The sequence below is a fragment of the Aotus nancymaae genome, unplaced genomic scaffold, assembly GCF_030222135.1.
Source record: "Aotus nancymaae isolate 86718 unplaced genomic scaffold, 86718_ANA_hifiasm-v0.15.2.pri h1tg000014l, whole genome shotgun sequence".
Classification (NCBI taxonomy): Eukaryota; Metazoa; Chordata; class Mammalia; order Primates; family Aotidae; genus Aotus; species Aotus nancymaae.
Genome location: NW_026988425.1, coordinates 109,782,715 through 110,359,430, shown reverse-complemented (window position 1 = coordinate 110,359,430; position 576,716 = coordinate 109,782,715). Strand labels below are relative to the sequence as shown.

General features: G+C 45.9%; 1 protein-coding gene across 8 annotated transcripts; it reads left to right on the top strand.

The window, feature by feature from the left end:
* Positions 1-179,190: 179,190 nt before the first annotated feature.
* On the top strand, positions 179,191-558,631 carry NTRK3 (neurotrophic receptor tyrosine kinase 3). Of its 8 annotated transcripts, XM_012438679.3 has the most exons (19): positions 179,191-179,475; positions 250,631-250,705; positions 251,441-251,512; positions 289,163-289,231; positions 298,545-298,702; positions 299,492-299,634; positions 300,060-300,201; positions 300,699-300,995; positions 307,482-307,505; positions 308,984-309,048; positions 309,828-309,930; positions 400,104-400,292; positions 493,668-493,798; positions 501,132-501,304; positions 504,864-505,107; positions 526,459-526,533; positions 548,478-548,519; positions 553,318-553,476; positions 556,544-558,631. In XM_012438679.3, exons 1-19 carry the CDS (start codon positions 179,228-179,230, stop codon positions 556,727-556,729), a joined length of 2,595 nt encoding a protein of 864 aa, XP_012294102.2. In that variant the 5' UTR covers positions 179,191-179,227; the 3' UTR covers positions 556,730-558,631. The 8 variants fall into 8 exon arrangements, with proteins under 8 accessions (XP_012294102.2, XP_064232300.1, XP_012294097.2 ...); XM_064376230.1 differs by lacking the exon at positions 526,459-526,533; XM_012438674.3 differs by lacking the exon at positions 548,478-548,519.
* The last annotated feature ends 18,085 nt before the right edge of the window (positions 558,632-576,716 follow it).

Genomic DNA, 576,716 nt, shown 5'->3' with positions numbered 1-576,716 from the left:
TTATTTTTGAGGCATAATTTACATACAGTAAAACATGCAAATCTTCATGCATCTTTACACATGTATACATATTCATATGGAACTATCATCCATAATAAAGAGGTGGGACATTTCCACCACCCACAAAGTTCCCTTGTGCTCCTTCCCAGTCAACAGCTAGCTCCCTCGCCCAAAAGGTAACCATGATTTCTTTTTTCTTTTCTTGAGATGGCGTCTCTGTCACCCAGGCTGGAGTACAGTGGCGTGATCTCAGCTCACTGCGACCTCTGCCTGCTGGGTTCAAGTGATTCTCCTGCTTCAGCCTCCCGAGTAGGTGGGATTACAGGCATGCACCATGATGCCCAGCTATTTTTTGTATTTTGGTCTCACAGAGCCAGGGTTTCACCATGTTGGCCAGGCTGTCACCATGTTGGCCAGGCTGTTTTTTAACTCCTGATCTCAAGTGACTTGCCCACCTTCGCCTCACAAAGTGCTGGGATTACAGGCATGAGCCACTGCGCCTGGCCATGTGACCACTGATTTCTGTAGCCATAAATTAGCTTTGTCTGATCTTCAGCTTCCTATGAATGAAGTCTTGCACTCTGTATTCTTTTGTGTCTGGTTTCCCTTGTCGAGCATACTTTTGAGAGTTTTCTATGTTACATGTATTAGCAGTTCATTCCTTTTTATTGCTAAGAGCAAATATCACAATTTGTTTACCTATGCTCTTATTGAGGAATATTTGGATTATTTTCACTTTTGGGCTACTGGAAATAAAGCTGTTATGAACCTTCATGTATGAGCCCTTTTTGTGGATACGTGCATTCACTCCTCTTGGATACATATATATGAGTAGTATTGCTGGGCTATATGATACGTATATGAAACTTTATTAGAAACTGACAGTTTTCCATAAAGGTTATATCAGTTTACACTCTCACTAGCAATATGTGAGCATTCTAGCGCCTTCACTAGAAATCCTCATGAACGCTTTTGGCCGTTCTAGTGGGTATATAGTGGTATCTCCCTATGGTGTTAATTTGCATTTCACTGATAGATACTGGGATTGAGCACCTTTACATATATTTATTAGCCATTCAGTATCTTCTATAAAGTTCCTTTTAAATTCCTTGCCTTTTTTCCCCTTTTTAATTGAGCTATCTTTTATTGTTTTGTGTTATATATATGTATTATATATATGTTTTATTTGGGTTATGTTTTGTTGATTTCTGCTTTAATCCGTTGTAGTCAGAGAACATACTCTTTTGAGATTTATGAAGACTTGCTTTATGTCCCAGTATATGGACTATGTGGGTGACTGTTCATGTGAATTTAACAAAAAAGTATGCTCTGAAGTTGTTGGATATTGTTTTCTATGAATATCAATTAGGTCAAGGTAAGTTGATAGTGTTTAAATCTTTGGTATATTTGTTTTTTGATTACTTTTTCTCTTTATTGCTGAAGGGCTTGTTAAAATCCTCAGCTGTGATTGTGGATTTGTTTATTTCTCCATTATGTTAGTTTTTGCTTCATGTACTTTGAAGCTCTGTTGTTATGTGCATATACATTTGTGAGTGTTAGGTCTTCCTGATGAATTGATCCTTTTATCATTGTAACTTGTCCTTATTTGTTTCTGGTAACACTCCTTATCCTGAAGTCTATTTATCTCTCGTAGAAATGAATATAGCCACGGCAACTTTATTCTCATTAGCATTTATGTGGGACGTCTTTTCTCAATCTCTTTACTTTCAAAGTGTGTCCTTATATTTCAAGTATGTCTCTTGCAAACAGCATAATTTGAGCTTGTTCACTTATCCAAACAGACAACCTCTTTTTAAAAAACATTTAAGTGTCTGGTGTAATTCACAGTTAGTATAATTAAGGATACGGTTGGGTTAAAGTTTGCCCTCTTACTATGTGTTCCATCTCTTTTTATATATTTGTTCTTTGTTTCTGGCCTTCTTTTGAATTGACCAAGTATTTTTTACTATTACACTTTATTCCTTTGTTGGCTTTGAAGCTGTACTTCTGTATATTATTTTAAATGTATATTCTAGAAATTCTAATATGCATCCTTAACTTTTCACATGTAATAAATCATGTAATTAGTATTAATTACCGTAATACCATTTAACAATGTATGAATCTGACAAAATATGATTCCTTTTATTTTCTTTCCAACCATTTGTGCTATTTTTCTTATATTTTATATCTAGACATGATATAAGCGTAACACGTCAATGTTATTTTTTGCTTTAAATAGTAGGTACACGTATATATATTTGCAAATACCCCTTTCCTGTACTTTTTATTTCTGCCTGAAAGTTTTGGCTTCCATAATGTTCATCAGCCTGAGGAGCTTCCTTCAGTATTTCTTTTAGTTCAGTCTCCTGGTGATACTTATTCTCTTCTTTTGTTTTTTGGAAAATGTCTTTATTTTCTTTTAATTTTGAATTATGTTTTCACAGTATATAGAATTATAGAGTGACAGTTTTTTTTCCTTTCAGGATCTCAACAATATAACTCCATTATTTCTGTATTCCATTGATTCTGTTGAGAGTTTACTATAAATCTGTAAATCTCATGGTTATTCCTCTAGATTTAATGTCTCTTTTTTCTCTCCTTTGAAGATTTTTTCATCATCTTTGGTTTTCAGTGGTTTAGCTAAAATATGCTTAGATATATTTGTCTGATTTGAGATTCACTGAGTTTCTTGAATCTGTGGGTTGATATGTTTTATAAAAATCAGAAAATTCTGCGTTATTATCCTTTTAAATATTTCTTTTGCTTCAATTCTTTTTTTTCTCTGCTTTTTGGACTTCAGTTTTGTTTATATTATACCATTTGATATTTTTCCCACAGTACTCTCATGGCATGTTCTGGGTTTTTAAGAAATACTTTTTTTCTTTGTGCTTCAGTTTTGCTATTTTTTTTTTTTTGAGCTCACTGATCCTTGCTTTGTCCAGCTCATTATTAAGTTACTTCTTCATTTCAGATATTTACTTTCTTCAGTCTGAAATTTCCATTTGATTCTTCTTTAAAGTTTCTGCTTTTCTGATGAAATTATCTTTTTACTCATTATATTCATACTTCCCAGTAACTTAAAATATTTGTAATTGTTGTTTTAAATTTCTTACCTATTAATTTCATTATCTGGGTACTCTGTAGGTGTGCTTCTATTGACTATTTTTCTCTTGATTATAGTTGTTATTCTTATTTGCATTTATTAGAACTTTGGATCACAAGCTAGATGTTGTATACAAAAGCAGAGTAGAAACTGAAGTAGGTAATATTTACTGCCAGAAAAGTGATATCTTTTCTTCTCTTAGCAGCAAAAACAATGGTTTCATTCAATAGTGTCATTGGTTCCAAAGATGTCTTGAAGATGGGATTAGGTCTCACCCTTGGGATCTCAATAGTAACTGATTATACATTCTCCCTCTCCCCTCTCCCCTCTCCCCTCTCCCCTCTCCCCTCCTCCCTCCTCTCCCCTCTTCTCCCCTCTCCCCTCCTCTTCCCTCTTCTCCCCCTCCCTTCCTCTCCCCTCTCCCCTCCTCTCCCCTCCTCTCCCCTCTCCCCTCCTCTCCCCTCTTTGATTTCCTGCCTGCCCCCAGATTTCCACTCTGTGGAAGAGCTCTTGCCCTAGTTTCCAGCGCAGGTTTATAAGTTACTGCATACTCAGTTGAAGTCCCATGGGGGAGAACTGGCAGCTAGTGAGCAGCATCTCCTTTGAGGGCTCAATCAAACTCCAGTCTGTCATTCTCAGTTCTCTTTAATCCAGCAGAGCACCCCAATCTATTGCAGGTTTTTGTCTCTATCTGCCCATATCTCCAAGAATAAAAGCAGCCATAGGTCTCTATTGCATTATGAAAGGGTTCTCTCTCTGGGATTTAGTTTATTTATATTTCTCTATATCCTCAGCTCTTCAGTGGGTTTCCAAAACATGATTTTACAGTTTATCTGATGTTTTCTCAGTGTTATGGTGGGAGTAACTATCTTTCATGACCTTGTGTATCCTTATTAGAAGCCCAGATCACTGTTCTTTTAGTGTGAAATTATCCCATTTTCAAAGTAGCAAAAAAGTCAAATATTTAAGAAATATTATGCAGACCAAAGGAAATGCTTCTGTGGGATAGGCTGCTTTTAGCCCATTGGCCGTGTTTGTGGCCCTTAGTAAAAAGTAATTTACTATTATTGATGGGGTAACTGAATTATTGTAATATTTTTCTTCCTTGAAAAATGATTAGAAGTTTTTGTTAAGATCTGCCTCTATGAAGAGAACATGTCATGTTTGAGTTCTTCATATCTTTTTTTTTTTTTTTTTTGGAGATGGAGTTTCGCTCTTGTTACCCAGGCTGGAGTGCAATGGCACGATCTCAGCTCACCACAACCTCCGCCTCCTGGGTTCAGGCAATTCTCCTGCCTCAGCCTCCTGAGTAGCTGGGATTACAGGCATGCGCCACCATGCCCAGCTAATTTTTTGTATTTTTAGTAGAGACGGGGTTTCACCATGTTGACCAGGATGGTCTCGATCTCTTGACCTCATGATCCACCCGCCTCTGCCTCCCAAAGTGCTGGGATTACAGGCGTGAGCCACCGCGCCCGGCCGAGTTCTTCACATCTTTCACAAGTGTTATGATATGGAAAAATGTTAAGAATATGCTGGATAAACCAGGTGCGAGTCCCAGCTACTTGGAAGGCTGAGGTGGGAGGATTGCTTGAACCCAGGAGTTCAAGGCAGCTTGTGCAGCATAGTGAGACCCCATCTCTACAAACAAACAATCAAACAAACAAATGATCAAACAAACAGGCTGCTTGATAAGGACATTGGTGCTCAGAGTTGACATCCCTCTAACTACTTAAGTCCAGTCCTTGGATCTTAGCAAGTCTTACCTTAAGTGCAAATAGAATGGGATCTCCTGGTGAGGAGAAGAGAAAGAACCCTGTTGCCAGGTGTGTGTGTGTGTGTGTGTGTGTGTGTGCGCACGCATGTCCATGCACTTAAAGAAACTAATCATTCCAGAAGTCCAAATTACCAAGGGCAATGTAGTATATAACCCCAATGCCCTGGATATTATGCCAAGCTGCCCTTTCTCCAAGTCCAGTGAGAGCCTGAGGCATCAGTCATGATGTCAGATAACCCGACAGGTAGTAAACAGCTCGAAAAAGTACCTAAAAGGCAGCAAATCAGCAGGGGCTGATGGGAAATGAGGTATATGTAGTGTAACACCCTTCAACAGATCTTATCTGCTATTAATAAAATTGCGTTTTCTCATCCGTTTTGTTATGAACAATTAATCTTTTTTTTTTTTTTGAGATGGAGTTTCGCTCTTGTTACCCAGGCTGGAGTGCAATGGCGCGATCTCGGCTCACCACAACTTCCGCCTCCTGGGTTCAGGCAATTCTCCTGCCTCAGCCTCCTGAGTAGCTGGGATTACAGGCACGCGCCACTATGCCCAGCTAATTTTTTGTATTTTTGGTAGAGACGGGGTTTCACCATGTTGACCAGGATGGTCTCGATCTCTTGACCTCGTGATCCACCCGCCTCTGCCTCCCAAAGTGCTGGGATTACAGGCGTGAGCCACCGCGCCCGGCCTTTAATAAAACCTGTAATGAGCCCTGTGATCAAACTCTTGACAGAGCATATCACCCTCTAGGGTTTGAAGTTCTGTCAGAAGATTTCCCCTGGGGCTTGTAGCTGGTCACTGAAAAAACCAAGAACTTGTTCCTCTGAGTATGGAGGGCAACACGGGGAGTCAGAGGTGAATAGCAGTGCAGCTGACTGTGATGTTTGCATTGGTTACACGTTTCCTACGTGGGGCCGGGTCATGCTCATTAGAGCTTGTTGGTGCTGCGTATCTGCAGCTTCTCTTTGCCGAGTTAGTTGCAGTGTTTTCTCTCCTCCAATTCCTAGTCTTTTTCCTCCACCCTCCAGCCTGTGTGTGTCTTAAGCGTTTCGGTTTCATGTCAGCATTAGAGTTTGATTGTTTCTCTAAGGTTGGATAAGCAGTTCCTTTGTGGCTTCTCAGATATCTTACCTTTGGTTGGCCATTTTTACCCTTCTTGAAAATTGAAAATCATCAATTAATTCAAGAAATGAACACAACCACATACCTATTTTTGATCAAGTGGATTAATGCTCAAAAACAATGCAATTCCTGTGAATATTTTTATGCACTGTGTTAAGAGAAAAAAGTGACATGCTTAACGGGGCACTTTGCAGCCATTCAAAGGTTAATTTAGAAGATTAAATAAATGTTGGGAAATGCACCCAGTTCTTATAAACACTTTTATATACAGTTCAAAATAGGTGACACATATTTAATAGCAATGCTGTAAAAATTCTAAATTCAATTTAAAAATATTAAGTAAACAAATGCTCTAAAATATATCAATTCTTTCAAAGGCAGTAATCGACAGGAGAAGCATGTTTTCAGTGGTTGGAGTCATCGTTTAAAAAATGCAGGCTCGGCAGAATCTTGGAGAAACAAACCTTTGGATTTTATGTGTCAATAAATGGTGTTCAGAACTCAGCTCAGCCCTGACCCCAGCCTTAGTAGAGGACTGGAGGGTGTCAGAGGCTGGAGGCTCTGGCAGAGGATCAGTCAGGTCGCCTGGCACCACAGTGCTTGGCTCAGCATTTCCTCCTGCTCCTAAGGCTCTGTGTTCCCGGGAATGGAAACATGACTATCTCCAGATCCACAGGAAAAGAGACCCTGTTGGCCAGCTTAGTGGATGGGAGGTAGTTAATTGTGGCTGAATCTCTCTGGGACAGCGTAGCAGGGACCCAGACCCTGGTGCTGGTGTCCTCTCCTCTGTGCAGCCAACAAGAAAGGAGAGTCCACACTTCAGATTGAGAAGTCCTGGGTTTGAGACTCTGCTCCAACACTCACTAGCTGGACAAGTCACTTACCAGTTGACAAGCTACTTAGCTTCACTGACCTTCCATCTTCATACCCGTAAAATAAGGCCAATGATGCCTTTCTGGTAGGGCTTTGGGAGGATGAAATTAGAAAATGGATAGAAAAGTGCTTGGTAAATTATATAAAATGCTGCATGCAGTGCTCATTGTGATTTGTTCCACTGCAGATAGTCAATTCAAGAAGCAGGTACTAAGCATTTACTGTGTACCAGGCAGGCCCTGTATTAGGCACTTCAGGGGGTAGAATGATGAACAATGAGAATGCATGGACACATGGAGGGGCCAACACACACTGGGGCCTGTGCAGGGGGTGTGGGGGGTGCGGGGGAGGGAGAACATCAGGAAATATAGCTAATGCATGCTGGGCTTATTACCTAGGTGAGGGGTTGATAGGTGCAGCAAACCACCATAGCACACATCTGCCTATGTATCAAACCTGCACATTCTGTACATGTGTCCCAGAACTTAAAAATCCTCCTCTGGTAGGAAGATAAGATATGTCAGTATATAGCTGAAATGGAGGTCTTTTCCACCTGAATTTACATCTGCGATGAAAATGTACTCTTAGCAATAGTCCCAGTTTGGGATAACCTGCTATAGTGATCATGGGTTATTTGCTTTCCAAACATCCGTTCCTGATTTTCCTGGTAATAGCATCTGAGAATGCACCTCTCTCTCTCTCTCTCTCTCTTTCTCTCTCTGCCCATGTGATTGAGTAGGATCCACCCCTGGCCCATGGCTTATACAGTAAGGCTCAGACTTATACAATTACAGCAAATTCCATTCCCCTGCTGACAGTGATTGGTTCAGGAACTAGTACATAATTCAAGGCCAGTCAGAGCCAATGAAATTCAGTTCTGGGTTTTTTGTTTGCTTGAGTGCTAGGAAAGCTGACTCACACTTTCTCATAGCTCTTAAACCTGGAGGTATGTGGTGGAGCTGCTGCAGTCATCTTGTGGTTAGAGTGGGAGAGTCTTTCTGAGAATGAATGCTATCCAGAGAAAGTGTACCTTACAGATAAATAACCAGATTTCGGCGATTCTCTTTGAGCACCTGTATCCAGCCATGCCTGAAGCCAGCCCTACCTCTGAACTTTGCACCTACATGTGGCACTAAATTATCATTTGACTTATGATAATTTGGGTGGGGTTTCTGTGCCTTGTGACAGAAATGCTTATAACTCACACCAGAATATCCTGAAGAATACCCCAAGAGGCTCCTTGGAGACCCTGTAGAGAAGACCACAGAAAGCGAGTATTTTACCCTCTGGTTGCCCCCTCACTGCCCCAGCTCTTCCATATGCATACTCACACCTGCTGAAGACCGTGACGCATTATCAGGACCAACATTTTTCAACAGGATACCAATCTTCTGCCCAGCCAGATGTACCTGTCTTACGACAATCACCCAGCCCTTTCTCCCAAGTGGCACCAGGCCTGAAAACTTTCCATTGTAGTCTACTGCCTTCTCCCTTCCCTCTTTTAAGCAATTCTGGGAACTGGACTCATCCAGAGGATATTTTCTAACTAAGTAGAAGAAAGCACGAACCATCTTCCTTTTCACATAGTACCCTGCTAGCCCTGCCTGAGACATCCTTGAGCCAAGGAAGGTCAGAGCTGGAAGGGTAGACCACTGAGGTCGTCTAGTGCAGGAGGAGAAAGTGGCTTGTCCACCTTCACTTGACAAGCTAGTTTCAGGGTCAGGATAAGCAACCAGGTCTCTGCATTTCTTTTGCCACCATGGGGCAAGTTTTGTTTACATTCTGTATTTTTGCATTGCAATACCTCAGATCCTTTTAGGCCAGCATGGTCTATGTTGGCAAAAAGCTCCTAGGAAGCAGGGATGCTGGTGTATGTTCTGGGTCAGCGGGAGACACAGGATGGGTCTGTGAAGTCAGGACAATTGCTCCCATTGCGACCCAGTTGAGTTCCTGACCTGCCATACATAGGTCGTTCTCCCTTGGATTCATGGTTCCTCCCTGGGAAATAGGATTGATGTCTCATCTTCATTCCCTGTGGCAGTTTGCTGGAAGACACGCTCTCCCAGAGCTTGGACCATGAAGTTTTAGAGAGCCAGAGGTGGTCTGCAGTGGCTCTGTGAGTGAGTTTGCATCTCTGTCTGCACACTCGCCTTATTCATCTGACAGGGCTGCCAGCAGCTGGAAGACCCTACTTCTAGGGTCTTCTTCAAAATCCCATGGAACATGAATGCTGCCCGTCTCCAGCATTCCACCGACGCTTTCTGAGTCCCTGTGCCTCCCCTGTGCCTGACCCCAGGTTCTCAAGACGTTCCCTGGTCCCCCTTGGGGTCCCTGATCAATCTTGTCCTGGTTCTTTGAGTCTCAGTTAACTGCAATCTCATTCTGTCTCTCCTCCTTGCCCTTCTTTTCTTTGATATTGAAACCTGCACACCTAGCAATGGGAGAGTCTAATACAAGCGGCAAATACTCCCATTCATCCCTGTGTCCCGAGAGCCAGCCTAGCTCCTCACTTCCAGCAGCTGGTACCCAGCCCTCCCACAGGCCCGGGACCTTTATCTCACATCCTGTTTGGTGCCCTGCAACATGGATGGCACTTTGGAGACATTTGTGGAATTGAATTTGGGGGAATATACTTGATATAATAGGATGCTTTTCCTTAGGGAATTAGGGAGAACTGCAGAGCCCCAAGTCCCTGGGGGAATAGAGAAGGAAGCAAAGGAGTCTGAGAGGCAAGCAGGGTTATGAGAAGAGGGAAGTCACCAACGGGATGTTTTGGCAACTGAATTAGTCGTGGTAGTGCAATTGCTGTAGCAGAGAAACTCAAGATTGCAATATCTTAAAACAATAGAAGTTTACTTTCGCTCAGGTGTGAGTATCATATGGGTTTGGCAGGTGTTTTCCACGTGGTAATTCAGGCACTCAGGTTCCTTTCACTTTGTACTTCCCTCATCCCTAGGACCCGCGAATATTTCGCTGGATGCTGTACATCCAGCCAGTAGAGTGCGTGCGTGTGTGTGTGTGTGTGTGTGTGTGAGAGAGAGAGAGAGAGAGAGAGAGAGAGAGAGAGAGAGAGAGAGGAGGCACCTGCATAGGAGGCTTTCATTGGCCAGGCCTGGAGGTGACCTCTTGAAATTCTGCTCACCTTCCATTGGCTAGAAATTTCACCTCATAACTATTCTAAAATGTAGGTTTTATGATTGTTCATGTACAGTGAGGCCAACAGATCAGGAGGCAATTACCACTGAAAAGAGTTATTTTTTTTTTAAGGTGTGCACTTTTATTCAGCTGGTCTCACGTCAGTGTACAGGTAAGCCCCGGATGCCTCCAATCACTCCCAGAGAAATTCCTTTGTTTAGTTTTTAGCTGGAGTTTTGCTTGTCACCCAGGCTGGAGTGCAGTGGCACGATCTCAGCTCACTGCAACCTCCGCCCCCTGGGTTCAAGCGATTCTTCAGCCTCAGCCTCCCGAGTAGTTGGAATTTCAGGTGCCCGCCACCACGCCCAGCTAATTTTCATATTTTTAGTAGAGACAGTGTTTCACCATGTTGGCCTGGCTGGTCTCAAGCTCCTGACCTCAGGTGATCCGCCCACCTTGGCCTCCCAAAGTGCTGGGATTGCAGGCATGAGCCACGGTGCCCAGCTGAAAAGAGAATTTGTTACTGACAGTTCCCAATAAGAAGGGGGCATGCCATACCACGCAGGGCCACATGTGGAAGGAGGTAGAGTGAGAAGAACTGTGGGAAAACCTTCACTGAAAAGAGTTATTTTTGTCCGGGGAAGGAATGTGCAAGGCAGAGTAAGCAGGTTAAAACTGGCTAGTTTGGGACTCGGGGGGTAGGGCTGCCCCTAGTTGTCTGATGGCTGGCCCTGGCGTAAGTAGAGCAGGGAAATAGTGTCCCACAGTATGAGGGCAGGTGCTGAGGGTATAGGCTTCGGACTGGGTAATTCACATTTGAAAGATGTACTCTTGGGAGAGTCACTATCTCTAGAAATGTGGCAACTTTGGGAGGGTGAGTTTCCCCAGGTCTTGGATGTCAAAATAGCATATTACTGAATTGCAAGAAAGGCAGGGAAATATAATCTAGTTGTGTGCCCAGGAAAAAAGAGACTCAGTTCTGGTGAGCTTAGTGTCCACCACAACAACTTAATTAAGAAGGAAGAGCTGAACGTTTGGAGCTAGAACATCTGTACGGAACTCCCGACCCCAGAACATGTAGCTGTGTAGGCTTGGATGAGTCACTTCTCTCTCAGCACATCAGTTTCATTTGCTTTCAAAAAGGGGAGAATTCTCAGAGCTACATCTCATGGCAGTTGAGAGAATCAAATAAAATGTATAAGATGCTCCTGGCAAACTCCAGAGTGCTGCTCAAATGTTAACGGGGGTGTGTGTGTATTTGTGTGTGCGTGTGATTTTTCCAAGTTTGCAGGGGTCGCTGTGCCTCTTCCCTTCCTCTCGGAGCTGGAGCTCTGCTGTCATTTAAGCATAGGTCCTGGCTCCAGCAGGCTTGGAGTGGGACCAGTGAAGCAGCTGCGATGACTTGGTTCCCTAAAGCCACATGCAGAGGCTCGGAGGGTCTTTGCAGGGATGGCTCAGGATTAACAGATGTGGTCGGGGGATTTCTTGCCATCTCCAGCTGGGAACACATGCAGCTCAACGGGAAAGATGCTGATTAGTGACTCTGACAGTGCTTTTAAAAAACGATTCTTTTCCCCATTTGAAATCAGTATGTGCTCATTAAAGAAACAGAGTTAAATATAGAAAAGTGCAGAGAAAAAGTACAGGCCTTCCTGGTAGCACCACGCACCCATGGGCAACGTCGTGTTTTTGCTTTTTCCCCTTTTTGTATTTTCCTACTGTGAAATGGCTTTTAATTCATTTGTTCTTAATCAGAAATTCATTTTGATACACAGTACATACAAAATTCAAAAGTTACAGAGGATTATGCAGTGAAAAAGAAGTCTGCCTCCCCGTACAGATCCCTTCCTGGAAGGCGGCCTTGGTTACCAGTCCCTTACGTTTCCTTCCAAAGTTAATCAATGCACATATAAGTATATGCATGCATATTTTAAAATTTTTAAACACATTCTAGCATGATATATACCCTCTTCAATAACTTGCCTTTCCGTGTAACAGCGTATCTTAGAGCACACACTTATAGTTCAGGGGGCTGCCTCATTCATTTTAAAGGCTGTATAATATTCACTTGTGTGGACTGTATCACAACATATTTAATCAGCCTGATATTGAAGGATAGTTTGTTTCCAGTATTTTAGATTTTTAATGATGCCACAATGAATATTCTTATACATATGTCATTTCACGTATGTGCAAGCCTATCCATAGGATAATTTTCTGGAATTGCAATTGCTAGATTAAAGACTGAGCACATTTTAAATATTATGGTTTATTACCTTCATAAAGGTCACATGAATTGAGAGTGCATGTGAGTGACAGTGTCAGTTTCTTCTCATTCTTTTCAACAATCTGTTATTAATCTTATCAACTTGGCTAATGTCATAGGTAAAAATGGTATCTGATTTTGATTTGTAAATCTTTTTATGTGTTTAAAAATTCATTTTTATTTTAGTTACTGTTAACTATTTTATATTTTGCACATTTTCCTATTGGACTCTTGATATTGATTTGTAGATGCTCTTTATATATAATAGAAATTACCCTTTTGTCTCTAATATGTGTTGCAAATATTTCCCTCAATTTGTTACTGTTCCTATAACCATCATTTTTTTTAGTAAAGAAAATTTTTATTTTTGTGAAGTTAGTGTAATCAATCTTTTCTACCAGAGTTTATGGGTTTGTATTGTATTTTTTAAAAGGCCTTTCTGGCTGGGCTTGGTGGCTCATGTATGTAATCCCAGCACTTTAGGAGGCTTACATGGGAGGATCACTTGAGTACAGGAGTTCAAGAACAGCCTGGGCAACATAGTGAGACCTTGTCTCTACAAATAATAAGAAAATTAGCCAGGTATGGTGGTGCATGCCTGTGGTCTCAGCTACTCAGGAGGCTGAGGTGGGACAGTCACTTGGGCCTAGACAGTTGAGGCTGCAGTGAGCCAAGATCATGCCACGGCATTCCAGTCTGGGTGACAGAGTGAGACCTTGTCTAAAAAAAAAAAAAAAAAAAAAAAAAAGGTTGTGGGGAGGGTTTTCCTGTTTCAACTCCAGAATGTAAAACCTTTCAGTTCATGAACTTCCAAGGTTCATGAACCTTGCTTCCATCAGGAATTTATTTTGGGGTAAAGAATAAGGTTGTGATGAAACTTGCTTTTTTTTTTTCCTAACTAGAAACTCAGTTTATCCCAACGTCATTTGCTGAATGCTGCCTCCTTTGTTCTACTGATTGGGAAGGTTGTGTTGATCATGAGCTTTATTTTACATTGTATTTTTGTATGTTTCTGGAATCTGAAATCTGTTTCATTGCTGGGTTCTCTAAAGGAGATGAACAGACTGAGGGGGAGTGATCAGGGAAGGTCTACGTGAGGAGGTGACATTTCAGCTGAAGTCTGAAGCATGAGTAGGGGAATTAATCCGGCTGAGAGCGGCAGGGTGGCAGGGTCTTTCAGGAGGAGGGAACAGCATGCGTGAGGGCTTGGTAAGGGCTGACATCACCAAATACACAGGCGAGGTGGCTTAAGCAACAGAAGTTTATTTCTTACTTGAGGCTGTGAGTCCAAGAGCAAGATGCCATAGGATGGCATCCTAAGCCACTTTTGGGCTGGGTTTCCTGTCACCTACAACCAAAAGAATACTAATTTTCAGAAGAAGTGGGCATCTTTTCTTCACTCGGGGTTTCCAGCACAGCTGTCAGACTCTTCCTCTCCCTCTGCCTGGCTGTGCTGAAAGCAGTGAGATCTGTGTGTTAGCCTGCAATTAGCTTTTAATTAGAAAAGCATGGCTTCGCCTTCACAAAAGGACAAATCTCTTTAAAAACAGAATCACTTTAATTGAATAAATCTTTTACTGGATAGTTCTGAAAATTCTCCTTCTTTACGAGCCACATCCAGCAAGGCCGTTTGAACATGCTCGGTTAATAGAGCAGTCAGTGGAGCACAGTTTTAATAGGATTGTTTGATCATGCAGGTTAGCCCGAGTCTTGGGCAGCAAAAGGCTCTTCCCTGATGCTCTGAGCTTCCTTTGTGGGTTCCGTCAAGAGTGCTATGCAAGGCGTGGTCCAGGGCCTGTGGCATCAGCAGTGATTAGGAGCTTGCTGGAAATGCAGCGTCTCAGGCCCCACCCCAGGCCTCTTGAATCAGAATCTCTGGGGGTGGGGCCTGGAAATTTAAAAAGCTCTCCAGGCAATCCTCGGCACACTGAGGTCTGCATTCGGAACCCAGAGGGTATCTACAGTGCTTTGTCCCATCAGCCTGTCCGATAGAGAGTCCCCAGGCAAGCCACCATCTCCTGGAACTGTCAATCAGACGTTCGCATTACGAACAGTTTTGGAGCAACTATGGAAGGCCAGGCATTTCCCGATACTGGGAACACCTGATAGTCCCTGTCCTCTAGGAGTTTAGCCTAAGAATTCTTTTTTTTTTTTTTTGAGACATAGTCTTACTCTGTCGACCAGGCTGGAGTGCAGTGGCGTGATCTCAGCTCACTGCAACCTCCGCCTCTTGGGCTCAAGCAATTCTCCTGCTTCAGCCTCCTGAGTAGCTGGGATTACAGGTATGCGCCACTATACCCAGATAATTTTTATATTTTTAGCAGAGATGGGGTTTCACCTTGTTAGCCAGCCTGGTCTCGAACTCCTGACCTCAAATGATCCGCCCATCTTGGCCTCCCAAAGTGCTGGGATTACAGGTGTGAGCTACTGCCCTGACCAGATTTTTTTTTTTTTTTTTTTAAATAGCATAAAGGGAGTCGTTTGAGAGAGAAGTCTGGAATTCCATGGAAGTAGAGAGAAGCACATCTGAGGTGAGCATGTGTTATTCTGTCACACAGCCTCAGCTCTCTCTTCTAGGGGTCGTTTCTTATGCTTTGGGGAAACTACGTCTTTCTCACCTCAACTATGTTTCAGAGAAAGCTGAGCCTACCCCAGGTGATGGGCTCCTGATGCAGGACTCAGGGTTGCTGTAGCGATTGGCAGCAACAGCCCACTGGAGCCGTGCGAGGCAGTGGGACTTCTGTGGATTTCAGGGGGGGCAGCTCCTCCCAGGTCGATGTGAGGTTGAATGGGCATGAGGTCTGGAGCTGCTGCTGCTGTCCCGGGTGACCCTGAGGGGCAGCCTACCCAGGAATAAAGGGGACCCATGGAGGAGAAGCGAGTCTGGATGAAGGACTGAGCCACCAGGTCCTGATGACATCATTGATGCCCTTGCACCAAGCCAGGCCTGAGGCCAGCCAACGCTCTGGAATCTCCAGACGTGTGAAGTAACAGATTCCCCTTTTACTTAAGCCAGTCTGGGGCTGGGTTTCCTATCCCTGACAACCAAAACAGTACTGATCTTCAACATCAGAACCAAACGATAATACTCTCAGTATTTATTCACGTGTTGCCGAAATGCTGGCATTAATACTGGTTTTTAAAAATGAAGTCTTTAAAATTCATTTAAAAATAATCAGTGAAACTCAAATCTTAATACCTTTCAAATACAAAATATGTGCAAATGTGGAAAAATCAACTAAAAGTTTTAATTATAACATTAACATTAAACCAATGTGATGATCTTAACGTCATTCTGACATTGACTGACATTCACCAGCACCAACCAGCTCTGCCGTTTCATCTCACTATCTCCCGGTTCTGCTGGTGGCTCCTCCCACTGTCCCAGTTAGGCCTGTGGTGGTGCGGGTTGCGCTCTGTTCCTAGCGCCACGTGTGATGCTGCCTCTTTCTGGTTTCACTAAACCCTGCCTTTGGAAAGAATCGCTTTATTAAATTGTTCTCAACTGTGTAGTTTGAATATGCCGCTCATTTTCTGATACATGGTCTCGGCCCTTAAATAAAAACACTCATTGTAATCAGAAAAAAAGAGGGCTAATGATGCACCGTCTAAACTAGCTTGAGGTGAGGTGAACAGGGAAGGTTTTCTGCGGGAGGAGACAGGCACTAGTTTGGAGGGATGAGTAGGAGTTAGGCAGATATTTAGTGATGCAGCTCATTCTTCCAGACTGAGTCCTGGACTCACCTCCTCCAGGAAGCCTTCCCTGATTAGGTGGTGGGAGGAATTGGGAGATGACAGGGAGGACATTCCAATGAGAGAGAGCAAAAGTGAAGCCTAGGGACGCAGCACGGGGCTGAGAGCTGCAGGGGTTTCACTGAGACATGAAAGTAGGCCATAAGGAAGAAGTGGAGGGAAATGGGAATCAGGTGAGGTGGGCAGGGTCCAGGACCCCGCTTTGCCCAGTGTGACAGTGCATCTTCTAGCATCCTGCCTGACCGAGGGTGATGGAGCCTCATCTTCTGCTTCGATATGTGAGTTGGTGGTCATGATGGTGGGAGTGGACTGGGCGTGGTCAGTCCAAGGATTTCCCAAAGCACAGGAAGACAGCAAAGAAGCTATGTGCTGGGTACTTTGCTGGGTGCTCTTACAAAGATCTCAAGTAGATCCTACCAATGACTTATGAGGCAGATGTCTTTTGGATCCATTTTAAATACAGGGAAAACTGAGGCTTACAGAGGACGGATGACTTTTTCAAGCGACCACTAATAAGGAACGAAAGTGGGCTTCAGACTAGTTTGCCTCTAAAGGCTAGGGTCTTGCCTTAAAAGCCACAGTCTTTTAAAGTGTGTGTGTACGTGTATGGGTATGAGCATGTGAGTGTATATGTGTATGTGAGCAAGTAATCATGTGCGCACATGCGTGTGTGTGTGTGTGTGTATGCGCGCACATAGGCAATACTTTTCCAGATACAGGTAGACAGAACAGAAGCTCTTTGTCCGAGAGAAGAGCAGGCTGAATGGCGCTTTTCCTGAATCGTAGGGCTGCTCTATAGAAGAGGAGGAGGATGCTAATGAGTGAAAGTTCTAGGATGGCCAACTTCACATCCTTTCCTATTAGGATCAGTCCGGGCGTCTGGAAGGGCTTGAGCCTGGGCGGGGTTGCCAACCATCGCAGGGGCGTTGTAGGAGATGCCTCTGCCTTGAGAGGGGCTGGATCAGAGGGCACAGAGGGTCCCTCCCAGCTCTGAGACATTCCAATGACTGTCAAGAGGTGATCAAGGTTACCAGTGAGTCCCAGGACCCTGGCTTTCCCCCTGCAGGTAGGGCAGGTCTGTGTGTTAGTGTATCGGGGCTCAGGGCCTTCTTGATGAGCATGCATGGTGAGCGTGCATTGTGAGCGTGCATTCAGGAGTTGACAGGAATCACTGGTTGGGCCTCACACTCACAGAAGGCTTCAGATCTGGGCTCTCGATATTGTCCCCAAATGAGGTTACATACGCAGTCCAAGAGATAAGCTGACAAGATGGTGAGGGGAAGACATTCATCATCCAGCCCTAAGCACAATTCATTCCCGAAGCCCGCTGCTGCCTGCCGTGTCCTAAGAATTAATTGTTCATAAATCCTATAATTATTTTTGTGGATAACACAATTATCTTGCATTTAAAACATACGATGGTAATTTGTTAAATGTAAACATTTAAAAGAGCTACAAATTTTGAAACGTAGTTGTAGAAATTTGTCATACTTGAACATGCTGGAAACCTCAAAACCGTAAGTGATCTGGGTCTCTGGTTCTTTTGAGGACCCCAGGGTGTGTGTGTGTTCATGGATGCTTATTTGCATGAGTATGGGTGATAGAGTGCATTTGTGGGGCTGTGGGGATGTGTTTGTGTGTATATGAGGATTTGTGTGTGTGTGTGTGTGTGAGAAAGAGAGAGTTTATATTCTGCAGGGGGATCAGGATAGGTTTATGCACTACCGGGGACCATTTCTAGCTTGTGGGGACTGAGGGTGGGCCGCAGGGGAGGAGGCGCTCTCAGAGCACTGCAAATCTAAGACGTCAGGGGCATAACTTGATTTGGAGATTTGGCCCGAATAACTCTCTGGAAATAGAAAAATCAAGGACCCAGCGTGGAGGCAGCCTGTCTGGGCTCGGCTGGTAATGAGGACTAACAAGGGTTGATGGAGCCTGGGAGCAATGGGCAGAGATGGCCCCGAGCTGCCTGGCACCGTGGGCCCTGCAGCCATCCAGGGCTACCCAGTCTGGCCTAATGCTATCACCCATGGAGATTCTCTATGATAAGGGCTGAGAGAAGGGGAGAGAGCAGCCTTGCCAGCCACGGAGGAAGGACAGTGGGCTCTGCACAGTCTTCACAGGAAGCTGCTCTTGTGGGCCGGCAAAGCTGGGATAGCTAAATGGGACATTCTAGAGGGTACTCTGTTAAGTCCCCATTAGAACAGGAGGTCTTAGCTATCCTTAAAAATACATTACATAATACATGTTCATTTTAGGAAATCAGAAGATACAGCTTGTCATAAAGAGAAAAGAAACAGCTTCACCCGCAGGTCACCACTGCACACATTTTGCTGGGAAGGAGCTTCTTGGGAACCACAGGTGGGGGTCAGGATCTAAAGTTAGGAGGAAAACCACAGTGGACAGTTTCTCAGGAAGGGGCTGCATAGGAGAGGGTGTGCCATCTTTCCATCCATACAACTCGGCCATTTTCCTCTGGGCTTGGACTTGATCACTGCTTCATCAGTTGAGCTAGAAAACGTAGTTGGCTTGCATTTAGGGGACAGGTTGTATAAAAAATACACATCTTGAAACATTAGCATCATACTCAGCGTGGAGGATGCTCACATTCTGAAAGACAAATGAGAACTGAGAGGGACTGACGTTTCAGCAGTCTTGCGTCCCCATCTCACTCATGTGTTCAGTGAGTGTCAGGTCAGATCCTCTGCACGATTTGAATTATTCTCTCTCTTTCTGTCTCCTAAACACTGCCCCCCACCACCCCACACATCTTGGAGAGTGCACGGTTTAACTCGGAGAAGTTAAAGGTATGCATGATATAACTATTATGTATCTTTTCAATCTTATGCACACCAATGCATCTATATGCTTGACAAAGACGGGATCATAATGTACATGCCCTTTTCATTCATTAGATCCTGGCTGTTCCTCTACATAATATCTGTATCATCGTTTTCCTCATTCGCTCTTAGCATACCACTGAAGAGATAATACCATAATTTCTGTAATTATATAATCAATTTCTTATTGCAGGGCAGCTACTTTCAAACTTTTGTTATCCCGATAATTGCTGCAATAAATTTTCTTTCAGAGGAATCTTTGCTTTCCTAACCATTTATTTTCCTAGAGGAAATTTTCTCAGTGAGGAATCCTGTGTCAAACACATTTACAGTTTCAGCCTTTGGTCACAGCTCACCAGCTATTTTTACTCTTATCTAGGGAAGGGGGAAGAAGCTCAGGAGCCCAGCGGGAGGTGGATGGGTCCTATCTGTGTGGCGAAGGGCACTGGGCAGTACCTCCAGTCTCACTCCTCTTGCCTTACTGCTATCCATCGACCTCAGTTTCCCATATCTGCCCACCGTCTATGGGGTACTTTCCCCTCCTAACCAGGATGAGCGAGGCTCAGTTCATCTCTGCTTTCCGTGGAGTAATAAAGATGGTCCATTACATTACTGGAGTACTTTACAGATTTCAAAGTGGTTTTATGCGTTTTCTCTTGTTGAATCTTCACAAGGCAGGCTTTATTAGTTCTTCATTTGGCAAATAAGGGCCCAAAGGAGGTTCAAAAAAGTTAAGGGAGATTCTCCAGTTCACAGACATCGGAACTGGAATTCATAAAACCTTCTGAATTTTAGTTCAGCAAACTGAACGTGCCCCTGGGGTCACAGGGTAAGAAGAGTCAGGGACTCAACTGCAGGCTTTCTTAGTCGCCATCCTACCAGGGCCCAGGGGAGGAGCCAGAATTTGACATGTAGTGGACAGCTGTGGTTTCTGCCTGCCCATCATTCCTCCTCTTCTCTGGTAACGTCCTGATTTTGGCTTGAGGACTACCCTTAAGTAAGTGGTCACTAACTTGAAGCATATGCTACATTTTGGAGGGCAGTACCCTAGCCTCACCAGGCCATTCCTCCATTCTGTAAGGCCAGTTGCTTTTGGTTGATGAACTACTTGAAACCAATCTAATTTCCCCTTCAGACTTCATCCTGGTCTGACTGTTCAGGGGTTGTGTATTATTACCTGGGCCTGGCATATTCAATCTCATTGGCCACAGCAATCAATTCAGTGATGGATATGTGACCCAAACTGGGTCAATGAGATTCAGTCCAAATATTTTTTTTTCTTGGTGATTGCAAAGAGAAACTCTCTTTCCCTTGGATTTCGAGCTCCGAGGGCCACTACAAGAGAACCTGCTTAAGGAATCCAGTGCAGAGAAAAGCTAAGTCTAGCCATGGAAATGGATACAGCAAAATTCTGGTGACATTATTTTGTTATCTGGAAATTCTGCAGATGCTGTGACCTACTGCTCAACTCCTGTGAAAACACAAACTGGGCCTCCACCACCGAACTTCTGTTACAGCTCCTGCAGAACTGCCTAGGACCCCACATTTGCGTGATTCCACTATTCTCACTGTTCACCTCACTATTCTCCCTTCTGCTTTCTAAGTTTTATGCTGATACCCTTTGTCACTAGGGCCGTGTTTTCCATGAACCCTTAGAGCAAGCATAGGGATGGCTGAGGAAAGACTCTCTGACTTCCGTAGAACAGCTTATTTTATTCACCCCAATACTGTGAACTTCCTTTTTCACTGGAAACACAAAGTATTCTCATACTGTTTATCTGAGAGGTTCATCGTATTTCCTCCTCTCCAATACTCCTTGTCACCCATCTGCCAATCTTGGTACCTCCATGTCTGATCAAACCATTAGCTGTTGCTTATGAGTCCTGGAGGATTCTCACCTCAGGGCATCTATCTTTCCAAACAAATTGGAGCACGAGATATACCCTAAAAAGTCTTCCTGGGAGAGATTTCTTTTATTCCCTTTTCTGTTGGACTACTTCTGTGTGGATTTATAGTCCATTTGAATCTGATGCCTCCATATTGTGCAGAGCCATCTAAAAATCAGGTGTTTGCTGGGGCATGGTGGCTTATGCCTGTAATCTTAGCACTTTGGGAGGCCAAGGCAGGAGGATCACTTGAGCTTAGAGTTTAAGACCAGCCTGAGCAACATAGTGAGACTCTATCTCTATAAAAAATTTTTTTAAAAAAATCAGATGCTAGTTTTTACCTTTTTAGGCAACTGGGCATATGGCATTCCTCTTAAGGTTATAGGTGTGAATTGAAGAAGGGATAGAAATATGGATTGAATAGACACCCTGGGAGATAAGCCATGCAATTTTTACAATCTATTGCATCTGCTGTTTGTTCATTACATATTGCTTCCATATGATGATGAAGTGCTCTTGGATACACCTTAATGGTGGTTGACAATCCCCTGTTTACTGAGGGCAGGCCAACTGCAAGGCTACTAGTTCTACCGTGGTTGGACATTCCATTTCTTCCAGGGCTAATAACAAGCCAGGAGCTGTTTCACAAGAGAATATTTGCCTACCTAAAGGGCACTGATTTGTTTTGAAGCCCCAGAGGCCGTAACTGCGGTTCTTATATTGGGGCTGGCCATAGGCTCTACATGGCTTTCAGTCAGCCACAGATCTACCAAGTTATAAAGGCCTAGTCTAGCATCCTCAGTCTCCTACAGAGCCTTTTCTTGCTCTGTGTCTCACACAGAGCTGGCAGCTATTTGGTAAACGAGCATGGTACTACAATCAAATGTGTCATGTTGCTTCCAAATCTAAAGAGAACTGTCGAGCAAGGTGCAACAATGTGACTTTCATTTTGGCATGATATAATCCCAACTTTGGACCCTGGACACTCCACGAAGTAGCACATTCCTGAATGTTTATGACATTTATCACTCGTAACCTGGTAAGCATGTGTTTCTCCAACAGAACCAGAAGACTTGGTACTTCCTGTTCACTAGCTGCTCTCAGTATGATGTCATTAATGTGGTGGTCCCGTGTGACTTTATGGAAAGATTTGATTATCAAAGTCCCTGTGCACTAAATGTTGCACAGACCCTGAAGTTGATGTATCCCTGATTGTGGAGGCCAAAGCAGCTCTGTCTTGGTTACTAATCTGCCATGTTGACATCGGATTAACCCCAGTTCCAGGAAAGCCTCTGAGGTTTCTAGTTTATCTATTATTCCTGTGCAAGAGCATCTACTTACCATAAATCCTACCCTCAGGTCGAAACAACCTTGATACTTCAATTGTCTTACACCCCTTCAGAGTCACACTTTCCCTGTGGCATATAAGCCCTGGGTCTGGAGAATAACGGTGCAGGGATCCACCATTTGTCTCCCTACTGCCTGAGACACAGACATGGCTTCTGTTATTAAGTCCCTGTTAAATGTTTCTTTCTAAGAAACTGGATCTGTCAGCCTCTTTCTTTAGCCTCTCAGCTTCCTTGGACTTTGAGGCTAAGTTTGCACAGGTCTGTCCACTGCAGAACACTGATATAAGAAAGTGAAGGTGAAGGTATATTGCTCTGCCCGGTGAAGGCAAAGGACTTCTGGAATTCTTTGTTTATTCGGATAAACAAAGAAATTTATGTGTTTAAGATCAATGGCTCAAATACTATTTGCCAGAGTCCATGGTTAATTACTGCCCAGTAAATATAACACATCTGGAATGGCAGCTTCATTTGGGGTCATTAAACTTACAATAATCTATGGTTTAAGATTTATCTATTTTCTAGAAAGGCCAAATAAGAGAATTAAATGGGACTTCCACCTTTCAAATCTCTGATAGTGATGTTTATCCTTGCAATGCTGTCATGAATGCAGTAATGAATGTTTTGCCACTTTTTTTTTTTTTTTTTTAAAGTAAAGAGAGTTCTGAGGACTTTCATTTGAACTTTATTCCAAATAGCTTTTGCTCAGTGGGTCATAGAGTGAGCAAACATGGGAACATGGGTATTCTGTGGTTGAGTGTTACTCATTTCAACTACACAGTCACGAACTAGTGAAATAAACATGGTGGGACTCATTGCCAACTCTATTTAACCCATACTTCAAAATGTCTCTACCTTAGCAGTAGAGCACAGTGATATTCAATATTGCCAGGGAATAGTGTTAGCTCAGAATCAGGGTCAAGTAATCCCCCCAAATTCTAGGTTTTACTTTTTTCCCCAGGGTACAATTATTCTGAAAAATATTTGCATGTATCTTTGGTAACAGTCAGGTGAAAGATTATAGTACATGCTTGTGATGTTACATAATTCCTTTTCAAGAGTACCCTATCTTTAGTGAAAAGACTCTGACTTTTTAAACTGATTCCTATCTGGGAATTGAGCTAGAGGTAGTGAGTCTCTACAACGGTGGTTCAACCTTCTGCTTACCAAATCCAGCACCTTTTTTCGACAGGTACCTCATGTAGAACCTTAGGGAGTAGCACATTTATTTCTGTCATAGAAGCCTCATTATCTCCAAAGGTCCATATCTCCAAAGCTTCATTATCTCCGAAGGTAAGATCATTCCATTTGTTACTCTGGCCCTGCTACCTGTTATGGTAACCACATCCGCATTTTTCTGGTAGTTGAGTACATCCACTAGACCTTTGTCATTCTGAGTTCCCATCAGTCACTTAAATCTAGGAGCTCATTACAATGGCAGCATCTTCTACCCTTATACTCTACTTATAGTATTTAGCTATGAATGTGATTTTTAAAGGATGCTCTTGCTTCTGTTATCTATGTATTTCTCAATCTTACGGTGACGAGACTGTCTTCTGAACTCTCTCGGGAGTTATTTTGGGGTAGAGGTTGTGAACACATGATAACTCTGCTCTTAAATTCTTCTCTCTTCAGCCTTTTGAATTCTTTCCTCTACATTATATCAAAGTTTTTCGAGCATTTTAACTTCATATAGGTTACTGTTGACTCTTGTTTTCAATATACCAACCAAGTAAATAAATAGAACACTTCACAGTTGCTTGAGTCAATAGTTTGAACCTAGACTCTCTGGTAGGTGTTCACACATTGAAAATGCAACCTGATTTCAAATTATATTTTTTTCTCCCTGTTCCAGGTCTATGAGACTTCATTCCCACACAAGTTCCTTATAAATATTGTTTCAACTTTTAAGTTAACATACAGAGAACATGTACTTTTTTGGGGTGTATAATTCTGTGAATTTTAACACACATGTAGATTTATGTAATTAGTACTACGAATCAGCATACAGAATCATTCCATCACCCCAAAGAACTCCCCTGAGCTATCTCTTTGTACTTACACCCATGTCCTGCTCCTAACCCTCAGCAACCATTGATCTGTTCCCTATCACTATAGCTTTTCCATTTGAGAATGTCATATTAATGGAATTGTGTGGTATGCAGCCTTTGAGACTGGCTTCTTCAGCCAGTGCATTTGGGATTCATGCATATTGTTGATGTGTATCAGTAATCCTTTCCTTTTTATTCCCGAATATTCCATTGAATGATTGTACAACAATTTGCTCACCCAGTTCCTCTTTGAAGGACATTTGGTTGTTTCTCACTTTAGGTGGTTATGAGTAGAACTCCCATATAAACCTTAATGTACAGATTTTTGTGTGAATGTAAGTTTTCGTTTCTTTAGAGAGTGGGATTCATTTCAATCCTTGGAGCGGGATTACTGGGTCATACGGCAGTGGTACGTTTAGCTTTATAAGAAACTGTCAAACTGTTTCCCAAAGTGAATTTATTCCTTTGCATTCCCATTAACGAGGTATGAGAGTGTCAGTTGCTTGCCATTCTTGTCAGCATTTGGTGCTGTCAGTTTTCTAAATTATGTTAGCCATCCAGTAAGCGTGTAGTGGTATCATGTGCTGATTGTAATTTGCGTTTCCTTAATAGGTAATGATGTACATCTTTTCAGGTGCTAATTCGCCACCTACATAACCTCTTTGTCTAAGTATTTTGTGATTTTTGAAGTTGAGTTGTCTGTTTTATTACTGTTGACTTTTTGAGAGTTAAAAAAATACCTGCTAGGTAGAAATTCTTTGTCAGATATGTGATTTGAATGTATTTTCTCCCAATTAGTATTTTGGCTTTTCATTTTCTTAACAATATCTTTCACAGAGAAAAAGTTTGTAATGTAGATAAACTCGACTTTTTATTTGTTTATTTTTAAAAATCATGCTTTTGGGGTCATGTCTAAAAAAATTTTTGCTAACGTAGGTCACAAAATTATCTTACATTTTCTTCTAAAAGTTTTATAGTGTTAAGTTTTACATTTAAATTTAAATTTTGGATTCATTTTGAGTTAAAAAAATAAGCCGTGAGGTTCAGAATGAAATTCATTTTATTTTGCACATGGATATCCAGTTGTTCTAACACAATTTGTTGAAAGAAATGCTTTTGAATTTAAGTTGGCTTTGCACCTTTGTCAAAAATCAGCTGTTCCTATATGTATGTCGGTTCTTCTAATCTCTTTATTTTGTTCCATTGACCTATCAGCCTGCTCCTTCACCAATGCTATACTGTCTTGATTACTACAGCTTTATAGTAAGTCTTCAAATTTGTTATTGCAATTCCTGCAACTTTATTCATTTATAAAATTGTTTTGATCTAATTCTTTTGCCCTCCATATGAATTTTAGAATTAGTCTGTCTACATCTATAAAAGTTCCTTCTAAGATTTCGATGGGAATTATATTAAAGTATAAGTCAATAGCTTTAACTCGTTGAGTCTTTCAATTCTGCTATTGAACCATCCAGTGAGGTTTTAATTTGTGTAATTGTGTTTTTCAGTTTAAAATGTTTTAATCTGGCTCCTTTTTATGTTTTCTATTTCTTGGCTAGGCTTTCTAGCTTCTTAGTTTGGCAGATCCTTACTTCTTAAACATTTTTGTAATAACTGCTGTAAAGTCTTTGATATTTCCAGTATCCGTGACATCTCTACATTGGCATCTGTTGACTGTCTTTTACCATGTGAATTGGGATTTTTTTTTTTTTTTGCTTCTTCTTATGCTGAGTAATTTTTAGTTGTATTCTGAATAGCTTAAATATTGTGTTGGGAGACTCTGGGTCTTCTTTAAATCCTATGGAGAATGTTGATACTTGTGTTTTAGCAGGAAACTGACCTAGTTGGGTTCAGGCTGCAAATTCCAAATAACCCTCTGTGAGTTGTAGTTTCAATGCCAGTTGGGTTTTCGAAGTCTCTGCAGTGCTCATTGATTCTGTTTCACTTGTATGTCACCCAGTGGCCAGTTTGGGGTCTGGGCAGTGCTCTATCTTGTGACTCTGTTTTTGGTGTGCGGTTTAGAGTCAGAGCTACATATGAGGAGCTCAAGTGTGAGCCTAGAATTTGTAAACAACTTCATAGGATTGCTTTTCTGAGCTCTTCCCTCTCTGTGATTTTTATGAGATTTTCCAGGACCCTGGTATTTCTCCTTTGGGTCTTCTAGGCAGAAAACTGAGGCCATAGACACCCCTCACTCTGTCTTGTACTTCCTGCAACTATATTTGCGCCTGGAGCCAAGCCATGGAAGGAAAAACAGAGACAAACAACCTCAGGGCTGGCCTCACTCTCTTGGCTTTATGACTCCTCAAATCGGAGATGAAGATTCCCTTCGTCAAAGTTTAAGGGTCTGAACCCCTGCTATCACTTCCTGTTCTATCCCCATGAGATTGCCTGGGAGATGGAGCCTGAGAGAATGGTTAGAAGAGGGAAAAACAGGAAGGAAAAATGGAGAATTTTCCTACTTTCTCTGTGCGTTAGAAGTTCTCTCTCTTGCTCCTTGAACCAGAACCAGAGGGCTCCTCCTTGAGAGCTCTCTGCCCATGCCTGGTACCTCTTTTAGGTTTCTGACTTTCTTGAGTCTGGGCTGGTGGGTATCAGAGAAAAATGAGAATACTCACCATCAATTCAGTGATTCTTTGAGTTCTAGTCTAATTCCCAACTTCTACTTTTTATTTTTTATTTTTATGTTTTTCGTTTGTTTGCTTGTTGGTTTTTTTTTGTTTGTTTGTTTGTTTTTTGAGACAGAGTTTCGCTCTTGTTACCCAGGCTGGAGTGCAATGGCGCGATCTCGGCTCACTGCAACCTCCGCCTCCTGGGTTCAGGCAATTCTCTTGCCTCAGCCTCCTGAGTAGCTGGGATTACAGGCACGCGCCACCATGCCCAGCTAATTTTTTGTATTTTTAGTAGAGACGGGGTTTCACCATGTTGACCAGGATGGTCTCGATCTCTTGACCTCGTGATCCACCTGCCTCGGCCTCCCAAAGTGCTGGGATTACAGGCATGAGCCACTGCGCCCTGCCCTGCTTGTTGGTTTTTTTCAGAGATAGGGTCTTGCTCTGTCACCCAGGCTGAAGTGCAGTAATGAGATCATAGCTCCCGCAGCCTTGAACTCCTGGGTTCAAGCAATCCTCCAGCCTCAGCCTCCTAAGTAGCTAGAGCTCTAGTCATGAGCCACCATGCCCGGCTAATTAAAAAAAAATTTTTTTTTGTAGAGATGGGGTGGGTCTCACTTTGTTTCTCAGGCTGGTCTTGAACTCTTGACCTCAAGCGATCCTCCTGCCTTAGCCTCCCCAGGTGCTGGGATTACAAAGCATGAGCCACTGCACCCAGCCTACGATTTACTTTTCAGAGACTCCAAATACCTCCCTGCACTTGGTCCAGGTTTTATATGTATGTTCACTGGGAGATAGAGAATACAATGTGCTTACATCATCTTACCTGGAAACAGAATTCCCTCCCCATATTTTTGACAACATGAATGGCAAAATCCTACATTTCTTTTAATTGTATTTGCCATCTTCTGCCAGGTATAACTTTGTAACTGACCTGGAGAATACTGTGATCTGACCCTCATGATAGGTCCGGAGGCAATGAGAGGATAGACATAGGTCATAAAGAGAATCCTTAAAATGTAACTATCTCAGGTAAAGTAATTAGAAGGTATTTACACTGGGTAGAACCAGCTTCATAACACAGAGAAGGAGGAGGCTCGGTGGGTTTTGGAGATTAAGTTCCTAAGAGCCATCTGGATTTTCCAAAATATCATTATTCCAGTTCTTGGGGTCTTCTTTTTCCTAACAACTGTCCTTTCAAAAGACACAATAGGCCTTTGGGTTCAAACACTAATGTCATTTGACAAACCACAGCACCAGATTCTGAGTCTGATTTTAGTTATATCAGCCCTGCTGGAGATAAGAGAGTTATTCTTCCTCAGTAGTCATAGAAACTCCTTCATTTCCTAACCATACTTTGAGCTGAAAACTTAAAACCTGAGCCTTTCATTTTTATCTTCTAAGCTTATTAGTGCAGTTATAAATCCGTGGTTTCCTCCCCAGTCCTTGTATTTCTACCATAGCTGCTGCTCTGACTACTAAAGTCGTCATTCTGTGTACTTTATTTCTGGTAGACACAGGTTAGTTAAGAAGCAATTTTGTCACTCTGTGTTTTAGACTAACAATGTCACTTTCTTTATTGAAAACTGAGTCATCGCCCTATCCATCAGACAGCCTATCAGTCCTGCATTCTCATTCCTCAAATGTCTGTTGCTCCTTGCATCATTTGCTGTTTTTGCTCAGGGTTCAATTGCAGACAACAGAATCCACTTTGCCAAATTTAAGCTGAAAGGGAGTTAAAATAGTATACGTGGACGTCAGAATTCTAAAATGGCTCCCAAGATTCTCCCCCTGTCGTATACACGCTTTGTCTAATCCCTCTCTTGGAGTGTGGGCAGAACTTTGAATATGACTGAATATCATTTGGTTATGTTACATGATATGGAAATAGGAATTTTGTTGCTGTAATTAAGATCCCTAATCAATTTACTCTGATTAATCGAAAGTGAGATTATTCCAGGTGGCTCTGACCTAATCACACTATACCTTAAAAGATATAAGAAGAAACAGCAGATGCTCTTCTGCAGTCCCCAAAGGAGCAACCTGTCATATTGTAGAGAGGGCCATGTGGCAAAGACCTAAAGGTGGTCTCTAGGAACTGGTAGGGGTCCCTGGTTGACAGTTAAGAAAATGGGGATCTTAGTCACAAGGCCACAAGGAAACGAATTCTGCCAACAACCCAAGAGAGCTTGGAAGTGGGTCTTTACTAGCCAAGTCTCTGATGAGGATACAGGTAGGTGACGCCTTAATTTCAGTGAGACCCTGAACAGAGGAAGTAGCTAAAATGTGCTGAATTCTTGATCCATGGGATGTGTGAGATTGTAACTGTATCTTGTTTCAAGCTGCTAAGTCTGTGGCAATGTTTTATACAGCGATAGAAAAGTGTGCTAGCAAGCTTACAGAATTTCTAGAAGGTCCAGGACCCAAGTTTGAAAGCCACAAAGCCAGAACTGACACAGGTAGGAGGTATGTCCAACCATACAATGAGACTTATAGCTGAAACACTTGCTGCTTCCACCTAAAGCACACCATTCAACAAAGCAGGGATCAAACACCACGACTGAAAGCTGCCTGTTTCCATAGGGCTCAGAGAACATGTTGCAATGTCGTCTTCTCATCTGTGAAAGAAGAATAACCATAGTACTTACCTAAATAAGTACTTATAAATAAGTAGTTATAAGGATGAATAAAATAAAGCTTTTCAAGAGTCTGAGTAGTATACAGCTCTTAATGTTCCATGTGTATTAGTTATTACTCAAGACTGACTTGCCCAAGGCCATGAGACTGGTAGGTAGCTCCATGGAGACTTAGCTTTGCATCTGTCTGCCACCAAAACTCATTCTTCTTTTTATATCTACTTGACTTTAGCAGAGTGATCCAGAAACTCAGTTTGAAAGAAAGTTGGCCAATTTTCCGTTCTTCGCCTCTCCCAGAAGAGAAAGATCCACCTCAGAGAGACAGAGGAAATCCTGCATAATGGAGCATGAATGTTTTATGAATTTGGTCCTCACTGAGTAAATTGAAGGGTCATTAACATACTCATTAACAAGTGCGGCATTTTGTTTGGGATTCTGAAATTGATTGGACAATGCACAATCACATGAACTCATGAGCACTTCTTGACATTTCCCAGATCAGCTTCACTGCTTTCATAATAGTCCCTCTTTCCTGACTTCTGCCTCTGGTGTCACATACCATTTTCCAAATATACATCTCTTTTTCTCCTCTGTCAATTGTCTGGAATTCTTCTCTGCCTGTCATTGGGAGGAAAGGGTGTGAAAGTTTGGAACTTCTGCCTTTATTGGCTGTAGAAGACGTGTGCACCTGTGTGTGGGCAGGGGCATGTGCAGGGTGTGTATGGGGGTGGAGAGTGAGGCAGATGGTTTAGTGATGATGTTATAGACCCTCAGAACTGATGCAGAGGAGAGGAATTCTGTCCAATAAGGATGCAGAGTAAAGGGGCTAGTGAAGCTGTATCTAAACCAGGGGTAAAGTGACTAATGGTATCAAGAAGGAATATAGTTAGCCATGCTCAGAAACATAATCATCACAAAAGTAAAATATTTAAGGCCAAGATGCTAATTTAAAAAATATATATTAAAGGTGGTAGTGACCTGGGATGATATTTTCCCAGAGAACCATGGATGGCCAGTGGTTGTGGAGAGATCTTTGAAGCTCTTCATGTAGTGAGGATTTAAGCAGCATCTAGGTCAGCATAAACCCTACGTATTAGTCATGGCCCTTGATTGTAAACAACCGAACTTGCTCTGGCTAATTCGAACCAAAATAGATTCACCTGGAATCATTTAACTTCACTTTGTACAAGAAATAAATGACAGAAATCTGGAGAGCTGGATTTTGAGTTGTGAGATATATGGACAATTGACTAAGGATGATGCTTGATTTGTATAAAGAAAATATTTCAAGGGAATTCTGTTTTCAGGTAATGGCAGAGGAGTTTATGCCAGATGAACTTTCCTACTGACAACAATATTCTTGGCAAAAGACTGAAAATAATTATTTGAAGGCACCGTAGAGTGAGAAAAACCAGATAGAAACTGGAGGGGCTACCACCCATGAAATAAGGCAGATACCCTAGGCAAAACCCACATTCGTCTGACGTTTCCTTGAAGGCATTCCCAGTTGAAGCAATGTATGGGAGTAGAGTTCATCAGAATACAGAATTCCTGGCCGGTGTGGCATCTTATGCCTGTAATCCCAGCACTGTGGGAGGCTGAGGCGGGAGGATCACCTGAGGTCAGGAGTTCAAGACCAGCCTGGCCAACATAGAGTGAAACCCTGTCTCTACTAAAAACATACAAAAATTAGCTGGGTGTTGTGGTGCACACCTGTAGTCCCAGCTACTTGGGTGGCTGAGGCAGGAGAATCGCTTGAACCCAGGAGGCGGAGGTTGCAGTGAGCCAAGATTGTGCCACTGCACTCCAGCCTGCGTGAGGGAGCAAGACTCTGTCTCAGAAAAGAATGCGGAATTCCTAATTTCCTAATGGACTGAGGAGACGGAGTGGCTAGAAAAGCTGGAAATTGAAGGGGGTGGGTATCCAGGAGAAGTGGGAGTCATCTGAGAAAAAATGGGGTTCACCTGGTACTCAAGAATCTGCATAGATGTTCCCTCAAATCCTTAGCTGACCCATACACTGTGAAGACGTGGGGCAAGACTCCAAGGAACCCCAGAAAAAAGTCCCAGGGATCTTGCTCATCAGATGTTACAGCAACTCCCCAGGGCTGTGGACACACAATTTAGAGTTCAAGTTTTGGCAAGTGAAGGAGGCTCAGCAAAGCTTTCTGTTAAAATGCCAGAAGGGCCAAACCCTAGGAGTAAGGATCGTATGTAAAGACTAAGGACTACTCCTTAGGGTGAGGGAGAAAACAAAAAGACCTACCCCAACAAACTTAAAATGAAGACTCCACAAGATTGAGGTTATCTGCCTGTAATTTATGCTTCTTGCTAGAACAAAAATCAATACTCTTCTAAGGAAGGCAACAGCATCCAGAGTCTCTACAATGTATCATTCACACTATACGTGATATAATATGATATGAGGAGACACAGGAAAATGGGACCCATAGACAAGAGAAAAGCCAGTCAATGGAAGCGTACTCACAGTTGGTTTAGGTATCAGTTTTAGAAGGTGAGGACTTTAAGATAATTGTGACGAATACATTGAAAAGTCTACAGGAAAAGATGGACGTGATGGATGAGGAGAAGGGAAATTTCAGAAGAGACACAAAAACTATAAAACAGAACTAAATGGAAACCCTAACACTAAAAAATGTAATATGCAAAATAGAAGTTTTATTGGATCAGATTTACAGCAGATTGGACAGAATAGAAAAGAAGATGAGTGAACTTGAAGACAGGTTGATGTAAATTATTTAAACAGAAACAGAGAAAAAAATGGGAAAAAGGAATAGAGTTCCATTAACCTTTGAAAGGAATATTAAGGAATGTAGAATATATGTAACTGATGTCCCAGAAATACAAGGAACATGGAAATTCAAGGACCATGGGGTGGGGAAAATCGTTGAACAAATATTGACCACAATTTTCCAAATTTTATCAAAAACAGCAATTTACAGATAGAAAAAAATAGAGAAAACCTCAAGGAAGATAAATACTAGAAAATCATACGTGGTCACTGTAATAATATCAATAGATCAGAGAAAAAATATTAAAGGCAACCGATAAAAAGTCCAAAAAGGCAGCATACAGGGCATAAGGGTAGGAATATCAGCAGACTTCTCATGAAAACAGTCCAGAAGAGAATGGGGTGGCATATTTAAAATCAGAAAGAAAAAGAAAATTCTGTCAATAGAGAATTCCATATCCTGTGGAAAAATTTTTCAAAAATGAAGACAAAATAAAGATAGCAGATAGATAAAGGCTAAGGGACCTGCACTGGATGAAACAGTAAAGGAGGCTCTTGAAGTTAAGGGGATACGATACCAGATGGAAATTTGGATTTACAGGAGGAAATGAAGAGTACTGGAAGTGGTTAAAATGTTAGAAAACATAAAATTATTTTAAGAACTGTTTGGAAAACAATTCTTTTTTTTTCCTTTGAGATGGAGTTTTGCTCTTGTCGCCCAGCCTAGAGTGCAATGGCATGATCTTGGCTCATTGCAACCTCCACCTCCCAGGTTCAACCCATTCTCCTGCCTCAGCCTCCTGAGTAGCTGGGATTATAGGCATGCACTACCATGCCCGGCTAATTTTCATATTTAATAGAGATGGGATTTCACCATGTTGGCCAGGCAGGTCTCAAACTCCTGACCTCAAGTGATCCACCCCCACCTTGGCTTCCCAAAGTGCTGGGATTACAGGTGTGAGCCACTGCACCCAACCTAAAAAACAATTCTTTAAGGTGAAAATAATAACAACATGCATTGTAGAGGGAAATATATAGGTAGGAAAGAATACATATGAAGAAAAGTACTGATAACAATGGTACAAAGTTTGGGAGGGGCAAATGGAATTTTACTCTTAAAAGGTTTTTATATATGAAATAGCATAATATTAATTCAAGGTAGACTGTGATATGTTAAGGATATGTATTGTAATCCTAAGGGAACCACTAAAAAGTAATACAACAAGATATACGGCTTAAATGCCAACGGAGGAGATAGAATGGAATATTTAAAAATTCGATTAACTCACAAGAGAGTACAGAAAGGAAGAAAAGAGAAGCAAGAGCAGAGGGCACAAATAGCAAAAAAAAAAAGACAAAATTAAATCTACTATATCCATAAATTTGTTAAATGTACGTGGACTTAATATTCCAAGTAAAAGATAGAGATCACCAGAGGAGCAAAAGAAACAAGACCAAATTATATGCCATCTACAAGAAACTCCCTTTAAATCTGAAGACATAGACAGATTGAAGGTAAAAGAATGGAAAAATATATGAATTTTAAACATTTAGTGTAAGAAGACTGATGTTAATATATTAACATTAGACAAATTAAAGAGTACTACAGAAAAACAGAGTGATTTTATAATAATAAAAGGACCAATTTATCAAGAAGATATAGCAATCCTGAATGCTTATACATCTAATAACAATCTGCAAAAATGCATGAAGCAAGAATGGATGGAAATGCTATGGTCTGAATGCTTGTCTCCTCCAAGACTCAGGTTGAAACTTAATCCCTACTGTAACAGTATTAAGAAGGTGGGAAATCTGACTATGGTATTTGAGAAGTGAGACCTTTGGGAGGCAATTAGGATTAGATAAGGTCAAGATGATGGGCCATTAGTGGCTTTATAGGAGCAGAAGGAGAGACCTGAGCTAGCATGGCTCGGCCCCCTTGACACGTGATGCGCTGTGCCAGCCTAGACTCTGCAGAGAGTCCCCACCAGCAAGAAGGCCTTCACCAGATGTGCCCTGCTTGACCTTGGACGTCTCAGCCTTCAGAGCTGTAAGAGAGAAATTCCTTTTCTTTACAAATTACCCAGTCTCAGGTATTCAGTTATAGCAACAGAAAATAGACTAAGACCGGAAAGAAAGGGAGAAAATGAAAAATCTACAATTATAGTTGGAGATTTTAATATTATCTCAACAGTAATTCATGGAACCAGTAAATAAAACATCAGTAAGCATAAAGAAAACCTGAATACTACTATGAACTAACTTGACCTAACTGACAATCATAGAACAGACCCACCATCTGTAGAATACACACATTCTTTTCCAATGGATATGAAATGTTCACTCTGCTAAAACATATACTTGGCCATAAAACTAATCTTGATTAATTTTAAGAGATTGAAATAATACAGAGTATGTTCTCTGAGCACGATGAAATTAAATTAGAAATGAATAATGGTAGGATATTTGGAAAATCCCCAAATATTTGGAAATTAAACAATATACTTCTTCTAAGTAACCCATAGGTCATGAAAGAAATCATAAAGGAAATTAGAAAGCACTTTAAACTAAATAATATTGAAAACATAGCATATGAAAATTTCTAGGATGAAGATAAAGCATCATCGCTTGAAATGATCATACTAAAAAGATGATTTAAAATCAGTGCTCTGGCTTCCACCTTAAGAAACTAGAAAACTGAAAAGGAAATAGAGCTGGGTGTGGTGGCTCACGCCTGTAATCCCAGCTGCTCAGGAGGCTGAGGCTGGAGGAGCCCTTGAGCCCAGGAAGTCGAGGCTGCAGTGAGCTGTGATAATGGCGTGCAACTGCACTCCAACCTGAGTGACAGAGAGAGACCCTGTCTCGAAAATATATATTTCGTAAGTATATTAAAGATAACAGTAGAAATCAATGAATTAGAAAATGGTCAAAGACAATGCAGTTGACAAAAAGAGTCACTGAACTTGAATACGAATGAATAGAAATTCTGTAATCTGAAGTAGAGAGACAAAAATGATTGAGTAAACAGGAGAATAGAGAATCAGAGACCTGTGAGACAATATCAAAAGGTCTAACATCTGTGGAATTGGCATCCCACAAGGAGAGAAAAAAGAGAAGAAAAAAGTCTGAAAATATAATGGCAGAGGAATAAACGTACAGATTCAAGATCAGTGAGCCCCAAGGATAAATACAAAGAAATCACATTTAGGAAAATTACAGTCGAATGTCTGAAAACCAAAGATAAGGAGAAAATCTTGATAGCAGCCACAGAGAAATGATCCACTACATGCATGGTGACAATGATTCAGATCCCCACTGATTTCTCATCAGTAACTATAGAGGCCAGAAGATAGTGGGAAAACATCTGTAATGAGCTGATTGAGAAAAAAAGATCAATTCAGAATTCTTTCTCCAGCGAAAATGTTCTTCAAGAATGAAGGTGAAATAAAAACATTCTCAAATAAAAGAAAATGGAATTCATTGTCAGTAAACCTGCAGTACAAGAAATGCTCAGGGCACCTTTCTAGGGCGAAGGGAATTGACATCAGATGGAAATTCACATCTTTAGGAAAAAATGAAAAGCACTAGAAATGGTAACTATCTGTGTAAACGTAGAAACCTTCCCACAAAGAAAACTCCAGGTCCAGATGGCTTCACTGGCGAACTCTAACAGGTATTTAAGAAAGAAATACAGCAGTCTTACAAAAACAGTTAAAAAAAAAAAAGTTTCAGACAACAGAAGAGGAAGGAAGACTTCCTAGCTTGTTCATATCAACATGAACAAAGATATTAAAAAGAAATAAATTACCAATATCTGTCATGAATATAGAATAACATATTCAAAATATCAAATCCTGAGGAAACTATTAGCAAATGGAGCCCAGCAATATCTACAAAGAGTAATATGTCATGACCAAAAGAGGCTTATTTTGAGGAAGCAAGATTGCCTTGAAAGTAAGTCAATTAATTCATCACATGAATAGAATAAAGGAGAAAAACCACAGGAACGACTCAATAGAGGCAGAAAAAGTCAGAGCTGCCAACTTGGGCAGCTGATGTCATCCACAAGAGTGGAAAACCATGGCCCTTCACCTAGTTTCCAGGTTTATATCAGTTCATTGTTCCAGAGCTCTTTGATGGAAAGGAATTGTGACTTTCAGGAAACACAGTAAGGTTCCCACTTAACTAGAAATTGCAGCTACCATTTGGCAATATTGGGCTCTTAATGCCAGTGAAGCCAATAGGAAAATAAGGAAATTACTGGGTAGGGGATAATGGACTCATTACTATGAGAAACTGGGTTTGCCGCCACATAATGGGGACAGGAAAGAGTTTGTTAGGAACTGAGAAGATTGACTAGGGGCACATTTTGGTGGTGCTTTACCAGTGGGCAGTTCTAACGATGATTCTACAAGGTCAGGGAAACCAAGGATTTAGAACCCTTGGGGATGAAAGTCTAGGTCTTCCCACTAGAGAAGCAACACAGACCAGTCAAAATGGGTGCAGGATGAGGGCACTGATGAATAGCAGCTAAAACAACCCTGGGACCAGCTGCAGTGGTACAGAGGTCACAAGTTTGGCTTGCTAGCCCTCTCCTATGGTTTGAATATGTCCCCCAAATTTCTTGTGTCAGAAACAATCTCCAAATTATTATGTTGATGGTATTTGGAGGTGGGGCCTCTGGGGGTTAATTAGGATTAGATAAGGCCATCAGGGTGGGGCCCTCATGATGGGACTGGGGACTTTATAAGAAGAGAAGGAGAGACATGACAAAGAGTGGACATGCTCTTGCCCTCTCACCACGTGATGCCCTCCACCGTGTTATGACACAGCTAGGAGGTCCTCACCGGATGCTGATGCCTTGATCTTGGACTTTCCCTCCAGAACTGAGTTAAATAAACTTCTTTTCTTTATAAATTATCCGGTCTATGGTATTCTGTTATAACAACAGAAAATGAACAAAACCACCCTCTTTAAATCTTTTTAGGAGAATGCATATGACACCACCTTGAATACCTGGATTGCACCTCCCCTCTTGGAGAAGAATGGAAGCTGTCTTTCTCTGATCCATATATTACAGATGGCTATGGGTAGATGTGAAAGGCCCAAGGGGTGGACTGTACTGGATTCAGTTTGTGTGCCACTCCAAGTCCGTGTGACCACATATTCTTCTATCTCAGCCTTGGTCACTTGCCTGGCTTTCCAGTTGAGCAGCCTTAGCAAGAGCTCACACTGTTGTTCCCACAGCACTAAAGCCAGACTGTTGTCACTGCTGTTAGCACTGCTACAGATGGAGGATCCTAGCAGGTAGTATTGCATAACCAGGACAGATTGGAAGCTATGCCAGTGCCCTGGACTCCCAGAAACTCTGGCTTCCATTGAAGTTGCTTGAAGAGACCAGATTACACATTGTAGAAGAGCAATGGAGTACATACTTTATAGAGTTGATTTTGACCAGTGGGAGCTGGGACCAGTAAAGCGGCAGCAAATACCTTTTTTTTTCCATTTCTCTTCATGAATGAACTATTAAGAGATGGAACAGATGAACTGTTAAGATCAGAACATGATCTGCAGGACTGAACAGTCAGTTGCACTTGCTCTGAAGCAGCCCCTTTGTGTTAAACATCCCCCTTTTATTTTGTCTTCCTGTTTCCCTGCCTGAGTCTCTTTTTTCCTCAATAAACACTCCCCAAAAAGTGTTAGCCTATGAGCCTTTCCCCTGGGCAGGCTCGGGGAACCCGTTAAAGACAGGTGGTAAGGATGATATCATGTCATTGATGAGGATGCTGATGCAGTTGCGAGGAGGTTGGTGAAAGGGGTGGAGGTGGTGATGGAGAATGGCAGTGCCGAGGTGACAATGAGACGAATGGTGTTGGTGATGACTTACAAATGTTTTATAAGGACGGTGAAAGCCTGAGAAGTCTGGGGTTATGGTAAATTATGTTCACTCAAATTTGGTGTTTTCCTCTGCAGTTCTCTTTCCTGGGGGAGGATTCTATATCCCCATCCTTTTGAACTGAAGCATGGCCACGTGACTTGCTTTTGCCAGTAAAGCTGTAAAAGCAGCACGTGCTTCGGCCATGTTCACTTTCCGTCTGCTGTGATGGCAGCCATCTCTAGTGGAGGCTGCTCCTTCAGCTCTGTTCTTGGGCCAGAACCATGACTGACCTATGGCAGATATTCAGCATGGGTGGGAATAATCCTTTGTCACTGAAAGTTCGAGAGATTTTGGGAAGCTTGTTACCATGGCATAATCTAGTGTATCCTGATTTAGATGAGGGAGAAGTCTGCCTGGGAAATGTGTCTTTGGGATATTAGTGATAAACGGGAAGAATGACTGCCTCACAAAGTTGTATTCTCCCTTGAAACAATTTCTGGATGGAGGTTTTGGGGATAATCATAGTCCATTTTAGTCTGGCCCAAAGAGAAATGAGGAAAGCCACCTTCATGGGTGGCAGCAGTCATTCAATTATTCCACACTTGCATATCTGTATTAGTGGAGCTCTTCACGGGCTTAGGAAGTTCTGCTGAGTTCTCAAGGAGTGGATTCACGTACTTACCGGCTGCAGTGGAGCGGAGGGGGAGGAAGATGGGGTCATCAGGCGGGGGAGTATGGCAGAGAGTCTTCCAATGTCCTTGAATCCTGCTTGGCTAATGCAATCAGCTATGTGAGGCAGGAGCCGATTCCCCCACCTTCCCCCACTAGCCCATAGGGGGTTCCTGCTAATGATTAGCTTGGGCTGATTCTCATTAATGCTCTTTATTTACAGGCAGATGAATCAATTATGGAAAGCACAGTTTTCTTCAGTCAGTTTTGTGCTTCATTTTCGATCTGCTGGTGTTCTGGGCAGAGTGCAGCACCCCGACCTTCTCAGGGTGATGAGTCTGGTGAGAAAATGAGGAGGGTGTGTGTATTGGTGGGGGTGTTAGGGACGGAGGGATACAAGATGGCTTCATTAGGAATAGTCAAGGGGTGGAGACTTGGAGAGGAAGGATCTAATTGAGTGTGCACCCTCCTTCACGTCCCCGCCTTGCCCAGAATATGCAAATCCTGATTAAAACCAGGAGCTGAGAGAGACCGTGTTCCCTCCAGAGGACTGCTGTGATCCTTTGCTAACAGGAATAAGCACAACTTACACTAGCTTGCAGAGTGTGGGGCTGCCTCCTGGCATGTGCTCACGCTCCTCGACCTACATTTTCTTTGTCTTTGTAATGGAGATGTGTGTGTGTTTGCATGGGGGTGGGGGCGAGTGCGTGAAATCAGCAAGTATGTGAATATTCCTGCCATCAACGTCTCTGTACTGAGCACCTACTGTGCTCTACTCTATTAGGTAAATGGCTGGAAAACAGGCAGTCATGCCCCTATTCCCTCACAGTCTGGCGAGGAAGACAGAGTTTGAGCAATTAAAGATGCAATAGTGCATGTTTTAAAGAGCTTCAGCTGGGGACCTAACCTTGCCAGAATGATCAAGAAGGAAAGAGTGTTTAAGATGAGACCTGAGAATGGGTAGCAACAATTAGTGGTAGTGAATGCATTTATACAAAATATATACCTGTGTGTACGTGTGGGCACACACGTATACACAGGTGCACACAACAGGTGCACACACTAAGTAAAATCCTAAGTAACTGAGTGAGTAAATTAGTCCACAGAGAAAAAATTTTCATATTGCCAACTTTATCATCCATTAAACACTCAGATGACTTTATTGCCAACAAACTAGATGTTGATTTTTAGAAAATTAATTTTATATTTCCCTGCCCCCGTAAGCAGCATAAGTATCGCTTTTGTCATATTTCAGGGTCTTTCGCTGTGAATGTCATGCGTGTACGATGCTTAGAGAGAGTGCTTCCTCAGGATTTATTTGGGGGTATGTAATAATTTTATCCCACTGAGATGGCTTCAGACTGCTTTGCTTTTTGAGTTCTTATGTCTGCTTTTTATAGTTTGCTGTCTCTTTCTGTGCTCTCGGGCTGTCAACTGTCACTTCCTGCAGCTGTCAGTAAGCCTGGCGTTGGCAGGCCTCACCACTATCAGCATCTGCCCCGCCCCCAGCACACACGTGCACACACACACACACACACACACTCACTCAGCGATTCCATTCTAATCAGGTACTGATTCACTTGGCTTGTCTTCTCCAAGCTGTAAAGCAGCGCTCTTTAAAGTGCAGCCCCTAGCCCAGCAGCAGCCACTCTACCTGGGAACTTGTCAGAAATGCCAGTTCTTGGGCCCCATCCTGGACCTGCTGAATCAGAAACTCTGGGGGTGGGACCATGTATTTAACAAGCTGTCCCGGTGATTCAGATGTCCCCAGAGTTTGAGAACTCGTGCCGTAAGGAAGGGTAAATAGGGTCCACGCGAGGGCTATGTTGCTCTCCTTTGTGCAAGCTGCGTGTGCTTTACAGCATCAGCCCTGCCTCTGTTCTGTCCCGTCAAGGGGCCTGTGTTCCTGTTCTGGGCTGTGTTCAGTGTGATTGGTTTGTTTCAGGATATCTGAGTCGTAGGAAGAGAAGAGGCTGGATGTGTGTGTGAGCCTGTGTGCATACAGAACAAGAGTGAAGGACAGAAAGATAAAGCCGGGGCCTCCAGAGAGAGCTGTGGCTTATGCTCAGCTCCCCGGCTCTTAGCTGCCAGAGTTTCTTACATCTTGGTTTCAGAGCCCTGGTCCGAAGTCTCCAGCCAGGGCCCCTGGTGGTCTTCAGGTAGCAGAAGGATCTTCTGATTCTCTCTTGCTCTCCCACGTGTGAGTCGCTGCCTGGGGCCCAGGCTGAGTGTCAGGAACACCCAGAGAGGCAGCAGCTGCCAGTGATGCTGCTAGAGACTGTCCAAATGGAGTTCTGCGGAGGGACAGCTAGGATATGTGTGGGAGCCTCTGAGATGCATGGATTTGGGTTTGTAAACATGGGCCTGTTAAATTTAGGGTGGGCCACGGGCTTAGAGAGAGCTCCGTAGCATCTTTTGGCAAAGGCTGCACATTTTGAGTGGTTTTAAAACATTGCTTATTCCTTATATAGTAGGAGGCCTGTTTTAGCACAGCTTGTCGTCAAAGGGGAGGAGAGAGGAGGGCGTTGGCACTGGGTGAACACCCATTGTGTGCCAGGTACTTTGCATAAATCTTCTCATTTTGTTTTTACACCCTTCTCAAGGGGGCTGGGGCTTATTAGCTCTGATTTACAGACTAGGACAGTGACCAAGTGCAAAAGTCTTGGCCCAAGAGGTGTCAATCCCAGTGAGTCCTGCATGACCCCAGCACTAATATGGGGAATGTGTTTTGTGAGTATCCAAGACTGTGTAACTGGCAGATGACATGGTAGTACTGAGGGCCCTCTGCCCACAGTGAGAGCACATGGTCACACTCCTGACACAAGCCTCCAAAGCTGGGCTAAAGTTCCTTTACTATTGACTTGCTCAGTCTGCCTATGTCAGTATTTGCTACAGAGAGAGAGAGAGAGAGAGAGAGAGAGAGAGAGAGAGGAAGAGATTAATCTGCCATTAATCCTGTGAGATGCTCCTCAAATTCAAGGTCCCACTGGCCAAATCTGTTTGGGAATTGTCATAAAGAGTTATCTATTTCCACTCTTGGAGTTCATGATTCGAATTGTATCAGGCAGAGTTCAACCAGAACCACAGAACCAGTAGGAGATACATATTAAGAGATTTATTGCAAGGAATTGGTTTATGTAATTGTAGGGGTTGGCCAGGCAAGTCTGAAGTCCCAAGGTCAGGCTGGAATTCTTGGCCATGGGGTGAAGCTGCTGTCTGCAGGAAGAATTTCTTCTTCAGGGAAACCTCAGCTCTGCTCCTAAGGCCTTCAGACAGATTAAATCAAGCCAACCCAGGTGATCCAGGATAATCTCCCTTATGTAAAGTCACCCTTCCCAAGGGACTGGGGCTTATGAGCTCTGTCTAATAAGATAAGCCTTCTTAGCCCCTCTGGGGGACAGATTTTCTAGGATAATCTCCCTTATGTAAAGTCAACTGATTATGAATTTTAATCACATCTACAGAATACCTTCGTGGCAACACTTAGATTTGTGTCTACAGTTGACATCTAGCTGGGCAAGGTGGCTCACAGCTGTAATCCTAGCACTTTGGGAGGCCAAGGCAGGAGGATCGCTTGAGGCCAGAAGTTTGAAGCTTCAAGCCTGGGTGACAGAGCGAGACCCTGTCTCGAAAATAAATAAATAAACACACAAACAAATAAAGTTGACATCTAGAACTGACGTCACACAAATAAACACACTGAGAAGTCCTCCACCAAAGACATCTTGGTTTTGTAGAATCCATTGTTTCCCAAAGTTGTTTGAACAGTTCCGCAACCCGATTCCCCATCCACCACAACAGCCGTTTCACCCAGTGTTACACAGGGGGCCTTGGAGATTGCTGCCCCAGCTCTCTGGCCCTTCCTGAGAGGTGCTGCACAGCAGGAAGCCCAGGGCCGAGTCTGCTCCATCCATGGGGGCTGGGGTTTGTCCACTTTGGCTCTATTGATGTTTTGGGTCAATTAATTCTTTGTTGTGAGGCTGTCCTGTGCACCGTAGGATGCTTACCAGCATTCCTGGCCCCTACACACTGGATGCCAGTAGCATCTCCTCCTCCCCAGCTGGGACCACCTAAAATGTCAAATGTCCCCTGGGGGAAAGAATAGCTCCTGCTGAGAACCATTAGTGTAGGAGTTAGGAGACAACATGGGCTTTACTGGCCCGGCAGCCTGAGTTTGAATCGTACCTCTCTGTTACTTTTGTTTACTTCCATCCTGCCATGTTCCAAAAGGATCTGAGCCATTAAGTCTGTTATTTAATAGCTCTCTAGAGAAGTTAATTCTACTTTTGTGAACCTCAGTTTTCACCTCTGCAAAATGGGAATCATGATAAGACTTATCTTGCTGGTTATTGAGGGATTCACTGAAGTAGAGTATGTAGGATGCCTGGATCACAGTGGCTATTCCATATATGTTCATTCCTTAGCCTTCCAAAAGGGAAACTGAGTCTCACAATTAGATTTTCATGGGCTTTCTGAAATAGTGGCATTGGAAGGATCTTGGCTGTCACCTGGTCCATTTTCTAGATGAGAAGACCAGCCTGGCACCTGCCTGAGGTTCCAGAGCTCCAGGCAGGGATATTTCTCAACCCTGAGCTGTGAAACTTTCCAGGTGTAAAACACCTGGGAATCCTGGCTAAGAATAGCCCAGGTGTTCTCCACAGTTCCTGCTGCTGCTGAGTCTGGAGCAAAGCACTTAGGTTGGACAGGCTCTAAGGACCTTCAGAGGGCTCAACCAACACAGTCCCGGGGCTCCTTTCTCGGCCTCCTCTGCAGGCTGCTCAGGTCCTCCCTTTCCCGCAGCCTGCGGTGGAGAGGCTGGAGCACCACGCCGCAGAGATTTATGAATGGCGCACCCTTGCATAGCTCGAGGATGGGCCTTGCCAGGAGGTTTATTAATGGGCTTTCATCTAGCACTTTAGGTTTGCGAGCTCTATCTGTTCCCCTGGTCCGTGGCCGGATGTGAGGAGGTGCACCACATCAGCAAAATGTTCCTCTTGGCTTGGTGACTGGGGCTTGGCAGAGTGGGGTGATCTAGATGCTATCGTTCCAGGCTCCACTGGGATTAGAACCCATAGGCCTCCTTTCTCCTCTCTCGGCTCCCTCTCAGCCCACTGGGCTGTCTCCCTTGGAGGGAACATCTAGTTTGTCATCTTCTGCAATTAGAATGGTGACCTCTGTCTCAGGCCATGGTGGGATACTGAGAATGCTGGTCTTGGGTCAGAATCTGTGGATTCTGTGCATTGCTGTCTACCAACTGGATGACCTGAGAGAGCCACTGTGCCTCTCAAGACCCCAGTTTCTTCATCTGTAAAACGGGATAATAATAGAACCCCACTCACGTGGTTGTGAGTATTCACTGAGACCCACTTCAGAGAGACTTAGTAGAGGCTTCCTCTTTCCTTCTCCCTGGCCCAGCACATGACCTTGCACTGGATTGGACCCTCCTCACTGTGTGGGGGGCACGAATTGCCACGGGGGCAGAGCCCTCAAGGGTAGAGGCTGGGCCACTCAGTCACCCCAGAGAGTGCAACTTCAGAGAGGCTCCTGCTTCATCCTTCTGAGGGACATCACCTCCCCAGCTAGGGAGAGCTTGAGGAGGGACCTCCGCACCTGTCCCTTCACACGTTGGATTCATTCAGATGTGCCCAAAGCCGGGAGAGGGGCTGAGGAAGGACGGGTTCTTAGCATTGCATCTCTTGGCATTTCTAGGCTGCTCATCACTTATCAGTAAAGACGTGAATCCAGAGCTTCCTCTTCCCAAACAATGGTCTAAAGTGGCTGCCTCAGCATCTCCTGAGGGGCTTGTAAAAACACCGATTCTGGGGGGCCCACCCCAGACCCATGGGAGCAGAACTGTCAGGGGAAAGGCCCAGAAATGGGCTTCTAAGAAGATCCCTAGCTGCTTCTGATGCAAGGACAGGCCTGGGAAAGGCTGTCTGGGCGTCTGCCTACCCAGACCTGTTCCGTGTGGACCCGGCAGGGTTAAAAAGCCTGTTTGGCTGTCAATCTGGCTAGTGCTGTGGGGAAGCAGAGCCTGTTCCCTCTGAAAGGTGAGGGCCTAGCCCTGAGGGACAAAGAGCATCTTCCTCTGCAGTGACACAGGGCCTGGGAGGTCTTCTTTCTCGATTTTTGGCAATCTTGCCAGGACAGCAGGAGGCCGTGTGTCAGAACTCTGGATATCCACTTCCTGCATTTTTGATTTAGATGGGAAGGTTGGCCTAGAATGACCCTGAAGTCCCCTCCAGCTCTAACATCCTGTGCTTTCATGAGAAGGAGCTCCAGAAACTGGAGAAGCAGCCTCCCCTCTCTGCTCTGGGGGTGGCTGAGCTCTTGGTGGTACAGGTTTGCCCATACTAGAGGGCGAGGTAGGGCTGTAGATTGGTCGCCCCTGTGGCCACATCCAGCCCTAAAGTTCCAGGGTGTGCCTGGTGGGCTTAAGCCAAGATGTGAGCCCAGCTACCTCCTTGCCAAATTCCTTGTTCCTCACCATACATTGCCCTCCCCACCCCCCAAAAACCATGGCGAGCTGCTGAGCAGCTGTGAGCCTAAGTAAGATATACCAGGCCATAAGTGAGGTAGCCTTGTCAAGAACCCCTTTTCTACGCTGTGCATTGCAGATTGGACCTGCTTCTCCCGTGCCATGTCTTCATTCAGCAAACATTAGTTAAGCACCCACTCTGGGGCTATAAAAGTCACAGTCTATGAGCCTCAAGAAGCTACAGGCTGGAGGGGAAGAAGACCCACACATAGTCAAGAACAGCTTTACAGTATCACAGACTATCTAATGGATAGATATGCACCTGGGGCTCCAGGTACCTCCCTGGAGGTGCAGCTGGGGACAGAGACAGGACTAATTCTAGGCTCCTCTGTCAAGGAGATGAACTTAACTTTGAGGTCTGTGCCTCCACACCCCAAACCCGCTGTTCCTGGTCCTTTGGAGAACTTCAATTGGCCACTTCCAGGTCCTGACTTGGAGGTATAGAATCCTGGATGCTTTATGGTGGGAGCCTAGAGCTGTCTTCCTGGGCTGCCCTCCTCTCAGGCCCCTAGTGAGTAGCTGCTGCATTAGCTGGAACCTTCTCTGCCCTGATGAAGATGAGCAATCGTGCCTCCTGCCTCCTTAACCTAACACAATCCCGGCCTTCGAGGGGCCCCTGGGGGAAATGAACACAAAGGAGCCTGGCAGTTTAAAAGCCCTGTAATTGCACTGCTGGTTTCTAGCACCACTCTGGGCTTCCCAAGTTAAAGAAAGTTTACAAGGCCCTGGAAATAGCTGAGGTGCCAGCAGCCTCTGGAGAAGCAGGCTAAGGCAGCAGAGGGAGGAGGAGGGAGGAGCAGGGAGGAGCAGGAGAAGTAAGGGGAGGAGGAGGATGGGGAGGAAGAACAGCTGACATGGTCTGGCTGCAGGGCTAGTCAGCAAGAGGGGGCACAAATTAAACACATTCCTAACCTTGGGTAGCTTACACCTCGGTAGGGGAATTAAGTCAAGATTACAAATCCCTACAAATCAGAACAGTAGGAGGCAAGGCAGGGAGGACGGCTTGGAGAGATGTGAGAGGCTTTGGAAAGTGTGTGGGGAAGTAGAAAGACTTCAGGGGCAGATGGACTCTGAACCCCAGCATTCCTACCAGTGGGTGTGATATTCTAAGGCAAGTCACAGAAGCTCTCTGAAACTTAAATTTTCTATATTAGAAAATGGGGATAATCCTACTGATATGGGAGGAGGGCAGGGAAGTGCTGGAAGGAGAAAGGCATGGTCCTTGGCTAGTGCTCCACTCCTGGGCCTGTGCCCATGGACCTAAGTGAGGACAGGCATTTCTGTTTTCATGGCCAAATGTTGCATTCTCTGAGAACACCCTGGCCTGCCGTGCCCCTATCCTGTGCCTATAAACCCCCTGAGACCCTATCGGGCGGAGGCACAAGTGGTTGGATGTGGAGAGGAACACATTGGAGGAAGAGCACATTGATAAGGCACTGGCAGACGCAGGCAGACCATTGACTGGTGGAACAGCATGGAGTTGGCCGGGGCAGTCAGAGGAGAGTCTGGCCGCTGGGCAGCCCGACTCCAGGGGAAAACCACCTTCCCACTCTATCCCTCTTCTAACTCCCCATCCATCTGCTGAGAGCTGCTTCCATTCAATAAAACCTTGTGCTCATTCTTCAAGCCCATGTGTGATCTGATGTTTCCTGTTAAACTAAGGCAGGAACCTGGGACACAGAAAGCCCTCTGTCCTCGTGATAAGGCAGAGGATCTAATTGAGCTGATTAGCACAAGCTGAAAGAGCACATTGTAACACACGCCCACTGGGGCCTGGGGAGCTGTAAACATTCACCCCTAGATGCTGCTACGGGGTCAAAGCCCATGCTCCCTGGGACCGGCCCGTCTGCCTGTGCCCCTCAGGGGTGTGAGCAGTAGGGCTCAGCAGTGAGCCACACCCCCGTGGCATGCCCTGCGAGGGGGATAAGGGAACTTTTCCCATTTCACAACTGACCTGATAAAACTGGAGTGGTGATTAAATCAGAAAAAAGAAGTACAAGATCTTGTGTGGAGTAGGAATTTAGGGAACAGCAGCCATTGCTGTTATTATTTAGAGCAGGGGTTGGTAAAATATGACCCTTGGGCCAAATCTGTTCCACCGCCTGTTTTTGTACAGCCTGTGAGCTAAAAATGACTGTTGCATTTTTGAATGTTTTAAAAAGAAACAAAAGAAGAATGCTATTTCATGACACATGAGCATTGTATGAAATTCAAATTTCCATGCCCATAAATAAAAGTTTTATTGGAACACACCATGCTCATTTGTTTACATGTTGTCTAGGGCTTATTTTGTTCCACAACTGCAGAGTTGAGAAGTTAGCTGTGACAGAGACCATATGGCCTACAAGTCCTGAATTATGTACTGTGTGGACCTTTACAGAAAAAGTTTGCCAGGCTTGGTCTAGAGGAAGAAAGGAGAGATTGAACTGGGCATTGAGTACAATTTGCCTTGAGTCTGGCTTTGGGTGCTGGGTAGGATTACCCAGGTGGGGGTGGAGGTGACGAGAGTAGTGAGGCTGTAGGTCTTTGGTGTATGTGATGGAGTGGAGAGAGATTACCGCAGGCAAAGTGAGCCCCAGAAGCAAAGAAATTAAGGGAAAGAATGGCTTCCATTGTGAAGAAATCTCTTTTTCTCTGGCAGAATCAGGACAGGTGGGAGGCTAGACTCCCTACAAGAATCCCCCCAAAATAGGAGTTGTATGTTTTGGGGCAGGGAGGTTCCTGGGCTTGACTCCCTGAGCTAGTTTCCTGGGAAGCATGACAGTATCCTCTTTTCAAGACCCAAATAGTAGATAGAAACAGGGCCAAAGAAACATGACAAGAAAACAGGCATGAGTCTCTCTGGATTAGGGCCCCAGAAGTTGTGGCAGCAGGCCCTCTGCTATGCAGCAATCTCCCATTTTTCTCCTGCTCAATTGACAGCTGCTAATCCAGCCCTTCTCTACTAACCTCAAGGCTCTGGGTTTACCCATGGACTTGACTCTGCAGAGGACACCGGAATTCCAAACTCGAGGAGAATAAGCAGTCTGCCGTGAAGTCCCCCAACATCCCTCCTCCCCTCCTCACCCTTCTTCATTTCCCAGGGTTTCCTCCTGCTGCCTGCAAGGAAGAAGTGTCTCTTTCTCCACTCAGTCCAAACTCGCCACCATGCTTTGATCTTATCCCTTCTTGGCTCCTCCAGGCTCTTTGCTCTGTTGATTATACATCTTTCTTGTGTTCTCAGTCTTGCGTCCACTGGCATTTTTCTCTGCCTCCTCTTGTTGGGAAGGTGACTAATATTTAATGAGCTCCTATTATGTACCAGCAGTCTGCTAGGTGATTGCATATGCTGTTTCATTTGATTCTGACAGGAGTCTTGAGGTAGTGTATTAATCACAACTTTTAGTTGCCACTGAAAGAAACCCAACTCAAACCAGTGTAAACTAGTATACGCTAGTAAAATAAAGGGGAAGTTTATTGGCTCAGTCATTGAGAAGTTCAAGGATGAACTTCAGACGTGCCTAGATCCGGGTCCTTAAAAGAATGTCCTGAGGAATTTCTCTGTTTCTCACTTCTGTCTTATTTCGTGTTGGCTTCATTCTCAGGTGTGCACAAATCATGTGATGACAAAGGTGGCCATCAGCAGTGCTAGACTAATATTCTGCCTTTGTAGAAATTCCCAAGAAAGAGAGGTTTAGCAAAAATCCCAGGGCTGACTCTCATTGGCTTGGCCTGAGTCACGTGACCTTTCCTGAACCAGTCACTGTGGCCAGAGGGTTGTAGGACTGTCACAGGCCAATCCAGGGCTAGCTGCCCACTTCTGGCAATGAGGGCATGAGCCCTAGAAAACCACATGGACTGGGTGTGAGAATGACATGGGTTCCTCAAAGGAAAATCATGGTGTTGATATCAGATGTTGACAGCATCATTGCTGGGGAGGCAAGAATGACAGCTGTCTATTAGAGATAGAGCTTACCATCCTCATATTACAGATAAAGAAGTTGAACCTACAAGGGGTTGGTGCATACCAGGTTTCCTTACACTCAGTAGAGATGTGATTTCAACCCAAGTTGGGCTCATTTTATGTTTTTATTTTAATTTTTTTAGCCAGTCTTGCTCTGTTGTCCAGGCTGGAGTGCAGTGGCCCGATTCTGGCTCACTGCAACCTCCGCCTCCTGGGTTCAAATGATTCTCCCACCACAGCTCCAGAGTAGCTGGGATTACAGGAGTCCACCACCACACCCAGCTAATTTTTGCATTTTTAGTAAGATGGGGTTTCACTGTGTTAGCCAGGCTGGTCTCAAACTCCTGGCCTCAAGTAATCCGCCTGCCTCAGCCTCCCAAAGTGCTGGGATTACAGGCAAAAGCCAAGTTGTGTTCATTTTATATTCTGTTTGGTTTCTAGGCTTGCCAAGGCACTGTAGGAAGCTTCAGCTTGGTCAGTGGATAGAAGGGAACAGAGGAGGGAATGGTAAGAAAGACAGCAGTTTTCAGAATGAGCCAATGAGAGAAAAGCCATTGGCTGAGGAAACCTCAGGTGGTCCCCAGTGGCTGAGCAGAGGTGCTGGAAATCAAAGAATCTCCAAGGTAGACATCTGCACTGGAGAGACCTGGCTCTCTCTCTGCTCCATGGGACACTTACTATCATCCTCTCCAAGGCTTGTTCCAATCAATCTTCATGTCTGGCAAAGGCACTGTAGCACACCTAAGACAACTGAGCTCCGAGGGCAGTGCTGTGAATACACACAAGCCCTGCTGCTTCTCAGAATGACTTCAGAAAGCGGAAGAGTCCTGTGACCCCAGGGATGAACCCCCATGTTGAGGTGAGCTGGTCAAAAACCACCTGACCAGATATTTCAGTTCTGTATCCACCTGCCACCTTGCAAAGGAGAGGGACCCTCTGAGCAAGACCACTAGGATTAGGAGAATTTGCCTGCAGGGAACAGTTTTCTGCTGGTCTGGAAGATACTCAGGTGGAACCGTTTTCTGGAAAATTTGGGAATAGCTCTGTTCGTATACACATACGGTAGGAGGGAAAACACACACACACAAACACACACACACGCACACACACATATTTTGGAGCATCTGAGGTCTCCAGACCATAACATGGAGAAATAAAGGCTCTGGAGAAGGCTGAGTAGGGGGTGCTGGTGTTAGGGAGTCAGAGGAGACACAGGGCACATGGAGGGATAGCTGAGAAGGGATGAGTGTGGACCCAGAAAGGAAAGATTTGAGATCACCTCATGGTTCTGCTACTGATTCTCCTGAGAGGCAGAGATGGGGACTGAACTCAGCATCAGACCCTAAGGAGAAAGTGGCGGGTTGACTTTGAGGACACTGCAGAGATGTTGTGTAAGAGCTCCGCTTCCCTCCCACACCCTAGCCCCACCCAGCTCTTCTGTGCTTCCAACCTGAGCTCCTGGAGGCTGAGGAGAAATGAGTTGAACATTCTTAAGTACAGAATGTCTTAGACTTAGAACCTGTGGGGACCTCAAAAGCCACCTTGTCCTCTCCTGGTGAAAAAGTGCCCTTGATTGTGCTTCATCATTAGAAAAGCTCCTCCTTCTATCACTCCCAATTCTGCCTCCCAGTAACTCCTGAAGTAAAGAATGGTCCCAGTTCAGGCCAGTTGGCATCATGTTGGACCAGTCCATGCCCCTTTCTCTGATAGAGCTGATACAGGAAGTGCCAAGGACGCCATGTGGTCCAAAATGGCAATACTCTCCATGAGCGTGCACATGGGCTCTGCACGTGTCGGGGTGGTGACGTGTATTGTTGTGCATTCAGGCAACCCAACTGGTGAGTAAACGAGCAGCTATATTTATCGCCACCTCCCGGGCCCAGGAGCTCCCGTGCTGTGCCAGCAAAGGGAAAAACAAGCACACGGGGAGATGCCTCACATTATTGTGACAAGTAATTAGGGGATGTGAGATGTTCAGAAATTATTTTATTAGACAAATGCTGCTTATAAACCCCGCACAACAAACATTCCTGGGTAGTTGCTTCTGGTCCTGGGACTCTGCTACTGAAATCTTCAGCTCCTCAGAGCCCAGGGACTCTCCTGGTGCCTCTGCATGGCAGGCTGTGTTTGGGCAGGATGAGAGAGTAGTGTTATGTTTGCAGGGTAAGATCTGGATTTGAATCTCCAACTGCATGACCTTAGGCAAGTCAACTTACTCTGTTAGGCTGTAGTTTCTATTTCTGTGAGGGGGAAATGATGCTTCAGGAAGTGTCTCCAGCAGGCCCTACCACCAATAGGTCTGCAGGGACAAAGAGCAGTGGGTGTTACCAGATCCCAGGCATTGGGGCTTGGCTGTGGGAGCTGGGACCATTGTGTTTCCAGTGGGAGCAGAACATTGAATGTCTACTTCTGCCAGAAGCTGGAATAGGCCCAAAGATCAGTGTTGAACAAGATTTCCCCTTGAGTTGCTCACCATCCACAGAAAAGACAGATCCTGGTACAAGAGCATTTGAAATAAAAATTGTAGCATCATAAAGCCAAGATCAGCAAGGTTTTCTGTTATGTCAAGGACAAGAGAGTAAATGTTTTAAACTCTGTGGGTTGTGCAGTCTCTGTTGCAACTATTCAACTCTGTATAGTGCAAAAGCAGCCATGGACAATACCTAAGGGAATGTGCGTGGCTGTATTCTGATGAAACTATTGATGGACACTAGAATGTGAATTTCACATAATTTTCACATGACACGGCATATTATTATTTTGATCATTTTCAAATACCTAAAAATGTCAAAACCATTCTTGACTCACGGTCTGTAGAAAAACAGATGGTGGGTTGGATTTGGCCTATGGGTCATAGATTGCAGACCCCTGGCATAAAGAAAAACCAATGCCATCTACCAGGGGTGCCAGGGAAAGCTTTGCTGAGGAGGTGGCATGGATCTGGGTCTCTGAGTATTCGAAGGTTTCACCTGGAGCCAGTACTGGTGAAAGGAGGGATGTGTCTTCTAAGCAGATGGGATTGCAGTTGCTTGAACATGGAGGCATAGCAGGGTGTCTGGGGGATGGTGGGGAGTTTGGAGTGATAGGATTCTAGGTGCAAAGTGGGAAGGTGTTGAGGCTGGAGAGCAGGTTAGGGTGGGATTGAGAACCCTCTATAAGCCATGAAAAGGAGTTGAGCACATTCTGAGGGCTGGAGAGGCATTTTCTTGACTTTTCAGGGGGCTTCACCTGGTCATGGCAAAGAGGACCAGGGAAAGGTTGTCCCTACAGATTGGGAAGATGGCATGTGAGAGACTGATGCAAGCAGTGCAGTGGGGACAGGAGACAGAAGATACAGGGGGCAGAGAGGAGGAGAGGCCATCTCTAAGGCCACAGATTCCCAATGGAGTGCTGTTTACAGACTAGGCACCCCATTGTGTGCCCTCCCTGTGATGGCCAGTGGGTGTCTCATGATGCATCCGAATAAGGGGAGAGCCTCTCACTTATCGAGGGCTCACTCTGTTCCAGGCATTGGGCTAGGGGTGTGAAAGTTGATTATACAAACTGGGTCATTCTTGTCATGCCCAACTTAATCAGAGTCAGGGACCAGGGGAAAGAAGTACTCGGGGCATGGAGCACCGGCTCCAAGAATTAAATTTTCCACAAGTGCCACTGCTGAAATGGCCTACTGAGACCCCAAGACCAGTTTTGCCTGGTAACTGCTGAAACAACCTGCCATGACTCTAAGACTGGTTTTACCTGCCACGATCACTCACCAGTCAGAGCTTGCCAGCTCCCAAAAGCTTCTCTAGTGCCAATGAGCTTTCTTTCAAAACAGTGCATAACATTTCTCTTCCTAATAAAACTCTCAATCTTCTCTTTGTTCTCCAGACATACTGGAGACCACCCAGTCGGTGTGTATGCCCCGAATTGCAATTCTTCCCAAAACAAAACATTTTTACTTTAAAGATTTGTCTCTATATTTTATTTGACTTTAATGGGAATACATTTATATAGATTATCTCATTTAATCCCACCGCTATCCTACAAAGGGAGTTTATGATTCTCAGTTTATGGATGAGAAAGCCAAGGTCCAGAAGGATTGAGCACTTTGCCCATGCTGTGCAGTTAGTAAGCGCCAAAGAGGAGCTCTGATCTCGGGTTAATTACTCTCAACTCTAAACTCTTCCAACCTGATGCCCTGCTGGGGGCAGTTTGTCAGTGTAGTGGACCCTAAACCAGAAAGGACATTCTCGTGGTCACCTGGAGGCTGCGGAGGATGTCATAGCAAGTGATGGGAGGCAGAGAGAAAGGCGTGGGAATTGGATTTGACTCCAGAGCAAGGAATCAAGGGTGTGGCCGACTCTAGTAAACAACGTCGCTGTCTTTTGTGGGGTCCTTCTTTCTGAATCACTCGCCTGGTTGGGAGATTGCAGCAGTGGGCCTTGGGAGTGATTTCAGTCACCCTGCATACAGAGCTGTCCTCCCACGAAAGGAACCTCCCTGACCCCTGCAAAGGCATCTTCCCAAAACCGTTAATTCCATTCCATCCGTCTGCTGCTTAAAAGTGCCCAACTTTTTGTGAGTCAGCAGAGTGCACAGATTCCCAATGGAGTGCTGTTTACGGACTAGGCACCCCATTGTGTGCCTACACAACCTGGGTTCCAGCAGGCAGGGAGGGCCCAACCACCCTGGCTTCCAGTCTTCTTTCTCAAGTTCGCTTCATATCATCCTCCAAACTCTTTGCTGCCCTGGCCCTCAGTGAGGCACAGTTGCTGAGAAGCTCCCCACCGGCCCTGCTTTCTATAACCCCAGGGAGGTGCAGTCTTCAAGGTGCCGCTGGGCCCTGCCCGCTCCGGTCTTCCTTGGCCGCCCAGTGTACCCCATCCTGTGATGGTGTGAAGTCCTCAGAACCCTCTGGAGCTCAGTGCTGAGGGCTGACCAAGGACTTGTTCTAGGTAAATGGGGACAGGCAGGGCTTCAAAGGGAAGCCAAGGGCATTGAGTCCTAAAGCAAACGAGTGCTGGATGGAGGAAAGGTCACAGGGGAGTCAGAGATAAGGGGAGCCATTGATTAATACAAGCCTCGGAGGGCCTGGGGTGAGAATGTGTAGGGAACATCCCCATGATGGGCAAGGGTCCTGGGGGGGTGGGTCCTGGTCATCCTGGCTCATCTGGGGATGGCTGTGGCTCTGCTGTGAAAATATCTGTTATGGGATGTGCTGAGGACCATTGTTAGAGGGTGGGACCAGAAGGGCTTTGTGTCTCATGGAGGAGGTCTTGTGGGCAATAAAGCCAATCTGATAAACATGAAGATGCCTTGATTTCCATGTTAATTCAGTGATCCTGGGAAGCTCTATGACCTGGAAGGGTGGCTTCAGCTCCTACACAGGGTGATCACGAAGCTTGACTGTGACTAGCCACTGGGCAATGTACTTCCATGGGCATCGCATCACCCTGTCTTCCTAACAGCTCTGTGTGGTAGGTGTCACCATCCCCATTTTACAGATGAGGATGCTGAGGCTTACGATTAAACCTGACTTTCTAGGCTCCGCCTAATGATCACCTTCAAAGTTACCAGGGAAGCCCTCTCTTGAGTTCTCTCTCCTAGCAGGAAAGTACTGTGTCTGATAAGCATTCACCAGGAGCATACAATTTGAATTTTTTTTTTATGAAGTTTCTCATGGAGCTAGTAAGTGACAATCCTGGGATTCAGACCCTAGTTCTGTGCTCCTTCTAATAACACTGTGGCCGGGCTTGGTGGTTCATGCCTTTAACCCCAGCTACGCAAAGGCTGAGGTGGGAGGATCACTTGAGCCCAGGAGTTTGAGACCAGCCTGGGCAACATAGCAAGACCTTGTCTCTAAAATATATCTAAAGAACACTTTGTATTGCTACTTAACTGCAGATGTGTGTGCACCTGTGTTCTTAGTGAAATCAGACACTCTCTGAGGGTAGAGACTGTTTCCTGCTCTGTGTAAGTCCCTTTTCATGCCAGGGACTGGCATGTCGTAAGTGCTCATCAATATATGCCTCATTACCTCTTCCTTCCTACCCCACATTGGATGTGCTTGGCCTCTAAATCATTCTGCGTAGGAATGAAGGGATGAAAAGCTGCCACAGATTCCCTTGGGTCTCCTTCCTTTTGGGGATTTTTGAGGGATATTCCCGCAGCTGACCTTAGGAACAGAGATTCAGTCTTTCAGATACAGTATTGATATCCTGATTATATTCATTCCCATGATGCATCTTCTCATGGTCTTGGACAGTATAGACTTTGCCTGGGGAGAAGGCAGCGGGAGAGACAGTGGCCCCTCACGATCCCTTTGGGGTGCAGTTTCTTGGATGCCAATTTCTCATGTCTGGCCCGGTTCCACTGTCCACCATGGGACACCTGCACTGAGGACTCAAGCTCTCAGTCCCGCTTTGGGGCTCAGGAAGTGGTGGTCTTTCGTAAATAACACACAACCCCCACCTCTTCCTCCCTCCACACCCAGTATACCTCTTCTTTATCTTTCTTCCAGCTAATGGTTGCTACCCTGGCACAAAGGGTGCTGCTGGGAGCTGGGGAGGGCCCGTCTTCCAACTTCTCTCTCCTAGCAGGAGGGCACTGTGTTTGCTAATAGGTGTTAAATGGGAGCATCAAATTTTAATCAGCTTCTTAATGGAGTCTGGGGACCTGGGGGAGTTCTCGAGTCCTGCATTATGCTGCTTGCTGGAGCCAGGCTGGACGCGGTGAGTGGGAAGGTGGGATGAGCAGCTGCTGTCAAAGCCAGAACTACTGGAAGATGAGGTGCTGGTCCAGTTGACAGCCACTTTCTTCCAGGATGGATGGCAGCACAGACCAACTGACTACTCATGGTGACCCATCCACTGCTGGCTGCTTCTTGGTAGGAATCAGGTCTGGCAACAAATGTGAACATGGGAGAACACTGGAATCAGGAGACTCACGTTTATATCCTGGGATTTTGAAGTTGAGTGATGACTGTGGACAAGTTCCTTAGTGTGGTGGTTCATTGTTATAATGGTTCCCGGTGAATCAGGCCTCCCTGCATCCTCACCCTTTTGCAACAGGATGTTGCTACTTCTCCCATTAATAGGTATATTTGTCTGTCTCCCTGGCATTGGGCTGGCCTGTGGCTCCTCTGACTAATAGAATAGAGCTTGGGCTTTAAGAGGCCTTGAAGTTTTGCTTTCCACTGTCTTGGAATGCCGCCCCAAGTCCACCAGGAAAGGAAGACTGTGTAGCATACTGGAAGGTGAGAACTCAAAGGGAGGAGGACCAAGGTGCCTTGTTCACAGCCAGCATCAACTTCCAGACATGGATTGAGGACATCCTCAACATCCAGCCCCAGCCAAGCTGTCAGATGACTACAGCCATATGAGTGATCCCAGGTAAGACCTGCAGAAGAACCACCCAGGTCGTAGACCCACAGACTGTACAACATAACAACTTACCCTTGTTTCAAGGCTTTGAGTTTTGGGATTCTTTGCTACTTATTAATGGATAACTGAGATGTTTAGCTTCTCTGAGTCTTGGATTCTCAGTTGTAGCACAGGGTCAACAATAAGTACTTTGTCCTTGGGAGATGATCAATGAAAGGTGCCTGGGACAGTACCTGAGACATATTAAGTACCTGGGAAGAGAAGCACTGTCAATGAGGCTGAGAAAGCGGGGTGAGGTCCATTAGGAAGGTTGGCTGCCATAGTAAGAAAACATGAAATTGGCTGGGTGTGGTGGTTTATGTCTGTAATCCCAGCACTTTGGGAGGCGTGGTGGGTGGATCGCGAGGTCAAGAGTTCAACACCAGCCTGGCCAACATGGTGAAACCCTGTCTCTACTAAAAATACAAAAATTAGCTGGGCTGTGATGGCGTGTGCCCATAATCCCAGCTACTTGGGAGGCTGAGGCAGGAGAATCGCTTGCACCTGGGAAGCAGAGAGTGCAGTGAGCCAAGATGGCACCACTGCACTCCAGCCTGGGCAACAGAGTGAGATTCTGTCTCAAACAAGAAAAAAAAAAAAAAGACATGAAATTACTCAGCAGTGGTGGTGGAGATGAGAGGAGAGGAATGATGTGCAAGACATTTCAGAGATGAAACGAAGGGACTTGATGAATTACTGGTATAAGCAAGAGAGATGAGTCAGAGATGACTTGGAGGTTGCCAGCCTGGGTGAGTGAGTAAATAATGCTGTCGAGGAGGTGGGTGGTGGAGCACGTCTGAAGGGTAAAGATGAGTGAGTTCAGCTTTGAGTCACTGGATGTGAGCAGGAGACGCTGGGGTGCAGTTGGGTATGTGGTTCTGAGCTCAGGATAGAGGCCAGGGCTGGAGCTGGAGATGTGGAGCTCACTGGAGCAGGAAACCATTGAAACCCATAGGTTAGGGACACAGGGCTATAGACATTAGGGGTTTCTCCAGGTACCAAAGGGAAGTATAGTTGAAGTAACAGTCTGAGTGGTCACCCTGTTTGGCCTCATAAAGATTCAGTCTATAGGGGGTTAGACCTTCTAGAAATCCTCTGTTTGGAGAGGAAACATGAAACATCAGTGGATCTTAGGGATCACTGGATTTCACACTTCCACAGTATTGTGAGCTTCAGCTAGTTTCAACTCTCAGTCTATGATTTGGTTCAACTTTAAAAAGCCCATCTGTGAAACTCAACAAGGAGATGCTAACTTCAGTGCCCTCCTGGCAGAGGATTAATGAATGATTTTCCCCCTTCCTTCTACTTTTCTGTACATTCCACTTTTCTGTAATAAACGTCCAGTACTTTTTTTGGCATGCAAGATTTTTAAAGGAGAAAAATATGAAAACAAATTAAAACTGGAGAGGAAGAGCCTAACTCCCAGGAAAAGTTGTGCTCAAGATACGGTTCTGCTCTTAGACACGAGGATCCCACTAAAAAGCAAAGTCCAGGGAAGATAGAATGGGGACGTGGTATATGGTCACTCTTCTTGGGAGCTGCAGAGACTGCTCCAACACCACAGGTGTCCTGGAAATCTAAGAGCAGTTGAAGGAAGATGGTGTTGGGGAGTGTGAAGTAACTTGGTCTTGACAGGCATTTGGGTGCTTAGTTTTGAGTTGGTCATAGTTGACCTGACCATATTGGGAACTCCTGGAGGCAGCAAAGCAAGTCCAGGTGGGCAAGGCCATAAGGCTGGACTCTCTAACCAGAGAGAATGACACAGTCTAAGTCACTGAGCCCTGAGGCCAGGCATGGAGGTGTGAAATCTGATCTGGAAGGAAGATTTCTGGAAGCATTGTGCAGTTGCAGGAAAGTACAAAGCTTTGCTCAGAGAGTTCTGAGATGCGTGTAGATGGAAGAAAGCTGGCTGGGGTCCTCAGGAGGGTTGGAGAGGGGAGAAGGACAAAGTGAGCTGGCCTAGGAATCAGCCAACTGACCTGGGAACGGTGCCTGGGTGGTGGAGCGGGAGGCTGGATCTTAATGCCTCTCCCATAGGCACCCTGGCTCAGCTCACCCTGGCCCCAGCTGACCCCGTCCTGCTGACGCTGGCTTATGCAGGTTGTTTTTATCCTGTAGTTGCTAACAGAGAGAGGACTCCTGATGTATCCCAGCCCTGGTTGTCTGTACTCAGGGCTGAGTGTGCCACAGCTGGGTAGAGTTGGGCAGATGGGCTGGAGAGAAGAGAATTCAACTGGGGGAAAGATTCCCTCCTCTGTCCAGAGGGGCTGTTATTCTTGCTTCCTTTTGGCAGAAGGGTTATCTTGAATGAGGGAAATCACCTCATTGCTCTGAAAGGCCTTTTTATTGTTTTGGGAGAAGCCTAATCATATGAGTTTGGGGAGGATAAAGTGGCATACAGACGGTGAAATAGCTTGCTGTAAAGCCGATGGCTGTGAGAAAGCGGGTATTAGGGTGACTACCCCTGGATGGGTAGGGGATCCCTCCTCCTTGTTGAAGGTCTGTTTCCCTTGGAGCTGTCATATGTCCTGGTCATGACTACAATGTCAGGTGGGTCTGTTGACTGCTTAACTGACATCAAGCTTTTTCTAAGCTCTTCACAGACATCATCTATCTCATCCTTAAAATGACCCTGCTGTCCCCATTTTACAGACAAGGAATCAGAGGCACAGAGAGTTAGCTTGACTCACAGTGCACACATCTAGTAAGTTCCAGAGGCTGATGCAGGCGGTCTGCTCCAGACCCCACACTGAGAACCAGTGCCCTCTACACTGAACACCTGGCATGCTGTACACAGTAGGCACTCACTTGGGAGTGAAGTATTTGCCGAAATGAATGAAATCCAACTGACATTCCCAAGAAAGCCAAAGACCGTCAGTTCTTAGGGACCTAATCTCTTTACAAACTGCGTTTGGAATCTCTGTTACTAGGAGGAAAACAAACGAGGAGAGTGGGTAGGTTTTCAGCAGGGACCTTGTGTTTCCATTTTTGTAGCTGGTGCAGTTTGCTGCGCCTGCTCCTATGCCCCTCCCTCCCCGTCTTGCCCTCTTGAGGAAGGGAAGAGGGTGGAAAGCCCACCGTGACAGATAGGAGCAGGGGCAGAGCAGAGATCAGTGCCCTCCTTGCTGCTGGAGCCGGTGAGGCAGAGGCCAGACGAGCTCGAGCTGAATGCAGTTTTCGTCAGAGTTCTCTTCCCGTCTATGAATGCAAATCCTGAATTACAAGCCATCCGGATGACAAGTTGACATTTTAGCTCCAAATATTCTCCTATAATTAGCAGAATCTAATGCAATACAGGGAATGGCTCCATTTTACACACACATTATCGTAATGCCTTTAAATAAGATAATTGATTATGCCTCTGCATAAGAAAGTGAAATATTCGGTGTAATTAAAACCAGCATTCCGGTCCTGGCTCCCTGACAGGTGATCCACGTGTCATTTAAAACGTCCTTAAAGTAGTGCCCACACCCACATTCTAGTTTTCAAAGTTTGTTGTGAAAGAAAAAAAGAAAAACTTTGGAGAATTTTTCTCATGGTTTTCAGCTTTGGGTCTGGAAATCTGAGTGGGGGTGGCTACTGACTTTCTGGGTATTTCTGTGTTTCTCCTCAGCTCTCTGACACTACCACAGACTCAGTCTCATGTTTTCCCACTAGATCTTCATTTCAGGGATGGAGTAATTGAGGCTGAGGGAAATGACAGCCATTCTGTGACGGAGCCAGCCTTGGAACTTAGTTCTGTCTGTCTCACAGCCCTTGAGATTAGATTTTATTTTGAGTTCTTCTGCTAAAAGTGGGGAAACGTGTGGTTTGGTGGACAGGATGTAAGACTGGAATCAGGAAATCCAGATTCCCGCCTTGGCTTTGCAGCCAATTAACTTCTTTGAGCCTTGGTTTCTCAGTTGCTACTACCTCGATTCACTAGGGACAAAATTAGATTAGATATGTACAGTGAGAAGTCTTAATTATAATAGAAATTCAGTTGGTAGACTCTTGGGTGATTGAGGGTCAGGGTTGGGAGGTCATTTGTTTGAGTAAAGTCAGATTTGGCCATGGAAATTTCAGTGGCTTTGAGGTCCAGGGAGGGGCCGGGGGCTCTCTGATGCTGTCTCTTCACTCCTGACCCAACCTCTATCTTCTGGAAGTTGAGTGGTGGGAAGGAGAGGGGAGCGTGTGATACCAGTAGGAAGGGCAGGTGGGGATTGTGTAGGCAGCTCTCTGCCTTGCTAGTCCCTGAAGATGACGCTATAGATGTGTCGAGTGGCATTCACTCTGTCCTACATTATCTCACCCTCTCAGTAGCCCTCTGAAGGGGTTAGTGTGTGGCATGCTTTTGTGGGGCAGCTGCAGGGTATGTTAGGGAAATGTGCCAGGGCTAAGACTCTGTACTTTTCCAATTGGTTTCTCCTAAGGGGGCAAATTAGTGATATCCTTATTCTCCTGAACGCCATTGCTTTATCCCAGTAACTGTACTCATCTCATCAAAGTCTAGCTTCCTACAGAGATGTCAACACGACTGTATTTGTGCAGAAAAAGCTCTTCCTAGTCGTGTCCTTTTCATGCCTGTGTTAGTTTCCTATTGCTGCTGTAACTAATTACTACAGACTTGGTGACTTAAAACAAATTATCTTACATGTTTAGAGGTCAGAAGACTGAGCTGGATCTCACTCAGCTAAAATCAAGATTTCATTACAGCCCATGTTCCTTCTGGAGGCCCCTGGGAAGAGCAGCTTCTAGAGACTGCGTTCCTTGGTCATGCCCTCTTCTTCCATCTACAAAGCCAGCAATGGCGGGCCAAGTCTTTAGCATGCTGCTGTATCTCTCATTCAAACTCTTCTGTCCCCGTCTTTCCTATTTAAGGATTCTTATAATGACACTGAGCCTACCAGGATAATCTGGGAAAATCTCATTTCAAAATTCTTAACACAATCACATCTTCAAAGTCCACTTTGCTACGTTGTAACATATTTAGAAACTCAGGGATTTGGATATGGGCATCCTTGAGGGCAATTATTCTACCTACCTCAAGCCTTTACTTACAAGGGTAATTGTATTAGTTATGCATTCCTTTTTAACAAATCACCTTCACATTTTGTGATTTATCTAACAAGCACTTACTATCTCAGAGTTTCTGTTGGTGAGGAGTTCAGGTCTCTCTGGCTCAGGCTCTCTAACAGGCTGTCATCAAGGCTGACGGGAGCTATGGCTACCCCAAGGCTTGATGCAGGAGGATTCGCTTCCATGCCCACTCCCATGGCCGCTGGCAGCCTGGGGTCATTGCTGGATGTCAGCGGGAGATGTCAGTTCCTCACTGCATGGGCCTCTCCACGGGGCAGCTCACATGGTGTCAGCAGGCTTCTTTCAGAAGGAGCAAGCGTGAGAGCAAGAGAAGGCACTCAGGATGGGAGCCACAATCTTTTCATAACCCAGTGTCAGGAGCAGCATCCTGTGACTTCTGCCACATTCTATTTGTTGGAAGGGAGCCAGTAAATCCAGCCTACACTCAAGGAGAAGGGATTGCACAGTGTGTGAATACCAAGATATGTCAACGAAATCTGTGTGTCATCCTAGTGGCTGCTTACACCAGCACCCACCCACACTGCTTTTCTTAGGTCAAAGATTAGTTCTCCAGGATTTCAGACAGGAGAACTCAGACTTTAGAGACTCCATGCCAGTACCTAGGAGAGTGAGGGAGGTATTGAGACCGAGGATGGGTATGTGGGTGACCATGAAACTTTCTACTATTTAAGTTAAGGGCTCTCAAACTTAGGAGGAATATTAGAGTTATCGAGAAAGCACAATCAAATGCCAAAACCTGGGCTCCAAACCTGCTTCCTGTTGTTTATTTGGAGTAGGATAGAACCCATGTGTCTGTGGGTTTTTTTTAAAAGAACTTCTGAAGTGATTTTGATTTGCATCAAAGTTCAAGAAACTTTGCTCTGAAGAGTTTTCTGATGTCCGAAAGAAGGGGTTTGGAGACACTCTGGAATGATTTCAAGTCTGTCTCTTCTCCATGATGATGATGACTGTTGGTGACCTCGATGATAAGAAGAATTATTGTTTATGTGAGTATTTGATACTTGCCAGGCACTGTGCTATGGTGATTTTCTCCAGAGCCTCAGTTTCCTCATTGCAAAATGAATGGAACAGTATCAGCCCGACAGAAGGATTGTGAAGTCTAAATGATTAAGTAAAATGTCCAGGGCAGTGGGTGTGACCTGGCAAATGCTCAGTTTACACAAACCATTTCGTATCCTGCCAAATGCTCAATTTACATAAACCCTTTCTTATCCTGGCTATCCTGGAGCTCCTTTTGGGAAGCTGAGGCATCATGAAACAAGAGACCACACCTGCCCTGAGGCCTAGCACATTGGAACTGCTGGACAAGGCTGGGCCAACTCCGAGGTGCCTATGAAGGACATTGTATAGTGACCGCAGGCCTGACGGGCTGCCCAGGAGACCATTATGCAGGCCTGGGCTAGGGTGAGGTTGGCTGTGCGGTGTGCCCAAGACCTCATTAAAAGGCTTGGGCTAGCAGCCTAACCCAACAGCAGTGACTGAGCTATTTTTACCTCTGCATGACGGAGCTGGGTCTATTTTTTCTCTTAGAGGAAAGTCCATGCTGGACACGGCTGTACCTCTAAGGCCCCATCCACTTCTTGTCACTGATGACTGAGATCCATTGACAGTTATTCCCAGAATTCCCAGACCTCTGAGTCTTCTCCACCACTACCTGGCAGCTTGGCCTGCAGCTAATGTGGATGTAATTCTTTTGGGGCAGGATTTTTGGCCTCCCCTGCTTAAGCCATTTCCTAATTTTCTGGTATGCCTGTACTTGTCTCCTCTTGTAGCCTAAACAGGAAAGTAGAAAGGGCTGATGACCCAAGCCATCTTCTCTGTTCTGCCCTTAGTAGAGAAACTGAGGCATAGTATAGGGCCTTACCTGCTTGCTGATGGCAAGAACTTTGACTGTGATTGAGAAGTTTCAAGGCTCTAAGAAGTTTCAACCCAGTGAGGATACTCATAAATAGACTCATCTTGTGTTTTTTTTTTTTCAGCCTGACGCTGTGAATAGGGATTAATGACGAAGATAAAAGAAAGTCTGTAGTTCTAGTTCCAAAGGGGCTGAGTTCAAGATTCAAAAGAGGTTTGCAACATTGAACTCAGTCAGAAAGAACACTCTTTATATATTGGGTTTGCCACTGTCTCTTGGTGTGTTACTTAAGACAAGTTAGTTCACTTAACCTATCTCAGCCTTGGTCTTCTTATTTGTGACATAGGTGTATCAGTCAGCATGGGCTGATGCTGCAGTAACAAACAACCGCCAAATCTAAGTTGCTTATCACATCAAAGTTTTATTTCTCATTTATTTTTCATGTCCACCCTGGATCTACCAAAAGCTGCATTACATGTTGTCTTCATTCTAAGGACTCAGATTGACAAAATAGTTGCCATCAGAAATGTTGCCAATTTCTGTGGCAGTGGGACAGGGAGAGTGGGGGAAAATGAAGGTACATGAGCTCTTACAGTTTCTACCTGGAGGTAATCACATGATCCTGCTCACATTTCATTGGTCAGAGCAGGTCATGTGGTCACCTCTAACTCTAAGGATGCAGGGAAGTGCAGTTTTACCATGTGCCCAAAAAGCGGAGACAACTGGAAATATTTGGTGGATAGCACTCCTGACTAACACAATGAGCACTGTTATATCAACTTCCTCATGGAGTTACTGTAAGGATTAAAGGAGATAATGGATGAAAAATCACTTTGCAAATAATACATACAAGTAAGATATTGCTCATGACATTTGGGGGGCAGTCATGTGCCGATCACTATGCCAGATGTTTCGTAACAGCAGTGCATCTCCAGACAGAGTTCAGGAAGGGCATAGCTTGCCTGGCTTTGCCCCCTCTTGGCACTGGAACTTTGTCCAAGTGCCAAGACGGGCAAAGCCAGGCAAGCTATGCGCAGGTCACAAGAGTTCTTCAATTGGAGACTTTTGATGCTGCCCAAAGTATTTCTTTTTTTTTTTTTTTTAAAGTATACAAGTTCTGGGGTACATGTGCAGAACGTGCAGGTTTGTTACATAGGTATACACGTACCATGGTGGTTTGCTGCATCCATCACCCTGTCATCTACATTAGGTATTTCTCTTAAGGCTATCCCTCCCCTAGACCCCCAACCCCCTACAAGCTGTGGTTTGAGATAGTCCCTTCCCTGTGTCCATGTATTCTCATTGTTCAGCTCCCACTTATGAATGAGAACATGTAGTTTTGGTTTTTTTTCTTGTGTTAGTTTGCTGAGAAGGATGGTTTCCAGCTTCATCCATGTCCCTGCAAAGGACATGAACTCATCCTTTTTTATGGCTGCATGGTATTCCATGTTGTGTATGTGCCACGTTTTCTTTATCCAGTCTATCATTGATGGCTGCCCAAAGTATTTCTTGGGAAGGGCTCACCCTTGTGACCATTGCCCAGTGATTGCCACAAGCAGAGAAAGCATGAGTGGTCCCGATATCCGTCTGTCTCTCTACCTCCTCACTAAGGGGCAGGTAAGTCTTTTAGTTCAGTAGATTTGAGACAGTTGTGGTTCTGATTTGGATTTTATTCCGAATGCCCCTCTGTATTCTTTTTTTTTTTTTTTAAAGTAAGAAAGAAAAAGAATAAAGAAGAGGAGGAAAAAGGAAGAGAAAGAGAGAGAGAGAATGGGAGTATTGCTTTCTTGCCCAGGCTAGAATGCAGTTTAGTAATGGGTATTGAAAACCTCTTTTATACCAATAATTATACTTGATGTAAACAGGAAGGAATAAGGGAAGAAAATAACAAATGAGCAGCCAACCAATATTTCATTTAAACCTATGAAATGCTATGCGATTACTGAGGAGTGATTTACTTCCAATTATGTAGTCACTTATGGAATAGGTGTGAGGTGGTAATGTATGTTTTGTGTATTTGGAGTGGAGAGTTCTATAAATGTTTATTAAGTTTACTTGTTCCTGGTCTGAGTTCAAGTCCTGGATGTCCTTGTTAATTTTCTGTCTCGTTGATCTATAAAATCATTAGCTCTTCTTGTTACATTGATCCTTTTGCCATTATGTAATGTCTTTCTTTGCCTCTTTTGCTCTTTGTTGCTTTAAAGTCTACTTTATCAGAGGTGAGAATTGCATCTCCTGCTTTTTATTTGTTTATTTTTACTCTCTGATTAGTTGATAAATCTTCCTCCTTCTCTTTGAGTCTTTATGTATCGTTGCATGTGAGATGGGTCTGGATGCAGCATGCCAATGGATTTTGGCTTTTTATCCAATTAGAATATATATAACTTTAATACTGGCATTTGATGCTAGCTGGCTGTTTTGCCCATTAGTTAGTGTAAATTTTTCGTTGTGTTATTGTTCTTTTCTTTTTGATATATTTTTGGAAAGGCTGATATTGGTTGTTCCTTTATATGTATAGTGCTTCTTTCAGAAGCTCTTGTAAAGCAGGCCTGGTGGTGGTGAACTCTCTAAGTACTTGTTTGTTCGCAAAGGATTTAATTTTTCCTTCGATTATAAAGCTTAGTTTGGCTGGATAGGAAATTCTGGGTTGAAAGTTCTTTTCTTTAAGGATGTTAAATATTGGTCCCCACTCTTTTCTGGCTTGTAGGGTTTCTGCTGAGAGATCTGCTGTAAGTCTGATAGGTTTCCCTTTATGGGTAACCTGACCTTTCTCTCTGGCTGCCCTTAGTATTTTCTCCTTCATTTCAACCCTAATAAATCTGGCGATTATGTGCCTTGGGGTTGGTCTTCTTGAAGAATATCTTTGTGGTGTTCTCTGTATTACTTGGAGTTGAATATTACCCTGCCTTGCCAGGTTGGGAAAGTTTTCCTGAATGATATCCTGAAGAGTATTTTCCAACTTGGATTCATTCTCTTCATCACATTCAGGTACACCTATCAAACGTAAATTAGGTCTTTTCACATAGTCCCATATTTCTTGGACACTTTGCTCATTCCTTTTCATCCTTTTTTCTCCAATCTTGTCTTCTCGTTTCATTTCACTGAGCTGGTTCTCGACTTCTGATATCCTTTCTTCTACTTGATCAATTCGACTGTTTAAACTTGTGCATGCTTCGCGAAGTTCTCGTGTTGTGTTTTTCAGCTCCATCAATTCACTTATATTCCTCTCTAAATTGTCCATTCTCATTAACATTTCATCAAACCTTTTTTCAAGGTCCTTAGTTTCTTTGCATTGGGTTAGAACAAGTTCTTTTAATTCACAGAAGTTTCTTATCACCCACGTTTTGAAGCCTGCTTCTGTTATTGGAACACACTCGCAATCTATTAAGCCTTGTTCCGTTACTGATGAGGAATTGCGATCCCCTGTAGAGGGAGAGGCATTCTGATTTTGAGTATTCTCTGCCTTTTTATGCTGATTTCTTCCCTTCATTATATATTTATCCGTCTGTTGTCTTTGTAATTACCGACTTTCTAACTAGGTCTCTGAGCAGACGTCCAACTTGTTGATTCCCAGCGCCGAAATCTGAGCAGTCCACTGCACCGGCCAAAATAGCGGTGTTAAGATTGATGGTGCTTTTCTGCCTGGGAATCTCCAGACTCTGCACCAAAAACTGGCACGCTAAGGCACCAGCAAAACCGCCGCGCCGGCCACAAGAGTCGCCCTGGCGACCCGTGGGGCTCCTCTGCTGGGAATCTCCTGGTCCGTGAGCAACAAACATTCGTCTGAAAGTGCGGCGTCCTCTCATTCTCTGTGCTTTCACTGGGAGCTAGGAGCCTGAGCTGCTAGTGATCAGCCATCTTGGATCTCTCTCCGCCCCTCTGTATTCTTGTCCATCGTAGTCTGCTCTGTGCTGAGATGTCTGCTTCTTTCTTTGAGGCCTTTGGAGTGGAAAGTCTTTCTGATCTGGAGAGGGTCTTATAATGTTACCATTTCCTGTCCCTGTCAGAGGCTTTTCTGGCAGGAAAAATAAAAGGTTCTTTAAGATCAGCAACGTTTTGTTGGTGGCCGTTTTCCCATGCTCTCTGACCATTGAGATTTGGGGTTTTAAGCATCTTTCTTCTTTTGATGGGAAGAGTGCCTGCTTGAAATTCAAGCAGAAAGAGATGCCTGGGTTCTTAACATCTGTGTGGGCCAAGAGAAACACCCCTGGCAACAGTAGCTCAGGACTTAGTCACTCTGTGCTCAATATTCTCTCGCAAACGTATTATCCCATACCATTCTACGAATAATCCAGCATGACAGTTAACATTCTTATCCCCATTTTACAGATGAGGAGATTGCGGCTACTTGCCCAAGGCCCGCAAGTAACAAGTGGCCTGGATTTAAACGTGGGTCCTCAGATTCCAAGCCCACTGACTTTCACTTACAGCTCTCCTTCGTAGTGCGATGTTTGCCTTTCTTTGATGATGACAGATCTGACCATCAGAGTTTTAAAGTTGGAGGGGACTTTGGAGGTGAACTGGCCCAACACCATCATTTTACAGAGGAGGAAACCTGAGGCTCGTGGATAGGAGCGATTTGCCTGATGGCACAGCTCACGGTGAGCTGTCGTCGGAGGTCTCACTCCATGCTTTGCCTATTTTATTTGTACCATGATGATGCATGTGTTACTTTATTTCTCTCTATTCTCTGCCCCTTTTTCTACAAAATTCTATCCTCATTTTATAACACCACCTCCCAGAAGCCTCCCCGATCATCTTTTTCTCCCCAGGTTTGGTGCCTGCTTTATGCAAGGTGAGACCCTATAACCTTCCAGAGTATAGGAGATACCCATTGCATGGTAACAGCCAGTTTACTCATTGACAGCAACGGACCTCCTACTCCACTTATCACCTGGAGGACAGAAATGGGGTTTGTTTTGCCTGTGACTCCATACTTAGGGCTGGCACTTAGCAGGCACTCAGTGCTATGATCATAGATAAAAGGCATGAAGAAGAGAAGGAAGGAGGGATGGAGGGAAGGAGGGGATATAAAGAGTATAGAAGGAAGGGAGGAAGAAAGGTGGAGAAGAAGGATTGAAGAAAGGGAGGAAAGAGGGAAAGAAGAAATGAAGGAAGGTTAGAGGAAGGAGGGGAAGAAGGAAGGAAGAAGGAGCAGCTTCCCAGTATGGCTTTCAGCATGGACTCTCTCTTGTGGGGTGAGGGAGTATCTCCTGCTCCTGCAGGGTTCTCCTCTGTCAGTCTCCCAAGGGCCAGGGAGAAGGAAAATCTCTTGGTGGCTTTTGGGAGGCCTGCCCCTCTGCCCCCGATCTGTTCTTATTGTCAGCAGCCCCCGGAAGAGGGAAATGAGTGAGGGGGAGAGAAAAGAGAGTGAGGGGGAGCGAGGAGAGGAGGCTGTGCTTCTCCAAGGCAGGGGAAGAGCACTTAAAAAATGTCACTTAGAATCCCTGAAAGAATAAGCTGTAAAAACAACCACACACTTTCTGCTGGGTGACGCAAGTCAAAGAGAAATGCGATGCAATTAGTCACTGGTTCCGAGTAGGTGGGTAGTGGGGGAGGAGGCAGAATGAGAGAATGGGGAAGGGCTGGGGGGCAGCCTCCCTGACAAACTCTGCTTCATCTGCTCCAAGACAGCCTCCGTCGCCTTGGGGAGATGCTGTTTCTTTCCTTTCATCTCCCTGTGCTGGCCAGAGCCCCTCCTTACTCCTCCTCTTTCTCTTTCACAAGGTGCCACCTTCCACCTTTGCTGGCACAATCACATTCTTAGGCCTAGAGTTGGAGAGTGGAGCCCAGAGACTCTGCAGGCTCTGCCATGGGAGGGAGGTGGCTGGAGACCAGGGAATCTGAAGTCTAAAGGGCAGATGACCTTGACCCTGGGGCCAGCCTGTTGCTTCCGTCCCCAGCTCCCAATGTTCCTGCCCACCTTGCGCCAGGTGGAATGTTTGACCTGTTCAGAAGTTCGAGGGGGTAATTCAGTCACCCCACCCCACCTGCCAAGCGTTTGTAAAGCATCTGTTATGTGCCAGACCTTGCCCTCATGAAACTCACAACTTAGGTCAAAAGGATGGAGAAATCAATTGGCAAATAGGATGCTGAGTGGTGGGAAAGGTGCTGGTGGCTTCTCATTTTCATCTGTCCAAGAGCAGGCTTGGCTGCGTTCCTTGGAACTGAGGGGCGGATCCAATGACCATCCCTCATCAGGCCCTCCTTCCTTCCCTGGGTCGGGCGGCCATCAATGGTGATGAGAAAGTCTAGATATTGAACCTTCACAGGACATTGGGCTCCCTGGCAAGAGATGTAGATGCAGGAAAGAAGGGTCCTGAACTGACTTGGAGAGTCTGGGACATTCTGGCTCTTAAGTGGAGCTATTCACAGAGTAGTCCCCAGACGAGCAGCAACCATGTCCCCTAGGAACTTGTTAGAAATGCATGTTCATGGGCTCCCTCCAGACCTTCTAAATCAGATGCCCAGGGAGTGGGTTCCTATTTGGGTTTTGAAAAGAATTCCAGGTGATTTCTTGGGGCATGAGAGGTTCGAATGTACTGTCTTAAGGACTAGGTGAAATCGACACGAATCCTGGCTTGTCCTGGGGCAAGGCTGAGACCAGTCTAGCTCAGCACCTTGATTTTGATAGGACCTGATAATTCTTGTCATCTGTTTAGCACCCTGGGCCTTTAATAGCATCTTGGTTACAACCCAGATAAGGAACATAGGATCTTCTTGACCCACCATTTTGCACTTTCACGCCTTCCAAATGCAGCTCACATGAAGTACATCATAGGCTTTTCCTTGTGATTTGAGGGCGGATTGAGGGGAGGAATGCCACAGAACTGCAAACCGATCATTTAAAATCATTCCCCTTTCCTGTCCCTCAGTCACTTCTAACAACCGAAGCCCCCGCTGACGTTTCTAGGCTTCGTCTCTTCTTCCTGCCTTTCCCTCTTCTCTGCGTTCACGTTTCCATGCATTTAATTAGCTAAGGAGCTTAACTCTGTCTTTATTATCTCCTTCAAACCCAGTCCCTCACAATCCCACACTGTACACCCCAAGAAACCTTGATGGTACTTTTACAAATAAAGATGGTTCCTTCCCTAAGAGGCTCTCTGGTGCCATTTGGTAAAATGGTAGTTTCAGCCACGTGCAGTGGCTCATGCCTATAATCCCAACACTCTGGGAAGCCAAGGAAGGAGGATCACTTGAGGCCAGAAGTTTGAGACTAGCCTGGGCAACATAGTGAGGCCCCCATCTGGGCAAAACTAAAAAAGAAATTAGCCGGGCATGGTGATGTGCACCTGTAATCTCAGTCACTCAGGAGGCTGAGGCAGGAGGATTGCTTGAGTCCAGGAGGTCAAGGCTACAGTGAGCCATGATTGTGCCACTGCACTCCAGCCTGAGAGACAGAGCAAGACCCTGTCGCTAAAAAATAAAAACAGGGCCGGGCGCAGTGGCTCACACCTGTAATCCCAGTACTTTGGGAGGCTGAGGTAGGCAGATCACGAGGTCAAGAGACCATCCTGGCCAACATGGTGAAACCCCGTCTCTACTAAAAATACCAAAACTTAGCTGGGCGTGGTGGCACCTGCCCGTAGTCCCAGCTACTCGGGAGGCTGAGGCAGGAGAACTACTTGAACCCGGGAAGAAGAGGTCACAGTGAGCCGAGATTGAGCCACTGAACTCCGGCCTGGGTGACAGAGCAAGACTCTGTCTCAAAAACAAGAACAACAAACAAAAACAGGTAATTTCCCTTATCCTGCTACCTTAGCAGCTGGGCTGCTTACCCACTCCCAAAGGGGCTCCTGCAACCATGGCCTTGACGAGCACCTGCTCCTTCAGGCTGACGCATGGGCTCCTGCAACCATGGCCTTGATGAGCACCTGTTCCTTCAGGCTGACGCATGGGCTTCTGCAACCACGGCCTTGACGAGCACCTGCTCCTTCAGGCTGAAGCATGTGGTGTGCTCTCCCCACACCAGCATTCTCTCCACCTAGAAGCTCCCTTTGGCTTTGTTACTGACTTGGTTCTTGGGTGGACGCTTCACCCCGTTGAATAAATTCCTTATCAGTCTTCCCTTCTCTTGCTTGTCCTCATTATTGTTTTTCTTCCAAAGACCTTCGCTCATTCAGCAGATTCTTCTCTTTCTTCTTTTGGATCCCTCAGTCCTTCGATGCTGCCTTCTTCTCCTACAAGCTCGAATCAGTCCCTTCTTGCCTTCACCTCCAGCAGCCTACACAGCAAAGGCCTTGCTGGAGGGAAGACCATCCCCCGACCCCAGTCAGACCACGAGAACTGCCTCAGTGGTGGACTCTTATTCCTTTCAGACCTGTGTCTATTTTACCTGTTTACCAAACTACGGGTTAGACTGATGTTATTTAAGTTTTCAGGGTAAATATGAAGGCAAACCGTAGCACTTTCTCCCATGCACCCCAGAATAAACTTGTAATTAGGCTCTTCTCTTCAAATGGCAGAAGTGCTGGTATTTCACCAAGGAAGAGGCCTTACCCTTCATAGGTATGTTTGACTTGACTGTATAGGATCTTGTTAAACTTCTGTGGATGGATGGATAGGTGGATGTCAAAATCTTTTCCCATCTTCACTATCTTGACCTGTCCATCATCTGCAAGAGACTGTCAACCTTACTCTCTCCTCTCATTCTCCCTCCAGGCTGTTCCTGATGTTGGGCCATTTCTGGTATCTTCTATTTCAGCATTTCTTTGAGTTTTCCTGTTATATAAGATGGGCACCTCCACCTCTCTCCCTGCTTTTCTTTGCCAGAAGTAGGTCCCAGGTCTAGAACCAAAATGTGAAGATTAAGTAGTTAAAGGGGAGGCATGGAGTGCTGAGTCCTGGCCGCCACATTGTCTCATCTGGACAACCTAGGTCTTTGGGGCACGTCAAGCAGTAGACAGATAGATGACAATGAATTTCTCTTGAAGAGCAAGGAAGGTTTCTCTCTGTGACCTCTCTTTGGTCTGGAGATTCCAGGTCCTTGAATGGAAATCAACAATCCTTTCCCCAGGTCAGATTTTCCAGATGTGAAGACCAGGAGGGCCTGGTCATTTATAATAGTCTCTTTCCAGTTGATCACAGACATTGGAACTTTGGGGGTCTGAAGATCCATGACGAACAGGAGGAGCGTCTACCCACGAGGCATCTGCTAGGTGGGATTCCCGCCAATGAGTGAGACTCCTTGTCAGTTTTCAGGAGTATGAATACAAAGAGACTGCACAGGGTGCATCAACAGGGAAAGCCAAAACCACCCAGGTCCATGCTACATCTGTCGAAGGGATTTCACGTCCAGCCGCCACACGGACATTATTCTCTGGCACTGCTGCCTCTGCTGCCTGCATCTCTTATCCCTGGGGTAGGATTTTCCATCAGTGAAGGGACATGGGGGCTAATAGCACAGACCCTTTTTCCTTGGAAAGTCTTAAGGAGTTGTACAGGAGCGTGGAGGCAGGGAACCTGAAAACGCACAGATGCAATGAAATCAGCTCCTGATTCTCAGAGACTGCCAGGCTCATGGCAGCAGCTGAGAAGCTTAGCTTCTGGGCCAGAACTTTGGGCTAATGTAAACTGAGCTAGAAGGATTAGTCAGGCCCTGGTCCATGACCTCTGGGATGCCGTGATCCAGTTATTAGAGCCAAGATGCAGAGGCTGAGAATGGAAAAGGACAGGAAACATTTCCTTTGCAATATAGGAAAGACTAGATTGAGGAGAACCCAGGCCTGTGGCCTCAAACCCCTCATGGTGCCAGCACATAGTAGGCCCTTTAGTATATGTTGCCCAGATGAAACGAGTGACTTGGCTTGAGGAGAATGTCAGGGAGGGGCTGATATGGGTACCCTAAACCCAACAGGCAGGGGGTATTAGTTTGTTCTTGCATTGCTCTAAGGAACTACCTGATTCTGGGCAATTTATAAAGAAAAGGGGTTTAGTTGCTCACAGTTCAATAGGTTGTACAGGAAGTATGGTTGGAGAGGCCTCAGGAAACTTAACAACCATTTCAGAAGGCAAAGAGGAAGGAGGCACATTTTACACGACCAAGCAGGAGGAAGAGAGAGGGGGAAGGTACCACATACTTTTAATCTGCCAGATCTCATGACACCTGCAAGGGTGAAGTCAGGCCCCTTGATCCATTCACCTCTCACCAGGCCCCTCCCCCAACACTGGGATTGCAATGCAACATGAGATTTCGGAGGAGACACAAATTCAAACCGAATCACGGGGGCTTCCCTTCTTCCCATGTTCTGACTGAGACATCACTGAGTCTCTTCACCTCTCAGAGGCTCCAGGTTCTACATCTGCAAAGCAGCTTGTGATATTGATTTTGTAGGCTTGCTGTGAGGACTCAGTGAGATGGCAGGTATGCAGTGGGGAGGGGGGACACCATAGCCCTCATCAAAGTGCAGTATGGTCTAGTGCTGAAAGCCCCAGGTTTGGAACCGGACAGCCCTAGGTCCAATTTCCCATTCTCATACTGCCCTTCCTAGCTGTGTGTCCTTAGGGAAGTTACTTAATCTCTTTGAGACTCAGCTTTCTCATCTGAAACTGGGATAAAGTAGTGTCCATTTGTATCAATTTCCTATTGCTGTTGCAACACATTACCACAAACAGTGGCTGAAAATCAAACAAATTATCCTACAGTTCTAGAGGTCAGAAGTCCTCAGCGGGTCTCACTGGGCTAAAATCAAGGTGTTGGCTGGGCTGATTTCCTTCATGAAGAGTCCGGGAGAGAAGCCGTTTCCTTGCCCTCTGCATCTTCCCCTGTGTCCTGCCTCACGGCCCCCTCCGTCTTTAAGGTCAGCAATGGCCGGTCTGGTTTTTCTCATATTGCATCATGCTGATATTCTTCTCTCTCCTTCCTTTTTGGTGGTCCTTATGATTACACTGGATCCATCCAGATAATCTAGGATAATTTTTCTATTGGGCTCTCTGTCCTCGCATGCCAGAGCCCAGGGACTGCCTTTGCTTGTAGACATGGGGCACATCCTGTCAGGAGGAGGAGGCCAGCTTCATGTGTCTCCCCCAGCCTGCTGTGCTCATTCCTCGGATCCTGGCAGGAGAGATGCTCCTGGACGTGTCAGAGCAGTTACGAGGATGCGTTTCTCAGAGGCTTGCAGCTTCCTCATGTTCTTCCTGAGTACCTGAGACTGTAAGCTCCGCCCCGCTTCATTGAAAGATGGGCTAATAAAGTGGCTTCTTAGACAATGTGCCTGGTAGTAATGCGACAGGATGTTGATCAGGAGAGGCGAGGGGGTGCTCACCACTCTCCTCCAGCTGGGAAGGGAACCTGTGGACTCCAGGACCCAGGATGGAGTGAGGTGACAGAGCTGTGCTGAGAGAAGATCATTGTGTCCTCCAGAGTTTGCGTGGCATAGGGGCAGGGACCAACGCTTGCCTAAAAGCGTCTAAAGGCTGGAAGTAAATGGAGCTGCCTGCCTGGTCAGAATAGGGAGAGCCGGGGGAGGGGCCCTTCCAGATTCCAGTTGATTTTTTCTGAACCTCAAGAGGGTTGCAGGATTGAGCCATTTGGAAAGGGGCCCATGTAAGAAAACCCCCCAACAAAACGAAGTTGCATGCATTGTGCCACTGGACGTGAGCTCTGCAAGGAGAGGTGAGGCAGTTCCTGAAAGTACTTCCCTGCACAAGAACACTATACAGAGAGAGAGGTCCCCAAAGCCAGGGGGCAGGGTGCCCAAAACCCCTACAGAGGGCACCAGTGGCAGATTGCTACTGTGCCACTCAGTGAGAACTTATTTGACCCTTATTTTCCCTCTCTCCCATCCTCTGTCCCATTTCTAGACAAACCAGGTGCAGCAGGAGTGAATAGGGCAGAAGGTGATACAAGGAGAATGAGGAAAGCCACCACATTTTTTTCCTCCAGTGAGGTTTCTAGGCATAGGAGAGGGAGGAGATTCAGCTCAAATGAGAGACTAAACTCTTTTTTTTTTTTTTTTTTTTAAGACGGAGTTTCGCTCTTGTTGCCCAGGCTGGAGTGCAATGGCGCGATCTCAGCTCACTGCAGCCTTTGCCTCCTGAGTTCCAGAGATTCTTCTGCCTCAGCCTCCTGAGTAGCTGGGATTACAGGCACCCGCCACCATGCCTGGCTAATTTTTTGCATTTTTAGTAGAGACGGGGTTTCACCATGTCAGCCAGGCTGGTCTTGAACTCCTAACCTCAGGTGGTCGTGGTCCACCTGCCTCAGCCTCCCAAAGTGCTGGGATTGCAGGTGTGAAACAGGGAGCCCGGCCTAGACTGAACGCTTTCTACCTGACTTTTCCAGATGTTTACGACACACAAAAAACTGTTAATATCTGAAAGTAACCAAAGAAAGTAACCATGTCTATATATATCATGGGCAGAGAGGAGATCAGTGGTGAGAATAAAAATAAAAAGCAAAGGCGTTCGTGTTTGTAAACCAAGTGAGATTTGTCTGAATAATCATCATCCATATCAGGGCTCTACTTAGAGGTGCATCCTCACCCCACTGAAGTCTCACCACGGCACTGTGAGGAGGACACCTATTCTACTGCTTTACATTCAACATAACTGGGGCTGAGGCTTCAGTGGCACGCCAAGGTCACCCACCTCCCGAGAAGTGGACATTTGATCGCTGGGCGGTCTGGCACGGAATCCCTGCTTGAGCCACAGATCTCAGCGGTGAGATCACGTGGCTGGTGACTTCCCTTTTGTGATCTCAATGTCATTTCCCAACATTTAGGGAGGATGAAGAAGATGATGTCAGAAGAAAGAGGCTGCCCTTGTGAGAAGAAAGAGATGGGAGCAGAAAGGTTTTCTGGCCTTTGCTGCATTTTGGTTAGAGGGGCTTTCCAGATTCCAGTTGATTTTTTCTGTGCCTTAAGAGGGTGGTGGGATTGAAGCCATTTGGAAAGGGGCCCATGCATGAAGACCCCCCCCAAGCCTGTGAGTTGTTAGGTTGCCTAGGGGGGACTCTGTGGCAGTGTCAGGCAGTTCCGGGGCACCAGGGCTAAAGGTGGTGTGGCAGCACCTGCTATAGGAGAGGTATGGTGCAGAACAGAGGCCAGCATGCTGCTCTTGGTGCTGGGACCCAGGGGGACTCATCCCTGCTCCACACCAGCCAGGTGACTGTGGGCAAGCCACCCCAGCTCCCTGAGCCTCAGTTTCCCCATCCAGAGCCAGAAATCCTAACATCTGCCCTGACTACCTTTCAGAAGTGGCCATCTGAGCAAGCTCTTTGTGAGCTCTGTGGCCGTGACAAGCTGGGATGAACAGATGGCACCGCCCTGGTTTGGCTACCTGCATCTCAACCTTCTTTTTACTTGAGAGGATTCATGGACTTGCAGCATCTTGGTGAGAGGCAGGAGCCCACCTCACACCATGGGAAGCAAAGGGTGACGGCCACTTCCTCTCCTGGAATCCATGCCTGTCATATACCCCGCCCCACCACACACCCACTCCCCCCCCCCCTACCCCCCCCCCCACACAGTCGTTATCTGGGCCCTCAGAGGTTCTTCATCTGCATGGGCCTCAGTTTCTTCATCTGCATGGCGAGGATAGTAACAGCACTCCCTCGTGGGGCTGTGGGGAGAATGAAATGTGAGCCTCTCTCTCGTGCTCCCCACAAATGACTGGACATGGTTATGATTAACTTTGTCGCCACAGGGCAAGCAGATCCTGGAGCCAGGAATCCAAACCAGCTCTGCCTGCCTCCAAAGTTCATGAGAACGTCTTGGTCACAGCTCAGTCAAGTTTCTGGAGAAGAATTTGACATGTTTGGGAAAAATCCAGTATAGGAAGGAAGAGTTTCTCACTTTGTCCTTGATTTTTCTTCATCAGAAATGCATTTCCTTTTTAAACTAATGTCTGTTTTCCATTTCCTCTTTCTCTTTTTCCTTCGCCGCCTCTCTCCTTGCTTTCTCTTTTCACTCCTGTGACCGTCTCAGGTTATCAAATATCCTGAGTTGAGTCCCTGCTGAATCCAAGGGCCCAGGAAGTCATCTCTTTGGGTAGGGAGGCTGCTGCCAGCATTGGGCAGGAGGCAGAGGCTGGCTGGTTGGTGTGGGCAGGAGGGGGACAGGCTGGCCTGGGAGGTAGCTCAACTGTTCCTGGTTGCCTGGGCCTCTGGCACTCCCTAGACTGGGGACTGCTGGCCACATGGAGACGCCAACAGGGTAATAGATGGAGTATTGCCCACCAGGCAGCATGCCAGACATCAGGACACCCTATGCTGCTCTCCAGCTGGTTACCCTGGTCCACATGGTGAGCAGTCAGGATGGGAAGTCTGCAACTGACTTGGCACCTGAAATTTAACCAATGGTTATTGACTTAATAATTAGGTCATTAACTAATCTATTCAACAAGTACTTATTCAGGGCCTACTTTACTTGAGACCCCTTTTAGGGGTCTAAATGAACCCTAAAATGATTAAATGTACATGGCAGATAAGTCCAATATTCAGAAACTTAACTTCTAGCAGAAGGAAGAGACAATGAACAAGCCTCATTTTGGAGCAAAAAGAGGGTAGAAAAAAAAGAAAAAGCTGCCTGTGTTCAGATCTAAGACCTTCATTCCACATCTCTCTGCCTCTTTAACCTGTTTCCTACCTGAGTGTTGATTTGTAGCAATTACAGATTGCAGCCAGCATCAAAGACACCTGATGTGGATGATCAAAGATTCAGGATTTAAGTAAAGCAAACAGTTTCTCTTTTGTATTTCAAAAGTCAGTGATACCACTGTTCCCTTTGGGAAAACACTCAGGCAGCTCTGTGGTTTCAAGGAACATCCATAACACTATGCCCTGGGAAGATGGGACGGCCTGTGGATAATTTTTAGGGAGTAACTTCTAGGTCAAGTCAGTTAATGGCAGGGGTTTTCCTTCCTTCCTTCCTTCCTTCCTTCCTTCCTTTCTTTCTTTCTTTCTAATTGAGAACTATCTACCATTCAAAGAGCACTGCCATGTGCATAGGACATCCAGGGAGCCTCGAAGGCCATGGGGAACTTGGCATCCTCACTCATATTCTTCCTATTACAGAGGTTCCAGGGATACACCTGCTGGTGACACACCTGTTGCTGTCAATCATCACCTGTACTGGCTGAAACAGTGGCTTTAGGGCCAGAACTTATTTGAAAATCTAGTTCTGTCATTTCCTATGCAATCTTAGCAAAATCACTTAATCTTCATGAGCTTCAATGACTCTTTGGGAAGCAGCATGGTTAAATAGAAAACACAGTCTTTGAGGTTTGAATTCTTGCTCTGCTACTTACTTGTTGTGTAACCTTCTCTTGGGATCTTGATTTCTACATCTAAAAAATGAAATAAAAAACAAAACAAAAACGAGCATAAAAATACCAGCCTCACAGGACTGTCTTAAAGATTAAATAAAAAATCATATATTTCAAGCACAGAGTCTGTATATATTACACGGTCAAAAACCTGATGTTTTTTTTTTTTTTTTTTTTTTTTTTTTTTTTGAGACGGAGTTTCGCTCTTGTTACCCAGGCTGGAGTGCAATGGCGCCATCTGGGCTCACCGAAACCTCTGCCTCCTGGGTTCAGGCAAGTCTCCTGCCTCAGCCTCCTGAGTAGCTGGGATTACAGGCATGCACCACCATGCCCGGCTAATTTTTTGTATTTTTAGTAGAGACGGGGTTTCACCACGTTGACCAGGATGGTCTCGATCTCTTGACCTCGTGATCCACCCGCCTCGGCCTCCCAAAGTGCTGGGATTACAAAAAACCTGATGTTTAAACCTTCATTTAGAGTGACATAGAACCTCCTGGGGTAACTCCTTCCCCATTTCGGAAATGGCACGACCATCTACCCAAGTGCTTGGCCCAAAAACCTAGAAGTCATTCATGATTCTTCTTTTTACATCATCATCACCCTCTTCCTCCAGCATGTAATTCAACAGCAAGTTTCTTGGTTTGACTCCTAAATGCCTCTTGAATCTGTCTTTGCTCTCCATCTTCACTGCTAATCGCTCTGTTTGTCGCCAAAATAATCTCTCCCTTAGCAATTTTAAAATATGGTCCTCAAATTCTTTAACACTTCTGGCATCAAGAGGTGGAGGTGATGTTCCTTCCCCTGGAAGCTGGGTGGGCCTGAGACTACTTTAACTAATTGCATATGGTGGAAGTGAGCTATGTGACTTCTCTGAATACATCATAAAAAGCTTCTTTTTCCTTCTCTTGGAACATTCACTTTGGAGGCTCCCTGCTGTAACTGAGCTGCCATGCTATGAGGAAGCCCAAGAGGCGCACATGTTGGTATTCCAGTAGACAGTTCCAGCTTAACTCCGCTATTGCACTTCCTACCCACTTAAATCATCTCAGCCATTTGAGACTTCTCAGCTGAGGCCCCAGACATCATGCACTAGCTGAGCCATTTCCACTGCACTCTTTCTGAATTCTTGACTTACAGATAATGAGCATAATAAAATATTTTTTTGTTTTTTATTTAAATTTTTTACAGTTTTCTCTATATGCCAGAAAGTTATTGTTTTAATGCTTCTGAATTTGGGGTGGTTTGTTACACAGTTATAGATAACCAGAATGCTCCTCCTGACTATTGCAATGCTCTCCCAACCTATTTCCCTCCTTCCACTAACACCTATTCTTCATGCAGAAGCCACAGGAATCTCTTAGAAATGTGAATCAGATAACATCACTATGCCATGTAAAATTCTTCCAAACATCTTACCTTGGTCTACTAGACTCAGTGTTCTGGCCCTTCTCAGGTGCATGCTAGAGGTGAAACACTCATCTCAAGGGAAATCAGAGGGCAAATGACATGGGATTAAAAAATCACCCGTTACAGCTTGGTTTCAGTTTCCCCATCTCAAGGGCCAAAGAAGCATCTCCTGCACTTGTGTGAGTTTTAGAACTCTGGTCCATAGACCTCAAACCCTCTGCAGATGGTCATGACCTTCTGTACTGTTTTGGCTCTGAATTAGCTCTTGATTTCTGGCACTGTGACATTTCCTTTCTTTCTTTCAAGTGCAGCCATATTTTAAAAACAATATCAAGTGTTTCTATGTGTTTGTAGCTGAAGGGAAGAGCTGCTGCAAGAAGTCTTAAAACTCTATTTATACATAATATGATCATCTACTTAAGAGAATCAGCTAAAAAGCAGTTGGAAATTAAAGTGTTTGGCAAGTTGGTCAGAGAGCAGAGCTGAGCACACTCACCCAAGTTCATACTGTCCTGTAACTCCACTAAAACTACTAGTAAAGGGTTTCTTTTTTTGCTATAAATCCACAAGGATGGGTGAAATGAGAGTGGAGACAATGGTATTATTTTGGAAGCTAGAAAGCAGACGGACAAGTAATAACATATGTAGCTGACCCAAGAAAAAAGACTCTGAAGGCAGCAGTGAAAAAATCCACCAACCAACCAAATTTACACTGCAGAATCCTCAAAGGCTCAGGGATTGGTGGCACCAGAAACTTTCAGAACTGGAGATAGAGGTGGGAAAAAAAGAGGATTGGTGGAAAGCTGTTTCAGAAACAGGAATGGAGAGTTACTGCCTAAGGAGCACAGAGTTTCTGTTTGGGGTGGAAAATTCTGGAAGTAAACAGTAGTGTTGGTTGCACAACACTGTGAATGTAATGCACACTACTGAACTTTACACTTAAGATTGTTAAAGTAGCAGATTTCATGTCATAGATGTTTTACCACAATGAAAAGAATTAGACTAGTACATTTCTTCCCTCATTCTTTGCTGATGGGTTAGGAAGCCCTAACATCCTGGCCAAAATACAAGGGAGTTATTTTTTGGAGAGCTAAAAGAGAATGTCCATAGATAGAGGACACCAGGCACAGTCAAAGTCATGGGTACCATACCGAATATAGGGAGACAAAATGAATGCAGACTGGCTGCTTAGACTCCCAGGCTTTCTCCTCTACTCTGTACCCTCCTCGAATCCCAAAGACAGAAGAGACTTACATTGAGGTTCCCTACCAAATGGCCCAGCTGTATCACTTACCAGTGTAGTTCACAATCAACAAATGCCACAGTGAGAGCAGGACTTTCGATCAATGCTTTAGCTCCCCACTCTTAAACATAATTACCAGAGATCTGAGAATGTGAGAATAACTCTCATATGAATGACTGAATACCAAAGAAGCTAGTAAGCGCACAGAAAAAGGCAGCAGGTGGGAAACAAGAATAGGACAGGAAAAAGGAAACAGGTAGGATAGCATTTGTGAAACAAGAACATGATGCTAGCCAAAAAGAATGGATATTTAGAGAATAAAATAAACTTTCAGAAATCAAAATCATGGTAGCGGAAATGAAAACTCAGTAGAAGGGTTAGAAGATAAAGCTAGGCAAATTTATCAGATAGTATACCAGGAAGACAAGAAAAATGCAAAGTAGAAGAGGAAAAAACTAATAAGAGTTTCAGTGTTCAACATCTGAAGAATAAAATGTTCAACATCTGACTAGTAAGAGTGTCAGAAGGATAAAACAAAGACAGTGAACAAGAGGAAACCATCAGTGAAGTAACTCAAAAATTTTTTATAACTTAAAACATGAAAACCCAACGCTAACATTTTTATTGTGAAATTTTAGAATGCTGTTGTAGTAGTATGAGTTTTATACTGCCATGTAGTAAATTACCATAAACATAAGTAGTTCAAATCAACATACATTTAGCATAGCACGGTTTCCATGGGTCGGGGGTTTAGACACAGTGTAACTGAGTCCTCTACTCAGGATCTTATGATGTTGCAATCCAGGCTGTGTTCCTATCTGGAGCTTGGGGTCCTCTTCCAGTCTCATGTGGTTGTTGGCAAAACTCAATTCCTTGTAGTTGTAGGACTGAGGTCCCTGTTTCCTTGCTGGCTGTCAGCTGGGAGCTACTCTCATCTCTCAGAGGTACCCTTGCCATATGTGCTTTCATAGACCATCTCACAACATGGTAACTTTGTTTTAGTTTTTCAAAGTCTGCAGAAAAATCTCTTCAGTCTAAGATGGAGTTGTATGTAACAAAATAATCATGAGTGACTATCCCATTACCTTTGTTATAGAATGTAATCTAATCAAGGGAATGACTTTCCCATCACCTTTCCTATATTCTGTTGGATAGAAGTAAGTCTCAGTTTCTGTCCTCAGATTATAGATGAGTGTAACCCATTGAGGTTCATCTTAGAATTCTTCCTACTGTAACTAGGACAAAAAGCTTTCAGAGATAAATAAATAGGTTAATACAAATTGATTAGGCAGTTGAATGGTTCAGACTTCTCAACAGCAATGTTGGAAGCTAGCAGACAATGGAGTGGTGCTATCAAAATTCCAAAAAGAAAAGATTTCCAACCTACAATCTATACCTAGCCAAACTATCTATTGAGTATGAAAACAGAATATGAATATTTTTGAAAAGTAAGGGTCTAAAATATTTACTTTCCACATATTCTTTCTCGGGAAGCTACTGGAGACTATGTTCCATAAATCAAAGAAATAACTAAAAGGAAGATATCTGATCCAAGAAACAGGAAATAAAGAGAATCTTCAGCACAACAGGGAAGGAACATTCTCTGAAGATCAGCCTGAACAGATTAGAGCAGGTTGGAGGCCCTGGGGATCAAGATGAAATTGACAGACAGTTAAGATGAGTGAATGGGATGAGAAAAGATTTAGGCAACTAGGAGAAAGTTTGTTTGAATTGATGATAAGAACATAAAAATTAATCAAAGAGACTGAAAAATATTATTAACTTCAGATACATCAAAAAATTACTGAGAAAAAAATAAAACCATAGTTTAATACTTAGCTGAGCTCTGAATAACTATAGATTTGTTACAATGTAAATACTGAACATTAATCTAATCAAATTGATGAAATAATTACACAGTTTTGAAAGGCTGTTGTTACAGGTTGAATTGTGTTCCCATAAAATATGTTTATGTCCTAACCCTGAATACTTGTGAATGTGACTTCATTTGAAAATAGGTTCTCTGCAGATGATCAAGTTAAGATGTGGCCTTTGGGGTAAGCTCTAGTTCAATATGACTGATATTATTATAAAAAGGAGAAATCTGAATATATAGAGACAGAGACGCAGTGACAACATCATTGTGAAGATTAGAGTTATGCTGCCATAGGCCGAGAAATGCCAAAGGTTGCTGGCAAACCACCGGATGCTAAGAGAGAGGCATGGGACAGATTCTTCCTCATATTTTCAGAAAAAATCAACCTTGCTGACATGCTGATTTCAGACTTCTAGTCCCTGGAACTGTGAGACAATACATTTCTGTTGTTTGTCACCTAGTTTGTGGCACTTTGTTACGGCATCCCTACAAACCTAATACAGGTGGGAAGTACGTGTGTGTTGGTGGGAGGCAGGGAAAGGGAGAGGAAAGAGTCAACACTTCATTTTCCTCAGTGGGAAGTTAACACATATTTCCTATTCACAAAATATAAAGAGATAGTATCATACACATGACATTTAGAGCTACTGAGGTGAATACCTGCTATGGATCAGGTATGGTTTATTTGTCCTCACCAAAGCATAATGGAAAATGGTGAGAGATGAAGCTGAATAGTGAGGCAGAAATCAGGTCACTAAAAAGCCATGCACTCAATGAGAGTTTGCTCTATTTTATAGGAATGGGAGCCTTTGAAGGCTTTCAAGTGGCAGAGTGAGACAGAAGGTGATGTTTCTCTCCTGGTATAAACAGATGGGTGACTTCTCAGTACAAGATGTCCATTTCAATACAAGATTGACAGATAGCCTGTGTTGCTGGCTTGAATTCTCCAGGCTGGTCCTCTAAAGACCCTGTCTTAATCAGCTTAGATTGCTACAACAAATTAGCATAGAATAAGTGGCTTAAACAACAGAAAGTTACTTCTCACAGTTCTGGAGGCTGGGAAGTCCAAGATCAAGGCTCAGCAGATCTGGTTTCTGGTAAGAGTTCTCTTCCTGGTTTTAAGATTGAGGCAGGGCCCTACCACTTCCTGATTGCTTAAGGAGGCATACCTTTTTTGAGCCTCCATTTCTTTATTTGTCAAATGAGGATAATACTATCTCTTCTACTTTCCTCATTTGAGATAGAGCAACTGAAAATAATTAATAAAACTCTATTATTTTAGCCAAAGTTTCTTGTTAGGTCTGCTCAGCCTGCATCCTCCAGCCATTAAGCTTTTTGGTTCACTGGGGCCAGCTCCTTCCCCTTGGCTGTGCTCCTTGGCTGAAAGATGGTCATGTGACCAAAGCTGGCCAATAAGCCTTTTGACGTTTAGATTGATGGGGGGAGAAAGGGCTCTTTCTGCTGGAAGCCATCTTGTCTCCAGGGATTAGGCAGTCTTGAGAATGAAAACGACACAGAGAAAAGCAGAGAGATGTTTAAAGGCAAATTTCTGATGATGTCATTTAAGCATCTGCATCAAATAATTCATTTTTCTCTCTCTAACTAGTTATTAAGTCCCTCTTATAGTCCATAACCATTCCTGAATTCTTGGCGTTTGATGATAAATGAAAGAAAGGCCCTGCTCTCATGATGCTTGAATTCCAGTGGGAAGCCCAGGCAATAAACAAACACTAAAAAGATGCATGATATAATGCCAGATAGTGATAGATTCTAAGACAAAAGTTACAGCAGAATAAGGGGAGACTGAGGTGAGGTGTTATTTAGATGGAATGGCTGAATCCACCTCCACCTCTGGATGTTTTAAACTTCATGAGCCAATAAAACCTCATTGAATTGAGGTACTGTCGGTCGCCACCAAAAGTCCTGATGAATACAGCTTTACAAATGTAAGGATTGGTAATGATGCTGATGATGATTACAATAGCAGCAGAAAAGCCTCTTGAGAATGAATTGGATCATTCCCCTGGAAATCCATGTCTAAGATATTTATGGCGATGAAACAACCCAAGGACAGGAAATCATCAAAAGATTCCCAAAAATATTCCTCATGGAATCAAGTGAATACAAGGAGTCATTCCTCTGAATTCATCAGTTGTATCAATTCATTTGAAAGCCAGAAATTTAACTTAAAAAATGCATTTTGGAAGTTGAAGACATTGAGAATCAAGTCAGACAAAGCATTCAGCTGTTCATCTGTGGCCAGCAGCTCTAGCAGTATTAACAGAACTGACACCTCTCACTTATGTGGAGTGAGGGGACACTGTAAAAGCATTAGCAATGATGAAGTTAAAGAAGATTCACAGCCACTAGTCACAGTCAGTTGACTTCCTGCCATTCTTATAGGATAGTTAGAGGCTAATAGTTTCAAACCCTGACCTTGCTCAAGGTTACTGATAGCCAGTCATCAAGGTTGAGCATGCAAATGCCCGATCATGTCATCATTTCCACAGAGGTTTTCTAAGTTTGAGTCCTTTAATTTTAAATTCCTGACACTCAAGAACTTTTCTAATGCTTTATAACTTTATAACCACTCACACCCACCCTCCCCCTGCCACGCTCTTTCTTTTCCTCTCTCTCTCTAAAATTCTGGTGTGGTGATTACTATTTCAGGGATGTGCCAACCATGGGATTTTCTCAGCTTGAACTTTCAAAAGAACATTGAAACATCCTATATAGTTTTGATGCGTAGAATGTACACCAAACAAAAAAAAATGCAGAACTGGAACGTCCATCATTGTCCTCCTGAGCGGCCACACCTACACTGTGAATAATATTTGTCTTACTCAGATTAGAACGTGCACAAGCCAAGATGAACCTACTCAAAAACTAAAACAAGTGCTTCCAGCCTTCCTGTAGCCGCTGGAATTTTCTCATGTTTCTCTTCCACAAAATGCAACAATTGCAGAGATGCCGCATTACCTGCTGGGAAAAGGTGTTCGTTAGCCCTGAACAAGACAGCATGAGGACCCTTTCCAGAATGTCAAGCAGGTGTTGTCTTCTGTCACTGTGCTGGTTGGAAGTGTCGCACACCAGGACTGAAATGAGCTTTGCAAAGACAATATTCTGTCAGGAGTGCTATCATCACGGTTTCAGCTCGTTTTTGCACCAGTATGTTGACTCCAAGAAACATTTATAATCTGCCAGATAAATGTATAGCTCAGCATTTCCCTAAAAATATCACAACACTGAATGTTACTTTTAAGAAAGAGTTGTATGGTCAGGTAAGTTTAAGAAACACTAGGTCACACACACAAAAAAACCTTTAGGTGCTAATACGCATTGGTTAAGCAGAACCTTATAAATGATAATGCACATTGTAAGTATATCAGATAGGGTTCCTACCTACATTTTATCACAGACTTTTTAGGTGGGAACATCTATTAACACTCTACCGAGCACCGTGCGGGACAAATCAAATTACAGCAATATTCCGTAGAATTCTTTATTCCCTGACCTTGGGAATTCAATACAAAGGAATAAATGAGACTGAACACACCATGGAAAGAGATTAAGCATGACTTTTTAAGCATGATTAAGTCTAACAAACTACACATTTTTTTTTAAAAAAACAACATCTCTACTTATGAATTTCCAAGTTGCAAACTTTTGTAGATAGAAACAAAGCTATGAAACAAGATCACATTAACTCATCCTCCCACCGAAAGTGGTGATAGTTGCAGTGTGAGGTTCTTTTAGTCTGGACCATGGCATCCTTTGTTGTACCATCATGCGCCACATAACAAAGTTTTATGCAGTAACAGCTAACAGTGAAGATTCCTGGGCTGCACTTTCTGGATATTCTCATTCAGACGGTGTGTACAACAGTGGTCCCATAAGATTATAAGACTATATTTTTACTGTACCTTTTGTATGTTTAGGTACACAACTACGTACCGTCGTGTTACAATTGCCTACGGTATTTGGCGTAGGAATATGCTGTACAGGTTTGTAGCCTAGGAGCCTCAGGCTATACCATACAGCCTAGGTGTGTAGTAGGCTATATGGTAGCCTACTTGGGTTTGTGTAAGTGCACTCCATGATGTTCACATAATGACAAAATCACTGAATGACACATTTCTCAGAATGTATCCCCATGGTTAAGCAACATGTAACTCTCAGTGGCAATCTTGCTGGGGTACTATTCAGTTCCAAGGTATTTTGCAGACATTGTTAATTTCATTGTAGCCAGTGAGTACAAAAGCAGTGAAAGTTTTAAATTATTGAAAAAAAAAAGATGTGCAATTGTTATGGAATTGAAAGAAGAAATAATAAAAGATTGAAAATGCTGAGAAAAATAAAGCCTGTTGCTCTATGTGCTATGAATTTTCCAAAAGGAGGGGTGGTTCGGAAGGACAAAGTACTTAGCTTGCAACCTGCCATGCATACACCGTCCATGGTAATCAGCAAGAGAGGAGGCAAAAGGACAAACACAAAATCTAGAGCAGGGCACTACAAGATCCGCATCCGGACGGGCTACCTACCAGCCAGATACTCATTTAGGAGAGGTCTGGGACTTAGCTCAGTGACCTACACAGCAGAATATGCTGAAAGTGCTGTTGCTGAACCGTTCATTCATTCAGCACCTATTTTATTTTTTGAGATGGAGTTTCACTCTGTTGCTCAGGCTGAAGTGCAGTGGTACGATCTCGGCTCACTGCAACCTTTGCTTCCTAGGTTCAAGCAATTCTCCCTGTCGCCTCAGCCTCCAGAGTAGCTGGGATTATAGGCGCCTGCCACCACACCCAGCTAATTTTTGCATTTTTTAGTAGAAATGGGGTTTCACCATGCAGCCAGGCTGGTCTTGAACTCCTGCCCTCAGATGATCCACCCGCCTCAGCCTCTCAAAGTGCTGGGATTACAGGCATGAGCCACTGTGCCCGGCCACCTATTTTATTGAATGTTCACTATGAGTCAAACATTGAGCTGGCTACGGGGAACACATTAGTGACTGAAACAGATATAGCTAGTCTCTGCTTATGAGGAACTTGTAGTCTGTGGAAGAATGGGAGATGGAGGGAGCAGGCAACAGCAAACAGAAATGTAGACGTGTAAATGCTGGTAAGTGCCATGAAAGCAATGAAACGTGGACGGTGATAGAAGCAACTGAAGCGGGGGTCGGGTAGGCAGTGGTGTCCGGATGGTTCTTGGTTCCAGGTCTTTGAAATCTGCACAGGTCAGAGTGGGTTGGGGCGTGGCACATTGCAGTTATCATGGCAGCTGAGGCCCTCCATGGGATGAGTGTGGAGGCAGGAGGGAACTACCTGGCTCCACAGATTTCCCGGGTACACTGATCTGATCTACCTTGGAGAAAAGACCCATAAAATATTTATTAGCATAAAGAAGCAGCATCTGCTGGTTTTAAAGTTTCAAGGGACTCAGATTAAGTGGAAATACTCCTTGTTCCCTCCAGACTCACAAACAAATAGACTTACAAAGAACGTAAACTGTGCTTAAGTAGAGGACCTTCTGTGCTACCTGGCAAGAGTCTGGTGTTAATTTTTTAATTTCTTATCATTAAAGAACAGAGAAAATGTTTAATTGGATTTAGCTAAGAGAATTGTGCGCTCAGGCCTGATCTGGATTTTTTTTTCTTATATTGTGCACCTAAGAGTCTCCTGAGCCCCTTCTTTTCTTCCTGTACTGATCTTGGTCCATACTGGTCTACACTTTCTGTGTCACAGCCTCCTTTTGCAGACAACTATGTCTTTATTTAATAGATCAAAATTTATTCCGCATTTACTCATCGTAATGCTATGTTTACTCAGATTAGGCTTGGATATGAGTAATAGAAGAATCCAAGAGTAACGGATAGTAAAAGATAGAAAGTTATTTTTCTCTCAGATAAAAATTAAAAGCTGTATAGTCCAGGGAAAGTACAGCAGCTCTGCTCCACAAAATCTTCAAGAAGTCAGGAACCTCCTCCCTTGTGACTCCACCAAGCATAACTCCTGTTTACCTCATGAGCCAACAGGCTCGCTGGAGCTCCAGTCATCAGATCTGCATTCACAGACAGCAGGAAAAAGATAAGGGTGAAAAGTCCTTTCAAGGAAACTTGCTGGAAGCTGCACTCACCACTTTTACTTATATCCTTTGGGCCAGGACTAGTCATTTATCTACACATAGCTGCAAGGAAGGTTGGGAATTTGTTTTCTGTCAAAAATAAAAAGAAGGCCAGGCTCACGCCTGCAGTCCCAGCACTTTGGGAGGCTGAGGCAGGAGGATCATTTGAGACCAGGAGGTCGAAACCAGCCTGGGCAACGTGGAGAAACCCTGTCTCTACAGAAACTACAAAAATTAATCAGGTGTGGTGGCACACGCTTGTAGTCCCAGCTACTTGGGAGGCTGAGGTGGGAGGATTGCTTGAACCTGGGAGGCGGAGGTTGCAATGAGCTGAGATCATGCACTTGCATTTCAGCCTCGGTGACAGAATGAGACTCTGTTTTAAAAAAAAAAGTAGAAAGAAAGCCTGCCTCAGCCAACAAGCTCCGCAGGTTATGTGTTGCCAGTTTTATCTTCCAGCCTTCGTGGCTCTGCTGAGCTCTTCTTCATCTTTATCCTTGACTCAATTCCTTTTGAAGTGCTGCTGTCTATGAGAAGCCGGATCTCCATCATCTCCGGAGGGAAAACACACTGGGATTTTGTCAGAGCTGACAATTGCCCATTGGGCAAAACCCCAGACACTAGAAGACGTTCTATGTACTACTAGAATTGGTCTAAATTGCAGCAGCTTATAAATTAACCATTTAGCATCTTCATTTTCACTGTCTTACAGATTGAAGTGTTAATACTTTTAGAGAGTTTGAGCAAGGGAGCAAGAAGAGAGTTAATTTTTATGAAAGAGCCGTATTATGACATATGTGAGCCTGGAAGTACTTTACTCACTTACGACTCTGCTATGTTGCTGTCCCCTAAAGTTTGTATGTTGAAATCCGATACCTAATATGATAGTATTAAGGGGTGGAGGCTTTGGGGGGTGATTAAGTCATGAGGGCTCCACCCACTTGAGTGGGATTAGTAATCTTTTAAAAGAAGCTTGAGAGAGCTTCCTTACTCCTTTGCACCAAGATGAGGAACAGGGACTCAACAAGCACAGAACCTGCTGATGTCTTGATCTTGGACTTCCCAGCTTCTAGAACCGTGAGCATTACATTTCTGTTGTTTATAACTGACCCACTCTAAAGTGTTTTGCTATAGCACCCTGAATGAACTTAGACCTCCAAAAAATAACAATTGGCATGCAGAAGTTCATTCACTGTATGACTTTGTTCAATATCTATTTCTTGAGCACCTACTATATGCCTGACACTAGGCACTGGGTATACAGCAGAGAACAAGACAGTCAAGGTCCTTGTGGTGCTCGTATTCTAGTGGTGGGGAGGGTAAGAATGAACAAGCAAACAAATCAGAACAGAATTTCAGATAGTGGGTAAGGAGAAAGAATGACTGGGGAGGGTGGGGAAACTATTCTAACAGGAGGTGACATATTATTATCCATGAATGATAATGGTTAACTCTTATTTACACTTCCCATACAATAGGCGTTATTCTAAGATTTTACATGCACTGGTGAATTTGATTTTCACAACTATCCATCCACTCAGGCACACAGAGCCTTTGCCTCGCTCAAGGTGGCAGAGCTGAGGTTTGAGCCCGGGCAGGCTGGCTCCAGAGTTCTTGCTCTTAATGCTTCAAGATAAGATCTCTTGAGAGAATAAGCAGAAGACAGCCACATTAGGATCTGGGAAAGAACTTTCCAGAAAATGGACTAAGCAAGTCTCGAGTTTCTGAGGCTGGCTGACACTGAGATGTTTGGAGATCCACAGGAAGGCCAGCACGACTGGAGACTGGAGGTGGAGAGTGTGAGAAAGCCAGGCCGAGGTCTGCTGACAGGGCCAGAAGGCCAACCCAGTAGGGAATTGCCAGAGAGTCACAGGAAGGGGCAGGCCTGTGTAGCACCTTTTCTTCCCCATCACTCAGCCTTGCACAGTATGTCACTACACCTGAGATGCTGAGTCGCACTCAGCCGCAAAACCACACAGGGCCATCTGCTTTCCACTCAAGAGCCAGGTTATCTATGGAGAGGCCTTATGCCGACATTGATGCAAATGTATTTGTTGTTACTGCAGTTAAGAAGCATCTCTGTTTTTTCTTTTATAACCCCTCACCTTTACAATACGGCCGAAAACTAGATGCTTTTGGGGTTCCTTGGAGGAAGAGCCCATGCTGCCTGTTTATCCCTGGGTGGGCAATGCCAGTGTCTCTGCATGGGGTTTTTAAGCATACTCCTGACAAGTGGGAGGAGGGCTCGAGTGGGCTGCCTCCATGGGCCTCTTCCCTTGGAGGTGTCAACATGAAAGTCCTCCCTGAAGCATGCCTCCTCATGTTAATAACACCACGACCACCCCTGGGTCAATGGCTGACTGGGGCCTGGGGTGGTCATCAAGGGGTGTCTGCTATGGATTTAATGTTTATGTTCCCCTAAGATCTGTATGTCAAACGGCTTGATAGGGTTTGGGTCTGTGTCCCTATCAAATCTCATGTCAAGATGTGATCCCCAATGTGAAAGTTGGGGCCTGGTGGGAAATGATCGGATCATGGCGGTGGTCCTTCCTGAATCGTTTAGCACCATCTCCTGCTGCTGTTCTCATGAGATCTGGTTGTTTACAAGTGGGTGGCACCTCCTCCCCACCTTTTTCCTGTTTCTGCCCTGTAAGATATGCTTGCTTCCCCTTCCCTCATGATTGTAAGTTTCCTGAGGCCTCCCTAGAAGCAGAAGCCACTGTATTTTCTGTACAACCTGCAGAACCATGAGCCAATTAGACCTCTTTCCTTTATAAATTACTCAGTCCCAGGTATTTCTTCATAGCAGTGTGAGAATGGACTAATACAGCCCTAAACCTCAATGTGATGGTATTTGGAGATGGGACCTTAGGGAGATAGTCAGGTTATCAGGTGAAGCCTTTGCAACAGGATTATTGCCCTCATTAGAGAAGATGTGAGAATGCTTGCTTCTTCTCTCTGGCTTGTCTTTGCAGAAGGGACTGAAAAAATGGGACAAGCCTAGAGATTTGATAAAAATCCTTGAAGGTTTTTTAATTCTTTGGGTGGCTGACGTTGCTTCTCCTGCTAGTCTCTCAGTGGAGCCAACTCGTTGGACACGAGTGGTAATAACTAAAAGGTTTAGCCTAGCACGTGTAAAGTGAGGACTTATTACAGTGTGAGGCGGGACTGGCAATAACAGCAAATTCTCTGAGCCTGATGACCTGAATCTGAAAAAAAAAAATGGCATCACATCTAGGCAACTCACAATCTCCTCTGAGCTATGTGGAAGCACAGAGGTTTATCTTCCTGCCAGCTTTGCACACATGGCTAGAATACCAATTTTTAGAGATGAAAGGAACCCCAGGGAGCAACTGGTCCTATGTTATTCTCAACCAGTGTTTTCTGGCTGGCAAGCCAGATTTTTAGCACCTCATGCCTATTCTTCTCCCCATTCCCCATCCTCCTTGGTCCCAGTGGTTGTGTCTCCTTTTCTTATTCTGGGGTCAGTTGCAGAACATTTATAGGGTTGACCAGTTTGCAGACTAATTTTGATGGGAACATATTGATCTTCTGGTTTCACATTTGAAGAACTGGGCTAGGAAGAATGTAAAGTAATTTGTCCAAGATTGTATGGTGATAAGCAGAGAAACTGACCCTTAAACCCAGACATTTAATTTTATTTATTGGCTTAAAGTTCAAGTTGTTTCTAGTAAGCCAGTGTTTCTCCCGTGGCTGGGTCCCACCCCAGGGGGTTCTGATTTGATTGGTTTGAGGCATGGCTGAGGCATCTGGATTTTCAGAGTCTCTTCAAGTATTGTCATGTGCAGTTGCTGTTGACAGCCACCCATGGGGTAAAATGCAAGGCTGTGATTTGCTTCAGGTGAGGTTAGAGGAACTTGCAGTAGAAGCAAACTGGATTATAGGAGAAGATTATAGGATTATAGGAGATTATAGAAGAAAGCACTAGATCTGATAACTTTATGGAAGCCAACTGGGCCAACGAAGGAAATGGATATTGCTTTCTAAATGCAGACTGTGATGGGCACAGGGCCGCTGCTAGCCCATAGTGCTTTTGCACAAAACAAACAAAAAACAAACACAAAAACACTCTAGGGAGACTCAGCCCTGCAGGTTCCAAGGTTGGCAAGAGGATGGTCACTGTGTTGTGAATTTAAAAAAGAACCCATGCTTTGGGAGGCTGAGGCAGGAGAACTGCTCGAGGTCAGGAGGTTGAGGTCTGCCTGGGCAACATGGTGAGACTCTGTCTGTACAAAAATAAAAATAAAAATGAATTAGCCAGGCATGATGGCACACGTCTGTAGCCCTAGCTATTCAGGAGGCTGAGGCAGGAGGATTACTAAAGGCCAAGAGTTCGAAGCTACAGTGAGCTATGATTTCTTGCCACTGCATTCCAGCCTGGGCAACAGAGTAGGACCCTTTCTCTAAAAATAAATGAATAAACGAATGAATGAAAAGAACCCCCTCCACCTTGTAGAATTCAGCCCTGCATCAGGCACATGCTAGTGATCAGAACAGGGACTGGATTTTGGTTTCCACTCGCCCCCTTGGATAGTTCCTTGTGTAGTGAACAACCTGCACAAGAATTGCATCAGTCTAGAGTAAGGACGTCCAACCAACTAGAAATTCCATGCACCTAGAAGCTGCGTGTCTAACACCTCAACTTTCCTGTTAAATTCATCTGTTGGCGGGGAGAGAGAGAGAGATGCAGATATGCTCCTATTACTCTAGTCCTTACACTGATGAGGAGAAATTGCTTGGTAACATAGAAATGACTAGAGTTTTGGGAAAGCTCCCATGCTATCTTAGGGTGGATAAGCCTGGGCATAATCCAGCATGTTTCCCAACCCTTAAGAAGGTGGACCTTAGTGGAACTTTAAAAAAAGGTGTCCAAGCCATAGCATGAAACTTATAAAATAACATGGCTCAAGGGAATTGGAATATTGTCAAAAATATCACTCTTAAAATATTTTTTCTTGTTACAAAAGTGATCCAAACTAATCGCAAAAAATGTAGAAAATAGAAATGAGCCAAAAGAGGAAAAGAGTCACTTGAAATTTTACTACTCAGAAATAACCACTCACAGTTTTCTGTTTATCCTATCAGTCTCTTTTCTATGCTTACAGATACATTTAGGATACATTTATATAGACTTCTTTGATCTGCTTTTAAACTTAATAACATTTCATAAGTATTTTCCATGTAATTAGCTATTCCTCAACCTTGTTATTTTAACAGTTGGATGGTAACCCATTTAATAGTACTGTAAGAATTTATGTAATCCATCCTTATTTTGGAATTTACATTGTTTTCATTTTTTATTATTATAAATAGTGTTTGATGAACATTCTTTGAGTTTCATCTCTTGCCACATATATTAGTCAGGGTTCTACAGAGAAACAGAACCAGTAGGATATATAGATAGATAGGTGGATAAGAAGAGATTTATTATAGAAGTTGGCTCACGTGATTACGGGGGCTGAGAAGTCCCACGGTATGCCATCTGCAAGCCAGAAAACCAAGAAAGCCAGTGGTGTAGTTCAATCCGAGTCCTAAGGCCTGAGAACTACTGGCATGAGAAGGGTTTTGATGTATGTCTGGAGTCTGATGGCCTGAGAATCAGGGACTCTGATGTCCCAGGGCAGAAGAAGATGATGTCCCAGATCCATAGAAGAGAGCAAATTCGCCCTTCCTCTGCTTTTCTGTTCTACTGAGGCCCTCCCACATCGGGTGAGGTGGATCTTTTTCACTCAGTCTGCTGATCCCAATGCTAAGCTATTCCAGAAACACTCTCACAGACAGAACCAGAAATCATGTTTTATACGCTATCTGGGCATCCTTTAGCCTAGTCAAGTTGATGCATAATATTAACCATCATGATAGCACTATAGGGTGAATATAATTAACAACAATTTATTGTATCTTTTTAAATAGCTCTAAGGATGGATTTTGGATGTTCCCAATACAAAGATATGATAAATGAGGGGATGGATATGATAATAACCCTAGTATGATCATTACACACTGTATACATTTATCAAAATATCACACTATACCCCATATGTATGTACAATTATTATGCCAGTTAAAAATAATAATAAAAGCCTGGGCAAGGTGGTTCACGCCTATAATTCCAGCACTTTGGGAGGCTGAGGTAGGCACATTGCTTGAGTCCAGGAGTTTGGGACCAGTCTGGGCAACATGGCAAAACCTGTTTCTACAAAAAAAATACAAAAATTAGCTGGGCGTGGTGGTGAACACCTGTACTCCCAGCTACATGGGAGGCTGAGGATCACCTAAGCCTGGGAGGCAGAGGTTGAAGTGAGCTGAGATCGTGCCACTGCACTCCAGCCTGGGCAATAGAGTGAGACCCTGTCTCAAAATAATAATCACAATAAAAGCAAAAAATTAACCATCACACCACATTCCTGAATAAATTCTTAGAAGTGGACAAGAACCTTAAGCACATCTTGCCAAATGGCTACACAGAAAGATTGTATCATTTTCTACGTCTACCAGCAGTGGATAAGAATGCAGGTTTCCTGGAAGGCCCTCCAGCGAGGCAACGAGGAGCAGAATTATATCTCTGATTTCGCAATTCTTCAGCTCTAAATGAGGCTTGGGAGGCAAGGATGGGGGTTGAGACCTTGAAAATAGGCAGCCCCATGCTGGTGAAAATGTGGAGAGAAGGAAACGCTCGTACACTGTCGGTGGGATTGTAAATTAGCACAGCCACTGTGGAGAACAGAATGGGGGTTCTTCAAAAAACGAAAACTAGAACTTCCATGTGATCCATCAATTCCACTTCTGTGCATATATCTAAAAGAAAGCAAATCAATATATCAAAATGACCTCTGCACTCCCACGTTTATTGCACCACTATTTACAATTGCCAAAATATGGAATCAACTTAACTGCTCATCAAGGGATGAATGCATAAAGGGAATGCGGTACATAGACACAATGGGATACTATTCAGCCATAAAAAGGAATGAATTCCTGTCACTTTCAGCAAGATGAATGGAACTGGAGGCTATTAAAAGGGAAAAAGAAGGGAAGAACCCAGCATCCTCCTTACTGGCAGTGTGTCTGATACCTCCCAGACTTCAGGGACAGCTCACTGTGTCCCTTCAGCCTCTTCTTACTCCTTTACAAGAGCAAGTGCACCTCACCCCATCCCTCCCACTGGGCTCAAGCAGTATCAGGCAGCCACGTGCGTGCAGTGAGAACACCTGTGAACAGGAACCCCAGAATGAACTCTGTGCGGTGAGGTGGGAAAATGCAATGCAGGCTGTTACTTCCTCTGGGCCAGTGGGTTCAATGCAGGGCAGACAAATATCTTTCTTGAAACCTTATTGTGTGAGAACAGCCTACTGGAATCAGCTCTTTGGGACTGTTTCTTTTCTGTTTTTGAAATAAAGTTTTCCATTTTATTCAAATTGAGTTTCCTTTATTGATGCATAATAGATGTACATAGTTTCAGGTACATGTGCTAATTTGGTACATTGATATAACTTATAAAGATCAAGTAAGTGTACTTGAGATATTCACCATCTTAAATGTTTATCTTTATGCTAGAACCATTTGAATTATTCTCTTCTAGCTATTTTGAAATATACAATACATTATGGTAAATTATAGTCACCCCACGGATCTAACACTAGGTCTTACTCCTCTCAGCACCCATTAATCAGCTTCTCTTCATCTCCCCTCCCGCCTATCCTTCCTGGATCTGGTAACCACCAATCTACTCCCCATCTAAATGAGATCCACCTTTTAGCTCCCACATCTTAGTGAGAACATGCAAGATTTGTCTTTCTGTGCTCAGCTTATTTCACTTAACATAGTAGCCTCCAGGCAGAAACCTGGAGAGCCGATATTTCAGGGGCAGGTGGCAGAAAAGAAACCTTCAAAGAAAACCAAGAAAGGACTGCTTGAGGGGCAGGCAGAATAAAAACAGCTAAGAAAAAGATGTTCTGGAAAGCGTGAAGAGAGTTTCAAGAAGAAAGAGGAGGTCAACAGTGTCAAAGGGTTGAGATTAAGGTTAGGGTTAGGTCAGTGTTAAACAAAGGCGAAGCGCAGCAGGCCGAGCATCGAGCACATTGACAAGACCCAAGGCTTCCAGCTTGAAGGTCGATGTTCTGTCCCTATCCCCTGCTTCTCTCCTGTGATCGCGATCCCATTCAGAATCTCAGGGGAGGGAGCATTCATCCATCACAAAGAGCCCCTGTTTGTTTACCACAGGGCCCATTTTAAGCAAATTTATTATGTGAAAATAGGAAATTACAAGTGTTAACAGTTGCTGGGCTGAGACTGCATGGTTGATGATTGCCCTTAAGCCTCTACCCTTGCGTGTTTCCGTGCCCTTTGCCGGGCAGCTTTGTAATTCCTTCCACAAGAGGGCAAGTGTGTTTCCCTGCTCCTTGCCTTTTGGCGAAGCCACCTGACTTGCTATGGCTGGCTGATGTTAGTAGATGTGATGCAAGCAGGAGCTTGCTCTCTTGAACGTCTGTCATTATCCTGAAAAAAAAAAAAAACCTTCCTGCTGGCTCACTGGTCACTGGCGGATGAGGGGTGTATGGAGCAGAGCCATCCCTAGCCACCCACAAACTCATGAGTGAGAATTTGACGTGCTTGTTACTTATGCCACTGAGACTTTGCGGTTCTTTTTTTCAGGGCAAGCGTTTGAATTTTCCACTATTCATTTAATAAAGACCTTGTGGCTTCACGAAAGCTTTAATCTGTCCTGCCTTTCGGGAGTCCCACCTTGGTGAGAAGTTTCACCCGCTTCCTGACTCCCTGATGGAACGTGGTTCCTCTATTGCAGTCACAGTACCCCTAGCTCCTGGGGCCTGATCTGGGGCAGAATGGATTGAAACCGTTCAGTCCCACCTCCTTTGCCCCACTCCATTCTAACATTCTATTTGACATGAATTAAATAATTTGTTCAACATTTTTTTTTTTTTGAGATGGCATCTCACTCTGTTGCTCAGGCTGGAGTGCAGTGGCATGATCTCAGCTCACTGCAACCTCTGCCTCCTGGGTTCAAGCCATTCTCCTGTCTCAGCCTTCCAAGTAGTTGGGATTACAAGTGTGTATCTCCACGCCTGGCTAATTTTTGTATTAGTAGAGACGGGGTTTCACCATGTTGGCCAGGCTGGTCTCGAACTCCTGACCTCAGGTGATCAGCCCACCTTGGCCTCCTAAAGTGCTGGGATTACAGGTGTGAGTCACTGTGCCCGGCCTATTCAACATATTTCATTGGATAGCTACTATATGCCTGCCTTTTAAAAGCAAACTCTCCTTAAAAAAAAAAAAAAAAAGAAAGAAAGGAAAATAGTTGGTTGTTTCTGTGTAAATTACCCCATGCGGTGCCTGATATGTCATTGGTGATTCCCTGATGGTAAACATATTGTTATTTTAGAAAATAGTGTAATGAAATCTTTTTGCATAAATCTTGGTTTCCATTTTTAAAAAATTCTTGTGTTTTTAAATGATAAAAGTAATGCATGTTTTAACATATTAAAATATCAAATTACATTTAAATTTTAAATTAATTGACAGGAGCTTGTTTTTCATGTCTCCCAGGGAACTGTCTGTTGGGTAAAATGAGACTCAGTCTTGTATTATATGCTTAGCCCTAGGCCTGCCACTGTGCAAGCTTAGGCTGGCTGGCACTCCTGCCAAGAACACTGAAATGGCCTCCTAACTGGTCTCCCCTCCTCCAGCCTCTCCGTGCACTGGCTGATTAATTAATTAAAGCCTGATTAATTAAAGTGCATCTCTGATCCTGTCTCTCCATGCTCCAAGCCCTTCTGTGGCTCCCCATTGTCTTACTGACTCTTTCTAACTTGCTTTAAGGCTCATAAACATCTAACCTGAAACCACTTTTTCAGCCATTTTCGCTTACTCCTCCTCATGAACACAGTACACAGCAAAGCGCACCGTTCCTTGAACACACCCCTCACTTTGCACCTTCTAGGTCTCGCTCAAGCTCTCTCCTGTGCAGGAAACGTCTTCTCCCTCATCCTCACATGTCCACACCCTCCCCATTTGTATGATCTTCTCAAATACCTCTTCTCCATGAACCTCTTCTGATTTCTTTAACTGGAATTGACTGTACTTTCCTCTGCATGCCTTACTGCTATCCTTTCTTTGGATCAGGGTTTCTTCAGCTCAGCTCTGTTGAGATTTTGGGGCTGGGTAATTTCTTGTCGTGGGGGGCTGTCCTGGACTGTTTAGGATGTTAAGCACCATTCCCGACCTCTACCCACTAGAGGCCAGTAACACCCGCTCCACTCGGTTGTGACAACCAACAGTGTCTGAAGAGATTGGCCTAAGTCTGCTGGGAGACAGAATTGCCTCCACTCAAAAACTACTGGTCTAGAGTAATAATTATGCCACAAATCCCCTGCCACACTCGGAGTGTGCGTCTTGCTTAGGAGGATGCTACTAAGCACGCCAGGCCCTTTCCAGCCTCCAAGCCTTTGTTGATGCTGTTCCATCTCCCGGGAATGCCCTTCCCCTCCCTCCTTCATCTGATGATTTCCTCCGTAGCCTTTAAGACCTGGATGATACGCCGTCTCCTCTCGTTGCTTTTCCCAACCTGCCTCCTGTTCCCCAGGCAGAATGGATGGCTTTGCTCCCTGAGTTCCCACAGCACTTTGCACAAACCTCAGCCACAGCGCTCACCAGACCGTGTTCCATGTTATAGAAAAGCAGTTGAAATAACTGTGTCCCCGGGTAGAATGGGAATTGCGACATGGCAGGGGCCTTGGCTGGCTGAGGCCTCTCCAGGTGCGGCGGGGCCCTGTACCGTCTCCTGTCGGTAGGAGATGATGGACTGAAAGGCAGTACACAGGAGTGGTTATGCACACCTAGAAGTTCTGGAATAACGGTGCCTGGGGTCATGCTTGTCCCTCTGCTCGTCCTTCTGCTCATCCCTTGCAAGCATTTACTACTTGTGTGATTTTTGGGTGATGCATTAAGCTCTCTGTAAAATGACATTATCATAGCATCTATCTTACTGGATTGTTTCAAGGATTTAGTATATTAATACACAGAAAATGCTTGCCAGGTGCCTGGCACACAGTGAGTGCTTGGTAAATCTTGGTAATTAATGGAGAATGGGTGTGTTGAGCTGGGTGATGAGGGAACTCAGATCTCACAGGCAGTTATACCAACTCTGTAACAAGGGTGCTGCTCTTGAGACCAAAGCCTCGGCCCCTCTCCTGCCCCTTCCAGCTGTCCTCACCCCATCCTCTCCAGTCTGGGCAGGGGGCACCCGCTGCTCAGGGAACGAGGGCTGTGGGCTCGCTTCACAGTGAGGTAGCCAGGCTGGGCGGAACAAGGGCAGACATTAAAAACCTATTTTCTCACTGGGCATAAGTAATTGGCAAAAAAGCTCTAAATCCATAGCTGTCAGGTGAAGTCATTTCTGAGAGAAAAGGATGGAGGGAGAGAGCAGGAGGGGGGCATGGGTGGGAGCCAGAGGGAGACAGCAAAATGCAAAACCAGGAGCTGGGGAGGCCAGGACAGATGCCTTCTTCCCTCTCCCAGATGAGGCTGCTCTCCTCGCTTCTAACCCGCCCTCATTGACTGTTTTCTTTTCTGGAAAGAGGTTTCTAAGGTGGTAAAAGCAAAGAAAGCCGTCCATGGGATTATTTAATGAGTCAGAATGAATTGCATTTAAAATCCTTTAAATGGGATCTGGGAGCGTTTAACTGCAGCTCGGGATCTTAACTAGAGTGGGAAAGGATCTTTGTGCTAATTGCTGGCAATGATATTCATGCAGAGAGAGAGAGAGAGCAGCGAACAACTGGCAGGCAGAGGGGTAGTTTCAGGGTCTGGCCCATGTGGCTATGAGACTGAGCACCTAGGTGCAGCCACCTGGGGAACCCAAGACCCCCAGCAGGAGACAGGCAAGGCTTGGGGCCCACAGGGAGGGGAAACTGGGGGTGAGGTGAGGTGGGAGTGGCGGGGGAGACTCAATCTCGGCTTCCAGGAGTGGAGGTAGGGTCTAGCATCCTTCCAAGGGAAGAGCATTCCCAGGAGGAAGAGAAACTGAAGCTTCTAGTCCCGCATTGGTTCTAACCCCACCATCCAGAATGCAAACTTTGGGCAGGCAGCAAACTTCACTTTAAGTTCAAGTGAGAGCACAGAGACTTCCCCACTTCACCCATTTCAGGTTTTTCTATTCCATCCCACTCACCGAACCTGGAGTTCCTGCTATTCATTTCACCTTTTTTTTTTTTTTTGAAATGGAGTCTCGCTCTGTCACTCAGGCTGGAGTGCAGTGGTGCGGTCTCAGCTCACTGCAGCCTCCACCTCACGGGTTCAAGCAATTCTCGTGTCTCAGCCTCCAAAGAAGCTGGGGGTACAAGCGTGTGCCACCACGCCCAGCTAATTTTTGTGTTTTAAGTAGAGATGAGGTTTCATTATGATGACCAGGCTGGTCCCGAATTCCTGGCCTCAAGTGATCTGCTCACCTTAGCCTCCCAAAGTGCTGGGATTACAGGCATGAGCCACCGCGCCTGGCCTCAATTCACCTTTAATCATTACTTTTGGCAGGGAGCGTAGGATCCTGTTCATTAGCTTTTTAATGCACATATATCCCTGGGAAGGTATTATTACTTCCATTTTACAGATGAGAAAACTAAGACCTTCGATTGGGACTTACTTGAGGACACATAGTTGATGAGTGACGGAGGGTGGCCCAAGACCCGAGGTGTGTCCTGGATACCCGTCGCCTGTTGGCCATTGCTTGTTATGGTGATGTTCAGCTAAATGTGAAGGACGATGTCCTCTGGTCTTCCAGGATGAGTCTACAAGGCTCATACCCTAGAATCATAAATAATTATAAAAGATTAAAATGCCAACTTTCATATGAAAGATGTAAGTGAAAGCCAGAGGAGAGAAGGATTACTTCTGAATGAGTAGCCAGCAGAGGCGTCACCGTAAATACGGATAAAATCAGGGCATGCGGGGGTCTGGAAGAGAGAGACGGTAACAGAGGGTATTATTTGAACAAAGACAGGGAGGTGGGAAAGCATGAGACAAGTATTGGGAGCCATCACACGTTTCTGTATGTCTGGACAGGAGGAAGAACTAGGGAAAGAGTTGGGGTCAGATAAGAGAGTTTTGCGTGTAGATTGAGTTTGAATCTCATTGTGCAGGCAGTGGGGATCTATGGGTGGTTTTTGAGCTGGGGAGTAGCTGTAGTAAATGATTAATTTGGCTGTGATGTGGAGAAAGGACTGGAGTAGAAATGGGATGACTGCTGGAACCAGCTGGAAATTATCATAGTACCCTACAGAAAAGGCAGTAAGTGTCTGAACTGGGGCAACGGCCATGAGAAGGAGAGAAGACAGCTCTCTCTCTCCGTCCATCTCCATCCTTCGCTCTACCCTCAGCACCATGCTGGCTGTCATGTGTGTGCTCTGAGGTCCTCAGCAGTAGTTGGACCTCTGCCTGGGTTGGAAACACAGGTTGTGTACAACATGCATAAAATGTGGGACACAAAGCTGATGCAGCCAGGAGGTCATCTGGTCATCAAGACCAGTCCTTGCCCTTTGTAGATGACAACCCGAACCACCGAAGACCATGGTCACTTATCCTGCATTGTAACTCCCCAGTATCTGGTCTCTGGGAGGTCTGCCTTCAATCATCCTGACAGTCCAGAAAGCCGGTCCTAGCACTTCTTCAACTGTAAGCAGGAGCATTTTCTAACTGAGCTTTTGGCAGAGGGGAAGTCGGCCTCCCTAGTGTGGTTGGAACTCATCCCTGGAGTAAGGTAAACAGACCAGACCCATCGGAGCCAGCTTTGATGTAAGTGTGGGAACAGGTGGTTGGACGTGACCTTTAAGTTTCTTTCCACCCTGATTCCTAAATTGCCCTCATTGTGCTGTATGTCCCTTTCATTCTATCCTCTGTGCTGCCTCCTCCACAGCCACCTTGTGCCTCCTGAAGGATCTGCTTCCCGGAAGAGTTGTCCTTAGAGAGATTTGACCCTACCTTGAAGGAAGGGCGTATGTCTTGTACATATTACCTGTAAGACTAGCAGGAGGCATGATAGAGGGAAATTTACTATTAATACTTGGTTGTTAATATTTTGCCATTACTAATAATACTAATAATAATTATTAAAGCTTATTATACTATGTTCTGAGTATTTCAATACATTATTTCTAATCTCAAGCAAACCTGCAAGGGAGGTATTTTCAAATAACTGAGACTCAGGCCAAGTCACTTGTCCTCCGTGCTACAGCTAGAAGGGTAGACAGCATGATTTTCTCTCGGGCTGGCCAGCTCTGAAGCTCTCTCTCTCTTTTATAGGTGTATTGGATGATCATAATCATGTTTCCAAATATCTCATGACTGGAAGAATAATAATAGCAAACCATATTGAGTGTGCTAAACCTGGGTTATTGTCCATCTGAAGGTCCGCACAAGGATTTATGGCACAGGAGGAAGCTTGGTTATTGTTCTAATTCCGCTGATCATGCAGCTTTCCACAGCTCTAGGCCTCTGGAGTTGGGGTGGGAGGACTCACATTCCGTTTCTCCTGGACAAAGAAGTCGCTAAGAAAAATGCTGTTGCTCGGGGGTCTTCCGGCCAATAGGTGGCGCTGTTGGACCCTGGGAAGTCCCACGGCCCAGTTGCAGAGGAATGGAGGTAGCATTGCGGTGCAGCCCCAGCTCAGCTCTGCTAATGCGAAGGCGCAGCTCTGTTTGTAAGAATGCACCCTGGAAACAGCCTAAATGACCACCAGAATGGGCCTGGTTAAATAAATGATGATACGCCGATATAATGGAATGCCATGTAGCCATTAAAATTTTTGACATAGATTTATGTTGATTGATATAGAAAGATATCTCACAATATATTTTGTTGAGGGAAAAGCATGCCTCGGGACATTTCATTTATATAGCATCTTCCCAAAGATATTAAATTGTGTGTGAGAGAGACAGAGACAGATAGCAAGTCGGATGTTCACCAAAACTACGAGCAGTGTAGATCATTAGGTTGGTGAGATTTCAAATGATTTTTACTTTAACCTTATCTGTAATGTGGCGGTTTTACAAATTAAAAAAAAAAAAAAGCATGACTTAACTTTACAATTGGGAAAAACTAGATTGGGTTCCATTTTAAAATGTATAAACCAAACCAAACTGAATGTCTCTCTAACTCTTGCTGAAGAAAAGTCCCTTTCAGAGTGTAGCCACCTCTGATGTCTCATCTGCGTGTTAGTGACTAGTTATCCACTCTTTAAGGAGTGGAGATATTTGTCACCAGTGTTAGAGAAAAGCCCTAGGAGGCTTTTCCTGGGGCGATTCCAGGGTACATTTCGCAGCTCAGGGACAAGGTGTAACCCTAGTCCTCCCCACCCTGTCTCAGCGACACCCATCACCCCCTCCCCAGCCTGCACCTCCCATCCTCTCCTTCCACGCCTTCACCCTCTTTCTGGTGTTTCCAGAAGCTTTTGTATCCACACATTCTATTCAACAGCGAGTCCCTGAACTTTCTAATTGAGATCAGAGATAAATATAGTGGGGAACGCAGGAGGGAGAAGGAGGAGGCCTAGTTTTAATTTGCAGCACTTCCCATTAATAACAAATTCTAATTAAAAAGTCTGTCTTCCAGCCTAAGTCCAAGGGAAAAGTCTCCCCAGGTCTGTCTGGCTGGAACCTTTTTGACAGTGAGTTGGGGGTGCAGCTTTCTATATCAGCTGAGCCCTTGCTGTCAGAAGCCATAATTACTCTGGGAAAGGAAAAAAAAAAGGATGTCATCTAAGACCACAGGGATCTTCTCTCACTGCAGTCCTAAAATGAGGCCATATACCTTCCTTGGACAGAGATGCCTCTGGGCTATTCCTCTTAGAGAGGGTATGCAGCCCCGGTGTGCAACGAGGCAGATGTTCAGTGGCATTTTTGGAGCGCAGAACCTCCTAGTAGAAGAGGGGAGCTCTAGGGGAGAGCCTTCACTGCATCATCTAGGGGGCGTCTGCCTCATCTTTACTTTTTCTCTTCACGCAGAATTTTCTCAGTGGAGACCCCCTCAGTCTGTGATGTGTGAGCCTGTGTGTGTGTGTGTGGGGGGGGGCGGGCAGGGTGCTTGTGCTGCTGACAGAGGAGCAAAGGCTGTTAACAATCTAAGATAGTAGGATGTGCCACTTAGTATTGATCTAAATACAAGTTTATTTTTTTTTTGTCCTCCAGGAACGTTTCGATGCCTTGCTGAACTGAGGTAGGCACTCAGTAAACGGCTATGAATAAATGAAAGATGGAGTGAACAAAAGGGTCCGCCCAGAACTTTCCATCTCTTACAGCCCCCCACTTACTTAGCACCTCCTCTTGGAGGTTGAGTCCTTAGCAAACTAATGCAGGAACAGAAAATCAGATACCACATGTTCTCACAAGTGGGAGCCGAATGATGAGGCATCTCAGACTTAAGGTGCCCAAGGTCATAGGTGTGGTCCAAGGTCATATTGTTCAGACCTTCCAGTTAATTGCTCAGACCAGAAATCCAGCAAGTGATCCCTTCCCCACTTGGTTATGTCATCCCTGAGTCTACTCTTTCTCTCACATGCTCATCCACGCGGCATTCCCGTTGGGTTCTACCTTGAAAACATATCCAGAATCCAGTGGGATTCTCTGCACCTCTACTGCTGGGACCTTGGTCCGAATCCCCGTTGTCTCTCTTGTGTATGATTTCAGCAGCTTCCGGACTGTTCTGCCTGCTTCTGCTCTTGTCTAGTAAAGTCTATCCTAAACCCGGCAGCCAGAGGGGTGCACTTACAGCCTTAGTCAGGAGGCCTCCCTCCTCTGCTCCAATGCCTCCACTGGCTTCCCTTCTCACTCAGAGTGGAACCCCAAAGCCTTGCGGAGACCTCAAGCACAGCGGGGCCTGGCCCTTGTAGACCTCTGCCTCACTTCCTGCTACTCTCCCCTTGGTCTTTCCGCTCCAGCCAGTTGGTCTCTCTGCCAGTTTTTGACTGTGCCAGGCATAGCCCTACCTCAGGGTCTTTCTTTCTCTGCTTGAAAGCTTCTTCCTCCAGGTTCCCACACGGCTCAATCCTTCACCTCCGAGAGGCTGTCTTCCCAGCAAGGCTACTCCGACCACCCTACTTGAAACTGAAACCCTGCTCACTCCAGCAAGTGATTCCTTCCCCGCCTAGTTACTTTCTTCATAGCACTTGCCACTTTTAATATTGTTTTCTTTTTTTTCTTTGAGACAGAGTCTCACTCTATCGCCCAGGCTGGAGTACAGTGGCACAGTCTGGGTCACTGCAACCTCCGCCTCCTGGGTTCAAGCAATTCTCCTGCCTCAGCCTCCTGAGTAGCTGGGATTATAAGCGTGAGCCACCACACCCGGCTAATTTTTGTATTTTTAGTAGAGGCAGGATTTTGCCTTGTTGGCCGGGCTGGTCTCAAAACTCTGACCTCAGGTGATCTGCCTGCCTTGGCCTCCCAAAGTGCTAGGAATACAGGCATGAGCCACTGCTCCCAGACTTAATATTTTTTTTATTTGTTTCATTTATGCCTCTCTCCCTTTTCTCCACCTTGCTAAAAGGCAGGGTCCAGGAGGGCAGATAGTTTTGTCTATTTTGCTCACTGCCATTATTCTAGCACCTAGAACAAGGCCTGGCACATGTATTCGTCAATGAGCCACTTGTTGAATGAATGCAGGTGAGCTAAATTATCAAGTTGAAGTCAAGATTTCCTGATCTGGGAACCATAACCAAATGTAACCCAGCAGGTTCTAGTACCTGGGAAGGGGAAAGCTGTTGTTGTAAGATGGGGCTTGGGAATCTGTAGGCCCTGGGTTTGAAATCTAACCTTGTCATTTGTGAACTGTATGACTTTGGATCATACTTAACTATTCCGAACCTCCAATTTCTTCATGTATAAAATGGGGATAATGATAGGATCTACCTTATAGGAGAGTTGGTGGAAACATCAAAGCAGCGACATACAGTACTTACCCCTGGCCTGGCAGATCACAAGTGCTCAGTGAGCACTAGCTGGGAATGGTGGCGCTATTTTGTTGTCAACAGGGAACACCTTGTAAATCAGCAGTGACTGTTGACCATGAGGAAGTGAATGTCATCTTTCTCTGCAGAAAGAAGGGCTTGGTATTAAGAAAACACAAGGAGATGAGTCTCGTCCAGCTCCTGCACGAGCATGATTATGGAACTGCTCTTTAAAAAATGAACATAAATTAATGGGAGGTGTGAGGAGGAGAGTAATCAGGATAGTGAAGGTGAAAAGACTCAGAACCCTGCCCCGTGATGATCACTAGCAAGATCTGGTTTGTTCTGCACCTACTGAAGAAGTTATAGTCCACTTCAGTGGTCCCCAACTGGGCCACATAGCAGGAGGCAAGCAGCGGGCTAGCCAGTATTACCACCTGAGCTCCACCTTCTGTTCTATCAGCCATGGCATTAGATTCTCATAGGAGCCTGAGTCCTGTTGTGAACTGCTCATGCAAGGGATCTAGGCTGCGTGCTCCTTATGAGAATTTATCTAATGCCTGATGATCTGAAGTGGAACAGTTTTATTCAGAAACCAGCCCCAACCCATCCGTGGAAAAATCGTCTTCCATGAAACCGGTCTCTGGTGCCAAAAAGGTTGGGGGCTGCTGGTATACAGCAGAGGTTGGCAAATATTTTTGTAAAAGGTTAGATAGTAAATATTTTAGGCTTTACAGGGCATATGGTCTCTGTCACAACTACTCAGCTCTGCTGTTGAAGTGTAAGAGCATCCATAGGCAAACGAGTGTGGCTGTGTTTCAATAAAACTTTATTTACAAAAACAAGTGGAAGGCCACATTTGGTTCCAAGACCTGGGGTTGCTTAACCCTGGTCTTTAGGATCCTATCTTGAGATGGTTGAAAGAATGTTTGAAAGAGAGCTAGACTGTTCTGAGGGTCCTCGAGGGGAGAAGTGGAGCTGAAGGATGGAAAGTATAGGTCCATAAATTATCTTCCCTTTAAGGGTGATGTTTAGCTGGCCAGAGCTTCTGGCTGTGCCTAGTCAGAATGGGCTGCCCAGGGCAAAAGGCCATGAATCCTTCTCTGTGGATTGTTCAGGAAAAAGCTAGGGCAGCTTGGCAGAAATACTGGAGAGTGTATTCAAACATTGGGTAAGTCGTTGATTCAGTCTTCAGAGACTTTCAAAATCCCTGCTTATCGAGATGTTCTAAAGCATATACATGTTGACATTCAGGAAAACAAAGTCACAGATTGGACACCTTTCCAATGAATGGGTCATTGAAATGTGCAGATTGAAGACAGTTCTAGTTTCTAATTATATCACCAAACAGATTTTGTGCACATATCCACAGGTGAAAACCAGCAAGAATGCATTGTCAATTTCACTTAAGATGCAATCCATCTCAGTACTCATCTGGGTTTCTCATGAAGACCCAGACACTGACTGTCAGCCATACTCACTGTCCTACTAATAACACAGCATGAGGAATGCATGATAATTCATTTTCCATTTATATCCAAGAATGGCAAACATCTGGCACAGAAGCTTCCACTCCTCTCACCTCTATGTATTTGAAAAAATTGCTAATTGATCTTGACTGTCTTTCTTCCTGAACCTTGGCCTCAAATAGTTCAGGTTCTAGAATTTTTATACTAGGAGGGACTGGGGCCAGCTGCCTTGTTGGGTGGAATAGGGATGAGAGTGTGGGCTCAAAGCTGAAGTATGTCAAAAGAACAGAGCGGGGATGAGAACCCCCAAAGACCCTCTTCTCAAGCACTCCCATTGCCCCACTAACCAGGAATTATTCACAGTATCTTGCTTCCGGCATCAACTATCAACTTATTGAACGTGGCTGTTTCTCATCTTTGGTTAAGGAGGTCCGAGGGCAACAACAGACATTTTCTAGAACTGCATAGAAGTTGGCCGGGGGACAGTAAGGAGAGTGTGGATAACCTGGCATTCTTTACTGAGCATCCTGTGCAGAAAGAATCAGGATCTCAGCATCTTTGATATCATGACATCTTAATGAGATAGCTACCGGAAGTGATTCAAAACTTTTGGGTTCAGACGCACCCTAAGCCAGGTGCTAGAAAATGTGAAGTCATAAATTGGTGACATTTATCTGACCTTTTTCTGTGTACTAGAAGCACCTGTGTTCATGCCCCATGAGTAGCAGGGCTGAGCGATGAGAGGAGAATGGGAATCTGGTGAGAGTGTGGGAGTGGTGGACTTAGCCATGTGTCCACACTTCAAGCTAAATATGGAATGGAGGCAGGAGAACAAGGGCGGGATCAGTGGTGAGTGTGTTTGTGGAGACAGGGTTAGCCCATTTGGAACGCCTTCCAGGAGGGAAGCCCCAAGATTTGAGGGTTTCAAGTTAATGTGGAAATAGCCAGGGTCCCGTCCTAGAAAGTGGTACCTAACATCAAACCCCAAAGGCCAAGGTAACAATGCAAGTGGTGGACTAGACAGAAAGACCAGCCATTGGATGGGTTGGTTGCATAATGAAATTGGTGTGATGGATGGACTAAGCGGGGCAGTTCTGAAGCAAGGCGGGAAGTGGACAAGGTGCTTGTGTTTGCGTCTCACTCAGAATAAAATACGAAACCATAGCCCAGGTTCCTCAGTTTTGGCATTGTTGATGTATTGGTCCAGATCGTTTTTTGCTGTTGGGGCTGTTCTGTGCATTGTTGCATGTCTAGCCTTTTACTGCTAGATGCCAGTGGTCTCCCCCCCATTAAAATGTTACAATAAAAAATATTGTGACAATAAATATATCTCTAGATATTACCAAATGTCCCCGAGGGGCACATCACCCCCGGCTGAGGACCATGGCACAGTCTGCCAGGCTGTGGCATACAGCGCGTGTTATGGAATATAGAGGAGACCTGCCAATCTAGCCTGTAGTAGGGGAGAAATCGAATAGCCTTGTGGCCCTGGGGATTTTCTGTAGAGTCTCTCAGATGCAATGCCAGCCCCCTGGATTCCATCTTCCTGACTTAAGAGTTCCACCTGTCGTGGTCCCACTGTACATCACACATTTTCCCAATGCAGCTACTGTTTTCTGGTATTGCCAATGTTTGCATGGTTTTATCCCCATAAGACTTTAAACCCCGCCCCCAGGGCATGCCTGCATTCCTTTGTCTTTGTGTTTGCAGGACCAAGCATGGAGCCTGGCATATAGAAACTACTCTTTAAATGTTTCCCAAATGCGTAAATGCATGCATGAATGAATGAAGTAGTGATTTCATGGATTATTCGCTCCAGCATTACAAATGGACAACAGGCAGGACCCTGAATCATCAATGCAGAGGAGATATCGGAACTGGAAAATGATGAGTCCTTTCCTCTTCTGGAAAACATAAGTCAGTCTAGGAATGAGGTTCCTGAGTCGCTGAGGTGAAATGAACCCAGAATGGGGACAGGAGGGCAGAGCTTGGGTTTGGGATCAGGCCAGAAGGACATGTGGTCTTAACATCCTGACAGCGGCCAACCCAAGGCCCACTCCCTTCAGCATGGCCTGCAGCGGCCACCCTCGCAGCTCGGCTCCCCCCACGCTGCTGGTGCTTGCACAGGCCAGCAGCTGGGAGCACAGCCACCAGTTAATGGACCTCTTAAAGGGGGGACCCAGCCAGCAGCCATCAGCACAGCTCCCTACCAAACAGTCCTACTGAACCGGTTATTTCAATTAAAGGACCATTACCATGAAACCCTATCCAGCCCCAGCTCCCATCTGCCGGCAGGAGGTCTTTCTCCTCCCTGTCCCAGGCCCTGCTCTGTGGTTACCCTGCGGCCCTCTCACGGGGGCTCACCGCCTTCGCTAAAACACAGCAGCTGCTGCTAATAAACAAACATATTGATCATACAGATATGGGATGTCAGGGACTTAATTCATGAATGAAGTGAGCTTTAAGAGTGCCCAGTGGGAGCTGGCTCCATTTAAAGGGCCAGCAGCTGCCTGAGCACTCTTGAGGGAGGTCCAAAGAGGCCAGGTGAGAGAACCTATCTCTGCCCTGTGTCCTATGATGCGCTGTTGGGGAGAAATGGAAACTCATGCCCCGTGGTTATCACCCTACCTGATCCACCTTCCTCCTCCTTGATCCTTTTTGCAACTTGGAGATAGTCAGGTGAGGCTGGCGTGGACTCGTATCTAACAAGGGATGGGGCCCCATAGTGGAGGAGCAGGAGAAGAGGCTAGACCAGCTCTTTGCTCAGCCTCTCAGGCCCCTTACCCTCATGATGTGATGACAGCCTTGGTCCTGGCAACCAGTCTCTCCCAGGATGTGCTATCTCAATAGAGCAAGGGGCATAAGGATCCTGAGAATCATGCTAAAGGGTCCACTCCACTAATGATGGAGTGCTTCTCCAGGACACTGGCCCCAGCCCTTGTTAGGTACGAGTCCACTCCAGCCTCACCTGAGCATCTATCTTCATATTGTGAAAAGATTCCCAGAGGAGAACGGTGGAGAGCTGGGGAGGGTGAGAACCATGAGATAAGAGGTTCCATTTCACTCCAACAACACACCACAGGACTCAGGGCAGAGAGAGGTTCTATGGCCTAAACTTTGTGAGATTTCCTTTAACGATGCTCAGGCAGCCGCTGGCCCTTTGGGATGCCAGGGAGCCCAGATATGTCTTCATGTCAGACGGACCACCCCCTTGGTAATTTTAGCATTTAGTCGAGAGTGAAGGCTCTGGAGCCAGACTTCCAGGCTTTAAATCATAGCTCTGTCATTCACAAGCTATGTGACCTCAGGCAAGTTTCTTAACCTCTCTGGGCCTTACCTATTCAAAAGGTAAAATTGTGAGTGTAGAGAGTAAAATGAATGCAATATGCACGGTGCTTGCAAAAGTGCCTGGCACTTATTCCATGTCCCTCATGTATTCTCAGGTACCACTCAGGAGAAGGAGGAGACTTCGCAGAAGCACGACACGCTGCAAAACACGTTTCTTCTTTTCTCACTGTCCAGATGGCAGCTTCAGCTTGAGTCCTGGCCCAGTTGCCAGCTGGAAGCTCAGAGTGGCTTCTGCATGTAGACTGAAATCCACCTCCCCTGAGCCCTCCCAGGCCTGAGCTTTGGACTGCTGCGGGAGGATGCTGGTCCTTCGGCTCCTGACGCTCTTTGCTGTAACCCCTCCTCCTCTTGGCTTTGTCTAGAGCTGCACTGACCCAATATGGTGGCCACCACTAGTCACATGTCACTATTCGAATTTCAGTGAATTAAAGTAAAACTAAAAATTCAGCTCCTTTGTCACACTAGCTACATGTGGCTACCACATTGGACAGTGCAGACTATAAAACACTTCTTTCTTTTTCTTTTTTCCTTCCCTAGAGACAGAGTCTTGCTCTCTCGCCTGGGCTGGAGTTCAGTGCTGTGATCCTAGCTCATTGTAGCCTCAAATTCCTGGGCTCAAGAGACCCTCCTGCCTCCTAAGCAGTTGGGACTATAGGCGTGTGCCATCACACTCCAATACTTTTGTTAAATTCTGTATTTTTTTGTAAAGACAGAGTCTCACTTTGTTGCCCAGGCTGATCCTGAACTCCTGACTTCAAGTGATCCTCCTGCCTCAGCCTCCCAAAATGCTGGGATTATAGGTGTGAGCCACCACCCCTAGATAGAACATTTCCATCTCTGCAGGAAGTGCTATAGTGCTGCTCTAGAGGTCTGCGGCAAGGAGGGAGGCACACAGTTTTTAAAACCCTTGCTATTCAAAGGGAGTTCCATGGGCTAGGACATCCATATCACCTGGGAGCCTCTTAGAAATGCACACTATTGGCCAGGAGTGGTGGCTCAAGCCTGTAATCCCAGCACTTTGGGAGGCTGAGGTGGGCGGATCACTTGAGATCAGGAGTTCGAGACCAGCCTGGCCAACATGGTGAAACCCCATTTCTACTAAAAATACAAAAAAAAAAAAAAAAAAAAAAATTAGCCGGCCGTAGTCATGGGCACCTGTAATCCCAGGTATTCGGGGGGTGCTGAGGTAGAAGAATTGATTGAACCCAGGAGGTGGGGGTTATAGTGAGCTGAGATCATGCCACCGAGACTCTCTCTCAAAATAAAAATGAAGAAGAAGAAAAAGAAGAAGAAGAAGAAGATAATAATAATAATAATGCACACTGTCGGCCCCTGACCCAGACTGAGTCAGAATCTGCATTTTTTTTTCTTTTTTGAGATGGAGTCTTGCTGCATTGCCCAGGATGCAGTGCAGTGGTGCCATCTCGGCTCACTGCAACCTCTAACTCCCAGGTTCAAGAAATTCTCCTGCTTCGGCCTCCTGAGTAGCTGGGATTGTAGACATCCATCACCATGCTCAACTAATTTTTTTTTTGTATTTTTAATAGAGATGGGGTTCCACCATGTTGACCTAGCTGATCTTGAACTCCTGACCTCAAGTGATCCGCCCGCCTCGGCCTCCCAAAGTGCTGGGATTACAGGCAGGAGCCACCGCCCCAGATCTTCATTTTAACAGGATCCCAGGTGATTCCCATACACATGAAGGTTTGGGAAGTACTGCTCTAAACCTCACTCTTCCTGTTAGGGAAAATAGAAATCATACCTTGTAGTATTATAAGGAAGGTACCCCCTAAAATCTTCTTGCCAAATAGTAAATGCTCAATAAAATCTAGATCCCTTAACCAGCCTCATCTGCCTCAATGAAAGGCTGATTGGTCTGAGTGTCATGGAGGACCTGATGTTGTGTGGAGACCAGGGGGTGCTACCCGTTGTCCTTTCCAGCTGTAGAGGCAGAGTGTGAGGTCTGAAAGGGACCCTCATCTGCTCTGGGCACGTGTGTTTTCTTTTCAAAGCCCAAGCTGCAAAACTCTCAAGGCCCATTGCTCAGAGATGTTCACCAGTTGAGTTCAGTGGTCAGCATCGGAATGAAGGACTGGGCACCCAGGTGAAAGGAAACGTCGCCTTTGGTCATTAGTGAAGTGAAAAAGAAACAGATAAGCAAGCAGACAGATTATTTCAATGTGCTGTGGTGAGGAAAAGGCAACAGCCATGTCCGTGTGGCTGTGGGAGTTGAGGGGCACTTTGCCAGAGAGCAGGCAGGGGGCAGGGAGGGGGCCTGGGGAGGCTTCTGAAGCAGGGGGCTCCTAGGTTCAGATGAGATGGTTGCAGCGCAGGGGCTGACAGGGAGACGTGGGTGGACATGTGGGGTAAAGGCAGCCTGTGGTGCAAAGGGATGGAGTTATGCACCAAGCTGGGAGTACCGGGCACCACGCATTACTTGGTTCTGTTGGAGGATGAAGGATTAGGGTGCATGGAATCTGGGAGAGAGGGTTATAGAAGTTAGAGGTGGGCAGGAGTCCAGACACAGGGTGGTGTGTGTGGCATTACCGATTATCCTGTAATGAGAAAGCTGCTGAAGGGTTTTAGGTAGCAGAATCATGAGACTGTGTTTGTGAATTAGAAAGATCACAGGAGCTGGAAGCAGAGACCATTAGGGGTTAGCGTCCAAGTCCAAGGAGAGACGGTACAGGCCTGGACACGGGTGGGCAGGCTAAGGGGAGAGGAAGGAGAGTGTTGAGGACACGTGGTCACACATGAACATGTCAGCTACTAATTTCAAATTATTAATTTTGAATTTGTGATCAATTTTCTAAAAAGTTTACTTGTGTTCAGAAATAATTCTTCAGACAGGGTGCAAGTCCCCGAATCTATGAGACAGTGAAAGCTGTTTACGGAGGAAAATTTATAGCCTTCAACGCCTTCATCACTAATGCCTTCACTTCTAATGAAGAAAGATCTTCCTTCCCCTGACAAAAGGGGTGGTGTTAAGTACTCATCTTAAGGAATTAAAGTAAGAATGACTAAATAAACCCAAAGAAAATGGGGAAAGACTATTAATAAAGATAAAAGTGATGGTTAATAAGACCTAAAACAATGTATGTTAGAAAAAATAAATAAAACCTGAAGAAAGTAAAAGAGATGAACCTACTTTGAGAACCTGATTAAGGGGAGTGGGAGATATTAATGAGAGAAAACAGAGATGATATAAATTAATTGCCTCAGCAAGATGGTTGGGAATAAATTGTAAACACGGTACTTGAGATTCAAGAGCCTCTTCCTATACTGATAATGGATCTGGCAACCCCAATTCATGCTTAACCCTCCATTCCCTGGAGCCTGACGATACCAGCAATATTTTGTTAGTATTATTCTTCTTACCGTCATACAAAATACAGCAACTCACATTTATCCAGCTTTTCTTCTATATGTCAGACACTATGCTAACTACTATGTATAGATTTTATTTTAATCTTCCCAAAATCAAACTAGGTGAATTCGGGCCAACTATGACATTATTTTACAGATGAGAAACATCAAATTTAGCATGACAGATTAATTTGCCCCATGCGCCCACCTCTCTCGAGAGGCAGCATTTGCACTGGGACCACGTGACTCCTGGCTTGCTGTGCCCGTACGGCTTAACTGATGCCTCTCCCTCACTATACCTTCCCCCGGTGAGCGTGTTTGGAATATTCAAAGGTGTAGGAGGAGCACTTTGGTTGTGACTCAGCAATAGTCTGGATCCTGGGTTCCAGTACATTGTTGTCACGCTGAGGCTCAACTTTGGGGAACATCCTAAGGCTTCTGAGGCTAAACTAAGGCTTCCTAAGGCTTAGTTTGCAACTCTTCTTTAAAACAAAGGAGTTGGACTGGGCTCCTATGCTTTTAAAATTCTTTTAGGTCTTTAAAAATGCCCTGCATTCAGACCTCACTGCTAATGCAGGCGGGCCTCGACATTCAGTGTGAATTAGGTATGGATGTGCCAGCACTGTGAGTCTTACCCTCCGTGCAGGATCCCTGGCTCCCCTCTAAATAAGTGTACCTACCATATACCAGCAGATAAACTGCCACAGCAGGAAGTACAGGCAGTGGCTTGTGGCAGTACTGCCTTTAGACCTGGTGGGACACACCTTCTAGAATCCCCACTCTCTTTTTTTTTAGAGACAAGGTCTTGCTCTGTATCCCAGGCTGGAGTGCAGTGGCACGATCATAGCTCACTGTAGCCTTGACCTCCTGGGTTCAATCAATCCTCCCACCCCAGTTGCCCAGGCTGGTCTTGAACTCCTGGGCTCAGGTGATCTGCCCACCACACTCCCCTCTTGGCCACACTTCCCGAGCCTACTTCCAGGGCCCATGTAGGCCTCCTACCCCTGGCCCACCTCTCCCTGATGGATTCACTGGTGGGTGCGTGCCCAGCCCCACGTGGTGTCTGGGGGCAAGTGCTGGAGCTGTGGACAGAGTTGAGCTTTGAGGGACTAACAATTGCAGCAATAGACACCCTCAGAAGGGAGATGCATTGCCTAGAGGAATTCAAGAGCCCAGGATGGAGAGAAAGCAAACTAACAGAAATCTATCGTAGCCTTCTGAACTCACAACTAGCTCACTTCCTTTGGCCCTGACTTGAACCTGACTGGAACAATTTCCTCCAAATAGATGTGCCAGGATTCATTCACTCCTTCATGCATCCATCAGCGAATATTTATGGAGCATCTCCCATGTGCGAAGCACAGTGCCAGGGACGGCGGTGAGCAGAACCAGATCCGGCTCTGCCTCATGGAAATGCAGCCTGGTGATGAGAGGCACATGTGGACTGAAGAATCGTAGAATGGTGCAGGCAGATGTAAACTGATGCTTACAAGGCACCCACAGAGGGGAAGTTCTGATGGCTCCAAGGTGCCAGCAGAGGACCTGATCTGGGCTAGGAGTGGTAGGTGCTTTCCTGAGGATGTGACATTTGGGGATGGAACAGCTTGTGTGTGGTCCCTGGGATGAACAGAAGGCCAGTCTGCTTAGGGGTGGGAAACAGATGGGGAGAGGAGGCCAGATGAGGCTGGAAGGTAAGCAGGGATCAGGAAAGAAGAGGGAAGCATCAGGGGAGTTTCTGGCTCCCATAACCTGTTGAAGGTGGGGCCATTTCCTGAGATAAGAAAACTGGAAGGGAATCAAGTTTAGGGGTGGAGGTTTGGGGGAGGTCATGAACTTGGTTTTGGACCTGCTGATCTTAAAGTCCTTAAAAAATAATTTATCTTGAAATAATTTCAAACTTAAAGAAGAGTTGCAAGAACAGTACAAAAAAGCCTTGACTTCCCTTTTCCCAGCTTCCCCAGTAGTTAGCATTTAATCACATTTCTTCCAATGCCCTTAAATGATCCCCTAAAGACACCCTCCTTCATTACCACCACACAAGCCCCAAATCAGGAAAGAAGCCACAAACCCCATTCAGATTTCTTCAACCATCTCAACAAGACGCTTTCTCTTTATGGCTCAAGATCCCGTCCAAGAACACACATTGCATTTGGCTGCCGTGTCATTTTTGTCTCCTTCAGTCCGAAACACGCTCCCGGTATTTCCCTGGCTTTCATGTGGAGTTTGAAGGGTACAGGCCTGTCCTTCTGTGTGATGAAGCTCAGCCCACTTTAATATGGGGCTTCCTTGTGACAACAGTCTTTTAAAAACACGTCAGGTTTATTGAGGTTTAATTTACACGTGGTAGCATTCATCCTTTCTAATGTGTTTTTATGGGTTTCGACAAACGCGTGGCACCAGGTAGTCACACCAGTATCAAGATATACAGCATTTTCATCCGGGGCCTTCGTCCTGGGCATGGGACCTGGGCGAATGCATAGGCCCCACACATAGAAGGGCCCACGCTTGGTTTAATGGTACTGGTATCCTGTCACTGTCTTTAAGTTCTTAATAATTTTTGAACAAGGGGCTCCACATTTTCATTTTGCACTGGGCCCTGTGAATTATGTAACCGGTCCTGTTTTCCATCACTCTAGAAAGTTTCCTGGTGCCCTCTTCTTTAACTATCTGCTTCCCATCCCTGAGTTTTGTCTTTTCCTGGTTTCATATGAATGAAATCATCCCGTATGTAGCCTTTCAAGGCAGCTTTCCCCTTCACTTAGGGTAATGCATCTGAAATGTATCCTTGTTGTTTTATGTGCTAGTAGTTTGTTTCTTTCTATTGGTAAATATTATTTCACTGCATGGATGTATCACAGTTTATTTATTCATCAGTTGAAGAACATTTGAATTGTTTCCAGTATTTGGCACAATAAACATATACATAGTTTTGTGTAAACACATGTTCTTATTTCTCTTGGATGAATGGCGGTACCAATTAGAGCGGGACTGCTGGGTCAAATGGTAAGTATATGTTTAGCATTAGGAGGAACTGCCAAACTGCTTTCCAGAGTGGCTGTATCATTTTGCATTCTCACAAGCCATTCATGAGGGTTCCAGTTGCTCCATGTCCTTGCCAGAACGGCGTGTTGTCAATCATTTTATTTTAGCTGTGTCAATAGGTGTGAAGTGGTATCTCTTGATTTTATTTTGCATTTCCCTAAAGACTAATGATGTTGAGCATCTTTTCATGTTTGCCATCTGCAGATCTTGCCTGAAGTGTCTATTCAAATATTTTGCCCATTTAAAAACTAGGTTTGTTTTCTTTTTTTCAAGTTATGGGGGTTTTAAAATATATATCCTGGATACAAGTTCTGTATCAAATGCGTGTTTCATAAATATCTCCTCCTGAAGTGCTTTTGAGACACTCAAGTGGTTAGAGCTGATGCTCACGGGAAAGTTCTAAGCTTGTATTTTACATTAAGTTCTAATATAAAATACAACTTAATTAGTGTGTAAATTAGAATTGAAGACATGGGTTGGGGTACAATTGTCCAGGAGAAAGAACAGCCTGGGAAGAAAAGGTGGCTTAAGATCAAGCATTTGGGAGTTACAATATTCAGTAACCAGGCGGAGTGGGATGTGCTAGAAAAGGAGATTAAAGAAGAGCTGCCCACATTGTAGGAGGAAACCCAGGAAAGTGTGAGGCCAGAGAAGAAAGAGAAAGGAGGGTTTCAAGAAGAAAGGAATGGTTAAGAGTCAGATGCAGTTGAGAAAATAAGTAAGATGACGACTGAAAAATATCCTTATTACGTTTAGCAACATGGAAGTCTTCGATGGGCTTAGCAAGAGCTGTTTATGTGCAATGACGGAGCAAGGCTGATATTCACACCGTACCTAATGATGCAGCCATACTGTGTGAAGACACGGAAATACTTAGATATTGGTTGGTAAATAGCTACCACCCCAACCCCCTAAATGACCCCCATAACCTCAGCTCATTGTCTCTCTCCCTGGCTCACCTACAGACCTCAACATGGTTCAGTAACAAAAGTCAGCCTCCCAGCCATCAGGGGAATGTAGGACCTTCCTAGAGCTGTATGGCTGGGTGATTGCTTTCCAGGTCATCTTGGTAACTAAGTATCTTGGTTACTTAGATACTTCTGTCACTGCTGGATGGACGCCGTATGGAAGTGGATTGAGAAATAAATGGGACTGAGACAATACAATGAATAATTCTTTATAGAGTTTTGCTTTTGAAAGGGAGGAGAGAGAGAGAACAGAAACTGAATGTGAGGCCCCGGGGTGATAGCTTGTGTTTGTTGTTCTTTTTTAGGTGAGAGAGACTTAAGTGGCCTAAATGCTGATGGAAGGATTTTGACCGAGAGAAATTGCCCTAGTCGGCAAGACCCGGGCACTCTAGTCTTGCATGACCATCATGCTTACAATATTTTTCAATGTAAATTAACACGTTAGAGTCCAGTTTATATATCTTTCTAAAGAACTCAGTTGATGTGAGTTGTCCCTAATTGACAGATAGGTCCTGTGTGTTAACACATCAAGTTTCTGAGCCTCTCAGTTTGAGGACCAGATTCTGGACTCCTACGAATTCACTGATGCATATGCTACCTTGGGAGACTGACATGGTTTGGCGGCATCCCCACCTGAGTCTCACCTTGAATTCCCACGTGTTGTGGGAGGGGCCTAGTGGGAGGAAGTTAAATCACAGGGGCAAGTCTCTCCTGTGCTGTTCTCGTGATAGTGAGGAAGTCTCTCGAGATCTGATGGTTTTAAATAGAGGAGCTCCTCTGCACCAGTTCTCTTCCTGCCTGTCTGCTGTCGTCCACGTAAGGCGTGTCCTGCTCCTCTTGCCTTCTGCCATGATTGTGAGGCTTCCCCAGACATGTGGAACTGTAAGTCTAACTAATCCTCTTTCTTGCATAAATTGCCCAGTCTCAGGTATGTCTTTACAGCAGCACAAAAACAGACTAATACAGAGACCCACTGGCTTTCTGCTAACACTCCCTGGCATCATCTCAATCTCCCTGTTAAATCTCCTAACCATCCCAATTGAGGCGAACCAGGACTACCACCCAATTTCTAATGCAAGCCACAGTTACTCCTAGCACATCCTGGAGATCACCAAGTGTGTGGGTGACTAAGCGTTGATAAGATGTGAACCCTGCCGTCGTCTTGTAGATGGAGAGACAAGGCAGCATTAAACCAAGTTAGGAGATTATAAGGTGGACCACAACATGTACCGTAAACAGTACGGTGGGAGCCCACAGCAGGGTGCAATAGGCTGTGCTGGGGCGGTAATTAATTCTGCAATGCAATTTGGTGTTCTCTTTGCCAACCCTGCATATCATCATCCTTTCAATCCATGCCCAAGGAAGTATTAACAGTATCCTGGAATGGCACCCCTGGAGGTGACTTCCATCTGTACAGCTGCATGGGGTTGGGATTAGTTCAGGCACCTGCTGCTTTTGGAGCTTAGAACCTAATCACATTCCCTTCCTTTAGATGGCTTTCCATCTGCACAGCTGCATGGAATTGGGATTAGTTCAGGCACCTGCTGCTCCTGGAGCTTAGAACCTAATCACATTCCCTTTAGACGGCCTTCCATCTGCACAGCTGCTTGGGGTTGGGATTAGTTCAGGCACCTGCTGCTCCTGGAGCTTAGAACCTAATCACATTCCCTTTAGACGGCCTTCCATCTGCACAGCTGCTTGGGGTTGGGATTAGTTCAGGCACCTGCTGCTCCTGGAGCTTAGAACCTAATCACATTCCCTTTAGACGGCCTTCCATCTGCACAGCTGCTTGGGGTTGGGATTAGTTCAGGCACCTGCTGCTCCTGGAGCTTAGAACCTAATCACATTCCCTTCTCATAGACTGTCTTCAGATGTGCACAGCACAAAGGTCCGCTTTGCCCACCCTCTCAAAGATGGTCTCTCTCTGCCTGTTCTACAGCTATGTTATCCTTCCGGTGTTGACTTTCTAAGTCCTCCCAGCAAGTCTTTCCACCACCTCATTCACTTGAAAGAGGAAAACACAAGCCTAATTCAGGGGGGATTGTTTTGATACAGAAAACACTTGCTTTGCCCCAAAGGGAAGGCCAAGTTTTCTTTTTTGGTGAAATTCTCTAGGCTTCCATGTAGCTTTCTGCTCACACCGACTCACAAATTCCTGAGGTCTCCTTTCCTCTTTGGATGGCGCTACCTTCACATTCCCCAGCTAGCAAAGGAAGAAGTTGTACCATAGTGCTGAAGGCCTCCTCCAGCTCTGCTGACTTAGGAGCCTTTGTCCTTTGTGGTTTGTCCTGAGCCAAGGACACGCAGGCACTGCCATATACATTGCCCACCTGAAACAGCTGCCCACACGTGACGCCATTAAGGAAGGCCACCCTGGTCTTGTGGTGTTTCAATTGCAAGGTTACAAAGTAAAGTTAATGGGAAATAATGCTGCCTCATCATTTTTAACCTTTCTGAATAATGCCTCTGTGCATAAGCCAGAGATTTTTATTTTAAAATCAATTGTGCTTATTGTGTTCTTTGGAAAATAAACGAGAAGCTGTGAAGAAAGAAGGGGGATCCAGGGTTTATTAAGACAAAGAGTTTGGAGTGGGGTGTGGGAACGTGATCCTGCCTAGCCTAGACTGCTGTTGTCCTGGAGGACGGGGTTAGCAGCTGAAAACCCCAAGTGGTTGCTATGGGAGAAGAGAGCTTCTCACGCTACAAAAATGTACCAGACATATGTGGGCAAAGCATCTGTCTTCTATTACCCTCAGGAGCCCTGAGAACCTCCATTCTTTTCCCAAGGAAAATGGGGCTCTGGCCCTATGGAAGGGCTTTTAAGTGTAAAATATCAGACATCAAACTCAGCTTCAGCCACGCACCAGCTGTGTGGCCTTGGGTGGGTTACGTGATTCCTCTTCTGCAGAATGCAGGTGACATCTACTTGAAGGTCAGAGGGCCCCTGAAACAGCATACACACGGGACCAGAGTAGCTGATAGCTTGTCTAGGAGCCCAAGGCTGAGCCCCAAAGTAGCATGTGGAAGTGTGGATTGCGGGAGTGGAGGGGCTGGTATCTTGAGAGAACAAAGTCAAGCTCAGTGGGTGTAAGAGGGGCTGTCATCTCAGCCCAGACCCCAGTCAATTCTGCAGCTGCCTTGGGCATTCTGGTGATAGCACTTGGAGCAGTGGAAACCCCATGCTTGGCCCCATAGTGTCCACGCTTGGCTCTGTTAAAGCCACAACGTACATACATGAATCACACACATGCACACACACACACCACGCACACCACACCATCCGCCCTCGGCCCCATCTTGCCACTCGGAACCCCATACAGCTTTTCCAAATCTACTTTCACTTCTTAAAGGAGAAAGCAGAGGAGCTCTTTTTATCATTTGCAGGGGAAAACCATGAAGAGCATGCTCGTTTTTGCTAGTTAGACCGCTATGCATAATCTAACAGCCACCTAGTGTAAGAAACAGATCTGGCCCTCCAAGAGGCCAGGGAGCTTTCCCTGAGTGAGCCCTTAGCTCATTTTGTCACTCCTACAGATCTTGATACAAGTAGGGATGGTTATTTTCTAGCCTGAGACTTAGCGATGGCAAAGCTGTCTTACTGGAGAGGCCATGCCTTCAGTTTAATCCCAGTGATCCGCATTGATCTGTCCTCTGCTGTTCTCTAGGGCTCATTCATTTGCCACCTATATCCTAATGGGACTAAAAGTAGGAAGGTGGAGCGAGGGAGGAGGGATGCAAAAAAGTAACTGTTTCTTCTTGCTCACCAGAGATGATTCTTGAGGTTTGATCTGCCGGATTTGGGATTATTTTCATCTGCCTGATGAAAGTGAGCTGAGCATGGGGACAGACTTGGGAATGGGGAGCAGATGCTTAGGGCGTGAGGATCTGCAGGGAGATCTCAGACCTGGGGCAGCTGGAAATTTCCACGGTGGCTTCTAACTGTTCTAGAGATTAAGCCCTTCTTCTTACACTCTCTTCACCAGTGAGAACTGAGGTCCATGGGCATCTTCTCCATGCACTATCAATTGTGTCCTATGTGAATAGCATCCTCTGGAGTTGGGCAGCATGGCAGCCCTGATTCCCATCACTGTTCAAGCCCCTAGCCTAGACTGCTGTCGTCCTGGAGGACGGGGTTAGCAGCTGAAAACCCCAAGTGGTTGCTATGGGAGAAGAGAGCTGCAATAGGCATTGCTCTGTGGGTCTGTCACTCCTGCTTGCCATACGGTTAAGCTTTATGTCTGGAATCGTCCTTCACCACCTGCGTCAAAACCGGCTCTCTAATACTTACACCATCCTAGAACTCCAAACTCATTCAGAAAGCAATTTTGCATGTCTGAGACATCTATGGCTAGACCTTACCCAGACAAACACCCGTCTTACCAGGTAGGGCAGACACTGTGTTGCCTACATGACAGATGTCTCTCTACCCCAAATCTCTTCTTGTTGTTAGGGTTGACCTTCTACTTTAAGTGTTAGAAAGTCACATACTCACCTCAGTAGACTCCCTTGCATCCAGAGCATGGACAATGGGATGTAATTTTCACCAATGGGGCAACGTGCAGGGAAGTCTCCAAGAAAGATTTTTCTCTCTGGTAAAAAGACACACGTGAGGAGAAAATGCCATTTTTTTCTTCCTAAGAACATGGGGTGTGAGAATATGATACCTGCAGCCCCAGCAGTCATCTTGGCACCATGAGGATACATACCTTAAGGAAATTGATGCTGACAGACCCCTGAAGGAAAGAAAGAGCGTGATTCCTTGATGACGTTGTTGAACCACTAGGTAGATCTTTGAATGCTCCTGGTTCTGTGACCTCTTGTTAGGTTCGGTAATTAAACGCCCTTCTTGATTAATTTTTTCCCGGACTTTCTGTTACACGTGGCTAAAAGCCTCATTACTGGGCATCAGAACCCATCTACCAGCATCAGCGTGTGGAACTGTGTAGTGGTAGAAAAGGAGTCCTGGCTATTATGTCCAGCTCATCTACTACCTTTTTAAAAAAAATTTATTCATTATACTTTAAGTTCTGGGGTACATGTGCAGATTGTACAGGTTTGTTACATGGGTGTATATGTGCCATTAGAGTGGTTTGCTGCATCCATTGCCCCATCATCTACATTAGATATTTCTCCTAATGCTATCCCTCTCCAATCCCCCTACCCCCTGCTATTCCTCCCCTAGTTTCCCACCCACCAGGTCCCAGTGTGTGATGTTCCCTCCCAGTGTCCATGTGTTCTCATTGTTCAGCATCTACTTATGAGTGAGAACATTCAGTGTTTGGTTTTCTGTTCTTGTGTCAGTTTGCTGAGAATGATTGTTTCTAGTTTCATCCATGTCCCTGCAAAGGACATGAACTCATCCTTTTTTATGGCTGCATAGTATTCTATGGTGTATATGTGCCACATTTTCTCTATCAAGTTTATCATTGATGGGCATTTGGGCTGGTTCCAAGTCTTTGCTATTGTAAACAGTGCCACAATAAACATACGTGTGCATGTGTCTTTACAATAGAATGATTTATAATCCTTTGGGTATATACCCAGTAATAGGATTGCTGGGTCAAGTTTCTATTTCTAGATCCTTGAGGAATCGCTGCACTGTCTTCCACAATGGTTGAATTAATTTACACTCCCACTAACAGTATAAAAGCATTCCTATTTCTCCACATCCTCTCCAGCATCTGTTGTCTCCAGATTTTTTAATGATCGCCATTCTAACTGGTGTGAGGTCGTCTACCACCTTCTTGTGGTGAGTCAGGGACTGGTAGGAAATAGCCTTGAAGGTCAGGCTAGAGTGCAGTTCTTGATGAGAACTGGAGTGGGTTCAAGGAACCAGGTGCCAGGACACAAGGTCACCCCAAGGTGCTGGGCAGAGAGGTTACAGCATTACCCTCTTAAAAGTGTCCAGGGAGTTATTCCAGCCCCTTGCTCACTAGAACATGGTATTCAAGTCCTAGACCACCTCTAAAAGCCTGTCTCATATGACTGGGGGGAGGTCTCAACAAGCTATATGGCTGGCTGGCTCTTGTTGGCTCAGGGACTGGCCAGGATGAGCTTGCAGTTGGCAGGGAGCACAACCCACACAGGACATGGGGCAAAGTCTGCAAAAGGCTTAGTTGAGGTGTGGCCTGACACCCTTGGCTAAATTTTGATCTTTGCTTTTTGAATTTTTCATGCTGTCCCTGTCTTCCCTCCCCTTGGCTATGAAACAGTGGCCTATGCCATACTTAGTCTGCTTAGGCTCAAATTACCCTTTGCGAAAACATCCTTGTCTAGGGCAGGTGCTGCTCTTACTGCAAGGCAGGGCCCTTAAAATCCCGTCTGTCAGATGGGGAATGTCTTTTGGAATCACAGGACCTTAGGATTGAAGACGCTGCGACCCAGACAGTGACAGATGATTTGCTAAGGTCACCAGCTGGTTGGTGGAAGAGACTGCTTAGAATCAACACTCTGGATGACCATTTAAGGCATCCTATATGACACCAAAAATAATTCACTGGTTCATTTCATGGTGCCCACAGGGTGATAATGATACAGGCAAGGGTGTCCATGAAAATTGGGGCTGAGGGCAGACCAATTCACCCTTCTCACCCTCTGACTTTTTATTACCTTCTGCGACTGGGGCTCAAGTCATTGGGGAAAAGATGATATCAGAGCATTGGGATTCTCAGTTACAGGCATGAGAGGTCCCAGGTTTTGATGGGTACATCTTTTTTAGGACTAATTTTTATCAGATGACGGTGGGTCCAATTTGGTGTGGCATGGATAAATAATTTACCTCTTGTATTTTTTGAAAATCAGACATCACTCATGGGTGATTGATCAAAAGCAGTGCCAGTGACACCATGATTTCTGGTGATGATTTTCATTTTCAGGAGCTATATGATAGGTAGCTTATGAGATCTTTTCCCCCCATTGAAGCAGTTTACAGGCTAAAATAATTCAAGAACCACTGTCATTCTTAGTGTTTTGTAGGTCACTCAAATGAAAATTTAAAGACTAGTGAAGCAATCTGTATTTGTCAGGGAAGGAGCATATTCAACGAGGTGGCCCCTAGTGGTAAGAAAGCCTTCAGGGGAGTAGATTGAACTCTGAGTGACTAGAATAACTTAGTTCAGTGTGTTTTGAATACAGGTGGCTGTCATCTGCCTGCATGATGTGTATATATACACGTCCACTCAGTCATGTATGATGGCATAGCATCAGCCACGAACTCACCCCTACACCTGCACAGACACCCATGGTGTGGTGTGGTGTGGTGTGGTGTGGTGGAAAGTACACGAACCTTAAAGTTAAGCAAATCTGGGGTCCAATTCCAGCCTACCAGCCTGTTGTCTGGAATTAATCTCTTTCTCTCGCTGGGTCTCAGTTTCCAAATCTAAAAAATAGGAATAATTATATTGATCCCTTCAGGTTTCAATAAAGATTAAGTGAGATCCCTTATTTAAAAAGTGCTTAGCATGTAGTAGGGCCGCAGTGAATACCAATTCCCTTTCTTCTTTCCTTTGCCCTCACCATCTGCCAGCTGCTCTGGGAAAGTTGGTTCCCACCCCTGGCAGTCCGCACATCATAAGCTTCACAGTCATGTCGTGGGAAAGACCCAGCACAGTGAAGATGCTGGGAGCAAGGGGCTTTCCTGCCGCTCTTCTTATCCCTTCAGCAGACGCATCTGCTTCTCGGCGGAGGGAAATCACATCACTCTCTTCCCCAAAGGGAACCTGACTTCTGAGATCTTTTAGGTATTGGGTATCAGGGTTATAATAGTAATAGCTTCCGTTTATTACATTTTTACTATGTGCCAAGCATCGCGTTAAGTGCTTCATGTGCATTCTTACCACGATGCAGGAATGAACATCCTCATCTTCAATGAGACTAAGGAAACCCAGGTAGGGAGAAGCTAAGTTGCTTATCCAGGGTCACATAGCTAGAAAGAACTGGACTCAAGATAGAAGCCCCAAAGCAAACCCCAGAGAGATACATGGCATACATCTGCCTTTGTGTGGATGTAGCTGGTTATGACTTAGTTTAATTGTCGTCAATACTGCATTGTCATCAATATTGTGCACTGTAAAATTTCAGACTCCAGCACGACCCAAATGGGTATCAGATAACATCTGTCCTCCCTGTTTGCTAAAATGTATGTTGATAAAATGTAGGTAAGTGCTGTTCAAAGGGTAGCTTCATCAGGGAGCCTGCTAGGAATGCAGATTCTTGGGCCCCACCCCAAATTTGCTGAATCAGACTTAAGGGGCAGGCCCAGGGATCTGTGTTTTAGCAAATCTCCAGGCGATTCTAACTTGCGAGAAGCACCGGAATGGATGTTTCTTTGAGGTCCTCGGCACACAGCCTTGCAGAAAAATAGCAAATTAAAACCCACCATCCCCTGATTGGTTCGATCAACTGGTGGGAGGTTTCTGCACTGTGCCGAAGGCCTTGCAGTGTTCTTGCTTTCTGAGAACCTGAGGCGGACCTGTTATTTTGCTGAGAGCTGCTAAATAAAAAAAGAACCATCAGCTTCCTCTTCGACTGAACGACAGTCTCCTACCCCTTTCATCCAGCGACAATGGCAGCAAGCTCAGCCACTCTCAGAAAGATTTAAATACTCAATTAATCAATGGAATATTCCATTAGTGGGATAATCAGTTGCCATTGCCCTGATCTATAGTTACATCTCAGCTGGGCCTCACAAATTGATTCCTGATGAAGTTCTAATTGACTGGACCATCTGATAAAGGGCCAGTTGGAGTTTATTGAAATACCCGGTGAGCAGTCCCTGGGGTCAGGGCCTTCCTTAAAGGAAGGCAGAGGGTGGAAAGAGGGGCAGAGGAGCATGATTTACGCCTGGTCCTCACTGCATCTTCTCTCTAACACAATGTTTATGGGTCCCAGGTGAGAAATGAGCCCTCACAGCTGGGATGTGGGGATGACACAGCTGCTCTGAGCCTATCCCCAGCCCTGGGTGGCAGGTGGCCTGAATGCGATTTGCCCAGGAACTCTTGGGGCAATGAATCTCAAACTTGAATATGCTTAAGAATAACCCCAAGAACTTAGAAATGTAGAGTCTCAAATCCTGGTCTCAGATATTCCAACCTTCTGGGTCTGGGGCAGGTTTTAGGAATCAGTGTTTTAACAGATTTCCCAACAATTCTTATGGCGGCCTCCGAGCCTCACTTTAAGAAATAGTGTCTTAGGAGCTGGTGGCTTAGAAGCGGACTGTGTCCCCAGGGTCCAGCTTCCCTCAGGGGAAGTTAGAACTTCTTAGGCTGTGTGTGGGGACACATGAATCTGTGCATTATCTAAGGATTCCAGCCTCTTTCTTCCCTTGCACCTTTTTCATTTTTTTTTTCATTTGGAGTGACTTTTTTCTTCCAAATAATTTATGTTCACTACCAATGAATTTGCCTCCACATTTTTATTAAGATATATGTACAGCGAAGTATGCAATAAAAACAGTGTAGTGTCACATTTGTTTGTTTCATTCATCCAGTGGGCACTGATTCATCAGACATCTTTTAAGGATCATTATGTGGCAGGCATTGAGAATTTCAAATGCATGGTTTCCAGTGGAAAGGAGCTCACATCCCTTTGCAGGAGACAAGCAAGAAAATGATGTGTAACATTAGAGATAAGTACAGGACCCTCCTATGGGGCCACAGGTAATTTACTAGGTTTTGTTGCAGGAAAATATATTATACCCACTAGGTTTTTTTAAAAATTTCAAAATAGCTCCAGGAGCCCTGTATCCACCTTTGAGAATTCCCCCAGAACAGGGAGTCCTGGGTGCTATTAAGGCCCCATCAGCTGAAGATGCCCTTGTGTAGTCCATAAGTAAATGTGCATGGGTGTGGCTTTTTTTTTTGGGCCCTTCCCGTGGGGATTGTGGACACTGGGTGATCTTGTGGGGGTGGAGGCTAGATTTAGATGTAAGTGATCTAAAGCTTTGTTTATCTAAAAAGAAGAGTGGCCTTGTCCCTATTATAAAGGGAAAAATAAAGATCACTGAAGAGTTTCACACAGGGGAGACGCCACAGTCAAATTTCAGATAGGCCATTTTCCTTTTCCTTTTCTCCTCGCTTCTTCCTCTCATTTTCCATTTCTTTGCCTTCTTTCCTTCTCTCTCCCTGCCTCCCTTTCTTCTCTGTTAATACACGGTTTTGTGTATATATACTGCTTAAATTTGTGTTTAGATACAAATGCTCAATGTTCTGTTTGTAAAAATACATTCTCGTATTTTGGATGGTGTGGGACATACTTTAGAGCCTCAGAATGTCTTAATCTGGCCCTGGAGCTATTGAATGTTTTAATTCCTTTAGAACAGCCCTGCCCCACTGTGCCACAGGAGTGATTTGGTAGATGGAACCTTTCGTGTGGTTTCACATTTTAGTCCCATTTCCTTTGTCATGATGTTCGACTTCTGACAGCAACTGCCAACTAGGTCAGAGACTGTTCTCAGCCATGTCTGCACTCATTTACTGTTTATTAAGTGGCTCCTATGTGTTAGGCACCAAGAGAGATGCCATTTAAATGTGATCTTGGCCTTCAGAGGCCCGTCGTCTAGGATAGTGGCCCCCAAATGGGCATAGATCCTTCTGGAGGGCACTGGGGCTCATCTGATGTGGGATATGGATATGCACTGGAGAGCTGATCACACCGTGGGAAAGATGTTCTTAAGATTCTTTCATAATCCTGCTGCTTATTTTAAGGTGAAAGTCTCATCATGGTATTAGTCCGTCTTTAACACCTCCCCCACACTTGTTCATCTCCCTCTTAAATAGAGAAAAAAATAGTAGACCTAGACCCTCAGACCCAGATCCTTTGATAGGCTACAGATTCTAGCTGGACTTAATCATAGTGTTAGGTTTTCATTGTATTGTATCTTCTCATTGTGTGTGATGGTTAATTTAATGCATTGACTTGACTGTGCTACAGAGTGCCCAGATATTTGGCCACACGTTGTTCTGGGTGTGTCTGTGAGAGTGTTTCTGGATGAGATTAACATTGAAATCAGAAGACTAAGTAAAGCAGATGGCCCTCCCTAGGTTGTGTGGGCCCCATCCAATCACTTGAAGGCCTTAAGAGAATAAAAAGGTTGACCCTTCCAAGAGTAAAAAGGCATTAATTCCTTTGGGACTGCCTTGAGCTGGGACATTGTTTTTTTTTTTTTTTGACTGCCCACCTTTAGCCTGAAACAATAGTATCAATTCTCCCGGGTCTTTAGCTTGCTGATTAAAGATCTTGGGACTTGTCAGCCTCCATTTAAAGAATTACAAAAAGTGTCTGTAGTCAATATATTTATTCAAATTAAAAAGAGAGCCTGTTTTTAAAAACATATTAAATAAATGATAATAGAGGTAGTAATGGATTTGGCAACCAAGCTGAAAAGAGTTTGGGAAATACAGAGGTTGGGAAAGGGAAGAAAAGAGCCGCAGAGCTTTGCAGAAAGAAGGAAGGGTCAAAAATGCAGTGGCTAAAATCCTAACCCCTTGTGCTACTCTCTGGGGTTCAGGGAGGGAGGCACGATGGCAAGTCAGGGGGGCCGGGTGCTGTGTCCGGAGTATTTAAGGCAGCTGAGTGGCTGGTGTTGGCATGTCCTGACTGCTGTGACAATCTCAAAACCTCAGCAGATGCACCCAATCAAAGGTGATTTCCCATTCACTCATGTTTGTTTAAAGGTCAGTAGGGCAGGGGGATGACTCTGCTCCATGGCATTATTAGAGGGCCAGACTTCACTTAGTGTGGGCTCCACAGAGCGGCCCGTCCCATGGCGCTTTCTGCAATTGTGAACTTGTTCTCTAGCTGTGCTGCATGGAGCAGGCATTTGAAATGCGGTTAGTGCAACTGAGGAGTTGAATTTTTAATTTTCTTTCTTTGAAAGTAATTTAAATTTAAAGAACTGCACATGGCTAGTGGCTACCGTATTATGGAGTCTAGAGCCTCGTCTTCATTTGCAAGCATCCATTTAGATAGATATAGAGACAGAAAGAGAAGAGGGGGACATGAGAGAGAGAGAGAACGAGCTTGGGTGGAGGAAGGAGAGAGAGAGGAGAGAGGAAGACTGAACAAGTCTATGCGCTGGGCCTAGAGGTGAAGTACAGAGGTTCTTCACTTTGTTACATCCCATTGTTCTCACATGAGAACGATGTCATATGGAGGCACTGTATTCCAGAGTGAAGTCCAGGTATGTGCCAGGAAGAGGGGGAATAGATTTGGTGAGAATCTAGCTAATCTCCGCCACAACATACGTGGCAGAAGAGAGTGACACTATCTGGTGATAAGCAGTCTTGGGTGGGCACTGGGTGATAGCATAGGCAGATGGCATGAGAGAGGCTGAGCTGCTAGTGGCAGAGTTCTGGTCCTGTGGCTGAGGTTCCGAGAGGGAATTAGCCTCTGGGTAGAAGGAAGCTAGACCATGGAGGAAGTGGAGAACTGGGAGTGTGGTTCCTTCTGAGACCTGGGAAAAGGGTAGGCCTTGGTTTCAGGAGCAAGGCAAAAGCCAATCGGACAGAGGCAAGGAACAGAGTAGGCTGTTCAGCACGCTGCCTCGTCACTGAGTCACTGTGCATAGGAGGCCTGCCATAGGTTCCTGATATCGCCCTTCCCTTTGCTGTAGCTCCAAGGTGGGAGTGGCTGAGGGCAGAAGGGGCTCAGTGGGTCTAGCAGTGGGGAGACGCGTGGTGGGAGGTGTTGCAGGGAGTCAAGCTGGTTATCACAGAGTGAACTAAGGAAGGAAGAAGCCGCAAGGAGATGTGGGAGAGTCATTCGTTCAAGGGTTCAATCACCAATTCAACAAGCATGTGGAGCACCTACTACGGGACGGGTAGAGAACGGGAGATTCTGATACAGTCATTTCAACAGTGAGACGTTTCGATGCACTTAAAAACCAGACCATATACTCTCAGCTGTTTTTGCACTAACAAATATACAAGCCAGGCATCTTCACTCCATCCCCAAACCACATCCCCTGGTCAACTGTCACCCCTAGGGTGAGAGCCAGGGGTGGGATGGAAGTTGGGTAAGGTAGGACCCAGGGATTTTAAATGCTGATATGGCTGAGCCAAATCAGTTGCGCCACAAAAACTGCAAGTGAACATGTCCTGCTTTTGCCAGGCACCGTGCTAAGTGTGGGCAGTTTTGTGGAGGAGGTGACACCTGAGCTGGGCTTTGAAGGCGAGGTGGGATTTGACAGGTAGAGATGGAGGGGAGAACAGTCTAGGCAGAGGATGTAGAATGAGCAAGCTCACAGGGAGGAGGAGCGTGGGTGTGTGCACAGACCAGAGTAGACCAGCTGGCCAGAGGGTGAGTGGGTGCAGTGAAAGATACAGCTGGAGAGATTTGTAGGGGCCAGGTTAGGAAAGGTGGTGAATGCCAGGCGAAAGGGATCACTTTTATTCTGGGGCCGATGGAGGCTGCTGAGGGGTTTTGAGCAAGGCAGTGGCATAACCAAGCTCTGGAAATGTGCAGGACTGGATCGGGAGAGGGGCAAATAGCGTGAGACATGATAGGAGGCTTGTGCAATCCACTGGAGAGCGGCCTGGGCAGCTTGGACCCATCTGCAGGAAGAGGCCATCGAGGGGGCTGTGTGTGTTGTGTGTGTGTGTTTGTGTGTGCCTGCACGTGCATGTGCAGGTGAAGTGGGGAAAGGGGTTGCCTATTAAAGACTCTAATGCAGGATTTGGTTTCATAGTTCAGCAAATATGTCTTGTGTCTACTCTGCTTGCTTGGACGTGCCTGGCTTTCGGTTGTGTGGACAGGTCAAGAGAGTGGGAGCATTTCACACGTCACCATCCCTTTCTAGAAGAAAAACTCAAGGATGTGGTGCTTGCTTGGGTGAAGGGGTGGATACTGCTGATTTCTTCTAAAACAACCACTTTAATCAGAGAGGCTCCAGCTCAGATGGAAGTCCCAGGAGTCTGTGTCTTGGAAGACCAAGAAAGGGCAAGAAAGGAAGGTGCTTCTCAGCTTGGGTCTCCACGGGAGCCACACCCAGACTAAAGAGATGAGAAGACAGGTGAATGGAGGGTCTGGTGGAAAACAGAACAGCAGCAGTGGTGGCGGCAGCGCTGAGCCAGTGAAAGCACAGTGGTGAGCAGGCTAATTCCCCCGGCTGTCTGGATGCCGAAAATGGAAGCATAAACATTATAGAATCGGATGTTTTACACTACATTACAGGCCTGCCTGTTGGGGGGTGGGGGGTGGAGGTGTCGAGGGGTGGGGGGGTAGCTTGTGCTTTTTACGGGGGAATTTGGTGAGTCAATTGGAGTCTATGACAGCAACCTGATTCTTTTTACCAATGCCAGCTGGGGGCTTAGAAAGGGAGATTTCCTTTTCTACCAAAGACATTCAGTGTGGAAACCCAGTGAGGCTTCAGAGTAATAGGCATTCCATGTAGGACTGTGAAGGCAACAATTTCCTCATTGTGTGTGTTTCCATAATAGCTACAAGAGTCTCTCATTCTCGCCCTACAAAAGTGCCCAATTAGAGAGATTTCAAAGCGGGAGAAAGTCTTCAAGGTACTTGGTTTTCGGGGCTTTTTTGATTCCGTTTTCATTTTTCATTGTGGTTTTAATCCCAAATGGAACTGGCAAGAAAAGGCAACATGTTATCTCAGCAAAGTTTATCTCCTGCTCATTCCGCTCAGGCAGAAGCTGGCAGAGCCTCCAGCAATCCCTCCCTCCTTTTGGGTGAGTGGGCTGCAAATGGGGGGGTGGGGCTGGGCTGTAGCCAGCCAGGCACCTACCCCTAGTTTTGTAGAGAAATCCTGGCCTGATGGTCAACAGAGCAAACGTGCCTCCTGCTTTAGCAATGTCCATCCTGCCTCTGAGCTCACAGTGAGGAATCCAGACCTCAGGGCAAATTCTCACCAGCATCCACAGGGTGCCTCTTGCAAGGCCCTTCTTCACTTTCCTGCATCCACTCCTCAGCATATGGACCAGTCAGAAATGTGCCAGTCATATTTATCCACAAAGGTTTTACACGACCCCCAGCTCTGCTCTGTGACTTTGACAATTTGCTTAGCTCTTCTGAGCCTCAGTTTCCTCAACTGTAAAATGGGGGTCTGTAATAAAAATCCAGTTCCCGGTATTGCTGTGAAGGCCAAATTGGTCCCTTTGGGGCAAATGACTTCAGGAGCTAGGGTCTGGCAAAGCTGGACATACCTCTGCTCTGAGTGACTGTGAGGGAATGGGGTAGACCCAAGCTGGGTGTGACCTCTGCTTTAGCATCTGTGAGCTGTGAGACCTGGAGCAAGTTACTTCAGCTGCAGAAACTTTATTTTCTTCCTCTAAATAATGGGAGTAATAATAGCACCTAAGGCATAGCGTGGTGGGAGGACTGAATGAGACAGTTGGTGTGTAACAAGAGCTCACACTCACAGGGCACTCAGCACGTGGGAAGCGTGGCTCTAAGCACTTTCCATTTGGGGCCAGTTGGCCAGGCAGGCATCCAACATTTATTCTGCACCTGTGACACCTAGCCCCATGCCAGGCAATTGGGACTGAATGAGGCACACGGCAGATGTGCTCTCTGCCAGCCCACGTTATGGGGCAGGGGAGGAGATGGGGGGACCAGGCACATGCCGTGAGAAGGGCTGCCTGCTGCAGTGTGGGACTGGGCTTGCATGAAGGAAACTCATGGCCTCTGAGAAACTCCTAGCCCAGCAGTGAGGTTAAAGAGGTTGGAGTCTTTCTATGGCTGGGAGCAGCTGCCATTCACCTTTAGGATTTGGAACTTGGAGCAGAGAGGCTGGTCAGCAGCGGTGAAATGGGGCCTGCTCTTTGAGCAGGGTCTAAGCTGAGGAGCAGGAGCATAGGCAACAGCGAGATGTAACCCTCCAGGTGCACATATTTGAGGCTGCCATTTCCTTGGCCAAAGGTCCCTGCCCCGGTGATCTTGTAAGGAGATGCTGGCTGCTCTCACCCTGCAGATTCCAGAGAAGAGCAGGTGAAAGGGACCCCCAAGCCAGGGCTGATGGGCTGGCCCTCTCCAGCCGCCCTTGAGTGGGCGTTTTGTAGCAAGTATCTCTTCCTGTTAAGTTTCCCTCCCAGACCTGCATTCCCAGCAGCTCAGCATATGGACGGAATCTGCAGGAGGCGGGGGGAGTGGGGAGGGGTGCCCAGCCCAAGGCATGTCACAGATGCCCATGGAGAGCTGGTGAGGATTAGAGCGAATCATTAATTGTCATTAATATGCTGGGGCTTAACAGCCCTGGGTTTATTTTTACACTGAAGACCAGACGTGCCTTGCACATGTCCCTGGGTTCTGGGCTCTGGGAGAGAAGGCAAAACTGGTTGCGCTTGTCATCTGCCAGCTCTCCAGGACTGGACGGTAAGTATACCTTCAGCTTGACTCCATGGCCTGGCAGAAACCATGGCTTCCAAGGGGCCCCTCACCCTCCTTCCTTTCTGGTTTTCTCCCCTCTAAAGGGCTCTGTGGCTGGTTGACCTCTCTGCCAAGGGCCTGAGGGATGAAGGGAGCAGTCCAGAAACAAGATGAATGATGTCACAGAAAAGGCCACCATTCAAGGGTTAAACTGCTACCTAGAAGAGTGTTGTATCAAAACAAAAGGCTTTGGTGGGGTGCAGTGGTTCACGCCTGTAACCCCAGCATTTTGGGAGGCCGAGGCGGGTGGATCGCCTGAGGTCAGGAGTTCGAGACCAGCCTGGTCAACATAGTGAAACCCCGTCTGTACTAAAAATACAAAAAATTAGCTGGGTGTGGTGGTGGGCACCTATAATCCCATCCACTCTGGAGGCTGAGGCAGGAGAATCGCTTGAACCCAGGAGGCGAAGGTTGCAGTGAACTGAGATCGCACCATTGCACTCCAGCCTGGGCAACAAGAGCAAAACTCCGACTCAAACAAACAAACAAAAAAAACCTTCACAATAGATACTGACTTCTATAGAACCAAATGGACTCCTGGATCGCCTTTCCTTCCAAATCGTTATTGAAAACCTAGGTTTGCCTCTAAAATTGATGTCATAATCCTTACGAGAAACTGGTGGCTCTTGGTGCAGACACTCATGTTAGCCAGTATTGTCCTCTGAGGCTAGAGGCCCCATGAGGAGGTGGGCAGTGGGTTCCATGAATCCTTGAAGAGTTGCATTGAGCCTTCACTCTGTGCCAGCACTGAGCTGGGCCTGTGAATTCATCACACTGAGCGCACTGGTTGTGCATGAAAAGCTCCATCAGCAGAGAGCAGTGGGGGCCTCTCTTCCAAGTGATGGGCGCCCTGATGTCGCTCCTTTCCCCATATGCCACCAGCTTTCCTTTTGGGGCTTTTGTCCTTTTCCCCTTTGCCATCATTTGGGAGCACTTCATCAGTTTCTAGGTGGTTGAATTAGTTTCCTATTGCTGTTACAGCAAAACCATAAACTTGGTGGCTTCAAACAGCACAAATTGATTTCATTTCTGTAGGTGAGAAGTCTGACATGGGTCTCAGATTGAAATTAAGGTGTCTGCATGGCTATGTTTCCTTCTGGAAGTTCTATGGGAGAATCTGTCCCCTGCTTTTTTCAGCTTCTAGAGGCACACACTTTTCTTGGCCTGTGATTTCTTCATCTATGTTAAAAGCTAGCAACGTTGCATGGCTCCAGGCCTGTCTTCCACAGCCACGTTGCCATTAGCCCGCCTACCATGGTGGTGGCTTCATTGCTATTGTTTGGCAGCTTTGCTAGCTCTTCCTCCTGCACCTGTCTGTGTGGGGATTCGGGGCTCCTGGTACAGTCAGAACAGAGGATGGAAAAGCACCTCATGTCCTGGAGAAGGAGCCCTCTGCTGGGCAGGGGGTGGGAGGTGGTGCCTTCTGAGATCCCTCCCGCTCCAGCAGCTGTGATTTGAGAACTCTGTGTTACGGACTGAATTGTGCCTCCCTCAAAATTCATATATTCAAGGCCTAACTCCCAATGTGATTACACTTGAAGAGAGAGTCTTTAAAAGAGGTGATTAGGGTTATCTAAGGTCATAAGGCTGGGACCCTAATCCAGTATGACTGGTGTCCTTAGAAGAAGATGATGAAGTAGGGAGAGGGGGATGGAGACAGCAAACCACATGGCATGTATATACCTATGCAACAGTCCTGCAGGATGCAGGATGTGCACTTGTATCCCAAAGCCCAAAGTGCAATTAAAAAAAGAGGATGAGACAGCAGGGATGTGTGTGCACAGAGCAAAGGCCACGTGAGGATACAGCAAGCAGGTGGTCCTCTGCAAGCCAAGGAAACCAACCCCTTTGACACCTTAATCTTAGACTTCTAAACTTCAGAACCGTGGGAAGATAAATTTCTGTTGTTTAAGCTTAAGCCACCGAATATATGGTATTTTGTTATGGCAGCCCTAGCAAGTAAGAAACCCAGGCTGGAAGACAGGATCAGTGTTCAGCATTGCCATCTCACCTGGCTCAGTGCCCGTGGAGAAAGTTTACTACTGGATGTGCAACCTAATGGCCCCATTAATCCTTTCCCTCCATCCCACCTATTTTCTGGAATCTTCTTTCATTCAAAGGTGAGTCTTTGGAACAAACATCACTTTCTTTGTCTGAATTCCGGTGGGTTACTTGCTGAGTTTTTGAAGGTTTGTTGTGATTCATTTGAGAGCAGCCTCGATGAACCCAAGAATGACCCACAACTGGGATTTTCCTGGATATGGTTTGCAGTGGAGAGAGTCTGGAGACCTTTGTGAACGTCACTTAGAATACTTAAAACAACATGATTTCATCTTGGATCTCACTTGTCTTACCTTGAAACAAAGGCAAGATTAGATCGGGGATGGGCAAGAGGTTTACCAGTTCCAATTAATTCAGAGTGGTTGCCTGGGACTAGTAGGAAAGAATGCTACCGCCAATTAGCCATGTCTGCAAATGGGGATGCAGGAGGAGAGAAAGGGAGTACATATGTCAAGTATCTGCCATCTCAGAATCAGAGTCTTAAGTTCTTTTCCAGCTCCAAGTTTCTAAGACCCTTGTTGATCAGAGGTTCATGCAGAGACCTAGGATCCAAATTTTGCCCGGTATCTTGTCTGGAGTTGCATTTCCACCCTGCTGCCTTGGACCACCCACCCTCTTGCAGTCTTCTGCTGTTTGCCTTTCATTGACGCTCTCTCCTTGCTGGCACAAGGAGATGCCCATTCCAAGCTTTCCTCTCACTGCTAATTAAGGTATTTATTCTGAGCCCTATTGTTTAATGACTCACATGGCTCTTCAGCCCACATCCCCCAGACCCCCTTTGGGATCCAACTCAGATTTTGTTAAGATTTGTTCCGTTGCCAGTGGCCATCAGTGGAAGATTCGCTTTTGAACTGGAAAACCACTCAAATCTTTTGAAGTTCATTCTCAGTAAAATCCAATCAGAGGGAATTTAAGGGTTGATTTTTTTTTTTCTTTTAAAGAAAAGTGTTCTCTCTCTCTCTCTCTCTGTGTGTGTGTGTGTGTGTGTGTGTGTGTGTGCGCATGCGTCTGTGTGTGTAATTCCCCCCAAAGAAAGCATTTCAAATTCTCATTAGGCAAAAACACCTATTTTACATGCACTGTAATTGTTTTACCTGAGATGAAATATGTTATTTTTCTTAAGTAAAGCTACAGGCAGTTTATTAGCAGAGCTAATTAACCCACAATCAGGAACTGGCTCACCTCTAATCACAACCTGCCTGCATTCTTCACAGGCAATGTGGTAGTGCTACAGCACTTATATTTATAAATATGTGCAATGCAATATGAACTATATTTATGGGGACAGCGTCAATTTTTATAGCCACAAAACCTGACCTACCTAAAGCAGATGGTGAGAGAACTGGACTGCCGATCTGGGGCTGGAGGTGGAGACTCATCTTTTTAGCAAGAGCTTTTTTTCCCCCCATTATCCTGGTAGGACTTTTCCTCCCAATGAGTATGTCCAAGTTAGGGGTTGTCTAGTGCACTGTGTGTTCCAAGCTGGCTGTCTCCTGGTGGGTGGGTGTCACCCTTTTTTCACTTCCCTCAGTTTGTTCCTCACTGCAGGAAATGAATGAAGGTAGTCCTGCTGAAGTTGGCAGGTGTCTTGGCCAAGGGAGGTTGTCTAAGGAAGGTGGACAGGTCTGCTGGGGCTTGGGCAAGGGTCAAGCTGAAGGAATTCCTCCAAGAATTCAGGAAACTCTGCCAGTCAAGGCAGAAATTGTCCCATTGGTGGTAGGTAACGCACATTAGTTTGTTTAATGGGATATCTGGCAGAGGCCATGGAATGCTCACGTCTCAACCTGACAACGATGCTTTGGCAGGGTTTTAAGACATTGAATGGGAGTAGAGAACCAAATAGGAATAAAGAATCACTTTTTCTGAACTCTGTGATAAAGAGTGCCTGAAAGCCTGTATGCACATCTTAGGTGCTCACTAACTGTGGCCAGCTGAACAGAAGGCATTAAGAGAGAAACAGCCAGGTCCCAAGAGGATCCTCTGTATAGACCGCAGGGAAGAGACAGCTGGGTGTAGACACACACTAAACCTGGGCGGCCCAGTGAATGCTCTGTGCCCGGACGGATCTGATGGATATTTCTTCCTGCAGTGGAATGGGATGGTTGTGAGGTAAGCAGGAAGGAAGACGCCAAAGGAATCCAATTCTTAATAAGTTAGTGCTTATTTGATGAAAGGAGGGAAGGGAAGAAGGAAGAGAGGGAGGGTAGGAGGAAAGAAGGAAGAAAAGTGAAATTCAGAATCTAGTATGTGTCAGGCAATATGTCAAATAGTTTTACATCCACTATTTTGCGTAATTCTTCAACCCTTTGAGGCAAAACATATCACCTTCATTTTACCGAAGGGAAATTCACATATAATCTTTTAAAAAAATTAGCCTTTAGACCCAGGCCCATCCAGATGTCTTTCTATCTACCGTGTTTCAGGTATCCACTTAAGTGAGACATGTTTGCTTGTTGAATAAATGAGACCACGAGGCTCTTAATGCACTTCTAATTCAGACTCTTGTTTATCATCAAAGGGGTAAAATTTCCTGTCGATTGAATCAGGGAAGTCTTGAAGGTTTCATAGAATCTCTAGTTATATGAAGCCTAGCCTCCTATATGAGGCCCCAGTGTCTTCACCTAAGTTAGAAGAGAAAGTCAGTCTGGGCACGGTGGCTCATGCCTGTAATCCCACCACTTTGGGAGGCCAAGATGAGTGGATTGCTTGAGGCCAGGAGTTTGAGACCAGCCTGGCCAAATGGTGAAACTGCATCTCTACAAAAATACAAAAATTAGCTGAGCATGGTAGTGCGTACCTGTAATCCCAGCTACTCAGGAGGCTGAGGCAGGAGAATTGCTTGAACCCGTGAGGCAGAGGTTGCAGTGAGCCAAGATTGCACCACTGCACTCCAGCCTGGGTGACAGAATGAGACTACATTTCATTTAAAAAAAAATATATAGCCAGCTATTGTGTTTATTATCTAACAGGCAAGTATAGGCATCCTATGTCAGTTGGTCTTAACTTCCTGGCAAAGTCAAGGGGTATTCCTGTAGGGACAGGAGATAGGGTGTGGGGATCCTCTGGTTTGCGGTAGGTGAGAGATTTCAGTAGAAAGGAATAGAGACTCTTGGTTCATTTGTATCCATATATTGTGCCAAATTTTCCTTCTGTCCCCCATGGTGGAAGAACTGGCTCTCCTGGGTGGTATCCATTGCCCTTTTCTGGCTCATTTGTTTTCAAGGCTGAGAATAGAAGCATCTGGGATGCACACTGGATGGGAGCCATGCATGGGGCCATAAGGCGTGTGTCAGATGCCAGGGCTGGTGGAGCATCTACAAAGTGCTGGGTGCCTGGGACAAAGAGTGGGACCCACAGGGCAGTGAGAGCCGAGGTAGAACCCAGGAGCCACCAGAGCACGAAGTCATCAGTCAGAATGGGTGAGCTGGAAAGGTTTCAGAAGCAGGATCCACTGCCCTCTAAAGGTGTTTCTGTGTGAGCGTGTCTGTGGGTATGCCTGGATTACTTTTTTTTTTTTTTTTTTTTTAATGGTAGTCTCAAAATGAAAACTCTATTCCTTTTAAGGTCACATGATTTCACTTTTACCTTTTGAGCCTAGACAAGACATCACAAACTTACCCTGATGAAACCTCCTTCTAAAATCACTATTCTCCAAATTGATGAGATTGGTTGGAAATGAGAAGAGAGAGAAGCAAATCAATAGATAACCAAGTCATTCTTTGGGTCCTGTGTGTCTCTTCTCTATCTTGGAGTTTTCCTATTCCTTGTCAGAAAAGGAGTTTAGGAGGGAGGTATACCAGATGTATGAGGAATGAGTAGCTTAGCTCTTGCAGCATTAATTTAAATCTGCTGATAGGGTGCAAGCCCTGTACTTAAAAACAGATTCCCTTCTCCAGACTTCACCTTCCCTAGGTGTGAAATGAACCAGACAAGTCGGCCAGTTCAGTAAGAACAAGCACCGGTTGGTAGGTATGACGACAGAATGTCTCAAAAGCTGTGTTGCATAGGTGAACCTTGAAGACATTGTGCTGAGTGAAACAAAACTATCACGAAAGGGCAGATACTTATGATTCCATTTGTATGAAGTACCTAGAGTAGTCAGAACCACAGGCACAGAAAGTAGAATGGTAGCTTCCTGGGGATGGGGAGCTATTTCTCAATGGATACAGGGTTTTTTTGGGAAGAGAAAGTTCTAGAGATGGATGCTGGTGATGGTTGCACAACCACGTGAATGCACTTAATGCCACTGATCTGTATGCTTAAAAATGATTAAAATGATAAATTTTACATTGTGTATTCTTATATAACTATAACTAAACCATAACTAGAGAAAAAGGCTATATTGTCTACAAGAGGGCCATAAGGTCAAGAAACCCAGTTTGTAAGATTGAGGCATGCCCTCGAACAGGTACACAGGTCAGCCCCTGTCCTGGACAGGCTCCTCGTGGCCATAAATACACTTTTAGGCCACTTGTTCTTACATGTGAAAAACAGCAGCGGACTTCCTGTCTCCAAGAAAAACAAGACAAAACTTTATCACAAATTCCATGATACTAAGCAGACAATGAAGAGATCACAGCTTCTTGGGGTGAGAAGTCAGGCACAAAAGTCACAGTGGCACAAAGTGGGATGAGGTCAGCATGTGTGTCCCACCCTAGTATCCCAGGCAGGTGTGGCAAAGGGGGAGAGGCCATTGGCACCATGCGATACTCGACCCCAGAGAGCTGCATGAGCTTCGTGTCTCTATCATTGGTGTGAGGTGTGGGCTTCCATCAAGTGTATCTCTCTGGTCACAAGGAGGCAAGGCCATGATGCAGTGAAACCCACGCGCTTCCAGCAGCCTGGTCCACTGCTCCCTTTGCAGGATTCCTTCCTGCAGGACGCCCTGTAGCATCGCCCCCAAGTATAGTCTGAGAAAGCCTCTGCCAGGCCAGCATTTTCTCTGCTTCCTAAATAAGGAACCTAGTTGGCCTTGGCCAGAGGTGACATCCAGTGTTGGCTTCTTTCATGGACCTAAAGGATTTGGATGGATCAGGATCCTTTTGGTTGCAGGTGACAGAAACCAAACCCAAAGTAGCTTAAACTCGAAACTTATCAATCCAGTGTGTTACTGAAACGTATCAGTTCAGTGTGTAACTGAAATGTCAGGTGCAGCTGGCTCCAGGGGTCACATAATGCTGTTCGCTTTCTTTCTTTTGCTTGCTTACTCCACAGTTTGTTTTCCACTCATCTTCCTCTCTCTCAGGCAGACCCTCTCCACATGGTGCCCATTGGCAGCAAGAGGCTTATGTCATGCTTTTGCCTGGCAGTCCGTCCCAAGTTTTCTTTTTCTCAACAGGATTTACTCTCAAGCTCATGTATGAGCTATTGGCATGGACAGGGGTCACGAGTGGCATACTTTGATTGGTCAGGCCTGGGACTTTTGCACACCTGGAAGCCAGGATGTGAGGCCAAAGCCACCCCCAACCATGGATGGAGCCTGAGGGAGGAATTGGTCCCTGGAGAGGAAGTGGGTACAGTGACCAGAACAGGAAGCAGAGACCAGTCAGGCAGTGACAAGAGACATACCTTTCCAAGCCCATTGTGGCAGGTGTGAAGGGCAGGAGAGGCTGCCCTGGGCTTAGGAACTTGTAAGCTCCTGTCTCCCTGCTTCTCCGGCCCTGACTCACCGCCTTCAGTGTCTCCCCTGGTGTCTCGGCCCATTTTGGGTTTTCTCCTTGACTCTTGTTCTCTCTCCAACCCTGAGGCTGGCGACCTCATTTCAGATGATTTAGTGTGGCTGACCTTCCCTCGATATAGGACTTCCACTGTCTGCCCTCTGACCCACCACCCAACACAGGGATGGGGGTGAAGCACAGGGCCACAGGGGTGGTGCCCTAGTTTAGAGGAACTCACCTTTGGGAGGCTTCAGTCTCACCCTCCTCACCCTGCCAAGATTCAGAGCCTTGGACTCTTTTTCCCCCTTCCAAGTTATTTTCTTCATTTGCCAGGTCCTGTTATGATGTGTGGCATTTGCTGCTGGGTGGTGTTGGTTTGTTATTTTCACCCTGTTTTGTGCCCTGACACTTCCCAGAGGTGCGGGCACATTCTAAAATAATGAGCTCCCCATGGCCAAGAGAGCCTGATCCCTCTGCAGTGGTTTCAGCAGCTCTGGTCTAGGGGAGGGTCCGAGAGTTTTGCTTGGGACCCAGTACTGGAGGGGCTGGCATGAGCCCACTGGGACAGAAGAGAATGTCCGGGGAGGGGTGGAGTCCAGAGGGCCTGAGCTGGAAGGTGTCAAGGTGGAGTGAAGGTCACAAGTGTAAGTGGCTGGGTCTCAGGGGTGCTGCTCTGGGTGGCATCAGCAGGTCCCACCCAGGCGAACTAGAGGTCACTGAGGGCATCAGGCCCTGAAGAAACCTGCTCATGATGGCTAAACTCTCCAGGATCCCCAGAGTGGTGGTGGCTGATTTGCCATGAAGCATCTGGGCAGGGGAGGGGTGGGGCTGGATGAGGGGCTCCAGATCTGAATGCCCACAGGTGAGCCCCTGCCTTGCCGGCGTCAAGGTACACGAGATCCTTCCATCATTCGAAGGTGGCTCCAGGTCTGTGCTGGTAGCATGTACTTCCAAGATCCAGGTCTTGTTGGAAGGAGACTTCTTGCCTTAAGGGGTCCTGTGTCCTTGTGTCCTTATGCAGCCTTCTGTGGCTGTTGGAGAAGGGTATTCCTCCATGGTGGAGCACATGCCTACTATCCCTGGACAGAGAAGGCCTTGGGGCTCTTTGAAGCTGCCCACCTCGGTTCTTCCTCCTCGCTTCCAGTTCCCACGAGACCTCCCTCCTTTGGCTGGTTCTGGCCACAGTAATTCACTCTGTTTAGAATTCAGTGGTATCCCATTTAACTATTTCAACTCCCAAGTGTAAGGTGATGCTGCTTTGATGATGAGGCATGATCCAATCCTGTTGGGAGGAGGATGGCCGTGAGCTCTGGAGAGAGGTGGACATGGATTCATGCTCTGGCTCCTCCTCTCACAAGTTAAATTACTGGTGTGAGTCACTCAGCTTCTGTAAGCCTTAGCTTTCTCGTTGGCAAATTGTGTTGACAGAATTGCCTTCCTTTCAGGGCTGTTGTGAGAATGCAATCAAGCAAACATTGATTCCTTCACTAAATATTTATTGCATGCCTAGTACCTGCGAAGTGCTGTTCTGGGCATTCCACTGCACTCATAAAACAGTTCCCATGGATGGGATGCAAGCAATGCATATACAAATCCTTGGCAGGCTGGGCACGGTGGCTCATGACTGTAATCCCAGCACTGTGGGAGGCCGAGACGGGTGGATTACCTGAGGTCTGGAGTTTGAGACCAGCCTGGCCAACATAGTAAAAACCCCATATCTACCAAAAAAACACAAACCCCCCAAAAATTAGCCGGGTGTGGTGGTGGGTGCCTGTAATCCCAATGACTCAGGAGGATGAGACAGGAGAATCGCTTGAACCCAGGAGGTGGAGGTTGCAGTGAGCCGAGATCGTGCCACTGCACTCCAACCTGGACAAAAAAGAGTGAAAATCCATCTAAAAAAAAATTTTGGCAAAGAGAGGGAGGCCCCGATGGTGCCACACAGTGGGCCATGGTGTTTGGAAGGGTTTCTATTGCTGCCAGTGCTGTGGGAGATCCTGAGGCAGACCCACCTCAGAGTCTGGACTGGACAAGCCTTGCCAGTAGGTGTGGGGCAGGGTGAGCCGTCCTGCCCACTCACCGCAGGGTGAGTCTTTGCTTTGCTAACGAGAAGGGACTGGTTTCCTGGAACTCCTTGACCTTGTCTCAAAGCTCTTCCCACAAGCCTTTGTGGTCTTGTTCTCCAAACCCAGGCCAGGTGAAGACAATGTGTGATCCATCAGCTCAGTTAGAGAAGGCTGATAGCTGGGTGGCCTGTCTTTGCCCCCAAGAGGTGGGCTGAGGTTGACTCTTGCTGCCCAACATCCTGGGTACGTGCACACACACCCTGTTTCCCACATCATCTGCTGTGAGACCTTCACTTCCCCAGGTAGCTCCTCTGTGGCTGTAGCACTGACCATGACCTCACAGCACAGCCAAACATGACCCACTCGGGTGCTCTTCAAGCAGGGAGTGAAAGGGAGGGGCCAGCCGATCCAGAGAGAAAGAGAACCCCGTTGACTAGGTTGAGAAGGTTCCTTTTACGTCCAGGGCCTTAGCTGCCTCTTCCTTGGGGTCTCTATAGGTGGAAGGTAACACCTTTGTTTCAGCCTTACACAATCTTTCCCCTTGCCTGGATTGTCCCAAACTCTAAGACCTCATTCTGGAGGCACAGTCTCTGGACCTCCCTATACCCTCTCCTTCCCAGGAGGAGAGCTGAGATGCTAAGGAATGAAGGAGAAATGGGGAATCAAGATATCGCCAGTGGGTTAGGCTGACAAGGAGCCACTGCTTCCTGGGGCAAGTTTTCCCTGTTCTTTTTACATGCCTCCCTAGGAGGCCAGGGGTGGCTACTTGACCCTGGAGCACTGGGCTTCTCCAGAGGTAAGACTCCTCCTGCAGCCCTAGCTGCTCTCCACCATAGCCAGAAATTTAATTTGTAAAGATTCTACCTGGCCTGAACTATAGCTCCCTCACCTTGTCTCTCTGGCTACTGATGAAGCTGGCTCTTCTCTTTTCTCTCTCTTTTCAGATTTCTTGGATGAAATTGATTCTCTTTGAGCCTCTCACCCCTAATGCAGCTCAGAGCAGAAGGGTCTGCAAACTTTTTTTTTCTCCAGCAGACTGTCTCTCTCATCTGATGAGCAGTGTTCATGAAACTCAGATCTGATGTTCTTGCATGCATGCTCATGTGTGCGCATGTGTGTGCATATACATCCGTGTGTGCACTGACATGCATGCACATGTGTGCCTATGCATGCATGCATGTGCATGTGTGTGCATGCATGTGTACATGTGTGTCTGCATGTGTGTGCCTATGTGTGTTCATGTGTGCATGTGTCTGTGCATGCATGTGTGTACATGTGCCTGCACGTCTGTGCTTGTGTGTGCATGCGTGTAAGAGGACTATGGTAAATGCGAAGGAATCCAGGGAGGGAATGCGGCTCTCTTAACTGAGGTGAATGTGATGCCCCAAAAGACAGCAGCTCCGTATTTCCAAGACCAGCCAGGGCAGGCTATTGCAGGAGGCTCTCCTTTGGCATCTGAGTGGACTGCTCCTTCCCCCTGGAAACTGATGGGGGCAGGGAGAGGCAGCTTCTATATGCAGAAAGGTCAGGAACAGAGATTTCTCAGCTAAAATTCAGGCTCAAAACATAATATTTTCCCCAGCTCCTTCTCTCTCTGTCTCCATTCCTCAGAGGTTGCTGCTGAAGTCTTTCTAATGCCTGTGCCTTGAACTTCTTTCTGTTCTCATGGCCTTGAGTGTCTTACCTAGACCTGCAGAGCCATGCAGTAAGCTCCCAGTGGGACCTCCTCCTCTTCTCATCCATCCTCCAGTTCCCCGACCGCTAGGGTTTCAGGAACCTGCCCCATTTTGCTCATTTGTGCCTTTACTGTCTATCCTGCTGCCCTGTCCCTCTTGCCTATCTCATTCCTTTTCATTCCAGGCCACGTTCTGCTCTTCCCATGAGGTCTCTATGGACCTCCCCCTCTATCAAGGTCTCTGCTATTCATTTGCCGAGTCTGCACCTCAAGCAGTCAGGCTGGGCAGTGTGGACTGAGGTGCATCACCGTTTACTCACTGTGGAACACAGAACCAGGCTTTTGAAAACTTTTCTGAGCCTCAGCTTTCTCATCTGGAAAATGGAACCTACCTCATAGAATTATTGTAAAAAAAATCCATGAAATTACATATGTATATACACACATACAGAAATTCTAGTGGCTCACACCTGTAATCCCAGCACTTTGGGAGACTAAAGTGGGTGGATCGCTTGAGCTCAGGAATTTGAGGCCATCCTGGTCATCCTGGGCGACATGGCAAAACACTATCTCTACAAAACACACAAAAACTTGGCCAAGCTAAGTTTGGTGATGCCGTGTGGCTGTAATCCCTGCTACTTGGGAGGCTGAGGCCAGAGGATCACTTGAACCCAGGAGGTCAAGACAGCAGTGAGCAGAGATTGCGCCACTGGGTACTCCAGTCTGGGTGATGGAGTGAGATCCTGTCTCAAAAAAAAATTAAATTCCTGTGACTGGCACATAGTAGGATCTCAATTACTAGAGGTTCTGCTTCCTTTGTGGACATGGGTCATTTCTTCAATGAGAGTTGAAAGCTCTGGAGAACAGTGATGGGATCTGATAGTATCTCTGAGTTCCCAGTGCTTAAGCATTCAGAAGTGTGGTTTGCAGTCTCTGATTTAGCTCCTGTCTGCCTCTCTGGGACTTTTTCTCATTGCTTCCTCTTCTCTTTACTCCAACAATCCAGAAACTGCCTGAGATCTTTGTAGAGCAGGTTTCTCCGTTTCTCAGTCTTGGCACTATTGACATTTTGGAGTGGGTGCTGGTCCTGCGAAGTGCAGGCTGTTTAGCAGCAGCCCTGGCCTCTACTCACAGGATGCTTGTGGCACCCCCAAGTTGTGAAAACCAAAAATATCTCCAGATATTGCCAAATGTCTCCTGAAGGGCAAATCACTCCGTATTGAGGGCTACCATTGTAGAGCTCTTCCTTTTCTCTCAGGGTTTCAGGCTTTTCTACATGCAATTGCCTCTACCGTGCATTGACTTTACCTGTTCACCTGGTGAACTCCTCATCACCTGTGGACACCCAGGCCTGACATCAGTTCCTGGGAGAAGTCTGCTCTAATCCCCACAGAGGCCCTTCTTCTAAATTGCACGTCTTTTTGTGTTTCCCACTCAGCCACTCTTCATCACATCCTATTGCCATCGCCTATTTTCGTGTCGCTGTCTTAGGCATATAAGTTGACCTCTTGCAAGGCAGAAGTTGTAACTTACTCATCTCTTTATCTTCAGCACATAATTGAGGGTGTAGAATATAGTGGGTGGTCAAAACAATCAAGAGAAAAATGGGTAGAAGGCTAGATAGATTAATGAATGGTAGATAGATTGATGAATGGATGGATGGATGAGTCGATAAATTTGTAGGAAGGTAAATGGGAGAGCAATTGCATGGAAAGGTGGAGAGAAGGATGGATGGAATTTATGAATAAATTATTAAGTAGAGAATGAATAGATGTGTAATTTGATGGATGAACGAGGGGATAGGCAGATGAATGGGTCAATAGAAAAATGACTGGGTAGATAAACAAATGGGCGGGTGAGTAGATGGATGAGTAGTGGATAAATACATGGATGAGTGAGTAGGTGGTGGATGAGTGTGTGAGTGAATGAATATCAGTGGGATGGAGGGAAGGATGGATGAAATTTATGACTGAGTCAATGCATGAATGGATAGGTGTGTGGTTTGATGAATGGATGGGAGGATAGATGAATGTGTGAATGGATAGACAGATGAGTAGACAGATAAATAGGTTGATGGGTAGATGAGTGGGTGGGTGGGGGTAAATGGATGTATAGGTGGATGAATGGGTGAATTTTTGAGTGAATTAACCCCTGCAAAAGACGAAAGGAGTTTATGAATGGGTGCATGCATGAATGGAAGGAAGATAAATGAAACGATGTGTAAACAAGTCAGTGAAGAACAGGGCACATTCTCCTGTGCTTTCCTCTTCATTTGGACAACCTGGAGGAAGAAGCTGAGTTACAGGGGTGGGGACATCCTGAGGGTCTAGAATTCTGAGTGAACCCAAAAGTTTCCTTCCTTTAAAAATCTCTCTTACATTGGGTTCTGACAGGCTCTTTTAAGGAGGGTTTTTTTTTTGGGGTCCCATTTTAAAAATGGAAATTGAGCAATGCGCAGGTCAAAGTCATTATTAGGTGTGGAACTCGGCTTTCTAACTCTAAGTCTGCTGCTCCTTGGGAAAGCATACCCTGCCTCTGCTACTGAAGCTCAAGACAGCCTGGCCAGGGACTGGCAAAGTCTTAGAGTTGCCTTGAGGACTAAAGTCCTCAGCACAATGTCTGGCACGTGGAAGCCACTCAACAAATGTCAATTCCACGGAGAGACTGGGGCCTCAGAGCCATGGGGTGTCAGGCCAAGCACAGTCTCATTTTGTATTCAAAGGGGACAGAAACCTCAGGGCTCAAGACTGATCGCCAGAAGAAGGAAGGGTGCAGAGACAGCTTCTGGAAAGGTCAGCAACAAAGAACACTGGCCAGAGCTGGAACCAAGGGGGCCAGAGCTGGATGCCAGGGGCTAGAATTGCTGGTGACAGACTCTGCCAGCACCTCCAGGCTCAGAAGCCAGAGCTTCAGGGTTAATCTACCTGAGTCCGCAATGCAGGACTCAGATCCATATGCCAGGCGCAAGGATCCCTGGACTCAAGCGAGGAGCAGGGTTTCTAAATTAGAATCCAAGTGCAAAGCGGGGGTCACACCTCAGAGCAAGGGTCAAGCAGGGAGCTGCTGCAGTCAGCACGCTGGGGTAGCTCTGACAGGCTGGTGAGGAGTCACCACCTTTGCCTCTGTTTATAGAAGGCAGACTGGAGACCTGTGACCCGGGACACATGACTCTGGAGGAACCTCACTCCCGTGGGGCTTTGAGGGTGGGGGCATGAAGCAGAGGACCATTTAGCTTCTTGCAGAGGGAGAAGGGCTTGGGGGCAGGGTGAAGGAGGACAGCTGCAAGAGGCTGGACTAGGGGACAGGCAATTAAGTGCCTGAGCTGTCAGCAGAGCTGATGCACGTCCTCCCCCTTGCGCTGCAGAGAGGGCCCCTTCCTTCATTAGCTGCTGAGCTGTTCCCCATTGCTAGCACCTTGGTGTGGCCTGGAGAGGCGGGGATGTGTGACGAGCCTCAGGTGGAATGGGAGCTGAAAGGGTGTGCCCACTTCCACTCAGCCAGCTCTCTCAGATATCCAAAGCTCTTCCTTGAAACTGTGTCCCTGCCTAGGGTCAGAAACAGACTTGTGGACCCTAATCCTTTGGCCAGAACCAGAGGCATTGTGGGAGGGACATCAGAGGAGAGAAGCCCCAGAGGTTCCAGTTCGAATTCCGTGACAATGCACATCTGATTGGTAGGGTGTGTTGGAGAATTGAAGATAATTTTGAAAAAACAGTTCACATTTTTGAGGGAAATTCAGGTTCTCTTGTACGCCTCTGCATATATCAGGTTTTAGGCAATTAAGTTCAAATGATATTAATAGAGCCCTCTGCCTGCAGTGTTGGTGCCTTGAAAGGCTGGACCCTGGAAGGCAGGCGAAGCTGGGCAGGGCTCCCTTGAGTCCCAGAGCACAGGGACGCTGGTTGACTTAGCAAATGCTGGGCACCGGTCACTTGAAGAGGGTAAAGAGAAACGTGGCATGATCCAAGGAAGCCTGGAAGTTTCCAGAACAGGGGTGGTTGCTGGGTTCCTGGGGAAACTGACTGCAGCCTAAACCTGCAGCTCCCCATCTGTCTGAGGATGGCGGACATTCTCTGGACTCTGGATGGATGGATGGATGGATGGATGGATGGATGGATGGATGGATGGAATCTGGCTGGAATCTGAAGATGGCTCGGCTTGTACGTGCAGCTCCTAAGGGAGTGGGTGTGAGAGGCCGAGGGACCTATCCCTCCCTCTGAGGCAGCCGCCCGCATAAGGGTCCTGACTCTCATGGCTGGGCTGATGCATAAATAACTGTGCCTTGCAGTCTCTGCTTGAGGTGCAGAGAATCTCAGAGTGGGCAGAGAGCTTGGAGGCAACTGGCTCTTCCTCTCCATTTTATAAACTGGGAACATGGATGCTTAGTATGGAAAATAACCCGATGGTAATCTAGGAACGCTAAATGCAGAAAAGAAGCTTATCCTGAGACTGAGTTCCTGAGACGAGCTGGGAACCCCCTAAGACAGGGTACAAAATCATCACAAATGTGTGCATTTTCCTGGAGAATGGTTCTGGGGAGTGTCTGCACATCTGCATGGTGCTCGACACCAAAGCTGGTTAGAATGACTCACCTAACAGTGAAGTGTGGGACAGAGGCATGGCCAGTGGCATGAGGATGGAACGGGGTCAGGGCCTGGGGGTTAGGTGAGTTGCCGCCAGCCCCAAAAGGTAAAGGCGGCTTTGAAGGCACCATCATCTGCTATGAGCCCCTTCTAAACAGGCCTCCGCCCTCCGTGCCCCCCACCCCCACTCCACTCTTCTGAAGGCAGGCAAGACCCCAGAAGAGAAGATGTGTTTGTGGCTAGAGCAGAGCCCTTTTGTTAAGCAAACACAGCAGCCCTCCATTTAGCAGAAATAGCTCTGGAGCAAAGAGAGGGAGGGAGTGTGTCCACAAACCCATTTGCCGTTTAGGTGTCAGAAATAAATTTTACCACTGGAGTCTGTAGCATCTGATTAGTGAATTATTCAGTTGGGATATTGCGTTCCCTCTGACCTCATTAGTAACCCTGAGGTGAGAGGGATGCATTAGAGTAACCACCAGGCTGTCACGGAGGAGCAGAGTGGGGGCATTAAAGTGGATTAAAGTGCTTTACCAAGAACTGCGGCACAACTCATAAAAACAGCGCATTGTTAAACCAGGGCTCAGCAAATAAACAGGCAGGTGCCACTGGGGAGGGGGAGGGGAGGGGAGGACAGCAGGGCAGTGGGGGGGGGGGAGGGGCAGAGCTTTGTGGCAATGATGTTGGCAGTCCTGCCTACCTCTGATGCATTGGGACCCAAGTCTGGGGAGACAGTGCTCCCTGATCCTGGCTTGGTTTGTGTTACATCCTTCTAAACACCTCTATGGTTGTCCTTTCTGCCCTCTTCTCCCAGTGGGTCTTAAAGTTCTGGAGAGTTGACAAAATCAGAGTGAACAAGACCTCATTGAGTGTCCACTGTGTTTTGGGTTCCAAGTAGGAGTTTTCCATTTTAATAAAACCTGCTGCTGCCTCCGGTTGATAAAATAGTCAGCTAGTGGAGGGAGAGGCTGCCCTGATGCCTGGTTCCCTGGTGCTCCAGTGTTCCTATCTACCTCACAGAAGAGAGCTCCCATCCACGCCTGGCCCTTGTATCTGGGAGATGTGCCAGAGGGTCAGGCTAGTCCATGGGTCAAAGAGGGCATTGGGAGGGTAGGTGTGATCTTTTGTTCCTCCTGAGGATTTCATATCCTTAGACCTGTGAGGCTTTAACACTCCATGCTGCTCTTAGCCCTCACACCGAGCCTAGTGGATCAGACATTTGGGTCTGGCACCCTATGGGATGAATGGGGACAGAAGGGGAGCACTGGAGGGACAGCCTGCTTCTGCTCATCCATACCAAGGGCTCTCCAAGCCTCCAGTCCGTTGTTTCAGGAGAATGGAGCCTGTTGCATAATCCTTAACGCAGAGGAAGTGTGTCTTCCTCCCAGAATGGGTGGATTCTATAGACACAGTCTGATTCTGGAAGCTGATATCTAAACAGTTGTTATGAAGATACCAGAGCCACTCATTTCTGTTTATCATGGAGCCGCCTTAGCAGGACCGTTGCTCACTGCGCTAAAGATACTGGGGTCTCCTCCTTGCCAAGGAGCAGAACACAGAACACAATTAGAGGGCTGCAACGTTCCAGGTCTGGATTTAGCTGCAGAGATGGAGATGGGGCTGCTGAGAGCACCTCCTCTATCCTCTGTTTGGGGATGGGGCTCTGGGCTGGAGTTCAAGGCTGTCCCAGGAGAGCCAAGCCCCAGCTAGTGACTGGTGTGTTTGCAATTGTTTGTTCAGCAGCAGTTGCAAATGGATACTAAAAGGCTTTGTGGTTCATTGATGGTCACGATCCTCTCCATCCCATTCTTCATCCATTTCTTAGGCGAGCCGCAAACTCTCCACTGGCAGCCCCTACCTCTGCTCTCACTTGGCGCTGGGTCCTAAACCCTGCCTGCTCATGGCCCTCTGTCTGCCAGCAGTCCTGGGGATGAGTGCTCTTGCCCCAGGTCCTATAGTTTGAAGACCCTTAGCAAGGCTGGGGCGTTGCTGGTGGTCTTCTCTGCTCCTGGCTTTCTGTCTGAGCTCATAGAAGCTGGAGGACAGGTTGATAGAAGCTGGTATAGTCCAACAGAATAAATAGTTTATTTAAGACATCCACCCACCAGGAGCTTAATCACACAGAGAAGGGGGCCACAGAGAGGAGCTGTTGGGAGCTCCATTATGATTTTACTTCGGATTTGTGGCCCTCTAGTTTGGGGTCCAGTTGCTGATTCTACTGCAAAGGCCAGATGTGGAATGACTGTGGGTGGAGAACAGGACCTCCCTTTTACAAGCAAAAAGATACCCTTCACAATTTGGCATGGAGGTCGGGGAAGAAAGGATGCCTTTTATTTGGTGATGCCTTGAGATGTTATATGAATCTGTGCATCTGCTGTGGCATGGGTGAACCTTGAACATCATGCTCAATGAAAGAAGCCAGCCACAAAGGACCACATATAGAATGAATCCATATATATGAAATGTCAGAATGAGCAAATCCATAGAGACAGAAAGTGGTTGCCAGGCACTGGGGGTATGGGAGTACTGGGGAATGATGGCTAAGAGATACAGAGTTGTTTTTTGTGGGGGGTGGGGATGATGTAAATATTCTAAACTTGACCATAGTGACGGTTGCACAGCTCTGTGATAATACTAGAGGTTGCTGAATTATACACTTTAAGTGAGTGAATCGTATGGTATGCGAAGCATGTTTCAATAAAGCTTGTCCCTACTCCTTGAGTTCTTCGAAGGGTCAAAAATAAGCTACAAATCCTTTTCCCCATAGCGGGTGTTTTTCCCTTTCCCTTCTCCCTTTGAAGTAGGTTACCTGACTCTGCTCCTTGCCCTGGGGGAGAGATGGTGGAAAATGTGAAGAGCTTGCATATCTCATAGGCTTTTGTGCCTCAAGAGTCTAAAGCATTAGGCAAATTAGATGTGTTATGAACGAGGTAAAAGGAAGGCAAAAGAGATGCTTGGGTATAAATATAGTGTTATGGAAACACAACTCTTTCTGTGTTGGGCTGGGAAGAGGATCCCCAGGCAGGAGAGAAGAGGAGAGTTACATGCAGGTTCCAAATCAGTGTAGACTCATGCCAGGGAGGAGGCAAGGCCCTAGCCAGGTGTGTCTGCATATTGATGCACTGGGCAGACAGGATGTCCCATGTACAATTGATGCATAACAAACCACTTCAAATTACATAAAACAATCATTTTATTAGGCTTACAGACTTGGTGGGTCAGGAATGCAGAAAGAGCATGTTAGGAATGGCTTGTCTCTGCTCCTCGAGTTCTCAGAAGGGCCAAAGGAGAGACAGTGGGAGACAGTGCTCCCCGATCCTGGCTTAGTTTGTGTTACATCCTTTTGACAGGATGTGATACGTGGTCCTTTGTGGGAGTGATTTGCTGGCTGGCCCAGGGCTGGAATCACACGTAGGCTTGTACACCCATATGTCTGGCAGTCACTGCTGGCTGTCAGCTGGGATCTCACTTGCGACTGTCAGCTGGAACCCTGCATGCATATTCTTTATGTGGCTACTTGGGCTTCCTCATAGCATGGAGGCTTAAGTTCCAAGAGCAAGCATCCCAAGAGAGCCAGACACAGCTGTATCTCCATTTAGAGTCTCATAGAGTCACTTTTGCTATAGGCACAAGACTCTATCTCTTGATGGGAGAAGTTTCAAAGTTATATTGTAAGAAGAACATGTGGGATGAAAGATGTTCTGGCCTCTTTGGAAAATACAGCACGCCCCATGGGATTATAGATGGCCTTGAAAAATGGTCCTTAGTCTCAAGTGCTATGTAGAAGAAGTAGTGAACCATCAGATCTACCGGAATGAGCCATACAGAGAGTAACAGTGAATATTTCAGGAGCAATCTGAGTGGACAGATGGCCAACAGCATCCCTCACACTGTTTATCTCCCCAGCATGTCTTGGCACAGCTTAGGACCCAGGAACCTAATCCCAGGGACTATGGAGGGCAGGAAAGCCTCAAGAAGGACTAAGATCACAGTTTTGCCAACCAGGCCGAAGGAGGCTCAAGACTGGAAATTACATAGAGTTTGTGAATGCTTGTTTGAACATATCTTGAATACTTGGAGCTTATGGCGTGAACTTTGCACTTGTTCTGCATTCATTCATCTCTACAAAGATAGAACCAAGGGGACAAGGGACAAGTGCCCACACATGGAGGCGGGATGAAGTTCTAAGTCAGCCTCGAGGCCTCCCCAAGTCTCAGCGTACTGCCCTGGCGTGGTGAGATTATATGATATAGGGTACATAATGCGTGGGAAGCGTGCATGGGATGCATGCTGAAGCTCTGTGCCTGAAACACGCTGAAACTCGGTGCACACGAGCCATTGTTACTCTTCTTTAGGCCAAGCACTAAGGCTTAGGTCCCAAGCTGGAGAGCGGGCTCACCTGAGATGGAGAGAGTCCTATTCCTTCCCCCAGGGCCTCTGAAGGTTGTGCAGAATCACTCATCTCTTCCCTGTCATGCGAAAGCAACCTGATCGTGTCCAGGTCATTGGTTCTCAATGAGGAGAGATTTTGTCCCCCCCCCACCCCGAGGAGTTTTACCAACATCTGGTGACATTTTTTATGTCACAACTGGGAAAGAAGGAGGGTGCTGCTTTGGCATTTAGAGAGTAGAGGCCAAGAATGCTTGCAAACATCCTGCAATGCATGATGGGACAACCCTACAACATGGAACCGTCAGCCCCAGATGTCATAGCGCCTGGCTTATGAAACCCTAGTCTAGGTATTCCCAACAAGGAATAGATCTTTCAGGGACATTTAGAAACACCTGCCCCCTTTTCTTCTCCCTATCCAAATGGCATCCCCTACTCTTGCCCCAAGGTGGTGACGATTTTTTCACCACATTCCAGAAGGAAGTCCAGCCAGGCAAAGTTGGTTAAAAGTACTAAATTTGAGTCTGTGGGTGATTTCTCTTTGCCTTTTGCAATCATGCATATGCTACATATAATTTTTTTGTTTTTAAGGCATCACAAAATCTGCCTCCCTTATAGACCAAAGAAGTTATCTGCTATAAAAGTGAGCTTTATACATGAGAAAGATAGGATTTCTTGAGAGGGAAAAGAATGGCGAGAGCAGGGTCAAGGTTACTCACCTTGGGATCGGGGATGATGAGTTTGGAGAAACTGAAAAGAAAAAGTCTGAAACGAGTCACTGATTTTGGTTACAAGGATTGTCAGAAATGAGCAGTCAGAAGAGGGTGAAAGTTAAGTTTAGGAAGACAGAGGCTTTCAGAAAAGAGACTGGTCGGCTGGGAAAGGCAGGCAGAGTGGTTCTTGGGTTGTATCCAGAGGGGGAGACGAGAGGGAAGATTGGTTCTGAAAATTTATTGGACTGATGGGAGGAGAGGTGGGTGAGGAAGTGGTGGTGAAGCTCAGTTTAGACCTAGAACTTGGGAATGGACTTGACTTCCTTGGGAATCAGGGGATCTGAGAAGAAGAAAGATGGGCAAAGGAAGATGAATGAGAGAGGGTTGTGAGGGGAAAGAGAGAGAAAGGGCAGTAGCAGAGAACAGCTGGGAATGGGGAGGATGCGAAGGGGAGGGCAGGGGGGAATGGAGGCTGTGAGAGAAAACCAAGCTCCTTGGGTGCTCCAGCATCTCCTGTGCTCCAGGTCTCTCTACAAGTAGCCAGCAGCTTTGCACCCCAGACCGGCTGGCAGAGGGGTGGTCTGCTTGGCAGGCTGCCTAACAGAAAGGGCACAGATGGAAGCAAAGGGGGAAAGAGCAAAGGTGTGAGGTCAGGATCTGACTAGTTGGAAGGAACCTCTGAGCCCCTAGAAAACTGAGAGTAGGGAGAGTGAACTGGGAGCCTCTTGTCCCCCCCTGCCCCCCAGCCAAGAGCCTTCTTTTGTGTTCAAGGATGGAACTGTTTTTCTGTGTGACAAAGACACACATGGCAGAACCCACAGGCGCTTCCTCCCCTCCCTTGGAAAGCTGTTGTCAAAAGCCCCTATCTGTCCCTGGGAGAAGATGGGCAGGGGGAGGGAGTGCGTGCAGCGGGAGGAGGAGTGGCGGGGAGGGAAGGCGGCTTGCGCTCCTCCCTGGCACTTGCTATTTCGGACCCACCAAAAGTCTGTTCCTTCTAGGTCTCCGCTCAAATGCAAGTGACAAGACTCCTCGCCGCGATCTCTTTACTTAACCCCTTTCACTGGGCCATCTGTTCAGAACTCGGATATATGCTTCTCCTCGGAGCAGACATCACATTATTCAGGCTCCTTCCCTGGCACAGGCTCTGTCCTTCACGGCTGCCCCTGCCCCACACAACCAAACCCAACTGCTTGCTCACGTCCTGAGTGACAAGGATACTTGGAGGCCTGTGGGCGAGTGGATCGCAGTTGAGCAAAAAATACAGGAGGCCTGGTTCCCTACTCGTCCTCCCCTCAGATTCCAGCTTATGTCTCAACTCCACTGACTCCCCCGGGCTGGTTTTTAAAAATACCCCTCCTCTGTGTTCCCATGGTGCCTCGTGTTTCTCTCTTTTGGTCAGCAAGGAGCCGCGGCTGCCTTTTACCCTGATCCTTCCAGAGAATCTTCCAGGGGCCTGTCCTGCCCCCTGTAGGTTCTTCAGGCTCCCACAAAGCCTCAACAGCCCCGGGGGTCTCCATTAGACTCCCTTTCACTTCTAGCCTGTTGCCCTTGATAAGCCCGTCATTCTGGATAGACTTTCTAGAGCAGTGCTGTTCGATAGAACTTTCTGCGACTATAGAAACGTTCTCTGTTTGCACTGCCAATGTGGTCCCACTGACCACATGTGTCTACTGAGTACCTGAAATGTGGTCGGTGCAACCAAGCAACTGTATCTTAAATTCCAGTTTAATTTAATTGACTTACATTCGTGTCATCCCACAGCAGCAGCCGTAGCACCTGGGAACTGCTGGGAATGCAGAATCTGGGAGCTCCTCTCAGACCTTCTGGATCAGCATGTCTAGGGATAGGGCCCAGAAATCTGTGTTTTAACAAGCCCTCCAGGTGGTGGTCATGCATGGTGAAGTTTGAGAAGCACTAATTTAGGGATGAACCCTTGGGAAGCACCAGCTCCCCTCCGAATGCCCTGCCACCCCCGTCACCTGGAGCTTTGGAGAGCCAGGGTCTTGGAAGATGGCCCCAACCCCCTTGTGGGTCTCTGCACTGGTCTTGCTGTCCACCTCTCAGGCAGAGAAGGCAAAGCTGGCCTTGGCTGGCATTCCTCACACACCCCCATAGCAGGCATCAGGCTGTGGGAAGTTCTGAATAATGAATGCTGCAGAGAGGGGTGCTGGCTTTTTCCGTTCACTCACTGAGCGCCTTCCCTAGTGGGTGGGGTGCACAGTCATCACCCACCCCAAGAACAGTCTTCTCTGAGTGAGAACAGGCCCCCACCCACGCCTTTCCTCCCTCGCCCACGGAGGCTGAGAGCTGGCTGGGGGAGGCTGCTGAGCCATGCCTTAGAATTCATTTCAAGCAAGGGGGTTGCAGGGCTCTCAGCGACGAAGCCTTCAAGGTCTTGGTTTTTCTTTCTCCCTAGCCAATATTTATTGAGCTTGTCTTCCAGGTACTGTGCTAAGTGGTTTGTGTGCTTACTCTTTACAACAGTTCGATGAGGTGGTTTTGTCATCCTTATTTTTCAGAGAAGCTCTAGGCTCAGAGATGTTAAATGACTTGCCCAAGACAACAGTTGGCGTGTCTGATTCCAAAGCGCTTTGACCTGAAGCTCCATGTGCTTCTCCATAGGCCTCTCTTTATAGCGCCTGAAAAAAGAGGGAGCGTGGACTACGAGGGATGTCAGCTTCTGCCAGTGCCCAGGAAGCTATCTTTTAAGCAGAAATCCCTGAGCCAGTGATTCCAAATTGAAGGATGCTTAATTGCAATTTAATCTTACATCAGGAACTCTCTATGTGATTCATTTAATATCAGCTCATGCTGAAACCCTCACCTCTGTTTCTTCTCTCTGTCTCTTTCCAATCTTCATCACTATCTCCCGACTAAGAGGAGCCAGAGCTGAGCTGGGCACCAAGAAGGGTGTGTCCTGACTCCAGCTGCAGTGCTGGGAGCAGCCTTGGGCAAGTGCAGTTTGTGGAGGTCAGAGGGCTGCGAGCTGCCTAGAAGCACCTGGGTACAAGAGGGGTGACATTGTCCAGGATGAGGGCAGCCTCAGCACCTGACCTGCAGTGGCCGGAATGTGACTTCTTTCTGGACCTCAGGTTCTTCAGGAAGATTCCATAGAACCCTTCAGCATCTTCCGTGTCTCCACTGCTTGGTTCTGAGCCTTATTCACTGTGCTGCTGTCCCTTTTTGACTTCTTTCTCAGCCCCATCCTGCTTTGTCCTCTAAGCCTCTCCCTCAGGCTCCAGGGCACAGATTCTGTCTCTGTCTGCCTGCTCCAGCTGGCTCTGTGGCCTCTTGTTCCCTTCAGGGTGTCTGTCACCTTTGAAGTTTGCCCTCTGCTCCAGGGTGATAATCAGGGTGTGAAGGGGTGTGGCATCCAGGCAAGGGGCGACTGCAGGAGCCCTAGGAGGAGAGGTGGCAGCTAGACCTTTGCTTTTCCTATTGTGGCCGGTAGGTGGTGCTAGATGCCAGCTGAGGCCCAGCTGGGGCTTTGGATGTGCAAAATGCAGCCCTCACTTAAAGCAAAGGGCTCAGCTTTCCATGCAGCTCTTTTTGGAAGAGATATAAGGAAACACAGACTTCCACACCGATTCAGGACACTAGAGGGGATGGGAGACCTCAGTAGTTTCTCTTCACTCAGGCTTGTCACCCTTATAGGTTGGTTCCCCGCTAGGAATTGGAAACAGGTTGGAAAGAGAACCTACCTTATGTTTTCCTCTCCGAGGAGATTGGAGCAACTGGATTTCAGGTACTTGTTTCCAAACAGGGGTGGCCCCTTGCCTTTGGGCGCTCATGACAAGCTTTATTAATGCTTCACCATTCTGGGGACACATTACACATGACAGAAACATCGTTTCCATGGCTGCCTTCCTCAGTAGACTGTCAGCTCCTGGAGGTCATTTTATAATCACTTCTGTATCCCCAGTGCCTACTCAAGACCTGGCTCATAGCATATGCTCAGTAAATGAGTTAGCAAGTCAATGAGTCAATGGAGGGATGAGCTCAGTGGCTTTACTGGCTGTAAAGAGAGTGTGCTATCTTTCTTTTTGGAAATCGTTATGTACAGAGGTTGTCTCTCTGCTTAGAGATTTTAGAGATGGCCCAGTGGAAAAGATGAACCTTGAAGCCCTTTCGAGGCCAGTGCTGAGTTCAGAGCTTCACACAAATATATGGAAGGTGCTTCTTTTCCTTCATTTGATGAACATTCACAGCATGCCCACAGTGGACCAGCTACATCTTTATAAGCCAAGAAACTTCCTCATGTCTGTAAAGAAATCTTTGCATACCTACAAAAAAGAGGAATGACCTGGAGCCTGGGAACTGGGACTTTGGACTTAGCTCCCAGGCATGCAGAACTTGGGAACATGGTTGGACTTTTGGAGTTGACCGGTCAGAAAATAAAAAGGGGGCTCTGTTGGGCAGGACCTGGGTTGGTGGGCTCAATATGGGGGTGGGGGGATGTTATCTAGGCAGGGAAGTGAACAAGTATTGAAGTAACCGGGTGGGGGTGACATTTGTTCCTCTAAAACCATTTTTGTCTGCTAAGACTCAAATTCTGCAGAATGTGCAATTTTGTTGAGAATAAGGCAGGCTAATCAGATGTGTAGCTGACATGAAATTGGGAAGGGGTAGGTAATTTTTAGGATCCCTAAAGTTCTGTGCAGACAAGGATGGAGGGATTATTCAACAAGGCACCATGTAACAGGGATAAAAGTAACGTTCTGCCCCAAAAGCCAACTGGATTGGGGAGGTGTGGCTTCACAGTTACAAAGACTCTAGTGCTTCTCATTGATACGAGTTAGCCATGAGATGGGAGAGCCGTAACAATGAATTAGTGTTGCAAGAGTGTTTAGAGTAAGGGTCTGAGCTGTGGTCAGCTCTGGTCAGCCACTCTTGGAAGGTTCCATTTAGTTCTAGGGAACTTTATAAGATTCATTGACCATCAGCTCGTGCTGAAACCCTGACCCCTGTTCCTTCACCCTTTTTCTCAGAGCTGTCTTTTAATAGACACGATGCACAGAAGCAAACACTGAGGGAGCAGCCCAGGCAAGGCAGGGACTCGAAACCAGCTCACAAGAGAAACCATTGAAGGAACTGGAGCTCTTCACCCTGGAGAAAACAAGGCATGGGGCACATGAGACTCAGAGGAGTGATTCTCCTTGTGTTGAGATGACTTGGTGAGCAGACTTGACATGTTTCCAGCAGATGAGTTCCCCTGGGGATTTGTAAGACTAGGATGGGGGTTGAGTTTGAAGCCCCTGTGTTTCCTTTTGGGCCTCTGAGACCTAGAGCAAGTCTCTATCTCTCTGCACCTCTAAGCTTCCTCAGGGACTGCTTAGCTGTCATGTCAAGCAGCTGTAAGGGTCTGTGGCCTCATAGCTCTGCCTCTGCAGTTGGCCCTGTGGTGCTGCCCTCAAGCCCTCGGGGAGCCTGGGGCTGCAGACTGAGCTGGCTCCTCTTGAGTCTCTGGGAGAGGACCAGGAGTAGCAGAGCTGATGTTCTCATGGCTCCCAAAGATGGGGCAGCTCAGACTCGAAGGCTTCTACTGTTCTCCTCTTGTCCCCTCCTCTGCAAAGACTTGGGACTCAAGTCCTAGCTGTGTGGTCTTGGCTAAGTCAGATGCTCTTAGCCTCAGCATGGGCATTTACTGGGTTAATTTCAAGATTCATTAATCTTGAAGTGACTCTGCTTGTATTCAGATGACCTGGTGAGCAGACTCGACATGTTTGGAGAGGGTGAGATCCCCCAGGGATTTGCGAGCCCAGGATGCTCCGTTCCTTCATCTCAGTGCTGTTTGTCATCTGCCCTGGAGCTCCATAGCAAAGCATGCGTCTCATCTCAGTTGAAATGAGTTTGCCCTTTCCTTTCTCACTTGGCAACTGTTCATTTCCTCCCGGAACTTCTAATGAATCTTGAAATTAACCTGGCATTAACCAGGTATCCTTTGGCAGCTATGGCAGGTATCCTTTCCGTGGACCATCTCTCAGAGCCACCCTCCTCGCCTAGACCACTGTAGCATGAAGCACCTTCTTGCTGGAATTAGGGGGATGACCTTCCCCATTTGCCCTGGGTGGAGGGAATTCCTGGAATGTGGGACTTGAAATGCTAAAATCTGGAATAATCTGGACAAGCCAAGACCAGTTAGTTACCTTAGCTCAAATCCCCATCCATTTCACTTCCTCTGCCACGTGGCTGTCCTGTTGTCGGCCCTCAGTCAAAGATTCGCTGAAGGATGGCTCGGGGCAGCCGTTGAGGACTGATGCTCTGTCCCTTCATCTCAGCACTCTTTGCCATCCCCCTGGAGCGCCACGGCAAAGGGCACATCTCATCTCACTTGGAATGGGCTTGCCCTTTCCTCTCTCACTTGGCAAGTGTTCATTCCCCCTGGAATTTCTAATGAATCTTGACGTTAACCTGGCATTTTCTCCCTGTTCGTCTCACATGGGGATCCTGGTGCTTTGGGCTGTCCACTGCTGGACAGAGGAGGAACAGGAGGAGCAACTGTTTGCTCAGGCTTAGCCTGCAGAGGGACAGCAGCCTTTACTTCCTTAGCTACTAGAGACCCCTGCCCATGTGGCCTCTATGAGCCTGGGTCTTGTTCTCTCTAGGCTCCCAGGATAAACAAAGGTACTTGGGCTCAATGCATGACTTTTCCTGGGGCAAGGAAGTCATGGTATTGACTGGTGCCGTTCTCAGATATTTTCACTTCCTTTCAAGTTGTGCAAAGGCCTTGCAGGGACATAAGCCTCGTTTCCCAATGACCATGGATGGGATCCCATGTTGCTGCAACCCCTTCCAGCCCATGTAAAGAAGGGCCTTCCACAGAAGCACAAACCCCTAGGCCACACAGTCTGACAGCGGACTTAGCCTTGCTCACCTTCACCTTTAAAACTCTGTCCAAAGACCACACTGGTCAGTTGTTACCGTTTCTTCCTGGAACCCAAAGAAATATCCCGCTGGGATGGAAAGTAAGGGAAGGGAAAGACTAGAAGGCGTTATTTTCTGGTTTGATTTTCTAGTTTAATTCAATGTGTACTAAACACTCATTGAAGGAATGCCTGCTAGGTACATACATGGCCTTGGCTTCAAGGAACCTAGCGTTCAAGACAGGCAGAAGTATGCACGGGCGTCTCTGAGCAATGGAAGTCCAATGGAAGTCTCTGAATGATGCTGTAATAGTTGCTGAGCTGTCCCCTTCTGAACATACAGGAGGCAAATTTGCCTGGAGAAACTGGGAGGCTTACTGAGGAGGTGAGATGCCTGTGCTTTGAAAGCTAGGCAGGGTTTTGACAGGCAGGAGCTGAAGAGCCAAAGTGTAGAGACGGGTAAGGGTGGGAAAAGGTGAGATTGGAGGTGGGCTTGAGTCTAGGTGCTGAGCACAAGGCTGGGCAGAGCCACTGAAATGGGAGGAAAGGCTGTCTCCTGGAAAGTGCTGGATGCTGGGCGGTAGAGCTTCAACTGGAGACCTGTAGACAGTAGGGATCCAGGGAATGCTGGAAAGCAGGAGACAGCCAGCAACCCAGCCATCTTTTGACAAAATGTCAGTCCCCCAACTTCCACCTCTTGCTGGTTTTTCCTGTTTATTCTTTAACAAGAAGCTGGACCAGGCTTCCCTTGCCTGGAGCAGGCTTGTCCTTTCTCTTCATGCCCAGAGCAGGGAAGCTTGACCCAGCCCTAGGGAAACTCTGGCCACTGGCTCCACTTAATTCCCAGACTGGGAGTGGTAGAACCCCTCCTCCCCATCCCTGCAGTGGATCCCACTGCTCCCTGGCCACTTAGAAGCAGGGCTTTGAGATCAGACAGATCCATATTTGCTCCTGGTCTCCCCACTGTAACTTCAGCCTTGTGGCTTGACCTCTTTAAATGTCTGGTTCTTCACCTGCAAAGAGGGGTGATAAGAGAGACACCACTGGGTGGGAAGGAGTCCACTGGCACCTGACCCTCACGGGCACTCAGGGATGTGCTCCCTCTTCCCTCTTCTCCCTTTCAGGTGGGGGATGGGAAGAGGGTACCTTGGCCTTTCCAGGAAGCACCTAGCTGGCTTTGACTGAGGAGCCAGTGGGCAGCTCCAGGTGCTGCGGGCTCCTTGCTGGGCTTCCCAAGGCTGCTGGCCTTTTAAATCGCCTTGCTGTCTTCCTTACAGGATAACAAGGGCGTAAATCAGGAGCTGTCAGCATTCATTTCCATCCTTGGGCAGACAGTTGTCCTGCCCCCACCAGGCTCCAGGCCTGTCTGCAGAAGATCAGCTCCCTAAAGTCAGGGAGGGTGATGGGCTGGGGCTGAGAGGGTCAGTTCAGACCCCAGAGCTGCAGGAGGAAGGGCCAGCATGCGCTGCCACTCCCGTGTGTATCTGTCCTTCCTGGTCCACATCAGTCCTGGGTCAGAAACCATGAGCTGTCAGACAAGTGGGGACTAGAATCTTCTTTCCGAAATGCCAGGCTGCCAGGATGAGACCAACGCTTGCCAGGGTTTTTTTGTGCCAGGAATAGAAGAGGGAAAACCTTCTGCCAGGAGCCTCAGGCAAAGAGACTTCAACAAGCGTGGTTTTTCCTTGTCCTCGTGCTTCTAGGGGCCTGGAGGGTGCCAGAAGAAAAAGTAGCTCTCAGAAAATCAGTGAAGAGAATGAGAGGTAGCACAGAACCTCAGGACTTGGGCAATAGAGCCCTCGACTGCAGCCAGGACCTAGAAAGCTTGGGTGTTCCAGCTGGTAGTTTTTGAAAGCCTCCAGTTTAAACATGGCCATTTTACAGATGAGGAAAACGAGGCCCAGCAGGACCAGACTCGGTTATCTGGGTCTTAATCCCAAGACAGCTGGCACAGGATCTCATAAACAGAACAGGTACCCAACCAACAAACAAATGAATCAGTGAAAATAAACAAACGTTTGAATGAAAACGACTGAAAAAAGAGAGCTTTGACCCCTTTGACTCTCCCCACTAAAAATGAACCTCTTGGCCTGGCACAATGGCTCATGCCTGTAATCCCAACACTTTGGGACTCTGAGGTGGGCAGATCACTTGCGGTCAGGAGTTGGAGACTGGCCTGGCCAACATAGTGAAACCCTGCCTGTCTGTATAAAAAATACAAAAATTAGCTGGGTGTGGTGGTGCACACCTGTAATCCCAGCTGAGGCAGGAGAATCGCTTGAACCCGGGAGATGAAGGTTGCAGTGAGCTGAGATGGTGCCACTGCACTCCAGTCTGGGTGACAGAGTGAGACTCTGTCTTAAAAAAAAAAAAGAAAGAAAATGAACCTCTCTATGTGCTCACTGTCCCCTGATACCTGGCCCCTGCCATTTGCCATGTGTCACAGGTGATATTCTGCTGTTTTCCTTAGCTGAGCCGACAGACCATAAGCTACTTGAGACCAGAGACCAATCTAATGACCAATTTGATGTCTCTTGCCTCGCCCATGGCTTGTCCTTGGTAGATGCTCTGGGATGCTCTAGACCGTTTTTTCATTTCCGCTGGATCCATCTGGGGTAAGGGATGCTGGGACCGAGAGGACATTCCCATCCTGCCTCAGTTCAGCCCAAGAGTCAGCTGGAGAGAAGCAGGCAGCTTTTCTGCCCACTGGTCCCCAGAACGGAGTCAGCAAATTGGCCCTCTTTAGGAAAGGTCAGTTAAATCAGCCCCCCTGCAAGAAATATGCCTGGTATTTTTAGAAGCTTTTCAAGCCTGTGGGCCTGAGCTCAGCAGGAGGCACTGAGAGCCTTGCCTATCCAGCCCCAGATCACCCCAGTTTAAACCCATCTCACTCTCTCCTACTTCAGGCAAGGGAGGGCAACTGCCTGCGAGCAGAAGCTGATGGAGTCATTGAGCAAGGCCATGCAGCTAACCCTGACCTCCTTTAGATGATACAATAGGCGGTCTCATCTACTCCACTGCCCAAAACGTATCACGTGAGCCTGAGAAAGTCACATGCCTACGTTACTCCTACCTGTACAATGCAGAGGTTGTTATATTAACCTGCAAATCTGTTTTGGAAATGGATAAATAGGCATTTATCCGTTAAATAGGCAGAATAAATAGGAATCCAATGAACACCAAAAATTGCTGCACTCTGCTGGATTCTGGGGGATCGTTGTAAGGCTTGGGTGAGGTTGTTTCGCAGAATTTTGTGTTTCTTGGAGAGAGAGATGCTTACAGAGCTGATGTCATAAAAATCTGTCATAAAATGCTGTTGCGCTAAAAAAAAAAAAAAAAGGTAGCTTTCCGCTTAGAGGTATGTGGTCCAGGAGGGGCCCACAGTGTTTGGGACATGAGGTTCTCAGGCCTCTAGCCAGAATGTGTTACTTGGTTGTTTTTTTTTTTTGAATGGGCAGAATGGATGCCTCATAGTAGAAGCCTTTGGCTGTAGTCCTAACTAGCTATGTGGCTTTGGGGACATAACTGTGTCATCTTGGGCCTAATTTTTCTACTTATAAAATAGCAGGGACAGGGGTTTGTAGTAAGTGTGGTGTTTCCCAAATGGGTAAGTTTCTATGAGGGTGTTGTGACTGTGACAATACTCCAGGGTCTTCCAAGGCACAGGAATGAACATGGCATGCATCTTCCCTCCCCCCCCCCCCCACCCCGCTCATTCTCCTCCAAGTTTGGGAATTCTGGTTGGGAAAATGTGAGGAACACTAGAACGGTTAATCTCTAAGGTCTTTTCAAAGGTTATGATTTTATAATTATAAAATATATGATATTATTGCTATTTTTTGGTGTGAACATGAGGGAGTTGGGGTTCATGATAAACTGAACTCATAGAAACGTTTAATATCTTCTTTCTTCTTCCCAGAATCCAGGGACTGGAAACTTCCAGTGGACTTGGAAGTTGAAAGGAAAGTGAGCTGGCTTCTATGACCAGCCCATGAGGGCAGGGAGGGACAGAGGGAAGAGTGGGAGGTCAGGAAGTGGGGTTGGTATTTACAGAGTTCTGTTCTGTCCTGTCATCTTTGTGTCAGAGAGTTTACAGATTAAAAGCCTGGCTTCTCATCCAACCTGGCACAAGGGAACGAGGATCCCGACATCGGCACACTTTATTAAGCAACTTCTTTTGCCCCCAGACCCTGCAGTTGCCCTCACGTCACACACAACGACCCCACACACCCCTCTGGGTCCCACCTTCCTCCTCAACCTACATCCACATTTGCACACCCAGCCCACTGGGAGTGCCCCTCACCCACATGCCACCCCACTCACCACCCGTTCCCTGTGCTCACCTGCACTGTCCAACCCCACAGACCCCCTCGAAGGCGGGAGGTTCCTGCTACCCTCAGCACATGCCCCTGGGGACCACAGGTGGTGAGTCCACACACCCACCCCCAAGCCCACTCTCCATCTCTTACTGCCCACAGTGTCCCCGCCCCTGGCTTGGAGCACACACTTGTTCACCTCGTGTAAGATCAAAAATAAACTCTCTGGAACCTGTTCAAAGGCTAATGTGCATCCTCCCTTAATTATTGATTTGTTGATTACAGATGCTTGGGTAGGACATTCAATGAGTCCACTGCGCCAAGGACCTAACTCTAGAATACCCTGTCCTTTTTGGAAGAAAGCTGGCCCATTGATCTCTTGGGAAGGGAGTTTTTGAATGTTAGGTAAAACCTGGCCACAGGACAGGTCACAGACTAAATATTGTGCTCCCAGCTGAAGCCCTTATTAGCCCTAACCAAGGATGGTCACAGCTGGGGTCTTCCCTCCCTCCTTCCTTCCCTCTTACAACCAGGAAAACCCCAGCAAAGGGCTGTCGGGATGCAGAGGGGCAGGACCGCCCCCCCACCAAGTCCCCTGCAGAGGAGGCATCCTCCCGTTTCCTCCCTGCCTCCTGAGGGGCAGTTTAGTGTAAGAAGTACCTGGTTCCATGCTGTGTTTAGGAAGACCTGAGTTTAATACCTGACTCATTCCAGGTACCAGCTGGGTGACCTTGGACAAGTGATTTAACCTCTCTGATTCTGTTTCTCCACTGTAAAACAAGGTATTTGTGAGGATTCAATGAAATGATGCTTGTAAAGGCTATAGGAAAATGTCACACACAGAACATAGTCAACATGTTGTGGGGTTTTCTTTTTTTTTTTTTTATTTTTTACTGTACTTTAGGTTCTGGGGTACATGTGCAGATCATGCAGGATTGTTGCATAGATACATACAAGGCAATGTGGTTTGCTGCCTCCGTTCCCCCCATCACCTTTGTCTGGCGTTTTTCCCCATGTTATCCCTCCCCAACCTCCCTATCCCTTGCTGTCCCTACCCCCCGCCGCTGTCCCTCCCCTAGTTACCCCCAACAGACCCCAGTGTGTGATGCTCCCCTCCCTGTGTCCATGTGTTCTCATTGTTCAACACCCGCCTATGAGTGAGAACATGCAGGGTTTGATTTTCTGTCCTTGTGTCAGTTTTCTGAGAATGATGGTTTCCAGATTCATTCATGTTCCTACAAAGGACACGAACACATTGTTTTTTATGGCTGCATGGTATTCCATGGTGTATACGTGTCACGTTTTCCTTGTCCAGTCTATCAACATGTTGTGGTTGAAGTTACCATCATCACCATCCTGCCCATCTTTATCTCACGATCATAGGAGGTGTCTTGCTCTGGCCCAGGGGACGCTTCCCTTTTGGTACATGGGTGTGGCCTCTGGATGGCTTCTGTTACATTGAAATCTATCAGGGACACTGAGCCCTGGGACAACCATAAACTCTGTAGTAAAGAGGTTAGATCCTCCAGACCAGAGTTCTGTGGACATCTCCTTGTTCATTCCAGCATGAGGCTGGACAAGGGGAGTGTGGGGATTGTCACTGGGAAACACAGGGGCACATGTCTGTCACAGGGCACGTGCACAGTGCAGAAATATCACTGCCATCCATTCATGGGGTTGGACTCCGGGACTCGCTTTCTTGGAGGGAAGTTCTAGAACTTGACACCAGGAAGAGGGTGTTCAAGGGGAACTCCAGGTGTCCGCAGTGCTTTGAGGGTCATCTGGCTTCCGGCAGTTGGATGAACTCATGGTGCCTTCCAAGTGTGCTTCCAGGCTGAGTTTCTGGGACCCCCTCCCCACACCTCACATTCACCCCAAAGCTCTGAGCATCCCACCTGAGCTTTGATCAGGGCTGGTTTGCACCTTCCCCCACTGCCACCTGCATTCCCTGTCCCACCCCCATCCCGGAACTCCCTGGGCTGGGCTTTCTGTTCCCTCCGTTCCCAGGCAGTGCAGCTGGTGCTGTGGGCTGGGGAGGGGGTGGAGGACGAAGCAGAAAGTCTGTGGGAGGGAACTGTCTTTTAGTTCCAAAGGCAAGCATGGCGTCCCATGCCCTTCCCCACAATGCAATGCTTCCCCCAAATTCCCACAGTGGTGTCTCAGCAAATAAGACAATTTTTTGTTTGTTTGTTTGTTTCTATTTGCTCTTGATACCTACTTAAATGTGTGTGTGCTGTTCTCAGTAATCAGTTCCAGAAGAAATTGGAGCCGATCTGGTGATTTCTTGTTTTGAATCCCAGGTATCTGGCAAATGTCTGGTCTCCTCCTTTCTAGGCCTGAGGACTTTGGGGCATCACCTCTTTGGCCTTCTATGCTCCTGGACTTCTGTTTTCTTTAAAGAAACAGAAGCCAAGTTTTTAGTAAGCAAGGAGTGTGGAGTTGTGAGCACCCTAATATGGAGGCCGAACCGTTGGTATGGAGTGGGCCCCCTAAGGAAGAATAGTGGAAAGAAACAAGAACGGGCTCACGCCTGTAATCCCAGCACTTTGGGAGGCTGAGGTGGTGGATCATGAGGTCAGGAGATCAAGACCATCCTACCATGGTGAAACCCCGTCTCTACTAAAATACAAAAAATTAGCCAGGCATAGTGGTACATGCCTGTAGTACCAGTCAGGAGGCTGAGGCAGGGGAATCGCTTGAATCCGGGAGATGGAGGTTGTAGTGAACTCAGATCATGCCACTTCTCTCCATCCTGGCAACAGAGCAAAACTCTATTTCCAAAAAAAAGAAGAAAGTAAGAAAAAGAAGGGAAGGGAGAACTCATATGTGTCAAATCCTGGGCTAGGCACATTGTACGTATTTATGACTGCTTTCTCCAAGCTGCATTGCAAGGGAAATATCCATGAGCGATGCCCTTCAGGAGAGGAAGATGAGGCTCAGTTACGTGAAATGATAAGCCCAGGTCACCAGCGAGAAGGTACTGGAGCTGGGGTTTGAACTGGATTTGCTTGGGGCTAAAACCCACGCTTTGTAAAGCCGCCCCTTGGAGCCAAGAATGTAATGTGTGCTTTGGATGGAAGCTGTTGCCTTGGCTTTCCTCAACTCTGAGATCATCTGGTGGCTGATAAATGCCGGCAGGTCGGGGGTGAAGTGCTAATCAGGTGTGCAAAGGTCCTGGCGTCCACTACTGTTAGCAGAAGCCAGTGGCTGTCATTTGTGCAGTGTTAACGTCCACAAGGTGTTTTCAGGTGCGTTATCTTACTTGGTCCTTGTGACCACTGATTCCCTACATGACGGAAGTAGAGGATAAGAGAAGGGCAGTAGCATGGCCAAGGTGATAGAGCCCAATATGTTTTGATGCTAAATGAATGAAGTAGTCTGAAGCTGGGTCTGAAAGCCATAGTCCTATAATCTGAGCAAGAGGTTCAGGGCCAGGGCAGTGGGAAGGTGTGGCACGGGCCACTTTGGTGAGGAGCAGGTAGAGAGAATAGCAACTGTAGGAGGTGGTGAGGCAGAGGCAGGAGCCCGAGAGCTGAGCAGGAGTGGACTGGGTGGACTAAGATGGGCAATAGGGTGCAGTGGGGGCCCTAGGAGATGGGAAGGGATGAAGGGGGATGTCTAGCCCAGAAGAAGCCTTCGGCTTTCTACAGGGCAGAGGCCACAGTAATGGGGCTGCTGGACCTGGACTCTGCCCTAGACTCACTGGGAGGAGGTTTTTGAGGGCCCAGGTGGTCAGACATTGCTATTCCCAACCTCCTCTTGAAAACAGGAGCTACTAATCTTTCTGCTTCCAGAAACCCCTTGATACTTGTCTCAGTGGGGAAAAGTATGTGGCTGCACATATAATTCTGGGGATACAGAGGAGGTGGTCAGCTCAAAGCACCCCATTTCTGTTAAGTCCCCAACTTCTCTTGTGGGCACAAATGAAATTTCAGGCAGCAAAAAAACTCATTTAATCTTCCTCCAAAATACGTGGTGTCCATTTTTGGGCCAGCACCAAGGTAGGCACTGGGAATCTGTAGTGAACTACACCGACGGCTCCTGGCCCTCTTGGTGCCGGCCGCCCAGGGAGGCAGACACTGAACGCTTCCGTGTGTGTGGAGTGGTACAAAAGGGCAAGGTGTGCTGGGGACAGTCATTCATTCAACAACCACCAAGAGAGCCCCTCTGTGCTGCTTAAGGGACTGGCAAATCAGTAGATAAAATAGGCAAGGTCTGCATCCTCCAGGAAGTTACACTGTAAAACCTGGCAACAGGCAGACTATCCCCTTGGGAGTCGGGAAGGTGCCCAGACTTCTCTGCCCCGCCCTGTCAATCTTAGTTCCTTCATCTGCCAAATGAAGGCCATTATCCCAGCTGCCCTCTGAGATGATCTCTGGCTGTTCTCTGATCAGTAAATAGGCAAATGGCTGGGTATTGTGCAGAGGAAGGCACAATGTAAGTTACTTCGAGAGAGCTCATCTAGGAAGGCACGTGAGGGCTACATCTGCAACGGAGGGTAGGTGTGGAGGTGCAATCCTCCTGCCTCTCCGTTCCTCCAGTCCCAGTCAGTGGTGCTGCCCTAGCCTCTTCCAACCACCTGCAGGTTTCCAGCTTCCCAAAAGTGTGAGTCCTGACTCTTGACTCCTGATTTCATACCTTGGGGGAAATTGGCTTGTGGGATGCAAGTTCCTCTTTCCTGGATCCCTTAGCCTGCTAGCAGTGCTCACCTGCTGTGAGGAAGCCAGCTGCCTGCCCTGGATCCTGCTGTCTGCAGAAGGGTTCTAGCATCTGCTCCTGCAGAGCTCCCACCAGGACGCTCGGAGGCCAGGGAGGCCCAGCAAGCCACTGCCTGTGCAGGACCTAGGGCATGCGGCATTAAATTCCCAGCCCAGCTCAACTGCTCACAGCCAGTGGCGACTCAGAAGGGGCTACCTTCCTATGGAAGGGACCAAAGTCCAGAAGGAGCAACTCAAAGACAAGAGAACCAACGGCGACGGGCTCCCGGGCTGAGGAGCTGCATCTCATGGGAGATGTACCTGAGCCTGCACCCTGCATCATCTTCCCCGGGGACCTGAGACTCGCTGAACCTTCTCTGGTGCACACCAGTCCAGGATCTAGGACTGAGCCAGAGAGCATCTGTGGGCGGTGGCTGCACCTGACCTATTGCAGCAACTTGCCAGGGGGCGCTGCAGCACGTATGGGATGAGCTATATGGCAGCAATGTGTCTGACTGTCAGTGGATAAAGACTGCTGGGGCTTCCCTGCTGGGTGGTAAAGCCCTCTGGGAACCTCAAAAGTGGCATAAAGAAGTTGACCTACAATGCTCCTGTGCACCAGGCGCTGTTCAAAGCGTCTTACTGTGTTATCTCATGACAGCCTTGTGAGTTAGATACTGTTTTGCAGAAGGGGAAACTGAGGCACAGAGACTTGAGTGCCTTGCTGGGTTCAGACACTAGTGGGTAGTAAACCCTACACGACACCATTTTAGTCCCATTACGTGACACCATTTTAGTCCTACTGCAGCTGCTTACTCCCTGGGTCCCCAAGGTCAGAGCCCCTGAAGCCGGTGTGATTTGGAGCCATACTATTAAACCAGTCATTTTGACAAACCTGAATGCATTTCCAACAACTGTAGTGGGAAAAGGTCAGAAAGCTGTGCTTCTGAAATATAGGGAAGAAACAGATTTTGCTTAGAGAAGAGAGGGGCGGTGGGCAGCCTCCTGGCTGGTTTGTAGAAAAGAGGTGAGACTTCCCTGGATCTAGGATGGCAGGATCTAGGTGGCAGCAGTAGTACGATGGTGGCAGCTTTAGGGGGCTGGCTTCACTGTGTCAAAGTGAAGGATACCCAAGGAATGGGGCTTTCTGAGAACAGAGTCGAAGGCTCTGGATTGGCTGGTAATGAGCTTCCTGACACTGAAAGTATTCAAGCAGGACAGACTGGGCACCTGTTGAGGAAATTTCTGCATCATGTGGAGTTTCATTGGTTGACCTGGGGGGTGTGTTCCAGCCCAGATACTCTAGGAATCTACATTCAGGTTAAGTAGAATAATAGCGTAGGGTCACCTGGGCAGCATCACTGGTGAGGACCCCTGAACCTCCTCCATACGCTGGCAGGGCAGGAGAATCTAGTAGTATCTCCAGGAATCTTCTTTAATAGAAGTGGGATGCAAGAGTTCCCGCTCTTTTCCCGGCTCGCTGCCACCACCAGCAGGTAGTTCCAACCACCTGGCAGGTGTTTGTCCAAGATATTGGGACTTGAGTGGGAGTCCTGAGCGGGGCCTCCTGCTGTTGGATTCTTCTGCTTTCCTGTTCCCTTTTGTGGGTGGGCTTTCATCTTCCATTTATGGTCAGCATTCTTTCCTTGGAGCCAGAGCTTCTGGATAGCGTTGTATAGCCCCAGCCTCCAGCCAGGCCCAAACCTGTCTCTCCCTCATATCTTATGCTTGGGCCGCCCAGGAAACAGGCCTCTTCCTCTAGCCCAAGCCCAGACCTGCCAGCCAGATAGCCTTTTGAACAGCAAGAACTTCAGGATCTAGTCTTCCCTTTGTAGCCCCCTGTGTTCCCCAGTCACAACCCAGTATGTTCCTCAACCAGCTGAGACTTACAGCCGTAGGTCCCATTTCTGCTCAAACTTGAAAGTTGTGTTGCACAGCTCCTGGATTCAGAATGACACCATAGGAGCAGGGCATGGTGGGTGAATCCACACATCTGCCTGGGGTCTGGCCTACGTCCCAGTCATGTGGCCACTGACTCAGGAGTACGGGTCCTTTGGAAAAAGGGATGTGGCTAGTATGGAAAGGGAGGCAGGTGGCTAACAGGCTGCCCTGAGTTTCCACTCCCTTCCTCCCTGGCTAGATGGTGGGGAGTTTGGACTGCTGGAAATCTCCCATAAACAGTTGATATTAATCTCAGGTGTGTGCACCCCGGAACATGCCTTTTAAGAAAGACACGTGTTCAATTTCTCCAGGTGTCAGAGGAGTTGGGCCACTGTGCTCCAGCAGGCGGCCCCCACTCTGACCTATCTGGTGAAATACCTCACCCGAATCTGGGGCACATTTCTGTCTTCTCCAGTCCCTTGGTACTGGAAGGTGTCTTCTCACCTGTAAAGGATTTCTAAAGCTTTACTTTGTGTTCAAACAATGAAACAAGACAAAAAACTGCCTATTCCTGCCTCTTACTGATCAGCAAGGGGCTGAGTTTCCTCCTTTCTAAGACTCCAGCTGGTAGCAAAGGAGATGAGGAGGTTGGGGTTAACCCTGGTTGGCTGGAGGCTGAGCTTGATGATGATCTCTGCAGGACTCCAAGATGTGACAGGCATTCTTCCTTGTCGACTGGGACATTCCTACCAGGAGATAAGACACTGCAAATGCTCTGGACTCTTACTGAGTAAAGGGAGTGTGTCTACACTGGAGACTTTCTCCTGCTTCCTCATTTAAATCTGACCTACTGCAGAGGTTAAGAACTAGCAAACTCTGAGTTTGCACTACGATTGACCCCGCGCCATGATTTCTGTGAGCAGTGCGTGAGCAGGTCATTTTCCTCACCTTCTTAAGCTGCAGTGAAACTTCAAAGATCCGTTTCTGACAAGGTCCCCGCCTCTGAGACACGCAGTTTATTTCACCCTAACTGAATAATATTCTGAGAAATTCCCCATCACCCACCATTTTTTTTTCTTTTTTTCTCAACAGTCCCTTTGGCCCAGAGCCATGTAGAATCAGAGAATCTTTAGGACGGACTCTGAGGTTGCAATGTGCTGATGAGTCACTTGGGAGCATGTTCTGAGGGACATTCTGGTTTAGGAGGCCTGCAGCGGGGCTGCGGATGCTGCTGGACAGAGGGCCACACTTTGGATTTTGAGGATCTGGTCTTAATGTGGTCATTTTAAAGATGTGAAAGCTGAGTGCCAGAAAGCTTAAGTCACTTGCTGGTGGTTAGAAGTGAAATTCTGCTTTTCCCCACACCTAGTCCATCACCTGCTTTTTTAAAATTTTTATTTTTAAACCTTTAAGCTCAGGGGTACATGTGCAGGATGTGCAGGTTTGTTACATATAGACGTGTGTCATGGGGGTTTGTGGTATGGATTATTTCATCACCAGGCATTAAGCCTGGCACCCATGAGCTGTTTTTCCTGATCCTCTCCCTCCTCCCACCTTCTGTCCTCTGGTAGACCCCCATGTGTGTCGTCCCCTCTATGTGTCCATGCGCCACCTGCTTTCAAAAGGGCTTCCCTCCTTTTCAGCTGCCGTTTCCTGCTCAGTCCCAGAGTGTGAGGATAAATGTAACGCCCCATCTGAATCCCATTTTACTGTCAGGATGAAAGACTTCTTGCCTATCAGGACCCCTGGCTCCACAACCTGCATTTTTACCAGATCCAGAGGCGTTTTTAAAGGGATTTTTTTGTTGTGGTTCTGACTTAAGGATGTCTCTCCTCTCTCTCTCTCTGTCTGTCTCTGTCTCTCTGTCTCTCTCTCCCCCCTCTCCCTCCCTTCATGCCCAGGAGAGGCCAAGGGTGAGTATCTGACTGCACCTCATGTTCTCTGACTCTCAGATATTCTAAAGCCAATCCCAGAATGGCACTTGAAGTGACAGGGACATTCCCAGGGGCCTAAGGACACCAAGGATTGGCCTAGGGCCAGTAGCAACTGGTTTGAGAGTCCAAGGAGGTCTCCACACTCTGTCCCCTCCTGCTGGTGGGAGGGCAAAGTGCCAGTCTGGGGACAAGGCCATAGTGGCGACAGCGGTAAAAGTCTCCCTGAGGCCAAGGGAAGGTGGAATGTGATGAGAAGTCGGGAAAACTGCCTTTTATAGGCATGTTGTTTTCTTTGCTTTTTTTCGTCCAAGTTTATACTCCCAGTGACAGTGCCACCCGAAGGCGCCCAGCCTGGCTGTGCCTGGGGCAGGCGGTGACACCGGCTATACCCCTTCCCCCATCTTGCCTGCAAGTTGCATGACCTGCATCGGAATCCACAGGGGGGCGGGGGAGACTCCTTTCAGATACTGGATGCAGTTGAATTCAATGTATTTTGCTTCCTCGCCTGCCCTCATCCAAGCCCGGGCAGGAGAGCCCTGCTTTCTTCTGCGTGTGAATGCTGTAGTGTGTCTGCCCGCTCGGACTCCCCTAACCCTTTCTTCTCCTTTCCCACAGCGAATGCTCTTTTTTTTTTTTTTTTTTTTTTTTACAACAAACAGCTCACACTTGGCATCTTTATGTTTTATTAAGAAAAATTCCCTACCAGCGCAAAAGCGGGGACGCCCCCAATTCTTTCCTGGATGGGATCTGAGCTCCTGTCGAAAGCTGCACCTGCTTTGCGTCCCTACCAGGAAGGGGTGCTTGTGTGGGAGGGAAGGAGGAGGTTCTGCGCCCCCGAATCCGGAGAAAGCAGCCGCCCGCCCCCTCACCCGGCAGCCAGCTCAGCGCACCCGAGAGCTGAGCCCGAGAAGCTGGCCTGTGATGGGGTCGGCGTGGCGCTTGCCAAAATACGCCCCTTGCATCTCAATTTCCCCGGCCGTTTCTTTCGCACGGCTCGCCCGGGGCCACCTCGACTCTCCAGCGCAGCCCTTTCGGCTCTTGTTTCTTCCTTCCCCATCCCTGCTTGCTCAAGGCCGAATGCAAAACCCACCTCCATGAAGGCGCAACGGGCACAGGGGGCACCTAACGTGCCATGCCCCGCAGTCCCCTCCCAGCCAAGACCAGCGCCCCAGACTCTAGATTACGGAAACGAGTGTCATTCAGACCAAGGACTGCGCGTCTGCGGTCCCGGTCCCGGGCTCTGGGTGCTCCTTTGGGGTGTCTGTGCGCTCCGGCCCCCACCCGCATCGTCTGTGCCCCCCACCCAGGCTTGGAGCTCTCCCCGATCACCCCCGCCACGTCCATTTCACTTCCTACCGCGGTCCGGATTGCAGCAAAACCGGGCAGCGCGAGGGCCAAAAAGTGGAAAGGAAAGCGCCTTTCCGCGTCGCGCAGCCAGCTCGCCAACTCTCCCTCCCCAGCCTCGACCCTCACAATCTCTACTGCAACTTTTTCCCTTTGGTCTCGGTTTCCCCTCGGCTGCAGCGAGCGGGCGCCGAGCTGCGAGGCGTGGGGCTGGCGGGCGGGCTGCCGCGCGGCTGCGGGTGGCGGTGCCGGCTGGAGCCGCGAGCCGGCGAGTGGGTGGGTGGGTGGGTGGGGAGGAGGGAGAGGACGGGAGGGGAGAGAGACGGGTGTGGGGAGGGGAGGGAGGGGGAGATTCCGCTCTCCTGCCGCTCCCAGCCCGGGCGGGGGTAGGAGGCCGCGACGAGGGAGGGGAGGAGGGAGGGAGGGAGTGAGAGAGGGAGGGAGCCGAGGAAGACGCTCCGATAACCCGTGCGTTTCGTAAGGCTCGGAGCACTTGTACATTTCTGCAGCCGCGCGGCGAGCCATTCGCGGCGGCTGCTGCAGCTCGTACTGCGTCTTCCTTCTCTTCCCTTCCTCGGACTCCGGGTGTGTGTATGTGTGAGCGTGAGTGTGTGTGTTTTGCAGGTGTGTGGGGTGTCCGTTTTAATTCTGCCCAGTAGGTGGGACTTGGTGACTTTAGCACCATTTTTTCCTCTTCCTTTTTTTTTTTTTTTTTGACTCCCCACCGTCTGTTGCAACCCTGCAAAGTCTCGGAGTCGGAGAGCGTGCCTCGCTTCCAGAGCCCCCGGACCCGGCGAGTCAGCGATCGCTGAGCCGGCCACCATGCCCGGCAGACCGCGCCACTAGGCGCTCCTAGCGGCTCCCACCCGGCGGCGGCGGCGGCGGCGGCGGCGGCCGCGATGGTTTCAGACGCTGAAGGATTTTGCATCTGATCACTCGGCGTTTCAAAGGCAGAGGCCCCCCTCCCCCTTCCCCCTCCCTCACCGTCTTTGTTTCCTTCCCCCCCTGCTCTCCCCACTCCCCCCACCCCACCCCCCTCTCCTCTCCTCCTCCTCTTTTTTAGAAGCAGCGATCGGAGATGGATGTCTCTCTTTGCCCAGCCAAGTGTAGTTTCTGGCGGATTTTCTTGCTGGGAAGCGTCTGGCTGGACTATGTGGGCTCCGTGCTGGCTTGCCCTGCAAATTGTGTCTGCAGCAAGACTGAGATCAATTGCCGGCGGCCGGACGATGGGAACCTCTTCCCCCTCTTGGAAGGGCAGGATTCAGGGAACAGCAATGGGAACGCCAGCATCAACATCACGGACATCTCAAGGAATATCACTTCCATGTAAGTCAGGCGGCCGCTCCCCAGCCCGTCTCCCCCCACGCTCCGCGTCTCCCTCTCGCTGCCCGCAGCCGGGAGCCGGCCCTCTGCCCGCCCCAGCTCGCTGCTGCCTGCTGCCCGCTGGGCGCGCGTCAGGCTCGCTCTGGCTCGGGAGATGCTCCCGGGCTGCGCATTCCAGGTGACTCCGGCCCTGGCGAGGCGCGATCCGGCGATGCGTGTGTGTGGCTCTCCCTGGAGAGGACCCCGGCCGCCGAGGGCAAGCGGGGCCCAGCTCCTGCTTGCTCTTCCCCACCCGCTGCTAGCTCATTTCGAGGGTGCAAATCGGGTTTTTTTTTGCCCCCCACTAAATAGCAACAGTTTGGCCACGCTCAAGTGGAATAAAGTAGACAAGGTTCGATTCTCTGGCAGAGGCGGCGGCAGTGGCGGAGGCAGTGGCGGCGCTTAGCCGGCAGGGATGGTGACAGATAGAGACTGCTCGCGATCCAGCCGAGGTGTTTAACTATTTCCATTTGGAAACAGCAGAACACGCTGACAAGTAAACAAGTTGGGAGCTGGCTGCTCACGGGGAGACTTTGGACGCGTGGAGGCCGTCATGGACGCCTACCTCTTCCCTTCCCCTCCTGCAGCCCGCCCTCTCCAGCCCCATTTTGGGCATTTCCGAGACACCCCCTTTGCCACCCTCATCTGCATCTGGGCGCCTACAGATCCTTTCCCAGTTTGGGCTTCGATAACTGCGCCGGATAATTCTGAGTCAGGATGGCGCAGGGAGAGGAGAGGACATGTGTTTTGGGGAGGGGGGTTTCTTGTATGATCGTGGGGATGGGTTCGTTTGGAACATTCAACTCTGGCTGGCTTTTGCTTCGTTCTGCCGGGTCGAAGGGAGACCAGTGGTGGCCTGCTCTTTTCTCCTTGTTATTTTTCTTTGGTGGGGATGGGAGCAGAAGCAAAGGAGCGGAGAGAGCGAGGGCTCAGAAACCAGAGTCTGCTCCTCTTTTCTTCGGCTGACCTAGGCCAGGTGACCCCCTCCCAACCTACCACCCCAGAGAAGGGTGTGGACTGCACTAGAATTGCTCAGAGGATAATTCTCACCTCTTTCCTCCCAAGGCTCCCAGCCCTTGGGGACCCCCAGGAGTGGGTAGGCAGCTGAGAAGTGTTTGTGCTGAGGTCCTGGCCAAGGTCTGGAGGAAGACGTTTAGGGTGGCTCTTTACCCCTTGGACGGACTCAAGGGGGCCGGACCTGCCTTTGGTGCTGCTCTGGGAGCCCCTCCCCTTGCTTGAGCCCAGGGCCATGGGGCTGCAAAGCCTGGAGGAATTGCGGTCCTGCTCTCTGGAAAGCCCACCAGCCCTCTCGGCTTAATGGAGCCTCTGCTCGCATTCCTGCAACTGACAGTTTGAGGGAAATGGATAGCCCAGGAGATGTCTCTGACTCCTGGCCCAGGAGACAAGCTTGACCCATATCTCAGCTCTGCTGTTCACCCCCTCACCCCCTTCAACCCATCCAGAGATGACAAGACAAACAGCCAAGGGGTAGGGGGGCAGGGGGAGGGCAGGAGAAACAGAGGACAGACCCAGTTGTGCCTCTCCCCGCTTGCAGGCCACAGGCTTCCAGCATTCCCAAGGATGCAGGGAGAAGGGCTCAGAGTGAGATCGTCAGGGAAACTCAGATGTGGAAGTGGATTACTGGGGCTGTGTGTGTGTAGGGGGTGGGTGTTGGGGAGTGAGTGGGGGTGGTGAAGGTGGGAGCTGAGTGGCCAATCTTGGTGCTCGGAGCCAGACCTAGAGATTTCCAGGGGTGGGCTAAGGGTTGGAAGAAGGGGCCCCTGGTGCCCAGCCTGGGTCTCTGGGAGTGGGTGTGCTGCATCCAGCTTGTTCTCCGCTCCAAGGAGAACAAGTGTCTATCTGTAGAAAGCCAGTGGGAGGCAGGGATGGTCATAATCACGTAGGCTCTTTATAGCCACACAGAGGTGTTGCTCCTCTGAAGATGATGCCTGGGGAAGCAGTCTCATAGGGAAGAGTTGGCTTAGCCTTTCTAGGCTGCCAGAAAGGTCCATGATGGGAGGGACTGGGGTGGCCTTCTCCCTCTCTGGCATTGGGGGCCCTCAGGAGGGCATCTGGAAGGATAGTGAGCAGGGAGTGTGCGTGTCCCCATTCTTGTTTCAGGACTTGGGCTCCGACAGGCCATCAGGACCCCTTTCTCTAAATCCACCCCAACACCAAAGAACAAGAGAACTGGATTCCCATAGGAGCCGTGCCAGCGGCAGGTTGGAGAGGGTCAGAGGTCATGGGTTGAATGACCTCTCCTCGCCCCATCTTCTCCCCAGTGCCCTGTTATATCTATGGCTGGTATTGACCGAACTCGAGAAGGGCCCAGATTTCCACTCCAGAGCCAGAGAGCTGGAGAGAGGACGGGGACTCACGCTCACCACGGGGAAGTCAGCTTCCCCATCCCTGTCTGACTTCCAAGGAAATGGAGGCTTGGGGTGGTGACTTTCCCCAGGCACACACCTCCAACAGGGACCCCCACTGTGCAGGCCTGCATGTGGAGCAGGCTGGAAGAGACGCCTGTGGGCAGAGAGGAGCACCCTCGGCTGGGGTTGGTTCTTGTTTTAGTGTGGCTTGGGAAGAGGGCTTCAGTTGAAGCCTGTTGTCTTGCTGGAGAGGTGCTCCTGAGATTTCTGATGTTACCAAGGCAGTGGGGTCAAGAGGTCCCCCAGCTTCCCATTGGCTTGAAGCTCTGGACGCTGGTGGATGGCTCAGGGTACAACTTGGGCACGCTCTGGGTAGAAGAAGATGATGAGGCTCCACAGTTTCACCCTCTTGTTCTTCAGGCTGTAATGTTTCAAGGTCCTTCCTTCAAGGGCTGAACTGATGGTACCTGAGTTTCGAGAGGGACAAGAGGTTTCCCTGTGGTTCTGCTTCTCAGGGGTGGTGTGTGGAGTGATCCCTGTGTGGCCATCCCAGGAAGCTGGCTGGGAACTGCCTCTGATCGGGGAGGCCGTCTCCCCATTCTGCTGCCCTGTTAGTATATGGAGGAAATCAGTTGCACGGCATCGGAGCAGAATTGTGGGTCTCATTTCCACCTCTCCCAGAGCCAAACTGCTCCAGAGGGCCCTCCCTTTTGGCCCCTTTCTGCCCAGGAGGCCAATCCCTTTGCCTTTGCAGCTCTTGATGCAGGAACCTCATGGGACCTGGAAGGGTCCATGCGCAGCCACACCCAACCAGGCTGTGACGTCACAAAGGCAGGAGGGTGGTGGCTATGGTGGACTGACTGACTGGGCTGCTTGCTAGGCCAGGCCTGCCTGGGGCTGGGTCGGAATGATATGGCCTTTGGCTGTTAGAAAGAAGATGAAGGGGGAGAGGATGGCGTGGTTGGGCTGGATACTTCTGTTTGCAAAGACCTTGGGCTCTTAGCTGGAACTCTGAGTCACCAGCTGGGTCTCACCCTGAGCCCCCAAAGGGTTCCTGGCGTCTGGCAGCTCTCTGGTCCCTTCATTTCCATGGCCCTCCCTGAAGGCCCTCTTCTGGCTGGCTGAAGGATCATTCCGGGGTTTGGCTGCTGTGCTGGCTCCTTGAGTCTCATTCTTTCTAAGGATCAAGGGGATATCCAGCCTTGACAATGACCCGGCAGGGTATGAGCCAGTCCCCAAAGGCATCATGGGGCTTCCTCTCCGTAGGCACAGTGAGATACGCAGAGCCCCAGGATTAGGACTAGACCTGAGAGAGGAAGGTGGAAATGTGAGGGGATATTGACATGAGATTTGGAAGCGGGAGTAGTTACAGCTCCAGAGAAAGATACTTCCAGGATCACACCTGGGGCACTTGGTCTCCTGAGGCCCTGAGGGTTTCCGCCAAGGAGAGGCTGTTCGTGTCTCCAGAGCCAGGACCCTCCACCCCAGGAAGCCCAGCAGGTCAAGCTTCTGTCCTTCACCCTGGGGTCAAAGAGCATCTGCTCTGCAGCTCCGTGGGACCCGAGGCCATGACAGCTTTGGGCAAAACCCAGCCCGCCGTGGCCACTGTTTTGAGATTTGAGAGTGCTGGGCTACTGGCCCCAGGAGGGCTGAGCCTGCAACCCAGAAGGTTCCTTAGGGTCCTAGAAGGCTCCTACTACCCCACTGCCTGGCTCAACGGAAGGTGCTACTATGAGCAAGGGAGGGCCTGACGCGCTCTCCTGGGATGCCCCTTGTCCTTGCCTTGCCAGTCCCTGCCAGCTGCTGCTTCTGTCAACTGTGCAAAAGGACCAGGGCCCCACCTCAGCTGGCTCTTGGGTGGGGTGTGTGTAGCCTGAGGCCCTCTTTTGGCATGGCCCTTGCCAATATCATGGCATTTCCATTGTGGCCCTGGGTCCCCATCCCAGGTGCTCCCATGGGTGGCTTGCACAGGGGTCATGGGCAGGTCTCCAGCCTCCCCTTGGGTCCTCCAGTTGACTGGCGGCAGGGTAGGATTAGAGAAAGTGATGAATCATATGAATCCCACCTTAGCTCTGTCCCTAGCCCCCTGTGAGCCATATCAGGGACCTGTAGACTTCTGGAGCCTGGAAATTTAACTATGAATTGAGGCCACGGGGCAGTGTTTCTTCCAACTCGGACAAATGTCATCTCGGGGCCCAGGGAACTTCTCCCAGGAGGCTCAGCCAGGACACTTTTAAGGGCCCCTCCTTGGGATGGCAGTGACCCTTGTGATGGTGACTCCCTCACTGACCTTGGGACACCGGTTTTCTCCTCTTCCTTCCCTTCCCACCTCTAGCAAACGGACCACCCAGAATTTGACACCATTTGTGACACATGACACTATCTAGAGTCAACTGCCCAGACCAAATGGCATATTTAACAAGAATGTGCTGGGGCCTGCAGCCTCTCATTAGGGCCTGGACACCCAGCTTCGTGACTCCCCATCTGCACCCTGGGCTCACAGCCAGGAAAAGAGGTCCCTCTGCAAAGCTTTCAGCCCGTTGCTGGAGCGCGGCTCTCCCCTGGGTGTGAGAAGAAAACATTAGAACTTCGACTGCAAATTATTCTTGCCTAGAAAAGAGAATATTTCCTATATAATGTATAGATGATAGATATATAAACATGTAATTTAATATAAATATCAGTGTTTTAGGTTGATGGCTAAATCATGCATGATCAGAACAGCTTGGTACCCACTGCTCTTGTGACTGGGAGGGTTGGCACTTCAGGAGGAGATGGGGTGGTGACAGGAGAGATGGTCCTGAAGCCCCTGGCTCCCCCTTGGTGCCGTGCCAAGGAGGAGTTGATTGATAGGGGGCGGGGTCAATGTGAGGAGGGGCTAAGCTGGGTGGGGTGGGGGATCTCAATTCCGGATCAGAGTTCCCAAGGCCCAAAAGCCCCCTCCTGGGGGCCAGGCCAGCTCTTCAAGGATGGGCTTCTAGTTAGTCCCTGCCAGGATCCTGCCTTTTTATCCCGGTGTAGCAAATTCTTCACCTCCATGATGCCCCCATCAGGCATATCATTATTTTTAGTTTACGACTGTTGAGTTAATTTTTGTGACAGTTGCTTGGAGTATAAAAGCAGAGCTTAACTGTCCCATTTTACAGATTAAGAAAACAAAATGAAGAACAAATCTAGTGTCTCAGGTGGTCGTGCCGTTGGGACTCAGAAATGGGAAAGTCCAGAGTCTGGTCCCGCCGGGGCTTCTCTGACCGGCTCGCGGGTGCTCTTGGCTTCATGCTTTCTCGGACATGGCCCTTTCAGCTGGACCTTCTATGGCTTGTTGAGAAGGAAGGTGCAGAGCATTTTCATGTACAAAGTTTCTTTCCACCCAAAGGGCAGCATTGCGGGAATGACCCATCTTTGAGGGACTTGCAGAGGGTGGCTGAGTGTTGCAGCATCTGGTTAAAGAGTGGCCGGGATAGAGGCTGGACTCAGCCGCTGAGATGTTGGTGAGCCCCTGAGTGATCAGCTCATGCCACGTGTCACCCTTTGAGCCTTGCTTACCTCAACTTCGAGGAACACAAATCCTCCTGGCGGCCTGGCGTGTTGGGAGCTGCTCTTTGACGGGTTGGGTCATAAGGAGTGAAGACTCCAGTGAGGTTATCAGCAAAGCTCAGGGCCTGGTGGCGTCCTGAGAACCCCCGGGGAGGCGCTTCCCATTTCTGCTGCCTCTAAGTGCAGGACTCACAGAATTCAGAGCTGGAAAGGACCACTGTGGTCATCTTCTCCCTCGTGTCACCCATGAGGGTCCCAGGGCCCAGAGTGGGCAGGGACTTCTCTGGGGTCCCTGGCTCACTTGAATACTCCTCTTCCCAGGCACACTCCCAGGTGCTGGGGCAGCCTTCTATTCAGCGCTGGCTCCTGTTCTGGGCACTTTGTCAAAGCCAGAGCCTCCCCTGTGACTGTGTCTCCCTCTGAGGCCATGTTTCCAAATTCAGGGTCCCCAGAGGCAGCAACTCTGTGAAGCTGGCAGCCCCAGGGCTCCTTGTAGCCTGCAGCCCCCACCAATTAGAAATCAAGTTGAGGAGGCCTTCTGCTGAGCTCCGTTCACAGACAGGGCTGGAGAACCTGGGGCTCCGCAGGCTGGGGAGCCGGTCCTTTTCCCCGGCCTCACCTCGGCCCCTGGCTTGTCCCATCATAAGTGTCCCAGAGTCTAGCTGGTGGGAGATTCAGGATTCCTTCCCCAGACGCGCATCATCAGGCATGGCAGCTGCCATTTCCTTAAGCCCAGTTTTCCTAGCAGCTCCTCTACCTTTGATCAAATCCCTTTCCCCCTCTGTGCCTCAATTTCCTTATCCATAAGAAATGGATAATACTAACAGCAACATTATATAAGCACCTTGTTGAAGTTCAGTGCCCTGGGTCATGTCTGACAAAGAGAAATCTGTGGATACATAACTAATGCCAGCTAGCATCTACTGAGTGCGTGGTAACAACCGTTAGCGTTTCCTCAGCACTTACTATGTCCCAGACACGGTGCCAAGCACTTGAAGGCTAATACCCCATGGTGGCCTCACGTCAACCCCCATAAGATAAGTACCTTTATTAGCTCCATTTTCCAGATGGGGAAACTGACTGGAGGGAAGGAACTTAACTCGGTTAATTTCATGCAGCCAGTAAATGGCAAAGCAGGCTGGCATTGAAATATTAAGCTATATCGCCTGTGCTCTTCTGCAGTACTAGCATATACATATAAATGGATACACGCACGCACATACGAATATATTACTATTATGATAAGTTAAAAATAAATGAGTTGATGTACAAGTCTAGGACAATCCTTTAGTTTACCACATTTCAGTTCCTTGGGTGAGCATTACCCTGGCTGCAGTTGGAGGGGAAGGCAAATAGGATAATTATGGGTGTGGCGATGGCCAAACAGTGCTGCTGTCACTGTCCCAGGCAGGCCTCTCTGGTAGGGGGAGGCTTTTGGTCTCTCCTCCTGACCTGTTCCCAACAGAGTTTCCCCTGAGGCCGTGTCAGCCACGCCCTCTTCCCAGGCCTCCTTGTCCACGCCATGATGTCCTGGCCTCTGAGATCAGGTCAGCCCACAGCAGAACAGGTGCCAGCCGAGACTGGCTGAGATTCAAGAAGCTGGTGGCTGGGTCCCAGCCAGCTTCTGTCTGGGCTGAGCCATGGTCAGCAGGACTATGCCCCTGGCGTTCATGGCCAGCAAGAGCTTGGATGGGAGAGGGGAGGGCTGCCGGGCTTCTCCCAGGTAGAGCTTTGGGGTGCCAGGACCACCTCTGGGTTCAGAGCAGAAGGTGGGGGTGTCTAAAGTGCTGGGCAGCTGGAGTTGGAAGATGATGTTTAGAGCTTCTTTCTGAGTCCTTCCCTCATCCCCTCCACAATAAGCAGCCTTTGTCCCCCTGCAACCTGATCCCATCTCTCTACCTTCATTGCTCATGGAAGCTCCATCTCTCTCTCCATAGGGATGAGCTCTGAGCATGTGAGAGAGATGCAACTTTCTTCCATGAAACAGCTGAAATGGGTCGGGCAGGGTTTGGTGCACTTTTCACTTTCACTGCTTCTTGGCTGTATGAGCTTGCTTCGTCATCGCTCAGCCACTGGCCTCAGTTTCCACTTCTGAGAGCTGAGGTCATGGAACTCTCCAGCCTGGCTCCCAGCAGGGTCGTTGTCCTATTCAGACCTATGCAATGATGTATTCGCTGGGCTCTGGAAATAATTTGGTACCACACTGGTTATTTCCTTTTCTAGACCACTGGGAAGATTTCTGAGTTAGGGAGAAGATCAAGACTTTGAGCTGTAAATTACTAGATCTGGAAACAGGGCTCAGAAATTTTTTGGGCCAAACATTGTTTTACAGAGAAAGAACTTAGGGCTCAAGAGAGGTGAATTGATATGGCCCAATCGCCCAGTGAGTTCCTGGCACAAGGCAGCCCTGGACGAACGGCCTGCCTCCCTAGCTGGTGTGGGTCTCCACCCACTGTTGGTGTCTGTCCTGGGACTGAGGGGTTCAGGCTTTTACAAAACGGACTGGAAAGGAGCCTTTACAGTGCTACAGAGAAGGGGGGAACACGAGGGGAGCAATCTTAGCCTCGAAGTCCTAAACCCGGCCACCTGCGGCGGGAAACAGGCTGTGTGCGTGTGTCTGGGAGCGTCTTGGCCAAGGCACAAGTGCCTCTCTCCTGTGTTCCCTGCACATCGTGTCTGAGGTCTCTGAACACAGACCTTCAAGACTTTGGCTTCCCTCTGCGTCTACACTCCCGGTGGCCACCAGAGGGCAGTGTGGCGCACGAGACGGTCCTGGGCTGGTGGCTTCTCAGGGCGGGATCCGGGCGTGCGGCGCTAGCCTGGTGAGAAGTGCATTGTCAGCCCTGGCTCTCAGAGCCTTTCCTGAGCCAGGGCTGAGCAGGGAGGTCGCCGCTCCTCTAGGAGGGGCATCTCTCTGCCGCGGTGGCCCTGCTTCCATTGCATCTTTGCAGTCCAGGGATGTGAGACTCCTGGACCTGGGCTTTCTGGCTCACCAGCCCCTGGCTTCCTGGAAAGGAGGTGGCTGGGACAGTGCCTTGGATGGAGGAAAGCGACCTGGCGTGTCTCCTTCCTGCCTTCTCTCCGCAGCGGCAGGAGAAATCAGCACATTTGCACAGAGGATAATGGGGTGAATGCATGGGAGGTAGCCCAGGAAGACCACAGGCTTTGGGGGACAGAGAAGCTGTGAGGCTAGTATCATGGAGGAAGCGAGCTTTATTTTTATTTTTTATTTCTTTTTTTTGAGATGGAGTCTCACGCTATTGTCCAGGCTGGAGTGCAGTGGGGTGATCTCGGCTCTCAACAACCTCTGCCTCCCTGGTTCAAGCAATTCTCCTGTCTCAGCCTCCCAAGTAGCTGGGATTACAGGTGCGTGCCACCACGCCCAGCTAATTTTTTTGTATTATTAGTAGAGACAGGTTTTCACCATGTTGGTCAGGCTGGTTTTGAACTCCTGATGTCGTGATCTGCCCACCTTGGCCTCTCAAATCGCTGGGATTACAGGCGTGAACCACTGTGCCTGGCCTTGGGAAGCGAGCTTTATGTATGCCCTCAGGCTGTTTGATACCCTGGCCCAAGTGTGGGGCCATCTCTCCCCTCTCCCTGCCGCTCAACTTAAGCTTGGAAATTACCGGACAACAAGTAGTGCTCAGAAAATAGCAGGCCCTGGCATTGACTAGAACGAGAGCTTGGCGCCTTCTCTTAACCTCTCCACATCCTGTGTCTGCTTTCAGAGATGACCATTTACAGGGATGAGTACGAAAGTGCCTTGCAAACCAGGGTCATGGGCTCTGCCTGGACAGGCTGGTTTTGACAGTGCTTCTGTGAGTACCATTGGCCCGTCCATCTGTCCCAGGCAGTCTTTATTTGAGCAGGTGCTGTCTTGTTCCATGCACGAATGAGCCTCCTCCCACTAACGAGGTTATCAACTTTAGAGACGGGGTCTGCTGCTTTTGGGGTGGGTGCGGAGCTTTCGGGTCTGGGGCCTGTGGCTCTTTCCTGAGAATCTGCTCCCAGATCCCTGACCCGGGGCTCCAGGCAGGGTCCTCTCTGTTGTGATCAGTCTTCCCCACTTCCTTCCTTCTGATAGTTTTTCAAGTTTAGTCCACTGAAGAGCAGGAAGGAAGCTGACATTATGGCCCTCCTAGTGGGCCAGAGATCGTTTGCATTCACAACCCTACTTACTTATGGCAACTACTAAATGAAGCTTCAGATCATGACTCTGCCTCTTACCTGCTGGGACCCTGGCCTGGCTACTTGGCCTTGTTGATCCTCAGTTTTCTCATATGAAAATAAAAATAAGGCAGGATTATTGTAAGATTTCAATGAGCACGTGTGTGTGTGTGTGTGTGTGTAAAACTCTTGTGTCTCTTCCTATTACTATACTCCAGAACCTCTTCCCCACAGGCATGCATACTTTTTATAGCCCTCATCTGTTCTTCCTGCATTCAGTCTCTCCTGCCTCCAGCTCATTCTTCACACCCTAAATAGATACATCTTCTAATCCAGGGTATTTGGTTAGACCAATTCCTGTACCCCGAACTTTTCAGAGGTTCCTTTGTCTGAGAGGTGGCTTGGTGTAGCGGGAAGAGTAGAGGCTTCTTTGGTCAAAATGTTTCAGTTTAAATCCTGGCTCTGCCCTGGTGTAGGCTTAGGCACGTTACTTAACATTTCCAAGCCTCAGTTTCCTCATCTGAGAAATCTGGTTAGCTATATCCGTCTGATAGAGTGGTTGTGAGGGTTGAATGAGATTATGGTGGGTGCCTGGCATGTGATAGCTACACAGAAGCCAAACTGGTGAGTGGCCCCCAGGAGTCCGTAAGAGGTGATGGGCAGCGACGCTTCCAGGTCCTTGTAGAGTGGGATTATAGGAAGGTGCGTGAGGGAGCTAGCCTGTGGACAAAGCTGAAGGAGGCCACAGAAGGACTAGGATGGCGTATATTTGGACAAAGGGACAAAGTGGCTGAGGTACATGCCTGCCACAGGACGGGGAGATTGTTACAGCTCCTGCTGATAGGGGACCCTGGAATCCCAAGTGTCGGAGTGTGCCGGGCAAAGCCTTTCTGCTACCTGGCTCCCCCACTCTGCAGCCCCAGAAATCTGGATGGCAGAAATCTCTATCCAGGGTCATTTAGTAGCATCCAGCCTCTTGCAGATGTGGTTTTGTTGCTATTTTTACCCTATGTAGCTTCCCGTTCACTAGCTGATTCCCTCTTGGCTATTGTAATCCAATGTTTGTCTGAAGAGGGGGCTTCAGGACCATCCCTGGTAGAAAGAATTTAGAAATCCAATGGGATAGGATGACCTAAAATCCCTCCAATCCACCCATGAGAGCCCCCCGCCCCGTGGACATTCATCCCAGTTCCACGTTAGGCCACAAGAGGGCACTAGACCATGATTTCTGCAGGGAAGGGCTGTGGAGACTGTCCTCTTGTGAGTTGCGCCTTTGATGAATTTCTTCCCAGGTGCCATCTTCTTCGGGGTCATGGCAAACCAGCTGGGTTCAGCCAGAGCCGACAGCACTGAGACTGATAGCTCAAAGGAGGCTAAATTGTGTAGTAAAAAGGTCATGGAATTTGGCATCAATCTCAGGTTCCAATCCTTGCCTTCCTCCTTGCTTTTTTTGTTTGTTTGTTTGTTTGTTTTGACTGTGAGGAAGTTATTTAATTTTTCTGGGCCTCATTTTCTTCACTGCAAAGTAAGGTGTTATTGGGAGGTGTTGCTGTGGGATGGTGCTGTGAGGATTAAAGGAGATGTGTGAGGGCAGCGTCTGGAACATGGTGGAGCAGCATCTGGAACGTGGCTGGTCATCTGTCTCTTTCTGGGAGAAATATCAAGTTAGGTCACGCCCCGGAGATACCTATGAGATGCCCTTAACCGCCCCCACCTCCCCCCGAACCCTCTATGGTTCCCATTCATGGGGGGCAGCAGTGACACCCAGTGGTTGGCATGGAGAACAGCAAGAACTTGCGGGTGGTGTGGGGAGGATTGTCCCGGCCAGATGAGGCTGAGTCAGGGTTAGTGGATGCTGGCTTCAGAGGTTTCCTTAGCAGAGCTTCTCCCCTTCAACTGCTAGGTGAGGACATTTTTCTGAGGGCATTCGTGTGATGATGGCTATTGGGGATGTTTCTTGCTGGGGTCCACAGTACGAGGTCACAACTGAAGAAAACACGTGGGCAACTGACTGATTTGATTGTAACGAAACAATTCTGGCACCTACAAACCAGAGCCTTTCTGGTGTTTTCCTGGGGTACCACTTTTTTTGAGATGCTTTAATACAGTCCATCTGGTTGGCCTTAGCCAAGAGACTCCAGGTCTTTGAGTCTCAGTTTGTTTACCTGGGAAGGGTAGGGGTTGGTCTGGTTGATGAAGGCCCTTATAGCTTTAATTTGAGTGTCAGACATGACTGAGTACATTTTGCTCAGAGTGTGTGTGTGTGTGTGTGTGTGTGTGTGTGTGTGTGGTATGGGGGATGGGATCAAGTGAGAAGCGGAGGTAGGGGGTCACTGCTAAGCTTCAGGCTTTACTGGTGAAGGAGCTGCAGCCTCCTCTCAGCAGAGGGGTGGTTCTGAGGCTGGCTTGGGGTGTCCCTGGCTCTCATCCTTGCAGCTTCTTCATTTCTCCACCTGAGATCCAGGAGGGAGCGTTGGCAGACGGGCCAGGCTCAGGAAGTTATTTAATAGCAGCTTTGCTCCAGATTGTGTTTCTGACTCCCTGCCACCTCTTAAGTGGCAGTCATTTTAACAAATGTGGCAATAAGACACAGAGAGGGAAATCACATGAGTGGGGAGGGGGCAAGGGCGTGGAGGAGGGGTGTGGTTTTATTCTCTTGGCAGAAACCTCGTCTTGGAGGCACTCAGGAGCAAGAAAGAAGTGGAAGAGGAGATCAGCTCAGAGTTCCTCAAAGCCCCTGGAAGGAAGAGGGTGGAAAGAAGGGCCTAATGTTTAGGGGCTGCAGCTGCAGCTCCTCCTCCTCCTCCATGGGAGGGGCCTATGTCCTGTGGGGACTTCTGGCTCCCATGGCTGGGCAGGTGTTAGAGGGGCAGCCCCATATTCCGCTTTCCAAAGGACTGTCTTCCAAGTGCGTAACAGACAGCTAATGGAGGCCTGGCATTGGCAGTGTGTTCGACCCATGGTGACTGCTGTGCTGCATCTGTACCTAGGCTGTGGGGTGCCCAGGTGTCTGGCCGCCTGCCTTGCAGCTTGCCAAAGCCCATCCTAGCATCTGGACTGCTGGGGGAGAATGAGCAGGTTTGCTAGCAGGGCCAGCCTGGCTCTTCCTTCTGCGGGACCCAGAGAGGAGGGGAGTCTGCCCCCTTTCATCCTAGAGCCTTGCACCAGTCCTGGGCCAGGCCCATCCTGAGCCCTGAGGCACAGCCTTGAGAAAACAAAAGACCGCAGTACTAATTCCTTCTTGGAGTTACAGTTGAATGGAGGGAGGCATCTTCCTTCCAGATGATCTACAGCTGAAAGGGTTATCTCAGGAGAAGCAGGGGCAGAATTTTAGAAAATGGATCTAATGTAAAGTTGAATGAAAAATTTATGTATACGGAAATGTGGCTTCCCTAAGGTGGAGAGGGCACAATTTTCCTAAATGGAGTTTTAAGACTTCTAGATTTACCTGCTCCCAGGTTTATCGAATGCTGGTAACAGTGCTTGAGTCGTCAAGATGGTGTTCCTGGCTGAGAAGTAGACTCACTGACCTTGGGGTTGCTCACCAAGGCCCCACAGAAAGGCAAGAGAAGTGAGTTTCATCTCTTCCCCTCTCCCTCTGCCTGTATGAGATGAAGATTTGGGGCGCCGGTGGTTTATTTGGAAGGTGACCCCAGGAAGCCTGGGAGGGAGAGCGGCCGGGGAGACAGGGAGCCGTGAGACAGGGAGGGAGCAAAGCCAAGCGCCACCGTGTCCGCGGGCAGGCTGCCCTGTGCGCTTCCCAGGCGGCTGTTCATTCGTTTCTCTATTTTTGTGTTTATCCAACATGGGTTTATTGGTGAGCCTCCGAAGGGCCAGCTCCGCGGGAGAGCTGGGAAAGCGGTGGAGAGCAGGGCCGCGGAGGCCTCTGTCCCTGTTGTTCTAGGATGTGTGCGGCCGAGCAGCAGCTCTTCCCCTCTCCCTGCGCCTGGAAATTGACGTCTAGAGAGGGGAGGTGGGTCACGTGTGCTGGGAGTGCGTGGTAGGTTCCATCCGTCCCCGTGGCCATGTTCTTGGTAGAAAAGTCCATCGGGAGGTGCTGGGAAGGGGCAGCCTTTCTCCCCGCTGTGCTGGGTGGAGGTGAGCCTGGGTGGGGTGAGGTGCAGGTCAGATGGAGACTACCTCCATATGGTCCTGCAGGGTAGCCCGCTTCCTGCTCCCAGCACCCAGCTGACACTCCGCCCAGCCAGCTACTGACCTGTCCCATGCCCCCTGTCCCTGGATGAACCTGACCAGGGCCTACCCTCTCTCCTTTCTAGCGCACAGCAGCTCCCTGGGCCCTGGGGGAGCAGAAGCGGCAGGGGAGTGACTTCATGCCTCCCTGGATCGCATCTAGGGTTCATTTTCCAGGGTCATGTTCTGTCTCCCTGGAAATGATTGGTCACTCCTCCCTGTGCCCATCACCCCCATCCATGAGCTGCAGACTGTGTCTCTACACAGGTGACTGATGTCCCTGCCCTCCTCCTGTCACGCACTCAGGACTGCTGTTGCCTGCAGTCTGGGCGGGTATGCTCTGGCCTTGGGGCCCCACCCTGCTGCCCTCTACTGCCCTCTATGTTCTTACCTGCCCTGGGGGTCACCGGACAAAGAGGGTGGCACAGCTGGTGTCTCAGTCCGGGCAGCTGACACTGTCTGGAGCCCCACGATGTGTCTGGTCTGGCATTAGCTTGTTAATGTTCCTGTTGCCTCACTGTGCGGTGAGCTCCTGAAGGCTGGCATTGAGGCTCATTCAGCTCTGTCCCCAAGAGCCCCCCATTTCGTCAGTGTTCAGTAAAGACCTGTGGACTAGAACAGGCTTGTTTCCTGCACCAGAATGTCCCCCAGACCCACAGCGGCCCTCCCAGCCTGGTGAGGGTGCACACGCTCCGTCCAGAATGCTGGGCATGCTGTTCTCACTGCTCTGCACACCTCTGTGGGCCTCGGGCTTTGCTCTCAGCAGGGCAGCCCGTTGGAGGAATCTTCTAGAGAAACCTGAGCTCATCATGGTGAGAGCAAATGCTGTGTGATGACGGCTCTGGGGACTCCTTTAAGGGATCTTTTAACCCCCTTCCATTCTCATCACAGGAACAAGGCAGGTCCCACAATCATCCTCACTTTATAGGGGAGAAAACTGAGGCACAGGGTGACTAAGTAGCTTGCTGCTTGCCCTAGGTGATTCAGCTAGGAAGTGGCAGAGCTGAGATTTGTCTACTCCAGAGCCAGGCGGGCAGCCCTGTATTACAGACCCGCTTCCGTTTCCTGCCAGCCCCAGCCTCCACGGTAAGCGGGCCCACAGGACACACGCCGTGCTGTTCTGGTTTTTGACTCTGGTAGTGGTAAGGAGGGTGGGGTAGAAGGAGCCCTCAGGACCCAGTGGAGTTTGAGATCCTTGAGATTCATAGACAGAATTTTTGGCCACATCCTCACTGAAGGGTCCCCTGAGTCACGGCAGGAGTGGGCTGGCCTGTGTGTCCCATCACTGCCACCAGGTTATCGGTGAGTCGGGGCCAGGGATTGTCATCTCTAAGGTCTCAGTTTTCTTATATTTAAAATCAGGGAGCTGGACTAGGTGATCTTTGAGATTCCCTTCCAGCTCTGACTTGTGATGTTTCTATGGGGGTGTTCGGGGACGGGGTGAGAAAGCAGGGGAGCCCTACAGCTGCAGCAGCCCTGGGTTTCTCTGGGGCAATCCTGTGGGGGAGGGAGCGGCGCGGTTGTTCTCCCACAGGTGCGTGGGAGCCTTGTTCCTGCATGTGTGTGTGTGAGTGTGTGTGTGTGTTTCTGTGTGTCTGTCTATGTGTGTGAGTGTGTGCGTGTGTGTCTGCTTATTCTGGAGACCAGACCCTAGTGGTTCTTAAGCTTTGACGTGCACGCACATCACCAAGGGCTGTTAAAACACGGACTGCTGGTCCCCACCCCAGAGTTTCTGATTCTGAAGATCGGCTGTCGGGCCTGGGAATTCGCATCAAGTCCAGGACCACAGTCTGAGAATGACTGTTGCTATTGATGGCTTTCACACTGCACTCCCTGGAGTGAGATCAGAGGCGGGCGGTATTCTGCATAACATTTTTATGAATAAGACTTCTTAGACTGCAAAAAGTCATCATCCTTCCATTCTTGAATACCACCAACCCACTCCCAAGCACATTGTGCCAGGACTTGTCCTGGTGCTGGCTTCTCTCTCTGTTTCTCTCTGCACCCTGGGTGTCGTGACTGCCTCTCTCCTGACTTTGGCCTCACACTCACCTTTCCTACAGGGCTGGACTTGATCTGAGCCTGCCCTGACCTGTGTGATCCAATCTGTAGTTAAGAGATGAACACACACTTATGTGTTACAGAATGCCCTTCCAGACTCAAGTGGATTTATAAAAATGATCTGGGAGGTAGAATAAGTCATTCTGTAACTGCACCTCAAGAACCTTACTTGGCTCCCACTTGCCCCCAAGGTGTAGTTGAGTCTTCTCTCTGTGGCATTCAGAGCCATTCAGGTTCAGGCTGCAGTGCGTCTTTGGAGTCCTGCCTCCTTTTTTCCCCCTTGGGAATCCTCTGCTCCAGCAAGCTGATCTGCTGTTCATTCCTCAAGCATTCTGAGCACCGTTCAGTCTCAGTCTCATGATCAGGCCACTTCCCTGCCTGGAGGGCTTCTGGCCTCCAGTTTGCTCACCTGGGCCCTCCTTGTCACTGCAGTCCCACCTTTGAGAGGTTCTTGGTTGCCCAAACCCATGTTTGTTTGTTTGTTTTGAGATGGAATTTTGCTCTTATTACCCAGGCTGGAGTGCAATGACGCTATCTCGGCTCACTGCAACCTCCACCTCCCGGTTCAAGCAGTTCTCCTGACTCAGCCTCCTGAGTAGCTGGGATTACAGGCGTGCACCACCACACCTGGCTAATTTTTGTATTTTTAGTAGAGATGGGGTGTCACCATGTTGGCCAGGCTGGTCTCGAACTCCTGACCCATGTTTATGGATTATTCTATCTTTCCACTCCCTGGAGCTCAGAGTGCTAGCAGCTGCTGTGAGTTAAGCACTGTGTTCAGACCTGGCAGTATACATGGTCACTTATTTAATCTGCACAGCCACTATCTGAGTGGAGCACTGCTCTCGTTTGACAGATGAGGAAATGGAGGCCAAAAGACGCAAAAACTTGTCTAAGGCCACAGCAGCAAATGACAGTGAGGATTGCAGCTCAGGCTGACTCCATAGCCCGTGTTCCCACGTTTATTGCAAAAGTGTGTGCAAGAGCAAAACAACTGAAAACAAGCTGAAATGTTATCAGGAAGCATTTGAATCAGGGGCTGACTCACGGCATAGCGATATGATGATTCCGGTACGGCAGTTACAGTGAAAACCTCTGGGTAGCAACATGGCTATATTTTGAAAACATAATGCCAGTGAAAAATATAAGTTGGAGAGTGACATATCATATATACACCTTAAACATCACAATGACCGATATAATACATTGTTTATAGACAGAAAGATAAAATCATGGGCTGAATACAAACCAATTTCATAACAATCTTGGCCTCTAGGGAGAGTGGGAGAGAGGAAAAGAAGGGTATGTACAGGGCTCTTAACTTTACCTGTAATGTTTGTGTTCTGTTTGTAAAGATCTTGGCATTTGACAAAATGATAATATGCATTAATTCCAGGTGATAGGTAGCTAACATATTTAATGGATAATCCTTTGTTTTTCTTTATTATAATGAAACTTTAGAAGCCCTAAGCAATGAAAAGATTATTATACTCACTAAATTTATAATTTGAAATAAAAACATTATTAAAATCCTCGTATTTCTTGGCTGGGGCTGCCATAAGAAGGTCCCACAGACTGGGTGGCTTAAACAGCATGCATTTGTTTTCATGGTTCCGGAGGCTGGAAGTCCAAGATGCAGGTGTCGGCACGGTTGGTTTCTTCTGAGGCCTCCCTCCTCGGCTTGCAGATGGTCACCTTCTCACTATATCTTTACATGGTCTTCTCTCTGTGTGTCTCTGTGTCCTAATCTCTTCTTATAAGGACAACAGTCATTTTGAATTGGGGCCAACCTAATGACCTCATTTTAACTTAATCACATCTTTAAAGACCCGATCTCTAAATGTGGTTACATTCCGAGGAACGGGGGTTTAGGACTTCAGCATAGGAATTTTGGCGGGGTGGGGGGCGGTCACAAAAATATAACAATCATAAATCAAAAAAATTTCACGCCTGATGAAATTCAAAAAGCTGTTGTTAGAGTTTCTGAGTGCGGAATTCTGCAGAAGTTCATCAAAGCTGGCTTTTTCTCTCATTTTCTTTTGGTGTGTCTTGCTGCGAATGCCCGAAGTTGCTGCTGCTTTGGTCATGTAAGCGAGAGCCCTGTGGAAGGAGCTGCACTTTCTTAGATGAAATAGAGGTGGATAAAGGGAAGGACACGTGCAAGCCAGTGCGAAGTCTGAGAAGGGTTCACAGGACAGTTCTGTGTTTTAAATCTAGATCTCGGGTGTAAATAAGCAAAACAACTCACATATGAAGTGCACGATTTCTAGCTCTATTATCAATTAATTAACGAATTATTTCAACAGCTACCAGTGAGCACCAGACTTGTGTCAGCAACCGCGTTAGGCATCCCTCCACCCCCCCATACAATGACAGTGGGCTGGGACCTTCAGCTTGGGATTTGAATTAGCGGTAAGAAAGAACTTCCCAAAACATGGGTCAGAAAATACGGCTATGGTCTGGGTGCAGTGGCTCACGTCTGTAATTTCAGTACTTTGGGAGGCCAAGGCAGGTGGATCACGAGGTCAGGAGATCGAGATCATCCTGGCCAACATGGTGAAACCCTGTCTCTACTAAAATACAAAAAAAAAAAAAAATTAGCTGGGCATGATGGCATGCATCTATAGTCCCAGCTACTCAGGAGGCTGAGGCAGGGGAATCACTTAAAACCGGAGGCAGAGGTTGCAGTGAGCTGAGATGGCGCCACTGTACTCCGTCCTGGCGACAGAGTAAGACTCTGTCTCAAAAAAAAAAAAAAAAAAAAAAAGGCTTTGGGACATGTGACTATGTGGGATCCCTCTCATCCCATTATTTTATTATTAAAATCCTCAAACATACAGAGAAGTTGAAAATTTGGAAGTGAATATTCATAAAAGTATGCCCTAGACTCTGCAATGAATATTGTACTCCATCACACCTTCTACCCATCTGTCCACCCTCTGTCCACTTCTTGACCTGGCCTATTTTTCTGATGCATTTTGGAGTAAATTCTGGATGTTCGTATGCTCCCTCAAAGTACTTGAGCATGTATAGCATAAAATTAGAGTTGAATGTTTTCTCGTTTTTTTGAGCTAATATTTATATTTAATGAAATGCATCACTCTTAAGTGTACATTCTGAGTTTTGACAAGTGCACGCGCCTGTGGAACCCAAATCCAGTGAGAGGCAGAACATTACCATCCCCCGGAAAGTTCCCCACGCGCGTCCTAGTCAGCGTCTGCCGTTGCCTCCACAGGGACAGTCACCGTTTTGGGGTTTCTTTTTGTTGTTGTTGTTATTTATTTTCTTTTATTCCGTAGCTTTCAGAGTACAAGTGGTTTTTGGTTTCATGGGTGAATTTAGTGAGATGAGCACGTTTCACCTGAGTGGTGTACACTGGACCCAATATGAAGGTTTTTATCCCTTCCTTCCTCCCTTCCATCCTTCCCCTTCTAAGTCTCCAGAGCCCATTATATCGCTCTGTATGTCTTTCATCTTCATAGCTTATCTCCTATGTTGATATTTTTCTTCTCTTTTCTTAAAAATTTTTTTTTTAAATGATAGAGGATGCAGTCTCACCTTCTTGCTCAGGCTGGTCTCGAACTCCCGGCTTTAAGTGATCCTCCTGACTCAGCCTCCCAAAATGCTGGATTTACAGGGGTAAGCCACAGTGCTCAGCCTGTTTTGGGCTTTTTCAACAATAGATGACTTTTTCTTCTTCTACAACTTCATAGAAATGGAATCATAGAATATCTGTTTGTCAGAAATGTTTGCGAGATTCATCCACATTGTTGCAGATATCAGTATTTGGTTCCTTTTTATTGCTAAGTGGTATTACATTGTATGGGTAACCTGAGTTCATCTGTTCTCTTGTTTTTGGAACTGTAGTTTCTTTCTAGTTTTGGAGTATTATGGATAAATCTGCTATGAACATTCTTGTACAAGCCTTTTTGTGAACATACGCTTTCATTTCTCTTGGGTCATTCCCCAGGAGTGAAATTTCTGGGAGGTTTGATAAATTTATGTTTGACTTTATAAGATGCTGCCTGACCTTTTTCCGAAGTGGTTGTAACAGTTTACACACTAGGACTGTTTTTGATTAATCTGGGTTAGGAGAGACACATTTATATGACTCATCGAAACAGGACCTTGTCTCTTTGTCTTGCAGAGGAAGAAATTGAGGGGCAGAGGGGTGGCGTCACTTGTTCAAGGTCACCCAACTGGTAGGTGGCAGAGCTGGGATCCTGTTGGTTGCGAAGCCCTGGGGGGGTTTCTGTTGTGGTGCACGGCTTCTTGCTGCTTTTTGCAGAGGAGTGAAGCAGGCAGAAAAAGCAGATGACTGACTTCTCAAGGGCACCTGCTTGTGTCCTCAGCCCAAGGACATCCCCCAAGGGTCCTCTCAGAACTCCCTTCTTCTGTCTGACACTGCGACACTGTGGAAGCCAGGGCCAGTGCCATTTGATATTCTTTGGCAGGGTTGGGGCCCTGGGTCTCCTGCCTGCGGCTGGGTTGTTTCCTTGGGGTTCTCCATCCACCCCAGTTGTGCTGCCCCTCCCAGGGGCTCAGGCTGAGTCTCATGTGCCAGGGATAGATGAATGCCACTCAAAGAGGGCCTGGTCCCACCAGAAAGGCAACACCCCTGGGCTTGCGTCTCTTTCCCACAGTGGTTTAGCTGCAAGCTCTGGTTGCTGAGTGCTCAGGTGTGGGGTCTGAAAAGGCAGAGACCAGTGAGTGTCCACTGGCCCCTTCCTTGGTGTGCTGCAGGGTGGTGAGTGCAGAGGCCAGTGGCCAGCCCAACTTACAAGACACACATTTCTGGCCTGGGACCTTACAATTCAGTGGGTAGAGGCTGTCAGTTGATATGTAAGCAAATAAAGCAGTATGATCATGTCAGGAGTAAGAGGTCCCATGAAGGGACTCAACAGAGTGCTCTGTTATGAGGTGTGAGGGGGAGGTGAGAAGGCTGCCTTGGTGTAAGGGTAGGGCAGCTGGATTCTTGGAGAAGTAGACTGTCCAGCTCCCATCTGTCCGTAAGAGAGAGACAGAGCTTCATGAGAACTGGAGCCAGAAGCTTCCAGGCCCAGGGCAACACCAGTGCAATGCCTCTCAGGTCGGACGGGGCTAGAAGTGTGTTGGGGGCTGGATAGGAGTTCCTGGGTGCTGGGTACACTGGTGGCCATGGGAGGTTGGAGAGGTCTGCAGGGACTAGATCTTGCAGGCCATGGGAAGGGGTTAGATTTTAATCCTAGCAAAATAGGAAGTCCCAGAGGATTTTTCCTTTTAAACAGGAGATGATTCGACTTACAGCTGAAGAGATGGATACAATAGACGTATTGGAGAAAGAAGCACTAGGGCTTATGGGTTTCTCTGAGGGGGTACTTAATCCAGGCTGGGCATGCAGAGAAGCTTCCCAGAGGAAAGGGCAACCAAGCTGGAACTGGAGGGACGAGGTGGCATTAGGCACATGGAGAGGGCAGAGGTGATAGAGGGCTAGTCCAGAGCAGGGAGGAACGTGAGGACAGCCCTTTCAGCAATGGAGTCTTTGAGAAGGCAAAGGAAGTTCATTCTGGCTGGGGAAGTCGAGAGGGGACAGACTGTGCCAGGCGCAAGGAATGTGGGCTTCTTATAGGGATGGCTGGGGTTTGGTCCTGCTTACTTTGTCCTTCCAGTGTTTAGCATATGCCTGGCTATGTAAATGCAGGGCTGATGCATGCATGAATCAATGAATGAATGAAGGAGAATGAATGAATGAAAGAAGAGAGCTCACTCTGGAGATGTGTAGGCTAGGGGGACTTTTTGAAGGTCCGAGGGACTGAGGGACAGCCTTGGGTCCTAAGGGGTCAGATGTGATTGGAGTAGGATGCTGTCCATCACCTCCTGACTGAAGGTCCAGGCTGCCTGGCCTGCTGGCCTGGCACAGGACAGTGACTGTGGACCTCCTTTGCCATGAGAAGAAGGCCTGGTCCCTCTCGAAAGGCATCGAGGTGCATGGTAGCAGAAAGGGACTCAGCTCCAGAATGCCACTTGCTAAAATATATTTGTTTATTCAGAGATTTAATTAACATGTTTAAATATTAAAGAGTAAACAACGCGTGTCTAGTGGGACTCCACATTTACCAACAGTTCTGACTTGTTTAATGATTTGTTTTCACAGCCCTGAGAGTCATGTTTCTGTCTTTGTTCTAGGAAGGCCAGGGGGAGTAGAGATTCTCTTGGACAAGGTAGGGAGGGGGGGAGCAGGATGTCAGGGGAGGAGGAGCAAGGTGTACGGAGGAAGGGGGGCAGGGAAGGAAGGGAGGATAAGGAGGACTAGGAGGAGAGGGAGGAGAGGAGAGCAGTTTTCTGAAGAGGTGGAGCTCTCCAGGCAAAAGAAGCAGTGACACTGTATTTGGTTTTTGAACGGAAGAGAGTTTTGGAGTTTCAGGAGAGTGGGCCAAGGCTGCAACTTACGGAGGCCTGCGGCAACTAGAAAGTCCTCAGGGGAGTCTCTGCAGCTGGGAGATTAGAGGGTCTTAGGGTGTGCTCTTTGGAGGACGCTAACTGTGGTTTCAGCGTGCTAACTTTTGTAACCACTTCTCCTCACGATGCCTAAGGAGCCTGCAGGCTGCGTGGTAGCAGCCCGTTCCCTTGCCTTCACAGGGAGGGAAGGATACGGACAGATAATAAGACCCCCAGCCGCCACTGCAGGTGGAACTGTGTGAAGCTAGAGGTGTTTCACAAGCGGTCTGCATTATACTATCTCTGCAAATGAAGTCCTGGATGCTGAGAGATTACACTGGGGGGGGGGGGTTATTTATTGGCAATGTGCTCTATGGTTTTCATTTTTTCTTTTTGCTTATTCAGGCTTTAGCTCCAGAGGAAAATAGCCTGGGGTGGCTCTGAAATAGATTCTCTCTGCCCCATTAACTTATTCAGTGAGTTTAATGGTCCCTTTTCCCCTCAGCCTTGAAGCCATCATTAAAAGGCAGAGATTTATAAAAACGAAGACACTGAGCTTTAGTCAAACTTTCACTCTGGACTGGGGGGAGGGTCGGGGTGGGAGCGCCCCCTCAGCCCCACTGCTATGAGTGGGCCCAAGTCCCTCAAGACAAGAGCTGTGGGCTGGGGGATAGGTTCCTGGGTGTGTGGGCGTGGTGACATCACTCCACAAAAACTCTTTAGGGGGTTGAGTGATCCGAGCTTCTCCCAGCTCTCACAGGGCAGGAGTGTCATAGGTGTCACTGAAGACCCGGAGGCTGAGTTTTCTGGGGTCCTCAGTAGGCTTCCGGGGCCTTTTCTTGGTACATCCCAATGCCCTACTCCTGGCCACTCACTGCTTGCTTTGGTTCCGTTTACTGCAATCAACTCCTTGGAAGTCACTTCATGGAGGGATTAACTTGTCAGACTTTCCAGCCAAGTGTCTAGCGGACCAATTGCCCAAATGACCAATGAGCAAATGGCCAAAAGAAAAACAGCCACATTTACCAAAACTTGATTGAAGGAATGTAATTAGTGAATCAAGCCAAATTAAGCCAGTCTAATCCAGGGCTGTTCAATTCAGTGCAATCCAATTCAATCCACTTCACTTCCTCCATTATTTGGGCATCTGTGTTGTGCATAGCCAGAACTTGCAGAGGGTACAGCAGAGGAATCAACCATGGCTGGGAGCAGATTAGACAAGTGCACCTGTTCTGCAAAAGAAGGTGGATGTGACAAGTGAGGTGGCCATAGAAGGGGATGCAGTGCGGTGGGTTTCAGGAAAACTTTGAGGATGGAAGCAATATAGGGGAGTCCCTGGCTGCACAGGTAGGATCTGGATCGGGGGGAGGTGAGGCAGGACATTTCAGGCAGAAGGTGCAGCACACAGCCAGAGTGCCCAGTGGGGTGGGGGAAGTGCAAGGTCCCATCAACTGGAAAGTAGGGAGCATGGAGGGGCCATGAGAGGCCACAGGTGAGCTATGGGATTCACCTGGGGAGGGTCTTGAATGTTGGGCTGAGGCATCTGTACCTTATCCAGTTAGTGACTGGAGTTGTTGAAGGTACAGGAAGACAATCTTAAAGTTCAAGTGGCTTGAAAAATTTAAGTACCTTTGTTAATGGAAACTTGAAAATAGCGAAAAGAAGATAGAATAAGAAATCGCTCATAGTTCCAGCATCCAGGAAAAAATCCCCCACGCTCTGATGGATTTCCTTTCAATCTGAGAGTAGGGTTGCTTCTGTAGTACGGTTGGTACCAGAGTCACAAGGCCAAAAGTGATCTCTGGAAACTCTTTAAACCGCCCACGAGTGGACCTGAGTGTGTTCACTATGAAGAACGCAGGAACGAGGCCAGGTAGGGTCCGGCGGATTCAGCACTTCCCTCACGCTGGTGCCGACGGATGCTCCCATTGAGTGAAATGGAGGGAGAAGCATCAGCATTTGAAACCTGGTTATTCCTCTTCTCATTTTACCTGGGTGCATAGAGCTAAATTTGCATAGACTCAATGTGTAGACTAAAGGAGACCATTGCATTTGTGTGTGTGTGTGTGTATGTATGTGTGTATTTACATATACTTGAGCAATCATTTTTAATCTGTGTTTCAAGAAAGAATCTGAAAGTGACACAGATTGAGGAAGAGGAAAAGCAGATAGTGGAGAAAGAAGACAGGAGGCAATTTCAATGGCTCCGAATGGGTGATGTGGGTGGGAGGCGAGGGGAATGGAGTGGAAACGAATTTCAAAGCCTGTTCAAAAATTTTAAACAGTGCTGATTATATGTGTCGAGTGTGAGAGATGGAGATGTTAAGAAGGATTAAAATGCCCAGAACTTGGGTGAGAAGGGGCACAGTGCTGCCTTTAGCAGGAATCGGTTAGGGGGAGAGGTCTGTGACGTCTGTTTGGAACACATTGAGTTGATGGTGCTTATGAGAGATGAATAGCATGCAGGTTAGAAATGGTCTGGAGCAAGACATCCTCCTCTAATCAGCAGACCTATCTTGGTTAAGTTTATCAACACAAGATACCAGCAAGAAAAGCTTGTCAAAGAAGCTGGGGTCAAGACTTGACCATATTCTGAGAGCCCATTCAGCCACGGCCACCAGCCAGTGTTCTCCACGGTGTCCACTGCCTGGCATGTCTTCAGGAAATGGGCTTTCTCTTGTGAGAGCTTTGTTCATATTGGCTCAGAAGACGTTTTACCTTTGTCTTTATTTTCAAGATCGTTTTGTCTTTTATGTTTCCTCTCCCCAACCCCACTCTTCTCACCAGTTCTGTAGGTAGGATCGCGCCTCTGTATCCGAGAACAGGTGTACTACACGCTAATAGGAGAAGGCCAGATGTTGGCTTTCTGATAGAGCGGCAAGAAGATTGGTTGGCACATGATTATTATGAATAGTGGGGAAAATTAAAATGATTAAAATTAAAATTGATGGCTTTTCAAAATAACTTTTTACTCCTCTTTGAGGATAGCTGGCCGGATTTTTTTGTTCCATTTTATATTGAAGGCAAATGACTTATTTAAGATCTGGCTGCCTGTTAGGGGGCAAACAGGGCCCTTCCTGCCATAGCCAGCCTTCCACGATCATGACGTCTGAATCCAAAATGAGAACATGTGCTCTGCAGAGGGAACAACAGGTTTCCATGCATGAACTTTGAGCCATCCTAGAAAATTCAGGCATTCTCTTATCCTGGCGGATGAAGTACTTATGATGATGATGATGACTGACAACAATAGGAAGAAGAGCATCCCCCAAATTGGGTGTTACGTGCTGAGCACTCCTCATTCAGGAACTTTAATTTAATTACAACTGAACAAGGTAGGTATTATTCCCACTTTTTAGATGAGGAAACTGCGGCAATGAGAACTCAGGTCACATGGCCAAGGTCATCCAGCTAGCAGCACTAACTAGATTGGAGCCCAGAGCAACCGCTCCCAGCCCTGTAAGTTACAGAAGGCAGTCTAGGCTTTCTCTGGACTCTCTGTCCAGCCTACATCTGGTGGTGGTGGGACCACCTGGTGCTACCAGTTCTGTGCAATGGCTGCATTATGACTTGGTTAGATTTTCCAAGCTGGAGCAAATGCTCCTGATGTCAGTTCAATGAGAAATTCTCCTCCATGCTCCCTGGGCTACATTGATCCATTCACCTTGTATGAAATAACCATGTGGGGAACTAGATAAAACATTTGTACCATTGATTGCTTTATTTCACGTGGATGGGAGGTGGGAGTGAGCAAGTGCCCATGAGCAGGTGAGGGAGGCTGTACCCACCTATATGCAGAGAGTGGCCAGGGCAGAGCCTCAGGGATGCTGGTACCCTGAGGACATCGCCTGTCACATCCAGATCTCACTCTGACAGAGTTAATTGGCAGGCTCTTCTGAGGATCCCTTCTGGTGACAGACTGTGTTAGTTGCAGACCAGGATATCCTCTTTTGGATGGGAGTGACTAAGGCATCCATCTTGAGGATGATGTAGTCCTTCGTCACATCTTTGAAGGCTCATATGGAAGATTTAGTAAAGTGCATGGTCTTTCCACTCATTGAGTCACTCAACAAGCATTGGGATGTAACATGGAGATGCAGACTGGAAAGATACTGAGTGTAACGGTCAGGCAGATTTGATCCCACTTCTCCTGCTCAACGGCTCTAGGATGTTGGATAAGTCATGTAACCTCTTCAAGCTTCAGTTCCTCCTGGAAAAACAACCCTCATCCCACAGGGTGGTTGTTACAGTTGAATGACATTATGTACGTAATCAGACAGGCTTGCATTTGGCTGCAAGTAACCGAAAACTGGCTTAGTGGCTTAAACATACAGGGGTTAACTTTTCTGATGAAAATTAGACAATGGGAGATTGGCTGGTGTTGGTCCAGCACTCAGCTATGTCGAAGGTGGAGTCTCTGCTTTTCTCTTGGCCTTTATTTCATGGTTGCAAGGTGGCTGCAGCCAAAATGTCCTGTTGAGGGGCAGATAGGAACAGGGAGTGGTAAGGAGTGACCTATCAGCAAAGGAAGGAGCTCCCAGAGGTCCTCCCACAATGCTCCCACCCTTAGACTTCTGCATATGGCTCAGGCTTCAAACCTGGCCATCTCTTCCTGCCAGGGAGACTGAGCAGATGAACATGTGGCTTTCAATCTCTATGGCAAGGTGAGGTGAAGTGGGCAGAAGCTGGAGGAGCTTATGGGGGCGCTGCCGTATCTAGAGACCTTGTTGGCTTTCAGACATCCAGTTTCTCTCTCTTACTGTGTGTGAAGCTTTGTGGAAGTTACTTTGAGGATCACAGTGATGACCCCCATAGACAAATATAATACAGGGGAGGAGGTGAAGAGTACTGGGGTCATGTGCTGTGGGTGTTCCTGGAGGAGGGTCTGTTTCTGCCCGGGGGAATCAGGAAGGCTGTGGCAGGATCTGAGTGGTGGGTCACAACTGACAAAGAGGAAGGGGGTGGGAAGGGGCAGCAATTGCCACAGCTCCAGAGGCTCTGAGTGCAGGTATAGGCATGTCCTTTATGCATTAGGGGGTAGTATGGGGGCAAGTGGACTGATAGGATGAGACCCATGTTTCAGGAAGACTGAGCCGTAGCTGCCAGCCAGGGATTGGAAGTAGCAGACACCCAGGGTGGGGAGACCCACTGGGAGGTGCAGAATCTTCTCCAGATGGAGGGGTGAAATCGGATATAGGAAAAGGGGATGGGGGAGAGAAATAGCAAGGTCAGAGTGGCAGGATTTGGGCTGAGGGGGCATGCATGGATTCTGAGTGCTGGGATTTCCAGTGGGGAGCCCAGGAGAGAGGGGACTGATGAGCCCACAGGTAGAGGAAGGTCAGCAGGGCGTGGATATGAGGAGGAAAAGCATGAGTCTGGTTTTACACATTGGGTTTAGATTCGGCCGGGAAAACCAGAGGCAGATGTCAGCCAGCAGTTAGAGTTTCTGGGCTGGCCTTGGGCATAAAAACCGGGCCTGCAGGTTTGAGAATTATGTGTCTAGAGGTGAGGGCCAGAGCCAAGGATGTGAGTGAACATGAAGAATGCAGGAGGGCCAAGGTGAGAACTCTGTTTCCATCTGGATGCGGGAGTAAGGAGACAGGACCTGCTGGAGTGAGCTAATGTGGGCCATGTCTGGTGCTGCTGCCAGGGGCATGCAGCTTCTAGTGGGAGGGAAGTGGTCAGTGACCTCAGAAACCCAGAACTGAGGAGGGTAAAGGGGCAGGGAGGAACGGGCCGTGAGTGTCCCTCTGAGCGTTTGGTTACCAGGTGTGTTAATCTGCTGCTGCTGCTTCTGTAACAAAGTCCCACAGACTGGGTGGCTTAAACAACAGAAGTGCATTTCTCACCATTCTAGAGGCTGGAAGTCCAAGGTCAAGGTGCCAGCAGGATTGGCTTCCTCGAGCGCCTCTCTCCTTGGCTTGCAGATGGCAGCTTTCTTGCTGCCCCTTCACGTGGTCGTCATTCTGCATGCACCTGCCCCTGATGTCTTTCTTTTCTCCTGTCCAGATTTCCTCTTATAAGGACTCAGTCAAGTCACATTGGATTAGGGCCAACCCTAATGACCTTATTTTATGTTAGTTACCTCTTTAAAGGTTCTGTCTTCAAATACAGTCACACACCAAGGCTTTAGGGGCTAGGACTTCGATGTATGAATTTCATGCTGGAGGCGGGTGGGTGGTGGGGGGCGGTGGCTAGGAATCAGCCCCTAACACCAAGGGAGGGCTGGTGATAGGTTGGTGGTAAATGCAGCTTTTTAAGGGTAATGAGGGCAGAAGGAAGAAACCAGTGGATGGGAGAGCCTGAAGGAACAGGAGAGACTGGGCCGGGAGGATGCAGGGCATGGAGAGTTTGGGGGAGAGAGAGGTGCAAACTGAAGCTGGGATTTCCTGGAAGGCTGGGGCACCATTGTTCATCTCTGTCCACAGCCTCACTTTCTGCTGAGTTTTGGATAAATAAAAGCATCCTTTATCTCTGCAAAAGGAGGGGAAGTGGAAGAGGTGATTGTGCAGATGCATTCATAAAGTGGAAAGAAGTTGAGAGCTCAGGTCAGGTGTTTCAGATTTTCTCAGTGAGATACTTAACCTCTCTGAGCCTCAGTTTCCTCCTATGTAAAATGGGGATAGCACCCCTCCTTCATGGGGTGATTGAGAGGATCGAGTAAGATAATGTCTGCGAACACTTGGCTTTGTAAAACACTGCTGGATACATGCTAAGAGCTCTCTACAAGTTGAGTGTGATGATTATTGTTACTTTTACTAATTATGGAGTAGACATAAGATCATGTGAGTATGGGCCCAGGGGCAGGGGTTGGGGGTTGATGGAGATTTGTATCAAGGGCTAACGGCCCAGAGATGGCTCAGTGCCCCCCCTCGGGTATGCCAGGACACAAGGTGGCAGGGGCCTGAGGACAAGGAGAGGGGACTCCTGAGGCTGGACTTTCCTGGCATCTGGAAAAATTGTGTCTGATACTTCAGAAGCCAGACTGTTCTCCAGGAAGTGAGTGTTGGGACTGAGACCCACCCCGCTGTGGGTCATCTCACTGCCCTTCACTGCATGGCCTTCCCCGGCTGCTCAGGCTGCCTTGTGGACTGCTGGTGGCCTGTTGCTTATCCACTCACACCATCCAGTCGGCACTTCCTGGCATCTACCCTGAGGGACCCTCTGGTGGCTGCAGCCTCTGGGGTGGAGGAGAGGGCATGTGCTGAGGGCATTGGAGGGCAAGGACGAAGGGAGAGGAACCCATGGAAGGGGTCTTCCTGGGGCAATCTGCAGGTGCTGCCCTAGATGTAGAACTCTTGGTCCCAGAGCTGGGGATGTAAAGATGGTCTGGCTCACTCCTCGCATTCTACGGATGAGGAAACTGAGGCTGGAAAGGAACACAACTTGCCTGGAGTTGCACAGTGTGGACATCACGGAGTGAAGACTCCTACCATACCTTTGACTTCACGTGCAGGGTTCTCTTGACTTCCGGGCTGCTTCCTGGGATTGCCCTTGGCTTGTCACCTCGGCCTTTTAGAAGGGCCATCTCTTCAGGGTCTGGGGTCTGAGCAGCTCAGGGCCAGAGGCAGCGGCAGCGGGTGACTGCTAACTGCAGCTTATTGGATCCCCAGGAAGGCATCTGTGCCTTGTTGTTCTGGCCCTTCCTTCAATCTCCTCCCATCCCTCCTTCTGCCTTCTGTGAGGTGTGGTGTACGGGGCTGTCAGGGGTCCCCGAGTTTCTGGAGAGGGCTTAGATCTGGTCTGTGGGTATCTGGGTGGGAAACATCAGCACTGTCAGAAGAGGGGAAGTTGGCTGTGCCTGGCTGCTCCTGATCATTATGATCCTGCTTTGTGAATTGGAACTGTGGATGACTTAAACGGAGATGTCAGGAAAGAAGCTTCCCATGCCCTGCAGCCCTGCTCCACCCCATCTCATCTGTCTTCCCCGTCTCCTGGACTCTTCATCTTCCCACTTCATTCATCTGCGGCTTGCTTTGGGAGCCTTCTCTACTCTGATCAGCATTCAGGGGTTCCTCCTACAGAATGCAGAGGCTTCTTGGGGTTTGCAGAAAGGAGGTGGGGATGGGTGGCTTCTGCAGCTCTGACTGGTTGGTCTCTTTTAGGATCAGGGTGGCACAGAGGGTGTAGCCCCTGCTCACCCCCGCCTAGCTTGAGCCCAGTATTTGTACAGAAATGTCTTCTTTCACTCAATCACAACCCACATTTGATTGTGCTCACTCAATCAAAACCCCACTCAAAAGAACCCCATCAGCACACGGGTAGAAATCCACTGGGGTGTCTTGACATGCCCCTTTCAGTTTCATCTTGGAATTCTTTCCCTTTGATTATTCCTGCCGTCACCCTCTGGCCCTGGGGCACACTCCCCTACCCACCACCCTGTGAGAAACATCTTTCCCACAACCTCTTGGTAGCAGCTGGCATCTAAAAGAAGAGAACTACTATCAAAACAGCCCACGTTGCAAAGCAGTGGGTCGCAGTCCTGCACCAGTGACGCCCTGCTCCACAGGGGTTGGTTTGATTCTCCAGCTCCCATGCCCGGAGCGAACGCCCTGTGCACACCTCTGCTACCCTGCCTGCTTCCATGTGCCAGGATAATTTATGTAGCTGCCTTCCTAACGAGACAGGGACACCTCAAGGTCAGCGGCAGCCTGCGCCTTGTCAACCTTGCCTTCCTGGAGTCACGGCACTCCTGGTAGGTACCTGGGCGTGCGTTCCTGCTGTAGAAGCAGTGTCACAGGCCGGAAGCAGAGTGTGTGAGAAGAATGATGACAGTCGTCATAGATCCTGATGACTGAAGTCTTTATAGGTTCCAGGCCCCGCTGTGGACTTTATAGACATGACTTCAGGAATAATGACGACGCTTATTTGAAATTGGAATTAATGCTGTCATTAGCTTCATTGGACAGAGTAGGAAACTGAGGCTCCATGGTTCGTAATGTGCCCAAAGTCCTCTCAGCTGGGAGGTAAAGGAGAGAGTATTTAGACCCAGCTTGTTCAGGCCCCAAAATGTGTGGGACTCATCTGCACATGTTGGGCATGTTCTTCTCATGCTGGGAAATAGGGCCCTGAAGACGCCTTAGGACTTGCTCTCCAGGCCTCAGGCTCTGCAGGCCAACTGTCCAGCCTGCCCTAGTCACTCCCTTTCAGATCTGGATTCAGAGCTCTGGTGCCTGGTGCAGGGCTGGCCCCTCACTTTGCAGGGAGCATCCTGATCTGAACTTGGGGCCTCATCCTTCTCAGCCCCATGCTCACACAGGGGCCTTCTGACACTGTGTTGTCCTTAGGACGAGAGGCCCAGGCCTGTCGTCTTAGATGATCTACATCAGCTCTGACATGCAGAATCTGAGATCACACCAGATCAGAACACAGGTCTCCAGCCTGGGGACTTCCTCGCTATGTGGCTGCTGCCTGGGGTATTGCCTGGAGGCTAGCTCTCCTCCTGTTAACTCTGCAATTCCCACTAGGTGACAGAACGAATGCCATCTTACGCCATCTCACTGGCCCCTTCTTGCCCCTAATTCTACCTCCCTTGCCTGGTAGTCCCTTTGTTCTTCTGCCTCTGGAGCACTGCCTCGGTTTCTAGCCTCTACCCTGGGCCAAACTTTCTAAGTCTTCAGCTCCTACCTTGTGAACAGCAATCATGGCCAGCCAGCATTGTGCTTTAATGTGCAGTAGCCTGCTGAATCTTCCCGTGGCCCACGGAGGTAGATGGTATTATTATGCCCATTTTATATATAAAGAAACAGAAGAACACCCCGAAAGGTTGAGTATTGTGTCCAAGACCATGGAGCCATAAAGCAATAAAGTGGTGGCATTGCGTGGGACAGGGTTCTCACATCCGTCAATGCCGCCTCCTTACCTAGGGCTGCTTTTGGCTCCTGGGCAAGCCAGGCCCTGCTCTGCAGTCTCTGGCCCCCAGGAAACTCCCTGCAGGCCCACCCTTGCTGCCCACGGCCTTTGCCTTCTTGTCCCTGGTGAAGTCTTCGCCTGCCAGCTGGTCCTCGTGCCTCCGAGCGCGTGGGCAGAGAGGGGCTCTGGGGAGGAAAGGAGCAATGAGGCAGCAGGGGGCACAGCTGTGACCGGCAGCCAGCCCCCTCCTCCAGCACTCACTCCTGGTGACACAGGCCACTGCGTCCTCCCCGGTGACCTGGTGTGACGCTTTGCCCTGGCCAGCTGGTCAAGGGCGTTCCACTCCGCTGGTTTGGAAGAGGTCACTGTCTGCCCTGGGGCCCGTGTGCTGGGGGTGTTCCAGCTGGAGCGGCTGACATCTGCTTTCTGCCCAATCCCACCCACCTCCCGAGCCCGCAGCACTGGCTGGAGGGAACATGGAGGCGAGCGCCTTCTCTCCCCTGCCACCCACCCTCCTGCCAGCCCCACCACCCTACCTCCTTCCTCTCCCTCCTTCCCCACTGCTTGGTTTGAGCTTGGAGGGTGCTCAGTGCAGTGTGAGGCAGTCCAGAACCTCAAAAGGATCCTGTGGGTTCCTTGGGGACACCTTGGTCTCACTTGGCTGCTGCCTGACTGTGGGATGTTCAGTGAGTCGTTGAGCCTCCCTGGGCCTCGGTTTCCTAATCTGCTGTTAATAATGGCACTTGCCTCCTAGGGTGATTGTGACAATTCCAAGTGCCTAGCACAGTGTCTGGCACCCACACTCCAGAAGTGGGCATTCTGGTCACAGATTACAGCTGCGACCTCCAGGAAGCAGTCAGTCACATCCAAGTGCCAATACTCAGCTGACTTTGATCCACCAGAGTGGCAGTTTTGAATACCTCCATCTTGTAACTCGGCAACCTAAGCCTCTTGAGCAAGTCTTTGAGCTCTGTGTGCCTCAGTTTCCCCATCTATTGAATGGAAGTCACAGACTATTTCGTGAGATGACTGTTCTGCGTTCTGTGTGAAATGTTTTGGAAATGTGTTCCATACACTGAAATGGATGATTAAAATGAGGGGAATATCTTTAAAAAATTGTGATTGTTGTGTTATTGAAAGGCAGCTTCAGGGTTAGGAGCATAAACTCTGGGTCCTGCCTGAATTTGAATCCTAGGGCTGCTTTTTGTTTCAGCCATGTGACCTTGGCTAAGCCATTGAACATTTCTGTGTCTATTTCCTGTTCTGTAAAATGGGAATAGTGAGAGTACCTGCTGCATAGACTTGTTGTGAGGTTTGAGAATGGGTGATGCACCACATTCAGGACTAAGCTGGTGTGAGAGGAATGTGTAGGTGCGTGAATGTCTTATAGCTGGATGCTGGGATCTGTACTGTGCCCGTGTCACACAGAATCTAGGAGTTCGGACCCGTGTGCATTCCAGTTAGTTGGCAAGCAGCCCCTCTGTACCACCTCACCCAGCCGGGGCTGCAAAGTTTGCTTTCTAGCTCATGCTTTGAGGCATGACAGGCCTCTGTGGCCAAGAGATTCCAGTTGCATGTCAGGTGTGCAAGAAGCCCGCCTTCTGGTGGTTATCTCTGCAGGGCCACATAAGCTGTATTGATAAATTAATCTTACATTGTTGAGACCAAACAGCCCTGCAGTTTTTCTATTGTGCAGCCTAATCTGTCTCAACAGCTGTGTCATTAGTTTATGTTTGTTGTAATCTAGTCAGTTGCATGTGAGCCATTAAACAAGCCCCCTCTCCTACCTCCCCATTCATCCATCACTGCGGGACTGGCCTCAGTGTTCTTTATCCTAGCCTGGACTCACTGTTGGAGGGGGCAAACTCTTAGTTTTATTTTATTTTTATTTAATTTTTAACACTTTTTTTTTTTTTTGTAAAAAAAAAAAAAAAAAAAATGGAGACAAGATTCCACCATGTTGCCTAGGCTGGTTTCGAACTCCTGGGCTTAAGGGATCCACCTGCCTCAGCCTCCCAAGTGTTGAGATTGCAGGCATGAGCTACCTCACCTGAGAGTAAACTCCTTGTTGAAAAAGTGAGCACTGCATCGGGGTCAGGCTTCTTGGCTCTGCCCCTGATATTCACTAGCTGTTTGCTTGGTAACATCGTTAAAATCTTTCAGTTATTTTTCTCATCTTTATTGATGTTTTTCTTATGAATTTGTAATGACATCAAAAAATACCTAAGGTGAAATATTAAGTGAAGAAAAGCTAGGATTCAAGTTGTGCATCCATCATCATTTCATGCTCTAAGAATGAATATGTGAGAAAATGCTCCCACGCTGAAGATGGTTACCTCTGGGAGCCGTGACTGCCAGTGACTTTAATTTTCTTTATATGTTTTCAGTTTTTCCAGACTTTCCACAATACGTCTGTATTACTTTATAACCAGGAAAAGAGTAATTGAAATTAATCAGCATGAAGTCCACCAGCAATAGAGTTTCTTCCTTTGTAAAATGAAAGCACTGGACTAGATTCCCAACCCTGGCTGTGTTCCAGAATCCCCGGGAGAGCTCGTTCAAAATGCAGAGAACTGAGCCCCACTCAGGATTCTGAGCCTGTACTCTGGGGTGGAGCCTAAGAATCAGCATTTTTGAGACATATCCCCTGGAGGTTCAGATGCATCTAGAGTTTAGATCTCTGGATGGGTTGGTCTCTTGGGATCTCTCTGCCATGATCACTTCCTGTGGATGTAGCCTGTTTTGAGTGGTTTGCCTATGGGGTAGGAATGGGGAGTCCTGCGGCCAGCCACTCCTCTGGCTTGAGGGACAGGTCCTTTGGACGCTCCTGCTCTCGCTGGGAAGAAGCTGGTTGCGGGCGTTTGTGGCCATGGGCAGGAAATGGCTGGCTTGAAAGCTGTGTGGGCTCCTGTAACTACCTGGATAGGGGCCTTCCTCTCACCAACATTTCCCAAGAGCCTTCCAGGGTTGGGCCTCTTCTCATCTCTGATCCATTTCACTCTCAACAACTCACATGCTGGATCTTGCTCTCACTATTTTTCAGATCGGAGGCCTCCAAATTTAAGTGACTTGCTGGCATCACACAGCTACTAAGTGGCAGAGCCTGGATTTGAACTCCTATCTGTACCTGCAAGCCCATGGCATTTTCTCTCCAGCAGGCTCCATTGGGGGGCTGACCCACAGGTCTCTGGCTTGGTGGCCTTTGAGGTTTTGGCCATTCTTCTGAGTAGGGGAGGCTAGGATTTCCCTGTGGGCTATCACCCTTCTCCTTGCCTACAGTAGGACACCTGCCATGGGACTCCCCCAGCCCCTAAAAATGCATAAGTGGCTGATTTGCTTGTGGAGCTTTTTAAGGGTCCCTATGTGTGGCTCAAAGCCATGGTGGTCATTGTCATCTCTGCTGCTGGCATTCTTTTTCATTTCTTTATTTCATTTATTTTATCTTATTATATTTTAGTCTGCTGATTATGTCTTCTTTTAAACCCAAGCTTATTAAACTGTAGTCTGATTTACTTGGGGATTTTCTCAGGCATTTGAAGCTCTTCTCTCCTGGCAGTCAATAGCCATGCTTTTGGCTGGGCTAGCAGAAGCTAAGAGACGAGGGGGTGGGGGCTTTTCTGGGTTTGGATGCAAGTTTCCCAGTGAGAACTGTGTGACCTTGGGCAAGCCATTTTGCAGACCTTTGTTTCACCATGTGTGCGGAGGGGATAATGCTGCCCACCTCAGAGGGGTGCAGAGAGCATGGGCCAAGATGATTTAATGCACTCAGTGCAGGGCCTGGCACTCAGACGTGCTCAGTGTGTGTTAGGGGCCACCATCAAGATTTTTCGAGTCTCGATTTTGACCTCCACCACCCCCGGAAGCCTGGACAAGTTCCCACCAGAATGTACTATTTTGGAAATGGAAGCGTGTGTCCACAGCCCGGCTGGTAGTGGTCTGGGTTTAGGGTTTAGTCTGTTTCATCCAGGGAGAATGACTGTTTCTTCCAGAACTTAGCTCAGTGTCAGAAAAGCAGGATTGGTTCTGTTTTACCAGGTTTTGCTTGGTTCCACTGCTAATAGGCAATGAGGCCAGGAGCCCAGCCTTCTGCCCCAAGGGCCCAGCCCTACACAGTGAGTGGCTCTGGGATGTCCTGTCAGTTGCAGCATTCCAGCAGCTGGCTGGGACTTTTCCTCTTGGCCCACGTCTGTGGGTTTCAGGGGGCTGTCGGTTTCCTAGCAGACAGCCCAGTTGTACCCAAACAGCCACACAGCTGGCTAGAGAGGTTTAAACTTAATTTGCTGCAGGTCAAAGGGATTTCAAGCCTCTCCTGTCCTTTTTCATTGATTATTTTGCTTTGATGTTGAAGGGGGAAGTTGGACTCTGCTAATGGGCTTCCCTCTCTGCCCAGGCAGGTGCCATCCTGCACGTATGGGTGTGTGCCTCAGGCCCCCCACAGCCTTTCCTTCATGCATGCCGATTGTTGTTTACATATTTCACACCAGTCTGTGGCCAAGAGGTTGCCTCCTGTCATCGTTGCTAGGGCTGTTGCTATGGCATCTGTCATCCAGGCTGTGCTGTGAGAGGACAGGTGGGTGATCCCGTGCCCTCTTCAGTACAGACGGTCCTTGGCACTGGGATGGAGGAAGGCCTTGAAGTGGATATAGGCCGGGTTGACAAACAGGTGGATTTGGATGAGAGTAGAGAATTCTTAGGCCGAGGGAGCCTTGGGCGCTCTTAAAGCTCCACCTCTTACAGGGGTTAATGCGGAATCAGAGCCTCCTGTGACTGGAGCAGATGTAGGTGCTGATGCTGGTGGTGATGTCATTGAGTTTTCGTGCAGCTCAGGAAATGGTGCAGGGCACAGAAGCAGCACAGTCACCTGTGCCTGGGGATAATGTCTTCCAGGGTCCCCAGGCCCTACAGTCAGAGTGTGAGCCCGAGAGTGACGTGTGGGGCTCCAGCTGACAGCACGGTGGTTAAAACTCAGAATCATCACGTCCCATGATTGAACATTGAGTGCCTTCTGTACACCAGCCCTTAGCAAGCATTGTCTCAAATCCCCAGAACAGGGCTAGTTTATGAGCATCATTATCCCATTTTACAGAGGAGGAAATGTAAGCTCAGAGAGATCCAGTAAGCTGTGCTGGGTTGTAGAGCTGGTAAGTGGCAGAGGCAGTCCCAGGCTGTCTGTCTCCATAGCCTGGGTCTTCACCAGCAACCCGGCTGTATGGAGAAGTCCTTCTTATTTCTCTTTGGGAGGTTTTCTACGGAGGTTGCGTAGAAATGTCCATCAGAGGCCTGAACATAGTGCTCTTGTTTATAGCAAAGGCAGATGCTCCGATTTCACAGACAGGGGAATCTGTGACTTGCCCAGGACGTAGTCAGGCAAGACTAGAAACGGTTTCTTGAAGCACACCTGCATTCAACTCGGGGGAACAGAGATGTTCTGGGTTCCCACAGTAGGTCTTTAGGGAGAGGTGAGATTCCTATTGTCTAGGTGTTCTTCCAAGATAGCGGCCCCCAGAGGCGGCCTGGAGAATGGGTACAAGAGCCTTAAAAAATTGTGCTAAAAACATGCAATAAAATTTACCATTCTAACCATTTTTTTTTTTTGAGACAGAATCTTGCTCTGTCACCTAGGCTAGAATGCAGTGGCACGATCTCGGCTCACTGCAACCTCTGCCTCCCAGGTTCAAGTGATTCTCCTGTCTCAGCCTCCTGAGTAGCTGAGATTACAGGCATGTGCCACCATGCCTGGCCAATTTTTGAATTCCTTTTTAGTAGAGACGGGGTTTCACCATGTTGGTCAGGCTGGTCTCGAACTCCTGACGTTGTGATCTGCCTGCCTCAGCCTCCCAAAGTGCTTTTAAGTGTACAGTTCAGCGATGTTAAGCACATTCATGTTGTTGTGTAATTGGTCTCCCAAACTCTTTTCATCTTGCAAAACTGAAACTCTATGCCCATTAAACAATAACTCCTCATTCCCCCATTTCCCCGTACCCTGCACTTCCTGTCTCTAGGAATCTGCCTGTCCCCCTCTCATGTAAGTGGGATCGGACAGCATTTGTAATTTTGTGACTGGCTTGTTTCATTTAGCATAATGTCCTCAAGGTTCATCTCTACTGTAGAGTTTGTCAGAATTTGCTTCCTTTTTAAGGCTAACATAGTCCATAGTGTGTATTTACCACATCTTGTTTTCCATTCATCTGCGAAGGAGATGCGGGTTACTTCGACTCTTTGATTATTGTGAATAGGGCTGCTGGGAACATGGGTAGACGGTTAGTTATCTCTTTGAGACCTTTAGTCTTTTTGGGCATTTATCCAGAAGTAGAATTGTTGGAATACATGGTAATTCTTTGTCTAACTGGGGAATGACCACACTGTTTTCCACGGTGGTTTTACCATTTTACATTCCCGTCAGCAGTCTAATGTCTCCACATCCTCACCAACTCTGGTTATTTTTTTGTTTTTTTGTTAGTCTCCATCCTAGTGGTCATGAGGTGTTATCTCATGGTTTTGATTTGCATTTCCATAATGATTAGTGATGTTAAGCATCTCTTCATGTGCTTATTGGCCATAAGAGTCATTTTTTGAAGCTCTGTTAACTTCAAACTTCAAACCGCTGAGGTCACCTGAGTCCCTGGTACTTTGGGGTCACCACCAAATACAGTTCTTATTCTGATGAGATTTGCAGGTTAAGATAAGTGGGGCCTGAGGCTGTTCCACAGTCAACTACAGCAAGAAAGGGTGAGATCAGTTCCTCAAGAGAGGGGTGGATATTAGGTTCCGGAGCTCTTGCCATGGTAGGAGGTTGTGCATTTGTGATGATGCTGGGCTCCCCAAGAGGGCTGATAACCATTCCCCAGGTAGTCACCATCACCATCTTGACCCACCACAGGGGTGTGCCTCGTGGGCCTGTTCTAGGAAGGATGGCTGGATGGCAGGGGGCAGTTCTAGCTGTGCTTGGACCCAGAGACAGCTCTCCCTCTGGCCATGTGTGTGTGGCCTTCGCCAAGAGGGATGGATAGTCTCACTGCTAATTTGGAGTCATGCAGAATTTCCTCCCTGCCATGACCAGTGCGTGGCTGAGCTGCTCAGCCCTGGGGAGAGCTACCTTAGTACAATTTTATTCTGTAGCTAAGTTTCCCTCTGTCGCAAGCTCCAGGTCCACAGGGGTGAGCTCTTTCTGAGCCGGGACAAGTACCTGGGGCTGCTATGTGGTTTTTCAATAGCCAGCCCCAGGATAGCCAGGATGCTGAGCCTCTGGGGCAAGGTATTCCATCTGATTTGGGGAGACAGTCCTAATGCAGACCAAATGTGAGACCCTAGAGGCTGTCCCTCTGATGTCAATGATAACAGCTCCTACCCGCGCTGCCCCGGTGAGCTACAACATAACACTCTCTCACCCCTCATTTAATCCTGGCTTAAATGGGAGTGCTATTGAGTGGGGGCACTAAGATCTCCCAGCCATGACCTTGGGCCAGGCACTATGTGGGGTGCTTTATGAACATCTTTTTGTTCAAGTCTTATAACAACCTCATGAGGTTGAGAATTGCTTTTTCCAATTATAATGGGACAGCACAGGATAGGGTTTAAAAGCAGCGACCCTCTCAAATCAAGCTGTCCGGGTTCAAATCTCAGAACTGTTTTGTCCAGGGGAAACCTGGGGACCCTAGCTCCAGGCAAAGAACAGCACAGAGAGTTCTAAATCCTTGCATTCATATTTACATTTGTCAATTTCATATTCTTTGCACATGACACTTTATGTGGTTCCGTATTTTAAAAGTATGTATAAATGTTACCCTGCTACTGCTTTCCCAGTGTAAATTCTCTTCCTCAGGAGAATTGACTTGTGATTCTGTCACCAGAGGTGATCAACGTTGCATTTAATTTGCAGTTTGCCCCTGTCTTTATTATGCATTTGTGTTGCTAGTGTTAGACCCTGCATTTCTGGATCTCTCATTCTGGAATTCTTTGGGCCTCTTCTCCTCCCGGCTTCCCTCCCAGTCTCAGCCTAACTCCGCTGAGCTGCCTGTTGATGCTCTTGATTTCTCTCTCAGTGGCTCCCTCCTGTCATCACAGGACACAGCGTCTAGCACGCAACGTTTCAGGGGAGCCATGGGAGCGCTGAGTCAACGGAGGTGTAATGCCGGAATGAATAACCTGCGCGCAGAGCGAATAACCGCACGAGGGAGAGTGATGGGGACGAGGCAGGGCTGTGGGGGGTTGTGTTTGCCCTGGAGCCGGCATGCTGGTCGGGTCCATCCCGGGTGATAGCTGCTTTCCTTCTCCAGCCCCTAAGGGCGATGCTCCCTTTGAACTGGGATTTGTCAAGGAAGCCGTGAACAAACTGGCATGTTTTTCCTCTGATGAACTGCCATTGCCAAATTTCAGAGTTACTTCCCGGGCCTAAATGCTAGATGGCAAACACACAGTGCTTACAATGTGCCAGACACACAGGGTAGGAGGTGAGGGAACCCAGATCCCTTTCTCTGACTAAAAAGGGTTATGGGCCCGTGCAGGTCTTTGAGCAAATTACTGAATCTTCCTGGAGCCGTCGGGTTCCTCATGTGGGAGGAAACCAGGCACAGCAGTGGGGAGCAGGGGGAGACCCAGGAAGTCATTAGTTCCCTTTGCTGAGAGCCTGTTACTTGCTGAGCACTGCTCTAGGCACTGGGGCATGAAGATGAGCCCCGCTGACCCTGCCCTTCACCTCCTAGTGGAGGGGCAGATGTATGCCTAGCCGGTTATCGGACAAAATGGCAAATTTAGATAAAGCTGGCTCAAATGGGAAGGCATTCCAGAGAGGTTGCATCTCACTTGGGAAATATGGAGAGTGTTCATTTGGGAGCACATTTTTTTGTCCTTATTCTGTTTTTTTTTTTTTTTTTTTTCTGCTTTATTTTTTTCCTGGCTCAAATGGGTCCTAGCCCTAGTGACCTTCCCTTCAAGACACAGTACAGCTCAGTGGCTGCACCAGGCTCAATAGTGTCCTCCGAAAGCTCACGTTGACTCTGCAGCTGTGTTGGAAATGGGGTCTTTGCACATACAGTTCCTTAAGACGAGGTTATACAGCACTAAGAGGGGCCCTGAACACAGTGACTGGTGTCCTCATAATGCCACGTGTGGACCCAGCCACACGCAGGGGGAAGAAGACCTTGTGAAGTTGGAGTAGAGATTGGAGTGATGCAGCTACGAGCCAAGGAATGTTAAGGATTGATAGCAATCCCTGGAAACTAGGAAGAGGCAAGAAAGGATTCTCTGCTACAGTCATTGGAGGGAGCGTGGCCCCGCCGACACCTTGATTTCTGACTTCCAGCCTCCAGGGCCGGGAGCCATAAATTTCTTTTGTTTTAAGCCACACAATTTGTGATACTGTGTTATGGGAGCCCTGGGAAACTATACAGTGTCTAAGCACAGACATCCTCATTTCTTTTCTTTCTTTACTTTTTTCTTTTTTCTTGAGACAGTCTCATTCTGTCACCCAGGCTGGAGTGCAGTGGCATGATCTTGGCTTGTTGCAACCTCCACCTCCCAGGTTCAAGCAATTCTCCTGCCTCAGCCCCTTGAGTAGCTGAGACTACAGCCATGCGCCACCACACCTGGCTAATTTTTGTATTTTTAGTAGAGATGGGGTTTCACCATGTTGGTCATGCCGGTGTCAAACTCCTGACCTCAGGTGATCTGCCTGCCTCAGTCTCCCAAAGTGCTGGGATTATAGGCGTGAGCCACTGCACTCGGCTGCCTCATTTCACATCTTAAGCTGTGTGATCGTAGGTGACTTGATTCCTCTGTGCCTCAGTTTCTTCTCTGTAAAATGGTAATAGTATTAGCATTTATCTCGCAGGATTGTGTGAGGGCTACAGTAAGTTAACGAAGGCAGAGCACCTAAAATAGTGCCCGGCACATAGCAAGCATGGTGTGTTTGAGATTATTATTTGAAGTCCATCTGCACTCCTGCTTCTGAGCCACAGAGCTCTCCTTGCACCCCAAGTGAGGCCAAGCCACCTTGTCTGTCTGTGTCTGTCTGGGCTTTAGTCTCCACTGTTCCGAGAGGGGACTGTGGACACACCCTCGCAGCATCTCAAGTGGACATGTGTGGGCAGCTTGTTCCCGTTCCTTTTTGATTGTCCTTGTCGCGCCTTCATTTTATTCAGGCTCCTAAGATAGAAGGTGGGAGAACTAAGATACCTTTAAAAGTAGACGGTTTCCTCCAAAGGAGAAAAGCTGTGAACCTAACAGCTGGGGGGGCTTTGAGCAAGTTACTCAATCCTGGTGGACCTCAGTTTCCTCACGAGTGAAACGGGAATGATGACTCACCCCAACGTCAGAGGGCTGTCTGAGGGTGATGGGAAGTGAGAGCACAACTCCAGGGAGTAGGTGTCAATAAATGTTCCATGCAAGAAAATCCACATCAGAAAGACATTTGTGCTAGTCTCTGTCAGGCATAGAAAGAAGCATATTTTTACTATGGCCTAAACCTCAGACAGACAGGGTCACTCTGCGTGGGATGTTGGGAGTCAGATGGCCAGGGAATGGGACCCCACCACCCTGCAGTGTCTCGGCATGGGCATCCGTGCAGTGACTAGCTTTCTAGGGGCTGTTTCTGACACAGTACAGGGTGAGCACGAAGTTGGACTCCACTCAGTCCAGGGGCCCTGATGTTTCCCCTTCAGGCATGGCTATTGTTTGGATGTCTGATGGATTTTTGCTCTGCCAAAAGCAGCCACAGAGTGGGACATACTACTGGCCATGGGGGGGCCTGGTTGTGTGTGTGTGTGGGGCGGGGGGGAGAGGGAGGGGGAGATTGAGAGGCAGCAACCGAAACAGCTTCCATGAAGCATCTACCAGGTTGGAGAGGTAGGGGGAGCTAGGAGAAGGGAAGGTCAGAGGTCAACCACATGCAGGTCTCAGTTACCGTATTTTTGGGGAGGAACGAAGCCCATTAACAGAGAAGTGTCTCTCGAACATCCACAGCTAAATGGCAGCTTTACCCCTTGCACGCCCTGCCTCATGTCTAAGCTAAAGGCCATCGCTTTGACCACCAGCATAAACTGTCTGCACTGTGGGCACATGTTAAAGAATTCAGAGACGTACTGAAGAAGTGAACCGTTAGAGATTTTTAATGGATGCTTCCACTATTATTTCTTTGGAATTCTTCACATTTGATTCATGTAATGAATTGGGTATTTAGAAAGCAATGTATCTGGCTGTATTATTTTTGCTTTATTCTACAAAATTGGGTTTACTGAATTACAGTTTAAATGTGTTCATGAGCCATATAGAGTTGATTAAAAAAGAAAAAACAAAACCACTCATTTGAAGAACATTTCTGTCTCTTGTAGAGATATAAAGAACACGTTTTCCGCAATGTCACACACAATCTTTTATAGAAGGATCCGTGCTACAGGTGTTTTCCGGATTTACTGTCAGGGAAAACATGTTTATCTCTACAGCTGACTTGAGTGACTTGATTTGTTTCCCTTTTCACCTTAGCTGCCAGGAAACCTGTGGCCACATTCAGTGCCTGATTGTGAGAATTAGTTTACCTTGGACTCCTGTTAACACAGACACCTTTGTTCCCTTTTAATAAGTCTATTTTGCTTACATTCCTAATTATGCCATTTTATATTAGGTCTTCTCTCAAATCCTTTAAAAATGGGCAGTTCTTCCGGGTATATACCCAAAATAATTGAAAGTAGGTATTGCAACACAAACAAATATGAATGGCTGTAGCAGCACTATTTAGCCAAAAAGTGGAAACGCCCCAAAATGTCCATCATCTGATAGATAAATAAACATGTGGTCTATTCTCTATAACGGCATATTATTTGGCCATAAAACGAGTGGCATTTTGATACATGCTACAACATGGATGAACCTAACCTTAAACAAGTGTTAAGTGAAATAAGCCAGACACAAATCCAAGTGCATATTTTATGATTCCATTTATATGAAATATCCAGAATCGGCAAATCCATAGTTGCCAGGGACTGGGGACAGGCAGGAAAGGTGACTGCTTAATAGATACAGGGTTTCTTTTTGGGTGATGACAATGTTTTGGCACTAAATAAAAAGGATGATTGCATGACATTATGAGTGTATTAAATGCCACTAAATTATACATGTTAAGATGGCTAATTTAATGTTATGTAAATTTGGCTTCAATTAAAAAATAGAGCATTAGTTTTTTTTTTTAAATGAATGGAGTATGTAAATGCAGCTTGAATGAAAATGGTGTGCTGAGGTTCCCAGTGGAACATCTGACTGCTCTGGGTCTCCGGCAGGGCGTCTTCCTCCCTGCTCACCACTGCATTTGTCTCTCCCAAAGCTGCCCTCCATTCAAGGTGGCGGCTCACCCAGGAGCCCACTCTTTGGGGGAAGTTGAGGCAGAAGTTGCGCTGTTTGGTTAGCTTTTTAGGACGAGCTTTCATGATCCATTTACAAATAAATCAGAAGAACTCAGTGATATTAGCTATATGAGGGAAGGCTTCTGCTTTCTCTAAAGACTCTGTAAACGTAGAGGAATTTCTAAATAAAATCAGAGGCAAATTGCTGCACGTGTTAGCTCTCTCCTGCCCTTGGGGAGGACCCAGCAGCATCATCTTCAGAGGCATCACCTGGGAGAGTTGTCTCTGTCTCTGAGCTTTCCCTCTGGCCAGTTTGTTCAGTTCTAAGCTATCGTGGTGCAAAGGCAAGAAGGCAGTTGAGGAATTGCAGAGGAACAACTGCTTGAGACACAGGACATTCTGTAGCATTCCTTTATTTCTTTCAAAACCTAAGGCTAGGACTTTTTTGGCTTTTATTTTAAGAATTTCTTCTATCTTCAGGATTCTGCATGGAAGATAGATCAGGTCATTGCTCTCTGTGTTGGAATCAGCCTGCTCTTCAAATTGCTTCTCTCCCGGTGCTCCCAGAGGCCAGCACAGTTGGAGGGGTCTGAGGCTGCCTTCCCTTGAGAAGCCCTACTGAGAAAAACATCTCTTCCTGGGATGTGGCTCCCTTCAATCCCTCTTTGTTAGCTTTTTCTTGGAGCAGTGCTTCATAAACACTTGTACATCACTGCAGGAAGAAATTGATAATATTTGTTATTTGTATAGCACCATAAGGACACATAGAAGAGGGTATTTGTAGCTGGATGTGACCTGTCTGGTGGCCTCCCCAGGTCCTGTGTGGATGGTGTCTATTCTGCATTGGCTGGGAAGCTTTCTTCTAGGGCAAGATAGAGTTTTGAATGTAGGGGAGGGGATGAGGGATATGTTTAGCCTGCTTTTATCAGAAGCCCAGAATGAGTCTGTCATTTACCTGTCATTGCCCAGATCCATTCCCTGCCATTCAAGGCCTGACCCCTGAAAACGACATCTCCCAGGACCCTTTGCAACTGGCTGGGAGCTAGGTTTGGCCAATGGGAGGCACTGGTTGAGTCTGTAGTCAGGAACTGAGGAGAAGGCAAGCTCCCTGCCTCACTCTCTGGGTAGTGGTCTTTGCATCTTTAGCAATGGCTGTGTTTCTTAGTAGCCACAGTTTCTGCTGGGCAGTCCCTGCTGTTTCTGCCTCCTGCCAGATGGCTCTGACCCTCGGCTTTATAGCACCACTTCTTCTTTTCATCCCTTCTGCCTGGGGTCTTCCTGCTGTTGCTCATCTCTGGGTTGCCTTGTGGCTCCCTATTTGGTTTTTCAGCAACTCCAAGATATCATCCATTTCCCCATTAAATTTCACCTCTCAAATACAGGGTGTGAATTCTGTTTTCCTGACTGGTCTCTGACTGATAGGGCATCCTGCGTGCTCCCCTGAGGTCTCCCAAATAGCACCAGCTGGTAACAGAACACACATTGGATTAACCTCCTTCTTTGTGCATATACCTTCCTTATCAACTCATGGCAGCAGTAGGCAGCTGCCTAGCATTTAGAACCCCAGCTCCTGGCCAAGCATCATCTCCCCATGACCAATAATGAGAAGAACAGAGGTTGGGGTAGCTGCTTCTCTTCTCTTTCTAGAAAACTCCTGTGCATCCAGTAAGGCCCAGAGAGCACTACCTTAAGGTCACTGTCTTCTTTTTCCTATCATTTCCCCTTCTTAGATCAGTTGTTCCTTCATCTGTATTCCCAAACCAGTTTATAGAACTATGCCTAATAGTAGTCTTCCCAATATAATTACACATAGATTTATTTCCCCTATTAGTCTTTAAGTTTGCTGCGGGCATACCTGGTCTCATTCAACTCTGTATGTCCAATGCCTTGCTCAGGGCACGATGCTTGACACCTTGCAGGCAATGACATCGTTTTATTGAATTCATTGGCTCTCTAACCTGATTGCACACTAGGATCCCCTAAAGAACCTGTAAAAAATACAAATGTCCAGGCTCTACTGCAGACCAATGAAATCACAATCTTTGAGGGTGGGGCCTAGGCACTGGCATTTTCAAAAGGTTCCCTAGGTGATTTTGATGTGCAGCCAGCACTGGGAACCATTGGTTTATTTGACTGCGTTAGCTTGCCACTTGCCGTAATTAATGAGTCCTGCCATCAAACCCAGCTCTTCCTGCAGTTTAATTCAACGCAGCAAATCACTGTGAGTGCCTACTCTGTGCTGGGCGTTGTGTGGACACACTCTTGCTACTCAAAGTGTGTTTTATGGACCAGCAGCCTCAGTATCCTAGAAGCTTGTTAAAAATGCAGGTTCGCATGCACGTTATAGCCTGAGACACAACGATGGAGCCATCAGGCAAATGTCAAATTGCTTTCTCACTGTGAATCTCCTTTCCTTTGTGTCCACTCTATTTTGCTTCCCTTTAGAGGGTTATTCATTTTATATTCCTTTCTCTAGCTAAAATGGAACATCCAGAGGGGGATAAGACCAAGCAGGAGTCAGATGAGATGAAGGATCCCCTTGAGGGCGGGAGGGAGGTGGGAGGGAAGGGATGGACTTTGAGAGATGGAAGCCTTCCTGGGCACACAGAGTGCCAGTGTTTGGGAGGACTTGGGGATGGGCTGTTTGGAAGGGATGTCCCCTGTTTCTGACATTGCTCCTTCCTTGGTTATGATCCGGGCATACTGGAGGGTTGTTGTGGCTATAGCGGCTGGAGGACGGCAGCAGATCCCTGTGCAGGGAGTGGGGTGGTATCGTGCAAACCGAGCAGCCTGGCCTGCCTCATGCCTTTGGGATCCATGCACATTAGGAAGTTTCTGTAGGCTGGCCTGTCAGGGTCTGCAAAGTTACCTGTTGTTCAAGTTAAAATGAAATATGGGCCGGGCGCCGTGGCTCACGCCTATAATCCCAGCACTTTGGGAGACCGAGGCGGGTGGATCACGAGATCAAGAGATTGAGATCATCCTGGTCAACATGGTGAAACCCCGTCTCTACTAAAAATACAGAAAAATTAGCTGGACATGGTGGCGCATGCCTGTAATCTCAGCTACTCAGGAGGCTGAGGCAGGAGAATTGCCTGAACCCAGGAGGCGGAGGTTGCGGTGAGCCGAGATCGCGCCATTGCACTCCAGCCTGGGTAACAAGAGCGGAACTCTGACTCAAAAAAAAAAAAAAAAAAAAAAAGAAATATGATGACTTGTGTCCACAGGAGCAGTGACTTTTAAAGGCAGCCAGGAAGGGGCTGAGAGTCTTTGCATATCCGATTGCATCTCTGCCATCTACCGTGAGCTGAGCACACCTGGCCCTGGTCTGTTGAGGCTGTGTTTGAGGGTGATGCTGATGATAGCTCCAGGAAGCCAGGAGGGGCCTTGGCTTATCTGGGAAAAAAGCCTTGTCTGGGGACCTGCTTCTTTTGCCTGCAGCAGAGGCCTCTGCCATGTACTATCGCATGGCCGGTGCTGTACCTTTGAGAAGGCAAAGAAGAGGTGGGATATCCGTCTCCAGAGAAGAAAGCGTTTGTGCCCCTAATACACTGCTTTGCCACCTGAGTCTCTGTGACTGGATGAGACCACAGTGATAGCACATAACCTGCTTCAACAGGATAGCTGTTTGTATTTCATCTTGAGCTCTTCAGATAGATTTAACAGAAGCTTTTGGAGGAATTGGGATTGTGTTTGAGAAACGATGTAGTAAGGGTGTGTTTGGGCTGTGGGCAGGAAGTCAGAAGGTGTCGGGGGGAGTGACATCTGTGGGCGGCTCGGTTGTCCTGACTGCCTCAGCATGAAGACAGCTCTGCCACCCAGCTTATGGGACAACTTTCCCCATGCAGCGTCATCGTGGAGGCAGGTGCCTGGGAACTCCCTGGAGGGAGGTGATACAGTAGTCCCAGCAATCGTCTTTTCATTCAACCAGCCTGTTTAGATCAAGCAACCTGACAAATACCATTGAGCTCCTGGCCTGAGGGCTGGGGATGCAGCCAGGAATAAAGCAGGCCCTGATGGACCCACAGTGTGGGGGCGGAGCGAGATGCTAAGCCAGTGACTCTGAGTTGGACTACAAGTGCTCTGAAGGAGGAACACAAGGTTCTGGGTAACGTAGACCTGGGGCGCTGATCTGGGGGTCCCTAGAAGGGTCCCTGAGGAAGCACATTTCCCCTGAGACTTGGAGGAGTTTACCAGGTGCAATGGCATGTCTGGGGACAGTCTCAGGCGGAAGCATGAGCAGACCCTAACGAAGGCCTTGCGTGGCACCCCTGATGCAGAGACCACATGGCTGTGACTGCAGGGCTGTGGGCAAGGTGGAAGTGGGGAAAGGAGCTGCGAGCCATGCGAGACCCAGCTCCACTCTCCTGGCCATGGTAAGGAGTGTGGACTTCTCCTCAGAACCAGGGCCCTTCGGGGTTTCTGGAGAGTTTTAATAAGTGTCTTCCAAGGCTGTCTCTAGCTTCTGTGGGAATGGATTGGAAAAGGGGGCTGAGCAGATCCTGGAAGCCGTCCATTCACAAGGCACCATCCAGGTCTGCAGGAGGGAGCAGGAGGGATTCAGGGGATGCCCTTGTCCCCTGTACATACCTAGGGGCAGGTTCAACGATAGTACGTAGGTCAGGGTTATGGGAGACTCTGCTCAGCCTGTGTGCCCTCCCATACCCAAAGTCCTTAGGAGCCTTCCCTTGTAGTGAGGCCCTCCGTTCTATTTATTCAAGGTCTAGGGAAGCAGTAGGGGCTAAACTGGGGTGAGAGGGCTGACCCTGGCTGGAGTCACCATTTTGAGGGCTTAGGATAGCCCTCGTTCAGAAGGAGGCTGTGTGCGGCTCAGTTACCTTCCGGTGCTGAGAAAGTAGAGGGTGTGGCTGGCTGACTTTCTGTATCCCTAGGATGATGCACCAGAGCTCATGTCTATAGAAGTTTGTAGCCTTCTGGGAAGAGATCTGTGGCAGATCACATAATAAGTGTGATTTCACATAAGCATCGCTGCCATGCTGGACTCTTGGACCTCTGTGGGACCTTGGGGAGATGCTTGCAGGAGAGTCCTCAAAGGCCTGGCTGGCGAGATGGGAGGGTCTGAGAGCCGAGGCCCACATAGGCCCGTCTGGGTGGTGGACACATTCTGGCTTGCCATTGCCTCATGCTCTCTTGAGTCAGGGAAGTCTGTCATCCCCTCTGTTTCTCACCCCACACAGACACTGAGGCATTAAGGCTTTAGCTGACATGCATGTTAAAGCCTGAATCCAGATCCCTCGTCTTCCTGCCATGTACAGAAGCACATGCTAAGCTTGGCAGCTGGGGGAAGAAACCACTTTTAATGAATGTCAGTGTCATCCCTGGATTGTTTTCTTCTTTCCCTCCAATTTCTCAGCACTCCTGAGAATGCCGATTTTCCTAGTAGGAAGGGCGACGCTGATGGGGGCTATTGCTGAAACTGTAACAAGAACCTCAGAAAGGCTTCATGTTTCCCATCATATTCCTTTCCTTTTCCCTCACCTCCTGTCAAAGTGGTTTGATCCAACTGAATTTAATCCAATGGGAGAGGAGCTTGTGCCTCACCACTCAGGTAGCCCTGCTCTGCTGAGAGGTGACACCTGATGAATGTGCCTGAGCCAGAGACTGTGCCCAGCAGGTGGCACGCCCCCAGTAAATACTTGTCCAGTAACTGCAGCCTCGCTTCCCTTCACCAGCAGCTCTGGATGTGTGGAATGAGAGCCTGTGGCTTGGGTGGGCTCCCATTCTCACACCTTGATGTAATTGATTAGTTCATTCAGAAAGAATTTTCAATACCTCCTTGGGTGTAAAGAAAAGGGCCTTTCTGAGGGGAGAGAAGATACATCCACAAAAACTCTGATTCCAAAACAGACGGTGATTAGGTTTGAAGGAGACCCTGGCCAAGGACCTGGCCATCAGGAGAAGAGTTTGTAGAGTGAGTAGCATTAGAAATGGCTGATTGTAGGAGTAGAAGTCATCAAAATCTGGCTTCCCTACATTTCTGTAATGTGTTATAGTTTATTGTGGTTTTTGTTATAGACAGTGACTTGTTGAATCATCCCAAGAACTCTCTGAAATAGGCAGGACTTTTTTTTTAAGTTAGAAGATAATAGGGGAGAGGGTATGCCAGAAGGAGGAGAAATCCAAAGTCTGGAGAGACCAGGTTCCCGAAAGGCGATAGATTGTTGGCATTAAGAGCAATTGCTGCAGAATCCAATGGGGGAGAGTTTGTATCTGGACTTCACTTAAAGAAAGTTACCTTTGCTTAACACAGGAACAGAAAACTAACCACCGCATGTTCTCACTCATAAGTGGAGTTGAACGATGAGAACACATGGACACAGGGAGAGGAACATCACACACCAGGCCGATTGGGGGTGGGAGACAAGGGGAGGGAGAGCATTAGGACAAATACCTAATGCATGCAGGGCTTAAAACCTAGATGACGGGTTGATAGGTACAGCAAACCACCGTGGCACATGTATACCCATGTAACAAACTTGCATATTCTGCACATGTATCCCAGAACTTAAAGAAAAATTTAAAAAATTACCTTTGCCTTTTAAAAAATATATTTTTATTGATTCATAATAGATGTACATATTTTGGGGTATGTGTGATAATCTAATACATATATATAATGTATAAAGATCAAATCAGGGTTATTGGGATAGCCATCACCTTAAATATTTATCTTTTCTTTATTCTAGGAACATTTGAATTACTTTCTTCTAGCTATTTTGAAATGTACAATAGATTAATGTTAACTGTAGTCATGCTACCAATCTATTGAACATTAGGTCTTATTTCTTCTATCTAACTGTATATTCATACCCATTAATCAACCTCTTTTAGCTGTGTGAGGTTTGAGAGGTCACTCAACCTCTTGGTGCCTTGATGCCTTCATTTAAAAACAAGAATGATAAAACCTGTTCATTAGGGTGGTTATGGGATTGAAATGAGATTAGTGGGGTAAATGCGGAGTCTGACACGCAGTAAAAGCCTAAACAGTGCAACTCTTTATTCTTTTAAGTGGATTATTGGGGTCTGAGTCATGTCATGAGACAGAACTGAAAGACATACATGGGTTCCCATGTGTAGCAGCAGCTGGTAGAAAAAAGGTGTTTTAGTTTGGGAACCCCTAGAAGCAGACCCTGAGAGAAATATTCAAGGGCAAGTAATTTATTTGGGAAGTAATCTGAAGACTTCTAAGTAGGGGAATTGGGAACTGAGATGAAAAGACAGGAAGGGTGTGTACCGAGCTAGCAACCACTGTGAGACAACTGTGTCTAGGATATTTGTCCACCATCATTGCTAGGAGGGCTGCTCACTTGGCCCACCCTGGAGAAAACTCTCAGGAAGAGAGAAGCATGTGCTGGCCACTGGGTGCCAGCTAGTGTCAGGAAGTGGGAAGGTCTGAGGGACATCAGGGGGCCACACATGGTGTTTGCTTGGCAAGGTTTGCAGTGTCTTATCCAGCCCCTGCCCAACCAGATTCTCCTGCTAGTCAGTGGCATTTCATTTCCTAGGGAATCAGTGATGCTGGTTTTCCTTCTTTACCTTGTGGTCTTGGGTCTTGTTAGATCTAGGATCTCACCTTTGTGGAAAATAAGACTCGTGGGTCACTCAGCCTTTGGACACATAGGTGTGGATGCCCTCCTTGGCAACATCCTTCTCTCCAGGGCAGTCTTCTCTGCAGCTGCGCAGGTCATGGTGAGGAGATGGGCTGGACTGGAGACTTGCAGGCAGCCCCTGAGGAATTCTGGGCCAGGGACAGGTCTGGGGCCCAACTGGCCACACCCTGAAGATGAACATGAATGAATCGCTTAGTCAAAAGGGCATCTGTATTCCCATAACTCCCCCAAATGACTGTCCAGAGGACCCAGCTGATCACAGGACAGCTTTCGGAAACACTGACTCACTTTTTGGGTTCTTTGAGGTTTCTGCTTTAGAGAATGGGGCATTCTGCCCATTGCTGCCAACTATGATTTCACACTGCACAGAGCAGCTGGCTGGGAGAGGAGCCCTGTCTCCCAAATGTGGAGATGAATGATTGAAGGGAAAGGCTGGGACGGAAAGTTAGTGAAGTGGAGGAGATATCGAACGGAAATGAAGTTGGAAGAGCTTGAGAAAGGCTGCTGAGATGCAGGCTGGTGGAGAAAAGAAGCCCCTCGTGGTTCCCACTCAGGCTGGGATTAGTCAGGAGAAGACCTGGAAGGCAAGAAACGAAAACCAGGAGGAAGGCTCCTGCAAGTTTTGGGCAGCAGTAGTCAATTGGAGAATAGCTATTAAGGGATGTTTGGGAATCCTAATCTGTGGAACCCTGACCTTCTTCAGAGGCAAGTAGATGCTCACATTTAGGTCTTGGTGGAGTCTTTTTATAGGAATCTAGACCGGTTGGAAGGGTGCCATCTTTTACAAAGAAATGAGGCAGAAAATAGAAGAGAGAGTTCAAATATATTTTACAAAGCTGCTATCAGTAAGAAGAGCTCTGTATGCCCTATGCAAGCATTATTTCAAGGGAATAAAAAGAACTACTCATGAGCAGACCTAGTAGACAGGGCCTCTTTGGGAAACAGGCAGTTTCCTTTAAGATAAAGCCCAAAATCATGGTGTCCTGGTCCTGTGTTCTGAAGTATTGGGACCCCAACACACCTGCAGGCAGGGCTGGCACCTCACAGGTTTAAGTACAGGGACAAGCAGAGATTCAACCTTCTAGGCCTTGGAGGGATGGCCCTTGTGTCCCATGATGTGAATTGGGAGTGTTTTTCTCAGGGTTCATTTGCACCTTAACCTCTCTGCCCTCCTGTAGCATCTACAAGGCGTGCGGGAGGAGAGGGTTTGTTGTCACACGGCTTCCTTGAGAGTCTGAGCTGAAGACTACTGTGAAGTTTGTTACCTTCATAGAATTCACGTGCAAGTCCTGTGCTGGCCTAGGTTTTGAATTCTTGAATTGCACATGTTGTGGTGGCTTCACACACACTTAGAGCCCAGGGACAGGGCCCTTGAGACCCATGGGTGGTAGGTGTCTGCGCGTTTCTAAATGCAGCTTTTAGGCATTTTGAATTTTCAATGGCATGCTGGTGAGGAAAAGGAAGAAGATTATCAATGAGTGGGCTGAGATCAAAGGGAAACTGACCAGCTGCTGGGCTGGTCCCCGGAGTTGAGACAGCACTCCCATTCCAACACATCACGGTGGGTAAGACATCGGGGCTTAACTCTGATTGGGACTGGTCTGGCTGACCATGGCGCCTAATGTGGTGGGTCTGGGAAGCCCTGCTGTTGTTAACCAAAAATTAGTAACATTGTGATTCCAACGGGGCAGACAGGGGTCCACATGGTTTGAGATTGGTCCATTAGCCATTAGCAAGATGCTGATGAGAAAGTGTGAGCAGGACTTGAGTCCATCTGCCAGGAAAAGGAAAGCTGAGGGTGTGCTCACTGCATTGTTAGAGCCTAGCTGAGCAGCTGGGATTTGGGCAGGGCTCCTGTCCCAGCTTTTCAACATCTCATTGAAACAGCAATCAGAGCCTGTGATAGAGACCCTGTCATATTGCTGAGGCGCTTCCGGCAGGCCCGGAGGGAGGGCTGCAGCTTGGTGGTTGTATTGATCTGTTCTCGCACTACTGTAAAGAACTGACTGAGACTGGGTAATTTATAAAGGAAAGAGGTTTGATTGATTCACAGCTCCACATGGCTGGGGAGGCCTCAAGAAACTTACAATCATGGCAGAAGGGGAAGCAAACAAGTTCTTCTTCACATGGTGGCAGGAAGGAGAAGTGCTGAGCAAAGGGGGGGCCCTTATAAAACCATCAGATCTCGTGAGAAGTCACCCATCATCACGAGAACAGCATGAGGGTAACTTCCCCCATGATTCATTACCTCTCACAGGGTCCCTTCCATGACACGTGGGGATTATGGGAACTACAACTCAAGATGAGATTTGGGTGGGGACACAGCCAAACCGTATCAGTAGTGCAGGAGGAGATACCTTTCCAGGAACACCAGATGCCAGGCAGAGGCAGCTGGCACATAGTAGGTGCTTTATAAATAAATGAATGAAGTGGAGTTCCAGGCCAAACCTGCTGTTGGGATTAGACCTGGATAGACCAGCCTGACCCAGGCTTGGGAGAAGTTGAACCTACTGAGTAAAGATGCTCTAGGTTGTTGGCCGGGCTGGGCAGGTGGGCACTGATGGAGTGGCTTCTGGCCATCGAGTCCTCCTTCATGGTGAATGCAGGGGGATGAGTGAGCTCTGTAGCCAGAGGCTCAGAGGAGGGCTCAGTCATGCTGCCAATTTATTCACTGGTACCCTCTATTTGGACAGCCACGGGCTCTGTTTCTTCCTTGAGAAGAGAGCCGATTGGGGCTGGACCTGAGCATCCTGGTGTGTTCTGGCTCTGACTCCCCTCTCCCACATGTAGGTTTTTCCTTTCCTTTACTCACTGGGCACCAGCACCACTTCCTTTCTTGGCAGTGATGGCACAGGCTGTCCTGCTGAAGTCCACTTCAGGAGCCAGTTGTGAGGTTCTACATTCCCAAGCCTCTGGGATCTTTGAGTAAACCTGGCCCCTACTGGCCTAGAGAGTGAAGGGAATTCTTGCAGGAGTCGGGGCCAAAGACTGGGTCTCCCCACACACTTTCCCCAGGTGTTGGAGTTGAGGGCAGAGACACCACTTTGACCTTGAGGTTTTCTCTCTGTGTACCGTGGAAGGCCGGTCCCCAGGAGGTGTGCTCCACCAGACTGCCTAGAAGAGTGGCAGCTAAAGTCTTTGTTGCATTCCCCTGTCCTGTCCCACCATGGGACTCCCGGGATGGTGCCTCGGGCCTCCTTTCACTAATCTGGATAATTCCTTTCAGGATATTAAATGCTCTTGCCCAAGGGTAAAGCTGATAGCTCTGGGAAGGTGAAATCCTGCTGCATCCATGCCACATTTAATAGGGCTTTTTAGGAGCCAGGAGTCCCATTTGGCACCAGGGATGCTGAGATAAAAGACATAGTCCCTGCCCCAAGGATCTTGGAGTTTTGTGGAGGAAGTAGGCATGTCAAAGAATAGAAGACAATGTCATGAGTGTCCTGGGAGAGGTGCAGGCTCTGTTTGGAGTGGACTCTCACCAGCTCACATCACTTACAGCCTGTAAGTTGTGAAAATAGAGAACTACTTCCATAGCAAAGGGTAAATATTTGCTCCATGAGTCCTCTGAGTGATGATACCCAATATTCCAGCCAACCTGCCATTCCAGACTGATATCTGCTTGTCCCCACTCCACCCCATCCCTGGATCCAGGAACTAAGGATCAGTGCCTGACTTAGGAGGTGATGTCCATTTGGTCCTGAGTTTGTGTTCTATGAGGTATGGGCTGTCCCAAATATCAGACCTAGTTCCATGATGGGGACAGCACAGCACAGGAACTTGTAACTGAGAAATAGGGGGCCAAAAAGGCTCTCTGAAGGCAAGGACATCCTGGCTGAGTTGTGCAGGATGAGAATCTGAGAGCATGTGGCAGTTGGTATCTCTCTCAGCTCTCTGTTTTGTGTTTCTTCTGGCCTTGGCATTGGACCTCAGCCCTGTCCCAGGTCTTAGACAGCTCTTCCCCACGGCAGGTTGGAGCTCACCTGGTTCCAGCTTCAAGGAGAAGCTTCCGGGAATTCCTGCGAGGTCTGAATACTCACTGAGCATGGGGCCCGAGGAGGACAAGCAAAATAAATAGAATGCAGCAGACTTTGTTGTCAAGGAATTTACACTCTCACAAGGGAAGCCAGGCAGATAATGCCTAGACACACAGGTGACAGGATTACATACATACGTCAGCAGCCACCTAGTAAAATTTCCCAGTAATTAGAGGGTGAGGCTGGGATCACGGAGTGACTGTGACTGGGTGGTGATGGTTTGTTAAAAGCTTAGTGGAGAGGGAAAGATGTGGCATATTGGAACCCCAGAAGGACACATTCAGCTCCGCCGACATTCTGAGTACCCAGGGGTGAACGGGGAGAGGCACCATGGCTCAGAGGATGCCGGAGGGAACCAGATCTGGGCAGCCAGAGCTTTGTTTGGCTGACTTTTAAAGTGCAGCCTGGGTTATGAGAGGAGGAAGCGGTGGGTGAGGATGAGAAGCGGGTGGCTGGGAAGAGTCCCACACTATATGCCTGTCACAGCCTCAGCCACTGCAGCTATAAGCAGAGTTACCCTCCCTGCCATGGTGGCCCCAGTTCCTGCCTTAAATTTCTGAACAAGCCAAGGATTGCTTTTCTTTTTGGAAGGGAAAATAAACATTCTCTGAGCTCTAGTATATTTCAGGCAACATGCTAGGGCTTTTTACAAACACTATTTTAGTTCATTCTTATGATGCCTCCATGAGAGCAGCATCATTATCTCTATTTTACAGACGAGGAAACTGAGGCAATGGGAGATCCCCTAGCTTGTCAGTGACAGGCTGGAAAGTGAAGCCCAGTGATGACGTCAAAGCTGTTAATTTTTGACTTACACCAAGCCACTTCCAAAAATAGTACAGGGAAGAACCAGAGGGCAGAAAGCTCGATGATGCCTGGCAGGTGGACTTCAATAGAAGTGAACACACCTTCCTGGAGTAGCTTGATGTTTTATTTTCTTTGATAGGAAAGGACACATGGGGACAAGAAGAATGAGAGTCATAAAAGCTATTTACACAGGTCCTCTTAGCAATCCCTTTTCCTCTCAGCTTCCAACTGGATTCAAGCCTCAGGGAAGCATCTCCATAGTGCAATGGTTTGGACACGGGAAACAGAAAAAGTTGCTTCTGCCCTCAAAGGGTCTGCAGCTCTGTTTACAGTCCCTTCTCCTCTGTTCAGATTTCCTGCAGGCTCAAGGCTTTCTAATAGAAGTTTGGTTTGGTGTGAGGCGTTTGGTAGCCATTGGGATGTCTTGGGCCTGTAGGGTACATGATCGATGTCGTCTTTGAAAAAAATGAAGCCTAGAACAGGTTAGTACTCAAAGACTGAAAGCTGAAAGGGTTGCTAAGAGGTCCTCGTATCCTTCTGGGCATGAGGCTGTCTAAGATAGAAGCTATAGAAATAAAAAGACAAGGGAAGTTACTTGCAATATCAGGAAGGAGGGACTGATATGGGACTTGAATCTGAGAAAGAAAAGAGGTTACAGAGCCTTTTGAGTAGATGTGGTCAATGGATGGTGCTTTCATGGTCATTCCATGTACTGTGCCCATGGCAGACATCACTAATCGATCACAGAGGTTTTTGTTGTTGTTGTTGTTGTTCTGCTTAATCACAGCCCTCTGTGTTAGCTCTTGCCAACCCACTGGTATTGTACATAAGTTAAAATTGACTCACCATCTCTCCTGTCATGTTTCAAGTCAGGAGGACTCAGTGAAGGTAGTTGGGGAAAGTTCAGGTGGTAAGAGTGAGCTGTTCTGTCTGTATTTACTTTTAAGAGTTGAGGGGAATGCATATTGTAATAACACAAACTCTAGGAGAGGGGAGACGTTAGGCATCAAGGGTTGAGCTGTAGAACTGGAATTAGTCTCTAATTAGGCAGGAATTGAAGTCAGGTGAATGGATGGAGGCCTTCACAGAGGGTGAGTGTATGGGAAAAAGAACAGACTTTATTGCTGGAGGAAAGGAAACGGTGGCAGTGCTGAAGCAATGATGGGAAAAGCTAACAAGAGAGAAGCCTGGCCGGGCACGGTGGCTCACCCCTGTCATCTCAGCACTTTGGGAGGCTGAGGCGGGTGGATCACGAGGTCAGGAGTTTAAGACCAGCCTGGCCAAAATGGTGAAACCCCAGCTCTACTAAAAATACAAAAAAGAAAAAAAAATTAGCCAGGCATGGTGGCGGGTGCCTGTAATCCTAGCTGCTCGGGATGCTGAGGCAAGGAATTGCTTGAATCTGAGAGGTGGAGGTTGCAGTGAGCTGAGATAGCAGCACTGCCTTCCAGTCTGGGCAACAGAGCGGGAATCCCTCTTAGAAAAAGAAAACAAAAAAGCCTGCATTTCCTTCACTTGGGTGAAGAAGGTCACCTCCCTAGCTACTCAAATGAAGCCCTCTGGAACCTTCAGAAATTCTGGAGCTGGTTTTCTTACAGATTGCAAGGGCGACTCAAATGTCAGTTCCTCCTTTTCAGGCCCCAGATGTAAGTCAGCGTTCCTCCCACTGCTCAGGTCTTGCAGGAGCTGGCCCCAGGACCTGCCTCCCTTCTGCAGAACTTACTCCACATTCTTCTGCAGTCCCCAGCCCTGCCCACCCTTCCTTCTTCAACCTGTGACTTCTCTCTTCTTCTCTGTGTCTCGGTCGCATCCCGGCTTGCTGTGCAAGAAAGAGAGTACCGGGCACCACAAACGTGATCTTGTCTTTCTGATGCTTACCTTGACTAATCACTCTGACACCCTCAGGTTCCAGGATAATTATTCCTACAAAGTCAAGGCCTCCCTTTCCTTCTAGTGACCTGAACTTACCCTCTAACAATGAAAGTGCCCCAAGCTTTGGAGCGACATTTCTGCATTAACTCTGAAGCAGAGTTGCAGTGAGAAAATATACCCTTTTAATAGGCGAAAATATTGCCCTCATAAGTCCTTATGCAATGCACTTGAGCTTAATGCTCACTTACCAATTTGCCTTTATAACTTCCATATTGAGTGAATTAAGTCCTCCATGCGGGTAGTTATTAAAGAAGTGATAAGTGCTTTATAATTCAGTAAAGGGTGGCCTGGCCATTTCATATTTTCCTAAGGAAATTGGCCACCTGAAGGGCAGCACTCTCAGAACCCCTGGGGCCAGCTGATTTTAGGCACAGAGCTCGCTCTATTGGATTACTTTCAAGCCAGCTGCTCAGGCCTGGACCAAACTCCTTCTTGCTCAGACTTTGTCCCTCAAGACCCAATGGGGAGTAAGGGTCAAAATCAATGTCAGTCTCCCTGCCTGAGGCTGTTTTTATTCTTGATCAAAGGCCTCCATTTTCTCTCCTGGTTCAAAGCTAAGATGTCTAGTAAGGATCAGAGGTTTTATAATCAACGTGATTTGATTCTTATCTGTAGACAGGAGACTTTCTCCAAGGGGCTGCAAGCGTTGCAACCGTCTGACCCCAACCCCATGGGTACAGCTTCCTTCTTTACACTTTAGACTCTTCAACTGGTTGGAGAAAGTGCTGTCCTCATCAAGATCTTGGTAACCACAGATTTTTCATGACTTGTTGCGAGGTCACAGGGTTCATTTATTAATTCGTTTATTTAAATTTTCTACTATGTACCAGGAACTGGGGTGCGTGCTGCAGATACAATAGTGAATAAGGCAGGTTGCCTGCCTTCAGGGAGCCTGCATTGCATTAGGAGAGAGACACGATAAACAAGTGAACACAAAGATGACATAATCAGAGGTTTTGACACATGATAATAAAGGGAATATCTAGAGCGTCATTTCCCAACCTTAATGCTACTGATATTTTGGAACGGATAATTCTCTGTTGGGAGTGGGGGATGTCTTGTGCATTGTAGGAGATCAATACAATGGCTTCTTCCCACTTGATACCAGTGGGATCTCCCCAATAGTGATAATCAAAGCTGATGTCTCCAGACAATCCAAGCCTGGGGGGCACAATCTGTCCCTGACTTGAGCTCGAGCACTATTGATCTAGAGGAAGGTTCAGAGAATGGCCCTAGTTGGGTTGGTAGGGAAGGGTTCTCTGAAGAAGTGACATTTCGGAAGAATCCTGAAGCTGGCGTCCTGCCTGAGGGACAAATAAATGCAAAGATCCTGAGAGGAGACCAGTGAGGCTGAAGTCAGCTGAATAAAGAGGGAGGGAGGTTTGCACCAAGGAAGGAATGGCATACGTTGCATCAGAAAGGACCTTGCTGGTCACGGTGGAGTCTGAATTGTCCCCCAAGTGCAAGTGCAGGAGAAGCCACTAGAGGTTTTCTGTTTCTGTTTTGTTGGAGTGCATGATTAAATTTATGTTCCAACCAATTCATTAAGGTTTCTGTGTGGAGGACAGATTTTAATCACACTGCAGTGGAAACAGTGGTCATGTTTTGGAGGCAGGGATCTTTGTGAAAGGTGATGGTGGCCTGGACTCGGGTGATAATAGTGGATCTGGCAAGAAGTGGAGAGAGTTGAAGGGTTGAATCAGTGACGGGGTTTGGCTGGGACAACTCCATGATACCAGTGACGTTTATTGACGTGGAGACAGCTCACTGGGAGGAAAGCAGGGGCTGGTGTTGGATCCGCTACGATGTCAGCTAAACATCTGGAGTTCAGGGAAAGTTCTGCTAGAGATGCACATTTGAGTGCTGTCAGCACAGGGATGGCATTCAGAGCCAAGTGTTTGGGGGAGATCACCTTGGCTTGTGAGAGAGGAAGTGAAAAGAGGAGCCCCGGGCTCCCTGGGAGACTCCAACATTTAGGGATCAGACAAAGAATACAACATCAGCAAACAAACCTGAGAAAGGATATCCAGAGAGTAGAAAAATACCCAGGAGAGAGTGCATTCAGGGAAGCCAGGGAGGAAAGAATGTTTCAAGGAAGAGAGAGTGGTTAACTGGCTAACATGCTGTCCAGAGATTGCGTAATGGGTGACAGAGAAAAGGGATTGGATTTGCCGACATAAAAATCACTGGTAACCTTGACAGTTGGTTTTAGCAGAGTGAGGGGACAGAAGACAAACTGGGATGGACAATCAAAGGGAGGCCAGGAAGAAGGGCCTGCAGGCGTAGACGTTTCTTTTGAACCATTTGCCATAAAGAGGTGTAGAGACATGAGTTGGTAGGTGGAGGAGGACATAGAGTCAGGGAGGTTTTTGTTTTCTTTTTGTAGATGGGCTAGAACATGTTTGTATGTTGATGGAAAAATTCAGCAGAGAGAGAGTTGAGGGTAGAGAAGAGGAAGAGCAAAAATAAATGCATTCTGGAGAAGGTGGGAGAGGGTGTTCTTGAGAAGGCAGGAGAGGTTAATCCTGGGTAGAAAGTCCACATGGGGAGCTGATAGCTAAATGCTTCACGTCTGACATTGATCCGTTTGGGGATTCATTCATTTATTCACCTAGTTGTCACTTTTTGCACAACACTGGAGCCACAGCCTCCTGGCTCTACCGTTAGAAAACTCATGCTTTGGTGAAGGCCATAGTCATGAAGGGAGGGACAGGGTGGAAAAGGTGAGCCCAGGTGCGAAGGGCATTTCTGCTTCCTCTTTGTCTGGTGTGGGGGATCCTCCTACTTCCCCACTCCTGACCCTGACAGTGGGCATCAGGCTGAGACCTGGGCCTGGGAGGGAGCTATGGATATGGGGCCCTGGAGACCTCTGAGATCACCTTCTCCTTGCTGCTGGATCCTGCAGTGATGCTCCCAGCATGCCTGTCCCTGGGTGGGATGTTCAATGGTGTGCTCGGGGCCACAACCCTCCCCAGAGATCAAGTTCAGGGTGCCTGTAGGGTCAGACCAGGGCTCTGGGCTGCTCAGGAGGCCAGGGTGAGGGCTGTGCAAGTGCTGAGTTTGGAGATCCTCTGGCAGGGAGGTGGGGCATCTGGGTGGCTACATAGCACCTCTCTGGATGGCTTCCAGGGGTAGCTGCCCCAATTTGAGATTCTGGGGATAAGACAGATAAAATCTCTGTTCTTATGTATTATGGTTCTAATGTAGAGATACTGATGACAGACGCATAATCAAATAATCTAATAAGATAATTATAGATGGTTATTAAGGGCAGTGAAGGACATAAACAGGAGTTTGTGCCAGAGAGAAACTGGAGGGGGAAACACGGGGGCTGCTAACACAGGGGGGTCAGGACAGTCTTCTTTGAGAAGGTGATTTTTGAGTGGAGACCTGAGGGATTGAAAGAAGCCAGGGATGAGTGTTTCATGTAGGAAGTCCGGTTGGGAATAAGCCTGGAATGTTTAAAGACCAGAAGCAAGACAGTGTGGCTGGAGCCCACAAAACAAGGGGAGCGTATTTAGAGAAGGAGCCCTAGAGGCATCTGGTGGCCAGCTTGTGCGGGACCTTGTGGGTGGCTTCCCAGTGACTTCATTGGATTTCACTGTCATAGCCAAGGGAGGCCATTGCGGGGTTTTAGGCAGGGGAAAACGGTTACAATAACTCAGATTGTTGGAGAAGAGGGAAAGCAGGGAGGCCAGGTCGGAGGGGATGCTTGTTCTCCAGGTTAGAATAGGTGGTGGTTACCTGGAGCATTGATATGTGGTTGCCATCCTGTGCCTGCCCAGGCAGCAACAGTGAACATAGAGAAAAGCAGATAGGCTGGGGAGGGGTAGGGTAGGAGGGTCACAGGCTGGGGTCCAGCCTCAATGGCCTGGACTCCCCAGTGAACTGGCTGGCTCCCAGGTGAAATCTCACTCCTGGGAGTTAGACCTTTTCTTATTGGGGTAGCAGGAAAGGTGTGTCCTTGATCTTTTCCTGTTAGGAGACACAGCATCTTTGCACCTGCAGAGCACAGGTGTGTGCACAAACGTTCCTCGTTCCTGGCACAACGCTTTGGAATTGATCAGGAAGCCAGCGCAGATGCTGTCGTCTTCCATCTGTTCACTGCATGATCTGAATGTTCCTTTCTGTGGTCCCATGGGGGGGTCCCAGATGCGGGGCTGGTTCACCATGGTCCTTGGCGCACAGCTGCTTGTAGGCTTGTGTGCTAATGTGCTGGCATACTGGGGTCACCAGCACAAACCGCCCTCCTCACCCTGGCTCCCTGGAGCTCTTAAGTCTGGCTCCCTAGGCATCTAGTACATTGCCCCCCTACAACAGCTGTCAAGGGAGGGAGAGCCAGGTGACTTGGCTGGCGTGATCTGATGCAGCTCCTCCCCAGCCCCCTTGATGCCTTAGCACCATGGAGCTGTTGCTCCAGACGGTTTGTTTATAATGCTAAACATATCAGGTAATTGAAAGCTAATGCTGCTGTCTGGATCACTAGACATAATACGCCTGGATAACAAATCAATTTCCTCATTGCCCTACAAGTCTTCGGAGTCACATGCACGGCACATTGTGCGTGTGTGCACACAGGCACTCGTGCATGTGTGTGCTCCAATGCCGACTTGTTAGGAAATGGAATTCCAGACTAGCTTGTGCAGGCACTCGCTGGAGAGAAGGGACACCTGTATGCAATCTTACTGTTTTTGAAGCTTTTGAACTCTGTGTTGGAGTAGAGTACTCATATATAAGAAACATCCGGAGGCCTAGGCAGGCAGATTGCTTGAGGCCAAGAGTTCAAAACCACCCTGGCCAACATGGTGTAACCTCGTCTCTACTAAAAATACAAAAATCAGCCAGGCATGGTGGCACATGCCTGTAGTCCCAGATACATGGGAGGCTGAGGCACAAGAATTGCTTGAACCTGGGAGGCAGAGTTTGCAGTGAGCCAAGATGAAACATGAAAACCAGGGCAAATATCCACCTATCTGTATGCATGTGAACGTATGTGTGTGTGTGAATTTTTTCATATTCCTTTAGATCCTATTTATACTTAACATGCATTTCTAACAATACAAATGGAACCAGCTATTTATTCCACTAGTGCCATGCATCCCCACTGGATTGAGGACATAGGAATTACTCCTCTAACCCTCACCACAGCTAGATTTGCTATGGAGTAACTGAGGGCTGGAGAAGCTCTAGTAACTGGCCTGAGGGCATCGGCTTCTGGTGCTAGCGCCTGCGTCATCTCCCGGTCAGCCTGCTTCCAGGTGCCAGCTCTTACCCATTGGGCTCCAAGAGGCTGCAGAGGAGACTGGGCACAGCACATTTGGGAGGGAGGAGGGACCCTGGGGACAGCTGTTCAAGAGGTGATGGCCTGCAGCCTAATAGCAAAGAAAGAGCCAGAAAATAGTTAAAATGGATTCAGTAACCACTGGAGTTAGAAATCATATCGGGGTAGGGCCATTTGTAGTAGGGCTACAAATTCTGCATCCTTCAGGAGCTTCTGAGGGTTTTGCTGTGCTACAGCCTGGCAGACTCATTAGGTTGGTCGTGTTGATGTAAGGTCATCAGGAAAATGTAGATCATGATCTGTCTACTCTGCTTAAAAAGGCAAGGACGTGTGTAATGCATTTTAGGCGGAAAAAAGAAACACCCAGCAAAGAAGTTGAAAATGCAAAGGATTTTGCATTTAAATTTAGTTGTCTGGAAAATTTGGTTATGAAGAGGAGCTCATTAATAGCACTGAGAAGTCATAGTGAGGATAACAGCAATCTGACAGCAAGAGAGGAGCAGGAAAAGCGTAGAAAAATGAGGCAAAACTGGGCCTGCTTCCTGTAGAGAAAGGAAGGATGCCCCATCAACCAAGTCCCTGTCTCGCCAAGAGCCCAGGGAAGTTCTGCTAGGTAAAGGGTGCCTTGTCCCTGTGGTGGACCTCCTCAGTCACCTTAGTCCTGTGGGGTTAGATGGTGGCCGACGTCTTTGGGTTCTACACTTTTCTGCGTAGAAGAGGAGTAAACATGAAACATTAAATATGGAAGGTATAAACAATTCTTAAACATATCCACATGACATGTTTTTAATTAAAACATGGACCACACATTCTGTACCATCCAATTTTTGGATATTTGGAGATTGCCAATTCATTTCATGTTGGCCCAAGCAAAACAGAAGGAGGAAGAGAAAATGGGGTTACAAAAGTACAATCTGGCCGGTCGCAGTGGCTCACACCTGTAATCCTAACACTTTGGGAGGCCGAGGCGGGTGGATCACCTGAGGAAAGGAGTTCAAGACCAGCCTGGCCAATGTGGAGAAACGCTGCCTCTATTAAAAATACAAAATTAGCTGGGTGTGGTGGTGTATGCATGCATTTGCAGCTACTCAGGAGGCTGAGGCAAGAGAATTGCTTGAATCTGGGAGGCAGAGGTTTCAGTTTCCTGTTGCCCAGCCTGGGTAATAAGAGTGCAACTCCATCTTAAAAAAAAAAAAAAAAAGTCCAGGCATGGAGACTCATGCCTGTAATCCCAACACTTCGGGAGGCCGAGACAGATGGGTGGATCACGAGGTCAGGAGTTCAAGACCAGACTGACCAAGATGGTGAAACCTCGTCTTTACTAAAAATACAAAAATTAGCTGGGCGTGGTTGCAGTGAGCCAAGACTGCACCACTGCACTCCAGCCTGGGTGACAGAGCGAGACTCTGTCTCAAAAAAAAAAAAGTACAATCTAATTTATTCTAGCACAAAGGATGTTTGTACTCCCCATGAATGTATCAATTAATATTTAATTTATGCCATGTCCCATTATAAAAATGGCTATGAAGCAGCTCTCTGTCGTCCTGGGTCTCCGGGACCTGGTGTTGCTGTTGTGAGTCACTGAGAGTGGCTATATTTCAGATTGATTTTCTAGTATTTCTGGAGAGCCATTCCCTGACTCCATTTCCCCTTCCAAGCCCACCTGACAGCATCATGAGATCTTGATCCCAGGGGTCTACCTTGACCTCATTGAAGTTTTTGAGTTCCTGCCCTAAGCCCGACTGACTCTGGAGGTCAATGTCATCATGTATTGTGTCCACTGCCTCCCTCTCTCTGGAAAAGTGGTGCCCACTAGCTCTTGGCAGAATAGTGGTTCTGTGGAATGGAAGGGCAGTGGTGGGAGGGTAGGAGAAGGGCATTCAGCAGATTTTCTGAATGGAACATTTCACATTTCTGTGGAATGAAGAGGCATGAGAAATCCAGGAGAGGAACTTTCAGTGGAGAGAAAAGGCTCTTGGCCAGCGGGTTCCAGCCAGCGATGATGAGAAGAGACCACTATTGCTTCTGGAATGTGTAGCCTGGGTTGGGCCGTGGTCCAGCAGGCCAGCACACCCCTCGTCTCCTCTCAAGAAGTGCCTATGACTTGAGAGGGTCCTGGTAGCTGTGGCTTGCCACTTTTTTCTCTCACCTGGACTCAGTGACCTAGAGGCAGACTTTTTTGTATTGGCCTGAGGTCTGGTAGTGTCTGCTGCAAAGCAGTCATCTTCAAAATTGATGTTGTTTTAACCTATGAGACTCTTGATTTAATAGCCCTCGTAGGCAGAAGCTTTGTATAATAAAGCAGGGTTTATCAATCTTGGTGCTGTGGGCATTTGGGGCTGATGATTCTTAGTGGTGGGGGCTGCCCAGTGCATTGTGATGTTTAGCAGCTTATCTAATCTCTACCCACTGTAAGCCATCATTACTCTCTTTCCCCAGCTATGACAACCAAAAATGTGTCCAGATACTGTCAAATGTCTGCTGGGGGGCAAAATTACCTCTTTTTGAGAACTACTGTATGAGGAGACTAAAGTGGAGGTAATTTATTTAAAGTAGGAGTGGTCAGCTGACGTGCTGCCCCTTTGCCCTCTTTCTCCTCCCTCCACTCTGTTTCCGATCGAAGCAGGGACACCCAGATTGAAAGCAGGGCTGCAGGGTCCTGTGGGGGCCACCACCACCGTGAACTTTGCAGAATTGCGTAGTCCCTTGGGCATTGCTCCAAATTCCTTTCCTGCACAGTGGAAGTGGGTTTGTAAGGTGTCTGGGCAGGGATGAGCTGGTCCAGCCTGTGGTCCTGGAACAGGGCAACCAGTCACTGGCCCACACAGGGTTTAGGTGCCTGGCCTTCCTCTAGAAATTAATAGGTATTGATTTTTTTTTTTTTTTTTTTTTTTTGAGATGGAGTCTCACTGTATCACCCAGGCTGGAGTGCAGTGGTATGATCTCAGCTCACTACAGCCTCTGCCTCCCAGGTTCAGGCACTTCTCCTGCCTTAGCCTTCCGAGTAACTGGAAATACAAGTGCATGCCACCACGCCTGGCTAATTCATATATTTTTAGTAGAACTGGGATTTCTCCATATTAGCCAGGCTGGTCTTGAACTCTTGACCTCAAATGATCCACCTGTCTCGGCCTCCCAAAGTGCTGGGATTGCGGGTGGTATTGATTAATTTTCAAATGATGACACAATGCTCAACGAAAACAACCTGGACAGCCCAGAAAATCACTAAAAAGGAGAAGCCATGTGTAATTGTGGTAGGTTGAGGTGCTCACTTAACAAAAGCAAACCGAACCTGCTCTTTTATTTTTTTAACATATTTTTTAGAGTCCATCTTTTTCACTGAAAATGGTGGTCTCCCTAATAGCACACACACACCAGCCAGAACAGTCACAACACTGACCCTCCTGGTTGGGTACCAAGTGGTGAGTCATGGGCAAACTTGGCAGCCACCCAGCTGATGCCATCCAGAAATGCCAGGGCCTCACCTTCATCCTCCTGCTCTTCCTCGGAACTTGCTCTGACGTGGCGTCTATGCATTTCTTGAACCTATGTATAAACTCCTGGAACAGTTTTTCCTGGAGGTCATGAATGACAGGTTTCTTACCCCTCCACACTCCGCCACATGGGGTTTTTATCAATGATTGCTGAGAAATGACAACTTCCAGCAGAAGCCTGATGCCATTTTTAGCTTGAAAACTGAGAACGAGACTGCTCAGTTTCTGTAAGGCATGGGAGGAAAGTAATCAGCACAGCCAGCTCTGCCGGAGAACTTACATGTACTCCACACTGCAAAGGGGTTTTCTTCTTTACCATAGTCTTTTGATCTTCACATCATTCTTAGGAGGCAGTTATTTTATTGTCCCCATTTAATAGATGAGAAAACTGAGACACAGACAGAAGTAACCTGGACAGGGTCACGTAGATAGGAGTACTGATGGGGCCAGGATGTGCATCCTGACTATCAGCTTCTAGGGCAGGAGTCAGCAGCTGTTTTCCATAATGGGCCAGAGAGTAAATATTTCAGGCTTTGCAGTCCATGTGGCCTCTGTAGCAACTATTCAGCTCTGTCATTGTAGCTTGCAGTTAGCTATAGATAACAGAAAATGAACGGGTATGAACATGGAATTAGTTTTCATGTGCTACAAAATATAATTCTTCTTTTGATTTTTAAAAATGTAAATGCTATTTTTAGCTCTGGGGCTGCAGGAAAGCAGGCAGTGGGGTGTAGTCTGGTGACAACTAGTGTAGAACCCTGACTCCCACCCACACTGCTGCACTGTGGCTATAAAAATGCTATTCCCCAATTTAGGAAAACTCAGCACTACCCAACGGAGGTGGGGGACCATTATTCTACTTACCAGAGGACTCTTTGGATCAAGGAGTTCATTCATTTCTCTCCATATCTCAGTGTGTGTGTAAGTCAGGGAAGGGTCAATCTGTGGGCATAAGCCATGAGGGCTCAGAAGGGTAAGGCTTTAGAACATGGTAATGACTGACAACCGTAACAACACATTTATGGAATTCTAATGTGGGCTGAGAAAAATGATTTCATTGATTTAAACAATTTGATCAAAGTCGCTTGTTGGGAGCAGATCCTTGGAGGAAGCTGGGCTCCCTTGAATGGGGAGTACTTTGTACAATCATGGTGATCTACTTGGTAATTTATAAAGCCCCAGGAATACACTGGGCGACCTGGTGGCACAGATAGTTCTACTCCTCTGGCGCATTCTTTTCATCTGAAATGTTGCCAGGTTCCCTGCCATGGTGGGACCAGACCACCCAAACTGTGCTGGGGCTATAAGGCTTCCAGGGAGAAGACTTTGGCGTTGGAATCCAACACCAACCTGGCCACCTGGTCCATGTCCCCGGCAGATGCCAGTGTCTCTGGCTGCTCAGCAGGGACTTTGAGAGAATGTGGTACAAAACAGGTTCTTAGCATACCTTGTCACCGTGTGGCTCTGAAATGCTTCCAGAGGCCCTGGCAGCCATAGTCCTGCTGCCTTGCTGGCTCTGACTCCACTTAGTGGCAGATGGCAGAGCTGCGGGTGTGGTGGTGCAGGGGAGGAGACGTCTGGGGAAGGTGGCTGTCACTTTCCTGGCCAGAGTGTACCTGAGCTAGTTCTGTCCCAGGATGAGCTGTCGCCTCTCTGCACTCTTCACTAAGATGGTACTCAGACTTCATGGCCACTGATCAGAGTAAAATCCTAGGAGGATGGGGTGAGCAGTGGGAGGCCTTTTCCCGAGATCCTTTGGTGCTCCTTGGGATCACAGGTGTGTATGAATGAGCATCTTTCATACACCTTTAGAGCTGCAAGGGCCTTGATAATAGCCTAATGGTGCTCAACCTGGGAACCCCAAGAGCAGTAATGAAGGATGTTTGTTTCTGGCATTTGGTCAATATAAAAAGGATAAACCCAGAAATCACATCCATACCCATGACAAACCTTCTCATATAGACAGAATGTTGAGTTTCTTTGCTTTGGGCTGGAATTCATGCACTGAATGAGTTAGCATGGGTTTGTGTCTGTTGATAAGAAGCTCTGTTAACAGTGATTTATATCTCTGATTAATAAATCCAAGAAGATGAATTAATTAGTGCTTAATAGATGTAGTGTGCTTGCTAGACATAAACCTCCTTAAATGTGGGATCTCTTGGGGCGAAGTTCTGAAAGGAGATCTTTGCGATGGAAAGGGGAGAAACTGCTGATTCAGTATAACTCTCCTCTTTTACAAATGAAGACGTGGGACACCCAGAGAGATGGAAGCACTGGCTCAGATTCGCTGGGTCCTGAAGTCTTGAATGAAGCTAGAGTTTGTGTCCTCAACCGCCAGGCTCCTGTTCTTTCCATGACACCCTAGTGCCTCCAGGATCCTTAGGTGGCCCCCATTCTCTGGAGTCAGCTCCATCAAATCAAGCCATTGGTTTTCTTGAGCTCCAGGAGGGATTGAGCTGTGGTCACCCAAAGGGGCCTTCCAGGGTCTAGACCCTGGTGATGCTGGAAGTAGGTGTGTGTCCCTCCTTGGCTATGCCCGCCGGCCAGGCACCCCCTCCTTTTATAAAGCCATGTCATTTGTATTGTCTTTATGGGCAAGAACTAAGGAAAACAAGGGTCAGTCCTTAGGAAATTCTGAATAGGAAAAAGAAAGGGAGCAGAGGAAAACTGAGTTAGGAAGGCAAGCAGGGAGATTGAACTTCACATCTTTAAATAGCATCTTTTTTGAACTGACTGGGAGACATTCAATGCAATCCATGGGCCAGGCACTTGGAACCAATGAATTCAGTTAATTCTCGCACCAACCCCATCAGGCAGACAGTGTGAACCCCAGTATGCAGAAGAAGAAACTGAGGCTCAGAGATAGTTGGTGACTTGGCAAAAGGCCTGGCTCTCAATTTGGCTCTCAATTAGCTCATCTGGGATTCAAGCCCAGGTCTCTGTGGCTCCAAAGCCAGTCCCATTTCTGTTGCCTCTGGCTGACCCTTACCTTTCCTCCTCCCCTGCAGACACATAGAGAACTGGCGCAGTCTTTACACGCTCAACGCTGTGGACATGGAGCTCTACACCGGACTCCAAAAGCTGTGAGTACACCCGGCCACAGAGAGGCCTTTCCCTGTGGAAGGGGTGGCTGTCACCTGGACTACCTTCTGGGGTGGAGTGAGGGGCACAGCGAGGCTGCCATCTGCGATTTCCCTCCGTGAGTCTTCTTTTGGTAGGGTCAGCAACATACACTTAGGAGACGCCAGAGGCTTCAAAGGCCATTTCTTCACAGCCCTTCTTTTTTTCCTGGTCTAGAGAGGCAAGGGGGTTGCGTGAAGTCCCATCTTGAAGGCAGGGTTTCGAGGCAGGCCTGGGACCCAGGCATGGTGGGCAAGTGTCCTTTCCCTAGCCTTATGCTTGACTGATGAGCCCCCTGGAGTATGAGATTTCCCAGCTACCTCCTCCCTTGGATGTCAGTGTTAGAGACTGTGGGGACCTGGAGTGGGGAGAGGGACAGGAACGAAGAGAGCTGCAGCCCTGCCATTGCTGGACCAGCACAGGGCCCTGGTCCTTACCCACTGGCCAGGATGGGTGGAGGGCAGCTGCCAGTACCAGTGACATTCCAGCCTCACACAGGGCCCTGGGGCATGTGAGCCCAGATGCTTCCACTGAGCACCCCCAGCAGGCCACCTGTGATGACTGGCAATGAAGGGGTGCAGATGACCCACAGGGCGGCTGCAGGGCCAGCCTTGGCCTCACCCTCTCCCAGCCTCAGCCCAGAGGAGACATCGCTCTGCCACTTGAGCTCTACTGATCCTCTTTTTCTCTCTGTCTAGGACCATCAAGAACTCAGGACTTCGGAGCATTCAGCCCAGAGCCTTTGCCAAGAACCCCCACTTGCGTTATATGTGAGTAGAGCTGGGCTGCTGGGATGGAGGGCACATGGCAGGGACTCTGAGCGTAGTGAAGCCACAGACCTGAGGTCTAGATCTGGCTTTGCCTCCAGGGGCTCTTGGGCAACTTTTTTTTTTTAACTTTCTTGGGCCTCCAATTTTGCCTCATAAAAGGATTATTTTGGATTTGATGATCTCTAAGGTTCCTGTCAAAAGGGCTTAGAGGGAGAGTCAGTCTTCCAACACCCAAGTTTGTTCACTTTCATGATAAAACTCGGGAATCTAAATGATAGGGAATTCCACCCATATGTAATGTGAATGCTACACTTCTAAGACCATAAGTAGGCCCATAAGAGTGCGTATATGTGTGTTAGGATTGGGGGTTGGAAGAAGAAAGGAAGCATGGCCAATAGCCAGTGTTATGCCTAAATAGATTCTGGGTTCAATGGGGAAAAGCTCAGATAAGTGGAGACAACTGTCTAAGGTCACACAGCTTTGTTTGGGACAAGCTGGAGGTCAGATGGTTATGGGTGGGGGCTCCTGTCTGTCTGTGCCTCCTTCACCCTGTCTCTCCCCTTTCTTTAGTGGGGATAGAATCACAAGAGTTGATGCTCCCTCTCTCAGCCTAATTCTGGGCTGATAGACTTTGGGATTCAATTGAGGATTGCCATTTCCTGGGGAGAAGGTGGGCATGAAGGGAAACCTGGGGTGAGTGATTAGGGGAAGTGCCAATCCGCTGCACCCATAGAGAGCTATTCATTGTCTGGGTCAACTCCGAGAATAGTGGCCATCTTGGACATCCACTGGGTGTGTTTCCTAAGAGCAGAGGCTGTGCAGGAACCAGGTGGGGAGGGGTCTGTTGTCTTTTGGGAGAAAGTGGAGAACTGGTATGCCTGTGGCCTTTCCTGTGGCCACTTAAAAGTTTCACTGACTGAGCACTTTGCATTTGGTAAGGAAGGGCAGCTGGGCTGGAGAGAAATCGCACGTGCAGGGGCAGAGCATGCAGGAGAGCTGTGGGAAGTGGAGGGTAGGGGAGGAGGGGAAAGAGAAGAGATGACAGTGAATCCCGGTGGAGGAGTTGTTTTTTCTCTTCTGGGGGGTCCTGACCTTGCGCCTGGGCTCTGTGTGTTTTCCCAAGCGCATAATGCATGCTTGATAAATATTTGTTTATCAGTATGGCCACCTCTGCTTTGTGCGGAGCTTTCTTTTCTCCCTCTGGAAATAGCAGGTTCTATGGCCACTGCTCAGGGCCAGATGTATCAGCTCCAGGGGACCGAGACCTCCCTTTCAACTGTCTAATTTGGCTGTTGCCCCTTGCCCCAGGGTAGCCTCTGTGGTGAGAGCCTCCTGATGTGTGTTCTTTGCAGCTGGAGGCATAGCTGGGACCAGAGGAGGGCTTGGACCAGATGTTCCAGGTGTTTATTTTATTGGGGGTTTGAGTTTCACTGTAGAACATCCCAAACGCTTTGGACATCTGAGAAGTCTTCCTTTTCATACTAATTCATACAAAAGTCACAAAGTCAAATGCCCATGGTGGACCAGGTGGGGCCATGCGTCCCCTTCAAAGATGCAACCAGTCATCAGTTCCAGCTGACTGCTGCCACGTGGAGGTGGGGCCTGGTCAGACTTGTTTCCAGAAGACTTGGCGATTCCGTAAAACCACTCAAGTTTTAAATGCCGCCAACTAAAAACAAGACCCTTCAACTCCATGGCCAAATGAAACTACTTCCATGAGCAGAATGTGCCACATAGAGTACCAGCTTGTGGTGCGAGGTCATATTTGGGGGAGGACACTGTCGATGTGGGAGAAATCCTGTTCTCTTTGGGGACAGAGGCTGGGTGCTCAGGCCCCAGAGCCTTCTAGGGTATGGTGTCCCTGCAGCTTTTAGGGAGATGGAGAGGCTTTGGGACCCAGCAGCTTTCTACAGGCTCAGGAGTGGGAGCAGGGTTGCATCCTGGGCTGCAGGTGTCTCTGAAGTGGGTTGTACCAGAGCATGTCTTTGGCTTGCCATTGAGGATCCTGGAAGAGGGCTGTGACCCATTGTCTCTTTTGGGATGATCTGGGGTCACCTCAGTGGTGGCAGTGATAGAGGCTGGTGGAGGTTGGCAAGATTCCCAAGGCTTTGTGGACCTGTTTGGAGTAGGACCCAAGGGTACCATGAACCTGCCCGTGACCTTGGGCCCTGTTTTCTCCTGAACACATTGGCCAGCTCTTGCCAAAGTTCTTGATATTGGCTACAGGGGATCACCAAGAAGGATGGATGACCATTAGTTCACCCCCGGCTTGAGTCTGGCTGTGCATTAGGGGCACGTCAGGGTGCTCAACCTAGTTCAAGAAAGTCAGCACCCAGTCAAGCGGCTCTGATAGGCACAGTGAGGCACCCAGAGGAGCCTGGGAGTCACGGAGAGATGAGTCAATAGAACGAGGCATAGGCCCTGGCTTCATCCACTGGTTTTATTTATTAACTTTTCTTATTTGTGAAGACACACACCAAATCCCAACTGAGTAAATTTCCCGGCAGCTTTGGGACATTTTCTCCTGGCAAATGGGCCAGGTTTCTCTGATGTCTCACAACATCTATTTCTGTCCTCTAAATGCATTTACAAGTCTTCTGGCCCCAGCTGAGCAATCACAAGATGATCACTTACTCCAACACTAATTGCCGATCCCTGGCTTGGTGGCTTTTTTTTTGTTTGTTTTTTTGGGTGATGGCTGAGAAGTCTTTTCTTCTCTCCTCTGCATAAAATTAGAAGTAGGAAGTGATATCATTGTCCCTAGTACTGATGTCAAATTGCCCAAGTTGTTCCGATGGTTGAACTGTCTCCCGCCCCTAAGCTACTGGTGCGTTAATCAGTGTAATTCTTCCTCATGCCAGAAAATGAATTGAGAAAATGTTGGTCATCTTGTCTGCTACAAAGTGGGCTGGAGATTAGGACCCTTGGGCCCTACTTCTGGTTTATGAGTGACTGATCATCTCCTCTTGATTGCTTCAGTTTTCTCTACCTTTTGTAGAATGTGGAAAAGGAGACATGGACAAACAGACATCAAGGGAAACCCTTTTTTGAGAGATGGGAATACTTTCCACCCTTGTATCCCTTCTCTGATCTTAAGGACTTTGGATTAAGGGTTTTTAAGGATAAGGATTTCAGAGATTGACAGTTGGAATAGCTATGTGCTAATCTGAAAAGTACGCCTCATGTTAGCATCAATTCTAGGGATGGGATGTGGTCAAGATAAACAATAAGAGGCACATACAGCTCTCAGCCCGGTGTGCAGCAAGCAGTGAGCGTTCAGAGAGGGCGGTTGCTAGTAGTGTTAGTAATTATTGTTGTTATTGCTGGTGGTGATGATGAAGTCAAAGAGAAGGGGTTAGGTGACCTTGGCGGATATGCTGACCACTTCTTTGTCCTGGAAAAGTTGAATTTCTGTCCCACAGTGGAGCCCAGCTCTCTGGTGACTGGAACACTCATATTCTGTGGTGTCTTTCTTCACTGTACACTGATGAATAAATCCAGATAAGTTCTTTATTCTCTCCATTTATCCCCAGTTGCTCTAGACTGTATGTAGACCTCTCTGTAGATGCTGTCAGTTTCAGAGAGGACCTAAGCAATTGTAGCTGATAAGTTGACAACTTTCTTTTTTTTTCACCTGAGTTGAGATCACGTCCACCAGCATTATTGAACCTGGGTTGTTCTCGGAGTACTCTGAGCCCTCTGAGCTCTGCCTCTGCAGCCGGCCTCTCTTTCCCTTTATGGGGCGTGTTTTCTGTGGCATAGCTCACCCAGACTAGATTGCACAGTCTGGGATCCCCATACCTGAAGAATATAGATGTCTGTCTGTGAGCTGCACTCAAATGATGGTACTTCCTTTCATCTGTAGAGCTCTTCATGGCTTTCAAAGTGCTTTTCAATACATTATCTCATGACCATCCTGGGGGCAGGGGTATGGTAGGCAGTTTTATTTTACAGCACAGGCGATAGGCCCGGAGAGGGTCTGACTTTTAAGCAGCAAAACTAGCACTGCACCTAAGTCCTCTGATTCTCTTTCTAGGAATCTTTCCACTATACCCCATGGGTCAGAAGAGGCAATGTTTTTTCACAGAAGCAATTTAAAAAGTTACTAAGTTTTACTAATCATTGCTATGTTTAGAAAACCACATAAAAATGCTGGTATCAAAAAAAAATAATTAAAAAAATAAGATCCAAACAGAAAATGATAGGATGTTCTTAGATGGGAAGACAGTATCATGAGTCAAACTTCCCCAAATTAATATGTAAATTTAATGTAATTTTAACCCCTAATTGGATTAAATTGTCACAAACTTCAAAGGCTGAGAATAGCCAAGAAAGGCAGGAAAAAGAACAGAGGGCAGGGAGTGGGGCTGGGAAAAAGCTCTGCCTGACCATATTATAAAGCCACCAGTAACTGAATCCATATAATATTGTCATATGGAAACAGAACTGTAAGTGAAACAGCATTACATATTGAGAAATAAACCTCATTAAATATACAAATTTAACATGAAAAATGCTGGTATCAGTACTGAAGAAGGAAAGGCTAATACTAGTTGAGAACTTCATGTGTGCCAAGGACTGAGCCTGGTGCATTTGCAACTATGAGCTCACTCCTTACAGTAACTGTAACTGTAAGTTAGGGCTTCTCTCTCCCCATTTCATAGATGCAAACATTGAAGCTCAGAAGTCATAACTGAGTTCTCCCGAGGTTACGCAGTAAGTTAGTGGAACAATCAGGATGTGGACTCTAAATCCTTTGAATCTGAAGTCCGTGTACTTTTTTACATCCCAGGAGCGTTTTGTCTCTCAGGTTTTCACAGCAAGAACTTCTTATAGGAGGGCTGGGCATCTTTAAAGTTCTGTGAAAGAGCCGCTCTTTCCCCCTGGGGATTCAGCTCGATCTATCCTCAAAGAGCTCTGCTGAGAAAGCTCTGTTTAGTTCCTCTTCTTATTCAGGTCAAATCCTATAATGACAGTTATGTTACAACCTGAATATCTTTATTATGAAAGATTTCTTAGCATTAGCCTATGGCCTATTTATTTCCAAGAATATTTAATGTGAGATTCCAGCAAGCCAAAAGAATTTATTTAATCCCTTAGAGTTGATTGTGGTGGGACCTCTCTTGGGTTCCATTTCTTGCTCTCTTCCAAAAGGCTCTGGTGCTGGACTAAGTTACTTCTCCTTCTTTTGGAAGCAGTGTGCACTCAATCTTTAGCTGCAAGAGTCAGCTGCCAGAGTGGGGTGGAAGATGGAGAATGTCCTGATTTGAGCGTGATTGTATCAACTGTGTTATGTTTGTAAGGAGAGGAAGTTAACATATGCTGGGTGGATAGGAAAAAAAGAGGTTTAAGTCTTTAATCCATCTGGAGTTACAACAATCTTGCATGTTCTTCACAGGTACCCCAAAATCTAAAATGCAATTAAAAAAAAGAGGTGGCTAGGGTCCCTACCCTTTCAGGACACTGACTGCATAGGTAATCCATTTCTCTTGAGATGATTGGGGTGAAAAAATGGTGAGATTGATTTATTATTTATTTTAGATGACTCAATGTTGTTCTTTCTCCTTGAAATAACCCCAGATTCTGAGTTTCAAGATGACACGTAGATATTATCTCGGTAAAATTTCACTTTTCTGCCTTCCCCCTTTCCTCTGCACTGAGACTTTTCTCCAAGTTCCGGATTGGCAACTGGCACACTGGTCTCCTCACTGCATCTCCACAAGTATCCTCCTCCTTTTGTTTTTTTGTGGAGGACTTAGCCATGAAATGCTGGATAGCTGACAATAAGGAGCATGGGCTTTGAAGGTAGAAAGACCTGGGTTCAAATCCTGGATCTTCCACTTCCTGCTGTTGACCTTAGGCAAGCTATTGAACTTCCCTGAGCTTTGAGAGGAAAGTAAGGGTTTCTGTTTCATTAGAATTGTTCTTAGCCTTAAGTAAGACAACACCTGGAAAGTGCTTACAACCAGGCACTGTGAAAGACTCAATATATATTTTTTGTATTATTAAAGACTTCCTCCCTCCATGTTGGTCTTCAATTTTGTAGAATCATAGATAGTTAAAGGTGGAAGGGTCCTTAGAACCAGCTCCCAAATTTGTATTTCTATCCCTGCCCTTTAGCTTCCTATATCAAACTGCCTACTTGTGTGCCTGAGTCACGCGTCAACCTTCACTTGGCCAGGACGGGATTCCTGATTTCATACCAAGCCCTCTCTCCCTCCAAACCTCTTTTTCCTCAGTGCTTCTTGTTTTTGTAAGTGATACCAACCATCAGATTGCTCAGGCCAAATCCTTGGGAGACATTCTTGATGCTTCACTTTCCTTCACTTGCCCACTCCCTTCTTCTGACGTTCAGTTTAATAAATTCCTAAAACACTTTGTATCCATCTGCTTTCCTCCTCCTTCCATCCTCGTATCTATTGTCTTGGTCCAAGTCACTGTCCCCTTCTCTGGCACTGTGACAGTAGCCTCCTAACTTAGAGTTTTCATGCCTCCACTTTTGTCTGCTACATTTCATCGTCAACACAGTTGCCAGAGTGATATTTTAAACACATAAATCCGATTCTGCCACTCAGCTGCTTAAAGCCCTCCAATTACTTCTTGCGTTACTTAGAATAACAGCTAAGCCCCTTTCTGTGGCCACAGGACTCATGTGGATATCGTTTCTATCTCCTCTAATTGCCTTGCACTTTTCTCTCTGTTCTCTCTGCTGTAGCCTTACAAGCCTTTTCAGTCCCTTAAATGTGCCAAGTTCATCCCCACATTGGAGTTTTGTCCCTGTTGACCCATCTGACCCTGAAAAATACCCTGCCCTGGATCTTGGCGTGGCTGGCCCCTTCTCATCATTCATTCAAATGCTACTTTCTTAGCAAGGTCTCCTCTGACTGCTCAAACTTTGTGGCCTTTCTTCTCCTTACAAATATATCACTTTTTATTCTGCCATGTGGCTTAATCATTTCCTTTGCCTTTATTACTATTGATCATCATTCAGCTATTTAAGAGTTGATACTCTATCTCCTGCACTTGAATGTAAACTTCTGTAGAGTGGGAACTTTTCCCTGCTGTATCTCCAGCGCCTAGAACAAAGCCTGTCATATGCCAAGTGATTGGAAGCGATTTGTTGCACGTACAAGCGACTCTAGTCTGACTTGATCATTTTCTGGATGACAGGAGGAATGGCTTGAGTGGAGAAGAGTTCTGACCAAGATCCCATAGCTAAGAGCTGAGCCAGGACTAGAATCTGGGCCCTGGTATGCTTCATGCGGTATTCTTCCTGTCGTATATATCCTGTCTAGTTTCTTTGGGTCCTATCTAGCCAGAGATGCTCAGACTTCTATGTGTGGCAGGAACCATTGCAGTCCTGTTTAAAAGAAGGGACATATGAGCAAATATTATATGCAAATCACTTATGTTATTGGACTGTACAAATATAAAGAGTACAGAATCATATTGCAGCATCCCCCTGCTGAGATGTGATTAAAAACTGTACAATGAAGGTAGGTCGCCTCTTTGAGCTTCCTTCTCATTCAGTTCTTCTTGCTGAGAGCTTCCATCAAACCTCCTGCTGGAGCTATTGCCTCTAACCAACCCTCATCACTCATTTGGTTATTTTGATAAGTAGTTGGGAATATGTGCTCTTGAACCACATGGCCTGATATTCAATTCTGGCTTTATTACATATATTTGTATATCTTGGGCAAGTTACTTAACGTATCCGTGCATTAATCTCCCTTTTGGAAAATGGGGGTAATCTAGTTGTTAGCAAGATTAAATGGGTTAATGTATATGAAGCATTGAGGAGAATGTCTGGCCCGTAACAAGAACCCAATATATATTAGTGGATGTTGCTATTATTATTCTTTAGATGACAATGTGACAATAACCCTCTTGGTATGCACCTGAACAGATAGTATGTATTGAAGTATATATCAAGTCTTCTATGTTTCCCCCAAAGTGCTTCATGCTGCAGAGGATTTATCAGTAGACAGGATGTAGTTCCTGTCCGTAAAGCTTACCATTTATTTAGGGAATGTGGGGCCTTGACAGAGCCCGGGCAGGGGCTTCTAGTTTTTTAAAAAATCTTTTGAGAATGAGACGAAAGCTATGGACTTTGTCCTTCTAAAAAGCCAATACACACATACATATACCATCTCTCGGAAATTTTCAGGGGCTTGCAGACTTCCCTTAGTTTCTGGATTAAGAACCCTTTCCAAAGACGTCCTGGAGAGAGGTGTGTGGTGACTGAGATGCATGGTTTACATCTGGTAGGCCTAGGTCCTTTAGGAAACATCATTCCAGATGAGACTGGGCATGTTCAGGGTCCTATGTCTGTAGACACAGTGTTCTATAGCACTGCGGGATAACTATAGTTAACAATAATGCCTAGTTTCAAATAGCTGGAAGGAGGATACTGAATGTCCCCAACACAGAGAAATGCTAAATGTTTGAGATGATGGATATAGTAATTACCCTGATCTGATCCCTATGCAGTATATGCATTGAATCATCACTGTGTACCCCATAACTATGTACAATGATCATATGCCAATTACAAAAGTAAAATTAAAAAGAATATGATTCCAGATGTGACACATGACGTGCCATATTCTCATGGGAATAAAAGAATGCCTTCATAGCTTATAATCTCCACAATGATTAAGACAACTTAGGAATATACTGGATATGGGGTTTTCCTTTGAGGTGATGAAAATATTCTAAAATTGATCATCATCTAAAATTGATATTCTGAAATTGATCAATTTGATTCTAAAATTGATCGTGATGAAAACATTCTAAAATCGATCAGCAATATTCTAAAACTGATTCACAACTCTGTGAATATATGAAAAACTTTTGAATTGTGTATATCTTTCACTTCTCCATCTCTCTCTCTCTCTCCCCTCATCTCCCCTCCCCCCTCTCCCCCATGTTTATCCTGTGTTCCTTCTTAGCAGAAGCTTTCAGAGCCTGTGTGGGGCCTACCATGTCTCTCTTCCCTCTGCCACGGGGCAAAGGATATTACTATTCCAGATGGAGGCTGCTCCATTAGCCAGAGTCTTGCTGGGAAGATGATGGGAGCAAAGCCATAGCTGACCTTCTGTGGACATGTAGTGTGAGAGAGAAATAAACGTCTGTTGTGGTTAAAAAAAGAAAGAAAAGATAAACCAAAAATGACAACAGCTGTAATCAGTGTATGGAGTAGATAGGCTACTGGGGGTGCATGAAGCGTGGTGTCTAAGCTGCCACCCTATTTTCTCTCCTACTCATGACAGGGTCTCAGAACACAGATGAGGGAGATATTACTACAGGGATAACTTTGAACCTCTTCTAATTTAAGTATAAGGAAGTAAATGGTATGTGAATGGTGGTTCTTCATCAGCAGCTGTGGGTTGTTGGTGACACAGCTCACACCTTTGACACACTGTACAAACGGCTGACATTCTCCAGGGTCTTTGAGCATGAGGCAGCAGAGAAGGCGCTGGAGGACTCTGAGCAGGCTGCTGACCCGAGATGGGTGGGAGTGGCTGGGCAGCCTTATGGAGCAGGTGACAGCTGGCCCGGCTTTGGAGGAGGGTGGGCTTGGGTTTGTGGACAGCCTGCTTATGGTACAGGGCTGCAGCTTACCATGGGGTGTGCGCAGCCGTTTCCCCATGGACTTCCTTCTGGAGCTGTTTGGACACGTGCTTATGGGTACAGGCCATTGAACCTGTCTATCAGGTATACTGAAAACATTGCCAAGGGAACAGCATTTGGAAATGGAGCAATTTGCATGGAATAGGATTTTCACAGAGTGAATGATGTGGGAGGCTAGTCCCACCTCCCTGACAGGACTACATGTAGTGGTGTGCCTGGGTGGTGGCCAGGAGGGAAGATGCTGGGCTTTGGGTCCACACGAGTGTGGGAGGGGCTGGTGGGCATGGCTGTCAATCATTGGAGGTATTATTTGGCTACAGCAGGGCTAGATGGCCACATCTTGCACATCCCTTTGGTTCTTTCTTGGCCTTATGCTGTGACCTCAGATAAGCTGTTTAACCCATTTGATCTGTTTTCACATCTCAAAGATGAGACAGTGTTATAAATGGCCCAATCCTGACCTCACAGCATTCTGGGAAATTCTTCCTGGAAGAAAGGTTGCATCTGGGACACAGCTGGGGCCACTGAGGGGCAGGGCCAGAGGAAAGCTGTTGTCTATTTATTTTGGTTTTACTCACTTCATTCTACTCCCCCACTTCAGCTCCCTGGAGGGGCAGTTATTCCAATGCAGTGAGTTCTAGGGACGTTACATCAGTGAAGCACTGACTATAGGCCCAGCATTCCTCTCTGCACTTTCTATGTCATCTCATGCTCATATTAGCTAGTGGACAACACCATTGTCCCCATTTTACAGATGGGGAATTTGAGGCACAGAGAGGTTGAGTGACTTGCCTAAGGTTTCATACCTACTAAGTGGCAGAGCCAGAAACCAACTCCAGATTGCTTGCCTCCAGAGCTCCAGCGCCTGTCCTCCACGCTACTGTCTCTTGGCCAAGGCCAACTCAGGTCAACCTTGGCTGTTGTCAGTTCAGGAACCCAGCTGGAGAAGAGAGGGAGGCAGTAGGCTTCAGAGCAGCACTCCTCAAAATGAAGGGCAGAGGGAGGGGAAGACCCATGGGAGATCGCGAAGGGAGTGTCTGAAACCATGTCCTACTTTGCACCTGGTGTCTAGCAGGGTCTGGGCGAATTGGGCAATGCTCCTTAGCTTACTGGCTGGCACTCAGGGGGGTCATTAGCAGATGATTACACAGAGTGGGTATTCAGCATAGAGAATGGAGGCTGATGATCGAGCAGGTGGAGATGAATCATGCTGTGATATGTTGATGCAGGAGTGGCAGATTTCTATTTCCCCTGTTTCCAGGGAGCATGGGGCTACACCAGCCCTGGATACCTTTGGCCCATTTCAGGCAGGATTATGACTGTAGGTGGCACACCCTGTTACAGAATGGGAAAAGAGGGGATATGGACCAGATTAGATAAGCTCCAAGGCTCGGTCTACTCTGACATCCCAAAATTTTGTGCCTGTGTATGCAATTTCAACATCTGACACCTCCTAGGTCAATCAAGCCATGCTTTTTCTGTAGGTGTGCCTGGGCCCCTGAATTCTTCCTGTATCCCAGCCCCTATAGCATGTGATAACACTTACTAGAGTCTTCATTGCCCCCTTTTAAATGAATCCTTCCTGCTTTTATTGAACCCCAAATGTGTCATTGAACCCCAATTGTGTTTTGCACCGCAGAATCCACCAAGCTCCAGATTTTCAATGGATATTTCTATTTCCACTCTTGTATCTGCTGCCTCCAAAGAAAGTCAGTTCCCAGTCCCTTCATACCATTAGTCTCCTGAGCGCCTGCCTCTTCTGGGGCCCTGTGAAGGAATTGCTCCTTGTTCCCTCGTGAGGCAGGTTGCAAGCTTCCTAAATTGAATTTCCTTTTTCTTATCCACTTGTGTGTCTCCTCCAGACACCTGTGGTTCTGAGATGGCTCATGCGCCCAACCTCAGATCATTTCTTTCTGTTCAGTTTGTTCGTAGATCACATTCTGATCCACCCAGGGCCAGATAATGTGGTTGTGTGCCTCACCTGCTGACCCACTGTATGTTTGTGATATGTACTTTGCAATTCTCTTAGTTGAAAACCCTAACCTCTTCTTGAAGACTGTGTTCTTTCTGATTTCAGGTAGCTCAGCTCTCTAGCATCCCAGGGACTGAACCTTAAGAATTATCTTATAACTCTGTCAGCTGTTGCCTTTTAAAAAGTCAGTGTAGTGCTGAGTAAACATTCTGGCCTCTGGGCTGCGTGTCTTCTAGCCTTGGGGATTAGACAATGTGCTCATATTTTCCAGCCTTGATTATTCTCAGTAGATTTTCTTCTCTTTTTCTCCTCTTCTCTAAGGTTTCATTACCTCCCATTTGTTCACATCTATTTTCTCCATTTTTCTTGTTAAGAACAGATTTAGAAAATGAGTTTAGTCTCTTGGCTATTTTGGAGTCATCATTAATTTCTGTTCCTCTTCATTCCTTAGCAGGCTAACAGCCTTGTGTCTCTGTCTCCCTTGTTTCCTCTTAATGGATCTTTGAAAGTCTCTTTTCTTCTTGGGTTAACCCCTCTGGCTTTTGGAGCTTGCCTTGGGCCCAAGAGGCCTCTGCCTTTCCGGGGTGGTCTTCTAGGTGATGCAGCCATTGTGATTGTTCTGGGTTTAAAGGGTATTGGGTCTCCCAGAGGGAGTAATCCAAGAACTGACTCTGGCCATCTTCACTCAAGCTGCAGATGGGAGTCTCCCCAGATGCACCTTGAACCCCATCTGAGGAGTCCAGGTAAGGCCTGAAATATGCCTGTGGAAAGGTATGACTCTCTCAATGATGTGTAAGCTTCATGGGGGCAAAGACTAGGTCTCCTTAAAACCTTTTTTCTCAATGTAAAGTTTGTATTTGGAGAACAAACGACCGACTGAATGAATGACTGAGGGAGGGGGAGAACGAAGAAGGGAAAACACCATGCACTTTGAAGGTGGACAGACTGTACTGTGAACCCAGGTTTGACTTTGCTAACTCTTTCACTTTACATTCTCGGCCAAGGAGTTGAGCTTCTGTGTCCTTCCTAGAACCCAAGGAAATAATTCCCACCCCCCAGGGCTTTTGGTGGGGATTAAAAGAGTGAATGTGCGGGGCCTGTCTCAGTAGCTGCACATGGTAGGTATTCAGTAAATGGCATACCCCACACCCTGTTAGTTAGAAACTTGATTTTTACTAAGGGCATTCAGAAGCCCAAGCTCCAAGCCCCTGAGTTTGAGGCATCTTTGGGATTCTGCCCCTGTATTTGGGGAGAGCAGAAGCTAAAGGAGAGCGGGAGTTACAGAGTTGGCTGGAGTCCCCAGCAGAGACCCTCCACATCTTCTACGGCAGTCTCAATGCACATGTACCCTTTCCAGCTCTTCAGTGTATTGCTGTTACCAGGGAGGGAGCTTTATTAGTGTATTACTGTTATTCTCAATGAGGAAACAGAGAAAAAAGGGTGCAGTGACCTGGAGCCAGTCCTGTGGGGAGATATAAGAGCTGGATTTAGAGTGTGGCTTGCTGGTTCTTAAGCCTCCATGGCGGTCACTTCAGCCCTGAGTCCCACTCTCCTCCTCCGATGGCTGTTCCTACTTGGATCTGGTCACCTCTCCACCTCAGGGTTCACATCTGCATTTCTTTGATCGTGGTTGCCTTTGGCTTTTTTGGTGATTGTGAAGCCTCTACCCAGAATAACTCTCATCCCATTTGCATCTGGAAGACCAGTATGTACCTAGACAGAGGGGTTTAATTCTCTAGAGGGCCTGGGGTGTAAGGCATCATTGAGGGCCACCTGCCTCTCTCTGTGACAGGGTGACCTGGCCGGATGGAACTGCATCTGTCTTGCTCGAGCTGAGGCTTTGCTGACTATCAGAGTTGGCTGGGGTTGGGCCTAGGAGAGTCATCTCGGTTCATTTGACTTTCCAGAGTGATGAGGGCCAGGGAATCCTCAGGGACCGTACAATGGGCCCGTTGGGACCCTGACCCAGAGCCCACGTCCTGAGGGTGAGGCAGCCTGGTTCTTCTGCTGCCCTGGTGATGGTCAACATGTTACGTGTCGTAGAAAGAGCGCAGACCTGTTCTCCTTACATGGTGCACAGTGACCGCTTCCTCTCTGTATCTGTTTCCTCATCTACAAAGTGTGTCCACTCTTGTTGCCTGCACATCCCCCCACAGGGTTATTACGAAGACAGAGTGAACAATTTTGAGAAAGGACTTTGACAAACATAGAACCTGAATACCTAATAGGGTGCTCTAGGGATGTTTTGTCTCGTGATCAGTTCTCTGGGTATGGATAATACTGTGTTGTGGAGTCTTTTTGCCAGACGACTCCTGGGGGTTGGGTGCTGAGGAGCAAAGGCTGCTGTGGGATGTAGTGAGGGAATGTCACCAAAGCATTAGACTCCAGGAAAACTTGATGAAAGTACTTTATCTTCTTGTATTTGGCTAAAAATAGAGACCCTTCTCAAAAACTGCAATCTGGTCTCAGTTTGAAGATCAAGTTATGAAGATCTTGTGAGGAATGTTGCTGATACAAATTATTTCAACCTCATTGCCTGAGACAAGCATTCCCCCTGCCCTTTGTAGGACTTTGTGCTTTAAAGTCCTACAAAGTCCACTCACAATGGCCCTTGGGGTCCTGTGGGGCTTTTCTGAGACATGAATGCATTAATACTCTCCAGGTCTATCTGTTGAGGCCTTCTTTGCCTCAGGGGAATTCATGCAAATTTTCTTAATTTGTGCAAAGGAGAATTAAGCTTAGGTCTTAGGCTTTAGTGGGATGGTCTGGGGTCGGAAAGGGAGACAGCAGGTAGAGATGGTTACTATACAGCGTGATGAAGACTTGGGGCTCCCTGGGAGCATTTAGCACAGGCAGGGGATGCATCTTTGGGGATAGGGAGGATTCCGGCAAGGAAGGCTTCCAGGGGGATGAGAGGCCACCTGAAACCTGAGGGTGGGTGCAAGTCAGCAGCTGAAAGCCTTGCTGGGGACATGGCTGAGGACCATGCCAGGTAAAGGGAACCATGTACTGCATGTCCAGAGGCCTGGCAGTGAAAGAGAAAGCCTGGTATGTTTGCAGGGCCTAGGCCTGTGGGACCCACTAGACCTAGAACCAGACTGACAAGGTGACTCCCCACCATGCTGTCCTGTGGCCCCAAAGTCAGTGGACTAAAGGGTTAGAATCTTTGTCTCCGAGGATGGCCCTGCGACCTGAGATCTCTATCACTGAAGCAGCAGAGCTATTCATGTTAGAGCAGAAGGGGGTTCAGGGCTGCAAAAAGACAAGGCCCCCTCCCTATGTGCCTCATTCGCTGCCAGCTACAGGTATCTGATGCCTCTGTTGCTCCTTCCAGAGGGACATCTGGGTGCGTTCTCCACAAGGGCCCAACCTCTCTTACATGCAAGTGTCCTAAGGATCACAGCATCCTAAGAGGTCTCCCTCGAACCACCTGCAATACTCCAACCCATTCTACATTTGTTTTCCATGTACTCTGCAAGGAAACCGATTAAACATTGAAATCTCATCCTCTTAAATGTGCCTCTGATGTTCTTAGGATATGAGCCAAACTCCCTGCCTTAGTCTACTGGGTGAGTGTGAGGCCCAAGCAGAGACCTAGGTGAAACAGCATGGTATGGGTGTGGGACCAGTTCCAGCCTCTCCCTGCGTGTCCTCCAGGCTCTCTGCTCCAGCCACACTGAGTTTCCCTTCATACCCTCACGTATCATGCCACCTCTAGCTCACAGCCTTTGCCTGTGCTGTTTCCTCAACTTGGAATGTTTTCATACTGCCTCTGACTGGCTTTAGTTAATACCTATTCCTCTTTCAGGTTTTAGCATAAGGGTCAAGTGCACAGGTCCAAAAGCCAAAGACAGCCAGTGAGTTGGCCTGAACTACATGGCAATAGAAAGTAGGCTGCTGCCTTTGAGAGACAACAGCCTCTCCTGATGCTTGTTGAAGCTGAGTCCATATTGTGCTGGTGCCTCTCAGGAGCAGGTGCCTGCTCCATAGGGGAACTAAGGGAGATGACCCCCAAGTCTTTGCCCAGGAGCAAAAGGGCACCTTGTTTCTCTTGTCCTTGCTACATCTGGCAAGTCCAGCTGTGCCCCTGAGGCAGGCGGCTCACTCCCTCCAGGATGCAGTGGGGCTCCCCCCTCTTTGCCAGCTGTCCATTTGCTGCTCAGAAACCTTCGCCAATGCCAGCAAGGGTGGTGTTTGCAAAGAGCAACCGTGTGCTCCTTATTTATTGTGTGGAAAAGAAAACAAATTAAGCTTTTGTAATTATACAGTCAGACATGGTCTTAAATAAAACTTAAGCAGTCAGAACTCCATTTAGCATATTAATAATTGCCTTCCCCAGCCCTGATCCCCAGCAGCTTTCTCTCTTTCTACTCTGCCCTTCCCTTTCTGTCCATCTCCACTCCTCTTCTCCCTCCACTCCCTCACTGGTGCAGACCTCTGCTTGGCCCTCAGCAATCTCTGGAAGATACCCTGGCAGTGACAAGGCACAATTGAGAGCCCCTGTTGAACTTTTCAGAGCTCACTAGTGGCATTTATTAAGTGATTTCGCAGCCATGGGGATATTCTTGTGCTGGGATATTCTTGTCCTGCCCCCACCTCCCTTATTTTGTTAATTCATGAGAAGTGGCATAATATGATGATCAAAGACACAAGTTTTGCATCAGTCAGAACTGGACTCTATTCCCAGCTTGACTGCTGACCAGCTGCAAGACCTTGGTCGAGTCATCTAATCTTTTTGAGCTGATTCTTCCATCTGGTAATAAAATCATCTCCCTCATAGGCTTGTTTTAAGAGTTGGATGAGATAATGCATTTGAAGTTTTGGCACACAAGTTTCTTACAAATAGTAGGCCTTTCATTTTCTATAGCTCTAGATCATACCTTATACCAGAATTTTATGGAGTTTCTTGTTTTCATTTTTCTGGACTCATACATTTATTGATGTGCCTAGAGCCTGCAGCTACCTATTAGGTCTCCTAATGCACCTGTGAAGTGAAATGGATGCATCTGTCTGGGGCCTGGCAGGAGGACATGGAGTGGGGATGGTCAGTGATATCATGTGATGTGTTGTTCTGAGAGTCCGCTGACATGACACCTCTCACAACTAATGACCAATTATCTGAGCAATATGCTATCTTAACCATTGATCACAATCATGGTTAAATAAAAGCATACAGGTAAATTTCACCGAATGGCTCAATTTTCCCAAGGCTTGGGAAAATTCTACAGTGCTTTACATACCACATCTCAAAATACCATCTTATTTAATAGGCTGTAATAAGATGAAGTAGCTAGCAATTACCATCATCTCTGTTTTATTAGACAGGAATCTGAGAGCTGGGTGTGGTGGCTCATGCCTGTAATCCCAGCACTTTGGAAGGCTGAGGCGGGTGGATCACAAGGTCAGGAGTTCAAGACCAGCCTGGCCAAGATGGCGAAACCCCGTCTCTACTTAAAAAATACAAAAATTAGCTGGGTGTGGTGACGGGCGCCTGTAATCCCGGCTACTTGGGAGGCTGAGGCAGGAGAATCACTTACATCCGGGAGGTGGAGCTTGCAGTGAGCCGAGATTGCACCACTGCACTCCAGCATGGGTGACAGAGTGAGACTCTGTCTCAAAAAAAAAAAAAAAAAAAGGAATCTGAGAGAGTGTGTTGCCCAAGGCCACACAGCTAGAAGTAGTAGAGTAGGAGCTGGGACCCAGGTCTCAAACTTGTTCAGGTTCTAGGTCTTTTGTGCTATGCTGGGCTGTTTCCTATACCACTTCCAACACCTGGGAGGAGATTCACCTGGTTTCTGGACCTCAGAGTCATGATGCTTCTTCAAGACTTAGTGTCAACCAGTCAGTCACCACCTTGCTGTCTTAGTTTCCTTTCCTGTGACATGGAAAATGCACAGCAGCACTGGTTTCACTTGTGATAGGATGGTAGTTGGGTCATTACCAAAGGCCAACTTGAAAGTAGTTTGGAAACATTGAAAGATTGTTAGGTTCAAAATCTCTATTAGGTGATTATATGGATAATATAGTAAAGGGCCTTGTTCAGTGCAGGTAACAGGTGCTTTGGAAATGCTGACCACATGATTCAGGAAGGATACTGGTCTTAAGTTTGTCCTTGGGGGAATTTTTGCAGTATTATATAGGAAGAGGGGAGAAAACTCATGGAATGTATGTGTGTACACATACAAGCAAGCAGAAAACAAAGTGAAGAGAAAGAAGAATTATTTACTGTGTCAAGCTCTGTGATAGCTGTTCTTCCAACAGTAATCCTGTTCAAATAACTGGTATTCTTCTTGTTTTATGCATGAGGACTCTGGGGCTCAGAGAGGTTATGTAACTTGCTCAAGGTCACACAGCTACTGATGAGATTTATTCATATCCATAAATGTCTGGTCCAGAACTCCTGTTCTTTCTGTTGTAACTGGTGTAAAGACCATGTCACCTCTCTGAGGGTGGTCAGGAGTCCAATGTTCCCAAAGGAATATTTAAAAGTTGTTTCTTCTTGGGAGGGAAACTGATACTACCATTTGGCTTACTCAACTCCCAGCTTCCATGGTTCTGTCTCTGGGGGTTCAGCACCATGGCCAGAGCCCAGGGAGCCCTTTCTTTCCTCCTGGGCGGTGAGCTATGAACAGCTCCCCAGAGAGAAGCTCCCAGGCCGCAGTCCCCCACTTACCTTCTCCTAGGATTGTCACAGCTGCTAGTGGGCTGACCTGTGTCTTTAAGCAAATGCCACCGCCTTGGCACACGCAAAGAATCAGGTGCATGCGGTGGACAGGTGGCCTGCTCTATGATTGCCAGCCCTCCTGCTGAGATCTAGACCTAGATGTAAACAGTAGAGGGAGTGCCCCTTCCACTCCTGCCTTCCAGAGGCCCAGTCTAGAGTGGACGAGGATGGTGATTTATGACTTTTATCACCCTGCATTGAGGAATTATCTAGGGCTGTAGGATTGCAAGGGATCCTGAGCAGAAATGGGATTCTTTCTTCCAGGGCAGAGCTCCCAGGGTCAGGTCTGTTGTGTTACTGTTGAATGGGGCCTGGAGCAAGTAGATTTGTTATGTGCTTTCTCACAGGAATAGACAAAGTGGGCCAAATGGCGGGAAAAGCACAGCAAAGCTGGCTGAGTTATGATGTGCGTGGGTTTGTTCCTTGTGATGATGTGCCTTCTTCATTCTTAGAAGGTTTTCACCTGCGTGGTATAAAACCAAGTCCACAGCTGGTGTTCAAGGCAACTTCTTGCTTTTGCACATGTGCACATACACATACACACTCAGGTAAACACTATAATGTCATGCTAAGAGTGTGGATTTTGGAATTAGGCACAAGGACTCAGGCCCTATTGTAACACTACCAGCTTCATGACTTTGAACTAGCTACCTAACCTCTAAGCATGAATTATTGGATTGCTTATCTGTCAGTGAGAGTAAATTATCATAATAATATGGACCATCAAACATTGTTGGAAAGATTCAATGGACTAATATCTTTAAAGCATATAGTAATTAGCTCCTAACAAGCACTCAGTAAATGTTACTTATTATTTTGATTTCTCAGAAAATGATTTCTGTATCCCAATTTTCTTTAGTTTACTCTCCTGATTATTGTTTATGACTATGGAAGAGTCCTTATAGTAAGGAAACGTGATTAGCAAGTTAATTAATTGTTTGCACTTACGTTCAGATCTCAAGGTTTTAAATTAAGTTGAGGTCAGCCACAGTAGTAGTGCTGATCTAAGGAAGAATGAGTTGAGTTTGGCACCCTGTTCAGTGCAAGCCTTGGGAAAATTGAGCCATTCGGTGAAATTTACCTGTATGCTTTTATTTAACCATGATTGTGATCAAGGTGTAAATTACTCCTTCCACTTTGCACAAAGCACTATAAGCAGAAACACAGTTCATAAGTCCTAATGTTAGTGATTATTTCTGAGAGTGCCAGCCTTTGGCTCGGCCCACGCATCCATGTGCTCTTTTACTCTGTTCTCTTCCCTTTCATTTCTCAAGTCTCAATTCAAATTGCATTGCCTCTGTGGCCTCCTTAACTCAGTTCATATTCAATCCTCAGCTCCTTGAGAATCTACATAAAACCAAGTGGGATGGGGGTTGGCTCTAGGGTCTATATGCTCAGTATGAGATAGGAGTTCTATCTTGCCTCTTCCTTGGGTGAGTCTATGTGGACACTACCAGATCTCTGCAGGAGAGAGGCCATGGGATGTAGGCACAAACACTGTGTTTCCCAACATTTTGCAGAATTGGACAACAGAGACCAAAAAACTGTGCTTGGTATAAATTACAGAAAACGGTGGTGTAATGACATTGTTTGGTGAATAAATTAAAGCCCTGAGTCATAAGGCCAATCACAGAGAGGGAGCAGAGAAATGTAACTAAAAGGAGAAAAGAGATGACACCAGAAGTGAGACAGAGATAGGGGCAGGGTGGGTAGGGAGGGCAGCTCAGAAGAGAGGACATAGATATTACTGGCGGTCAAGGAAGGGAAGAAGCGAGGCCAGTACTTCTGAAGCTGAGGAGGAGAGAGAGGGATGAGGGGGAGAATTTTAGTGGACACAAAACAACGTGGGCGTTGGCAGTAAAGATAGCTCTCAGATGTATTCCGCAGACACAGAATAAGCTAGATGGAAGAGTCCTGATGAAGACAGATGAGATCCTGGAGAATAAGGAGTAAAATCAGGGGTAAACTGAGGCTTCTTGGAGTCACAGCATTCTGGAGATTGTTCTCCAGTGTTGCTTGTATCTGCAGCTGGCCGTTTTTGCAAATACTTTGACTTATCCTTTGTAGGGATAAGAAGTAACCCAAGGCATTTGGGGCAAGAGTGCCTGTCTTGGGCCAGGTGACAGGGTGGATATAGAGGCTGTGGCCAGCCTGGCTGAAGCCCATCGCCATGTGGGTCCAGCAAGGGGTCAAGACCATGGGCAAAATTCAAATTCTGAGCCACAAGCAATCCTTTTTGGACAAGATTTCTTCCCTGGATTCCTCTGGAGACAGAGTAAATGAACAAATTTTTATGGAGAGCTGCCTCGTTCACCCCATACACCCAGTACACCCACATTTCTCAGCACAGTATAGGTACCTAATTAGTATGTGTTGGATGATTGCACAAGCAGAGATGCCTTTTAAGGTAGAGAAAATGAAATGATACTAAAGCTGACTGTGTTTAGAGCATTCGCTCCTCTCTTTTGTTCTCTGCTGTAAAGTGACACCTAGAAGAATGCATGGCACATAGTAGGAGCTCAGTAAATAATACATTGTCCAAAGTGGGACACTTTGGAGAGAGGAAGGGAAACTAACCTGGTGAAATTCCAGGATAAGAGATGTGAGCTGGGACCGTTTGGGCAGACCAGAATGTGTGGTCACCGGTCACTAGTACTTAGTACAATGAATTAGTCTTGTATTATTGGAACTATCTAAAGAAGAATGAAGGTCCTGCCTCCTTCTGGCCACATGACCTCCATTTATGCTTGGGATCATTAAACAAACATCTACTAAGCACATGCTCTGTACCAGGTATCTTGCTGCATCAAGGAAACAACTAGAGAGAAAAGCTGTGGTTTTACTCCAGGATTCCCTCCATTCAAGAGGCAGCTAGACTTCTGAGAAATACATGATTTGACAGTGTGACTAGTGCTGAGCTAAACGGATGGACAAAACGCTCTGGGAGCACGTGAGTGGGGAAGGCCAGCCATCTGGAGGTGGTGGTCAGGGAAGGCTTCTCAGAGGAGGCATACATCAGTAAGTCATGGAAGGTGTTTAAGAATTTGCCAGGCTTTCTGGGAGAAGATGGAATGTCAAGGACAACTGCCCAGGGCACAGGGCTCATTATAGGTCAGCTCAACAATACCAGGTTGCTGGATGCTGGGAAATATAGCTGTGACTAAGACAAATGAGCCCTTGACCTCATAGATAATATGAATTGCTTGCTACCAGATATAATATTATATAGTCCATTGGGGCTGTGATAGGGGAATTTCTGTACGAGTTGGGTGCCCAGGGGAGGAACACCTACCCGACATGGAGTCATGTCATTTCTAGGTGCTGACAGTGGCCTCTAGTGAGAGATAGGAGGTGGGGAGAGAGCCGTCAAGATACTCAGGTAGACTGGGAAGAGAAGTTTTGGTGTGTCCTTTTTATACCAAGGTTATGGGGTGCCTCTCACCCTTTGGCTGCTAATGTTACCTGGGCAAACAGAGTGGCCACAGTTCTGGACCAGGGCAGCAACTGCTGGAAGGTCTAGAGTTTCCTTGATCCTCCCAGAAGTCTCAGGATGAGGAGGGAAAGGCTGGGTGGGAGGTGCTGGAAAAAAAGAGACAGGAAGCCAGAGGAGGAGGAGGAAGCTGGGGTGTTGCATAGATAAAGCCCATCTGCCTCCCCATCCAGAGCTTTTTGAATGTAATATTAAAATGTTCCTCGTTATTTTCCTTGGATGAGCTTGCTATCCTGATGATATTAATTATTCTTAAAGGTCAACAGCACTCTTTCGAATCCCCTTCTGTTCTATCACGTAATCAGTTAATTAATTGGAAATCATTTAGCGCGTCTGCTGAGTGCGTTGTCTGGTGCGAGTTTTCTTGTTTTGTTGCTCCTGCGGTGACGGTTCCCTCCATGCTCCTGTTTTCTTTCAAGGATTTGGAAACTTGAGCGTGGGTCCCCTTTCCCCTCTCCTTCTGCTGGCTGATCCCGCATGCATTCACAGTTGGCTTTGGAGGTGTTATCTCTTTAGCTTTTTCCTTTGTGAGTCCTTACTGGTAATATTAATTCATTTCCACTGAGTGCCTATCATGTGGTGGGCACTGTGAGGGGCATCCGTATGTGTTATTTCATTTGATTCTCACCACCTTATGTGGTAGAGATTTTGCTCCCATTTCAGAAGAGAAGTGAGTGAGACTCAGCATGGAGAAGTGAGCTGTTCCTGAGTTGTATAGCTAAAACTTGGCTAGGCAAGAATGGAACTTTGTGGAAGCCTTATATTCTGATCTGCTGTGGCGCTGGTGCTTCAGAGTATCTGGGAGAGGAGACTTGGGTCTTGTGATAGGGCTTGATTTAGAATCCTTAGTCCCAGGCACTGCTGGTTTATTACAGGAGTAATCATTTGAAATATGAAGCTGGAATTCTATCTTCCCTGTCTCTCTCTATTGTGCTTCTGTTTTTCTCTGATGTACACAGAGGGGATTCCTCAGCAGCTGGAAGGCAGATTAGAAGCAGGATTGCAATGCTTGTGGTGAAAAGTCCCTGCCAGTCCCTGAATATGCCCAGTCCTCAGCATGATGCAGTCACACTGAAAGGCCGACCTCTGCTAGACTCATGAGCAGCTCAGCATGTTTGTTCAGCTGGGATCTCCTGCCCAAATCCCTCCTGGAGAGGGGCTCTAGGATGCTCCAGCCCTGATGTATCACCCTGTGATCACTCTCTGAGACCTCTACCTGCCTGGGGTCTGGTCTGCAGCCAGAGGGGGAATGTGTAAGCCATTTTTGGTTGACCTCTCTCCATGCCTTTCCCTGTGCTCTCCTCCGTGCTAGCGGACGGGTCTCCATGTTTTATGGCTTTCACACATGGTTCCAGTTAGTCCAGGGAACACAGTGGAAAATTTGACTCCAGTTCCCCTCTCAGAGACCAGAACTTCAAGTCTTTCCAGACGTGGGGGTGAGGAAGGCTTTCCAAATTCTACCTAAGCATAGTAGGATCCTGTCCTAGTGGTGGTGACAGGCAGCGATCACTAGGAGCACAGGAGACAAGTAATGTAGTCCCTCCTGCTAATGCTAGCAGGCAGTAAAGGGCACTGGCTGCATCCAGACTGCTGGGGTTCAATCCCTGGCTCCCCCAGCACAGCAGCTGCTGATCCAGGGTAAGCTGTCTAACTCACTCGCTCTGTAATCTCCTCTCTGTAAAACAGAGATGATGATAAGATGATAGTGTAGCACCTCTCTCCTAGGGTTGTTGCAATGTTTAAGTGAACTCTTACATGCAGAATCCTTAAGGATAGCTGCCCGAGAGAGCAGTCACCATGTGTGTTAGCCGCTATCATTACTACCACCTCAAATACCCCTGCCACCCCAGCAGCCATGCATCGAGCACCTGCTATGTGCTAAGCATTGTGTTGGGCATTTGACATGCATTAATTCATCTTCATCTTTAGAGTTGGCCCGTAAGGCTGATATTATTAGGACTTGTGTGCTCAAGATGAAGAATCTCAGACTCAGAGAGATTAAATAACTTTGTTAGGGAGGGTTCCACGACTCAGGAGGGTCAGAGCTGACAGCCTAGCCCATCTTCGAAAACCATTGCCTAGCTCTCCCCTAAATGTTCTCCCAAACCCACACAGCCACTGTTTCCTCCCAGAGTAGTGTGCTGAGGACAGAATGAGCTTCTCCATCACACACTTGGCCAGGGCTTTCTCCACTGTCAGTTGCCCACTGACTTGGTCCTAAAAGTGCATCTGCTACCTTGTTCCTCACGTGATCCCTGGGGGTGAGTCTCCTGGACGCCCCCAGGGGAGAAGGCCCCTAAAGGCCAGGGGTGTGCTCCCATCTCCTCCTGGGCCTTGCTAGAAGTGGAGCAGAGGGAGTCCACCTGTGGGTTTTTACATGCACAAGATCTGGTCTGGAAAGGGGCAGGCAGGAGGCCTGAACTACTCTGGCTTAGAAGCACCCAAAGCCCCCAGGCAGCTGGTCAGCAAAGCCACCACTCTTCTTCCCTGGCCACTCCAGAGAGCGGCCTCAGTGAACCGTCTGACACTAGCTGCCTACTCTGCCCCAGGCTCCTAGGACAGTACCGCGGGCACTGAGCTAAGGTCTCTGCTTCTTGGCTCATCGTCTTGCCTCAAGGGTTCCCCCTCCTCAGGCAACCAACCAGGGGCCCCCTCAGTGGGCCCAGGTACTGCTGCAACTCCTTGAGTTTGGCTCTGGCTGGCCTGTTGCTACGTGCTCATCTCTTCCCTCTCTCTGCCCAGCAGCACCCTGTCGGCCATGGCTGGGGCACCCCTCCTCCCTCTAGGCTCCCCAGCTCCAGCTTTGGGTGTCACTCACTGATCTGGATGCTCTTGTCTGAGTCCCACTTTCTCCTCTGCTCTCTTGTGGGATCATGTTCCCACATCCTGGGACCCCTCGCTGCCCCTCTGGTTTCTAGCCTCTGTCGTCCTCTATGCTCACCAGGCATGCAGTTCAAAAAAAGTGTGTGTGTGAAGTGTATGTGTGTGAAGTGTGTGTGTATGTGTGTGTGGCACATGTGAATGTGTGAAGTGTGTGTGTATGTGTGTGGCATGTGTGTGAAGTGTGTGTATGTGTGTGAAGTGTGTGTGTCTGGGTATCTGTGAAGTGCGTGTGTCTGTGCAGTGTGTGTGAAGTGTGTGTGTATGTATGTGTGTGTCTGGGTATCTGTGAAGTATGTGTGTGTGAAGTATGTGTGTATCTGTGTGTGGTGTGTGTTAATGTGTGAAGTGTGTGTGTGAAGTGTGTGTGTATGTGTGAAGTGTGTGTATGTATGTGTGTATGTGTGTGTGTGTCTGGGTATCTGTGAAGTATGTGTGTGTGAAGTATGTGTGTGTGGTGTGTGTTAATGTGTGAAGTGTGTGTGTGTATGTGTGTGTGTGTGTGTCTGGGTATCTGTGAAGTATGTGTGTGTGAAGTGTGTGTGTATGTGTGTGGTGTGTGTGTGTATGTGTGTGTGTGAATGTGTGTGTGAAGTGTGTGTGTGTGTGTGTGTGTGTGTGGAGCTGGGCAGGGTGGAGAGGCACAGATTCATCTTGTAATTGAGTGCAGGAGGCACTTCGGGTAGCAGGGACCTCCCTTTAGTCAGTTTGCTGTACTGAGATGGCCCTGCCCCAGACCACCCAGGGGCACATTCCCATTGGAGATTCTCCATCAAGTTCCAGAAGGAGATTGTGAAGTCTCCTCTCTGATTATTTACAATGGCATTTGTTCCCGGGAGCCTGTGCAGGAATCCCTCGGCTCCCTGACAGGCCATCTCTTTGCATCTGCTCACATGACTCTTTCATTTCCTTACATATGTATATGTGATCATCTAATTTTTTAGGGCAGAGGGGTTTGATTGAAGCTAAAGTCAACTTGCCTATAGGGAAAACAGAACTTCACCAGAACAGTGGTTCTTAAAGTGTGGTTCCCAAACCAGCAACATCAGTGTCACCCACAGAACCTCTTAAAAATGCAAATTCTCCAGGCCTGCTGAATCAGAAACTCAGGAGGTGGATGGAGCCGGGCAATTTGGTGTTTCCAAGCCTGCAGGTGATTCTGATGCCCAGAGTGGGAGATCCTTTCCCCTCAATGTTTTCTCAAACCCACAGTTGGCCTGCGTTCCGGAGGGATTGGATTCTGTGTTGGCCTAATCACGTTTCTTTGTGAAAAGACCTAGAGCAGATTTCTGCTCACAGTTTTGTGGTTTTTAAGAGAGTCATAGATTTTCCTTTCATCCGAAGAGTAGATCTTAGAATGGGTACTGGTGTCTGGTCTGGCTAAAAGGTAATTAACAGGAATGTGCTTCCTCAGTCTGGAGAGCAGCTTAGTGCTTTTGACCCTGCAGGCTCCCGCCAGCCTTCCGGGGGCCCTGGCTTCTCCAGCCTGGCAGTGCCCTCACTGGGCAGCTCTCTCTAACCCCGGGGGCATGGCCTGCAGCTGTACCTCTGTTCCCTTCTCCCTCTCTATCTCTTACTTTGCTTTTAGTCTGTAGCTGCAAGGGGTTCTCTATTTTTCCCACAGATGCTCTCTGCATCTTTGTTTTTCTCTTGTCATGACAGCTCTTGAGTAAAAATGAATGTGAGGTCTTGGCCACATCAGCGTATCATGTGCTGGGGCCTCTCTGGGGCAGTCGGCTCCCACGCCAGGCCTGGCCGCCTCCTCCCCGGGTGGGTGGACCCCGGGTGAAAAGGCCCAGCGTCTGTCTGGCAGCGCCCACCCGGGATGCCAGAGAGAGCTCACGTGCTTCAGGGTAATTAGCCTTAAGTTAATTTGTCTGAAAAGAAACTCCCAAGGAGCAATGCCCCCCACCCTAGAATAGTTTCAGTAACACTCAAGGTCTGGTGCGAAGCAGACAACATGAAGAAACACAGCAGATTTTGAAGCCTTTTGTGGCCTTGTGCTGCAGTGGAGACCCAGATGCAGGTGGCCCATAGACCCTGGGGTGAGGGCCGCATCCTCCCTGGACCTCTGGCCCTGCCCAGCCATCTGCTAGGTGGGCTGCAGGAGGCAGCACGCAGACACCAGCCCATCCCTGGGGGAGCAGGTGCTGCCTCCTGTCTCATTACAGTAGGTTTCTATATTGCTTTGTGAACTCAGACTTTATTTAATAAAATGGTGCCTGAATTCAAGGGGGTCACCGCCTAGACCTCCTGTATTTGTTTGAATGGCATGGGCGTGTTGTGGCTTCGGTGGTGGCTGGCAGTGGGCAGAAACAGTGACAGAGCGTGTTCACTGAGTGCCCACTGAGGGTAATGTACTGTGTCAGGTGCCGTCCATACCCCATTTAATCCTCACCTCAGCTCAAGGGGACACGGTGTATTATTATTCCCAACTTCCAGATGAGCAAACTGAGGTACAGAGAGGTGAAGTGACTCACATGGGGCATGGAGGCAGCAGTGGTAGGACTGGCATCCGGCTCATGAGATGCCAAAGGTCATGACCTTACCATCCTGCTGCACAAAGGATCAGAAGTCACTGCTGTAGCCAAGATTGAACAAGAGGGGAGGATCCCTCGGCTGCCCTGGTTTGGGTGTCAGGAGCCCTGGTGCCAGCTCCCAAGCATCTGCTACCATCCATCTGGGTCATCTTGGGAACGGGCTTAGCCTCTGGGATCCTCATTTTCCTCTCCCGTGATCAGAATCCAGGACTCCCAGTCCTGACTCCAACACTGACTTTCCTGGTGACACGGACGAGTCATCTCCTCTCCCAAGTCCTCTTGGGTCTCACAGTCTTGGTGTCCACTGCATAGGCCAAGGGAGGTGGTGTGGGGGCTCCTCACTCTTCCCCTATCTTCTGTGAGGTTCTGAGTTTGCTCCTCACCCTGGAGACATGAGGGTTTGTGCTGATACCAGGAAAAGCATGCCTGCTGGAGGGAACAGGGCAGGGCTGCTGGTTCTGGGACCTGGGCTCGCAGAGTCAGCCCCTGATCCTCTCAGCTCCACACGTGTTCCCATCAGGAGGCCAGGGCAGGCCCTGCCGAGGCAGCACACAGCAGAAGGGCTGGGGCTCCTGAAGGGCAGAAACCCAAATGTCCTTGAGAGGCAGGGACGGGTCGCAGAGGCAGAGCTCCTCAGACCTCCTAGGAAGAGTTCTCAGTCTGTTTCCTGGTGGAGCCAGCCTGAGACAGCTGGTGCAGATAAGTGTGTGTGTGAATATGTGTGTGTGGTGTAGTGTGTAGTGTGTGTGCTGTATGTGTGAGAAAGAGGGAGGGAAGGAGAGAGAGAGAGTGAGAGCGCCTTCAACCTCATGGCACTTGCTGGGAGAGTCTGGCTTGGCTGCGCAGCGGCTGTGTGGGTTCATAGCAGTGGAGAGGTTGGCTTCACAAGGACAGAAAGAGGTCCCAGGACAGGTGGGTGGAGGAGGGCAGAGGGAGGGGCAGAAGCCACAGCCTGCAGGGTCCAGGATTGTCTTTGTCCCTTGGCCTCTTTGCACACTGTGCTTCGTAGAAAGAAATGCTTCCTTCCAGTGTCCTTGGAAACTCAGGTTGGTTTTAGGTCCCTTTGGATAACAGTTTTGTGGGACTTCTGTTGAACTGTTTATACGTTTATTGACCACTTACTGGGTTCCAGGTGCTACAAAGAAAGTAAAACTGAAAAAGAAAAGGCTGTCTTCAAGAGAAGTGACCTGGTAGGGAGGCCAATACAGGCTGACACTCCAGCCCAGCAGTCTGAGATGTAGGGTGTGGTCGAGGCCCAAGAAAAATGCAGTGGGATGAAGCGGACGGAAAGAAGATTTTAGAGTGGGTGGCACTAGCTGTCTGCACAGAGAACCACTCACGCTGTGCCTGCAGGGTGGAGAAAGGGCATGAAAGGGGCAGAAAGCACCAGGTGCAGTGGTGTGGAGCAGAAGTGCCAGGGAGCTCTAAGGGTGAAACCAACAGGGTGATGCCTTTCTGTCCCAGGTGGGTTTTTAGGGTTAGCTATGGGGAGGGGCTGAAGGATGGGGGAAGGAGGTGGGTAGTGAGAGGCTAATGGAAACAGGAGGCTGAGGTCACCTTGTGGAAGTACTTGAATTCCAAGGTGGAGTTTGGACGTGATTAGACGGGCCAAGCGTTCTGGAAGAGTCCAGCTCTCTGTGCCCGTGGCTGGTCTTCCATGTGCCATGGTCCTTCTCAACCTCCTCACCACATGACAAGTCCTGACCTCTCCTTTCCTTTTTGCTCTGAGCTCCAGCCTGAGAGGACGCTGGCAGCTACTCAGCGATGTTGCACTGTGCTCTGGGACAACGGGAGTGATTTCCTTTTCATGAAACAAGTTATGTGACTGCTGGATTTTGGGATGCATTGACATCTGGGGAAAGAAAATCTGACTTTCCTTTGGAGAATGTGTAATGACAATTTTCTACCTGTTGACTGCTTCTCTACTGGGGACTTCAGGCAGTGTCTGGATTTTTCAGATGGTCCAGAGTCGTGTCTTCTGATATGGTAGCCTTTGGCTTTCAAGCACTTACAGTGTGGCCAATTCAAATTGAGATGAGCTCCGAGAGTGAAGCACACGTGGATTTAAAGACAGTACAAAAATGAATGTGGAATACCCCACTCTTTAACTTGTGACTCATAGAAAATTTCACATGGTATTTGTGTTATTTATTTATTTATTTATTTATTTATTTTGAGACGGAGTCTTGCACTGTTGCCTAGGCTGTAGCGCAGTGGCGCTATCTCAGCTCACTGCAGTCTCCGCCTCCTGGGTTCGAGCAGTTCTCCCACCTCAGCCTCCCAGGTAGCTGGGACTACAGGTGTGCACCGCCACACCCAGCTATTTTTTTCGTATTTTTAGTAGAGATGGGGTTTCACCATGTTGACCTGGATGATCTTGATCTCCTGACCTCGTGATCCGCCCGCCTCGGCCTCCCAAAGTGCTGGGATTACAGGTGTGAGCCAGTATGCCCGGCCCCTTCATAGTATTTCTATCGGAGAGTGCTGTTCTAGACCAGGGATTGTCACACTTTTTATGAAAAGGGTCACATAGTCAATATTTTGGTCTGTGTTGCAACTGCTCAATTCTACTGTTGTAATGTGAAAGTGGCCCTATTAGTTTCTCATTGTTATTGTAAGAAATTAACACAAAGTTTGTGTTGTAAAACAACACAGATTCATTGCCTTACACCCAGAAGTTCAACAGGGGTCTCACTGGGCTGCAGTCAAAGTGTAGGCAGGGCGGCATTTCTTTCTGGAGGCTGTAAGGGAGAATGAATGAATGGGTTTTCTTGCCTCTTCCAGCTTCTAGAGGCCAGTCACATTCGTGGCTTGTGGCCCCTCTTCCATCTTCAGAGCCAGCAACATTGCATGTCTTTGTGCCTTCCTTCATTAGTCACGTGGGTTCCTGCTTTCTCTCTGCCTTCCTCTTCTACCTTTAATGCCCCTTAAGATTACAATGGGATCACGGGATAATTCGGGATAACTTCCTGATCTCAATGTCTATACGCTTAGTCACCTCTGCAGTGTAAGTTAACCTCTTCACAGATTCTGGGGATTCGGATGTGGATACCATTATTCTGCCTGGAATGTGACCGTAGACAACACATAAGCAAATGGACGTGGCTGTGTTTCAGGAGATCTATAAAAACAGACTGCCCACCTGCAGACTCTAGCTTGCTGATCATTTCTCTAAGGATGTTATATGGGTGTTTTTTGGCTAGACACTCCACAGAGAAGATTCTCTGCACAAATAAGTTCAAGAGACTCAGTTAGCCAGGTTTTTCTCTTATAGTAAAGGCTCTGAGAAGTGCTGCAGTAAATAAGCATGCTTAATTTTAATACAACAGTTTTCAAGCAATATGATCTTTTTCCACTTGTAATACCCATGAACTTACTGCAGACCTCAAATTCCAGGAGCACGGTCTGGGAAACCCTGGTAGAGCCCAGAACAGGCTGCACAGAAAAAGCTGCCTCCAGTCTCTGGAGCTAAGGTCAAGATACCAGTCGCGTCATTTGAGATTTGATTAGAGAAAGCATTTTGGCTTCATTAAAGTTCATTAAATGAGCCATCCAGTGTAATTTAACTGAATAAAAATGGCTCATATGGCTTTAACCCCCACCCCCTTTTACAGCAATTTAATTGAGGGAAAAGCAAATATATCAATGATGTAGGAAAATATTTCTTGGCCTTCAAGAAGAATGTTGGGCAGCAGCACCTGCTTCTTTGTCATAGGCATTGGATTTTAAGGGGTTGGCTCATGGCCTCCTCAGTGGGGGTAACAGGCCTTGGTGACAAGATTATACGGTGCCTCCTTCCTTCCTATCCACCCAAGGAGGCTGGTGGCAGCCACCCTAACAGCTCCTTTCATGGTGGGCTGGAGATACCTCTGGTGTGGGGCTGAGGATACATAGAAGTCACAGGGTCAAGACTGAGGAGGTGTAGCTTCCCTGGATCTTGGAGAGGTGGGCAGTAGGCTGCTGCTCCATCCTTATTCCGTGTGTGTGTGTGTGTGTGTGTGTGTGTGTGTGTGTGTGTGTGTGTGTTAGCAAAGTCTATGTGGGGTTTGGTGCTGCATCAGGGAATTGTCCTTTCTTGCAGAGTCTTCATTAGTTCTAGTCTAGAACAGCACTCTTTTCTTGCAGATTCTTCAGCAGAATCTAAAGAATCCTGGTATGGTGTGTCAGGAGGAGGGACTGGTGGTCTCCAAGATGATTGCTATGATCTGAATATTTATGTGTCCCCAAAATTCACATGTTGAAGTCCTCTCCCTCGAGGTGATGGTATTAGGAGGCAGGATCTTTGGGAGGTAATGAGATCCTGGGGCGGAGCTCACATGAATGAGATCAGTGCTCTATAAAGGAGTCCCCAGAGAGCTAGATAGCCCCTTCTACCATGTGAGATTTAAGTGAGAAGACTTTTGCCTCTTAAGAGGTGGATCTTTGAATCTGCTGCCCCATTGATCTTGGACCGCTTAACCTCTAGAACTATGAGAAATAAATTCCTATTGTTTATAAGTCACCAAGTCTACGTTATTTTGTTATAGTTGCATGAATGGGTTAAGACAAAGACCAAGGAGATACCTCTTTTATGGTGAGAAAAAAAAAAGGATACATATTTGAATATGTTAGATCTTAAGGGAGAAGGAATTTCACCTTTCAAAATGCTGCCTTTGTGGATGAAAGAAATAAGATTTGCATCATGATAATTGCAGCCAGGAAGTCACAGGCCCTGGGAGCTTGCAGGATTGAGAGGGGTTGGACATTCATTGTTTTCTGGTTAGCTATGCTGGATGCAACAAGCCCCCACAATGCTCAAAAGAGTGCCTTTCTGCAAGCAGCAGAATGAATCCTCCAGGAAGAGGCAATGACTGTGGCATTTATAACTGGGATGCAAGCCGAGCATGCCCCTGGTTTTCTGTTTTCTCATTTAATAGTCTTTTTGCAGGAGGAGGCTGGAGTACACCCAGTGGGTGGACAAGTGGGCAGATACCAGATTAGATCTTAGTGGCTGGAACCTGATTGGGAGGCTGGTTCCCTGGAGCCACCAAGCACAGACAGAGCAAGGAGGTGACAGAAAACGATGACTTGAAGGCTTTCAGGGATCACAGTGAGGCAGCCAACATGGCCATCAGGGCCTCCGGGCAAATGCGGAGCTGAGAACAGGTATATTAGTTTGCAATTGCTGCTAGAACTGAATGCCACAGTCTGGGTGGGTTAAACAACATATATTTCTTCACAGTTCTAGAGGCTAGAAGCCTGAGATCAAGGTGTCGTTGGCCGGGCTGGTTTCTTCTGAGGCTTCTCTCTGTGACCTGTCGACGGCCATTTTCTTCTCTCTGTCCACTTTGTCCTCCCTGTGACTTCGTATCTTTTCTGTACGTCTGTGTCCTCATCCTCTTCTTATAAGGACTCCAGTCATATTGGTTTAAGGACCACCCATGTGTCCGCATTTAATTTTAATTAGCTCTTTAACGATCCCATTTCCAAATACAGACACGAGGCGGGGTTAGGATTTTTTTTTTTTTTTTTGATACGGAGTTTCAGTCTTGCTGCCCAGGCTGGAGTGCAATAGCATGATCTCGGCTCACTGCAACCTCTGCCTCCCAGGTTCAAGCGATTCTCCTGTCTCAGCCTCCCAAGTAGCTGGGATTACAGGCACCCACCACCACACCCAGATAATTTTTGTATTTTTAGTAGAGACGTGGTTTCACCACGTTAACTAGGCTGGTCTCAAACTCCTGACTTCAGGTAATGCACCCGTCTCAGCCTCCCACCGTGCTGGGATTATAAGTAAGCCACCGTGCCCAGCTGTGTTAGGATTTTAAAAATGAATTTTGAGGGAATGAAATCTAGTCCATGACAACAGAAAACACTCGAGTGAGAGGGACCAAGGAGGTATGGAGGTGGAGTGCGCATCAGGAAGCTGGCCTGGGAGTGCACAGGTGAGACAGCCTGGTTTAATAGCTCAGGGATGCAGAGGACCTGCCACCAGCAATCCCTTAGACATGCAAATCCTAAGACAATCCTTGCCCACTGGCCTGCCTCTATGTCTCTATCAGTAGAAGAGGAGGTGCTTCCAAACGTCAGCTCATTCTTAATCCAGATCCACAAATCCTTCCAACTTCAAGACCACTTTTCGGTTGGGCCTTAATGAGTCCTTCTCAACTCTCAGCCCCCAGAGGGACAACAGAGGGATTCATCTGTTTGGTTTTTTTGGCAACAGGGTCCATCTTGTTGACCCTTTTGTAACAGTAGGGTTCCCAGGGTAGAAGGTGAAATCCTCCCCATTCGTGGGCTGCATTCCTGCCATGGTTGGGTGCCACCATTAGGAAGGTCTTAGGACTGCTTACTGTGCCAACGTTTCTACTGGTCAGAGGAGGGGTTGCCTGGGAGGACCCCTGTTCATTATGGGGTTAATGCCAGAGGTGACATCTCAGCCCTGTTGCTCCTCAGGGCCCAGAGTCCAGCCGTCTATGTGTCTGGCTCCTTGTTCCCGGGGCACCCAGTAGGCACATCATCATCGTTTATTACCTCTGGACCCCAGAGTCTGGTCTATGAGAGGGCCAGTTGTGCAGCACAAAATTAATGGCTTTGTTTGGAAGTCCCAGGCGAGAGATAGAAGGGGCAGTGTCACGGAACTTGATTTTGGGAACAAGTTTGATGCATCATCTCATAAAATCTTGCTCACCAAATTAATTCAATGGTCAGGTGGCCTGGAAACTGGCCATTGACCCAAGCAAAAGTCAGAGACGGATGATAATGGATCTGTTAGGGAGGATGCCCAGAGAAAAGGCTGCTGCGGGGCTCAGAGGCAGGATGGTTCTTAATTAAATTCTTGTCTGATGAGCAGGGTAACCAGCTCATCAATAACTGATGACAGGTGCATACAGGTGAGGCCCCAGTTAGAAGAAAACGTCAGGGGCAGTGAGTTCCAAGTGAGTGGCAATTCGTATGAAAGCTTCTTTATTTACCCTGCACCATGCGAATTTATCAATGCCGGTGAGGGCAGGCTGGCCAGTGGCATGCTCTGCTTGTTTCGTGGTGCGTATGGTTTTCTTACTGTATATGTTTGCCTTCTTGTCTTTTTTGTATATGTTTGTTTCTGGGGCTTGGTGCTTCTGCTGTGTGTCTGGCAGGGCATCGTGTACAGTTGCAAGGGTTGTGCACCCTGCACTCCTCCCTGGACTTGTGCAATACAGTTTCCAGTCTCTGCAAACAGGCACTGGATTGTATGTGCCTGTGGGCAGAGCACATGAGTGCTTCAGTCCTCTCCATCCCAAGATTGGGAGGAATCCAGGTGGGGGCTTGAGGGGTAAGGGAGGGGCAGGGGGGAGATGAAGCCGAGACAGCACTGGAAGAGCCAAAGCCCACTTCCCCCTTCACAGGTGTCCCAAGACCCCTCCCTCCTCTAACTTGTAATAAGGCAATAATGCTATTTCTTATTCCTTATTTGCCCAGAGTGTCTGTTATTTTCTTTCTTTCAGAATCCAATTTTCTTTTGACATTTCTGCCTAATGTAGCAAAGCATGACCTTTGTGAGAGGACATCGCTGGCAACCTGCTCTCTGCCTCGGGTTCCCCCAAATGCCTGGCAGACTCCCTGCCTGCTCCTCCCTTGGAGATGGGTAGGACTGCCCATTTCACCTGAACTGCTTCAGTCTCCCGGCCTGCTAGTTCCCACCAGTTGCTTTTGTACTTACCAGGGGCATGCTCCCCAGGGCTCAAAGAGTCTGGGGTTTCTGGTTGCTGACTGCCCATTGGATGCAGCTGCTCAGCTTCAGAACCATGGGTTTTGTTCAGGGAAGCACTGGAGAGGGGTAGGGAGCTAAAGGCAGGGGACAGACATCTTCCCAAAGTGCTGCAGGGATTACCTCGTGGATTTGAAAGTTGGAGGCTTGTCCAGCTTTTGCTGCTGCATGTAATGCGTGGTGCATAGAGTAAACCAGGCAAAATAGCAAGACAGAAGATTTCTACCTAGATGAATCAAACACTTAGATTTCAGGAAACATCATAAAGGCTAATGGCAATGGAGACTCAGAGCGGTACCAATTCTGGTTGCCCTGAACCCCAAGTTCGAGCTCCTGGTCTAATAGTTACGGTAGGGTCAGTGACTCGGTGGGAGTGTGTGTCTGGTCTCTGGCTCCACCCATCTGATCAGGAGATGGACTGCTGAGTAAGGCTTTGCCCCAACTGGTGTCCTCAGGTGGTCCTCGCTGCAGTTCTTTTATTGCCCCTTTCTTTCTGATCGGTGGGGGGAACAATTCTGTAGGAAAAAGATGTATAGTCATTAGGGGATTTGTGAAGCTGAGCATGATGGATGGCTTAGGTATAAGGCTTTTAGTGAGCATGTGCTGTTATACCAGAGGTCTCAGCCTTGCAGAGAGGAGGTTTGGTGACAGTGTAGGGCTGTGGGGACTATCCTAGAGGCTTAAAAACTCTGAACGGGGAGAGTGCTGGGTATAGGAAAGACAGCAGAACGGTAAACCTGGGAAACTACCTATGTTTCTTTCCCTTCTCCACCAGTCCCCTACACCTCCAGCAGGAGGCTGCCTCCCCTGCACAGTCAGGGGCCATCACAGGGACCCAGCCAGTTCAGGCCAGGGTAGAACAAAACCACCTCACCAAAGAGGGCTGCATCCAATGAGAAGGGGAAGCCATGTCCCTTTGTTTGATCTTGTATGTGAATGTCTGGTCCTGTTATGAACTGGGTAATCTTACCCAGCCTTAACCTCTCCCTTGAGCCCTAGACCCACCAACACAGCAGGCTATTTGGCATCTCTTTTTGGATAGCTAACAGTGTCTCAAACTTAATGTTTGCAAAGGGGAGTGTCTCTATCCCATCACCTCCAGGTGATCCTTTGGCAGGCTTCCTGGTTCTACTCAATGACATCACCATTCACCTAGCCATTCAGTTCTTTTTCTCTCTTCTACAAAATCCAATCAAGTAGGAAGTCTGGCGGCTCTACCTGTGACACCTGTCTTGAATCCATCTGCTTAATTATCTCCACTCCCTTCTCTTGGTTGGAAGACTACAGCAGCCTTTTAACTGCCCTGCCAACTTCCAGTCTTGGCCTTCTATTTTTAAAAATGTTAATTAGATTATGTCACTTCCCTGCTGAAAACCATCCAATGCCTTCCCACCATGCTTTAACATCAAATCCAAACCCCTCCCCATGGCCAGCAAATGTGGTGTGAATCCTTCTCCCACTTATCCCAAAGCACTCCTCACTCCTTCCTTTCTAACTGGCTTCCTTCCTGGTCCCCTGGTTTTCCCAGGCCTTGACACTGGCGACTTCCACGCCCTCAAACACTCCTGTTTTGGTACTCAGCTCTTTCTTCTTCTTGTCTCAGGCCCGATGCTACCTTCGCGGAAGGCACCTCTCTCTGTATCAGTTATTTACATAATCACAGTAATATGTGTATCCCCGCTTCTGTATCAGTTACTTACATAAACACAGTGTTGATAGTCTTCCTTCTGCTTATTCATTTGTAACTTGAATATAAGATTCCAGAGGGAACTTGCCTTCCCCCTCAATGGTCAACTCCCTCATTCCTCAGTGTAGCCTCAATAAATATTTGTTGTAGAAGTCATCTAAATATAGGTGTATGTGTAAGCATATGTGTGTGTATAAACAAGAGTGTGTGTTTGCATTTAGTGCCTACATGTTTAACAGACACAAGTATACACACGTCGTGTTTGTGTGGATAGATATTTACCTAAATGGAATCAGCACTGCCATTTGTTCCCATCAGTAGATGAGTACATTGTTCCTGGGATGCCACTTCAATTCTAGCTGTGTCTAACTGCTACCTTTAAGAGCTGTTATCACATCAAAAGTTGTTTGTTGAGCCTGGCAAAGTAATAACCGTGGGCGTGTTTCTTCTTTTATCCAGAAGACTAATGGCTGCTCCTTTCCCCTGTACATCCTAATGAGAACAATTAAATAGCCATTAGGAGGAGAACAGACGTGTGAACAAAAGGCTGATGTCTTGATCATTGGTGGGCATGTCTGTCAGGAGAGACACTGGCTAAAAGGAATTGTAGGTGACCTGCAGAGTTTTTCCACCTGTGTGCATGTTAAGAATGCTAGTGGGCTTATCTACCCTGAGAGCTCCCTGTCCTCTTACAGAAGGATCGCTGCATAAAGGCTCTGTAAATTTTTATTGTGGGGAGGGGATATGGGAGAATGACCGTGAGAATTTAATGGTTCCTTTTATTTGTAAAATCGTGCCCTTTAAAAGGCCTCAAAAGCCTATCAAAACCTGATCTATGGCCTCAACTATTAGCAGATGTCGCATGAGCCTAGCAGAACGAAGAAGAAGAAGGAAAACAAAGCCAGGCTCCGGTGAAATGAACTAAACTTGCTACCTACAGCATTATTTGTGCCAGATTTGTTTTAAAAATTTCTCTTTATTTGTCAATCTTGCAGAAACCTGTCAAGTAACCGGCTCACCACACTCTCATGGCAGCTCTTCCAGACGCTGAGTCTTCGGGAATTGTAAGTTTGGTTTTGAAAACTGTCCAGGTACTGAAGTGCTGGTAATGGGTGGATGTGGGCAAGTGGCAAGCAGTAGAACTACCTGAAGGCTGAGCCCACATATACCTGAAGAGCCTACTTGGGTTGGATGACATACAGGGTACCATGTTCAGTGAGAGCAATTAACCCCATTGCTTGACTTCTGATGCTCTTTCTGGGCACAACCTATTTCAGAAGACAGGAGCCTCTTCTTTTATTAGGACTTAGTTTTGTGATCTGTAGGTAATTAGTTATAATAGTATTAATATTCATAATGAAGAATATCAATTTATAATAACATTCATACAATATATATAACTTATAGACTATTAGGCATGCTTTCATTTATATAACCTTAGATTTATCATCCTAAGAGTCATAAGAGGTAGATTTTATTATTCTCTGCATTTTATGGATGAGGATTCTGAGCCCTAGAAAGACATGTGAGACTCAACTAAGAACTAAGACCATATTTCTAGGGACTGGCCAAGCTGGGACTTGAACCCATACCTTCTGACTTCAAATTACATGTGTTTTCACCACTCATAATCTTCTTCAGCTTATTTGGCTTGAGTATAGGCATACCAAGGGGTGGGGGGAGGCGATATATATTTTTTCAATCTGCTTGTGGACTGCTTAGTCCAAGGCTGATCAGGGCACTCTTATTCCAGCCAGCCATTCTGCAAAAACAAATGTGGTATGGATGAGTGAACATTCGTGACCACTGCTGGAAAAAATAACTCATGTTGATGAGTGAGTCATCGGGGTCATCTCTGTGCATGAAGGACATCGTATTATGTTGAGGGTATAAATCAAGGAATAAATTGAAAGGAATTGAGGCATGGATCAAGTTAGGGGTCAGGGTTCCAGAGACACCACTCATGTGTTCCCTCTTATTGGTGACGCAGATCCAAATTCACTGAATGCAGATTGCTTTACTCTCTTTAGCAAGAGGCAATGACCTTGGACCTCTGCCTGTGCTGCTGGCCTTTCAGCTTGTTCTCCCTTCACCTAGCAAGACCTGAGTTCATCGATGAGTCAAAACCTTACCTTCTCTGACCCAACTCTTGATGCCTTCATCAAGCATCTCAGTAGCCTATCACCCCGTGATGACCTTGTGTACTGTAGGTGGAAAAGATAAATTAACATGGCTACGATTTACTACGAACACTGATTTCTGAGTTCTTCCTCTGTGCCAGGCATGGTGCCAAGCAATCTATTAAGTTGTATCCTTTATTTCCTTTAATCCTTATGGCAATTCCACAAGGTAGGAATTATTACTCTCACTTCACTTTGGAGGACACTGAGATGCTTAGCAAGGTTAAGTATCCCGTTTAAAGTCACTCACTGAATAGTAGCAGTGTGTGGACCCAAAGCCTTGACCACTGTGCTCAACCATCGCCCAGTGTTTTCTGTCTGTTTCCAACACTAGGATCTATTCTACGATAATTTTCAAAAAGCACATGATTGTGGTCTTTCTTAAGTTACCCTAGAACTGACTGAGGGGCTTGAGGGATCTCTTTCTTGGGTGTCTTGCATTTAATTATTCTGGAACCCCTAGCCCTTCCATCTTCAGGAGGCCAGGGATGGCATCTCTCCAGGGGAAATCAAGGGTCAGCTGTTGGCTGAATTATTGAGAAAATGTTCAGTGCTCTTCCTAAAAAATTATTGGATGTGAAATCAATGGTGTACTGCTGCCCTGGTGACCTGTTTTGTGGAGTTTTAGAAACAGTTGTTCTGTGGATATATGTTTAAAGAAAATGTCAGATTTCTCTTAGTGGATCATGGGATTCTGCATTCATCTTTGCCTGAGATCAATATACCAGTGAGCTAGATGTGATTTATGGAGAAATGAAGACATTCCCTCCAGTGTGAGTCAGTGTGTGAGTGCCACCATGTCCACAGAGTATTTTATTTCTGTCATATTGTTAACTAAGTAAAAATTATATTGGAGATTAAAGAAGCCCCCCTCTAAGGAACAATTACCCTGGTAGGGGTCTATTTTTTGAGGAAGAATTGAATCTTGAGAGAGGAAAATTTATCTTTTGGCTGGAGGGGCCCTGTGTTGGCTCTTAGCTGAGGCTATGATTAAAATCCAAACAATCTCGGTTCCTGGCAAATGCAAGAAAGGGTAGTATTTTCTTGTCTGACTTCCTGATTAGTCCACATGGCGCCATCTGCCATGAGCCATCTAGACTGCCAGGGTCTGCTCAATGGAGCCTGTGGGCTGGGGCGTGGGGATGGGTTGGGTATTTCCAGGAAGAAAGAATTTTGGTCCTCGAGGAGAAAGGGCTCAGTGTGTTGTGGAGCCAGGAAAGCCACAGGCCAGAAGTGTGAGGCTTTGAGTGACCCTCTGCAGGGACAGAAGGGGAAGAGGGTGTGTAGCAATTCCTTAGCATGTTTCTTTCTGTCACTAAGGACCTCTGCTGTACCCAAACCAGCCCCTCCCCAAGTAGAGGATCTTTGCTGTAAGAATGGAAGGGCTAAATGTCCATGACCTTTCCAGTAGGACGGAAGGAGAAGGAAGAGGCACGTCTTGAGCACCTAACATGTATGAGGTTCTGTCTAATCCTTGGAACAACCTCATAGGAGGTATCAGTATAATCAGTGTTACAAATGAGGGATTTGAGGCTTGGCCAAGTTAAACAGCTAGTTCAAGATCACATGGCCAGTAAGTGGTACATCTGGGAATGAATGTTATGATTTTTAGTATTATCACTACCCGATCTGCTGTTTCCAAAGACCATGCTCTTTCTCTTCCCTGACTCAAGCACACGCCCTATATGCTCAGCCTACATGCTCAGCTTCCAGAAGCCCCTCTCAAGATGGTGGGTTCCTTGCGTGGAATCAAAGGAAAAAAAGCAAACACGTTACTATCTCAGAGTTCTTAAAATGCACCAAGACCCTTCCTCTACCTTCTCTCATTTATTTTTGTGGGATGAGGGAGATGGTCTTGGCCAAGCCCCTGGGTCATTGCTGTTCCTGTGTCTAGGGGGTCTGCCTCTTATTGAGCGAGTTAGAAGCATCTTCCATGATTTGCCTCGGAGTAGCCAGCACAGTTTCAGTGGCACAGGTTGGAAAAATTTGACTTGGCCTTGTGCAGTGCTCTCAGAAGTTTCTGGTTATGGAAAGATGATGTTTTTTGTTTTTTGTTTTTTTTTTCCTTACAGAGAAAATTAGAGCTGTCTGTCCAAAAATCAGAGCAAGAATCAGAGAGATTGTCTTAGAGATAAAGAATGAATTAGGAAGAAAAGAAGCTTAGATTCTGAATCTCAAGATACAATTTAGGCAATGGCAAGAGGTCCCAGAGGTCCCAGAGTAGACCCACAGCACAGAAACGCTCCAGCAGTGCTCCGAGGACCTTTAATGTATCTTGAACAGCCTTCTCTTAATTCCCTGCATGCATGGAGCAGACATGATTAAAATAGATTGGAGTATTTCATTTTCTTTTCAAAGAAAGTGATAATTACATCTGTTATCATTTGCAGATTTAATCAACTTGGTAAAATATTAACTCAGTAGCGAGGATAGGCTTGGGCTGGTCCTGGTGCATTTCTCTTCCCAGTCTTGGGTGCGATGACTTTCCACAGCTCTTGGAGATGCCACTAAACAATAATCTTGCAGTATTACTATAGTGATCATTTCTGGTCTCTTAATAGCTTTTCTTTGTTCCCAAATTATGCTAACATATATTATCACAAATCCTCCTAATAACTTTGTGAAGAAGGAAGGTTGAGCACGATGATCCCCATTTTACTGGTGTTAAAAGAGAACCTTAGAGAGTTAAAGTATTTGCTGTATTAGTTTACTAGGTTGCCTTAGCAAATTACCACACACTTGCTGGCTTAAAACAACAGAACATTATTGTTTCGCTGTTCTGGAGGCCAGAAGTTTAAAATCAGGGAGTTGGCAGGGCCATGCTCCCTTCAAAGGCTCTGCAGGAGAACCGGTCCTTGCCTCTTCCAGCTTCTGGTGGCTCCTGGTGTTCCTTGGCTTGTGGCAGCATCACTTCAAGCTATGCCTCCATCTCACATGCCTGCCATCCTCCCATGTCTTTGTCTTTAATCTCCCTCTTCTTTCTTTTTCTATTTCATTTTATATTTTTGAGACAGAGTCTTGCTCTGTAGCCCAGGCTGGAGTGCAGTGACATGATCTCGGCTCACTGCATCCTCTGCCTCCTAGGTCCAAGTGATTCTCCTGCCTCAGCCTCCCAAGTAGCTGGGATTACAGGCGTGCACCATCAGGTCTGGCTAATTTTTTTTTTTTTTTTTTTGTATTTTTAGTAGATATGGGGTTTCACCATGCTAGCTAGGCTGGTCTCAAACTCCTGGTCTCAAGTGATCCCTTGCCTTGGCCCCCTAAAATGCTGGGATTACAGACATGGGTCACCGCACCCAGCATTCCTTTCTTTTTTAAGCGCATCCAGCATTCCTTTCTTTTTTAAGGATACTGGTCATTGGATTTAAGGCCCACCTGAAATCGAGAGTGATCCTTAACTTGATTATATCTGCCAAGACTCTGTTTCTGATTAGGTCACATTCACAGGTGGTAGGGGCTGGACTTGGATATATCTTTTTGAAGGACACAACTCAACCTGGTATATTCGCTTGAAATGACACAGCTGGCCCAACTCAGATCTTTGGTTTATGTGCCTTTTTTTTTTTAAAACCCTTTGACTGTTGTTATCTCAGGGAGGCCTGTCCTTTGGGGATCCTTAACTCGGTGACAGCAGGACTCTCCTGGCTGATCTGGGTCCCCTCCTCATTTTCCACTGCCTGGCCCCAGGACTGCCACCGGCCGTGCTGATGCTGCGCAGGGAAGAAGAAAACCACTAGAGTGATGACTGGAGGGAATCTGTTTTCTAAACACCCTGTGGCGGCCTTGGCTGTGCTGCAAAGTGCCTGTCCACACAGGCTCAGATGGGGCTGAGTTAATCTACGGGGAGCCCTCAGGGCCCTGCGATTAGGCCCCAGGCCGTCTTGGGGCAAGGGCTGAGTGTTGGGAAGCTTTGCCTTGCAGCAGCTGCTGCTGTATTATTCATGGAGCAGCCTGCATTATTCATGAAGCGTGGAAAGCCATGCTTTAGGTTCCACAGGACTGACCCCAAAGCCCTGGCCAAAGTCTCCCGTGCTTGAGATCTGGTTCAATGGGAGGAGGGACACAGGATGGACAGCATCATTTAGACTTAGGATGTGCTGGTCTTAGCTTCTTGCCCACCTCACCATTTGAACCCTCTCTCGTCCGGATATAAAGACGATTGTGGATTTGCTCAGCGGGCTGTCTAGGGTGCCGTTGTTTCAAGACTCGAAATGCTTTCTGCTGTGTGTGTATCTTGCTTTCCAGGAGGAAAGTCCAGAGGGTTGGGGGAAACAACCCACAGCTCTTTTGCAGTTTCCCATAAACTCGGAGCAAAGGACCAGGTTTCAAGGTGCAACCCAGCTGCTGGTCAGGTCCTGTGAGCAGGACCCTGTGGGAGGAAGGAGGGAAGGAAGCAGAACATTTGTCCAAAGTCTGTGCCTGGCAGCATCCTTGGCACAGCCTACACATCTCCCCTCTTTCTCCCACTAGCCTCAGGACATTCTGATGCTGTCTGCCTTTGGGGGGCCATGAGATGTTGGGATGTGCAGCAGTGCAGGGACCAGACAGGAGGCCGCCCCGCATCAAGCGCCGTGTGGCTTGCGGCGACACAGCCAAGCCCCTCACCTGTCTAGTCTTTTCCACCCAGGTGGATAATTTGTATTTTTACACCTACTTAATAATGAATGCTTGCATCTTGTCAAGTGAGCAGCTGGGAAAAACCAGGCTGACCTGGTTCAGTTTGCATATATTCAAGCATCTGGACCCTCATTGTCATTCCAGCAGGCGGCCAGGCCTCTCCTTGCAGCCCACAGCGCTCCGCCTCCTCCGGCCTGTCTTTCCCGCCCACACTGGGCAGCTCAGCTGACTTTCTGCTCTCCTCGTCGTGAGGGTTAAGTGAAGTAACGCGTGGAAGGCATGTAGTCTAGTGCTGGCCCTACAGCAAGTGTGATGCCAACATTATGATCCTATAATGTCTGTTACTTCCCTCTCATTTTCTCCTGTCTCCCTCTTCTCTGTCTCATGTCCGGCCACACAGGCATCTTGACATAATCCCAAGGCAACACCTCCGAGGCTTCTCGACCTCATCTTTCCCTTTCCCCTGCTAGGACCTTGATCTCTCCCTCCCCAGCCTCACCCTTATACCAACCTCATTCCTAACGTGTCCTCTCTTCCTTTCCACGGTTCCTCCTCTTCTGGTTTCAGCCAAAGACAGTTCTCCCTGCCATTGATTTCCTGTTTCTTGGAGCTTAAAATCTTGGGGTCATCTTCTTTTCTTCCTCTTCTTTTACCCCCTACAAAGTACCACATGCCATTTTGCCTTCCTTGTGATGCCTACTGGTTCTTCTCTTCCCTCTCTCTAGTTTTTACCACTCCACTCTAGGGGCCATGTTAACTAGGCGGCAGTTCTCCAGTGGTGGCCCTAAGACCTTTTTAGGAGATCGTGAAGTGAAATCTATTTTCATGGTAGCACTAAGCCATTATTAGCCTTTTTCACTCTCATCCTCTCATGAGCATATGCTAGTTTTCCAGAGGCCACACGATGTGATGACGTCATTGCTCTGAAGACGGATAGAGTTTGTGCTCGTGTATCCTGGAGTCGTACATCTTTTTTTTTTATTGCATTTTTGGTTTTGGGGTACATGTGAAGAACATGCAAGATTGTTGCATAGGTGCACACATGGCAGTGTGATGTGCTGCCTTCCTCCCATCACCTATATCTGGCATTTCTCCCCATGCTCTCTCTCCCCAACTCCCCACCCCCTGCTGTCCCTCCCCTATTTCCCCCCTACAGGGGAGCATCACATCTTTCTATGTTTTAATTTCTAATCTGCTAAATAGTGATAGATAGGACTGACATAAACAAGGGCTCTTTGAGGCCCTCGGGAATTTTTTTTTTTTGAGAAAAGGAGTTCTGAAACCAAAAGTTTGAGAACGTTGACCTGACCCGCCAGTCAGTGTGGTGCCTATGTGTGAATTAGAAGAGATGCCCGTCTGGGTGCATGTAGCCACGTGCCAGGGTTGCAGCTGGGTCTGGCCACGAGGGTGCAGACTGGATTTTATCCTCTGTTTATCCCTTTGGTTGAGTACTTTGAGAAGTGCTCAAACTACACAACTGTACATGGCAGCCCTGTGTTTCTAAGCCGTCCTAGCTGGCTTCTCAGTCTCTAGTCTTCCTCCTCTCCAGCTTATCCTGTACGTTACTGTTGAGTTTCTCTTTTTACAGACCTTCTTCGTCCTCATTGTTCTCCATTTATAGAGGCCTCAATGGTTTTCCCCTGCCTTCTGAGTGAATTCCGAATTTCCTAATGTGGCAGTAAAAATCCTCCACTGTCTGGCTTCCACTCACCCTTCCAGCTTTGTTTCCCAGTGCTCCTCAACACATTCTCTGTCCTGCTAAGCCTTTCTTTTCTGTTTTCACACCTCACCTACAGCTTCCCTTTGCCTTTGTTACCTCCTTCTACTTACCGCCACCCCCCGCACCCCACCCCTGCCACCCCACAGCCTGCTCTTTGCCTACGTGAGCTCCTGAAGTCAGGTCTCCTAGCTTGCTCCTCTTTACTTCTCCCACGCTCCCAGAATGCCTGGCGCATGACACATGGGGTGGCAAGTGCATGAGTTTTGGAGTCCAGGACACAGAGGTTTGAAGCTGTGCTGTGCTGCATTCCAGCTAAAGGACCTTATGCATGTGACGTAACCCCTCCAAAAATCAGAGAGGGACTCTCCCTCCCTGCAGTTCTGGCCATCTCCCAGGGTGTGGTAAGAAGCAAATGCTCAGTAGGGGTTAGTTCCTTTCCTTCACCCTTCTGACAGAGTATCATGTGGAGAGAGTACTTTCAGGCTAAGAGGATGATACCATGTAGGGGTATTTGCACTTTCTGCCTCTGGTGCCCTAGTAACTGGAAAGCACTGATTCCTTCTACCAGGAGCCTCATGTTTTCCTGAAAGCCGATTAATTTTGTTGCATGCTTAAGTATTTTGGAGTTGGGCAGTTGTCAAAACTATCCCATGTCTTAGTGCAGTGTACCCAAGTGCCCCTCCCACTGGGTTCTAACAGATTCATCTCCCTGATGGTCCAGAAAGAGAAGCGCGTTTCCTCTAATGATCCAGGCATTCAGATTTATCCTGTCTCCTTACTCTGAGTTTTGGATTGATTAATGCTGTTCATCGTCTCCTTAACAATCCCATTGAGAGGAGAGGTGACTTACTTCAAGTCACAAGGAAAATCAGTGGAGAAGGAGGTTCTTGAAGGTGACTCTTCCCCCATCAAACATTCTTCTTCACCAGGGCGAGTGCTCCTGGAGGACAGGGGCTGTCTTCTTCATCTCTGTGTCAGCAGCACTCAGCCCATGGCCAATTATGGAGCAGGTACTTATTAAGAATTTATTGAATTTATGAAAGAATAAAGCTGGTCCCAGGATAGGCTTTGAGCATATCTTGGAAATAGCTACCCACCTACTCTCCCAGGGAGAGTCAGTCTCTCTCTCTGTCCTTTAACAAGAATTTATATGCCAGGCTCACTTCTAAGTTAGGGAATGAACAAAACAGGCAATGTCGCTGACCCCAGTGGAGCTTAATTTTTATTCAGGGAGACAGATAAACAAACTAATTAAAAATAAATATTTAAAGTGATGCCAGTGGTGATAAATTCTAGAAGGACAAATATAGCACAGCAAGGGACTGGGCAGTGTTAGACTGAGAAAGCCAGCCTTGCAGATATGTTGGGTGAGAGCTTGGCAGGCAGGGACAGTAGAAAGTGCAAAGGTCCTGGGGTAGGAATAACCCAGTCAAGCAGGTGAACTTGCAGACAACAAGGTCAGTGTGGCTGAAGAGGAGGAGGGAGTGAGGGAAGATGAGGTCAGAGAGATGATGGAGAGTGGTGCAGATTATTTAGGGCTTTGACTTTGATTTTCAGTGAGATGGAAGGCCATTAGAAGGTTTTGTGAAGAGGCGCATCTCAAGTTGATACTTCTTTAAAAGGACCTCTTAGGTGCATTAAGTGGGGTGGATTTCTTTTTCTTTCTTTCTTTTTTTAAAAATGAGTTTATTGTTTTAAAACTACAACTTAAGGATTTTTCCACTTCTTTCACAACCTTGTTAAATCCCTCCCCCGCCTTAATCGCTGAACAGGTAGGGTCCCCCTTGTCTTCATAACCCTGGGAGGGTCCTGGGCCATCTTCCGTTCAGAGGTTCCCTTCCCCTCTCTCTTTGCCCACAGGAGGTTGGAGCAGAACTTTTTCAACTGCAGCTGTGACATCCGCTGGATGCAGCTCTGGCAGGAGCAGGGAGAGGCCAGGCTCAACAGCCAGAACCTCTACTGCATTAACGCTGATGGCTCCCAGCTTCCCCTCTTCCGCATGAACATCAGTCAGTGTGGTGAGTGAGTGGCCGCCCGGCCCGGCTGGCTCCAGGGAGGCATCACTCAGGCACCAGAGATGGTGCTGGATGTTACCTTGGGATGCCAGAGCCTTCCTTTCGAAATGCCCTTCCAGCCTTGAACTCTGCAGTTGGGTGCAGGCCTCCTGACTCACCATTTCCCTTCTTGGTCATTCCTGTCCCTTTGCCTACCAGCCATAGGAAGACTGGTTTCAGGAATGCAGACAGGAGTTCAATGTACTCCTCCTCATCACATCAGATTCCCTTTCTCTCTGTGAGTTACCTGTCAACCAAAACTAAAGGAGTGTATCTCAAAATGTGGTGTCTGGACTCCCTATGGCAGCAGCTTCTAAGGAGTTTCCAGAAAAGCAGGTTTCTGGGCCCAACCACAGACTTTGAGAATGTCTGGGGATGGGTCCCAGAAATCTGAATTTTAAGCAAGGTCCCCAACGGGAGTCTGAAACATTTGAATAACCAGAGCCCAAAGTGTAATGTTGCCATTGAGCTTAATTACCAGAAGTGCATTCCTTGAGCACTGCCCACCCCGCCCCCCACCCCCGGCGCAATGTGGGAGAGTGCTACTGCATGGGCTTCAATTCTGAGTTCTGATGTCTGCTGGGGAGGTGACATAAAGCATCTTGGATTTGCGGGTCTTCCAAGAGCTCAAGCAGGTTGTGTTAGAGTCGTTGCTGGGCAAGGCAAGAAGTTCCACCGTCAACCCCATGGACGGAGCTTCCTTTGGGTCGTCAGTGTTTGCCTGTCTTTTCACCCACTTTGTCTGGCTCCCAGACCTTCCTGAGATCAGCGTGAGCCACGTCAACCTGACCGTACGAGAGGGTGACAATGCTGTCATCACTTGCAATGGCTCTGGATCACCCCTTCCTGATGTGGACTGGATAGTCACTGGGCTGCAGTCCATCAACACTCACCAGGTAGGCATCCTGGGCTTGAGCCCCATCAGGAGGCTAAGGAGTGATCACACTGTAGTCTTGAAGAAGGAAAATTTGTGGTCTTGTTACTATAGGAAGAAACACATAGACTCGGGTTACGTGCAGCTGCAATATTTTCTAGCCATTTTCCTCTTGCACACGCCACTCAACTTCTCTGTAACTTAGTTTCCTCTTCTGTAAAATGGGCATAGTACTGAACTGCCGTTCACACAGGGTTAATAGGAGCATGACCTGAACTATTGCCCGTGAGGAGCCTGGCGTTTGGTCGGTGTGCTTTCACACAAAGATCTCCTCCGCCTTCTGCTCAGCTTTCCTTTTGATTCCTAAAGGTATTTGCAGATTAGGTAGTGGAGCCATCCTTGTAGAGGCTGTTTGAGTGATTGTTATATTTTTATTGGGGTTTTCAGACCAATCTGAACTGGACCAATGTTCATGCCATCAACTTGACGCTGGTGAATGTGACGAGTGAGGACAATGGCTTCACCCTGACGTGTATTGCAGAGAATGTGGTGGGCATGAGCAATGCCAGTGTCGCCCTCACTGTCTACTGTAAGTGCATGTTATTGTAGGGGATGGCTGTGTGTGAGGGGAACTGGTACAGGAGGCTGGAGAGGGGTCAAGGTGTTGCAAGGGCTGAGCTAGAGCAGTGGGCTGGTCTACCAGTAGGGGCAGAAGGACTCTTGTAGGGAAGGACTGACAGGTAAGTCCTTGGAGTAAAAACCCCAGAAAGAGCACCCTTGTCCCTCAGAAGATGGTGTGGCTCCAACTCAACCACATCTGCAGGACACTTCTACATTGGACTATCCTGTCTTTTGTTTAAACCCCTAAGAGGTCCCAAGAGGGAGCCCTCCGGTTAAGGTGGATCTAGGAAGCTTGGATGAAGACATCTCTTCCCCTCTGCTGGGGTAGTAGTGGGACCTCTGCTTCCCTCCGCCTTTTCAGAGTGGGTGGGGAAGAGCTGAGATCCCCACTTTGGTTGCTGGAAGGCTGCCGTGGGAGGTGGGAGACTCTGTGTCCTGGAATTCAGCTGGCTTCTTTTTTGACAGACCCCCCGCGTGTGGTGAGCCTGGAGGAGCCTGAGCTGCGCCTGGAGCATTGCATTGAGTTCGTGGTGCGCGGTAACCCACCGCCAACCCTGCACTGGCTGCACAATGGGCAGCCTCTGCGGGAGTCCAAGATCATCCATGTGGAATACTACCAGGAGGGAGAGATTTCCGAGGGCTGCCTGCTCTTCAACAAGCCCACCCACTACAACAATGGCAACTACACCCTCATTGCCAAAAACCCACTGGGCACAGCCAACCAGACCATCAATGGCCACTTCCTCAAGGAGCCCTTTCCAGGTGAGGGCGGCGTAGCTGGCTTGGGGGTATATGGATTCTTTCTACAAGCTTAGGAGGTGGGGCATGGTAGCTTGAGAGGAGAAGCAGCACCAGTGCTCATACTTATCACGGCAGGAAAACACAGACTGGAACATGTGCAGCCACCGTCTGCATCTGATGTAAACAGGGATAGAGTCTCCGTTTTCCAATAGCTGTCATGGTAAAAACCAAGACCCCTTAGAAATAACAGTTGTGCATGTTAGGGCATACTGTGTGAAAGAGAAAGCAGAGACTGTAATGGTAGGGAATTCTCACCCAGCTCTTTAATTGTGGGGAGTCTCTGGGCCTGACAGTTTGCTTTCCTAAGCATCGATTTCCTCTTCTACGAAATAGTCATAATTATACGGCTCCTATGACTTTTAAATGAGTCAAGGTACATAATGCACGTCACAGGGTTTGATGCCTGATAATGGTTCCATGACTTTCCATTGCAAAGGACTTGAGAGAGTGTCCAGTTTAACCCTACATTTAACAGATGAGTGATCTGGGCCTCATGCTACTTGCTGATCTGTGGCAAGACTTGACTTGGATCTAGGCCCCCAGGTCTGTGACTTCATTCCTCTCTTGTTCCATGCTGAGCTGCTAGGGGGCGTACCTGATGCCCTCAGCTTATGATGGTACTAATGTCAAGTGGACTAGGAAAAATTACTGAAATTACTGAAGAACTTTGCTTCATTTTGATTTAGGGAGGTGATGCTGTCTTTGTCTGTCTGGGGTAAGATGCTTTACATATCTTCCTGAAGTTGGAGGAGAAAAAAAACACCAAAAGAGTTTAGTGAAAGTGATTGTAGCATCTTTTGGTGGGTTCCACAATTGATACATTTTGTCCTTGAAGCCATGTGTCTTTGCTGAGCTTGGTGCTTTGTTTTGGGAAGTCAGTAGGAGACCTCTTGTCTTCAATCCCTAGGAATGAGGAGTTCTGATGGGATACAGTGTGTAAACTGATACAACACAGGCACACATGCACATGCATGCTCACACACACACACAAAGGGAAGAGGCAGCAGGAGCTAGCAGAATGTAGCATCTGTTTTTATGAAGTCAACTTCACAGTCTACAACAAATAACCAGAGTGTGGCAGCTCCAGGAGGCCTTATTTATTTCAGCGCAAGGGAACTCGAATTAGAGGCCCCAAGAGTGAAGTTGGATAAATGTGGCTGCATGTGAAGCTAAATTCTTGCCATTGAGGTCCTGGAAAGATGGAGCCATCTTTTCGGAGATGGTTGAGAATGTGCAGATGTTTGAGGCCCTGGAAATCCCCTGTGGTCTGAAACTTCCAACCTCGTCCCCAGTATGCTCAGTAAAAGTCCCCAGGACACTTCCCCTCCTGGGCCACACTGGGCTCTCTCTCTCTCTTTTTTTTTTTTTAATTGTACTTTAGGTTCTGGGGTACATGTGCAGATCATGTAGGATTGTTGCATAGGTACATATGTGGCAAGGTGGTTTGCTGCCTCCATCGCCCTGTCACCTATGTCGGACACTGGGCTCTCTTTCAGCAGGTAGACAAGTCCTGGCCTGCACTGTGGAAACAGAGGCTTTTAGAGCAGAGATACTTTGCTCTTAATGTGTACAAGGTCAGGCTAGGTCTTGTTGACATAAAAGGCTGAAACTTTGCCTTGGCTGTGCCCTGAATAGAGAATAAATTCTTTTTTTAAAGAGGAAAGTCTATATATTGGTGAGGGAAAGTCTCGATTGGTAAGGTAATGAAGCACTCTGAAACAGTGCTTCTGTTTCCAAAGGGAAGCTTCTGGAGGCCAGAGAGGGGGAGACCCTAGAATGTTCAGGAGGGAGGAGGAGCCACTCCGGGCTCCTTCTGCCAGAGGGTGTCCTGAGAGGTGCGGGGTAGTAGAAGCAGTTGGATGATGTGGCGGACAAAGCTTCCCCATTCTCTCCCTTATCTCAGGAGGAAGCAGTTCTTTGCATCCTCTCAGCCTTTGGAGGTATCTCGACATACCTCCTGTGCCCCCACAAGATGCAGCAGCCCCTTCTGATGATAGTCTCTGGATACCCCTTGTTACCCTAGTCAGTTATCAGTGCTCCTCAGTCAGGCCACTGGTTCTCAAAAGTGTGGTCCATGGACCAGCTGCATCTGTATCACCTGAGAATGTGTTAAAACTCAAGTTCTCAAGCTCCACTCACCTCTACTGAATCAGAGATTCTAAGGCAGGATCTAGCAGCTATGTTTTAACAAGCACCCCCGGTGAGTCTGGTACTCCCTCCTTTGCAATCTACTACTGTGGAATTGGGTGGGAATTTGTCCCCAGGAGGAGGGAGGGAGGATAGAGTCACAGAGAAGCTCAAAGAGAAAGCACCTCACCTGAGGTCATTTCCTCAGACCCATCTCCATCCTGCTAGGGCCACCCTGTGGGAAGGTTTGTTTGTTATGAGTCTTTAGATTAAGGGAACCAATGGGTGATGAAAAGGCAGTGACAGGGAAAAATGGACCAGTCACGCCAAGTGACAAGATGCTTAAATGTTCAGGATAGTCAGTTATCTGGGGGAGCAGGCAGAGATGCATCATAACCTTCTAAACCAAACTCACCCCAGCTAAGCCTAGATGTAAAGCTGGTCGTGTAGATGTAAAGCTGATCTGTGATTCTTGCTCTTCTCTTTTGATGTGAGAGTGTGGAGGCCTCATGATCATCATGTGTGCTTCTCTTTTGCTTCCAGGCAGCAAAGCATGGAGATTAAGAGCAGGCGCCCTGAAATCAGACAGACTTAGGTGAAGATCCCATCTGTGGCCCCTCCCAGATGACCCTCCCATCTGGTGGCCTGAGCTCCTATCAGAGTTTAGTGCAAGGTCAGCACTAGATGAAGGACGGTCACTTCTCTGTGCCTCTATTTCTGTATCTGCAAAATGGATGAGAATGCCAAATGCTTAGCAGTGTGTCTGGACAAAGAAAAGGCTTACTAGCTGTGGGCCACTGTTAAGATTCTTAGGATGTAGAGCTGAGATGAATTCAAGAGTTCTAGAATCAGTAGTCATTCTCTGGTCAAGCTAGGAAGTTCTAACAGATAATCTTAAGGTAATGTAGGGTAGTGGTCATTGAACTGCATTGCCAGGGCTCTAATTCTCACTCAATCACTTGTCAGCTCCGAGATGTCAGGCAAATTGCTTCACCTTCCTGCTTTTACTTTAAAGAGTGAAGATTAATTTACAGAAAGGGCTCTTCTTGAAGAGTTTTGGTCTGGGACCATAGGAGACATGTGCATTCTCTTCACGGCATGGCCGTAGTTTATGTTCAGATTGTGCCCTGATGTGCTGGACAAGCGCTCTTCCCAGCCTGCTGGTGGGGTCAGAGGTGAGGACCAGTCCTGGGTACCATCCTCTTCCAGGCTGAATGCCTGAGGCCCTCCCAAAGTTCAGAGAGGAGTCATGATGTCTCCTTCCAAAGCTCATGTGCTTTCTGGATGTATAAATGCTTCCAGGCTCTGGCAAAGGCCTTAAACATTCATAGGCTGATTTGGAGATTACAGGATTCATAGACTTGGCCAAAACATTTGGCTAATATGAGAATATTCTCTAATAAATGGGAGCCTTATGAGATATATGCAAATCTATGTAAAATGTGAATCGATCTGGCACTTCTCTTCTCTCAGGCTCTGAAACCCAGGCTAGAGTTTCCATTTCCTCCATCCTCCCACTGTCCCAGTCAGGCATCTGGTCGCCTGCCATTGAGAAGAGGATGTTGGAATGAAGGATATGCCCAGGAATGTGGAGATAGCTTTGTGGCTGTCCTCCCAAACAATACAGAACAGATAAACAAGCAAACAAATTGCATTTATCATAACTAAGACTTTCTTTGAAGGACTCCCTCACAGAAAGTGTCTGGTTCTCCATAGGTGGTTAGAGTATATTTGCTGGTTCATACTTAACAGAGCTAAGACTGTGAGGGGCCACAATGAGTGAATGAGTGAATGAATGAGTACATTCTTACTTCTCAGGGCATGGTGGGCTGAGTCAGGAGGCTGTGTAGTATGATACAGTACATCCCAAAGGGAACAGCTGCATCAGCCTCTCCTGAAAACTTGTTAGAAATGCAAAATCTTGATACACACCCCAGGTCTACTGAATTAGAAACTCTTGGGTGAGGACTAGTAATCTGTGTTTCTTATTAATTTTTAAAGATTTAAAAGATTTTTATTTTGAAATAGTTTGGAATTCATATTTTAAAAAGTTACAAAACAGTACAAAGCACTTCCTTCCACCCTTTGTCCAGCTTCCCCAGATGTTAACGTCTTACCTAACCACAATGCAATGATCAAAACCAGGAGGTTAACGTGGGCCCATCACTATTATCTAGTGTACAGACGTGGATTACATTTTACCAGTTGTCCCATTGATGCTTTTTCCTTGTCTAGGATCCAATTCATCAGAACTACGCCCTGCACTGAGTTACTGTGTCATCTCACTCTCTTTAAATCTGGGACAGTTCCCCAGTCTTTGTCTTTCATGATCTTGGACCTTTCTAAGAATACTAGTTTTTTTGTAGACAGTCTTTCCATTTGGATTTTTCTGATTTTTTTTTTTCCTAATGATTAAATTCTAGTTATGCATTTTTGGCAGGAACTCTACAGAAGTGAAGCTCTGCCCTTTCAGTGCATTCAGGGTGCGTGATGTCGATAGGTTTTGGTACTGAGGGTGTTAACTTTATCACTTGGTCAAGGTGGTGTCTGCCAGTTTTCTCTGCTGCAAACAGATGATTTTGCCCTTTGTAAGTCATCGGTATAATATTTTAAAACCACACAAATAGCTTGTTTCTCATCCTTCTTTCACACTCTAATTTTAACATTCATTGATGATTCTTGCCTGAAACAATTACTGCAATATTTACTGCATACTGTGAAATGATGATTTTTCTACTTCTGTCATTCCTTCTGTGTTTAAAAATCAGAATTCTCCTGTAAGAGAATTCCATTCTTCTACCTTTTATTTATTGCCTTATTTATTTGTATCAGTATGGACTCATGGATATTTATTTTGTTCTGTGGCTGAAAATTCATGTATTCGTTTGTTAGGAATGTCACAGCAGTGAAATACCATAGGTGGGGTGGCTTAAACAACAGAAACGTATTTCCTCACGATTCTGGAGGCTGGAAGTCTGAGGTCAAGGTGTTAGCAGGGATGGTTTCTTCTGAGGCCTGTCTCCTTGGCTTGTAGATGGCAGTCTTCGCTTTGTGTGGTCATGTGATTTTCCCTCTGTTCATGTGTGTTTACCTTGAAATTTTCTCTCATAAGGACAGCAATCATATTTGATTAGGACTTACCCTAATGACCTCATTTTAACTTTAATACATCTTTAAAGACCTTTTCTCCAAATACAGTCACATTCTGAAATACTGGAGGTTACAGTTTCCATATCTGGATTTTGGGAGGACAAAATCCATCCATAACAATCCAGGACTATCATCATTTCGTCGCTTAAATGATCCTACATTTGGCCATTGAAATCCCCTGTACATTGGCTCCTATGTCCTGTCTCCAGGCCTCCATTAATCTCTGAGCGCTTTCTTACTTCCTAGTATTGCAAGTCATTCCAGGCATATCTTGTACTTTCCCGGGCTCAGCCCTGAAATCATCCATTTATCCAAGGAATCCTCACCCTTTTATTGGAGGTTGGTAGCAATCACCCTCTGGGTGTTTCTGTTACATGCTGAAGTTTGAGCATCTCTGGTAGAGTAGGCAAAGACTTGACTAGGAGTTGAATCCGCTCCAATTTCGTCTTAAATGAGTGGCATCCAATTAGTTACTTAATCTGTATAAGCCTGTTTCCTTATCTGTTAAGTGGGGATAATGTTACCACCTCTTAGAATGGTAATAAAGATTGAGTGATCTGTTACATGAAGCATTTAGCACTGTCCCTGGCCCATAATCAATGTGTGACGAGGATTAGTTTTCATTATTAGGTGAGCTATTTCTAGAGACCAAAGATCAAGTAACACATTACCATCTGCAGGACGGGCAGATTCTAGAGGGATTCCCAAGAATTTCTCAATGACCTACTAGAATCAACTCTGCCTATTACTTTGAAGAATTTTATCTTAAGATCATACCTGGCATTTTCAAGGAATGTCTAGGGAAGCCCACCCTGTGGCCCCATTCCCAGCACTTTGGGTCCCTATGGAAGAGCTGTGAATGAAACTGAGGGTCTGGTTTTAATTCCCCATCTCATAACGGAACCGGTTTGGTTTCTTGTTCCTAGGTGGGCCACCTGCCTTGAAACCAGGAACTTTCTGTCTCATTCCTTCTCCATTTGGAGGACCTCCCCCTAAAGTGGTAGCTTAGCGTGGGGAGAAGGGTGATGTGCCATGGATTTTAGTCTGTCAATTGCCATGGGAACAGGAAATCATGGTGAATGGGAGAGATCATAGCTATTAGGACCATGTAGTGTATCTGTTCTGGTTTTTATTAAATTTGTTAATTATCTCTTTGTCCTTTTTTTGCAGAGAGCACGGATAACTTTATCTTGTGTAAGTCTGCTTTACCTGTTGCTTTGAAACTGATTTATTCTGATACTATCGGTAACTATTGAATTTAAATAGCCCTCTCTCCTATTCCACATCATCCCTGGCCCATGGCAGCTGAAGGGATCTCAGTGAACTGTGTAAAAGGAATTGAAAAGTAGCAATGCTTTTTGGGCAGGTCCAAGCCCACTTTTCTTGGGTAATCTCTTTGTGGTTCACTTTCCCCCAGGGAGTTTTCTAAGGTCTCACGGTGCTGTGGATCTCTTTACCTGGATAGAGAGGGGCTTTGTGAGGATGGACATGGGGTTTCATGTGCCTCGATAGACCCCTGTTGATCATCTTAGTTGTTCTTGGAGAGAGAATATGGAACCTATAAACCTGCTAGTGTTTCTCACCTGCTTCAAGAGCCTGAGCATTTGGCCAGGACTCACCCCATGAGAGCTTGATTTACAAGGTTTCCTGATAGGCTCATGTGTCCTCAAGTGGAATTATTGAGGCTCAGTTTATAAGTGATTTGGGGCTAGGGCTAGACAATCCTAAAAGAATTTGGGGTTTTGTTTATGGACTGTGAGGAACCTATGTTTATTCCTTTTTCTTTTTTTCCCCATGGAAGTTGGAATACAGCAGCAACTGCTGCCATTTCTGCCCCGTGTCTGGCCTGAGATAGTAGATGCTGTTTAGAAACACCCTTGGCTTTTTGGCACTGATGTCAGTATCATCTGTGATTCCTCTAGTTGTCCTCGGTCTTAGAAGACTTGTAATCTTGCAGAATGTCCCTTCAGAGAATTCTGAATTGGGGCCATTTCTTGTCAAGGAGGTGAATTCTAGATGGTGGAGTGCGGGGAAAATTGATACTTGGCTTCCCATCCTTGGCTTGCCGGGCAAAGGTGATGTTTCCCGGTCAGATGGTTCTGTTTTTTAACTTGAGCTGCCATTGTGTTCTGGAATCAGTATTAGGGGAATGGATAGTGGGCTGTTTGATGGATCCCCAGGCCTCCCGGATCTCACTGAGGGGTAAAGAAGGAAAGAGGGAGGGCAGAGAAGAGGGAGGGAGAGGAAAAGGAATGCCTGTGGCAAGGAATAGCAGAATGTCAGCAACAGCTGCCACCACCAGTAACATTTGCCTAATCCAGACCCTGGCCAGGTTCCCAATCCATGCTTCTTTTTTCTGTTCTATAGCTCATGGCCCAAGTTGCCCAGGTTATGTTATTTTCTCTGGGGTGGGGTTAGGGAATGGGAATGAATGTCCTTTATTCCTGTGGAGCCTGTCCTTGAACTGTAACCCCAGCCAGATGGTCAGATAAGAACCTGGTCTCTGGGGGGTCCTGCAAAAGCTGGGGAAGGCAGACTGCAAGAGCCTGGCTTCCAGAGGATGTTCTCCATGAGGAAGTATCAAGGGGGCTTGGGAGTTGGGCAGGGACTGTGGCTGAGCCTCCCCAGCCAGGAAGCTAACCTTCCTCCTCCTTTTTGTGTTTGGTTTTCAGTTGACGAAGTGAGTCCCACACCTCCTATCACTGTGACGCACAAACCAGAAGAAGACACTTTTGGGGTGAGTCACTTCTTGATCAAGAGGTGTGCATTGACTGGCATAGTCATTTTCAGACTTCATTTGTGTTGCTGACTTTTCCAAATACCATCTTACTTGAAACTGAAAAAAAAGTGATGAATTGAACTGCATTCAGGCAGTTTAAACCTTCCTTATTTGCTGGAAATAGTTCATTGTTGGAGGAAATCTTTGAGGATCTGCTCCAAGCCCTAGGGTTTAGAAAATCCCCAGTCTGTTAGGAGCCGAGCTGGGCCTGATTTGCAGGGGCTGCTAACTGTACAAGCCTTCTACAAAACGCCAAGTTGCTCAGGGCATCTCCTTGGGTGGGGTTTTCAAGCACCCACTCCCATGATTTCAGAGCCTCAGATTGCTCTGGAGAGGAGAAAGGATTTTTTTAAGAGTCTAGATCCTTTAGACTTTCCTGGATGAGAATATTATATAAGGCATTTTAACATGAAGATGCAGAATTCACTTGCTAATTAAAACAAAATTAGAAGCCTCTCTAGGCTTGTTTTTGCATCTGTTAGAATGGCCCCAGGTGAGAAGGGGCTCAGCACATTGAATTATGGAACTTTCTCTAATCAAATTGGGTAATTGATGTATTTTTAAATGTTCTTATGGTCTCACAAATTTCTTCTTCTAAAGACCTTAGTATTGCAGTTCTGAGAAGGGTACACTTACTATGGCAGTAGGACTGGTTCTCATCTGGGCACACACATTATTTTTGAAGCACTTGGGTTTTCCACGGCTGTCGCTGACTGACTGTTTCTGGTTCCTCATAGGTATCCATAGCAGTTGGACTTGCTGCTTTTGCCTGTGTCCTGTTGGTGGTTCTCTTCATTATGATCAACAAGTATGGTCGACGGTCCAAATTCGGAATGAAGGGTAAGGTGGGAGTTTCATTTTCAAGGGTGTCACGGGGGAAACATTACTGCTTTGGGTCAAAAGGTCCTGTTTTAATCTCCCATTGCTCTTTGAGAGGGCCTCTGGTCGTGGGGCCTAAGTGGTACTGGTGGAAACTCCTGTTAGCCCCTTGTTCTTGGTAATTATGGATTGAAGGCAGTGTTGGGATCTGTGGGAACCAAACCACGGATCCACATGGTTTTGCTTTGACTGCTGATACATGTTGCTTAGATGGGCTTATGCAATGAAGATAATTTGGAGAGGAAGTTGGACTTCAGGGCAAATGAAAAGGGACTTTGGTTTATTTTTATTATTGGTGGGCAAAGGGACTCCTAGTTTGAGGACACGGCTTTCCTCTCGTTTTTGAAGTTGTGTCGGGAGGCATAAGCACAGCAAGATGTAGGGTGGCAGACTCTGGCATTGAAAAGCTGCCCGTGCAGCGGGATCTCAGCACGTAGCTCGACACAGAGTCCCAGAGTAGATGCCAAGAGCAACATGATTTCTAAATCTGCTGGCTGGCTTCCATGACATACAGTGCTCCACTCCACTGTGGCAGGGTGGGGTTGTGGGATGTGGCTCTTTGCCAAGGCTCGGTTAAGGGGACTGGCATGAAAGGGGTTAACATGGTGAATTAGCATCCACCTGCCTGGTCTCAGAGATGAATGTGACCAAATGGCTCAAGGGAAGCTGGGTACCAGTTCCAAAACAAACTTGAATTTCAAGATACACTCCGAGCTGGGGTTTCCATGTATGGTGATGTTGGGTGGGGGTGGATAGGGAGGGATGGTAGAAGGTTTGACAGGCTATCACGTTGCTGAGCTAGGACTCGGGTTGGTGTTATCTGTGAGAATATGGGATGTGTAGAGGGATGAATTTATGTGGGTTTTATGGATGAGTTTGTGTCTGTGGTGGGGGACCGTGGGGCTCAGGGGCTGAAGAAGAGTACATGAGTGGCATTCATAGGGACAGTGATCCCCTGAGTTGTATGTGAATGTTGGAGTGTTTGAGCATGGACCTGAGCTAGTCCATAGCTTTTACTATCTTCTTGGAAGTCTCTGTGACCCTTGAAAATTCAGAACACTGATATATAGGGAGATACCCAGAGAGGATTAGAAGGGTAGAAAACCCTGCAGTCCCAGCTACTCAGGAGGCTGAGGTGGGAAGACTGACTGAGCAAAGGAGGTCAAGCCTGCAGTGAGCTGTGATCGCATTGCTGCACTTCAGCCTGGGCAACAAAGTGAGACCCTGTCTCAAAAACAACAAACAAAAAACGGGGACAGAGTACCCTGTTTCCAGAAGGTTTCTGCCTTTGCACTGCACTGTCTGTTCTTGATGAACCTGATCGAGTCACAGCGAAGCAAGCTAGTTTTTCTTAACTCATCTGAGGTATTTTGACCAAGAGAAACACATAATGCAGGCAAATTATAAAGACAGGTTAGAAGTTTGACTGGAAGCCGGGTGACTTAGACAAAATCAGACCATTCTTAGGCACCTAGATTGGAGATATCTTATCTGTGAACACTCACAACGTGCCAAATAGGGCTTCTGAGGTCTAGAAGATGAGGCGACCACTGAGTGAGCTCACAGCCTTCAATCTTTGGATAATCCTTAGGCTCCTGGTTTTGCAGACTGGCACTATTGCCTATACAAAGTTTTCCTACCATGCGGGGAGCTTTCCTAGCTCTTCCTCCTTCCACCTGAGAACACATCAGGGCCTTGACCAAAGGGAAGAATGGGGCATTATTGCTCTTCCCCTGAGGAGGCACACCACCAGCTGAGACCCTGCGACATGCTTGGCAGTGCTGAGAGAGCAGATTTTTCCTATTAATTGTCATCCGGTTTCTGGAACAGCGTGTCCCCATGTCGGATGGATTAGGCAGCACCCAGGGTGGTGCCTCCACTCAGCTGTCCTCAGAACTTCTCCCAGCCCCTGCTCCCCTCTCCCAGGCTGAGCCTCCTTTCTTGGCCCTGGTTGGGCCAGGAGAACATGTCCACATAGGTGGAAGTGAAATATCCTCTATTGTAAGATCAGATAACTTAAAGAAGTTAGACTGGAGTTATAGCAAGATGAGATGGTGTATCTAAGATGCCTTATTTAGAATGAAGCCTGAATCTCTTTGATCTTTATGAAGTCAGATTATGTTTAGGTCTCACTTTAGGATAAATAAGTGCAAACGAAAAATAAAATTCTAAGCCTCCCAACCATCTGAATACATCCCTCTTCTCAACAAGGGCATCCCAAAGTTAACCTGAGAAACCAGTCAGGCTGTGACGGGGAGGAAGGAGCCATGCATGCCTTATTATACTCTCCTTCCTTTTGGAATTTTGATAGAATAGACTCTTGAAGGCTGATGAGAAACATTTGCAATCTATTCTCTCTGAAGCCTGCTACCTGGAGGCTTGATCTGCATCATAAAACCTTGGTCTCCATAACCTCTTATTGAACCTTCCTGTTGAAAATAACTTTCAACCAACTGCCAGTCAGAAAATCTTTGAATATGCCTGTGACTTGGAAGCCCCTGCTTCCAGTTGTCCTGCCTTTCTGGTCTGAACTAATGTATATCTTACATGTATTGATTAATGCCTTACGTCTCCTTAAACTGTATAAAATCAAGTTGTGGCCCAGCCACCTTGGGCACATGTCCTCAGGATCTCCTGAGGGCTCTGTCACAGGCCATTGGTCACTCATATTTGGCTCAGAATAAATCTCTTCAAATATTTTACCGAGTTTGACTTTTTTCTTTGACATAAGCAAATGCCTCAAGCTGCCTTTGATATTGCCAGCGAGCATCACAGTCTTGTATAAAGAGTGATGGCATGGGTACCAGAATTTCCCCACCTTTGACTTAGGGAAACCCTCATCTCTTCACATCCACCCCAGTCTCAATTTTGAATTTTCAAATCTGGGTGAGAATCTACAATGCCAGTTAACTGCTCACCGACTTCAGCAAAGTTACTTACCTTCTCAGTGCCTCTGTTTCCTCAACATCAGAATGGTAATAATACTACCTCCCTCACTGGGTTGCTGTGAGTGTCGAGATCTGTGTGTAATTGCCATATAAAAAGGCTCCATGGGAACCATTTCTCCCTTCTTTTCTTTATATATAAACCTTCATATGCTTCTTTTATTGCCTTCCAGGAAGGGCTGCCCATCCAAGACTCAATCATGCCCTCTGTTGTCCTACGCAACATTTAGTAAAATGCCTTTACTATGCTCTAGTCCCAGTACAGTGTCATTTCTTTGCTGATAGACCATCTGTCTGTCCTACTTGACCAGGAGCGACCTATGGCAGAAACCACAGATCACTCAGCCCAGTATGCCTGAAACATCACACAGCGTTTGACGATTGCTTGTTGAACTTAGAAATGAATGACTTTAATTTTAATAATAAAAAACACCACTTATAAATCAGCAATGGGCTAGTTAGAGCTAATTGGGAAATCTGAGATGTCTGGGCAGTGGGAATTAGAGTGATCATGATGAGGAAAACTCATAACCAATTCCCCGTCCACATCTGAGGGCCAGGTGTGTTGATAAGGAGGGCCTACTAATAGCTTTACTTCCTTCTGAGAAATAATAAAAAAAAAAAAGACAAAGATTAATATAACAAACACCCATATTCCCTCTGCCTAGAATAAACGACTTACCGTTTTGTCTTATATTTGCATCTAATGCTTTATTTTTGGAAGATATAACGTATGACTGATAAAACTAAAACCCTTTAGTCCTATTCCCATCCCTGACTCCATAGGCAGCCGGTAGCCTGAGTTCAGCATCCTCCAGTTCACTCGCTGAAGCGTCTTTCCCTGTATCTCTGTCTCTGTGTCTCTGTTGGCTGTCTCTCCCCTCATGGTTGTCTCCCAGATAAACTCGCACCTCCCAGACTGCCAAATTAGCAACCACTTCTACTACATGAAAGATGAGTGGCCGAGGCTGGTAACCAGTTCATTTTTATCCTTCTACCTATATGTATATGTACACGTATATGCATATGTCTCTATATATCCATATGTAGACATACACACATGCATATCTATGAATACACTTACAAAATGCATTACTTTGTGTGTGTTTTAATTTAAGTATATTAACTTATACTCTGAGTGATTTGCATCTTGCTTTATTTCCTTGTCATATGTTAGAGATCTCTCTCTGTTGGTAGGTATAGGAATTCCAATGGATGCCCATTTTATGGGAGATGAATATATTAACCAGATCTCATAGAAACAAACTGAAGATGCTTTGTCTCAGATCCCTCCTTACTTTTACCAACTGCCATGTCGTTGATCAAAATTTTGGCTTGGGGAGGGGGTCACCTTAGGACACAAGCTCATCTTCTCTTGGAATCACAAATGTTTAAGATGGTGCTAAGTGTACACCGGGGGTTTCTTTTTGCTGTTGATGAAGTCTAATGCCTTAGAGTGGCAGGGGTGATTTGTGATGTATTTGGCATGTGCTGGGCACTGCCCTATCAGCCAGCTCTTCTGCTGGAGCAGGGCCCTGGAGGTCCCTGCTGTGCTAGGCATTAACTCTTTGATTGTCAGATCATAGGGTGGTCCGGGTGGTTGGGGGGTGGGTCCTTGTGGAGTTAGGGTAGGGGCTATTTACTACAGCTACAGAAATATATAAAAATATTTGGGCATTTTAACAACTAACTAGAGTGTACCCTTGCATCCTGGGCTTGTAAGTGAGATGGTTCAGAATTTGGGCCAAATTCATTCTCATAAAATATTGTTAAATTAGGCATCAGAAGACCATGACAATGATCTGGCTGGGCTCTCCTGTATCTGCATTTCCAGGCGAAGAAACTGAGTGAGTTTTAGCTCCACCCACTTTCCACAGCAACACAAACGCCCGAACTCCTTTGTCTTGGCTACCCCACCATCCACTTCCATAGTGCACCATCATCATTTCACGTGGTCATTAGAACAGTAACCAGCCAATCGGTGCTAGCATGTCTGAACAATAATAAAACGTGCCCTGTAGTTTTCATATAAGGTGAGTATCATAATCATTTAATAGAAAAAGAAGCAGATATATGGATCTTTTGCAACCTGTAAAAAGAATGTACACTATTTGGCCTCTTTTCCTCTTGACCACTTCATAAGTACCTTTAAATACTTCTAGATCAGAGATACTGTGAGAGTTTCTTCATACTTCTTGGCTTCCTCTTATTCCCATGGAGAAAACAGAACAATGGTTTATCAGAGTTGAAACAGACCTTCGGCTTATTAGGCTATTAATGTGCCCATTGTACAGCTAAGGAAACTGAGACCCAGAGAGATGCAGTGATGTGCTGGAGCACACAGCTAGCGAGAGCCTCCTGGCCCTGCTTTTCCACATACTTGGCTTGTGCTGAGGACCTGGGAGGGTCAGGGAAGTGAAGCTGCTGGATTACGAAGACATCAGCTCCATCCCTCCAAGGCTCTGTTTACTTAGCTTTCAATGCTGTCCCATTTAAATGGGCTTTCAAAAATTCTCTTATTAATCCACTTTCTCCAACGTGGGGCACTCCTAGCCTTGGGGAAAGATAGGCGCTGTTGGAGGAGTAGGCTCCAAGAACTTCCTTCATTTCTTTTCGGACATGCTAGAGACTGAACGCTTGGCGGCATGGTGGAAGCTGGAAGGTCGGGAAGGAAGGGCATCAAGAACCGTTGCTTGGGCTTCCGGCAGTGCCTTAAGTGCCTCGTCAGCAACTGCTTGCCTTTCTTCCTAATGACTGGATGTGTGCTGGAGCCTCTGATGGGCCTGGGCACTTGCAGGACTGTTCCATTGTCAATTAGCGTTAGTTAATAGGTACTTAAAGTAGAGTGGTTGCCTATTTGATTATGATTGGGGGCTATTAACATTTTTTTCCATAAACAGATGGTAACTGTCCTCTGAGTAGATTGTAGAATCCTGCCAGAGTCTTGATTTGGAGGGACTGGCTCCTGCCAAAAGATCTCAGGGACTGCTGCCGCATTGAACGATCTTGTTATCCTTCTCATTTTACCGCTTGGTTAAGGGAGTGATTAGACTTGGGAAGGAGTCGTTTCTGCTTTCTCTCCTAACCTTGGGGCATTGGACTGAGAAGAGTTTCTTCCAGGTGGATGGAGGTAGAGGTGGGAGGGATCTTGGACACCTGCAGTTTGATGCTGTGGATTGGCATTTCTTTCTCAGCTGGGACAGAGTGTCCCTGTGTCTCTAGCCATAAAAGCTAGGAATCAAAGCAAATTCAATGTGTGCAGAACAGGGGAATTGGTACCAGAAGCGTGGTGTGCGATAGGAGACATCTGAGGTAATGGAAAGGGGGCTTGGACCATGGATGAAAGCACTGTTGGCATCGTTGAGTTAAATAGTTTCTTTCTCCCTGCACAATATACTTTTTTGATCACTATTTAACAAGGATTCGGAAACCAGGAGCAGTGCAAGGCAGAATTGAAACTGGGTAAAGGAGTTGTGTTTCCTGCTTCCCAAGATGTGTCCATTCTTCCTTCCTCCTTGTTTTCTTTCTTATTTTTCTACTTCCTCCTCTGAATTGACATGTGCAGGGGAGGAAGGCACCTTTGACCCCTGCTATGATCCTGTACTTGTGACTCCTGGTGTAAGATGACTCTTTGAACACAATGTTGAGAGTGGTTTCTGGCTTCTTTCCTGTGTTGTGATCCCAGGGTCCTCATATTCGCCTAACAAATGTTTACATGCTGTCTCTTTTCTGACATTGGACAGAGCTTCCAACCACCCTCCTCCCTCAAACACTCCTAGTATTTGATCAATTCTAAATTAAAGAGGTTAAGTTTGTGGCAGATCCACAGGTAGGAGGTAAACTTATAGAAGCCAGGGGTCTTCTGCTTCTCCTTCTTTGCCTTGGACTTCATGGAGACGCTCTGATTCAAACAAAGCCCCACCCCACTTGATGACTGAGTTCTAGAATGTGGAGCTTGGAGCTTTGAGAAGGCTGGAAAGCCACGTGTGTTTTTCTGGCATGCTTCTGCTGCCCTGTCCTTTATGGGAGTTTTGCAGGTATGCAGTGAATCATCACAGAAGTCCCTACACGGTCACCATTGGTCGTGTGAAGGCTCAACTGCCCCGATTCTCCTGTCCTCATTCCTTGCTCTGAAGGCTCCAGGGAACCAACTGTTCCCTTGCGTTGACTCTCCCATTGGAAGGGAATTCCCGTGAAATAGAGCCTGATGCAAAATATTTTTTCTCCGTGGCTACCTGCTAGCTGGCTCTTCTTGGCAGGCCTGTCTGTCCTGTTCAGCAGGGCCAAGGATGACCACTATGCTTGGCTCTACAGCCAAGGTGATGGCGTCTCAGATTCATTTAGTTTTGGCAGCAGAACACCGTGCTTACTAACTCGTGTTGTTGTAACTGGCTCCGACACGGTTAACAGCCCCTTCATACCTACTCAGTTTAGAAGTTCTTCCCCTTTTGTCCCGTGCTACTCATGTGACTGGTTAGAGTCACCTGCCTTATGCCCTACTGTAGGTGTCACCCGGCTTTCCCAAAAGTGCTGGCTCTCACAGTAATTTCACACCTTAGAAAACTGTAACAGTTGATGAGTTAGTAAATGAGGTTTTTAAAAGCTAGGAATAAAAGCAAATTCAAACTAATTTCTGGCTCTTAATAAGTCACAAACTTTAGTATTTTATTTTTCATCAAGAATCATGGTGACATACTTCCTCACCCATCCAGTTATCGTACGCTATCACAGTACAGGATGGAGGAAAACCTGGAGGGGCTGGGGCTGCCAGCCTTGACTTTCCCACCTCCTTCTTTACTCCAAATGTTTTTTACCCCCTGCGAAGTCAGGTTGTAGAAACTGCTCCAACAGACCCCCTCCTCTCTTCTCATGGCACATTCTTTCTCTCTCTGCATATTCTCCTCTGGGTCTTGGGAGCTTTCACTTGCCCAGAAGAGGCATGATGATAGGCTTTGGCTAATGAGAGCCGTCATGTGGATGCAGTACTCACGACCCGTGTTTTTGCAGCTCATTCTCCTGTGGACTCTGCAAAGGGTGTTAGGATGGCCAAAGAGCAGCCCTGGAATCCCAAGGCAGCAAAACAGAGAGATCAAAACAACTGCTAACCAGAAAACACGTTTTTGGACTAGGGGAGAAAAACCACATGCTGAAAACAGCAGCCACCCAGCTAACAGCTGCAAATCCCCAGCCCCGGCTCCTTGTCACCCCCTGCCCTTTGTGCTGTGGTTCCTCACAGAGGATGAGGTGGGCAGGGGAGTACAAAGGAGTGCACTGCAGGTGCAGGCATAGCATCCTTCGGCCAGCTGTGCTTCCAGCAAACAGGTGTGTCTGCCACCTGTCCCAGGCCCAGAACTGCCAGCGAAGGAGGCAGAAGCCTGAGGTTGGTCTCTCTCTGGCCTTTGCACTCAGAAGGGTTAATAACACTCTCTGTCTCTCTTCCTCACTACCCCAGCATACTTAGAGGGACCAACCAAGTTGCTCTGGTGCCTGTCTCTTTATTCTTTTCTCGTGTCAACTCTGTTACCACAAGCCAGAGGGGAACGTGCCGCTGACTTCTTCCCCAACGGTATCAGTTATCTAATTTGTGTGGCCCAGTGAAAAATGCTCAGAAAAGATTAGAATTTCCAGACAGCTACAGCAGAGCATTAAACCCCAAGTTCAAGGTTCTTTTGAGCATGGAGCCAGGTCACAAGTCCACGAAGCCAGCTCTGCTTCCTGAATACAAAATCCATCATGACTTCAGCTCCTAGCTTCTTTGTCTATCCTGAATGGTGATGAAACAGCTATTTCTGTACTTCTTTTAGAGAGAAGCTGGGATTTGGGTAAAGACAAGAATATCAGTTGGTTTTTTACCTCTAATTATTGTAGGGGAAGAGAATGATAGGCATCAAACATTTGTTGAGAACCTACTGTGTGCCAGACATCTGAGATATCTTTAAATATGGAGTCTTCACAGGTGGCTATTATTCCCACTTTAAAGATGAGAAAGCTGCTGAAAATGCTTAAATTGCTCAAGGTCATGTACCTGGTATCAAAACTAGGTTTTAAATGAGTTTACTCTACATTGTTGGTTCTCAATCTTAGCTGCACTCCAAACACCTGATAAGATTATATAATTTCCCAAACCTAGACCACAATCCAGGTCACTTAAATCAGCCCTGGGTGTTCTTTGTTAATTCCTCTGATGATTTCTATGTGCAGCTAAGGTTGGGGAACAATGGTTTCAATCCAATAGACATTGCATATTTCACTGGCTCTCCAGGTGCTTTATGTAGTCTGCAGACCAGCTCATCTGATAATGCTGGGAGCTCGTTAAATGTGCAGTTGCCTGGGGTTTACCCCATACCCACTGAATCAGACTTGAGGTGCTGTGGGGGACAAGCAGTTTCTCTGGGTGATCCTGAATGATGGCTGGGGTTTAGGAACCACCACCCTATACCTGTAGAGAGACAGTGGCTGATAACATGAACAGTACTTCTCAAACTTTAACTGCAAGTGAATATTGGAAGATTCTGGGATCTTGTTAAAAACATGGGTTCTGGTTCAGCAGGTCTGGGGAAGGTCGAGAGTTGGCATTTATTAGAGGGTTCCAAACAACGCTGTTCTATGGGGCATGCTTTAAGTAACAAGGGGTTAAGCTACTGGCAAATGGTTCAGGCCTATGGCCTGGGAACTTAGATCGCCTCTCTGCTTTTTGTTTTTTCCTGAATGCCAGTTGCAAAATGAACCTGCTTCAAAGGTCCATGGGCTGGGATTTCGAGACTCTAAGATTACAAACTATAACCACTACTTTTTTTTTTTTTTTTTTTTTGTATTTTTAATAGAGATGGAGGTTTCACCATGTTGGGCAGGCTGGTCTTGAACTCCTGACCTCAGGTGATCCGCCCATCTCAGCCTCCCAAATTGCTGGGATTACAGGTGTGAGCCACCGTGCTTGGCCTCTATAACCACCACTTTTAAGACGTTTCAGTTCTATTCTCTTTGGGCCTTTCTTCTCTCCTAAAACCGTTTCTGTAGTGGCTTCCTTGGTTCGAAACCAAACTGCCACCTCTTTCCAGGGGACTCGTAAGGTCTGCTGCCTCAATTGATTTCAGTAATAACTGTCAGGTCAATCAGCACTGATGTCCCACTGAAGGAGCGGGGGCAGAAACCCAGAGAGGCCAGCAGGCAGTGGGCAGCCGGCATTCCCAGATCAGACTCCTTGTGCTGTGGAGGCAGCCCTTCGTCTCTTTCTCTAGAAACTTCTTTATCTTCTTTGCTGTCCCTCCTACCCCTGATGTGGAAGGAAATGTTGGGGGTATAGAAAACTGGAAAAGCTTGTGCTGGCAGGCCCCAGAGTGGCTCAGAGTGGGTCTGTCGGCAGGCGGAGGAAGCCCCGTGGGTTAAGTTGGTGAGCTGCCCGGGCTGCCCGCCGGCCTCAGAGACACTGCCCTGGGTGGTGGCTGGGATCCCATTCTTCCCAGTCTTGCTGCTCTGGCGGTTGGTATTCACACTGGAAGCCTGCCTTGCCTTCCATTTTATAGTGGAATAAGAGTTGCATAGTTGGCAGAAGACCAGAGCAGTTTAGTCCTGGAAATGCCCAGCCTCTCTACCTGACAGGCATCTTGAATTCAAAGGCGCCTCTGTGCTGCTGCAGCAGCCCTGCGAACCTGTTCCCAGGCAGGGGCAGAAGAATGCCAGCGTCTGTCTATCTGCCAGCAGGCCTTGACATGAAGCCCCAAGGAGGGCGTTGGGTAGTTCCAGGAACTGCCTTTCAAAAGTGCATCCTTCCAAATAGATGGGGTTCAGTGGGTTGGCCTTGGACCAGTCAAAGGGGGTGCAGGGGGCACCCTGTTGTTGGCCTGGGTTCTAGGGAAAGCAGGCAGGATTTGAGCACTGTTATGAGCCATTATGTGTGAAAACGGCTCCCACAGCAGCAGCCCCCTGCTTCGTGGCTGCTTTGCAGGGGGAATGACAGCCCGATGGGGCTGTGCGTGATGCTTGCTGCCTTCTGAGGAGAAGTGCTGTCAGGAATCAGGGGCCATCCAAGAGCTTGGAAAATGGACACTAATGTTCGCTGCTGCCCAGTGTGTAGATTGGGGCAGGCTTTCTGGAAAGTGGCTTGACAATTTTTATTAGAAACCTAAAATCACGAAAGCCCACGTCCTAGTGACTCCACTTCTGAGAATTTCACCTAAGGTGATACTCACAAATGGCTATCTGTATTTGTGTATATGGGTATTTATCCCACTGTGACTTATAGAGTAAACTTGATAAATAAAGAATTACTTAGAGATCTAACAATAAACGACTAGTTAACTCTTAATACATTACGGTCCATATATATGATATAATACAATGCAGACCTTAAAAATGACAACTTTTAAAAGTAGATTTTTAATGTTTCTGAAAGGATACATACGCAAATGGCAAGAAAACCTTATAAAAGATAATGTAGTAAAAACATGAGCCTCAGTCCCTCCCTAATTTCCTGCCAGTGGGATAACCATTATTTAGAGGTTCTTGCTTATCCTTTCAGAGATAGTCAAGGCTTATGCAAAGATACATGTTTCTCTGTTGCCTTTGCACAAATGCAAGCTTGTATTCATATTGTTTTGTGCCATTATTTCTGCTAACAGCCTGTCTTTGAGATGATTTAGTATCAGCTCATAGAGATCTACTGCATTCTATTTTTATAGTTGCATACCAAGAATATTTTAGCAATATGTATTGACATGTGAACATGTTTACAATATATATCGAAGTGAGAAAAGACTCCAAGCAGTTTCTCTAATTCCATTTTGTGTTGTTGTAAAATAAAGAGAAAATATTTTTCTACACATATCTAGGAAAAATACTGGGATCACATAGAATTATAGGTCAGAATGTAAACAGTAGTGATCTTTGGGTGGCGAGATTTCGGATGCCTTTTTATTTCATCCTTTGTGATGTCTTCTGAGTTTTCTGTATTGAACCTTAAAAACAAAACAAAGCAGTTGTGAGGCCCAGGAGGACGGTGGAGCTGTTCCTCCCACAGTGGATCCAGAGGCTGACTCATTCCCCCACCCAGCATCCATCTGCCCCTTTGTGGTGAAAGCCTCGTCTCTGGTGTCACTTAAGATTGCTCACTGCACAGAGCAGGATTCCCCTAGTGTCACCTCTTGCCACGTGCTTGACAGTCATTAGTGGGGGCGGGGAGGGGGCTGATTAAAATACAGATTCCTGGGCTACATCTACTGAATCTCATACCTTGATAGTATGCCCCTGGAATTTGCATTCCTAAAAAACAGGCTAGGTGGTCACACTGCCATTAAAGTTTGTGAAACTGTTGTGTAGATCAGGAATTTGCCTACTGTTTCAGAAAAGAGCAGAGAGTCAATATTTTAGACTTTGCTGGCCATATAGTTTCTGTTGCAACCACCCAAGGCTGCTGTTGTGGTATGAAAACAATCATAGTCAATATGTAAAAGAAGGAGCATGGCTGTGTTCCAATAAAACTTTATTTATAAAAAACAGGTGCCAAGCCAGATTTGGCCTGCAGGCCATAGTTTCAGACCCCATAGTTTCATGTTACCCTTAAAAAAATTAAGCCAGGAGTGATGGCTAACACCAATGACCCCAGCACTTCGGGAGGCCAAGACAGGCAGATCACCTGAGGTCAAGAGTTCAAGACCAGCCTGGCCAACATGGTGAAATCCCATTTCTATTAAAAATACAAAAATTGGCTGGGCGCGGTGGCTCACGCCTGTAATCCCAGCACTTTGGGAGGCCGAGGCGGGTGGATCACGAGGTCAAGAGATCGAGACCATCCTGGTCAACATGGTGAAACCCCGTCTCTACTAAAAATACAAAAAATTAGCTGGGCATGGTGGCGCCTGCCTGTAATCCCAGCTACTCAGGAGGCTGAGGCAGGAGAATTGCCTGAACCCAGGAGGCGGAGGTTGCGGTGAGCCAAGATCGCGCCATTGCACTCCAGCCTGGGTAACAAGAGCGAAACTCCGTCTCAAAAAAAAAAAAAAAAAAAAAATTACAAAAATTAGCTGGGCATGGTGGTTCATGCCTGTCATCTCACCAACTCGGGAGGCTGAGACAGGAGAATTGCTGGAATCCAGGAGGCAGGCATCGCAGTGAGCCAAGATTGTGCCACTGCACTCTAGGCTGGGTGACAGAGTGAGACTGTCTTAAAAAAAAATATTGATCATCAGGTTGGGGAGTCTACCAAGAGCTGCTTCTATTTGAAGAAGCAGGTCATAATATTAATAGCTACAATTAATTGGGTGATTATTATGTGCCTGGCAGTTTTCAGACACAACCTACACCTTAATACAGCCCTGCACAGTAGCTATACCAACAAGCCCATTCAGAGAACAAAGTGATTAGCCCAAGCTTACATGATCAGGAATGGCCAGGTTGGCCTGAATGCAGACTTGGTGAGGAAAGTGGTAATGCCACAGTCCTATTACTCTCTGGTCTTTGGGAAAGAATAATTTCAAAATGTCTTCCCAGGCCATCAGGCGCCTACAGGTCCCTTTAAGTCCCCAGCCTAAGGAGGAATAGCCACAGCCACACGCTTGGTGGTGGTACAGATCCTGGGGTAGCTCTGTACCTCACGGATGCCTAGGCTGATTGGAGTCCTGAGTGGTGTGGGGTCTTCTGGGGCATTGGACAATGCTCAGGCTGAGGTGGCTGAGTTCACTTTCTTGAAGGGGAGGAGAGTGCATTTGCCGTAGAAATAGCTTGGGCCACTGTGCTGGACTGTTCTGAACCCAGCTGCTCGGAGTCTCCCACTAATGTGACCAACAGCCTTTAGAGCCAGGCTTCTGACAGGAGACTTTGTTGCACCCCTCCCCTAGTGACCATGCAAGTTTCCAGATGGCCAGTGTTAAACATTCACCCTGCTTAAAACGCATGGAGATAGGTTGGCGCCCTATGTGTCTGCAGACAGGGCTGGCCGAGAGACTACGGCAGTGGCAGGCAGAAGGCAGTCGCTCGCTTCCCTTCTGTCTTCTCCTTGTCCCCACCTTCCTGACCCTCAACCACATCCTGACTCTAGGGCAAAGAAAAATCCCCTGAGCTGAATTCAGCCTCTGGGGCTGGTGGTTCAGCTTAATGGCTTTGCCAGGTAGCAACGTGGGTGATGCCAGTCCCCTGCAAAGTTATGTTATAAAAATACCAGTGTTTTACATTTATAGACAGCCCAGTTTGCCTTGAGATGTTGGTTTATTACATAAAATATTGAAGGCTTAGGCTGCTCATTGGATTAACTGAAATAAGGGACTTAAAATAGAAACCAGAAATTGGAATCCAGAACCCAGAACACAGTAACTGCTCAACCAAATAGTAGCAAATTGTATCGTTGTTACCATCCGTATTATGACAGTGAGTCTCCTGAAGTTCATATTATCATTCTGCTTTTTTACACATGAGAAAACTGAGATTCACAGACCCCCTAGAGTTCTAAGCAGGGTCAGCAGGTCTGTCTGGCTTCCAAGCCACATGCTCTTAGTCAGTATCACACATTTTACAGTCAGAATATAAGGAGACCTAGGGCTGCTGGGAACCTGGAAGAGTCCCTGGCCCAGGGACCCGCAGAAAACCCTGGACAGGTTATTCAGTCTCCTCAATCATCTGAGAGCGTTCTGCCTTCCTACAAACCAGTGAGTGTCAGACTCCCTAAGCTAACAGCTTCATACTTCCTTCTTACCAGTTAATAAGCTGCTTATCCAGCCTCAGGTGGACATTGGGTTGCAGGTTAATGGGGCGTTTTGTGGCTCTGGTCCTGGCCCTTTAATCCACCCTCCAATCCCTTTCTTCTATGTTCCTCTCTCTGCAAGGACACAAGTATTAATACTTTGGGAAACAACACAGCACCTCCTGGTAGAAACCTTGATTCCATATTGCACCTGAGGTCGTGACTGCAGCCACCTGCCTTGGGAGAGCCCTATCCAGGTTCAAGGAGGCAGGTTCAGCAGGTGTGAAGCAGCAGCCTGGATAGATGCCTCAGCCATGGAACCCTAACCATGCCCAGGGGCAATCCTCCACCCACTGCTCCTCATCTGTATCTCCATGAATTTCCTGTAAATTACAGACGTACAAGTCATTCTTGACATGTCTTCTTGCCCAGTCCCCATTTCTTCACCCCTCCCTGCTCTTGCACAGCCCAATCCTGTGTTTGTGACCTAAATATCTCCTGAAGTTGTCCCTTCTGTCTTTGCCCACTGCCACCCCTCCATTCCCTCTGGGCTCCACCTTAGCTTTCTAGCCAGACCTCCTGCACACCTCTGGCCCTGGCCCCTTCAGTGTGTGCCCTGCTCTGCAGTCACAGTAGCAGGTTCATGGCTCTGAAATGAAAATTGGGTTCTGTAGTAGACTCCTGGTTCTGAAATAAAAATTGGGCCCAGGGTAGTCTAGCCCCTGCTGCATCCCCAGCCTCACTGAGCTATAGGGTTTCCACTCCTGCCAACCGTGTCCCATGCTCCCTAAGGCTGAGGTGCCTCATGCACCTTCCTTCTGTAGCACTTTGCATAGTTATTGACAGGAGCATTTGATTAGTGCTTTGCCCCTCCCAGTAGACTGTTGGGTTTGCTTACTGCAAACACTCATGTCAGCAGGCCACCTAAAGCATAGGGTGCACCAATGTCCTCTGGGCCCCTTGGGCATTGCACCCAATGGGCTGGAACCTGGAGCTCCTCCTCTGACCATGCCTAGTTTTGTTACTACTGTGATGAAGATGTAATCTGGGATCTTTCCTTTTGGTGCCTGCAGATTGCCTGTAAGATGGAGACAGGGATATTCTGGGGGAGGATGCTCTGCTCCATGTAACAGCTCTTGCCTTGCGTTTCCTCCTTCTGCCTACTCCACGGTGCCCACAGACAGGAAGAGACTAGGGCTGACTTGCCTTTTTCTAAGATCTCATCTCCATGCTTATCCGATGTTCTTTCTTCCTTACTGTCTCTTTCTTTACCCACCACTTTGTGAAGTATCTGGCTAGCCCTATGGCTTTTTCTTCCATGCCACGACACTAAGATTTTTTCCCCAGTCATGCTACTGAGGCTCATTAAAATTTAGAGCTAGACAGTCTAGGGTTGACTCTCAGTTCTGCTGCCTGGGAGCTGTGGGATTTAAAGTGACTTATGGACCATTCTGGGCCTCCACACCCTCAGCTGACAAATGAGAGGGATAATTCTTATCATGCAGGGTTTTATGGGAATTAAATGAAATTTTGTATATAAAGCAAATTAGCTTTGTCCCTGGCCTTGTAGTAATCACTCAATTAATGTATTGAGGGGTGAAATCATTATGATTTTTGCTGCATTCAGGAAAGCTGTGAGTAATCCACAGGTCCCATTATGGCTGTGGTTCATAGCCTTGGTTTTGTTAGAATCACATGGGGATCTTTAAAAAATTTCAGCAGTGAGGCTACTCCCCTAGCCAGTAGGTCAGAATCACAGTGGATGGGCTCCTGGTGTTGTTGTTTCTAAAGCCGCTCAGGTGATTTTCAGTGGGAAGCTAAGGCTGTGAGCCTACGCCTTCCTGGCCTCCCAGCCCCGCACCTCTTTCTGCCAGAGCACAAACCTTGAAACTTAAAGGGATACGTGGGGTGCGGGCAAAAACATAGCAGGGAATGCTCTCCTTGATCGGGCTCCCACAATACCTTTGGCACTGGGCTTGGCGCTTCACTTTCATGTTCTTATTTGATTATCGCTGTGAACTCGTGAAACAAGAATTACCGTCCCTGCTTCTTTTGGGAGCTTCCGGAAGGACAAGCTCCTTGCTTCATGTCAGGTATGAGGTGGCGTAAGGGTGAAGGGCTGAGAATCAAGGTTGGCGAGGTTGGGGTCAGGACACTGTCTCCTCTTCTGTCCCCCTTGCAGCATGCTCCATTGGTGAGGTGACTGAACGCCCCAATTTTCCCCACCTTCAGTGTGAGGTCTGGCTGCTGCACCTGTCCACTGCCGTGGTTAATGACCCAGCCTGCTTGGGGCTCACCGGGCCCTCACCAGTGATCTGCCACCTGTTCTAGCATGCGTGGTCGTGCTGTTTGCTTAACGGGGAAATTTAAGTGCCTTGCAAAGACTCCCCATGGATGGGGGGAGAAGCATCCGCTGACTAGAAATGGGAGCATTGTTGTTGTTTTGTTATTGCCATCAATTTCCAGACACTCTGTTGGGTTGGAAAATAGTGAGGGGTGGATGGGCAGAGAGAGGGAGGGATTCTTTCTTGCCCGACTGTGCAAGTGGATTAGAGAGAGAATTCTCTCCTTCATAGCTCCCTGAACTTGACGGTGCACGTGGAGCCCTGGGGATCTTGTTAATGCAGATTCTGACTTGATGGGTCCGGGCTAGGGCCTGAGGCTCTGCATTTCTGCCAAGCTCCTTATAGGAGGCTGATCCTGTTGGTCTGCCAGCCACACTCGGCTTAGCAAAGCTTTAGCTTCCAGTGAGGGAGACTCAAGTCTGTTTTTTGGCCTCTGAAATTTTTATTTTGGAAAGTTGTCATGGAATGGTATAGAAATCTGGGTTCTAGCCCTGGCTACACTCTGATTTATCTTTGGATATCTTTTGAGCTTCACTTTTATCCTCTATAATTGGGGGGATTTGGATTAAGGGCTTCCAAGGATCCCTTTCAGTTGTAACGTTCTCTGATTCTGTCAGTCAGAGAGGGTAGATTAGAGGGAGCATGGAGTGAGGAGGATGGGAACTAGCAGGATGTGGGAGTTGTTAGGAGCACCCACTGCATATATAGGCTATTCCTTTTAGGATCACCAGGTTTGAACCCTGATAGGCCAGAGGTGAGGAAAATGGGCAACGAACCTCCTTTCGTGCTATGTGTCCAAGATCCCAGCGTAGACTATGAACTCCAGGCAGGTAGTGATAGTGGCTGTTACTTCCTAACTCGCATGTGTGGCTTCTCCAAATGGCAGGAGTGTATCTGGGGATGTCTGCCATTCTGTGGGTTCCTTGGAGGGCCTGCTCTGTGCTGGCCCAGGGCTAGGCACTGTGGGATACAGATACAAGTAAGGCACATTCTCGTCCTTAGTGAGCAAGCGTTTTCTTAAGCGAATGGCTTATCTTTCAGAACCTGGAGTCTAGTTGTTACTTTCAGACTGGAATCGCTCTACCTGGTACTGTGTGTCCAGCAACTTGGGTCTTTGCCTATGGGTTACTGTCAGTGTCTCCTAATGTCCCGACTGTTGGCCCTGGGTCTGCCCCTACTTGCCCAACACCATATCTCTAGGATGTCACTTGCTCTCTGCCTTGGGGTCCTCTCCTTGCCTGCCATTGGGATGTCCCTGCTTCTTGCCCCCTCCCCCTTGTTGGTCTCTTGGGTGCCCAGGTAGTGACCACTTCCAGTTTGGCTTCTCTCACTGCTGCCTGGGACTTAGTGAAAATGGTACATTCTGTTTGGTGGGTTCAGGTCTCAGATTGTGTGATATTTTTATTTTGCCATTCCCTGCAGAGCTATTTCGCACACAGACAGGCTTTCTCCATTCTTCCCAATTAGACGTATCTGTCTACGAATGGATAGGCCTTGGGCTCCTGTCTCTCATTGCTCTTGGAGACCAGGAATGGGCCACTGTTGGGTCAGGGGGGCTTTCAGAACAGGGAGGCTGTGAAGTTTAGAGACAGAGTCCTGGTGTGGAGGGGGCCGCTGCCATGACCTCTTTAGTTCTTCCAGACCAGCAGGAGCACTCGAAACTGTGCATTGTGCCCCAGAAGGCACATGCCTTTATTTTGTACTGTATAGGCCTTTTTTTTTTTTTTTTTGAGACATAGTTTCACTCTGTCACCCAGGCTGGAGTGCAGTAATGCCATCACGACTCTCTAGCCTCCAACTCCTGGGCTCAAGTGATCCTCTTACTTTAGCCTCCTGAGTAGCTGGGACTACAGACACATGCTGCCATTCCTGGCTAATTCTGTATTTTTTGTAGAGACAGGGTTTTGCCATGTTGCCCAGCTTGGTCCTGAACTCCTGAGTTCAAACGATCTGCTCACCTCGGCCTCCCAAAGTGTTGGGATTACAAGTGTGAGCACTGTGCCTGGCCTATGGGCTTATTTTTATAAAAGGAATGTATGTTTATTATATAAAAATCTAGAACATATTGTATAAAAATTAGTGGTAATCTTATTCAAAAATTACCACTGTTAGCATAATACGTGTGAATATACATATGTAAATATATATGTACATATGCACATATATCTACATAATGATAGATCTGTACCTAAGTGCCTATATTTCCATACATATTTTAAACATACATTTAAGTGAAAGTGGTCTTGAGCCATTCATACAGTGTTTGACCAATTTTTTTCACCCAACACTATTTCTTAAGCATCCTCCCATGTCATTCAGTAAGCCCATCTCTAGCTTTTCCATTACTCGGCAAAGCTCATTTTCCTTTCTTGCATTCTTTCTTCTTTTCACATTGCTTGTGTATTATACCATTTCACTTGGTTAATTCAAAATCTAATCCATTTGCCCTGAGGCTGCATAGCAAAAGGGCAAAGTGTGCATTTATAAAATGTGAATGAGCCTAGGGAAGACACAGGTCAGGGCTGCTTGGCTCCTTGGCCCAGCACAGCTCCCTCTGTGCGTGTTTTCAGCCCGGCTTTATTCAGGGAGCCTCTGGTAGGGGGAACTTGGCAGAGGCCAACCCAACGTTGTCCTGCCGGCAGCTGTAGCCGCCGCTGCATCTATTAGCAATTATGGGTCATCAGCTGTGGGGCATTTCAGAGACCTGAGGGACACGGCTCTGCCATGTAGCAGAAACCACTGGGGAAGCTGGATGGACCAATGAAAATATGTAATCTTGACAACAGCATCCTTGGACATATGCCCACATAGACACCGACAAACACTCGCAGAGTGAGATGGAGGCAGCAGAAGGCAGTGACTTTGGGTCCACACTGTGGGCTAAGACTGGAATTGAAGTCCTAGACTTAAGGCTTTCTTTTTGACTTGGGTGAGTCACTTAAACTTTCTGAACCTCAGCTGTCCTCATCCGTAAATGCAAGTGGTGCTCACTTGAGAGGGTGCTGAGAGGTTTGACTGGAATTACACATGGGAAGCACTCAGCACAGGGACTCCCACGTGGTCCACGCTTAGGAAGTGGCCACCGCTGGCTTAGTTTTAGGGATTTCAGAGGTGGGAGAAAGGCAGGGCTTCTGGTGTATATGTGTGTGTGTGTGTCTGTGTGTGTGTGAGTATTTCCACTCATGAGGCACCTTTCTTTTGAATAAAGTATAATACTTTATGGAGTTATTTTTATTTAAAGTCTGTGTGAAGCACAAGGAACAAATACAGCCCTGCAGATCAATCCAGACCCACAGAAGCAGCGTGTGTGGAACTAGAGGAGCATACTACACCAGTAGTAAGGAGATGTGGTTCTCCTCCTGCCTCTGGGACTGCATGGCTGTGTGGCCTTAGCTAGTCACTTGTTCTCTCTGATCTTCTCTTCTCATTACTTGGAATGTGCCAGCTGATTGGAGCACCTCTTTGCCTAGGTCTCTTCTAACCCCAACTATCCATGACTCTTCAAGGTAGTAGTGGCTAGGTCTCTGGACCTTCCTTGAATGCTCCCCTAATTCTGGAGTGTCATTTCTGACATGTTACATGTAGACAGGCTTGTGCTCTCCAGCACCTAAGAGAGCTGCAGATGTTTTCTGGAAATGCAATGTTGTGAGTAAGCTGGGGAGGAGGAGCCGTGGTAACAATTGTGCCCACGGCTTCACTGGGATATGCTTTCTCTCTCTAGGTGTAGTTTAATTTGAATCATTTATGATGATCTTCCTAGTCATTTGGGAAGATGAATGAAGTCTCAGTAATCAGAGCCCATGCACAGCCTCTCTTAGCTAAAGTCGATTGAGACATCAATCCACGAAGAGTGCCAGGACTTGAGAACTTCAGGGCTTGCCCCAGGAAGAGCCACAGCCAGCAGAGTCCCATCAAACAAAGAGGCAGCCCAATTTGGGTGCTCTGTCTTCTAGACATAAAAGGACTGGTCAGTAGAGAATTAAACCCTTGGCTCTGGCCTTTCGCCCTTGCAGGTGGATAACTTGTCTCCTCTGTCCTCCTTCCCATCTCCCTGCTGATGCCGATGAGATGTTTAGGAACGCCCTCTCCTCACTGCCCCTGCAGTCATATATTCCTTGAGCTCAGCCACACAGAGCTGGCAGTAGGAAGAGACAAGACAGCATGAAGATGCTATGGCTCAGGCTGCAGAAAGGACTGGGAGAGGGCAGACAGCCAGGAAAGGGGCCAGACACACACACAATTTGAAGTAACTGAACTTCAGTGCCGATAGCTGGGAAGTGCCACCAGCATGAGGCTGTCAAGGGCAACTCACTGAAAGTCAAAACATTGTGCTGATGACAAAGTGAGAAGCCAGCAGCCGTAATCTTTATCCTCATGAAAGACTGTTAAGGAGGCCCACACAGCAAGGAACAAGTGGCCAAACATTTTCAAGACACGAGCTCAGATTGCAGTCAGAAAGACAAAAATTGTTCTAGGGAAATGCATATCTTCATTAGAGACAGTACAATGGATTTCAGAAGGAGGTTGAGAAATACATTTTATTTTAAAACTATAATCTACCTATGTCCGAACTGGAAGGGATCTCATGCAACAGTTCTAGACCTACCTGCATGCAATAAAAAGTCCCCCTTTCAGCGTCAAAAGTGGGTGTGTGCCTGACGTCTCATCAACCTTGTCACACTGAAACTAGCAACTTAGTGCTATTTGCAGCTAAAATATTCTATAAAGTGATATTCACTGACCCAGGATCAGCTCTGCTTTTGGAGGCAAAGCAGATGTCTTCCTCCAGATACCTGGCTATTTGGGGGCAGAGGAGGTCCCTTATAGCAAGAATGCTAGACTCAAGAGGAAATTCAGTAGCACAGAAAAACTTAAGTCAGTGGCCCGTTATACAGAAGAATGTCTCTAGTGTAGAATTGTCCATTGGCATCTCACGGAATGGATTTCCGGTTGTGCTGCTCCAGCCACAGCCTATGGGATGTATCTAGAGTCTCCTTTTGTGCTTTGGCTCTCAAAAGGTAAGGAGTTTGTTGTCTCTAGTTCAGGTGGAGGCTCTGTGAGGAATGAACAACTGTTGGAGGGGTTTCCATATGCCCTGCTCCCTCACTTTCATGTGGGGTTGGCTTATAACATGGCACTGAAGACTTGAAGACTTGTGCCCTGTCAAGGTCTGTATCTTCTATGAATCCCCTCCCAGAGTCTTACTGAGAGTGGACAACTACCATGGGTAGATGGGATTTTTATCCAAAGAAGGAAAGAGGTTTCTGTGTTTGAGCAATCTAAGGTCTTTTTGCCTGTTCAACCTATGGGCAGTACTGAAGCTGCCGTATCTTTCACCATTCTGTTGAATCAGAAAAAATCATGTTCCACTCTGCCTCTCTCATACAGATATCTAGCTGCCATCATGTGTGTGTGTGTGTGTGTGTGTGTGTGTGTGTGTGTGTGTGTGAGATTTATTTTAAGGAATTGGCTCAAGCAGCAGTGAGGGCTGGCAAGTTTGAAATCTGTAGGACCAGCTGGCATTCTGAGAACTCAGGCAGGAGTTGATATTGCGGTCTTGAGGCAGAATTTCTTCTCTGGGAAGCCTTAGTTTTTGCTCTTAAGACCTTCAAGTGACTAGATAAGGCCCATTTATATTATCAAGGTAATCTTTACTTAAAACCAACTGATTATGGGTGTTAATCACATGTATAAAATATCTTCACAATGACAGCTAGATTAGGGTTTAGGAAGTAAGTGCTACCATCTAACCAAGTTGACACATAAAACTAACCATCCTTGCCTAACCTTCTTGAGCCTGCGTTCCTCATGTATAAAATGGAGTTATAATATCTGTAACACAAGGTTGTTGTGCGGATTAATATATTGACACCCATGTAGTTCTTCTTCTGTGCCCAGTAGGTACTTTCTATTAGGCTGGTTTTCGTATTACCAGCAAAGGCTATCAGTCATATGCCAGGGATCCTCAAAATGCCCTTCGTCAACTGTGATTGGAGGGTGGTGATACCTCGGTGCAATAAGCCTTTCGAGCTAATAGAGACAGGCCTTGAAGGGTGGTGGGTTTCTGGAAGGTAATCCTCTGGGTAGAGTTGGAGCATTTCTTAGTTGATTAGAGGATGCTAATTGAAATTCAGCTAGGTAGACTCTTCCTGGGGAAATGCTGGGGGAATGGCACATTCTTTTGAGAATCTTTAAGCGAATTCTTCCTTCTCCAAGTATCTTTTTCTTTTTTCAATTATCATGAATATATAATAGTTGTACATATTTATGGAGTACATGTGAAATTTTGATACAAGCATATAATATGTAATGGTCAAATCAGGGTAACTGGGATATCCATCGACTCAACCATTTATCATTTCTTTGTGTTAGGAACATTCTAGTTCCACTCTTTTAGTTATTTTGAGATGTGTAATAAATTATTGTTAACTATTGTCACCCTATTGTACCTACCGAACACTAGATCTTACTCCTTCTAACTACGTTTTTGCACTTACTAACCATTCCTGCAAGTTTCTTTTTCTTTCGTCCTTTCCAGATGGCCTATGTATAGAAAAATTGTGTTTTCTTAGAATAACTAAATATATCCAAAATATGCTTAATTCAGATCTAGCAACTCATAAAGAATTAGGAGCACCTTCTAGAATGCCTCTTATGCTGGGGACATCATCAAGAACCACCTCTTGCTTCTTCTGTCAGCATCTTCTTCCTGTACCATCAATAATTCTGTTGCATGGGACTAGCGGAGATGCTGGCCTGAAGCAGGGCCGGAGGTCACTGTGGTTCTGGGCAGGTCCTCGTGGTTCTGGTGGTTGGGGATACCCTGTTTCCTCCTCCTCTTTCCAGCCTGTCCCTAAGGTAGGAGGAGTTTCTAATCTGATGGGACAAGCCACAGGCATTCACTCACATGTTTTCAGGTGGACAGGTTTCCTTTGCCGGAAAGGTCAGTACCCATACAGTGTACTCTTACTTATGCTCTTCTTCTCTGACATCCTGGCTGCATGTCTCTTTCCGTTCCCCCGACTGCTGTCTGCTATCAGGTGGGTAAATTCACTGAGGCTCCCTTGAATTCACAGAAGATGGAGTAGTAAACTCCGTTCGGGCCGTCTGAGGTTTACCAGAGCTCACTACTGGGAGTTGCTGGCTGCAGGCTCAGGTGTTAACTATGTAATACTTGGTTTCTCTCTGGTCACTATTTTCTACATATGGCTCTCCAGATGGGAGCCCTGTGGAGAACAGGGGTGACCTGAGGATCAGTCCTTTTGGCTGTTTGGTGATAGCACACTTGCAAAAGCACCAAATCCTCTTGCGTTGCTCTTTGGAGCAGAGCTTGATTCTCATTTGCTTCTTTGCCATGTGTCTCCCTTTCACAGTAGAATCTGGGGAGAGCTTACGTCTGAAAAGTGGCTGGCCCTGGGACCAGCATGTGGGAGTTTTAGGAAACAAGAGTGAGGCGTGAGCTTCAAGGAATTTGATGTGGAACTCTTCATCCTCACCACTGGAAGAATACTTCAAGTTTAATGAAAGAAGCTTAATCCATAGTTTAAGCTTCGTGTGTCCATGGCTGCCCTTGGAGTTAACCTTTAACCATAGAGTCTTCACGAGGCCAGAGAAGGTGCAAAGCATCCTCACCAACTCCACGTCCCCATCCCCAAATCCTGAAGCCTTTTTAGTAGACGTGTGTGGGGCTAGTCCATGCTGTCTGTTGTTTCTAACTACGTGAACCACCCCACCATAGCGTTCAATTTCCGGTTTTAAAAACTTAGTAACTATTAGGTCAACATGGTCATAGAATAAGAGACAGACACCTTTAAGTTTCCCCACCCCTGATTTGGATGCACAATTGGAGACTCGGCGAGATCAAGCGACTTCTCCGAGGACAGTGTTGACTGGGGCAGAGCCAGCCAATACCCGCTATCTTGCCTCCCGATGCCATGTTCCTGCTGCTTTGGCATTTATGGACTTAAATTCTAGCCTCTTTGTTTCATGAATCATTAAGAGTTTCAGGGAATACCTGGGCAACTAAGGGATGAGATCAGTCAGTAAAATGACGGATCTAAAATTTGAAACCATGTTCCTATTCATAATACACATCATTGCAGTCTTTTCTCCTTGTCCAGCCTCTCGTGATGAGAGACTTTTTTAGCTTTTAGCAGGTACTGTAGCCAAGGCACCTTCTCTCTTCCATGTTCCTTCTCCAAATCATCTTTTTTCTTTTCATCAGCTGGACCATTTTTTCCTTTTCTCTTCCAAAATGAGTCATGCTTCACATTTTGACTGCTTTCCCTGGTTCTGTGAATTCCTTCCAAGTTGCTGCCATCTTTCCACTAACAAGCTGCCCAGTGCACTGCACTGGTCACCTCCCCGGAGGCTCTCATGGCCTCCTGGATGATCTTCAGCCTCTATGCTGGAAAAACTGAGACTTACACCACCCACTACAATGCTTTTTCAGCCCTGTGCTCTCCAGATGGCCTTGGCTATTACATCTTGTCACTCATCACCCCTACCACCTTTACAAGATTAAGGTGAGGTCTGTGAACACTTCGCCTTGAGCATAACATTTAGCAGGGTGCCACAAATTAAAAACCCCAGTAATCAAGACTTTTTAAAACCTACAGATTTTTTGCATTAATTTTGTTTTTCTAGCAGATCACATTACAGTATTATTTCTCTTGATTACTGAGTTTCTTAGCAGCTCCTTTGATTTTGTGCCCGAGATGAACGCCTGTCTTTCATACTCCATCTCTCCCATGCTCCTTTCCTCTTGGTTTTGCTCCTCCCCATCCTTTTCTGTTATTCCTCTAGTCTTCTGGCCCCTGCGGATTTATTCCTTGTGAATTAATGTTCTGTATACATCTTCTTCCAGATTGTTAATAAAGATGTTAACAGATTCTCTAGGCCTCACTCCAACCTCGCCATAGCCTGCCCGCTATCTGGGGCCCTCCACTCAAGAAAAGAAACTGCATTTTATCATAAGTGCTATTGTTTACCATCTCCTGCTGTTTCCATCCCACCCAGGTTTCTATTATCCTCGTCCAAGTGCCTTAATGTCTCATGCGCGAGGTTTGCTGAAGCTCCACAAGTGGCTTGAAAGATAAACCCCTGTAAATAAAGCTTATGATCCTTGTTAATGTTGGGAGCTGGTGGCATGCGTAGTGCAGCCAATTTGGATTAATTTTTCAAGGGAGATTTTGGTAGATGGCACGTCAACAGCTTCTCTGAAATCCCCCTCTCATCTTGCCTCCCTTCTTCTTGGCCACTCGCTCGTTTTTACCAATTAAGAAGAAGACATCACTTCTGCCATCAGGTGTGATTTGCTCTTTATAAACCCCAGTTGCTCTTTCGTGCCCGAAGCCCACTTGCTGCTTATAAACGATGCTTCTCCTATTGGCCTTATCGTTTATGGAGCAGCTTGAATTAGATTTACCTTTGTTTCTTTTTGTCAGAGGAAAGGATAGATTTTTGTAACATAAATTTGGCAAAATGGAAGGACACTGTAGGATAAAACATCCTTTGCAAAAAGTACACACTTTGAGCAGCTCACATTTTTAAAGAAGATTGTTGTTCTCTTGGTTCTCTGTTATCAAAGTAGCAACTTTGATAACATGAAACTAACTTGGGAAATAGAGGAAAACAGTAAATCACCCTTGTGCTAGCACCTCAAAATAAACACTGTTTACATCTTGGCACCTTTCCTTCTAGTCCTTGTTACATATTTATCATGCTGTAGATGCAATTTTGTGTCTTTACTTTCACATAGTGTATCATAAATAGTCTCTGTATTGTTATGTAATTGTTATAATTATCATTTTTAAAGATTGCATGCTTTTCAATCCAAGTAAATCTGTCTTTTTAAATTTAATCATTCCCCTTTTATTTGTCACTTAAGTTACAAATATTGTTATACATAACAAGGAGGTCAACAACTTTGTATATATGTTTCCTATGTTAGGATCATCCTATACCTTAGATTCCTGGTGGTGGAGTTACTATATTAAGGGTGAGGATAAACATGTTGCTACATTGTGTTAGAGAAGAGTTTGACCAGTCAACAAAGCCTCTACCAGTGTATGAGCGTATCTCTTTCCATTCCTCTTCTTGCACTGGGTAAAAATAGTTCTTACCAGTGTGTTCCTGTCACTCTAGGAGTTACTCAGGTAGGCATATAAATAATCACACTCTTCACAGTCCTCTGGTACATTCATCTTGTCATGCTAACAGCATCATTGATAGTAGCAATAATATCACAACTGTTCTCCGACACCCCTCTGTAACCAGCACTGTTCGATAGAAATATATTCCACCCAAGTGTGTAGTGTTAAATTTTCTAGTCGACATGTTAATAACAATAAAAAGAAACAGGTGAAATTGATTTAAATACTATATTTTATTTAACCCAATATATCGGATCTACTTCATGTCAGCCTGTGTCACTAGCCAAGTCGCAGGTGCGCAGTGGCCGCTGTATTGGACAGCACATCTCTGAGCCATGAGCCTAAAGCTCTACTAGACTCTGTCTTCTTTCTTTTAGGAAGGCTGTTACATCCTTTTTTGTTTTTCTCCAAATCTTAGTTTTGGTTCTCCAAAGTCAGCACTGAGACAAGGACTTGATGTGCAGGTAGTTTATTTGGGAGATGATTCCAGGATGCATTAGGGAGCAAGTGGGAAAAACGAAGGGGAGATGATAAAGCCAAGGAAAGGTGTGACAGTGAGCAGATTACTGCAGGGGGCAACTGGAGCTTAGCCTTGCTAGGAACAGTCTGAGAAACCGGGTGGCACCTGCTTGAAGTTGGTCTCCGCTGCAGGTGCAGGGACTGGAGCATGTATTTACTGACTCTTGTCCTCCATTAATTAGTTGTGGGTTGTTCCAGTGGTGTTAATTCCCCCCTACTTCTGGGTTATACCTGCTTAGGGCCAAGTTTGCTCTTGTTGTGCTGGAGAAAGTTCTTAGGCAAAGAAAAAGGTTGCAGGCTCTTGAGGTGGGTGTAGTCGGGGTGCTGAATGGCCTGCCATCTTTGCAAGGAGACTCAAGTGGGCCAGGGATGTGAGTGTGACCTCAGCAGCACCTGCTTCTGGGTCTGTGTCATGGTGAAGTGGGGTCTTCTCCAGTGGGGCATTGTCCCAGCCAGGTCATTCTTTGTTGATGGTCATCATGCGTGATTCAATCTGTACTCTTATATGTAAGCCACAGAAACTGATTCTGGCTAACCAGGCAAAATGTAAATGATGGAAGGATGCTGGGGGCTCTCCGGATGTAATAAGCCAGGAGGAGAGGGCTGGTCAGGATTGTGGATGGGAGAGAATGAGGTTTTGTCCCATGCTGGGATGAACTAGCAGGACAATTAGCATCTTGGAGAACAGCATGATTAGGATGTGCTGTGTTCCTTCCCCCTGTTTGTTCTGGGGAAGGAAATGGGGAGCAAAGTCACTTTGGCTTCCTCTTAGAGGTTACCACCTAAAATGATTCTCCCATTTATATTACACACAATGGAAGAAAGATAATTCCTTGATAGGAAATCAAAACACTGTTAGGGAATGAATGCTGGACTGCTAAAAATGGACAAGTGACCACTGCAGAAGGAGATTGGGCTTTCTGGTGAAATCTAAGTAAAATTGTGCTGATTTCCTGGTTTTAATAATACATTATGGTTATGTAAGATGTCACCACTCAGGGGAGCTGGGACATGGGTTTATGGGACCTTTCTGTACTATTTTTGCAACTTCTTGTGGCTCTGTAATCATTTCAGTTGGAGTATACAAGCTTCACCTTTACACTCTACCTCATCCTCCAAATTACTGGTGCTCAGTTTTTGGATGTAAAGGTAGTCCTCTAACCTTCCAAACCTGGGGAGGGTTAAGCACCTGTTTATTTGGATTCAACTGGTTTTCTTGCTCTGGTGAATTTATTATATTTTTTAAAGTTTATATTTGCAGATTTGATGTTGACCTGCAGTTAATTGTAGAGGATAGCAAGCAGGTCTGAAAGCAGATTGAGAGTTATACAAACCCTGCTGTCCCCCTACTGAGTGCAAGCAGGTTTCCCAAAAGTGCGGTGACAACATTGACACCCTGTAAATAAGCCGTAGTCCAATTGAGAACACTCACAGTCCCAGAGTTCTCCAGATCAGCCCCAGAAGCTCTAGGAAGGGTTGGGTCATCCAGTTCAGAAAGCTTTGGCTTGGCCCTTTGAACCCTGCAACCTACCTGGTCAGATATAGCTCTTGGTTGGAAGCGAGTGGGCTAAAGCCATCTTTGTTGAGACATTTCATCCAAATAGCAGACATTTCTTCATGTGGCTTCCCAATCAGGGCATATTCTGAGAAGACTATTAAATTCCCAGATGGGACCATTGACATGAAAGCAGTCAACTCCTAGAGAATAGAGGCTGCTGTCAGTATTCCTTCTTGCAATGATTGAATGTCATTGCTGCCAAAGCAGAGTCTGGGCTCATGATCACAGGCACTGTGGTGTCCTCCAGAGCGCCATCACTTTGGCTGTCACCACAACTCCCAGGTAATGGGTATTGGAAGCCATTCTTTTCTAAACAAGATCTGTGAGACTTCTGTCCTCGGTTAGCTATTCAATTTCTACTAATAATTCTCTAATAAACATTTGGCCAATCAGATTCATTCTGTTACGATCGAGTTAAGATGGCTGAATTTAAGCAATAATAATAATTTACAGCTACAGGAAACTCTGAGCCATATTCTTCCCACTGTCTAAGTTATTCCCTGGGAGTAAATCGCATGTTTAGAGAGGTGCATTCACGTCTGCAGGGCACCGGGGCCTTGCTCAGTCAGCTAGGGCTGTGGATACCAGATGGTCCCTAGGCCCTGGCTTGCAAATCTGTGCGTGGCCCGGTCCTGGGGAAGCCCAGGCTCACATTCTATGCGTCATCCTTTTTCCCAGGAAGGCAGAGTATTTCATGAGTATGATCTCATTCTTCCTCCTCAGCTCTCTCTGGAGGGTGGGAGGGATCTGCTTTGGGGATGTTGCTGGCAGATTTCTTTTTATTCTTAAGACCCCTCCTGCAGCCCACTTCTTCTAAAGGCTGAAGCAAGAGGAGCCCGTTCCACTGGCTTTTTAGAGACTTGGCAAGGAACCACAGTGTCCTTGGGGAGGAGTGAGAGTGCATCCCCAGTTCGTATCATAGGATTTGGAATTATGGAGGGTTTAGATCTAATCCTGGTGCCACCACATGGTGACCTTGCTGAGGCTGTTTGCCCTCCCCAAGCTTCAGTTTCCCATAGGATTGGGGAAGGCAATACCATGTTGTGCTGTTGAGACAGTCAATAATTGATAACAACATACACAAGATAAGTAGAGAGCTAATATGATTAATATTAACTTTATAGCAACTGCCCCCAACATTAAGGCCCACAGAGAGTATTAAAGGAATCCTTACTTAGTCCAGAGCAAGAACCCTGTCTTCTGATCCACAGTGCCCACGATGGGTTATGCCCATGCTGTTGGGTTTGCACTGTTCATTCAGGGATCACATCACATGTTCTTCATAACAATGATCAGGTGCATCATTGGAGACAGGTGTACCATGGCAGAAATAACGTGACTTTGAGATGAAGACAGAGCCTTCTATTTAAATCCTGACTGCCATTTATGAGCTGTGTGATCTGGGCTGGGTTTCTTCATCTGTTAAGTGGAGAAACTGACACCCATCCATAAGCATGAGAAGAAGAAGAAGTGAGCAAGGAAAGTGCTTAGCAGGGCTGCGCAAGTCTAGTGTAAATGTTCCTTTCAAATCCTCCCTTTCCTGCTTTCTAATCATGCTACCCTAAGATTGAAACTGGTTGTTGTAGATTATCATCCCTTCCTGTCTTCCTTTTTTCCCCCCTTTTTTCCCACTCCCTGCAGACAGATTTGGCATTTTCCAGAGGAAGAATAGATGTTTGACTTTGTGATCCAAATTGAAGTTCCTCTTTGCCAGAAAATGCTTCTCCATATGTTTGAGATTCCTTATCAAGGGAAAAAAATTCATGTTTACATTGAGGTAAAAACGACACTTGGTTTTACCTTCTGTGGTAGGCAGAATAAGGTTGTCTCTCCCACCAAAAAAAACCAAAAAAAACCCAAAGCCAAAAAATGCCCCCCAACCAAAAAAAATCAGATCGTAATCCCTGAACTTATACATGTTACCTTGTCCAGGGAAAAGGTTTTTGTGGATGTGATTAAGTTATGGACCTTGAAATGGGGAGATTATCGTGGAATATCCAGGTAGGTCCTAAAAGTAAGAACATGTGTCTTTGTAAGGGAGAGGCAAAGGGTGATTTGAACATGCACAGAGAAGGCAGTGAGAGAGAGGTGCAAAGAGATGAAGATGTTGGTCTTGAAGATTGGAGTGATATAATCACAAACTAAGGAATACCATCAGCTGCTAGAAAGAGTCTGGAACAGACAAGGAGCAGACTTTCCCCAGAAACTTGAGAGGGAGTGCAGCCCTGCTGAAGGCTTGATTTCAGCCCAGCAATACTGATTGCCAACCTTTGGCCTGCAGAACTGTGAGAGAATCAGCCACTGAGTTTGTGGGAATTTGTTACACCTTTATACTATTGGGACAAACCTTGGTCAGTCTGGCTTGTGGCCTCATTTTTCTGAGAGAGTCAATACCATGGGTACATATAGACTCCAGGGTGTGGGAATGCAACCTGCCAGAGCTTTAACCAAGCTCTGGTCCTATGTTTGGGCTCTTACCTGCCAAAGGCGCAGCAGTTGCTTGGATGTTTCAGGATTAACGATCAAAGGTAGCAGGCTTGATATAGGGCCTTTGGGTCCAGACCTTTGTGGCCCTGCAGTCGGAGTCTTGATGGTGATATAAGTTAAGGAACCTCAGTGACTGGAGACCTGGCCCAGCCCTCAAAGGATGACACTGAGCAGCTGAGATAGCCATCATGTTTTATCTGATGCTCTGGCTCTGATTGCTGGGGGAGTTGGCAAGTTGTTGAGAAGAAGCTTGAGGCTGAGACTAAACTGCAGGCAAAGTAGAAACAAGCTGCTCAAGAGCCTGTGCTTTGGTGCTGCTGCACCTGTGTAAGGCAGAAGTGGGCTTCAGAGCCATGGTTCTCATTTGCCTTGTTGTGATATATGATCTGCAGCGAGATGGAATGCAAGTAATTTGTTACCAATATGAAAATGCCGCCTATTGCAGAAGATTTACTTCTTTTAATAGATTGGGGTGATTTGTGATGCTTTTGCTAACTTGCATTCTGATATATTTTCTTGAGTAGGGCGGAAAGGGGTGGAGTGTTAGATAGCACACAGGAATTGCTCATAATCTTGGGGACACTTGGCTGGCAGGTGAGTGGTGGAGATAAAAAAATGTCTGAGAGCCGTGACCAAGGGACATTTACCCCTTCCCTTGGGTCAACAAATATGGGTCAGATGTGTGTCATTTCCCACCCTTGTGCCCATGGCAGACATCACTAATTGATGTGTGTGATCTCCCTACTCTCGTGTCCATGGCAGACATCACTAATTGATCTGAGTGATCTCCCTACCCTTGTGCCCAGACATCACTAATTGATGTGTGCGGTCTCCCTACCCTTGTGCATACAGCAGACATCACTAATTGATCACAGCACTGTTAGGGTTGAAATCAGGCACAGAACCCTTCTCACACAGTGGTTTAGTTGTCCACTACCAATTGATCAGTGGGTAAGAGGAAAGCAGAGGAAATGATAAGTGAAGGTAAAAGTAGTATGAGTTTTGTATTTTTGGACTGTCATTTTATTTTTATGTTATTGGATGTGGGAAACGGTATTACCACTATCAGTTGATCAGGGCTGACCTTTGACATGATATATATTTGCCATTTCTGCTAATTCCTTCCCCAGCTTTAAGAGAATCTGCCCTAATTCCCAGCATATATGCTGGTCTTTCCCAAGTTTCTTTTGGCATCCTTTAACAAAAAGTCTAACCTTCCTCCCCTTTCATCAGGAAAAATAAGCTGCTTGTAGTAAAACCAGTTTCTAATTTAGCATAGCTCCTCTTTCAGAGGGCAGAAATCTAAGGAGAGCTGCTCCATTCCCCTAGTCCCTGACTTTCCTCTGGAGCCCAGGGATCACATGGAGTTACACGGATTAGATTTAGAAATCAGCAACTCTCCTAAGATGGGTGTTGGCTGTGTTTTTTGAAGGTGCAAGTCTTGGTCAGATGGCTTGAACATGCACGGCCATGCACCAGGTTCCCAGAGGCGCAGGCAAAAGGGCTGCATCCAAGTTGTCTTGGAAACCATGCTTTTTTTTCCCCACCATTTAGGGCTGGAGGCCAGATGCTTGCTGCCAGGGTGGAGGAAATAGGAAGGAGCAGCCAGGGTTTGGTGCCTGGGCAGAAGGATGTGGTGAGATTCTGACTGGGTTGTGGGGTGAGGAGGATTGAGGGAGGAGGAGGAGGAGGAAGTGAAGATGAAATGCAAAGTTGCATCTTAGGAGTTATCGGCAGGTTGGCGTTGTGAACTTGTTTATCTGTTTGCCGTGATACACCAGGGAGTAACTGGAGAGACAGCAGCTGCCACGGTCATTTCTGGAGGAGGAATGACTATGGCTGAATTTGCATTAAGGATTTCCTACCAGGGTTGCCAAGTGATTATCCCATAGGGAGATTCTGAGATCTCACTCTTTCTCCTTCTTTATATAGGTATTTATAGAATGCTTATCTATGTTGCCTAGGGCACGCTGTCCTTCCTCCCTTCTTTTCTCCTTCCTTCCTTTCTTCAACATTTTTGGGCATCCACTGGGCACCGAGTACTAGTTTACATACTGGGATTTAGCAATAAATAAAACAGTCCCTGGTTTTGTGAAGCTTACATTCTGGTGGGGATGGGTGGGGGAGCAAAAGAGACAGACAATAAACAAACGAATCTGTAACATGGTAGGTATGATATGCTAAGATGGAGCAGACTGAAGATAAAGAGGGCATAGGTTGGTGGAGAGTGCTGGGAGGTCTTTGGGATGGGAAACCTTGAATGAGGGCAAGCTGAGCAGAGAGGCGGGCGCTTAACAGACATCTCAGGAAGAGAGTTCCCTGCAGAAGGAGCTGCCAGTGCAAAGGCCCTTAGATGGAATTGTGCTGGCATGTTCAAAGAACAGCCAGGAGGAGAGTGTGGCTGGACTAGTGGTGCAGGGGTAACAGCAGATCAAGCCAGTGAGTTTGTGCTGGGCCAGGCTACACAGGGCCTTCTAGGTTATGGCAAAGACCCTGGCAGCCATTCGAGCAGGTGGGGAGACTGTGCAGGGTGTGAAGCAGACCTGTATTTTAGAAGGGGCCACTCTGGCTGCTTGATGGGAAATGAACTACAGAGGGCCAGGGTGGAAGCAGGAAGGGCAGCTGGGTCCAGTCGCACAGGTTGTATGCTGCTCAAGGGTAGAGAGTTGAGGCTGGAGGGAGGGTCAGGAGGCTGTGTCTGTCTGAGGCGAGCATCTTTCTGGAATCCATCCAAGGTGCCTATGGCTAATTGGGACCCAGCTAGTTTTGCAAACCACTTTTGTTACTTATTATATATCACAGACATTTTCCCCATGTCTTTAAATAGTCTTTGACAACATGCTTTTTAATAGTTGTACAGTATTACATCACTGGGATATACTGTAATGCAATTGACCTCCCATGTTGGACATTTTAGTTATTCCCAGTTATTCACTATTTTTAAAATGTGCTGATGGATGTCATTGTGCATACATCTCTCTGTACATCTCTGATTATTTCACTGTGTAAGATTTCTAGAAATGGATTGGTTGGGTTAAATTAAATGCATTTTTAAGCCTCTTGGTTATTAAATTACTTTGCAGTTAACAGAGCTGAGGCTTAAGAAGGGTGAGTAACTGGCCTCCATGCCCAAAGCCAGGAAGTGGGAGGGTAGGATTTGGATGCAAGTATGTCACTTTTGAGATTCTGAGATCTATCTTCTCCCCTGCCTCCCCCTTCAAACCACACTAAGGACAGCTCAGATGTCACTCAGCTTACACTCAGCCAAAGGCCAGGTAGCCTCAGCTTTGGTGGCCTTGATGAAGATGATGATGAATGCCAAGGAGTTGAAACTAGTTAGAGCTTTCTTTTCTTTTTGTTTCTTTTCTAAAAAAAAAATTTTTTTTTAAATTTTGAGGCAGAGTTTTGCTCATGTTTCCCAGGCTATAGTGCAACGGCACACTCCATAATGGGTTTCATCATGTTGGCCAGGCTGGTCTCAAACTCCTGACCTCATGTGATCCACCCACCTCAGCCTCCCAAAGTGCTGGGATTACAGGCATGAGCCAATGCGCCCAGCCAGCTGAAAGTATTTAAAGTATGATTTGAGGTTGTGACATTGCATATGCCAGTGAAATTGCCACCACAGTCAAGATGGTGATATCTTTAGGGCTCTGGTGCTAATACAGGTATGACCCTTTCTGGAAAGACCCTGTGAGTCCATGGACGATGCCTCTTTCAGTTCTCTCACCTGTCCCATTGATCCCAAGGGGAAGGTCTCAGCATCTGCCAAGCTTTCTCACGGGGAATGTTCCTGCCTCCACTCTTCCTCCTGTCCCCACTTGCAACAGTGCTTTTTGTGGCTGAGGACCAGAATTCATGAGGCTGAATGACAGTGGAAATGTATTACTGGGATGATTCCTCTAGCAAAAGGAACACAGTAGGAGCAAAATGCAAGGAAGATGAGACCTAGACAGCAGCCCCTCCCGAGAGACCTGCCGGACCCTCCCCCAGGGCCACTTTCGGAAGACAGGGCAAGGAGGAAGACCCAGCGCAGCCTGTCCTCCATGGAGCCCCTCCACCTTCCACTCTTCAGCTTGTGAACCTTATTTACTGTGTAGTACTGTTCTCACTTTCACACACACGTGCGTTTCATGACTCCCTGGGGTACCCACTGTGCTTCTGAGAAGCTTGCTGTGTACTGTTAATTGTTATATTCGCTTCACATCACACTTAGTTAATATGTTGATAAACTGTGTGAGCAAAATGATTTTAAGTTGTGTGTGTGTGTTCCATTGCTAGAAACCTCTCTGTGACACAATACAGTGATGCACCCATTTTTGAGCCGGGCCTGCTTGGGTATGGAGCGGTTAAGTAACTGATGTCAAATCACAGAGCCTAGAAGGGCAGAACCTGGAAGGAGGTCATGGCTTTCATTCACTTAGGCTTGGTTCACTGAAAAGCCCCCTCCTTGGGGCATGGAGGGTGGAGAGCTGAACACCTCAAGTTAGAGAGACTAGGGTCATCCGCCACACAACTGCCCCGGGCTAGGAGAGGATGCCTCTTGCTACAATAATTGTTGCTGAACTTGTCTGCACATTGAAATCACCAGTGGACTCCAAACAGCACTGATGCCTGGGGCCCGTCTGTAAACATTCTGATTTTCTTGGTCTGGGATGCAGCCTGGGCTTTAGAATTTTTAAAAGATCCCCAGGGGATGCTAATAGGCAACCAAATTTAGGTCTAGAGTCTAGCACAGTGCTGTCTAACCAGAATGTGAGAGCCCCACATGTGCTTTTACGTTTTCCAGTAGCCATGTTTTTAAACAGGAAAAGAAACAGGTGACATTAATTCTAATTATGTATTTTATTTAGCCCAATATATCTAAAATATTGTCATTTCAACATGTTATTTTAAAAATTATGAGATATTTTAAATCTTTTTTTTTTCCCTCATACTAGGTCCTAGAAATCCAGCGTGTTTTTACAATTACAGCACATCCCAGCTTGGGCCAGCCACTTTTCAAGTACACGACGATTGTGTGTAACTAGTGGCTGCTGAGTTGACATTGAAAATCTAACATATAGCAGCTGCTCAATGGAAGTTTTTTGAACACTTAAATAATGCAGGCAGTCTCGTGCAATGTTTATAGTCATGAGACTGGGTAACTGTTCCTAAGTTTTAGAAAAGTGTGGTTTCTTGGCAGAGTCCTCTGTAGAGAACATTGCTGGCTATGCCTTAGGGTCCAGGCATTGGACACCCATCCTACCCATGGAGTCTTCTTCATCCATCATCTCTGTCCTACTCCTGCACTCTGCTCTGTGCTTTGGTGACGTATGCCTCTTAGACTGCGATGCCTCGATGCTCTAGGCTCATTCTGTCATTGTCATCCTCTGTATCACATTGTACTATCGTTCTCTGTTTGTGTGTCTGCTTCTCATGTATCCTATTAGCTCCTCAAGGCCCTAGCCCTCTCCTCATTAATCTCTGTATCCCTACTGGCCAGCGCTCAATAGATGTTTGTGGAATGAAGTAATTAACAATCGCACAGCAAGGAGATTTGACTGTCATCAAGTCCAGTTTTATGGGGCAAGACTGGCCAGGGCAGGAAGTTTTTGAAAACTGCCTTAGGCGGAAGGCACAGCTGGCTCAGTGCATTTTTGTAGTCTGGTTATTAGAAATTGTAACCAATGTATCTTAGTTAGCATGGCTGCATACTGCTGGGTAACAAACCACCCCCCAGCTCAGTCTCTTCTGACAAGCATTTATTTCTTGTGCCCTGGCCTGTGGGTTGGCTGGGCTTGGCTGATTCCTGCTGTGCTTGGCTGAGTTTGGCTCCCGGCAGCAGGTAAGGTCCTGGTCTGCTCCATGCTTCTCATTCTGGGGTGCTGGCTGATGGGGCAGAACATCTTTGTCTCCTGGCAGATGGTAGGCATGCAAGGTGATGAGCAGAAACAGTCTGTACCTCTTAAAACCTTGGCTTGGAACTGTCACTGTCACCTCCCTTGCATTTCATTGCCCAAAGAAATCACTGGGCCAAACCCAGAGTCAGTGGGGCAGAGACGGGAAGGAACGTGAATATGGGTTGAACACTCCTCCAGTCTATTAGTCTGAAATGTGCTTTCCTGACTAAGGGTGGTGGTGTTCCTGCCTTTGAAAACCCATCCCTACTCTACGCGGTGATTGACTTCAAGCCTGTTTCTCAAAGTAGGAGGAAAGGTGGATCCGGGATTTTATTAACCATAGCTGCTTTGCTGCACTGAGGCTGTGTATTTGACTTTGGCTATCTTGTTTTCTACTCTTTCGACCCTGGGAATCGGTTAACCTAAGAATTCATGCTAAACTTTCTTCTTGCTCTTGAGGGACCAGTCAAATCAGTCCCTGATAGATAGGTTATCCCAGCTGTACAGCACGTGCAGACTGTGTAAACACCCATGCGGGTGCATGTACATGCTATGGTTCTCCATTCACCTTGTCAAAGGGAGGATGGGGCTGTCCTCAAGCCGAACAGAGCTTACAGTGGCTCTCAGTGCATCCTGCCCAGCTGTGCACCCATTGTAGAGTTGCCTGCATGAGAAACCTTCGCTGAGGCTTAAGGAAGTGGACCACTCATTTACTGTCCCCTTGGTAACCTTCAGCTCCACTGGCCTGGAGGGCAGGGGGACGTCTTTGTGCCGTGCAGCTGCAGAGGAGACTAGCAAGGTGAGAGGGGTGGGGGGGAGGAGATGTGAGGCTGCAGCACTGGTCATTCTTTCAGCTCTCTGGCTTGGACTTTCCAAGTTCACTGCCATTCCAGAGACCTTGCCAGAGTCCACGATTGAGTTCAGACCAGGGACTCTGGGCCATTTCCAGAGAAACCTTCTTGCAGCATTCTGTTTTGAGTAAAGACGCTGCTTCCAATGAAGCAGAATGGAACTCCTGGCTTGCGTCCTCTCCCTCCTGCAGCCTGCAGGCCTAAGTGGGCTCTGAGGAGCTCAGTCTTGGCTGTGAACAGGAGAACAATTTTACCCTGAGCTAGCCCAACCCTGCTTCTTTCTCCAGTCTTCTCCTGGTCAGATTTGGCTGCTTTTAGCATCTCTCTCTCCCATTGGGGTGCAGGAGAGTGATGGGGCAGTGGGACATCCTTTTAGTTGGTTGGGGCCTCTGGGGAAGCAGGAGCTTTGAACCCAGTTTGAACCTCTGAGCTCTCAAGTTCCTTTTCTCTTGGCACAGTATGATTTCCTGTTTCAACGAAAAAAACTCAAAGTTTTAAGACCTTAAAAAAAAAGGTACTTGGACATGAAATGGCTCTTACAAAACAACATGTTGATGAGTTAAGTATAAATGAAACAGAGACATATGGATTAAATTTTCCTTGTAATCCACAGGGGCTTCAAAATTAGGGGAAGAGTGTTTGTCAAAATGTGTGTGTCTCTGCCAGGGTCTGGGACAGAATCAGAGACTGTGGGTTGCTGGAGAACCTTGCACCCCTCCCCTCCCCCACTTCCCCCACCCTGATAATAGGGCTTAGAGCCAAGGAAGTTACTGCAAGTCTTAGGTTCCTGCTTGTTTACTCCTCTAGCCTAAAGGCCTTTTGCTTTTAATTGAATTATTCCTCATACATCTCCCCTGTGCCTTCAAATGGGGGAACAGGCCAACATCTAACTCTTGCCGTGACTTTAAGCCAGTGGGGTGAAGGCAATTGATGTGAGCCACATTGACATGTGGGATATTGCTGCCCATTCCTTCTTGACTGTGAACTGTCCCATCTTGGCCCATCCTGTCTTAACCCTTCCAGGCAACACAAATATCCGTGGTTCAGACATGCTATTAGAAATTCCACTCCTGCCCAGGCATGGTGGCCCACACCTATAATCCCAGCACTTTGGGAGACCAAGAGGGGATGGATCACTTGAGGTCAGGAGTTCGAGACCAACCTGGCCAAATGGCAAAACCACATCTCTACTAAAAATACAAAAATTGGCTGGGCACAATGGCGGGCACCTGTAATCCCAGCTACTCAGGAGGCTGAAGCAGGAGAATCGCTTGAACCTGGGAGGCGGAGGTTGCAGTGAGCCGAGATCGGGCCACTGCACTCCAGCCTGGGTGACAAGGGTGAGACTCCATCTCAAAAAAAAAAAAAAAAAAAGAAGTACCACTCCCCTCTCTCCTGTGGCCAGGAACAGAGGACCATGCAGGGGTGGGGAGGAGGGTCGGTAACTTCTGCTGTAGGTCTCTCTGATACTATTCTTGAAATCAGGAGAAGGTGGGAGCTGCAAAGTCTTCTGGTCTCATGATAGGAATAAGGACACTAGAGGGCTGATGGGTTTTTCCCACCTGCAGTCCTCCAGACATTCCAAAGTGAGTTGGCCTTGGAGTTTTTATCCTTCCTTGTTTGACCAAGGAGCGGAGAAACACTGTATATTTGGAGAAACTCTGAGCACGCTTCTCTGACTGCACTGTTGCTGTTTCGCCTGAGAGCCTTTGTGGAAGCCACTATGTGATACAAAGAGCTGAATCAGACAAATCAGGGATAAGCATCTTCCAGCCCCAGTTAGAGCCCGTTTCCCTTTCCTTCCCTGCTTATTGGGACCTGTAGGTCTCTTTGGAACAGAGTCTGCAGTGTATCAGTGTTCTAGAGTAGGAATCACTAAATTCTTTGGCTCTGAGCTCCGGCAGCAAAGTTAGTAAGTGTCCCATGGACATTATGTTGAGTGAAAGAAGCCAGACATAAGAGAGAACATGCAATGCGATTCCATTTACACAAAGTTCAGAAATCAGCAAAACTAATCAATGTGGATGGAAGTCAGATAGCGGTTGTTTCTCATAATGATTGGGCGAGGGCATGAGAGAACTTTCTTGGGGCGCCAGAAATGTTCTGCAGTTTCATCTGGGTGGTGGTGATACAGGTGTGTACACATGTAAAAATGTCTTGAGCTGTACACTTCAGATCAGTGCTCTTGAGAGTCTTAATTGCGTGTATGTGATCTGTTCATTAAAAAGTAAAAAAAAATCTTTTTCCCCACTGCCAAAGTCTGGGGGCACCACGCTCCAGTGAACCTCTTAGAGTCTGAGCTTCGAGATCGTTGCTGTAGGGATGAGGGCAGAGCCCAAGGGGAGCAAGGCACAAGAAGGGTTGTCCTTGGAAAGAAAAAGCAGAGCAGGGTTTTGGTGACACAGAGGGCCACAGCAGACCTGAGGGTGCCTCAATGGACTCTGATCGAATGCCCTCAGCCTCATGAGAAATGCACAGTAAGGTGGTGGGGGAGGGTTTGGCAGGGCTCTGGAGGTTGGGGGCTGTTACAACATGGAGGAACGAGAGGGCATGAGAGCTAACCCTGCCTCAGGTACTTCAGCCCCATTTACAGAGAGACCACCTTTGCCTCTATCTGCACCATCTGGACAGGAAGAGGATTCTGGGGCTTGGAAGGAAGAGGGCACTGCCCACACAGCCCTTGCTTCCCACCCATCCTGATTCAGAGGGACTTGGCATGTTGGAGACACATGGAGGATGGAGTGTCCACAGCCAGCCCACTAGGATTCCAGAAAGGGCCTGTGCCTGTCATAGGCAGTTGGAAAGTTGCTTGCAGACATAGAATGAGCCTTGTCGGGCTAGCGTGTCTGGGCTCTGGTTGGGAAACACGGTCCGTCAGTGGGATTGAGGAATGTGCCTGGACAAAGCGTGCGGCAGTTTGCATAGTTCTGAGGCCTGGATGGGAGTGGTGGTGGGGGGCATACTGGGTGTCCTGGTCGTCGAGCTCCCACCTGTCCCACTCCACCCCACCCTTCTGCCACCTTCTGAGCCTAGGTAATGGTCATTGGATCCAGCCTCTAAGGCTTTCTGTCTCATTTCTAGGGTCTATATATGGAGGCCTCCACCTCAGCCAGGCACACTCATGCAGGAGGGAGTTTTCAACAAGCTTTTGGAAAACAGTTTTCTTTCCAACCCAAGCAGCCGCCCTTTGCCAATCAGTGCTAGAAGTGAACTATACACAGCTCTGTTTAAAGAATTCCCCTCCCAGCTAATTCATCCCAACCTCTCTCTGCTTAGTGCAAGGACAGGAGAATCGGGCATGGTGACTCTCAAAGACTTCAGCTGCCATGTACTGGCACTTTCTCGAGGCATAAGTCATTTCTTTTTGGACTTGACTGGTTGGACCAACACTGCCAGTTGCACCTGTGTGTGCCCACTTTTCTTCCTTCCCAATGGAGATGCCAAACTTCTGCTTTATGGAGGTCACTGGCACCATGCTTGCTCCCGCCGCCTGCTGTTCCACCTCTGATGAAACCAAGCCAGGGACTAACCAGTCTCAGTCGTTTGGACTCTGGGTCTTAGCTCCTGCCTTCATCAATCTGGGGTTCTTTGGCCATGAGATTGGAAGAGCCACATCACTGTGGGGTTTAGCCAGACCTACTGGGACTTCCTGTAAGTGATGTTTGGTCCTTGGGCCTGGGATGGCTTTTGGAGTAACTTTTCCTTGTAAATTGCCAGTTGCCTTGGGGCTCTAATAAACCCTCAAAAATCAGCATGAAAAAGATAAACAAAAAGCAGGAACAGGCAATTCCCAGAATTAGAAAGTAAAATGGCTAATAAACATATGGAAATTTGTTCAGCTTAAGTAGAGATCAAAGAAACATTAATTACATCAGTTACAAGATTCTATTTTCCCCCATTAAATTGGCAAAAATAATACATGATGGTTTAGATGTAGAGAAACGGGTGCTCATTCCCCTGCTCTGGGGAATTAAATTGGTACAACTTTTCTAGAGGGCTGTTTGACAGTATTTTTCAAAAACCTTAAAAAGAGATATTCTCTTTGACTTAGCAGTTCCGTGTTTTGGCATTTTTCTTACCTTAAGGAAATAATCAGAGATGTCCACAAAAGTTCACGTGCAAGGCTGTGTGTTGAAGTGCTATTTGTAATGATGGAAAATTGGAAATGATTGAAATATCCAACAATACAAAATCTGTTACATAAATCATGGTTCATTCAAATAATGAAACACCATGAAACCGTTAAAGTATGTTGTGGAACAATATTTAAAGGCATGAAAAATATTTACGAAATTTGTTACATAGAAAAAGTCAGCTTGTATTTAATATGATTCTAATTTTATATTGACAACAAAAAATCCATATTGGTGCATAGAAAAAAAGAATTGGAAAGATACATGCCAGCCATTTAATTGTGGTTATTTCTAGGTTTGGAGATGATGGGTGATTTTTTTTTCTTTGTGCTTTTCTTTTACCATCTTCAAGTTAGGGATTTAATGCAAACTTGTTTGAATTTTAAGTTGTTTCCAATTTATTATTCATAATGTATTGATGACTGTCTTTAAATTATTGCATAGACTTTTGTCAGTTCAAGTGGAATTTTGGAGTCAAATGGCATGTCCACTAAATGCATGTTGCTTTTGTAATTAAAAACAATTAAATCCCTTTAGGGTTTTGTTCTAGAATTCTCTTGCCTTTAATCCCCATGACCTGGCTGTACGTTGCTAGTCTGCTCTCCCTGTAAGGCATGAACTGAGAGCATGTGACTGCTGGTGGCCTGGAGACAGAATCTGTCAGGAACATAGGCTCTGCCACCATTTTTCCCAATTTCTCTCTGTACTTGTCTGCCTCCTAAGCTTCTGGAAGCAGGGGGCATCCTGGTATATCCCTCCCCTTTCTTGGCACTTGTGACTGATGGCAGGTGTGGTGGGGAAGGGAGAAAAGCTCTAATGGGTACGAGGACCTGCTTCGTGCTAGCTGCTAGGCTAGCTCTTGTCAAAACCCCAGTCATCTTTGACGACTCTTTCTCACTTCACATCTAATCCCAGCTTCTTCGTCTTGCCTTCAAACGGTGTCATGAGTCTAACCATTTCCCAGCACTTCAACAAGTGCCACCAAGTTCCTCCCACCATCCTCTCTTGCTCCACAGCTGTGAAGGTTCCTCCACCCCGCAATCCACCGACTGGGCTCCCCGTGTTCACCTGTGCTCCCTACACTCCCGTCTTTACCCAGCAGCCAGAGGGGTTCTTTGAGAACACTCTGCGGGGCTCCCTCCAGACCTTCAGACCCACTGGGGTGCCCCATCTCATGCAGCAGAAAGCCAAAGCCCCACACCTTCTGACCTAAGCCCCTGCCGCTTCCCCCGTGCTCGTCCACGTGAGCCTCTTTGCTGTTTCCCAGATGTAGAAGAACGTCTTCCTGTAGGACCTTTGCCCTGTGTCTCCCTCTGCCTGGAGTGTCACCTCCCCGTGCCTCCTTAAGGTTCCTCCCTGCTGAGTTGAGGTCCCAGTTCTGAGGTCACGAGGTGGCAGAGGACTTCTCTGTCCGCACTTTTCTTTTCTTTTAAATTGAGACAGAGTCTCACTCTGTAGCCAAGCTGGAGTGCAGTGGTGCAATCTCGGCTCACTGCAACCTCTACCTCCCAGGTTCAAGCGGTTCTCCTGCCTCAGCCTCCTGAGTAGCTGAGATTACAGGTGCACGCCACCACACTCAGCTAATTTGTATTTTTAGTAGAGATGGGGTTTCTCCATGTTGACCAGGCTGGTCTTGAACTCCTGACCTCAGGTGATCCACCCACCTCTGCTTCCCAAAGTGCTGGGATTACAGGCGTGAGCCACTGCATCCGGCCTGACCTCACTTTTCTTTAACCCCACTTTACTGCCATCACAGCACCTGTTGGGACCTGCCATGTGAGGTAGATGCTTCTTCCCCAACGAGGGCAAAGCTCTCTGAGAGCAGGGACTTTGTGTATTGCTGTACTTCTATCCCCAGAATGTACGACAGAGTGTACATTGCAACAGTCCCTGAGCCCGTGCTAAGAGGACAGAGCTGAGGAGGTGCTGAGATGTCAACAGACCCATCTGTTCAAGGTCATGATGTATATATCTTATAGACTGAAGCGTCTGTCCAACTCTAAATGTGTTAGTCCTCTATTCTCAGAGGCATGGCCCCTGGTATGCTGCCATTCCCAAACCAATGGGAGCTGCTGGCTGGATTCCTGTAGGCCAGGAGGCCTGAGGGGCCTGTTAGGGCGTGATCTGAGATTTCCCCGTGAGAGTCTGTCTTTGCAGCCCATACTGCTCCGTCCTGAGTTGGCTGTGTTGTGTGGTTGTTGGTGCCAGTGTTTCTAAGTTGTGTGTCTGGGAAGGAGACACACCTGTTATTTTACAAACAGGGTAAAGTTCCTTGACTTGGTGTGGCAGTCCAGCATTGATTCTGGTTTCAGAATGCCTAGAGGCTCAGGCTGGAAACGGAGCCACATCCCAGCTCCGGCAGCTCCAAGTACAGGAGGGAGGTTTTTATAGAGTTTTACTCAGTCTTCCCACTTGCTGCCTCATCCTCGTCATTATTTATGATTTGTCGAGTGCCCCTACTGTGTTCAGCAGGCTGGGAGATAGAACGTAGTCGTTCTCTGCCTGAGGCCTTGGAGTCTAATGTAGCCAGACAAATGACTCAGGCATAAACCACCTTCCCAGAGAAGGTGCTTACTTCTCCAAGGTGTCGGGTTTCTCAAGGTTTTGATTTGCACGTGGCTTTCCATTTTTAAACTCCCATTGGGAGGAGTGGAGACAGCGCTGGGGTGAGGGTGGGGGAGGCAGGGCTGGGAGGGCAGACTGGAAAATGGCTATGTAGGGGTTTTTGAGAAGAAACGGCATTCCAGGCGGCATTTCTGAGCCATGCAGTTCGTGACTCAAGACACAACATTGGTCTGGGGCCAAGATAGTGCTGAGAACAGAGAAAGTAAAGGCAGAAACCCAGTGAAGGGAGCAGGAACGGGAGGAAGGGGCCAGAAGCCAGGGGCAACTTTAGTAACTCAAGGTAGAGCAGAAATATCCTTCATTTATCTGCAGGAAGAATGCAGTTTCATCCTCAGAAGTTATTTGTTTATTTGACGGAGTCTCACTCTGTCACCCTGGCTGGAGTACAGTGGCACGATCTCGGCTCACTGCAACCTCTGCCTTCCAGGTTCAAGCGATTCTCATGCCTCAGCCTCCTGAGTAGCTAGGACTACAAGTGCACACCACCACATCTGGCTAATATTTTTGTATTTTTGGTAGAGACAGGGGTTTCACCATGTTGGCCAGGCTGGTCTCGAACTTCTGACCTCAAGTGATCCACCCACCTTGGCCTCCCAAAGTGCTGGGATTACAGGCATGAGCTACCATACCCGGCCTCAAAAGTGTTTTAAAACCTGTGGTTCCATGCTTGCTGGACAATGTCAGGTCCCCTTTGTGATTTCTCTTATAGTACACTGTACTTTTCTCTGTTGCATTCATCACAGCTTTAAGTTTTTGGTTTTTTTTTTGCATGTATATGCTTATTTGATAAGTCATCAGCTCCCCTCCTAATGTTCTGTGAGGACAAGGTTCCTGTCTATTTTCTTCTCGAATCTCCTGTCTGAGGACAGTTTTTGGCATGTGTATATTTCAGTAATATGTTGAAATAATACATTGAAATATTATTTGAATAAATGAAACCACTAGTGAAGGCAGTGAAAGAAGCCTCTGGTGCATTAGAGGATTAGAGGAGGATGTAGTGGGGGGGGGGTCAGGAGAGGACTTGAAAGAGGAAATCCCACTTAATCTGCTCTGATATGGTTTGGCTGTGTCCCCACCCAAATCTCATCTTGAATTGTAGCTCCTATAATTCCCATGTGTGGTGGGAGGGACCCCGTGGGAGGTAATTGAATCCTAGGGCTGGATTTTCCCATGCTATTCTTGTGATAGTGACTAAGTCTCATGAGATCTGATGGTTTATAAAGGGCAGTTCCCTGCATATGCTCGCTTGCCTGCCACCATGTAAAACGTGTCTTGCTTCCATCTTAGCCTTCTCTCATAATTATGTGGCCTCCCCAGCAATGTGGAACTGTGAGTCCATTCAATCTCTTTTTCTTTATAAATTACCCATCTCAGGTATAGTTTTATTAGCATCATGAGAACAGACTAATACATGTTCCCTGATGCTTCCTAAATTCACAACAATAGCATCACCACCATCAAAACTAGTGTCTACCATAAGCTGAATGCTGAGTGTGGGCCAGGCTCTGAGTTCAGTGTTTCACATACATGATCTCGTAGAAAGTACATGTGACTATCCTTATTTCGTAGGTGTGGAAACTGAAGCTCAAGGAAGCTGAATAGTTTCTCCCCAAGTACATGGTCAGCAAGTAGCAGAACTGGGACTCTCATGTGACCCCCTGCCCCCACCAAGTGGTGCTTAGGGTCCCTCTACTTTGTTGCCTGCAAAGCAGTGTCTACTGTTTTTGCAAATAACCATCATGGAACTGAAGCAAGAGAAATTGCTGCTGGGTGGAGGGAATTTTGAGGTACATGGATGCTCTTCAAGAGAAGGAGGCTTTTAGACATGCACCACCGTCACTACCAACAACAAAAAACAGAAAGGAAAAAGAGGGAAACTTATAAGAAGCAAATGTGAATGGTTAGGGTGAAGTGGCTCTGCCGGGGTCCTCTTTAGGGGCACAGTGGGGCTCAGGATTCTCCTGAGGTTCCTTTCGGGGCACTGTCTTTTAGGACCAGTAAACGGCTAATGGAGGGTGACAGTGCTTGACTTTTCAGTAATTAAAACATCTACTAACTGAATAACAACTTTTTATTGACAATCATACTGGTGAAGGTGAAATTAATTTGATTTTTGACATCCTTGCTGAGTTCAAGGCTAGACAAGGGCCAACGTCACGCGAATAGAATTGTTGACCCTGTGGATGGTGGCTCAGGCCGCGGGTGGGCTCGACTCAGGCCCAGCATGCAGGAGCCAGGGTGGCCAAGTTCGTGGCAGGGAGGCCCAGCTGACCGCGGCAGCTGAGGGGCGCACACTGCAAGGTCACTGTCCAGTTTACGTGTGGGTTCCAGACGCTCATTCTAGAAGGAGTTTGGGTTAGGCGGAAATGTGAGATGCTTTTTAGTCCACGAATAGTTAGAACAGTCCCCTGGAGCTTATAGGTCAGAGAGGAATTGTGGAGAGGAATTGGGTGTAAGGGGAAAAGGGTGCTGGAAGATGTAGGAAGTGCCTTACATCATACATCAGCTCACTTGATTCCAATGACTATGGTAGGTGATTATTTTATTCCCATTTTACAGATGGGGAAAATGGAGGTTCTGAGAGCTCGGCACCTTGCCTTAGTGATAGCACAATTTAAGGACCCGGGTCGCTTTCTGACTAGGTCCGCCAACTTGAATCCTAAGGAACCTGTGTGTCAAGATGAATTTCTCTAGTTTGATGGTAGAAATGGGACGGCCCAGGAAAAGAGAGATTTTCTTTGGCAAAGCCATAGGAAAACTACGTCATATACAGCTGTTGATGTCATCATTTACTAGCAAGAGGATGCTGGGTGGGAGGGACCCAGGCCAGAGGGTGTTTGTTATCTTTCCATGATTAGGGCCTAGGTGAGAAGTCCATCTCCACTTCTATCAGAGCTTGAGTCATCCAGGGGACAGGATCAGCATGATGTCAGAGATGGGGACTCACCAGTGATCTAGAGCTGCGCTCTCCAAAACTGTGGCGCTAGCCATATGTTGCTAGTTAAATTAACTAAAATGAAATAAAACTTGAAAGCCAGTTTCTCAGAAGAGATAGCCACATTTCAAGGGCTCAGTTAACCACATGTGGCCAGTGGCTACCATATTGGACAGTGCCACGCACTTCCTTCGTCATTCTAATGGACGGAGCTGGACCAGAGGTCACCTGGATCTTTCTGGCAGCAAGACAAGAGAGGACATTGCTTTTATTTCCAAGCCGTGTGACTTTGAGTACAGTACTTGGTCCTCTGCGTCTCTGTCTCCTCTTCTGCGAAACGGAAGTGGGGGCTGCGCTGAGAACTAAACCCAAAGGTGTACGTTAAGCTGCTCCTTGGTGCTTGACTCATGGTCGGTGTTCAGCAGGGGCTAGTATGACCTGCACATTTTGGAGAGACAGAGACAAGCCTCCTTGGTCTGGTATATTTCTTCTACAGATCAGTTTCCACTTGGCGAGTTTACCTGAGGCTGCACAGCTTCCTGCCTGGTTGCTTCTGGAGTGCATAATACCAGAAAGGAAAAACAAAACAAAACCCTGAACAAAAGCAAGCGAGCCATTGGCGGCACGTCCTTTTTTCTCAGCCTTTCCCCGTGAACCACGGTCTTGCCATCCTATGACTCTCTGTTTCCCCTTCCCTGGGGGGCTGCAGCGCTCTGGACCCTTCCCCAGGGCTTGCATCCTTAGATTTTCCCTCTTGCTTTCTTCTCTTTTTGTCCTTCAGGCGAGGATAACAAGTTGAACTGTTTAACTCCTGGAGCTTGTTAATGAGTGACAAAATCTCCATTATTTTGTACTTGGGCAGGCTGAGGGTGTCTGTTAATGGAAAGCAGGGGTGGCAGGATGTAAAGTGACCCGTGGTTGTCCAGCTTGAGTGTGCAGAAAGACTTGTGACAACACCAGTCCCTAGGCTCCATCCCTGGCTCTTGGATTCAGTAGGTCGGGAGCAAGCCGGGAGCCTGACTTTCTCACCAGTTTCCAGGTGATGCTGCTGCTGCTGCTGACCTGTTGCTCAGACTTTGGGAATCACTGTTTCAGGCTGTGCTTCCCAGTCAGCTGAATGCTGTTGAACAATTTGCATTAGCATTACACGTAGGGCTTGTTAACAGGCCAGATCACTGGACCGGTTCCTCAGAGTTTCTCTTCCAGTTGGGACAGGGGGATGGAACCCAAGAATGTGCATTTTGAATAAGATCCCAGGAGAGGCTAATGCTGCTGGTCTGAGAACCGTACTTTGAGAACCGCAGTTGTCTGTACACCGATGTTATTAATAGCTGTGGGATCCATCAGGCATGACAGCAAAGCCTGTCTCACCGCTCTGTGACCCTCAAGCTCCGTGAGCCCCAGTTTTCCTATCTGCCAAATGGAAATATGGGCGTCTAAGATTGTTGTGAGGATTGAATAAACTAATGGTAGATGCTCAATAAATGCTTGGTTTTTCTGTCCTCTAAAGGTGAGCTGTATTGTCTGGGCTGCAGCAGAGCTGCCAGGAAAAAGAACATGTATAACTCCGGATTGGCCCATGATGGCTTCCTGCTGTGGCCCAGCCAGCACTACCTGCTTGCCCTCTCTGACTCCTCAGCCTGGCAGTCCTTATCGGCCTGTCTTCCAAAACCCAGGCTGCCAAACCTCTCAGCCTTCAAGTGCCCCCCATACCTTTGCCCTCTTCCTCCCACTTCCCTGAATTCTTCAAATGAACTGTGTCTCATCAAATTGTGCATTAACTGTGTTACAATAAGAATAAACTGTGTTTATTTCTAGATGGCCTGGAGCTTTTGGCTGTCTTGCTTAAATGTAACTCAAAGCAGTTAAAAAATAAAGAAGGAAATAAAGTGAGTAACAACAACAGAAAGAAGAAAAGGGCAACTTTAGCCTGATGCAAGACTTGGAGAGTGAGAGCTCTCCCTCTCTGGAATAAATTGCTAGTTGCCTTTTAGTGTCTTGCACTGTAACTGATTTGAAGAAAACCCAGACCAGCCCTGAGCAGAGCTGGTGACGGGTCATTTTAGTCTGGGACTCCTGAGAGCCCCCGAGGGGAGTATGAAAAGGATGTTTGGGGACAGGCACAGTGGCTCACGCCCATAATCCCAGCACTTTGGGAGGCCGGGGCAGGCAGATCATGAGGTCAGGGGTTCGAGACCAGCCTGACCAACATAGTAAAACTCCGTCTCTACTAAAAATACAAAAAATTAGCCAGGCGTGGTGGCGGGCACTTGTAATCTCAGCTACTTGGGAGGCTGAGACAGGAGAATGGCTTGAACCTGGGAGGCAGAGGTTGCAGTGAGTGGAAATTGTGCCACTGCACTCTAGCCGGGGTGACAGTGCAAGACTCTGTCTCAAAGAAAAAAAAATAAAAGAATGTTTGATTTGTCCTGGGGTCTATGAGAATCCTGGATATCTTTCCAGGATTCTTCATGGACTTTTTTACTCTTCCAGGGCAGGAACTATTAAGAGCCAAGGCACCAAAAGAGGACTTAAAAGCTGGACAGAGGCTGGGAGTATGGGGCCTCAGAAGAGCAAACACAAAAACAAAAATTCCATGCCTGCTAATCCCTACGTCTAGCACAATTGTGGTGCTTTGCGGAATAGCTGGCCAATCCATTTTCTCTAATATTCTCCCATCAGGAGCATCAGTGCTTTCAAGCTACGTAACTTGGAGTATGTTATTTAGTCTCAGCCATCCGAGCTATAAAATGGGAATAATGATGTCTTACCTCATAGGGCCACTGCTCAGATTGAGATTACATTTGTAAGATCGAGCAGGCCAGGTGTGGTGGCTTATGCCTGTAATCTCAGCACTTTGGGAGGCGGAGGTGGGCAGATCACTTGAGGTTGGGAGTTCGACACCAGCCTCGCCAACACGGTGAAACCCCATCTCTATTAAAAATACAAAATTAGTCAGGCTTGGTAGTCTGTGCCTGTATCCCAGCTACTCGGGAGGCTGAGATAGGAGAATCGCTCAGACCTGGGAGGCAGAGGTTAAGCTGAGATCGCGCCATTGCACTCCAGCCTGGGCAACAAGAGCGAAACTCTGCCTCAAAAAAAAAAAAAAAAAATCAAGCAGCATGCTGCCTAATCGTAATAGGTGCATGATAAATATCTGTTCCTGTTTCCTTATCTCAGTTGTGTCAGAAGCACGGATGTAGCTGTTCGGTGATAAAAGTGCTGCTCTTGGATGCATTGCCTTGTGCCAGGCCATATACCTCCATGGTGTTCTGGCCTTGGCCAAGCCAGACACACTGGAAGGGAAACCCAAACAGAAGGAACATGTTGGAATCTCAGCAGCGGGCACTGTGGCTCCCTCAGTTCCACCTGCAGCTTGTGCTCAGGAAGGAAGCAGGCAAGGTGGAGAGGCCTCCCAGCCGGGCTGCTCCCTGCAGAGCCAGCCAGCAGGAAAGCAGCACCCACTTCTCTCATCGCTGGGATGTGGTGAGGCCCCAGGCCTCAGGTGCAAGGAGGTGTGTGCAATCCTCAGCTCATCCGGCCTGGGACTTAATCCGAGCTGCCTCCTCCATGACTGCCATCCATCTTTCCTGGGCAGTTTAGACTCAGTGAAGATGAGGTAGGACATGATGAATGCTGTAGGATTGAACTCTAATCAGATCATTACTGCGGCAAGAGGGAAAAATCATTCCAGGCACAGGCTGATGTCTCTTTCTGTATCTTTTATTTATTTCCTAATAGCCTTTATTTATCTGTTTTTCTGCTGGAGGGCTAGGAATCATCCTTCTCCTCCTCCTTTTTATCTTGCCTCCTTTTCTCTCTCCTTGGGTTTTGGTTATGGCTTTTCTTTTTGGGTGCTGGTTAAATGTGCTCCTGAGACCCGTTGTTGCCAAGAACATCATTCACTGACTTCTAGTTCAAGACAAGAAGAAATATTTTGTTGTGATGCTGGCTCAGGCTTTTGCTCCCAGGCAGCCCTGCAGACCTAGGTGGACGTTGAGTGGACACATGGATGAGATTGAGCTTTACTGGGCTGGGGGAGTGGGTGGAGGGGGGTGAGGAGGGGCTACTGGAGATCAGGAAGGAAGGAGGGGAGTGAATCTGGGAATAAGAGTTTGGACTGGGGCTGATTTTTGGCCGCCTGAATTTAAGGAGTCCCCCAGACATGACCTTTTCTAATTGAAAGGAGCAAAGCTGATGTCTGCCTCCATATCCCTTGTCATGTTTCTCTGCTCCTTTCACCACATCCAGACCTGTGATGACTCTGTATGTGGATGGCCAAAACACCCACAGAGACCCCAGCGCCCCTCTCTATGGGTAGCCTACCTCTGCTTGCCTTCCTTCTGGCTCAAGTTGGAAGACAATCAAGGCAGGAGCTTGGAGGGAAAGAGGAGGGCTCTTGCTGTCTCTGGTAGAGCTGGCAGAGGTAACTCTAAGAAACTGCCCAAGGCTGCTAGATCTCAGAGCATTTGGTCCTTCCTAGATCTCCTTCTAGTCTTTATGTTTTCTCCTCTTCCTCTCATTCATTTTTGGAATAGTTGCCCATAGAGGCCAGCTTTCTGTTAAGTTCACAGAGGAGGTCTCATATTTCTCTATTGATAGCCCTGAATCACATGGTAGCACTGAAGGATGATGGCAGGAAGGAAGAAGGCAGCAAAAAGAAACAGCTGCGAGATGGATTTGGGGCAGCTGAGGCTGCAACTTGTTCTGCAGAAACAAATGTGGCCCTTGCTGTGCTGTCCTGCATCTTTCTGAGATCGCCCTAGACTCTCAACAGTGACCTGTGAGTTCTGACCTTCCGAGCGCCAGGGAGGAGGCACCTTGTATTTCTGAGCTCTTTGGGGTCTGAGATCCCTCGCCTTTTCACCAAGTCAGCCTCCCTCTGTGAGGTCAGCAAGTGTATTTGGACGTGTACCACGTAAACAGTGAAACACTGAAGGACAGAATGAGAAGAGGCAGATGGAAAGCTGGAGCTGGCATCTGGCAGTTTGGAAGCAAAATCCTGTGTGTTCTATGCCAATTTCCTTCATATCGTGGCCCCATCTGCCTCCAGCCCTGTTAACACAGGCCTGGATATCTCTGGATCCTGAGTGACAGTGTTCTGCTTCTTGCTCCTTAGCATCTTACATTGGCATTCCTCTCCAAGGAGTGTGCTTCTTCATGGGAGGTTCCAGTGTAGCTCTGCCTGCACCCAGGCTCCACACCTCCCTTGCTCCCCCTGACACCACTGCCGTCCTTGGAATCCCAGGTGTTAGCATGCCACCTCCGTTTTCCGTGTAGTGCTGGTAGTGTTGGTTAATCCCTTTTAATTCTTTCCCCACTCTTGGAAAACTTGTTGAACGTGACTCATCAAGATGGCAGCAAACCAGGACTTGGAATAATAATCACAGGTCTTTAGGGCGCTCTATCATGAGCTCATACAGTCTCCATTCTGACAGCCTCTTACGTGGTGATGCCACTTTAGATTGAGAAGGCAAGTGGAACTTGCCCAGAGGGGGGTCGTGATGGATCTCTTTCTGCAAGGGTGTCCTAAAGTTGCATGCTTCTGCTGCAGGACTTGAGAGTGGACTGAAGTTCCAAGATCTTTGGTGATGCTGGTAACCTTTGGCACTCAGCATCTCCCCATCATTGAGTCTTCCTTGCCGGTGACCTTCACGTACACTCCATTCAGCCTCATAATAGTCAGTTCTTGGCTTGCTGTGGCTTGGAATTTCTCTTCAATTCAGATGTATCTACATCTCTTCCTTCCTTCTTCCTGCTGTACTTTGTTTTTGTACCCTACCTTGACCGCTAATCTCTTGGTCACCTCTGACCCCTGGGTCCTCCTTGGCTCCATTCGCTTCCCCATCCAGACCAACCCCATTCTTAGCCAGTAAATGGTATCTCCCTAGAGCCTCAGCTTCCCCCACCTCCTTGCTCTTCTTGCTGTGCCTGCTTTGAAGACCCCTACCCTACTGGTCCTGAGTTGCTGAGCAGGATGGCCCTAGGCCCATGCTAAGTAGGTTCATTGTGGATCTGGCATGCAAACCCCACAGGAACCCTTACTGCTTTTTGGCTGGCCTTTGATTCAGCTTCTGTTGATCTCACAGCAGTTGCTCGCCTTGTCTATCCTTTTTGAGCCTGACATCTTGGCTTTTAAAGTCTCAGTTAATATCTTGCATGTTTTTTTGAACATGAAGCTGCCTCGTGTTTTTTATTTGTTATTTTTGTTTTGTTTTGTTTTTACGTGGAATTTCACTCTGTCACCCAGGCTGAAGTGCAATGTCAGCTCGCTGCAGCCTCCACCTCCCAGGTGCAAGCATTCTCTGCTTCAGCCTCTCGAGTAGCTGGGATTACAGGCACGCACCACTGCACCTGGCTAATATTTATATTTTTAGTAGAGATGGGGTTTCACCATGTTGTCCATGCTGGTCTTGAACTCCTGGCCTCAAGTGATCCACCCTTCTTGGCCTCCCAAAGTGCTGGGATTACAGGCATGAGCCACCATGCTTGGCCATAAACCTTAATAGTGTTTTGTATCCTCACCTTTTCTTTCTTGTATCACTTAAAGACAGAGTCTAGGTAGTTACGTTTAGTCATTAAACATTTGCCCATTATCAACTCGATTCCTGAGGTAGGAATATACATGTCAGTAAGTCTCTTTCCTAAGACAGTCACAGCCCATAAGGTGTGGACCCTGTAAAAACTACTGCAAAAAGTATAACAACATAACGAGGAAAATAATAACATGTTAAGAGCAGTAGTCTTCATTAATGAGCGCTTGCCCTCAATCGAGTCCTGTGTCAAGGACTTTCCATGTATATTACACTTAATCTTGACCTCAATCTTGTGACATAGGGACTTATAGGAATCTCATTTTATAGAAAATTGAGACTGAGACCTCAAACAAGAGGTAAAGCTGGGATTTGAACCCAGAATGTGCATTCAGATTCTACCAACTTTGGCCTCTTTATTCCCCACCTCCCTTCTCATGGGTGGAGTCATCCAGGGCGGGTCTAGAGAACCTCCAGCCCCCTCCCACATCCTCTGTGCCCTCTTTGTTTTCCCAAGTTCATACCTTTCTGCTGAGCAAGCACTGCTGCTCTGACCCACCACAAATTTAGCTGCTGAGCACGTGTAGAATCACATCGTGCTTTTAACTGCAGGCAAAACCCATCCCCCTGGGAACTGTCCCAGTTTGAGGGTTAAAAAAAAAGGCAGTCATGTTAAAATAGAGATAAATACTATAGACAGAGAGAGACCTGAAAATAGATCCAGGAGGGATGGTAGATATTCTATCTAAATAGATACCAAAGATAAATACATGGAAACCATAGTTAATTATTGTAGGGAGTTATACTCAATAGGATGCTCTATGGATAAATATATAGACTTCACAGATAGTAGAATAATCTTGAGGAAGTGAAACAAAAATGGCACGTGGGAGTCTGTACAACTCTGAGGGGCCGTGCTGAATGGGATTGAGCCCTCAGCACCACGTGTGTTCATTGGAACTGATCCAAGGGAGGATCTGAAATACATAGGCAGCTTGCGTACTTCCAGAAGCCATGCTGCACCCTGGGCAGAAGGAGTGAGTGGGATTAACTGAGGACTGCCTGGGCAGGGCTGGAGTGGGATGGGGGATGATGAAGGCAGACCTAGGAGAATGTGGAAGGTTGAGCCTTTTAAGTTGATGCAGGGATGTGGGAGGGGCAGTAGAGCTGGGAGAAAGGGACTTCTTGGAAAGGGAAGTAAGGATCAGGCCTTTCCAGCCACCCTGTAACTGACCTGTGTAGATGAATCATTTTGGCAGACTGCCTGCCCAAGAGTGGGGAGAGAGGGTATATGTCAGGAGGCTGCAGCTCAATGTGAGAACCACGGAGAAGAAAATCCATCCCAGGCTGGCACTGTTGCTGTCTTTGGCGATCATGGCTCTGCTGTGATTGGACATGGGACTGGCCAAGGCTCTGCCTGCAGGTCCTCAGGGCAGCTGATGAGCAGCTGGGGAAAGCCCGGGCTAGTCACTCACTCACATGTGCCTCTCTCCTTCCTTGTCTCTGTTCCTCTCTTCCCTGTCCATCCAGGAGACTGCTGGGAGGACTTTGCAGTTCTTTTGAACAAATGTTCCTGTACTGTTTGGCTGTGGAAATTTTCATTCAAGGGACTACAAAATGGGCAGAATTGGGCTGTGATTCAGAAAGGCAGGGCTGTGTGTCCATCTCTCTATGGGCTTTCAGCTCTTTATTGATACGATTGAGTAGAAAGGGGGTCTGAAATCATTAACTGTGACCTTCACACCCAGATGGTGACCCATCTCTGTATCCTACTCTCCTTTCCCAGATGAAAGAGGGAGATGTCTATTGTCATGGAGGGGGAACTTGTCTTTGATGGGCAACTACTCATCATTCTCCCTACATGTCTGGGCTGCCCACATGAATATCTTGCCTTGTTCTGGGGCGAGTTAGGGGCTATGGAGCAAAAAAAGCAAGGTCTTTATCATCAGAGAATTGACATTAAAATAGTTTATGCTAAAAAGCCAAGCTATTGTTATCTCTCCATAGGGGAGAAAAAACCCATGTAGTTGCTGCTTTTGTATCAGGAGTTTTGCCTTCTACACGTTATTTAGTTGCTGTGGCGTTATCTAAAATGTCATAAGGCCCAGATGTGCTTTTCAGGGCTTAGCCCTGACAGTAGGCCATTTTGGCAAAGTCAACTTCCTCTGTAAATCAAGGTCTCTCTTTCTTTGTTTGACAAGAATTATGATGATGTGATTCATGAGGCATGAAGAGGATCAGACAAGGGGTACACTGGAGAAACCCAACAGGCACTAAAACTGCCTTATTAGAGAGTTTCAGATCAGCCAGTTCAACAGAGAACTTTAGGTACACATGCCCTGTGGAGTTAAAATTTCTGACCTGTTTATACACAAGAGAGGTTTCCATAAATAAGATGGGAACAGTTCCAAAGAACTTTTCTAATAGGAACTTGGATAATCAAGTCTCTAGCTGGACTTGTACCCAGAGAATTCACGAGAACAAAAATCATAGGGACAGGCATCCAGATGGCATCTGGTAGGGGTGTAGTTTCTTCTCCAGCAAGATTCTGGGGTATCTGCCCAGTCCTGGCTGTGTGGAACACCCCTCTCTCCACTCCAGGCAGGAGGGAGGGGTGTCCCAGAGAATGGGCAGCCCTAAGCAACCATCTGGCCACCAAGCAGAGCCTCAAACCACCTGATTAGAGGACAGGGACTATATGGGCTTTTCAGGGTTCTACCTTGCTTCCTTTTGACTTTAGTCTTAGAGACCTCTGAACTGGAAACAGGACTAAGGAGAAAGTTTTCTGCAAGAGAGCTAGAAGCTATGAGTATATGGATTTCTCCCCCTGGTGATGGATGCCCCTGATGGTGGGTAGAACAGTGATCTGGTGGACAGCGGATAGGGCCAGAACTCTCAGCACTTGGTTGGCCTCCTATCAGTGAGATGCTAAGGTGACCTCTACCCTCTCTCTATAATGGGCAGAGGAAATATAATCCTGGAGCTTGAATCAGTGCCTATAAAATTCAGGAACACTATTGAACCATAATGAGTTTAGTTATCTTCACATAGTTGTCATAGATCTTCATTCAGTACAAAAACTTGTTATCAAGCATATGTTATGTGCCTGCAATTGAGCCAGGCTTTGAAGATCCAAAGAAAAGCAAGATGAGGCCTCTGTGCTTAGAAAGTCCTCAGTCTGAAAGCATTATTCTCACTTACAATTCCTTCCTCCCTCTCAACCATCAGGAAACGATGTGTTAACATCCATTTAGCCCACTGCATGTGGGTAAGGGTGAAGGAAGCATGAAGCCCTAAGTGAAGAACAGACACAGAGTCAGGAGTGGAACTGGAACTTCAGCAACAGAGACCCCATAACCTCTTGTGAGCTAAGTTTAGGCTCTTCCTGAAAGCTCCTGGGTTCTGTTATGTCCAACCTCTCCATCTGGACTGCAGTGGAGGGGGCACTGGGAGCTACAATGTGGTAGCTACGAGTGTAGAAGCCAGACAGACTTAGATAGGAGTCCCACCTGTGCATGATGGAGCAGATTCCTCAACCTCCATGAGATTTAGTATCATCATCTGTGAAACAGGGATAATCGTAGAACCTACCTCATGAGGCTGTGGTAGTGTAACATAGGACAGTGCATTAGAAAAAGGAAAAAAGAAAAAAGAACCAACGGTAGAGAACGTGGAGGTTGTCAATGTAAAGTTTGCAGCCGGAGTAAGGAAGGGTGTGGCCTTGAAGTACCATTCATTTAATCAGTTGGTCCAACTCTAGGTGATGGTGCTAGTTTTTTAGGGCAGCCGTAATAAGTTATTGCAAACAGCAAGGCTTAAAACAATGGAAATTAATTCTCTGACTGTTTTGAAGGCCAGGAGTTTAAAGTAAAGTGTCAGCAGGGCCATGCTCCCGCCAAAGGCTTTCTAAGAGAATCTGTCTGTCTCTTTCAGCTTCCAGTATCCCAGACATTTCTTGGCTTCTAGCTGTATCACCCACTCTCTGCCTCTGTCTCACCTGACCTCTGTGTTGCTGTGTCCTTTTCTACCTTTTATAAGGACATCCGTTGTTGGCTTTGGAGCCTGATCTAACCCTGTATGATCTCATCCCAATCCTTATTTTAATTATATCTACAAAGACTCTATTTCCAAGTAAGATCACATTCTGAGGTTCCAGGTGGACATATATGTCTTTTGGGAGCAGAAGATACTGTTCAACTCACTACAGTGACCAAGATGGAAGCAAAAGTAGTTCTTTTTCTTTTCATCCAACTCATCTGTTTCTTCTGGGCTCCAGGTTATTTGGCCTTTCATGACAGGAGAAAAGTGGGGAGCATTTCCTTCATTCATCCACCTATTCAACAGATATCCATTGAACACTGCCACATTTGAGATGGAAACGGTGCCAGGCATTGGAGCCACAAGATAAAACAGATTTGTGGCTGCTGGGGGCCTGGTTCAGTGCTCAGTTGTAGGTGCAGCTGTGATGGACATACTCACTGTCTCAGGACGGCACAGTCTCCAGGAGAAGGCAGGCAGCTCATGAGGTGAGAACCAGCTAGAGTGCTAAGAGCTTCAGTAGCCACCAGCCAGGGCTCTGCCATCACAGCAGAGAGACACCCAGTTGGGGACAGGGATTGTCCACAAAGGCCTCCTGAGAGAAGTGGCTCTGGGCTGAGTGTTGAGGGACATACAGAATCCATTGGTGAGAGAAGCTGTTTTTAGACAGATTGAAAATCTACAAAAGTGGGAGACTTGAGAATACAGGACAGTTTGGAGAGCCACAGCTCTGTAGGGCCTGGATGCTTGCATGAGTTGGTGGCTGGGAAGCAAGAAATCAGGTTGGGCAGACCTTGTCTTCATCCTCATCATCATCACTGTCGACGTCACTGGCAGATATGAGCACCCACTGTGTGCTCCTGTGAAGCACCAAGCACCCTTAACACTTCATCTGAATTAATCTTCACAGCAAACAAATAAGGGAGTTACACCCCAGGTTTATAGATGTGCTGAGTTCAGTAATCTGTCTGAAGGATGGAGCGCAGTGTTGAACCACAGCCTGAGGAACCTGACTGTTCCCCCTCCCAAAAGCACTGAAAGTGTGTGTGTGTGTGTGTGTGTGTGTGTGTGTGTGTGTGTGTGAGAGAGAGAGAGAGAGAGAGAGAGAGGGAGAGGAGGTGGGGTGGGAAGGCTTCCGCCTCCCCACACATCTTTACATGAAGAAAACAAGAAAATCAGACATTCAAATGCCTAGGATTCTGGAGGAGAATGGGGGGCCTTTGGCCTTTGGAACAAGGGAATTTGATAGAGTGAAGAGAGAATATGGAGAGAGAAACCCAGGGCTGACCCTCACTAGCCCAAGGAAAGGAATGTTCTCACTCTTCTGACAAAAATAATAATGGAAGCAATGACAGAAATGATAATAAAGATAGAATTCATTTAGGTGTGAGTAGCAGAAAAGCTCCAAATAACTAGCTTTTTGAGAATGGACATTTACTTCTGTTTTGTGAAAACGAGGTTTGGAGGTAGGCAGTCCAAGGTTTTTATTTTGGGTTAGTGATCATCAGGGTCCTTTTATCTTGGGGTCTCACCATCTTTGCTTTGTTGCTTCTTTGGCTAAGTTGGCAGCTAGGGCTCCAGCCATCGCATCAGCATTTCAGGTGCAGGAGGGAAGGAGGGCAGAGATAGACGACTCCATCCTGTTTAGGGAGACTTTCCAGGAGTTACTCATCAAGACTTCTGTTTATATCCTATTGGCTGCAAGGGGAGCTGGGAAATGTAGTCTTTATGTTGGGAAGACATTGCTTAGCTAATAATGGGAAAGGGGTAAGAGGCACCTACTAGTCAATGCCAGAAACTGTTACCATTTGTGGAGTACTTCCTGTGCAGAACACTTTCATCCTTATAACACACCTCTGTGGGAAGTACTACGGTTGTCCCTCAGTATTCACGAGGCATTGGTACCAGAACCCACCTCCCCATGGTACAGATGACTGATGCTCAAATCCCGACGTAAAATGGTATAGTATTTGCATATAACCTACACACATCCTCCCAGAGACTTTAAATCATCTCTAGATTATGTATAAAACCTAATACAATGTAAATGCTGTGTAAATAGTTCTTATACTGTGTTTTGAAAATTTTTTGTATTTTTTTTATATTGTAAATTTTAATTTTTTTCCAAATATTTTTAATCTGTGGTTGGCTGAATCTGCAGATGTGGAACCTGCAGATACTGAAGGTCGATTGTCCTGTTATTACCTCCATTTGATGGATGAGGGTCCTGAGGCTGAGAAAGGAAACTGAGGCCACAGCATGAGGAAGAGGCAGAGCTGAGTCCCAAGCCCAGCTCCGAGTGCCTCCAAAGACTGGCATCTTCTCCATGAAGCTCTCCTGCCTCACAGGGGACTCTAAAAAAGGATTCCAGAACAGAGCCTTCGGGCCCTGGAACCAGCCCAGCCTCTCTGACGTCTGCCCTGGCTTGGGTTCACCACCCTGCCAGGCACCAGATGAAGAAGCAGGAAGTGGGAAGGACTGGCTTAGTGAGCTCTCGCCCTGTTGGGGCGTGAGCGTCCGCGGGCCCATCCTCTCCAGCCAGTCGTGCCACATGGGTTCCGGCTGCCACTCCCGCTCCTGCTCCTGCTCTGGGCCGCTTCTCTCTATCATCAGCCTGTTCTAACCTGTTGTAGGCCTGCATTCAAAATACTCTTAGCAGCCACAGGCTGACCCACTCCATATATTGTGGAGGGCAGCACAAGCATTCTGTGTCCCTTTTGACCACTGGGGTCAAGTAGACGGTTCATTCAGTGGTGGGAGTGAGGCCTTGGCAGGGCTCCCTCCTCAGAGCTCCATTTGATGGCTAAGCATTCAAACTTGAGCTTACTCTTTTCCTATTGCAAGTCCAGATTTCATGCTCAGATAAGAGTTAAATTTATTTATTTATTTTACCTTTATTAAAGGTGTCTCTAATGAATTACTGATGTTTTTATTAGTTGGGGTAAGAGAAGCTAGACTTTCTTGAAAAGCAAGTTATTACCTGATGCCAGCTTTGAAAGCCATTCAACAAGGGGATCTGTTTTTGAAATATTATGTATTTCAACATGAAAATCAATGAGGTACCTGAAAAAATGGAAGTGGATGAACAAATTAAAAGCAACTCTTTTTTTTCTTAATGAAGATATTTTAATAGTTAAAAAAAAAAAAGAGGAGAGAAACATTACAACCCCTTGTCTGATACCAAGGGGCCGAAATAACCCACTCTGAAATTTGGGAATAGATCGATAGTAAATTTAAGATGACGCCAATGGCTAAAAGTAAATATTTTTGAGCAAAATTAACTTCTTACACTTAGATTATACCTCTTTCTTTTCTTTCCTGGGTGATGAAAATAGCCTGTGATTGGAACCCCTTGCTTCCACTTCTCCCCCGACCCGTGGTCTGTTCTGCACATAGCAGCCTGACCCATGCCATGGAAGGAACAGTTAGCTCATGCTGTTCCCTCATGCTCAGGTCCAAGGGCTTCCCAGAGTGCCTGCCCTTCCCAATGGTCCCCATGGTCGTGCATGGCCTGGCTTGGGGCCGCCTGTCCACCCTGTCTCCCCCTTCTCTTGCCACTGGTCACTTCCCCTCAGCCACACTAGTCCCCTCACTGCTCCTTGACCATGCTGCCTGCTGCTTCCCTGGGAACTTTGCATGTGTGCTTCCCACTGTGGAACATGCTTCCCTGACATGGTCTCAGGGCCCTTCTTTTTTTTTTTTTTTTTTTTTTTGAGATGTAGTCTCATTCTGTCACCCAGGCTGGAATGCAGTGGCACAATCTTGGATCACTGCAACTTCCACCTCCTGGGTTTAAGTGATTCTCCTGCCTCAGCTTCCTGAGTAGCTGGGATTACAGGCAACCACCACCACACCTGGCTAATTTCTGTATTTTTTTTTTTTTTTTTTTAGTAGAGATGGGGTTTCTGCTGGGCGTGGTGGCTCACACCTATCATCCCAGCACTTTGGGAGGCCAAGGCAGGTGGATCACCTGAGGTCAGGAGTTCTCGATTAGCCTGGCCAACATAGTGAAATCCCGTCTTTACTAAAAACACAAAAAATTAGCTGGGTGTGGTGGTGGGTACCTGTAATCCCAGCTACTCGGGAGGCTGAGGCTGGAGAATTGCTTGAACCCAGGAGGTGGAGGTTGCAGTGAGTTGAGATTGTGCCACTATACTCCAGCCTGGGCAATGAGAGCAAAACTCCATCTCAAAAAACAAAATAATCAGGAGATGGGGTTTCACGATGTTGGCCAGGCTGGTCTCAAACTCTTGACCTCAAGTAATCTTCCTGCCTTGGCCACCCAAAGTGCTGGGATTACACTCGGCCACAGGGTACCCTCCTTCACAGCAGCCAGGTCTCTGCTTAGATGTCACCTCCTTGGGGAGGCTTCTATGACCACTCTATCCAAAGTCCACCATCACACCCATCCTCTTACCCTACTCATGTCTTTCCATAGTACTTTTCAGCTCCAAATGGTATGTTACATATTTAATTTTTTCTCTTTGCCATGGTCTGGAGTGCAAGCTCAGAGAATAGGGATCTTCTCTGGGTTGCTGTGTTCACAATTGTGTTTCCAGCGCTGAGAGCCACCTCTGGCAGGTGCCTGGGGGTGTTTGTTAAGGGATACAGCATATGCTTATCCTCACTGATTATCTAATTCAGGCTCAGAGTAAGCCTGGGAGGTGGCCAGGGCAGATATTCTTGTCCCTACTTTTCCAGTGAGGAAACTGAGGCTGGTCACCAGCTGGTTACCAGGTAGGCAGGCCTTGGACTAGACCTAGTGTCTCTGACTCCCAGGCCAGATCTCGTACTTCACTGCCTCCTTGGGAAGTCATACCAGAGACCTGAAATTTCTGCCATGCTTGCAGCAGCATTTCAGGGAGGAGCCGTGCATGTGAGGCCGTACCTTTGACTTTAAGGAGACGAAGGAGGCATTGCCTAAAAGAACCAGACCATTTTTCAGCACCTCCCCACATGGGGCCTGTAAAGGAAACTGCATGTAGTCAATATTTCTGCAACCAAATCGAACTTAAATTATTTTCATGATTAAGTCAGGGGCCTGGGTCCCAGCTCCTCACTTACACCATTCCCTTAAACCTCTCTGAGCTTCTATTTCCTTACCACTAAAATCAGGATAATAGTTGAACTTATCTTACCTAGATAGGGCAGTTGAGAGTATTAACTGGGCTAGTGGGCTGGAAGTACTTAGCATGGGCCTGGCACATTTAATATTTCAAAAGTAGTAGACATTTTATTGCTGTAATTATTAGTATTCACCTGTGGTCTTTGGATGCTCTGGGAATCCTCATGCCTTGATGCTGAGTTGGGCTCACAGGTGCCATATTGGTTATAGAAATGAGAACAGCAGTGGCAGCAGCAGGAAACGTTTGATAGTACAGTCTAGTTTGCAAACCTTTTAAACATGCATTTTGGCCTTTGGGTGTTACACCATCTAAGACCAGAGGGGCCTGTAGAAGGTGGCCTTGTGCAGAAGTTGATGAGCATTTACTGGTAGAGGCTGCGCCCACTTTATGGTGGCTGTATGACATCCCGAGCACTGACTGCCTTCTGGTTTAGTGTCTTGGTTTTCCCAGGCTGCCATGACAAAGGACCACAGACTTGGTGGCTTTAACAACAGAAATCTATTCTCTTACCATTCTGGAGTCCAAGTTCAAGGTGGCAGTAGGGTTGGTTTCTTCAGATGCCTCTCTTCTTGGCTCTTCTCACTGTATCTTCACATGGTCTTCTCTTTGCATCTGTCTGGTCCTAAACTCCTTCTGTTCTAAGAAGGACACCAGTGATACTGGATTAGGGCTTCCCCTAATGACCTCATTTTCACTTAATTATCCCCTTAAAGACTGTTTCTCCAAATACAGTTACATTTTGAGGCCCTGAGTGTTATAACTTTAATATATACATTTTAGGGGGCGGTCACAGTTTAGCTTGTAACAGTGTCTCCTTCGTCCCCTGAATGTAGTTCCGGGTAGAGGCAGCTGTCACTGCACACATGATAGGTGTTCTGGGAAGTGGTCCAAACTTCCCAATGATGTGTTCCTCCTGTGTTGGTTGAGGTGCCTGGGTGTACTTTCCAGGGAGTTTGGAGCTGTCCACAGAGTGAAATATAGGTGGAGCATGTGCAGAGGTGAAGCATGCATGGAGGATATTTATATGGGACTGGAATAATGTGCATTTTGTTTCAGGTGTTTGCCTATAACTAAGGGTTTGTAGGTGATAAAGGAGCACAATGCAATGAACATGTAGGATATGTGTACTGCTTACCAAGTGAAATCTTGGCTCGGGGGACAAAATCATTGTATATTCTGGACTCTTGTCTCCCAGCAGAGCCATCCCTGATCTATCTGAATTACAGATTAACTGGCACCGAAGGGACTGCAGATCCATTTAAATGAATAGCTCTCTAATTTATTAAAGGGCTTATTTATGCTGTTGATATCGGGTGCTCATCAAATTCTTGGAGTGGCACAAGCCCCTCTCCTGCCTCCTGCTTGCTATTGCTGCTGGAGGATTTTCTCTTTTCCAGGAGAGTTCTAAATGGCCACGGCCAGAGGTGGGGCATGTGTGTGTGCGTGTGTGTGCGTGTGTGTGTGTGTGTGTGTGAAATAAAGGGGCCATGCCCCTTCTGTGGGCTTGCTGTGTTTCTTGCAGCTTTGCAATTAGCTTGCTGCTCATGGCGAACATCTAAATCTTTGGAAGAAGTGGGAGTCCCACGTTTTTCTCTGTTGGCTCAGAGGAGAATGAAGGTGGGCACTTGGCTGACAACTAGGTCCTCCCTTCACTGCCACCATCATAATTATCATCATCATCCTCATCATCATCCCCTGTGCAATGACATTGAGATTTCTGAAATCTGACATGTAGCTCTTAAGTTGCTTTCCTGAACATGACCCTGCTTCAGACTCTTCCAGCCATGTGGCTTGTGGGCAGGTTAGGGGAGGATACAGCAGATGGGGATGGACGTATCTGCTATTTCAAGAGCCCTTCTGCTGGGTTAGCTGGTTGGTTCTGTTCTCAGGAATGGGCACTGGGACATGGTGGAGGGTAGTGGTGCTAGGCATGGTTTGGGCCAGAATTTTGGGAAAAGAAGTAGAAAAATGGCCATGCTAGGGGTCTTTCTGGAAAGGAGAGAGACTCAAAGGCAGAACTTCCCCTGTTTGACCTAAGACTTGAACTAACCTTTGACTTTTGGAAGAATGATGTTCAGTCCCACTTATGATAATAACCTAATGAATACCAAACACTTTTCACATATTAATTCATTTAACCCTCAAAACAATCCTGTGAGGTCGCCTATCATATCATTACTATTTGATGGTTGGAAAAACTGAGAGAGACATTAAATAATCTCCCAAGGCCTCTCAGTTAGTCAGTGGAGAAACGGGGATTTGAAGTCAAGAACTGTCTCATGTCAGAGTCTTGGTGCTTACCTGCCACTCTGGACTCTTTCCTCCTTGGCCAAAGCAATCTGAGTTCCTGCACACTTGCTCCTGACTCCATCGAAGTCCAAGGCCCAAGCTGTGCTTCCTGCCATCTGCTCTTACCTTCCCCTTGCCAGGCGGAATGATGGGCTTGGAGAGCCAGTGAGATCTCACCCAGAGAGAGCGAGCTTTGTCACCCTGTGGCTTCCGCGGTCTGAGCATCTGCTCGGCTCTCCGTCCCCAGCCCTTCCTTTGCAAGTGATTCACTGTGTCAGTGGTGTGTCAGCCCTGCACTGGCAGCAGGCATCTCCCAGCGTATCATCAGAGGCAGAGGAAGAGAAGCACAGAAGAGAGCAATGAGGGCAGTCCCCCTCCCCCAGAAAGATATTGGGAGTCATTTTGAATGGGCTTGACAAAGGACTAGGAACAGCTCAAAAGGTGTTCTACAGGAGATTATGGATGCAGCCCTGGCTGGCTGGAAATGGGAGTCAGGGTTGTCTCGGCAGCTCACAGCCCCTAGGGGCAGAGCAGGGCACTGACCATATTTCCGAAATGCTTGCCTGAGGTTGTAGTTGATAGCACTGTAGAAGGACCTTCGTGCTTCTTGAAGGTCACCAGAAGCTTCCTGTTGCTCTACCTTCTGGGATTGGCCAAGACACTCAAAGAACAGCCCTTGCTCAGGACACAGTTTTGTTTTGTTTTGTTTTGTACTTTAGGTTCTGGGGTACATGTGCAGATCATGCAGGATTATTGCATAGGTACATACATGGCAAAGTGGCTTGCTGCCTTCATCCCCCCATCACCTATATCTGGTATTTCTCCCCACGTTATCTCTCCCCACCCTCCCCACTCCCCACTGTCCCTCCTCTAGCCCCCCATAACTGACTACAGTGTGTGATGCTCCCCTCCCTGAGTCCACGTATTCTCATTGTTCAACACCCACCTATGAATGAGAACATGCGGTGTTTGGTTTTCTGTTCTTGTGTCACTTTGCTGAGATTGATGGTTTCCAGATTCATCCATGTCCCTGTGAAGGACATGGACTCATCGTTTTTTATGCCTGCCCTTTTTTTTTTGAGAGGGAGTCTCACTCTGTCTCTCAGGCTGGAGTGGAGTGGCACGATCTCAGCTCATTGCAACCTCCGTCTCCCAGATTCCAGCAATTCTCCCACCTCAGCCTCCTGAGTAGCTGGGATTACAGGTGCACACCACCATGCCTGGCTAATTTTTTGTATTTTTAGTAGAGACGGGATTTTACCATGTTGGCCAGGCTGGTCTGAAACTTCTGATCTCAAGTGATTTGCCCACCTGGCCTCCCAAAGTGCTGGCATTACAGGTGTGAGCCACCGCACCCGGCCCTCAGGACACATTTCTTTGTGTTCTTGATACCACCTGAATGAGGCCATTGCTTAAGTGAGGGTGATCATCAGAAGGGACTTTGTCACAACCCAAAGCCAACCAGGAAGAGCATGGACTCCCCTGCGGAGTCACCCCAATGGGGAGATACTGAGAGAGTGCAAAGGGTTTTCCCAACAGACTCTTGCTTCAGAGACTCTCAGACCATGTGGAAGCATGCTAGGGCTTTGTGGTAGGAGAGAACAAGTGAGCAGCACATTTCTGTGAAAATGCAGTCTCCTTGTCATATTTGAAATTCATGTGAGATTATTTTAATTCTTGAAACAGGTTTCTTTCCAGCTCCAAATTATGATCTCAGCGTCAAGTTGAAGCAGTGTCTTTGTTCCCAAGTGGAATGAAGGCCCCTGAGGCAGATAATAAACTACATAAGTACAGTTAAGCATAGGTAGAATATTTACTGTACTTAATTTTCTACATTTGGACCATGAACAAAAAAATAGAGAAGTTTTATCATCTCCTTTCATCTCCAACCTATGCCCTGAAAATTTACTTATTATTAATATTTAAAGCCCATCACTCCCTGTGAATCATTGGCTATAAAAAGACATAAATTTTGCTCTATTTCCATTTTATACACATATTTCTTCAACTCACCCATATGATCAAAGTTCTACATTAAAAATACATGTATATGAAAAGAGTCTGTGCTTATAATGCCTCACCCACGTCGTCCTAACCGATTTGTTCAGTTGCGAGCTCCGGGAGCCTTCACCAAGAGAACCCAGGGGCCTGCCACGCTCCTTTGCTTCTTGCTTCTGCCTGCTGTCTCTCCATTTTGCCCACAAGTCATGCCTTTAACCTACATGCAGTGCCATCCTGCTGCCAAGGCACTTTTCATTGCCAGTGGCTTTGGTTGGCTCATCTTAGTGACAGTGGGAAAGATAAGATTTAAGTCTTCTTTCAGTCTGATTCTCCTTTCTTTCTCAACAACCTGAACTAGGAGAGGAAAATGTTGACTTTAGATTTTAAAAACCCTGTGGCTGCCCCGTTTAAATGCCTCATTCCCCATCCTAGGTATTTTACAGCATGGATCCAGAGAGGGCTGGTGCCTCAGCATTGGGCGGATACACTGGAAATCCTGGGTTCTCACGTCTAGTTGATTGTGTGAACTTGGGAAATTCACTGGGTCTCAGTTTCATCACCTACCTGACCTATGTCAGAGGGTGATTGGGAGAGGGAAGCAAATGAGCCAGTGAATGTGAAAGTGCCTGGTTCTGTGAAGCGCTGTGCAAATGTAAGGAGATACTGTGATGATGAAGATTATAATGATGACGATGTTTTCAAGGGTCATTGAGTGAATATATTTCATATTTCCAGGAAATATGTTATTTGGTTGTTCATATAAAATTGCATTATTGGAATCTGATTTTGAGTCTAGTCCAAAAATTGGGAAGTGCTTTTTCTCCTAGAACTGCCACTGATTCACCAGTGGCACCGTTTGGATGTGGTCACTAAGACGCCGCATGTCCCCATCTGTCTACTCCTCCTGCTTTAATTTTTTAAGTGGCACAGATCTTCTTTAATCTCTTTCCTATAGAGAGGTGGGGAGGGCTGAAAAGAGACTGTTGGCACAGAGCTTCGAGTTCGTCTGCAGAAGGATGAGGCCGTGGGGCTCTGCTGCAGGGTCTGGGATTGGCGTTCATTACCAGAATCCAAGCTCACTGGATGCACCACACCCTCACACAAAACACCTCCCCCTTCCTTCTGCCAGTTCATGGCTTTGTAAAGCACAGGGAAGTGTTTGGGCTCTGAGGTTAGTCACATAATCCCAGCTCTGTTAATTTCCACCTGGTTGGTGTGGACAAGGAACTACATCTCTCAAAGCCTCAGTTTTCTCATCTGCAAAATGGTGATATTAATAGTAGCTTTCTCATAGAAGTGTAAGAATCACTGGTACTTTGGAAAACAAAATACCTGCAAAGAGCACAATGCCTGAAACACAGTAAGCACTTGTTGAATGTTTGCTGCTACTATTATTATCACCATCATCATCTTCAGTATTTTCAGAAGCTGGAAGCAGTTCTATATAACCAGCTGACTCAGTGGGAAATTGAACCCCAGGAGTACTTTGGCCTCATTTCTGGGGTTGCCATTCTAATGTTAGTTACCAAGGGCTTTGCAGAAATTCCAGAACTGAAATATGAGGTTCCATGCTATAATATTTTGCTATTTCTGATTTTAAATTATTTCTAACTATGTGGGATGGCCAGTGAGTTTCTCAGTTTGCAAGACATGAACTCTAACATGCCTCTACTATGAAGGAGGCTGCATCTCATCTGGTAGGGTGCCCAAGACCTTATAACCAGCTGTAGGTCAAGGTGGACTGGTGGGATTGAATGCCAGGGATGAGGAGTTCTGGCTGGGATGGGGGGTGGGCAAAAGCAGAGTGCACTTAGATAGGAATTCATAGAGGAAGTGGCTGTGAACTGGATCAGTAGACACGTAGAACACTATGTCTATCTTATATGAAGTTCCCAACAAACGGTATCTACTAATGTTATTATTTAATGGTTTGCTCACAATAGGCATTCAATATATTTTTTGGATTGACTGATTGCCTAACTGGCAGTACAAACAAATGAGGCAGGTTTTATTATTCCCATTTCTTTTTGCCCAGAACAGCCTCGGGCTTATACTGAACTGGGCTCAATGCTCATGGTGGTGGAACCAGTCATAACACCACATGTTGAATTAACAGCTTTATTTTCCCCTTAGATTTGCACCCCGGCACATTCCATCTACCTTGGCACAGAAGGGAGCAAACCTTCCTTCCATTAACTTCCTGTAGTGTCAAATTAAATAATCAGTACCTTTTTGCAGAGCCTGGTCTCGGGGAAGAAACTTGAGGCAAATTGCCAAGGGACATAAAATTCTGATTTTTACCAGTTCCGTTAACTATAGCATTTCATTCTGATAAGGTATTTGAACCCACATCCAAACTTAACAACGCTCTTCACTACTAATATTTGTGTAGTTCCTGCTGTGTGCCAGGCACTGTGCTAAGTATTTTACGCACATTTCTTCATTTAAATCTTGTAACAATCTTAGAATCTTTGTCGGGAGGTTTTATTATTTTCCCTACTATTGATATGGGGACACTGAGGCACAAAGAGGGCAAATAACTTGCCCAGCTGAGGCCACAAAGAACTTGGGAGGTCTCCCACCATAGCCCATACACATAACCAGTGTACCTATGGCCTCACTGTATGCTGGGCGTCAGATCCATGGTCAGCTTGCTCTTGTCGAATTCAGGATGAAGTACAGGCATGTTGGGTTGCTGGTTTCAAGGACTGTTCTTGACAGATACCCTTTGCATGGTCTAGCTGTCAGTCCTAGGAACCCTCTTAAGCTCACTGTAGCCAAACCCTTTTATTTAGTGGGTATGAGGTCTCCTGTCTTGGCTATTAGGTGGAGCCTCCACGCACTGACTGTGGGACAGGCCATTTGAATCTCTGAGCTCCTATAACCCTTATGACCACCCTGTATAAAATTTCCCTCATTCCTCTGTCCCCTTACCCTGCCGCACCTTCCTTTGTGGCTGCCAGTCCCACCTGACATATATTTATTGGTTTAGTTATCCACATTCTGTTGCCCTCGCCTTAGAATGTTAACTCCACCAAACAGGGGCTTGGTTTTGTTTCTGTTATATCTCCAGTTCATACAACAGTGTCTGGCATATAGTAGATACTTAATAAATGTTTTGAGAATCTGATAAATGGACTGTCTGGCGGGGGGTGGGGCTCATCCTCCCGGTTTTCCAGATAAGAAAACCAAGCCTCAAAGAAGTTAAGCAACTTATTTAAAGTTACACAGCTAATAAAGCTTCCATACTGATCAACTGATAGATAACCCCTTGAGCCCAAAGTCTCTTAATATTTTCGGCTCCTTGTTCCTAAAATACCTGGAATCTGACAACCTGTTCGATGGGTGAGTGCTTCCGTTGCTGCACCCTCTTGGCGTATCATATCTGCTGGCAAACTTGTGCACATATATTCCCCTCCCTGACACCCTCCACCTCCATTACCCAAAGATTTTTCACTTTCCATCTCATTTCTCATTGATTTATTAGCATAAGCCATTTTTAGCTCACTATTATAATAAATCTATTAACTCCTAGTGATTACAATCAGCATTAATTACATCTAACCTTAAAGTATCATACAATGCCTGGCTGTAGGGAAGTCTCCATTTTTGGATGTAGCAGCCCCTGACACTTCTGACAGCAGATTTCTGGATGCCTCTTTGAAAGATACCCATGGGCTTTAACACATTGGAGTTGAGTCGTAGTGTGCTTGCTCAAAACTAGAGAATTGGCTTTTAAGTCTGACAGACGTGGGTTCCGACTGATCTTTCCCCTTTCTAGCCATATGTGCTTAGGCAAGTCACCTCATCTCTTGAAGCTGTAGCTTCCTATTTTCACCACATTATTGGGAAATTAAGATATGGCAGCCATGCTGGTGTCTCACCCGGCCTCTCTCCAGGACGTGATGGGGTGATGGATCCCTGTGTTGAGTGCGGTCTACCTCCTGTCCTGTTCTTGGAGCTATTTAGGATGAACGCCTAGAAATATTTATGACATCACTTATTCTATATTACATTTCCCCTTTATGTATGGTAATTAGGGAGCTATGTCCATCTAGCATAGTTAATAGTGCTGTCCTTTAACGTCGATTGGGTCCTTACTAAATGCCTGGATAGGTGAAGAATCAGACTGAAGTCCATGGTAACCAAGAGGAGTTACCCAATCTATCAATTAAAGTGTTCTTCTCTATGTCTAACAAAGCTCATTTCTTATTTTCATTATTAAGTCCTCTTTCTTTGATGAGAGGTAGGAAGCATTGGCTAACTCTGATTCCCTAGCATGGAATGGAAGATTTCAGGACATAAACATGCTGCTATTAGGGGCTATATTAAAATAAGAACCTGTCACTTAAATCAGTAATTATCATGGGGGTTAAAAGTATCAACAGCAAAATTCTTGAGTTAGTTAAATCCTATTTTTTTTTTACTTTACTAGAATTTATTTTTAGTTAACGTTTACTGAGCACTTATACCATGCCAAGTGCTTTACATAAATATTTTATTTAATCCTAATGATAGTCTGATGAGGCAGTTAGTGTTTTTACCCTATTTATAGATAAGGAAAAAAATACTTAGGTTAAGAGGCATGACCAAGATTGCAGTAGTTAACAGAGCACCAGAAATGATGCTTTTGACTGAGACATGCTCCTCATTATGATAAACACGGTTGCCTTTTCTTAGTCAAGAGGAATAAAAGTATAGAGTCAGAACAACTTCCTTCCCTGTTAAGACTTTCTCTTAGGTTGCAGAGAATCACTAGCAAGAGACAGAGAGGCAACAGGCAAACCTTAGTCTTCAAAAGAGCTGCACAAATCTAGAGGAAGAAGTGACTGTGTGAGTGGGTGGAGTGGGGAGAAAGAGGAGGGAGAGTTAGGTTCAAGAAATGCTTTAAGGGAGGTTAGGGATTAAGCTGGTTCCTGGGAGGTTTAGGGTTGGGCAGGTGAGTCGTTGGCATCAGGGCAAATAGCTTGGGCTGGAGCACAGCTGTGGCAGAGTTGAAAATGTAGATTGTGTATTTGAGGAAGAGCAAACATGTACTTTTACTCAATGACTAATGGGAGATGTGGTTGGTGAAATAATTAGATGACCATGGTCTTTGAATGTCAAACCCAAATTGTATACGTTTATGAGTCAGGACACACCTAAATAGTATTAGAGAGTAAATTTGATGAAAATTCTGCAACAGACCCATGGGAAATACTATATATGCTCTCTTATCACATTGTTTCATAAGTTTTCTTAAAATTATAGTTATTAAACTATACATAGAAGTATATTGTAGAATGAGTACAGGCTTTGGGATGGATGACATGGTCTTGGATGGGAATTCCAATTTCACCATTTATTAGCTAAGGGACAGTTGGCAGGTTAATAAAATAGTTCTGAGTCTCAATTTCTTTGACGGTAAAATGGAAGTGATCATTGCAAGTTTGCAAAGATTAAATGAGGCACTACTTATAAATTGCTTGGGGGCAATTTTGTCTATGGCATATACTCATCAAATAGTAGCTCTATTAAATTAGAAAGCACAGAAAAGCATAGCTCGATCCCCAAAGTAGAGAGGATTTTGCCTAAATATGATCTGGTTTATTTGTATGTTTGATTGTGTGTATACTGCTTAGCTATGCGTTCTACACACACACACACACACACACACACACACACACACACACACACACACAGAGTATCTATTGATAACTCAATCTACCTAGCTAAACTTTGCAAAGATACATGACGAATACCTGAAGTAGAAAACATTCCACATAAATATGCTGTGAGCCCAGGCCAAGATGGGAATGGTACCCAGGTCCATTAGAAGTCAACCATTTTTTAAAATAAATGCCACTTATTAGCTTAAAGATGGTAATGTGGTGACTTTGAGAAGCATCTTGTTGGAGCCCCACCTATAAAAGTCCAGTTTTCCACTATAGCCTGGGACACATGTGCCTTTGAATTCATGCCAACAATAGGGAAGGACAATGAAGAGAATCCTGATATTACATTGACACTTTCTTTACTTCTCTTTGGAAGTTCTCCTGTTTATATTCTTAGGTGCTTAACTGCGTTAAAAAATTTTAGGGGAAAATTGTTGATTTAATGAAGGCCTTGTGACTTCAACAGAGATACTATTATGTATCCTTATTGATTGAAAATGATCAACAGCCCATTCAAGGTTTCCCAATAGATATGTTTCCACATTGTTGAGTGTGAAGTTTTGTGTCTGTGAGCATCAGAAGGACAATGTCAAGTGTGTGCGTAACAAAACTTGTTCACTGCCTAACCCTTTCCTGTAGCTTTCTCCAGCAGTTCCAGAGATGCATAATCATTGATTCTGAACCATCTTTGATTAGCAGACACTTCTAACACTTCAAGTTTCTCTGCTCCCAACCTCTCTTTCAATTGGTTAATGATCTTAAAATATCCTCAACTGCACCACAGTGTCTTTAAAGGGCCTGCTATTTAAAGGCACCTTGGGAGGAATCCCCGGATTCACACATTTGCATATTAGGCCAATGTTCTGAGTGTGTTTGGGAAGTCAGCAGTTTCAGATAATATTGACAACAGCCTTTTGGCCAGGGTTGCCATTATTCAGATAAGGCTTGCTACATACTGATCTTTTCCATATATCATTTTGCTTAGTTTAAATGCTTAGGTCAGTGTCAGGATCAGCTGATTAATATTAGTGTTAGCTAACCCCATAAACATACACACCATTCTGAAGTGGACACTTTAAAATTACATGAATTTTAAATTCCATTATAAAACACGGTGGGGTTTTTAATAGAACACCAACGAACAATATTGTTAAGCAATTAAAAAATAATAAAGCAAACCTACTTAAATAGCTGTAACCTCACAGGCTCAAAATTATGCCTGCTGCCCTGGGAACATTAACTCCTGAGAACTAGGGGGAATAAACTGTTAAAATAGACTAGGCACACTATGGAAGTAGTTGAAGCATCACTTCCATGCTTCTTGCATGTGGTCCATTTGAGCAGGTGACAAGACTTGCTTCTCTCTCTCTTCACTGCCTTGCACTGAATTCTCAGGTCCAGGATTGCGTCTGTGCATCTTCTATCAAGCACGGAAGAAAAGCGATTGCTACACACCTCACCAAGTCTTAAAATATATCCTTCTCTGATTCCTCTGTTGCCCTTGACACTGCTGGCATTTCATTTCCTCAATGTCGTAGGGTAGCAGGAGGTTATGGTTGACCTTACAAGAGGAACTTGAAACCTCAGAGAGATAAGGTGACACCTTCCTGATTGCATACAGTTGTATTTACAGCAATGCTGGGGTAAGAGCTTGGATTAGAACTCGGGACCCTTGTGGCATCCATCTGTTGCTCTTGCCTTCCAGGATAAATCTCCTTTCCTGCTAAGATGGTTTGACTTTTACAAGATCTTGATTTTCATTTTAATAATCCCAAGTCTTCCCCTGACTCTGCAAAGGAATTAAATTTAAATACATAGCCTACATTTTATCTTGACATTTTCTTTAGAAGGCAGGAAAAAGAAGAAAAGGAAAAGGAGGGGCCAGATATTCAGTCTTCACATCATGAGAGCAAAAATCTTTCTGTTGGGTTGGAGCCCTTTGTTCAGATCCTCCTGGGAGAGGTGTAGGACCAAAGGCTACTTTGCAAGCCTCCAGGCTCTCCAGTTACCCCTGGGGACACCCGGAAAAACCTGCATCCCACATTCTAAATCTCTGTGGGAAACGTACCCATGTCAGCATTAAGTGATGGGGCTCAAAGATAGTCTTGTCAGTCTAATTGCTCTCGAGTCATTGCCTCTCCTGTCAGAGCTGTCTGTCTCCTTACCCATAATCCTCATCACTTTGATAGCCCGTCAGGAATATGGGACTTTGCCCAGCCTTGCCTTCATCCAATAACATTATGAAATTGATACTGACACTTCCATTGGCACTAATTTCTCTAAGAGATTGGAGCCAGAGGACAAGTGGTTTAGCTTCATGGCAGTTAAGCTTTCCAAGTAGATCAAGATGGCCTAAGATTGATTGACCTATGCCCTGAGGAAAGGGGCAGGGAGGAGGGCACAGAGGGAGAAGACAGAGTGGAAAATCAATGGCTGCATCGTTGTCATCAAATGGTATTGATTGACTGCCTAAGAAGGACAACGTCCTATTCGGATATTCTGAGGATACACGTGAGGCTCCTCTATAGACTGCCTCAAAGGGAGTTTAGAAGATTAGGATGGAGGCGTGTTGGCTAGAGTGGTTCGCTGCTTTACTTGTGATGCTGCCCCACTCATGTCTGGAGTTCAAAACAGCAATTGATTCCACCCATGACTATCTTCTTTCCACCTTCCAGTCCCACACACAGGAGGTCTAAGTTACTTTTTACTACCTCACTTTTCATCCAGACCTAAGGGGGCTCTGTTAATAAAGATGCTGGAACAACAAATACAAATAAACAGACTGTCCTGGGCAAATCAGGATGTGTGGTCACCCTCCTTTTAGTAGAACTAGACATCTCTGAACTGAATGAGGAGAAAGCCCCTTTTTGGCAGGCTTTAATTTCTTACCCGAACCATTTTTAGGTTAATGGATGCATGAAGAAAGAGACTTTCGGTGAGGAGGTACCATGACGTGAGAAGTTTTGATGAATTGGCCAGTCTAATAATATAACCTGAGCTGGATGTCAATACAAGGATAATATTATAAACTGATTGTGAGAAGTCACAAAATTGCAAAAAAATATACATTTTCAGATTAGATCTTTGGATTTTTTTTCCCTTGGTACCAGGGCTAACTCAGTACTATGGAATCCCCCCCAATCTACCTCGCCACCACTTTTTGGGGTATTCTGTTTGGGTGTTTGATGCTCCTGGATATATAACACATAAGTGTATTATATACATCACTTATGGAAATATTTTATCTGGTGAGATGGAGGAAGGTATACAATTAGAAATGCATACCAGTAAATCTCCTTACACACGTGTTTAATAGGCAACCAACTGGTGCTAGTTCACGTGTGAGTTCATACACATTCTTGTTCAGGAGCACATCTGTGTGGGTGCACACGGGATTTCCGGCATCTTTATGAGGGTCTACTGGTGGGCATGGTGGAATCTCACTGCCTTTCCCTGTGTGACTTAAGGGGCTTCTTAGAGCACATGGCTCTGTGGATGTCAGCTGTCAGCCTTGCCCACGGAGCCGCTGCAGGGCAGCCAGGGCAGGCGTGTAGACAGGAGCAGGTACTACGGTATATAAAGCATGCTGTACGAGGGAAGAGATCACAGAACTGATGTGGTGTTATTTCAATTGATTTTGGTGTTGCATTTATACCCGCACATGCTGGAAATCAATCGACCCTCGGTACCCTCGCCATTCCTGCTGCAGCACGGTTTGAATGAAATGCTTATATCATTTTTATGGCATGTCTGTGAAAGGGATGAGTGAGCCAAGAGATTAACAGAGGCTGCTGGGCCCCTTGCCCGGCTGCTGTCCAGGTTTGTGGGGGGAAGAGACAGCGGCCAAGGTTCAAGGTGCCATGAAGGTGACTCCCCTGAGAAAGCAGGAGGCTAGACAAAGTCTTCAGGGGTGGAACCAAGGCTAAAGGGTGTGGGCGGATGGAGCTGCAGGCTAATGTGTTTGCTAGGTGAGGCATCCTTCCCTGGATGACTGTCTCAGGTGCTGCCTCAGGTCCTGAATGCACCTGTAACATGGTGCTCTTCCCATGTGTCATCTCTGTTGGTTTATTTGTGTTACCCCATCCCCCCTATAGACCTGGGGACCTGTTCAGACTGGAGTTGTGTCTTTTTCCTTCCGTTTTTAGTCCCCAGCTCAGGGCCCAGCACAGGAGGAGGTATTTGGTGAGCACATGGGCAGGAAAGGCCAGTCTGGAAGGTGTGCATGAATCATGAGCTGTAGTGTGTAGGTCACTTTCAAGGATTCTAGAGGGTGGATATTGCTACAGTCCCTGGGGAGCTGCTCTTGGGAGATTAAATGCCTGTAGATTGAACTCCCAATTCACCCAGAGCCTGAGATTCCTCTACATCTATCACTATCCTTATAACGTCATTTCATCCCCTGTGCCTGCCACTGATGTGCCAGCCTGGGTGCTGAAGGCTAGATATATGGGAGACATGGTGCTGTGGGTTGAATTGTGTCTTGCAAAAAGATATGTTGAAGTCTTAATCACTAGTACCTGTTAATGTGACCTTATTTGGAAATAGCATCTTTGCAGATGGAATTAAGATTTAAGTTGAGATGAAGTGATACAGGAATAGAGTGAGCCCTTGATCTAGTTTGACTTATAAAAAGAGGAGAAGAGATACAGAAATGGACACACACAAAGAGAAAATACCATGTGTTGAGAGGAGAAGACCATGTGATAACAGAGGTCAGAGAGATGCATTGACAAGCCAAAAAATGACAAAGATTGGCAGCCATCAACAGAAGCTTTGTGGAGGCAAGGAGAGATTCTATCCAGCGTCTCAGGGACTGTGGCCCAGCTGGTACCTTGATTTCCAACTGCTAGCCTCCACAACTGTAGAGAATAACTTTCTGTTGTTCTAAGTCACCTAGTTTGTGTTTTGTTGCCATTGTTATGGCAGCTCTAGGAAGCTCATACCTTTGGAGAGCCAATGCTTACTGATGTCTGTGGTAGCACTTGGAAAACATGTATTTTCTAATTGCCTGGTCTCTTAAAGGGACTTTACTAGGAACTCAGTGAAATTCAAAGATGTCCAGGATAGGGTCCCTGCCTTGGAGGGATTTATGATATAGAGAATTTTAGGACCAACTGAGAAGCTTGAATTGAGATAAGTAAGGAGATGGGCCAGCGTTGACCCCAGGACATTCAACAGAAGGGTGGGTTTATATGCAGATGGGTTCCTCATTGCTTTATATGGGTACACGATTCTGATGAAAATTCTAACACTGGCTGATGGCACAACTTCCAGAAGTAAAATGTCATAGGATCGCTCTGTGACTTGTCCACAAGATGCCCTTGCCACAGACACAGGGTGGCGGGCTCCTATTATCGATCCTGAGACTTGGATGTGCTAATCTAGTTGGAGGCAACTCTGTGCCTCAGTAGAGAGCTGGGCCTGGGAGGCCTGCCAACTATGATGGGCAGGTGCCAACACCTGGTCCAGTGAGCAGTAGGCAAGAGGCCACAGGAGACCAGTGCACCTGCAATAGTCCATCCCTTCTGCAGAGGCAGGGCCTGTGTTCCTGCAGCGAGAGGGTGCACAGTTCAGGCCTGTACAGCCCCCAGCAGAATGACCTTCCGAGCTTGTTGAACTCAGCATGGTGCTGCAGTGAATATTTTCTAATAAAAGGGAAAATACCGTTTTGTCTGATATAAGATGATAGGTCTGTGTCAAGCCCAGGGTGAGCTGAGTGTGAGCACACAGGATTCTCAGAGTGTGGGACTGAATTCACATTCTCAGAATGGCCTAGAAGAAGACATTGGACTTCCGTGTTTTCCCACTAACTGTAAATTCAGGCCTCATTTCGGCATCTTCGATTTAGGTGCATTAGAGTTCAGAAGTGTGTTCATTCTAGACCTAGTGCTTTGGGGCCATATGATTATGTAACTTGAGGTAGGGAGGGGCGAGATTAAGAACACAGACCTGGGAATCCCACAGCTCCAGTGAGAATCATGACACTGCCACCTACTAGCTGTGTGACCTTATGCAGACTACTTAACTGTTCTGACTCTAATTATAGGACCCACCTCATGAGGCACTGTGAGCATTGGACATCATGCAGAGCCCAGTACGGTGCCAACAAGTGACCAGTGTTGGTCAAGAAGTGATAGCAGACCACAGCTATTATTATTGTGTTTTACTGCACAGGTATTTAAGACCATCACTCTGACTTTTCTGAGGGTGGTAATATGCCATGGTATCACTCCATGTGTATTTAGCAATACTAGGGAAAGGGTTTTCTTCAGACATACCCTGGATACGTTATTGCAGTGTATAGGAGCCATACAACTGTGGGTGATGTGTCTAGTTGGGAAGTCTTATATCATTCAGCGCCTCTAAGACCCACATTCCTCCAGAAAAGGATTTTCTTCTTCTCAGCATCAGTTTGTTCTCTTTCTTCTGACTCATTATGCCTCACTTTAATTTGAAAGAACTTCATATTGAAACCATCCAGGATCACCTAGTGGGGTTTTAGATATTAGATTTCCCTCTTGTGACCTAGGTAAAGTCAGAGGCATTTGAGCTCAGCCCTCAGGAATTGGGCTCTCATTCTCTTGGTCTTGGTGTTGACATCAGATCATTGCAAGTGCCAAAAGAGACAGGAGTGAGTGGGTGAAGGCATGAGGACAGTAGGGATTCAGCGTGCCAGCCCCTGGCACTGCATGGCCTCAAGTCATGTTTCCTCCCAGTCTTCAAAGGTCCCCAAGAAGTTGGGGAAAAGTTAAAGGTAAATCTTTAGGGAAAATGAATGTCTCTATTTTGAGGTAACACTAGCTAGCCATAGTGGCTGGAACTGAATTTAGACATGTTGAAATTTGAACTGTGATCTCTTTATTGGGTCTTGGAACAAAAACTCAGCATTTTGTATTCCAGTCATCTTATATATACAATCAGAAGGTAAATACTCACTTCCTGTTGATGCCTGGGATGGTCTGAAATACTGTCTGTACAAAGAGTCTTTGGAGAAGTCTGATGGCGTCGGCCTTCCCCCCAGGCTGCTCGTTTTGACATTCTCAGGCCCCTTGCTGCCGGCCATTCTTGTGCTATGAATTGCTGGTTGCCCCTGACAGCTCCATCCTCGTGCCACAGTTGTGGGTCTGAAGTTTCCTGGAAATGTCATGGGCTTCTCCTACACAAAGCCAGTTCTCTTACCAATGAATGTCAAGGGTGTAAAGGTTGGGGATGGGAAGGAGACTGTGGCTGACTTGTCCCATTGTCAGGAAAACAGTACTGGGTCGGGGGCAGCATGGTGCTGCAGTGAAATGAGCCCAGACTTTGAAGTCAGATGGACATGGATCTGTTTGCTATTTATTAACTGTGTGACCTTGGGCAAATTATGAAACTTTGAGCTTCAGTATCCTCAACTACATCACTGGGGACGAAAGGATCTACCCCAAGGTTGCCGTGATGACTAAGGGAGGTCAGGGAAGCCTAGTATTCTGAATACCCATCCTGCCTTCCCCTTCCTTAAGTGTGTGTTCTTGGGCTGGTTGATGAGCAATACCATATTCAATCACCAAGCGATACCTCTGAGGTATGGATGCTGCGAGGCATGAACAACGTCTTTGGTTCCTGTAAGGGGCTGGGAGGGAATCCGAGCCAGAAAATAAAGCTTATCTTTTGGGAAATGATTCAGGGAGAGGAGCAGAGAAGTGAGGAGGACGTGCTTTGCTGTGCTGCCGGCAGGACCCCGTGTGCCCCGGAGACCACAGAGGGCAGAGTCTGTCTGGAAGCAGAGGAGGCAGAGAGGGGAGGGCACAGAGGAATGGGTCTAGGAACAGAAGGCTGTGACTCGTCCCCAGGTCTGCTCTTGGGTGCAGCCCATGTTCACTTGGCCTCTGTCCCACATCTGCCAATAAAAATTAAGAAATTGATTTTCTTTTGTTTGCCTCTGAGGACCAGGCTCTTTTTTTATGAGACAGTAAATGGAATCCCTCTCTGAGCATGGCTGGATTTTTAATTGTGTTTGTTGTGCTTCCACTTATTTCATTTTATGAGTTCCTGCTCCCAGATTTGTTGATGCGAAGCCCTCGCCCACCAGGGACATGTCAGTGTTTGATTTCTATCAGTAGGAAAAGGTTGAGGTTTTAAAAAAATCATTTTCTTAATCCGAAGGTTGGCTTGTTTGCTTCATTCTGACACATTAAAAAGGCATGAGACCCATGCAGTCTTACATGCCTCTGCAACCCAAGTCAGATGTAGGTGGTCATGATCTGACTCTGTGGAACTGAAGATTTGAGCCCAACTTTGGGACAGAAAGAGGGGAGGAGGCATTTTTAAAATGGATTGTATCATTGAGGACGACAAGCTCCCTTTTTTTGTTTTTTTGCATGAGAGACTTCTGCAGAGACTTGCTGAAGATGGTGGGAAGCATATGAAGTGTATGAATGAAAAGATTAAGTACCATTGGTGAATGTGGAGATGTGATAGACACCACCCCCACCAATCACAATTGCTTAAAACAACAGTGCTGCATTTCACAGGTCACCAGGGCTGCACCAGGTGCTGGTGGGAGCCCTTCGCTCTGTTGGCCTCACTGAGACTGGGACTGAGTGGGGTTCTGCCTCGTGCTTCCACAAATGCCAGCACAAAAGGGAATGTGACAGTTCACACTGGATCTTCACGCTTCCGTGTGGGAGCGATGCATCCTCACTTCTGCTCACTTTTCATTTCAGGGAAAGTGATGGGGGTACTGTTTAACTTCAAGGTGGTCCACAAAACTGCAGTCCTAGTGAGTGCCTCAATATACTCGTAAATAGCAGTTATGCTTACCACAGCTCCCAAGAGGGCTTTCTGAGTTGGGAAGTGAGATTGCTGCCCCGCTAGCAAGGAAGCACAGGTGTAAAGGAAGGAGTACAGAAATTGATTCTGGCCTTGAAATTGCACAGTTTAACTCTATCTGTTGGACTTATCAGCCCAGAGCTATTTTGTGTGGGCTGAGCCAACCTGAAAACATTTGGCAGTCCATCATTAGATGCACTGATTTAGCCCCAGTCACAGGGGAGCTGGCATCTTGCCTTCTGTATATGGGCTCATGTATTCACACCAAGTACTCTCTGTATGTGAAAAATACTTGGTGTCAGCTATACTGTTGAGAAAATGGGTAGTTTGGTGTGAAGAGTCAGAACTTTGGAGTCAAAGATGGCTTTGAATATAGGTTCCACCACTTCTTGAGTAGGTGATTGTTGAAAACGACTTAAACTTATTTGAGGATCAGTTTTGTGGTTGATTAAATGAGAATAGTCGTAGTTTTTGAGGATCAAATGAGATGAGAACAAAATGCCTAGCAACATGTCTGGCATGTAGTAGGTATTTAATTAATGTCAGTTTTATTTTCCCTCCATCTTCCCTTTTCTTATAAACTATGGAGATCCCAGCATCCTTGGGGCTCTGTCACTCTTTCAGAATTTGGAGAAGAACCACTTCTACACGTTGGCTGGGCAAATGCCCTAGGGTTGGGCCAGTGGCTGGATTTTCTTGGGGCTACATTTCTGAGAATGGTCAATAATCTGTAAGTCAGAGAGTTGCTGGAACAGAGCAGAGTTGTAGAGCCAAGGGTATGGCATTTGAGAAAATGATTCCAAGGCCATCTTTCCCCTGATCTGAAAGAGGGAGTGAGTATTGAAGTGTCAATGGATTCCCTGGGAGGGAATCTGTGACTCACCTCTTTCCCCCTCTCTTTGTGCATTACAAACCTTGAGAAAACCTTTCTCTGGAGTCACCAGAAGCTTCTGCAGAATGGTGGTGTACCCACAGGTCCTCAGGGTGACTTGCTGTCCCAGGTTTTCCTCCTGGGACTGGGGCTCAGCCCACCTGGACGGAAGCTCATGCTACTGCAGTAAGTTCCCTCTCCGCTGTTGCCATCAGAGACTTTCACTTTCTCTGGGAACCTGAATCCCACCTTGGAATAAACCACTTATGGAAATTGGAGCCATTCCTTACTCTACACCCTCATCTTTCCTCTGTGGAAGGAGCAGGGAGGAGAGGAGAAAGCCTTTGGGCAGAGAGTATGGACCATCCTGCGGGGAATGGCACCTGTCAGGGCCATTGAGTTTCTCCAGTCATCCAATGGTTCTGTTACGGTGTGATTGGAAGAATAAAACCCACCATGGATCTGAAGAAAAAAAAAAAAAATCCACCATGGGATCTGAATAAAACCCACCATGGATCACACCAATTTTAGAAAAGAATAATATGATGTTGAGAGTCTGTGCAGACCTCTATTCCCTTGAGGGTCTCTCTCCAAACTTGCACTTACTATAAAGGCTATGAGAATGTTTCTTTTCTTTTTAATTATTAGTGTTGCGTAACAAAGTAATTGTGTAATTTGGAATGGATTAGTGACAGCAGAGAGGCTAATAACAGGTAGTAGGTGGTGTGTGTGTGTGTGTGTGTGTGTGTGTGTGTGTGTGTGTGTGTGGAGGGCTCAGTAGACATCAAAGCTTCACTCCTCTTGACCTGCCTTCCACTTCAACAGCTTCAAGAAAATAGAATAAAGCTGCCCAGACAGCTGAGATATTTTTCTCCATATTAGTTGTCCCTCCTTCAGTATCTTAACAAATTCTTCGCTGTGGTCATTAAGGTGAGAACAGTCTACACTGTGGTTTTTAAGGTGAGAACAAATGCTTCCTCCCCTAGAGGGACCACACATCTGTGGGTTTTCCCCTGAGGCCAGTGGTGTGAGAACTGGCCAGAGTTTCATGGAATAAAATGTTGATGTCTCTATCAGTGATTCTCAACCTGGCACAGCTCTGTCACCACAAGGGATGTTTGGAAATGTGTGTGTGTGTGTGTGTGTGTGTGTGTGTGTTGGGGAGACTGCCCTGTTTTTTACATTTAAAATTTTTTGTTTTATTATACTTTATTTTTAGAGTGATTTTAGGTTCACAGCAAAATCAAATAAAACGTACAGAGATTTCTCATCTACCTCATGCCCCTACCCGTGCACAGCCTCCCTCATGATCAGCATCCTCCACAGAGTGGTACATTTGTTATGGTTGATGAAGCTGAGACTGGCTTTTCATGCCCAAGTCTAGAGCTGCTACATACCCAGAGCAGCCCTGTCTAAGGAAGACTCATCTTGGCCCTGTGCCAGCTGTAGCCCTATAAGGAGCTCTGCTGGACTCAGACACAGGAAGGCAGGGGCAAATTACAGGGCCCTCCCCTTACATCCTTTGAAGTGATGGGTCTATGTGCTATTTATTGGGTTTTCTTTTAAGGAATGTAGTTTATAGAAGTGAAGGTGAGTAAGAGGGCCTTGGGAATGGGACAGGAGTTTGGTGGTGTGATGCTCTTTTCTGCTGTGGATATAGTTTAATAGGAACACTCAGCAGTACTGGGAAGAAGACATGATGAATTATCTGTAATCTATCTGGGTGAGCCTAATGAGGTGACTCACTCCTGTTCCAATTCTCAAGGGTCAAGAGGAACATCTTTAAAAAGGGTCTTGGGGAGCTGCAATCGAAGGCAGCTGCTTATGAGGAGGTTGATGTACCGGAATTGATCAAGTATCCCTTTGCACAATTCTTTCCCCTACAGTCTGCACTTTCAGGGAGACAGTGCTGGCTGGGGGTTATGAGCACTGGCTCCGGAGCCAGAATGTGAGTTTGAGTTCCAGCATCACCACTTCTCTGCTAGGCATCTGTCCTTGGGTGGGTCACTGCTGTATGCCTTAATGCCCCCGTCTTTAAAATGGGGAAAATGATGGTGCCAGTGTCACAGAGGCATTATAAGATTAGGTGCCTTTACAGAGCCTGATGTATAGGAAGCACTCAATAATAAAACTTACTACAGTGATTATGATTTCTCCAAGTAAACCCTCAACTCACTATAATTGGACTTTTCCTTAATACTCCATAGAAACTTCTCTCATTAAGGTAACCTCCACATTTTCCAACACAGTGGCCTATTTCCGAGCTTAATTCTATGTGTCCTCAGTATATGTGTCTTTTGAACTTCTAGAAAGTCTCCTTCTTTGAATTTTCATTTTTTTGATGGGGATTCTCACTCTGTTGCCCAGGCTGGAGTGTAGCGCCACCATCTCAGCTCACTGCAACCTCCGCCTCCCAGGTTCAAGTGATTCTCCTGCCTCAGCCTCCCAAATAGCTTGGATCACAGGTGTGCATCACCGTGCCCAGCTAATTTTTGTATTTTTAGTAGAGATGTGATTTTACCATGTTGGCCAGCTGGTCTTGAACTCCTGACCTCATGTGATCTGCCTGCCTTGGCCTCCCAAGTGCTGTTTCCTGCCACATCTCTGACAGTTCTCTTTTCCCTTGCTCTGCTTCCAGTGCCCACATTTTAGGTATTGGGGTCCTCAGGGCTCTGATGTCTGGCTTTATTCTTTCGTCTCCATCGTCTTCCTGGGTGACCTCATTCCTTCCCAAGGCTTGCGAGCCTGTGGCAGGACACTTCCATCTATGGTTCTTACCTCAGCTTTTTCAAATCCTCAAATCATGTAGAGAAGGTGGAGACTGTTTTAGATCCCAGGCTATGGATGGACTTCACATGAGCAGATTCAAAGAAACAGCCTTTGACAAAAGGTTTAAATCTTGATGTATCTTCTCAAACTTCTCCCTCTTCTGTATCCTTCCTCCATGTCACTGTAACAGTCCACATCCTAGTATGCTGAGAACAGAAAGGGATGAGATTGAGGGCATCACTTCCATTGCGTGGTCTTTGTGTCTTCCTGCAGTCTGTGGTTTACAGTTCTAATAAAGCAAGTAGTCTGTAGTTGGAGTGAAGGCTTGTGAGCTTTGGAGTAAACAAGATAGCCTGGGCATGGATCCTGCCTCCTTCATCATTGTATTCTGTAACTCTCCCTCCAGACACCTACTTCCTGTAGCCCTGTGGCCTGAGACTGCCTCTCTGTGATACTAAATCCCCAGTTTCCTCTTTTCCTTGCTTGCCCCTGTTTTGCTGACATCCCTCTTCCAGATGCATCCTAAGGAGGGGATGGGCGAGGCAAATATTTACACATTTGCAATTACCTTTATTTTGCCCTTACGTTGGATTTATTTATTTTTTTAGGTGTAGATTTCCAGGTTGAAAAGTTGCCCATCCAAATGTTGAAGAAATCGCTCTGTACAGTAACAATAGTGATACTGTTATAGAGAATGATTCCATTGTCTTTCTGATCACTGTTCTTTTATAAATGTATCCCTCCTGCCTGGAAGCTCTTAGCATCTTCTCTTTATCCCCAGGGCTCTGGCATTTTGTAAATGTGTGCCTTGGGTGTGTGTGTGTGTGTGTGTGTGTGTCTGCACATACATGCATGCTTGTATACTTGTGTTAATTGTTCTGGAAACTGGGTAAATAATTTGGGTGAAATTTCCGTAAGTTTTTTAGTTCTCTATTCATCTCTTCTATTCATATTCATTCTCCTTGTCTCTCTTTTTCTCTTTTTTTGTCTCTCTGGGATGTCCTATAATTAGATTTTGGATCTCTTTATCAAACCTTTGATTTTCTTATCTTTCCTTTTCTATTTACCACCTCTTTCCAATTTGTTTGATTTTCTGGAAGATTTCTTGACTTTATTTTCTACTCTTCTTTAACTTTAAAATTTTGGTGATTGTTATTCCCAGGACTCTTCACTACCCTCTAATTGTTCACGTTTTAAATACTGTCTTGCTTTTATAAATGCAGTGTTTTCACTGACGGCTCTGAGGATATTAGTAATTCTTTTAGAAAGTCTTCTTCTGCTTCCTGCATTGCCTCTGTTTTCTGCAGGTCGCTGATGGTCTACTTGTCTTGTGGTCTCTCATACTGGAGCTTCACTGAAGTACCTGATGATCCTGAACTGTTTTTTTCTATTTAGGAATTGAGCCCTGGAAAACTAGTACCATTCTGCCTTGTGTGCATGGGTGGGACTTGCCAACTGGCAGGCTTCACTGTGGCATGATCACAGAATGAACTTGACTTTTTATTGGGAGATCCCCAAATGTCCATACCGAGAAGTATTTTTTTGAGAGAATTCATCCAGAGATGTATTCTCTAATCTCTGGCAGGGTGCTGGTATGAAATGAGATTGGGTGGTGGGGAGGCAGGGTTGCAGGAAGAAGGGGCTCGACTTCATGCTTCATCCCAGCCCTCCCCTGAGCCTTCTGGGTTCAGTGTCTCTGGGTGAACCACTAGAGTCCTGTGGTAAGGGGGCAAGGTGATGGCTGGGGTGCCTTGTTTCCGCCTAGAGCCCCACTCCACCTCAGCCTTCCTGGCTCTCTTGTCTCTTCAGGTAGCGATTCTTTCCAGCAGAACTGACTGCCTGCACACGTTCCCCCACTCCTGTTGTTCATCTCTTCTCCCACTCTTCCATCTTTCCTCCTCTTGCCTCCTTAGACTTTTCAAATTCCAGAATATCATTGAAATATCTTATTTCCTTTTATCTCTTCCCCTTTCTCTTTGTGAACACATATTTATTGATTTTTTAAAATTTTATTTTAGTGGAGGGAATGTTTAGTATATGTTTGAGGAGGGAAGGAGGATAAAAACCAGTACTTAGTTTTCCCTGTTTAACTGGAATTTGCTATAAAGTTTTTCAAAGAGTTTACAAGGTGTTTTCAGGAACTGGCTTCTTTTTTGCAAGGCAAGTGATTATTGCGAGTATTTGGGCAACCACTTACAGCTACGTTTCCACATGGTCTCCAAACACAGTCAGACATTTGTCATGGATTGGAATAAGCCTGTCTGTGCTGATGGAGTGGAATTCAGGGTCCTCCGTTTGCATTTACCAGTCTCCCATTTAGTTCTGCCTCATTGGTGCTTCACCTCGCTATTTGATTGGAAATATTCTCTCCATAAACTTCAGTAAGATGTAATGGATTTCTGCAGTGGAAATATTGTTCAAGCTGCAAAACCAAATCACAGCAGGCACTTTGTCTGGGGACTGTGTGTCTAGCAAAGCAGCCATTTAAAACGCCAGTCATATGAAGCCACAAACAGTCACAGCTAATTCACTTTACAGGAGTTTTATTTGTATGTATGGGAGAATCATGGCACCAAACAAAACCATTCTTCTACCAAGACTGCAGCATTAATTGTCTTTGCCATCTTGGGCTTTTTGAGTAACTGCATGTACTTACTGGATTTCTTCTCTGGGTTAGAAATAAGCAAGAGTGAAGCTGGGGTTGGTGAAGACACAAATGATGTTCCTTTGAAGCCATTGGGTCAAGGAGGACATTTCAAGAGTGAGGCAGCTGGCGCAGCTGCCAGTATGCAAATTATGATGCAGCTTAGTTACTGTCGTTTGTTAAACTTGGTTCAGGTTACGTCCAGGCCCACACTGGGCTTACCTCACTGTGAATAAGGGAGGATTGATGGCCAAGTGCAGTAAAAGCTACAGCATACTCCCCTGGGAGCCTTGTGGCCAGCTGCAGAGGCTCTGGGTCTTTGAATCAGAGGTTCTTGATCCTGGTTGTACATGGGACTCTGATGTCCAGCTTGTACCCCCAGACCAATTGAATCAGAACCTCTGGAGATGAAACCCAGTATCAGCCATTTTTGAAGAAGAGGAGGGGCAGGGTACAAACTACTGCTAGGTCTTTTTAAAAATCCCATTGTTGCTACATAATAAACATATTTAAAACTCTTATTTTGAACTAATTTGGATTTGGGAGAAAGTGAAAATAATTTATGCTAGGATCATTTAAATTCACTTTGATTTTGCAGCTGTTTCCATGGTTTGTTGGGTGAGTAATTCTCAAGAAAGAGAATTTAGGGTGTTTCTCTGAATTCAGAATGCAGTGCATTTGAGGAATACTTTTCTAGTGGATTTTGCTAATAAAGAAAATGTGGGCTCAGTGTGGTGGCTCACACCTGTAATCCTAGCACCGTGGGAGGATGAAGCAGGTGGATCACTTGAGGTCAGGAGTTTGAGACCAGCCTGGCCAACATGGTAAAATCCTGTCTCTACTAAAAATACAAAAATTAGCCAGGCATGGTGGCAGGGGCCTGTAATCCCAGCTACTTGGGAAGCTGAGGCAAAAGAATAGCTTGGTTCCAAGAAGCAGAGGTTGCAGTGAGCTGAGATTGTGCCACTGCCCTCCAGCCTAAGTGAGATGGAGCGAGACTCTATCTCATTAAAAAAAAAAAAAAAGGCAACCTATAGAATGGAAAAAAAAAATTGTAAGCCATCTATATCTGATAGGCCATATATATCTGATATATCTAAAATATACTAGAAACCTAAACAACTGAATATCAAAAATAACAAAAAACAAAACAAAAACAAAAACACCCTCCAAAAGGAAAAATTAATAAATAAAATGTTTATGATGGGAAAAGCAGTTTGGGGTGGTCTGTGGGCAGGACTGGGAACTGGCCGGATGTGACGTCACCAGGTCCCGCGTCTCTCTCGGTGTGTGCAGGTCCCGTGGCTGTCATCAGTGGCGAGGAGGACTCAGCCAGCCCACTGCACCACATCAACCACGGCATCACCACACCCTCGTCGCTGGACGCCGGGCCCGACACTGTGGTCATTGGCATGACCCGCATCCCAGTCATTGAGAACCCCCAGTACTTCCGTCAGGGACACAACTGCCACAAGCCGGACACGTGTAAGTACTGGGATGGAATGCTCTCCCTCCTGGGGAGGGGCGGGAGGTTGGTGATAGACCATGTACCTGGGGTTCTGGAACCTTCTAGGGTGACTTGCCACCTGCCAACCTCCCACTTTCTAAGAGACCCTCCCTGTTTGTCTTAAAACTTTAAGAATAGCCTGAGCCAAGAGTCCCCAGGACCAGAGTCCTCTGGGAAGGGGGGGCTGTGGGTCTGAGTCTGCTTCCCTCTTTTCTTCACCTGGGTTCAGCAGGACCATAGGTACTGAGAGGCGCTCCCAATAAGCCAGGAGACACAGCAAAGCTGTTCTCTTCTCTAGACCTGGCTTATGTAAGCAGGAAAAATAACCTGACTCTGTTCAGACAGCAGCCCCTGAGCTCACCAGAACCTCCACCCAAGCCTCCATGAGAGGGAAGGGAATGAAGGGCGGTGATTACCTTTGAATGGAAACATCTCTCTAGCTGCCCCTCCAGTGCCCCGAAGGGTGCACTTTCTGAGATTCCGATCACAGCCCCAGTGCTAGGAGCTCTGACCTCCCCACTGCAGATGTCTCACTCACACCAGAGGGCTCAGGGCACCTGTTTCCCTCTCATCTGCCACCTCCTCTTGGTTCCAAACCCCTTCCTTGTCCTTCTGCTGAGTCCTGCTAGGCCCTCTCTCAGCTCCTGAGCCTCAGTGGCTTGGCTGTCCATCCAGCAGCGTTCCTCATGCTGTGTGCCCAGGTTCAATCTGGGCCCAGCAGCACTCAAGTACACCCCTGCTCCTCCCACCGTTCCTGCCCCCCAGGAAATGATCCACTGCTTCAGGAGAGAGCACAGAGGGCCCTGGAGAGCAGGGACACCCATGTCTACCTGAGAGCTGGAAGGACAGAAGTGATTGGCTAGGTTGAGGCCTCACCTTACAGACAGGAATACTGAGGCTCTGGGGGGCTGCCCCAGGCTTCCTGCCAGTGGATTCTCTTCATGTCTCAGTGGATCACAGGGTGGGCCTAGGAAGAGGCACTTTCTGGTCTTGCTCAGCCCCTGGGCTGAGCTGTCTGTACTTGGGCCACAGTCTTGGTAGCTCACAGAACTCTTTCTGCTCTTGCTGGTTCATCTTACAGCAGAGTGTGCATTGGGCTAACCCATCAGCCTTTGCTTGATTTCACCCGCTCTGATTTATAGGAGAGCATTGTCACAGTAGGAGGGACTGGGCCTGAGTCAGCATAAGGCCATCATTTGCCTCCCAAGCTTGGGTGTTCTTCAGAATCTGTCTCGGTGTGTATCAGATGCTCCCTGTTAGTATCAAAGAAAGGAAACCTGGGTTCTGGACCAGGGCTGGGCAAGGAAGAGAGAAACCTGTGTTTCAGAAAAACCTTGGAAAACACAGAGCAAAGATTAGTTCACCTCTGGCTAAATCTCTTGTCTTAGACCAAGCTCACCCCTGGACTGGCGTGGGGGGGCGGGGCGGGGAAGAAGGACCTTGTATGGTGATAGCTGGGTTCAGCTCAGTCTAGGGTTGATACTCAGTTTTCTAGGGTGCTGGAGGTATTTGAGCAGAGACATAGACATTGCTGTGTTCAATATACAGCCAATTCTCATTAACTGTAGCAGTTGTGTTCTGTGAAGTCGCTGTGAACACTGAATTAGTGAACACTGAACCATTGCTCCTAGGGAAGACATGAGGTTAGGTTCCTGTGAGCCTCTGGTCACATTCTATCAACCAGTCAATACATAACCTTGTCGTATGTGTGTTTCTGTTTAAAGACACCCATTTAATGCATATTGTTGATTCATTAACATTGAACTCATGGCCATGGCCACTGTCACTCTTCCCTGAGCAAAGCTTATCTAACATGTGTTTTCTTCTGTGATGTACATCACAGCTGTCCTGAGCTAAGGAACACTAGCCCATACTTCAGAACTATGCTTGGGGACCCTACTCAACTGCAACGTCAGCAGCAACAAATACCAAAGTGTAAAAGCTGTGGTCTGTAGTAGACCACAGAAAGGATGGTTGTTTATAGTATAAGAGCTGAAACAAGAACTTTAAGACAATGTTGTATGTGATAAATAGAACAGATGACAGTTTTTTTTCCCCAATTAAAATAAATGATTAAAAAAAAAAGACAAAGGAAGAAGGCAGATATCTCTTTGTTCAGCCTCAACTGAAAACATGCACCTAGGGTCACATACTGCTCCACACAAGTTCCTAAATGGCTGCAAAAGTGCCTTGAGTCTTGGTTTTGTGGTTGCACGTAAATTTTAGAAAGTGGGTGAATTCCCAAATATAGCATCTGTGCATAATGAGGATCCCTCTGTCCTCTTTAGTGGAAGCTCTGGGTTCCTGGTGCAGAATACGATCTCACAGTCATATCCACTCGCAGAAGCTCCTGGTACCAGGTTATCGGCACAATTTTGAGATGGGGTGAATCTGGTGTGTTGGAGGCAGGTTTCCTCTGGGCCATCAGAATAAGTGTCCCCATAGAAGCCTGGGAGCTATGGAGGGAGCTACGGGGCCTGGTGAGCATTCTCTGGTGTCAAAACAAGGCATAGCCAAGGACTCATCACACTAGGCAAACCATATGGAGGAAATCTTCCTTCTAGAGCCCTCTAGACTTGTGATTCAAAGTGGCTATTCTAAGGATCCAGACAGTTCTGTGTAAATGAGAAAAGATTGGTGAAAATGGAAAGGCAGCAGATTTATTGATGAGACTTGAAGGAGCAGGGGAAATAAACAATGCCTTATCAGAGGAATATCATGAGATGACTCCAGATCATCAGAACCCCCTGATGCAGGGGAAAGTAGCCTTTTTAGAGAAGTGGTAGATTTTGTTCTATCAGTAGACAGAATGGCTCATAATTGTTTTCAGAAAACATGAGTGGCATGGCAGACAATGAGCAGGAGCATTGTAGCTGGATTTGACTAATCCTCCCTCTGCTAATCCTTTGGTGACTCACACAGACAGGGTGAAGGGGGGCCCAGGCCAGTCCTCAGTGGAGATTTACTGGCTGAGCCGGCAGCAGGTCTCTGATTAACCAAGGCTTCATCAGTCGAGGGAACAGACTCCAAGAGACATCCCTGTATGTGATGAGACACTATCATAAATAATTAAAGCCACATGCGTCTTGGCATATAAATAAGTGGAGAGCATTTATGGTGTGGCAGACAAGGCCAGGGTCACTCCTTTGCGGGGATGGCAAGAACCAGGAAGATTAAGAGAATAAAAATGCTCATACTGTAACTCCCCCAGGGGTTCTCCTCATTCTGGTTCCCTTCTCTGTCTCATTTAAAAATGTGTAATGTGGGGTGGAATTGCACGAACATGCTACCTGACTTCAGGCCTCATTTCCCTGTCCCTCTAGTGATGGATTAAGCACAAATGTGCTTTCCTTTCTGTACTCATGTGTTTATCATAAATGGTGGGATCTTTTTGATGGAAATGATTAGGATGCTGGTCCTCTCTTTGCTTCTCACTTTCTATCTGCCTTCAATCTGGTTCATAGCATTTTTCCTAGCATGTCAGGCTGCAGGGATATTTAGAGATCACCTGGTAAAATCCCTTATCAGATGCTTGCATCCCCACACCTGTGTTCCCAACAAGTGCTCTGCATTTGACATTGTCTTTATTCTGCATTTATTTGGCCTTTCCAGGGATTCCAAAACAGCTGAATAAAGATGCTCCTAGTTGACCAATGTAGCCAGAACGCAAAGCCTAATAAAGCTCCGTTCATTATTTATGTAAAGCCCCCTTGTTCTTGAAAGCATCAGGAAATGGATACAGCCTTCCTGGTCACAATGCTGAGGACCCTAGACTTCAGGCTAGGTCTGATAGAATGGGAGGGACCAGTCCAGGTGGGTCACTGGAGAGAAGCTGAAAGTTATCTGTAGCAACAAGGGGCCCTCAGTTACCTCTGTCACCCATGTGATAGCTCTGGGCTGCAGTAAATCATTCATGGGTGAGGGCTGAACTGTTCACCACTGTCTCAGGAGTCACACTTCGGCCCTTTCCCATAGGCCAGTTGAAAGGCTTCTCAGCTTTCTTTAAGGCCCTGGGGTTCTCTGTTCATCCTTTTCTCCCCAAACCCATACTCTTGGTTGAGAAAACAGAGACCATCTGGGGAGAGACAACTAGTTTCCTCAGGTGTCGTCGTGAGCCTTTGCTCCCACATTGTCCCTGTCTCAGAGGAAGCAACGTGTCCACCTTCCCACAGCCTGCCCTCCCAGCCTTCCCACTCTGGGCCTGCAAAGAGGACACGTCTCCATGCTGGTCGGCCCATCCTTTCCTCTCTTCTCCCCACGGAGGTAGTGTCCGTCTGCTCCTCTGCCCACTGCCACACCTCTTGCAGGTCTCTGTCCTGAAGGCCCCTCTGTTTCTTTTTCGCCAGGAGAGCCTCTGCTCTCCATCTGTGATCACTTTGTAAAACCTGACTATGTTCCTTTGGGCCTCTTTTCCTCCTTTGCATCCCAGTCACTTTCCACTGTGCTGATTTTCCCCTTTCATCTATTTAATCCATGTTTATTGAGGGTTTGTGTCCGCCCTCCTTTTAGGCACTGGAAATGATGGGGAATAAGAGACACATGGTCTCCACCCTCATGGGCTCACTGCCAACCATAGCTAATCCCCAAGATGTAGGATGGCACCCCCTGCTGTGGGACCACTCAGGGAACCTTGTGCCTTTCCTCCCTCCCTCCCTCCCTCCCTGTCTCGCTCTCTTTCAGATTTCTGCTGATGAATCACCAGCTTTTATTCCTTCTTTCCAGATTATCAGTCCCACACCTCCAGTCTCTACCTTTTTCTGCCCATTTTCCCTCCCCACCCTTGTGCCCTTTTCTTTCCTTCTACTCCCTGTTCTTCATTTAACACCTCATTTGTTTCTAGCTTCTTGTGAATTATTCCTAGTCTCATGCTATCCCAATGGGTCTTTTCCGTCCCCTCTTCCTTCTAACCCATAGCTGTCAGTGCCGTGCCTCGGTCTTGAATGACTTTGAGCCGAATCATAGGTCATCCTGTCATTTCTCATTTATACATGTCCTATTTCCCAAACCCGACTTTGAGTTTATTCCTAGTGTCATAATTCTTTATTTTCTGCAGAAACCACGCATGGAACTAGGGTCAAAGAAGGTGCTAACTAACAGGTGTCTGATGACTCCATGCTCAGGCTCTCTAGAAACTCACAGAGAGGAAAGTGAAAAGGTTATTGATTTGTATCAACAGCCTCTCTAGAGCAAGCACTGGGTGGGTGTTTTATGTTTTTCATCTTATACGGTCTTTAACCAGCAATCTGAGGGGGAGCAGCCACTTCCATTTTATAGATAAAGAAACTGAGACTCAGAGAACTTAAAGTGACTTGTTCCAGATCATACAAGAGAGAGCCTGAGAGTTAAACTCAGACCTGCGAACTCCAGCATCCATCCCTCCCCTGTCAAATCTCATGGCCTGGACTTCTGGTGATTGACATTTACCCAGCACCACTTGAGGTCAGGGAAGCAACCTTTAAGGACAGTCCTTTTGTTTTGTAGAGGCTCACTCTTCTGTTTCTAGGATAAGGACAGCCCTGTTTAGGGTGTTCAGGGCTGGCTGAAGGCCTCTGTAGTCCCGAGGCTGGGCCAACCTCGGTCTGGCTGTTGGCACTCATTACCCCTCTCTGAATTCTCCATAGAATGAAGTTCTTGAGGGACCATGACTGCCCTCAGATAAGGTGATACCTGGCCCAAGGGTTAGTTTTTATTTGTTTTAAAGAACATTTTTAGTATAGATTTAGGTTTACAGAACAATTTCAGAAAGTACAGAGAACACCCACATATTCCCTGTCACTCCCCTCCTGCCACCATAGTTTTCTGTTACTAACGTTTTGCATAATGATGGTACATTAGTTGCAGTTGATAAACCACTACTGATATATATTTGCTAACTAAAGACCACAGTTTAAGTAGGGTTCACTGCTTGTGTTGGACAGTTCTGTGGGTTTTGACGAAAGCATAGTGTCATTCATCCACCGTGACAGTATCACACGGAATAATTTCACTGCCCAACATGTCCCCTGTCCTCCATCTATTTATCCCCTCACGCTGCTCAGTCCCTGGCAACCACTGATCTTTCTGCTGTCTCCATAGTGTTTGTTTTCCATGTGTCGTATTGTTAGAATTAGGCAGCAAGTAGCCCTTTCAGATTGGCTTCTTTCACGTAGCAATGTATGTTTAAGGTCCTCCGCATCTTTTCTTGGCTTGATAGCTCATTTCTTCCTATCACGGAGCAATACTTCGTTGTATGTCTGTGTTACGGTTTTTATTCCTTCACTTACTGAAGAGCATCGTGTTAGTTTCTTAAGGATGCTGGAATACAGTGCCACAAGCTGGGTGACCCCAAACAACAGAAATGTATTATCTCACAGCTCTGGAGGCCCAAAGTCTGGAATTAAGGTGTTGGCAGGACCACCCTCCCTCTGAAACCTATAAGGTACTGAGTCCTTCCTTACCTCTTCCTGGTTTCTGGAGGTGTTGTGGGGAATCTTTGGCATCTCTTGCTTTGTAGCTGCTTCACTCCAACCCTCTGTCTTCATATGACTGTCTTTTTATAAGAACACCAGACATAAGGTTTTAGGGGTCCATCCTTATCCTACTTAACAAATCCCATCTACGATGCCTCCATTTCTGAATAAAGTTCACATTCTAAGGCACTGGGAGTTAAGGCTTTGACCTATCTTTGTTGAGGGGGACATAAGTCAACCTGTAACAGACAGCTTTGTTGCTTCCTCTTTGGGGCAGTTATAAATAAGGCTGCATAAACGTTCATGTGCAGGCTTTGTGTGGACATACATTTTTAACTCATTTGCATAAATACCTAGACACATGATTGCCTGATCATATGGTGAGAATATGTTTAGCTTTGTAAGAAATTGGCAACTGTCTTCTAAAATGGTTATACCAAGTGAGATTCATTGCATTTTATATTAGACTGGCTTCCACCGGTCAGCTCCTGTCCAAGGGTCTCCTGGCATTTGTGGATGCACACTGTCCTTCTTGGTGTGCCTGCTGAAGTGTATGTGTTGTGTGTATGTGTGTGGCTACACACTTGTGTAACTGTGTCAACCTTTCTCTCTCCTGCTCTAAAGTGTACCAGTAACTGATGACTGTGTAATTCTTACTGGATGGTCACACTGACTAATAGTGAGAATACTTCACTTCTAACCTGTCATTGGTTAAAGACCAATTGCCATGTTTACTAAAAGACTGGCCCTTCTTAGTACCAACCAATGTGTGCATGTCTTCACAGCATTTCAAAGGCAGCATGTCAGGGTGATTCTCTGTGATGCCAGCCCCCAGCCCCACCTTTCCAGGCATCCTAATTCTTTTCACCTTCCTTGAAGGCTTGTTAACACTTTCTCTTTCCCTACATGTCACTTTTAAACTGGTTTCCATGCTGAATGCATTTTTCCCTATGAGTTTCTCTACTTGAAAGTACAGGTGTGCATTCAGATGCTCCTGGCTGGTCACCCCTTCCCATTCCTTTCCTAGATCTTTTCTGCATCCTCCCTGGCTGACCTGATAACTCTGTCTTGGGGTCCTCTTGGCCCCTCACTGTCATGACATTGCCAAAATCCCATCTCTGTTGATTTCCTTCAACTTCCTTTCCTTTTTCATTCCTTCTGTCAGTCAACAAACATCCGCTGAGCCCTTATTAAGTACCATGCACTCTCTATTAGGCCCTGGGGATGGAGCAGAAAACCTGTCCTTTCTTACCCCTCTTTAGCTAAGAGCAGTGATATGGAGTTCCTGGCCTCACTCTTTTTTCCTAGGAAAACTGCCTGATGCATTCCCCTCTAATATATCAGCCCACAAGGCAAGAACTTCTGCACAGATAACTGAAGCTGGAACTGCTAGATCTGTGCCCTGTCTCTTTAGCTGGGACCAGTGGTTCCTTCATCAGCGTTTGCAAGAGGCTTATCTCCTCCTTTTCTTCTGGGCCAATTAACCATGAAGCTTGCCTTTTCTGGAAGAGGAATTGCCCAGGCCAGTTTCCAGCTGTGGTGGGGAGAACAGAGCCTGCGTGCGTAATGCAGTATTAATAGTGCATTGGCGTGATATAGATTTCTGTCACCTTCTATACTAACAAACATCGCTTAGCACAGGGTAATGATGGGTGTTTATTCCCAGCCACTTAACTCAGCATAATAGACTTGTAGATGAAATATGGAAAATGGGCTCCTTCGTCTTGGAGGCTGGGGCCCCTCCTAAAACCAGTAGTGAGGCAACAGCAGCTGCTGCTGCTCCTGCAGAATAAGTCTTTCTAGGTCTTTCTCTAGAAGAAGTCCTGGATGGAAAGAAGGAGCTATGGTTACAGGGCTGGGCTGGAAGCTTGGAGTGTGCAGCCAAGGAGAGGAGGCTGGTGTACCAGGCAGGAGCTGCTGTTTGCTCCCTGCATTTGTTTTAGGACGCAGCTCTGCTCTAGATGTGACATGGGAGAGAGATAGGACCAAGGTGGGTGGGGGATTCTGATGGGTCCCCTCTTTTATTCTGCCTGTTGGATCTTGACACTCCACTCTAGGGAACCGTAAGATGAATCTTGGTGAATCTTGGTTAATAATGGAAGCATTTACCTTTAACCTTTTTCACCAGTTCAGTGTTTCACAAAACATTTTTTTTTTTTTTTTTTTGAGATGGAGCCTTGCTTTGTCGCCCAGGCTGTAGTGCAGTAGTGTGATCTCGGCTCACTGCAACCTCTGCCTCCTGGATTCAAGTAATTCTCCTGCCTCAGCCTCCCAAGTAGCTGGGACTACAGGCAGCTGCCACCATGCTCAGTTAATTTTTGTATTTTTAGTAGAAACGGGATTTCACCATATTGGCCAGGCTGGTCTCAAACTCCTGACCTTGTGATTCGCCAGCCTTGGCCTCCCAAAGTGCTGAAATTACAGGCATGAGCCACTGCGCCCAGCCTTGTACAACATTTTAAATGGACTCAAATTAGTATTGTCCTGTTCTGATTTTTCTTCAGTCTTGTCTTCAGATGTAATTAGAATAAGTAGCAGACCCCCAAGAATTCTGTGATACCAGGTTTGGTAAGCCCAAGGTCTCTGGAGAGAGGGATGGGTCTGAACATATTACCAGTGTTCTTTCTTTCTAGAAAGAGCTGGATGATGCCAGAATGAGGTATCTTGGGAACTAAGTGACTAAGTCCTGGGCCCACGGACTTGAACTTTAGTATACATACAAGCTTGTCCGCAGGGTCTCAGCCTCAAGATACTAGTCTCTGCTGGGTGCTGACATCTGAGTTCCCTAAATGTTGGTACAATCCAAGCATGGCCCTTTGACACTTTTCCCACATCCCAGGAAGAAAGAAAAATCATATGAAGCCATTTCTCCTAAATTAATTGAAAACACTAGACTTTCCTAGTATGCACTTTGGAGCTATAACGAACTAGTTCAAAGTGACAGACTAGCATTCATCTCCCTGGGCCAAGACCACCTGCCTTCCTCATGGTTATCATGACCTCATCTGCTGTGTGCCTCACTGCCATAATCACATACTCAAAGTTAGTAGCTGCATACAGTCATGCTAATTAAGTAATTAGGTCTAATTATGCTCACTGTAAATACACGGTAATTGGCTTTAAAAAAAGTACTTGGGGGATAAGCATTCACTTCATGGTTGAGGAGGTGAGGAATGATAAGACCCCCGCCCCCGCACCAGCCAACCTGGAGTATGTCATTTCATGGTGGGCTGGGAGCCCAGGGTAAGCTGTATCCAAAAGCTGAAGGTGAGCAGGACATGGAGTGGATCCTTCATGTTCTGCTCAGAGCCCTAGAAGGAGAAGGACTACTTGTCTTCCTGGAATGTTCTGGCCTCAGTCTTGTCTTCAAGGAGTGAGAGGATTAGCTTTCCTCCAGAGATCCTCTCTAGCTCAAGATTTCCCAGAGATAAGTAGTTTATGTTTTTTCTTCTTCTACTGGATTCAGGCATCCAGTCTGCATCGGAGTTTTAAAGGGTCATAATTCTGAACCAGCTGAAACATACACATAGAGGTCACGTAGGAATCAAAAGATGGACATTGTTGTTGCACCCAACAAGACGGCTTGGACTTAAAGCCAAAATGGGCTTTTTGGTGCTTTTCCTGAGGCTTGAACTTGGGATGCACAGATAGAACTTGGGTTTGCTGAGCAGATGTTATTCATTCAGTTGCATGGAGGGTCATGGTCCACCTTACCTTGTGGAAGCCAGAGAGCTTAGGAATACCCCAAGAAGCTCACATGCATGGGGAGGGACTCCCTTTTCTTCATGAACTTTGCCTGGAAGAGAAATGTGATGGCGGATGATGGACTCTGCCCTTGTCACCCATCAGATAAGTCACTTGCTTTTCACATGGAGAAGCCACGAATGCAGGGTGAAGGAAGGGCTTAGGGTTACTTCCCTGTCTCCAAGGAGACAGACATTCTTACTTTAAGTGCAGAAGTTAAAAATCAGGTAAAGGGAAAGAGATCTCCTCCTCCCTTCTACAAGCAGGAATCTCTGTAGTTGATGGTGGTCTCTATCAGTGTTCTCTTTTCAGAAGCCTTTTCCAGGAAAAAGCGGTCATCAGTTCCATCTTCTATGAATGAAAACATGAGTCATTTCTTATGACAGATGTGCCAAAGAATCTGTCAGTCTCATTCCCCTTGCACTATATTCTGGATGGTCAATCGCTGAAAACCAAAGCTCTACCCACACCTTGGCCAGGAAGCCAGGGGTCTAACTGCCCTTCCATCTTCTCTCCAGCTGCCTTTAATTCACTGTTTCCCAAATTGTTCTCTGAAAGATACGAATAGGCATTGCTTAAAAAAAAGTTCCATGGTTAAATAATTTTGGGAAATCCTGGATTAAGTAAGTTTCATACTGTAGGAGTCTGAGAGCCTTTAAAGCTAGAGATTGCTGAGACTTACCAAGAGGGACCTTTGGTCTACAGCACTTCTCAAATTTATTGAGCTACTAAACCTGATTTTGAGGTATACCTGTTAGCATCTCTGTAGACTCAGATGTTTCAGTGGATCCCATTCAGGGCTGTTCTGGGGGTTTGGGGCTCCATTGTTGTCTCCCCAGCAGGTGTGGTCACTCACTGTGACAGTGTCCAGATGGACCTGAACCTATTTGGCACAGGCACCGTCACATTTCCTCTCAAGCCCCTGGGAGGGACAGGACGTAGCTGCGTTCCGTGGGAATAGCCCGAATTGGGGTGGTAACATTCTTCAGGATTTCTGGCAGAGCACTAAGTGGATCAGGGGGTCTTTGCCTGTTGTTGTCTTCCTAGAAGCTCTTGCAGGTGCTTCTAACACTTCCTAAACCCCAGATCCGGAGATGATGGTCATGGCCAAATTTTCACTGCATTCCTCGTTTCCAGGCAGACCTGCTGCCACTTAGGAGTGGAATCTTAGGAGCTGCTCCAAGGAGAAATGCGTAAACTAAGATGCAGGCAGCCTTTTCACAGTCACCATTTCCAAGCCACTGTTTGGAAGGTCAAAGCATCTTATTTCAAGAAGAGAATACAATGGCCTTGGTGTGGAGTAGGCAGGGTCTAGTAACTGAGAGTGAACTGAACTAAGGGGTTACAGAGGATCCTTTTTCATTAGAAACGAAAGTGACATGAGCATGGGTGGCACTAGACACAGGTCCCAGCCTACCATCTCAGCCACTGCACGACTGTGGGCAAGGTACCTGCCTTCGCTAAATTTGAGACTAGAAAAGGTGACCAAGGTGGTTACCTTTTGAGCACCTTGGTATCTTTTGAGATGAAGGGACATGAGAATTTCAAAATACTCTTTACACCTACATAAGTGACAGTACCTGATCATCCTTGCCTTGACGGCAATATTTTTTACAGCTACATTACAATTTCTGATATAAATATGCTATTGGGGGAAACCAGCTTGATGGTACCAAAAAAATGTATTTTCCAAGCTTGGAGTTATTTCTGAAATAAGAATCCCCTCCAGCAACATCTTTCCTACAGCTCTAAGAAACAGCATTTTATCACCCGGCTCCACAGCCACGAAGACGCTCTTAGGAGTCGGAACTGTAATATGTTGGTTGTCAGGAAATGATGGATGTAGATGAGCAGAGGGCTCAGGCCAATTTCCTTTTGGGTTAATGAGACCAAAACGCTGTGGGCTCAACTACAAGATGGCAGAGAGATTCATGGCGAGATTCTTTTGTTTGTGTTTTTGTTTGATTGATTCTTTGTTTCGCCCTTCCCTTTGTCAGCAGACTTAATTTTGTTGAAACAAAGCTCTCCTGCTCCCCTGTATGCCTGCCTCTGTGCATTACGCTGAGTTCTCACATGCTCGTGCCTGCACGGTCCCCTCCGAGGTTAGGGCTTGAATATCTGTCTGCTTATTTGACTTCCTTTTTGCTTCTCTTTAGACATAAGTGCACAGCCCTTTTGTTTTTCTTAGCAAACTTATACACAGGATCTTCATTCACAAATGTACGTGTGTCTGAGTCTTGTTCATATTTGTGCACATGTCCCATGTTTTAGACAGCGATTATATCAATTGAGATCCTTCTGGCTGAAAATACAAGACAATCCTGGCTCACTCAGCTTAAATAAGAAAGATATCAATCGTCGCATAACTCAGCTAAACAGCTAGGGAAGGCTCCTGGAGAAGTCTTACTAGGACTCTGTTAGGATTCTAGCTCTGCTTTTTGTGATTCTCTTGCCTCTGCCTTTCTGTATTTTGTTTTATCACCAGGTTGACTTCTCTCATGGCTACAAAATGGTTGCAGCAGCTCCAGGCATCACAACCAAACACTTGGACTAGGGGCCACACAGAGTTGTCTCATTTTGGGTGGGTTGAAACGGAGAAAACCTTTTCCCAAAGCCCCTAAGTAGTCTTTCCTTCCTGTTTCATTTGCCAGAATTATGTCATATGTTTATTCCCAAGCCAGTCACTCTTAAGGGAAATGGAATTACCCCCAAGCACTTTAGGCTCCTCCAGATTCTCCCCTGGGACTGGGAATGGAACTCATTTTCCCTGAGGCATATGGTTGCCTGGAGGGCATATGTCTCCACAGAATCACAGGGCTCTGTTAGCAAGAAATGGGAAGTGGCTGTTAGAAGTGACAGTGCCTGCCACCCAGGTCTCCTGAAGGAGTAAAGCAAATGCTCACCTAGGCTTTCAGCCTTGCAAACGTCTGGTAGTAAGCAGGTGCCTCTTGGGGTGCAAGGGATAGTACGAAGATAAGAACATTGATACCGTTATACACTTTACTCCTTGAATCTCTCCTCTTAGGGAGAGCAACCTGGTAATTTGTTGCTGTCATCAACACTGCTCTGATCTGGTAAACTGTCCTGCTAATTTTCAAGGCTAGACTTGTATGGCTGGGTGATGAAACATTTCTGCATGTGGTTTTAGCTGGATCCAAGTATCTTGGTTGAGCAAGCTGTGTGAATTCCTCAAGCTGCTGTGTGATCCTTTGGGAGCATAGCTTTTGGAGAGTAGGTGAGAGCAGGTAGCTGCTGAAGAGAGGGGAAAAGGGAGAGTAGTAAAAAATAAAGAAATAAATTAACATTTACTGAACACTTTCCAAGGGCCAGGCTCTGAACTTGAAGTACATTCAAATAATAATAAAATCATACGCTGCATAGTGCTTATAATATCTTAGGCACCAAAGCCAGTTTAGACATAATAATAAATTGTTTAATCCTCACAAAAAATTGTATGAGGTAACTTTTATTACTTTCTGCATTTTGTAGAGGAGGAAGCTGAGGCATAGGGAGTGGTTAAAATATTTGCTGGAGTCTTGCAGCTAGAAAATGACAAAACCATGATATGACAGAGCCTACCACCCTCTCTTCTTTTCATGAAGCCTTTCTTTCTACATTAAATCAGGCTCTCATGTAAGGGTAGTGTTCTCCACTTTACAGATTAGGCATTTCCTAGGGACCCAAGGTAGTCAAGAGACGTGCCCAAGGTCATTTACTGGTCAAAGGTAGAGCCAGGATTCAAACTCTGGGGTTTAGGAACATGCCACTTCTACTAACCTGGGATGCCCCCTCTCACTGTCAACTGACTTCAAATTCACTTACACCCCAGCTTTTGGGAGATTGAGGGGAATCTTGGAAACTTTCAGACAGATGCCAGTTTGAGTGACCCATGGTGCTCACCAGCGAGGCAGCAGAAGGCAGTTCCTCTCTAGTACTTCTTTGGGTCCTGTGTAGTCATCCTCCCCATGTCCACCCCTGGAGGTTCGTTGGAGCTTCAGAACCCCATGAGGCAGGACTCCCAGAAGCACGGTCCAGCTAGAGATGGGCATTGGAGGTGATGCAAAAGCTACCCCTGAAGGGGAAGATCAGAAGTCCTGGGAGCCAAGTTCACCTCTTTTTTGGCCAAATCTCCTTTTATCCTGTCACTGGTGGTTCTGTAGCTTAATTTGTCACCCAGATTGTGGCTGGGACTCTCAGCAGGCAATGTATAAGCTTCTGTCCCCAGACCTAGAATTGCTGGTGATACAGCAACTCTTCACATTGAATTCTGCTGAGTCGAGCCGCCCTAATGCCACTGGTAATGAAGAAGTGTTGGGACTAAACTCCTAATGGCTCATTGATTGGTTGAATTATGTTCAGTGTAATTCTGAAAATAGATTTTAAATATGTGCTTGGGGATTTGTGGGGATTTGTTATTTAGGAGCTTTAACTCAATCATGGCTGGTTTGACAGAGACATCAACACAGGGTGCCTGTGCCTGGGGCGTGATGTTCATCTCCAGGAGATCCCCTGCCCCTATTCCCCAAAGTCAGGAAAGTATGCTGAGCAGGGTAGCTAGGGGTAGAATGCCCCCTCCATTCATACATATTCCTTGGCCCAGGTCTTGAGAAGGCCAACTTGGTTGAACCAACCACTGCAAACCCTTCAATATTGCTAAGATGGGATGGACACATCACAGGTTCTGGATTCTCCCTTTTGTTTCCTCGAAGTTAAGAGAACAGAAGTTATCCTCTTTCTAATTCCAAACTTTCACTTTTCCTGGAGCCGCCACTCTGGGGAAGAACCAAAGGGGAAGCCTTCATGGAGGCTTAGCTAATCAGCTTCTTCGCGTATTCTGGTGCCGTCTTTCCTTCAGTATCCTTGGATCCTAGGCCTAAAGCTGTGTGAAGGGCTCCTGGTCTTGGGCTGAGCTTCCAACGTCCATGCTTCCTTTGGTGAATGCCACGTTAACTTTGAGAGAGTAGAAAAGTGAATGAAGGCCCCTCTGTGAGGGAGCAATCATTAGAAGGCAATACTTAGAGACCTCCAGCACACCCCAAATCACCCACCTTTTATTTCTTTCTCTCTGGTCTATCAGAAACCTAAAATGCCTCTCATTTTTGGTTCAAGGTAGATTAGAAACAAACAAGGGATGTTGTAAGTTAGCCTTTATGAGACAAATTTGAAAGAGGCAGTGAGACCATATTTCAATGGGGAATTTGGTCAGGTTTGTTTTTTTTTTAACCCTCTGTCTGAAAGGATATATTCCCCTTTCCTGGGGTAATTTATACTCAGCTAGTCTTTAGGAAAAAGGAAAAGGTATCCCCAAAGAAGGGAGGAAGTAAAAACAAAACCTGGAAGAAAAGAAAAAAAAATGACACTCTTCTCTAATAAAGAAATTACTGACGTTCTACATTATGAACTGGATTAATTTTTAATGGCTGAGAAAGGAGTTGATTTATAATGCATCCTTCCCGGCTGCAGAGCCTGTCCCCAGCTAATAAATAAATGACAGGTCTCTTGTATTAAAAGTATCCGTCATCTTACACTGTTGGAATGTAAATGGTGAGAGGCATTAAATGAGAGGCCCCTGGGAGGGGCCTGCCCAGCTGGAGAAAAGCCGGCCATAGAGGTCTACCTAGTTCTGAGACAGCTTGGCCCATTCCTTCCTCTTGTTCTCAGCAAAGTGACCCAAATAGCTGCAACTCTTGCAGTCCAGGAGAAAGTTTATAAGAAAAGGTGATGGACCATTTAGGAACAGTTCATGATGTAAATTTAAATTCCTGGCGTTTAAACAAAACTATCCGTGGCTTCTCCTTACATACCCGTAGGGGTTTCTCATTGGGTTCCATGCATTGCTGGGATGATGTGTTCAGCAGTTCATCCTTTGATGATGATGGCAACACTGGGTAGCCTCTCTATGCCTCTTTAGAAAACAAACAGGAACACCTAACATTTGTTTCTGGTTTCAAAGTAATACATAATCATTGTAAATATTTTGAGGAAAATCCAGAAAGTGAAAAGAAGAAAATAAGAATTACCCCTAATGCCACCCCCAGGGATGAATGCATGAAGATTTTGCCTTTCAGCTTTGTGTGTGTGTGTGTGTGTGTGTGTGTGTGTGTAAATGCACAGGCTAATAACATACACAGACATGTGAACATCAAAATGGACATGTATAGTACACGCAAATGAGATCATATTCTGCATACGGTTTCATAATCTGAATTTGTCATCTAGCAGCGTATCATAGACCTTTATTTCACAACACCGCTATTTTTAATGGCTACATAATGCATGGCCAGGCTGTATTCACATTGGAGCCACTGTAGAGCTGGTGATCAGTCAATCACGATGCATTCCTTTGTTCTCCATTACAATGCCAACTCCAGAGTAAACATAGTACAGGAGAAAAACTGAGTACAAAGGATGATTTTTGCACAGAGCTCCTAACCTTGGAGCAACTACGATGCTGCGGAGTCAGTGCAGTGAGGCTGAGAGATGAACAGAGTGGCATCATCCCCGCATGAGGGAGTCCACACTCCAGCTGGGGAGACAGGCCGGGAAACAGTTCTGGAGATATGACCATAATGAGATGCCTGACACCAAGACCCTGCCACTAAAGGGCCGGGTGTGCTTAGAGACCAGTGGCTTGTTTAAATTAGGGGAGCAGAGGCTTGGGTAAAGGCTCAGCAGCGGGGAGAGTGTTTGAGCTGGGAAGCTGTGGGGTTGGGGGCAACTTAGACTGGCAGAGATGGACAGGAGGGACCTTCTAGGCCACCGTAGCAGTAGCAGACAGGGGCCAGGGTTTGGTAGGGGCAGGGTTGGAGGTGAGTGACTCACCTCAGAGAAGCACTCCCTCCCTCCTGGGGTGGAGGGAGCAGGTCTTGTTGATGTATTAAATAGCATAGCTTATTGAGACAATAATTATCAATTTATTCATAGAATTTGCACTTAACGTAGTCCAAGCCTTTGTTTATCACGCTTGTCAGTGTTCCTCAGAAGTAGATAATGACTGGAGAAGTAAAGAAACGATCAACATTCTAATAAAAAAGGTAAAACAAGTTATTTTCTCTGAATTTAAGGGACAGTTCCAGGCAGACATAGAGAGGTCCGTGTTCTCGAAAGAAGAGAAATGAAACTCTCACTGAATATACCTTTCAGCACAGAGAATGTTATTTAGAAAATGAGAGAGATTCAGTGGTTGCTGCCAGCAGGTTCTACTCCCTCTGATTTATTTATATTGTCTTCATAGGCTTATAAAAATGGAAGTTTGCCTGGATTTTGAGACTAACATTTCTATCCTTTCACATACGAATTTATTTCTTGATTTGTTGTGCATATTTCTAAACATAGATCGACCAATGACTTTTGCTTTTGGAAAAATGAAAATGAAAATCTCAGAGCTGGTGAGAAGCGGAATCAGAAACTGTGTTCCTGCAAAGAAGCTGCAGGGAAAAGCTTCCAAGGGGCATTTATTTCTTGAGCACCTAAGAGAGCCTGTTTTTCTGGCAGGTGGCGAAGTGGCAGCCCAAGATCAGGTCCTAGCTAGTCTTGGTTCTATACCCGGTTAGTTACAGTTGCAATATGATCCTCGCTTATATTTTTGCCTTCAAATCTTGGACCCAAAATTATTCCAGCAATAGGACTTGGCTGAAAGCTAAGTTTTTCCTTTCCTGCTCTTTAATTCTCTTTCATTTAACTTTCTTGTAGAACATAGAAATTTTTTAATCTGAAAAATATCTCAGAGATCCAGTGAGACTTATCTTTTCATCTGGTAGATGAGGAAACTGAGGGCCAGACACATAATTTAATGACATGAAGCCACTAAGTATTTGGAAGAAGGAACAGGTCTAGGACCAATGGCTATTGCCTCATGCTTTCTCACTCCTGAACCTGTAAGTGGAAATGGAATCTTTTCATTTGCCCCAAAGTTGATTTTTGTTTGTCTGGGCCATTTAATAAGGAATGTCTGACGAAAGGGAACTGTCTGACTCAGGTGCAGTAATTGCTACAGAAATTGGTTTTGGTGTCTTTGGGGAATTCTGCAGTTGAACCCAGAAGCCGTCCTTATCAAGTAGTTTGTTCCAACACTTCTACAGACTTTAAGAACCTCAGATAGCAGTTTTTCTTTGGAGTGATTTTTTGTTATTTTAGTAAACTTTCAAGGGGCACTGCCACTTTGCTGCACTGGCTTCCTGGTGAGATACAGAGTTACTATCTTAAGTCTTTTTTAAAAAAATTGAGACAGGGTCTCTGTGTTGCCCAAGCTGGATGGAGTGCAGTGGTGTGATCTTGGCTCACTGCAGCCTCAACCTCCTGGGATCAAAGTATCCTCTGACCTCAGCCTCCCGAGTAGCTGAGACTGCAGGAGTACCACCACGCCTGCTAGTTTTTGCATTTTTTGTAGAGACAGGGTCTCAACATGTTACCCAGATTGTTGTCAAACTCCTGGGCTCAAGCAGTCCACCTACCTCAGCCTCCCAAAGTGCTGGATTTATAGGCATGAGCCACCACGCCTGGCCAAGTCAGGCCCTGCTACGGGATTTTTACACATGATCTGAAATGTCGCCTACACTTGAAAGATCTCTTAGAAGGGTGCCTGAGTTCCTAATGGCATTAAAAAGGAAGGAAACTTAGAGCTAGGCATCTATTTGATTCCCAGGCCGCTTTCATGTTACTTAATGCAGTCAGATCATAAAGGGAATTCATTTCTCCTCAACTTCTAAATGACTTCACATGACTTACAATTGACAAACAGCACACTGGGACTCATGTTCCATTTCATTGTTTCTGTGGAGAATTGGTTGATACAGCCTCACCAAGTGTGTGGCTTCTCATCCTCGGGCGTTTCTTCCACCAACCCTGGCCGATGGCCCAGAGGTCGGGGTTAGTGAAGGAACCGTTTCTTTTTTCCACAGTTCCGTTATCTGGTTACAGTCTGCCCCTGAGGAAGATGCTGATGTGACTTTAGACAGTCTTACCAGTGCACAGGTTCAGCTGCTGGTGGTGGAATTTCAGAAGACCCTTGTCCTTTAAGGGCAGGGGTTCTCCAAGCGTGGTGTGCAGACCGGCAGCATCAGCATCAACTGGAAGCTTGTTAGAAATGCAGATTCTCAGGATTCACTCTGGACTCACTGAATCCCAAACTCTGGGCATGGGATTCGGCAGTCTGTGTTTTAACAAGCCCTCTGGGTGATTCCAATGCACATCAGAGTATGAGAAGCCTGGCGTAAGATACTGGTCTAGTTTCCTATTTTTCCCTGATCAAAATATCTGAAGAAGTTGAGAAGTGTTTCAATATAATTATTGAGTATATTATAAAACATTTATTTAGTAAACATTCATTGAACATCCATTAATTTCTAGGTTCCATATTGGGTGTTAGCACAAATAAAACAGCACATGGGTCATTCTGATGTGGTTGCTTTGATAGGAACATGTAGAAACACCTTTTTGTGACAGTGATATAAACAAGAGGTCCTCAGCCCCATTCTCACCCTGCGTGTGATTTCTGTGCTATTTCTGGGCCTCTCCAAATGGGCAAGTTTGCCAAAGCTTGGGGTCAGAGCGTCCTAAGTGAGAAGCAGGATGTAAGCAAGGCACAGGAATGAGCCATGGATGGAGGAATGGTGCCAGCTCTGCATTTTATTTGTGAATAATAAGGAAGGGAGTGGAAAGGTTTGTATTTTAGGTTGTGTTAATACGCTTCCCTTATGTCAAAACCACTAACTCCGAGCATCCTGTCAAAATGGCTGCATTGCAGTGTCACAGGTCGAGGATCTCATTGTCTTACAGGTTCGTGGATGATGTAGAGATAGCAGGATGGGAGCCAAAGAACTGAAGGTGGGATTCTGGGAAGAACAAAGCATGCTGCCTCCTGCGTGCTGCACAAGGCTGTAGGGTACGGGGTGGGCGGGCTCTGTCGGCTTGAACACTGGAGCCTAGACTTGCTGCGATGCTCTTTCTCCACGTCTCTGTGTGTCTGTCATAAGGTGGGACTATTGGGAGGATCTGCCTCATTGGGGCTTCATGTGTGTTAAATGAGATGTGTAAGGGGTTTGGAGCAGCTGCCTGTGTTTGGAAGAAATGGTTAACTCCTGGCTGTCAGCACTATTACTATGGTCTGCCTTAGTTACACTATAGAAGAAATTCACTTCTACCCTCCCTGCCAGGTCATCCCGGTGGCAGAGGAGGGGAGGGGCAGTATCTGGCTCTGTAGATTTCCCCTGACATTATTGATAAATCACACTTTCCCATAGGGTAACATGCAGTGGGAAGTGTCTCCCCATGTAGAAGCTGGTGTCCTCTTGTGCTGGTGTAGCTCAGTGGCCTGCTCTTACACACACTGTCAGGATGTGTGTATCTTCAGCTGTGGCTTCTTTTCAGGGAGAGACCCAACCCACCATGACCCAACCCCAGGACTTCACCTTATTGCCAAAGTCAAGGAGGAGATTTTGCCAGAAAATATGATTACTAAGAATTTAATTATGATTTCCAAATATTCTGAAACTATAGGACTGTAGCAAATGCCCCATAGTGCATTGAGTTTAGAGACATCTAACCTCTTCCTGTTTAATATGGAGATGTGCATATTTCCTAAGTCTTCTCAGTCTTACTAGGAGAGACACATTGTCATTCATTCCCAGATAAACTTTCTCAAATCCTCTCTATTGTGATCTCTTAAAGCAAGCTGGAGACTGAGCTTTCTATGGTGATGAGTAGGTATTATAGACAGGAAGAGGCGAGAGGCTGACCCGGTAGAGGGAACAACAGATATGAAGGTGTGGAGGTGTTTTCTGGGGACACTCAGGAGCTCTGGATGAGTAGGGTAGAAGGTGTGTGGATGGGAGCCAGTCATAATGGCCTGCATGGCATGCTTTTTCATTCCAAGCCATTTGAAGATAATACTGGGTAATAGAATATCCCTCAACAACCCATGGATTAGGAAGGAACAAAAAGAAAAACGTGTCCAAAAAAATTCTCTTTTTAATTCCTTTGTGGGTAGTGTGGTGTGATGGCGAAACCCTGAGCTGAAAATCTGCATTTTGGGAAATCATTCATTCCGATAAGGATGGAATGAATTAGAATGCAAGCCGGATCCAGGTAACTGCTGTTAATGCATGGTGTGGCAGCAGGGGAGTGAGTTAGGCACACTCAGATGTGTCTGTGAATGCTACAATTAGCCCTGCTGTTTCCCAGGTTATTTCTAGTGTGGATCATACTTTGATTTTGTGTGTGTGTCTGTGTGTGTGTGTGTCTGTGTGTACGTGTGTGTGGGGGGGTGTGTGTAAATTCCAGCAGTGCTAGAGGTAAAAATACATTTAGCAAGTTCTGTTATTGGCCTTTAAGTGGACAAAAATGTAACGCATATCTTTAAAAATAAAATTCCCTTTGTTCAATAGGCTTATTACATTGCTTTTAGGAATAAAATCTGTTAGTAAAATATAAATATCTTTACCATATTATTCATCATTTGCCAAAAAAAAAAGCATAGTTTCATTCTTCCCATCCTTTTCCTTTTCTTCAGGAAAAATTACTAAAAAGCTTGGAGAAAGAACTACCAATTTATTTTACATAAATTTGTCTTCTTTCCCCAGGATACTCGTATCTTAAATCATTATAGAGGCGGTGGTTGGAGCCTTGAGAATGAATTCACCTGGAAGGAGAAATTGTAGAGAAGAGAAGATCCAAGCCAGGACCCTGGGCTGGGGCTGTGTTTTAGGGAAAGAAAGGAAAGGCAGATGGCAGGGCTGTTAGAATGAACAAAGGTGGAAACACTTTGCACAAGAGAGGTGGTGTTGGAGGCAGAAGGAGTAGACAGATACTGGACCCCCAGGTTAGGTTAGGAGCTGAGGCCTGGCAGCCTGGACCAGAGCGGTCAGGGAGATCCCTAGATTACTCGAATCAAGATGGGGCTGGTCATGGCAAAACAGTCCAGAGAACAGAAGATGGACAACATGGGCATTGAGCCTTTGCCTTGCAGATTTGAAAGAGATTTGGGGGCAAGCTCGACATCCAATGATTTGGAAGAAGATTTATTCTACTTTGCTTTCTCCGTTATGTCTTTTGGCTTGGATAAGTTTGGTGGATCTGAGGACAAAGAAATCTACTCTGTTGTTTGGGAGGAAAAGTAGTCTGTGGTGTGCTTTTTTCTCACTGGATCTAAGGAGACTCTCAGAACAGGAGCAGAGGTGCCTCATGTAACACTGCAGTGGAGAGAGGGGTTGCGGGTCTCCTGTCCTAGTAGAAAAGTCTGGACTTGAGTTTCAGCTCCAGCTCCAGTGCTTACAAGCTACACATCCTGTCACAGGTCATTTAACTTCTTATCTGCAGAGTAGCATCTTGTAGGGCTCCTGGAAGGTAGAGAGGCTACAAAATGGCAGCTGGAGGGTCACGTGCAGCCTGCAGTGGGGTGTCCTGCAGCCTATGCAGAGCGTGTCATTCTTTTTGAATTGGTTGCTAACAAGTAAAACTTGATAAAGTTGACACAAAAAAACCTGCATTTCCAGTTTCTCTTGGAAGATAGAAGGATCTGGCAAAATCGGCTTGCATTTCTGCATGACAACCATTAGCTAGAACGGAGAGGCAGCGGCCCTCCTTCCAGAGCTCCTGTTCTCCTTTTTGCCAGAGACTCCTTTGCTCCTCATTGTCTTACACCTGACTCTTTCTGCTCGTTTACATTGCTCACCTGGCTTTTGTGGCCATTTTAGTTTGTGATTCTCTCTATGTTTTAAAAATAAGGAATAAAGGAAATACATGCAAAGTGTTCTGCATGTGGTAATAGCTTCATACATTGAATGTTAGCTGATATCATCATTATCAAAACTATCTTCATGTTTTTAACCAATATGAAATTAAAGTCCCTGACATGCCACTGAGGTAGGGGTTTCTCCATTGCCTCTTTAGCTATATACCTTAAAAACATGCAGACAATGATGCGTCTCTTCCCACTCAGCTGGGGATCTCTTCATTTTCAACTAGAGATCCACTAGGAGCAGACAGAAAACAAAACCAGGAGTCTGTTCTTCTTTAGCTGGGGGTAGGAATCCCTCTTCTTCAGTCTTAATTTTTTTTCTTGTCTAGGCCTGAGAGGGGCTGGTCTGTGAAGTCTGGGACATCTGAGCTACTGCTAATGGAAAGGGAACTTTCCAGCAGGGAGAGCGAAGGGAAGTGATATTCATGGAGGTGTATCTTATATATTCCATTTCCTGGTAGTAGTCAAGATAATATTTCAGTAATTGATATGACTTTATGAATAATGGAGTGTGGATCAAAAGAATCTGTTAAAAATGAAGAATCGCTGGGGGCCGAGCCCTGGTTACTCCTCCTCAGAACTGCATTGCCACCAAGAGCTTTGAGGGTCAGGAGACTGGGACTCAGAACTGGGAACTTAATAGAATTTAAAATGAGAATCACTTAAAGGTCATCTAGTTCTGTGGCTACCAAATATGTGTCCTCAGGAATCTGCACTGGAGTCAACTGGGAGCTTTTAGAAACCACTGTGTCCAAGAACCTCAGAGATCCTGGTTCCTGGACTGCATGTGGGGCCTGCCAGCTTCTCATGGGGCTCATGTGTACAAGTGGGTTTGGCACTTGCATAGAGTCTTGTTGCTTTACAGATGAGGAAACAAGCTCTGAGTGGCCTGGTGGCATTGACAGAAATAGAACTGGTGCCCACCTTCCTTTTTCACCTGAAATTTTCCTACTAATATCAAACACATGGATCTTCTCCAAGAGCCACCTCTGTTACACTCTAAGGTTCTGGGAGTATATTTCCTTTCTGTTAGTTTTAGGATTCTGCTCTTTTTCTTCTCCTGGATAGATCCAACCCAAATTAATTTTAGTTTCTTTGCTTCAGGGGACACTTTCCTTCTGAATAGGATCTTCACTCTAGTGTATGGGAATATTTTGCTTCCCTTAGATCTCTGTATCTCTAGAGAGATGTGGCCAAGTCATCCCAGTAGATAATTCCTTGGCAAATCTTCTGTGCCCATGATTGTAGGAAGCTACAGTCATGAAGGAGCATTTTCTTGGTAACGAAGGTCTCCTAGAAATGCAGCATCATAGGGTATAAGGCACTTTTGGGGTCCTATTCATCTACCTGTTTTATAGATGAGGTTACTGAGGCATAGATCAAGTGGGTTGCCCAAGAAACACAGCTGGTTTGTGTGTGGAAGACAGAAGAATTAGAACTCAGGTCTTCAGATTGCTCTGCCCAATGATCGCCTTGATTTCAATGAGTGCATCTCTGCTGGTAGAATTTTACATGTCTGGAAACAGGCCTAAGACAAGAGATAAAATAGGTTTCCCAAGCGCAAGCCTTCTCTTGTTTCTCAGCAAGTCCAAAGTAGAAAATCTTAGGATTGAAGAAGATACAACAGATCCTCTGGGCATGAGTCTCCTCCCCGTCCCTTATAGGTGGCACCCAATTTCAGATTCTTTTTCTAGAGACCAAAAGTCACTCTTTCCAGAGTATCCAGTCTCCTTTCAGCAGTTCTAATTGTGAGAAAGGGTGTCTTATCTTGGCCCAAGAATTGTCTTCCTGGGGACCCATTCCCTCCTCCTGATTGTTGTGCCTGAAACCACTCAGCAAACAGCATGGTACTGTGAGCAGGATTTGATGCTGGGTTTTGGTTCCACTCTGCCAAGTACTAGTTGTGTGTCTTGGACTATTCCTTCAGCTTTTTTAGCCTTGCTTCCTTGTCTGTAAAGAAGGATGACAGAATGTCCATGTAGGAGAGTTATTATGAATGGAACTCAAGCTATCATTGTATCATACCTATTCCAGCACATCAGGCCCATGGCTCAGGCTTGTCCACATATTGGAGGCCTGGGGTCATGTCTCCTCTCATCCTGGGTTCTTCCGTTTTCATACTAAACCTTCCCATGGCCTTACCACATTGTCCTCATGTGGTATCAGTTGACACAGGTGGACCTAGGGCTCCCCATTCCTCTTCCAGCTGAGCAAACTCTACTGAGATGGGCCTCAGTTGCTGTTTCATGCATGAGGAAGGCAATGTGAGCATTACCGTGGGGTTATCTTAGTGTCTCTCTGACGGTGCTGTAGTCTGGAATCCAGTTTGTTAACTAGCTGGCACGGGCTGTGCATGTGTGAGACTGTGTGTCATGCATGCATGGAGAAGCCCAGCTGTGTGCCTCTGCGTGGCTCTCTCCATGTGTGCATGTGTTGTGCTCCTGTGGGTTTTCCCACAAACCTCAGTGTTAAAGCTACGGGCGTACTGGCCCGTTTTTTCACATCGAGGAGATGCTCACGGCTTCTTTACATCCCACAATCATGCCATCCTGTGGGACAGGGCTTTTCGGTTCATCTCTTATTTCCACCTGAAGCCACATGGGTCATGTGCCTATGGAGAGCTGCTGCCCCCAGATAGAGCTGCCTCTCTGCTGAGGCTGCCACGCCGCCAGCAATCCCTCTTCATGTGACCTGCAGTTGTGCATGATGATCTCTATGAATCCTCTTTCTCCAGGCTCCTGGTAGTGCCTAGAATTGCACCAGGTGCTTCAGGAGAAAAGCTGCCTCCACTGCTAATCTGAAAAGCACTTCGCCTGGAAAGACACCTGAGACATGTAAGATATTAATAGCTGCAGAAGTTTCATCCCTGTGTAATTTAAATCCCTTTCCCGAGGAACACTCTTATGGTGGGGGTGGAAGAGAGGGAGAGAAAAGCCTAGAATAATTATGAGAGGTTGTGGGAAAATTTTTTTTGGGGAGTGACTGAAATATTCTTGTTTAATCATCCACCCTGGTGCTTGCTGGATTTGGTAATGAACATTTTTACTTTCTCCTTAAAGTCAGAGGCTATTTTGACAGCTACAGATGCTGCAGATTACAAGTGTTCTGATACGGTCCTGGGAGAAGTTCTTGCAAAAGGGTTCCACTGTAAATAAGTTTGGGAAGGGCTGTAAATACAGTCTGCCTCCTAGTGAGCCTCAGTGCACGTCAGCATGTGGGGGGATGAGAGATCCTTCCTAAAGAGACCTGTTATGCTCTGGTTATCCTTGGATTTACCATATCAACGTGAAGATAGATTTCCTCAAATGTATTGCCCTATCTCTGGTGGGTTGCTAATAATGTTCAAGGGTAAAAACTTCGTTGAAGGGGAATGGAATGTTAATGGAGACTGAAGTGCAGACTGTGTAGTTACTGGGGGAGATGGGAGGGTCCCAGGCTCATGTTGGTAAGAGAGGGAGACTGCCTCCTGGCATGTTTTCCTGGGCTCTGGTTCTTAGACAGTGGGATATACAGACTTCAAGTATTCCAGGATTCAAACAATACTCAAGAAATCCCTTTGGAGAGATTTGAAGGGATCTGTTCTATGCATGGAGTCTAAAGGTGAGACAAGTCAAGGCGGTTATCAAGTGCAGTGGGAGAGCCATGCAGAGGGTAAGATAGGTGTCTTTGTAAAGGAATCCACGCAGACCAGTGTGATTCAGGGTGGACAGATGTTAGGCTTTAAGGGCAGGTCCTTCACCAGACCCATTGACAGAGTCGCTGACAGCAGTTCGGAACAATTGACTGGGCAAACCTGTCCCCACAAGACTCTGGTCTTAGCACAGGCGTCCTATGTGGTGACGTTATTACTCCATGGGCTTCTCTGGGGCCATCAGAAGGCCTGAATGAACTGAGGGTCAAGCTCATGAAGTACGTGGTTCCTGCTCAGGGAAGCATGGCAGCCTGTACTTAGGCTTTTCTGGCAGCACCAGGGCGTGTCTGGAAAGTATCAGTCAGGGAAGAACAGTGTAATGCCTAATGCAAATGGATCCCAGTGAGCAAAGAGACCCAAATCAATAGAGGGAAAACAAATCCAGGTGAAAACCTTTGGAGTAACACTAATATAGGGTTAAATCCCAGCTCTACTATCATACCTTTGCACAACTTACTTATAAGCTCTCTAGGCCTCATTTTTCTCATCTGTAAGATGAGAATAATAAATACCACTTTGCTAGGCATTGGGAGGATGAAATGATTTCACACATGGAATACCCCAGTGCTGTGATGAATTCCAGCCATTCATTCTGCTGCCACAGATCAAGAGGAGTTGAATGATAGTGAGACCATCATTCACTTGAGCCAGTCCTTCACCTAGTCCTTCAGTTTTGATCCTGTTCACTTTTACTCCTGTATTTCAAGGCTGAGTCTCACAGAGCTTTTAAGTTTGACCTCTCACGCTCTCCCACACCTGCTAAATCCTTAAAAATGTTTCTTCTCTTCCCTCAGACTTCCCTCGCTGTCTTATTTGTTTCTTGCCCTGTGGACGGCAGTAGGATACACATTCTTCTCAGTGTAAATATGCCTTGGATTTGTACAAGGGGAGAGCAGTGTGTTCTTTTTCCAACAGCTGTTTTGATAATGCTTACCAGCATGTTGGGATTTTTGGCCCTAGTAGCACATACTGAGACCACATCCTCAAGGAATACTTTCTGATCTCTCCTAAGTCTCTTTGCTAGACTGCATGATTTGGATTTTCCATTGATGAAAAGCATTCCCCTTTTCTTGCCCACATGAGAGTTCATCTGCTCATTTTTCTGGTCATCTCTCTCCTCTTGTTTGAAGCACACGCAAACGTCTCTTGGGCTCTTCCTATACTTCATAACTTTTGTTGTAGTTTTACACCACCTGGAAGAGCTTAGGATCATCTGAAAATCAGAGGGACTCAGAGGCGTAGTCTCTTTTGGAGATCAGGGATGCCAGGAGGACATTGAGGATGGAGAGATCAGGTGAATAGCGAAGGAGTGATACTAGACAAAGTGTAAAGCTTTAGAGTAGATGGAGGATGGCACAGTTGCTGAAAGACAAGAGAGAGAAGGGAAAGCCTAGATCAAGCCAGAGGCACAGCAAACAAAGGCACCCCAAGCAAGCCAGTTAGACTGAGAGAGGGGCTCATTGTCCTGTCTCTCCTTTCTTATGGGTGTGTGGTTCTGAAGCAGAAGATTCTGCTCTCGATTGGGAAAGGGTTTTCAAGAGACTCTTTGACCAGTTCTCCATCCATCAGGATATATCTCAATTACCATGGAGACTTCCATCTTATAAATAGCCATTGAGTGGAATCTTAGTACAAAAAAAAAATCCAAATATATCATAACAGTTGGTTCCTTACACCCTTGTGCCTATTTACTCTCTTGAAGATTTTCATGAGGTTTGACTTTTCCTTATGGAGAAAGTGTTTGTTCCTCCATATGTTATATTGGCTTAGCAATGAGTGATTCCCTGGTTGAAACTTTGTTCTACAGTCCTCTTGCTTCTCAGCGAAGCAGTGCATTGTAGTAGTTAGCTGTGTGATTGTTGGAGGCATCCCTCCTGTGCTCAAATCTCAGCTCTGCATCCTTGTAACCATGTAACACTGGCAAGTTGCTTAGCCTCTCTCTGTGCCACAGTTCTTTCACCAGTAAAATTAGACCAATATGTTACCCACTTCATGGGATTATAAGGTTTAAAGGAAATAAAACCTGCCAAGGACTCATAACAGTGCCTGGTGCAAAGTTAGCTCTCAGATCATGCCAGTTAAGAATTTTCTCTAGGGAGTTCTGATGCACATTGGCATACAGTTTACTTGTGAGACCTTGGCTCTGCTGGAAAGGACTTTAACATTTTGGTCAGTAGGTCTACAGGTTCATAGTATTGTTCAAAGCTCAGAGTTGGCTGCTTCTACACCTCCCAGTTTATCTCCTCTCTAGTTCTCAGTTAGATCCAGACCATTCTGTGTATGTGCCACACCTGTATGCTTCAAAAGACAAGTGAGTGGCTAGCACTTGATGGCCTCAGTCTGCTGGAGGGGACGTGGAGGAAAAGGAATGCTTTTACACTGTTGGTGGGAGTGTAAATTAGTTCAACCACTGTGGAAGACAGTGTGGCGATTCCTCCGGAATCTAGAACTAGAAATACTGTTTGACTCAACAATCCCATCACTGGGTATATGCCCAAAGGAATATAAATAATCTATTATAAAGACACATGCACATGTATGTTTATTGCAGCACTCTTCCCACTAGCAAAGACATGGAACCAACCCAAATACCCATCAATGATGGACTGGATAAAGAAAATGTGGCACATATATACCACAGAATACTATCCAGCCATGAAAAAGGATTAGTTCATGTCCTTTGCAGGGACATGGATGAAGCTGGAAACCATCATTCTCAGCAAAGTAACACAAGAACAGAAAACTGAACACCACATGTTCTTACTCATAAATGGGAGTTGAGCAGTAAGAACACAGGATGCAGGGAGGGGAACATCACAAACTGGGACCTGTCGGTGAGTGAGGGGATTGGGGAGGGATAGCATTAGGAGAAATACCTAATGTAGATGACAGGGTAATGGATCCAGCCAACGACCATGGCATGCGTATAACTATGTAACAAACCTGCATGTTCTGCACATGTACCCCAGAATTTAAAGTATAATAATAATAAAAAAAGAGTATAATTGGATTGTTTCTTAAAAAAAAAAAAAAAAGGATAAATGGACCAGGCGCAGTGTGTCACGCCTGTGATCCCAAAAGTTTGAGAGGCCAAGGTGGGCAGATCACCTGAGGCCAGGAGTTCAAGAGCAGCCTGGCTAACATGGCAAAAACCTGTCTCTCCTAAAAATACAAAAATTAGCTGGGTGTGGTGACGTGCACCTGCAGTCTCAGCTATTTGGGAGGCTAAGGCAGGAGAATCTGGTGAACCTGAGAGGTGGAGGTTACAGTGAGAGATTTCACCACTGCACTCCAGCCTGAGCAACAGAGTAAGACTCTGTCTCAAAAAAAAGAAAAAAAAAATAATTGCTTGAGGGAACGGATACCTTATTTATTAATTAAGATGGGATTATTACACATTACATGCCTGTATCAAAGTATCTCATGTACCCCATGGGAAAAAACTACAAATTTGTGAAGCATTCCACATTTTTTAAAAAAAAAGAAAAAAAATGTATATAAAAAATATATAATCTATTATGTACCCACAAAAATTAAAAATAAATTTAAAAAAAAAGAATTAGTCAAATAACGTAACAATTTTTTTTTTTTTTTTTTTTTTTTACATCTCCCTTGCTTCTTCTCAACCCTAAGTACCCCCTTTGCTCTGTGTTTATCGGGTGGAACTAAAGATTCATGTGCTGGCGCGCTGCCTTTGATAGATTTAAAGTCTTCTCTCTGACCTTGGAGGATTTTTGAAAAGTGCTACTTGAGTGTTTGGGACTCATTGCATGTCTGATTTGAGCTTGCTGGCCAAGCTCCCCAGGTTCCTTCCTCTTTCTCTGGCTTGAGGAGTCTGCTTTTTGTTTTTGCCTTTTAATATGCCCTAGTTGTGATAGGCTGAGATTCACCTTGTTAGTCATGCTTGCTTTCATTTTCTGTTTGTTTAAAGGATGGATATTTTGATTCATAAGAATCATAATCTTGTTTTATCTGGGCTTCTAGCAAGTTGTTTTTTTTTTTTTTTTTCATAGCTTCTCAGGTTTTCTGTTGAGTCATAATTTAAAAAAATTATTTCTTTTTATTTTGAAGTGAGATTTACAATGAAACTGTATACCTTTGTTTCTTTGCTTTGTCATTCCAGGATCAAAAATCTATCCCAAGGATTAAAGCAGAGATCTCAGATTCTCTGAATGTCAGCTTCTAGTTTGGTGTTAGATAGAAATGATAATAGAGGAAGGGCTTCTTTACCGTCTTTGTAATTCCTAGCAATGTTAGTCATCAGGGATGAAGGCTGGGGCACATAAACACTACCACGGATTAACCATTTCCTTGAGGGCAGGGTCACTTTGCTGGTGGAAATGTGTTGAACAAGGCCTTCCATTATCCATCCTTGGCTGAACTTATGTCTTTCCTTTGAGATTTTATGATAGTGCAGTTCTCCTGTGAGTCTCAGTGCTTTATAGCTTGAAGAGCAGAGAACACTCAAAATAGTCCAACTCTTAGATTTTCAGTTTGAAAAAAAAAAACAAAAAACAGTATCCTTCAAAGAAAGAAAAATCCCTTTACAATACACCTGGCCAACATTATCAACCTTCTCCGGGAATAATTCCAATGATGAAGAGTTCACAATCTACCATGAACATTATATCAATGTATAGATATCTATACTCATTTTTACTTTATTTTTAAATCAAATATTATTTTTATTCAACAACTGGCATGTATGTATGCATATTGATTGGAAGAATTAATATTATTAATATATCAGTACTCCTCAAATTGATCTGCAGATTTAACCACAGTCTCTGTCAAAATTTAGGCCTTGTTTTTTTGCAGAAATTGACACACCGATCCTAAAACGTATATGAAAATGCAAAAGACTCATAATAGTCTAACAAACCTGAAAAAGAAGAACAAATCTGGAAATTCTAACTCATCAATCCCAAAACTTATTACAAAGCTACAGTAATAGAGACAATATGGTACTGCCATGAGGATAGACATAGGTCAATGGAGTAGGATTTAGAGTCTAGCAATAGTCCTTTTGCAGTCAACTGATTTTCAACGAGGTTGCCAAAACAATGCAAAAAGGATATAATAGTCTTTTAAACAAATGGTGCTGGGACCACGAGCTATTCACATGTCAGAGAAGGAAGGTAGGCCCCTCTACCATATATGCACAAAAATTAACTCAAAATGGATCTAAGGCCTAGATGTAAGCATTGAAACAATAAAACTCGTAGAAGAACACTTAGGTACAAGTTTCTGTAGACTTGAATTAGACAAAGATTTCTTAGATACCACAAGCAACAAAATAAAAAATACATACGTCAGACTTCATCAAAATGGAAAACGTTTTTGCTTCAATGGACACCATCAAGAAAATGAAGAGGCAACCCACTGAATGGGAGGAAATTTTTGTAAGTCATATATCTGATAAAAGAGTAGTATCCAGAATATATGAAGAACACTTACAACTCAAGAAAAAGATGACCCAATAAAAAAATGAGCAAATGGTTTGAATAGACATTTCTCAAAGAAGATATACAAATAGCTAATAAGCACAGGAAAAGTTGCTCATTACAATTAGTCTTTAGGGAAATGCAAATCCATATTGGGGTATCATTTTATACCCACTAGGATAGTTATAATGAAAAAAACTGTTGGCCAGGCGTGGTGGCTCACACCTGTAATCCTAGTACTTTGGGAGGCTGAGGCAGGCAAATCACCCAAGGTTGAGAGTTCGAGACCAGCCTGACCAACATAGAGGAACCCCATCTCTACTAAAAATACAAAGTTAGCCAGGCACAGTGGCACATGCCTATAATCTCAGCTACCCGAGAGGCTAAGGCTGGAGAATTGCTTGAACCCAGGAGGCAGTGGTTGTGGTGAGCCGAGATCACACCATTGCACTCCAGCCTGGGCAACAAGAGTGAAACTCTATCTCCCAAAAAAAAAAAAAAAAAAAAAAAAAAAAAAAGTTGAACAATAAAAAGTATTGGTGAGGATATGAAGAAAGTAGAACCTTTATACTGTAATGGTGGCAATATAAAATGGTGCAACTGCTTTGGAAAATAGTTTGGTGTACATTCAAAAAGTTGAACATTCAATTACCATGTGACCTACCAATTCCACTTCTAGGTACATAATAGAGAATTGAAAACATGTTTATGCAAAAACTTGTATGTGGATATTCATAGCAAGATTATTCATAATAGCTAAAAAGCAGAAACAGTGTAACTATTCACCAACTTAAAAATGGACTAATAATATATCTGTGGAATATTACTGAACCATCAAAAGGTATAGAGTATTGATACTTAAGACAACCCTGGATAAACCTTGAAAACATGCTAAGTGAAAGAAGCTAGACTCTAAATAAACACATATTTAATGATTCAGTTTCTATGATTTGTCCAGAATAAGCAAACCCATAATACCAGAAGGTAGATTAATGGTTATTTCCAGGATTTGAAGGGACAGAAGGGTGGTGAATGACTGCTAATGGATACGGTTTATTTGTGTGTATGTGTGTGTGTGGTATAGTTTTAAAAAGTGATAAATGATTCCAAGAAAAAAACGCCCTGCCTGGTGGACACTGCCCTATTGGAAGTGATGCCTGCCCCTGACCTTGCATGAGCCCCTTGTTGGATTGTGAGAATTCTCAGAGGAGGGGGCTGGAGCCAGCATGACAATGTTGAGGGTCTGAGTACTCAAGGAAGGGGCTATTTATTAACTAGTATGGACGTATGTCGACATTTTAGCATGAGTGTGAATATGCTGCTACCTGTCCACTAATAGTCCCTACCTGTGTCTAAATCCTCAGACTTCTACTCTTGGATTACCCCACTGAGGGCAACAGAAAGTCTATATACCCCTCCTGATTTCTTGAATAACACCATCATAGCACTAAGAAGTCTGCTAAGTATCATCATCATAACACTAAGAAGTCCAGGCTCTGTACTCTCAGATTCCTAAGTCTGTGGGTCAGGAGCTGATTAAATCAGCATTTCAACTAGTATTTTGGGGTAGGATCTTATAGAGGATGGCAGAAATTTGTCTAGTTCTATGAAATCATATTGCAATGTATAGAAAAACCTCCCCCCCACACTTTGATAAGAATCATTTATATTCTTTAGTAAGCCTCCATTGTCTGTCCCAGTGCCATCTTCCTGACCTGAATTCAGATTTCCATGAACCTATCCCAAGTCTTAGGGAGAAGCTCTTCCAATTCAGCCATGTCCTCAGCTCCTTTTCATATACCTATCCACAACAGCTTTGTGTGATGGGGCCTGCCTGCCGTATTCCTCCCAGGGAAATACCTCCATGGCTCCATGCATGGGAAATAACATTTGCATGAAGGAAGAAAAGATGTCTACATGTTATATACTCAGTAATGTCTTATTGCAGAAAAATGTTTGAAGTGCTTTGTAAAAATGCAAATGTAATACAACAAAGATGAAAAAAGGGAATGACAATATCTGAAAATAGTGGGGGATACATAAAATTAGTGGCAAGTTTAGACTACCAAGTATCCGCTGCTAGAAGGAGCTTAGAGATCTGGCTCTGGGCACCCTAGTGACCAAGGCACAGAGGTAAGAATCATAGGTTACAGGCCATCGTCATTGTTCACAGGAAGAGTGTGGAGATGCAGCACTATACTTTCCAGCCTCCTGACAGTGGATCCAACAGTGTACCTCTTAGAGGTGTTTGTTAAAATATCCTGTGATGCAAATCAGTGGCTTCATGACTAAACCCACTTCATAAAGTGGGTGGGAGGAGATGGGGAGAGAAGCTTTCAGAAACACCCACAGGAGCCTTGTCATACCCTGGGCAGACTGAGGCACTGCTTGGAAGTGGGGATCCTTTGGGAAGCCCCATTTTTGGGGATTGATGGAATTGCCTTCCTCCATTGCAGTACGTCACCTCTGGGACCTTACTAGTCGGCTTTTGCAGCCAGCAATCCCCCTGCCCTGACTCGCCACCAGCAAGGCTTTTCTTCTCAGGGTTATTGGAACTTCATCATGTGAGGCAGTAAATCATTGAAGTCCAGAACAAATCTCACTTGACATTTTTATCTTGACTCTTCTGGAGGCCTTTAATTAGCATGATTGCAGTGCAGGCAATTGCTTCGATGGAGTCTGTATTGCTCTTGGTTGGCATAATGGCTATTGAAGTTTAGCTAGTTGCTGTTTCTGGTCATCCAGGAAAGACTCTGATTAAATAAGTAATTAAACCCCTTAATATGTTATAATAAGGGGTGGTTGGCAGTGAGTTTACATGGGTTAAAAATCCATCAGAATATGGATTCATATAGTTACAAAAAACGTCACTCCCTAAGGTCCAATGTGGGTTGTTTACACGAGAGCTCCTAGGACTTCCAGAGCTCTACACAGCCACTGTGTAGACATCTGCTGCTGGTGTGGCCGCTGCTCCATAGCACATGCAGCCATGGTGTCCTCGGCCATCCATAGCCTTGGAGCACACAGCTACAGAAGGCAGCTATGACATTCTCAGCAATGGTCTATGGGCTTTGAGAAGGATCAGAATATGTTATGATTAAAGATGGAACTCAGTTAGCATTAGGGGTCTTGATTCCCCCAGTTCCTGAAGCAAAAGTTGCAATGAAAATCTCCTACTTACAGCAGTGGTTCTCAACCAGGTTGATTCTGTCCTCAGGAGACATTTGACAATGTCTAGAGACACGTTCCATGATCACAATGGGGTGGAGGTTGCTATTCACATCTGGTGAAGAGAGGCCAGGGGTACTGCTAAATATCCCACCATGCTCAGAACAGCTCCCTATAACCAAGAATTATCTGGTCCAAAATGTCATTGCACTAACATTCAAATGTAACTCCTATATTATCTTGTTTACAGCTCACGATGTTTTTGTGAGGGAGAAGGTATAAAAGTTATATCTCCCTTTTACAGATTGGAAAACTGAAGCTTAAAAAGGTAGTGATGGTCCCCTGTCTCACAGGGCTAGGCCATCATCTGGTTCTTATTCTACAGCTATTTGTGTACACTGTTTGGGATGGTGTGATCTTTGGAGTCCCTACATGTGTCCAAAAGGGGCACAAGTGTTACCTAAGTGCCATTAGCACATCTCTGGAGAAACTATGACCCCAGGTTTCTTAGGTAAGAAAGATACCTCATTTTCATAGTTTTTTTCCTCTGGGAATCAAAGAACACAAATCCATCAAAAGTATTGTATAATGATAGCACTTGATCACACCTGACACTTGATGCTTGAGGTTTTTGGAATAAGAGGACATGATCTGCCAAAGAGAATTCATATAAGAAAAGTATTAACCGCTCGAAATCTGTGTGTCTGTTTGTGATATATTTGCGGGTGAGGTATCCCTCCAGGCCCTGTCAATTTAGTGTAATAACAAGCAGGAGAAGGTCTGTGCAGGGTGGTAAGAATGCAGTTGTATTCACACCCTCATTACCTGAGAATTTTGAAGGGTATATAGAAGAAGGAGAGTCTACCACAGAGAATGCATAGCAAATGTCTCACTGATGCTTCACTGCCTTATCGCTCTTTTTAGGACACTCATGGCTGTCTTATGCATTGTTTTCAGCTCACATTTGGAATTAGAATGTAATTCATGCCAATGGTGGCCAGACCCTGCACTGTGTACTTCACCTACATATCTGTAATCCCTTAGGCCTTCCGGAGAAGTATAATTATCCCCATTATGCAGGTGGGAAGACTGAGCTCAGGAAGTTGCTTGTGCCTGATCCACATCTGCCTGATGGCAGGACAGGAAGTGAAACTTACAATTTGCTCATTCCCCTTGACTACACTGCCATGTTAATTACAGCAGTTACATCTTACTCTCTGCTCTTCATTTAAGAAGAAAATTTAAGGCAGTGAGTGCATTTGGGGGTTAATAGACACAGTAAAGTCCCAAAAGAATTCATCTACACGCAAAATGTTTATAAAATAGATTGACCTAACATTAGTCTCAGTTCTTCCACTGATCTTAGCGAGTCTACAGTAGCTCTACCTTGAGCAGAGTATACTGCAGTTCTTGGAGCTGAGAGTTCCTCTGTATGCTGCCATGCCTGGCTGGAAGAGCCTCATTTAACAGCAAGTGGCTTGCCTCATGTCTGGTGAAATAAAGTCAAGGGCAAAAAATATCTATTTCCTAGTTCAAGCCTTGCCACACTTCTTTAAGCATTGCAGGTATGCTGTCCTGAGTTTGTGCTGAAGACATTACCAGCTTCTTTGCAGTTGCCCGCCCCGCCCCGCCCCCCCCCCAGCGTTGCTAATGGTCTTGTCATCGTCACACTGAAGAACCCTGGAGTATCCCAGACCCTGCCTCCTCTCCCACCGCCTATGTTTAATCAGATACCAAGTTTCTGATTTCCATAAGCTCTACCCTTGCATTCCTCTGGCCTTCATCCTCTTGGTTCTCCTTCTGTGATCCCAGCCCTAATGTACCACGTGTCCAGGATGGCACTGTCACCCTTTAACTCAGGGGCCACAGACTATAGCCTGCAGGTCCAATCCAGGCCACCACTGGTTTTTGTACAACTCTTAAGCTAAGAATGGTTTTTACATTTTTTTTTTTTTTTTGAGACGGGACTCGCTGTGTCACCCAGGCTGAAATGCAGCCGCATGATCTTGGCTCACTGCAACCTCTGCTTTCCAGGTTCAAGCAATTCTTCTACCTCTACCTCCTGAGTAGGTGGAACTACAGGTGTGTGTCACCACGCCCAGCTAAGTTTTGTATTTTTAGTAGAGACGGAGTTTTACCATGTTGGTCAGGGTGGTCTGGAACTTCTTACCTCAGGTGATCCACCCACCTTGGCCTCCCAAAGTGCTGGGATTACAGGTGTGAGCCACTGTGCCCGGCCAGATTTTACATTTCTAAATGGTTGGAAAAATTCAAAGAAGAATCATCTTTTGTAACACGTGAAAATTATATGAAATTCAAATTTCCGTGTCTCTAAATACATTTATTGGGACCCAGCCATGTTCATTCATTGCACATTGTCTGTGGCTGCTTTCACGTTGCAACGGCAGAGTTGAGTAGCTGCAACAGAGACCGTATGGCCTGTAAAGCCTAAAATATTTACTATCTGTCTGTTGACAGAAAAAGCTTGCTGGCCTCTGCCCTAGCTAGTCCAGCCACCACTGACCCTTCTCTGTCTCATCTTTCATTCCTTTTTAATCTGTTCTTGAGCCATCCCCTTTCTCAAATCCTTCAAGACTCACCCATTGCCCCAAACTCTGAAATTCCTTCATGATCTGCTCCCAAGCTAATCATCTCCATTTATTAGTGGGAACTCCTTGCACTTGCCCAAGTGTGTCTTGTACTTCCCCTGTGTAGCCATCAGTATGGTGCTTTCTTCCAGGAATAACTTTTCTTCCTATCTTCTTAGGAGGAAATCTTAGGTCTCCTTTGAGCCTCATGGCAACGGCTGCCTTCTCCAAGAAGGCTGAGTCTCCTACTATTGTTACTTCTTAGGAACGCCCTAGCACTCTCCGTGTTCTGCTTTTATGACTTGAAGTCCTCTGTGTCACAGTCAGGCTGTTTCATCCTACTATGGGTGAGATCCGTGAGGGCTAAGGCACAGATTTGGTGAGTGCAGGCTAGACATGTCTACCTGAGTGAGTGCTCTCTGGGCTCCATGGGACACTCTGCTTTCCCAGGTGTGTAAATGCTATGAATTTCCAGAATTTTTGTTTTCCTAAACCTATGTAACAATGTTTTGAAAGTGAGCAACAAAATTCAGCATTTGGAAATTGATTTTTAACATTAACGTGAAAAGCCATTATCATTCGCTGAAGGTACATCACCTAATCTAAATCTCGTATCTAGGTATCTATCCATGTTCGTATCTATTGACCCATCATCCATCATCTCAGTTTATCCATACATCCATCTGTCAGTCTTCATCTCTGTGTATTGATCCATACCAGTGCCCACGTCTAAAATCCACAGCTGCAGTTCCACCACTGTCACTTGATTGGCGAAGTCCCATTTTTGTGGAATTACTCCAGATAGTCCTGCCACACTGTTTTCCTAATCTCCCTCGCTGAGCTGGTTCCCATTTTCCCCATATTCCTGCTTTATGTTTCTGCCAAATTATACACTTTGCTTCTCAGGGTAAAAACAAATCCTGTTTTTAGTTTGCCAGGGCTGCTGTAACAAAGTGCCATAAACTGGATGGCCTAGAACAACAGACATTTATTTTCTCAGTTCTGGAGGCCCCACATCCAAGATCAAGGTGTCTGGAGGGCTGTGAGCCCCCTGAAGGCACTAGGGAAGGATCTGTTCCAGGCCCCTCTTCTGGCTTTGGTAGTTTGCTGGCAATTTTGGACATTTGTTGGCTTGTAGACACATTATGCAGATCTCTGCCTTCATGTTGACGTGGTGTTCTGTGTGCATCTATCTGTGTGTCCACATTTTTCCTTTTCATAAGGACATAGTAATATTGGAGTAGGACCCATCCTAGTGACTTCATCTTAACTTGATCATGTGCAAAGTTCCTGTTTTCAAATAAGGTGACAATATGAGGTGCTGTGGTGATGGTTTTTGAGGGGGCACAGTTCAATCCCTTACAGTTCCCTATGTGCTATGCTTTATCTGTTGCTCCCGCCATATGGAATGGCTCCCCCTCCCCAGCCCATGCATTTCTGCCTGGTGACCATTTTTCTCACCTCCTCTTTTCCACCCACACATGCTCTTATGACCACTCCCACACTACAGTCCCTCAGCAGTGGGTGTGTGCCTCTCTCTTGCCACTCACCAGTATATATACCATATTATAATTTGTTTTAGGATCTCATGAATGTAAACTTCTCATGATTTCTTTTCCTTTTTACTTTCTTGGCTCCTGGAAGATTGATATTTCGGTATTGGTAAAATTATTGTTAGGTAAACTTAGAAAGGTGTAGGCCTCCCATTCTTGGCACTGGGTTTGTTTTTTTTTTTGAGATGGAGTTTCGCTCTTGTTACCCAGGCTGGAGTGCAATGGCACGATCTCGGCTCACTGCAACCTCCGCCTCCAGGGTTCAGGCAATTCTCCTGCCTCAGCCTCCTGAGTACCTGGGATTACAGGCACGCGCCACCATGCCCAGCTAATTTTTTGTATTTTTAGTAGAGACAGGGTTTCACCATGTTGACCAGGATGGTCTCGATCTCTTGACCTCGTGATCCACCCGCCTCGGCCTCCCAAAGTGCTGGGATAACAGGCGTGAGCCACCGCGCCCGGCCCGGCACTGGGTTTTTAGCTCCTCTCTGCAGTCATTGTTTTTCACTCTTCTTACTCATCTTTGATATTCCCTCTCCCTTTATCCAGCTCTGAACACAGTGACCATGAGCATAGGTGGCCCCCGATGTGTGTCAGTAATTTAGGGATTTGGAGGACAGTGAAAGCAGGGATTTGATATGCATTTGCTGCTGTCTGCTGTAGTGCATGGCACTGCAAAGTGCTGATGACCTGAGTGGTATATATCTTCCACTCTTCACCTAGGCCGTTAGGGGAGAGGATGACACCTGTGCTGCCTGAACTGAGTATTTTGTGTGTGTGTCTGTGTGTATGAGTATGCTTCCATCAAATTAAAAAGAACACAAAAAACGTGAAGAACTGTTGCTCTATACTGATGTACAAGGGGACGACTTTGCTCTGTCTTCTTTTCACCTTCACCTTCAGCAACTTCTTCATCATCACAAATCATGGAAATCAGGGCCAAAAAATTCTAACTCATAGGTTTATATTACTTGATTTTTAGGGCCATATATTTAGAATGAGCCAGCTATCTGATCCTATTAGATGTATCTTGCTCTTTTAGATAATCTGCTTAAAATTGATACCACCCTGGAATGTAGACTTTATCGATTGCATTTCTTGCCAGATTCTGGCTTTTGTCTTTTCTCATCATGTCCTAAATAGTATGGCCATGACCCCAAAGAAAGTAGCAGTTGGGACTTGAAGAGGCGGTTCCAGGAACCAGACGGCCAAGTCAGGGTAGGAGGCATTGATGTTCAGATACTTTTTTTTCTCTTTCCTTACCTCAAAGTTATTTTGAAACTCACATAATCATTTTTAAAGTCCTTAGAAGGATAAATGCTTTGCAAATGCCAGGATGCTGTAGTGCAGCCTGAAGATAATGTGGCATATTGTTATACAGACCACACACACACAAGTCAGATTACATGGTTCTGAAAAAAACAAGTCTTCAATTCTCTAAAATCCTTATCTATCACATGGGAAACAGAGAGGGCTGTTGGATTTGCTTCCTGCCCTTGGCGTCTACATACAGAGGGGGTTAAGAACATGGGAGCTGGAATGGCAAGGCCTGGATTCAAGTCCTGGCTGCGCATCACATGAACAGGGCAACTTGGCATGAATTACTGAGCCTCTCTTCCCCTTGGTTTCTCCTTCCACAAACAAGGGGCTATACCTGTTCTCCTCTCATAGGGATGCTGAGAAGGTCAGAGAAGGTCAGATTAGAAAATCCATGCACAGTACTTTGCTCACTGCCTGGGCAAGTGAAAGTGCTTATAGAAATTGGTTGTTGGGTTTTTTTTTTTTTTTTTTCCAAATAGTCTTATTGAGAAATGTAAAATAAAAACATGAAACATTTCATTGTAGTGTATGTGTTTGAAACAATTCCAGGTAAGAGGGGAAGAATGATCATATGGGAATTCACAATTAACTGCCAAGTGACTTAAACAGAGAGTGGAGTTTGAGCTGGGGGTGGAAGGATTGAATGGCAATTGGATGAGAAAAATAAGTTAGAAGATAAGCATTCAGGACAGTGGACTATTGTGGAATTGAGGACAGAAGCTGAAAGGTGCACAATGTGGTCAGAGTTTATCTGAACAAGAGAGTGTGAATAGGGAAGGAGCAGATGATGAGGCCAAATGGTTGGCTGGAGTTAGAGCATGTCAAGACCAGGATGGCAGCCTAAGCTGTTTGGGCATCACACAGTTGGCATTTTCAAGTCACTGGTGGCCTCTGAGCAAGATTGGTGAATGGAATTTTTATTGATATGATTGGACAATGATACATAAGATGGGTTAACTTAAGGACTGGAACCTGGGAAACATATTAAGAAGCCCCCAAACGGTGGCCCGAAAATAACGGTGAGTAGTGAGGAAGCATAAGCCAACATTTGTTAATCATCTAACCTGTGCCCTGGGCCAGACACTGACCTAGGTACCTTTAAATTTAAAAAAAAAAAAAATCATGACAGCATCTGGGAGGTAGACAGTGATATCCTTGCTTTACAGAAGGGGAAACTGAGGCTTAGGGAAGTTAAGTAATTTACTTAAAGTTACTATCTCCTGACCTTTCTGCCATGCTTTGCTAAAGTAAGGATCTAAATTAAAGGATGTGTACATGGGATATTACAAAACAAATCATTGAAATTGGTTGTTTGATATGGGGAATTAGAAAGGCACTGGTAAGAAATGTAGATGACTCTAAGAGTTTGAACCTGGGTAATTACAAGCATGATAGTGATTTTAGAGAATTGGCCTGTCAGAAAGGGAGATTGTTTGGGATGGGGATTGTAGAAATGTTGAGTTTGTTGTTATGATGCACAATAATGGGAACGCCCAGAAGCCAGTTGCCATTGTGAGAAGAAAATTCAGAAGCAAGTTTGTGCTGGAGGTAAAGGGTTAGAAGTCACCACACAGAGATGGACATTAATGATGGAGGGTGTAGGGAGATGGGGAGAGGAGCAGATGGCTAAAGCAGCATTTCCCACATTTTATTCTCAGGATTCTGTTAAAATGCAGATCCTGATCCAGTAGGTTTTGGGTGGACACTGAGATGCTGCATTTCTGACAAACTGGTGATGCTGCTGCTTGTCAGTCTGAGATCCAAACCTTAAGTAGCCAGGGGTGAAAAGACTGATGCTTGAGAAACTGCCATAGGGACCAATGAAGGAAGAGAAGCCAACAGAAAGGGAGCAGTGAGGTAGAAAAGTGATGAGGATGGCACAGTATTCTAAGTGTCATGGTGGGTATGGGATGGTCAAGGTGCCCATTCTGTGGAATGATCAAGGACTGGAGAAAATCTAGTCATGAGGTAACCACTGGTGACCTTCAAGAGGTTAGTTTTTGCGAAAGGATTAGAACCTGAATTACGGGAATGTAAGCGTGAATGATCTGCAAAACAGTGGAGGTTAGGATTGGAATTAGGTTATGTACATTGTTGATACCCAAAGGAACTAAGAAAATGGGATGAAAACAAATGGTATGGTAAAGTGGAGGACGTTGCTCCATCGTTTACTAAGATGGGTAAGAGATGGAGAGTGTGGGCCTCCAATGGTTTGGTGTGTGTGCACATACCCAAAGATAGAGATAACCATGTGTAGATTTCTGTACAAAAGGGAATATAACAAGGAAGGCAGAAGAGGTTGAAGAGACAGGAAATAATTGAAGACAGAATTTGGAGATAATATTGAAGATGTCAGTTAAAAGGTTAGTTTTGGAAACAAAAATATATTTTTCTCCAATATAGAAAGAAAGGCAAATAATTGGGCACTGGTCAGGATGGTACAGTAAGCTCATGCTTTAGTTTCCTCCTCTGCTCAAAATATGTAGCAACGACAAAAAAATATATTTAACAATATAGCTGGGCCCAAACAAGATCAATAATTTGTGGACCAGAAATGGTACAGAAATAGAAAGTGATGCACAGAGTTACATTCATCGTTACGCTAGGCTCCAAGTCTAGCATCAGTCAGGGCAGGAGTTTAGCTCTGGAGGGCGTCTGCAGAATAGTATGTGCTCCACATTGTCAGAGGGTCAGAGCTAGACTCACTGCTTCGAATCTTGGGGTGGGGATAGTGAAGAAGAGTCTGAAAAGATAATCTGGCTAACCCCTATCTGGGAGTACAACTGATAGGAATCTTTGAGCAAGGAAGTGGGAGAGAGGATAAAGTTGCAGCTTTGAGACCGTGAGCTGAATCAAGCCACTCAACTAGCTGAAGACTGTTGTACTCTATCCTCAGTAATACCCTTTTAGGAGGACTCCAAGTCATCATTATAAGATTTGGTTTATAATTGAAGTCCCAAGAGGCAAGATGGAGGTAGAAACAAGTGAGACAGTGTGGGTGAGAAGAAAAGAAAAAGGGGAAAAACAAAACCAGAAAAAACCCTTTTCACTCAAAATGAATTACAATAAGAAAACATGAAACAAGGCTGAGCATGGTGGCTCACACCTGTAATCCCACCACTTTGGGAGGCTGAGGTGGGCACATCACTTGAGGTCAGGAGTTGTAGGCCAGTCTGACCAACATGGCAAAACCCTGTCTCTACTAAAAATACAAAAATTAGCCAGGTGTGGTGGCACATGCCTGTAATTCCAGCTACTTAAGTGGCTAAGGCACAAGAATTTCTTGGACCCAGGAGGTGAGGGTTGCAGTGAGCTGAGATTGCACCACTGTGCTACAGCCTGGGTGACAGAATCAGACCCTGTCAAAAAAAAATTATATATATATATGTATATATGTGAAACACATGAAAAAAAATCTAATGATAAGCATGCTTATTATGATTTTTATTCAATAATATTCTGGTAATGCTAGCCACAGTGATAAGACAAAAGAAATAAAAGAATTGGAAAGACAGATTATCCTTCTTATGAAGAATCTGATCACCCTACATAGAACATCAAAGGGTCTTTATAAAATAACCGTTAGAACTAATTAGGAAGTCCAGCAAAATTGTTAATATAAGATCAATAAGCAAAAATCAGCGTCTCCCCTAAACACTGTTAGATCATTTAATGTAAAACAAATAACATTTATAGTGGCAAAAATGAAATAAAACCAAGAAATATGAAGTAAAAATCATAAACCTAACAAAGGATATTCAAGAGGCTATGGAAAAATACAAAACGTTATGAAGAGTATAAAAGAAGAACTGAGTAAACGGAGCATATACCTTACTCATGGATGGGAAGAAACTATAAAAATAACTGTTGATTTTCTCCCAAATCTATAAATTGAATACAATTTTAATAAAAGTTCCAGCAGAGCTTTTGAAAGCTCTTGCCTGATAAGCTTATCCTATAATTTATGTGCAGGAATGAATGACCGAGAATAGCCAAGGTGTCTTTTAAAAAGAAGATAAAGATTGAAGAGATGTGCCCTAATAGACAAAAATACTTATTTTAACGTTACAGTTAGCCTGTTATTTTAATATTACTTAAAAATACTTATTTTAATGTTACAGTTTGCTTTCACTGAAGACACTGTCTTCAGAGAGAGAGGGAGGGAGGAAGGAGACAGGTGTGGATATAAGTACTTTTTTTGTGCATGTCATTGTAAGTCATTATGAAAGGGAAAAACTAGGCCAGGCATGGTGCCTCACACCTGTAATCCCAACACTGTGGGAGGCCAACGTGGGTGGATCATGATGTCAAGAGATCGAGACCATTCTGGCAAACATGGTAAAACTCCATCTCTACTAAAAATACAAAAATTAGCTGGGCATGGTGGCACAAGCCTGTAGTCCTAGATACTCAGGAGGCTGAAGCAGAAGAATCGTGTGAACCCAGGAGGCAGAGGTTGCAGTGAGCTGAGATCACGCCACTCTACTCCAGCCTGGGTGACAGAGCAAGACTCTGTCTCAAAAAAAGAAAAAAAAAAAGTGAGAAATTGTTAAATAAAACCCCATAAGGAAAAATAAAGTGATGTTTTTATCTCATACCGGTCACAAAATAAATTATAAATTCTGGGTGAAATTTTAAAGTAGAACTTTTCATTTTAAATCAGGTTTTTATTTTAAAATCACTTTAGACATACAGAAAAGTTGTGCCGTGGTACAGAGCATTCCCTTATATCTCTCATCCAGTTTTTCCTATTGTGTAATCATCCTGTATCACCACGATGCATTTGTCACAAGTAAGAAACGAGTGTAGGTACATTATTCTTAACTAAATTCAATACTATACTCTGACTTCATCCGTTTCCCCCAACTGTCCTTTCTCCATTCCTGGACCCTATCCAGAACACCACTTCATATTTAGGTATCGTGTCTCCTTAGCCTCCTTTGATCTGTGACAGTTTCTTAGACTTTCCTTGTCCTTGATTACCTTGACGGTCAGGTTTTATGTGGAATGTCTCTCAATTTTGGCTGTCAGTTGGGGTTTTGGGAAGGAAGACCACAGAGGTGAAAGCCATTCTCACCACATCATATGAAGAGTGCACGCTTATTGCATGACTTAATACTGATGATGCTAACCCTCATTACCTGGGTGAGATGGTGTTTGTTAGGTTTCTCTGCTGTGAAACTACCTTCTCCCTCTTTCCATATACTTTGGAAGTAAACCAGTAACAGCACATACTCAGCGGGTGGGCGGAAGTGAAGCTCTACCTCCTTGAGTGAGGAGTCTCTACATAAATTATTTGTAATTCTTCTGTAAGGGAGATTTATTAAACATAGTACTTTTAAAGGAAAAGGTAATATCCTGACTTTGAGGAGGAAAATAACTCTTAATGCACTGATATAAGTAACATAAAGGGAAAGGTGAATATGTTAATTAAAAAATATCTATGAGTACCATATTCAAAGCTAAAAGACAAACAGTAGATTGAGACGACATAATTTCAATGCATATATATATAACAAAGAATTTGCACACAGAATAAATAGCAAACTCCCACAAATGAAGAGTAACAACTACATATCTACGCGCACACACACACACACACACACACACAGAGAGAGAGAGAGAGCAAGAGAGAGAGAAAAAGACACACACAAATGAGGAAAGGATACAAATAGGCAGTTGACAGTTTCTCAACAGGGGAAACCCTTAAGATGGTGTACCACCTCAGTAGTAATCAGGAAAATGAATCTTAAAACTGCAAGGAGATAACATCTACCACCCAATAGTTTGTTAGAAAAAATATCAGATATAGGAAGGTGGGGTAAGAAGTTCATCCATTTAGTGATTATAGAAATATGAATTGGTATGACTTTGGGTAAACATTTAGCAATAGAATGATTTTAAGGATTTAATTACACTAAATTATAGGGATATCCTCCAAAGATGTGCTTCTCAAATGTTTTTGTGCATAGAAATCACCTGAGGAGCTTGCTAAAACACAGATGCTGATTCAGTGGAGTCTGAGCATCTTAGTTTTTACCCAGCTTTCAGCTGATGCTGTTTGTTCACTCGCCTGCACTTTGAGTGAGAAAGCTCTAGAGTAGAGGTCAGCAAACTACTGCTCATTGGCCAAGGGCCAAATCTGGCTCTTGCCTAATTTTACAAATGAAATTTTACTGGAACATGCTCATTTGTTTATGTGTTGTGTATGGGTGCCTTCAGACTACACTGGCAGAGTTTAGTGGTAGCAGCAGAGACTGCATGGTTTGCAAAGCCTAAAATATTTTCTATCTATCTGGTCCTTTATAGGGTAAGTTTGCCAACTACTGCTCTGGAAAAAATCTCCCACATGTGCATAAAGAGATGTGTGTAATAATATTGATTGCAAATTTTTTTTGGAATAATGAAAGGATAGAAACAAGTGTCAGTTGGCAGAATAGGCAAATAATTTTTAGTATATTCACACAATGGACTTCGTTAGCTAAAATTAATGAATGGGAGCTACATGTATCAACATGAGTAAATCTAGAAAACGTTCATTTTTTAAAAGCTTAAACTTACACAGAACAAAACTATAATTTAGTTATGGATATATGCATAGGCAGCAAAATTATTGCAAGATTCCTGAAAAAGATAATCAGCTATTTCAGAGCAGTGGTTGCTTCTAGTGATGGGGAAGAGGAGAAACAGGGTTATATATGGACTCACATGGATTCTCAGCCATGGCAGTAATGGATTATTTGTTTAGAAATTTGAGAAGATATTGAAATACTATAAATTGATAATGCTGGAGGTAGGCATAGAGTTTCTGTACTATTCTGATATTTTTGATGTTTCGAACATTTGAAAAGAGTCAAAAGATTCAGGAAACAATATGCTGAATTCGAAGACAGATATTTTGAAGTTCAAAGAAGGCAATGAAGATAGATTATTAATACCTGAGTTTCTCTCCACTCTCAGTTAAGCAAGAAAAGAAGATGCTCAGTTATTGCAAATTGTTCCTTATATAGTGAATTCTGAAAATGGTAAAAAAAACAAAAAAAAACAAAAAAAAAAAACAACTTTTTTCCATGTGCCTAATACTACTCCATGGCTCGTGAAGTATTTTGATTCTAAGAGGTTACTTCACCCATGTTATGGAGTGGAAGGATTTTCACTTTCTCTGGGGACTAACATTTCACTCCTTTAAGCCAAGATCAGCTTATCATTGGAATAGTCTTAGTGAGGCCAAGTGGGGATGGCCCCCCAGTACGCCTCCCCCTTATTTTGAATTAGAGTCTTGAAATACCCATCAGGGACAAGCTGTGAGAGCCTTCAAATTCCTTTAAGAAGGAGCCTTTTGCTTTTTTCTGAGAATCTCAGTGGTCCATGCCCTTTTATCTAACTCAGCCATGGATGTCCTCCCACCATGACTTCCTGTGGGCATGACACCATAAGCTAAATTGTAGTTGGGGTACATTCAGCCTCAGCCCCCTCCCTCTGAGCATCTGCACACAGCTGGAACCAGACTTGGCAACCCTGGCAAGCAGGCCAGGGCAATGTCATTACTCATTTTCCCAGCAGTAGCGAGATGACTTTATAGGAAGAGGTGCTCCATACTGAAGTTGGGGGGTCTCAGTTCAACACTGTTAGCTACAGAGTATACAACAGGGGCATTTTGGTTCCAAGTACATTTCAATATTGTATAGAACCCTTTGAAATGTGTTTGTTATTATAGGAATGTAGGAACACTTTGGGTCCAATCATTCTCCCATGAAATATTAAGAAGTCCTGCTTATTGGCATTCAACAACATTTTGTCATGTGCCTTATACATGTCAGGCAATGTGGAAGACATGGCCAGTGGATGATATGAATGTCATCTCTCCCAGCAGTAGGTTTTTCCAGCATTGTGCTTCAGCATGGCGTCTTGCTGGGACCCTGATTTCTGAACACGCTTGCTTCCGTTACCCATATAGTTCCCGTGCCCATACCAGGGGTATTCTCAGACATTCCACACACTTGGTTAGGGTGTGACTATATTCTAATTATGCATCTCTCCATACACATTGGTACCTCATGTTCATGTGGTTATTTTTCATCTTCTCTAGGCTGAACTCTCAGAAATAATGTCAAAATGAAGGAGTCCATGACCAGACAGTTTCTGAGCTGTCTCCCCTTTCTGAGATAGGTTTGTCCCTCTGCTGTAGGTTTCCAGAAACTTCTTTATCATTGTTAACCATGACCAGAGGGAGTGTAAGTTTGGTATTATAGGGGCAGTCGACAAGGCTTGCAGAGATGGCATTTCCTGGTCTTTGACACACAGCCTATAATGTAGTAAAAGACACATAATGTTTATTATAATGTTTAAATCTTGAGTGCAAAGACAAGCCATGCAGGTACTGTAAGTAAGTGCATGGGTGGAGGATAATAGGAATTGGTGGGGCATATGGCAAGCTAGAGAACATACACCCACACACCTTGTATAAATTGAGTGGCTACCACAGTGGGTTATCACTGTGCAGAAATTCTGGCCCAGGATTGCCAGAGCTCTTGGATTTTCAAGGGAAGCTAGAAATGGGAATATTTTAAATGTGAAATTTCTCAAGTTTTAAATGCTGGCAACTAAGCAACAAATTTTTTTTAAATACCCCATTTGTGCAAAATAAATAAATAAATAAATAAATAAATAAATAAATAAATGGCATATCCTAAGGCCATATATGGCCTGTGGGTTAGGATTGAAATCTTGGGATAATAAAAGAAAAAATCTGAGAATTTCAAGCAGCCTAGTCTGAGGCCAGCAAGCGTAGGCATTTGGGGCTCGCCCACCTGGGCCAGTGCCACTATCCTTTTATTGAATCCGATGGCACGTGAAGAAAGAACTTAGACTCAAAAAAGCAATAGCTATACCCAAGGAAAAGATACAGAACAAAGCAATCATAACCACAGCCCAGGCACCATTAGAATTCCTTGATGACCACTTTCCCATGACCTTAAAAGGGCTGCCACACAGGCAGGAAGAAAAGCAAGAGACATGTGTCTATGAGGAAGCCTTTCTTCACCATGACTCACTCTTTTCTGCCAACACTCGTTCACACAGTGGCCTGGGGTGGGTGCCCGGGAACGATGCTTGGCTTACCAGGGCTGTTCTCAGGTATTCCACACCCTCGGTTACAGTGTGACTATGTTCTAGTTATCCATCTCTCCATACTCATTACTACCCCATGTTCATGTGGTTATTTTTCATCTTTAGGCTGAACTCCCAGAAATAACATCAAAATGAAGGAGTCAAAGACCAGACAGAGTTTGGGGTTCTTTATTTGGAAGGTCCCAGTGCATGCAAAATGTCCTTGTGAGGATGGGGGGTGAAGCCACCTGAGATAGAATTAAACCAGGGTTGGCCAGAGGAGGGAAGGACAGGGTATGGTGCGGCTTGCCTTCTTAACTAAGGAAGCTGTTAATGAGGTAAGAAAGCCCTGCTCTCTGTTTAGAACCTGTTTAAGTGGCCAGACCGATAGCCCTGCTTCCCCTGGAGAATGTCCTTACCGTCGCTACCTTGACCTCCATTTCATCTTCTTCCTGGATATTGGTTTTCTACAAATTGCATCCACATTGCAAAGTGGTTAGTTGCAAGGACTTTGGAGATATGAAGAGCTGGAATCAAATTTAGACTTTGCCACAAAGTGAACTTGGGGCTGTTTTTCCATATTTTAATGGCACAGTTTTCCCCCTTGTAAAGTGGAGTTAATACCATCCACCTTTTGGGGATGTTTAGGGATAAAGAAGTAACTGTAGGTGATGCCTGGCACTGGCACTACCTTATATAGATCTATGGATTCCAGGGTGACTTGCGGTATGTCTGACGGTAGGATTGGCATAACTGGGTATTGCTTGGGGCTCCCTGCTCCATCCCATGCCTACCTGCAATGGGGTTGAAAAACATCTCACCTCTTCTTGCCTCTTGGGGAAAGGTGGGAAGGTTGTAGAAAGTATGGCGTCCTGACTGGGATGGGATGCCCTGTCCGCTGCATTGCCCTCTGCCTCCGGCTCCCTGTTAATCCACCGCCCAGGACCTCAGCACCACCACTCCTGTGTATTCCAGCCCACACTAGGGTATAAAATGCTTTTTTTCCAAAGCCAATGCTATGTCAGTACTAAAGGTTATTGTGACGTAGCAATTTGAATATGATAAACTAATACATTTGAAGGGGAATGTTTGAAAATAATTCTGTAGAACTCCATTTGGGATTGGGTCTATTATCTAAACCATAACTGAAACTGCTTTATGCAGTTAGGTAATAGTCTCATGTCAGATAACAACGGGGAGAAGCGGAGACAGAAGGAGAAGTCTTAGAGAATCCACAGTCAGGTGGAAAGAGTATGGGCAGAAGATTCAGGGAATACCTTCTCCCTGGAGGGTGCTGGGCTGGTAGCTCCAGAATCCCAAGGCCAGAGCACAGGGGTGAAACCCTAGCAAGGGAGAGAGAATCAGAATCTGCAAGAACCTCAGATTAACAGGTTTGAATGTCTCTTTGTGTGGCAAAACCATAGGAATCGGCCTTTCCTTGTTGCAGTGAGTATAAAGCACTCACCTTTAGAGATTTAAGCAGCTCGCGGCTCAATAGGATTGGCTCCAAAACCTCTCATCCAATCCTATGGATGCTCAGTGCCCCTTCTCCCCTAAGCTCCGTTTACAATGGTCCCTCCCTTTCCCAAAAAGATATCAGAGCCTCTGGCTTGCCTCTCAGGAAAAGTATTCTTAGAAGATTCCTGAAGACCCAGCTCTGTTCTGAATTACAGAGAGCCTACAGGTACCTTTGTGCTGAATGTTTGGGGGAAAGCTGTTGACAGAGGGAAAGGTTAGAATCGGGGGGGGGGGTCTGTGGGCCCCTGGTGGCAAAGGGCTTCTTTGAAAGCGCCTTTGATTTGCCCCTCTTCAGCCTTTTCTTTGCCCATTTACCCCTTTACCAGTGTCCACTGTGGTTCTAGTCTCCACTGCCCTTCCCCCAGTAAATGCCTTTTCCTTTCTGAGCAGGGGTTGTTCTGAGACAGAGGGGGAGGAATGGAGGATTTTGGAGCACTGCCTCTTATGCTATCAGGCTTCAGCTTTTAGAATCTTGGAAAGACTCCACCTGGGAAGGAGTTCCAGAGAAAACAAACTTCAGATCCCAGCTCATATGAGAAAGGGTTCATGTTCTCGAAGGCAGCTTCAGGGACCTTGGCAGAGACTTAGGCAGGCTTGGCCCTGGTCTTTAATGGATCCGACATGGATCTTTCCAGGGCCCATGAATGCCGCACAGTCTCCAAAGGAGATTTCCCTCTCAGAAGCTACAGTGATATCTCTTTATGGGAACTGTAGTCTTCAGGTCTCTAATGAGCTAACAACTTTCGTTCCAATGGTTTATGCCCTAACAGTGGCAAGGAAGAGTTTAAGGAACCAAACACCACCACCTCCTCTCATCTGATCATCCCCTCCCTTGTCACACTGCTTTCCTCTTGAAAATTAGCTGAATTTCTTGATGGGATATTAGGAGCCAGAAAGTGGGTCTTGGGTCCAGGATTATCTCCTAAGTCAGAAGAAATATCTTTCCAGGCCCAGGTATGACACCCTGAATGGCAATGATGGGCACAATTTTGAGGCATTCTGGTCCAAGAAGGAAAACGGGGGGCAAGTATGTTAGGAAAAGTGCAGGACAGAGTTCATGGTGATGGTGAATCTTTCTTCTCTGACTCTAACTTGTGCCATGTCTATAACGCCAGTGTGAGATTCTTAGGATCTATATTTTATGCATAAAATAAACCAGCTGCCCCTACAGGCACAGGAGTGTGGATACAGGAGCTGAGAACACCTGGATTTCTGTTTCTGGCATTGTGCACTTAAGAAAAATACTTTCCCATGTTTTTTTGCACTTGGGGTTTAATACTGACCATTAATTCCCCCATGTCTGCCTCTTCTGCCAGGGGTCTTTTCAAACATAGACAATCATGGGATATTAAACTTGAAGGACAATAGAGATCATCTAGTCCCATCAACTCACTATATATATGAGGAACCTGAGGTCCAGAGTGGGGAAGTGTCTTACCCAAGGTCACATGGTGAGTTACCTCCTTTGACATCTTTGTATGAAGTAAAGACCCCTCCCCTAACCAATTTTAGTTCTTACAACCTTAAGACTTATCAAACCTCCATGTATTTCATGGACTAGGTGTGACTAGGTGCCCAGTATGGGATTTGGTACTAAAAAAATCCCTTAGGTTAAAGGAGTGTCTTCCAGGGGAGGAAGCTTCATAGGGCCCAGGTAGGGGCTATGGAAGAAGCAAGAGAGGACCATGGCTTGGAAAGAAACAGTGCTGTCACAAACTTTCTCAGCAGGCTGCCTAGACTAATGACCTTCCTTCCCTTTTCCATCAGATCCAAGAGAACTTTTATCTTGGGTCAGTGCAGAGATGTTGTCTCAGAAACATCTCACCTTGAAACCGAGCCTCCCTCCAAACATGACATCATAGACGAGAAAGGAGTCCTCTGTCTTCACAAATCTGACCCCACCTCCTGTTGTGTCCATAACACGTCCTGGGCAGGAGGAGAAGAAAGTCTCAATGCAATCAAATTTTGTTTCAAGCTTTTCCCATCATATTCCCAATGTCCAGAGGCCTCTTAGGGCCTCTACATTCCTGAGCATAGCTTCCATAAAAAGATAGGCTTACTCTGTGTATGTATCCACACACACATCCACATCCACATGCAAACACACACACATATACATGCACACACATGCAAACACACACACATGCAAACACATCCACATGCAGATGCATACAAATGCACAAATACACATGTAAACATACAAATACACAGTGCAAACATACATGTGTACACATGCAAACACAACCATACACATGAAAACGTGCACACACACACTCTTTAAGACACTTTTTAAATCTGTAGTTGGTTGAGCAACATCTCTGGAGATTTTATCAGGAACGCTCACTTTTCAGGACATCCTAACTCAGTCCATGGGTGTATGGCCAGAAAGGAAATGAGCTGTCTTGGAAGTCCTCCTTGCTCGAGGCAGCACGTGGCCTGGGGGCCACCAGTGTTACTCCTCCAGGGTATTTTCCTCCCCTGTAAGACTTTGAAAGATGGCAAGGCTCAGAGATCAGCCATTATTCCCTAAACCTTCCACAGACCTGTGGCGTGAGCCAAAAATGTCAATGAGAAGGAGCTTGTAGACTTGGGAGTGTGGCACCCCCACCTCCTGGTGTCTTCACGAGTGGTCTATGTAATTTAAGCTCCTAGAATTAGAAATGCCCCCTTGGTATCCCTAAAGAATATCAGTTCTGGGGAAGCATAGCCTTCTCCTCCCATCTCTTAGCCTTTCAGTGACCCTACCATCCATACCCCTTCTCCCACACACCCCTCAGCTCATCATCAGGGGCTCCTCCTCTCAGAAAGATGCTTACAGATCGAAGCCCACTTAGATGAGACCTCTCCTCCTCTTCCATGACAATCCAAGGCCAGACCCCCCAAGGTTTTGCTCCCTTCCCTTCCTCAGTTCAGTAGAGGCTGCAGCAAAATGGAGTGTTTCCAGTTTCTCTGACCATGCTGGGTTTTAAGTTAATCCCCTCCTCCTATCCTTCCCTTTTGCTGACAGTTCTTCCCCTTTCAAGCTCCCTCTCTATTTCCCCTCCTAGTTTCAATCTTCTTTGGGGGTTTTGGTTTTTACTTTATTTTGCCTTTTTCTGTTTTTTTTTTTCTTTTTGTTTTTTATAGGTTTCAGAGAAATTATGTTGAATCCAATAAGCCTTCCCGGACATTCCAAGCCTCTTAACCATGGCATCTATGTTGAGGATGTCAATGTTTATTTCAGCAAAGGACGTCATGGCTTTTAAAAACTCCTTTTAAGCCTCCTTGTTTTGATGTCACCTTGGTAGGCTGGGCCCTCTGAGAGGTTGGAAGCTCTAGGCGTTGTTCTCTTTGGATCCAGGGATGCTAAGTAGAAACTGCATGAGTCACCAGTGCCCCGGCACCCTTTAACACCACCAAGACGGGTGTTTTCCCATCCACCACTGGCAGGGTTGCCCCTTTCCTCCAATCATCACTGTGCTCCTTTTTTTCTGGCCTATGAGGCAGCTCCTGCCACCTTCTTTAGAGCCAATAAAGAGAATTAAAAACCTGTGCACCAGGAGCATCTTTTAAACACACTAGCCATTCTCTTGGTTTACAAAAACAACCTAACCATCACAAGAAAGCCTGATGAAGTCCAGCCATGCTCCAGCCTCGCTTTCCCTGCTTGGAAGCGTGGGGTCTCCCTGGCTCTCCCAGGATACCATGCTGTCCTCTTAGTGACCTCGTCGCCCTGCAGCCTCCAGTGGGGAAGAGTCACAGAGAGCACCTAAGCAGAGGCGGAGACGGCGCGGTAAGAGGAGGGGGAGCCAGGCTCAAGTATTGGCACCAAGTTAGGTCTCAGAGGAAAGAATGGAAACCAATCACTTTACATTTTTATTTTTATTTTCGGTGGAAAAATCATCCTTTTTTGGGACACACTTGCCCCCTACTTCCTCTTCTCTCTGGAACGGCTCACAATGAGTGCGACATTAGAAAACTCCTTGCAGAGGAGTGTTTCTCCAGGCTCTTCCTGGACCCTTAGATCTGCAGTTCCGACAAGCTTTGGCTGCAGGAGGGTTTTGCCCATGAACTGGCCATCCTACTAGGACCACAAGGGACCAAGGGAATCAGGGACCAAGGCCCTTCCTGCCAGCCCATGATCCCGGGATTGGCTCTCTTCCCCTACTTCCACTTATTCTTGACTCTGAGAACTTTTGGAACCCAATGGAATCAGCATTTCAAGGTCAAGATGAACTGAAGGGGAAGAGAAGTAAAACTTGGCCTCCTCCAGCCCCTCTCATGGCACCAGTGGAAGTGTCCTCCTGTTCTCTGGTCAATATGTGTGTTTTCTTTGCTTGCTTTGACTCATGCCTTACTCCATGGCCACCCTCTCCCAAAGAGGGGGCTAGCTTACCCCATTTTCAACTTGATCCACTGAGGAGAGGGAAGGGGGTGACTTTCCATTCTTCAGTAGGAAAGGCACATTTGTAGGGCCTGAATCTCCCCCATATTTGCTGACACGCTGGTGGAGTAGACTTCTGGCTCCCCAGCCCATGGGGCCTCCATTGTGTGAAGTCAGCATAGGCTGCCCACCTAATGGTGGAGAGCATGAAACTGGGAGCATCCTGTGGGGGGCTTTTGGGGGGAAAAGTGCTTGTTTTAACCCACCATTGTTTTGGGTGGTGTTGCTCACAAATAGAGAATAGTCTATGCCTTTGGCAAATTTATTTGGGAGTTCAGATTCCCACCTAAGGGTTTTACTTCTTGGGTCCTGTGGCTGGTGGTTCTTCATGTCAGGATCCCAGCTTGATTCTGCAGATGCCGCCATGGGGTTTAAAAACATGAGGCTTTCCAAGTTCTTGCACAGTATCTGGGGTGGCCTCCGGAGTATCACCTGGGAGTTCAGATTCTCTCCAGGGCTCCAGGTGTGTGTTTATCTCGCCCCCTCCAGCTCTCCTCATCCTGCTCCCCATTGTTCCATGTCAGGCTGTTCCCCGTGATGCCCTGCTGATGCTTTGGGTCCAGGGCCTCCTCCCAAGTGTGGCTTTAAGGAGTAAGCTTGAGGTTGATGTTTTTTAATTATTGTAAATCATTACCTCATTTCCAGCCTCCCAGGCTCCATCCATTCCAGCATCTTTTATTCTGCCATTTTCCTCATCTTGTGCTATGACAATGGGGCATTGTGTTTCCACAGAGACTTATAGGAGTGTTCAGTGTATAGTTTCTTAATAAACACTTTATTTTCTAATGAAATGACTGAATCAGACCTCTTATTTGGAAATTTTGCAAAAACATTACAAATACAGAAATTCCAGGTTACCCGCATTTTTTCCTGTTACTCTTTTTAAAAGGTTTTTAAGTTCTATGTTTACAAAGGTATTCACAATCTGTTCCATTGGTTGCTTTCATTGAGAATCTTCCAGATAGGTTAGGCTCATACAGCAAAGTGCTTTTTCATCTTATTGAGAAAGAATTAGAGGCTCAGAGAGGTTGAATGGTTACCCAGGGTCACACAGTGTGAGAGGTGAAAGCAAGACTCAAACCTGACTTCTACAGACACTACTTGGGCCACTGAGACCCTCACTCGCTTGGTAGCTGGGTAATGTTCTATTGTCTGAGCAGCCAAGGCTCACAGAAATCTTCTCTCCAGAGCTGATATGTAAGGGTACCTGGGAGTGGAGTTGGGGATCCTTTATCTTTGGTGCACGAGCAAAGCCAACGGGGCTCTCCCGGGGATGGAGTAGTTTTATATGTTCCCTGTGGATATTGGGAAAGTGACTTTGTCCAAGGAATGATGGGGCTTTGGGCTTACAGGTCAACACACTTGTCACTCAGAGACATGCCCCTTTTCATACACACACACACACACACGCACGCACGCACGCACGCACATGCGAGCCAAACTCTCATGGCAAATTCCATGTGGGCTGCCAAGAGAGAGAGGCCAAGGAGTAAAATGTTTAGATGAACTGACACATCTGTGCACCCTTGGACCCTGGCACTGCTGCAGCTAGAAGAGTTGAAATGCTTCCTGTAACTTGCCCTCTTCCTTTTAGGAGGGGAGGACACTGTGAGGCTCTGTATGCAGGAGAGATGGAGCAAGAATGGAGGATGTGGGCTGGGAAAGGGTTCCTGGGTGGAACCGAATGCTTCACTAGGCCCCAGTAATTCTTGTTGGAGCTCAGTCTCTGAGGAAGCAGAGGTGAGGCAAGTAAAGTAACACAGAAGGGCTCGTGTTCAAGTCTGACAGGAAGTTGGTCAGACTAGGTTGGTGCTTTCCTATGTACCCTCACTCACTTTATCTTTTATTTAAGTCTAGTTTGGCTTGAGACTCTCTTATGATAAATGGAACTTCCTGCTCTCTAGAGTGGCCTGGGTGAGGGGTGGACCAAGCTCTGCATTTTTCCCTTCTCAAGGGTTCCAGGGAGAAAGAGTTGGAACAGGAATGCCTAAAGGGTTGGGATTGTGCTTGGGACCATGAGGAGATGTGCTGGTTCAAGGGAGAACTTTCATTTTTAATATAGGAGGGATTTGAGCTTTGTTTTGTTCTGATGCTTGGAGCTTGTCGGTGTTTGGGGGAAGAGACAATGGGTAAACATGGCCCCTGAGAATATGGGATGGAAAAGCATCCACAGCTCAGGAGAAAGGGACAGCACTGGCCTCATGGAGGGAGTGCCCTTCCCATATAGCAGGAGGCAAGAAGAGGAAAGGGTTCAGAATGTCTTTTTCAGGCTATAGGGCAAGAAAGTGAGGGAGTCTTTGTCTGGTCGCTTCCATTTTGTCTATGAAGAACGAGGCAAGGTCTTGTGCCATGAGTGAAAAGATCCTAGCAGAGTGGAAGGTCTGAACTGCCAGGGGAAGAGACTGTGAAGACCATGGGGTGCTATGGAAAAGTTGCTTGGCAGAATGAGGAACCGGCCAAAGTTCCTGGCTGAAGTGTAGGCCTCTGCTTTCCGTTTTCTTGCTAGGTATTGAAGTCTCATGCGTTTACCCCGGTGTTGGTGCCACTGGAGCACACAGAGCTGGCATAGGGCAGATGTGGAGAGCTGAAATCAGCCCAGAAAGATGCTGATTTGGACTGGCTTCAGTTTAGAGCGGCTCAGGGAACCAGCCAGCCCTGTAGCTCCCAACCTCCTGCATTTGAATCTCACCAACAGGATTTCACAGCAGCTTTCTCAGACCTTAAGCTTACATTTTGGTCCTGTAGGGTTTTGCTGCACAGGTTCACAGCTGACTCAGTTCATGAACCCGTGGTGCTGGCCACGTGCTCTCTGGATCTTCATTCCAGAGGGGTGGTTGACAAGTGCTGGTTCTGAAGCTTAGAGAATGAGAAACTCAACTGTACCCATAAGATCTTGTGGAACGAGGTGAAATTCGATGTAACACATTCCAGGAACATGCATTGGAGAGGCTGGAGTCTTTTAGTAGCACTACATGACCAGGTCCTGGAACTGGTTGCCAAGCTCCCAAGAATGGGTTTACTGTGGGGCATTAATAATAATAATTCTATGTATCTTATGAAGCACTTACTCAGAACCAGGCACATTTTACCCACAAAGAAGCTGAAGCTCAGAAAGGTTGAATAACTAGCCCAGGTTTTCACAGCTTGAAACGGATAGAACTAAGACTTGCAGGGGGCCTGCCTGACCTCAGAATGCTTTTGGCCACTCTGCTGACCCCCAGGAGCACATCTTCACCTCCTGGGAGGCTACAGTCCTGGAGGTGCTCCACAATCATAGCTCCCCCCAATCCCACTCCACTCCTAAGACAGAGAAGTCTTTCAGGGGTCTTCAGAGCTGGATGCCACCCCTGACTTCCTTCTGGAACCCCTGGAACAGGATGATTTTAAAGACTAGAACATCTGCAATGTCCTTTCCTCTCTTATTGTAACTTGGGGTGCATGAAAGCGTGGTTGGGCTTAGATCTAAGATTAATCACCTGTCCTACAGTTGGTGAGATTCCCACGCAATGATGACCTCTTTGATATTGGGAAGGACTTGTTGCATGAGAGCAACCTGATCCTTAGGATAGCAGGTGAGGCTGCCCAGGTCTGCGCAAGGGTGAGCAGCTTCAGACAGGAAGGTGGTAGAAAAAAGGGCCTTGTCTGACTACCCACTGCCACTTAGCCTTTCTTCAACCCACCTCAAAGACCTGATGTGTCCAAGCTCAGCCATGCAATGCTCACCCAAAAAAGACCAAACACTAAGCAGGCTTAATTTGGAAGTCAAGAAGCTGGCCTCTAGCCACCCCTGTCTTTTCTTTTGTGTGGGAATCCCTTTCTGAAGCCAAGCTCCCAGCAGCCACATCCTCACCTCCACCTCCCAGCCACAGGTGTGACCGCAGCACAGCACTGGGCTGTGACATATCCCCTGGCTCGTCCCAGTTCCCTCAGGTCAAGCCCAGGCATGAGCAAAGGATCAAGCGTCTCAGATACAATGGTGAGGCGGCAAGGGAGGGTTGGATGCTGCGGGAAAGCTCAGGAGCGGGCAGATCAATGCAGGACGACTTCATTGTTGTGTAGCTTTCTGCATGGAGCCAGACATGGATTAGGCAAAGAGCCGGAGTCTTTGTTCCTTCAGGGTTTACTGACTCCTGTGCTCTGGCTAGACTCGCACATTGCTACCAGCGTGACTCTGAAAGCAAGAGCAAAATGAAGGTGGCAGGGAGGGAGAGATGGGAGGGGAGGGAGAGGGTGATGCTGGCTGCTTGGAGTCTTCCCTAGGAAGGGCCCAGGGAAAACTCTTAAGCATGACAGCGGAGGTGGGAGGAGGGTGGAGAACAGTGGGGAGTCTGGCTTCCATCCGGACTGTCCGGCAAGGGCCTGGAGCGCTCCTCCTCCTCCCTCCCAGCTCTCCCCTACCCCCCACATTTCCACTCTGTAATGCTGGCTGATGTGGGCGAAGCTGCTTGCAGCCTCCAGATTCCTTGGATAGCTCTGGTTCTGCATTTTGCCTTTAGAAATCCTGTTACCACCCCCTGTACTTCCCACCTCCCAAGAAAACCTCAGCCTAGATCTGACAATATATTTCCAGAGCTAAATAAGACTCCTTTTTCAACCCTACTTGAACCCAAAAGTGAGTTGAAGGAGACGTGCTGGCAAGAGACAAGTCCCTTGTCTGCTTTTTTGGGTGTTTCTGAAATTCCGTCAGGATTCCGAGGTCCTCTTGGGTAGGACTTTTGTTCCAGTTTCTCCTGCTAGTGGATAAAACTTCCATAGAGTGACCCCCGTTTCCCTTGAAATTAAGTATTGCTGAGGGAAGAAGAGATTTCTGCATGGGTGATAAGGCCTAACACCCCTCGGCATTTTTGTCCCCTTTCATTTGGGCACATTTTCCTTGTATCATAAAATATCTGGGTGTTTGTGCCTCAGAGAGCTAGATCTTCCCTCTTCATTATGCTTGAGTTCTGGGTGGGTGCAAATGCATTGCTCAAATGTCTGTATGCTCCTGGTCCAGGAATGGTGAGGATTGACAAACACGAGGGGAACAAGGAAGATGTTAGAGGCAAACCTTTGACTGGGGCATGCTCTGCTTTGAGAGAAGGGAACAAGAAAGACAGGAGGACTTCTGAGGAGCACAGACCCCACAGGGATGCAGAAGGTACTGATGGGTCAGATTTGGCGTCAAAGGCCTCCAGCCCAGGTCTGTGTGGGTTGTATCTGGGAAGGAACTTGGTACTCTGGGGTAGAGGAAAAAGGCAGGATTACGAGTTACCCAGAGAGCAGAGCTGTAGAGAAATCTTAGCTCAGGGCTCTGGTGGGACTGTGAAGCCAAGATGCATGAGCCTTCCACATGGGACCAGATGGACACCTGGCCTTCTCAGGATTGTGTTGTTTTCTCCTGATCCTCTGCCAGTAGGAACCTCTCAAAGCCTCTCTGAGATAGATGAACTTGACTTTGATTTACCTGTGGGTGGAGATTGGGGCATGTGGCATAAGTCAAGAAGAATGGAACTTGGCTTTTCTGAGAGCCAAAACCCGTGAGCAGATCTCACTTCACGCCCTAAGAGTAATGTCAAGTAACATTTGAGTTCGGAGGAGTAGTCAAAATCCCCTGCTCAGCTACGAAGAGGGTTTGCAGAGCAAGGACGGAGGCTGTCTAAAGGCATGAGTTCCGGAATGACAGTCCCTGACTTTTGCCTTCGTCCAAGTTTGAGGGATAGGACATCACGTCAGCTCAGAAAGCACTACCAAACCTGGCTTTGGTAAGTAGTGCTGGAGGCCTTGGTGGCTTGCAGTAATGACCAGCTTGTCTTTATGGCTGTCTTTGCCTTGGTTTCTGCCACCTGTGTGCTGTTACCATGGCAGCACAATGAAGCGTAGCTCTGTCTTTAGGGACCTCAGTGGAGCAAGTGGCCTGTTTCCCTGAAAAAGACACATCCTTCCCTCCTTTGTCCTCAAGTTGATTCTGCAGTGAGAAGGACAAGGAGTTAGCCTCGGTAAAGTAGAAAGTAACTTCACTGCTGTCTGATATGGACTGGTGATGCCTCCTTTACAGAGTCCTGACAGGCCTCCTGTGTTCTCACTCCGAAGCTCACATTACCTTCAGCCTATCTGGGTCCTCGAAATGTCGTTTAAAAATCACATTTTGGCATTCTTGACTCTGCAACACTTGCCATAGATTTTGGCCCAAAGTCATGAAATCCTGACCTTCAAATACGCTTCTCATAAAAAGAGAGGATGTCGAACTGTGGGGAGCACACACTCTCTTCCAGGGATGAGGCGTGTCCACAGAGCCTGTGACATGGTTCTTAGCAGCTGCACAGGCCTAGGGAGATATTTACCCTCACAGCTAGTTTCTTAAGCATGTCAGGAGAACATGACATGGAGGATTCTCAAGTTTTAAGCTGAAAGTGTCCAGCCTCTGTGACAAGGGGATCTTTGCACCTTACAAAGGCTCTCTAATTTCTAGTCTTTCCCAGCACTGGTCAGACAAGCAATCTCCAAGCTCTGTCCTCTTGCTACCAAAGTTAAGGAAGAGTCAGAAGGGACATCCCAGAGTACTGGCTAGATACTCACTAAATCTAGCCTATGAATTATATTAGAACCTCTGGATGCTCTTGCTATTAATTTTGAAAGAAAATTCACATGGCAGAGAACTTGAGAGTAAATCTCAAACAACTTCTGTCATGAGCGCTAGTCCCTGACAGCGTACCCTTGCCAGAAGGGCACAGCCAGGATTCGTGACATTCTCTGATTACCCCCATCTGCGGGCCATAGCTCTTAACTGAGGCCTTTTGCTTCAGAGGAAGCCAAATATAGAGCCAGCCAGGGAAAACCTGAGTCTGTTTCCTCCCACTGTCAGTGGGCAGCAAGGGAGGCACCACCAATATAGAACATCTTCTGAGAATGTCCTTCTTGGGAGAATTTAAATTCTAAGTTCATGTTTAAATGACTCAGAATCGTTCAATCTTTATGGCTGTCAATTTGGCATTTCTCGCTACCATAACAGGAGATTGCTGCACAGTACCTCTGATACCAACTGGCCAACCTAGTCGTTCAGAAGACCAGAATAACCCCACTGTGCATTTTCAGGATGGTGTCTTTGGCCATCTTAATAATCGTATTGGGTCAATCACTTGACCAACTGTTATTCTGCATGAATTGGTCAGTTTTCCGGGCAGAGCTTCAGTGCCTGTAATATGGTTCTCCCTTAATTTGAAATCTCCAACTTGCAGAAAAACCTTTTCCTCTTCCTCCAGTTATTAGATAAATGATGCTATAAGGATCAAGTGCTCCCCTTTTTATTGTCTGCAGCAATGTCTCCCCTTACTCTCATGATATGCCAAGGATCCATCAGAGAACATTGGAGAACATTGCACAGTAAGGCCAGCTCTTACAGATTCACAGTTTGCATTAGGATATCAAAGGCTCCAAGAAGCCCTGCTGTAAATAAAACTGATTCTACCACTTTCCAATTGTAATTAAACACAAAACATTCTTCGCTTAATACCTTTTAATGGACTCAGCACACACATGTTAGAAAACACTGGGTTATGGTGTGGTCAGAAGCTTTTAAAGAAGAATCAAGCAAGATGTGTTCGTCAACCACCCACCTTCTTATATCAAGAAACCACCACACCCAGCACTCTACCCAGCTGTAGGCTCAGCCCTCACTTCTGCCTTCTACATAGAGTCAGAAAAAATTCTGGTTGCTGATGGATAGATACTCTTGTGAAGATCAGGAAACCTTCACTGTGATACCTCAGAAGAAGATGGTAAGTCATTTCACATAAGAGCTTGAGACTTCAGCATTAAACCTGGCCATCTGCCCAGGCTGGTGGAGGTGACATCGCCTAGTGGTAGTACACAGCAGTGAAGACCTGGATCCCAGTCTCAACTCTACCACTAGCAAAATGACATGGGGTAAGTTACCTTTCCTTGTTCCATATTTGTCTCTAAGTAGCTAGTAGAGTTTGCTGATCCTCGTGTAAAAGACCCTGCCTGGACAGATGCCCCAAATGCCATGTCCCCATGAGTCACTATTGTCTCTTAGTGGAGGACGTCTTTTGGTTCTTGGTCCTTCTCTCCTTTCTGAATGTGTTGTGTATCAGGCGAACAGAGTGAGAGAGATGGCTGCCCCTTTGGGTGAGGATCAGTGGATTTCTCTGGATGAGGATGGAAGCAGATGCTTGGGGGTTAATAGACCCTCTCTGTCACAGTTGGACAGTGCCAAGCGGGAGTTCTCGGCAAGATTTTCCGACTTTGATCTCAAGAAGGCTGCTCTGCCTAACAAATAGTCTGAAATGTCAAAGAATAAATGTTAAAGCTTGAGGGGTCATTCTCCAGGGAGTTGCCTCGGATGGCTAGGGAGGGAGAGGAGGAGGGAGAGAGGGACGCAGCAGAATCCTTCACATAAAGATTCTGACTTGGTTTTGTGATATTTAAGAAAAAAAGAAAACTCTGAATTATTTATATCACAGAAGATGTAAGCAGGCTGTAGAGAAGTGGCCTGGCTTTGCATGGTAGTTTATGGCCATTATTTAGCTGCCCCAACCTTGAACTGGTAAAACTTTTTTTGTAAGTGACATGGTATTGAGCTCTACTTGAGCTGTTTATTATTATTGTTATTATTATTATTATTGCTATTATCATTTTAATCAAGAAAATTCATGTCCTTCGATATGTGAGTTGGGGGAGACAATTTCTAGAAATGACATTTGCACAAAGCAGGAGTTATATCTTTCCCTTAAAGGGACTCCAGCACATCCTTCAGTAACTCTTTCTAGCCCTGTGAGTTTCCAAACTGTTGGCCTCTTCAAGCAGGGATTTGGGAGACCCCTGCTCTGATATGGGCGGGAAGCATCTTAGTTTGTGCCTGGGCACCAGTTGGCCATGTAGATCCGGGAAGGTGAATTTCATCTCTCATTCGTTCCCTCTGAAAGATGAAGACGATTGTCCTATGCCTCTTCTGAGTATGCTGGGTGTATGAAGGATGACTCCATTGTGTTCAGAATACCTTGGTACCTGGCAGGGAGTGGGGGGATAGCATCTATATTATGTGAGAGGATAAAGAAGTAAAAAAATGTTAAAAGGTTAAATAAACAGTGATTGATGGATTGATGGTAAAGTTGGGGGGAATGGGTTCTTTCCTCTGTTTATTTTGGTCAGTGATAAAATGAATACTTCATGTTGATAATTATATCCTGATTCTATAGCATGGGTAATTGAAATTCACCAATAATCCCCAAATGGCAGTTAAAATTAAAATGACAAGCTTCACACACTCTTCCATCTCTGCACATGGTACAAACACGCTCTCAGTCACTCTCCTAATTGTTTTTGCATACCCTTGACAACATTCTGGGAGATGCAAACACATGGAGCCAACTTTTGATTAGTTTGGGGGTGGTGAGGTGAGGCTAGTCAAAGTGCAAATCAGATCATCCGTAGACCTCCAAACAAGCAGTATTGTATTTGGGAGGTATTGCTTTTGTTGAAGATATCAGTACTTTTGTTTCTTTCCTAAACCTGTTTTTTTCTACCTTGAAGAACCTAGAGAACATTTTGCAGTTAAAATGTCACAGTGACACTCCTGTTATAAAGCTCTGAAAATGTACATATTTTTACCCTCACTAACTTACTCTACCTCCCAGAAAGGTCTTTGAAATGTTTTTCCTCCATTCTCTACTTGCTATGATGTGGAATTTAGACTAGCACCATTGCTCTAGGGCAGTGGTTCTCAAAGTTTGTGGGTTTGGTACCTCTTTACACTTAAAAGTCATAGAAATCCCCAATAACGCTTCTTTCTGTAGGTTATATCCATCATATTCACTGTATTTGAAATTAAAACTGAGTATAATGTAGATGCTCAAGCATAGACACACGTCCCATTTAGCTGTCATGATGACGACATCATCACATGTCTGGAAACCACTGGACAACTTCATGAATAATACCTGTGAGACACAAGAGTGAAAAAAGGCATACACTATCTTACTATTGCTAGGAAAATAGTTTTGATGCATGAATCTCTTGAAAGGGTCTTGAGCCCACCAGGGACCTTTGGACCATTTTGAGACCTGCTGCTCTAGGGAGAACAGGCACAAGCAGATTCTGAAATCAAACCTGGGTCCCCTTGGAGCCAGGGGAATCTGCCAGTCATGGACTTTGATCCAAATGTAGGAGTCTGTCAAAATTCCATTTCCAGATTGAAACATCACTGACTGCCCCATGGGATTTCACTTAAGGCAAACTGGATACAACCATGCATGTTCAGTTGCTGGGAGTGTGGAAAATATACAAGAAGGACTTTTCCTGTTATTAAGAAAACAGAGTGGGGGCTGTTTGCTTGCTCTGGAGAAGGACATGGGCTTGATGTAACAGTAAACATTATTGGCTGATTGAAGAGACTCAGCACAAACAAGATTTACAAAATCCCATTGGTGAGAGCAGGAGGCGTGAATGGAAGGGGATAAGAGAATTCAGAAGTAGCACCTTGCTGGTTGGGCATCCCTTCATGTGGACTGTAGATCTTACTGTGCATCACATTTGGACTTGTTTAAGGAACATGTGAGGCTAGCAGTGCTCTAGCCAGGACCCATAGGAGTACCTATTTCAGTTTAGATACCCTGGCACCTTCTTCCTCTTTCTCCTAAGCTGGGCAACTTTGGTATAGGAAGATTGGACTATGAAACGCTTTAATGTCTAGGGAGCTTCCTTAGGTTAACTCCATGTAGCACCCAACACACTACCCAGCAGAGGGACCTGTCTCATCATGAGATCCTACGTAGGTGACAGTGTTCATGCCTCTTCCTGTTCATCATTTATACCCCAGGGAGCAAGAACTGCTCTTCTGTGGGATTATTTCACAATCCCACCAGAATAGGGTCTTTCAAGGAATACCTCTGAGATCATGAGCAAATGTTGCTTCACTGACTCATTCTTCAAACATACCTGGGGCATCCACTCTGTGCCACACACTCTGCTACTAAGTAAGTCAGTTGTGTTTCCTGCCTTCAAGAGCTTTACTGTCTTGTGCAGTGGTTTTCCACTGGGAGTGATCTTGTCCCCCAGATGACATGTGTGGAGACATTTTTGGTTGTGACAACTGAGGGTGGGTGCTTCTGACAGCTCCCCACAACAAAGAATTACCCAGCCCCAAATGCTAACAGTGTCAAGGTTGAGAAACCCCAGTCTAATGAGACTACAGACCAGTATTCATTAGTCTTGAGTAAGAGGGACCTCCTCACTTTTTAAGGCCCTCCTTCAGCTACCAAGAGTCCTAGGGCCATGGGAAGGGACCACATGGAGCCTGCACCCCACCTTCCTTCTAGACAATGTTTTATTTCCTAAACCAGAATTCCTTACCCAAACAGCTCTCAGCTTTCCTCCAGGACATGTGCAGTTTTCTTCACTGGTCTGTTCTAAGGGTGGGCTGCACTGCAGGTGTGTGTGCTGCTAAGCCCAAGAGTTGGCCAAAGGATTACTGTATGGGGGCAGTGGGAACATCGAGAGTCCCACACATATGTACGCGGGACCCCTTTCACTGTGGGGTGGAGGACGGAGGTGGAAGAGAAGGGAACAGGCTGGGGGCCAACTCCCTAGCACCACGTGTCTCCACTCGCAACTCCAAGGAACCAGAGACACCGGAAGTCAGACCTGACCAGGCAGGAGGATAGGACTTGCCTTATTTATTAGTGTGTTAGCTTGATTTATAACTTCCAAATCTTTAGACATATGAAACGTGGACTTCTAATTATTCCCTTGTTCCAGGTACTTCAAATGTAAGGAATAGGCCTGGTACGGATAAGTGAGTCATTGTGAAGCAGTATGATGAAATTATGGGAGAGGTAAACATAGAGGAAAGACACCTAGCACCTAGTTCCTAAACGGAGTTCTTTTTTGGTCTTTTTCTTTTTGTCTTGAGATGGAGTCTTGCTTTATCGCCCAGGCTGGGGTATAGTGGTGCAATCTCGGCTCACTGCAACCTCTACCTCCCTGGCTTAAGTGATTCTTATGCCTCAGTCTCTGAATAGCTGGGATTACAGGCGTCTGCCACCACATCTGGCAAATTTTTGTATTTGTAGTAGAGACAGGGTCTCACCATGTTGGCCAGGCTGGTCTCGAACTCCTGACCTCAAGTGATCCATCCACCTCAGCCTCCCAAAGTGTTGGGATTGTAGGTATGAGCCACCTTGCCCGGCCTAAATGGAGTTCTTAAAAATATTGCATCATGACATTGATCTGCAGATGATTAAATAAAAATGGCAGTTCAAGGATTGGCATAATTAAAATGGTCAGTTACGACTTTAAGGTTTCCATTGTTTAGAGAGCTGTATTCAAGTCTTGGAAATCCTGACCCCATTGCCTGGTAACTAAACACTACAGTCTTTTGGTGACCTCTGGCTGCTGGAAGTACATAATTGTGGAGATTCTTCCTGCTGGACCATCTCCATACTGGGGCAATGCTCTTACAGGCCCACCCGGTTGCCATAGAGACCAATCTCGAGGTCTCCACAATTGACTGGTATTTACTGGGGATCTGCAGCTTTCTGGATGCCGTGACCAGCATCATAAAGGAAAGAGAGGGGCTGCCCCTTCCTCGCTCCCCATTTGTGCACTACTGTGAGGATATCTCTTGGTCACAGAAAGGTAAAGACCCTGGAGAAATTGAATAGGAAGGATTCTTTTTTTTTACTTTTAATAACATTGTGCTTTTTTTCTGATTACAAAAGTAATTTATATTCACAGTAGAAAATTCAGTGAAATACAGAAAAGCACACAAACACATAAATTATCCACCATCCCATCACCCAGAGATAACACTGTTAACATTTTAGCTTTCTGCCTTCTAATCTTTTTTATGTACTTATTTATTTGTCAGAATCAAATCATTCCGTGTGCACATGCACATACACATTACTTTGCTACCTCTTTTTTTAATAAGATTGCATTTGCAATTTAACTGATCTTTTGCAACATTAAAAAAATTTGTATAAGTGATATATTTACCACATGGTTAAAAAATACACACATACACACACACACAAACTTGTACAGAAATGTTCATAGCAGCATCTTTTATAACAGTCAAGAAGTAGAAAAACACAATGTTTATCGACTGGTGAATGAAAAGGGAAAATGTGGTGTAACCGCACAATGGATTGCTACTCAGCAATCAAAAGGAATGAAGCACTGATACATGCCACAACATGGATGAATCTCAAAGAAACATGCTAAGTAGCTGGACACAAAACATCCCATTTTCTATGATGCCATTTGTATGCAATGTCAAGAAGAGGCAAATCTGGAGAGACAGAAATTAGATTAGCAGCTGCCTAAGGCTGGGGTTGGAAGCAGGGATTCACTGTAAATGGACCCACGGCCCTTGTTGGGGTGATGAATGTTCTACAATTGGTTTATCCTGATGATTACACCATTCAGTAGATTTACTAATTGTTGTTGAGTTGTACATTAAAATAGGCAAATATTATGGTATGTAAAATAATGCCTCGGTAAAGTTTATATATACATAAATACATATAAATATGTAAAATAAAGTTTGCATATATGAACTCAATGATGCTTATACATAATACATAATAAATATATAATATATAAAACATATATGTAAACTTTATTAAAGTATTATTATCTCAAATTACTGCTATAGATTGATTGATCTGTCTATAAAATGGAAACACTACCCTTCTTTCACCTGTTCCTTATCTGCAAGTTGTTCCTAGCACCTCTACCATTACCATACAAGTAATTTCTGTTACTGAGTGTCCTTGTGAATTATATCTAAGCAAATTATATACCAACAAATATAAATATATGTGCTTTTTTTTTTTTTTTTTTTGAGATAGAGTCTCACTCTGTCACCAGGCACCAGGCTGGCTGCAGTGGCACAATCTCAGCTCACTGCAACCTCCACCTCCTGGGTTCAAGCAATTCTCCTGCCTCAGCCTCCCGAGTAGCTGGGACTACAGGCGCATGCCACCATGCCCAGATAATTTTTGTATTTTTAGTAGAGACAGGGTTTCACCATGTTGGCCAGGATGGCCTCGATCTCTTGACCTCGTGATCTGCCTGCCTCGGCCTCCTAAAGTGCTGGGATTACAGGCTTGAGCCACTGTGCCCGGCCATGTACTTATTTTTTCTCTATTTTGTACAATGGCAGCTATATCATACATACTATTGTGCACTTTTAAAGATAATCCTGTCCCCACCCCAGTTACTTGGAGCTCTTAGAGAACTCCCTCACTGTTGTTTTAGAGATCCATACTATCCCCTTGTATTGATGTATTCAAATTTAATCAATTTCTTCACAATAGTTTGCTCTTATAAATAATGGCAATGGATTGATCCTAAATATATTGAAACTAAATGAATATGGTTGAACCTAAATATAATATTAACATGGAACCCTATGACCCCCATAAGCTATTTGTTATATCTGTTTTGCATATATTGACCATATGGGGTTTTACCAATGTGTACCCCAAGAGTAATACAGATGCTCCTTAATTTACCATGGGCTTATTTCCCATTAAACCCATGATAAGTTGAAATATGACAAGCTGAAAATGCACTTAATACACTTAACTTATCAACCATCATATCTTAGACTAGCCTGCCTTAAATGTGCTCAGAACGTAGCCTACAGTTGGGCAAAATAACATAAAGCTTACTTTATAATCAATAAAGTACTTAATATCTCATGTAATTTATTGAATACCGTACTGAAAGTGAAAAGCAGAGTAATTTTACGCCATAGCGAAGTTGAAAAGTCCCAGGTTGAACCACTCTAAGTGGAGGCCTGTCCATATGTGAGAACGAGGTTCTCCACAGCCTTAATAAACATGGCATGACTTTTAATGGCTGTATCATGCTCCACTGTGTGGACATACCAGATTTATTTGATTAGTACCCTCTGTTTGAAAACTTGGATTGATTGATTTTTCCATTATTTTTCCATTTACCTAAAAACAGCACAGTTATTTAGGTACTTTTGGTGGTTAAGCTGAACAAGGGAGATGGCTTAGTGGCAGCCCTCATCAGAGGTGGTGTGTCTGTCAGTACATTGCTACCTCTGGATATTCAGAGATCCCCCAAGCAGGTATCCAGTGGATTCTCCTAACAGACAGCTATCTTGTAACAGAGAGCTGACTATGGAAAGCTATCTCCTTCTGAAATAGTATTGCTTCAGACCCCAGGATGCAACGTCGTTGAATGCAGGGATCATTACCTTTTCTCAGGTGACTTCAAAGTGTTGCCAACATTCACATAATGTTGTTCCCCAAAGGGCTCTTCTGGCCAAAGCCTTACCACATTTGAGGGCTGGGGATTCTGAGCTGCACAATCCAGAAATGTTAATGGGATTCTGAATGAAGCCTCTAATCTCGTATGTCCTACAGAGGGCTGACCAAGCATGACACCGTGACTTTCTCAAGGTCAGAGTGAGGGTTGGGAGGCAGTATCCATGTATCCTGACCTCTTGCTCTGGCCTTTAAGCAGGTGGCCTCCTGGGAAAACATCAGGTGGGGCATGGCAGTAGAGATTAAAGCTGGATGTAAAACGCCACAGACGATTCAGAGAGAGGTGTTTCCAGCCAAGCCACTGATCTGGACTCCAGGCAGGGGAGGGGCACAAATTGGAGAGAAGTCAACCAGCTGGAAGGAATTCAAGAAAATAGCAACAGGAAAGGTGAAGGGGTGAAGAGATTGAGGGTGAGATTAGCTATATCTGCAGCTTTTGAGGCCAAGTGATAGCCATGCTTTCTCTCTAGCAGCACTCAGTGGTGACAGCAAAGCCCATGCTGTGGTTCCAACACCTCTCCTCTTTTTCAAATAAACAGGGTTCTTAGTGTCTTTCTGAGGCGAGCATGGATGGGACCAAAGATGGCCAGGCAGGAGAAATATATACTCTCCCTTTCCTCTTCTGAGTTCCTAGGCTCTTGTCTGCTGAAGATGAAGTCCTGGGGGATGGAAAGGTCTTTAGACAGCAGAGCAGATGAAGCAGAAAGAGCCCAAACATGTGCCCGGGCACAGACGAGCATAAAGGGGTGATATTAGGGATCAAGATCTGATGGCAACAGGGAAGGGAGGAAAAAGCTGGGTTGGGGAGAGCATTGCGGTTGAAACCAATGAGTACAATTAGGTTTGCATCACTTCCTACAGTCCGAGCAAGCTGTTTGTTGGTCATCTGGTAGAGGTAGCTGCCAAGATGCCATGTGCATTCCAAGATCCCTGGGTGCTGGCCCTTCCTATCTGCCAGGCTGAGAGAGCGATAGTGGATGCCAGCTCGGAAGCCCACTCAGGCATGTGTGGCCCACTATGTGAGGCTCTCTGGCATCCTCCTTGGAAGCAAGGGTAGTTGGAATCAAGGAACTAAAGCAGGGAAAGAAGTCTGAGCACCTGCTCATCTCTCTTCTTGCAATGGGGTTGGGAAGAAGCAGTTATAGGTGGATTGAAGCAGAAGTTAACTGCTAATGGCCAGGCCAAAGGGAAGCCTGGTGCTCTCACCAACACAACAGTGTCCATTCATTGCTTAGCCCATCTGGGCATGCCCTGGGCAGGACATGCTGCAGCTCAGAAAGCAGGAGGTTTTAGGGGGCAGACTGCACCCTCAGGAATTGGCACTGCCACTGCAGCCCACTTCAGACCTGACTTACTTCCTGCCTGCATAACTTTGCCCTCTCCCACCCCAGCTCTTGCTATAGCTGGTATGCCAATCTATCTGCAAACCTGCTGATGCTACAGTGCCCAGCAAAGTGGGTGCTCAAAAATATTTGTTCATATAAAAAAGTTTTTAGCTAAGGCATTAAATGTTCCTTTAAAACAAATCTCTCTAGAAGGAGTGTCTCCAGATTCTTTGGAAATCTACTCATATAGGTAGCTTGAGTTTTTTACGGGTCAGTAGTATATGTTCTTCTTTTCATGACAGCAGTTTAATGATAGTCTCTAAACCTAATGCCAAGTGTAGGCTATGCATCAGGGTTACAAGGAGGACTCAAACCTGGTCCCTGCTTCAGAGGGAGATGGCTGTGCACAATGAAGTCATATGCCATAGTACAATAAGCACCTGTATGCCCTGAGCTTCCCGGAATTTCAGAATCCTGATCATACCTATGTCTGTCTAGATAAGCGATTACCCCATCTCATCAGGTGCAAGGTTGCTAATGATTAGAGAGGCCAGGTAGGCTTTAGTCAGACTGCGAAGGATTTGAACTTCACTTGTGTTGAATGAGGACTAGGAAAAATCATTTGGGCCTGGGCATGAGAGATCGCTGTGATTTTGTAACAGGTAAAGTCCGTGCGGTGAAGTGGCAGAAGTGAGAGTGAAATGAGGCTTGAGAAATGATTGGGGAGCCTCATTTCTCAATGAAGAATGACATGGCTTGCTGCTTAGACTACCCATCAATGAGTTTGGTGATGAAGGCAGACAAGGAAGTAATTTCTAGGGGAGGCGGGACCAAGGGAGTACTTTGATTAGGATGGGGGAGACCAGGCACAGTGGCTTACACCTGAAATCTCAGCACTTTGGGAGGCTGAGGAGGGCAGATCCTTTGAGGCCAGGAGTTCAGACCAGCCTGCACAACATGGCAAATCACCATCTCTACTAAAAATACAAAAATTAGCCAGGTATGGTGTCACACACCTGTGATCCCAGCTACTAAAGAGGCTGAGGCAGGAGAATCCCTTGAACCTGGGAGGCGGAGTTTGCTGTGAGCCAAGATGGTACCACTACACTCCAGCGTGTGTGATAGAGTGAAACTCCGCCTCAAATAAGAAGGATGGGGGGAAATTTTATTCTGTAGGTGAGAAGTCAGTGGGCAAGAGGGTTTACAGTATTGAAGAGAGATGAGTACTAGATGGGTCCACATCCAAAAAGTAGATGCAAAAAAATGAGATAAAAACTTGAGTGGAAGCTTTATAAGCTTGGAAAAAAGAACTATTAATTCATCTAAGATGAGGAAAAATAAAGATGAGGTAAGTAGAATTGAAGAGCAAGCGAAATAAGAGAATTTCTTCCTATTTCCTTAGCTCCTCTCAGAGTGAGTCCATTTATACTGGGAGATTTTTGCTTTGGTCCCTTTGACAGGAGGTCCTTGATCAGTCTTGTTCAAGGAGGAAGCCCAAACAAGGTACGGATAAACAGATACTCATTCATGAAGGAGGCAGAGCCCTGCCTGTTTCCACTATTACGAGTTTTGGCTGAACTAAACCACTCTATACACTTAATTTTGGCTGGTGTCATAGGTAAATTTGGGGTCTGCTCCTCACTTTTTTTAGTAGGTTGCAGCTGTGGAAAGGCAGCAGGAACCTCCTTCATCTCCAGTTTCCCACATGTCCAAGAATCCAACTTGGTGGCCATGCCAACATATGCTGGCCCCATGCAAGGAGGCCTTGGGACGGAGGCCTAAGACGGAGCGTCCACGCCTGGCTCCCTCTTAGCCATTACTATGAAGAGAGTCGTGAAGCCCATGAAACTACAACATATTTGAGGGCTTTCCAGTAGATTCAGTGGCCCTGTTTTGTTGGTGTCAATGCTTTAATGAGTTAATGCTGTGATCGAGCTCCAGCTTGAGCATAGGGCTTCAAGTTGAGGAGTAGCTGGGATGCTCCGTGAAGATGGACACCCGAGCTTATGATTTTCAATAACTTTAAACGTTTATGTGTTTGCTGGTAGAATCTGTGTTCAGATGGCTGTTGTCTTAAGCTCGATGCGAACTCAGAGCTGTGACTGATGTCCTGTTGGGCACTGCCCTGATTTAAGAAGTAGCACATCTGCCTTGGTTTCAGAATTCGGATCTGCTTAGCTGCAGCCGTCTCAGTTGGTGCTGCATCTCCAGCTGTCATTTGATGTTTCCAGAGAGTCACAGGAGCCTGTGGAGTAATGATAATAAAGCCCAGAAAGGCAGCCGCTCCTCTATTTGACGAATATGTGTTGAGCACCAGTGTCCACCAGGTGGTAGCGAAAGTGCTGGGTACAGCACTGATGGGGACACAAGGCGCCAGAGCTCAGGCCCACTAGGGGACCAGATGACAAACAGATAAGTTCGGAAGATAATTATCTGATGGGGGCAGTGCAAGGCATGAGATTAGAAAGCGTGTCCTGGGCAGAAGTGACTTCTTTCCATTGAGTGGTTGGAGAGTGAGCGTTCACGGACAGGTAGTGGCTTCTGTCATGGCTCTAAGGTGACCTTGAGCTTAGAATGTTTAAGAAGAGAAGAAATGGCACGGGATAGAGTGGAGAGTAGGTGCAGGAGGGGCTGAAGGTGTGCTCAGAGGGCTGGGCAGAGTCAATTTCCATAAGCAGTGATAGAGTGCACTGGGCTCTTATTCTAAACTTGGGTTTGAAGCAGGAGAGGAACATCAAGATTCCTGCTTTACAGTGTTTTAAAGATGACTCGGGTTAGCTGACCATGTCTCAGAGTTGGGGTGAGGGATTGAAGAGAGGGGTGGAAGAAGAATGGAAGCTCAGTTTGGGAGACCTCTGCCCAGGTGAGAGAGCCTCGTGGCTTGAGATAGGATGGTGCCATCAGCTTGAGATAGGATGGTGCCATCAGGGTAGGGGGCAGAGAGTCTACTGCAGATGTGGACTGATTTGAGAATTGTTTGGGTACAGAGTTGACAGGATTTACTGATGGGCTTGGGAGCACTGTGGAAAGTCATCAAGGAAAGCTCCCTCGGTTAGGGGCTTGAGCCGCTGAGTGAATGGGAATGCTGCTTACCACAAACGGACGCCTGGGAAAAGTCAGATTCAAGGTGAAGAAGAAGAGCTCTTTTCTGGCTGTGTTGCGTGTGAAAGACCACTAGATACCCAAACGGAGATGCCAAGAAGGGGTTTGGACAAGCATGATGATTTCACAAGCCAGATGATATCTGAGCATCCTTCAAATGAAATCGCTGGAGCTCCACCCTGAATAGACCTTCCACCCTAAGGATGCTGAGTTGAGACAGGCTGAAGTTATCTTACTCTTCTCCTGAAATCTTCTGCGTTCTTGCTTTTATTGAAGCGGGTCAATACAGACAGACTAAGCATCCTACATATGCCACTGCTCTTCCGAATCTTCATCCTGTATGTGAAACATGCCTTTTAATGCAGTATTTTATGCCCCTGAAATCACTGATATGTGGAATTGTGTGTGGAGCGGCTTTTGCTGTAATTTTGGTGTTACATGGGAAGTTTATGATGAAGCAACACAAACTCCCATACAAAACATCTTAGACATTTCTGTTCTAAAAGTCCTCCAGCCAGCCCCCCAACAGGCCACCCCCAAGCTTATAAGTTCCCTTTTCTTCTCTCCCCAGTCACCTGAGTTCCCCCACTCATCGCTCCTTGGGGAAATTCAGCCACCGCACTCTAAGGTCCAGAGCAATTTAGTCCTTTCCTTTCCCAGGCTGAGCCTACTTTTGAATTTACGCAGATTAATTAATGTGCTCTGCTAAACAATGGGCCATCGACTTCAGGTCTAACTTCCAGCAGCACAAAGAACACGTAGAAGCTTGAAGTGATTTGATCTTCTTTCTGAGAGGCAGAGGCAGCACTGAAAAGACTTATTTCTCACTTCTGTGAAGTCTGTCACCCCGCCTTACAGCAGCGACTACGGTTGTATTCACAGCACACAACATTAGTTTCCTCTGTGTTGACCTAATAATAGTACGACCACTCTATTTTCCAAGGGCTCGTTTTTCCCCCCGTGGATGTTGCTGACTGCTTTCTATATAGGATTTTATTCAATCCTACACAACACTGTGCTATAGGAAATCTTTTTGCAGATGAGGAGATTGAGGCTCAGACAGGTTACACAGCCAGGGCAGTGGACCCTGGGTTGGAGTCTAGCCCAATCTCTCTCTCTCCTTTTTTTTTTTTTTTTTTTTTGAGACAGAGTCTCACTCCATTGCCCAGGCTGGAGTGCAGTGGTGTGACCTCAGCTCACTGCAACCTCCACATCCCAGGTTCAAGCAATTCTCTGCCTCGGCCTCTCGAGTAGGTGGGATTACAGGCACACACCACCACTCCTGGCTAATTCTTTTTGTATTTTTAGTGGAGACGGGGTTTCACCATCTTGGCCAGGCTGGTCTTAAACTCCTGACCTCATGATCTACCCGCCTTGGCCTCCCAAAGTGCTGGGCTTGCAGGCATGAGCCACCGCTCCCAGCCTAGCCCAGTCTCTTAATGATGCCACACAACGTCCCATAGGGATGTATGTAGATGCTCCCACTGTGGGACTGTAGGCATCATCATCATGAACTTCCTGGTGAAAATTATATGGAGACAATTGCAGTGGTGATTGTAGCTGAGACTTGATGCTCACCTAATAGGTACTTTTTCCAAGTGTTTTACACATGCTAACACATTTGTACGCAAAACAATTCTATGAGGCAGGCTCTAGAATTATCATACCATTTTACAGCTAAGGAAACTGAGGACCAGAAATGTTAGGTAACTTTCCTAAGATCTCAGAGTGAAATGATTGGTGTAGGCTGGATTTGATCCCAGACAGTCTGGCACTATGGGTCATGTTGAGTGGGGCTGGCTGGAGCTATGAGTGTTGGGTAAGGAGGCAGAACAACACATTGCTCCACCCCAGGTGCAGAGATGTCTTAGCCCTGAGAATTGACAAATGGTAACCAGAACAAGGTGGGCTTTCCTGGACAGTTTTTCCCTAAATGATGACCCCACCCCTGCCCTATAAAACAGAGCAGCATGGCTCACACCTGTAATCCCAGCACTTTGGGAGGCCAAGGCAGGCAGATCACCTGAGGTCAGGAGTTCAAGACCAGCCTGGCCAACATGGCAAAACCCCATCTCTACTAAAAAATACAAACGTTAGCTGGGCATGGTGGTGGGCTCATGTAGTCCCAGCTACTCAGGAGGCTGAGGCAGGGAGAATTGCTTGAACCCAGGAGGCAGACGTTGCAGGCCATTGCACTCTGGCCTGGGCAGCAAAGCAAGACTCCATCTCAAAAACAAACAAACAAACAAAAACCCACCACCACTACCAACAACAACAAAAAAACAGAGCAGCATAGTTTGTAAGTACCTGGAGTAACTTGCAGTATGTTATTTGGGCATTTTTATTGCTATTGTGGGAAGATGAAAAAACTAGAACACTTTCCATCTGACTGTTGCATGGAAGTCATTTTTCCATATATTCTCACATTTATACACAAAGATATGGAGGCTCAGGGAGCGTAGGTATCTATCCCAACCCTTCCAGATCTAGATATACGCACCTTCCAGGTACCCCAAGGGTCCTCTCCTTGCCCCGCCAGGGTGCTTATTACAGAGTATTCAAATTTCCCTGGTGACTCATCTATCCTCTTCCCTAGACCAGTGAGCTCTTGAAGGGCCAGAAGAGTCTCTTATTCCCTGCTGGAGACCCTAGCCCAGTTCCTGACACACACTTTAAACTTTAATGCACATTTGTTGAATATGAAAAGGACTAAACCAACGCCTGACCCCTCAGCAAATAAGAGGGAGAGTTCTGGTTGGTACCTTAGTTTCCATCTCTGTCAATAATGATCTCTTTTGTTGAACTGGCCCCTTTTCTGCCCAGTACCGCTAAGCAGGGGGCTGGGCTGGGGCCAATGGTTGTGCCTGTTGGCAAGTTTGGAGCAAGGGTTACTCGCAGACGTTGGTGTAGGCAGACATTTCCATCTCTCTCCATCCCCTTCTCAGTTAAGACCCAGGCACAGAGCTACTCATTTGCTGCAGTCCCATTCAGCCACCCCTAGGGCTCTCTATGCCAATGTGAAAGGCACTCAGCAAGGTCACTGTATGTGCCTGCCACCTGCTGAGAGTTTATCATTTGCCTGCTGCCCTCCAGGTTCCCTGAGCCATGCCATATCCCCAATCTCCTGACCCTCTTAGCGTGTAGCAGATAACGAATAGCCTCTGTAAGCTGAGCAAAGGCCCCGTTTAAACACCTATGGCCTGGGACAATCAGAGTTCTCTATAGCTCAATCTCTGCAGACAAATTCCTGCTTTAGGTGGGCAGGTAGAGTCGGTGTGTTATTATAGGAGGGAGGATCTTCGAATTTTTGCTTTTCCCTGTGTCCATGGGCAGAAGGCAGCTCAAACTGAGCAGCCTTGGGTGACACAGCAGAAATGAATCTTAGTCTTCGCATGCACTCCATGCCTGGTACTGTGCTTTGGGTTTACAGAGAAATATTAACTCATTTGCTTACAAATGTCAGCAGTAGATCGCACTTCCCAAATGCAGTGTCATGTCAGAGAGGTTGAGTAAGATGTCTATGTCACACCGCTAGTTAGTAGCAGAGCTGGGAGTGCCCCATCTTATAGTTCACACTCCTCTTTACCACACTCCTGGGAAATCTATGGCCAAAGAATTGTGCAAATTGTGCATGTGAAATGAAAGGACTTGCTTAAAAAAAAAAAACAGACACAGTGGCTGTCAGGGAACTATGGGTGCACTTATAGATGATTTTGTTTATTAAACTGTTTATTTTTAGCATCCTCTAAGTTAAAACAGTGTAGATGGCGCATCAGGTGAAAAGATGACATGGTGTTTCACACACGTTGAATTGGTAACCATGGGCACTGAACAGCGAATTCCATTTCCCAAACCCTGGCCTGCTAGAAACTTTTCTGGGGGAAGTCTCTTCAATGAAACATTTATCTAGTGGCTTTGTTATGTTGCAGATAACGTTTTTTTCCTATGACTGGTCTTCCATCCAAATATTAAATTCCTTCCTGATTTTATAACTTGGATTTCCTAAACCTTCTGCCTAAGGCACGACCTGGAGTAACTGGAGATTCACATATGTTTGCTCCAGAGTGTCACAGATAAGGGAAAGTTATACAGGAGAATATCCATGTGTAATTGACACAAGACTCATTTGCAGGAGGCAGGAGGTATAGCTGTCTGGTCATTCAGCCTCCATACATTTTCTACTGAAAATGGGAAAATGAGTAAATACTCAGAGAAGAGACATAGAGGGAAAGGGCCAGTTTGTAGGGTAAAGAGCTGGTGTGGGAAACATCTCATCTCACATATATCTCCTAGTTGGAATTTGTAGGACTGTGCAAAGAGAGCCCAAGGGCTGGCCTCTCCGAGAGGTGGCAGGAGAGGGACGGTAGCCCAGGCCGTGGGCCCTGCCTGAACCCTGCACAGTGGAGGCTCAAGGAGCTGTTCACATCTGCCTGGAGAGCCTACAATAAAGATCTATTTCAGATAAAAAAAGCATGCACACACACACACACACACACACACACAGAAAAGGTCTGGAATAGAGCAGCTGCAGAAAGCAGCAAAGAACAGGCCGGCAATGGAGGTCAATAACACCCACGAAGGAGGGGCAGGTGGGCAAGGACTAGGAATAACTCGTTCCCAGGGAAAGCAGAGAAAGTGGAGTAGTCTTTGCCCAAGGAGGCCTCAGCATGTAGATGATGTGTAAATGTCACTATATCAAGCAGCAATAGCTTCTGGAAAAGGAGAGAGGAAAGGTCCCCAAGGCTGTTGAGAAAGGGGAGTTGGGGGTCCTTCTGCAGATCATGAAAGGATGGCTCCTTTGGCAGCTTCTGAGTGTGTTTGATGTGGGCTCCTGAGGCTGATGCCCCAGAGGCCTCACCTTCATTCTTCTGGAGCCCTCCAAGGGGGCCCAGGCCTATCAGTCGGAGGTGGCCGTTCATTAGCTGCACAGCTCTAGCGCTATTCAGTGAAGATTTCTCCCTACTCTACTTTCCACTGACCAACAGTCCCAGCAACCACTCGACTGTCCGTGATCTTCCCAAGGACTAATAAGAAAAAAATAACGTTGACATCATTGGAACCTCACACTTGTCTATGTGACCCAGTTTCTGTCAGTACCAGGAAGACGATAAAGAATTATCTTCTGGTCCAAAGCACCATCTATGTAAGCATTCTCTGATGACATTAGCCAGTGCCTGAGAGGCAGAAAACTTGAAGCTTGGTGAATACAAATGGGCCTGATCCAAGACTCCCAAACCAGTGGAGGGGTTCCAGGGTCAAATGGGGGCACTCACAATTCCACCAGTTCTCTTTCTTTCTTTCTTTCTTTCTTTCTTTCTCTTTTTGTTGTTGTTTTCTATAGAATTCTAGGGGAGGGGGAGGTTCAGGAGACGGGCCAGAAAACCAGAAAGCCAGTGCATCTAACATCTGGTGTGGGGGAAACTCTTGGAAGTCAGCTCAGAGGATGTGGTGGGAAAACACCTGGCAGCGTGAGTGGGCTTCGATGGGGGGAAGCACGGATCCGGGATGGCGGAGGCCGTGCGGAACGAATCTGCTGGCTGCGCTGAGCTCAGGCTGCCCACGCGGAGTGCCTGCGTGGCTGGGACCCGCAGGCCCTGGCCTCTGACCTTGTTTCCCATCAGATACAGGGCTGAGCAGGGTGAGGGCCAGAGCGAGAGGCTTAGAGAGGGCGGTGGGGGTGGGGCAGGAAAGGCAAGGGTGCCTGGCAGAAGCCCCAGCTCCGGGAGTGGGAGTGGGGAATGGGAGCATCCACCTCGAAAGGGGCCCAGCGTGGACTCCCGGGACTCCTGGACAGCCTCCTCGGTCTGCAGGGGAGGGCTTCAGGGGCTTCCAAAAGAGTCTGATGGAGACGGTGTCCAAATGCAGAGGTCAGGTGGAAGGAGATGGGGCCAGGATGAGCTGGCAGCGAAGATAACTTTGTGTCACCATGGGCTCCAGAGGAAGCCTGCGGGAGCTGGGCTGGAGTTAAGGAGGGAGAGGGAGCTATCCCTCCCCAGGTCAGGGAGAGGAGGTGGGGATCCGCAGGTGAGGCTGATGCTGATCTCTACAACCCCTCCGCCCCTCCATACAGCTGTAGAAGGTTGAAGCCCCCATGGGGGAACCAGAGCTGCCCAAGGGAGCTTCCCTGCTGTGCCAGGGCAAGAGCCCTTTCAAGAGGGGTACGTGTATGTCCTAGGAGCTCCCGATTAAGGAGGAAAGGGAAAAGAGGAAAGATGAGTCTTTCTTTTCTTTCTTATTTTTTCTGGTGGGGGAGGTTATGGGGTCTCACTCTGTCGCCCAGCCTGGGTGATGTATCTTTGCTCACTGTATAACCTCTGCCTCCCAAGTTCAGGCGATTCTCCTTCCTCAGCCTCCCAAGTGGCTGGGATTACAGGTGCGTGTGCCACCACATCTGGCTAATTTTTGTATTTTTAGTAGAGACCGGGTTTCACCATGTTGGCCAGGCTGGTCTCAAACTCCTGACCTCAGGTGATCCAGCCTCCCAAAGTGCTGGGATTGCAGGCATGAGCCACCTCGCTTGGCCCAGTCTTCCTTGAAGAAAGACCCTTAAGGTTAAGAACCCCACGTAGGATATTAGTTTCTACATTTCAGTGGACTCTGGGCCTGCCTTCCATTCCCTTCAGAAGCAGGGCATCGCCTTCTCTCAGGTGTCTGAGCCTCCTGCTTTAAGTAAGAGTAAATTTTGACTTTTCCACAGAAAGGCCTCCCGGGTCTCTCTCGGAGGCCTCACTGGGTGACCTGTTCATTTCCTGGGGTCCTTTGTGCATTAACTAAAATCTCCTCCATGGTTAAGTTCATTGCTGGGGGAAAGAATGAGGGTAAACAGACCTCTTCAGGCCAGCAAGCTTTTATTCTGGAACCTGGTGAATGTTGGATGTCTAAGGGCTGGGTCTGTATCCACAAACAAACTGAAATTTTATGCCCCAGTATAACCAAATTCTATCACATAAAAATCGAATGCTGGTCTTTGCCAGCACCATTTACTCTCTTTAGTTAGGCAGCAAAGTTGTTTTGAGCTGGTTTTCTCTGAGCTGCCCAAGAGTTGAGCTTACGTAGGGGGCAAAAAAAATAAGCAGAGGTGGTCCCAGGCCACCTATTTTTGTGTAAGGAATAGACATTCTGGGGAAAGAAAGAGAAGATCAGGAAAAGATCTTACGGAGAACACAGGATTATTTTCCATGTTAGGGATTGGGCTGATTTCTCCTAGTGGAAGTGGGGACGGGTACCCCAGATGGAGGAAAGCTAGGACACAGATGCACAGGCGTGAGCTCATGCGGTTGCTCAGAGGACAGTGGATGGCCAGCCTGTCCATCTGTTGGATCTATTTAACGCATTTGTGAGGGTGAAGCCTGGGGAGTTGGGCCAGGTTATCAGAATTCTCAAATATCAAGCTAAAAACTGCCCTGAAGACATGGATACTCGGTTAAGGTCTACTGAGCCCCTACTATGCGCCTCCCAACTGTTTTAAACACTTAATCTCTTATTTCATTTAAAGCTATCACAACTCCATGCAGTAAGCCCTTTAATAATGGTAACAATAATAATCACGGAGGATCCTTGCAGGTTTGAGCAGAGAGCAGGTGAGAGGAAGAAATTGGCATATTCCTTCCTGAACCTTTATGGCCGTTACTTCCTTCGACATGCTGCAAATGTATGACTGTACACATAATTTCATTGAATCCTCATGGCAAGTCAACGAGGTAGATATTTTCTTAATTTCACTCATGAGAAGAACATTTGAGACTGGCTTAGTAAATTTCCAAATGCCGCCTCTGAGGATGTGTCCTTGAATATGAATTTATACCTGGTTCTGTCTCATTCCAAAGCCATGTTCTTCCTTGATCCCCTTGCTCTGATGCTGGTATTTGCTCCCAAGGTTCTCGTCCTGTCCTTCCTTCTTTTCTTTGTGTCTATTGTATTTTAAGGTGTGCTGCTGCCTCTCTTATACAGATCAAATAATGCCCTTTCTCCTCCTCCTGCCAGAAGCAGCTCACTTTTCTCTTGGACCCCCGGTCATGGGTAGTTGTCAAGGCCAATGGTGTGTCTTACGAATGAGTGACTGGGGTCCTCTGGCCTCGCCTTCTGTGGTTCACCCTGTGGTCCTCACGGGTGTTTCTCTTCCTGAACTCAAGAGTTTCTGCATGGAGCTGCATCTCATGGCTCCAGTGCCCTGTAGTCTATGCCCTGGCCCAGAGCTCTGGTGCTGGAAGGGACAGCCTTGAACACATTATGCTCTGTGTGTTCTGGTGAGAACATGACGTCACAGGGAGGACTTGGGGGACAGAGTCAGACGCCAAGGATTAGAGGCCAAGGCAGCATTCCTGGGTAGGAGCTGGAGAGGAAGGGCCTCTGGGGAGGTCGAGAGGTGGGATGTGACCCTCGTGTGAAGACTTTGAAAAGGGTTTGTCACTGTCAGGCCAGAAGTGGTAGAGGAAGTGGGGGAGCCCAGCAAGTTGTTGGAGGGACAGATTTTCAGTTGGAGCCTGAGATTCATCTTTCAGCACCTAACTTCTCATTTCCAGATGGCTCTCCTTGGGGAGTTCTTTTGCTCTTTATTCTTGGCTCAAGCAGTCACTGCTTAATGAGAGCCAGAGGTCCTCTTGCCACGGGAAAGGCCAACAGGACATGGAGACCAGGAAGTGGGTATGAAAGGGCAGGTGTGCTGCGGTTAGGGAGGCTGATGTCGGGAGCCTGGGTGTCGGTCAGTGTCTGAGCTCATGGCGGTGGAGCTCGGTGGGGTAGCACTGGGGAGCAGGGACACTTGTGAACTTCAGCCTCAGTCTCTGAACTTCTTTTGTTAAGACACGTGAGCTGGAAATTGCCCCAGAACAGACAGTCCTGTGCTGCTCCTCTCTCTGCACCGCTTCCAGAAACAGCAGGGTGTCTTATTTATGTACTCGTCTTGGTGGGAACACAGTGTCTCCGTGTCCTAGACCGCTACCTCTAGCCTAAGGGTGCACACGTGCCCCAGAGTGGGACCTGCTTTTTGCTGAGCTTCTTCAGAGCTGACCCCGGAGGCACTTTGTTTAGAAGTCTGTGAACTGAGGGTTAGAATGTGGGTCTTAGTACCCTCCTGTTTCAATACGATCTCGGTTCCTCAGGCCATTCTCGGAGCCAGGACATAAATAAGTCTGTTCTTAGGAACTTCCTGGATCTTTTCCCATTCTCACTCATCTTTCCTTGGTTTTTGCCACTCCCCTAGATTCCCTTCTTCCTCCCTCTTTGCAGTGTTTTCCCTGCTAAAGTCTCTAGCAGCGCTTCCGAGGGAGTTTTAACTTATTTGCCCATTCATCAAATAGTGAGTGAGCACCTACTTGGTCTCAGACTGCGTTGAGCCCAACCTATGAACTCAAGCAACACATGCCTTTGACTTTTGGCCTTTTGATAAAGCAACTGCCAGCACCCTTCACAGCCTCCTTGCAAAGATGTCAAACTGTGAAAAGAATGTGTGAGGGAAGTCCTAATCCAGAGAAGGCCTAGGGAAGAGGCATGGGCCGGCCAGCAGAAAGATCCAGGTTCCCATTCTTAGGTAAAAAAATGCTGAGCTAACCTGGCCCCAGGGCAGCAACAGAAACAAACAGTGCTGGTGGCCATTCAACCTGGAGTCCACTCCCGTCACTGCTACCCCATCTGATCAATACTTTTTATTTTTTATTTTATTTCTTTATTTTTGAAACGGAGGCTTATTCTCTCACCCTAGCTGGAGTGCAGTGGCGCGATCTCGGCTCACCACAATCTCCGCCTCCTGGGTTCAAGTGATTCTCCGCCTCAGCCTCCCAAGTAGCTGGGATTACAAGCACGTGCCATCATGCCCGGCTAACTTTTGTATTTTTAGCAGAGATGGGGTTTCACCATGTTTTCCAGGCTGGTCTTGAACTCCTGACCTCAGGTGATCCACCGCCTGTCCACCAACCCGCTGGGATTACAGGTGTGAGCCACTGCACCTGGCCTTGATTACTAATTTTTAAATTCTAGATCTCTAAAACAATTCTGCAGAATTCTTCTCTTGGAGCTCTAGCCTTCAAAATGTCTTCTCTTAGAAAGGTCCTTCACAGGAACCCAGAGATCCCCTTTTGTCTCCTAGTCTCTAAATCATCCAGGGACAGCTCTGTGGGAGTGGTGGTTTGAATAGTTTAGCCATGCTAGGCTCCTCTGTCCAGGTGGAGAACTGACTGTATCAGCTGGAGACCCCTACAAAGGGTCTGTAGTTGGCCAGGGGGCGTGCTTGCCCGCCTACGCTCTTATGCAATATCCATGCAGTTAGCTCCTCTTGCCTGCCGCCCATAGAGGGCATGAGGTGAGACCCAGCTAGGAGACCAGGAGAAAGTGTGAGAGCAGGTCTGAGAGGGCTGTCAGAAATTTCTATCGTGAGCTCAGGCAGGGCCCTGCCCTCGTGGTGGTCTCCTTCCCCCTCACTGATTCAGAGCTGGCCCTCTTCCTCCCTCCTGCCACTTCAAACATGCACAGTTGGAGCTCCAGGAATGTTATTCTTTTCCATTTAAAGATATTCCATTTCATGTGTAATTAAATGTGTGGTATTGAATTAATGTTTTCTTCTGAGCCTTTTTGGCAGCCAGAGACCCTAGGGTCTGGTTAGTGCAGAGAAAACACACGCTTCTCACAGATCCTCCCTTCCTCTCCCTGTTTCCTCTTTCCCGCTGTCCTGCCAAGAATCTCCCTCTTCCCTCCTGCGTGCAGTCACCCTCAGGACTCACCTTGTAATGGGGGAGCCCTGAGGTCCTGGAAACTCCCTGTTTCTGGGTGGGGCAGCAAGGTCTTGGATTTCTGCATTCTGGTGCCGGCTTTATCTTCAAATGTCATCCTGGTTGCTCACATTGAGCTTGGGTGGTGATCAAGGGTAGTAAGAATAGGTTCCAGGATAAAGTGGCACACGCTCTCTTTATGGATGTTACTGGTTTCTACCAAGTGCTGATGCCAGAGCAGAAAGCAGAGCCTCGAGGTAGGGGTTGTAAGGGTGATGGGGGCTGTCATGATTGAAGGATGTCAAGGTGGTGCAGTCTGCTCAGCCCAGCCTTTAGAGTCCCACAGGACTCCTCAAACAGTTAGGGCATCTTGGGCAAATTACTTAATTACATTCAGCTTCAGTCCCCTCATCTGTAGCACGGGGACAGCACCACATTGTGTTTAAGAGAGTTGTAGGGCTGGGCACGGTGGCTCACACCTATAATCCTAGCACTTTGGGAGGCAGACGCGGGTGACTGACCTGAGGTCAGGAGTTCGAGACCAGCCTGGCCAACGTGGGGAAATGCTGTCTCTACTAAAAATAATTTTAAAAAAATAGCCAGGTGTAGTGGCACGTGCCTGAAATCCCAGCTACTCAGGAGGCTGAGGCAGGAGAATTGTTTGAAGCCGGGAGGTGGAGATTGCAGTGAGCCGAGATTGCACCATTGCACTCCAGCCTGGGCGACAGAGCAAGACTCCATCTAGGAGAAAAAAAAAGAAAAAGAAAAAGAAAGAGCTGTAAAGAGATCATGTGCTCAGCCTGGTATCTGGCTCAGGGTAAGTGCTTAATCGATGGCAGTTATTTTTATTATTAATAAGGGCACAAAGGGATAATAATAAGCTAAAAGAGACCAGTGCAGAGATGGAATCCACAAGGGAAAGATCTAGGAGGTCTCAGACATGAGGGCAGGAACCAGTTAGGAACTGAGTATCAACATGCGCCAGGGAAGAAGGGAGGGCAGGATGGTTAGGGGCTTCATCAGGGCCAGCCCTTAGGGGCGCTGGTGGTGGCAGGGGGTGCCCGTGAGCCTCTCTAAGTTGCCACTTTCAGAGAAGGACTGTCTCAGTGCTGTCCACACTCATGGTCCCCAAAACAGTAATTAGCCAAAACACCAAGGTGGTAAACGAATTTCTGTTAAGGCAATCTGAGTGTGACCGAGTGTGTACACTTACCTTTGGGGACCGAGTTTGCTGCTTGGCAGGATCACTGTTATTTATAACCACCGACCCTGGGAAATCGGGCTCCTCTCTACTGATCAATACCAATCTTGAGTAGGTGGCTGTCTCTGCCTTCTGATGTCTTTATTCCACTGTCTGACCAACCTCCTCCCACAAACTGTTTTGGCCTCTGAAGGAGGAGGAGTTCGGGCTTGGTGGTGGCAGCCTTAGACAGAGCTGGTGACCCCTGAGTCAGGGCCGGCTTCCTCCTGGGCAAGCTCATGCCATTTTATTTTAGGAGAAAATTATCATCCTTCTCCATATTTCTTTCCAAGCCACAGGTTTATTTGCAAGATAGGTCTTGAGCTCTTAGTTGAAATGAAAATCAGAAAGGAAAGAAGCACATCTGTTAAATGTTTAATAGATTTTTGGTATTTTATCTCATCTGTATTGCCTGACAATATTAAGTCATCCTCTCAACAGTTCTCCCAAGTCAGTATCCGTGTTCCCATTGTACAGATAAGGAACCAGAGGCATGGAGAGAGTAGGATTCAATTAGTAGTAAGAGGGTCAGGATTTCAACAGAGATCTGTTTTTGGTTTTGTTTGTGTTTTTCCCAGTCTTCGCTCTTTCACAAGTGCCATTTGGGGCAGGTTTTTTGTTCCTTCTTCCTCCCTGGTCAGCAAGGCTAAGCAGTTTATGCCTGCCACCTCCCTGGCTGCATTCTCCTAGAACAGGATGGTGAAGCTGACAGTGGTCACCTATGTGTCCAGCGATGCCAGTGTATCCAGGGGCCCTGTGTATGTCTCCCCTCCCACCCCACGGGGCAGCCAAGGGGAGCAGAGGCAGGATGAGGAGTAACCCCTGCCTGCCCACCGATCTCTCAGGGCTCTGAGGTCTTCCGTCCAGAGGTGGCCAGTGACCTGGATGGACTGGAGATTCTGCTCTAGATCACGCTTGCTGCAGGCCTGGAAGACCTCCCAGAAGTGAATCGCACACATATGGAATAGTTATCTTGGTCCCCACTACAGAGAAGGAATTCTTGGAGCAGCCACTAAAACACAGAAATTCTCATTGTGTACTTGTGTCGGACGAACTGGTGGTCCTGTGGGAGCAAGAAGATGTACAGGTGGGTTCCTCTGGTGGAACCCAGTTGGTGGCTGTCTCACAAAAAGGAATTAGGAAAAAGCCAGGCCAGAATGTCCCAGGAACTCTTTTAATTTCCCATAGAACCCTCCCCGTTATATAGCAGCCCCCTGCTTTCTCCAGCAGCCCTTTCCTTGTTGGAGATTGGGAGGTCTTCCCACGGCCTGGGCTATGCATCCCCCACCCTGCCTCCCCTTCCAGTGTCTCCATGTCTGAACCTTGTGACCCAGACTCTGCTGGGCCAGCCAGCCAGGCAGTAAAAGGAGATTGATGCCCTCTCCTCTTAGGAAAATCCATCACTTTTTGGCGTGTGGGTCAGATAGCTTCACCAGAGGCAGCTCTGAACAGCACTGTGTGAGCTAAAAGTATGCAGGAACAGGGACCCAAATAGACGTGTGGACGTCAGAAATGAAACGGCTCACTCCAGGCATTCCCCAGGGCCTGAGCACAGGCTGTTCCTCTTGCACTCTGTCCCCAGATATACCCTTCTCCCCAGGGCTTTGTCTGTTCTGCAAGGCTTCGGGGGTGGGGAGGCTCCTGACCTTGCCCTTGGGAAGATGCCATCATAGAGTTCCTGGATGATCAGGGTGAGGGAAAGCTGGGTAGTGGAAGATGAAGGGTTAAGCCTATGTGGACGGGATCATTTTAGTGGCCGTAAAGCTGGGAGGACAGAGGGAAGGCAGCCTAAGGTAAAGGAAAGAACACGGTTTTGGACGTCATAAACAAGAGAGTCCTTCCTTGGCAGCTTTTTACCTCTGTGAATCTGGAAAGTTACCCCCTGCCTCTGTTTTCTCATCTGTGAAAGGGGTGTAATTACACTGATCTCTCAATCTCTCAGGGTTATTACGAGAATCAAGTGTTGAATACATAGTAGGTGTTGAATACATAGAGTGCAAGTTAATTCCCTTTGCCCTACTTTTTCCTTGGTAGGTTCAGTGAAAGAAGCTGCTCAGATGGTATTTTGGAGTCTCCAGTCTTGTTGATGCATGGGGTCGTCCACATGGAAGTGATTTGCCTTATGTGTTTGGTCCAAATCCAGCTACTCTCTGCCAAAGCTCCCTGGTTACCTTGTGGAGCTTCTTATCCTCATGACCAGGAACAAGTCCTCTCCTGGGGGAGAATTTATGGTCGAATAAAATCTGTGTTTATTTCCCATTCCTCCTTCTGCTCCTTCCCAGTGCTCACCACCCTACCCAGGGCTAAGCACAGGTATTGGTGTCAACATTCTTTCATCCTGAAGAAAACGAGAATGAGCCAAGGCTATTTTCATCTGAGTGCCCAAGTATTTCCACATCCCTGAAATTTGGGGAAGACGCTTTGGCCCGTGGGAGGCTTCTGCTTGGCCTTTTTCATGTGCTCGCAGAGAGCACATGAGCTTCTTGCCTTCTATGCAGAGGGCAAGTACTATGGTCACTTGCCCTCTGCTACCTTCAAGGCTCACAGCTGTCACAGCTTCCCCACTCCTGCAGCCAGGGGTTTGCAGCTGCTGCCCGGCTCTCCTGGGATGTTGAGGGAGGGCTGGGAAACCACCCCCTGGATGCCGCTCCCACTTGGCCTGTCTGAATCTCTCGGGGCTTGTGATGCTTGCTGCCGAGGGAGGGAGAGGAGAAGGACGGGTTCCAAGACATGACCAAGGCACAGCAGCTGAATACCAGAGTCTGGTTCTCTTTAAAGCTCCTCCATTCCCACTTTGCATTCACTGTAGCTGGGAGTGAGTGTTCTGAGGGGAGCTGGTAAGGTCTCCCAGCCCAGAGTTGGACTTAGGGACCCAGGAAAAGATATAATATTGTTTTGCCTTTGTAGAGATATTTCTAGAACCGAAGAAGGCAAGAGAGGCATGATCTCCATTGCATGGATGGGTAGTTGGGCCTCTGAGAATGGACTTGACTCAGTCTAGACCACACAGCTAGGGAGGGCAGGAGGAGGTTGGAGCTAAGTCCAGGTTGTCTCCCTTCCTCCTGAGATTCTGGAAGTGAGGTCCATGGCTAAACTGTTTGTGAGCATGGTACCTGTTTAGGTCAGGTTGTAAAGGTGAACTCCTCAGCTGGCTAATTCCCCACCCCACCATAGAAGCCATGTTCTAGTGGTTCTCAAAGTGGTTCTTGCACCAGCAGCACCTGGGAATTTAGATTTGCATATTCTCAGGCCTCAGCCTGGACCTGCTAGATAGGAATCCCTGGTAGAAGAGCTCAGCAATCTGTTGTAGTGAGCCGTCTAGGTGATTTTGACATGTTCTCAAGTTCTCCCATTGCAACGGAGAGGGAAGGTGGGATTGCAGTGGAGACAGGGGCCAAAGGGGGCTCTTCCCCAAGTGATCGGCAACCCTGCCATGTTCTGATGCTCTGAATTCTGTGCCCAGCTCAGCCGGTAGGTGGGGATGCCTGAATTGGCCCTCGTTTCTCCTTTTTGTAAAATACTATCAATCATAATGAAAATGCCAAAACACAGCCTGCATTTTGGAGGACGTAAAGACTTAAAAACTTCCATGCTCAGGTAATAGGTAGATTGAACTCCTACTATTCTCCCCATACCCATTTCACAGGTGAGAAATCTGAGACCCAAGTTTTTGTTGTTTTTCGGTGAGGTGCACAAGCCCTTGGAGGATCCAGGTCTTGAAGCAAGCACCTGTGGCTTCCCATGCCTGCCTTCCCAATCCCGGCATGTTCAGAGGTGTGGGCTTGGCATGGCACAGCTGCCATTGTGAGCCCTGTCTTCACTCCCAGGCAGTGCCAGACGCTCACCTTGCAGAAGGCCTGCATCATCCCTGGTCACCTGAGAATGATTAGGCAGCAGGAGCACGTGGCCTCCCAAGAGAGGGCTTGACTTCCTATTTTCTCGCAGTGGGAGACTCTTTAGCCTTGCCCTCCAAGGTCAACAAATACCATTCCTCGGAGACTGAGAAACAGAAATTGTGAAGAAGGGAACCAATTTTATTTTATTTTATTTTTATTCATTCATTTATTTATTTTTTGAGATGGAGTTTCGCTCTTGTTACCCAGGCTGGAGTGCAATGGCGCGATCTCGGCTCACCGCAACCTCCGCCTCCTGGGTTCAGGCAATTCTCCTGCCTCAGCCTCCTGAGTAGCTGGGATTACAGGCACGCACCACCATGCCCAGCTAATTTTTTTGTATTAGTAGAGACGGGGTTTCACCATGTTGACCAGGATGGTCTAGATCTCTTGACCTCGTGATTCACCCGCCTAGGCCTCCCAAAGTGCTGGAATTACAGGCTTGAGCCACCGCGCCTGGCCTGGGAACCAATTTTAATCCCCTCCCCGTAAACACCAGGGCATAGCCCCGCAGCGTGTAGCAGCCGCATTGCAGTCTATAGCCTGGGAGGAGCGGTCACCAGCAGCTGTTAACCTGCAGGTCTGTCCCGGGGGAAGGAGGAGAAAATAATAGTCTGCAAATGCTTCCTCCCACAAATACTTGCTAGGCAGATCATCTGGGACACTGTGGGGATACCAAGGACTCTGATGGGGGGAGAAAAAAGATTCCTGTAGTTTACTCCTGAAGGAATCCCTAAACCAACAAAACACTACCCGGAGGCTTCCAGCCACGCCCCTCTGTCCCTGTGTGTCTCCTGAATTAAGAGAACGGTCTGCCATGGTCCAGGAGCTGCAGCTTTCATTTCTCAACAAAGTCACTTGGGAAAATCCTTCTTTTGGCTCTGCAATGCTCTTCATCATGTGAATGCAGGTATTTAATGGGCTTCTGCCTGTTGAACAATTAATGTAAAGGTCAGTGAGTAATCTCCGGTTCCCTCCTTTCATCGCCAGCCCACTGCTTGTCCAACTCCTTCGTAGCATTCTCTCCAAATAGGTGGGAGGGCTGAGGTCACAGTTCTGCTTTCTCCAGGCGGACAGACTTTAATTAGGTTACTAAATTAGCAGAGGCAGGGGTAACCCTTCTCTTTGCACATACTCTCGTTCTTGGGTGGATTCTGAACTTGCCTTTGGTGATCTCATTGGTCTTTCTCTTTCAGAGATGGGTTGGTCAAGTAGAAGTTTTTCCCAAATAATCTTAGCTAACCCTTAGTAGTAGTCTCTGTCATGAACCAGGCACTGTGATGGGGTCACTACAGCTTTTTTGTTACCATAAAAGCCAGTGTGTCTTTGTGTGTGTGTGTATGTGTGTATATGTGTGTGCATATGTGTCTATGTCTTTACTTCGTCCTCAGCACTGGGCCAAGCTCTTTCTACGGATTATCTCAATTAATTCACAAGAATTCAGCGAGGAAGTTGTTCTTGTTAATCTCATTTTACAGATGAGAAAATTGAGGCTCTTGGGCTAAATAACTTTCCCAAGCTAAAAATACTATTAATGGAGTCGAGCCAGGATTCCAACCTGATTCTCCATCGTATCCTGGAAACCTGGCTGTTCAAAGTGCGACCGACAGCAGACAGACATCACCTGGGAGTTTCTTAGAAATGTAGATTCTCAGACCCACTGGATCGGAATCTTCATTTTGACAAGATTCCCAGGGGATTCGTGTACACAAAACTGTGGAGACGAATTTTGCTGTCTCCAACAACTCTGGCTAATCAATACCAGAATCCTGTGCATTAACTACTGACTCCATTTGCCAGTGGAGGATGCTGTGGTTTAGAGGGGTTGGGGGTTATTCACGGACAGCACTGAGATTTGATTCTGGCCCATACTCTCAAAGCACAGAGAGATGTCAGTTTTTATGCTAAAGTTGGGGTGCTAGAGTTTGCCTTTGCCTGCTGTGGACTCAGAAGCAGAGGTCTCCACCCTAGACCTCTGTATTCTTCTGTCTCCCTGTGTCACCAAATGAGGACTGATTTGCTGCCCTCCTCCCTGTCTCCCTCCTACAGATGTGCAGCACATTAAGAGGAGAGACATCGTGTTGAAGCGAGAACTGGGTGAGGGAGCCTTTGGAAAGGTCTTTCTGGCCGAGTGCTACAATCTCAGCCCGACCAAGGACAAGATGCTCGTGGCTGTGAAGGTAAACCTAGAGGCCTGCCGGCACCAGGAGGAGGGCCGGGTGAGGGCCTGGGGAGGGGAGGAAGAAGCTCACTCCATTTGAGAAGACAGTGCTCAATTGGCTTTCTCAGATGCAATCACAGGACTTTGCTCCAATGTAAATGAAGTTGCCTAGGGACCAAAACAACTTCCTTTGGCTTCCAAGGTCAAGGGCTGCAGCACTTAAGGGAGCTATGCCCGGGGAGCAAGTTATTTTTGTAAACGACCCTGGTTCTTTTCTGGTGGCCTTGTGATTACCTCTGTGCCATGGCTGGCCCTCCACCCTCCACCCTTCACCATGTGGTGGCTTTACAGGACATGCGGTCTGAGCCTGGAAAGTCACATGGCCATTTCTCAGGAGTTGAGCTGTTGTAGAGTGGGCTGTTTAAGGAGGTCTGGGTAACCACTTCCCAAGGGCACGAACATCACTGATAATAGAAGAAGATGTGTGTGGCAGGGGCTGCAGCAGGGAGGCAGGGCGTTAGCACTGGGAGAATGATGAGTGAAGTTAGTGAAATTGTTAGGTATTTTCCATGGGTTTTAGTTTCAGAGCCCAAGGGGTAGCATGCCTGGGAGAAACTTCCTCCTGGAAGCTGCTGGAGGGCTCCCTTGACCACAGGGCTTCTGTGTTGCCGAGACACATGGCAGATTTGTGGCAGGAGCTGAATTGCTTGGAGCAAGAGAGAAGGGGCTTTGCTACTACTAATTACCCTTCCAGACTCTTCCACCCAGCAGTCAACAGCTTCTCTTTGGAAACCAATATTGGACAAATCTTTGAACGTGGTTGACGTAAACAAGTCAAGTAGCCTCCTGAAGGCACCTGCAGATCCCTGGAACCTTTCTCTGAGTCTGGAGTGACTTCCTTGGGTCCAGTGAGCAGGCTTCTGAGGCCAGTGTATAGTCTGCCATGTCCTGAGTTGTGGGCTGACCAATGCCAGAGATATGGCTCCCAGTGAAGACACTCACCAAGACCTCAGAATGGTCCTGTCCTTAGCATTGAGGGATCACAAAGCCAGTTCTTGCTTCTGCAGCTTTTGAGTCTCTGTATTCATAGTCTTGTGTATCTGCAGATTGTTTCTGTCCACAGAGGGCAAACGGCCTCCAAGAGTGAAGGTAGGACAGTGCAGGCATAGCATGGGCATCAGAGAACCTGGATGCAAATCCCAGCTTCACTGCTGATAAGCTGTGTGACCTTGCACAAGACACTCAACTTCTTTGAGCCTCAATTTCCTCATCTGTATAATAGCAATAATAATATCCCCCCCGCCCCATAGAATGTTGGTGATTAAATTACATTATGTGTCTAAAATCCTTAATGCACTGTTTGGGGCTTGGTAAAGACTCAATAAAAAGTAGTTGGCATTTGTTTCCATCAACATCATTATCATTGATGTTGATATTACTGAATTGCTTAGACGCATGACATATGACCTGCCAAGCTTGCATTGACTGACTCTCTGGAATTGGAGTCACCAAACTTTTTCTGACTTTGAGGGCCTTATACTTTCCACTGCAACTCGGCCCGAGTTGTTGGAAAGCAGCATAAACAACACATTGACTAATGAGGGCGGCTATTTTCCAGTAACCTTTTTTTATTACAAAAGTAAGCATCATTTGCTGACCTCTGCTCCAGAAAATAAATAAGGTACTGCATCCTAAAAGGTTAATGATTGTTATTGGTGTACATCCTGTCAATAAATTTGCTCTGTGTGTCTCCGTAGACATGAGATGGTCAAATGAGCAAGGGTGTCTTTAAACAGCTTGGAGCAGGGATGTGGAAAGGTTTCTAATGTTGTCCCTAAGCTTAGGATCTGCACTGCCCTGGCATTTTTAATATATAGGAGGACACTAATCCACAGGGTGTTCTGGCATCCATGTGGGGACTGGTGAATGAATTGAACATTTTCGTGCTTTCAGCAGAGAATGAAATGATGGCTGAAAACTCTGGGAAATGTTTCCCCTGAGTGGTCTGGCATTAAGGGGCGGACCAAATGATGCACAAAGTGCGTTTCTGTTTCCATCTTTTAAAAAAGATTTCCTTCTTTCCTTGGATCTGGGGATCTCAAGGAGATGAACCCTCTGGGATTTTACACCATGTGCCACTCAGTGGATCTACCTAGTTGTCAGCCTGGAAAAGGTGCCTAGCTCCTCCAGAGAACACCTTGGAAGTGGTGTTTCCCGCTTCCTGCCCTCGTTAGATTCCACTTCTTTTTGCAGGAACCTTCCTTTTGAGTTAGTTCTCATGTTGATGCAGGGTAATGTTGTACTTCTGGAGAACACATACAAGTATAACCCAAGATAAAGTTTTCCCAAACAAGAATGTTTTGCCCAGCAGTTGCTATGGCACAGACAAAGAAGCAGAAAGCACAGCCTATTTTTAAGGTGCTTACAGCCTGCTGGGGAGAGGGAGCAGGACGGCACAGGACATAATCTGCATATATGTGCAGTATAAGTGTGACATTAAAATAGCATCATGCATGAGATAGACTGTTAAGTAAGTGGTGCCACTCTGAAATGGTCATTAGACGAAAAGAACGTTTACATGGCGTTCAAACCCAGGCAACCCTCTTCCTTTGCAGAGGAGGGAATGAGGTCCTCCTCCCCATTTCTCCTATTTTTTTTCTCTGTCATTTCGTGCTCTGTCCCGGGTGAACCTCAGTGGTCTTCTAATTCATGAATTCTTCATGTGGTTTTATCTGGTCTAGAGCTTTTCCTGTCTGTAGAGGTTTTTATTTTCACTTCAATGATCATATATTTTATTTCCAAGATATCTAATCGGTTCTTAATTTTGTTACCTGAATTTTATTTCTCCCCGTACTTTCAGCATGCCTTCTTATTTTCTTTAAAAAATGTATTTCTTTGCTCTTTTTGAGAATTTACTTATTTTAAAATCATTTTGAACCATTCTGATAAAGTTGACTTATCTTCAGGAAATTTATGTTCTGGTTTTTGTTAATTTTAGTCATTTGGATTTAGCGTTATATTTCTTCCAATATATCTGAACTTCAGCTCTTGGGTTCCTTTTGGTTTGAAGAGTGTTTTGGTTTTTGTTTTCAGTAGTCAAAATTTCCAGTTTCAATCATTTTACATCGAAGCAGGAGCTTAAGTCATTTGTGAAACCATCTGAGTGCAGAATCTCAGATTTTTACTGTTTTCCCAATGTTTGGATACTTTTGCCTTCCACTCTTAGTATTTTTAACCACTGACCTTTAGCAGGTCTTTTAAAAGCATTCATTGTAGCTTCCATAAAAACTCCCCAATCTACACTCACATTTCATTGGTTTCTAGAACATTTCATTACATTAAGTAATTACGTTAGCAGGTTGAGCTGTCATGAATGAGTTTGGGAACAATCACAGATGACTCTCGGTAGACCTCTCTGTGGGAAAGAAGTTTCTCCCTGGGTATCCAACTAGCAGGGATTGTTGAGGATCTCATGATCTGCAGAGATCATAGGCAGTGCCAGCTAATCTGGCCTGCAGTGTAAACACAGCTCAGCGGAGAGTTTTCTGGCCAAAGGAGCAGCAAAGGCCCTGAGGCAGAGAAAAGCTTGGAGGGTATGGGAAGGCCAGTGAGACTGAAGTGTAATAAATGATGGGGGAGGAGGGTATGGGAGGAGAAGAGGCAGAGAGAGACCAGGAGACCAGACCTGATAGAGTCCATGACTGTGTTAAGGAGTTTGGATTTTATCCTACAAACACTGGGAAGCCCATGACCAGTTTTAAGCCAGGAAGACAGATTGGGGGGGTACCCCTCTATGTGACTACTACCCATCTTCTTTCCTGGTGAAGCTGTTTGAGAATCTCACCCAGAGGAAGTGGCAGTGGATTTTGAGTCACTAAAAGAAAGATGATTTTATAATTAAAAGGGGTTGATTGATGTGTGTGTGAGTGTGCATGTGTTTGTGTGCATGAGTGCGAGTGTGTGTGTTTGACCACTTAGGACTTTGAACATTTAGGAATGTGTGTATATTGTATGTATGTCATGAGTTTCAGGATATTAATGAAATCTGAAACTGAACATCCCTTGAAATATCTCCCCCTAAAGAAAAAAAAAAAGAAAATAAAATGGAGGGCAGCAGAGGTTGGATGACATGAAGACGCTAGGTGACCCAGGAAGAACTGGGAGCTGTTGAGAGGTTTGTGTTCTTGTCATCCAGCCTATTTTCCTTCCACCCAAAAAACAGCCTCTGCCTTTCCCCAAGGCAGAGGTGGACATGACAGCTGGTGCATGCAGGGGGAAAGATAAGAAATGGAAATATTCCCAAACTTTGGAAGGAAGAGAGGGAGAGAAGTAGGGCGAATTCTAGCTCTCCTTTTTGTACTAAAGATACTGTACAAAGGCCTGAGCCAGGAGCCTTCCTGGCTTCGGAGACCTCTTGGCACAATGCATGTCTCTGCACCCACAGTTGATAGTCATGATAAATAGGTTATTTCCCATGTCACTGAGTGGTGACCCATTTTGAGGTTTCCCAGCCATGTAGATGTTACATGTGGATCCCACTGAGAGGGGCCAGAGAGTCACTGGCCCCTGCTTTCCTCCTCATTATTCTTCTCCTGTCACCTCTGTTCTAATTGCATCAATCCCTGGGGACGGGGCCACTGGCAGCTGCTACCTAGTTGCCACACCCCACCCTTGGCCAATTAGGTCAGAACTTCAGGTTTGACTCAAGAGCTGGAAAGCCCACTTTGAAAGCACAGACAATGGCTGTGGGAGAGTAAAAGTGATGGTGGTTGCTTTGTGCCCATCTCCCAAATGAGGACCCCATCTCTGCCTCACAGTGCAGGGTGCCAGCCTACGGGACGCTGGCTGGTACTGCTCGAGACCTGAGAACAGAAATATCCCATGGCCGTCATTGACGTCCAGACTGTGGGAGAGAATGATTTAAAGAGATGGAGAGAGGCCATTTGGCTGGCCTCAAATTTGATCTACTTTTCTCTCTCATAAATCCAGCATTCACATAAATCTTTATATTCTCCCATCCCACCCATGCTGGGTTCCTTTTTTCCCCTTCTTCTTCTTCATGAAAATAAATAAATCACTCTCTGTCATCCAATACCCATGACCCAGCCCATGCAGCTCAGGGCTGCTGCTGGGAGCTGGGTCCCCAGGAGAAACCGTCTCTCACCATGACTCTCTGACTTCTCAAATGTCTTTGTTCTGGCTGTAGTTGGACATTACATCCTATTCGTTTATTGTTAGGTAGCTTCCCAGAGCCAGCAGCGAGAGTTGAAGTGGACAACATGTAGAATCGGGTCTGGTAAAAATCAGCAATGGACCGATCACATGTCTTTGGCCTATCCTGCAAGCCTGGCACCTTCTCTGGGCCCAGCCACTCTGCTGGCAGCCCATGCCCCACGCCTTTCCTGACCCTCTCCTCTATACTTTCACATCCTTTTATTCCTCTGCTCACCAGTCTCTTGGGGACCTGCCTGGTGACTAATTTATCCCATAAATTAATTCAGGCAGGCGTGCTGGGCAGGAAAGTGTCCTGGGCCCTAGACCCAAGCTATTACGTGTTATGTGATCTTTGGCAAGTTCCTTCTCCACACTGAACCCCAGTCATTATCTCATCTGAAAACACTAGATAACTTTCAACATTTTTGTCAGCCATAGATTCATTTAATCAAGCAATATTTTTTATCAAGCCTCCAAATGTTTAAAAAAAAAAAAAAAGAAGGTGATGCTGGTTAAAGCGGGGCTTGATCTCTGCTGAAAGACCACCCCTCCACCTGATGACCCCACCAGCATTGCTGCTGAACTCTGAGGCACTGTGAGGCCCACCAGCAGAGTCCTGAGGTCCGGTCAAGCTCTAAGTGTCTGTCATGTAATTAGTGTGAATGTGAGCGGATTCCTGGACAGACTCAGCTCCAGTTTCTCCAACTCCAGAAACGAGTAGGAGTAGATGATGTGTAGGACCCTTTCATGCTAAAAGTCCATCATTTCTGATGTGTGCTAAAGGCTGAGAGGTTTGATGGACCCCCTAGATACACCTCTTTTGGGATATTCACACTACTGCAGTGCTAGAACCAACGAAGCCCTGTAGGTTTCAGCTGATGGGGCCGCAGGGACAGGAGAAAGATCTCTGCTGAGGGAGACGTATTGGCACTTACATGACCTACAGGAGAGGCCAGTCAGCCTGGAAAAGCCAGACGCCTAGCAGAGAGAATGCAACCCAATCTCCAGTCTGTCTAGATTGTCACTCACCTGAAAATGGTGAGCCAATGTCACACTCACTTCCTCATTGCCTTGTGTTGTGTCTATTGAGGTGGCTAAAGTGTGTCAGTTGAAGCAACTGAATGTTCGGCCTCATTTGCCTTCTGGCTTCATAGGGAGGGTGGAGAGGCTGGAGAAATGGGGGAGCCCACCTGCGTAAGCTGCTCCTCATGCAGAAAGGGCCTCTCCCCTTCACAGACCATTGTCCATCTGGCCGGCATTGCTGTGCCCATGGCAGTGCCCTGTCCAAGGTCCTTCAGATGTGCTCAAGGGCTTCATTTTTGATCTTGTAGTCCCCTTCAGGTGCTGGGAATTCCACATGCACAACTTATACTCTACCTGGATATATTCATCTTCCTGGGCCTTACAGGAAGTGCATATCATGGCATTCTGGTGGTTCTCAGATGCTCCTTTCCATTTTACACTAGGACTTTGCAGGACTCGGCCTGGTCCTGGGTGTATCTGAGGTTTCTGTCCACTAATTGCCATTCCTGTAGCTGCTCCTCCACTCTTCCCACCCTGTTGCTTCCTCCAAAGCCCTATTAGGAGAACACAGGTGACTTCCAGAAGTCAAAGAACTCCTTCATGATCTAAAAACAAGGACTCCAAAAGACAAGGAGACTTTATTGTGTTGTCTGCCCCGTTTCCAGTAGGCTATGAGCGTGTGCTAATTCGCAAAGCTAAAGTAGTTGGGGCAGTGGTTTTCACACTGTTGATTCTAGCTGTGGGACAGTTTCCTCAAAGAAAACCTTTGGAGCAGGGGCTTTTGCCAGGCTTTCCTCCTCACAGCCCCTCCAGCTGCCATGCACACTCACCTGCGGAAGCCCAGGGCTCTGTGATGAGCAGTTTGAAATCACTGGTGAGTGCGTGGAATGTGGATGTCAGAAAGTGGGTTTCTATTTCTGCAGGGATCAGAATGCTGCAGGAGGAAGGATTCAGGCCTTATAGTTTGGATTGGGCTTCATTGTCTTTACATTCCATTTACAGTCATATTTATTGGGAAGCCAGTGGTGTATGGGACCAGGTTCCTTCCCAGAAGTAGAAAAGACAGCCCCCCTGCCCTGTAGTTGCTGAAACTCTTTGTCCTGCATTGTTCCTAGGCCCTCAAGGATCCCACCCTGGCTGCCCGGAAGGATTTCCAGAGGGAGGCCGAGCTGCTCACCAACCTGCAACATGAGCACATTGTCAAGTTCTATGGGGTGTGTGGCGATGGGGACCCCCTCATCATGGTCTTTGAGTACATGAAGCATGGAGATCTGAATAAGTTCCTCAGGTAAGCAAGGATGGCTGTCCCCTGCATCTGACTCCAGTCCCACCGAACCCTTCAGGTTTCCCTGGAGCCAGAAATTATACAACCCCCTCCGAACACTTACGTCTCAGGATGAGAAATTAAATGAACACATTCATTCTTATACATCATCTTCTCAGCAGCCAGGTTCAGGCCTTTGTCCCTGGTTTGTAGGGAAAACAAGTTGAGGATACTATTATAAATAACCTATACTCTTCTTCCTCATTCCAAAATGGACTGAGAAGAAGAACAGGGTCTGGAATGGGTCCAGGAGGAACCTGGAAGGCTCACAGCCAGAGGCTTACAACTCCAAGTTTCTAGGGCCACCCTTCCCTGATATTGCAAATAACTTTCTCCCTTTGTGCCTTAAGTTTCTCACTTGCAAAGTGAGGCTAGTATCTTATACCCCTCCTGGAAACCAAGACTTTTGATGATGAGTAAGAAGGTCCAAGGTTACATTCATTGGGTACCAGAGATGGCTGAAACAAAAAGGGGGCCAATTTTCTTCAGGCTAATTCTAGAACTGTGCTGTTCAGTACAGTGGCCACATACTTTTACATTTAGACTTACATTAATTAAAGTTCAATACAATTTAAAAATTCAGTTTCGCTAGTTCCTTGGTTGCACTAACCATATTTCAAGTACTTGTTAGTCACATGTGGCTGGTTTTTGCCATACAAGGAAGCTCAATATAAACATATCCAATAGAAGGTTCTATTGGATAGTACTATTCTAAAAAGAAAGGATTTATTGTAAGAAGCATTTCTCCAAGCCTAGAACAAGATTATCTGGACTTTGAGGGCTCTTAATGTAACTGGTAAGAGACTGGAACTCGAGCCAGGAGTTCTGGATGAAGTTTCAGTGGTGGATCTCCCTTCCCCAGAGAAGGCAGCATCTCATCACTAGTGCAGAGTTAGGACCCCTCTACCTTCTACAGATGCCACTTCCAAACAGTGCCCATATGTGGAAGGGACAGCCGTGTGGAGGTCTGTGGAGCCCAAGGTCTCAGGAAGCAGGTTAAACACACAGGCCCTCTATACTTAGGGTGTGGTCTCTGCCACTGCCACAGTTTGAATCTCATTGACTCTGTGGCTGAGAATGAGATTTCCAAAGTTCAAATGTGAGTTATAGAAGGCTCTAGCCCACTCGGCAAAACCTGCTAAGTATCTCTTTGAAGTGGGAATTCAGTAGGGTGTTGTGGTATTGAGGGGCAAAGAAATGAGTTAGAACCAGGTAATGGAATGGAAGACTCTCTGGAGCTCTGCTTATGAGTGAGGTTTCTACAAAGATGGCCCTGAAGGAAATGAAAACATCTGTGGGATGTTCTGAGCCTCTTAATCCTGGATTCACAATTAAATGGATCCCTTTCCCTGGAGAACTTTGTCTTTAGCACAAGACAGATTTGGGTTCATATCTTGGATTTGTCACATCTTGGTTGCAAATTGGAGCAGCTTATTAAATCTTAATTTTCTCTCCTAGAGAACATGACTATTAATAACTGCTTCACAGGGTTGTTGCTATGAGCATTAAATGACTACATATGTATAATGCCTAGACAAGTTTTGCAAGTAGTTCAGTGATCAGCCAATGGTAGCTTCTATTCAAGTTATTACTATTACTGTTTTATGAGAATTGTGAAGCATGGTAGCTTCTAATCCAGGTGACACCTTTTCTCAATATTCAGGATAGCCCTCACCCTGTCCTTTTATTCCCCTGGGGTCCAAGGGACATCCCTACTTTTCACCACACCCCATCCTTACATTCAGCAGTACCTCTGGCCCCAAGAGCCACCAGCAGGGCTAAAGAGAGCACCTAGGTGACTCTGCACTACTGTCATGCATGATAAAAGGGAAGAGAAAGAGGATTGTAGAAGGGAGATAAAGAGTGAACACCTAGAGTAAAGGTCAGGAGTGGGAGAAGCAGAAAATAAGATGAAAAGAAAAAGGAGTACAAAAGAAACAGAAGGAAGTGCATAAGGTGAGGGGCAGCGCCAGTGCCTCCCCTTCTCCAGGGCAGACAGCATGAGGAATGCACGCATGTGAGTGTGGTTCTACAAGAACTTGCTGACACTCTGAAGACTTCTGTGTCTCCATGGGGTCCCTTCTTGAAGACAGCATGGATAAGCCTATCTAAATCAAGGCTAGACAGTCTTCCTGGGCAGTTTTGCAACAAAATCTGAGCTTTAGCCTCCACTTCTGATCAGATTCCCAGTAGATTCCATTAATCTGTCTTCCTAGGCTCTATCAGTCGAGGGTGAGCTTCTAAAGAATGCTCTGAGGCCAGAAGCTCTTAGCAACAGACCGTACCAACCCTTTTTGGGAGGTGTCGTGTTGGCAGCTCTCATAAACACAGCCTCCATGACCTGCAGGCTGACTCTACCTGCTTTCACGTCTCCACACTGGTGTTGCTGAGAGGCAGGCTGGAGTGCACTCTCTAGGTAGACGGAGGGAGGGCTTCTCTGCTGATCCCTCTTCCTTGCGAGCTGATGCAGCCTTCCTCCTTCTGAGGAGTGAGATAGGCAGAGTCCACCGGAGATGGTAAACGGAATGTGGTCATACTTACTGGTGCTTTTCAGGGGAAATGGGAGAAGCAGTAAAGCAGGCAGAGGCCTTGCTGTACACCAGGGCTCCTTAGTCCACAACTCCAAAAATAAGGGCCCTGGGTGTGGTTACGGCTCATTGAGCTTTCTAGAGAAAAGAGTGAACACTGAAAGTGACTGATATGACCGGGCAAGGTGTTAGAATAACAAAGCTGGGCTTTGATTTGGGATGGAGTGGGTTCTGGGGGTTCCCCAGCCCTGTGCTTCAAGGTTACAGTGCACTGCTATGGCCATAAGTCACCCAGTGCTAAGCAGTGTGGTGGAGTGGTTAGGAGTGTCCCAGTGCCATTGAGTGTGGACTGCCAGCACCAGCACAAATGAGCAAGCTCACTTAGCCAATCAGAATCCTAGGGGCTGGAGCCAGATAATCTTAGAATGAGCCCTCCCGATGCTCCTGTTAGCAGGTCTCCTTTTACAGTCACATACCTGGTTTCAGATCCTACTTCCTGACTTCCCATATGGCCATTCTGGACCTCTGGAACATTGGCTGAGCGATCTGATCATTTTGTGCCTTAATTTCTTTGTTTCAAAGTTGGGGTGGGAAAATTAAGTGAATTACAATATTTGAAACAACCAGAGCAGTGCTTGGCACGTAGTAAGGGCTATGGCAGAGTTATTTGTTGTTTTTCTAATTATTCTATAATAGACATCTAGCACTTGTGAAAATCCTGGGAAGCAGTCAAGCATTAAAAAGGGTAAGTTTATTTCCTCTTTCATTTGAGTATGTCTGCTGTCATCTTAGTCAGAATCTGGTTGTGGAGTTTCACCCATACCCACACATATGTAATCTAATTTGGGGTAGATAAAAACAGGCCATAGGCAGACTGGAAAGGAAAATTTTATGTATTTCTGTGGAGCATTCCAGAGGACAGGGAACCAGGAAGGCCTTTCCCCTTGATCTCTTGATTTCTCTCTGCTCTGTCTCTTCTCCCCATGCTCCTGCAGGGCCCATGGGCCAGATGCAATGATCCTTGTGGACGGGCAGCCACGCCAGGCCAAGGGTGAGCTGGGGCTCTCCCAAATGCTCCACATCGCCAGTCAGATCGCCTCAGGCATGGTGTACCTGGCCTCCCAGCACTTTGTGCACCGAGACCTGGCCACCAGGAACTGCCTGGTTGGAGCAAATCTGCTAGTGAAGATCGGGGACTTCGGCATGTCCAGAGATGTCTACAGCACGGATTATTACAGGGTAAGGTGACTTTCCCGGCTGCAGGACTCAGCCACAGAGCTAGCACCTTGCTTACATGTCTTCTTCGTTGTCCATTAACCCTGTCACTCTGGCACACAAATTTTCACACCCATGCCCAGACATGCACCCAACAGTTATCTTTTGGCTTCTCTTGCATCTTGACATACCTGTTCATTATTTTCTCAATTGCCTGCTTCTCCTTTCTTCTTGGACATTTAACTGAACTGTAATCTGTACATTGCAACGACATATGCATTGTGTTCTTATGTGCATCAATACTCATTCTTCATGTAAACATACTCATACATGTATATGTATGTGCCCAAATACGCACACAGACATGCCCAACTTGGTACTGTGTTTAATACCTCCCTACTCAGTCCCAGATCTAGCCTCAACCATGACACATTTTATTCTCTGAAATTATCTTGTGATGATGGAAAATTACGTTGTTTCCAAAAGGTAGATCTTGATGAGGAGGGGAAACCTAAATGAAGTAACAAAAATGCCTAATATATTGTTGAGTATTATCCAAATGGGTTAGAACAGAGGAGGAAAGGAAGCATGTTGTCTGTTGCCAACTTCGGAGAGAGGACAGGTTAAATCTTAGAAAAGCTTCTTGATGGTGAGAAGAGGCATCCTGCTCAGTTCTACCGTCATACAGTCATCTGCTTTACATTAACAAGAGTCTTATTTTGCTCCCCAAATCATTTTTTCACCTAAGTCTTTGGGAGTCTTTTTTCCGTGGATCATTGACTGGTCCTGATAGTGTTTTATTTCCGGGTAAGGGATGAATGGCCATGAGTGTCACTTACTTCAGAAAGGGAAAATGTGAGTGCAGCCTGAGACACAGATAACATCTGCAAACTGATTGAGGGTGGATTCCTAAAAAATATACAAGATCCAAGACTAGTCACAGTGGCTCATGCCTATAATCCCAGCACTTTGGGAGGCTGAGGTGGATGGATCATGAAGTCAGGAGATTGAGACCAGCCTGGCCAACATGGTGAAACCCTATCTCCACTAAAAAATACAAAAATTAGCTGCGCATGGTGGCATATGCCTGTAGTCCCAGCTACTTGGGAGGCTGAGGCAGAAGAATTGCTTGAACTGGGGAGGCAGAGATTGCAGTGAGCTGAGATTGTACCACTGCACTCCATTCTGGGTGACAGAGCGAGACTCTGTCTCAAAAAAAAATATATATAGAAGATCTATTTCTGGGACATCAAAGGGAAGAGGAGTTTGGATAGGTGGTACAAGGAGAGTGTGGGACAATGTTTTGGAGGTCAAGGGATGTCTTATTCCTTTTCGGCTGCTATAACAAATGCCACAAACAGGATAGGTTACAAAAAAACAGAAGTTTGTTTCTCATGATTCTGGAGGGTGGGAATTTCAAGATCAAGGTGCCCACAAATTCATTGTCTGGTAAAGATCTGCTTTCTCATTCATAGATGACCGTCTTGTTGCTGTGTCTTCACTTGGCAGAAGGGTTAAGGGATCTCTCTGGCATCTCTTCTATAAAAATACATTGCCTTCATGACCTAATCATTTCCCAAAGGCCTCACCTCCTAACACCATTACCTGGAGGCTTAGGTTTCAACATATGAATTTGGGGGGTACACATTCAGTCTATAGCCAGGATCATGGCAGCCATTTGTCTCATTTTCTTTGGAGAAATGAGTGATCATAGTGTGAGTCAAATAGGATTGTCATGTTGGCCTGGGCATGGTGGACCAGAGTCTGGGAATTTGAGATGTGTGCAGATCAGTTCTATCTAGATGTTCCTTATGGCTTTGCCTAAATGAGATCACTCAGACATTAAGACAGATTATGCAATACACTTTATTTTAGCAATAGTTTAGATAAAAATTGAATGTTTGAGAAACGATCTTTGTGGTTAGAAAGTGACTTGTTTGTGGTACAACCAAAGAATGGCAGATGATGTACCCTCATGAGAGAATATGAGACAAAGCATAGCGTGTCCACAGCAAGCTGGGCTGCTTCTCTAGCCACCTGTTCTGTCCAGCATCCCCAGGGATGGAAAAGGGGACATGATGTGTCGGTAGTCACAGACTGATGGCCAGGGCACACCTGCTGGGAACTCTCAAAGAGGAGTCTTTCTTTAGTGTCTAGACCATATTTTTTATTCTTTTCCAAGAGAAGTATTGGTGTGGTTACCAACGAGGGGCCATGGGTCATAGATTTCTTAGAGTCTGGCTGGAGCTGGCGCTGTTTGATTGCCTTTCCACTTCATTTAATGGGTTTGCTGGTCTGTCTGACTGTGCTTAGATCTGTGTTGGTGTTGATGAAAACAAGGGATGGCTCATTGTTTTTCCTTGTGAAAGGCAGATGTTTGATTATGCCAAGCTGGTAACTACTGACTTCACTAGAGTCTTAGGAAACCACTTCTGACCAGAATGTGCTAACTGGCCCTTCAAATTTGCTTCTAGATGTGCACTTAATATTCCCTGAATCTGGTTTAAAAGAGGAAAAACAAAAAAATAAAAAGATCACATTCCCGATTGATATTTCCTTGCCCTTGCTTTAACGACTGTGAACTGTTGCTCTTTATGCCTGAAAAAGCTACAAGGAATACGTCTGGCTAATTTCTATGGGTATCAGGGCAGATTAGAATTTAAGAAAGGGAGAACGAGGTGGGAAAATGTACACAGTACAGGTAACCTCAGTTCCTTCTTCACGAGTTCTAAGGGAGATGTTAGCCAAGGCCAGCTAGCTTGAAATGTGTATTTTTGGTCCCAAGGAAGTTTGAACAAAAAAGGATTACTCTTACAGTAAAAACACTGCACATCATTGGAAAGCTGTATATTCCACTGATGAGATATTTAAAGACCAGCTTGTAGCATATCTTCTTGTTCGCTTACGCAGAGTGTCCTAATGTAGACACCTCTCCTCCTTCCCTACTTTTCTGTGAAATAAAGGGCAGAAGTAGGTTTGCCTGAAGTCACATTAAAATGAACCCCAAAGTCCTATTATCCATATTGGAAGACGTGAGAATGACAGGGGGATTCTTGGATTTAGGGCTAATCTTACCTATGTTCACATCCTAATGCACGACCACCATTAGCGACCACACAACCTGAATGCATTTCCCCTAACCTCTGTTCAATTTTTCTATTGTTAAAGTAGAACAAAAATACTCAACAGAGTTGTACTGATGTTAAGAAAGTTAATTTGTACAAAGAGTCTGTAATACAACACTTACTGGATTAGCTCTTATTTATTTTTATCTTAAGAGTCCCCTCACATCCAAGCCAAGACAGCTCTGTGGATAATTTTATTTCTCTGCGCAATTCATGGGACAAAGAGAGGGACTCCCTGACCACTGGAAGATAAACTGGATCATGCAGCTGCTCCAAAGGAGTAGGATCTTTATATTGACCACCTCAGGAAAATGTCTTTCTTAAGGTTTCAACATGTAACCATTCAATGGTAATACTGGGTCATCAATACTTGTCTCTTCATCTCATAAGTGTTTATAGGGTCTTGCTCATGAATCCTAGAGCTAAGTCCACATTCGGGTGATTTATGTAAGACTTTTTGTTCAGTATACATCTGCTGAGGCCTTCAGGGAATGCTCTGATTTGTGAGATGGTGAGAACACTGTGAAGGATTCTCTCTGCGAGCTGATACCCCTGGACAGGTTTGTACCTCTCTGCTATCACTGATTACTGAAATCAGTTGGGCCTAAGAGTTTTTCAGCTTCTTATGCCTAATATCACTAAGTGCAGATCATCTAGGCGTGTGTGTGTGTGTGTGTGTGTGTGTGTGTACGTATGTGTGCTTGCCTGCCCAGTGCAGATTCCAGAATGTGCATATGAGGGCAGGGGGAGAGATGGAGATAAACTCCTCCTCGTAGTCTTTCTTTTTCATTTTTAATTTATTAAAATGAAGAGGCACCATCTGGCTCATTCATAAGTGGTATGCAAATGATTTACAAAGGTGAACTGCCTAATTTCCTGTTACACATTTAGAGAGAGAAAACAAACATCCCCACACCAGAGCACCAGAGTGACTTATTTCTCTCTTTTTAAGACCTTCACAATGACAAACACCCTTTCCTTCTATCAGTCACTGACTCAATGCTTCCAAGATGACCTTTACACTGGCTTTGACAAGGGTAGGCTTTGGGTACCATCATACCTTTCTAAGAATGTCAGAGAACACTAAGAGATCGATAGTCAAATCTAGAATTAAAGCTTTGAGTGTCCTGAAGGGGAGAAGATTGGGTTTTCAGAATACAGATGTTTTCAGATTTGATTTGGGGAGAGGAGTCAATACAGTGAGATCAGGGAGGAATGAAATGCGAGGGGATGGGATCCTACTAATCTAGAAGTCCAGGAGTGTTCCTTTCTGTTCACCCTGTGTCCTGTGTGCCTGTGTACTGTCCTGTGTGACAGAACCTGGCACTTGTTGGATGCCTAATAAAAGAATGAATGAAGTCAGAAAGGGAATTTAGAGTTAGGAAATGGGTCATTCTAGACCAAGAGAAACCTAGGCAGATAACCAGACGCTGGCCTTTGGAGATGATGTGGAATGCAGCAGCAGGCGGTAGGACAAGTGTTGTCTAATCAAGCAGTGCATTATCCTGGGAGAACGTTCAGAGGAGGCAGATGAGTGATGGTCTGAGTCAGGGATGATCGACTTTGGGTTCTGGTAGAAGACAGAACTGAGTGTCTGGGACATGATGGGAGAAGTATGCTGAAATCCAGGTGGACACACAGGTGCGGGCCATAAGGCAGGTCTGGCAGCAGGTAGTAAGGCACTGGATTCTAAGCTGGAGATTCTGGGTCAGGGTTCTCAGAAACTCCTAGAAAGATAGTAACAGTAATCCTTAGGAAGTGGAAGTCATTTAGAACAAGCCAATCTTGCTGGAAGAATGTTTGATTTTATGGATGTTTGGTGTCCCTATAGCAGATGAAAAACTGTGAGCTTTCGGACCCACACTGCCTAGGTTTGAATCTCTGCCCCTGTCATTCCTGACTGTATGACCTTTGTCAAGTTACTTGCCCTTTCTGTGCCTTCAACTGTAAAATGGAGCCAATAGCCCCTACACATGCATTTTCTGTAAGGACTAAGTTAATAAACATAAAGCTCTTAGGATGATAAATAATAAATATTAATTATTGTCTTAGTCTGCTCTGTGTTGCTATAACAGAATATCACAAAACGGGTAATTTATCAAAGAAAGAAACTTATTTCTTCTGGTTCTGGAGGCTAGGCAGTGAGGCCTTCTTGCTCTGTCATAACATGGCAGAAGACATCACATGGAAAGAGACCAAGTGTGGGCCAAACTTGATTTTGTAATAAACCTGCTCTTGTGCTAACAGACACACTCTCATGGTAACAACATTAATCCATTGATGAGGGCAGAGATCTCGGGATTAATCACCTCTTGAAGGTCCCACCTCTCAGCACTGTTGCATTGGGGATGAAGTTTTCCATATCATCTTTGGAGGACACTTTAAACCCTAGAAATTATCAGATATAAAATATGAATGCTTTCTCTAATTCCAAAATGGACAAAGCTTACCTAAACGTATTAGTTAAGGTAGGCCACTGCTGTATCAGATAGTTACTCAGATATATAATGGTTCCAACACAAATAGAAACTCATTTCTAGGTCACTTAACAGTATGAGCAGGTGAATTCACTGGAGGCATAGTCCTCTGCTACAGCATCATTCAGGCTCACGGAGCTCTACCCTTTTCTTTGTGTGGGGTCCTTGGCTGTGCCAGGCATTTATCTCCATCCAAATCAGCTAAAAGGAGAAACTGGCATGAAGGAATGTGTGTGGGATGTTGTTAATAGGCCTGGCCTGAAAGTGGGGACAAATCACTTTCTCTAATGGCAAGAGCCCAGTTATATGACCTTCCTATTTAAACAGGAGGCTGAGAAATGGAACATAGCTGTGTCCCACATAGAAGAGAAAAAACATGAATTGTATTGCATAGCTAGCAATCTCTGCCACAGTTAAGGATGAAGAAAACCTATATTCTCTTTCAACATTTCATCCCAACAGCAGACCGTACCATGTCCGATGATTTATCAGGAAACATGGGCCAAGCCGTTCTTACTGTGTATTGCCACTCCAATCCTGAGTGTGGAGATAGTTATTTGCAAGTCCCCCTCTTCTATTCTCCTTGCAAACTCTTGGTGTCCCATGCTTTTGTAAGTAATGGAAGAGTTTGGTCACACCTGCCATCTTGGTGCTTTGATTTATCCTCCAGAAAAGCAGAATAATAAATACAAGAAGCCATGTCCTATGAATTGGGTGGGGAAAGAAACAATGTTCCAAATCAAAGGGAATATAAGTTAATAGATAAGAAAACACATCTAGGAGAAAAGCAGGGAAGAAATACAAAGCGGGGCAACTTCTATTCCAAATCCATGGTAGTAAAGGAGGAATCCAGAGCATGTCCAAATTCTAACTGAAGCCATCTAGTACTGTCTAGAGAAGGGTTACATCCTTGACGAAAAGCCTGGGCTGTTCTCCACCAGTAGGTCAAAGCATGAGCCACAGAAACTCTAAGACTTCCTGAAATTATATGAGCAATATTGAGTGGGGTGTTGTATTTCATTTTTTGTTTGTTGAAAGTTCAGGGCTTTTAAGAGGATCCTAAAGGTATTTATGGCTCATTGACTTTACTGGAATGAATTTCCCAGCATGTCAGTCCTGAGAGAACAAGACAGAGATCCAGGGACTGTACCACCATGAGAGCTTTGGAGGGCAGCCCCTTCATTAGTTTTAATGGGAGGACCTGAGGTGAGAGCAAAACTGAGGCTTTATCAGATGCTCTCTAAGGTTCCTTCCAGTTTTATGATCAACAAGAACCTTGACTGATTACTCAGTCACCAGATCTGAGAGCCTGAGGCTCCTTCAAGTCTTGTTGACCAGTTCGTTCTTACCTTCAAGTTGGGAGAAGTTCTTAGATGAAGGTCAAGTGGTTGGCAGTGTACTGAAGAGAACCAGTGGTCTATGAAATAACTTGGTTTTAGGTAATTTTAAAGGGAAAAACAAAAGGTAATGATGGTGATTTGAGGCAACTGACTTTTAGGATCATAGGGTTCCACCGTGCTTTCTACTCTTCGTTGGAACTTTGGGAATCTCACTTAGTAAGTGGTATCTCTTTTCCCTGCCCAGATGATGTGTCTGAGCCCACTGAAGCAGAGAAGCTAGGCAGAGGAAGATTATAAATTGCACTTGAAAAATGATAGAATTGTTGCTGATGGTGGTTTCAGTGTGCAGCAACATTTTTTTTTAATACCAAGTCCCTAGATTTGGCATTCCAGCTCAGTCATAGCAGCCTGGGGATATTGCAGACTTTGCTCTGCAAAGGCAGAAATTTTGCTGCTCATTTCTCCTCTCTGTAGGGAGAAGATGCTCATCAGAAAGAAAAAGGGGTTGTGGCCCCATGCCCAGTCCCCAAAATCAGACAAGTTCTTTCTCCCAAGGGGTGAGATTAACAACTGGAGAGCTGTCTGCATTAGACCTGTTACTCCCGTAAGGTGTCCCTCTAGTTGGAAGCCTGGAACAGTGCAAAGAAGAGGGGGTTCACCACAACTCCATTCATGTCCACATAGGCAAGTAGCTGCAGCTACACTCAGAGTCATGTAGTTCCTTCCTCTAAGGTCAGGAGCAGGGAGACTTGACCCCTAGCTTAGCTGGCAGATGAAGGATTAGTGGCCAGGCATACTGGTTCTTAAGGGATGCTGATCCTGTTTGGAGAGGGCTTATCCAGATTTATCCCTTTGGTTTTAGCCATTAGGTACTCTTAAGTAGACCCAGGCACCAGTGAAGCAGCAGTGATGCTGGCTGCCAGGAGATGAGGTTCTTGTACTGGCTGTTCAGTGACCAGACTCTATTTATTGTGCTTGATTCTTCCTGTGCTGTTTTTGAAATATCCTAATAATCTTTAACCATGGTCCTATGTATATAGAGGAGAACAATGGAGGAGAGTTGTATACCATTCCCAAGGAATGTGATTTTCCCAATTTTACAATAAAATTTTATTTAAGAGTAATTTTAGATGTACAGAAAAGTTGCAAAAATAGCATAGAGAATTCTCATATGCCCTTCACTCAGTTTTTCTTACTGTTGACATCTTATGGAACCAGGGTACCTTTGGCAAAAAATAAGAAATTAACAGGGGCACAAATTATTAACTAAACTGCAGACTTTGTTTGGATTTTACGAGCTTTTCCCCTGATGCACGTTTTACTGTCCCAGGATTCACTTTGGGATACCAAACCGATCTTATTTAAAGGCAGTGGATCTACTGTGGTCAAAGCAGGGGTGAGGGATGGATCCCCCACTGTACACGGTCTCTCCTTTGATACCTTACGCCCTCGATGCACCTTTAGGAGCCTCCAGGTTTCCGCAGTTCAGTTTTCTGCAACGGGGATAGGTGGGTTATAAGACACCCTCCTGCAATACTGAATCTCAGAGCTGCTGAGAAACTCCATTTTGTGAATAAATCATAACTCCAGATTCTTACAGGAATCCTTTAGAATTGTGCAGTCTGGGGCAGCCATCTTCATATAGCAAGTGGACAGGGCTGGAGTTACCTTTCTCTGCTAGAGTTTAGGAGGCTAGAGGAAGGTATGGGGTCTTCTTAAATTCCCAGCCCTAAACCACGTGTTTGCTCTGTTCTTCAGCTTTGGGAGAGGGTTCCTTGTGCTAATCCAGAGACGTGGCCACAAACTGGAGAGACTTCCAAGTGGGGTTCAGCTTTAGTTGCCTGAGCATCTGCTGTATGACTGGGTGTCGTGATATGCACATCTCAAGTGAATTTTGAAAAACAATTTAAACACTAAGACCTATTAAGTTGTACAAAGCTGCAGATGGAATGAACACAGAAGGAGGTGTGTGGGATAGATTTATGCTAATTATAAGTATTACAACCTTATTTCCTTGATTAAAGCCAGTGGATCTGCACACCAATTATCTACAAAATATCGGTCACTTTGGAATGTAGAAGTCTGTTGCGAGACAGGGCTGATATTTAAGGCATCTTGGTCTTAGTGCCAGTTCTGTGTCCATGTTTCAAATCAGAGATTTACCTTTTATCTCTAAAATCTGGAGTTTGGATTCCAGCTATATGATCTCTTTGGGGTTTTGCCTTTTGTGGAAGTAAGTTCTGTGTGTAATGATAAGTGAGAAGGTGACTTGATTGCTTTAGGATAGTGGAGAGACGTGGCCAAAGGTATAATAATAATGTCAAAGTTGTCTTAAACAGTCTCTGCTGTTGCTTTGACCCTAGACCATAGCTATTCTATACCCCGGTCCCTTTTTTTTCCTTCCTGATAAAATAAAAGAACAACCTCCAGTTTTGAAGCAGGCTCTTCTACATTACCTGGATCTAGTTTAGTGGCTAAAGTTAATTTCTGCTCTGCCCTCTTCTTCCTCTTTGAGATATTCAGGATAATTGGCCAAAATTCACCCCATTGAATAGAAGAATTACCTGAACAGAATTTCTTTGTATTTTTCCAGGGATGGGGATTATCTAATTATTCCTGTCATCTCTGCACTCCCATGCCTTCATCCTTTCTAGATCATTTTATACTTTATTTCAATACGGTGGTAATGCTGGGGATATCTACCTGCAACTCAGGCATTATGAAAAGTATAAAGTGAATACAGAAAAGAATCTGGTGTTTTCCACCCTGGGACACTCCAGCAATCTAAAGTGAAGATAACCTGGAGAGGGCATGATGACCAGGAACTTGAGGTACGAAAAAACAGACTCTAACAATGAGGTGATAAAATTATTTTGGGAATTCTCCCTGCAATGAGCTGGGAATATTAGTCCTGGGAAGTGGCCTCCCATGTTTGCTTATGGGTTCTTGCAGCCAGTCACTAATGTGGGAACTAGAATGCAGGAGTGGAAGCCAAGAAGCCTAGGTTCAGTGTGTATGCCGTGACTCCTGACATGGAGCACATCCCCTTCTTGCCCAGGACCTAAGTTTACCATTTGTATAGTGGACATTTGTCATCTTTCTTCTACACTGTTGTGAGGCTTTTCATCTTTTCACAAGTGCTGGCCACACCAATAACATTATTGTCTGCCACTGCATGGAAACGAGGTTGAGAGTTTGTGGGATGTACTCAGGTTTCCTCTTTAGATATATTGATGGTTTCATTGCTTCTTTTCCTGAACTGGGATTGACAGGACTGAGTCCCAGTTCAGTCACTTGATTTCTTTGATGACATTGTCTTTAGATCAGTGTTCTTAACTTGAACTCTAGTTAACACTTGCCTCTCATGAGGTTAAATTAGATGCTTACTTTCCAAACACAATATATTTTTACAACAGTAAAACCTTTTCTTCAAATAGGCCTGTATAAAGCAGATGTGCAGGTATGCAGGCAGGCAGGTAGATAAACACAGAGCTGCTGTAGTTGAAGTGGAGGAACAAGGAACCATAGCCGCTCTGCCACCTCTTCCCTGTCCCTGGTTGTGAGGCTTTTGCTGCACTTCCATGCCTTGTAGGGCTGAGCACCAGAAGCTCATTTAGCAGACGCCCCGGTTAAGATTCAGGGCAGCTGTTCCGGCCACATATAGTAGTGACAGTGATGACAACAGGAATGTAACACTAGGAATCAGTGAATGACTAGCTCTGCTGTTGAATTTCATCTAATTCTCCTGCCTCCTTGTGGCTTGCCAGTTGATCCTCTAAATCCTCACCCCCAAACCAACTGAAGGAGAAGCATTCACTTTTCACCTGCTGATTGTGGGGCTTTGAACTTTCAAACCAGCCTTTGCAAGGTCTCTCTGTGCTCTTCCTGGAGAGGAAGGGAGCCTTCTGAGATCTCCCCAGAGAAGTAAGGCATCAGGGATTCCTAGCCTGTATTTTATAAATGAGGAAATGGAGCATAAGAGACGGTTGATGGTGATGTGTTCAGTCCCTTGAGATTCCTCAGCAGCAGAGTAAGTGTTAGAGCACTTATGCAACCTTAAGATGGGTGATCTAGTTTGTACATTTACTACACCTTGTCCACGCTGGTTTATTTCCTCCCCTCATACCACATTCCCTAGCCATTGGCAAGATCCATGTGTGAGGGATGGGATTCAATTCAATTCCTTGTCCATGTGCTAAGATGAATAGAACACAAGGAAATTAAAATCTCGTAGGGAATATAAGAACAGATAAAAATGCGTAGCTCTACCATAAGCCAGAGGGAGGCAAATTGTATAAAGGGCAGTTACGGACATCTAAAGCTCATCTAAGTAGAGGAATGGCCTGGGTCTTGAGGGGTTGTCTGACAGTCTGGATTACATTTTAGGAAGATATTTCTGTCAGAGAGGTTAGCATGAGCAAAGACATGGAGGAAGCTTGGAGGCAAAGAAACCAGGAGAATGATCTAGAATGGTGTGTGATTCAACTGGCTAAAACTAAGGATCTATGGAAGATGCATGGAAAGAAATATTGGTAAAGAAAAGACTACCATGACAGCTTTTGAAAGGCCAACTGTTTTGGCTTAGGTAGTCAATGGGCAGTCACAGAGGATTTGTCATCTGTTGAAGTGTCAGTCAGGTCATGTGTAAGGACAAGTCATAAGGCAGTGACATGTGGGATAGATTGCTGGAACCAAGACCATAAAGGCAGGCCATTGCACTGGCCCGGGGAAGAGGCAGTGAGATCCTGTGCCACAGTGGTAGCCATAGAGGACGAAAGAGAAGCCATTAGAATCTGTGGATTCAGGACTGTGAACTGGAAACTGGCTGGTCCCACAGGCTCAAAGCCACTTGCCGTTTGTAAGGGTAACTATGAAAAAAGTAACCGTGAAATGGAGGGTCAGGATGTGTCTTCATCCATTTTGAGGTGCTATAAAAAATGCCTGAGACCAGGTAATTTATAAAGAAAAGTAATTTAATTGGCTCATATCTCTGAAGTCTGTGCAAGAAGCATGGTGCCGACATCTGCTTCTGGTAAGGACCTCAGGAAGCTTCCAATCATGGCAAAGGAGGAGCAGGAGTGTCGCATGGTGAGAGAGGGAGCAAGAGTGAGAGAGAAGGAGGAGGTGCCAGACTCTTTAATAACCAGATCTCATGGGAACTAAGAGTAATAACTCACTACCTGGAGAATGGCATCAGGGCATTCCCTCAGGGATCCACCCCGTGATTCAAATGCCTCCCACCAGGCCCCACCTCCAACACTGGGTGTCAGACTTCTACCTGACATTTGGAGGGGACAAATACCTAAATAAATCAGGAGATTTGCATCTTTTAGGCCACAAGTCCATTCTGCATCCTTAAAGCATTAGAAACAACTGAGCAAATGCCACATCCTTCCATTTTAAAGAAACATATATCTGGAAGGAGCCTTAAATGTCATCTATTTCACCCTTGAGGCAGCAGGCAGAAAGGCATCAAAATCATCCCAGACCGATGGTTTGCTCACTCCATTCCAGTGCGTCTTCCGGGACTCCACAGGTTTCCTTCCTTATTCCCTCCAATCCAGCTGTGGCAAAGGGAAGCTATTTTCAGTGAGAGATTTGTCTTTTTCTTTCTAATTCTTAACATTCTTTAGAAGTGGGAAGTTCTCAGTTATGTCTAGTGAGAATCCTCCCTGCTACAAGGTAAGTCTGTTTCATCCTATGTCCTTAGTGGAGATAAATATGGTTTAGATTATAAAACAGACTTTGTAAGACTCAGAAAAACTAAGAAGAACCTCGGTGTGACCAAAATGGCCTTGTGACCAGGTGCGGTGGCTTACACCTGTAATCCCAGCACTTCAGGAGGCCAAGGTGGGCAGATCACTTGAGGTCAGGCATTTGAGGCCAGCTTGGCCAACATGGCAAAACATTGTCTCTACTGAAAGTTCAAAAAATTCGTTGGGTATGGTGGTGCATGCCAGTAGTCCCAGATGCTTGTGAGGTTGAGGCAGGAGAATCGCTTGAACCCAGGAGGCAGAGGTTGCAGTGAGCTGAGATAACACCACTGCACTCCAGCCTAGGCAACAGAACAAGGCTCTGTATTAAAAAAATAATTTTAAAAAAAGGACTTGTGCTTTTCATAGTTAATTGGTTATATTTTATGCATTGGTTTTATCTTGACTGGTGGGGAACCAGAGGAATAAAGATCTTTAGCCCCCTAACCCTGACAAAAAATAATAACCTCTTTCTGAGAGCAATTTCTGCTTATCTCCTAAACTTAGTCTCTTCTCTCTGCAGTTTAGAAATCCAGTTGTTTTCTTCTGTCAATGAAGGTGGTGCAGGCATGAGGACTGATACTGGGGGAAATATATGGGGAAGATGCCCCATAAGAAAATTCGGAGACCTTAAAGCATGCTTATATTGACTTCTATCCTCAGGAAAGGAGAGAAAAAGGCTACAGGAGGACCATTGAATCTGGTGTTGAGTCATTCACTTGTGTCCACTCCTGTGGAGGGTCCTGATGGATGTGTCATAACAAGATCTGCTTTTCCTTCCTCAAGTGCAAAAGGCCCCCCCTTTTTATTCCTGAGACAAACTGAATATATAACATATAAAGATACATACATTTCCATACAAATATCTTCTTTACCAGCTGCATTTATGATATTTGCATGTAAAGAGGACATTGGTTTCCCTTGACTTCTTCCAAGTAGGGAATTGTATTTCTCTCATAATCCTCAAAGCCCAAGATTTTGTGATCTGTCTGTGACTAAACAGAAGGAGCAGAAGGAGGAATCAGAGGACTGGGTTAATATAAAGTATCTGAAATTCAGAACTTCAAACACAGTTTTTACTCTTGGTTGTTTTTTTCTAGGCTTTGCTAATCCGACAGAGCAAAGCCAGGAGTAGGAAAGTAGATAGCCCAAGAGCAGGTGGGCGGAGCACCCACTGACTCTGCAGTAAGTTCATTTGAATCACTGAGCTTCTGCTTAGAGAGCTATGTGACCTTAGGAAATTTACTTAAATTCGCTAAGACTTAAGATTCCTTCTCTGAAAAAAGAAAAATAACAATTTCTTCTTTTGTGCACATTAAATAAGATAATGTATTCAAATTGCCAGTACCCATTAGGCACCCAATAGATGGCTATTATTATTCTATGTAAAAGAATAAGGTAGAAATTATATAGCAGAAATTTTAAATCATTTGAAGTTACAAGCTGAGGTATTCCCTATGATGGATCTTTGGTGCTGAATACTAAAATTAGAGAGAAGAACCTACTCGGGAGAATTTAGAGAAATTTAAAATAAAAAAAGCCACCCACAACTCCAGGACTGGTTTAGACATTTGAGTTGATCTGTTGGAAGCCCAGGAGAAACGAGAAAACACTTTTAAGCATCTGCAGGAAGTGCTTTTCTATTGTGAAGTTAGTAGCTCCAACCAGGAGCTAATTTTTCTAACTGTGGACCATGAATTCTGCAGTAGACAAAGGTTTTCAGACTTAAAGCTTCATTCTCCAGATGTCCTTAGCATGTGCTGCCCTCGTCATCCCAGAGGGAGAGCTTAGGGTGATGCACCTGCCCTGGAGTCTTGGGGATAGAGAAAAGGCTGGCTTAAGTCCAGCCCTACCTCCTATCTCCTTTCATTTGCTATATGATGGTTACTGATAATTACTATGCATAACATGAAATATGCAAGTGTATATGCATATGTGTAATGGATATGCAAGTGCTGTGTAAACTGCTGGTTTGAGTGCTGGTGGTTTTGTCACCACCACCACCACCATCACCAACACCATCACCATCATCACTGCCACCATTACCAACATCATCACCAACACCCATAGCCACCACCACTATCACCATTATGGTCTGTGCTTACCAAATAACCATGTACACTCTGGAAAAAGTAAACTGAATCCGTCAATGTCCCAAAGTTGCCTGGTAGGGGGTGGTCTGTACTCCAGTTGTCCACATCTGCCAATCATCACAACAATCTTGGTTGCCTTCCTCCATTGAGTCATGTTTTCCAGCCTCTTCAGCCAGCTTGGAACTTTGATTTATGGCCCAGTTTGTTCTTGTAGTTGGTCATTTCCTTACCCAGTGGGCAAATCCCCAACTTCCTGATCTTTGTATTTATTTTTTCACATCCTACATGTCTGTTCAATACCTCACTAACACTTAAGTTTTCTTGAAGGCAAAGAAGCCCACCTCACTTTCAGCACATTCTACATTATTATATGTACATATACTAATACAAATACTATATTATAATGATTTCTACATTAAAAGTGCTTAATAAAAGTACTTAATTAAAAAATACATAATACTATATTAGATATTTGTAATGGGTAAAGAATAATGTCCCCACTTGCCTAAATCTTACATAAATCCTCATGGGTCCCCACTCACCAGGCACCAATGGTCAGTATGTGGGGACTCTGAGTAGGTGTATCTGAAAGATGCACTGGTATAACCGAGGGAAAACCAGCCAGATTCCCTGCCAATGGCCCCGACGTCTGACATCTGCTTATCAGTGCAGAGAAGTAGAGAAGATCTCACAATAATTAAAATACCCATGAGCATGGAGTTAGCACGAACAGGAAATTTATTAGTGCACACAGAGAATCACATTCTCCAAAGGCCATAGGATCAAATCATTTGTTCTCAGTAAGCTAGTCTATATGAGAAGCTGGATCATAATGTGAAAGGTGCTTAAACAGGGAGAAATCAGAGTAAAGCTGTTAGAAGAATCAAATAATCAATGCCATCCAGCTAAGAAAGGCTAACAACAGGGTTCCTGGCTTCTCAGCAGGTTCAGAATTACTTCATGTCTTTTGCCTACATCTCCCTCGTCCAGAGCCAGGAAGGGATGAACATCTCCACCCTCCGATTCCAAGGTTCTTCCTTTCCCAGGCCTTCAGGACCAGCCGGTGTCCCTTCTGAGAGATACATTATTTCTTCATCTGCATCAATCAGGGCACATTGCGGCCATGATAACCTAAGAGCCACTCAAGCTTTTTCAGACAACCTTGGATATACATCCATGTTTTCATTCATTTCTCTGCTGATCATAAAGAGACCAATTGTATTTTCTTCATTTTCAAAAGTTTGGGAGTCACTTTATTACAATCCCTAATGCTTTCCATGTCACTGAATTGCGTTCACACCTAAAAATGAGTCTTTTTGTTGCTTGCAAATCTTATTGCCTTGATACCTAGTATTATATGCCCCAGGAAGGGTAAGTAATAATAGATTTTTAAGTGCCTGTTCTGATTGACTGGTGGTGATTGCCCAGAGTAGAGTGATGAGAAGAATTTGGTGGTTGCATCTAGGGTCAGTAAAAAAGTGGTGATCAGCTGGTGACATCTGCCAGGAAGGTAGAAAAGAGGACTGGTGGCAATTTGTTCTATTGTTCTAGCCCTGACACATGTCACCCTAAGCAGTGCTCTCAACTCAGTGACTCTGCTGGACCCTGTTAGGTATGCTCTAACCTTGGATTTGCACAGGCGGAGGTATTCTAATATGACATAGGTGTGAGCTTATTGAATGAACCTGTGTTGAAGTATTGTATTGTGAGAAAACAGTTTGCCAGGTGGATCTGCATTACTGGGGCTAGTTAACCCATCACATAGATGGGACTAGCATCCCCAAATTCTAAATTATCTTCTACTGGCCTTTCCCTCACACTTCAACCAAATAGTTGGTTTTTTTTCTCTCTCTGTTTTTTTTTTTTTTTTTTTTTTTTTTTTAAACTTGTATACAGCAAAGGTGCCTTGTTTCTGGATAGATTTGATTCCCTATTACCTGCCAAGCTGTTCAGTGTTCTAGATACAGCTTTCCCTGCCAGCTCTGTGCCATCATCTCTGAGCCAACTTTTATCAATGTACCAGCAGTATCTTGAAGCATATTCTTTTACTTTTTGAAAAGTTGAACAGCTCAAGACCAGGGTTTGCTGCTACAGTTCTGCTCCCAAGCAGATGTTGATTCAATTATCAGCATTCTTTGGATATAGTCAATGCATTTTTATTACTCCACCCAACTGTTTTGTAAGTATTCTGTGAGAGACCTTGATAAATGTCTGGTTGAAATTTGGGTAAGCATCTACACTGGCAATCTTGTGAAATCCTGACTAGAAATGAAGTTGGAGGTCATCTTGTCAAACCCACTTATTTGATAGAAGAAGACATTGAATGCCAGCCAGAGAGAGAGAGAGAGAGAGAGATGATGAGCAGATGTTCCTCAAGATCACACACCTAGTTAGTGGTAGAGTGAAGACAAGGACATCAGCCTCCCATCTTGTGAATTCAGTGTTCCTCTCTAATCACCATCAAAGTGCTGTGAGGTCAACTGGCTGGCATGATTCTTTCTATTTACAGACAAGTAAATTAAAGCTCACAGAGATTAGTGGTCATTCCCCAGACTGTATAATGAATGAGGGGTGGAACTGGTTTTGGTGTTCTGGTTTTGCTAGGGATGAGAATTTACTTGCGAATAGAACGTTTAAAGAGCACAGCAGTATAGCAGAGTCTCCATGAGATTATGAAGAAGTGTGAGCTTGTAATAATTGAGTTCCATGATATTTTTTTCTAATAACATTTTGTGGCAAGGCCTTTCAAGGCAAAGGAGGCAAACAGGATGACACAACCCTAGTCACCACAGCAAGCAAAGATACTTTACTTTAGGGATTTGGGGCCCTCTACTATGATCTTTAAGCAAGCAGCAGCAACGTGATTTGAGGTGGTCGTAGTCTGAAAAATGTAACACAGATTCAGTGAAACTGAAGGGTGAGGCAGGAATATTAGAAGCAAGGGAGGTGGTGCTCAGAGATAAAGAATATCATCCTATCGCCTTGAAATGTGTTTCAGGAAGTAATTGTTCTAATGTTTATTGTGAAAATGTATTCTCAAGAAGTTTGGCTAACACATATTCATTCACAGTAGCTTAGAAGTTCTTTAAGGGCAGTATTCCTGCCTTATTTCATTGATTATATAACCCTTGGACCTAGAACTATACATGATATATGGTAGACATTTCATAAATGTTCATTAAATGACATAAACAAGAAGACAGGTGGTCTTCTCAGTGAATGACTGATCTGGGATGATGATCAAGGACCATAAAGTTTGGAACAATCAGAGATCACAAAGCCAGGTTTCAGTACAGAGATGTATAGAGGGTTGTCCTTCATTATTTGGGTGCAATGAATGGACTCTGCAATATGATCCCTCACCCACCGGGGTGACAAGATTGGAAAAGCCTAGGGGTAGTTGACTCTCAAAGGTGGTGAAGCACAGTGCTGCAGGAAGTTACCCATATTGTGTGAAAATGAAACAGACCATCCTACAAGAGAGTGGGTTCTCCATCCCCAGTGGGTTTCTAGAAAATCCATAGAACCACATACAGATGCTGTAGAGATGCCTTTGCTGGCCATGAGGTTTCAGTAGATGATCTCAAAGTTTTGCTTTTCTCTAATTCTGAGATCCTAAAAGCCAACTCTACGATAGAGATTGCTTAGATAAGTGCAAAGTGGTATAGCAATTTAAGGACTTACTAGTATGTATGTGCAAGGAACTGTATCAAGTATATATTTCTGTGATGCTATGAAAGATTAGGCCAAATTCACCCTCTGCAAATCTACACATTCGCAGCCTGAATCCTCCAAATTCACCCTCTGCAAATCTACACATTCGCAGCCTGAATCCTCCAAATTCACCCTCTGCAAATCTACACATTCGCAGCCTGAATCCTCCAAATTCACCCTCTGCAAATCTACACATTCGCAGCCTGAATCCTCCAAATTCACCCTCTGCAAATCTACACATTTGCAGCCTGAATCCTTTCCCACGTCGCTCACACCTCAATACCTGTCACCTGCCCTGTCTCTTGTCTCCCCCTGTGACTGTGTTTATCTTACTCCGAAGGCTTTCTCGAAGCCTGTCTCCCTCCTTTCAACTCTAAAAATCCACAATCCATCCTACATTAAAGAAAAATCTTCATTTGACCTTTCTGTCCCTTCTAACTTCTATTTGTCCGCCTGAATACTGAAATAAGTACTTTTCATCTTCTGTCTTAATTTTTGGGCTTCTGATCTTACCACTGAATTGAATCTGCAGTTTTGGGGTCACTAATTATCTCTCATGACCAAATTTAAATGTCTTACTTCAAGTCTAACCCTTCCTGAACTATTACTGAATGACATTATTAATAATTCCCCATTTCGCCTACACTCCCTGCAACTGTGAATGTTGCATAATATTCTTGTTGAATGCCTCAGTAATGCCTTGTTCCATAAGCTATAACCATTTCTGGTCATTTTTTCCTGGTTCCATTGGTTTCTCTCCTTCCTCTCATTTTAAGTTTGGGTGCTGCTATTTTAGACATATGTTTTGCATACCTCATGCACTCACATGGTTATAACCCCTTTTTACTTTTACACAGAATCTGTTTGAAATTTACATTTGCAGCCTCCACTTCTTCTCTCTTTGATTGCTTAATCTGTAAGCCTCCCCTGGAGAGTTCACTGGAGATTGAAACATGGCATGTTTTAAATAAAACTCGCCATGGCTCCCTCCTGCTTCTCTGAGTGCTAGCACCTCAGCAACCGTTGGCATCCCTGAAAACTCTCTTGGGAGCTTCCCCAAAGGGAAGTCATTGCTGAACCTGTCTCTTTATTACAAACCTGCTATGCCTATAGCACCTCAGTGCCACTTTTTCTCTGCATGTTGGCAGGAGCTGCCCTGGTCCATGCCTGGTCAGTCCAGCACCTGGATCTGCGCACATACCTTCAGGCTTAGAGCTCTTCCCCCAGGTCTCCTCCAACTTCCTCATCCCTCCTGTTTCTTTGGAACCTTGAGTGAGTGAATCTCCATTTCTCCAAAATATAAATCTCTTGCCCTTGCCTACTAGGCCCTCAAGCCCCTGCCAGTCTCCTTCCTGATCCTCCACAAGAAGCTTCCTTGGCTCCACCCCAGCCAGTCGTCTGCCCCCGCGGCCAAGTGCCAGTTGCTCATTTCCAGCTTTGCATGAGGTCTTCTGTGTTCATTTGCTCTGGCTGCCATAGCAGTGCTCCACAGACTGGGGGCTTCAACAACAGATTCTGATTTTCTCACTGTTCTGGAGGCTGGAAGTTCAAGATCAAGGTGCCCGCAGGATTTGTTTGTTCTGAGGCCTCACTCTGTGTCTTGCAGATGGCCGCCTGCTCACTGTGTCCCCACGTGGTCACTCATCTGTGTGGTTTGTGTCCTAGTCTCTTTTTATAAGGACACCAATCCTATTGGGTTACGGTCTACCCTACAGACCCCATTGAACCTTAATTACCTCTTTTAAGAATCTCTCTCCAAATACAGTCATATTCTGAAAACCTGGGGTTAGGACTTCCCCATAACGATCTTGTGTTGGGGGCACACAGTTCAGCCCATCACACCTCCTCTTCCAAACTGCCATCTGTCCTTTCATCTCTCTCCTCATTCTTTCTCTCTGTCTGTCCCTCCCTGCCATCAGCACCCAGTGATCCTCATTTCGTTGTTCCCATTGGACGGTCTTTTCAGCCTCACCCTGTGGGTTTATGCACAGGTATGTGCTGCTTCATGAACCTGCCTCTTTTCCAGGTCATTCCAGTTCTGCTCTCTGTCTCTGACTCGATTGAGAGCAGGGACTGTGTCTCTTGCACGCAGCCCTTGACCTGGAAGCACTTGAGAAATGCCATCGTTAAGTTACTGTGAGTCCGTCCTCACACATCCTCTCCTCTCACTTCTCGAGAGACTATTCAAGGGAAAGACCTCACTTAGGGGCTTTTTTCCTGAGTGGTGATGGAGAACACAAGTGGTAACTCTGTGGACAGCCAGGAGGAGAAGGGCTGAGGCTCCATGCCAGTGACATTCAGCAAGCTAACCTTTCCAAATCAGAAAGGCAAGGGAGGGAATCTGGGAAGCCCTAAAGGCAGTGGAGAATTCAGGGATTTTCTGCTGGACACAGTAAGAACAACTATTCTCTCAGAAGCTTTGGAGAACGTGCTATTTCTTTGACCTAAGGGGTTGAAGATTCTAGCTAGAACTCATTTCCTCTCCAAGTGGTAGGTTGGCTGGGAGGCTCCCGCTGGGAGTAGAACCAAGCCTGTGATGGGAAGCCCGTTGTGTCTTGGTGGCCCACCGAGGAAGACAGCTGGGTGTCATGTGCTGGGAGTGGCATTATGATGGGCTGGCTGAGCCCTGAGTGTGTTTCTGGGCAGACTCCAGAGTGAGGGTCTTGAAGGTGGGTTGCTGCGGTCTTCCGCCGTCCTCCCTAGTGACTCAGGACAAGTGTTTGAGGCCGTGCCCAGGAAAGATATGCCATTCAGTTAAAGATCCCCCGCTTTCCTCATCCTCCCTTCTTTCATCCTCCCATGCTTCCTTCCTCTCCCTTCATCCCTTTTCTTCTCTCTCCCCCTCCCCGCTCTCTCCCCTCATTCACTGTCAGGAAGGGCCATACCAGAAGGGCCCGTTCAGCGTGGCGTGGCAGCGGCAGAGGCTAGCAGCAACGGCAGCTTCCACAGTGAGTCTGGATTTCATTTCTGGGGCCAGGGGGCTGGGCAAGGCAGTCCACACACAGACTGACAGCTTGCAGGCTTTGGAGAGGCACTTCCATGGGCCGGGGCCTACTTCCAACCTCTCTTTCCTTGCCTCCCACTGTGGGGCATCATTTAACTTCCATGGAAGTTTCCTGCCAAAGCCATTGATGTGCTTGGGATGTCTCATGGGGAGGCAGCATGGTGGGGGGTGGCGGGCCATAATCTGCTAAAATTAGGTGCACAGCCGGGAGAGCCGCCAGAGTTCACGTGGCTGCCAGGGTTTCTGTCCAGGCCTGTGCGTGCGGTGGAGGCTGGAGGCTCTGCATGGATGATGGTTTGGCTGCTTTCTTGCATTTCAGGAGGTGTGACCTTGAGTTTTGAGTACACATTGTGTGCCTACACTACATAGGAGAGTCCTGTAAGGAAATAAGAATGCCCTAAGTGCACAGACTAGAGGGTCTAAGAACCGGAGGTCTCCCCGTTGACCTCAGGTGAAGTGTGGTCTAACAGACTTGGTGCTCGGGACAGTCATTACAGACCCTCTGTGACTGAGTCAGATCCCCCAGTGCTTGCAGGGAGGCTTTTGCCCTCCCCATTTTAGTTTCTATGGTAATTTCTGGCAGGGAGATGGACATACTGTAGAGTCAGTCGAAGTTCCATCTGTCTTGCCATGATCGTCAGACTGCATTGGATGGCTTCCTTCCACTTTGTGCTTGGGGGCTTTTTCTTTCCATCTGGGGAATGGTCCACCTGGGAAAACAGAAGCAAAAATTTCACCTACTCAGCCTTAAAGATCCCGCCTAGGCTAAGAAGACACAAGCCCTGCTTGCAATCTTGAGGGGCTTTCCAGAGGCCAGAGGCTGTGTCCAAACACTGACTGGGAGTGTGGTAGTTAAGTCAGTTTTGAAGTGAGAAGCTTCTGGTTTCTAATATACGGTATTATCCTGACCCTGCAGTCTTAATGGGCAGGTGCATGGGACGGAAGGCTTTTACAATTTCATTCATTGCTCTCATAATTTGCTTAGGGAGGTAAATTAAGCACAGCCTCCCAGGTTCTTTCAGGATCAGTTTTATGGGTTTCTCATCTTGACACAGCTCCTGATAACAGCATGAAACTTTAAGATTTTCAGTACTAACAATTGTGTATAGCTAGGGTATATCAGAACAAACATGCTGGGCAGCCCTGTGAGAATTTTGCAAGCAGGACCATTATGGAAAAATAATCAGTGTGTTCTCACGCTTTTAAAATATCGTATGTATTTTAGTCACATCAGGTTCAAACTCTTGGTTTTAGGAACTGACAGGTTGCATTAAAATATCAAGTTGGTCAAATTTATTAATTTCAACAAATATTTAATATTAATCAACTGTATGTGTTTGATTGTCTAAAGTTGGACACTTCTGAGAATGAAAAGGGAAGCTATTAATAATTATATAGGAGCTACAGGCATAAATTTAGACCTCTCTTGGTAAATTGGGGCATACAGTCATTTTATCCATGTATGCTGAGTTATTGTTGGTGCCAGCAATGAATAGAACAGACAAAAGTCACTGCCCTTACTGAGGGAGATAAAAAATAAAGATAAAGTCAAATATGTAGTAAATTTAAGAGTGATAAGTTCTTAAGCGAGAAGTGAAGCAGAGAGGAGAAAAAGAAGTACTTGGAGGTAGTAATGGTGGCGTTGGTCGTGGTAGTAGCGGTGTGTGTGTGTGCAGTTTAGGTAGGGAGGTCGAAGCAATTGCATTGCTTAAAGAATATGATATATTTTAGTTTCTTTAGTTCCTCCAAAAAGGGCTTTTGTGGTTCAGCTAAAACTTACTGCATGGATGAAGTCATATCTGAAAATTCTGAGTCCAAATAAAGAAATACTCACAAACTTCATGACAGAAAGCAAAGAGAGAAAACCATGTGGCTGTAACACTGGAAGCATACCTTGCCTGCTTGATGGTCAGCACAGGTTTTATCTCCCACTGACATCACTGAGATGGTATCAGAAAGTGAATATGGCTGTGGATTCATCTATTTGGGGAACATCTTTGTAGAAAGTCCCTTAATCTCTGACTCGCGCTGGCTATTCAGGGCACCTTAAGGCCTTTCCTTCTCCCATTTTCTGTGGGGTAATGGAAGGGCAGCTTACATCTGCTGAATACCTTCTCTAGCCAGGCACTTTGATGGAATTTTTAGTAAGTTAATTTATTTAATTTATACTGTTGTATTGAAGACATTATTATAGTTCCACTTTGGGGATGAAAACACTGATGTTTAAACTCAGAACTAGAAAATAGCAGAGTCAGGGTTAATGCAGGTTGAATTATGTCTGAAATTCTGCCTTTATCAGTTAGCCTGAGCATCTTTCCATAGAGACCAGTGGCAGGAAGTGGAAGTGTGAAAAGGACTCACTGGGTGACCTGAATGTCCCATGTGTGGGCTGATTTGCATGGCTGGATCAGGAGCAGCAGATGTGTTCATGTCTTTGCTGATTGTGCATGAAGGCACAGCAACTTCTGCTGCTTTTTTGTGTGTTGTCATTGGAAATGGGATGGGCATGGACAAGTTTCGGGGCATGAGAGTAAATCTTCCTGTGTGGCTTCCCTCCTCGGCTGAGGTGGAGGCTTAACTTCAGTGAGTCAAAGTTCCTGGGGCTCACGCACATTGGAAGGAGGAACCCTGCATGGTGTCTGTGTATAGATAATAGGGGTGGGGAGAATGCATGCAGAGTGCTCAGACTCAACAAAGGTTTTTTGACGGGTTGAGTCAAGAGTTGAGTTTGAAGATAATCCTAAATTTCCTGTCTGCCTTTGTAAATGTAATCCACAGACTGACCTCATCCACTCTTAGGATGCTGTTAGGAAGAAACAGGATGTCTCTGGACCACATCTCAGATATGGTGGTTATATTTAACCTCAATATCACTGTGTAACCTTGCATTTATCTGTGGCGTATTTCCCAGAAAACAAATAGGTAGCATCTTGTTTTATGCATAATATGGTAACCTCCTGATAAGGTTATGTGTCAAGCAAATCACCATTTAGATGCACAAGAGAGACCTGCTACAACAAAGTAAAGAATTATTTTGGGATGCCTGTGACCCTCTCCAGTTTTACTCTTGTGGTAAAGGAGAAGATTTCTACCTGCAATGTTATACTTTCCTTGGAGTCTTTGAACATATTTATCCAAGGGTCTCAATGCATGTCAAGGCAATGCCTCTTAGTTTCACAACATGTATCGTAGGGGTGGAGAGAAGTCATTACACTTGTCATTCAGCAAGGATTTTCTTTTTCATGATGTTGTTACCATCACAGAAATATACTTCAGGCGCTGATGTCCCTCACTGTGGTCTTCTGACTGTTGGGTAGAAATACCTCATCACGTTTTGTTCTTTACTGCTTCGGGATCATTGTCTAGTCCTCGCCTCATTTTGATACTTGAGAACTGAGGAGGGAAAGCATCATTCACCTTCCTCCATAGGATACTCCACTCTTATCTGAGTTCTCCCTCTGGTAAAAACAAATAAGCAAGCAAATTACCTTTTCTTCTAAAATATTAACCCATCTCAACACATTTGGCTTCTCTCCTCTGCATCTGTGTGCTACGTGGAGTCCCAGCTGGGAGTCGGGATAAAGATGAGAAGTGTCTGCTTATATTTCAAACTGACAAGGATAGTCCTTCTTTTTCTGGTTACATATGGTCCGCCCTGCCACTCACACAGACAAGATACGTCTTAATTCCAGAAGGGAATTAAGCTGTAGCTAAAAGAATAGTACCCATGCCTTAGACACAAATCTGCAAGGGCACCTGGTCATGAGTGTGTCTTGGTCTGGGAATCTGCTTAGAGACTTGGTCATAGACACATCCTTTACAGCAGCATTCTGGGATCTCAGGGGTGAGATGAATCTAAGAAAAAAGATTCAGGGAGATCCCAGAGGCCCACATGAAAAAGCTTATTGTAGTTTCATCCTAAGTGGGCAAGTTTTGGTCATACACACATCTTTTAAGGCAGCATTCTGGGATATCTCCTCACCCAAACAAAGTTAGTATTTCTAAGGAACCTAAGGACACACACCTGTTTATTTCCATGCCCAAGATACACAAGGAGAACATAAGAGAAGCTTTTTTCACTCCTGTAGGCATGCCACTGTTTTTCAGCCATGACTGAGGTTGTGGAGAGGGTCTGGTTGCAGTGAGGATGTCTGTGAGCTAGAGAGTATTCTAAAAGCCACTAGGAGTTTCCCAAAGTCAAACACCAATGTAGTTACAGTTTTGAAATTGTGGAATGTGGTTTCCCCCATTTTCATTGCCATCCCAAGTCTTGTGATCATTAAGACTGGCCTTCTGGGGAAAACTAAGGCAGTCCTCTGTATGAGATGAGCATTAATTTACATGGTATCTCATGTCCTCATAAGTTCAGAGTTTGTCTGTTCTTAGTGCCAGTCCTCTGGGCTCTTAACTGGAGATTTATCCAGAGATAAGAAATCTGCCCATTAAATAGTAATTAATCTTTGAGCTCTCAGATCTCTTAGCATTTTGCTTTCTGATTATCCGAAGAAATACAGTGTCTCAGAGCAGAGCAAGCCCCTAGAACAGGATGATAAGCAGTGCCTGGAATGGAGTAGGGCTCAGGTCTTCAAGGGAAGGGGATGTGGGAGCTAAAGGGAAGATGATGGAGGAATCGGGGGGAGTCTTTCTGGTTGTGCCATCCAAGACCACTCACTAGAATGTTGCCCTAGTCTCGTGATGGGGCTTCTTGGTCTGCATCTTATATTCAAAGCTGGTCAAGTCCATTTGCTTCTGCAATTCTTCTGGGACAAATGACTCAGGAGAAATTCATATGACTACAAGAATTGTGACACCGCCTCCTGTCTGGCGATGATGTGGGTTCCGCTATTTCTGGGCTGGTGCCCACCTCTCTTGAGCCTTATCTAGTTCCTCTGATTAGTGCTGCCTCCTCTCTTTCTGTCACTTGTGGCTAGCCCTAATGGAAAGTAGATGTCTGAGGCAGCCTCCAGGCAGATGCATCCGGCTGAAGAGTTCTGGCACCTGGGCAAATGCAGTCCTCCAAATAAAGCCTTTAGTTCAGATGCTGGTCTCAGAGCCCACACTGTGGACTGTGTCCTGTGAGCCCTTATGGCCAGAGAAGTTCTGGCATGCAGGGCAGGGAAGGAACGAGGGGGGTTCGGGGTGAAAGGAGGCTTATTGTAGTTTCATCCTGGCTGGGCATGTCGGTTTTTTCATGGGCCTCTGGGATCTCTCTGAATCTTTTTTCTTTGGTTCATTTCTAGAAATAGACATTTTATTTCTAGAAATAGAGACTAACTTGAGAGTTGAATTTTCTAGTGTTTTCTCAGGATTTTTTCAGCTGTGACAGAAAGCTCTCTACCTTAAGCAAAAAGGCAATGTATTGTCTTAATAATAATTTTTTTTTCGGGTTTAGGACTTATTTCTAGTGTTGGCTTAATTTGAAGACCTAAATAATGTCACCACGTAGAGCCTGCTGCTTCCTCTCTCCCTTCTTCCTTCTCATATCTACTCCAACTTCTTTCTGTAATTTCTTCATTTCTCTCTGCCTCTCTCTTTGTCTGCCCAAGACCATGATCTTAGAGAAAGAGATGATAATGGGAAATAGATTTCCAAACAATCAAGGCTAATGAATTTTGAAAATTATGATGATAAATGCTGCTGCAGTTGAACAGATTATGTGAGACCTAGATGTTCAGTAATGAAGACTTGTCCTCATCAGGGAGGTCTTGCCATCCGGAGCCCAGCTGACGAGGTGAGAAATTATCAGTGCCATTTCTACAAGCGTGGGACTGGACGTTATGCAGAGAAAAGCTGCAAGAGAAACACACAGGAAGCCAAGTCCATGACTGGCTGCTTTACCGAATCTGTCTATGGAGGAACATAGATGTTTGCCGACGCCATCTTTACGAGCCCTCTCTGGGCTGGTGTCGGTTCCCATCTTACTTCATTGAATCTGCTGATTTAGATATTTCTGAATGAAATTTCCCCTTCAGCTTTTCTAAGTGTTTTATGAGTGTTTTATATAAATCAAATTTATAGGATTTTTATCACATTATCCAAAATCTGCCATCCTAACCCATCAATTTACATGCTAAAACACTTTTACTAATGAGTCTTTTTTTTTTCAATTTATAATGTATAAGAATTTTAACTTGGTGGTGAATAAGAACATTGGTTTTGGAATTAGAATAATTCAGGTGTAAGATTTGGATCTTTCTGTCTCAAGCATTTTGGAATAAGATGCTTAACCTCTTCCTCTCCTGTCTCCTTTCCTCCCTCCCTCCCTCCCTCTTTCCCTCCTCCCTGCTTTCCTCCTTCCTTTCTTTCTTTCTCAATACTATGCTGTTGATAGTATTAGTTTTCAGAGCCAATGCATTTTGGAGGATTGAGTGAAGCAGTGCATTTGAATTCATTCGGCAAAAATCCTAGCACAGTATAAACATGCAATACGGTGTTGTTCTGTATCCCTGTTCACTGGGGCAAGAACTGAGCCTAACTCTACTCCCAAACTTGGAATGCTGAAAGCACCTCTTTCTGCCTCTGCTACGGTGGAGACCAGAGCTTTAGATAGATTAAGATGAGGACTCTACCCTTGGGGATTACCTACCCCAGCACTTAGCCTGGCTCTACCTTTTGGGGACCCACTAGGTGACCCTGAGAAAGATACTTCATCCAGTTTCATTAGCCTACAAACAAGAAATCCGCTTGCTCAAATTCCCCTTTTATTCTTTTGGAAACAGGAATGTGTGTAACAGAGTAGGAATGCCTTTGAATAACAACTGTCCAACTGTGATGCCTGGCTTAACATTTAAGACTTTCTCCTAGGTTCATCCTCAGAGCAGTCCTCTCTTGCCTTTTGACCTTGAAGGAGAAGCCAAGAGGCAGGGCTTGTTTATAAGGAGAGATGGAGCAGCCCACAGCTGCAGGCCTCAGATTACGGCCTGGAATACCAGATGTGTGTGGAGGTACAGCTCTTCCATCTCTTTCATCTGAGCCTGCCCTTGGCCTGCACCCTTCACAGCCGAGAGGCAGCCCAGGACCCAGTTGTAGAGTAGCAGGCTGTGTGGAGAGAAGTGGGCTCCAGAGCTCTAACCTTCTCACAGGGCCAGGAGGGACATCCAAAGGTTGTCCAGTCTCTAATTGACCAAAGCATCCTGTTTTGGAACTGGATGATACCTAAAGGTCAACTAGCTGAACTCTTTCCCTCACCCTACCAATTACACAGATGAGGACACAGGAGGTCAGGGGTAAGCCCGGAGGTATGATGCAAACTAAGGCAGGGCCCTGGAGCTTCTGAGTTCTGGCCCATGCTCTCCTTCACTGCCTGCAGCATGCACACACACACACACACACACACAAACACACACACCCCTTCTATAAAGTCAGGCTGCTGATGCTGCAGATGTTAGGAAGGGCCTTGAGTTGCGCTTTTGTACAGTGTTCTTGATGTCCTGATTCAGTTGAGAAAATTATGTTTTCGACCATCTCATGCAGTTTTTGAGCAGAGAGGAATCTTAGCAAAACTCTGGTCTGACTATATCATTATCGCCAAGTGTGAACATTGAGACCGAAAGAAAGCACAGGCTTCCAGGGCCACAGGATGGTAGAACTGGGGCAAGAACCCAGATGAGCTGACTCTCAATCCAGTGCTCTTTTCGTTCTGTTTCCTGGCTTATCTCGGTGCCAGACCTTCCCTCTGGCTGCCTCCCTCCCAGGATGCCTGAGATGCCTCTTGGCCTTGCCATGGCTGTGTGGCTGGGTTGATACCCCATTTCCTGGCACTTTTCAAGGGAAGGCCCAACTAGAAGCCTGTGGTGCATGAAAAGACTGGTGGTACTCTTCTGTTGATGAATCACCTTGCAGCTGCCACAGTGCTTCAACTGCTGTTATTACCCAACCTCAGGCTTTCTTGAGAATTTAACCCTGCTATTTTGTCCAAGTTGAATCCTGACTTTTAAATGAAGATAAAGGACTTTATCCACTGTTTCATGTCTGTGGTCCTGCAAGTGATCTGTGAGCTCTCTTCTCTCAGGCACCAAGCATCCTTCCTTTAGAATTAAAGGGTCGTTTTTCATTACTCAAAGAAAAATCCCATTTTCCATTGGATGAAGAGTGCATTCAACTCCCAAGAAAGCTTTAGGTGTATGAAAAGGCTAATTTTGTCCACCTTCTCCTTGCCCTTATCAAAGCTCCTCCAGCAGCCAGTCAGTGGATGGAAGGGAAATTCAGCTCCAGCTCAGAGAAGCTAGATAAGGCAGCCTGTAGCCTAAGAAGGACTTGTATATTCTTTATGTCATCTCACATGGTGTGCATTTGACTTGCCTTTGCCTGGGGATGTGGCCATCAGTAGTAGGTTTCTGCTGTGCTCTGTATTGTTTACTGAAGAAATTAAAATATGCAAAGTGTTCCCAGTCCTCCCTTTTTGGGCTTCCTCTCCAGTTACTTCTGGCATTTTCAATTGGCATTTAATAAAACAAAAGGGGAGTCCAAAGGCTCAGGTCTCCCTCCAGCTGGAATAATTAATTTGGAGTAGTTTGGAAGTAGTAGATTTTTACCTCTAGCTATAGCTGTGCCTTTCTGGCTGATCTGTCCAACCTGCAGTATGTGCCCTGACTGACAGACTTCGAATGCTTCATGAAGGGTGCAGGGGATTAAGGGCTCAGAAATTGAGGGGGTGGCAGGAAAAGAAAGGAGAGGTGGGCCTCAATTTACTTATTATAGCAGCACAAACCAGCAAGGACTTCTTATCTTTCCTCAAGACAGCCTTACATTGAAAGAGCTACAGTGCAAGACACCTGAAAATTACTTCCTAATCCAGCCTAAATCTTTCCATCGCTTACCACTAATTATCGCCATCTACCTGCACACATAGAAATTCCAAATTCAATCCCTTATCTTATTTAAATCCTGGACCCAGAGAATGCCTCTTGGAAATATTTATAAAAGAGCAACACTACTGACACCCTTACAACTCTTATTCATCGCAATGACTGGCACTTGGTAAGCCTCAATATATGTTAGTAAGTAACAGTCGCAATAAGATTTGTAATTGTGTTAGTAGTATTGTTCTCTTATAAATATTTGAAAGAAGCATGCTCTGGGTCCAGGATTTAAATAAGATAAGGGATTAGATTTGGAATTTGTGTGTGTGTCAGCCTCCCAAATAGCCAGGACTACAGGCGCATGCCACCATACCTGGCTATTTTTTTTTTCCAATAGAGACAGGGTTTCACTGTGTTGGCCAGGCTGGTTTCGAACACCTGACCTCAGGTCATTCACCCGCCTTGGCCTCCCAAAGTGCTGGGATTACAGGCATGAGCCACTGTACCCAGCTTAGAATCCCTGATTAAAGGATTCAATGCCATCATCTTAAAGCTGATGGGATATTCAATCAATAAGAGGCATTATTAATGTCACTGAAAGGATAACTCAGTGAGCCCATTCATAGCTAAGTTTGCCTTTTGTGGGAAAAAAAACACCCCATCTCATTGTTTTCTTTATTAAAGCCAAATCATGTGGTTTTTCCTTGTTTTCCTGCCATGAAGCTTCACACGCAAAATATGCAGCCATTGAGCCTAGCCCACAGTAGAACACTGCACATTCCAACCAGCCTGGCCTTCTCTTCGAAATTCACTTTAGCTGCTCCTCCTGAGTGTCTAAGCCCTGCTTTTGTAAACATCCTGAATCCAAGAATACAGACTGGCAGCCACACACATCCTGGCAGCTCCTTTAAACCACTTCCAGCACTTAGGTGGAATTGTCTTGAACCTACAAACCCCACAAAAAGAGAGACTTGGAGTGCGGCGATGGATTAACTTCTGTCTTTGGCTCTACCATGCTGACTGGCTGGCATTTCATCCCTGAAGTGGTTTCTTATCCATGAATGGGGGATTATTGTCTCATTGTAAGGGTAATTGAGCAGAATGTCTAAGTGATTAGAAAAAATGGGAAGTGCACTATAACATACATGATCATTATCATTGAGAAGTTAGCATCTTTCAAGGAAGATTTAGGTTAAAAGTATTATGTATGTGCAGGTGTATTGAACCCTTGCCATGCCTCTGCTTCACTTACTATCTCATTTAATTTCTGCACGTGTTCTGAGTAAGTGTGTTATTATTCCCATTTTTATGCACAAGGAAGTCAAGGCTTCCAGAGGTTAAATAAATTCTCTATGGTTGCTGGGCTAGTAAATAGCATTGGCTGAGTTATACCTTATTCCCTTTGTTCCTTTGGGTCCTCTATTTCCTTATCCTGTGTACAGATTTCTGATATGTTATAATTTTTACTTTTTTTGGCCTCTATTTAGCAAAGTCAATCTTATTTGAAAGAAATTATCTTATTTTGACTAAATAAGTCTGAATCTAAACTAGAGCCTAATTGTTAGTACCTGAGCTATGCAGGGTCAGATTTTTCAAAATCTAGGATCATTAGAAGGATTCTTGACTTACGAATATGATATTATAGCCTGCATTTGGGGGCTGGGTGGATCCCTTTGAATCCAGTGTGATCCATGGATCTGAGCTTGATTGAGACCTCCAGCTTTGTGGAGTGACTTGAGCTCTTTTAACATCATCTTAAAGTTTGTTTCCGCTAGAAGATATTAGTGCAGCCAGGAGGCCCCAATCCAGTCATTTGCAAAAGGAAATAAGGGCCAAATTATTTTTCAACCCACATCTTTGGACTTGAAATGTCTGCTCTACAAAAAGAATATATTGCTTGAGGGCAGTAAAGGACAGTGAGGTCTCAGAATGAGTGCTAGCTTTTAGGCAGGATTAAGAAAGAGGAAAGCAAAATAAGTTATAAAAGGCATGTGTTCCTGGGGCTTCCCTCAGAACTTTGCTCCTGGCAGATGCAGCTCTAGGTAAGAGAACTGGGGAGAATCACAATGGGTCTATTTATCCTCTAGGCTCACACTGCTAAACAGCTTGGCTCTCAACTCCTTGTATTTTTGGAAGACTCCAAGGGTTTTTCCTAATCCTGGGGCTAGAGGCTCAGACTGAGACAGCCGTTCCACTGAGATTCTGCTAAATGGATGCTGTTTGCGTAAACTGTCAGAAAGCCCTGCTCTGAGGGAGCAATACTATAATGACGGCTTTGTGAGTTTTCTCTGCATTTTCCCTCCAAAGAATCTCAAGCACCTACTAGACCCGGGGCTGAGATATTTGGTTTGTCTATAAGAAGCTAGATAATAGTCTGTCCTACTTCACTGGGTAGAGGAGAGGCAGGAAGAAGGCAAGCAATTCTGACTTAGTAAGTCAAAAGTCTCGTGTCACTGCAGAAAAGTCATAATCTCTTGTATAAAGCTTGCGTCCGTGGAGTTTCCATACCTGGGTGAGGCACAGATGGACATATATTTGTGAGTACACATTCATGTATTGTAGATCAGAAATCAAAAGGATATCCAAACTAATATATCCCTAAGGCATCTACCCACAGAAACTGGGGGAATTCCACAGAGTTCTACCAGGTGACTCAAAGTCTGTGTACATCAGGGTGGAAAGAAGGAAATGATAGAACTGTCAATGAATAGAGTCAAACTCTAAAGTATTTTAAGAGATTTATTCTGAGGCAAATATGAGTGACCATGGCCATGGCCGGTGACACAGCCCTCAGAAAATGTTCCCAAGGTGGTCAGGGTACAGCTTGGTTTTATGTATTTGTAGGGAGGCGTGAGACATCCATCAAATCCATTTAAGAAATACATTGATTTGGTTCAGAAAGGTGAGACAAATCAAAGCGGGCAGGGAGAGGGGTGTTCCAGGCCATAGGTAAATTTAAACATTTTCTGATTGACGGTTGAGTTTATTTAAAGATCTGGGATCAATGGAAAGGAATGTTCAGGTTAAGATAAAGAATTGCGGTTACCAAATTTTATTGTGCAGAAGAATCTCTTACATAGCAGACTTCAGAGAGAGAGAGAGCAGATTGTAAAATGTTTCTTATCAGACCTAAAGGGTACGCACTCTTAGTTGATTATCTCCTGGATCTCAAAAGAAAGGAAGGGAAGGGGATTCTCTATATAATGTGAATTTTTCTACAAGAGACTTTGCAGGGCAATTTCAAGGTATGGCAAGGAAATATATTTTGGTGTAACACATTTTGATTTTTTCCCTTGTTATGCCAGAGTCAGACTGGAAAACAAGTCATGATATACAGGGTTAAATAAAACCCATCTGATGAGAATTTATGGTTTATAGGGCATACTTTCCACACCCTCTAGAGAGGCATTTAGGCAAGATAAAAAATTCAGAGCTTAGTCCTCAGAACCAAAATGTAAACCTCATGAACCTCAATCTGTGTATGTTTGCCTTTGTGTATGTATGCTATACTCCAGTAACGTGTTTACGTTAAAAACCATAACAAGACTCTGTGAGACTTCAGTTCTGTTTCATTTGCTATTCTTAGTGATTTAGACAAGTCATTGCCTTTCTGGCCAAGGTTTCTATGTCTGCAGGTAGGCTGGGTAATTTCCGAGGTCCTTTCCAGCCGTGGTTTATGTGCTGCAGTGGTGCTGAATCTCTTCTCTGAAGCCCTGGATTCTGAGAAACTTGGATTTCAAGAGCTGGACAAGGTACAGTTACAGGGTAGGGCTGCACCCCTGAAGATACACCAGGAATCCAGATGACATCTGGAGAGAATGTAGGCTGAACCACCAAAGAGATATGCCTAATAAATGATCAGGTGGCTGAGAAGAGAGCCAAAGAACTGGTTCACAATACAGCATCCAGCATCCACAACTCAGAATGGTCTCATTATTAGAAAGTGAGGAGAGAATAGAGCAGGGGGAGGAAGAGAAAAGGTAGGAAGTGGGGGAGAGTTTCTGAAGGGCAGGCTGCTATTTCTAAGGTTCTGGCAGCCTCTCGCATATATGTGGAAGGAACTATTAAGAGAGACCAACAGTTGGAGAGAGGGTGGGGGCAGTGAGAAGGGTTCATTCTAGGAAGGAGGGCTATATCATTTTGATTAACTAGTTTAGAGCAAAACCATTCTCTTTACTGCTTGGAGACAGGAAATATTAGAGGAAAACTTTGGGCTTTTCCTTTTCCATTTAGGCCATTTATTTCTGGAAATGTCTAAGGGAAGTTTCACCAACCCCATGTGATCAGGGAATGATCAGGGCAGGACCGACAGGCCCATGTCTGTATCTGTGACTGTACACACAGTGTGCATACATTGTGATGCACACATGTCCATCTAAACCGCCTGCCCCCAGTGTACGAATGTGTGTATGTATATGACATACCGCTAACCTATTATGTACAGCCCATGCATGTGAAATTCCCAGACCCTCTGGAACAAGAGTGGCAATGATTGTAAAGACTGTTATGCTGATTCTGGGACTGCTACTAGGGTCACGTTCAGGGTGACTGCCAGCCATAGCTGATGCTGTCCTCAGAGAGCAAAGCAAGGTGGAACAGGTGAAGGCCACTGGGGCATGTGGGAAACCAGACTTCCCAGGGAATGACAAAGGCATAGACTTAGTTTTTCATTTTTACGCAGTGCACATAAAGACTTTTCCATGTGAACAGACATGCAATCAAGAAAGATTAAAACTTAATAAATAAAAAATAATGGCACTTTTTTTTTTTTTTGAGACGGAGTTTCACTCTTGTTACCCAGGCTGGAGTGCAATGGTGCGATCTCGGCTCACCGCAACCTCCGCCTCCTGGGTTCAGGCAATTCTCCTGCCTCAGCCTCCTGAGTAGCTGGGATTACAGGCATGCGCCACCACATAAATGACACTCATTATGACAATCTCCTGATAGACCATTTATCATTAACGTATGTTGCCAAGGTTTTACCACTCTTCAGAGTTGTCTCCTTCAAAGTAGATGATTTGTTTTCTCATCTACTTCAAACAGTTCTGCACAGCCCATGCAGACTAGGGAATATAGAGGAACCTTGAATCCTTCCAGTCATTCCAAAAATATTATGCCCTGTGAATCCACGTTTGCTCATCTTTGCTGGGTCTCGATTTCTTTATCTGGAATATGGGCTACTTCGTGTCCTGTATACCTCATTGGAATTGTGTGAGGAGAGATGTTTTGAACCTCTCGGTGAGAAGCAGGCTTCTGTGTGTTTTTTGGAATCCACCAGCTGGCTCCTTCTGTAATTAGACACGGAAGACTGAGAACCTTGTAGAACTTAGCTGAATTTTTCTTTTTAACCCAAAGTTATGGTTTCCCTCTAACTGAACAAAAGTTGTAGTCACTCAATGGAAATGAGCGAGACAATTCTCTTTTCAGAAAGGCCTGGCTTAGAAGAGAAGGGACAGCTGTGGTTGGGTGAGTGGGGAGGTAGGAGAGATCCCCAGAATGGAACACTGCCCTGCAGGGCATTCTGCCCCAAGTAGGACCTGGAGCCTGAGAATTTGTAGCCACTAGACTTTGAACACCTTCTTCCTACTTATTCCTGGCCCTCAGGAGTGAGGCAAAGCATGAACCCTAAAGACTTGAATGAAAGAGATGGGTTCTGGGGGTTTCAGCTAGGCACCCCAGGGCTGGAGGTGGAACTGCTTCTCTTGCTCCCCTCTTCTCCCATTGTCCCATTATATAGAGCTGATGGCCTGAGGATGGGTAGGATACAGCCTTGGGGTAAGACAAGAGGAGCAGGACTCTGAACTTTGCACTACTAGATGCTCAGTCTCTGTACTGTGGTCTTGAAATGTTTATGCTCCTACAAGAATGCCGAAAAAAAATATATATGTCCCTTGCACATCTTAAGTTGACATCCAAAATCTTCAAAGTAATTTTAAATACTTGCACTAAATGTCATTTCCAGAATATTGTAAATATTGACATTAAAAATATATCATTCCTTTAACGCATCTGGAACTTTAAGTACCAGAGCAATTTGGTACATCATCTATTAAACACATGAACAAGTTCTTTCCAGCCAGTTTTACATGGCTCCTGTTCCTTGAATTTATATTTTCATTGCAGTTACTCCACTGAATTTTATCTTTGTATATTTTTATGCATGAAATCCTTTTATTGACCACTCTATCATAACACTGTGACAAAAATATGTATGAAGATTTAAATTTAATTTTTAATGGCCAGTGATCATACATTTCTAGATGTTAAGAGTTTTTGGTTTGAGTTATCATTATGATTATTAGTAATACACAGAAATTGGAAACTGATTAAGTTACAATTAATAGTGATGGACAAAGGCAGCTGACAAAATAATATACATATCAACTTTTCATGAATATAAATGATAAAAAGTAAAATATTAATGGAAATGCATCTCATATTTTCAATTAGCTCATGTATTCATTAATGAATATTGTTTCAAACTAAGAAAGAGAAATAGATGAAAAAGAAATTTTGTTACTGAATTTTAATTCAATTCTTTGAACTATTATCTAGTTAGATTCCTAAAATCACATAGTGGTCTCTTTTGTTCTTCTCTCAGCTGATAATTCTTTTAGATTTGTCCCTCTTCAGTTGTTTGAGAATTATTGAAAACTACCCAACTTGTAAATGAACTTTTCCCCAATCGTTAGAGACATCCATTTTCAACACCAGTACCAATATTTTATAGTCCCTTTCATTGTACTCTGTAGGGTTTCACTCTTGAGATTTAGAATGAGTGAGAAGTCTGTCCTTCCTTTTGAGAGTAGAGTGGTAGAGAGAGAGAGAGAGTGTGTGTGTGTGTGTGTGTGTGTGTGTGTGTTGGGGATGGGGGCAACTGGGCAAGGGATTGATGGACCACAGGGGCTCTGCATTTAATTTTAGAAAAAATCCATGTGAGAGTTGTGTATCTGCAAAATCCCTCAAAATTATCCTTGCCCTGAGTACACGCTGGAAAGACCATGTTCTGTATGTTCTGGTTTGAAACCACTTGTGTGGACACTGTACCATACCTCTGCCCATTACATGGCATGGAAATTCTAGGTCTCGTCCCATGGGACAGTGACTCTTGCTCTTTAGGGTGTGTATGGGTAACATGAGGCATATGTAAAAAGTGCACTTCCCCATGGACAATCTCCAAAGACTGGAAACAATCAAAGTGCCTATTCATAGGAGGTTCATGGGAGAAACTGTGGCATCTTCAAGCACAGTGGATCCTCTAAAGGTATAAAAAGAATGAGTGAACTTTAGTGAAAAAAGCCAAATATAGAACAGATATGGAATGTTACCTTTTATCTAAGAAAGTGACAAAGTGAATGTAAATCCATATTTGGTTATGTAAGAAACAATGGAAAAATAAACTAAAACCCAACAAAAATGGTTATCTGTAGAACAAAGAGAACAGGGTGAGGAGAATGAGCAGAGATGAAACAAAATTTTGCTTGAATGAACCTTGTTTTGTGGTTTTGACTTTGAAACAATGTCTCAGTTTTTATATCATTATAAAGCAACAGTAAATCAAACTGAAAATAAAAAGCAAAGCAAGTCCTAAAACTTAAAAGCAAACATGAAACAAGCCTAATTGTATATTACATTGGTGGCTTCACCACACAGAAAGGAGTTACTTCAAATGACTTTAAAACATAGCTATGTTTTCTATATGGCCCTAGTAGGTAGATTTTAAGGACAGAAAGAGCTACAAAGATTGTAGGTTGAAGGTTGTTTTCAGTAATCATAGTAATAATATTTGAACTGTTATTTTCAAACTCTCTCTAATATACTGTATATTACTTATACAAATTAGGATAAAGCAAATAATATTATGAGTGTTAATAGGAATCAAGATTTTCAGCATAAGAAGAAAACCACACGTAGACAAAGAAGTAAAAGCTCTGTAATTCTAAATTTGATTTGAAAAAATCAGTATTAAGTCATGATGTTTTCTTCTCTTAAGATTTTCTTTTCCTAGCTGTTTTTACAACAAAGACCTAGAAATAATAACCACCCCAGTAGAGACAAGCACTCCAGTGATCCATGTTGTGGTCTTTAAATTCCATTGCTCTCCAAAAGGATCCAGTAATCCCTGGAGATATGGCTGATTCGAAGGCTGGAGTAGGAAATGTACAAGATGAGCCTAGAGTATTATTTTATGTCAGAAAGGAAGGATGCTATGAAGACTATTTATTAGGGTTATGTGAGAAGACACAGGCACAGGCTTTAGTTGCCCAAAGATGAAACACCAAATATCAGAAATAATAACTACAAACTACAATAGAATGAAACACTTCAAATATGTGTGTGTGTGTGTGTTTAAAGAACAAGCATTGGTAATGCTTTTCAAAAGCAAACCAGACCAAAACACTCCTTTCATTGGTCACCTCTGGAGGATGCTATGGGATGAATTCATTATTCTAATAACTAGTAAATAAAGAGAAATAATTTATCCTACCTGTCCTGTATAAACTGTTTCCAGTGTAACTAAATAGCTGATGAAAGGAAGTTTTGACTTATAAAAGATTTCCAACTAATATATGCAGAAGGAATACTATAATTAGAATGTCACCCTTTTGCAGCCACTAATGAAATAATGGATCTGGGCGGTGATCATCAGTGGCTGCTAAAATTGCTAGGTGAAAGGGAACTTTATAATAATCAGATTGAGTCCACTGATCAGTCTTAACATCACAAAGAAGAAAGACAACCAGACAACCTTTGCCTGATGTTGTGTTACAGAAAGAAACAGACAGCACCATTTATGAACCTAGGTCTAATCAGAGCTCTGGATACCTGGTCAGGTATCATCAAGTGTTCCTGATTAAAGGAAACATGGTAGATAGAGGAACATGTGAAATGACCCATAGAGATACAGTGAAATAGACTGTGAGAATTTTGTGGGACAAGTGACCGGGATCTTCAAGCATCAATCTATCAATCAATCAATGGAAAGTTGGGGCAGAAGGTAGGGGAATTCTATAGATTAAGAGACCCCAGGAGACATTACTAAATGTGATGTATGAATGTTTTCTGGATGAAACTTTCAAAAATCACTTGAAAGCATTTGGGAACTTTTGACACTGAATGGTATTTGATGTTAAGGAGTTATTAGTATTTTGATAGTGCCACAGCAAAACCGTAAGTTTGTGGTTCTCTTACCCTTTGAGTCTAAGTCAGAGGCCACCTAACTCTGTAAAAGACCACATAGTAAATATTTTAGGCTTTGCAGGTGGCCCCTGTTGCAACTTTAAGGTGGTCTCTTCTATAACTATTCAGCTCAGCCCATGTATTATGAAAGCAGTCACAGACAATATGGAAACTTATGAGCCAGACACGATGCCGTGTACCTGTAGTCCCAGCAACTTGGGAGGCTGAGGCAGGAGAATCGCTTGATCCCAGGAGGCAGAGGTTGCAGTGAGCTGAGATCCTGCCATTGCACTCCAGCCTGGGAAACAAGAGCGAGACTCCATTTCAAAAAAAAAAAAAAAAGAAAAGAAAGAAGGGAACTAATAAATTAATGAGCATGGTTTTATGCTATTAAAACTCTGTTTCCAGTAACAAGTGACAAGCTATCATTTGTTGACCTCTGGTCTAATTCATTGTGCTTGGGGTAAAGCCTAGGAATCTGTAGTTTTAACAAGCATGCCAGGTGCTTATGATCAGGCATTATGATTAGGACTTGCTTGGAATCCATAGCTAGAAGGTAGCAGACTGTGTTTTGAGGGGAAAATCCTGGCTGCCATGTCCCTTCTCTGCCACATTCGTCCCACAGGAGGACGCTAAGGAAAACAGGGAGAGAAGCTGGCAAGAGAACAGGGAAGTGAGAAGAAAGGTTTTCTGGACATTGTACCTCTAACTCAGCAGTCTTCTTTAGGATGAGGCAGAGGCAAAGGGAGGGAGACAGAGCCTGAACACATGCCAAAAGCCCAACAGATAAAAAGAGGATGTTCTGGAGCATAATGTCAACTTCCTTACCAGGTCTAAAATCCAGAGTTGCCAGACTTCGAAAATAAAAATACAGGACACCTTGTTAAATTTGAATTTCAGACAAAAAAAAAAAAAAACCAAAAACCCGTATTTTTAGTACAAGTATGTTCCATGCAATATCTGGGACATAATTATAATTTTTTTAATGTTGTTTAACTGAAAGTCAGATTTAACTGGGTATCCTGTATTTAATCCGGCAGCCCTGCTAAAGTGTGAAGCAAATTAGTAAAAGCATTTAACAAAATATTGGTGGACAAGGGGTCAAGGGTACCCCCTGCCAAGGGACTATGAGAATCACCAGAAAGCTGCTTACAGGGAAGGTTCAGAGGTCACAGAGACTGAACTGTGACCTGCCAGATTTTGGAATAGGCACTTGACCCTCTCCTCTAAGTTCTTGGTTTGTATTTGACCTTGGCATGGATATCCTAAAGCCTGAGTCGATCAGGTATCTCTGTTCTCTCTACACAAGATCTGGATTCATTCAAAACCCATCTGGTCTCTGGGTATGAAATGAATTTTATGGAGATAGTGACATTCTCGTTTTGCTCCTGCTTGATCCCCAATATACCAGGAGTGATCATTTTTCCTGGAAAACATTCTTAATAATGCAAAAAGGATTCCATTCTTTAATAGTGTTCATTCCCCATGAGCACTTTCAGCATCCCAGATTTTTCAAACTCCCATCCTCTTTGTGAGTGTGCATGTGAGAGGGCAGGGAAAGGCAATGATTGATGGAAGAAAGCTGCCAGGGTAGGCATGGGCTCTTTCCCAGTGCAATCCAAAGATCTGTTTCCCTCCAATTACTTACTATTTTCATTTCTAGAGTCATTCCTTGGAATGTTTCCTGTGCCTCATTACTTACATCTCCTTTTTCAAGGTTCAGCCTTGAAATCCTTAAGTGTCTCATTGAGAGTTTGGATGAGTAACTAATATTTCTTATGCAGTGCTTGGGCAAGGTACCTTACTTTCATCTGTGGTTTGGGGATGATAGAGGCTTCTATCACACAGGAATGGAGAGAGCTTAAATGAGGGATGTATGTAACAACAGTGGTCAGCACTCATTATTAATTCACTAGCACATTCTTAGTGTTACTGTTTCCGGCTAGTTTATGTCTGGCTAGGTTTTATCATGGGACATATTTGTCAATAATTTTTTACCAGGGAAGGCTTTGGCCACTACCTTTCCCAGACAGGGTCTCTCCAAAGAATATCAGTCACCTTGGAGGAAAATCACCATGGGTTTTTATGGAACATAAGCACATTTGAGGAAATTAGGTTTGTTATGCTGCATGTAAAGACACACACAATGAACAGTTACTGTACTTTGTGTATATACTTTTGCACTGAACAATGCTCAATGGGTTTTTATATACATAATCTCATTTTAGGCAGGCTGTTGCTTCACTCTTATTTTGAAGAGAAGAAAACTGAAGTGCACAGGGGTTAAGTGCTTGTCAAAAGTGGCATGAGAACCAAGGGCTTCTGACTTCCAATGTCATGTTCCTCTTTGTTGCATCACAGGCTTCTGGAAATATTTTATTAATAGTCCACTCCTGGAAGAATGCAGTATAAACTTTACCACATTGGTTGTGCTGCTTGGTGAGAATTTTAAAGATTCTTCTCAAGGGAGTCTCTGTGACCAATTAATATCCTTCTGATACTCTTTTACTCAAATACTTAGATGCATCATAATTTACACCCAGCACACTTGAATTTCTGTCTATAAAATTGGAGATTTCAATCTGGAATACCTCTTCTGGATTGTGTTAAAATTATGAAATGAGACATACACCAACATCAATTATGGACTCTACTATTGAAAATTTTTCATCAAGAGAAGTGTTTCTATATTCCTGACTTCTGTTTTTTTAATCAACAAACCAAGTGCAATAAACCAGTTTTCAATATTCTATCACAAACATAATTTTTCTTTTAAAAATATTTAAAATAATTAATAATTAATTTTTAATATACTAAATAGACATTAAATTAGGTCCACTGGTTTCCTTATATTCACACTTTTTTTTTACTGTTTTTAAATTTTCAACTGTGATACATGATTATTGTAAAATTTCAAACAGCATAGAAATACATACATATATATATATATATATATATATATATATATATATGTAGTAAAGAGTGGGATTTTTCTTTTTGATCATAAGTGCTATAGAGGAAGTCACTCGTTTACTGGTTTTCCGAACATTTTTCTATGCATTTTCAAGTTACATGGTATCACTATATATTTGCTTATGTATCCACATATACATTTTTACATGAATGAGAATACTAAAATATATTTTTAATGCCTTGTGTTGTCATTTAATATATCCTAGACATATTTACATATCAGTACACATAGCTCTACTATATTCTTTTTAACTGCTGCGTATAACTTTAATGATGAACAAATTTTTGCCTTTACAATGAATGAAATAAACACTTTCAACTAAATACTTTTGCTTACTTGATTGAATATCTTTCTAAGACACCTAGAGGTGAAATTGCTGGGTTCAAAGTCACTTGCACCTTTAATGTCAACAAAGTCTACCAAGCTGTCCTCAGAAAAAGCAAAGAAACATTTCTCACCGCTGACATTTGAGAATAACTCTTTCCTCACCTCTCTCAAACACAAGATAGCATTAATCTTTTTCCAAACTTTCCCAATTGACATTCAGAAATGTATGTCTCTGTTGTTTTAACTGACATCTTTTCATATGTTTGTGGCCACTTCTAGTCCTTCTGTGGATCATCTGTTCTTATCCTGTATTCATTTTTCTGTTGGGTGGCTTTTCCTAACTAATTTGAAGGAGCACTTGGTATGGATTTTAATTATTTGTCTGTTACATATATTGTGCCTTTTTGTCATTTGTCTTTTAGCTATGCTTATGTTGTCTTTTGACATGCAAAAGCATTTAATTTTTGTAAGTTATAGCTCTAAATCTTATTCTTGACGGCTTCTTGAACATGTGTCTTATTTAGGGAGGCCTTCCTTTTCTGAGGTTAAAGAGTACTTTTCTAAGTTTTCTTCTAATATTATTATTGTTTTGTTTTTTATGTTTAGCTCTTTAATCCATCTGGAAATGATTTTTGTATATGGTGTGAGGTAGGTATCTAAGTGTATTTTTTTAATGAATAGTTCATTGTCCCAACACTTTAATTACTAACCCATCATTTCATATATTAAATTCCAATATTTATACATGGGTCTGCCTCTAGACTCTCTGGTTTGTTCCATTAATAAATTTGTCTACCCTATGCCAAAACACAATGTGTTCATTACATAGTTTGATAAAATGTTTTGCTATCTGATAGAGTGACTCTCCCTTATTGTTCTATTTCAAGCATATCTTAGTTTTTATCAAATAATTACTACTTTAGATGAATTTTGGATTCATCTTGTCAGTTTCTGTACACCATTTCATTTAAGTTTTCATATATATTGTGTTAAACTTTTGATTAATCTATGGGAGAAATGAAAAATGTATAACATTGTGTCTTCCTATCCAAGAAAATGACACAACTTTTTATTTATTCGGATCTTCTTTTATGTTATTCAACACTTTTCTTTAAATAGACTTGTTTTCTGCTAAAGTTTATGCCTAGGTGTTTTAAATACTTTTATTGCTATTGTCCAAACAATCTTATTTTCCATTGTATTTTGAAGTCATTGCCATTGGCATGTGAGAATAGTTTGATTTTTGTGTGTTTCTCTTATTTCTGAGTAGCTTGCTAAATCACATAATGGTCTAACTGCTTTTTATTTAATTTTCCTGAATAGTCAGGCAGTTTGACTTTTTTTAAAAGAAATTTCTACCACATTTAAAAAATTATTGCTTTATTGCATTGACTAGGACCTCTTGAAAAATGTCACATAAAATTCGTGATAGAAGATACCTTGTATTTTCCTAATGTTTTGTCAGTAAATATGATATTTAGTGTGTTTAATAAAGGAAGTTACCTTCTATAAATTAGACTTTTAATCAGAAAAAGATGTTGGAAATTTTTGGCATTTTTAAAAGGGTGGCTTCTCTTCTTTTATCTTTTAATTTAGTAAATTTAACAATAGGTTTCCTAAGGTTGAGACATTCTTGCATTTCTGGTATAAACCTTATTGAGCTATAATATGGAATTATTGTAATATATTGCTGATTTGATATTTTATTCATATTTGGAGAGTATATTCATAACATAGTTTTAACATAGTTTTATACAAGCATAGATAAAATATGTATATTGATAATTATTATGTAAATACATATGTAAGTCCGTATGTTAAATTTGACTGATTTTGTCTTCAGGAATGTTCAAACCACAGAGAATGGTTTGGGAAAGTTTCTATGTTTTTTGCTTTGAAAAAGTATAAATAAGACAGAAAACTTTAATAGAACTCACCCAGAAAACCATCTGAACCTTTTACCTTTTTAATGTATAGAATTTATTTTTACCACAATTATGGTTTTTGTATTCAACTTTTCTATTTATCTTAATTTTTTTAAAAAATTAATATTTTCTAGAAAAACAACGCATGTATACTTTCAAATTTATTGCTGTAATATTCTTAACATTTTACATTTGTCTCCTCTACATCCCGCATTAATCTTGCCAAAAGTTCATGTAACTTTTGAGAGAACTAACAATTGTATAGACCAAGTCTGATTTTTATTTGCCTTTTGGCTTTGTTTTGTTTACACTGATTAATCAGGGTTTATTTTATTTTATTGTTTATTTCTTCTTACTTTCCTTGCATTTGCATTTGTTTGGTGGGTCTTTACTGCCTTTGTGTGTGTGTGTCGAATCCTTATTTAATCTAATTATATTTTCACTATTTTAAAAATAAATGGTTAAATGCTGTAATTTTTTCCAAAAATTACTTTAGTTATATTTCATAAATTTTAAGGAATAGGACTTTAGTAATTATTACAATAAATACTTTTACATTTACTTTTAATTTTTTTTTTACCAAATAGTTTAATTGCCCAAAGAAATTATTTTTTCTTGTTAACTTCTATTTTATTATATTCGATATAGAAAATGTTTCTTATTTTTTACCTTATATTTATTTTTTATCTTGTAATTACGGATTTCCTTTGAGATTTAATGTTACTGGTTTTTATAATTTTTTTAGGTAATTGAAAATAATGTGCAATTTTTCAAGGAAGCGGAAAGACACAATCAAAACACTCATATCTATTTATTAGAACTCATTATTTGTATTTTTAAAGTGTATCTTCATTTATGTTATCACCTTGATCTTTCAGTTTGGGAAGCATTTTAGTTTTCTATGATAATGATAGCTTTGTAAATTTTCTTTTATTTATGACTTGTTTTTAATCTTCTTATATATATACACACACACGTATATGTATTATCTCTATATATTTTTATAAATATTTTATATATTGTTGCTATGTTAATTGGATCATAAAATTCATCATCAAAATGGTGAATTTTACCAGCTTAAAATATTATATAAAGTATGATATAAATTTAAAATAAATTATTTAGTCTCATTTTAATTTTTGGCATTCTGAATCCTTTTCTTCACATATATATGAGACAACAGACAATGTATAAATCACAATAAAAGAAATGTAATTGGCTATAAATATCTATATATGCATATATACATATGTATGCACATATATGCATATATGTAGCCAATTATATTTTTCTTTTATGTATAGTCATATTTTTAGCATTCCATTTTCAATGTTTTCTGCAATTTCATTTTAGACATGTTTATTTTAAATCATCCTATTCCCCCTTTCTGTAGTCTTTTTGGTATTAAAGATTTTGGCTTTCTTTATTAAAGAAAATGGTTTGAAAGCTATATGTACTATTTCTATTCTAGAAGCTGCTTTAAAGTTTTAGTAAGCATATTTAAATTTAAAGTGTTAATCTCAATAATTAATCACTGTAAGCTTCTTTTTTTCCCTTTCTATAGCATACAGCCTTTATCAGGCTTTTAATTATTTCTATATCTACTCCTCTATGCATTTATGGTTGAAATTATTGGAAAGTTTCATTTCAGATAAGTATGTTAGTTGTAGCAGTGGTAGTGCTAATAGCATTATTAGTATTATTATTTACTTGGTGTCTCTATTTTACAGGAAGCCTTTATTAGTAATTGTATTACTTTTACTACCAAATTAACAACCATTATTCAGATTTAAGTTGCATTTTTGTGGCTTATTTGCTCTGAATTTTTGTTATGTTCCAATCATTGTATAGCTTGGGTTATTTTTATTGTTTTTCTAGAATATGTACTCAATTAACTTGGCTTCTATGTTTTCTGAAAGGGTGTGAGTGGTAAACTTTCTGAGTCTTTACTTGTCTGAAAGTAGTATCTTCAGTTGTCTTTACACTGCATAAGCTATCCTGATTAGAAAGTTCCAGGTTGAAAATAACTCTTCTGGCCAGGCGCAGTGGCTCAAGCCTGTAATCCCAGAATTTTGGGAGGCTGAGGAGGGTTTATCACGTGAGATCAAGAGTTTAGGACCAGCCTGATCAAGGTGGTGAAACCCCGTATCTACTAAAAATACAAAAATTAGCCAGGCGTGGTGTCTCATGCCTATAATCCCAGCTACTCCAGAGGCTGAGGCAGGAGAATGACTTGAACCCAGGAAGTGGAGATTGCAGTGAGCTGAGATCACACCATTGCACTCCAGCCTGGGCAACAAAAGCAAAACTGTGAAAAAGAAAGAAAGAAAGAGAGAAAGAGAGAAAGAGAGAAAGAGAGAAGGAAAGAAGGAAGGAAGGAAGGAAGGAACGAACAAACTTTTCTGTAAACCTATATTATCATTTATCTTCTAAAATTCTTCAAGTGGTTAAGGCAAACATGATTTCCCTATTTTGAAACAAGATTGCCCATCTCCCAAGCTGTTAGTTCTTAATTGTTCATTATTATTATTCCTCTAACTGACCCACCATAGCAATAAGAAGTTTAAGCAATAGTTCATCAGGACATACGTGGAGAATTCTTTTTTTCAATATTGAGTACTTTTGTAACAACGAATTCCATGTATTACCCAAAAGTTTCAGTTCCCAAAACTCTTTACTAATGACGCAGTTCGTTTCTGAGTTTTAACACATGCTGTGAATTTTCTCTCACTTATGCTAACATCTCTAACCCGCTGGGCAGTGAGGAGTTCCCTAATGTTTTTCTCAGGAAAGGGTACCCTGGGTGTTTATCCTTGTCAGTCACCTCTGCTTGCCCTCGGTTTTCAGTTTTGCAGACCCACAGATGGTTGATATCCTCCTTAGGCTATTTTTAAAGACTCTCCCTACTGTCCTTTGAGATCTTACTAAGAACTGTGTGGAATTCTCTTTCTGTCCACTTCCTATCTTACTAGCACATGGTCTTTCACACTTTTGGAATGTTTCTATCTCCTTCACTTTAAACACTGAGTCCTAAATTGTGGTGAGAGATTCAAGATTGTCAGTTAGAAGGTAAAGTTCTCCAGATCAGAGGCACCTGGAATATACCATGCTACTGCACCAAAGAATCTAACCTGATGTTTGCAGATACTGATACTTGGTGACTTGCTTAGTCATTCTGCTGACTTCTCGCAGGACTTGCTCTTAAGGTTAGATTTTTCTGTAGTGCTAGATTCTGAAACCTCCTCTCTCACCTCAGATTACCTTGTGATCTTTCTTCATGCCAAGTGCCAAGGAACTTACCTTCCCCCAGGTGTTATCTCTAGTTGTGAGTCTGGCTGTCTCCTTTATCATAGGTCTCCAAAGTCAGCATCTTCACACACCTCTGATAGAAGTTGCATAAAGCTGTGGCTGTCTTAGAATAGGATGCATCAGGAGTGCTTCTGTGTGTGAAGAGTGCAGACAGACGACACTCATTCTGGCCATCTGGTCACTCTGTGTGCCTCTATCTTGACCCCTTTTAGGTGGGAGGACACACCATGCTCCCCATTCGCTGGATGCCCCCTGAAAGCATCATGTACCGGAAGTTCACTACAGAGAGCGATGTGTGGAGCTTCGGGGTGATCCTTTGGGAGATCTTCACCTATGGAAAGCAGCCATGGTTCCAGCTGTCAAACACAGAGGTAAAAAGGGGGTGCGTAGGAATCTTGATTGGGGGAAGGCTGATAAGCGCTATCTCAGGCCAGGTCTTGCACATACTGGACAAGACATTAGGTGGGATTTAGAGCCAGCAGAGTGAACGTAGGCATTAGTGGGAGCAGAGAGCTTCTTAGTAGGAAAAAAAATGGAACTGTAGGAAATGTGGCATGATTGTCAAAAGAGCATGAAATCAGACATCTAAATTGAGACTCGAGTCATGGCTCTGTTCAGTCTGCTACCCTTAAAAGTCACAAATTTTTCACTGTGACAGAAAATGAAAACAAAGAGCAACTATGAGTTTTTCAATTGTGCCATCTTGTGGAAACACCCGCTACTTAGTATGCCCACATAATCTGTGTGTACAAAGGTTTTAGGTATGCCAAGCCAAGGGATGTGCAGGATGGTGAATTTGGAAAGGCCAGTTTTATAACTGACAGAGCCATGTGCGAATGTCTAGCAATAAAATAAACCATTCGAGTAATAAATACTCATTATATTTTTATAATTGTAATTTGCAATAATAAAAATAATAATAAAAATGCTAGTAAACCTATTTTAATAGTAGCTGGCATTTAGTAGCAGGCACTTTTCTAAGCATGTTAGCTCTATTAACTCAGTAATTTTTACAAAAACCCCTCTTGAGATTCAGGTTAAAGGCAGGGGGTCTGCTTGGGGTACTGAAGCGGACTGGCCAGCGTCTCACAGGTAAGAGCCTCTGAGACAGAGACGAAGCCTGGTCTGTAATCCTAGGGCTCCTCTGCCTCCAAAGCCCATCAAGATGCTTCTTGGTGATGCATGGACCAGGTCGTATTGCTCCAGGGAACTCAGTACAGTTTGTAGGCAGTAAGGAGCTCAGTCTTTCAGCCCAGCCGACCTATGAAACGCTGCAGTCCTTTTTATGGTCTTCTGTTTGCTGGGAAAATGTAAACATGAGGCTTTTAGTATTGAAATCTTATTTGAATATTGAAGACAGTGTCTTTTTTTCTCGGGAGCTGTGTTTGTCTCTGCTCTCCTATGTCTTGACCACTTAATTAAGTGAATTTCAAAGACTGAAAAGAAAGTCTTTTTTTAGGTGTATAATATCTCATGATTCACAAGCTCAATGGGGCCTGACCAGATTTCCCAAAGTAGTACAGAATATTTTAACAATCTTTTAAAATAATGAAAGTGTGTATACTAGAACCCATTTGTTACGGTGTTTTAAAAAATTGTTACCGTTTTCCCAGGGAAGGAGAGGTTAGGAACACACAGACACACACATGCACACACACATGCACACACCTGAACACTGCTTTGTGTAGTTAGGTGGCCGCGGTTTACAGAGGTTCTGGGCTGAGGCTGCTATGGGTCTTAATAGAAGACTTAGCCTCTATACTTGAGCTGGCTCATAGTAGCTAACAGGCTGTTTGCCGTTTCTTCTAAGACTGCCAGAGGAGGCATTAGTCCTAAAGGCAGGCTTTCTGCCCTCAGCCACTTTCCCCACTCCACCAACCATAGCAGCCGCATACTGGCAGTCACTGATCATAGGTTTGTCCATGGAAATCAACAAACCTGGACAGTCCAACATTAGGAGAGACGCTCCCGGGTACCTTTGATCTTGGCATCAGCAGCTGCTACTGTAGTTCAAACTGAATCCCTTTTCCTGGAGGTGAAGGTAATGGAGGGTGGAAATGGGGCTCTAATACGATGGGGTATATGAGCTGCTGGATACTTATCAGGCTGGTAAAGAAATGAACTGAGGGGCCATCGCAAACTCCAGGGTGGATATAACCAGGCAGATGCTGACACGGTGATGGTTTGATGAGCCCTCCTGAAGTCACCGTGACATGAGACAAGGCTGAAGACAAGGCACGGCTGAGCCAGTGTAGGGAGATGCAAAGGGGAAAAAAGATGGTGCTCTTGCCTAGTTAGAGACAGAATAATGGGGGCAGAGAAGGGAAATCATATTTGTTCAGCTGCTGAGCTAGAGATTATTCTGTGTATTTTTATCATTATGACCAATCTTTAAATGCAGAAATTGAAGTTCAGGGTCAGTGACTTGACCAGTTATACAGTGGTTGAGTTAGGGAGAAGTTAAAACCAACCTGAAAACTAGACAATGAAGCCTAGAAAATGCACATATTCAGTGTCAGTAAAGAAGCGTCTTTGAGGAATTGGGAATGAATTGCACATTACACACGTGGTTCTCGTGGCCTGCTGGGGTCGGCCAGCCACACATTGCTTGTTTTCTTCCTAATCCTTCTTATGGCCGCTCTTTCAGTATATTCGGCCATACAGTCCCTTTTCTTGGTCTCATTTCATCCTTACAACACTCCTAGGAGGGTGTTAAGGCAGACATTTGATTCCATCTTACAGATGGGCATGTTGAGATCCTGAGGTTAACGGACTTGACCTGGCCACCCAGAAGGCAGTGGTGAATCAACAGCTAGTCCTAGTGTTAAGGACTTCAAGAGAAACTGGAAACATGATATAGTGCAAACAGCAGGGAAGGATGGACCTTGCTGCAAAAGGGTCCTATGTCATGACTCTGAGGCAAGTATGGTGACGTGCACAGAATCTGCAACTGGGAGCTTGCCAGGAATGAGAGGTAAGAGGAGATAGGTATGCAGGGGCCGGAGTCTGCCGAGCTCCTTCAGGGGGGTTTCAAAGTGAGGCAGGCTCACGAGAGAGGGAAGGACGGGTCAGAAGCCCATCTCCACTATCAAGTGAAAAATGAATGCAGCTCAGTCATCCAGATGAGATTCAGGACTAGAGAAGAGTGAGGTAAAAGAGAAGAGAGTGTGGGGAGTCATTGGTCAATGGGGGCCTGTCCCAAGTTGTGGAGGACGAAGGGCAGCAGAGGGCTCCACCAGCCAGTGCTGCTCACTGCCCTGTGCACCGGACAGACCAGCAAACCCGTGCCGTCTGCAGCCCAGCCTTTAGCCCGTGCTTGTGAGAGCTTGGGCTCTGCATTGAAACCGATCAGGGAAGTTGTTGCTTTTTGCCGAGTCTGAGCCACAGGGCCAAGGCTGGGCTTTGGGTGTAACTTCCTTGTTCTCCTCACTCTTTCAGGTCATTGAGTGCATTACCCAAGGTCGTGTTTTGGAGCGGCCCCGAGTCTGCCCCAAAGAGGTATACGACGTCATGCTGGGGTGCTGGCAGAGGGAACCACAGCAGCGGCTGAACATCAAGGAGATCTACAAAATCCTCCATGCTTTGGGGAAGGCCACCCCAATCTACCTGGACATTCTCGGCTAGTGGTGGATGGTGGTCATGAATTCATACTCAGTTGCCTCCTCTCTCCCTGCCTCACTTCTCCCTTCCACCTCACAACTCCTTCCATCCTTGACTGAAGCAAACATCTTCATATAAACTCAAGTGCCTGCTACACATACAACACTGAAAAAAGGAAAAAAAAGGAAAGAAAAAAACCCTGTAAGGCAGTTTGGCATATATATATATATATATATATTTATATATCTAACTATCTATCAATCTATATCTACAGAGAGATATCTTCTCTAGTACATGGAGAAGCTGCTGATACACAAAACCACAAGACTTTAACAACTCAGAAACTCTAAAATATTAATAATAAAAAGGAAAATTCCCTTTGACTTAAGCTGTGCTTCTAATGCTACAGCTTTTCGGCACAGAAGACCTGGACCATGCAGAGAGACAATCTTTGGGATGGGAGCTTTGGGACAGGAGGAGCTGAGGTGGTGCTCAGTGGCTGCTGTGTGTGCCTGTTACCCCAGAAGCTCACCACAGGCACGTGGGGGGACCGCATGGCTGTGCTCAGCGAAGAAGTGATGCTGGAGCAGGGCCCTTGCCTCCACTTCTTCCCATTTCCTCCACTTCAGGACAATGTTCTAATTTGTCCATTCTAAAGAGTGTAATCTTGATGCTTTTGGGACTTGACGATGGCACCTACGGGTAAACGCAGAACAGACAGCCCCACAACACAAAACCATGACAAGAGCTGACTACATCCGTCCTGGGTGTGAGCTTCTTGCTGGAGCTGCAAAGGAAGTGTCTTTCTATTCTCAGACCTTAAAGAACTGGACTTTCTGGACTAAAAGAACCACAGAAGAAAAAATAGCTGAAACCTGAACCCTGCCAAGACACTGCCATGGGTCTTTTCCATCATTGCAAAGACTCCTTGGCCTCACCTCCCATTTTCAGGCCCCCGGGAAGCTTAGGGGGTTAGGAAACCAGGTCTCCCACGTTATCTTTGAATGTAGACACAGAAGGCTTTAGGGTTGCAATAGCGAGAGGCTTGGTTGCTCGTAGGTCATTATAAAGAATGGCCACTGGTCCTCAGTTTCTTATCCTGCTTCTCTAGATCCTAGACCCCACTTCCTGTGTAAACCCCACTGCCAGGGAAGGAAGGCAGGTCTAGTGAGAGGCTGGAGCAGAGAGTGTTTCAGGGAACCAAGCAGTGGAATGGGTGAGAGCCAGCAGAGGAGAATCTACTTGGCACCTGCGCCGGGCTCCTTGGCATTCTCCTCACGTTTCCAGCCCCTGGGAGGATTGATGCATCTGCCTTTGAGCTGTTGTGAAAACGCAGGGCTGAGAAATCACTTTTGTGGGCTGGGGTAGGGGGAAGAGCGGAGGCTTCTCTGGGAGATGTCCAATGAGCGGCCAGTGCTGCAGGCTTGGCATCTTAATGAGGACTGAGGCCTGACCCGAGAGAGGGAAGGAAACATCTGGGCTGGGGCCAGCTCCCTCTGCCCTAGCACCAGGGAATCACTGCCTCCTGGCTGCCGCCACAGACCGCAGTGGGGCTAACCTCTGGGCCTCCCTGTCACGTGACACATGGAAGCCAACAGTCTGACCCCACAGAGCTCTTCTGCTGGGGAGGAGAGGATGTGCTCCTCCCAGGCCACCAGGCCCCTCCACCTCACCCCAAGCACAGAGCTACTAATGGACTGACCTTTGCCAAACTGGAGCTCACGCCTGGAAGCCTCTGGCCTGCCCTTCTCCCTGCCAGCTGAAAAGACTGCCAGCAGTCTGGACGTCCTGGTTAGCTGAAGGCAGCTGAAATGTGTGCCTCCCTGTGTGGGGTTTAGGACTGGATTATGTGTTTGTGGTTTTGCTTCTTTTTGTAGACCCACAAATATTTTTATTTGAATAGTAAAGAGCTGTGCTCAGATTGTAGCCATGGTTGGGATTTGGGATCAAGCAGGCTGGTTAGCTGGACTGGGAGGGGAGGGAGGTGAGTTGGGATTTGGTGTAAGTTTTCTCACTGTGCTATGCCCCCAGCCCCTGAGGACCTTGGGGAAAAGCTGTTTGGACTGACCACCTCAAAAGAACCCTTTGCTATCTTATGACACTTACCCCTCTTGTCTTTCCACCTAGAGGAATGCTATGCCGGGGCTGCGAGTGCTGGTGAAACTGCACATCTGGCTTTGATCTGGTTAGCTAAGAACAGGTGTTCAGGGAGGGCATGGTCTGGAGGGGCCTTGGGGAAAAGTGTCTTCTGGTTAGAAGTGAGGTGCCAATGCTCCTGTTGCTTCCCTTCTCCCATATCCTCCCCTGAGCAGACGCTGTGTGGCTTCTGTCTTCTTGGCTGTGTGTTTCGAACCTGATAATCACTGATGGGCTGGGAAGAGACGGGAGAAGAACTGGGTTGGAGACGGGTGGAAGACTGGGAATAAGGACCATGCTATGGTTTTATCTCCAGGTACTGCGTCATGATGGCCTAATGAAAGAAGGCGATTCCTTTGGGAACAAGAAGCAATGAAGGAGACTACGCTTGTCAGATTGCTGGCACCTCAGGCCCACAGGCTTTCCTGTTGATCTTGGGGTCATGTCCTTGCCATGTCAGTTGTAAGCAGCTGGCTGTTGAAGAGTGTGAGAGAGTGTGGCAGAGCAGGGCAGGATAGTGGAGGGGACCTGCCTTCCTGCAGCCCTGGCGGTTCTCTCTATACGGAGTCTACTTTGAGTTATTAACCTTGACAGATTTTAAAAAAAGAGTTTTTTTTTTTTTTTTTTGAAGAGTAAAAAAGGCAGAAAATAGGGCCATGGAAATTGCAGGGTACACTACGGCCCTGGAGGGTGTGGTATGTATTGGGACACATCTGTCCCTCCTATACTGGGACAAGACTGATAAGGCTCAGTCCACTATGTCTTAGTTGCCCCATCTGCAGAATAGGGGGTACACCTGCTAATCTCTGGCGCCTTCAAGCTCTGAATTCTTAGATTCTAACAATGTTGCGTCACTGTGCCATTTTTCTCAGCAGCACTCTGGAATGCCAGGACAGCCTTGCATAAGTGGGAGGCAGTCGCTGCTGAGGGCTCACTGGGCCCGGGCAAGGCTGAGTTTCAATAGGACACTCCTCTCCTCCTTTGCTCCTTGCCTCGACATTTCAGAGTCTGAAGTGTCTGAGACGACTGTAAGCCAGGAGGGGAGTGTTTGGTCAGCTTCCCATCCTGGCATTCCTACATATCAGAAAAGCACTGTTGACGGTCTGTTTATTTATTTATTTATTAAGAGCCTAATGTGATTAAATGTGTCGTGAAATGACATCTGATTAGCCAATATGGCCACTCCAATTCACTTCACCCTCATCTTCCCATACCAAAGTCCACATTTTAGAAGACCGTGTCACATTGCCTCCGAGAGCTTAGCTTTGAAGTGAGCTCTTTTGTGTCTTTTGGTGAATGCTCCAGGGCACCCAGACTGGTCTCTCTGCCATGCGGGCCTCACTGGATCCTCCCCTGGACCGACTGAGTGTAACCTGCTGTTGGATTTCTATTCTGGAGTAGGGTGTCGTGGTCAAGGGATCTCCCAGTTCTTCTTTGCTTTGGATGGGAACCTAATGCTGCCCTCTAATGATATCCCTGAACTCTGAGGGGACCTTGGGCATCGCTAAGCCTCCTCTAGTCAACAAACAAGAAAGAGGAGGTGGTGCTTCCTCCACTCAGCAGATCCTGCACAAATTATCCCTAGACAGAGGCTTCCCACTTGAGGCAAAGGGTCTTCAGTCCTTCTGGGCTCAGGTTGAACATTAACGTCCTTCTCTAGTGATGCTTACTTTGCGGAATACACTAGTGCAAGTCATTTTGGTGCTAAATACTACGGAAACCAACGCCAACAGGAGAGCTGTCAGCCAGTTTCTGCGGCTGCACAAGGCTCAACTCAGAAGGAGAAGTGAGTCAGCCATGCCGCGAGAGTACAGGACGCATTGGAAGTTAAGTAGAAATGTGGCAGGGTGAAAAGACCAGCAAAATTTCTGATTTTGTTATTAGTTAGTTACCACGTGGCCTTGATCAAATCAGCTAATTTCTCATCTGAGACATTTAAGAGGTTTTTACAGATATTTTTAGAGTCCTTTTCATTTTTTTAAAAGCTATATTCTGGTCCCACTTGTTTTTTTCTTTTTTCTTTTCTTTCTTTCTTTCTTTTTTTTCAAATGCTTGCTTGTTAAAAATAAGAGATAAAGTAAAAGGTAAGGGAGGAGACCAAGAAAAGTCACCAATGGCAATGGCAAGAGATTGAATTTAGAAGGCAAGTCAAGAAGGCCTGGTGACTGGTAGATTTGAGGAATATTGTGCAGGGAACCAGGCAGACAAGCCAGAGACTTCATTTTTATGCTCTTCAAAGGAGGCCTAGCCCCTTGCCTGCGTTTCACCAGGCTGTTCTCCTCAGCTAGTCAACCTTCCCTGTTCAAAACTTGGAAAATTCCAAGTTTACGCATCATTATTAAGACAACGATATGGGCTTGGGAAAATATTTTGGTTTTGCTTCCGTGCTCACACTTGGCATAAACTATTCCAAGATATGGAGACAGGCCTGCCCATTTCTCATGCAGGCTTCTGGCAGTCTGAACTCTGGGTCAAAACCGATAAGATTTTTATCTTTGGTAAGAGGATGGGATGTTAGAAAGAGGGCAGCGTCTTAAGTTGCAGATTATTCGCCAAAGTCCTTTTCTATTCGGGAATGACTATTGGCTTTCTTTGTTCCCCGTTTCCAAACCAAACAGCAGCACTATCACCTTGACTCCAAAGTACAGTGATTGCAATGGACAGTCTCGAGGTTAAGGTTCTTTTCAGCGCTTTGCTCAGAATCTGGAGCAAAGAAATGTCTAGGGATTTTTGTTGAATGGACCTACCTGCCAGCAGTCCAGAGAGCTGTCCTCAAAGGCCCCTGTGATGTCTGTTGTCTCCTTTGGTAGGGAACCAACTTGCTGGAAGACCTAAGGGCATTTGCCTTAGAGAGAAAAAAAAATGGCACCGTTAGTTCAGGACATGGTTGCTGAAGTCACTGTGTGTTTTTGGTTCCTGAAGGTCCACTTTCTTTTTTCATAACAAATACATTGTTTTGGCCAATATTTAACAGGTTTTTAAAGAAAAATTCCGAGTTTATGCATCATTATTAAGACATTGATATGTGTTTGGGAAAATATTTTGGGGTTGGTTAATAATACTGGGAGTGTCTTGCTAAAGAAAGTGTACATGTATGTACGTTTTGTGGTTATTTCTATATATTTGATTGGAATGGCTTAAAAGAAGGCCTGTTTGAAGTCAGCAAATTGATTTCAATTTGGGATTCTCTTTGAGCCTTACCATTCTTGGGGATAAGAAATCTGGAGATGAATGGCCTCAGAAAGATTCAGGAAGATTCCGATGGGAAATCTGTCGTCTTGTAAAGTTTGATCATTTGGTGCTCTCTGAATTAAATTATGCTGACTAACATTCTGAGCATCTGAAAATCATTCTTCCTGGTTGCCTGATAGATGACCACACAGGAACCATTTCTATCACATCTTATTTGGGGGTTGGTATTGAAGTCACCAGCACTGCAGGGGGAACCACCCCGCTAAGAGGGATGGGACAGAGAATGTGAGGTTCACATTCAGTTGCTCTTTCTGAAAGGCACTGCTGACCGTAGTAGGTGGGGTGAATATTTGTGTCACTGCATTGGATATTAGAACTTTTGCTCTGAGCATAGACTGCTTTACCCTAAAGAGCTGAATCTTGGTTTCTGATAGAGGCTCTTCCTGGTACATTCTCCTCAAGCATATTTTCCTTATTTGCCTATAAAAATATCAACAGTTTGCAACAAGAAATGTTTTTGGCCTGTGTCTCAGTGTACTGGAATAGATGCTCTTCTGTGAGACCTGTGGAGATGAGGTTGGGAGGAGGTGGTCCCTTTAAAGTGTTTGGAATTCTTGATCAAAGAAATGAAACTCAGATTCCCTTTCTTCTAGTTTACTTCTAAGTTCCAAATTTAAAGCAAGACCGGGTTTGACATTTGCAGTAGGAGATAATGTCTTGAATTGGTGAGGTAGCTATCTTCCTTTCATCATAGGGAGAAAGGACAGTAAGTTGTATCAATTTTTCCTAATCACCCAGGCAAATATTGCTTTTTGTGCGGTGTCATGACCGACATTTATAGCTTGCAGGAAATACTTCCAGCTGACAGAACTAGAAGTTTCTAACAGATGTTTCCAGATAACAGAGGTGAGGAAGGGCCTGTTGAACATCTACTTCTGAGAATCACTGAGGCACTCAGGTCTTGCTTTTCAGTTTAGTATCTTATGAAAGGAGTTGGTTTCTTCTCATTTTAGGCAATGAGAAATTTAGACATCTTTGCTGAAAACCCAAAGGTGGATTGAGAGCCCAAATATTTACTGTTTACTCCGACATTCTTTTATTTTATTTTCCAATACTTTTTTATGTATTTAATTTTTTTATTTCCATAGGTTATTGAGGAACAGGTGGTGTTTGATTACATGAGTAAATTCTTTAGTGGTGATTTGTGACATTTTGGTGCACCTGTCACTCAAGCAGTATACATGGCACCGCATTTGTAGTATTTTATCCCTCACTCCCTTCCCACCCTTTCCCCGAGTCCCCAAAGTCCATCGTGTCATTCTTATGCCTTTGCATCCTCATAGCTTAGCTCCCACATATCAGTGAAAACATACGATATTTGGCTTTCCATTTCTGAATTACTTCACTTAGAATAATAGTCTCCAGTCTCATCCAGGTCACTAAGAATGCCATTAATTCATTCCTTTTTATGGCTGAGTAGTATTACATCATATATATATATATATTTAAATAATATTACATACATATGTATATACCACAGTTTCCTTATCTGCTCATTGATCGATGGGCATTTGGGTTGATTCCACTTTTTGCAATTACAAATTGTGCTGCTATAAACATAAGTGTGCAGGTATCTTTTATGTTCAATGACTTCTTTTCTTCTTGGTAGATACCCAGTAATGCCACTGCTGGATCACTGACATTCTTTTAGATGTGACATCCCTAAAACCCAACAAGAAATGTAAACACTGAAGTCCAAGTCTGATAATTATTCTTTCATTTAAGAAGAGCACATGGGAGTTTTACATATTATTTTTAAAAACTAATTTTGTAGTATGTTAAATGGTAGGACACATTCAATTTTTTTCCCTCACTGGAGATCTGTCCATGTTCCATCTTGATTTAATAGCTACCTGGCATATAACTGATGCCTCTGAGCCTACTTCTGAAGTAAATAAATAAACCTGGTCCAAGTGATTTGATTTCTGCCATTCGTAGTGGAGAAATCAATCCCAGTGAAGAAGACTTTTTTTTTTCATTTTTCTTCTTTTTTCTTTTTCCTTTGGCTCCTATCCTCCTGCTTCCATGTGACTGAGAATCCAGCTTCTCAAACGCCATGAGAGTCTTAATACAAGGTGAATCCCAGGACCACAAACAGTTTGGACTTCAAACAGTGAGAAAATTGGCACTGAATGATTCAGCACACAAAGCAGAAAACTTTCATTTCCTGTAGGCAGGATGGAATTGACTGTTACATTAAGACTTCTGAAGAAGCCCTGCCCTGGAGTAATTTCAGTGCTGTCAGATGACGTTGACATCTAGATTAACCTCTGTGCAGTGAATTTTGCCGCAAAGCTCATTGAGATGCATGTGATATGTCTCTACAGATCCCATCTGGAACCCTTGGTGGCCCACCCTCAGCAACCCTCCTCTCCCTCCCTGACCCTGTTTTCTCTGTCCATAAACTTTTAGCCTCCAGGAGAAGAGGAGCCATGGCTGGGATCTGACCTTAGGAGAGGGAGTTGTGGCTTCTCTCTGACCATGGTGCTGAGCCAGGCTTTCTGCTCAGAGTGACAGTGATTGTCATCATATTGAGTTTCCCCTGAGGGAACTGCAAATTAAGGCAGGAAAACCACTGTGCTGATGACAGCTTTACAGCATATCTCAATGCTGCACAAAGTGAAATGTTTTAAAAGGAATTAGTGTGTCCTAAGTCATTGAGCCCTGCTCTGGGCTCTGCAATCCTCCAGGGATTCAAGGTCCAGCTGAAACAAGGTCACGACTGCGTCTAGGTGGGACAGATGCATTCTGACGGGCAAGGTGTTTGTCTTTTGTGTGGGTGTTTCCTATGGCCCTTACAAGAGAGGCAGCCACAGCTCCTGTTTCTTCCAGTTGGGAAGGAAGATGTAGCTATCTTTAAGCACTGGTTGGTCAGCTCTTTCTTTAAGGGATGGCTGGCTCCAGAATGAGCCAAACTCACTCTACAATTCCACCATTGTGGCACAACAACCACAGAGAACCTCAAAGCTGAAATTGCAACTTCTCTGCAAAATAGGGCCATTGATTTCCTCAAAAATTTTGAGGAAAGCCTTTAGCTTAGATTCCGCCACCTTCAGACTCCACAGAGTTGCTCAGCATGATAGCACTCATCTTTGGAAACTTACCCAGGATTTTAGAATACTTGACCCTAATGTCTAGATAACGATTTTCTCTGAGATTTTACTAATTCTAATTCCCTCTTAAATTGTTTTTCCTACTTGCCATTTGTCTTTAATTTAAATAATAAGAATCTCCTTGCACATTCTTAGGTATTTCTTTAGGAGAATTGGAAGTTTCCAGCCAAGGAGATTGTGTTTGTGGATTGGGAAGAGAGCTTTCTGGGCTGAATAAGGTATAAATCCTACAGAGGCAATCTTGATGACTTTATTTAAAAGCAATTATCAGCATTGCGTTTTATTCTAGGTGCTCGTGCTCATAATGCAAGCTACATTCACCTTTTTCATTATTTATATTATGATTCTTATTCATGTGTACATAGATGCACGCACACATGCAGAAGCCTCCACAATCCTACTGGTATACACGTTCATATGCCCCATTTGTGTCACTTCCATGAACCTCTGGGTGCATGCATTTGCAATGAAGTGTAGCTCCTCTTTCCTCTTATTATCGACACATACTCACATACCCTTTGACTTTCTGCACTTTGGATCCCATGAGATTAGGGCTTTTTCAAGGGAGATTAAATTTCGAGTTTCTTTAAATCTTCATACTTAAAGGCAGGATTGGTTTTCATGGAGAAACAAAAACTAAACCGAGCCTTGATTCAGATTTTATTTAATTAACTTTCTGTGGAATTTCTTCTTGAGTAATAAATACTAAGTGCAAATGTAATGGACAAGGGGTTGAGGCAGAATATTGAACCTATCTTGTAGCTGAAACAAGTGGTCAGATATGAAACTCAGACACTCAAATTGAACTAGAACATGAAGCAAAACAGTTAGCAAAACATGGGGCAAGAGAAGAGCACTGGGCTAGGAGCGAGACTGCTAGATTGTCACTTGAGTGTCCTTAGCTTAATATGGGCAGCTGACAGTTGCAGGCCTGTGCCCCTCTAATTCCAGTGATGGGGCATGACAATCTGTCTCTCATCCATTTTTGAAGTTGGTTGTCACTGAAGTATTATATATTAGCTCAAGGTCCTGCCCTGAACAACTCTGCAAATATCCTCACTCTGAAGAGTCAGTCCCATTTTTGTTTTATGGCAGTTTATCTGTTGTGGCCCTCCTTTGGAAGCTGTCCAAACTCAGAACACTTGCTCTCCAGCCCCTGTTCCTCACCCCATACTTCAAGGCCAGGGAAAAGCCAGGGAAGGTCCTATTGGCTCATCTCCCTCTTTCCTAGCCTGCATATCAACCAAGCTTGGGATTTAGCCTATGTTTTTAGAGAGGAAAACAAGTGTGTTCTCCCAGCCATCAGTATCTTTTCAGCTCCATGGACCAAGTGATTAGCGCCTCATTAGCACCTCATCAGTTGCTTTTGCACAAGAGACTCTGAGACAACAAGCCTATTATAATGCCTCAGTCTGTCTTTTTGAAGTCAAACCATCCTTATGGCTTGGTTAGGAAAGGCGCCTTTCTACAAACAGGTTTTCTTTTAATTTCCTCTGTTGTTTTCTGGCTGTTAACTATATGGATAAATGGTAAAACATCGTTTTCATTTTTTTAGGCCCCATGAGTGTGGGTATGCTATATTTCTATGGATAAGGAGTTCCACATGTCAGCAAAGCATTTATTTATTTAGTGAAGTGGCTATAATATTGACACACAGATTTGCAGCGGCATCCAAATCTTGAGGGGAGAAAAGAGCCTTTTTCAAGCAAATGAAACCTTTTTCTGTGATGGCACCAGAAAGGTTTATACCTTAAGAACAGAAATGAGCCTGATAGTATGCTTCCTTTCTAGAAACAAAGAGGTAGAAGAAATTGCTGAAGGAGCTGGATGACCAAACCCTCTATTCCCCAAATCATTATGTATCGATAGATACTTCAACTCTGTCCCTTAAATGTCTCTGAAAAACACAAATAACCATATTTGTTATTAAAAACAAATTCGAAATGTCTAACCCAATCCCTTATTTTAATATTTATACATATTAAAATAATCCCATATATATGATTATATGGGATACATATTTACATATATATGTATATGTTTGTGTATATATATATTTACATATAAATATATATATTTACATATATATAAAAAAATATATTTTTTAGTGCTGAGGATAGTTCCACATTGTTTCGTTTCTTGGGTCCTTCTAATATATTCAATGAGTTAATTTTTTCACTTTTATTTCTTTAGGAAAGAGTTGGGGTCTATTTTGAATGCTTTCTACGATAAAATGGCAAAACAGATCAAAAGTGTGGTGGAGGGAGGATAATGGGAATAGGAGGCAGAGAACTTACACATTCCAATTTCCTGCTGAGAGATCTTGGAAAAACATTGTCTTCCCTTTGCCTCAGTTTCTTTTCAGTTTCTTAATATACAAAACAGAACTACTATCAACCCCCTGCGTGCCACAGAGGGTCATTTGAACACCAAATGAGATCATAACTGTTGACATGCTCTGTGAGCTGTACAGGGCCAGACAGATAGAGCCCACTCTCTGGGCAGTGCATGTGGCACACAGTCTTGCTGGGCACTGAGCTGACAGACTGAGAGCCGCTTTTGAGACGTGCCATGTTTTGAGGCGTATCTTCCTTACATTTTTGTCGGTGTCTGGTTTTTAGATGTTTTGCCATTAGCCTTTTTCGCTTTGAGTATCGAGTGATGGAGAATGCTTTAAAAAATACAAGCAGACGGGGGGATGCTTTACTTATTTAGGTTCATCATTGGAAAGGGACAGTTAGATTTTGTTTTCAGGCTTGGAACCCTGAACATTTTGTAGCAAAATGGCATCTCCTGCTGCATTTAATTCCTTGCCAACCACTTTTGCCTTCGTAAGATTCTGTCAATTTCAACATAATGTTTCGTAAAATAAGACTCTATGAAACTTCCTCTATAAATTTGGTGGTATAACTAATCTTTCAGGAAGCATCTGAAGGGATAATGATTTTTAAGCGGTATCCTGTTCTTTCCAGGACCAGCATTTGTACATGGGAAAATAAGATAGGTGAAGAGCAATGCTAGACCACTCCTTTAATAGGTTTGAGTGCCAATAAATAGGTGTGAGTGGGATTCCCACTGAGAAATATGTTTGAGTGAAAATGAAACCCTTGGTAATGAATCCTGAGACTAGAATGTCAAATTCACAGTATTCTGTCATCTGTAGCCCCTAAAAAAAATCCCAGGTGTTTGTGATGACAGCCACTGTTATAAGCACTCTGTAGTTGTGACTACATGGCAAGTAACTTTTTCTCAAATGTTATTTTTCATAGATCTCCAAGCGACAATCATGTGCATTGTATCTGACAAAATTCTGTGAATGATTTTCTAGAAGTATTTTGATCACTCCAGAAAGAAATCAGCATAAAGCTGCACACCTAAAATCCTAAGAAATTCATAAGTGTTTTTCTCAAGTTCAGGCTGCCTCAGCTTCTCTTTTCTCTCTTTACCTTTCACCTCATAGAGAGGCAATCTTGATGACAAAAGGTTGTGCTCAATTTTTGTTTATCTTACGTAGAAAAGCAACACCTCTGTTCTGGACCACTGTCCAGTAGACAAAAAACATCCCAGCTTTCGAAATGAGAGTCCAAATTGGGTTACCACTGGGATTTTAAATTATGATGTGAAATTGGAGAAGGCAAGCTGGTTCAGAGTGAAGTTTCATAATTTATTCTGATAATCTGGAGGGGATGATCTCCTTCACAGCACTGTTAAAGCCTGCCTTGAACAAGCTCATTTCACTACATAACTTCCTAGAGACAAGACTGATTATTTAACGATTTCAGAGGTATCATTTGGGGAATAACTCACCAGGTAGAGAAAGTTTGATCTAATATGTTAACAGGCACAAAATCTAATATTTCAATGCTTTCTCACCCTGCCCCTTCTCTGAGAGTTTAGCCTTTCTTAGGGGTCATTAGGATATGTCTTTTCCCAGGCTAGAAATGATTGATTGTACTTCATGTCCCAAAGTAAAGGCTCCTCCAAGTCCATTGGATGTGAAGGCAACCAAAATGACCCATGTTATTTTTCTCTCACTTCACAGCATCGAGGACCTTCTTTTTTTATGTGTGCAGGCCATGGTGGGTTAGCTTAAGGGAACTGTCAAATTAAAATGAAAGGAAAGCAAGTTGGGGCAAGAAAACTCTCACTCTGAATGTGAAAGAAAATAGCAGTGTTCTTTTCTGTGGCAAAGATTTGTGTGCTGTTGGGGGAAGATTCATGTTATTTCTCAGGTAGATTTTACCTTCTGAGATTCCGTGTGTGTGTGTTGGCTGGTGGTGGGGGTTGGAGCCAGATAAAATGTAGTTGTTTATGAGTTTATACTTTCTCTTTAGCATAATAAATGCCCTGCTTATTTTCTCAGAATGTGACCATAAAATTAGGAATTGAGAAGAATTCAGAGGCCTATGTCATGGTTCATGGTAAAGTTTTACCCAAGTATTTCCTTCAGAAACATTTAGTCATAGCAAGCCAAATCAATTCTTATCAGCAACTGGTATCAGAAAAAGAAATCAGTTGGTGGGGGCTGTAGACCCTGATGCTGCATCTATTTACAATCTTTCTTTTCCAAGGTTTTAGGGTTCATGATTCACATAAGGAAATTTTGGGGGAGCTACCACATCAGTACTTTGGCACGCATTAACTGTTCCATAGGAAAACTAGGGTTGCTTTCGGGCTAATTTTGTTTGAAACGGCACATGTACAAAAAGAGACTTTTGGAACATGTTTTAAGCCTTTCACCTGAGGTCAGCCTCTGTTAGTTTGATAGGCATGGTTTCTTGCTTCTCCCATCCTGGGGTGTAAATTCTACAGTGATTCCTGGGTATATGTTTTCAGCACCAGGGACAGCAAACAACCTCCTGAATTGAAGGGCCCTGCTATCCTGATTGACCTCCCAGACCCAGGAAGGGCAATTGTTTTGTTTTCCTTTATTCCTTGTCCACTGGGTCCTCAACTCAGAAGTCTTCATCCTTTAGGTGCTTACATCTTTAATTCATTACCAAGACTAGCTTAGCTGTCTCTGTCACATTCTTGACCTCCTGACAAGTGGGTTTGGAGTAAGACTCCCAGGTCTGCTGGCTCAGAGAAGTAGAAAGACACTAGACTTCATTTGAAGGGCATGCTTTAAAATAGGCTCCCCCTACAGAAGTCTTTATAACATACCATTGACTTGTAAACTCCTAAATGAAAGACTGCTTATACACAATCACTTTCCTTTTAAAATTTCCGCACATTTCTCACAATGCACAAGTCTATGTTTGACTTGGTGTGCATCTGGAGGCAATATTTCACAGCAGTTGAGCAGAAGCTATGAACTTTGGGGACGGAAAAGGGCCCAGTGATGCTGCTGTTACGTGTTTTGGACACTCAGCGGGGGCACTGCTTTGATTCTCAGCATCCACCCTTCAACCCTGAATGCTCTTCAACAGCTGTTTTTGCCTTAAACAATCACAGTAAGAATGCAAATGACTCCTTGTGGCATTCTTCAGGCCTGACTGAAGGGTGCACTGAGAAAACAAGGGGAGCAGAAGCACATGTTGTCACATTGCTTTGTGATTGGCCAGTTTTCATATAGCACAATGACAGACAGATGTCATCCTAGAGTCAGCACTGTCTGCTCTTAACAAATTGTCAGCATTTTCTCCACTCGTGTCAGGATGAATCCCCTGTTGGTAAGGCAAGTCAGTCACTGCAGATTTCATCTTAAGTACTGCCTTCTATCTCACAGATGTTAGAACAACTCCATTTCGACTGCCTCTGTACCACCCAAGACTCTGAATTCCCTCCATATCTTCTCCCTTTCTTTCTACTCTCTTTCAGTGTTGCTTATCATAACATCCATTACATGTAGTGGTGTAAGACAATAAGGGGTTTCTTTTAGGAATAAATGAGGTGAAAATAGTAGGCCAGAGCCAGATCTTAGAGGAGCAATTTCAGTGAAACTGTAATTTCTAACTTGGGAGTGGGTCTAATATGTAGCCATCCATTCCTTCCATTCCTTGTCCTCCTGAGTGAATCTCATTCCAGTGCTCACACTTGCTCTGCCAGAAAGGCCATGGTGCAAGATTCTCTAGATTATTTGTATGAAGACCAGAGGTGAGCACCATCCAACACCTCTGTAAGAGTTCTTTAGAATAAAGGAGATTTGACTTATGTTTAAATCCAGGAATGCTCCTATGTTTAAAATGTTTAGAAGTAATATGTACAGAAAGGACCTATGGCGGTAGGAAAGCTTAATAATACAAATTATTTTCCCTTAGAACAGAGAGGAAGGAGCTGCAAAGTGACTGCTAATGAAGCAATGATCTGCTGGCTGGGGGAAATGTGGCCTGAGACTAGAGATGCAGAGCCGGCATTTCTAGAAGGAGAGATGATATCAGTAGAAGAAGCCCCCGGAGGGACCTGGTCAGACAATACCATTTTATAAAGTTTCTCAGTACTTTTTCTGAAAAAATTCCTAAAATTTTCAAGGGCGCTTCTAGCCCTCTGCCTCTTTAGAGGTGAGCTCAGTGCTACATCTGGGTTCTTAAGGCAAATGCCCTACAAACACCAAAGTCTCGTATTTTCCACTCTCAGCCGGCACTGGCTAAGTGGGATATTTTTTTCCCTTCCCTAAGTGAAAGGGACTTGTTTTCAGGAGAAGTGTCCTTTAAACATCCAGCTAAAACTGGAAGTAATTTTTTGCATGAATGGCTTTTTACAGCTAGGTCTAAAGCAGAACAAAACTTGTATTAAACTAAGTGCTACTTTACATATCTTATTTCAAGGGAAATGAAGGATTTATTGTCGTGTAAATGATATACACTGATTTGTTTCCTACTGGACATTACATGTCCCTTTATCTTTAGGCTGATGTTGTGCAGCAAACTTTCAATATCTGGAAAATCAGCTGGTACCTACTTCAGTGCATTACTAGGATATTATATTCCCTGAGAGGAATTTTCCCAGTGAAGTTTAGGTACTGTTGTAACTGATTTCCATCCCCGCCCCCAAGCTTCTGTACTAAGTGTATGTAAAGTTACTATATCTTGTCTGACCCCATGTGCTTGTGTGTGTTTCTTAATGTTTATATAAATATATTGGCGATCGGAAGTGTTAGCTGCATTACGGCAACTGCTGAACATGGTGCGTGTGGCATGTGGCACACCTGATACCTGTGCACACCTGTTCTGAGGCCAAGCTAATTTTACAGGTTTTGAAAACAAAAAACAGCAGCAGCAACGACAACAACAGTGTGGCTTGAATTGAGGAGAGTTTGACGATGGATACGGTATTGCCAAGTCATCATTTATGGGTGGAGACCTTGCCCACAGCAGAGCTGAGGTGTGTTCAACTGGATCTTATGTCCTTTATTTTAATCCCAATTGAAGGTTCCTCCTTTGTATTTTATGACTTAGAAATATTCCCACGTGATGCTTGTTTTTCTCCCAGGCCTCTGGAAAGTGCTGATCATGATTGCTTCCCATCATTTGGTTCCCAAAGTTGATAACTTAGCATGCGTGACTGAGGCTTTAGTAGAACTGTGTTTTACTAACTGTATCTCCTCCTTGAGGTGCTGTTCCCTTCATTCTTTTCCTTTATGACAGATGAATGCATTGGCTATGCTAATTTTATTTGCATCCTGGCAAGTTTTAGAGGATCAATCTAGTTAAAATGATGACTGCATTTGCCTTTGGAGAAGAGGTTCATTGTCTAAGTAAAACTCTATATGAAGGTGTCCTTTATGCAAAAAAAAAAAAAAAAAAAAAAATCCAGTTTGATAAGATGGCCACAGGTTAGAGGGGTGTGTTCTCAGTTGATATTAAGGGATATGTTGAAAAGGCAAGTGCCCACCCTTTCTCTATTCTTCATGCCCCCTCTTCCTTCCTCTCCAACCTCAAAAGAAAACAGAAGATTATTTTTTTAAACTGTATTAATAATTTATGTTTAATACAAAAGGCTGATTTAATGGTATCACCAAAGGTTGTTTCTCCCGTTGTGCATGTCCTTCAGTCTCAGCCCCATACCCATCACCCCATTCTTCACCCTCATGCTTCCATCCCAAGGCAAACACGTGTCTTCATCGGAATCTATGGGTGTTGAAATTAAATGTGGGGGCAGAGATTTAACACCATGACACTAATACAAATCAACCATTCTTCACTTTCAAATGGTTAATTGCTACAGGAAGGCGAACTCTTTCCTCGGTTTTTGTTTAAAAGCATTTTATACATATATATGTATATATGTGTGTGTATGTATGGACATATGTATGTATATGCACATGTACATGTATATATGTATATATCCATCTTCAATATAAATATATCATATGTGAGAGTTGTAAATACTCCTTGGTCATATGTCTGTCTTTCTCATAGTACCACATCTTCAATGTTATGTTAACAATTCCATTTATTGATTGATGAAATTGCGTGTAGAACTGTATTCTCTGACATAGTTTATGTAGGGTCTCTTCTCAAATAAAGTATAAAACAACAATGCCCTTGTTTTAATTGGATTCATTATGTGGTAGGAAAGCATGTTAAATTTAAAGATAGTTTGAAAGTTTGGGAAAGTCCGAATGTGTGCAAAGGTCATGAGATCCAGGATCATCTCGAGAGCTTGAACCTTGTTTTTCTGAGAGTAAAAGTGGATTGTACAATTTTTATGGTAGCCTATAAGTTAAACATTGGATGGAAATGAGTGTCATAAGGGGAACATACATGGAATTATGATTTGAGACTGGGCCCCAAGGAAAAGGTTGAGTATCTCCAGCTCTGTGTCTTGGTGATATCCTGTTACTCCAGATACGTTGATATTCAACTTCTCAGTTATAATCATTTGAGTAAGTTCTCAAAGTGGGATAAAATGTGTTCTCCTGAATATCCATTTACCCCAAAGATGTTATTGTCCTTTAGCATAATTAATTTAAAACTCCTCCCTTTCTTCTCTTTTCATTCCAGTTTCCCTCTCTGTCTACATATTTTCTGCTTTATGTCATATAATGTGTTTTCTCTGATAACATTTCACTGCTAATTTTCATTAACTTTTTTCAGAAACGTTGATGGGCTCTAGGAGAGACAGGAGGCACAGGTTGCAATTCCACGAATGAGTTCAGTGGAGATGTAGGAAGGTTTAAACAGAGTTTTTCCATTATGGCACTGTTGACATTTCAGACTAAATAATTCTTTGTTGTCAGGGGGCTTTTCTGTGCATTGTATGATATTCATCAGCATTTTTATCAGTGCATTAGCAGTCCTTCCTGCCTCCTCCACTCCCACCTCACTACTGTGTGAAGACCAAAAATGCCTCCAAACATTGCCAGATGCTTCCTGGGGGGTAAAATTGCTGTACTTGAGAAACACTGGCTTAAGCTTTTACATCTTGCCACATAGTATTAAAAGAAGAATCAAATTCAGAAAATATTAGAGGCCCCAGTCATGCTCCAGGCCTTTCTAGACCAGCAGCTTGGCTGTCCCACCTGGTAAACTTGCTGCTTTTCTTTAAGCACATTTCTCTTCAAAGCCCATCGCTGAGAATCAAGTTACAATATTACATTTGGGGTTTAGACAGAGGTAGAAATACCTTCTTCATCTCCATAGATCAAAAATGTTTTCATCCCTTAAATATTGGTTCATAACACTTAAAAGTGTGTAATTTGTGTGTGATTAAATCCTTTGGATCTGTGTGAGAAGAAACCCAAACACTCTTTTTAAAGGTGATGTCCCTGTGAAAGATGCTGGCAGACCTCAAGGAGAGAAACCTTTGTTTTTCAATTGTTCCAACATATTTTCCACCTGGCCCACATGGTTACATACATTATAAGCTCATAAGTAGAACTTTTGCAGGCCTGGGATATAAGTCTCCAGTATATAAATTCCTTTTGTTGAGTAAATAGAACTTGCATTAAGTTGGTCGGCAAAAGTGAATGTTCTTTGTACAATTCTATAAACACAGTACACATTTAATGGACATTTGCTGCAATGCGCTGAATTTCTCATTCTCTAAGCCCCAGATTATTTGTGCAACATTCAAAGTGCTGTCATTATGCCACCTCTTCAACTCACTCATGGAAACCCTCAGGATCTAAAATCCTGAACAACCTGACAGTATGTTCATTATGAAGGAAATATCTCTTCTCCCCAGAATGTGGCTACCTTTGCATTAGTGGCTTCCTATGACAGCCAGCTAGAGCAGAATTAGGCTGCTTGAAGGCAAAATAGGTGTTTCTTAAGGTAGGAGTTTGAATGGCCTCTGACATCCAGGCCTAAGGCTTGACCTTTACATAGTGTACTCCAGCGATGGCTTGATAACAAAGTGCTGTGAGAGACCTCTGGTCCACCCCACATAGCCTCAAACTCAGCCTTCTGCAGGAAGCCCTTCCTACATGACACAAAGGCCAAGGAGGCTGTGGAGGCCTGCAACTTCACCTTAGATTGTCCTTATGCCCTTGTGACTCATTATTTGACATTTAATTTGAGATGACAATCCAAGGACTGGATCACATTATGTCCTCCTATGTCTGGAAAGTCCTTGATTGACAATCTCATTCAACTACTTGCCTATGGCTAGGATTCTCAGATCAATAAGAACTGGGACAATGTCCCATATAAAAGCATCTCCCAGTGCTGGAGAGCATGGCTGGTAAAATGATCTTATAAAGATCACCTGGTCCTAAAACATCAGCATCTCAGTGGTGACAAAAAAAGGTATGGTTTAAAGAAGATACTTTAGAAATAGCAACTAGCCATTGCTGGGAATGAACCTGGAGGCTGTTCATGATGATACTGAGAGCAGAAATGCCAAGAAGGTATTCACTTGACACAGGAAAGAGGTGCAAATTAATCTGAAAGTTGATGTCTGAGGTAGGGGTCACTCTTTTTAAAAAAGTTAATAATTAAGTTTGATTAAAATTTATTTTTTAAGAAACAGTGTCTCCACCCTATTGCCCAGGCTGGAGTACAGTGGCACAATCATAGTTCACTGCAGCCTCAAACTCCCGGGCTCAAGTGATCCTAATCTCCTGCCTGCCTCAGCCTCCTGAGTAGCTAGGACCACAGATGCATGCCATCACACCTGGCTAATATCACTTTTTTTTTTTTAACTTTTTGTAGGAATGAAGTCTCACTATGTTGCCCAGGCTGGCCTCAAACTCCTGGCCTCAAGCTATATCTTCCTGCCTTTGCCTCCCAAAATTCTAGAATTTCAGGAATGGTAGGTAACTCCTGGTAAGGACCTTGGGTAGATATAGAAGTAAGCTCCCCAAAACACTGCTTAATCTTCTCAGGACACATTTCCTTAGTATTTCAAGGCACGGTGGGCTCCTTGCACAGGGCCATGTCGTGTTCTTTGCTCCTGTTGGGATGCTGAAAATTACTTAGCTATTAATTAGGGAGATGTTCTATTTTAACCTCTCTTTTCCCCTATCATGAATGTTCTGAATTATTCAAATCTCCAATTCGGGGCTCAGCAGAGGATCTAATTACTGCCCTGCTTGCCACTTGCTGATGAGCTTCAAGAGCCAAAGA

Coding starts and splice junctions, on each gene's coding strand:
- NTRK3 (XM_012438679.3), top strand. CDS start 179,228: ATGGATGTCTCTCTTTGCCCAGCCAAGTGTAGTTTCTGGCGGATTTTC. Junction 501,305..504,863: donor GATCTGAATAAGTTCCTCAG/GTAAGCAAGGAT, acceptor ATGCTCCTGCAG/GGCCCATGGGCCAGATGCAA. Junction 526,534..548,477: donor CAGCAACGGCAGCTTCCACA/GTGAGTCTGGAT, acceptor TTTTATGTTTAG/CTCTTTAATCCATCTGGAAA.